The following is a 576716-nucleotide window of genomic DNA, read 5'->3' as shown; positions in this document are numbered from 1 at the left end:
GTGCAAAAATAGACAAATAGGTAAATAAAACAAAATATAGTTCAAAACCAATCCCACATATATGGACATTTGATTTATTACAGAGTTGTCAATGTAGAGCAATGGGCGGGGGAGGGGGGAGATATTCTTTTCAATAAGTAGTGGTAAGTCAATGGACAACTCTGACAAAATAAGTCTTTACCTCTACCTCATACATTACAAATAATAAACTCTAGGTGAGTTGTTGGTCTAAATGAGAAAGGTAGAGTAACAGTGTTTCAGTATTGTCATTCTGAATGATAATACTGAATGACAGTATAGAAGAATATCTTACAACTTTTGGGGAGGTAAAGACTTCTTAAACAGGACAGAAAAAGTCTATAAAAGTCCAACTATAAAAAAAAAATTGATAAATTTGACCACATTAACACAAACTTCTGTTCATCAAAGGAGACCATTAAGAGAATGAAATGAACTCACAGAGTGGGAGAATATATTTGCAGTACTTAAAAACAAAGAAGCATTTGTAAGAGAAAACATAAAGAAATCCTACTTTTCAAAATAAAAATACAGACAAACCAATTGGAAAAATGGGAAAAATCTGAAATAGGCAATTCACAAAAGGGGTTATCTAAATAGTTAATAAACTTAAACATCCTTAATCAATAGGAAAATGCAAATTAAAAAAAATGATATACCGCCGCATACCCTCCAGATTGGCTAATTTTAAAAAGACTCACAATATGGCAAGTTGACAAGGATGTGGAGCAACTGGAACTTTCATATTCTCCCAGTACAAATGCTTTGGAAAAGTGTTTTGCAGCATATACTAAAGCTGAACGATTGCATATCCTGACTTCGAAATTCAACTCCTAGATATATGCCTAATAGAAACACAGACACATGTATGCTAAAAACACGTGGGAAAAGTTAACAGCAGCATTATTCATAATACTCCAAACCTGGAGATAACCCAAATGTCCATTTACAGCAGAACAGATAAATGCACTGTAGTATATTTATATAATGAAATACTATGCAGCAAGAAAAAAGAAAAAAATGACTGCTATGTGTAACAACATAGATTAACTTCACAAACATAATGCTAAGGCGAAAAGATACAAAAGAGTTAAGTACTATAACTCCACTTATACAAAATTCAAAAACAATTAAGGCTAATCTGTAGTATTAGAAGTCTGAATAGTGGTTACCTTTGGGGAGTGAAGGTGTTCGTGTCTGGTAGGGAGCACAAGGGTTGTTTCTGTTGTGCAGAAAAGGTTATGTTTCTTGACTTATGTGGTAATTACAAGGGTTTATTCATATCATAGAAATTAATCAAGCTGAACATTTATGATTTTTACGTGTCTATACACGTGTGTATTACTTCCATAAAATTTGGTTTGAATATGGCTAATGGAGAGATTGGGTAGGAGCACTTCCCAATTAAAGGGATAGCAGAACAGTGAGGTCGCTTCTATTTTAAGATGGAAATTTTTTTAAATCCAAAATGATGAATAGCATCATCAAGACAGAATTAATTCATGCAAACATACAACTGTACAGTTTTTATTTCTCTCATAGAAACAGCAGGTTGTAAGTTAATAGCACATTATAGGAAAATAGCTTTTAAATCTATAATGATTACATTTCCTTTGTTCTTTACTGTGTCTCTTAAATGTGTATTTAAGGAAGTGGAAGCCATTTCCTCGGGAACACTACGTTCTTAAAAAAAAAAGCAAGCTGAAGTATTTCTTCTTCAATCACATTTCTGCTGCTACTGAAGAGGGCCCAGCAGATAAAAATTTACCGTGTCCAATACAGATAAAAATGTTTTCTTTGTTACATAACAAACAAACGTAATGTCACATTTTGGAACTACGCTTTAAACACCCCTAAAATTAGTGGGAGTTTTCTACAATTAGTTAAAAACAGGTAATGAGAATTGAATCTAAGGATAGAAACGAGACCAGTCGAAAAAGGTCTTGAGGAAGCATAAAAGACAAAATGACCTAGGAAGTGATACTTTCTTTCTAGTATTTTCCAAAAATTAAAAAGAATACATTTTTATTACAGAAAATTTAGAAATTACATGGAGGGATAAAAAAAGAAAAGAAAAATCATCTATGATCCTATTATCTAGAGATAAAAGTCTACCAGTTTGGGCCTATTCTTACAATTTACTTTTTGGGTCTGTATTTAAGTAGGCTTTACTGTATTATAACAAGCTTTCCACCCTTACCGTCATGTCTAGAGCATGTTGCCATGTTGTTATATATTGTCCTGGATTTAATGGTTTTCAATTCTCCACAGAATCACTTGCGTGGATTTTTAAAAATAAACAGAAACCTGGATCTTAATTCCAGCCCACTGATTTAGCTCTACTTAGAGAGAGACAGGTATGGGTATTTTTGCAGAGCCAGAGTTGAGACTGTTCTTTTTCTTTTAATAGATGCATAGGATTCTATCATATGCATGTACCATACATTCTTTAACTTGTTCCCAATATCACTAGACATTTATGTTCTCTTTTCTTAGTGGTGAGGAGTATCAGAAATAATCTTGTAGTGAATATCTGTGGATACATCCATGATTATTTCCTAAGATTAAATTCCTAGAAGTAAAATTGCTGGTTTAGTTTAACTGGAGGATTTTGATTGCCAAATCATCCTCTAGAAAAGCTTTGTCAAAGCATTCTAGCATCAGCATAGTATGAGATGCTTTGTTTCCTTGCACCACCACCAAATAATAGTAAATATTATAATTTTAAAACAATTTGGCCAATTTCATTATTTTGATGAATGCATTTCTTTGACTATCAGTTAAGTTGAAAACGTTTTCATCAGTAAATTGCTTTTTCATATCAGAAGCAATTCTTATATGGAATAAGAGTTGAGGAAAAACCTAAAATTTTAAGTAGAAATGAAAATGACTTGGTATTCAATGTTCCAAATCAGGAACCAAAGAAAACTATGAAGAGATTTTATTGTGAAATCTAGACTTAAATATGTTTGTTTTACATTCAAGTTAATAGAAAAAAATTAAAGAACTCAAGGAAAAATGAGTTGGCATTTATAATTTCCTAGTATATTGAAGTTTGAATCAATGTCTATAAATGCACTTTGTGGATTATCTGTAAACACTTTAAAATCCAAATGCATGTCTAGACCATCATTTCACTTCATTGCCTATCTAAATATTTATTGAAGACTGTTATCAGCTGAAGTTCCAACAGGAAATTCTAACATACACATATTAGCATAATTTGAGGAAGGTTTATTTACAAAGGACTAATTAGAAAGGTATGGGTAGGGTAGATGGGAATGGTAAGGGACAGCACAGGAACCAAGCTCGCACAAGCAGGGCTGCTCCATCCCCAACCCTGGAAGAAGACAGAGTTAGCTGTATACAGTAGACCATCCTGAGCCATTAGTGATCTTCAGTGGAAAAACCCAGCCAGTCCACAACCACTTCATAGGGAAGATGTTAGGGAATAAATTCACTGACTACGGGGTCCTGTAGACCTCAACTACACTCTCTAAGCTTCTCTCCTATCATCCTCTCCCCGAGTCTCAGCCACATTCCCTCGCTTCAGTCAGATCTCTGTCCAAATGTTACCTCCTCAGAGAGGCCTTCCCAGATATGCAAAGTAGCCTGAAGAACCTGTCCTCCCTCCCTCAACTCCTCATCGTGCTTTACTTTGCCTTATAATCTTTACTACCACCTGATGTGGTACCTCTGTTTGCTTATTTCTCTACTGATCACCTCCATCATCAGAAGGCGTGTTTTATGAGGGCATGGACTTTGTTCATGTCATGTGCATCTGTATCTTCAGAGCCTAGAACAGTCTGACTCAATATTTTTCATCTTTGAGAAAATGCTTAGTAAACTGCCATGTACCATAAAAACATGAAATATCATCATTGTAATTATAACTGTGTAAATATACATGTTTTTGCATTATCCCATTGTTACTCATGTGCCTTTATTAGTGCAAAGAACTCATTTTATATCTTACTATATTTCTTTTAGATTCTACCTCCAATATATATCTCTAGCCTGTCCACTTGTCTCCATCTTTACAGACATCATTCAATTCTAAATAATCTACCATCTCCCTCTTGAACAAATACAATAGCCAAGTGGTCTCCCTGCTCTATTCTTCCCTCTTTCAGTATTTCCGCACATAGAAGCTAAAACAGCCTTTAAAAAATCTAGTATCTCTTCCCTGCTTAAAAAGCTTCAAAGGCTTCTTTTTGCTCTCATGAAAGAATTTAACATCTATAGCCTAACCTAGAAGGGCCTACATAATCTCATTCACCTGCCCCCTCTAATCACTCTCTTTTCTTTCACTTACAACGCTGTGGCCACTCTGGTTTCTTCCGTTTCTTGAACACCCCAAGCTCCCTATTGCTCGAGGGCATCTACACAGGCCTCTACTACCTGGAACCCCCACTGCCCATGCCTTTCCTATTGAACTTCTACTCAGTGTTCACATCTCAGCTTAAAGTGCCTTCTTCAGGAAGGGTTTCCCTGACTCCCTGGTCTTGATTGGGAGCTATCATAAGCTCTTGGAGCACTTTGTAGTTTTACTTCTTAATGTTTTCAAAATTGTAGTTATATCGTTATTTGTGTGACAATTTGTGCAGTTTGTCTTCCCCACTACACTGTAAGCTTCATGGAGGCGGAGCTGTGCCTATTTTGTTCCTGCTGTCTCCAACGGCTAAAATAATGTCTGGAATGTACTGACTTAATTTTAGTGTTTCTCTTTTGAATGAGTAATATGGTTTATGTCTTTAAAATTCTTACCTTTAACATTTCAAAATGCAGTGTCCCTGCATGTGAAAATGGCATTTAAAACTCAAGCTCGTGTATCAACCACTCTATTTCCTAGTATGGCAGTTCTTATTAATAGACCCATAATAAACATTTTTGAAGAATTCATTAATGTCCCATAATGGGAGACTTATTTTTCACGTCTAGTTAGATTCTTGGTTTCTCAGGGTAAGGGTTTGGGGCACATGGTCCAAGACTCTACACAAAGTGAAAGTATGGTGGACGGAGCAACATTATTTTTCTTATGGCATTCTTTCATCATTCTAATGTCAGATTGTGGTACTAGACAATTTTCCAGGGTGAAATGGGGTTCTGAACTTTATAGCTAGTAAGAAAGAGTCCAAGGCTAGTGGTAATTCATGTAACTCACTGGTGGCTTAGAAAAAGGCAACCCTTCCTCAGGATACTTCACTTCTGTCTGGTAGCAATTGTAACATACTACTGATTTTGTGGAAATTTTACTGCCAAGACTGTTCTAATCATTACACAAATCTCTAACAACCACAATGTGAATGGATCCCCGAGTGGTGTCATTGTTCCTGCCCAAGCGTCCATGGTAGCTCTGGTAGGTACATCAGATGTGGAATATAACACTGAAATGTGTTACTCATTGCACACTGGCGCAGTGGTTTTCTTCACCAGTGATTCAAAAGCACAGTGTCAAAAATCTTTCTTTATGCTCATTGGGATTTTTCTGAGGAAACACTGTAACCATATAGATAGGCCTTAAATATTTTATTTCCCTGTTCTCATTTCTTCTTCTCAAACCCCATCAGTTTTGCTTGATTCCATTTTGCCCCATGTCATTCCAACCGATCTCTTACTTCACTTTTTTGATAGACCTTTAAATTCAGTCTTTAAATCATTCCAGAAGGCACCATCTTTCCTGCCTTGAGGAAACAATAACAAACAAGTCAGGTAGCCTCCTGGATAACTTAGAGCAAAATGCAATTAAATTTTAAAGTAGCTGTTTTGTTGACATGAATTTTCTCGGTAGCAATGAATTTTATCCTTTGATCCAGCATTTCCTAAAGTGATATTCTGTAGAATGCTAAGAGGAGGATGGTTGAAAAAATATTGTATGCTGTGAAAATTAGGCAACTGCTTATCCAGCACACTGAACATGTTTTCTAAGTTGTTCTAATGGCTTGGTTTTTCGGTAGGTTTTACCTAAATGTTTAATTAAGTTAATATGTATGTAAGTTTGAAGTGTTTTAAAACTTAGTTAACCATGACCCCTTTGCAGCACCTGTTATCAAAACCCTGAAAAAGCTTCTGCAGAGTTTGGGAACCGCTGCTTTATTGATTAGCCCATTCAAGTGTGCTCTTGGGGAGCAGCCTACTGAAGTGAAAAGGCACTGACTGACAACTAGGAGACCTGGTTTCTAGGCCTTTCTTCTATTAAGTGCCTATATACCTTGGGCAATGAACTAAATATTTCTAGGTCTAGTTTTCTTTTTTGTTGACTACTTGTTCAAAAATGTGGCAAGTCAATATTCTTCTTACTCAGCACTATATTAGTTTCCTAGGGTGGCTAATAACAAAGTGACGAAAACTGAGTGATTAAAATAACAGAAATTTATTGTCTCACGGTTCTGAAGTCTAGAAGTCCAAATTCCAGACGTCAGCAGGGCCACGCTCTGATGGTTCTAGGGAAGAATCCTGCCTTCTTCTAGCTTCTGGTGTTTGCTGGCTACCCTTGGTGTTCACTGGCTTATAGACGCATTATTCCAGGCCCATGGGCATCTTCTTCTGTGTGTCTTCACATCGTCTTCCCTCACTGCATGTCTGTCTGCATCCAGATTTTCCCTTTTTATAAGGACACAGTCATAATGGATTAGGTTTCATCCTAATGACCTCATTTTAACTCAATTACCTCTGTGAAGACCCCATTTCCAAATAAGATGACATTCCACGGTACTGGGGTTAGGATTCGATATCTTGGGGCGGGGAGTTAAGTCAATCCATAACAAGCAACCATCAACCAAGTTTGCCTTTTCATCTGAAATACATTAAATTTGCAGATTCTGCCTTTATTAGAAACTCTACTTGCTCCCCAATGCTATGCTCCTCATTCTAGCCAGTTTTTGGCTGGTCTACTTTGCCTATCTCTGGGCTGGCTTAACATTTTGATGTACAGTATGTGATCCCTGTACCAGCAGCATCAGTATCATCCAGAAGATTGTTGGAAGTGGAGATGCCAGACCTCATCTCAGACCTCTTGAATCAGAATCTGCATTTTAAAAGATCTCCAGGGGATTCATATGCACATTAAGTTTTACAAGCACTGTATTGAAGAACTAGTTCCCATGAGATCAGAGGACTCCTAAAGCTGAAGTAGGAAATTGCCTCTTCTCTTAAACCTTATTTGACCCTGAAGAAAGGGATTTGGCTGTCCAGATGTTTTCTCTTACTGCCTTACTGCTTTCTTGTCATCTGCTCCCCTGATTTGTCCTGACCATGTGGAACCCTGTTCACAATATCTGGTTTGATTCATGTCTTGGTATCTACCTTCCTCATCAGTCCTTCCTAAGTCTTTCTCCTTTCCTGACTATCCACCTGGCACTTATATTCTGCTGCTGCTGCCTAAGTCCTTACATGCTATAAATAATTATGAAGTGCCACTGTGCCTGGAGTACAAGGCATTATAACAAAGCAAGTCAAAGACTATCAAACAGATGTAATATTGTATCCTCAAATGACACCAGAATGTTGGGCTCATTAGTTTCACAATGTGTATGATATCTCTTTCCCCCGTTACTAATATAATCCACAAAACTAAAACAGAAGCTGCCCACCAGCTGGGAAAGTATGTGATGTAAAGCAAAATCAAAATATTATGATATTGAAGTTATAAAAGTACGTATGTAATTATGCTGGCTCTATTTTGCATTGGATTCTCTCCGAGGTAGAAAATGAAATCGTCTTCTTTTGATAAAAAAGTAAAAATCCATTACAGGATACCATTTGTAACACAAGTTTAGTTAAATGACAATGAAAGTGACTGGCACAAAAACAATCAATAAACATAGAAGGCGTTATTTTTATTCTAGGTGTAAATTCTAATTTGCTAATAAAAGGAAAAAAAGGAGACTAAATTTATTATACTACATTATTTAAGCAAAGTGTTACTTTTAAAAAATGTTAGGATAGATTTCCAACTTCTCTCTTTTAGAAAGTTAATTTAGATCATCTTGATTGCTACCTACTCTATTAAGATAAGATTTTACTATTTGTTCATGAAAAATATGCATTTTTTCCTATTGTTATTAGCACGTAAATCTTTATGTCTCATACAGCTGTGTTCTTTTTTTAAACTAAGAATATTTATCACCCATTTTTTTCTGTTTTTATATAAAGCCGAATAATGTCTTATACTTAAAGATATGTTGCCACTATCTATATGCAATCACATAAAATTGTTTAGCTTTTATTTTAAAAATCTGTATCTGGTTCTTTTTCCCAAGTAAATTTTTTTGAATGTGAGTAATTTTTAAAATGGAGTTGTTTGCCTGAGACTTGATAATTAACAATCCTTATGGATGAGATCCAGTTAAATTGGGATGTTGAGATCCAAACGGGAAACACTCAATAACAAATACTATCTTTTTTATATAGTATGTGTCATGCTCTCCCACTAAATGTGTTTTTGGCTAGGCATACTAGAAAGAAAACATTTATGACCAGGAAAATGCATGCACTGAAAAACAGAGCTGGCTGGAAGAGACTGACATTTTACACTGAGAAAGGCAAAGAGCGAGCCAGACAAGATAGAATTGGAGCTCAGTGTTTCTTGTTCTGCTTGTAAATCACTTATATGGCTCTAGGCACTTAATTAACCTCTCTGGACCTCATTTTCTGTCTATACAGGTAGGTCTCTACTTATGACAGGAAGGTGCTTTTGATATGAAATATGGAAATGAGTGAAATGGAAACAATTTAAGTGAAAATACTTTCCTATTCATTTACTTAGTCATTAAACAGTTTGAACACCTATCTATTTCTAGGCAACAAGCCTGACTTGAGACGCTAACTCACAATCTAAGGAATATATCATACACTTGGAGCCGAGGGCAGTGTAGGGCAGGAAAGAAATCTTACGACGTGCAGTTGGAAGGACCAGGCTTAACTCTTACTAGCTGGGTGACCATGGGAATATCACTGACCTCTTCCACCTTGGTTTTCTCATCTGAAAAATGAAACAATATTCTCATCTGCCTGGGAAAGAGAACTATAAATTGAAAGTGCTGTACAAACATTAGTTATTATTTTTGTTAATTTATAGAAACTTAAAATGTGCAGAACTCTGTTGCCAAACTATCAACTAAAGGATTGACTGTAGAGCTTTAAACCTTACCATATAGTTAAAAAGGTACAGGATGGAAAGGAATTATTACAAATACATTACACATAAAATATGATATGGAAATCCATAACTGCAATTTATTTTCTGAAGTCCAACAAAGTATTTGCTAAAAATCTGGGCAATCACTCTTCTCTTAAGTACAAAGCCCTTTCAGATGAAAGTTCCCTGTGAATTCAAAGCAATATTGCTGACAAGGATTTATCGTCGACTCTCAGTCCACAGACTGGGTGATCAGCCTCTGAATAATACCAGTTCTCGTCAGTAGATGCAATTATTTTGCATGACTATTGCTTCAACAGGAATCAGGATCTATCTGCTTATTGTATAGGGAGAGATAAGCTCCTACATATAGAGATTTCTGTTGCATGCTTGGAATGTCCCCTTAATTAGACTGGCTGGGCCTGGAAGGGTATCCAGAGGATGCAGATTTATAAGTGACATGGAAAGAAGGGATGGAGAAGCTCTGACACTCAAGGGGTGTCTCAAGTGAGAGAGGTTAGAGGAATCACCCACCACAGGTTACAATCCAATAGTGACCTTGCACAAATCTCATCACTTCTCTGCTCCTTGGTTTTCTCAATGTTGTAAAACATTAGTAAAGATGGTCTTTGAGGATCATTCATAGTAGTAGATGAAATGACAGGTAAGCACTGAGCACAGTGCCTGCTATGTAATAGGTGCCCTATAAGATAACTATTCTTCTTCATCATCATCATCATCTTATTCTCTCTTCCTTCCTCTAGGATTGGATGCCCTGGGGCTGCTCTGCTTGGCATTAAAGCTGTGCCTGTAGCCAGTTTTCTTGCTGCCACGATGACGACTTTTACTTAATGTTCTAAATCTCTCAAAGATAATCTCATGTTATTGTTTATTTATTTTTTTTGGTGAAGAAGATTCACTCTGAGCTAACATACATTGGCAATCCTCCATTTTTTTTGCTTGAGGAAGATTAGCTCTGAGCTACCATCTGTGCCAATCTTCCTCTAGTTTTTGTATGCAGGGTGCCTCCATGGCATGGCCGATGAGTGGAGTAGGTCCGCACCCAGATCTGAACCTGTGAACCAAGGCCACCAAAGCGGAGCACACAGAACTTTAGCCACTTAGCCACGAGGCCGGCTCTCAATAATCTCACGTTATTTGTTATCTACTTAGTCTCTCAGGCTCTCTCAGCCTTTCCCTCTCTGTCATAGAAAAACATGTGGCCATTTTTTTCTCTCTCCCTTCAATTAAAAAAAAAATTATTTGCAACATTCATGACTTTGTCTCCCCTGTCATGAACTAGTTATGTATCTGTTGCATGATTTTAACGTTGTTCCATCTTCTCAGTCTTGCCATTGTATCAGGAATGGAATTTCTACCTTTTGCAACCCGAAGGATCTTTCTAATTTGAATTTCTTTTGAATCATTCTTCAGTCAGCCCCTGATTTTTCCCTGGAAATATTTAAATATAACAGAGCACAGCTTTTATTTTTTCTTTTAACATTTAGAAAAAGATGTAATTTGCAGAAGCTAGTAATTTAATAAGATATGTACAATTTATTTGAGTAGTATTTATCTATGTCATCCTCCTACCCTCTAATAGTTAAAAGGCGTTTATGAATATTGCCACTATTAATATTTTGATTAATCACAGAAATTATAGAAAATAATCTAAATTCTCCTCATCTTTGTGTCCCTTTAGACTAAGCAGTAAAATTTTGAATGAGCAGATAAATAAAGGATTTTTATGCAGGAAAAAGATGTCAGTAGTTACAAATTTATGTATAGTTGAGAACTTATAAAAAATTTAAGTGAAGCTATATCAAAGAAAACAATCTAAGCAAGAAAGTTAGAGATTAATCTTCACATCATAATTATGACTTAAACACCAATACATCCAGTGGCCTTATCTGAAAGTCAGTACTGTTTTCTACAGATAAGGTGCCTGGAACAAACGAGTATTTATTCTGTTGTAGCATTCTGCAGTTCAAATGCTAAAAATGAAAACCCAGGGACCATAATTTTCATCCCAGAATCTTTTGCTTACAGGATATTTAGAGATAATTCTCTGAAAAATGTAAAATTAAATTATATGCAAAGAAGAATAAAAATGTTAAGACTGTTGAGGAAAGACATACCATTCAGAAAGCATTTGTGAGGGTCTTGCTGCACTTTGAGGGGAAATTTTAAACTTATAGTGTTCAGGTAGATGATTACTACAAGAATAGTGAGTAACTGAGAAATAGGAGCTAAAGAGAGGGACTTTACTGGAGTCATTTACTGAAATTGCTATCATTTATACAGTCTTAAAAATTAAGATAACCCAGGATTTATTTACCAGATTACAAATGGTAAGGATTCTATGATTGAAAGAATTTCTAAGTATAGTGATGTTATTAGTAGTAACAACATTAATTATAAAAAAAAGAACATAGCACAATTAGTTTTCAAGATATTATTTTCTCCTGTTGTGAAGTAGATAAATATAAAGCAATCATGTTATAGTCAAAATTTTCCAGACAGAGTCACGGAAAACTCCCTAAATTCAAGGAAAATGATTACTTTTCACCCAAAAGGATAGAGAAGAAAGAGAGGATGCTTCCAATCCAGTCAGCAAATAGTGAAAATAGCTATCAATTTCTTAGAATCTACAATATGATGAAAAAATGATAGAGCCTCACAAAAATCCTATGAGATAAGTGCTATTATTATACCCATTTTACAGATTGGGAAACTGGGGTGCAGAGAAGTACTGTAACTTGCTCAATGGTATACATGTGGTTCATGACAGATTTGTTGTACAGCAGTTTCGAACCTTGCCCAGTCTTTTTGCGTCATCCTCTCACCTTCCGGTGCTATAACAGACAATACTCTGCTGCTATTCATAGGGTTTTCACAGCCAACTTTTTCAGAAGGGGTGGCCGATCCTTCCTCCTAGTCTGGAAGCTCCGCTGAAACCTGTCCACCATGGGTGACCCTGATCGTATTTGAAACACTGGTGGCATAGCTTTCAGCATCACAGCAACACATAGCCACCACAGTATAACAGCTGACGGATGGGTAGTGTGGTTCCTTGAACAGGAAATGAACGTGAGCCACAGCGGTGAGAGCACTGAGTCTTAACCACTAGACCACCAGGACTGGCTTGAGACAGATACAGGATTTGAATTCTGGCAGCCTGCACTCAGAACCCAGACTTATATTCTACAGTAGTCTCTTTTCCAGAGAGCAAAATCCCAAAGTACTGTTCATTCTGAAAAAGATAAATGTTTAGACTATGGTGCACAACATGAAGCACTTTCCATAACACACTCAGTTCAGTTAACAGCATTAACAATTCTATTTTAAGAAATCCAAGTTCACATTCATTAGATTTGGTTTTTCAATTTGCCTTTGCTGAATGTCTCCAGCCTGGGGTCACACCATGACTACTGTGTAGAGCAGTAATGAATGTGCAGACCACCTGGAAGAACCAGTATGCAGGGAAATTTTCAGGCCTTGCGTAGGAGGAGTCTCCCTATGTTGTTTGGGACTGAGTGGTCCCAGGTATAGAGACTATCCTGCTGTGCTTCCAAATTGAGCCACATATCCACCAAGATCAGGGAAACTATGCAGTCAGTTACTATGCCTTTGGCTGACTCAATTTTGCTTAAATAACAGAAAAATTATTATCTGGTACAACAAGAAGTCCAAAGGTAGGGATGCTCAGGGCTAAATTCAGCGGCCCAACACTATCACTAAGCATCCAAGTTCTTTCCATTTTGTCACTCTGTCTTCCAGAGCGACTTGGCTTTGTCTTATCATGATAAGATAGGAGTTACAGCCAGTCTGATAATGTCCAGAGGAAGAGGAAACCATCTTTTCTAGAAGACTTCTTCTTAAGTTTTATTACTAGGTCACATGTCCACCCTATGCCAACACTGGCAAGGGGAATGGAGCTGCTGTGACTGACTGACTGACTGACAGAAGCCCTACTACTGGGGAGAGGATCCCTTTCTTTAGTCACCTGGAAGAATGATGGACACCCAAATACCTTGCTCTGCCAACAAGGAAAAGGGGAAAGGATTGTGGATGGGCCACCAATAGTGTGCACTATAGAAGGACCAACTGCTCATTTTGAGACTGTTCACTTTTAAGTTAAAAAAGAAAAAAACCTACCTTAAATTCCAAAAGGTATATTCATAATACTGTCCATCTTTCTGGTTATGAGAAAAGTTCATTGGTGTTTCCTGCATTCAGAAACATTTTTCATGCTCCTAGGTCTAATTTAACTCCAAGTTCTTTAACTTTGCAGGAAAAATATTATGCAAATATGACACTCAAATAGAGGAAGCAGAAGCATGATGCACCAATTAATACTTTAGTAATTGAAGAGGGAGAGAAGAACCTGAAGTCGTTCAACAGGTAGATCAAATAACTCTTTAATAGACTGTCTTCCTTTCCCATGTAAGTTCAAATTCTTATCCTGGATAGGGACAGAGGAATGTTGGAAAAAGCACAGAGAATTTGAGATTTCCAGGACTTAAGTCCTGGCTCACCTTTTTCTAGGTGTGTGCTCTTAACTGACACTTCATTAATTTCCCTTTCTCCATCAGTAACATAGGAATAATGAAAACCTACTACAGGTTTGCCATGAAGCTCAAATGAGATAGTGTTTATAAAAGCACTTCATCAGTTACGAATATTTTCAGCTGCAAGTAACAGAAAAATAAAAATTCCAATACTTTAAACAAATAGAAGTTCATTTTTTTTTCTCATAACAAGACATCTGCAGGTAGGTGTGGAAGCTCCATGACATCATCAATGTCTCAGGATCCTTTTATCTTTCCATTCCAGCTTCCTTAGCAAGTCAAGTAATTGCTTCATGGTCACAAGATGGCTGCTAGATCTCTACATCTCACTCCCAAGTTCCATGCAGAAAGAAGGGAGAAGTATGCATGAGCTTTTTCTGTTTCTCTGTCTTCTCAGAACTCTCTCAGCTGACTTTCACTATGTCTTATAGTTTCCAGTACTGCATGACATTGCTACCTCTATCTGCAAGGGAGGCTGAACAAGTAGGGGGCTTTTCAGCCTCTATGGTGGAAGATAGCCGGGGAGAGAAGGAAGGTGGGTAAGATAATCAACAGTGTCTGCCATAAGCATTTGATAAAGTGACCACTCTAGGTAAATGTTAATTACTAGTGTTCTAGTTGAAAGTAAATCAGTCACTAAATACATGATGGATGAGAACTAGTAAAATATATAAGGAGAAGAGAAGGTTAACATGTGAGCTTAGTTGGAAGGATGCCTAGTTCTATTGTATCACTGTGGCAAACAGCACTAGGTCATAACAATTACCTTGCTCATAGGAAGGCATGTCCAAAACAGGCCTCCAAAGGAAATGCTACAAAAAGCATGGATTAATTGGGCACCATTTCCTACCCTTATCATCATGTTTTACAAGCAGATGAAATAATTTGTGCCCTTTCCCACCCCCTTTTTAGTATTCGTCAGTAGAATGGAGTGTCAAAAAGGACTTACAATGCCTAAAACATTTAGAAATTACAATAGTCTGCCATGGTACCATGACCTTTTCACTACGCTGGATTTTCAATTGATCAGCCATTCCTCTTTTTCTTTTTCCTGACTCTTCTTTATGAGAGCCAGAGGTGAATTGGTACCTAAAGTATGGAGTACTCACAGGAGCAAAACAGCACATCATTAAAACAGTTCAGAGGCAATCCCTCACTGCTTCAGAGTGGCAGGGGAACAAAAGAGGGCAACTTTATTAATTGTGACGAGGCTGGGAGGGGGATGGATTTAGAAGCTTCCCTTACCCATTTTCTTCTGGTGTGCTCTGTAGGTACCCAGGTCTGCATAGAAACATCTATTTGTGATCAAAATGTGACCCTATCTATTTCAAAGAATGAAAACGAATCAATCCCCCGATGGTATGGCTGTTCTGCTTTTCTGAAGGAAAACGGTTACTTCAGTGTCATTAAGGTTCTATGACACCTCTTGGAAGAAGCCTTCTGGGGATGCCAAAGCCCCTCCTCTGGGTTTCCCTAGCACTCTGCGTGTGTTCCTGTGTAGAAATTACCACACGGTATTGCAAGTTTCTATTCACCCACTTGGCCTCCCAGATGAGTGTGATTTCCTGAAGCGCACCTAGCACATGCCTGAAACACAGGAGGAATTCATGAAATGTTGGCTGAATAAATGCCACCCTGTGCCAACAAGCAGGCCAAGTCTGCAACCAAGAGGCCTTCTCTCCTGCTAGTCAGAGGCTCTCCATCTCTGAACAGACTTGAGGAAACAGCAGGCATATTGAATATGTGCCTGCCTGCTCCACCATCTTCAAGTTTTATCCCCAAACTGGCTTTGGTACAGCTCTCCCTAAACCATACAAAATTGAGATGACTACCTAAGAATTCCACAGATGCAAGTAGTCTAAAGCCATTCTGCTACTTTCTTACAGTGAAAGAGGCAGGTGTCATTCTTAGATAATTCTGGTAATTTCAGAAATCAAAATAAAATTTAAAAACCTAGTGCCTCACGATTGTATTTCTATCCTTCTCCTTTCTTGCTTCATTCCCCAGAGTGGGTAGCGCCAGAAATGGATAGCCAAGGATGATCAGGAAGAACCAGTCTTAAAAAAGGTGTTTGTGGGCTAGCCCCGGTAGCCTAGGGGTTAAATTTGGCATGTTCCACTTGGGTGGCCTGGGTTCAGTTCCCAGGTGCAGACCTACATCACTCGTCAGTGGCCATGCTGTGACGGCAGCTCACATACAAAAAGAGGAAGACTGGCAACAGATGTTAGCTCAGGGTGAATCTTCTTCAGCAAAGAAAAAAAAAGGAAAAACAAAGGTGTTTGCACATCCATACTGGATAGGTGTCTGAGAGAAGCAGGGGCTGACATATGGGACTATATATTTAGCAAGAGAGAAAAAACTATTTTACTATCTGATTCTGTTAAAGAAAAAAAAAGGATGGGCAAGCCATAACACACGTGACAGTGAATGATAAGGCATATTATATTGGCTAAGAGTGAGGCCTCTGAAGTGGAAGGATCCAAATTCAGATCCCAGAGCTGCCACTTTATAGCTATGCGAGCTTGGTTACTTAACTTCTTTAATCCTTGGTTTCCGTATATGTAGAATGGGGATAATGAGAGTGCCTACATCACATGGACTCGTTAGGAGAATGAGATGTGATGGTATAGGGCTTGGCCATTGGTGAGTTCTCAATAAGCCTTAGCTGTGAAGATTATTTATTACTATGTGACAATGGTCTGCCATTGCTCCTCTAGGAGGCTGCACATTTACAGTAGAGAGAGTGCAAGGTCAGGAGACCTGAGCTACAGACTCAGCTCTATGACGAACTACAGACATAATGCTGGGCAGTTCTTGGGCTTCGGTTTTCTCATCTAATAAACGAGAAGGGTTTGGATGAATCAACTCCTGTCTCTGTGAAGCTCCTGACTACTAGTCACAGTCCCCATCTGTGGCTTCTCCTCACTCAATAACTAGAGACTTTGGCAACTAGGTCACTGTCTCCCTCTGTACTCCAATTCCTGCCACCATTCTGTGGAATTCAAATGTGCATGTGGCTGGCCTGCCCAGCACACGGCCTCTCAGGTCCAAGACTTCTGTTTGCTCAAACATCTCTCCAGCTGAATCACTCAGTTCCACTTTCATGTTTTATACCTTGTCATGACCTGAAATTCTGCCAGTTCAGAAATCTCTAATTAAACCATCCTATGCTTCAATCACAACTCCTTTTTTTAAAGATTGACTACTCACTTACTTTCTCTATAATTGATCGTCCACTTTATCAAAACAGCCAGTCCCTTGACCCATCTACTTTCTCTTTATTCACTCACCTTCTCCTGCTTGACCTCCCTCCCAATCAAGCTTTGATTTCATGGTCCATAGTTTCAATCACTCTGACAAAATCCTAAAGTATTCTTGTTGCAACCACCTGAGAAAATCCCAACCCCAGATGAATTCACTATCTGCTTTCTGCACCTATACTTGAGCTGCCGAGAACAGCTGTAGAAAAAGAAACCACACAAGCAGACAAACTGATATCAGTATAAACCCATGCTTTCTATCAATCAGGATAGACTAGGTTATGCTACAGTACAAACGAAACAAGAGGAAGCCAAGCAAAACATAAACAACAGACTTCAAACATCAAGGGCTTGACAGAAGTTTCTTTCTAGCCTATGCTGCAAGTGCAGAATGGGTTGGCAAGGGGCTCTGCTCATTCTATACATTCAGGGACTCAGGGTGATGGAGGCTCCATCTGAGCTTGTGCCTCCACAGTCATTGCAGCAGGAGGCAGGGGACATGGTGATAAATGCATTGTCTTTGAAAGGCTTCTGTTCATCTTATATTGGCCAAAGGAATTCAGGTAGCCATACCTGAATTCAATCTTACTATGTGCCAGGAAGGAGAAGAACCAAATATGAGTACTTATAGTCAGTGACTGCCACAGTCATCAATCCCAGCTGCTCCTGGCATTCTTAATGCTTCTCCAGCTAGTTTGCTCTCTACATGGAAATGGTTTCGAACTTCCTTAACTCTATTCAGCCTCTGACTCTGCCTTTTTCTCATGTTCCCACAACTGCGTAGTTTGGAGACAGACGAGACTGGTCCCAGGACAGCAGCTGTGGAAATATATCATGTACAGATTCCTCGTCTGTAACATGGAGATGGTAACATCTGTCAAGCTTACTTCCAGACCAAGGAAATGTGAAAACTAACTAAGAACATATCTTAAAGTATTTTGAAAAGTTAAACACTATATTTTATAATTGTAAAATATTATTGTTATTATTAATTCAGAATACCTAACACGTAAAAAAATGCGAAATGAGGATATTAGCATTGCAATGGTTTAGAATTAAGCTCCATATGGTCTGACTTTATCTGTTCACTGATATATTTCCAATGCCTATGGTGTCCAACACACAGTAGGCACTTAGTAAATATTATTGAATGAATAAGTTTTTACAAAATATGCTGTCTGATTTATAAGATAGCATCACTATTGTAGGATGTTAAATATTTTGATCTGAGTTAATATACTAGGAACTATTACCTAGTTCTATACACAGTTGAACATTTTCTTGTTTATCTAGTATAAAATTAGGAGTGCACGTTGGAAAGTGTGAGGAGATTATCTTAAAGAAGCTCTAAAGTCTTATCAAATGGCCCTTTGGAATTAAAGTTTTGCTTGCCAAATTTTCCATATTCTAAAATGCTGTTCAAATTCATATGAATTTTGTATATGCATAATAAAATATTGTCATTATTGTTAATTTAAAATGCAATATTTAACATATGGCAAACATTTGCCAAAAATGTTTTCATTATATATTAGACAAGGCAAATATATCACTTGATGTATGGCATGATAATTAAACAGGAAATATTCACAATTGATCTTTTAAAATAAATTGGATGCAACTCAATATTTACTCAGCAAATTATCAGTCATTTTTTTAGTTTATATAAAACACTTCTTGTCTTCACTTTTTAAAGTTACATTATATAGCAGTAGTATACATGAATAGATATGAAGTTATTATTTATTTGGTTTCCCTTGTAAATGCAATGCTTGCTAATATTTTTAAAAACAACTAGTTTTGAGTTATTGATCTTTGAAAACATTTATAACTCTGGAAAATGTCCTTTCAACTTGCAAAATTCAAGACGCATGCCTACTTCTTTAGCCTTTTTGTTCAAAACTTTTGTCATATTTTACAGTTATGCTCAGAGTGGACATTTAAAGTGATGTTTAAAGTGACCACCATAAATCAGCAGCCCTTCTAAGACGTCACATCCAGCAATGACAGCCACAGAACTGCTCAGTACTGCAGAAGCAGAGCCTTCTGCCTCACTGTAACCCTGGGCCACGGATGTCAAATAAGTTGGGTTTATTGTGCCACCAAATCCCCCAAGGCTTGAGGTTCTCAAATTCCCCCATTCTTGCACAGAGATCACTGAGGCGGCTCCATTATACCTGCTAAGGGCAGCAGTTAACATTTCTCTTGACCTAATTCTCCTTATCAAAATCATTTGTCTTATGCCCTCTATCCTTAAGCCTTAGGAGATATCTTGCTACTCATGTAATAAGCAAAATCAAACTAAGCTGTTAATGAACCCTTGATGTGTTTCCCTGCAACAACTCAAAACAGGTTTTAGCACCTACTATGTGCAAGTGATATGCTAGGCTCTGGGTATATATAAAAGAAATAAGAAAAAGATCCTCTCTTTAAGGATTTCTACTGGTATAATTAGACAATATACATTGTATACAATATATATTGTATAGACAATATACAACTTGATTAGATTGTTAAAATTTAACTAAAGGTAACCAAAATTTAATGAGAAGATGTTATGGACCAGTCATTGTCCTGGACTCTGTGTATACACAAGTGGATAAGACCCATTCTGTGCCCTCAAGGAACTCATGGTACCACAGGGCAGAAGTTGCAAATTGGTACAGGTATATTCTTGCCTGTGGATTCCTTTTGTTTTTGACTGGCACAGTTCTTTAGAAAATTTAAGACTAAACTTGAAATTGTGAGATTTCACATAAAAATCTGACTTTTCAGTTTCTACATAAAAATCATAAGTTCTGGCACCATTAGTCCCACATTCCTGGTATACTCACCTGACACTGAGTGGTAGCCCCTTCATTTTGATAGGCTGTGAGTTTTCCACTTTGCCACAGTCCTCACCAGTCCCTCTTTCTTCCTGACACTGAGGTTGAGTCTTAGTGGCCTTCACCAATGAGTTTGAAAAAACACTAGAGAAATGTTTTTGTACTCATGTCTATATCAAAAGTGGGAAATAAAAGGCCTAAAGAGCCACATGTTTTAGGAAAAATGGAAGAGAACATATTCCTTTAAAGAATGTATTTAATGTGCAATTAGTAGGCTTTTGTCACTCATTTAAGTTGCCTGTTTCACCTCATTAAGCATTTGAATTTAGGGCCCGTAGTTAAGGGGATATCAGCATAAAATTCAAGATGGGAGGGAGAGATACAAGAAATTGTATGGGATTATTGGAAAAAGAGACAATGATAACTAGTAGGAAGTCCGGAAAGGCTTCAATCAGGTGGTGGCTCTGTGGGTAACATGGGAAAGATCACTTCGGGAGAAGTGTCATCTTGAACCAAGTCCCAAAAGTGGGAGAGCATTTAGTGAATATTAATGAAATAAGCAGTAGCCAGAGTGAGGTGCCATGGAACAGGGGTGAATGAGTGATAACATTGAAGTTGCATGGTCTGATACATGAAACAATGTTTCATATGGGCTTCAGGGAGACTAATATGAGTATGCCTTTCCCATCCTTTTGATGGCTCCTTCTTATAGCTATCATAGATCATTTGATTATGTTTTTCAGGGCCACCTCTGAAATGCAGCACCGCTCCCTTCTTGTGTGGTGCTAGTATATCATGCAGAAGCATCTCAAAATCAGGCCAAGTTGTGTCTTTATCAGTCAGCTGATCACAGGGATTTCCCCCAACGACTGTAGGTGTGGGTCAAGGGAGAGGTGACAAAACAGCAGGGGTAGGTGCATGGGAATTTGAGCTAGCTGCTCACTGAAGCTTATCTGTCTTCAAGTTTTGCTAGAATGTGATGTTTATACGGCTTTCACTTGATTATGGAGTGCTGCCGTCCATGCTCAAGTCTGTGGTTCAGTGAATTAGACAACTTCCCACTCACGATGGGCAGCTCAGGCAATATGGTTGCTTGATGGGCCATATTCAGTCATTCAGTCTCTACTTAGGTCCAGTTTTACTCCAAGTTATTTCTCAAAAGGAAAAGAATTATCTATGGGAAAGAGCATGGTTTTGCTCTAAAACCCCAAAAGATGCACTGTAATTCTCTTATCTGGATTTGTCAGAGGCTTAACACATCATTTGCATTTGCAGTAAGTAGTTTTTGTGATTGGTATAGAGAAGAAAGCATCTGTCAGATCAGTAGTGGCATACCTGATGCCAGAGAATGTGTTAATTTGCTCCAGAAAAGATAGCACATTTGAGGCAGTAGTTGTAATTGGTGTCATAACCTGGTTAAGTTTATGATAATCCACTGTTTTTCTCCAAGAACCGTCTCTCTTCTGCTTATGACAAATAGGAGAGATTTATGTGAATGTGATAGGAATAACCACCCCTATATCTTTTAAGCTTTTGGTGATGATATTAATCTCTGGAAGTCCCCCAGGGTTGTAGAATTATTATTAATTTACTACTCTGGCAGAAAGTGGATAGTACTAGGGGCTCCCTCTTGGTTCTCCCCATAGTAATAGCCCTCACTTCTAGGGCCAGGAGGTTACAGTCCTAACAGTTTCCAAATATGATTTTGGAAACTGGGAACACAAACACAAGGGTAGGTTTACAGACCCACTTGGTCTTTTGGGAGGTGGACTCAAGCCAAAATTCCATTTATTATCTGACATCCCCAAGTCCCCACTCTAACTAGTGGATCCTAAAATTTTGGGGGTCATTTCAGAGCCAGTGTCCAAAAATCTGGAAATGTCTGGGTATTTTCGTTTCCCCAGAGTATCACTCTAATAAATGGATGCATTTCCTTTTGGGGAGAGAAAGAAATTCTATAGTACATTCTTGTAATCTCCTTGGGTCCTTCCTCAAGAGGTCCCAGTCTCCTATTCTTTTAAGGGACCCTGTTAACTAGCTCAGGCCTGAGAACTAGTGAGAGTCCATGATTCTCCACTGTGGCTATTTAAGTCAGATATCCATACACTAGATTTAACTTTTTTGAAAGTTTATGAGTGAATTAAGATTTTATTAGCATGACAATCCATTTCAGTCCCAGAGACACTAGGATCAAAAAGTTACTGCTGAAGATCTCTGTGAATAAAACCATTCAGATTAGGCCTCTGGCCTGTTGTCCAGTACAATATTCTCAGCCACCTTGTCTCACTGGTGGCTACATGCTGTTAATTGGCCTGTGCAACTTCTGGTAGCCCTTCTGAACAGCAAAGGGACAGACACCAGTGAGATTTCCAAGGATGCTGGTGCTCCCCTCACTAATATATTTCTCAATACCTTCACGATGGGAGTGTCCTTTGGGCTCTCCTTGGAGCTATTACCAAGGGGTGGATGAGCCTATCACAGATGATTGATCCATGCCCAACAATTTTACCTTCCTAATCCTTTGAATTTCTTATCAATTTCAGTTAATGAAGACCACTGCTGGGTCCTAGTTTTAGTCAACCAATCAAGCAAACTCTTTATAGGGTTGTTCCCAGCCACTCAAACTAAACAATGACTCTAGAATCCATGGTAATTGCATCCATATTGACAAGGTTGCTTATACCCTCAATTATGTTTCTTCCTCTCTCGTCTAAAACCATTAGATTCCCTTCCCCGTAAGATTTTCCATGTTTCTCAAATCCCTTAGGATCTGTTGGGCTCTGACTCTAATCATAAGTCTGGGGACAATAAGTGGTGGAGGTGGACAATGAAGAGAACATATATCCCTGTGAAAAGTAAATTTGCAGGATCTTTAAACTAGAGGAGGCTAATCTCATACAGGGAAGAAGGGCAGCTCAGGGGCATTTGAAAGTTCACAATTCTCAGAGTCATTGGGATCCACCCAAATGTTCTCATTCCAATTTTTGATCATTCTCAATCAATGCCCAAACTTTTACATAAGACACCTGGCAAGTGTGAATTCCATTTGGGTTATAATTATGCAACCTACAGGATAAAAAAAAATTATACATTAGCCATATGGCTATAAGAGATATTTTTAGGGCAGTCTTAGAAGCACTCTGGTTCTCTGACTGTGCTTTGAGCTGAGAATTAGGAAACATAACCTTTCATTTAGAAGCACTCAGCCCACACCATAGTCCTTACAGTCCTTATTCCCTCTTCAAATCCTAAGGTAATAGTTAGTAGTCTCTCAAAGGCTTTTCTACAATAGACACTTTATTCCAGAAAACTATAAATAATTATTTCACCACTGCTTTCTATGGACTACCAGTATCCCATTTTTCATTGGTGATGAAGTCTTAACTGCTTTCCATCTAAAGAGGTCAGAAAACGAATCTCAGATTCCTCTCTTTGAGTTTCTGAATCCTGGAACTGCTTTTGGAACCAAATACTGTTATCAGTCAGAGTTTGCCAGGAAAGCACTTACCTCTTTAGTTTATAGCAGGAAAGGATGATTAAATACAAAGGGAATTATAAACTTACACAACTGTTGGGAGGACTGGGACAACTAAGGTTCATGGAAACATATTTGCTGGCTTTGAGGAAATTTAGAAATCTGGGAATCACATAAGTGACTGGTGATTACAGCTGCTTAAAAGACCAACGTAGGTAATTCACAAGAGCTCACCCAGAAGCATCTGTAAACCTGTTTGCCATCAACCCAGGCATCTATGAACCACTGCTGGGGAAGAATAATGGTTCTCCTCTCTTCTGCTTTCCAAATTTTGTGCAAGATGCCTTTTACTGGCAGAATCAGAATGAGTCAGTGAGGGAGTTTAAACATTGTATTTTCCTGCCTTCTAGATCCTATAATATAGGGAAGAATTTGGATGGGTGGAGATCATACTGCGTACAAACAGTTAATATTTGGCACAGTATATAACTATCAGTTTCTCAAAAATATTTAAAATGTGGCAACGAAAATTAATGTGAACATTCAACTTTTTCCTATTGCCTTTCCAATAAGTACAGGATTATAGTTTTCCTGTGATCTGTTTCTTTTCTTCCCTCACATTTCTGAACCAGTTATTCTGATCCTTTAGAATGAGACTAAGTAGGTAAGCGGTAGATAGAGAAGGATTAAAGGATTGTGGGCAGTGACTAGGGAGGGAGCTTTTAGTGGGGTTGGAGAGAAAGGCACAAGAGTAGCTGCAATATGAGAGCTTTGGATGGAAGCGAAAACGACTTTTAGAAGCATTGCTGTGAATTATATGTTTATTTCACAGTGCTTGAGAAACACAAACAAAGGATTGTAGTTATTTTGAAATTCCTTCTGTTGCTGCAGTTTGTTTGTATGTTTAGTTATGGCAGAGACTCTCCAAGTGTGGTCCACAGATCCCTGAGTGTCCCCAAGAGCCTTTCGGGGGTTCTGTGAAATCAAAATTATCTTTGCAATAATAGGAAGACATTGTTTTACTGTTTCACCATGATGAACTTCCTACTGATGTGCAAAAGCAATGATGGGTAAAACTGCTGGCAATTTAGCAAGAATCAGAGCAGTACTAGCCTAAGTCAGTATGTTCTTCATCACCATGCACTTGCACTATAAAAATAAAATAAAAATGCCACTTTCACTTAATAATGTCTGTGATGAAGTATTAAAAACGATGCTGTCTTGAGGAGAAGCACGTCTGTCATTGAGTTGTGGACTAAACTAGCCAGTGTTTTTCACAGAATAACATTTTACTTGAAAGAATCACTGACACACAAATCATCATTATTCAGACCTGGGTATTTGGCAGATATTATCTTCAAAATGAACAAAATGAGCCTGTCATTTCATGGAAAATAATTTACACTATATATTGCCAATGATAAAATCCAAGCTTTCAGGTAAAAATTAACATTTTGGAAGACTTGTATCTAACCACGAGCTTGACAGCTTCCCAATATTTAAAGATTTTTCTAATGAGATTGGTGGTGATATTGAGTATGTGACGTTTTTGTATTGGATAATGAAATGTGCTGACATTTGAAAGATCTATACAACTCAGTGAACCAATATTTTCCAAATTATCAATGCATAATGTTACAAAATCATGCATGGGTTAAAGATCCCATCAAAGTACAGGACAGACCAATGTATTTTAAAATTACAGACTACGAAGAGTTCATTGATATCGTTTCAGATGCTACCTTACAACTTACCTTTAAGTAGCTGCCACCTGTTGAGTTTTGGTGTGTTATCAGAGAAGAATATCCACTACCATCTGAAAAGGCTGCTAAAATATTTCTTTCTTTTTCAACTGGATATCTACAAGAGGCTGGATTTTATTGTATATTTTAACCAATGCAACATACTACAACAATGAATGCAGAAGTGACATGCAAATCCACGTGTCTTCTATTAAACCAGATGTTAAACATATTTGCAAAATGTAAAACAATGTCATTACTCTCACTAATTTTAATTTTATTTTGGAAAATATAGCTAATTTTTATTAAAATGTTATTTATGGTAATATACAATGGGTTTATCACCGTTATTTTAAATAAATTAATCAATAATTATTTTAAAAATGTCTCAGTATTATGTTCGACCACAGTAAATAATATTAGATACAACCCACAGAAACAAAAGATTCCTGGGGTCCTCAGGAAGTTTTCAGTGTAAAGGAATTCTGAGACTAAAAAGTTTAAGAATCATTGGTTCACAGCAAGACCACTCTAAGACCAAGCCAAAAGGACTATGTCATTATACATGTTACATAAAATGTTGAGGTGCATTTGTGTACAAGTTCTTTCCTTATACTGTGTGTTACATACAGCTATTAGTATAAAAAATGTAGGATATCTTAAAACTTACTATGACTTCTTTTAAGAAAAATACACTGAGTCATGTTATATATACAATTCAATCTAGAAATATATCAATAATATAGCAGAGTGGGAAAGTATCTGACTTTGGAGCCAAATATAAACTTGATTCAGAGTTCAGCCATTGCTTTACCATATTATCTTATACTTCTATACTTGTACTTAAATATACTCTTATTTAACCTCTTAGTTTTAATTTTCTTATTATAAAATAGAGATATTAATACAGGGATAATACTACAATAATAATAATACTCATGGGACTTGGAAGCAGAATTATGTTTACATATTACTTAGAATATAGGCTAAAGTGCTACAAGAATAAGACAAAAATTACAGTGGTTCAAACAAGATCGTTTACTTCTATCTCTGCCAAAAGTCTAATTGGTCCAGAATAATCAGGTATTTCTGCTCCACAGAGAGTCAAGAGCCCTGGTACTTTTCATTGTATTACTTTTCTAGTTCCTTGGTTCTCATTCTACACGCATGGCCAAGCTAGTTTATGGATATATCTACATTCCATCCAGTATAAAAAGGGCAAGAGAGAGACAATTCACAACAAGAAATGTTTATTTATTCATTCAAATCATGCAGAAATTCCACATGCCATTGTCCATATTCTTTTGAAAAGAACTTAGTCACATGGCCACCTACCTGTGAGGCAGGCTGAGAAATAGTCTCAAAGTGGAAAACCGTGTGCTAATCCATTACTATTGAAGAAGAAGAGAATACATCGAGAAGCCAACTATCAGTTTGACATAGCTAATGTGTGTTAAATACCTAATATAGTACCTGCTAATTCACAAGTACTCAGCAATCGGTGTCCATTTTTATTGTAAAAGTAATATTATAAACAAGTGTGTATTTTGTCAAAGAAGTTAAAAGGTTTACAGAAAGGTCTTCCATGAGAGCTTTTCAGCAAAGCCAGATTTTTAAGTAGAGGTGTAAGTTTGGTACAAATATACTTTTCTTGGTTTAATATGAAGGTTCATAGCCTCAAGTTGCACTTCTTCCACTCTGCTCCATGTCTGAAAATTTTACCATTAGGGTCTAATTTTGGAGTGAATAATACATTGTTATTTTGGGCTATTACCATCTTAGGATAAATTTATTAATTTGTTATCTCCTGTCCCACTCCTTTTTCTTTTCTCCCTGTATTCTCATAAAAATCACAAAGAATCTATATGGAGAAGCAAGAATTTCTTAGTTGGGTAGGAGAGAGGCAACTAAGGAAAAAAACACCAGACCCCTCTTATAGCTCAGAGTAGGTACTTGTCGGAACAAACAATAGGCATAAGTAAGTTTTAGCAGGAAAGAGGAAAAGTCTGGTTCAGAGCCAGGGCTCGGCCCTGCAAGGGTATGTCTCAGTGAAACCATAAGAGCATTAGGTGCTCCTGAGGGGAGAGAAGGCAACAAAAGGGGGCACTAGAGGTGCTGATATCAAAATGGCAATTTAACTTTTTTTCCCAGGGCCAGCTGTGCTTCAGAGGCTTTGCTGCAGCTGCATTTTGCTAGAGACAAATAAGGTATATGAAAGCTCTCAGGGCTTTAAGCTTTTAAAAAGCTCAGTGCAATTTCTAGCCTTTGCAGTTATTTAATCCAGGCAAGCAAAAGGATTATAAATTCAACAACTTTGTGATTGAGATTACTGCACTCAGAAGTTAACTCTTGCCTTCACAGGAAACTGAGAAGCAAACATTAAACATTTAAACTCTCTCCAGATTAAATCTGCCTCCTGGGTGGCCTAGAATGAAACATGGCTCCTGGTTATCTTTCACCTTTTCGTGGTTGGCATCACAGCCAGATTAAGTGGTGGCCAGGTAGGACACTACCAAGACTTACAACCAGTAAATTGTGATAAAGCATCACTAATAGTATAACAAAATGGGTGAACATGATTTGGTTTTTAACCAGAATGTCTTTTGGGAAGACTGTTCTGTTACCAGAAGGAATAATTTGAATATATTATGTAGGGCTGATGTTAAACCAGCCAAAGAGTTTGCTTAGAACTCTTTCTGTTTTCATTTAAACCAATACTTCAAAAGCTGAGAATAACAAAACAGCTTATAGGTGTCAAGTTGTGCTCGCATTCCAAAATGAAGTGCTAAGCCAGCATGCAAAGAAAGGTGACCAAATTTGCGGACTTAGGCAAACACCCATTTGAGGATATAAACAGTTTGGGTTGAAGATGTCGGGGAGGGGAGTGCTTTTTGGAGAAAGTTGTTGGAGTGCCATAGCCATCCCATCCTTGGCAATGTTGGAGTAGAAAGGTGCGCTAACTTCTACCTCAAGGATGAAGAGCTTCAGGAAAACTACCTAGAAAGTTTAACTTATGTCCCTGAAGTTTGTAGGAAATGAGACTGGAAGAGTATAAAGATGAGAGACTGTGGCTGGCTTCTGCTGTCAGTGGTTAAGCAATTTCTAAGTAGCAACAGGTGGGTAAGAGTCAGAACGATCACTATAGAAACTGCTGGTTGGCTTCCACACTTCCAGAGATTCAGCTGGTAAAGTGACAGTGAACCCAAGTGGATTCAGGTCCATTCTTGCTACACAGCAAAAGCAAGGTCACCATTGTATTGGTTTCTTATATCTCCCTCCCACAGGACAGGGATGGAGGTGTGGGGAGTGGCCAGTCTGTGGCTGAGAAGCCATCTCTATAAATTATAGCCAAACAATTGTGTAGACTTACACAGAAGCCTACATCTGTCCCCTAAGAAGGGAGGGGGAAAGTGGAAAGCCCTGTGCTCAGCTGAAATTAGGGAGATGGATGAGAAAAGGTCTCGCAGCAGTCTCTCACAAGATAAGAAGGCAGATGAGAAACTGTGTCGGGCAGCTCTTCACACGGCTGCTTATCTCCCTTTGTACTGGAAGGAATCACAAGGCATTCAGCCAAGACTTGGCTTAGACTGTGGTCAAGAATTGCCTATGTGGAGAACAAAGCTGTCAGGGTGCTGTGGAGAACAAGGCTGTCAGGGTGCTGTGGTGAAGCTGCCTCCACAGTGTGCCTAGGTATGACTGATAAAAGAAGGCTGCACTGGGAAGTGGCTGCTTTGGACTTCGCTTGAACAGACAAATTGGAGGGTGAATTGGATCCCCAGTGGTGGGGATAAACTACTTGCCAATAACCAGAGGCTGGGGCGAGAGTCATGAGATGCAAGTGGAAAGAGATACATCTCCAAATTATATGAAATGCAGTTGCATATTCCCAGTTGTAAATCTCAGAAAAACATTCAGAAGCACCAAACAGGGAAAAAGTCAGCCTTGAAAATGCACTAAACCCAGAAATTGCCAATGCCTTAGCACAACAGCACGACAAATAAGGCCTCTTCTGCTGCCTGGCTTTTCTGTCTCATCCGCTGACCCCAGAGAGGGAGAAGTCAGAGCCCGTCTAATGGAAACGGAGTACTCTGAAATAAGGACATGTCAGAGAATAAAGAAGAGGCTGATCAAGCATCCTTTTCACCACTCTACACTTTCAGCTGTAAGTAGCCCAATAAAGAGGAAGAGAAAAGCTTTAAATTTGATTGACATTTACAGTTTGACTACTTACTGGAATGGACATTTTAATTACCGATATTGTGCTTTAACTAGAAGTTCCTTTCTGGAGGACTTTTCAAACATCATCTACCAAGATTTCATCCATTGGCAGGGAATGAACTAGTCCACAGAAAGGATTTAAGGAACAGTGAGGAAAAGAGTAACATTGTTTTTTCCTTGTTTCCTATTGAGTTCTACTTTTTTAACACCAAGGTTATATCCAGGAGTATGCCTGAGAAACAGTAGATGGTGAGAAATTGACTTTAAAGCAAAACGAGAGTCCTTTTGCTGAGTGGGGTTTGCAAGTTTGGGCTGGAGTTAAATTGCCTAGAGAAATCGAGCAAGGACTGAAGCTGCCCCCAGCCCCTCCTTTTATGTCACCCCACCACCTTTAAATAAATATTAAAATAATATTTAAGAATTATAGATTTGGAGTGCAAATTATTAGTCTGTTTGCTGCAGCACATAAATTGGTCCGACTTTGGACTAAGATGGTTTTCTTCCTGGCTAGACTAAGAATCAGGTTGGAGGCAACTCTAAGTGGAATAGATTTGGAGTAAGAAGAAGTGGAGCATTTCCTTTTCCAAACCTTGCTGTCTCTATGAACAAGTCACTTGGGCTTTCAAAAACTCATTAGAGAATAGTACTGTCTTCCTGGGTAGGCCACAGTTCCAGTACAGAGGGGATTTATGTTTTATTATTGGGACACATAGTGTCTGGCAAGTTTCAATGTTTTTGAGAATATGAAACAACTTTTACATATAACTGCAGGTTTCATATGAAGATACGGTTAAATGCTTTCAAAAGGTAGATTTTTTTAAACAAAGAGGGCAATTTGTTATAATCAGGCACCATTCAATGGTTCTTAGCTCTGGAAAACTTGTGCCTAGGGAAACACTGGTTGGTGTTTCATGACTGAATGAGAACTAGAGCATTAGGCCACTAAAAATAGTACTTAAGAGTTTCAAAAGAGCTTGTCATTGTCCTAGTGACCAATCAGAATGTTTTTGTCTTCATTCCATGTGGCAATATAAGTATTTAACCTTTGGTTTCTAAATGCCAAGATTAATACATCTCTAATCAAATAGAAGCTAAATGTTGGCATTCAAATTTCATAGGATGATAGAACTAAAAAGAGCTTTGAGTCATTTATTTGGTTCATCCAAGTGAATGTCCCTAGACCAAGAATTTTCATTTATTTTTGTGACATCCTACATTTAATTGAGAGAATCACAAGGGGACTTTAAAATACTCAAAATTAATTAATTGGCTTTAAAGTGATGTGCCTTAACATACTCTTATCAGGATGGTTGGGAATAATAAAACAAAGCAAACAGTGAAAGTATTTACAGTACAAAGGTTGAGTCTTAATGTCTGATACTTGTCGAAGTAGAAGGTTGTCCACCTATAGTTTCCAGAAATGGAGAACCAGGAGGTTCCCTCAGCAACTCATTTCAGTAATTCATTCCATACATCCTGGATAAGCAGATAATCCCCATAGTACACACTTTGTCTAGTGTCCCACATATTACCTGAGGGAAAACATATTTTCTGTGTGAATATAGTGGAGATAAACAGAATTTTGTTTAAGGTAGAATGACTCAGGGCAATTACCACATCCTTATAACTGGGGATAAAAGGACATGATGGTTGATGATGGCTGGACAGGGGAAGGTAGAAGGGTCCCCATCAACTTGTGCTCTCAAAGAGTTTTGTACACATAAAATTCATTCCAAACTTATACACTATTACCAAAGCGAAATTCAAGGGACTCCCTTCCTTTCCTTACCTTTAAAGTCAATTATTGCCCACATTTTTCTTTTAAGGCTGTCCTTGATGTTAACTTAAACATGATTGTTCCTGTGCAAACACTGTTTTCAGGCTCTGAGTACCTGGATAATTGGTTCCGGGTCTGAACCCACTTGGGTGACTCTGGACCTCTTCCCACCTGGAAACAATCACAAAGATAAGAACAAAGAGTCATCCAAACCTCTCCTGAGATATAGGCTGTTTCTCTTTGTTCCTGGAAGGCATCTGTAACCCGTTTATCACTTATCACCACATTCACAGTCTCGGCTCAGCCCCAACTGTATTTCTCCAGGAATCCTTTGGGTTTCCCTTCCGAATCCTCACTGGATGTTTATACTCTGCTCCCTGTACCAAATCTTCACAGAACTGTCTTTCTGACTTCCACAAGGAATCCAAACCCACCACTTATATCATGATTTATGGAGTTTCCCTGAAGATTTGTGGGATCTGAGGAAAGGATCACACTATGCCACACAGCATTTTGGTGCTGTCCTACTGCACACCCTCTCCCCATTTTGCTTCTTCTTTCTCAGATTTCCTCTAACATCATCTGCTGTCTTCCCCAAGCCTGTGTTCCTGCCGTGTGACACACTCTGTCCTGCATGGAGCCCACAGCTTGTGGAGTCCTTCAGGTCTGTTTTGCCTTCTTTTTCTCCATATCCTTTTCTTTCATTAACAGTGTCTCGATTTTCCTTCTCACATCTATCGCATTCCATTTCGGGCAAACTGTCAATCAAGGTGATGTGGAGTCCCCATTAGAAGGGCATCAGGACCTGAGCTGGGCCAATCTCTCCCAGTATTTGAATCAACTGGAGCTCATTCATCCAGGTGGTTGAACCCTCAAGAAATTGCCTATTAAGTGCCCTCATTCCTTTCTTTTCTAAAGCCATTCCTTCAATTCTCTCAGCTACACCATTTATATTTCTTTTCTACTTAAGTCAGTAGAGCTCCAACCAAAGGACTCTGAGTAATACCAAAATATTGTCTCAACTGCCTTGGAAAGCATTTTTTTTTTAATTCTGGCAAATACTTTTTTCATCTTATATAAATATCAGGAAAATTCTCACCATTCTTAAACCTAGCAGGTTTTTTTAAAAAGAGGGGGAAGAGGAAGAGAAAAAATCCTTCAGCTATCATTAACAGGCTTTCCAGGGGAGAGGGGAAGGAGCCTAAACTTGATACACTAACTACAGGCAAATATACTTAAAGCTGCCCACAAAGGCTTTAGTATTTTTCCAAGGTGGGCTGAGATGAGCAACTGAGATGTGTTCTAAAGGCATAATTGACTTTCCCTGGAAGTTAAACAGTGGCTTGAAAGTAATCGTTCCTTGTTATTTGTGAGGACTCAGACTGTGGGTACTCCTTCTGCTGTTATAGTCTTCCTTTTTGTTATGTGATTATGAGAGCAACTTAATTGTACCTTCTTCTCCACTAGGAAAACGCATTGTTAATATGTTAACTATTTTATTGTCCTTGATTTCCCTATATGCAACTAGATCTCTGAATGGAAATTATCAATCAGGTTAACTGAAAATCAAATTCAAAGAAAATATTATGTAACTTTCATCAAATGATCATCCAGTTTTTTTCAGGTGTTCATCTGGTCTTGCATCAAAATGCACAGAGAAATTTAACAGTATTCCAAAATTTTGGTATGGTAGCTATCTTCAAGGAAATATTTTCAAGGAAAAGAGATGTTTAAGAGACAAATATTTATCTATGAGATGTGGTTAGGTGGGTTTGGTATAAAGAGTGGGTTTGCTATAAATGGTAGTTACCAGATAGAGCAGGTTATTTGTGTTTTCACATAAGGTGAACAGCATACTAGGAGGAAAAATTATTATATAAAGTATGACGTACTCAACAAAAATGGAAACTAGTTTGAATTACACTTCAAATTGATCTAATATTGTGATTGATTATCTTGACTGTAACAGAACTAAGTCTTGCAGACTTAAGGCATTCTAAAGTGGTCTATAGGTTGCCATGGAAACTCCTGAAAATATATTCCTACACTGTTTGGGGGCATTTCCACTGTACTGATTGACCAGTGCCTGATAGAGAAAGACTATTCAGTCGGTGGCTTACTAGAGTAGTTTTGGTTTGGATCTCAGAGGAAAAGATAATTATTAGTTAGAATGTATATGTTACTTTGCATTTTTCAAACTATTTTAGACACTCGAATTTGGCGTTCTTTACAAAATTTGTGAAGTGGGTCAGTATTATGATTGCCCTCTTTATTTAGCTGAGAAAACAAAGAATTGTGGGGCTAGAAAGCATTTTCAGGGCATGGTCCTTTGGCAATACTGTAAGCTATCAGGAATAAACTCTCCTGCATTGTATTCTGAGAAATATCTAGTTTATTTACAATGTCCTAATTGAAAAGAATTTTCGTTCACTATTCAGTCTACATCTTTCCAAGTAAAATTTAAGCACATTTATTAACAACAATAATAATAAATAATATGATTTCCATGTATTAAACACTGGGAATGTGCTAACTATGCTGCTAAATTCCTGTTATACATTATACTACTTTTTCTCTCACACAGTTCTGTGAAGTAGGGGTTGTTATTGCCATTGACAGAAGAAGAATCTGCCTCAGAGGGGTTAATTAATTTGCTCAAGTTCACTATTAAGAGATAGAAGCAGAATTTGAAACCAGATCTGACTCCTAAGCCTGAATGCTTAATCATTTTGCCATACATTCTGGTGCCATTTTATATTTGCATCCAACATGCATTTGTTTTGCACAGCACTGTGATAAATATGTATATTTATATGTTACATATATGTAACATGCTTTTGAAGCAGTAGTGGACTAAAAAAACAAAGTGCTGGAGTTAGAGAACCTTATGGTCAAACCCAGACAGTAACCAGTTCATAGCAACTGTTTCCTTTGATTATTGGAAGGATTCCATAGAGATTAAATGACAATATCAGACTCAGAGTTTGGGAGAGAATTTGCCCTAATTCTCACATAGAAGAGTTGTTCTCACCTAATCTACTCCTCTCACTTCCAGTAGTTAGCCTAACCAAAATGCAAACAAACATTGATTCATTAATTCAATGAACACTTACTGAATTCTTACTGCCAGACGTTGTCCTAGGTGCTGCTGATATAATAGTCAACAATATAGACAAAAACTAGCTTCTCTAGTGTCATTTTCCTGCTAAAACCCTTCAAGGATCCCACATTACTTACAGGGTAATATTCACATCCTTTATCAGTGAACAATTAGTCATTCTTGAGTAAGCCTCTGTAATGGTGAGATTTACCATATAGTCTGGAGAAGGTGCAGGCAATAGGGGGCCAGGAATGATGGGAGAAGGTGGATAGGACATGAGAGCTGTAAAGAAGGCAGGAGTTTCAAAGGCTATGTTGGATTGTGGATTGGACCTCAGGAGGCGTGAATTCTGGCTCCAGCTGTGAGCTCCGTGTAAGTTTTCCCGTTCTCTGCCCTGGTTCCACACGCCTTCTAAGCTCCATGAGGAGAGGATTGCAGTACCCTGATCTGTGTATCCCAATTCCTGACTCAGGCCTGGCATGTAGTAAATAAATGTTCCCACACAACAGTCCTAAGTGTCTGTGGAAATACAAGTTTCTAAATCCAGCTTGGATCAGATTCTTCTTTCCTGAAAATGAGGTCATATAGATCCTTGCAACACAAAGTGTGGTCCACAGATGCGCAGCATTGTTCACACCTGGGAACATGTTCAAAATGAAGAATCTCCAGCCTGACCCAAAATAACTGACTCTAAGTCTGCATTTTAACAAGATCCTCAGGTGACTTATCTGGACATTCGTGTTTGAGATGCACTGGACCAGATCATTTTAATAACCGATTAATAATTTTAAAGACAAAATATAAGCAACACTATAACATTACACTCCAGTAGTGCTCACTGTTTTCATAAATATCGGGAGAAGACAAATACAAGGCCAGAGCCTCAGTAAGCTGCAACAGGAGAGACTCTAAAATCCTGTAAACCTCCTCGGAAATATTGGCACCCAAGAGAAGGACTTTATAGCTCCTGACAAAGTTAGGAGGCTGTAGACAGAACATATTGCATTTGTCAACCTGGAAACATTAAAGAAAGTTTGTTCTTTTGTGCAATCATTTAGCAATAAGGTAAGGCTTGCCAGCTAGATTTATTGGGATATTGGATTTTATGTTTCTTGTATCGAATAATATTTTTTACATTGTTTATGTCTAAATAAATCTGTCTTCTATTTTACATTGCCCTGTTGTATTGCTGCTTACAGATAAAGGGTTCAGGTAGCATAATTTGCTCTGCCCTTGGGACATGCTGCCATACATTAAAACGCAGTCACATGGTGACTACAGCAGAGAATTTCAATGCGCTCTGAAAAGTTGCACAGAAATAGTGAAGGAATAAAGCCCAATGAGAAGATGTGGCTTCTGATCTTGCTCTCTCTACTGATTATCAGCAGAATTACCACCACACCACCTGGCCAGTCCCTAAACCCAAAGATGATAATTTCAAAGTAAAAATTATGCCCTAAAAACCCCACATACAATCTAGTCCTTTCAATGGCTGTTTTGTAACACCCATGGCTTTATGCCCATCAATACCTACATTATTTTAATTATTTTTTGTGGTATATATATATATTGATTTGAACTAGTAAGCAATAGCAAAAAGAAAAAATATGATGAGTTTAAAAATAACAAAATTTTGCAAAGGAAATAATGATTACTATGAGACAAATTAATGTAGACCCTTCTTTGTGCTTATAAAAGGACTAGAAATGTGCTCTCATTTTGAACAGACAGGATAAAATATGTCCATTTGTGTTATAGTCTTTATCTGTTAGTCTGCTTTATGATTTGATTTCGTGTTTTCATTGTTCCGAAGCAATTTTCCAGATTGAATCTTAAAAGGATTATAAACCACAAAAGTCATTTTAAATTCTACATGGAGTTAATACACCTACTGCAATTCTGTGCATTTGTCTTTTAAATTTTATAAAGAAATTTGTTGACACTTTCCCTTTTGTTTCTTACAATATATTTTGTGCAAAAATTTGTCAAACACTGATGCCTGTATTATTGATATGTTTTAAAATATGCCAGCCAATCAGCATAATTTCAAATGTCAAATATGCTAGAGTTTTAAATTTTTTTCTATATTAAAATACTACCCCAAACTGAAATCATTTGGTGATGCAACAGAAGTAAATAAAAGCCTAAGTTCAGAAAAACAGTCGTTGAAGATTGCTTTTTTTCCTCTCTCTCTCTCCTATGTCTTCTTATGCCAAGAGGATGGTTATGTCTTTCTTTTTCACTCTAAAATGGAGTCACTCTTGATAGCATTGAGGAACTTAACGGATCAGTCTTCTTGAACACCTTTGAAAGACAATTTGTGTTTGAAATGGAAAGGGGAAAATAGAAAAGCAATGAATCCTTCTATCTGGAGAAATAAGAGCAAGTGTAATAGTTCTTCAACAGACTGAGAACGTTTAAGCAAGTAGGCTAACAGGGGCACTAATTTTTCAATCATAAATTTCACCTTTTCAAAATAAGTAGCCAGTATCTCCCTGAATTATTCTCTTCTTCATAATTCAAGCACAGGAGATGGTTCTTACTGTTTGTCTGAGATCCCAGTGTAAGAACCCAGGCCAGGGATACCTGGGGGATTCGGCCATGTCCAGGAGGTGGGTGGGCCTTCCAGAAGGAATAGAGGAGCTTCACGGGAATAATTTCATTGGGAACAGACAAAGGATAGAAGCTTCATGGGATGAAATTTACTCAAGGAAGTCAGAATTGAGGGAGACACATCACCTCTAAAGACAATGAAATAGAGCATGTATGCCATCCAGCTTGTCCTCTGGCCTTTCTAGCTCCTACCTCCACCTCTTTCTATTCTTGGGATTTGTTCCTCAGGTCAAGAAAGGAAAGGCCCAGAGAGTACAAGGCAGCCCCACCCATGGCCCAGGAAACAGAGGGGCACACAAATGGGTGCGAGGAATTTCATCCCTTTCAGTGAAGCCTGTGTTGGGGGATAGTGAAGTAAGAAACAGAGCATTGGCTATGAGTTCAAAGCAGCAACAAACTATGTCTTTGTAGTGGCCAAAGGTCCACAGAGCCAGTGTCAGAGGTAGAGCAGGCCCACAGAGCCTCTGTTTCATTTTAGAGCTACCTATTTACATCTCCTACTCGATTGTCAGCTTGGTGGTCACAGAGAAGTAGTAAATTAGACAAGTATTCAACCTGCACTCTGCAGTTCTCCAAGCCAATATCTCACAGGAGGAATAAGTGGGCTTTGGGCATGGCTAGTCCATTATAGATTTCTGTTGTACTCTATTACCCTTGGAAAGAAACCTATCAGGAATAGTGTTGGTTTATTTGTGATTTTATTGGCCTTTATTCAGCCTTTAGCTCAAAAGACAGCAATCAGCTTTAGGCATAACATTGATGCCTGATTACTGACACAATATCTGCATGTTAATACTGCTGTGAGAGTCAGGGTTGGGAGAAATAATCTGTACATGAAACAATTAAAATTTTCCAATAGACTAGAACAGACTTGTGTTTTATCCTCCTGCCTCCCCTTCTTTTTTAACTTTTAATTATCTAACACCACTTTTGAATGGTGGTGTTACTGCAGCCCATGTGAGAGAGTGCACTTCTCTGATAGTGGGGGCAGGCAGTCATCAACTTCCGAACTGACACTCCAGTCCCCCAACACAGGCCGGAAGTGGGCTTTCATCCTTTCTTGGAACAGGTGATTCCAATTCTTCCAGCCTCTTTGATGGTCATTTTTCATACCACTGCTACTAATGGTATCCAAACAAATTCCAAGAGATTTGCACAACTGGAGAGGCAGGGGTCAGGATATGATAACCCCATATGTGTTTTTAATCAGTGCTGTTTCTGTACTTTGAATTTGTACCTACTGATAAACATATTGGCGGTTTTTTTCTGCTTTTTTCCTCCCCAAATCGCCCCAGTACATAGTTGTATATATATATTTTTTAGTTGTGGGTCCTTCTAGTTGTGGTATGTGAGATGCCACCTCATTGTGGCCTGATGAGTGGTGCCATGTCCACGCCCAGGGTCCGAACCGGCGAAACCCTGGGCCGCTGAAGCAGAGCATGCAAACTTAACCACTCGCCTACGGGCCTGGCCCCCAAACATATTGTTTTTGTCAGATACTAATCCAGCGACAGATCATACCTCTGTTGCTTTAAAAATAAAAAGTTAAAAAGACAATGGTAAGAGTAACCTTTTTGCTAAGTTTTCATAAAAGATAAAATTTTTCTAGGAATGTGAATATGCAATCAAAATCTTGAATTAACTACTCGCTTTCCTATACTCCTGCACTATTCCACACATGTTCACAACTTAAACTTGTCCTTTCTCCACAGGGCAGAACGAAGGGCACTCAGTAATCTTTGTACACTCCCTGGTACAGACGATGAGTGAACCAAAAGTGAAGATATGCTGGGGGCATGCAATTGCCTCTTGGTTGGTTTTGTGTCACTTCCCTCATTCTCCATTGCCCAGCTGCCAGTGTGAAAGCTGACACTTGCAACATTGCAGTCCCAGGACTACTGGGAGGCAAGCCTCTGTGCAAATGGGGAGACAATGAAAAGAGTTGTTCCTGCTACAGTTAGACACTGAGGAGAGCATGTGGCTGGTATCTCCTGCGCAGTTAGGAGACCTGAGCTCACTCTGCTTTAGACGTGGGCTACAGAAGGAAACCAGTTCACCTTAATGTAAGAAAGTCATTCTTCACCAATTAGCAGTGGTCTCATTTCATTTAACATTTGAGAACAAGTTTGTGAATATTTTCCAGGAGGCAGAATCATGCCCTGTGGAGTTTCCATGGTAGAAACCACATGAATAGACAATAATTTGATCGTCCAACTCCCAGAGGCATCATCATGCTTAGCCTTTTCCAGGGCTAGATGGCTATCAAAAAAGTATCTTAGGGGCCGGCTTGGTGGCGCAGTGGTTAAGTTCGCATGTTCCACTGCTTGGCAGCACAGGGTTCACTAGTTTGGATCCCGGGTGTGGACATGGCACTGCTTGGCAAAAGCTGTGGCAGGCGTCCCACGTATAAAGTAGAGGAAGATGGGCATGGATGTTAGCTAAGGGCCAGTCCTCCTCAGCAAAAAGAGGAGGATTGGCAGTAGTTAGCTCAGGGCTAATCTTCCTCAAAAAAAAAAAAAAAGTATCTTAGTATAGGTAGTGTTTCAGAGCCAGGATGTGTGAACAAAACTGGGACAACTCTCCCTGGTCTAACAGGTGAATCTAGTAAGCGAGCTGCATAGGCTTAAAGTCAGTACAAAAACTCATGCTATCCTGTGAAGCAGCCACGCAGGCCATTCTAAGCCTTGTAATCCTACACCTCATGACTGAAGACACCAGCTGGACAGATCCACAACAGGAGAAAATAAAGGGTATCTTGCTCTCCCATTTCCTAGCTGCATTTCTTAGAGATTGATGGAAAAAGTAACAACCCTGGTCCTTGCCTCCTTCCATACATAGATAACACCAACATTACAAACCTTGTTTGATGTATAACCAAAAAGCTTTTGCTTATGGTATCTTTAAAGTATATGAATATCAGATGTATAAGCCCTTTCCTGCACGTACATTGCTTTGACTAAAAAACAAACTAAATAAACCGCACCCAGATCTGCAGACCTTGGAGTAGTTCCTCAGCATACTCAGTTGGACTGTTTCCCAGGACTCAAGCTCCTCACACTGATTATTGAATAAACTCCTTTATTTAACCTTTACCTAGACTCTTTATGTCAGTCAATAGATGGAAGGATCTTAGAGCTTATCTGGTCCTATCTCCTTATTTCACATCTGAAGAACCTGAAGTCCATAGAGGCTATATATATATTGATGAATAAATAATTTATGTAGCTTACTTGCCACACTGCCTAACAAATAAGTGTTCAACAAATATTAGTTATTATTATGTTGTTCTTCAATTTGCTGTCTTTAAATATATACTCAAGAATACATATCACAGACTTATTTTTAGATCTATTTCATTCAGTTATATGGATATATCACTATTTTTCTATGTAGTTGATGAGCATTTAGGTTATTTCTAATGTTTTTAATTTCAAGCAATGTGCAATGAACGTCCTTAATGATGTATCTTTCCATACCAAGGTATTATTTCTGTAGGCTAGATTCCTAGAAGTGGAATTGCTGAACGTGTATATTTAAAGTTTAAAAACTATTGCCAAGTATTTTTCTAGGGCTATTCTACTAATTTCTATTCCATCAACCATGTATATAAAGATTTCCCAACAACCTTGGCTGCATTGGATGTGATCAGTCATTTAAACATTTTTTCCAATCTGGAAGGTTAAAAAAAAGATAATTTGGTATTGTTTTAATTTGCATTTCTATTATTATTGAGATTGAGCCCCTTTCCATGTATTTGCAAAGATTTGCATTTTTCTGTGTATTTCATATCAAATCCTTTGCTTATTCTTCTATGGGATATCTTTTTCATATTGATTTATAGAAGTTATTATTTTTTGTTTGTTTTTGAGTAAGATTGGCTCTGAGCTAACATTTGTTGCCAATCTTCCTAATTTTTTTCTTTTTTCCTCCCCAAAGCCCCAGTACATAGTTGTATATCTAGTTGTAGGTCATTCTAGTTCTTCTATGTGAGATATTGTCACAGCATGGCTTGATGAGTGGTGTGTAGGTCTGCACCCAGGATCCGAACTGGCGAACCACAGGCCGCCAGAGTGGAGCATGCAAACTTAACCACTCGGCCACGGGGCCAACCCCACGATTTATAGAAGTTATTTATTAAGTCAAAAAATAGTTACTGAGCATCTTTATGTACCAGATGCTGTCCTTGCACTGAGGACGTAACAGTGAGCAATGGCTACAATTTATTGAACATTTACTAGAAATCAAAGACAATGCTAAGTGATTCTCACAATAATGTTATGAACTGAGTACTATTGATATCGCCATGGGCCACTAAACTGAGATTTATAGAGGCTACGTGACTTGCCCAGTGTCATGTAGCTTGTAAATGGCAGAGCCAGATCTTCAACCCAGACTTGGTTAACTCTCTTCATGATACTAGGAACTGTGGAGAAGGATAGACCCAAGAACTCAACCAGAGGGATGATGGCCTGAGAGACAAATTTCCCTGAAGCAAGTGCCTCAGTTTGAAATTAATGCTGGGAACCATTAGGGAGTCATGCCAAGGATAGTCCAATTAAGAACATTAACTCTATGTTTGTTACAAGTGTCACAAGTATTTCCTCACAGTTCTATTGCTTGAGAGGTTTTTTGCAGTTTTGGAATATTTTTGGTACAGGTGTAAATTAAAAAATTGTCATCATGTCTGTCAGATATTTTCCTTTATGGCTTCTGGATTTTGTTTCTTATTTAGAAAGGCATCTCCCCAATCCAGATTTTCAAAATTTATCTAACATTTCATTTTAATACCTTATTACTTTGTTTTTTTAATGCTTAGATATTTAATTTATATGGCATTTATTTTGGGGCTGACTCTAACTTCAGATAATTCAAATAAACCTTTTCTAAGTAGAAATGAGTTTCATCTCATTCACTGCCTTTATTACTTGTAGTCATTAAGTTATTTGCTGCTTAAAGGATTTCAGGTTGAGATGAAGGATATAGAGAGAAAGGCATTGATAAAAAGTCTACTTCAAAGGATTTTGATATTTCCCTTGCTTTTGAGAGGATTTTAAAGTGTCTTTCTGCAGTCGGGCACACTAGTGTGTACACGTAGAAAAGTATAATGATCAGCAACAGGTTGATTTATCCTTGGGCCAGTGCTGTATGTTGGAAAAGAAAACTTGGACTTTGGAATCAGACAACTTGAGTTTAAAGCCTGGCTACACTGCTTATTGGCCAAATGACTTTTAGCAATTACTTAACCTCTACGAAACTCAATTTCCTTGCCTACAGAAATATGGCTAGGGAAATCCACCTTATAAGGTAAAGGATAAGTAAGATAATGTGGGGGGAAAATCTAGCTCAGTACTTGGCCAATAACAGATTCTCAATAAATATTAGTTTTGGCTATGTTTACCATGTTTATTGTCATGTTACATATAATTCAGAAATTTTTGTCTCCTAATTTTACCAGATGTCCTCGTCAATTAGACAAGGACATCAGCTGTTCCACACTTAATCAAATAAATGGTTTCATACATATATTTCTTATTTAAATGACAGAAAAAATCAATAACAACTTAAAAGCTCTGGTGCTGTGAACAATTAGCCTAGTTGACACATATGTAACAGATGTAAGGGAGGAACCCATTAGGAGAGAGGCATCAGCTAAGTGGTGAGGGAAGGAAACAAAGACTTTAGGGAAATAAAACACATTCCAAATCATATTGTTAATTTCTAAAGTAACTTCCAGAGATTCATACACAAGCTAGATGCAAATGACCACATCCCCAGGCATTCAACAGACTGTACCTAATGGTGAGAGGCTAGATAATTTGTCAACTAAATGGAAATAGAGTACATTTAAAGAGAAACAGTTGGGGCTTCCACTTTCACCCAGTATAAAGTAACAGGAACCAGATTCTCTCTCACATGAAACAACCAAAAAAAGGAACAAAAATACATGAACTGATGGCTTGCAAGACACTGGAAGTAAGGCAATAAAGGACAATAATCCTGGAGAGATGGGAAGCAAATAGGTGAGCCCTACAATTGACTCAGCTTACTGCCTTGAGGCTGTTTTCAGGCTGTGGTGCAGGCAGAGAAAACCCAGATTGATCCCAGTGGCCTCCTAGAGTTGAAGAGATAGAGCTGGGTGTCCAGGGACATCAAGGTGGTTAGTGGTCACAGGACAGAGTATCAGAGAGGGAAGAGTTGCACAGAGTGAGAAGTCCAGAGATCTGCAGAGGGTCGGCCTCAGTTGAGGTCTGAGAAGAGCACGTGTGTGCAAAACTACTTAAGTCAAGAGAAACATTCAAACAGATTAGAAGGGGGCCAGCCTGGTGGCATAGTGGTCAAGTTCACGCACTCCACTTCAGTGGCCTGGGGTTCACTGGTTCAGATCCTGGGCACAGACCTGCACACCACACATCAAGCTATGCTGTGGCAGCGTCCCACATACAAAATAGAGAAAGATTGGCACAGACGTTAGCTCAGGGCAAATCTTCTTCAAGCAAAAAGAGGAATATTGGCAACGGATGTTAGCTCAGGGCCAATCTTCCTTACCAAAAAAATAAACAAAAAATAAAACAGCACTTAAAAAAAAAAAAAAGATTAGAAGTAACACTGTCTGTTGCTCACACCTGGCTTGGAATAGTGTCCGTTCTTCCAGCCAGATTGGAAAACCTCCAGATTCATGGGGAACTAAATACAGTACACAGAAAAGTACTGCCTCAGTAGTGGGGAATAAATACCCTTAGAATGAACATTACTCTAGTTCTGTCTAACAAATCTTAAAAAAAAGATCCAAAAGGATCAAACTATTTCCAAATAGCTACATTCAGGAGTAAAGCTCAAGTATACTTGTAGGCATACAAAAATACACCTTTTACCACAAATGTAAAATTCACAAGGTCTGGTGTATATATAAAAAAATTACCAGGGGGGCTGGCCCCGTGGCTGAGTGGTTAAGTTCACGAGCTCTGCTGCAGGTGGCCCAGTGTTTCATTGGTTCGAATCCTGGGCGCAGACATGGCACTGTTCATCAAACCATGCTGAGGCAGTGTCCCACATGCCACAACTAGAAGGACCTACAATGAAGAATATACAACTATGTACCTGGGGGCCTTTGGGGAGAAAAAAATAAAATAAAATCTTAAAAAAAAAAATTACCAGGCATGCCCCTGGGCACTTGAAAAGATGTTCAACATCACTAGATATTAAGGAACTGCAAATCAAAACTACAATGAGATATCACCTTACACCTGTCAGAATGGCTATAATTAATAAGACACACAAAACAAATGTTGGAGAGGATGTGGAGAAAAGGGAATCCTCATACACTGCTGGTGGGAATGCAAACTGGTGCAGCCACTATAGAAAACAGTATGAAGAGTTCTTAAAAGATTAAAAATAGAAATACCATATGATCCAGCTATCCCACTACTGGGTATTTATCCAAAGAATATGAAATCCACAATTCAAAGAGATTTATGCATCCCTATGTTCACTGCAGCATTATTCACAATAGCCAAGATGTGGAAGCAACTCAAGTACCCATTAAGGGAGGAATGGATAAAGAAGATGTGGTATATATATATATATATATATATATATATATATACACACACAATGGAATACTACTCAGTCATAGAAAAGACAAAATTGTGCCATTTGCAACAACATGGATGGACCATGAGGGTATTATGCTAAGTGAAATAAGCCACACAAGAAAGACAAACACTGCATGATTTCACTCATATGTGGAAGATAAACAAACACATGGATAAGGAGAACAGATTAGTGGTTACCAGAGGGGAATGGGGGGAGGGCACATGGGATAAAGAGGTACATAAGTATGGTGATGGATAAAAACTAGACTACTGGTGGTGAACATGATGCATTCTATACAGAAACTGATAATATAGTAATGTACACCTAAAATTACACAATGTTATAAGACAATATGACCTCAATAAAATAATTAAATTTAAAAAATACCAGTCATACAAGGAAACAGGAAAATATGACTCATAATAAGGAGAAAAATCAATCCACCTAAACTGAACAGGTATTGGAATTAGCAGATAAGGACATTAAAACAGGTATAACTGTATTCCACATGTTCAGAAAGTTAAGCTATAAAAAAAGAGCCAAATCAAATTTCAAGAGATTATAACTACAATGTGTAAGACGGAAAATATGCTGGATGGAATTATTGGCAGATTAGACATTGCAGAAGAAAAGATTAGTAAACTTAAAGACACAGCAATAGAAACTATCCAAAATGAAATACAGAGAAAAGATAACTTTTTAAAAAATGAGCAGAGCATCAGTGAGCCATGGAACAACTTCAAGTAGACTAATATATGTGTAATTGGAGTCCTGAAGGTGTTGGAGGATAAAAATATTTCATGAAAACTATAAATCCATAGATTCAGGAAGTTCAATGAAGCTCATACACAAGAAACATGAAGAAAACAACACCAACGCACATCATAACTGACTTGCTCAAAAGCAGTAATAAAGAGAAAATATTAAAGTTAGCTAGAGAAAGAAGTTACGTTACATAAAGAGGAACACAGATAAAGATGACAGAGTTGTCACTGGAGACAATGCAAGTGAGAAAACAGTGGAGCAATATATTTAAAGTACTGAAAGAAAAAAAAAACTATCAACTTAGAATTCTATACTCAGTGAAAACACCTCTCAGAAATAAAGGCAAAATAACATTATTTCCAGAAGTACAAATGCTAAAAGGATTCACCAGTAGATGTACCCTAACTAAAATTTTAAAGATAGTGTTCAGGCAGAAAACAAATGATACCAGATGGAAATAAAGATATACAAAAGGAATGAAGAATACCAGAAATGGTAATTACATGGGTAAATATATAAAATGTATTTCTTTATTATTTAAATCTCTTTAAAAGAAATAAAAACTTTCCCAGATAAACAAAAGTTAAGGGAGTTCATTGCCACAAAACTTCCTCTTCAAGAAATGCTCAGGAAGAACCTCATACCTGAAAAATCAAAACAAGGAAAGGGGTTACAAGACCTAGAAGAAAGGAGATAAGCAGAAGGACAATAACAGAAAGTAGCAGCTCTCCATCAGAACAGGTTAGCAAAAGTTAAATAAAACATTAAAGATAAACAGAAGGGAAACACCAAGAATAAATACAACCTTGTCATTTTAACCACAAACTCACAACACAAGAAGGAAGAGAAAAAAACATCTGACAATAACAACCTAGAAGGGGAAGAGAAAACGGATGGAACGTTTTAATTTAAGGAAATAAGAGGCTATCAGAAAAAGGACTATCTCATCTACGAGATATGTTATACAAACCACCTGGTAACCACTAAACAAATAACAAGAATAAAGACACAAATTACAAATAAGAAGAAAGCCAATACAGAAATTTACCTACCTGAATTAGGAATCCAAAAATCATGGGCCGAGAAACAAAGGAAATGCAAAAGAACCGGAAAACAAGTGATAAAATGGCAGCAGTAGGCCCCCACGTTTCAATAATCACTCTAAATGTAAATGGATTGAACTCTCCAGTCAAAAGACACAGAGTGGCAGGATGGATCAAAGAACAAGATCCAACAATATGCTGCCTCCAGGAAACACACCTCAGCCCCAAAGACAAACACAGACTCTGAGTGAAGGGATGGAAGATAATACTCCAAGCTAATAATGAACAAAAGAAAGCAGGTATTGCCATACTTACATCAGACAAAGTAGACTTCAAAGCCAAGATAAAGAAAGACAAAGAGGGGCAGTATATAATGATAAAAGCGACACTTCACGAAGATGATATAACACTTATAAATACATACGCACCAAACACAGGAGCACCAAAATTTGTAAAGCAACTATTAACAAAACTAAAAGGAGACATCAGCAACAATACAATAATAGTAGGGTATATCAATACCCCATTAACACCAATGGATAGATCATCCAGACAGAAAATCAACAAGGAAATTATAGAATTAAATGAAAAATTAGACCAGATGGACTTAATAGATATATATAGAACACTTCATCCACAAACAGCAGGTTACACATTCTCCTCAAGTGCACATGGAACATTCTCAAGGATAGACCATATCTTGGGAAACAAAGCAAGCACCAATAAATTCAAGAGGGTTGAAATAATATTGAGCATCTGTTCAGATCATAATGCTATGAAACTAGAAATCAACTACAAGAATAAAGCTGGGAAAGGGGCAAAAATGTGGAGACTAAACAACATGCTACTGAACAAACAATGGATTATTGAAGAAATTAAAGAAATCAAATATTATCTGGAGACAAATGAAAATGAAAACATGACATACTAACTTATTTGGGACGCAGCAAAAGCACTCCTAAGAGGGAAATTCATTGCAATACAGGCTCATCTCAATAAGCAAGAAAAATCTTACATAAACAACCTCAAACGACACCTAACAGACTTAGAAAAAGAAGAACAAACAAAGCCCAAAGTCAGTAGAAGGAGGAAAATAATAAAAATTAGAGCAGAAATAAACGATATTGAAACAAAAAAGACAGTAGAAAGGATCAATGAAACAAAGAGTTGGTTCTTCGAAAAAATTAACAAAATCGATAAACCCTTAGCCAGACTCACTAAGAAAAAAAGGGAGAAGTCTCAAATAAATAAAATTAGAAATGAGAGAGGAGAAATCACAACAGATACCGAAGAAATACAAAGGATCTTAAGAGAATACTATGAAGAACTATGACAACAAATCAAATGACCTAGAAGAAATGGATAAATTCCTAGACTCTTACAACCTCCCCATACTGAATCAGGAAGAAATAGAGAATCTGAATAGACCAATCACAAGTAAAGAAATAGAAACAGTAATCAAAAACCTCCCCAAAAATAAGAGTCCAGGACCAGACGGCTTCTCTGGAGAATTCTACCAAACATTCAAAGAAGATTTAATACCTATCTTCTCAAACTATTCCAGAAAATTGAGGAAGATGGAGCACTCCCTAACACATTCTATGAAGCCAACATCACCCTGATCCCCAAACCGGACAAGGACAACACAAAGAAGGAAAACTACAGGCCAATATCACTGATGAACATAGATGCAAAAATCCCCATCAAAATTTTGGCAAACTGAATACAGCAGTACATCAAAAAGATTATACACCATGATCAAGTGGGATTTATACCAGGGACACAGGGATGGTTCAATATCTGCAAGTCAATCAACGTGATTCACTACATTAACAAAATGAGGAACAAAAACCACATGATCATCTCAATAGATACAGAGAAAGCATTCAACAAGATCCAACATCCGTTTATGATAAAAACCCTCAATAAAATAGGTATAGAAGGAAAGTACCTCAACATAATAAAAGCCATATATGACAAACCCACAGCCAACATCATACTCAATGGACAAAAACTGAAGCCCATCCTTCTGAGAACAGGAACAAGACAAGGGTGCCCACTTTCACCACTCTTATTCAACATAGTACTGGGGGTGTTGGCCAGAGCAACTCGGCAGGAAAAAGAAATAAAAGGAATCCAAATAGGCAATGAAGAAGTAAAACTCTCGCTGTTTGCAGACGACATGATCTTATATATAGAAAACCCCAAAGAATCCATAGGAAAACTATTAGAAACAATCAACAGCTACAGCAAAGTAGCAGGGCATAAAATCAACATACATAAATCAGTAGCATTTCTATATGCTAACAATGAACTAACAGAAAAAGAACTCAAGAACTCAATCCCATTCACAACCGCAACAAAAAGAATAAAATACCTTGGGATAAATTTAACCAAGGAAGTGAAAGATCTATACAACAAAAACTACAAGACTTTCTCAAAAGAAATCGATGATGACATAAAGAGATGGAAAGACATTCCATGCACATGGATTGGAAGAACAAACATAGTTAAAATGTCCATACTACCTAAAGCAATCTACAGATTCAACGCTATCCCAATCAGATTCCCAATGACGTTCTTTACAGAAATTGAACAAAGAATCCTAAAATTCATATGGGGCAACAAAAGACCCCAAATTTCTAAAGCAATCCTGAGAAAGAAGAACAAAGCCGGAGGCATCACAATCCCTAACTTCAAAGCATACTACAAAGCTACAGTAATCAAAGCAGCATGGTACTTGTACAAAAACAGGTGCACAGATCAATGGAACAGAATTGAAAGCCCAGAAATAAAACCACACATCTATGGACAGCTAATCTTTCACAAAGGATCTGAGGGCCTACAATGGAGAAAAGAAAGTCTCTTCAACAAATGGTGCTGGGAAAACTGGAAAGCCACATGTAAAAGAATGAAAATTGACCATTCTTTTTCACCATTCACCAAAATAAACTCAAAATGGATCAAAGACCTAAAGATTAGGCCTGAAACAATAAGTATTCTAGAAGAGAATATAGGCAGTACACTCTTTGACATCAGTTTCAAAAGAATCTTTTCAGACACCATAACCCCTCAGACGAGGGAAACAATAGAAAGAACGAACAAATGGGACTTCATCAGACTAAAGAGCTTCTTCAAGGCAAGGGAAAACAGGATTGAAACAAAAAAACAGCCCACTAATTGGGAAAAAATATTTACAGGTTATTTATCCGACAAAGGGTTAATCTCCATAATATATAAAGAACTCACACAGCTCAACAACAAAACATCAAACAACCCAATCAAAAAATGGGCAGGGGACATGAACAGACATTTCATGACAGAAGATATACGGATGGCCAATAGACACATGAACAGTTGCTCATCATCACTAATCATCAGGGAAATGCAAATCAAAACTACACTAAGATATCACCTTACACCTGCTGGAATGGCAAAAATATCCAGAACCAAGAGTGACAAATGTTGGAGAGGTTGTGGAGAAAAAGGAACCCTCATATACTGTTGGTGGGAATGCAAACTGTTGCAGCCACTATGGAAAACAGTATGGAGATTTCTCAAAAAGTTAAAAATAGAAATACCTTATGACCCAGCCATCCCACTACTGGGTATCTATCCCAAGAACCTGAAATCAGCAATTCCAAAAATCCTATGCACCCCTATGTTCATCGCAGCATTATTCACAATAACCAAGACATGGAACCAACCTAAGTGCCCAGCAACTGATCATTGGATAAAGAAGATATGGTATATATATACAATGGAATACTACTCAGACATAAAAAAGGACGAAGTCGTCCCATTCACAACAACATGGATGGACCTTGAGGGTATTATGTTGAGTGAACTCCAGACAGAGAAAGATGAACTCTGTATGACTCCACTCATAGGTGGTAGTTAACATATAGACAAAGAGAACTGATTGGTGGTTACCAGGGGAAAGGGGGGGTGGGGGGAGGGCACAAAGGGTGAAGTGGTGTACCTACAACATGACTAACAATAATGTACAACTGTAACTTCACAAGGTTGTTAACTATCATAATCTTAATTTTTTTAAAAAAGATAATTGAATGTTTAAACAAAAATAATTACAATGTAATATGTAGCTTATAACATACGAGAAGTAAAATGTGTGACTTTAGCACAAAGACCAGAAAGGAAGAAACGGAAGTATGTTGCTGAAAGTTTCTCATATGATATGTGAAGTGGTATAATGTCAACTGAAAGTAAACTGTGACAAGTTGAAGATGCATACTATAAACACTAAAGCAACCACTAAAAGAAAAAAATAGGGAGTTATAGCTAATAATCCAACTAACGAGATAATTGGAATCATAAATATTTTAAATAATCCACAATAAGACAGAAAAAAGGAAAAAGAACAAAGATATGGGAAAAATAGGAAACAAATAGCAAGATGATATATATAAACCTAATCATACCAATAATCACATTAAGTGCAAATAATCTAAATATTCCAATTAAAAGGCAAAGATTGTTGGACCCAAATAGTCTACAAGAAACTTACTTTAAGCATAAAAATACACATGGATTCAATTTAAAAGGACAGAAAAAGACATACCAAGATAAAACTATATAAGGGAAAGTTGGAGTAACTACTATTAAGAGAAAAAGATTTCAGAGTAAAAAATACTACACTGGATAAGAAGATCACTTTGTAATAATAAAAGGGTCAATTTACTGAGATGACATAACAATCAAACATTAATGAACCTAATAACAGAGAATCAAAATACATGAATCAAAAACCATAGAACTTCAAGGAGAAATAGAAAAATTCAGTTATAGTGGATATTTCAATACCCCTCTTTCACTAATTGATGAAGCAAGATGACAAAATTCAGTGAGCATTCAAAAGATTTGAAAAACAGTATTAACTAACTTGACCAACTTGAGTGACATTTGTAAAACAGCAGAACAAACATTCTTTTCAAGTGCACACAGGACATGTAAACCACATTCTGGGCCATAAAATAAGTCTCAATAAAGTTAGGAAGTATTCCAGGCATAAGAAGTACATTCTTTGACCACAGTGTAATTATATTAGAAAACAATGACAGAAATACCTCTGGAAACTCCCCCAAATATTTGGAAATTAAATAAGACACTTCTAAATAACCTATGGGCCAAAGAAGAAATCAAAAAGAAATCAGGAAGAATTCTGAACAGAATGAAAAGGAAAAAAACACATTTTAATTTGTACAATGCCACTTATGGGGAAATTTATACCACGAATCATCTATGTTATAAGAGAGGAAGGATTTCAAATTAATGACTTCAAATTCTATCTTGAGAAACTAGACAAGGAAGACAAATTGAAACTCAAAATCACAGAAGAAATAACAAAGATTAGAGCAGAAATCAATGGAAAAGAAAATAAAAAACAATAGAAAAAATCACTGAAATCATAAACCGTTTCTTAGAGGGTATCAATAAAATTGATAAACCTCTAACTCAATTAATTAGGATAAAAAGAGATTAATCAGTGAGTAGCAATTACCAATATTAGAAATGAAAGAGGTGACATCACTACATATTCTACAAATATTAAAAGAATAATAAGGTAATACTATAAACAACTTTATGCCAATAAAGTAAGAAACTTAGATAAGACAAATTCCTTGAAAGACAAGGTATTCCTTTACCCAAGGAAAAAGATAACCTGTACAGCCCTATATTTATTAAAGAAATGAAGAAATAGATTTGGTAATTAAAAGCCTTCCCTCACCCCGCCCCCTAAATCTTCAGTTCCAAATGGCTTCACTGGTAAATTCTACCAAACATTTAAGGAAGAAATCATACTGATTCTATGAAAACTTTTTCAGAAAACTGAAGAGGAGGTAATACTTGCCAACTCATTCTAGGAGGCCAGCACATTATTTTGATTCTAAAACCAAAGATATTGCAAGAAAACAAAACTACAAACCCATATCCTTCACAAATATGATGCAAAAATTCTAAACAGAGAAAATCAAATCCAACAACAGATAGACCTAAAATGCATCATGATCAAGGGAAGTTTACTCAGGAATGCAAGCTTGGTTTAGCACACAAAAGTACTTATCTTTTTAATGAACTTTATCTGGGTCACCTCAATAATGTAGAAAAAGTATTTGATACAATGCTGCATCTATTCCTGATAAAAAACTCTTATGAAACAGGAGTAAAAGGGAACTTCTTTAAAGGGTATCTATGAAAAAATCCACAGCTAAGGGTGAAAGACTGAATGCTTCCCCTCTAAGATAAAAAGAGAAACAAGGATACCCTCTCTAACCATTTCTATTCAACATCCTACCAGAGGTCCTGGCCAGTGTAATAAGGCAAAAATAAAAAAGTATACACTGCATGATTCTGTTTTTTAAAGGTTCTAAAAAAATACAAACTAATCCATGGTGGCAGAAAGCACATCAGTGATTGCCCAGGATTCTGCCTGGGACCATGGCAGGTAGGAAAGAGGGACTAACAAGGAGCATAAGGAAAATTTATGGGGTGACGGACATGACAAGTTCATTAACTTGATTGTGGTCATGGTTTCAAAGATGTCTATATATGTCAAAACTTATCAAATTGCATGCTTAAAATATATTGTTTACTGTATGTCAATTATACCTCAATCAAGTTGTTAACAATTAAAGAGATGGACGAAGAAGGAAAAAAGAGAAAGGATTATAAATTCAAGGATCAGTGTATGGGGTAAATTACTCATAGTCTGGATGAGGAAACACAGAAATGAACTTATTTATTAATGACTTATAGATTGTCTCCAGGGTCTAAGTAATTTTCTAATAGGAAGTTAGGTGTATAGAGTTGAACATTATCTTTTTTCTAGTCATCAGGGTGCCATTTAGTGGCTCTCTAGAAAACCAGCTATAATTGCAGCAATGCACTAATTTCCCAGAGTGGAGTCAGTGACTCCCCGGGGATTTAGTACAGCTCTCAAGACTCAAAGCATCTGATGCTGAGCCAGAGGTCTCAGCAGCATGCAGAGGGAGTGACAGGAAATCCTCAATGTCCTGTGCTAGGGAGAACCTGTCCTAACTCAAAAATACCACCAATTTCCCAGGTTTTCCACGTGTACCTGGGGCCATCTCTAAGAACGCCCACCAGGCAGAACTAGCAATAGTGAGAGAGTGGGCAACAGCAGTCTTCACTGATCAACACTTACTGAACACCTGTTCTGTCCCTGTGCTGTGCTCAGAGCTCAGAGCGCAGCCCCTTCTGCATACGCACAGGACCACAGATAAAAGTCTCTGCTGCAGCTTCCAAGCAGAATATACTCCTTATCACAGTAGGTTCCGAGTACCTTGCAAAACTTTTCCCAGCCAGGTCTTTCTCAAGGTTAAAATATGGGAGTACCAAGCTTACCTCCTTATCTCAATATACCTTCCCCACTAAACTTGACTTTAACTTTTTTAAGTTTTAACACAAACTTAAACTTTGTGGCTGTTTCTATATGTGCATTTTAGACAATATCTACTGAGTTTTTTCCATGAGTCAGACACTGTTCTAAGAACCTCATGTGGATTAACACATTTAATCCACGTAAGAACACTGTGGGTAGATAGTATTATTATCATTATTTAAAGATGAGGAAACTGAATAGCCAACATCATACTCAATGGGCAAAAACTGAATGCCATCCTCCTGAAAACAGGAACTAGACAAGGATGCCCTCTATCACTACTCTTATTTAACATAGTACTGGAGGTTCTGGCCAGAGCAATAAGGCAAGAAAAAGGAATAAAAGGAATCCAAATAGGGAGGGAAGAAGTGAAACTCTCGCTGTTTGCAGACGACATGATCTTATATATAGAAAACCCCAAAGAATCCATTGGAAAACTCTTAGAAGTAATCAACAACTACAGCAAAGTTGCAGGGTATAAAATCAATTTGCATAAATCAGTAGCATTTCTATACTCCAATAATGAACTAACAGAAAAAGAACTCAAGAACACAATACCATTCACAATTGCAACAAAAAGAATAAAATACCTTGGGGTAAATTTAACTAAGGAAGTGAAGGACCTATATAATGAAAATTACAAGGCCTTTCTGAGAGAATTGGATGATGACATAAGGAGATGGAAAGACATTCCATGAACATGGATTGGAAGAACAAACATAGTTAAAATGTCCATACTACCTAAAGCAATCTACAGATTCAACGCCATCCCAATCAGAATCCCAATGACATTCTTTACAGAATTAGAACAAAGAATCCTAAAATTCATATGGGGCAACAAAAGACCCCGAATTTCTAAAGCAATCCTGAGAAAAAAGAACAAAACGGGAGGCATCACAATCCCTGACTTCAAAACATACTACAAAGCTACAGTAATCAAAACAGCATGGTACTGGTACAAAAACAGGTGCACAGATCAATGGAACAGAATTGAAAGCCCAGAAATAAAACCACACATCTATGGACAGCTAATCTTTCACAAAGGAGCCGAGAGCATACAATGGAGAAAAGAAAGTCTTTTCAACAAATGGTGCTGGGAAAACTGGAAAGCCACATGTAAAAGAATGAAAATTGACCATTCTTTTTCACCATTCACCAAAATAAACTCAAAATGGATCAAAGACCTAAAGGTGAGACCTGAAACCATAAGGCTTCTGGAAGAAAACGTAGGCAGTACACTCTTTGACATCAGTATTAAAAGGATCTTTTCAGACACCATGCCTTCTCAGAGAAGGGAAACAACAGAAAGAATAAACAAATGGGACTTCATCAGACTAAAGAGCTTCTTCAAGGCAAATGAAAACAGGATTGAAACAAAAAAACAACCCACTAACTGGGAAAAAATATTTGCAAGTCATATATCTGACAAAGGCTTAATCTCCATAATATATAAAGAACTCACACAGCTCAACAACAAAACATCAAACAACCCAATCAAAAAATGGGCTGGAGACATGAACAGACATTTCTCCAAAGAAGATATACGGATGGCCTATAGGCACATGAAAAGATGCTCATCATCGCTGATCATCAGGGAAATGCAAATCAAAACTATACTAAGATATCACCTTATACCCATTAGAATGACAAAAATATCTAAAACTAATAGTAACAAACGTTGGAGAGGTTGTGGAGAAAAAGGAACCCTCATACACTGCTGGTGGGAATGCAAACTGGTGCAGCCACTATGGAAAACAGTATAGAGATTCCTCAAAAAATTAAAGATAGAACTACCATACGATCCAGCCATCCCACTACTGGGTATTTATCCAAAGACTTGAATTCAGCAATCCCAAAAGTCCTATGCACCCCAATGTTCATTGCAGCATTATTTACAATAGCCAAGACATGGAAGCAACCTAAGTGCCCATCAACAGATGAATGGATAAAGATGTGGTACATATATACAATGGAATACTACTCAGCTGTAAAACAGAACAAAATCATTCCATTTGCAATAACATGGATGGACCTTGAGGGAATTATGTTAAGTGAAATAAGCCAGCAAGAGAAGGATAATCTGTGTATGACTCCACTCATATGAGGAATTTAAAATTATGGACTAAGAACAGTTTAGCGGATACCAGGGGAAAGGTGGGGTGGGGGGTGGGCACAAAGGGTGAAGTGGTGCACCTACAACACGACTGACAAACATTAACGTACAACTGAAATTTCACAAGATTGTAACCTATCATTAACTCAATAAAAAGAAAAAAAATAAAAATAAAGATGAGGAAACTGAGGCCTACAGGGCTAAGTAACTTGTCCAGGTTTTCAGAGTTAGTAAGAAGTGATAGAGGCAGGATTTGAACCCAGATGTTCCAACTCATGAGCCCACACTCAGTCGATCATAAGACTAATGAAACTGAGTGAGGGTGAGGATATGATTGGCTGTGAGCCAATCTGCTTTGCCAAGTGAAAAACATTCTGTTCTGCGGTCACAGATTCCTTAAAATGTTTGTTTACTGGTGACAAGCGGTAACAAGCGAAAGAAATAGAATAAATAGAATAGCTCATTGTAAAACCATTCTGATGATTTGAAAAGCAGCCCACAGCTCAGTGAGTGCCAGCAATGTCATCTCACTCAGAGGGCTTGAGTTTTCCTCCCTCTCATCTCTGCTCAGACTTCGCTCTTGTGAGGAGTATGGGCCAAAGCGTCAGTGAGAAAGGCAGGTATAGGAGCACAGGCCAGTGGAGAATTGCTGCCCATTTCCCAAAGCTGTCAGAGAGAAACGGGATAGGGCTGACTCTTGCTCTCTGAGCTTCTAAATGAGAAAGACACAGGAATCAGATTTTAAAATATGATAAGGAAGAACTTGAAGTGGTACCTGGAAGACCTTGAATAGACAAATGTCCAGATGACAACTATATTCTTCCTTATTTTTAAATACCAACTAACATCCTTGTTCTGCATGCTTATTGGACCAATACCAAGAGTTTCCAATATAGGGACTGAAACTGTTTTCTCTTGGACACTAGGTCTCAGCTTCCCTGTTGTCCATGCTGGTGTCCATTCTACAGAAGAGCTAATTTAGTCCAGCTGCGGCCTAACTCTGGTCTGTAGGTCTTGTACTCTCATCCATGTTGTCTCTAGTGACCCACAATGTCTTGAGCCCAAAAATCAAGCATGTGACAAGAACTCTCATTCTTCTCTGACTTTTGTCTTGGTCCAGTGGGTCTGAATGATGGCCTGTCTGCCTGGTCTTTTCTGCCCACAGCCTGTACTACAAAGTACTCCTAGGGCTCAGGGGCAAGGGCTGCAGATCTCTGCTCACTTGTCTTCATCTCACATCATAATCATCACTGCATCAGGCATGCCCATCCCCAGCCTGTGAGTGGCCCAAGGCTGGTGCTTCCCTTTCATATTTCTCTCACTTTCTGTGCATAAACATAGCATGTGCTCAGTAAACAGGCTGACCAAGGAGATGTTTGATTGCTCTAATTTTTAAAGACCTATAGAGTAGCAGTTGTTTTCACATAACGTGACTCTAGGTAGGTAGATCCTGAAGGGAGAGTGGAAGCTCTAAATTTCCTTAGTTATGCCTCTGCATAATTTTTGTGCTATCAAGTTTTTTTCTGCACCAAAGATTCCACTTTCATTTAAATTCAGTGAAACCTCAGTAAAAAACAAAGGCATACAGAGACACACACCAGAGAAGACTAGAAACAGTCCATGACTGTAAAAAAGAAGTTATCTTTTTTCTTCTCATATTCTATATCAGAGGTAAACAGGGATGACAAGCAATAGCAATGTTAATGAGATTGGGTATACATGATTAACTATTATGAACTATTATTGTGATTTGCATGGTTTTACTATTGATGTATTAAGCAATGTTTAGCAATTAAGAGATTCAAACTAGATCTCAACCATCAGGTACTGGGTATTAAGGAAAAAATCACATACAGGAAAGCAGTAGAAAGCAACTAAGTTTTAAAATTGTGGAGGGTCTTTGAAAAGGTGTGCTTGCTAAGGAGTTATGTACAACTCATACGTGGGTAGGTGCAGGATTCTAGGAAGAGAGGCAACGTGGTAGAGAGTCTTGGTGATGCTAAACTGTAGAATGCATTGAACACTACTCTTCCCATCGCAGGAACAGAAGTGAGAGGTTCCTGTCCTCAGCCTGCATCATCTTCATCCTCCATCTTTTGGCATCCTGTGACCACCTTGAAATGCTCTCTTCCTAATTCACTTTTTCCTTCTCGAATCATACCCCTTCCTCTCCCCATTTCCTGCTGTCTGCTTTCCTTTCTCTTATCCTTGAAATACAGCTCCTCACCATGCTGCTATTCTCAGCTCTCTGCTGTTTTCTTTCTCTACTTTCCCTCAAGAGCTTATTCACTATCACAGGGTCAACTACCACTTCTAAGCTGTTAACTCCCAAATCTTTATTTCCTCCCCTAGATCCTCCTTCCAGGCAAGGGCACACATTGCCTACATGACTTCCTACTTCATTTCCACCTGTTGAATCACTTAAAGTTCAGGATGCTTCCAATTACACTCTGCCCAAACTACCTCCTTTTCCCAGTCTCTCTAAGTCATCAATATTCCCTTAATTCCCAGCTGTCCCTCACACTTCATAACCAATCAGCCCTCAAGTCACATGCCTTTGATCATCACACTTCTCTCATCTATCCCATATTTCCATGCTCATTTGCCACTGCCAAAGTTCAGGATTTTATCCTTATTTATACCATTAAAACTGCCTCCTAATTGATCCCCCTGCCCCTAATCTCACATGGCCTCATTCCATCCTAAAATCTGCTATCAAATTAACTTTTCTTGAATGCTGCTGGGATTGTTTCATTCCTTTACTCAAAAATTCTTATGGCTCCTCATTATCTACTGACTACAGAACAGCTCATCCAATCATTCATCGAACAAATATTCATCGAGCACCTACTATGTGCCATACACTTGCACGATGTTAGGGATTCAGCAGCGAGCAAGATAGAAAAGATTCCAGCTTTCATGGCCTTTGCCTTCTACTGGGAAGACAGGCAGTAAACAAGTAAGCAAAAGAACAAGATAATTCAGTGGTATGAGGGAAAGGAGATGTAGTAATGAGAGTGAGTTGCTGGGTAAAGAGGGAACTACTTTGACAAGTTTTATAAGGTAGACATTTTGGAAGAAATGACTTTGATTGAAGACCTGAATAATGAGCAGGACCTGATCATCTGGAGATCTTGGGGGAGGGCATTCCAAGCAAGGAGAACAGCAAGTGCAAAGGCCCTAAGGAGGGAAAGTGAATTATTTGTCATTCTTGGCCCTCTACCATGTTGACCCAACTAGCTATTTAATCTAATTTCACATAACTCCTCCATACAATACTCATATTCCAGCCAAATTATTATTCTTACTGTTCTCTAAACATGCCTTCGTGTTCCCGCTGCCATGTTTTTCTCCATTTTTTCCTTTCATAAGGAAAGTCCTCCTCTTGCCTATCTATAACTATGGAAATCCAGCAAAACCCAGTTCAGAGGTCACCCTTTCTGTGAAAGCATCACTGATAACCTCCAGCAAAAGTTCACCTTTTCCTCATTGAAATCTGATTACATATGTTGGGACCTCTCGTCTTACTTGCCACAACCAGATAGTTATAGAGGGGGCTGCGTTCCTGGAACAGGCATTGTAATTTGAAATACATAAGCCAAATCAGAACTTTCTTATGGAGACTGTGTCATGATGATGGTTTTCCTCCCAGTTAAGGACCTGGTCCCTGAAGTACAGAGAAATGTTTTGAAACAAAAAATTTAAGAATCTCTGTCTAATATTTTATCTCGGAACTATTCAAACTTTATTTTTAAGCAGTAGCACCTTGCCCCCCAATAATATATACCTATATTGTCCACTATATAAAGCATAAAAGCAGAGCTGGTCTGGTTGAATCAGGGAAAGGAGATCCAAGAATCTCCCTGTTCAGCTTCTTTGCCCTTGACAAGCGACAGATCCTCCATCTCCAGCCCACACCTTCACTCCCTGAGCCCCTGATGTGTGGAACCCTGTAGCTTCAGGAACATGATTTAATAATGAACAGCCTTACCAAATGCACAGCATATGTAAATCAATTCGATTAACCTCGTATTTTTTATTTCTTTAGAAGAATGCTGATGGAGGCTTTGAGGACAATGGGGACCGGGAGAGGCCATTGCTATAGGACTCACAGAAAAGAGCCAGCCAGAGTATTCACAGGACAGAATGTCTGTGGTCCCATCTCCATCCACTTTTGTTTAGCCAACTCCTTCTTTTCCTTTGAGTCTCAAATTAGGTGTCATTTCTTCCAGGAAACCTTCCCTGACCCCAAGCTTGGGCTAGATCTGTTATGGACTTGTACCTCACCCTGCACTTTCTTAACCACAGCTCCCTATTATACCTGCTTGTTCTACAGTAATTGCAACAGTGGCTCCTCCACTGGTCTGTGAGTTCCGTGTGAGCAGCAACAGTGCCCGTCTTGTACACTCCAGAACTCCCAGTGCCTTCAATGCATGGCACAAGGTAGGTGCTCTGGTATCTGTTGAATGAATGTATGGATGGATGAAAATAGGTAAGGTGCAATTCAGGGCAGGAGAAGACAGGAATGGGGCCTTACCAGCCAGAGCTCACCTGCAAGCACCCTGATGCCATGTAGACAATGAACAACCTGCTGTAGTGCTGTAAGGAAGTGGTTGGGTGCCTCACATGGTGGCCCTACACACCCGTTTTGCTTTCTTTTGAAATTGTAAGCTTATTGGGAGGCTCCAACTATGGTTTACATCCATACCCCTTTAGGGAAAATTTGATGTTTGCTGCCTAGCATCCATCCCCTCTTAACAGTCCCTTTTGGCAAGTACTCCTGCACCCTCCTCAGACAGGTGCTGTCAATGGGCTGACCAAACTCCCAGTTCAAGAATGGGTCTGAATCACTTTAAGACAATCAGCATATCCTGTCCCCAGCAGCCCACAGTAATTGGTTCAAGAAGAGGCATGTAACCCAGTCAGAGTCAATGAGCCCTCAGTAGCTCTTAGCTGGGGCTTCTTGGGAAGGGGGAGTTCTGCAAAGAAAGTACAAGCACAAAATTTAGCTCCAGACTGGGTTGGAGTCCCGACTGCATGGCCAGCTAGCTAAAAGACCTTGGAGATATTACTTAACCTCTCTTCGTCTCAGTTTCTTCCTATGTAAAATAGGCATGAGATTATAGTAGGGAGTATATATACACACATACTTAATTGTAGTGAATATTTTACAAAGTATACATACATCAAATCACCAACTTGTACATCTTACATATATACAAGAAAACAAAGAAAAGAAAGGCACCTGACACACAGATCAACATATAGTAGCCGCTGTTGCTTCCATTGTTGTCATTGTTGTTATTATTCCACGGGATATGGTGGTGTGTAGATATGAGGCTTTGGTCTGCAGCCATCTTGCTGCCTCAAGGGAAGCTGGTCAGAGGCTGAGGCCAGCACAGAGGGCAACGGAGCCCAAGACACAGAGAAATGAGCCCAAAGACATGAGTTGAGTCTTTGGATTAAGCCATGCCTGGAATCAACCTTATCCCCAGACTTTCAGAGATGTGAACTGATGAATTCCCTTTCTTGTGTAAGCCACTCAGAGTTGTATTTGCTATTATTTAGAGTGAAAAGATTCCCTGCTGGCTCACTGTTCTTTGGTGGCAGAGATCTTACCAGCCAGAGCTCATCTGCAGGCAAAAGAAATCCAATTTTTTGAGTACAAATGTTGGCAACCAAGTGATCTGTTACCCTCTGTTAGTCAGTTTTACACGTGTTATATCACTTACCCTTCATTATGACCTTTAAGATAGATATATAGGATACTTCTTTCCCCTTTGTATGAACGTGGAAGCAGAGGCTTAGATGGATTAAGTGATTTGCCCAAGGCCTTAGAGCCAGTCAGGGGTGGATCTGAATCCTCTACCCTCTTCTACCAAGGCCTGTGTTTTTACACCTCATCCTTTACCTATTCCCAAGGGACGAAGAACAGATAGGGCCCCAAATGATAAGTACTCCATATTTAGGTACTTGAAAAAAACTTGGAGTGAAATTCAGTTCTTCCTAATTTTGATACCACCTCAGTATCATATAATGACTCAATCTCAGGGACAAGTGCTAGTTAGCAACCAAATGTTTAGAGAATCAATAATCCAATTTTTAAAAAGGGAATTAATGCCATACTTAAATTTGTAGGCTATAGATCTCATTTCTTAGAGCCACTTTAAGCTGGCTGAGCATTAAAAATAGAAAAGATCATGAAATTAGTGTGCAGAGGTTTTTTTTTTTCTTTCCTACTTTTTAACCTCAGGCTCTAGATGGGTGGCAATCCTAATTAGGAAATTATTTCCTTTCAATTAATTGTAGATGGCAACAGTCATACTAAAGACTGCAATCCACAGCTCAATATTAGTACCTTGGGCCAAAATTTTATGTTGGCAAATGTTCCTGTGGTGAATTGTGATTGTCCTGTTTTCAATAGTTATTTCCCTCCTGTTCTCTGTAGAATTAACCTCTTGTGAATCCACTTATAAACTGTTAGCAAGAAATTTTAATTGCGAAGAAAATTACATGGATTCTGGGCTACTTCCTGACACCTACTCTGCACACACAGTTCTTTGCACGGTGATGTAGGGCCCTCACTGGTTCGCAAAGCTCTCACTCACACAGTGGGTTGAAGGCTGCTAGTGATAAAGAGGGAAGTTTGCAGTAATTCTAACTCTCCCATGAAAAATCTCCAGGATTTCTCCCACTACTGTTTTGCAATTCATTATTCCTGATGTCATCTGTAATGTTTCATTTTTGCCAAAGCACAAGTTGCAAAACACTCATTTATTGCTAGTATAAGTTCTTTATCCTACGATATCCCTAGCGAAGGAAAGATTATTAATTAAAAGTTGCTTTCTGAAATGAAAACACTATGAAAGAAAACATAAAGATAATTTTTAAAGTAATAATTTATAAGAAGGAGTATTGATATGTGCATCTTTTCAAGGATGTACAATTAATTCAGCACACTTTTTCTGATTATATTTTATTTTTAATTTTATCTATGTTTGTGGTTTAAAATAATTGATTTGTACAAAAAGGCAATGGGAGAGGAAGAACTCTGTCCCTGAAGTCTCTTTGAGGTATTTATTTGGAGATAAATTGGATGATACTTTTAGGAAATAATGTTTTTTGTTTTTGTTTTTTGCCATAATCAGAATTCTTATCTAGTCCAGTGCAAGGCAGTGAAGGTTTATCAGGCAAGGTTTGTATGGAAACTTGTTGGAGAGGGTTCACAGATATTTTATATCACTTTCTCACCTAGAGTCTAGGACAAAGAATATCACTTCACAGTGAAGCCTTGGGAAGAAGGAGACCCATAGCGTGAGGAATCAGGCCTTCCTCCTCCACGTTTGAAACTTATACCTGGGGGATTGTGCCCTGAATGAAGCATCATGGTTAGGAAGCAATTCCAATGCAAAGAAAAATTGCATGGTTTTATCATAATCTGCTGTTTGTTCATTGAAAGCCAGCTTGTTATGCAAACTATGTAGAAAGGTACTTGAGCAATACACCAGAAAAGGTAACGAAAGGTAAATTTGTTAAGTTGTGCTCCCTGTGCCCTGCAAGCATCCCTTATCTGGCCAACTTCTCCCTCTGTCAGACACCTTACACTTACATATGCCCACAGCTCTGTAATCTGGGCTTTCCACCTCATCCAAGGAGGGAAGCACATGGGATGGTCAGATGGCCTTCTTTACTGGACAGTGGATTGGTTAATCCTTTATGGCTTGTCTTCCTCCAACTTCTACTCTGGAAGAATTGAGTGTGTCTATAGACCAGGAATAGGTGTGGGAGGGTCTATAACAACAGAGTGGTTTATCCCATCCCCCAGCCAGGCAAATGTGACAAAAAATCCCTAAAATTATTATAAATTCTTTACCTTAGATTCAAGTAATGTAATCTACTGGACAGAATCCAACATGTGGTAGGGGTCTCTAGTCTGGCCAACTCGTTCCTTTGCCCTGTCTGTAGGCATGAGGACACATTTCTAGCCTTTTGGAGACTGCACATGTCCACCCTATCAATTTCTGGCACATTCTCCATGGAGCCCCTCCTTTACATTCTTTTAATCTTTTCTCCACCCTCATTCTAAGCATCTGCCCCCTCTCCTATTGTGTTTTCTGGTATAGGGTCTGGTCATTCTCAACAACAGAGCAGAAGTGGGTACATAGGATTCAGAGCCTAGAGAGGGAGTGGGTCATCAAGTGAGGATGAAATATCTTTTTAAAAATCATATTTTTCAGACTTTTTTCCAGCCATTCCAGGCTGTTTTAGCACACAAGCATATTTATCTTTGTACACGTTCAATTAGCAGTGACCGTCTTCGCATGTTTCTGCTGCTATCCTGTAAGTGTTCCTATTTATTTTCATTTGTAACTGTCCCATTTTCTTGCCTGTGTATTTTATTCCTTCCATTAGATTTCACGGTCTTAAAAGGAAGGGGCCATATCTTCCATTTCATTTTAATTCTCTAAATTCTCTACAAACAGCACTTAATAGATGCTCCTGGCTTCCTTACATGCCTTAACAAATAGCTTTGATTCTGCTGGTGCCCTGGGCTTTTCACAGGAAGCCTGTCACGTGGAGGTGCCCCTTTCGACCTTGACCAAAGCTCTAAATCCTAGTCATCTGCGTGTTTTCCTTTCATCATAAAAATGCTGCTGCCAAGGAGGTGTGGTCCAAAACAGACTCAGGAATCAAACTCCAAATTTAACCCTAATGTCGATATTGAGGACAAGGGGACAGCAAGTCACACCCTGGACACTGGTATTTTGGCTCTAAGGAAATTGTGTGTAACGAATAGTTATGCTGATACAGATTCAACCACTCTCTTCCTCTGAGAACAGTTTGCCTGACAGGCTTGTGATGAAATTCTTTTTGTCCCTTTCTTGTATTCTAAAAAATAAAAACAAGGCCATCCGCATAATAATGACACCAAAATAATACGAGGCTTGTGAATGAGCATAATGAATGCAGAGAAAATTGCTGGCAATTAAGGCTGAAACAACGTCCCTGTCTTTCTAGGCACAGCAACGCCTTTCCCAAACTGCTTTCTTCCTCCTCCATCCTGCCTAGGGTTTTTGAGGACATTTAGACATTTGGTCATTTTAGCCTTTGCTGTGTTTTGGGATTTTTCAAAGAGGATGTGAATGATCCCATAAAGACAATGTTTCAAAAGCTCCTAAATTGACAGATAATGATGACTTTAGGTGAGCTGGTAAACAAAGAAAGCAAAAGTTAAGCCCAGGGTCTGGGGAAAATTGACATTTAAAGCTTGATAGAGAAATCAGAGGTCATTCGATCAGGCACTCAGAAACCCAATATGGGTTATAGTCAGTGCCAAATGATGAGGACTATAGGTCAAGATACAAATGGCATCATGCTTGAATGACAATTGGGAATATATATTGGGTCGGATGTTTTTATTTTGACAGATTACACCTTGTGGCCAAAGTGGCAAATGATGGACCTTACTGGTTATCAGATAAACACTGTCAAAGAAAGTTGGAGACCACGTTCCTTTAACTCTGACTTTGCCTTCAGATTATGCTCCTGAGCTTCACTGGCTGTTAATCCACTGGAAAGTGATAGACACCCAAAGTTTTAATTTTCTAATTTGTTTAGAAGAGCTTTGCTTTCTTTCTATACCTCACTTCCAAATTCTCCTTTTCATTGTAGTATAATTAGCTTCCCCTTGTTTATGTATAATCGTAAAGGGAAATTTAGCATATATTTATGAGAATCAGTTCCCCCAGTAAGGAGGAAATGCACACTTTATGTTATTCCAGGCCAGAGAGAAGGAACCTTGAATCAACTTCAAATCTCATTGCTCTTCTTTTCAGTGTATGCTGATACTCTTTGACCCACTTCAAATTATTTTTTTGTTTCCATGCCCTTATCTGCTTTGACATGACAAGTTATGCTTTTGATTTCTTTTGATGCCCCTAAAGTTTAACATTATGCTGAGAATCTTTACAATTTAATAAACAGAGAAATATGATGCATTTACCCTGTATCTGTAGATATGCAGGTCTGTCTCACAAAGAAAATTAATTCATCTCTAAGGTTCAGGGCTTCCCAAATTTCAAAGTCATGAGTTCATATGCACTGATGTGACTATGTACACAAATATCCAGGACTTAAGAAACAAAGTCTCCTGCGCATCACTCCAGCTGGGATTGGGGACTAGTGAAAATGCAGCTGGGAATTCTTTTCAATTCATAATGGGCTCTACTCCAAGCTTCAACCGTCACACTGCTTGTTCTGAAATACTTATTCAACTCCTAGGAAACATACAAATGCCTTCAGTGGTAGTGAGGAAAGAAGAAGGTACAGTTCTGCTGGCTGAGGTCTAGAGGGCATAAGCCAGTCTCTCCTGAGGGATGAGTTAGAGCAGAGGAAAGAGGGAGGCATTTTCTTCATTTGTCCCACATTTACCCTCTGGCAGTTGCTAAAGGCAATACTGCAAGTTGGTTGAAAGTAAGGAGGAGGGTTGGAGAAAGTAAAGTTGGTTGAAAAAAACATAGTTTTGAGTATTTGGTATTAATAAAGACATCCCAAATCTTTTCCACTGCATTTCCATTGCAAAGAAATGAGTCAACCAAGAAAGGACAGTTAAGTTAGTTTGAAAAGTTCCCTTCTAAGGGAACAGAAATTTCAGACAATGAGAGTGAAGTAAATCTCACACTTAAATTGAAGCACCAAACTATAAAGCTTTTGAAGTTACTCTATTCTTAGGACGGGAAGATGTTCTCAGTATGGCAAAGGATTCATCCACAAAATGTCCTTCCCCTCCCTAATACATTTGGGTTACTTATAAAAGTAGACGTCAGAAAGGGTTTATGAATGTTATTTTTTGCTCTGAGTACTATAGCTTCTACCTGCCCAGGCCTCTCTTCTTTTCTGACCATGCCTAGAGTCATTGGTCAGGAATGCCTCACCAGCTTTTTAGGGAACAGCAGCCAAATTGGGCAGTGTCTATGTGTATATGAACATAAAATTCAAGTATTATTGTTAGCACTAAAGTTTGAAAGGATGAGAAACTGGCTCCATGCCCTTTCATGACTTGCAATTGGTCTGTTGATGCATAAACTTCGGATGGAGGAAAACAGGTCCTCTGATAATAATTCTGAACGTTAATTTTAAGCGCTGTTCCATAGATTTATTTAACTTCCAAAAATACCATGCTTCAAATTAATGGTCCATTTATTTGAACAGAAAGGATCCAAAAATGGTGAGGATAATACTCCAACTGTCAGCTCAGAGACAGGGCTCCTGATTACCTGTCTAGGTTATCCTGGGAAGGGGGGAGAGTATAAGCAGATATCAGTCCATATTCTTCCCCCTAGAAACAGAGAAATGCAAGTGCCTGAATCAAGACAAGTGATAACATTTTTTAAGACATAAAAGAAAAATGTGTTTAGAGTTATCTTTATTTTTAAATTTTTTAAATTTTTAATTTTTTTGGTGAGGAAGATTGGCCCTGAGCTAACATCTGTGCCAGTCTTCTGCTCTTTTGTATGTGAGATGCCACCACAGCATGGCATGATGAGCAGTGTGTAGGTCCGCGCCTAGGATGCGAACCTGCGAACTCCAGGCTGCCAAAGCAGAGCACATGAACTTAACCACTACTCCACCCAGCCAGTCCCTAGAGTGATCTTTAAATAAACTTACATTACAATATCTTTACAGGGCTTATTTTATTTTTTGAGAAATTCAATGTCTCCCCACCTATTCTCCCTGCTCTCCAAATCGAATGAGTTTATGCTAAGAACATATTTTCTTATCCTGATTTAGGAGTGATCTTTGATGACAAAACTGTTCCTCATTCTTTCATTCAATATATATTTATTGAATGCAAATTACTGGGCAGTTTCTGTGACAGGCAGGTAGGCAGGGTAAGGATATAGCAGTGAGTAAGACTCAGTCCTTGCCCCACAGGGAACTTAGAGTCTTGGGGGAGAAAGACAAGTTAACAGGTGACTGCAATACCGAAAGATAAGAACCACTCTGAAGATTAATAAGGGACACTTGGGAGCACATGGAAGGGAAATCCAACCAAGCACACTTGGGGAAGGGGTCAGGAAATACTCTCTGGAGGAATAGATGTGTAGGCTAAGACCAGAAGAATCAGGAGTTAGGGGAAAGGAGTGAGAAGTTGGGGCATGTGGGAAAACTTTTCAGGAAGACAATGTGTTCAATCCTGGCCGACGGGGAGGGATGAGTTTCTCATTAACTAGAGCAGCCAAACTCCAATCATTGTCTTTGCTCACATTCTCCAATGTCAGAAGAGGTCAATAATTAATATTTCCACATAGTTGGTAAATGTGCAAGGGGGCCATTTTGCCTTAAGATGGGATTTCATGCAGGGCTCTTACTTGCTTGTTATTGTGACTATTTTTGACGACTGGCAACAATAATCTGAAAGATTATTTTTTAATTAATTAATTAATTTTTTTGAAGATGGCCAACTAATGTCTGAAAGAACCATATATATATATATATATTTTGTTTTTCCTTCTTCTCCCCAAAGCCCCCTAGTACATAGTTGTATATTTTAGTTGTGGGTCCTTCTAGTTGTAGCATGTGGGATGCTGCCTCAGCATGGCTTGATGAGCGGTGGTGCTAAGTCTGCACCCAGGATCTGAACCAGCAAAATTCTGGGCCACCGAAACAGAGCGCATGAACTTAACCACTCAGCCACAGGGCCAGCCCTTCATTTATTTTTTGAGTGTTATATACATTCACGTGATTGAAAATTCAGAAAGAACCAAAGGGCAACATATCACATATATACCTTGTTTTATTTCCTTAATAATATATCTGAAGATCACCCCTAATCAGTAGGTTAAACAGTCCCCTATGCTTTTTAATGGCTTCATGGTGTTGTTTTATGGACGTACCATATATTGGTGCTACTATAAAGACATTTAGGTTTATCCAAATTTTGATCTTACAAATAATTCTGTAGCAGTAACCTTGTATATTCCTCCAGGTTAAATTTCTAGAAGGCAAATTGCTGAATCAAATGCTATGTGCACTGTAACTTTGTTAGATATTGACAAACTGTCTTCCATAGAGGTATGTCAGCTTACACTCCCAACAGTAATGCATGAGTTCATGTTTCCCCACAGTCTGAAAATTTTTAGATTTTTACCAATCTGATAGATTTAAAAAATGATATATCAGATTAATTTTTATTTGCATTTTCCTTCTTATAAGTGAAGTTAAGCATTTTCCATCTTTTCTAAAGAGCCATTTATTTGTATGTCTTTTTTTTGTGAACTGCCTGCACATGACCTTTGACGGTATATCTATTGTGTTTTTACTTTTTATTGGTTTGAAGGGGCTCTTTACATAGAGAGTTATGATATGTATGACAAATAATTTTCTTATACTCTGCTTAGTGTGGGCCTGAACACTTTTGAGGCCCAAACTTAGTTTATGCTCCAGTGTTGAAAATGGGGTCTTAAGCACTGGTTCAAGTGATACAAGGAATTCAGAACTGCTTCCTACTAAATATCTTGACTAGGATTTCAAATACTCCTGCCCTTTTACATAGAGGAGAATATGCCTTATTTTCATCCTTATCCCCTACTCACCTACATGGTTTCCAAAGCCAATGAATTAGCAGTGACAAGATCATTTCATCCAAGCCCTCTTTAGAGAGCAGAACTTGGTGCAGCTAATTCCAGCTTCTAGAAAGAGCTGTTTGAAGGTAATATCCTCAAGGTCTGAGGTGCGATGAGGTACAGGGATAATCCTACCTGTTTACTCCCCTAGTATTGCATTCTGAGTTCTGTCTCTGCATCATTTGAAGACCTCAGGGCTACACACTAAAACCACAGCCCTGCAATCTCTTAAAGAACAGCCTTCATTGTAGTGACGGTTTCAAGGATGTACACGTATCTCCAAACACATCAAGTTGTATACATTAAATACGTATGGCTTTTTGCAAGTCAATCATATCTCAGTAAAGCCTCAATAAAGTTTTTTTAAAAAAGGAATTGCCTTTACTTTGTCATCAAGCATGAGAATTTCAGAATTTGTGCCAGGAATAACTCTGTTTTCCAAAGCACTAATTTGTTTCCTCCCCTTAGGGAATAAAGTTTGAATTCTACCACCCCAACTCCTTCTATTTAAATTCCTTTAATTATTATTATTTCTGTTTTTGATGAATTTTTTTGGTGGAGAGGGATGATCAGGCTAATTAATAACCAACCAATTCAATCAGCATTTTTCAGCACAATCTGCACATTAAAATCACCTGGAGAGATTGAACCCTCTCTAAGTCCCAGACAATTCAGTTAGAATCTCTGGGGTGGGGGTGGGGGGTGGATTTAGAAGCTGCCCAGGTGATTCTGATGCTCTGTGAGGGTTGAGGACAAGTGAGCGAAGCAAACAGGTGAAATTGCAGCAGCAGAGCAGAAACTGCCCAATGAAATCATTATTTCCATTCTCTGTGTGATTAGTAAAAATAATAATAGCAATTAGGTACTGTATTAACAGTCATAAGTTTGAAATGGCATTGGAGGTGGAGAGCTGGCCTCTCTCTCTCATTCATCTTGGAATGAGGAATGGTGAAATTCTGGAAAGGAAGAGTCGTGCAGTACTTTCCTATAAACAAGAAAATTTCCTAGAAAGTTTGACCAAAGAGCTAATATTGTCCTGGACTTTTTTGAGGTGAGATTTTGGCATTTCATCACCCTTCTACTCGGTAGAACTCATTAAGGGCAAGGGTAGTGTCTTAACAGCTTTGTATGCCCAGTGTCCTCCATGTTGCCAGACATACAGTTGGTACTTAATGCATGCTTGTGAAGGGAAAGAAGAAACTAAGTGTAAAATTGTTTCAATTACCCAGGAATATATTGAATATTCTATAACTGTTTTGTCATTTTATACTGCATTTAATCACTCATATGGAAAGTCTGTTACGAAAATGATGTACTCTTTAAAAAGAAATCACCTAAATAAATATCGTATGAAACAAGCATTAAAGTATACACAAAATAAAGACAGGATCAGTAATTGTGTTGCATATTCCATGCTGCCCCATATATGTATTTATCCATTCTATCTCTTTCTCATCTCTTTGATGTTCATCTCCGTAGAAAGAAAGTGAATCAATGTGGGAGGAAGGGTTTCAGAAAGAGAAAGAGATCAGGGTGGAAAGAGAGATGGGGAAAGAAAGAACAAAAGGAGAAGGATAAAGAGAAAGAAACAAAAGTAGAAAGTGAGGATTAGTTCTACACCACACGCATTTAATAGTTTAAAGGTTGAAAATAACATGCATGAGATTTTTCTATAGGAATTGATCCTTCAGATGGAGATCAGGGAGGAGGTGAAGACAGCAGGAGAGTGCAGTAAAGGGCTCTTGCCGTATAGAAAGAGTGCCCAAACCAACTACACAGATAGCATATCATTAAAAGCTAGTTCCACCAGTGTCCCTTCCATTATGGCTCCACAGCCCACCCCAACTCCATTAATCCAGTAGAAGTTCATCGAGTATTTAGTACTTTCAAGACATGGTGCTTACTTAAATATGAGGAATATATCAAGATGATTGCAATAGGAATCCTGCCCTCGGGGATCTTATGTCTGACCTACAGCTATAATTTAAAATAGAAAGTAATATTTGCCATAAAAAGGTACAAATATTATGGAATTTTATAAGAGGGATAGATTCTCACACTGATTCCCATTAGCAGCCCTTTGGATGTTTCCTTTTCAAAATAGTATCATCTCCGAATATCTTAACTTCCTAGAGTCAACCTATTGTGCCTAAAAGGAACTAACTTGTTATTCTGCAGTTATGGCCAAGGTACCTTCCAATTCTTGAATTCCACATCATTATCATTAAATGGTGATTTCTAAGTGGCCAGATACATACATCATAGCTCTAGACTGTTAAACACAGACAGTCCTTGTCTTTAAGGAGTGGAAAATCTCGGCAGGACATCACACAATATGTGAACACACATAGGCAGTGTATATATGATGAAGCTCCTTGATTATTTACAGGAATGAAGAAGTGACATAGACATCTCTAGAAGTTCTTCTATTATTAGGACCAATCATTTGGAGTAAAATAGGAGAGAGTTAGAGCCAGGTTTGATACCAAAGAATATCTTATGAAAGAGCTGGGGTTTCTGTTGATACACAGGGTGGACCAGAGCTAACTTTGAAGTGCCAGAGGACCCCAGTTAAGTAAGATGTGAAGGTTCATGTTTGGGGGAGATGGGAGAGAAGGACCCCTAGTTTAATACCTAGATTGAAATGACATCCAATATATTTGTAGAATGTACAATTTGTATTTTATGATTAATGATGGATTTGAAAAGGGCTTCTCCTGGGCTTGTCTTAGGAATGCACTGTCTAAGAGAAACTTGGGAAATGAGTGGCACCAATTACCTTGATGTACGGCAATCATCTTTTCACATTATCCAAAGAAACAGATCTCTGTGGCCAGTCCAATAGGAAACACTAATTCTGAAGCGGAAAAGGCCGGACAAAGGTCTTAAACTTGTCAGGTTCTGTGCTTTGGTACTTGTCTGCTCTTCACTTGGTTTTCGAGTGAAAAATTCCTTTTGAAAAAGAAAAAAAAGGATCAATCTGTTCCAGTAAACCAATGGCCTAGGGATGGACTGATTGATCTCATTTCAATCAGTGCAGTCGGGGAGCATGATGGTGCTCAAGGTGGATGTAGTGGTGGCAGCAGCGGCTGCCTTGGCTCAGCCTCTCAGAGTCTACAGGGCATGGATAGAACTAGAAGTAATAAACACACTGGCTGAATGCAGGAAGAAGTAAGGACATGACTTCTCTTTACCTGGGTCTATTCTTTGTCAAATGGCCAACACTAAGCTGACCTGGGCTAGGAGAGTGAAGAAAGCCTTAAGAGGAGCAATTAGAGGTGGTTAGTTCATCAGAGCATCTTGGTCAAGGACTTAACGCTGATGTAGAACCGGGGTGACGGTGAGCTCTAGGGAGCTGTTGTTAAGGAGAAAAGCAACTTGGTCAAGGAGGGGAGAGAAATCCTCTTGGCAGCAGCATGAACCTTTATGAAGCAATCTCCTAAGGCAGAGCGTGCAAATCCTGTGAACTGCTGCTGTGAAGCCAGTTGAGCTCGCTCCTAGCACTTCATATTGTACATGTCATTGTCAATTTGGTAAACCAGGCAGTGACTGTAGCCACCATTTCAGGAGTCTCATAAAGTGAAACGCCATTATAATTTCAGCAGTGTTAAGAGAAACTGAAGGTTTCAACAAAATGAAACTCTGTAACTATAGACATGAAGCTCTGTCTTCCCTGAAAGCAGCTTTATAGCATATAAAACCAACCTTCCTTTCTGCAATTAAATCAGAACAAGATAGATGTGTCTCATTCGTTGATGTAATGGCCTTGAAGCATCTTAATGGAAACACTCTAATAAAAGTTTATCTCAAACACTGACCAAAACCTTAGCACTGGCTGCTGTGAGAATGGTGAGCAACATCCCTGAGCATTCAGGCTTATCGAAAAAGAAACTTCTATGTCAAAACTTGGCAATGAAGAAATAAGGATGAATTGTGAGAACTGTGAGGATGAGAAAAATACAATTACTTCCGGACCAAGCCCCTCACCTCACAATTTCAGAGAAGTAATTTCTGATCTCTCAGTCACAAGGTCTTCGAAAGACCTTCTCATACCTCCATCAACTCATCTATAGTGGCTGGGAGATGAATAGAATGGCCTCCCAGCTCTCTTTGCTCTGACAGCCATGTGAAAGAGAACAGGGTGTCACTGTACTTCTCACACTGGAACTGAGCTCTTTAAAAATAATATCCCTTTTTAATCTCTAAAAGAAAGGAAAAGAAAATCTCTGAGCAGCCATAAAGAAAATCCTATGGCGTGTTCAGAGAGAAAAGCATTCCTAAGAAATCCACCTCTTGGCACTAATAATGACACTTTCAACATGGATGGGAACCTGAATTGCATTTCCCTCACAGGGTTTACCATTTCCATGGGAATCATGATGTTTCCAAGCTTTGTCTCCAAAATGACTGTATTTCACAAACTTGAGGACCAATTCTCATGTATATTCCACTCCCCAAAACCTGTCCCTCTGCAGGGTAGCTAGAGATTGACTGATCCTCATTTCAGTCAGTGCAGTCAGGGGACAAGATGGTGCTCAAGATACAGAAACAAACGATAACCAAGCCCCCTTAGTCTAAAGGAAGCTATGAAGTTCGGATATGCTGGGTAGTTATTTTCATGTCCACGAAGGTCACTTAATATCTTAACTTTATTTACTAAAGGGGAAAGCAGGCACAGTTCACACTGAAATTTAGGAGCCACAAATGGAATTCAATCACTAAGTTCATTTCCTGTTGTTCACCTTTGCTTGGAAATACCACCTTGTACTAGTGCTGTGATCTGACCAGAGTGCTGGGAAGAGCCATCTCTATTTAAATGACAGCCACTATTCTTGCTCTTTAAGTCAATGGTATGGACTTTCCAGTTAGCCCCGTGTGAGTTGTTCTGAGTTTGAGTTTCTGTCTCACAAGCTACTAGCTATGTGACCTTGGGCAAGTTATACACCTCCCAGCATCTCAGTCTTTTCATCTGTAAAAAGGCAGCTACTTCATAAGTGTGTTGGGAGGAAAAATTCAGATAATGGTTATAGACAGTGGTGTCTGGTATCTGGTAAGAGCTCCATAAATGGTAGATGTTATTAGTAGTAACAGCATTGCTATTATTCAGTTTCTCAGGCCAAAGATGGATAAACTAGGCAGAATAAGCTGGGGCTGAAATATTCAATGTGTCTTTAGTTTTGTTTTGCTTCTTCTACTTTCTGGCCATGAAAGGACATCAGCGAAGCTTTTGAGAAAGTAGATCCAATGTTTCTTTTTTCTGTATTCAACTGGTGCCCTCTTTGTTTGGCCATGAACACACTGCCACTGTGAATAATGAAAATTCTATAATGTTTTCACTCAACTTCTGCCTCTTGGCAGCCATGACCAAAATCACCCTGCAGCTGTCATTTACAACAGGGATCCCTAGCCAGTCGCTTGCAGCCACCCTGCTGTGAGGGGCAGCTGCTCAAGAGTATTTCAAGCAGGAAAGTGACAGAGCCAGATGCTATCAGGAATCCCTCAATGAGGTCAGGGTATTAGAAAACAGTAAGCCCCCGGCCCCCCGAAAAAGGATGAGAACTCCTGTTTCCAACCCATGCTGGCCAACCAACCATACGATTTTCCTGAGATCTTGTTAATTACAACAAAACCCTAGATACCTTACCTCGCTTGGAGACCTACAAAATTAGGAGGAAACGAGGGGCTGGCCCCGTGGCCGAGTGGTTAAGTTCGCGCGCTCTGCTGCAGGCGGCCCAGTGTTTCGTTAGTTCGAATCCTGGGCGCGGACATGGCACTGCTCATCAGACCACGCTGAGGCAGCGTCCCACATGCCACAACTAGAAGAACCCACAACGAAGAATACACAACTATGTACCGGGGGGGCTTTGGGGAGAAAAAGGAAAAAAATAAAATCTTTAAAAAAAAAAAAAAAATTAGGAGGAAACGAGTGGAGCACAGTGATAGTTTCATGGAAAGGTGGTCTGTTACGACAATCCTTTAAACTTTTCTTGTAGGATTTCAGAATTTTAAAATTCAATTATATAAGAAGTGATAATAATGCATAACTTTAACTTACATACAACTCTTTCAAATATAGAAGACACATTCTCTCCTTAAAATGCTCTGAATTCAATAACCTATTTGGGAAATCTAAGATCTTAAGGTTTTCCTTGAATTCTTCCTCCAGTAGAATAGGAAAGATGTTCAGAAAAGCATTTTTCATTGTTTGTTTGAGAAATGCTAGTTTTTTGGACTGTTAACAGGTGTTACACAAAAGGTATGTCTAAATTTATCTGAGTGAAATAAAATTAAATAGGATTCTTCATCAGCAAACACCCAGAGCTTTTAATGCTGATGTACCCTATGTATAGCATTTTCCAAATATATTTGATTAGAGAGAGAAGCAACTAGGAACTAACTACAGGAATATGTTTTCTCTGCAAGACAGTTTGGGAAATACAGTCCCAGACTATAAGCAACTGAGAACAGGGACAATATTTTATTTTTCTTAATTTCTCCTTAACCCTAGCATAATCCCTGGAATGAAGTTATGTTCATTGAATGAATTAATAAAGGCTAAGTCAATTCCTCAAGTTTATTGATAAATACGCAGCACGGAGGAGAAAACAGTTTCTAGTCAGCCCAAAAGAATGGATGCTAAGATGTGTCATCTGATGAAGGCCACAATTAATCATAGTAAAATTTAGAATAATTCAGAAAGGAAAAAAATTGAGATGTCATGGAATGAGAACATAGTAAATCACATGTCTAGTAGAACAGAGAAATTATTTTAATATAGGAAATTCAATAAATGATGCTTTTGCAAATGAATTCTATAGAATATTGTCTTCTACCTGCCTTGTGCTCTGGTAATGGGAAAGAGTAACCTGAGGCCAGCCTTGCCCCAGGGCAGAGTATCTCCTTGTTCATCTTCTCTTATTTCACCTGTAGCACATAAGAAAGGTACAGCAGTTTCTGCAGGTGTGGTTGCCCTATAATTCTGTAGGGATTAGATGAATACATGCTGGTGGGAGGAGAGGAAACAGTCTGAAGGAGGTACATTTCTCCACCTGAGCCTCCCTTTTATGGCCCTGACACACCACAGGTCCGACACCAGACACCCAGCCACTGCTGAACCATCCCCAGCCCTCCCCTAACCCACATAGCAGTGGGATGACCATCTGGACCACTGCTTGAAGGCAGTGTGGATAGTGAGTGCCCCACAGAGTAGCTGCAGACATGATAAGGAACCCCACATCAGCAGCCAGGATGCTGGTTGCCAAGTCTAGCACCTGCCTCCCATGGAGACTTACAGGGATGCTGGAGAGGAGAGCTGAGGACCTGTTCACACCTGGCAGGGTAGTTGATACAAGGAGATAATGATTTTTCACCTATCAGACAGGAAAAGATCAAACAGTTTGCTCATCAACTGTGCTCACTCATTTTCTCAAAGCCTCATATTATTTATTCTGAGAAAACTAGTCTGGTCAAGAATTTTTGGTAGACTGGTAAATTATCTGCATTTTGTGTTGAAGGCAAAGAAGGTGCTATTTGCATAGAGAAAGATAATTCAGTTGCAATTCTTCAGTGTACAAAAATACTTTGAAATCTCTGCCAGAATATCTATAATCAAGCAAAGTCTCCTCTTCCTATGCCAGTAGCTGCTGCATTTTAAGTGCTTTCCTAGGGATTCTATGTTGCCAAAAAATACAATTACTTTTCAGTTACTTCAGAAAACTTTTAAACAAACTGTAGGAAAATGTCAGAATCTGAAATAAGAATCTGCAAAAAAACTTGTTTCAATCACATCCATTTTGGCTATGAGGTGCAAGCTTGGTGATTCTATCTTGATAGATTGTGTTTCATTTGCCTTGTAAGCACCGTGTAATTTATGTCTTGGGTTGAATTCTATCAGTGGAAATCTGAGCTCTGCAGTATTTTCTGTCAGGCTGCTCTGTGTGTAAGTTACCGTGTAAGGCCTCAGATCTGTCTTCTGGTTGAGCCCAGCGTTCCGTTAGATCGGCTGCACACAGGGCGGTAAGGACAGTCAAGTCTCCAAATTGATCTCATATAATTAAAAAGTGACAGTGGCCATTAGGGACTTCTAGCAAACTTTTAAAATTTCTGAAATGGCTATAGACTTCTATTTTCTATGACTATTTTAAAACTAGAAGACCACTGTCCCTAATAAAGCAAAGGGCTGTGCTTAAGGACCAGACTGTCCCAGGGCCTTAGCTGATCTCTGGAAAGGAGGGGAAGCTCAGATTGATTGAGGGCCTACTACATGCTATTAACATTACTTCAAAGGATGACATCTACAATCTTATTTAATACTGGCAAACCCCCGCAATGTTGGCATTTTTCTCCCCATTTTCCAAGATGGGGCACTCTGGTACTAAGAAATTCATTTGTGTCATACAACCAATGTATTACGTGGCAAGCCAGAATTTGTCTAAATCCAAATTCCAGGCTCTTTCCACTAAATAACCAAGAGAGACTACATTAACTTGGTCAGTCCATTAAGGTGGTATTTGAGATGCTCCTGAGCTATTCTGTTCAATACAAAGTTATCAGAACAGTTTACTGACTCTCTTACTACGCACATCCCTATCTGTGGGCCAGGCAAGAGGAGAAAGTGTACAGGGCTGTTCTTGTGCACGTGATTCTAGTACTCATACACCTTGCAATGCAGGGGCTGGAATTTAGGCAGCCTCCACAAGAGACCACCTTGAAGCAGAGAGTTACATTGGCACTGAGAAAATGTGACCCATTCACGTGAAGCTCATCTTCGTATTCCATGCAATACCCCATTGAAATGGGACAGATTTCTCTCAGCCCAGCTGGTCCTCACCATGACCTGCCTCTCCCATCAACTGTCCTGTTCAGCTGCCAGGAGTATGGACTGCTTAATCTCACTATCAGAGGAAAGCAAACACTAGTTGCAAATGAAGAACGTGTCTTCCTTGTCCCCTTGGAGCCATGGAGATCAATGGCATGCATAGTCTTCAATAACAAGCACACGGCCACAGTGGCAGAACCCGAAGCTCATGTCAGGCCTGAGGCTGGGGCATCCTTCCAGAGGAGAGACTTGAAACATCTCAGAAGAAAGTGAAAAGGATGGAGGGATTCATTAACACATACTTTGTCTCCCCAACAACAACTGCTACTCTGCTTTACCTGGAATCAGAGGGGATCCAGTTTAGCATAAAACATAGTCCCTCCTGCCTTTTAAAGAGCATCTGGACACTTTGATATTTCTGCTACCCTTTATTAAAGTATTTATTTATTACAAATACTATGTGCCAGGAGCTGTTTGAGGTACTTAGTGGATATTTGACAATGAACAAAACAACAACCAACCACTAAAAGACATTCATGAAAATAATCAAAGTAATACAAATTTGGGTATATGTTTCAATTGCAACTATGTAACACGTGTATGCCTCAGGCTGAAGAATGCAACAGCAAATGCACCATTCAAAATAATTACACTGGTATCCAGGATCACAGTTGATTTTCTTATTTTTTCAAAACTTTCTTTAATATTGGTTTTATATTAATTTTATAATTTAAAGAAAGTAAAAAAATAGGAAAATAGTTAGACACTAGAGTTAACTTGTTTGAGCTGTATTTTTTGTGGGTCTCTGATTCTTTAGTGTAGGGTTTTTTCCCCCTAATGTTAATTAGGAACTTAGATTCCTTGAGTATTGAAACTCAGTGTCATTTGGGATAGGAGTTGGGGATGGTGTGGCAATAAATCTATAAAGAAGAGAAAAATCTAGCTTCTAAAAGAAGCACCTACTAAATCTTGATATCTACTTGTTATATTGTCAAATTGTAATTCCCAAGAATAGGAAGAGGAAAAAGAAAAGGAAGTAGGTCCTATAAGTAAGAATTAGAAAATAGGGTTATGCGTTGAAGTATATTCACATACATTTTGTCCAAATTAATTTATTTGAGAAATTATTTTAGAAACCATCACAGTTTGCCCCAAATTTCCTACAATGTATTGTTTCAGAAGAGCCTGTGTGTTATATGTTAGTTGTACCATTTATCCAGGTGAACATTTTATGTGGATGTTACTGGCAAGTAGATGGTGACAAACTATTGTAATGAAATGTTAATACCATTAACGTCACAGTGAAACTGCTCTTTCCCTCCTTCACCACCATCTTTTCACCTGTGTGAAGAGCAATTTCTGTTACAGATGGGGGATCATCCATGAGGTGACCAGGTTAAATCCAATCACATCCACGTTGCTGGTCTTTTTTTTTTTTTTGGCCATTATTTATCAAGTCGAAGTCTTAAAGTACTGAGTCATGTTTATACATTCTGCATTAATGAAATAATTAAATATATCATCACAACCAACTCATTTGACCAATTTCTCATTATAAATTTGCAGCATTTTCTGATTACCAAATGCCTTCAAGCATTACATAAATAATTTCCAATTGAGCAGGTCTTCAGGAACTTTGATGTTATACCAAACATCTCGTATAATGTTTTTTCTTCCTTAGGTGGCCAGAAAGTTTTGTACTATCACTGAAAGGCAATCTGGTGGTTCACTTCACTGCAGCTAGAAAGAATTCAGTCTCATACCGTGGTTAAAAAACTAAAAAATAAATAAAATGCACAAAATGAGAAGCATTTCCATGAGTAATTTCACACATGCTGCTAAGTACTACAGAGTATTGCCAAGACTAGCCTTTAATCTCTATGGGAGCCATAACAGCTGTAAACTCTTATTTGCTGTCAAATGTCTTCTGTGGGGTTATTAGAAAACATAGGAGGTAAGAAATCCTTCCAAGTTACCTTGCTTTATTTTTTGACCTGCTTTTATTATCCTTAACACTTTATATCTGTTGATAGCTCAAAATGCACATATCTCACCAGCCCCAGGCAAAATTATGAAGGATTCATGAAGCTTTGGTGTTTTCCCCACTCTGCTTTCTGGGTTCTCACCTATGTTCTCTCCCAGCAGGTTTCTTGCCCCCTGAACCCAGTTCCTGATCTCTGTCCAAACCACTTATTAACAGTTAATTTTAAGGCCATATTCTCAGCAAAATGCAGACCAGAGCAATCTACTGACCCGTGTTCATGGATCACAGTGCTGTATCTCTCAGGTAAGGATCTTCCATGAGAAAATGGGCCTGAAAGGATAAGGCTAAGCTGTGAGGGAGTCAGACTTACGGAAGTTGTCCATGTCCTAGAATGGGGGTACACTTCTAGATCATTAGCAGGCTCTGAATGTGCTCCAGCTTTTCTTCCTGGAGAGCTCCACAGATATGTCTTGCAGATATCAGTATTACTGGATTTCCCTGTCTTCACTTATGTCACTCTAGGTGAAAACCCAAGCTACCCTATAGTTTCCCAACTTTGATGGTACCGTCCTAGTGCTAGAAACACACTCCTAGTTCTGGAACCCTTTGGAATTTGTAAGAAATAATAATTCTTGCTGTTAACTATATGAGGGTAGGGTGGGTGAGGTGGGGGTAGTTTCAGCACTGTGCTGAGCCTGGAGAGCTTACTGTTACATTTTCAGGAATTTTGTGAGCCAATTGACATCACTGTGGCAGTTTACAATCAGCCATAGGTAGGAGTACTTACACCATGAATTAGCAAGCAACTGCTTACAAATTGGCTGTCCCCCACCCCCAGCTGGTGTGGAAAGAGCCAGGATTGGCATGATTAATAAGCAGTGGTGGCATTCCCCCATGATACAATGAGCTCCACGTGTCCAGGTGCCCTGTATCTGTATTGTTCACTCTTGTATCCTCCTTGCTTGGAGCTGCTAGGTATTCACTAAGTACTTGTTAAATGAATGAATGAATGAGTTGGAGACAGGAGAAATTTTTTTACACAGATGTACAGTTTGTTCTGGTTTTTGTTCAAATGTCAAAAAAGTCTAGCCTATTCCCTCCTGGCCCCTCTTTGACTACCTATTTAGCAGTTCCTACAATAATTGCCTCCTAGTCTATTGATTCTGTCATTTTTATTCCTGGAACTGGAGCTCACATTTGCTCCACCCTCTACCTTACACCTATTACATCACCCATTTCTTTTTGTCACATAGGTTCATGGATGTCCCACAGAATAGATTCTTTAAAAAGTTAGGAAGAAAGAATAAAAGAACATTAACTGTCTTAGTCCATTTGGGCTGCTATAACAAATTACCACAGATTGAATGACTTATAAACAATAGAAATTTATTTCTCACAGTTCTGGCGGCTGGTAAGTATAAGATAAAGGCACCACTAGATTCAGTGTCTTATGAGACCTCATTTCCTGGTTCATAGACTGCTGTCTTCTCACTGTGTCTTCACATGGTGGAAGGGGCGAGAGACCTTTCTGGGGTCACTTTTACGAAGGCACTAATCCTACTCATGAGGGCTCCTCCCTTATGACCTAAGTACCTCCTAGAGGCCCCATCTCCTATTCCATCACATTGGAGATTAGATTTCAACAAATGAATTTAGGGGAAACGTTCACTCCATAACATTGATTTTTCAGAAAACCTGGCTTCTAGTCTCAGTTTGGCCACATAATATCTGTGTGACCTTGGAAAAACATGTAACCTCTCAGATCTTTGCTGTCTTCACATGTCAGTGAGAATGTTGTTACTGGCTACGCCCACCTCAGTGAGTTCATGAGGATCAAAGAAAGTGGTACATGTGACAAGGCTTTGTAAACTGTAAAGTGCTCCATAAATGTAAATTTTTGTTAGAGGTAGTCAGATTCAATAAAATAACCATTGATTTCAGAGACAGCAAGAATTAGATTTGAAATCCATCTCTGCTCTTCCTACTTCTGTGACCTTAAGAAGACTGTTAACTTTCCTGAGCCCCTATTTTTTCATTCATAAAATGGGAATAATGATACCTAACAGGGTTGTTGTGAAGATTAAATGAAATCATGTAAACCAAGGGCCTGCCTGGTACAATGTCCCAATGTCTCTTCCCTTTTCCAATTTCCCAGCTCAAACATCTTGGGATGATATTGTTATCAGTGCTATTAGTCCATCACTAATGGTCCCCTTTTCTCAAGAAAGAGTCATTTATATCTTATCGGTTATGAGTGAGGGCTCTGGAGCCAGATCACCTGGCTTCAAATCCTGACTCTGTTACTTGGTGAGTCTGTCATCTTGAGCAAGTCACCTAACTTCTTTGTTGTTTTTTATTTGTAATAGTACCTACCTGGGTACTGGCCAACCATCCCAGTTTCCCTGGGACTAAGGAGGTTCCTGGGATGCAAGACTTTCAGTGCACAAACCAAGAACTTCCAAGCAAATGGGGGTGAGCTGGTCACCTCTGTAGCTACCTCACAGGACTGGAAAGAGGTGAAGGGAGCTGTGTATGTGAAGTGCTTAGAACAGCGGCCTGTAGTTGGTGAGTATTACTTAGGACTTAGTTCTCACTATTTTTTCTCTATATACATTTCTTTGGTTCAAAGGTTGAGTAAAGAGATTTAAGGGCACAATGACAAACTGTGGTAGGGATACTCACAGATAGAGGGGCCTCCTCAGAATCACTTACCTAGGCTGGACTCAGCTGCCTACCCAGGGCCTGCTGCTGACAATGCTCTGAAACGTCCTCAGCTTCACAGAATGATAGGCAGAGGAGAGCCTCCTCAACCACTAGCCCTGTCTGCTACTGTGACTCCCCTTCTGGTCACTTTGAATCTACTGCTTGAAGGGAAGAGAGAGGCTGGAGAAGAAAAGAAAACTACCTGATTGTTTGATGCTTCTTGTGAGGACTGACTAAGGCCTGGGGGGGAGGAGAAGGGAAGTAGGATTTCAACTCCCTGCCTTTCCTATCCTTCCTCTGAACAGGCTCCAGCAGGGGCCCTGGACTATTTTTTGTTTGTTTTTTTTTTCCCTGTGGAAGATTCACCCTACGCTAACATCCGTGACAATCTTCCTCTATTTTTTTTAGTATGTGGGCTGCCAGCACACCATGGCCACTAACAGAATAGTGTAGGTCCATGCCTGGGAACCCAGGCCGCTGAAACAGAGTGTGTTGAATTTCACTACTAGGCCACTGGGACTGGCCCCTTGGACTGTACTTTTGATGTTGTACATTGAACATTATTGTGGGAGTTGATGTATTAAATCTGAACATCTCTCTGGGTCTGAAATCAGACTGCCTGGGTTCCAGTCCTGCCCTTGTTAGGTGGGTGACTTTGGATAAGTTATTTAACTTCTCAGTTCCTTCACCTGTGAAACAGGAATGATAGTAACAAGACCAACACTATGAAAGTGTTGTGAGAATCAAATGAGATAAGCTTTGTAATAAACTTTTCTCAGAGCCTGGCCTGGCATATAGGAAACTCTCAACAGCTGTTTCTCTCAGCATCCATTTACATATGGGGGTACTCAGGGGAAATGATGACTCAATGATGTTGTTTCATGCTATGCTTATATTTCCAAATACTAAAATCTTCTTTTTAGCTAACTAAACTTATACATGATTTATTCACTCACTTTTAGCACACCTCTGAAATTAGAATGTTCAAATTAAGACTAAATATTTTTCTAGGCCTAATGCTAGTTGGAATGGAGACCATGTGTGGTTTCTCAGCTTTATGAAGAGTTTTTTGCTTATTGTCAATAACCAATAAGAATTTAAGATCTGAGCTTCCAAAAACTTGTTCTGGAAGTTAGGTTTTAATCTGTCATCAGTTCTCCCAGAAAGACTGCCAGAAATTAACATCAAACAATAAAGTTATATCTTGCCTGTTTAGTTGCTTACATGTTTACCAAAGTCACTCCTTCATACTGATAAAATTCCCAATCCTCCCTCTTATCAATGTTTCAGAGGCAGTTTTAATTGTGATTAAAAAACCAAACAATGCCTTAAATTCCTGGTTCCATTTTTCCTTCCTTAATGCTCTCTGGGTTTGCCTTTTTGGTATTCTTTGGTAATTTTCCATGCAGAGGATCCTACTCTTGGAAACATGGCACAAGGCAAGTCTTTTTCCTTTAGACAGACTGGTGCTGGCAGAATTCCCTGTGCTGCTCCCTCTCCTATCTCCTCTGTATATGACAGGACTAACTAAGGATCTCTATTAAAGCTTTGGGGCCTAGATCACACCACTGAGAGCAGCCCCCTGCACTCACTCTTATACAATCCTAGTCCTCCATAACAGGCCTTCAGGACATGTCAGTGGAGGGGATGAATCACAAAAGGAAAAACTCTTCTGGTCTCATGATGCATGGTCTTCCCAGAGTTCACTGATGTGCATCATTAATCCAATGTTCCAGCATATACAATCAAAAAAGAAAATTAAAAAAATTATATATTGTGACCCTTGCTTAAACTCTGTCAATGTAGCTCAAAATATATTTTAAAGGCAATTTTAATAATCATGCCTATTTATGCCAAGTCTGAACTTCTTCTAGACCTGTAGATGCTCAACTTGCCACTTGAAGGTCAATGACTGTGCATCTCTGAAGTTTATGGCATCTTAATTTTAAGAACTGGATCCACTCATCAGACTATAGACCAAAAATCTGTATGTGCTACCCTATGTAAATTTAACCTAGTTTTTAAAATAGGAAAAAAAATGTCCCAGAGAAATTAATTCAGGACCTCTTGGTGATGGGGCCTGGATATGGGTATAGTTTTCAAAACTTCAGACGATTTTAATGTGCAAATCAGCAGAGAGAAACATTACCCTTTAATATAGGAAAATTAAGAATGGTTTGGGTGCAGAGTTTGGGCACTCCTGCAATATCTGTGCATATCTGCGTCTCCTAGCACTCAATTCCTACCCTCAACTTCTAATAGTATGCTACTGAAGCTTCAATAATGCAATTCCCTTCTAAGCTGGCTGTGACCCCTCTCCCTTCCCCACCTAGACCTTCTAAAATTTGTATTACTATGAGTTTCTGAAGGGTATTTATGAAGTAGCAATGACACCAGCATCTCTTCTCTCATTTATCACCCCAGAAAGGACATTTGCCTTATTGTGAGATATCAAAAGGTACAAAAAAGTTGCTTATTCTGTTCTTTTAATCAGGGAGTAAAATTCTTATCTTCATTATAGTATAATGAGTTTGGATGTCCCCTTTTTCTTGCCCTGCTCCCCTTTCTTGTCAGCCACAGAAGCATTATTCCATGACACACTTAGAACTAAGAAGAAATTGTGAGTCTTACACAGGAAGGGATGAACATGTCCACTACAGACCACAAAGAGCATGATTGGCAGCTTCCGGTGCCAACCGAGAAACCAGAAGTGTGGCTTGCACTGGGAATGACAGAATAGCTTATATTTCTTCCCTCTGTACCCTACTGGCGGAATGTTTTTCTAAAAGATAACACTGATCATCCCATGCCCTTGATCAGAATTTTCCAGTGGTCCTGTTGGTTGCAGGATAAAGTACAGCCTCCACAGTCTGCCACTAAATGGCCTTACTCCTCAGGTCCACAGCTGCTAATTCCAGCCTCATTTTCCACTGCTTATCAGCACTACTCTTTGTTGTTCCCCAAGCAAATATTTCCCTTTCCACCCAACTTCCTTCCCTGTGCCTTATCCCTGGAACATCCTCTCTCCTATTCAACCAAACCTTGAAGTGACCTTTTCCTCTGCTGAAAGTGTAAGACTGTGTTCCTGTTAGAATGAATATGGGCTTTGGACTCAGACAGATCCACTTTAAAACCCCTTGACCTTCAGCAAGTTTCTTCGCTTTTTATCTAAACAAAAAAAAAAACAAGGACTGATAATAATACCCTTGGGGGAAGATTGCTCTAAGAATTATATGAGATCATACGTGAATGCACTTAGATGATCAATACATATCTCCCTTCCCTTTACCACTCAAATAGCATTGCTGTCTATTGTGGGTTTGTGAGAGCATGTCTTACTGTCTCCACAACAGCCTAGGGTCCTTGAAAGCGAGTCTTTTCTTAAACTTATTTGAATATTCTCTAACATTAAGAAGACTGCCTTGCACATAGATGTTCTCCATAAATATTTCTGATGGCTGAATAAATAAATAAATGAATTTTCTGACCCTCTGTTAAATAAAAGATAATGGCACAGGAGGAGATGTGAAGGAAAGAGCCAGCCTACTTAAAACAGAATGCCTTGACAAAATGTTACAATGATTAGCATTAACGTTAATCATGGAAAATGCATTAAATAACTTATCCAGTCAGATTGCAGCCTATGTAGGCTACCTGGGCATGGACACGAGGATTATAACTTCACAAAGAATCATTGAGCTTATGTTCCACACAACAGCATAGAGGTACCCAGGATCACACAAAAATACATTCATTGACATTTGATGTTCTTACACTTGCACTATAAAGAATAAAATTGGCTCTTACAGTTTCCTATTTAAAACTTCCCTTTAATAAACTGCCCACTACTGTATAGTCCAGATGGCTGTTTAGTATATCAATGTAAAAGAATGCTTTAAATTCCATGGAAATAGGGAAGAAGCACACAAAAGTGATGCTTTATGGACCGACTAGGCAAGGATAGTTTCTCTTTCACAACAGAGACATAAAACATCTTTTTAAAAGATTCTGTATATAGAAAGGTTATTGCTTCATTATGAGGTGAACTGTTTGACAAAGAGATGATAACAGAGTTTCCATTCCTTAGGAGGAGATATCTTTGTCTTGTCTCAAGAGAGAAAGAAAAGAGAACTAGATGTGATGCTTTTGAGTGTGTACTGCTAACACTGCTAAAAAAGCACTCAAGGTCTTATTAGATGACACAAGAACAGATTCAGTTTTATATTGCAAGGTAGGAATGAGACACTTATTCATGTTTAAGATCCATCAAGACTTGCAGGTAAATTGAGACTCTTGACAGATGACCTTGAAACAAAGCAGTGCAATGTGATATTTCTCTACCACCAGAAAGAAAAGACATTTTTGACAGCTGAGAAATGGTGACCAGATCTTGAAGTCATTTTTTCCGCTTAAGGAAATTTGAAATATAAAACTTAGGACAGAGTTCACGTCTTTGCTAGGCTCTACAAGAGCTTAAGGTAATATCAAGATCCCATAGATAAACAATGATTTCTAATCAAGTTTTTAAGGAAAAATAAGTGATATGATTTAGGCAGAATTAAATTTAGAGCATAGTTTAACAAACACCTCACAATTTCACAAGGACAGATATTTATTCAGTTGAACCTTCATTGCCATATCTAATATTGGTGGAAAAAATATTATGTTAACCTTAACATAAAAACTACTTGATGTAAATGCATAATAATAGTAATGTGGCTATTTCCCCAGTTAACATTCTTTTGGGTAAGAAATATGACCAAAAGTTAACAATGTTGCATTTTATTAGCACCTTCAAGCCTTTTTTAAATCTGGCTCATTCTTTCAGGTCTCATAAAACCATTTTAAAGGAGGGAAAAATCACTTTTCACATTAATGATTGATATTATAGCTAGTGGATAATCGATGGCATGTGATTATTTTTCTAATAGGTTAGACTTAAAGCCAGAAAGAAAGTTGAAGGGAAACAAAAGAATGAAATTTAGGATCTATTACTTTCACCAACATACAAAAGAATTAACAAGAATCAAGTTATAAACAGTAATGCTATTGTCATCTTCATTATCAAATATGTTAATGTTAGAGATTTTTTTCTACTTTCTTTCTAATGTAAGTCTGACTATGAAATATAAGTGAAGAAAAATATCCTACAATTATTTATTTTACTATCTTATTGGAAGAAAGCTTTTGCTGACACCATTTCTGAAATGGATACCCTTTTTGCAGCATAAGCTATGCTTCTGAACTTTTACCTTATGATGTGCAAGCATAGTAGACTTAGTGAAAAGATAGAATACAAAATGGGAATTCATATTTTAATGTATGCGCTTTGTCATATTTTTCTTCAATGACATAACTGTCATTTTGAGACCATACTTTTTCCCTAATCAATAAAAGTGCAGGTGGAAGAATTTTCAAAAAATGTTCTACCCAGAACTGATCAAAATGTATTAGTCTCTGTTTCACCCTAATTATCCTAAATCAATACCTTTGTCTAGAAGTTTTTATCTTTTTTTTCCTTTTAATCTCCCAACTACTCTCTAATTGCTTCCTCATTGTAAAGAATGCGAATATTGTCATGACAACTAAGAGGAAACTTTCCACCAGAAGTTATTCAAAATACAATAAAACACCTACTGTTGGGCTTTCTAGTGTTGGCTGTGATTATAAAAATGTGCTTTGTGCCTCCCACCTCAATCTAGATCAAAGTATTTTGGTCTAATTTGTCTGCTTACATCAGGAAAAAAGTGTTTGCTTTTAATTTTTGTGTGGGTTTAGTTGAATATATTTTAGTTATAGTAATGATACACTGAAGAAAAGAATGTTTAAAGCAACAAAACAATAACTTTTCATTAGGGGAAGGTAGTGAAAATTAAGTGGGGTAAGCATGCGGCCTATCTTAAATGACATACGGCTTCAAAAACATATACCAAGTTAAAAAAAATGGGCAAGGCTAAACTACAGGGTCTAGGTTTGCACTCTTGGGTGATAAAACTATAAAGCAAAGCAGGCAGGGGACAATTATAAAGGTCAGGTAGTGGTTGCTCTTAGGGGACGGAATGGGTGAGGTTGAGACAATTCACATGGAGAGGCTTTTGAGATGACCTGGGAGGTGGTTACCAGGATGTTAGCCTTGTAATAATTCATTAAGCCATACATTTATCTAGCTTTCTGTATCTGTTTTATTGTAAATAAAGAGGTTTTTAAAATGTTAATGCTATGTAGCTTTAGATTACAAGCATAACTCTGTAGGCTATTTATAATCTGGAGAAGGTTTCTTGGGCTTTGAGCAATGCCTCTTTCTTTGTTTGTCTCAATATTGTACAAAGAGAGTTAGAGATCAAAGAGAAAGATCAAGAAGAAATGTCATAAAGAGAAGAAAAAGAATAATTATTTGAAAATAAGATTTTTATTTAGAATTGCCTTAAATTATTACTAAATTATTCAATGTAATAACAGTATTTTTCCAAATAGACACATGCTGAAGTATTTACAAATGAAATGATATAATATCTGAGATTTCCCTCAAAAATAATCCAGTGGGGATGGGGTATGAAAAAGTGGGGTTATAGGCAAAATCAGAGTGCCCATATGTCCATAATTGTTAAAGCTATGTGATAGGTGCATGGGGATCATTGTATAATGCTCTCTACTTTTGTACATGTGTGAACACTTCTATAATAAAAAAAGTTTAAAAGTAAAATAAATTCTAAAGTATATAGTGAGAGTATACGTATTTTATAAAATGCTTTTAGATGTTGTAGTCTTTAGGGGTTTGTAGCATTCCAATCAATTTTAAGTATCTGAATACGACTATTTTAAAAATTCTAACAGAACTATCTTAAAGAATAGCACTTCATTTGGGACTAGTTCAATTACAGATTAGTGGCTTAAAATAATTGCAATGAAATGGCCCTATAACTGAAAGAAAACAAATCTAGGTATATGAGTAGGTGGGGAGGTTTGCTGTTCCTGGCGTTCAGAGAATCTCTGCATTATTGCTAACCCACAGGGAGGAGAAACAGGGAGACACGAGCAGAGCAGACTGTGCACAAGCAAAATGGAGTAGAGAACTGAATTAATTCCTTAGATAACTCAAAGGGGAAAGGACTAGAGGACAGCGATTGTTTCTGAAGCAGCATTGTAATTCTTGTTTTTTTTCTTCTTGAGATACTATACCTGTTCTACGGAAAGTGAACTAGTTTCCTCTTACATACTGTCATTTATTTAATGTAAAATGTTAAAGCTATAAATAAATTTGCTATAACTCACAATCTTATATTCTTCCTGTTAAAATTTTGTTCATTCTTGAGCTAACAATTCATCACTATAAGAAAAAATATCTTCTCCCGAATCAAAATAGTACTCATAACTAGCTTCCTTAGCTGCTTTCCTAATTTCTGCCATCTTGTGCACAGATCAGTGTCCTCTGAAAGACAAGGGAACAGTTCACTAAAAGAACACTGATTCCCAGACAGGAACCTTTCCAGATGAAAAAGCCCTTTTCTTAGAGCATCTTTTCCAGACATACAAGAGACACAAACAGGTCCCAGCAAACAAACAAACAAAAATATCCTTTTTATTTGGAAATAATTTCAAACTTAAACAAAGATGCAAGAACAAGATTATGGAAAATACCAATATTCACTTTGTCCAGATTCACCATTGTTAATATTTTATCCCATTTGCTTTATTATTTGTGCATTCTGTCACCTATCTATGTACAGTGTGTGTATATATATATATATATATATAATATTTTTCTGTGAACCATTTGAGAGTAACATGTATGCATCATGCTTTTTACCCCTAAATATTTTAGTGTACATTTCATAATGTTAGGGATTTTCTTTTACATAAATAATCACAATATAGTTTGTCAACTTCAGTAAAGATAACAATGAAACAATACTTTTATCTAGTCCACTATCTATATGTCAATTTTGTCCATTAACACAACATGTTTATAGCATTTCTTTCCCTCCAGTATGAGATCCAGTCTAGGATCAAATATTGCATTTAGTTATCAGTCTTTCATTGGAATATTTTCACAGGCTTTCTTTGTCTTTCATGTTATTGATTTTTTTTTTTGAAATATACAAAAATATACAACAATATGCCTTATTTCTAGCTGTCTGATATTTCCTCGTTATTTAATTCAGGTTATACACTACTGGCCAGAATATCACAAGAGCAATGTTGTGTCCTTTTCAAGGTATCACATCTGGAAGCACGTGATATCCCTCATTGGTGATGTTAATTTTGTTTACATGGTGAAGGTGTTGTACTATGCATTTGTTCACTATATAGTTATTATATTTCAACAATAACTAATAAACAACCTACGGGGATTGTTTGAAGACCATAAAAATATCCTGCTCTCCATCAAAATTACCCCTTTATTTAGAATCCATTGGTGACTCTTGCCTGGACGAAGCTTTGCAAATTGGTATTTATCCAAGGCTAGCCCTCCCTCTACATTTGCCATTTGACTCTCAGCCTTCCACCCTCCTTCTCCTCTATAGATTTATCTATGTATTATCTGTACAAATATATGGATTCCTATCTTATAATTGGTTTATAATTCATTACTGTACTCAGTTATTTTGGCACTAAAATTGTCCCAGATTTGGCCAGTATCAGCCCCTTCAAGCTGGCTTCCATCATTTTTTTTTTTTATCACTTCTTTTATTTCTGGCACAACAAAATATTGTAGGCTCCTTTTTTTTCTATGCTGCATCAGTCTTGGAAGCAGCCATTTCTCTAAGAAGCCCTGGTTCCTTTTTGTAAAAGTATATTAGACACCAAAATATGCTTGCTAGGTGTGCTCATTGCTACTGTGGTCTCTTTATTTCCAGGTGCTTTCAGTGGCCAGGGCAAGGAAATATATGCATGTATGTAGACATAATCATATACACATTTGTATACATATATGCATATACACATGCACTTAGATATGCCTAGACACGCAAATACACATATTTTAGAAATCATGAACTCACACTGATGCCTCCAATTCTAATTCATCACCATGGGGTTCTTTCCTGTCTTTCTCAGTTCTATATTTGTGGGTCTCTTCTTTCGTAGGAAGAACCCTGGCTCTCAACAACATCAATACATCTATTTACTTGCTTAATTCTATAATGACTCTAAAATGGTTCCACATTGCTTTGCCCATATTACTACAAAACAAATAAAACTAATAAAGAGAGGTGAGGATTTGCTTTCAGTACTCTCCCCATCCCATCCTCCAACAAAGTCTGGGGGTATATAGTTAAATACAGAGTTTATAAATTACTTGGATTAGAATTTCCCCCCTTTAGTATAGTTATGGCATATATTTGAAATATAATTGCATTTGTTTGTTGTAGCTTGCTTGACATTTTAATTTTTTCTCCCTTTCTGCTATGGTTGAATTAATTTTGTTTTCAATTTATAGAACATTAACATCCTTCTAAAAGTCAAAACTATGCAAAAAGCTATACTGTAATGAGAAAAGTGAAACTTCTTCTCGTATCCCTCCCACTCCATTTCCCCTCCCCATTATAAGTAAGCAACTTCATTATTCTCTGGTTTATCCTTCTGGGTTAGCTTCTAGGGCTGCCCTAACAAAATACCACAGACTGGGTGGCTTAAACAACAGAAAAGTATTTTCTCACAGTTCCGGAGGCTGCAAATCCAAGATCAAGATGCCATCAGTGTTGTTTTCCTATGAGGCCTCTCTGCTTGCCACTCTCTTGCTGCCTCTTCGTATGGGCACCCACCCCTCTGTGCTCAGTTGCTCCTGATGTCTCTCTGTATGTACTCATTGCTTCTTCTTATAAGGACTCCAGTCAGATTGGATTAGGGCCCACCCTAATGGCCTCATTTTAACTTAATTACTTCCCTAAAGGTCCTATCTCCAAATATGGCCACATTTTAGGTACTGTGGGGTCAAGGCTTCAACATATGAATTTTGGCGAGAGAGAATTCAGTTCAAATACCTTCTTACGTCTCTTTTTGTAACGATAAGGAGATACATGAATGTTTTCTTATTTCCCTTCTTTCTTACACAAATGGTAGCATAGTATTTATATTCTATTGTACTTTCTGGCTGACTTTTGTCAGAGGCATTTTTGTTAAACACGGTTTTGAATTTTAGTATCCATTATGTAACATCTGTTGCATATGTTCAATAGAATTTCAAGATTCAAGAATTTTTATGCATTCTTAATACCTGCATGGGTCTCAGCCTCATGGAAATTGTGTTTGGACAAGACATGAGGAGTCATTTTGGATTTGGGGCCTACCAAGGGGTCCTGAAAAACAGTAATTTCTAGGTACAGTGGCTTAATCCATTAAGATGGATATGAAATAATTAAATAGTAAAATTACAAGTGACTGGAGCCAGGAGGTATTTGATGTATGACATAAGAAAAAGTATTATAGCCAATAATTCTTGCTCAGAAGGAGAATCTTTTTCAAGTATGAATTAATATTTTCTCTCCAAAAGCTAGAGTGGTCTGAATAATCCTTCTCACTGTCACAGCACAGCAAAGAGAGAAAGCTCAGAAATATAAAACATATCTCTCACCCCTCCCCACAATACCTAAAAGCAATTATACTGCAGATTAAGTTTGGATCTATACAATAGCAAATTAGGAACAGCAGTAGCTAATGCAATAGAAATATACCTGCTAAAGACTCTATACCTAAAGCCTGAACATACATCATTGAAACAGAGAGACTGAATTTCTGTGCCGGTAAAACAACCTGGAATAGTGAAAAGTATGCATAGGTTTTGGAGTCAGACATCTGCATATTTGTCAAGTGTCTTTAGCCATCCAGCCAAACCACCTTTAGGTGTTTGGAGAATCTGCCACTGTGTGTATGAGACTATCGGAAGTCAGGACCTAGACTCCCATGAAGGAAGAAAAAATAAAGAAGCTGATTCACCACTATGGACTGAATTATGTGCCCCCCAAATTCACATTATGAAGCCCTAGCCCCACTGTAATTGTATTTTGAGATAGGATCTTTAGGAAGTAAATAAGGTTAAATTAGATGATAAGGGTGGGGCTCTAATCTAATAGTACTGGTGGCTTTATAAGAACAGGAAGAGAGAGAAGAGTGTGTTCTCTTTGTTGGCACACAAAGAAGAGGTCATGTAAGGACATGGTGAGATGGTGGCCATCTGGAACCCAAGAAGAGAGGTCTCACTGGAACCTGACTTGGCCAAACCTTGATCTTGGACTTCGAGCCTCCAGAACTGTGAGAAGCAAATTTCTGTTGTTCAAGCCACCCAGCCTGTAGTAATTTGGTATGCAGCTGAGCTAACCAGTACACTAGCCCAGACCCAGGCAGATGCTTTCCATCCTTAGCTGCTTTCTTTCTGGAGCAAAGGATGCAGAGAAGGCACAGAGGCACAGAGCTCATGTTGATTGTGGCAGCAGAAGCAGTGACAGAACCCTAACCAGACTCTTCCTCTGGCATTTAAAAAATTGTGATTTACTACAGGTACCACACATAGACACAACTTCAGATAAATGCAGCAATGTAATCATATGCACATGGTGTGTTTTTTCAGTTTTTTTCTTTTTCCCTTTTTATTTTATTCCATCAATCCTTATCCTGCCTCCTACTCTCACCCGAGCCAATCACTTCTGGTGACAGCCTAGAATATATTCTTCTATGATTTTCTCCATATCATATATTCATATGTGAACACACACATATTCATATATGTATATACAAATATGTAGGTTTTGTCACATTTTACAAAAATGGGATTTTATTACAAAAACTTTTCTGCATATCTTGCTTTTCCTACTCAGCAATTCCCTTGTGGAAATCTATCCAAGGTACCAGGGAGAGCTCTATTCATCTTAATTAACAGCTGCATTATATTTCATTAATTCCCTCGTAATTTATTCAGCCATTCTCCTTGATAGCCATTCACTGTCTCCTTTTTTTTCTATTATGAACAAGTGGCATGACTTGGGCTGAGCTCCTGATAATACCCTTTTTAAAGGGAAAAAATACATATATATAATTTCTGGAAGGATACACATGGAGGTTCTGATCTCTCTGATATCCTTCCAATAAAATACCGTTCTGCTTTATGTTAACCAGAATCTATAGTTTGCAACCCAGAACCCTAAATGGTATACCAGAGTTTTCATCTTAGCTTTGACAACTATTAATCATGCGCCTTGTGTAGTTATAAGAATTTGGAAAATACATGCAATGTAGTTAGTACATGCTTGACATATACTGGGTTCCAAATAAATGGTAACAAGAATCATCATCAATAATAATAGCTCCTTAACCATTAAAGGACATGTATGAGGATCAGTGGAATGCATGAAAGAAAGTGAGGATCCAAACGGGACCAGGGTCAAGGCTTCATCAACCCTTTAATGAGAAGGATTTGGGTTTACTGTAGAACCACACCATGTAGTATTTGCATATCTATTTATAATCCTGTATATTCAATTCCCAGTGTGGATTCAGACACTCTTATTTTGCCCTTTCCATTGTCATTACAAAGTTTGGCATTACAAGAATCCCCTGTGATATTAACATGAATACTGAAAGGAGTGAGGCAGTAGACACATCTGATAATAAAAGGCATGATTTGGCCCAGAATTGGTAAAGCAAGGAAGCAACTCTTCTTACCCCAAAGTCTATCCTTTGCAAGTTCCACATGTTAAATTACCATTTGACACACTCCAAAAATGTATATATCTCTTTGAGTTTTTCTTTATCACAAAAAGATATGGTTGCAACAGCTATTGCAATGAAAAGAATCTCTACATTTAGATGTTGATATTTTAGGTGGGTCATGAATTAAATTTCCCTTCAGTAGTGAACATATGTTGAGAGTGCATGGCAGAGCTGTGTGCGTGTGTGAGTGTGGTTAGGAAGAAGGGAAGAGGCCTTCTGTCTTTAAGATGCATATTCATGAGGAAACTTATAAAGTTCTTTGAGAAAAGTTTCATTTATATATTTTATTTTTGAAAATTAAAGCAATGGACTGAAAGGTAACCCTTAGCTTCACAGTTTTGTTTGTAATTTAGTGCTCTTAACACGTGGCAACTAATGTGTTTAATGTATTGTTTAGTATTTATTTTCTGGTTATTTTATTTTAGAATCATGAGATAAATTTATTTCCATTGAAAATTATTTATCTCAGTTTTTTTGACTAAATAATCATTTCCCTTTATTAAGCTATCAATTTTTTCTTTGATATATTTGATATTTGCCATTAACCGTACTTACAGTTTTTTATTAAATACTTTTTCAGTTTTAAACTGGTTTACTATTATGGTAATTCATGCTCAAGGCTAAAAATTCAAAGAATACGAAGGTGTATAAACTGAAAAGCACAAATACTCCTCTCACCATAGTCTTACCCCTAGAGGCAGTCACTGTTCAGAATCTCTTGTGTATCCTTCCAGGACTAATTATATACACATGTAACTTCTCTTAAAAAAGATATGCCTATGACGCCATTATGTAACTAGAATTTTTTACTTAATAGCTATCTTGAATATCTTTCCATATCTTGAGTATCTTTATATATATTTCTTATTGTTCATGGGATTTCTGTAAAATATTTAAATACATTTTTGTGTGTATATGTTATTTTAATCACTGACTAGTATTCCATTGCATTGGATGTACCTAATTTTTAGTCTTCAATTCATGAACATTTAAGACATTTTGAGGTGTGTTTTTTGCTAGATTACTTTTAATAAAATGAGCGACATCAATTAAATTGTCCATTCTATTATTGAGTAATGGACATCAACTGACCAGAGGACAGACTTGAAATTCACCAATATCCAACCTATGCCAGCCCCTGTCCCAACAATGATTCATATTCTGCAACTCTAGCAGTATTCTGGAAACCAGTTAACTAAAGCAATAACCTTCCTAGAAGCATTACTTTTGTCAGTAAAATTCACTCACACTTTCATTTCTGGGTGAGAGTTTGCTAAGATTTAAGAAAGTTGATTATTTTGATGGTCAAATATATAATTTTCTTTTTGAAGACAATCAATGCTTACCAGAAAGATAGTGGATCAGTAAGATCTTGGTTGAGCCTGTGCACATTGCTTAATCGTTTGTGTGGTTCTCATAGGAAATGCAATCATAGCAGCAAGAAAATTCAAAGTGAAAAAGAGGATTCAAAAATTCTCCTACACATGTGCCAAGTGCTTCCCAATTATCTCCTATATTTTTGTAGAGTTTTTTGTTGTTGTTGCTTTTGAGTGTTTAACAATTTTTTTTAAAAGATTGCAATTGATTTCTTACTTTTCTATTCATGGGTAGATTTCTCTTTTTTTTAGTTGACACCTCCCATTTTGTGGTATCTATCAGCACTAAGTTAATAGTCAAAACAAACAATTTTTTAAGTTTCTGAGTTTTCTTTTTTCTTCTCTCTCATTTCCTTAATGGCTTCAATTTCATAAACAGTCCCTTTTTCATATTTTTATTGTTTCTTTATTTCTATTTATTTCTAAGTCATCACTATGGCACATATCCCATGATACATGTGTTACATGCACTCCTTTCATTCTTTTCTTGTTTTCGGTGAGGAAGATTGTCCTTGAGCTAACATCTGTGCCAACCTTCCTCTACTTTGTACGTGGGGTGCTGCCACAGTATGGCCTGATTGGTGGTGTGTAGGTCTGTGCCTGGGATCAGAACCCACAAACCCTGCACCGCCAAAGTGCAGTATACAAACTTAACCACTAGACCACCAGGCCGGCCCCCATTCTTTTCTTTTATATTATTCTCATCTTTACCTTTTCTATAAAATAAATGATTCCTAATGCAGGATATTCCTATGCCTCTTGGAATGGGCCCAGCTATTAAACATGGATTGGTCAGGTATTCTCTAGTCACTTCTCTATTTTACCATGAGCTCTGAAAAATGCATTATCTTCTGTTTCTTAACTATTCCTCTATTCCTCTGCAGCAACATGTGAAAATCCTCATGCTGTGGAAAAAAAAGTACCCTATCAAAACAAAACCCAATATTTTATTTAGACTGACTGTAAATTTTCAAGGTGTTTTCTTCTTTGTGCTCCCGGTACCTTCAAATAGTGCCTGGTACTTAGTAGGCAGTCGATAATTGTGCATAAGGGGATTTATTTACTTTTTGAATGTATCCAAACTGCTATAACTGCAAAATTACATTTGATGATGGACAAAATCAAAAAAGAACATAGAAAAATAAGAATTGATTTGTTAGGGTGTGGGAGTAGTAGGTGCTTTGCTGCCATTTTTATCATTTGGTATTATTACGCTGCTGACTGAACAATAAAAATTTCCATTAGAGTTCATCTGTTACAGCTCTGTGCCTGAATTCAGCGTTTCCTCTTCTTTTACTGAGCACATTGTGGCCTTCCTCTGACTCACCCCCAACATTTTTCGACACAGTAAATTTGAACTGAAAAGAGCATCCAGATCAGTGTTAGGAATAATAAAAACAAAAGCCAACATTGCTTATTCACCCATGGGCCAAGCACAGTATTTAGCACCTAGCTTGCAGTACCTCATTTAATCCTCCAGAGAGCCTTAGGAGGTATGATTATTATTGTCTTTCTTTAGAAATAAGGACGCAGAGACTCTGAGAAGTTAAGTAACTTATCTGGGAACTCTCAGCATTTTGGGTTGGTGTCCAAAGTCCTTGCTAGTAACAGTAACAGAGCCTGAAATAAGCAGTTTAGAACAGACAGCTGGCAGGCATATCTACTTTGCTCCAACAGCGATTAATGGATTGATTGACTATTATTCTTTGTTCAAGGATTGTGGTTGCTGCCTCAGCTTTGTTTACCCAAGACTCAGATAAATCAGAATATAACTGAAGAACAAACAGGGTGGACCCATCGAGGGCATTATTTGCCTCTAAGACAAAGGTGTGGGCTAGGAAAAAGAAAAAAAATACAGAAAACAACGATAATGACAACAACAAAAACCACATTCTTCTTCTTAGTAATGAGATAGTCAAGACTCCAGGTTTGATCTAAGGGTAATGACTCAGGCTCAGAGGAAGGTACCTGCCCAGACCCATAACAGTCAGTCCCTGGATCTGAGGCCAATGATGCTATAAGCAAGGAACGAAGGGGCTCTTTCACACCATCTCTCTGAGTCTTTGAGAGCACCACTTTCTGAGCCACAAAACAGATCACATACAGACCAAGGAGTAGAGAGTTGGGTGAGGGACCCATTATACTGCAGCCTTAAGAGTTTGGGCTGCAGGAAGCCAAAGCAAGCAAGAAAAAAAAAAATGGAGATGACTCCATTCATGCATTCATGTGAGACAGACCTAGTGTTTATCCTTGGGCTGCCCTCCAGTGTTCAGAACTACCTTCTTTCCCTCCTTGGCCTTCTGACTACTTCCGTGAGTCATGCCCTACTGCATGAAGGTCAGCTCTTACCAGAATTCACTATACCCAAGGGACAGAAACATTTTATTGTTTTTGTTATTAAATATTGTTGTTCTAAGAAGATGGTGAACTCTTCAAGGGCAAGGAAAATATTTTTTGTCTCTCCTGTAGGGCTTAGAACAATGTTGGGCAGAGCAAGCAGTTGATAACTCCTGATTAACTTGATTTGACATTAGTTTAGTTCTTATTGTTAGTAGCTGTAAACCGTACAAGGTTGGGAAAAGGTATAAATGAAAACAAAAAATCCCTCCTTCCTGGCTATCACCAAGGACAACACTGCTTGGAAAGGATTAAAACATTTTATATCTCTACCAACCATTTCCCTGGGAAGCAAAGCAAAGCCTGTAATGCTGATTAACAATGTTAATGTTCTTCTGTAGGAGGACAGGCAGCTCAGAAGCTTGCTTCTCACCTTCCCCCTCTTCCTTAGATAGAATGACTTAACTCCTCTAATTTTCAGGGAGAGAGGAAGAGAGAGACTGAGACTTATTTACAGCTATGTAGACTCCACCTGGTATACATATATCCTACAGGAATTCAGGAAGCAGGGAACTTTAAACTACAACAACACAAATACTCTATGCTTGACCCCCTCTACTGTACCAGAATAAATTAGAAACCAAGAACTGAGAAGAGACTTGATGCTTTAGGCCATTTAAGGGTGTTCTTGCTGAAGCCAGTGGAGGTTTCAGTGTCAGAAATAGCTGCAGTCTCTAGATCTCAGTGACTGTGAGAAAAATAAAATACCACAACACACCTGGCAGATTACAGTCTTTCAGTTCAGTTGTTCATTTATACTTCACCATGCACGTACTTGACTAAGAGACTCCATTTCTCTCAAAAATTTCATTGCCAGACATCATACATGGCCAGATTTCCCTCACAATGATTGGGTGCTTATTAGTTTGTTTGGCCTTTGACAGAAATTAAGTGGTGGAATGACTTGTGGTTACAACTAAGTTTGATACAGCATGTTTATCCACAGCAACAAGGAGTGAGCACTGGTCCATAAGTCAACAAATTTTAGCCTATTCCTTTTTGACCATCAGTAAGAAGCTCATTTCTCTGGGCCCCATTTCCTTACCTGTAAATGAGCAGAGTGGACTAGATGATTTAAAGGATCCTTCCCAACTCTAATGTCCTGTGCTATTGTCTATGAGAGAGCAGGGTATGAGAGAGAGATAAAACCAGAAGAGGTGGCTTTAGGTCCCTGCCTTGCCATTTAACAACTCATTAAACCTTTCTGAGCCTTGGTTTCTTTTGTCTGTAAGATCTATGATTTTTATGATATTGCTTATTGAGTCTGAAAATATCATAAACATAAGGTCTCAGAAATTACCTTTAAGATTTTCCTACTACACAGATTGTATCACATAAACAACTCAATTTGATTATCAACCACCAGCATTTATTGTGCAAGCAAATGGTTTATCTGTACAACTGTGCAGGGGTGAGAGGATGCATATTTTACAAACACTATTCAGTAGCAATGGTTTTACTTGCCGTATTGTAACTGAATTTAAAATCACTAATAATTTTTAGCACTAATTACCACCATGCTATCTGGTTTTTATGAGGTTAAACACAGTTAAGTTGACAAGTTCTATATTCTTAACACTCTGGATTGCCTGCTTTCTATATAGAATGGTGCCACTCACAAACAGCCAAACAAACAGATTGACACCTTCATACAATTGACCGTTGGAAAACTACATGCCCACTGAGGTGCTTACATAGCCTGCTTCCTGTAGTAGATTCCACTTTAGGGTTTAACCAACTCATCTCCTTCCTCCTCCAGAGAATAAAGTGTCATTTTTTGTACCAGCTTGATTATGGCTGGGTGGTTGTCTGAGCTGTGAGAGTGCACTGAGCAAAGAATGGCTGCTTCCAAAGAGTTGGCTGGAAGATGCAGAGGGAGCTTGCACTGCTCTGGGGCACTGAATTTGTGCTCATCATTTTCCATTCTGTCTTACTAGCTTTCCTCTAAAAGCCAGAAACAAGTGCTGGCTGCCAAAGACGGTTTGAATCTTTGTCTGGCAGCTGCCACAGTCGAAGAAGGAGGAAAAGAGGTGGAAAATAACATTTATTGAACACCTCCTGTGTTGCTGGACACTGCTTAGCTCATTCAATGCTCATGAAGTGACATCAGACATGACAGAAGCCAGGGGCCCAAACAATGTGGTGAGGACTCTGATTGTCTCCATCCACCAGTTCTGCTTTTCCCTGCTTGATTGTTCTCATAGTCTCTTCATACAGTGGCAAGATGACTGGCAGCAGCCCCACTCTCACATCCTCCTAGCTTAGCAAGACCATGGGTGGAAGATTTCTCCTTCCCATGTCTGTAGAGCAATCCCAAGGAAGATTCAGATTGGCCTTACTATAGCATGTGTTCATGATTGAACCAACCACTCCCCAACCCAGACCACAGCGAGCCGTTCAGGAGTCAGGGTGGCACAGTGGTGGACAACCCCAGCGTGGAGTCAGGGAAGAATTTCTTTAAGGCATCAAAAGGAGATAGGTGGTGACCCTTGCTAGACAGACAAAACCTCTGTCTGTCCAAATAGCTACCCTAGTCCCCTGCAATGAGATACTTAAGAATAACGGTATTTTGAGTTGTCAGTTTGAATGTATTCTCCAGTAGAACTGAATCAAGAACCCAAAGTGAAAGTTAAGGGCAGTTTACCAAGTCTCAGTGGACATATATACATCAATATACACTTATCAGACAAGCTACATAAATCTGTCTTTTCTCATCTTTTGATGACTCTTCTGCAGAAATGGCAGTTAACTTTCTCTTGGATACGTATGCAGTCATCTAGATTTAAAGGCATATGGCCTTTCTTGGATTGCTTACAGATTGCAAGATGGCTCTGAAGCCAAACTTGCTGCTTATTTCATGCCCTGCACATTTAATTACTGCTTGATGTGAATGAAGCGTTTTATCAGAAGATATGCGCTGCTTAAATTTTAGCTGGGTTGAGTCATAAAACAGTTTCCGACAGATTGAGGCAATCTTAGAGGAAAGTTCGTGAAGAAAGTTGGCTTGAACTATCTCACTGTAAGTCGTAAATGTTTTGAATCAGTCTGATCACTGCTGGCTAAGACGACAAATTCAAGTGTTCCTAGTTTGGTACTCCCTAGCTACTTGTTTCTTTTTGGGGTTATACTTTACTTTTAGATGGGTGAAAACTAATTTCTCTGCAGCACAAGTTTTCTTAGTTCCACTCTTTATGCCTTTATGTCAGTTAAACCATCCCTCTGGCTAGTCATTTTAGGTAGTATTAGCCTGGGGCAGAGAAGAAGCAATCACTGGGGAGACTGTGTAACCTGCTGTTTCAGCAGATAGATAAAGAGCTCATGAGTTCATCTTGTTCGTCTCATGGGTTGCTCTACTATGTCTAATTATGTAAATATAAATGTAGGGAAATAGCTAGGCTTATGGTGAAGAGTGGGTAAAATAATGCTAGTAAACTGCCAAGCATGTTATCTGGCATATCCCCTTCATCTAAACTGCCTTCCATATTGTTGTTATCATTCCAAAGCTGCTGTCCATGTACATTCTTCACACTGGAGCATTTGGCGGGGAGGTGAGGGGTAGCTACCAGACACTTCCGGCTCCTGCATATCTACTCTGAACTATCCTCTGCTTTTTCCTTCTCTACTCCCTTCCCTCTGTGCTGAGTACTTGGACGAAATGCAATAAAACAAACAAAAATTACCCAAGCTCTGATTCTAAGAAACAGAATGGAGAAGTAATTTTACTGACTTCTTTAAAGTCCTTCAAAGCATGGCATGATCTCTCCCCTTGTGCGTCTTCACACAGGCTCTTCCTTCAGTCAGGAGTATTTTTCCTCTTATATTTATTTCACAGATCTTCTCACAATCGAAGCCTTAGTTTAGATTCATCTTTCTCCAGGAAACTGCCTGACCCCTGCCCTGAAGCCGGGGTTAGATGTTGCGTCTTCTAGGTCTTCTACGCCTCCTCGCATGTTAAACCTCCCTTATCACAGCAGTGCTCACTCTGGTGACTGGCTTGGGCAGATACTGTGAGTTCTGAGAAGGGCAGAGATCATATCTCGCTCATTGATCTGTACGGATCATTGTACCCTCAGCACCTAGCACAGGACCTGGCTGAGAGTAGGCATTCAATAAATGTCCTTCCTTGGAAACACGTCAGTTCCTTTTCTGGAAGGGATTCAAGGATCATTTACCCTTCTTCTATATCTCCTCAGTTATCTGTCTCCTGGAACAGCACTGCTATTATGGTAGGCATGTCCCATAGCTGTGCTGGCTACCAGAGCAAACACTAGCCCCTACAGCTCTTGAGCATTTGAAATGTGGCTGGTGCAACTGAGGGGCTAACATTAATCTAATTTAAGTAGCCACATATGCTATCATATTGGCCAGCACAGTTCAAAAGCCCGAGGCTTAAATTTGTTTCCAGGAACTGCAACTCTAGGAACTTTCACTTTTTGGAGGGATACAGTTATCACAAAATCTAGAAGTTTGGCAGTAACACTCAAGTTTAGTCAATGTTTGGAACCAAGTTCCCCAATAACACATACATTGTGTCCCCTGTTGGGTGATGTAGAGCATCTCAGTTTTAGGCAGAGGAGTGAAGTGCCTGGGTTAGCACGCCTACTCTAATACCTTCTAGCTGTGTGACCTTGGGCAAGTCACTTAACATCTGTGTGTCTCAGTTTTCTTATCTATATAATGGAGCTGATAATAGTTTCCTACCTCAGATTGTTCAAGGAGAATGGGTATGCTTATGAGAGAGAGAGCATGAGTGTAAAAAAGGGCTTAGTGTCTAGTACATAGTATGGTCTCAAAAATGTTAATCGCTATGGTTAATTATTCCATTCTTCCACGTTTCTAAGTCAACATGGTATTTAGATATATACACACACACATACACCTCTCCCCCCAATATATCCACTAACTCTGCTTCATAAGTTTTGATCAGGCAGATAAGAATGTGAGTGTGAGGTGCTAGGAGAAGGTTAGAGGACAAGTGAAACAGAATGTTAAACTGGACCATTATTAGGGAAGGTGACTTATTTTAGAAAGATGAAGTATCTTTAGATGTTATTTTAAAGAGAAGCAATGTTTGAGGGAGGGAGTAGAATTCTTTCTTGCAGGAAGGCTTCGCTGCAAACGTTTCTATTCTCCTTCCCCATTTGTGTCACCTGTCCTTGCCACCCTTTTGCCATCCTTTCAATAAGGAAAATGTTTATTGGGCAGGTGCCTTGTACCACCCACCAAGGGGGATGAAGCAAGCTGAAGCAATGAGTCTAAAATCCAACCTTTGAGTTTTGCTATTCAAATCAATGTGCTGCATAATGTTTGTGTATTCTTTGTGGCTCCTTAGCCCCATCAGGAAACTGTGGTGAGTAAGGGCGGGAGACAAGGAGATTGTTCCCAGAATCAGTAGCTGATTTGCAAGCTTGAGGAGTTTGCATGAAAGGAAGCAGTAAAAGTCAGTCATCAGCTCTGATATTTATAGTGAGAGGAAGGAAAGAAAAAAGAGAAAGCCATGAAATGTTATTAGGAAGTCAGAGAAATAGAGCTACTCAATATAACTCATACCTTACTACCTGTTCTTCATTTAAAAAAAGTTTTTTATGACATATATGTGGGGTCTTTTATTAAGAAATGGAAACAAGAAACTGTTCTCCCTCTGATCAATGATGTATGGTAAGTTACTATATTTTTTTGACAAAAGAAATTTGTCTTACCACAAATGAAGAAGATGACATCTAAAAAGCAATATGAGGTTTCCTTTATTTTTTCCCCCTTTTTTAGTGTTAGAAATTGGGAATCATGCTGAATTTCAAATAATCTGCCTGGTCCCAATACCAAACTGTTGCATATTTCACAAATTGAGATGCATTCTAAAAAACATTTTATAAGATACATTTTGTACAGTGAGAAAGAAGGAAAAAGCAATTCTCACATGATATTAGACGAACATCTAGTGGCTTGCAAATAAGCAACAATACGGTATTATACAAACAGCAGGCATTTGTTTTATTGTCAATACTCACAAATAAATAGTAATAATAGGGAGTCTCAGATGCTTTGAAAACTGTTGGAACTACTGAAATGCCATAGAATTAGGCATTTTAATATGCCCTAATAAACTGTCACTATTGTATGTCCAGAATTATCTAGACTCATCATTTGTTTTCGTAACTGATTTATTATTATCCTGAGGAGATCAGACAATGGTGCTTGGAATTCTAAATGACCCTCCACACCTGAAGATTACTCCCTACAGTACCTAGGAACTGAAAAGTAGGCAGGCATTTTAGGGGAGAACATGCTCAAATATATAGTAAAGTGAAAAACCCATTCCTTAAATGTCTTCTTGGGTCTTTGAAAGGCATTCATCTTAGCACTGCAACTGCTCCTTGGATTAGAATTAGGACCCTTTGGGAAGACATAAAAGCATTCACCTTTGTGAGGCCACTGGGTTTCCACTGCAGTGAGTTAACCAAACCAGCAGCAATCACAGAATGTTACAGTCTAAAGGAAGAGTGGCTCTTTCCACCTCTTATTTTGCATGTGAGAAAACTGGAACCCCAGAGGCTGATGGCTCTGCCCACCCTACACACTAGTCAGGGTAAGGCTGGTCCTATAATGGCACCTCCTGACCCTCATCTAGTGCTCCTTCGACCACAGCATGCTCCCTGGAATTCTATGGTACCCAGCACCTACTCCAATGCCTGGCACATAGTAGGCCCATAATAAATGTGTATTGAATAACTGAATGGCCTGAGAACCTTAATATTTTTAAGAAATCACTTTAAATTAATTAAAAACACTGAACAAATCTGGTCTTTGGAGAGGCTAGCCAATTGCTAACAAGACCATTATGAACAAGAAGAGGGGCTACTGAATAATATAAAAACAGGAAGAAAGAATTCGACTACAGCCTACAGTAACAAGCTGAAGTTTATCTCAAGATGGGGAAGAGCTGGAAAAGCTGGTAATCTGTGACTATACCCGAAGTACTAAAACATCCTTGGCTGTGATGGAGAAAAACATAGCATGAGATTCCTTTGCTTTCTGCTGCTATTCAAACAGCAGGTGTACGTTCAGAATGGTTCTTTTAGAGAAAATAGGGTAAAATTTTGACATCAAAAGGTCTTGAGATAACCATAGTAATGAGAATGACCACTGGGGGAAGAGCTTTTTTATATTGAGTTAGAATATAGCTATTTTGAGCATTTTTATTCAAAAAAATATGGAAATTTTACTTAATTTCCATTTATCCTGTTCTACGTCTACCAACCCTGCAAAGCAGAGGCATGATTGATCTTAAAATGTCAATCTCTCACCTAAGGAGAGGAAGAAAAGATTTATTTAAAGAATAAAATGTCATAGGGATTCTTAGGAGAAAAGCTTCTGGGTTTGGATTTTCTCTAGACAGCCAGGCTTCCAGGTGGGTAATTTTCCCTCTCCATCCATCTTGCAGCAGCTCCCCAGATAGCTATGAGTGCAGACATCCAGACTGGCAAATGTTTCCATGTTTTAGGCTCCTTTTTGGCAGTTCATCCACTTGGGCACTGACTTTCAGTAAAGAGTTCTCAGTACTGAAAGAAAAAAGTCCTCAGGACTTTGGGGAGATGATAAAATCCTACTTCTGAATATACTCATCCCAGTAAAAATGCCTCTAACTAGGCTGGGGTTGGGGATGAAGGAGCTGGAATTCAGTGTCTTTGATTTAGTCTTAGGATCAAGGAGGCAAGTGAAACCCATGATTTAAAGAGCTTATTTGAGTACAGTTTAAAGTATGAGTGGGTACAGAAAATGTGAATGGATTCATCAGAGGACCCAAAGAATTCTCAGCATCTGTATGCAGTCTGCACATTGAAGGTTTAATGTCCACGTTATGTTGTATTTCCAGCATTTACAGCAGGACCTGCCTGGCACATAGTAGATGTCTAATGATTATTTGTTAAGATAATTCTGTGTTAAAATTAGAGAAAATCTCCCACTGGTTTGGGATGTGGACATACATTTATATTGTTAGTGAAAATTTATCCCTTGTTTTATGACCCTGAGAATTACAAAACAAACAAAAACATGAGTTTAAAGACACCTTGAGGTGTTATCTAAATTAGCCTCCTGTTTCACAAAGAATCTTATTCAAATCACCCTAGATTAATGAATTCTGTTTCTAAAGACCTTTAGATAAAGAATGGCTGTATACAAAAGTCCACTGATTGGTGTCTCGGTTTTCTTTGTATGATGGTAAATAATTCCTGTTCTTCAGGTTTTCTGTATTTTCCAGATGATGGGGAGGATTAATGGTGCCTTTGCCTTTGCTGTGGACTAGCTGCAGGGATGTCTAGTCATCCTGACAACATGGAAAACTAAGTCCCTCACCACATCCTTCCTGTCATTACCAAGGGGCAAAAGGCAGAGAGGAAAATCCCTGTCATTGCAGAAAACCAGACTAAGGAAGGACCACTCTAAAGGTAGGAATCTGCTTTCACGCTTAGGGAGCCTGAGGAATGAGTCAAACTCTACAAGGACCACCAGGCTGCCAGAAATGAAAAGTCTTATTTGTCCTCTTAAGGATGGGGAGGGACAGAGGTGACAGGTGAGAACACAGCCATAGTTGGCCATTCTGAAACTCTTTGGAGAGCTTGGCCCCAAGCAGAAAGAACAAAAGGGGAAGGGGGCCTCCTATGGTCTGAATGTCTGTGTCTACCCAAAACTCATACGCTGAAATCCTAATTCCCAAAGGTGATAGTATTAGGGGGTGGGGCCTTTGGGAGGTGCTTAGGTAATCAGGATGGAGCCCTCACGAATGGGATTAGTGACCTTATAAAAGAGACCCTCACAGAGCTCTTTAGCTCCACCTGCCATGTAAGGACACAACAAAGAGTTTGCGACCCAGAAGAGGGCCCTCACTCAACCATGCTGGCACCTTGATCATCTGGCACCCAGATTTCTGGCCTCCAGACGTGTGAGCAATAAATTTCTGTTGTTTATAAGCCACTTACTCTATAGTTTTTGTTATAGCAGCCTAAACTAAGACAGGGCCAAACTAAGAATGTTCCTAGCTAATTCTTTAAAGAGTGAGTCCACCAGGAAACCACCTATTCCTAGTTTCCAGATAATACAAGGTTCATTCATTTATTTATTCATTCAACAAATAGAGCAGCTCAGAGTAATATTATGGATTGACTTGGTAAATATTTTTGTTTCTTGCCAGACAATCAAGCAAGAAACTTATATGTGATTTTGGATTGTTCTTCTAAATTTCTGTGGGTTACACAGTTACATGCTTATGGTTCAAACATACCAAGGACAAAAGGAATGCTCTCAAAATAAAATCACCCTTCAAAAATTACTAAAAAGGCCTGGAAGATTTTAAATTGAAGAGAGAGCTTAGAATCAAGTCAGAATCTGAATGTACCAGAACTGCTATGTCTTAGCAAATTTACTCCCCGAGGGGTAGCATAATATACATGAAACTGAAAATGCAAGGCCTTCAGTTTCCCAATGGCTGTAGGGAAATACTCTAATTTATTTGGAATATGCCAAGAAAACAGTTTACCCTTTCAGTTATGTCTCATTTTATATTTTTGAATTTTTAATAAGTTTTATTGATTCTCGTTGACCATTTTCCTATGACACACTGAGAAAAGTAAATTTCTCTCTAAACACTCTCTAAAAAATTTAATTATATTGCTTTCATTTATATAATTCTTGGAAGCTGTTTTCCCCTCTTCATGTCAATGACTCACCATAGGAAAAAAAAGTTTCCCACCCATTCCTTACTTGGTATCTATATGGCTGTAAGTGAAGTCATTGGCTTCATCCACAAACTGCTGTAGTCAGATTGTTGCAGAAATATGAATTAATTACTGCAGAACCAACAAAATGCTGTTACCAGGAACCAGAGAGTTAAATTCTGGATCCAAAGCAATACTCATAAGTGAAAGCCGTTGGGATTTGTATCTGAATCATGGTGGCGTATTAAGGTGTAAGAGGGAGGGTGGGGTGGAGAGAGAGAAAACCTCACTACAGCGCGAGGAAGCTTCTCCTTAGGAGAGCCTTGTGGCTCATTGTGCCTGTCAAGTAGGCTAATGTGCCTGTAAATTTCCTCTGACAGAAAACACATCACAGCAGCAGCACCAGAAAACAACACAACCAAACTGTGGCAGACTGAAAGCCCAGTGCTTTCAAGGGTGATCAGAATATAACAGAACAAAAAAATACAAGGCATTGAAAATAAACAAAGGCTAGGAAGAAATGAGATCACTTTCTAAGAAAAAAGCATTTATCATTTATAGGCCAAAGGAAATGCTTCTCCCACGGCCTTTTTTTATATATTATTTGGCAGTCTCAGTTCAAGGTCAAAAATATCAGAGGGCAAAAGGAATATGAGTAAGGTTTAAGATTTGCCATGACTGGCTTTGTAATTGCATAAATATTAAATACATAGAAATAATTGTAAGCACATTATCTCCACACGTTCCTTTAATTTTTAATGTAATCTTTTATCCGCCTTTTCCTCAGCTGGCTGTGGGTTTGTGATTTGCATAGCTAGAATGATCCGGTGCCATCAATTTAGTAATGAAGTCACTCATTGAGCAGAAGAGGCTTCTAAAGATTATACAAAGCTATAGGGGAGAAGAGTGTGGAAATGAAACTTTATGTTTCAGGTAAATGGGAAGCTTATTTTAGAGCACATTTTCCTATTGTAAATTTAATATGGCCACTTTAAGATAAATTTGGAAAACAGAGAAGAGAGAAAAAAATCACCACATTTTCATCATCCTAACTTACCAGAGTTTTATATTTTAGTCTTTTATACCTATGCATATATCTTTTTAACTAGATGTAATCATAATTATATGCATGTGTGTGTAATTTTGCATCCTGCTTTTTTCTCTTATTATTATGGCTTTCATAACTGTAGCTTTTATGACTATAAAATAATAATAAAAAGAAAGGTTCATAATTTACTCACCCACTAAGTTTCTGGTGGCTAGCACAGCAGAGTGGTTAAGCACCTGACACTGGAGCCAGATGGATCAAATACCAGCTCTGCTACCTAACTGTGTGGATTTGGGCAAGTTAGTAAAGACAGTGCCTCAGTTTCCTTATCTCTAGAATGAGGATAAAAATAGTGCCTCTATTAGAGTGTTCTTGTAAGAGTTAAGATAAATAACACGTGGGAAGCACTTAGCCTGGTTCTATCATATAATAAGTACTAAAACTAAATGTTATTAAAGACAAGAAAGTCAAATACATTACATTGGGTTTCAAAAATATTTTAAAAAGAAAGCTTAAGTCCTACAAAACTGTGCGTTTCCTGAGCCATTGCCATCATCACAGAAGTCCCCATGTGCATTTTCCCAGTAACAACTCCTGACCTCCACCACTAACCAGACTTTGATGGTTAACACTTCCTTGCTTTGCTTCATACTTTAACATGTAAGTATGAGTCCCCCAAAATACAGCTTGGTTTTCCCTGTTATTGAAGTTGATGTAAATGGAATCACATACACACACACACGATATACCTCTGTATTTAGGAAGCACACAATCTAAGGCTTGGTTTGTGGTGATGAAAAAAGCTTTGGACAGGGAGCCAGAGAACTTGGCTTCTGGTGCAGTCTCCATGAGATCTTGGGCAAATCTTTTTACTTCTCTGGGCCCTCCATGTAAAATGTTAGGATGCGCTAAGTGTCTCTGAAACTTTAGAGCACTAAATTGTTAAGCCCTTCCTATTTGAGAATTGTGTCGGCATATGAGAATCAGAGCCAAAGAGAATCCAGAGAAAGGCCTGGGGCCTGCTGGAAATAAGCCTCCTCTTCCCCCAAATAATGCCAATAACAATGTCAGCAAACAAAGGGCTATAGAAAAATGAAAGTGATGATCCTACATCACAAATAATTTCCTCATGTCTGATATGTGCACATTTAGATATATTATTGGCCTTAATTATCACGTGCATAGAGGATATTTTCCTCAGGATAAATCATAGCCATAAAGATTTTAAATGTCAAGAGCTTGGAGTTCAAACAAGTAATCACGTAGTATAAGTTTTCCTGGACAGAGTTTTAACCCATTCTCTCTATATAAGTATTTGTGTTTCTCCCAATACTGCCCATGGTAAGTACTGCATGTTGGCTCGCTCAATATCCATGCCACCCTCCTCTTACAGCAGCTTTCATAAGGCAGAGACTAGAAGCTTAAAACATTTTCTAGACTTGTTTGCACTTAGAGCAATGGATATGAACTAGGTCTGTCAATTAGATATACTCATGCAAGATTTAGAAAACATAAGAGAAGTTGGGGCATCCTCCTGACCACTTTTGGCTGTATTTCTCTTATAATTAAGGTCATAGAAACATTTTTCTGCAGCAGTGTTCCATGGTCCATTAATCCAGCCTCCTGGAAGACAATGAGCAGTTGTAGCAGTTGTGACAGCAGTAGCTTTTTGACTCCACCTTCTATCATAGGGTTATGTTACTGAGCCCAGTATTCCAGTATTCCTCAGCAATAATAGCTCCATTGAGAGGTAAACTCTGTATGGTACTGGAATCATTCATTCTTGGAGGCTTAGTCTATACTCACTTCTCTAATCCTGACAAGGATTCTTGTAAGCCTCTATTAAATACCTTCCTACTTAAAATACCTAGAATTTTTTCTATTTCTTTACACTTAATCCTGACTGATACATATCCTAAATGTTATTTGGAAAAGCTATTCACTGTAACACAAGGTATAAAGTATCATAGCTATATAGAATGTGTAGCAGAGAGAGAAGGAGTTTTGAAGCCAGAAAAAATAAGCTGTACCATTTAGTGGCTATGTGTCCTAAAGCAAGTTATCTAAGCTCTCTGTATCTAAGTTCTCTTATAGATAAAATAGACATTAATATACTAATCTTGCAGAGTTTTGAGAATTAAATGAAGCAATACAAGTAAAGCACCTAGCATAGACTGGTCACTCAGTAATACAGTGTTCACTTCTTTCTGTCCCCATAACGGACTTCCTTTAGTGATTGAGATGATTAGTAAAATAATTTTTTGGGGAAATTCTCTTTAAAGGACTTAAAAAGAAACCTTATAGGAATACAAAGATTTAGTGCTGATTCAAAAAGACAAGAGGAATAGTTTTAAATGCAGCTCAAGAGCAAACAGACTTCTATTGTGAGCCAGGGAAACCCATTATGAGTACTACCAATTAAATCCACCTGGTCGTTCAGGGCCCAGATAATCATTAATTCATTCAACAAATATTTATTAAGCCTCGATATTGCTAGACACTACTTTACTTATTAAGATACACTGGTGAATCAAAAGGTCTCTGACTTCCAGGAGCTTCCATTCTATTGGAGAGACAGACATAAAATAAGTCAATAAATGATTTCAAATAGTAAGAAGGACTATGAGGAAAAGGCACTCCCTTCAGCTCTCTTTCTCTTACCTTCTCAGTAGTTTCTTATGTTACTTGACTCATCCTTTCTCTCAACTTCCTTTCATGGGAGGAAAGGCACAGAGAGGTGAAGATTATGCCAACAATGTGGAGATTCTCTTAAGTAGGTGAGTAGTTTCAGGATCTTCCAGCAGAAGACATGAGATGCCTGGATTAGAAACAAAGGAACATGTCAAAGCAGCAAGAGTGTGATGTTGATGCTAGTTTCCCATGTCCCCCAAATCCCACAGGTTCTAACAGGAGGGTCTGGGGGGTGCCACATACTCATTGAATTTCTGTCACAACCAAGGAATACTGACCTTAGGGAATTTACTGCTTTTACAGTGTTTGGTAAGCAAGACTGCTCTTTGTTTGGGAGAAGGTATTACTTGCTTGCTCAAGGTTGCTCGCTGCAAATGCAACCCTGAGAAATGACCCAATAAAAGACTAGTCAAGGCCTAGCATTCTTGGCATCCACAGAAATAATGTGTAGAGATGCTCAGAGTCCTTGGCCAATTGCTTTTCCCAACAGGCAAAGGGAGAAAATGATTGAACCCTCCATCCTTTATAGTTTTATGCAATCATAATTGTAAAATTTTCTAAAGTTCTTAGAATTTGGTCCCTTATCCCCTTCCAACCTTTCACTTTAGATATTATGTATTTAGGCAATTGAAGATCAGACTTAGAGGAGCAGTTGACAAAGGAAGAGACAGATTTTCCAGTTGTTACCAAGTATAACGTGAGGCTCTTGTAAAGGTACAGATCCGCTCATTACTAGAAGCATGGCACCATACCTCACGCCTTCCAGAAACCTCACCTTAGGCTCTTTTCCTGATCAAGATTACCTTGAGCCCTCATTTTAATAAATCTCCACTGCAAAAATATATTTATGTGGGTAGAGAAAAGGACAGAGTATGATATACTCCTAGCCCTGACCACTCCTTGCACAGCCATTGTTCCTGCATCCTAGTAGAAAGAGATCTTTCCCGGCTCATCCTCACAGCCCACTTTCCTTGGACTCTCACGCCATACTTCAGTGTCATGGAGAGAAAATTGTATACTTGCTCTATGACAAATCAGGGCTGTCCAATGATCCATGTGGAGTCTCATCCATTTCCCATAGCAGCTATTTCAAACATTCTCTACCCTATTCAGCCCTTCATGGAGCCCATCTTCCCCTTTCCCAGAGAAAATGGAGGGTATCTTGGAAATGCTCTCCTAACATGTCAGTTGTTACCTCTTGTAATCCTACAGCAATGCTTAAAAATAGCTATTACTATCCCAATGAGGTATATTGGAAAATGGAGCTTTGGAGATAATTAATTATATAATGTTCTCCAAATCACAAAGGCTGTGTGTCCTGAAGAAGAAACCAGATTGAATTCTTATGATACGGGCCTTGCCCTCATGCACTTTCTACATGTGGGAAAATAAAACTTCCCTGCATTTTTTAGTGTTTGTATAAAAAGCTCTGGCCTCCTAAGCCACAGAAATACATGCACTATAAAGAACGTTTCCTTTCACTTTTCCTACATACATTTTCTCATACCATAAAGATCAGCTCTGTAGCTGTTGCTTTCCCCAATGACAGAGCTAATTACTCTGATCCAAAGGGTGAATGAAACTTCTCTTATCCTCTGCAAAGCAAAAGATTATATCCTGGGATAGGCGCCTAGCTTAGTTCTGGATGTGTTAGAGAGACCGAAGTGTCATCTTTCTTGCTACTTAAATTAATCTAGAAATGAGGCCCTGGAGCTTGGAGACAAGCTGGACTAAGGAGAAGATCCTTTCAGGAGAGTTGGGGGACATCTGCCACCTGCACATTTACAAGCAGAGAAAAATCATCTTTCCTTATTCTTGCCTATAGACTTGTCTGGCCACTCCTGCAAAACAATTTCCATTGGCTTTCATTACATCGCCCTATGGGTAAGGCCGGGGGCAAGCTGGGAGAGGGGAGCATGCAGTTCTTATTTGCTGTGAGATAATAAGAAGTCTGCCTCTGATCCAGAACACTTCATGTGCTCATTCAGGATAAAATGAATAAAGATGAATATTAAAAACCCAACACTAGACCATTCAGAGGAGGGATAAGAACACAAATATTTCCAGGCCATGATATAAGTAGTTATAAGAAATATCTCGTAGTATTTGAAGTCATATGGTGTTTGAACTTTGTTGTGTGGAATGAGTAGAAGTTGTTGGTGGTGGACAAGGCAGGTGAAGGACATTCCAAACATAAGGACTTATACCAAGGATGTGACATGCACCTGTATTCAACTTTTTATAAAACTGGCCCTTTCTTCAAGGTACTTTACCTCTGTATGTCACAAAATTGTCACATTATATTAATTTTATTAGAACAAGACACTCCACTGCCATCTTGCACAAAATAGTTCTAATGACTACACAAATTGACAATATCAGCAATGTGTATGGCACCTCTTAGAGATGTTCAACATGTGGTCTGTACAACCATACATAGTGGCCCTGTCTGCTTGGCTCATCAGGGAGAAAGCAAGTTGTTCAGTGTAACCAGAGAGAATATTATACGTGAAGAGTGGTAGGAGACAAGTCTAGATAGAAAGGCAGAGGTCAAACTTGGAGGGAGTTAGGGTCCATACTACTGTGATTAGAATCAAACTTGAAGGTGCTGAGAAACTACTCAGGGATTATAAGCAAGAACACGTGATTGACATTTTAAAAATGTCACAAACATGGAGTATTGAGAAAGTGGTGACAGTAGGGCAAGATTAGTAAGGAGACCTGGTAAGAGATAGACAAGAAGATAATGGGGGCTCCATGACAGGAAAGGACAGGGAGAAGGCTGATTTCTTCGGTCTCAGTGGGGGGGAGGGGTCTTCTTCCTTTCCAGAGTGATTCTCTCCACAAGAGCTATCGATCCCCATGACTCTATTTTCTTCTCTACCACCTTGATCTTTCAGTTAACTCTTCTTTTTTCCTGTCTTCAACTCTCTCTCCACTTGCTCTATCCCTGCAGCCTTTGGTTGCACCAATATGTCAAAGTCTTGTTTCTGCACACCCCTATTTTTCTGCATGAGTGTTTTCCCCTGAGTAGGATGGTTTATTCACCCTTCGGGTTATAAAGACCGTACCCTTCTAAGTAACAAGGGGTCAAGCAGCCCCTAAGAAGCAGTGTGGTGGCTAACGGAACCACAAGGATCACTACAGAAGCTACTAGGCTGGCTTGCCACACCTCCAGAGATTCAGCCAGCAAGAAGACAACAGGCTCAAGTGGATTCAGACAATTTATTATTTACACAGCAAAAGCAATATAAACAAGGTGTCACTTCCCCACATCTCTAGTCCCACAGGTCAACACTGAACTTGAGGGACCTGAAGATAGAGACAGGAATGATGGGTTGATCTGTTATCGAGAAGCCACTGTAAACTATAGCCAGGCAGTTTCTAGACTGGGACAGAAGCTTGAAGCTGTATTTGAAGGGGGGTTGAATGAAATGGAAAGTCCTGTGCTCAAGTGAAACCAGGGAGATGGTTGAGAAATGGTTTTATGGCAGTCCTGAAAGCTTCTTCTTGGCAGTTCCTCATAAGCAGCTCATCTCCCCTTGCTCCAGGAGGAATTGCAGGGCACTCCACCAAGACTCTGGTCAGACTTTCCTGTCTGGCTTATGTGAAGACATGTAAGGTCATGTAGTGGCAGAGCTGTCTCCCAATAACACTACCCCTGACCTTTGATGTGTCCAAGTAACAATTATTTTCAGGAGTTTAGGTCATCCATTAGATGATGTAACCAACTGTACTGATTAATTGTAGAAGCCTGGACCAAATCTTTTCTTTTTTGTCTTAGGCCACATCAGATGAGAGTGACTTCTAGCAGGATGATCAGGCCAACTTGAAGGATAAATTGTAAACAGGCTCCCCATCCAGAGCCAAGCCAGCCAAGTATGTCTCGGGTGCTGTTGAGATTGACCTTAGAAAGCCATACTGCTTTCTCTCTAAGGTGAGAGATGGATTGCTCCACCTTCTCTGATTCATCAATCCAAGTGCAGCACTTGTTGGTATTTGATTATATTCTACCTTTACTGGAAGCAGGAGGTCCAGGACAATATGCTTGTCTATAACCACTCACATTAGAGAGTTTGGACTGGTTTGTGTTTGTTAGGCAAGTAGAGGTCTAATGTCCACATAAGAAGTAGTACCCTACTTGGGGCATAAACTATATTAGGAGTGTAAGCATCATTTATTACAAAAAGGGTGAGTCAATTTTGTGTCCTTTGTGAGGGACAAACTCCTTTATTAGAACTAAATAATTCCTGCAAAGCAGGCTGATGTGCTTCTGCAGAGGACGATCTGGCCATCATAGCCAACCAGCCTAGCCCTTACTGTATGGACCACTCCTGGTGAACTAAAGTCTGCTGATAGGTTTGTAGTGACTTCAGCAAAACCATTTTGCTGACATGGGGGTCAAGGTTTGATTCTTCAGTGTTCAAAGGAACAGCTTAAGTTTTTGTCAGTAAGGTCAGGAGAGAGTGATAGACACAGCAGAGAAATGCAGAGCAGTGGCTAAGGTCTATGGAAAGCACATAAGAGAATTTGTTTTCTTCTTAGATGGTATAGAGAGACCACAAAGGACTGACAATAGTATCAGGCTAGGGGATCTATATTAATATCTAGAAAATTAAGCTTGTTCTGTCATCTCAGGTGGAGGTCATCCACCCAGAAGGTCAATAGTCCCTAGTTTAAGATCCAAGGAATAAGGATCTAAGTCCAAAGATCTAAGGATCTAGGATCTAAGTTAAGAATGGATATTCATGGTTACCAAAGCATTCTGAGATAAGCGACCAGGCCAGGTGTCCTACAGATAAGTGCCAAGAAAGGCTAATGATTCTTCCCCCAACTCCTGACTTTCCAGGGTTTATGGTATTCCTTTCCTACCGGCTGGGTTGTTGCTTTCCTTCCATGCCACATGATTTGTCTGGACAGTCTCTGCAGCTCTCACTTCACTTTTTTCCAATCCCCATTATTTCTAACCCACACCATTTACTTGGATTCATCTCTCAGTGGCTTCTCCCTTATATAGCTTGTACCATCCTAGGACTTCTCCTACCCCTGAGGTGTGGGTCTTGCCGGGACCACTTTAGAGTGGTCACTGCATATTCGTGATTATCATCTCCTGCCCTCTAGTCCAAACGTGTCTTACCAAGGCATCTAAAATACTTACTACTACCCGCTCATCAGAACCAATCAGCAGAATGTCATTATGAACCACAAATATGAACCAGTGTGATGTTTCGTGGAATGTGAAGACGATCAACATCTCTGTAGACTATATTTAAGGAGAACTGATGTACCCCTGAGGCAATACTGTGACGGCATACTGTTGGCCCTGTAGGCAAAAGCAAACTGCTTCCAGTGGTTTTTATAAATAAGTATAGAGAATATGGTATTAGCCAAGTCAATAGCTGTATACCAACTGTCAGGTGCTGTGCTGATTTGTTCCAATAAAAATACTGCATCGGGGACAGTAGCTGCAATTGGAATTACTTCAAGATTAAGTTTATAACTGTCCACATTCATTCTCTAAGATCCATATGACTTCTGCACTGGCCAAACTGGTGAGTTAAATGGAAATGTGATAGATATCACCACCCTTGTTTCTTCCAAATCTTTTATGGTGGCATAATTGCTTCTGGTTTATTATCTTGGAAGAGAGTGAAAGTTCTAGGAGCTTCCATTTAGCTGTTCCTACTTTAATGGGCCTTACCCCTTGGGTAAGAAAGGCAATGTGGGGATACTGTCAGCTGCTAAGTATGTCTAATCCAGTTCTAGAACTGAGAAAATAATCGTACAGTTGGTGTGTGGATCAAATGAACTAACAGGATCAACTGTGAGTTGGACATGAGTTAAAACTTCATCTATCTACTGACCAAGATTAGCTTCAGCTTTAGTTGGAGGGTCACAGTGGTGTTTTGTGTCCCCAGGAATCAACATCAATTCAGAGTCCATGTCTAGAACACCTCAAAAGATCTGCATATTTCCTTTTCTCCAGTGCACTGTCACTCTAGTAAATGGCCACACATCTCTTTGGTGAAGGCTTGGAGAAACATCTGCAATGTGCACTGTGGCAATGGTGCAAGGTCCTTCCTAAAGGGGACAGAGACTCTCCTTCAATCAAGGGATTCTGGGTCTGTGAATTGATTTATGTCCAAAAACTGAGTAAGAGGCTGTGACTGTTCACTGTTAGATCTTGGCTACCTAACCTAGAGCTTTTCCTGTTATAAATATCAAGCGATAGTCTATTAGGCTACATATAAATTTTGTTCCTAGGGCATCTCTGTGGGCTAAGGCAGTCTGATTGCATGTACACACTTGCTGTCCTTAAGGTAGATGTACCCACATTATCTTTGGTGGTTAAGTGCTGCTTGGACTCTGCTATTCTAGGATCCTGTGACCCTACTGAAATCAGGGAGCCCATCTCAATAGCAGCACCTTTTATAGTCACACATGGCCTACAGAGGGGAACATCCACAGAGATTTTCAAAGATGCTTTTCTTCTTCTCACTAATGTATTCCTCAATTCTTCAGTTAAGAGAGTATCTTCTGGGCCTTTGCATGGAACACAGTTGCTGAATGGTATGAAGGTTACATATAAGTTCAGTATAACATTTTCTTAAACCTTTGGATTCCCTCTTCCACATCATGTCAGGGAAGTTCCATCATTTCAATCTCACAAACTGTAGGCCACCACTGAGTCCAACTTTCCATCAATCAATCAAGTAAGCTGTTAGAACCACCTCAAGCTGCATGAGCTAACACATATAACTAACACTATAGTAATAAATTTGGCTCAATATAGTGTTACATTCCATGTTCCATGGTCTAACACCCATAGAATCCACTCCCACACATGTTCTCCAGGCTTCTGACTATATATTAGCAAAGTCTTATAGTTATTTTGGTGTGTAAGTTATTCCTTCCTCCATGATAGTGTGCACCTATCCCCCCCAAGAGCATGCTGAGATAAGACCTTAGTTACAGGTATAGTGGCCATAGAGGGTAATTGTGGTGGGTTTTGAGGAGAATGTGAATTCCCTCTCAAGGCATCTGCCCCAGGTTAGGTTGTCACAGGTTTTCAAGGAGAGGAAGCCTACCTCCCCAGGCACAGGAGGGCAACCTACTTCCACTGGTAAGAGAGGCTCAGAGTGACTTGGAGGTTCTAGATTGTGTTTCTGGGTCCAATCCATTTGAAGTTTTGATATCCTATTATTTAACAATCAACACTCTAACTTTTACATGAGAAACGTGGCAAATCTGTGAATTCAACAGTAGGTATAATTCAATAAACTGAAAATTAAAATTTTGTGTTTGATTTTCAGAAATATCACTTTTGATACTACAATAAATAAGACCTTCTTTTAGAATTATTATGGAAGCTCTCTGGTTCTCATCCCATAAGACTGAACTGTACTTGTCATTTCTCTTTGTAAGCAATCAAAGGAACTCAAAAGAATCCATCTCACACCATAGTCCTTAGAGTCACCTTACAGCCATACAGTCAAATGCAGTTGCCACTTGGGCCCCCAAGGTATGTGCGTCAGCTGGTACTTCATCACAATCAGCCACAGGTGACTGACTGATGAACTGGGATGCCCTGTGAGCCATGAATTACTAGCATCGTATTTCCCTTTGGCAAGGAGCTCAGCACTGAGTCCAAGCCCAAAGGCCCAAGTGAACCAAACTCCTAATCCCATCTTCGCAGGTCTATCTTTTGGGACTACTCCTGGAACAGGTAAAGCTTAAAAAAATTATTATTAATTATAACAAGGGATTAGAGTAATGAAGGACTCATCAGTGAGAAGAAAATCTTGGAGAATATAGATATAGGAGCTATAAAGAGCTAATGAAGAGCTCCCCCACCCTCTCTAGAGCGACTAAGATCCAGACCTTATTGGAGAAGGCACAGCCTGCCTCACTGAATGGCAGAGAAGTCACTGTGATACCACATCTGCAGAACTTATTGAAAATCTGCCCTCTGGAACTTGCTACCAATCTTGTCTGTAGGGTGCCTGGAAAGCTATTCATGGGGTAGTGTCTTACCATAAGGGCCTTCCACTACACAGCCACTAGAGTTGGGGACGTGGGAGGAAACTGCTGGCCCCCCATAGGAGCTTGGCACTGGAGAAAGCCAGGTATACTGAAAGAGCCTACCTACCAATACACGAAAACCAGAAAGCGAACCCCTTTTCTTCCTGCAATGTCTCTTCAGTGCCCTCTACTGACAAAGCTTCAGCCCCAGCTCGCAAAGGAAAACTTACTTAAAAAGGCCCAGATCCATTTTCATAGTGCAGTCAAAAAGGGTGAATTTGGAGTTGAGTACAATAAATCAACTGGCACAAGCATCACTTCTCAGGTTCCTCTCACAGATTTTGCAGCCAAATGTCTACACCTGCCTGGAGGGTCCTTTGGTGGGCTCCCTTCCCCGAGGTTTCACCTGGAAGTCACCAAAAGCAACGGAGGAAAAGATGAGTCCGAAGAGAATTCGCAGCCCCCTTCTCCTCATTCCTTTCCTAAGGCTCCTCACCAAGTTTCCCACCAAGGCACTATACGCCCCAGTCCTCAAGAAGAGAAACTTAGGCAGTGAAAAGGAAGTGGGGAGAAAGCTCAGCCCCTGTGGAACGTGGGCTGCGGGAGCCTGGCCTTTGAGGGCCTCAATTCCAGCAACGCTGCCTTCCAGGTCACAAAACCTCCTGAGGTCTTCCCACCGCCTGGGGCGCAAGGAGGCTGGCACGGGGCGGGCCCGGCGGGCGACGCGCTTTGATTGGCCGCCGGGGAGCCCGCCCCTTCATCCCGGTGCGTCGGGAGGGGGCGGGGCCAGCCGCCTGCTCGGCTCCGAGGCTGCGGGCGCTTATTGACCCAGCGGCTGCCGTGGTGCCGCTGTCTCCTCCTGCTCGTGGCAGGCGGTGCACGAGCGCCGAGTAGCGCTGGAGAACCGGCGCTTCCTTTCGCAGCCGCCGCCGCCGCCGCCGCCATCTCCACGTTTGCGGGGCGGGAACGAGGGAGGGGGACTCGCGGCTGCAGCTGGAGCGGGCTTCTCTCCGAGGACGGTCCTCCCCTTGCTCTCCTTTTCCTCCTCCTCGCGCCGTCGTCGCCCGCCCCCTGCGCCCTGCCCGCGCAGCCCGGCTCCGAAAGGGAGAGAAAGAGGCGGCCGGGGGCTGGAGAGGCCGGCGGGTGGACGCGCGCTCGGAGGAAACTCCAGCCCGATCAGTGCATCCTCGCGCCCAGGGTGCACCCCGACCCGGCCTCAGCGGCGGCAGGAAGGGACTCAGTCGAGGGAGGCGGGGGCAGCGCTGCGGGGGCGGGCCCGGCCGTCCCGGCCCTAAGTTGTGGGGCTCGGCTCCTCCCGACCTGATTCCTCTCCCCTCGGCTCCTCGGACGGAGCTTGGCGCCGCCAGCCCCGGAGCCGCCGAGCCCGCGCCTCCTCGGTGAGGCGGGCACGCCTGCCCTCGTCGAGAAAACTTTTCCTGCCGACTCGGTCGGGCGGCGGTGGCAGGAAGTCCAGGCAGCGACCTCTCCTCTGCCTGCCCCGCGCACCCTGCCTGGTAGCGGCGCAGAGCTCGAGATCAAGTTTGCGGGGCCCCTTCCGGGCTGCAGGCGGGTCCCGCCTCAGGAGGGACGCCCGGCCCCAGGGAGGGCGGCGGCCCGGGCGAAGGCCGAGGTCGCCTAGTGGCGCCGGAGACAAGGTGCAGAGTGCGGCCCGGATCCTCACCCGCCGCCGAGAGCGCGGAAAACAGGAGCCCGGGAGCAGGGAGCCTTCGGCGGCCGCTTCCAGGAGTTCACAGCCCGCCTCGTCCTCCGGGTGAGGACAGTGTCCTGGCCCCCAGTCTCTCGAGGAAAAATGAAGTTAAGCCGTCAGTTCACTGTGTTCGGCAGCGCGATCTTCTGTGTGGTGATCTTCTCGCTCTACCTGATGCTGGACCGGGGTCACTTAGACTATCCCAAGAGCCCGCGCCGCGAGGGCTCCTTTCCCCAGGTAAGGACGGGGAGAGCCGGGCGCGGGGCTCCGAGAGGGTAGGCTTGAGGGCCCGTCGTTACCCGCCGCTCCGCGACCTCTCCCTCCCGCCGCGGCCCCGCGCCGGGGGAGGGCGAGGCCGAACTGGAGGAGCGTCTGAGCCGCCTCCAGCCCGGGCTCTGCGGCGCTCCAACGGCGGTGACCGCGACCCCGGAGCCTCCTCCTCCTGGGCGCGCCGAGTTAACAAAGTGCCGGGCGGCTTGCGGTGGCTGGGTCGTGCTCAGGGGAAGTGGCCATGTCCCCGCACTCGCCCCCGGGCCTGTCTGGGTGGCCTTGGGCACCTGCTGGCCGGGGACCGGGCGCAGCGTGAGGCGCTCCTTGGCCAGCGTGGGTAGCCCCTCGGCCCGCACAGGGTTAAGCTGCACAGACCGACTGCGCACACCCAGTCGCGGAAATGGATCAAACAGACTCCATCTGAGCGGTTTTTTCCCTCTCACTGTTTCTTGAGAGATAAACAAAAGTTTATTTTGTGTTGCAGTCCACTTAGATGTGAATCTGTTGGGTTGATTTTGGTGTCGTCATTCGTCAGCTTTACATCGGGTTTGCTTGGAGCAGACGTGGGAGCCTAACGGGGAAGCGCGTGTTATACTCTGGCCGGAAGCTGTGGGGCGCTCAGTCTTGCGCCTAGTGGCCAAATTGTCAAACGAGTTGGGAAAACGACCCGTCTTAAGTCTTTTATTTAAAGTTACTAAAAATAAGCAAAAGGACACGATCGGTTTTGTTTGGAAGGATACCGCGCCCTGTGTGCAATTTCAGTTTCAAGTTATTTTCCAGCGACCGGTACACTTCAGAAATTTTAGTAAAACTGGGTGTTGTGTAGTATCCTCTGTAATGAATGAACCCGAAGAACTCAGAATCCTCACAGGCCGATCTAACGATTACTTGACTTAGGGATATAGAAATGTAGGACTTGAACAAGCTGACGTTTTAATGTGTTTTCTTTTGTGACAGTTTAAATAAACAGAATATCCTCGCCATTTGTTCTTGTGATATGCTACAGCAAATGGCTTGAGTTTAATTCAAATTAAACTACAGACTTTACTTGAATTATTATGGAAGTGAAAAAAAGACCCCTTGGTAGCTTTCATTAATATAGAGCACTCAAAATATTTTGCCGGTGGAGGTATTAAAAATCTTGTTGCAAACAGATGCATCAAATTTTAAAAGCCTTCGCTTCTCCTGAGTAGTATGATAGAGAGAAATACGGTGATATAAGCTGTATGGGATATCTTTAAATGTTGAGTTTAGAGTTTGTTCAGTGCTCGTTGATGAGATTGGATAAAACAGTTGAAAAAAATAAACTCTGTGAAGCCAGAGCAAAACGAGTTCTAAGGTCTAAGCCTGGTTTCATCTGTTGTATAATTTGAGGCCTAAACTTGCTGTGATTTCTTTTTGCCAGTAACTCCATTGTCAGAATTTTCTCCATTACAGGAAAAATCATAAAAGCTGATATATTTTACTTAAAGTGTTATCTTGAATAATGTCCTTTGGCTGTGGCTTGGTGATCACTTGGACATGATTTATGCAAACATCTGGGGCTGGAGTTCTCTGGCAACCTTGACATTTTACTATTTCTAAAGAAGTGATTCATTCAGTTACTGGTAAATTTTAGGCAGAGTTAATTTCAGTATTTTAATATCCAGCCCTAGTCCTTGTCAAGGGGCTGAAGTTCTGCTTAGAGTGTAAGCATTTGATGGAAATTGACAGTGGCTGCTGGAAGAGAAGGCCCTGTGTGTATTCTGTTTTTGTGCAAGGGGAGAGGGTTTGGAAGGCGGAGCTCTTTTACCTAAGGTTGCTTTTCTCAGATTGTCAGTACTGGATTTGCCGTCAGGAAGATGAAGGCATCCTTTGCTAATTTAGTTTTGGGAAGCCACTGAATCCCCAAGCAGGTGGACGGGATTAAACGTTCTGTAAGCCTAACTTTTCTATGTCAGCCTATGTATTACACAAATAAAGTCAGTTTCTGAAACCACCACCCAGTAGGTGAGGAAACTGAGGCACAGAGAGATTAATTTGCCTGAAGTTACACAGTTAACAGCTAAGATTTGAGCAGGTGGCCTTTGGAGTCTAGGCTGTGAGCCACTATGCTGTACTGCCTCTTAGTAATTTTTTGCCTACTATTTAGGCCTGAGTCGTCTTTGTAGAAAGATCTGTTGTAGAAGATAGAGCATATTGCTCTGTGGCTCCTTAGCTTATGACTTTTCTTTTTTTTAAGGAACTTTTATTATCAACCACTAATGAATGTGTTCCTTTTTCTGAAACATTTAATGCTTGAGATTTATACCTGTCCCAGAATGTCTTCTAGCTCACTTTAGAGCTAAACATTGTAGTGAAAACCATTATGCAGCACAGCATCCAGCATTTGAGTTGAATTTTATTTTTCTCACTACTTCTAACTCCCATGAAAACCTTATTTTGAGAACACCAAATATAGCAAAACTAGTTGCATTATACTGTATTTCTTTGGTGTGTTTGGGTACTGAATTCCTTAGTTTTAATAGAATCAAGCTAGTCAGTCACTGTATATCATTTTTTGGTGTCTAGTAGAATAATTTATCTAGAAAGGGATTGATTTCCTCTGAATTGTCCATTTTAGTTTCTTTCAGTTAATATGGAACCTTCAGAAAGGGATATGGTCTATCTTGTAAGCAAGATAAGTTTTAAAACATTCCAAGATGGAGAGCAGTCTATTTGCTAGAAGTTATTCTGGCTTTCGTTCTTTATCTCTTCTCCCACAACTCGGTTTTCCACCACTTGGCCAGACTTTAGGGTGGAAGTGGGTCCAACTCGGGGGCTCCAGTTTCTCCCACCCTGGAGCAGCTGCCTGCCTCTGAGATCGCCTTTAGAAGGCTTTCCCCTGTGCTTCTGGGAGGAATTCCTTTGAGCCTGGAGGCAACAGGTGGCCTTGTCTGTTTTAGCTTGTGTGTATATTTTAGGGTTAATAAATCTCAGCTAGAAAAGTTAATAACAGTTCCACTCTAAATGAGAGGCTGGCCAGGGCCTAAAGCCCTGAAGATGCTTTGAGGTAGCTTGTAAGAATTTCAACAGATGGAAAGGAGAAACATTATTAAAGTCTTCCTGAAATTCTGTATCACTTCTTCAAGCTGATTTCACAAGTTGCTTACTATCTACATTGTATACAATAGGATGTCTTATTAATGTCTTATGTTTGCATCTGGAGAATTAAATTAATGAGTCAGGTTTTGTATGATGAATGATCCGTCTTTAAATAGCTAGTATAGCATATGACCATAGGGATTACTGTTAACTCTTGAAGGTCTCTTCAGAGATTGAAACTGATGGAAAATATGACAGTGAAGTTCAGACTTTAACTTTATGCCCAGATAACACTTATCAAGTGAGTAAGTGAGAATGTCTTTAAATAAGTATTTGATTGAAAGACATTGGGAGGTGGGGGACTTTTATGCCTTCTGTTTTTTTTAACTTTTATTGTGAAAGGTTAATACACGTAGAAAAATATGGTGAAAATGCTTTACATCTCTGTTACTTTTTAAGGAGTCCAACATAGTTGATCTTTAATGAAAATTGACCTCAATCCCCGAATTGTTTTTTCTCTTGCTTTCTGAAATCTGTGCATGTTAAGAATGATAGAAAAATAAGATCTTGCCTGCTTCTTCACACTCCAGTGTACTCTATTTATAAACTATAGCACTTGTTGCTGGGGTTTCCACAGGTGTGTATAAGGGAGTTTGTTTCATTTCTTGGAGTATAATGTTTGAGATCTGTGGCTTTTGGGAAATGATGGAACTTTGACAGAGGTGGCAATCAGGCATTTAGGAGGATTGCAAGGACGTGAAAGCCTCTGGTCTCCTCCACTCCCTCCTGAGTCCAGCAGTCCTACAGGACTCCTGCCCAGCTTATTTCACTAAGACCCAGGCTTATTTCCTATACATCGATTGGCACAGACACTCAGGACTTCACCTGGTCTGAAAGCTTACGTTTGTTATTTTTTTAATTGAATTGAGTGTGTTGTTCCCAGATCAACACTATTATTAGGGCCTAAACAAATACTTTTGTTGGGGAGATGTTGCAATCCTCTTTATCTGAAGGAGATTTTTTTTGGTGACTCATTAATTAGCGTTAAGGGATGTCTGGGCTGTGAGCAAAACATTGACTAAAATTACCACTTTTATTTGTTGTTTTTACTTTGAGTCAGCTATTGTTTTTGTGATAGCTGTTAAAACTTTGGCCTTTTTTGACAGATGGGAAGAAGTGTTGCAATTTTCCTAGAAGGAGTGGTTGAGTAGCTGCTGTTTTTCCCTGCTTTATTCTCAGCTTCTTGAGCCCAGCAGTCTTAATTTTCCCTTGTTGTTCCCTGACTTCCATAGAGAGGGAACAACATCTTCCGTCTTTAAGAAAATGGGAGGATGTTCAACACTTGGGGTATGATCTCTGGTTGTTGGGTTGTAAAGGCCTCAGTGGGCTTTTGGCCCCGTCTATCTTGGTGGTCAAGTTCCTGGTAACATGGGCATCTATATTACTCATAGAACGAAGGAGAGGAGGAACTAGTCTAAAAGAGGGAGTTTTGCTTCTTTTCATAGTTGTGATAGTAGGTTCATCAGGAGAGGAAGTAAAGCATTTTAGCTAAAACAGGTTTCTGTTTCATTTATAGATTTCAAGCCAAATTGCTAATTTTAAGGTTGAAACCATGTTTAGGTTCAAACAACTTTGAGAGTTGATTGTACTGAATTGGAGTTCAGACCTCGTGCTTGAGTAATGCTAAACTTGCCTTGTGATGGGAAGTGATCGTTTGATTTAAATGAATGCAGTCTCTTGAAGTCATAATGTAGCTTTTCTGTGAGATAGTATATTTAGGGTTATGTTGTTTGTACTTCTGTGCAGACAGGCGCATAGTAGGTATCCAGTAAATATTTTATGCTAAATTTGTAAATCTATCGTTTTCTAAAGAAAAGATCAACCTAGAAGCACTTTAGTTTAAAACTGTACATGCTCTGTCTTTGGCTGCCTCTAGCCCCGGGTTTCGCTACCTTGTTGCTATTGACATTTCGGCCTGGATAATTCTTTGGTGTGGGGGCTGTCCTCTGCGTTGTAGGATGTTTAGCAGCATCCCTGGTCTCTACCCAGTACATGCCAGAAACACCTTTCTCCCTCCTTTTCCCCCCATTGTAGCAACCAAAAATGTCTCCAGAGATTGCTAAATGTCCTCTGGGGGAAAAGTCGACCCTGTTGAAAACCACTTTGGCTGCATTCTAGCCAAAGGCCTATTCGTTATACCCATTGCAGTTTGTTAGCATTTTGCATTTTGGTAAGGAGTGATCAAAAGGCTTAATTCTAATATTCAAAAGGATAAGTAGCATTTTTTGATCATAGAAATGAATCCTTTCTCTGGATGCCTAAAATTCACTTATGTTTTTAGGATTCTCAATTGCAGTATGTTACAAAAAATACAAAGATAGATTATGTTCATATGCAAGTCAAAGAAAAAACAGATTATGATGATGAAAATTAATTTTAAAAAATTGGATATACTTAGTATTCTGAGAAAATAATTATGGTCAGGTGATAGTAAGTAGATCATCTTTTACTTTCTGCAAGCTCAGTTAGAAGTTGGCAGTAGTCTAGATTTATTCCAGGTGCCTTTTAGCACAGGAAGATAAGATGCATTGATTAGTAATAAGGTGGTATAAAAGTCATATGCAAAAATAATTTGAGATGTCTGAAATTTTCTCAGGCAAGCTATTTACTTTCTTCAGTATATTTATTTCTGTTAATTCTGATGATTCCAGTTACTGCATTTTGTGTTGCTTCTTGAGATGAGAAAAAGCAGGGAAAGAAACTGGAAAATAAAGTGGATGGGGACTCCCTCCTGTTCATTTCATTTTGCTCTAAATAACCTTTTTTAAGATGGGGGATGGATGTAGGGATGGAAAAGAATAAAGTTCGTTTCAAATAGCCTCCTTCCTTCGCTTTTTGTCCCCAAGGCCTCTGGTCTTGGACTCTGCCTGTCAGCTCACTGTGGGCCAAATCCAGCCAGCCACCTGTTTTTGTAGGGCCACAAACTAAGAATGGTTCTTATGTTGTTAAGTGGTTAAATATCTCATGACATAGTCACTCTGGCTGCTTTTGTACTACAAGGGCACAATTGAGTAGTTGCAACAGGAACTGGTCCAAAAAGCCTAAAATATTTACTGTTTGGCCCTCTACAGAAAAAGTTTGCCAATTCCTAGTTTAATCTCTATTTCTGTATTAGCATTGGAGGCAAATAGTGTGGTTAGATCTGATGAGGCAGAGGTGGGATCATTAAGAACAAACAAAATTCTCATAAACTGGTTATTAGATAAGTATTAGTCAAACTTAGTTTGTGTTTTGAGAGTGTGGTTTAAAACTAATGATATCTACATGTTTCATAGATTTCCAAGTATCCTTGGGGAACTTCTATGCTAGAGCGTGGTCGTGCTTGACATGTTTAATTTGTTTCCTTTCTATCACTTGAAGTTTTCTCACTACAGAACTGCTCTGGGACCCAGGGTTCTGGGGCATGAACTATGCAAAATTGATCCATAGTCTCAAGGTTGAAAATCTTGACTTTATTGTATTTTGGATTTGCTGTAATTCACAGATGGGCTGAATTCTGAACCTAATCTGACTGCTTGGGTTAGTAAGTACTGTAGAGGGAGAGACTGGGTCCAAGTATCTTGTTCATAAACTGTAGATCTGGGCCAGAACTTGGCAGTCCTCTCTGGGACCTTGAAGACTACTCAGCTTGGAGGCGGAGAACTACCAGGATGTCCTTAGGGGCACTGGACTGCTTCTCTGCTTAGCAAAGAATAGTTAATTCCTGCCAATTTTGTTTCTTCTTCATGCTTATTAAAGATTATTTGTGACTTTCGTCATTCCTTATTTCACAGGCCACCGTCCCATTTGTGTCCTCAGAGATTTTGCTATCATTGTTAAATTGCCATATACCTAGTCTGAATAAAATGGGTGTAATTCTCATTGAGTTGTATTGCAGTTTTTAAGAATTTTTTTTCCATTTTTAAATGTATTCATTTGTGTATTTTTCACATGTAAAATGGATTTCCCACTGTTTTCCTTTGCTGGTAGACGGCTTTGGAAGTCCAGAGAAATTAAATGCTTTTTCCAAGGGCAGAGCAGGCCCCAGATGTGACCCTATCCCACCAGTGAACCTTGTTCTGAATCAGGAGTCTGGAGAGCCGGAGAATTTGCCAATGATTTTTTTCTTTTAAATACATGTTTCCTCCACTGACAGTGTTTAGTTTTGTGATGGGAAGCTCTTCCCCTTCAGGATGAGGCTGTACTTTGGGGCTGAAGATGTACTTTGCAGCAGTTCCCTTCTGTTTCTTCATACCACAGGTGTGGAAGAATGTGGAATGTATGGGTCCTGGCCTTTGTGGTAGTATTTTTAGCTCTGGAGCATTAGAGGATATCATTCTCAGAATTATTTTCTAATTAAAAAAGTCCTCAATCTGTGTTTTTAGAATCCAGTGAGTACCCCAGAAAAGTCATTAATATGAAAAAGTCAAATATAGAATTTTAGTAATAATAGGGAGGGTTCTTCCAGGTCAGGTAATTTAGTCTTTGATTTTCCAGATAAGGACACTGAGCCACATAAACTGGACTTTAGCCGTTTGCCCCAGATCCCGTCACCAGTCATAGCATACCTGGGACATGCATCCTGGTCTATAATTCAGTGGCCTTTCTGTTGTACTATACCCAGCATATACTTGAGAACTTACTGTTAGGTACTATGGCAATTATGATAGACATGTTAGATATGTTACTTGCTCTTAGTTATTTGAGGGGACACAACTGCCATTTGTGAGACAATTAGAGACAGTTGAGTGTTATTTAATTATTCGTTAAAAGAGTTAAAGAAGTTAGAACAGTGCCTAGTACATGGTAAATGCTCAATAAATACTAATTATTGCCAACGACCAGAGATTTAAGGGGTACCTACTATATACCAGGCACTGTTGTAGGTTCTGGGTGATACGGAAGCTAAGAATTAAACACGAGTCCGTGATCTTAATTTATATTTTTGATATAAGGGCAAACGCCTTAAAGGGAATTCAGAAACAGAACTAAATTCTGGTAATGGCCTAGGTCAAGCTGACCATAGGACATGGGAAAGAAGCTAGGCTTTTCTGATTTGGTGGGACTTTGAAGGGAGAAAGGACATTCCTAGTGTGAAGTACAATGCTTCTGAAGGCCTGACTGGAGTCATGAAGGAGCTTGGCCTCATGAGAAGAGGTAAGGAGATTGCATTTAGAATCTTTGGTGCTTGTAAAGAGTAGTTGGGAAGACAGGGTGGGTAGTCTGGAATCAGATTGTGAATTGCCCTGAGAGCCAGTCTGAGGAGTTATGAGTTCGATGATAGTGAACTATTCGATGTTACGGAGGCTACCAGAAAGCTGCTTGAGAAAAGCAGTGTTGGAGAATTAATTTCATAGAAAATTTTAGACCTGGAAGGGAGCTAAGAGAATATTCAATCTAGATTATTCTGGTAGCAGTGTGTAGGAAGACTCAGAAGCAGGAAGGAGCTGAGAATCTGTTTGAGGTAATACAGACATAAGGCAGTAAATCCCTGAACCAGTGTTGAATTGGCTTGAATCAAGAGGAGGAGGAAAAATGTTGAGACATTCTGTAAAAAGCAGCATCAGGGCTTTCTAACAGATTTGATAAAGGGTAATGATGGGTGGCTTGAGTGAAAAAATTTCTCCCACCTTTTTTCTTTGGGGCGTTTGGAGACTGCTTGTACTGTTTGCAGAAGGGGATCGTTTGAAAAATAAGCTGGTTTGGGAAGTCAAGTGTGGTTTCATTTATGATGAGGTGGAGGTTAGTGGAAATAGCCAAGTGGACTGGAGTGCCAGAGTGGGAGATCAGAGAAGGGAGATGCTGATCTGGTTGTCATCAGCTTAGTCGAGAATGAGTGAGCTCACTGGGGACTGTGCTTTGTGAGAAGACAGCAGAGAGCCAAGAACATTTCTTATAGCCAAAAGCTACGCTTCTTATATTAAGATGATTGTGTAGCAGATGTTAATAAAATGAAGCAGCCTGTATTCAAATTATCAGAAACCAGCTCATTGATCAGCATACCTAAGAAAAGATAAGACTATCATAAGGAAGGATTTCAAAGAAACATTTCAGTAGGAAACTAAAAAAGATCTTTCTCATTGTTCGCTCAAATTATGGGGCTAAATTAGTTTTTCTAGATTGTTAGAACAGAAAATAGATAACTGTGTATTAGTGTTGGGGAGAGGTGGTGGAGAAGGAGAGATGTTGATTAAAGATAAAAAAGCAACACCTCAATTAGGGCCTCATAGCTCCATGTTGTTCTGAAGATCAGAGAGATTTCTGAGAATACCTCCAAACAGCCTCTTATCTTAAAGAACAGCCCTTCCCATTTGATTATTGGCTGACCCCCAACAAACTGAAGAAGTAAGAACTGTCTTTGTCCCAGGGCCACCTCTTGAAAATTGTAGGACCAATTGAGGGCAAAACTTGAGATGCAAGATATTTCTTGTGACTTTTAGGGAGAAGATTTAACCGATAATTGTTTAAAAGGAAAAAAAAGACTTGAGAAGAACCCAAGAAATTTGTATCCTTAACTCATCTTTGAAAACTGATGGTATGGTATTTAGAAATTTGCTTTTCTTATATTCTTGTGTATTACGTTGTGCCTTACTCTTATGTTTGTTGTTTCTGTGGTATTCACCATGCCCCACCTTCCCCTTGTAGATCTACTGGTTCAGATGGATTTTTATAAAGAAATTCTGTAGGAAAGGATTTGTGAAACTTTAGAATCTTCGGTCCTTGCAAAAAAAAAATAGCTAGGAAATTCAGAATTTATAATCATTCAGACAGGGTTTGCTAAATACCTGTCTTCTGTCAGTAAAGAACAGAAGGGGCTTATTCAGGAAGTGACTAGTATAAATAAGATTGAAGGCAGGCTGATTATCTGCTTAATACAACCCTGCCTTCAGAGGCTCCCCCAAACTATTTCTGCATGAAAAACCAGCTTAGACATGTCAGTTGCATTTATTTTAAGAGCTAATACTGTTTAGATTGATTTGCTTTTTCCATTATTCTCAATTATTCTCTTTTTTGCATTAAAATTGTGTTTCTCAAAATTACTTGTGTAAAATTATAATATGTTGATGGAACTATTATCAGCAGATGCAGTATATCCCATTCATCCATGGGGAATGAGTTTAGGTAGTATAAATGGATAGTACATAATAATCCTTGTGTACAAAGGTAAGCATATGTCAACACATGTAAGACAGATTACTAACATAGACCAGCAATCATTGAGCCGATGACATGACATCATAACCCTGGTTCCCTGGGAAGTGCTATGCTACAGCCTCAAATGTATCCCATGAACTTTCATGCATGTTCTTGAGTGGGATACACTTTTGACATATTATCTCAGAATGCTATGTATAAAAATAGAAATGCATTAAAAACATGTTTTAGCAGAACAATCAGTGTGTTTTTAAAAGAAATTTTTTTGCAGAAAATATAAAGAAAAGTGGTATTCCATAGAATAGTTTGGGAAACACTGACTTAAGGAATTCTGTTAGTCAACACTTAATTTGCTTAGTGCCACTTACTTGCAGTTGTTAAATGTATCTGAAAATAATAAAGCTGCATTGTATGAAAATTATTTTTTATAATCCACACATTTTGCCCTGCTTACAAGCCCTTCTTCTAATAATCATTTTTAAAAAGATACTTGGTTTGCAGAATCTTGCTTTGTGAACTAGCTTGGTGCCTAAAATGTTACCTCAACAGGACATGGTTTCTGTGCAGCTGCACTCGGCTGGTGCAGGTGGGGGCCATATGGTTCTAATCTAAATTTACATCTGGAAACTCATAGGGTGGATATGGAGCTGTGTCCTGGAGCCTGGAGAAAGTGCCAGCAACTGGAGTCCTGACCACACTTTTGGAAGTGGTAGGAGGTAGGGGGTTCAAAGGTAGGGAAAACTGGTGTGGCCTGTTGTTATTCCAGGTCAGGGCTGGGATTCTCTACAGTGATTCTGGCAGCTGCAGTTACCCAGGTGGGGCCACCGGTCCTGTGGGTACCCTACTGGGGCAAGGGATGAGCTTGGAGCCTCAGCTCTTCTTTTGCAGTCACTTGGTTCTCTTTGTCATATACCTGCATCTGAGTAGCCTCTGTTACCGTCACACCTAGGCAGGTGTGAGATTTATGAATGGTGATTTGCCAGGGCAAAGACTGCATTGCTCCTGTGTTTTGGCAAGGTATTATGTAATTAGATATTCTTTATGCTCACATGGTGAGGGCATTTATTTCTTTGAATGGACAAGTGGAAGCACAAAGACAATGCCTTGGAAGAGATTCAGGCATAAGCTCCAGGTCTGGGAAATACCATTAAAAGGTCATTTGTAACTGTGGTTTGTGGCTTGTTGATGGTGAAGTAGAGTTACATACATAAATGTGGCCACAGCCCCAGATCACGCTCTTTTTGGCCTAAGCACTACGCCTCTTAAGGGGTGGAGTGGTTCCTTGAGAGGTTGCTTGTCATTTTATCAAACCAAGATGCTTTCCTGTTAAGTGCCTGAAATCTGACTAAATAGGATTTTCTATGGAGTTGAATAGCGGCTGACTCGGAACTACTGCAGTAACGGTGACATTCTGGCTGGAAATACAGACTCTCTTTTAGCAAATCACTGTTCCTATATTTATCTTTAATGCAGTGGTTCTTAACTGAGGATGTGTGAGAATCACCTGGTGAGCCTTTTACAATTATAAAAGGCGGATCTGTGCTCTCTCTCTAGGTAATCCATTCGTTCCCACTGCTTTAATTCATTTTTATACTGACCACTCAAATTTATATATTCTCTTGACTTTCAGACCCACATGTCTACCTGACACCACTGTTGTGCTAATAGTTCCAGAACAGAACCTTTGGCCCTCACTCTGCTCTTTCCCCAGCATTCCTTGTTTCCCTCAAGTATCACCCACCAGTTGCCCCAGCAAAAGACATCATCCTTCCAGTTGCCTAAGCAAAAAGAGAAGCCATTTTTCTTTTTTGCCTGTCTGTCCCTTTCCTACTTCATCTGTCCTGTCAAATGCTTTCACATTCTTCCACCACTGCTGCCCTGGTCCAAGTCACCACGGCGTTTACCTGGTAAACTGTGGCAGTCTCTTATTCCACTTGCCTCACCGTAGCTCCAGAATAGCTTTAAAACACTTTTTATCCAAAAACTGTCGAAGATGAAGATGCTTATTTTTTTTCCCTGAACGGTATTTTTAACCATAAAGTCTTTTCCAACTTCCTTTATTCATAGATAGGTGTGTAGCCTTTTTAGACTAAAATATGCCTGTGGGAAAACAGCTTATAAAGTCATGTGATCTCACCCTCCATTGCTCCGTTGCCTGGGCTCTTTAGGTTCATAGCAGCTCTGCAGCTCTTCTGCTGGGAATTTGGGCAGATTTCCTCTACCAGGGACTGCAGAGTGTAAGGATACTTTCTAAGCTTCATTTATATAGGGTCAACGCTTTGCCAGGTATATTAATTTCCTGTTGCTGCTGTAACAAATCACAACAAACTTAGTGACTTTAGACAAGAAAAATATATTGTCTTACAGTTTTGCAGGTTAGAAGTCTGAAACAGGTCTTTTTGGACTAAAACTACGATGTTGGCAGGGCCGCCTTCCTTCTGGAGGCTTTAGGGAAGAATTCGTTTCCTTGCCTTTATCCAGCTTCTAGAGGCTGCTGCTTTCGAAAGGCTCCCTTCCAGCATGGCATCGCTCTGACCTCCTCTTTCGTCTTCATAGCTCCTCTGGCTCTGACTCTCCTGTATCCTTCTCTCCCTTATAAGGACCCATGTGATTACATTGGGCCTCCCTGAATATTCTAGGACAAGCTCGCCATCTCAAAATCCTTAAGTTATTCACATTGGCAAAGTCTCTTGCTGTGTGAGGTAAGAGATTTATAGGTTTCAGAGGTTAGGACGTGGACATCATTGGGGAGCCATTATTCTGCCTACCACACCAAGTGCTGTTTAAACTGATTTGCATATGCTAATTTAACACTCATAACCACCTATATTAATTATCCCCATTTTTACATATGAGGAAACTGAGACACAGAGAAATTATGTAACTTTACCAGGGTTACATAGCCATTAATAGTGCATCCATAATTCAGATTTGGCTTGGCTTTATTTCTTTATTTTCCAGCGTTATTGAGATATAATTCACATATAACATTGTGGAAATTTAAGGTATATAACGTGTTGATTTGATACACTTAGCTATTACAAAATGATTACCACCATCTTATTAGCTAACACCTCCACCATGTCACATAATTACCGTTTCTTTTTTATGGTGAGGACATTTCAGATTTACTCTCTTAGCAACTTTCAAGTATATAATAACAGTATTATAAACTGTAATCACCATACTGTATGTTAGATCCCCAGAACTTACTCATCTTTTAACTGGAAGTTTCTACCCTTTGATTAACATCTCCCCTTCCCCCCCAACCCAGCCCCTGGTAACTACCATTCTGCTCTATGTTTCTATGAGTTCATCTTTTTAAAATTCCACATATAAGTGATAGGATGCAGTATATGTCTTTTTCTGATTGATTTCACTTAGCATAATGCCCTCAACATCCATCTATGTTGTTACAAATGGAAGATTTCCTTTTTTTTTATGAGGAAGATTTGCCCTGAGCTAACATCTCTTGCCAATCTTGCTCTTTTTTTCTTCTTTATGTGAGCTACTGCCGCAGCATGGCTGCTAACAGACGAGTGGTGTAGGTCTGCGCCCAGGATCCAAACCTGGGCCACCAAAGTGGAGCACGCCAAACTTAACCACTAAGCCACCAGGGCTGGCCCTATATATTTTCCTTATCCATTCATTTGTTTAGACACTTAGGTTGTTTCTTTTTCTTTCTTTCTTTCTTTTTTTTTTTTTTAAAGATTGGCACCTGGGCGTCGACTGTTGCCAATCTTTTTTTTTTTTCTGCTTTATCTCCCCAAACCCCCCTGTACATAGTTGTATATCTTAGTTGCAGGTCCTTCTAGTTGTGGGATGTGGGACGCCACCTCAACAGGGCCTGACGAGCGGTGCCATGTCCGCGCCCACGATCCAAACCCTGGGCCGCGGCAGCGGAGCGCGCGAACTTAACCACTTGGCCATAGAGCCAGCCCGAGACACTTAGGTTGTTTCAACGTTTTGGCTGTTGTGAATAATTCTGCCACGAACATGGGAATACACATATCTCTTTTGAGATCCTGTTTTTATTTCCTTTGGAAATATACCCAGAAGTGGGCTTGCTGGATCATATGGTAGTGCTATTTTTAATTTTTTGAGGAGACTCCAACTATTTTTTATAGTGGCTACACCAACTTACATTTCCACCAAGAGGGCACAGGATTCCCTTTTCTCCACATCCTCCCCAACACTTGTTGTCTCTTGTCTTTTTGATGACAGCCATTCTAACAGGTGTGAAGTGAGATCTCCTTGTGGTTTTGTTTTGCATTTCTCTGATGATTAGGGATGTTGAATATCTTTTCATGTACCTGTTGGCCATTTGTATATCTTCTTTGGTAAAATGTCTGTTCAGTTCCCATGCTCATTTTTTAATTGGATTGTTTGTTTTTTTACTATTGAGTTGTATGAGTTCTTTATATATTTTGGGTATTAACCCCTTATCAGATACATGATTTGCAAATATTTTCTCTCATTCCATAGGTTCTATTTGCTTTTTGTTGATTCTTCTGCTGTGCAGAAGCCTTTTAGTTTGATGTAGTCCCACTTACTAATTTTTGCTTTTGTTGCTTGTGCTCTTGGTATCATATTCAAAAAATCATTGCCCAGACCAGTGTCAAGGAACTTTTTCCTAATGTTTTCTTCTAGGAGTTTCATGGTTTCAGTTCTTATATTTAAGTCTTTAATCCATTTCAAACTAATTTTTGTGAGTGGTATAAAGTAGGTGTCTAATTCATTCTTCTGCATGTGGTTATTCAGTTTTATTAATAGCATTTATTGAAGAGAATATCCTTTCTCCATTGAGTATTTTTGACTCCCTTGTCAAATATTAGTTGACCATATATGCAAAGATTTATTTCTGGGCTCTTGATTCCGTTCCATTGGTGTGTGTGTCTTTTTATGTCAGTATCGTACTATGTTGATTACTGTAGCTTTGTAGTACAGTTTAAAATCGAGAAGTGTGATGCCTCCAGCTTTGTTGTTCTTTTTCAGGATTGCTTTGGCTATTTAGGGTCTTTGGGGATTCTATACAAATTTTAGGATTGTTTTTTCTATTTCTGTTAAAAAATGCCATTGGGATTTTGATAAAGATTGCATTAAATCTATAGATATCTTTGGGTAATATGGACATTTTTATGTTTAATATTAATTTTATGGACAGCGTTAACTCTCCTGATCCATGAATACAGGATATCTTTCCTTTTATTTCTACTCTAATCTTTATTAATTCCTAACTTCTCCTGACTTTGGGCTTAGTTGTTCTTTTTCTGGTTTCTTGAGGTGTAAAATTAGGTTGTTTATTTGAGACCTTTCTTTTTCCTTACTGTAGGCATTTATTGGTGTAAACTTTCATCTTAGAACTACTTTTGCAGCATCCTGTAGTTTCTAGTATGCTGTGTTTCCATTTTCATTTGTGTAAAGATATTTTTGATTTCTTTTTTGATCCATTGGTTATACAGGAGTGTGTTAATTTCTACATATTTGTGAATTTTCCAGCGTTTCTCCTGTTAATTGATTTCTAGTTTCATTCCATTGTGGTGGGAAAAGATACTTTATATGATTTCAGTCTTATAAATTCACTAAGACTTGTTTTGTGACCTATCACATAATCTATCCTGGAAAATGTTCTTTGTATGCTTGGGAAGAGTGTATATTCTGCTACTGTTGGATGAAATGTTCTCTATATGTCTTTTAACTGCATTTGTTCTAAAGTATGGCTCAAATCCAATGTTTCCTTGTTGGTTTTCTGTCTGGATGATCTATCTATTGTTGAAAGTGGGATACTGAAGTCCCCTACTATTATTGTATTGTCTAATTCTCCCTTCAGTTTTGTTAATATTTGCTTAATATATTTAGGTGCTCCAATGTTGGGCACATATATATTTATGATTGTTACATCTTATTGATGAATTGACCCCTTTATCAGTATATAATGGCTTCTATATCTTTTTACCTTTTTTGGCTTAAAGTTTATTTTGTGTGATATAAATATATTTACCCCGATTCTGGTCTGATTTCCATTTGCATGGAATATCTTTTTCCATCCCTTCACTTTGAGTCTATATCCTTAAAGCAAAGTGAGTCTCTTGTAGGCAGCATATAATTAGGTCTAGCACTCTGTGTTGTTTGATTGGAGAATTTAGTCCATTTACATTTAGCATAATTATTGATAGATAAGGAGTTACTAATGCCATCTAATTAATTGTTGTCTAGCAATTTTACAATTCCTTTGTTCCTTCCTTCCTCTCTTGCTGCTTTCCTTTGTGACTTGATGGCTTTTTGTAGTGATATGCTTTGAATCTCTTCTCTTTATGTTTTGTGAATTTTCTGTAGCTTTTTGCTTTGCAGTTACCATGAGACTTACATAAAACATTTTATAGATATAACAGTCTATTTTATAATGTTAACAACTTAACTTTGATTGCATATGAAAACTTTACTCTTTTACTCCTCCTCTCTTTTATGTTTTTGATGTCACAATTTACCTCTTTTTATGTTATATATCCATTAACAAATTATTATAGCTGTAGTTATTTTTAATACTCTTGTCCTTTAATCTTTTTACTAGAGTTGGGTGGTAATACCATATTATGGTATTAGAGTATTCTGAATTTGACTATATACTTACCTTTATGAATGTTTTGTATATTTTCATGTTTCTAATTAGCATGTTTTCATTTCAGCTTGAAGAACTTCTGTCAGCATTTCTTGTAAGATAGGTCTTGTAATGACTTCCCTTAGTTTTTGTTTGTCTGGGACAGTTTTTCTCTCTCCTTTGTTTTTGAAGGACAGCTTTGCCAGGTAAAGTATTCTTGGTTGGCAGTTTTATTCTATCAGTGCTTTGAATATGTCACCCCATTCTTTCCTGCCCTATGAGGTTTCTGCTGAGAAATCTGCCATAGCGTAATGAGATTCCCTTGTATGTTACACGCTTTTTTTTCTTTTACAGCTTTTAAGATTCTTTTTTTGTCTTTGATTTTTGATACTTTTATTATAAAGTGTCTTGGAGAGGATCTCTGTAAGTTGATTTGGTTTGGTGATCTGTGGGCTTCATAAACTTGCATATCCAAATCTCTCCTCAGATTGGAGAAGTTCTCAGCCATTATTTCCGGGGTATGTTTTTGGTGGGGGCAAGGGAAGATTCACTCTAAGCTAACTACCTCCTCCCAGCACCCCCAAAGCCCCAGTACATAGTTCTGTATAGGTGTAAGTTCTTCTTGTTCCTCTATGTGAGCCGCTGCCACAACAGGGCTACTGACAGATGAGTGGTGTAGTTCTGTGCCCGAGAACCGAACCCAGGCCACCGAAGCAGAGTGACTCAACTTTAACAGCTAGGCCATGAGGGCTGGCTCCAGCCATTATTTCTTTAAATAAGCTTTCTGTCCTCTTCTCCTTCTAGAACTCTAAAATTTGCAAATTGGCTCTCTTGTTGGTATCCCATAGATCATGTAGGCTTTCTTCACTCTTTTTCATTCCTTTTCTTTTTTCTCTTCTGGTTGGATTATTTCAATTGATCTGTCTTTGAGCTCACTTATTCTTCTGCTTAGTCAAATCTTTCATTAAAGCTCTCTATTGACTGCTTCAGTTTTGTCATTTTATTCTTTGGTTCTAAGATTTCTATTTGGTTCTTATTTATGTTTCCATTTCTTTTTTGAACATATTGTTTTGTTCTTCTGTTATTTTCCTGATATTGTTAAATTGTTTATCTATGTCCTATTGTAACTCTCTGAGCATCTTTAGAACAATTATTTTCAAGAATTTGTCTGGAAATTCCTCTATCTCCATTTCTCTGAGGCCAGTTACTGGAGGTTTATTATATTCCTGTGGTAGAGTCATGTTTTCCTGATTCGTTGTGATCCCCACAGCCTTGCATAGTGTTTGTACATTTGAAGAAGCAGTCACTTCTTCCAGACTTTATGGACTGACTTTGGTAAGGGAAGCCTTTCATCTGTTGGTGGGGGCATGCTGGAGCATGCTGTGACCCCAGGTCTAGTGGTGCATGGCCCCAATTGCAGGGGCATGAGACTGCATCAGGTCTGGGGGCAGTGTGATGTCTCTTCAGCTCAGGCTTCTGGGATCCACAAGACAACTGTGTGCTTCTTTGTGAGTGATGTAGGGTGTCTGCAGTGGTTGCAAGAACTATTTGAGTTCTCAGTGGTGCCTCTAGTTCCAGTGGACAGGGCAGACAGTGGTGGTGGCCAGAGCCTATGATGTGCCTACATTTGGCTCTGGGGGTCAGCTTCAGGTGCCTGTGTTGTGGAAGGAGCTGGTTGCCACATACATATAGTGGTGGGAGCTAAGGCAGGCAGCAAGGGCTGGGGCTAACTGCAGGTGCAATGATAGTTGCAGGGGCTCTGGTTGTTGATGTGTACTACCACGAGTGCTCAGTCTCACCGTAAGTACATAGTAGTGGAGGCTGGTGACTGTGATTGGGCTGGGGGATTGCAGGTGCAAAGCTGGAGGGTCTCGCTGCAGGTGCATGTGATGGTGCAAGCCAGTGACAGAGACTGGGCCTTCAGGCCAACAAGCAGCTGCAGGGGCCCTGGCTGTAGGTGTGCTCTCCCACGGCTACACTGTTTCTTCCTGGATGTGCATAGGCAGTGGAGGCTGGTGACAGGCGTCAGGTGGGCAGCATGCAAGTGCATAACTGGAGAGGCTAGCCCCATGGTAATGGAGGTATAGGCTGGAGTCTTGCACTCCTGCATCCATAGAGGCCTGAACTGACTGCTAATGTGATTTCTGGGCTCCAGAGGGGCTGGGGAGGGAGGAGGTTGGGAGAGACACAGGTGGCTGGCATCAGCGAATGTGAATATATGTAGGGTGAAAACTAAAGAAATCTGCAGGGGTCCTGTGGCAGCTGTGGTGGCCGTTGGTTCCTTCTGCAGTGGTAAAAGCTGCTGAGTTTATCTGTAGAGCAGGGCACTGTAAACCATGCTCACTTTCTCTGCATGACTGGTATTGGTAGCCTCTGCTTTTCTTTCTTGTTCCAAGCTCTGTACATCTCTTTGTACAGTGCTCCAGAAGGCTAGGGAAGCGTTGCTTACCCCGCTCTTCTTTCTCAGAAAAGGAACTCTTTTCTAGCTGGGGAATTTCCTCTTGGCTTTGAGCAATTTCTGTTTAGGAGATGGGATGACACAGGCAAAATGAAGCTGTCTTCCTTCCTTTTTTGTGCAGTTACTCTGAGTTTTTTTGTTCCACTGTGTTGCTGAAAGTCTCATAAGTAGACTCCAGAACTCTCCTAGAGCTGTTTCGTTCATGGAAAGCTGTCTAATTGTTGATGTTTGTGGGAGGATGGAGGCTGGGGGGTCTCCCATGCTGCCATTTTGCTTGATGTCACTCTCTTCTCTTGACTTTAGAGTCTGCTGTTAATCATGATTATTGTACCCTTCAAAGTGGTTTTAGAAAGCCATACTTTTATTATAGCAGCAGCAGCAGCAGCGGCAGTACTATCTTCTTGAGTGCTTACTTGGTGGCAGGTTCTGTGCTAAGTTCTTTTACAACCATTCTAAGCAATGGGTATTAGTACTGCATTTTGCCCAGAAGGAAACTGAAGCCCAGAGAAGTTGTTACTTCCTCAAGATCACAGTGCTAATAAGTGCCAGAGCAAGGTTTAGAACCCAAGTTGTTTGACCCAAAGCCCATGTGCTTAACCATTCAGCTAAATTGCCTTTACTTTTATCTGGTAAAGGGAATTGTTAAAAAAGATAGGTAATCATTATTTGCTGTTATTAAAAATAAAAATGTAGTGAGGGGGCTGGCCTGGTGGCGCAGCAGTTAGGTTCGCACATTCTGCTTCGGCAGCCCGGGGTTCTCCAGTTCAGATCCTGGGTGTGGACCTTTGTACCGCTTGTAAAGCCACACTGTGGCAGGCGTCCCACATATAAAGTAGAGGAAGATGGGCATGGATGTTAGCTCAGGGCCAGTCTTCCCCAGCAAAAAGAGGAGGATTGGCGGCAGATGTTACCTCAGGGCTAATCTTCCTCAAAAAAATAAAATAAATAAAAATGTGGTGAGGTATAATATCCTAGAACAAGAGATGGAGAAATCTGGTACAAAGATAATTAGGAGAATTATTATCTAGTTAAACAGATTTTCAAAGGGTACAGATTTGTGAATTCATGTCACCCTATAGAAGAATACAGGTGTGACTGCCAAATGGCTTATTCTCAGCTGTTTCCTCTTAGATATTTCATTGGCTGCATGAAGTTAGAGACATAGATCCCAAACCTGGCTCATCACTGGAATCACCTGTGGAGCATAAACATTGCAGTTTCTGGGGCCCTTCCTGAGATTCCAGGATGGATCCCTAGGATTTGTAATTTTGAGCAGCCTTTTGGATAATTCTGATGGTCACCGTTAGAGCCTGTTCACCCAAGCGTACTTGGTATATGGTGGGCAGGTTCAATGACGGAATCCAAGTTCAGAAAAATCTTGATGTGATGCAGTTGGATCAAAAATATGGATGTGATGGATATGCTTAATTTAACAAAACTAGATTTGCAGAGTAGAAAAAAAGTATGTATGAAAGGTGGTGTAGATCTGGAGTTTCAAATACGTACACACACGCATTGGGGTGAAGTTTTGTTTCTCTTGAATGCTGCCATTGGTGGTTACATTACAAACATGTAATAGTATTTCCTGTACAATTCTCTTAACTGGAAATTTGATTTGGTTGACTAAAGATCTTATATCATGGCCATGATAGGAAGGAGTCTGGCATCGATTCAGGGTTCTTTTTCCAAACTCCCTCCATCCTCCACACCAGTTGAGAATCATAGCCCATTGAGCCATCGTTACTGATGGTAGTGAAAGTTGAAAACCTTTGATTGGACGGTACAGAATCCATAGTCTTTGCCCTAGAAAAGGAGCCACATATTTTACTCTACTCATGAGGTCATTATTATCACCCTGTGGCCAAACAAGGGTCAGTTTCTACATGATTTCCCAAACAATCCATGAAGATCACCTTTTATTTAGGACTTTCCTTCTCATTCTTTTCTTACCTACTTTTTGGGTTATAGTAAAGATATTTTCTGGATTTTCTTTCTTAAAAATTGTTTATTTTATTTTGCTGTAGATTTATGTACCAAAAAAACATTTAATACTTCCTTGTTTTAGAAAAACTGTTACACACGGTTTTTGTTTATGTCCTTTCTTTCCCGCCAGTAAATATATGCAATCTTATTGTGTGCCAGGCATTGTGCTAGGCATTGGGGTACAGTGGTGAGTAAAACAGCTATAGTGCCTGTTCTCAGTTAAGAGATTCATTTATGATGAAGATGGGGAAGCAGTACCTGAATAAAATAGATAAAAATGCTGTGGAAGAAACAAAAAATAGGTTGACATGGAGTATAGCATGAGGAGACCTATTTTTAGATAGGATAGCTGGGGAAAGCTATGCAGAGGGGACATTTGGGGTGAGAGTTGAAGCATTGTGTAAAGAGAGAACATCTACCAAGGTCTTGAGATGGGGTGGGGAGGAGCTGGCTTAGAACTGAGATAAGATCAGGGTGAACCTAAGTTGAGGAGAGAGAGAGAGAAAGGGGAGGGGAGATAGATATGCAGGTCCTTACTGATTGTAGTGTAAGGTGTTTTTATTTTAAGTGCAGTAAACCAGCACTGGATTGTAAGAAAGGTGCAGCATCTGAGTAGGGCATGGTTGAAAGATGTGGATATGGGAAGTCGGTTAAGAGGCTCCTGTACTAGCCTAGGAGAGGTTGTCGGTGGGTTGGACCAGTATGGTAGCAGTTGAAAGGGAGAGAGTACCTCCAAAATACTTAATCAGCGATACTTGTATTTTGGAGGTAGGATAAAAAGCGCTCAGACATAGGTTGGATGTGTAAGTAGAGTGAGGAAGGAGGAAGAATCAGTTATGCCACCAAGATTTTGAGAGTGACCAACTATCTGGAGACTAAAGCTACTTACTGAAGACCTAAAGACTTCAGAAGGCTTTTTTGGAAAGGTGTTTTTTGGACTTAAGTTTGAAACCCAAGTTGAAAAGTCAGGTAGTCATTTGGATATATGGGTCTGTTTTTCAGAGAAGAGATTTCAGTTGGAGATATAAATATGGGAGATATCAGTACAAAAAATGGAACTTAAACCATAGAGTGGATAAGAGAATTTAAGACAGTATAGAGAAGGTAGAGGGCTTAGGAGCTAACCTTGAGGCCCTCCATCATTTAGATATTGGTGAGAGAAGGAAATTCATAAATAGTTGGCAGGCGGAAAACCAAGAGTATATTGTGCTGGGAATGAATGAAGAAAATATTTCCGGGAGGAAGGAGTGGTCCTCTGTGCCAAATGCTCCTTGAGGTGATAAATTTAAGGATGAGGGTAGTGTTTGCCCATTGGGCTTGACAACATGGGAGCCTCTGGGGACTTTCCAAGGGCAGTTTTGGTGCAGTGTTGGGCAGAGGAGCAAATGGGAATTTGTGAGGAAAGGGGATAATGAATATAGACTGTTGATAATCCCTGTATGTCTGTGAGGGGGATGGGGCCCTGGAAGGCAACGTGGGGCTGAGGGACGCACTGACGTTTGATTTATTTTTTTAGATAGGATATAATGTTAAGTTGAACTGTAGCAAATTGGTGACATTTGACTATTTTTGACTTCCAAGAATGGCAGTTTCGTATAGTTTGACCTAATAGAACATGGTATGTTATACTATTGAGAATGAGTTACTTTTAGGAGAGTTTGATGAAGCAGTGTTGAGAGGGTTTAACCACAAGAGTACAGCCTTTGAGCAGTTGAGAGAGAATGGGATTGGAGCTCACCAGCAGAGTGTTTGCCTTTGAAGTGGGGAGAGGGGAAGGCACACGTTTTTTCAATTGTAACAGGAAGGAAGAAGAAGATGTGCAGTTTCAGCTATGTGTCGGTGATCATAGTGATACCAATCACAGTGGCTAGTGTTTTACCTGGGCAAATAATTACATAGTAAGTTCTAGCATTTATCTGTAGATGTACATTGATTGATTTTGTTCATAAGGCTGAGTGGTACTGATCCTATTTTGCCTTGTGGTAGGCTCTAAATTTTCTCTCTCAAAAGTCTTTGATGTCAATGATTTTTTTTGCTCACTTTTTCTCTTTCATCAAAAGCAGAGTAAATCAAATATCATGGCCTCCTTCCCCATTCAGCAGTGCAGCACCGTGGCCTCCCTATAGCACTGATTAGCAAATCAAAGAATAAAGTGGTTTTCTCACAAGTGATTTTCTTGCCCTACAGAAAATTGTCTTTTTCAATATTACCATCAGTATTCTTTGACTTGTCAGCATAATTGAAACATTATCTATGATTTCTGTTACTTTAATGCAGACCACGAGTACATCCTTTTAAGGTTATACCACTCTCCTCTGTCGTGTGTCTAGAATTTGCTTATGAGGTGTGTGTATTTCAAAAACTTCAGCTGTTTGGAGGGAGACTTTATTCCACTGCATAATATAGTTTAAAAAATGATTTTCATTAGACCATTATGCTGACGTATCTCTAGGCCGCAATTTTCTCCATGGACTTAATTCAGTACAGAATTCCAGGTACTGATCATTAATTGTATCTTTAAAGCTTCAATGAGATTGAAAGTCACTTTAGTGCCTGCAGGATCCTTTTTTATGAAACATCCGTCTCTTGTAATGTTTACTTTGAATAATACTCTCATCCATGGGTTATGGAACCAGGGCCATAGTAAGAATATTCCCATAAGGAAGCCGCTTTCTCACTGTGTGTTTGTTGAGCTATAGGCAGCTTTGCTGTGTGCATGGCTTCAAAATTATCTTTTCCTGAAAGTATAGAAAGATCTGGAGAAATGCAGGCGCCCATGTAATTGATTTATACACTGTAAGTGTCCGATAAAACATGTAGCATCTTTAAAAGCTCTAGGATGGTGGTATTTTAGACTAAGCTAAGGTTTTCTTTTATGAAAGTGTGCAGCTTTACTACAGGCAAGATGAGTCAACATGTTCTAATTCTGCTTGAGATCCGAGGAACTTGATTTACTGTTACCTGCTGCGGTAGAAATTGCAAGCATCTCTGAAGTATACTTGTATCTTCAGTATTGAAAATGTTCAACAGAACTCATCAGAAGTGATTTCAAAGAGCTGCAGTCTGTGGTGTTGTGATAATGAGTGAAGAAAAGTTTTTCCCTTATTTCAGACAGCTTTTGATGGCATGTCTGTTTAGGAAAATAAATACAGGTTAGTCAGCTGTGCACCTGACGCTCAAATCGTTTTAGCTTCTTTGTGTGAACTTTGGGTTATGCCAGGGGATCCACTTTGGTCTTTCCACTGAGAACCACTCAGCCAACATCGATGTGAGCTCATCAAGAAGGATTTATAGTGTAATCCTGCTCAACAGCTTTGCTGACCTGGAATCTGCATGGTTCAACTAGCTTTTCTTTGAGCGCTGAACTAGTGTTGCACTGATCCATCAGTTTCTTTTGCTTTGCCATTTCTAGTTGTGAACAGATCCATGTTCTCTTTCTTGCTTTTCATTAGGGGAAATGGGGCTTGTCTTGCAGGATAAGTTCTGTGCTAAAACCTTGCACTTCCTGTTTCTGTATACATTGATAAACAGGCTTCAGAGTTCTGCCCTGTGGAGAACATACCTGGTCATTCTAGAGGTGACAGTTGCCTTAAAGGACTATAGTTTTGACATGCAGGGGGCAATTTCTGTCACGTGTGTCCAAGAAGAGAGGCCTGTGAGTGCATCTTTCAGGTCTGAGGAGCTACATGGCCGTCTTGTGCTCCTCGTCTCTCCAACAGGGCTTTGGGTATTCATCCTCAGTGTTGTCTCTCCCCAACACTTCCCAAGATAATTTGCTGCTGATTTACTTCTAATTTTGGCTACTTTTTTTCTTATTCCAGAATATCTTCCCTAGTCCCTTCAGACTACTGTCAGTTTTCACACAGTTTGTTGAAATGGCCATCTCTTGGTAGATAGCAGTCTGTTGACTTCTCTCCCCTTGACCTGGCCAGTAGGAGTAGATTCCTTGTTTCTGTTGACCTCCCCATTACAAAACCAACAACTATTCATAACAAACTAAAGAGGAATATAAATACCCATAATTGGTCTTTACCATCTCAATTATGGCTTTCCATATGTATTTTTTCAAAAGGAGATCATGTCAAACATACTATTTTTTCTCATACATACTATTTTTGTACTGCTTTTTCTCCACTGTATCTCCTGAAAGTACTTTCTCATATATTTTTCTTTTCTTTTCTTCTTTTTTTTTGGTGAGGAAGATTGGCCCTGAGCTAACATCTGTCGTCAGTCTTCCTCTTTTTGCTTGAGGAAGATTGGCCTTGAGCTAACATCTGTGCCAGTCTTCCTCTATTTTGTATGTGGGATGCTGCCACAGCATGACTTGATGAGTGATGTTCAGGTCTGTACCTGGGATCTGAACCCATGAACCCCAGGCCACCAAAGTGGAGCCTGGGAACTTAACCACTACACTGCTGGGCCAGCTCCCATATATCTCTATTTTTTAAAAATTTATAATTCTAAAATTTCAGTGACTGAAAACGATTCCATGGTATTAGATATACCATAGGACCAGTCCTTTACTTTTGGACATTTAGGTGTTTTCTCTTTTCCCTTTTGTGTTCCTATTATTTACTGGTGATAGAATTTTTGTTTCTGGTCGTTCAGAGTTATTTGTTCACTATGCATATAATTATTTTATTAAACCTTAATGTGGACTTTTTGGGGCACGGGGGTAGGCTATTGCTAGTTACAATGTCACCTTGTGTGTTCAGACAGGAACTTATATCTTATGCGTATCTGCCTTCCCAGCATGTAGCATTATACCTGGCACAGTGGGTGTTGACTAGAGAATTATTGTTGATTTCCAGAAATAAGAGGACCATTTGACAAATATATAAGTATTTACTGTGTATTTGGAACGCGGGGTATAGGAGTGAACAAGACAAAGATTGTTCTTGCTTTCATAAGCTGAGGTATTATTCTGTAAAACAAGGTTTATTTTAGAGAGATGGCAGGCCTCTTAATGTGAGGGTCAATTCAGAAACCTAAGTCACACAGTATAGTAGAAGCAGTCTAACTGACTTAACAGTGTGGTTACTTAGGAGATGTTCCGCCAGTCTTTTTCATGCATATGGCTAATTAAGAGTTGATTAATTGATTTTTCTATAGATGAGAGTTCTTATTTACGATTGTCCACTAGTACTACCAATTAAGATGGAATGATCTTTTTCAGGTTCATACCTTTTTTTAATTTTTTAATTTTTAATTTTATTATTTTTTTGAGGAAGATTAGCCCTGAGCTAACATCTGCCACCAATCCTCCTCTTTTTGCTGAGGAAGACTGGTCCTGAGCTAACATCTGTACCCATCTTTCTCTACTTTGTATGTGGGACGCCTGCCACATCATGGCTTGCCAAGCGGTGCCATGTCCGCAACCGGGATCCGAACCAGCGAACCCTGGGCTGCCAAAGCGGAACATGCGAACTTAACTGCTGCACCATGGGTCAGCTCCCAGGTTCATACCTTTTGACCCTTATGAGTAACTAGAATCAATTATACCTAAATTAAAAATTTCAAACCTGGATATAATATGCTGTGTATTTAGTGATTTTGGAGACTCAAAGGACTTTTAGGGCTGGGTTTGGTGTAATAGGAAATATATCCCAAAATACAAATATTTTTGGTCTTTTTGTTGCGCATTCTAAAATATGATTAAACAAAGATTTCAGCCATGGAGAAGATTTTCTGCTATAAATTGGTGTTTCAACCCTGCCAGCTATTCATGCTTTCTGTGATCCCACTTATAAAAGTGGAAAGTGAAGGGTGAGTGGCTGCCCTCTTGGGCAGGCACATAATTTAAAAAAAAATGTGTGTGCCTCAGCAGAGCTATATTAGAGTTTCATATGGCTGCCTTTTTCTTTTTTATTGTAGGGCCAACTCTCAATGTTGCAAGAAAAAATAGACCATTTGGAGCGCTTGCTAGCTGAGAATAATGAGATCATCTCAAATATTAGAGACTCGGTTATCAATTTGAGTGAGTCTGTGGAGGATGGTCCGAAAAGTTCACGAGGTGGTTTCGGCCAAGGTGCTGGCTCACCTCTTCTGCCATCAAAACTGTCACTTGAAGTCAACCCTGAAGATTGTCTGTTTGCTTCACAAAGTGGAAGTCAGAAATCAGATGTGCAGGTAATGTATACATTCGTTAATAATTACTGGGCTTTGTTGTTTTTGATCTGGTATCTGTTCTTAGTAAATCACTTAAACTCTCTGGATCCTAGTTTCTGTTTTGTAAAGTGATTTGATTAGTCACTTGATCATTAATGTTCTTTTCAGTGATAAAATTCCACAATTCTGTGTTTCTCCCATTTTTCTTGTTATTTCATACTTTATGAATATGGCCTTTTTTGTATGCTTCTTAGGTCTTATTTTCTATAGTAGCTGAAGACCTTTCAAGCTTTAAATTTGGCCAAAGAGATTTTCTTACCTTTCTTTGGAGATTACAAGAAAAGCCCTACTCTTATTGTATATTTATAAAAATTATAGGTTTCACACAATGCAGAGTTTTATTCTTTTTTGCTGAATATCTCTTTGTGAGAGGGAGGGGAAATATTCTAGAGCTTTGCTGTCCAGTATGGAAGCCACTGTCCACATGTCGCTCCTAAGCACTTGAAATGTGGCTGGTTTGAATTGAGATGTGCTCTAAGTATAATATACACACAGAGTGTTGAAAACTTAGTATCAAAAAACAGTGCGAAATATTCATTTTTATATTGATTACATCTTGAGATGGTAATATTTTGAATATATTGGGTTAAACAAAATATGTCATTAAGATTAATTTCACCTATTTCATTTTACTAGAAAATTTAAGATTGTGTATTTGGCTTGCATTATGTTTCTCTCTGATAGCACTATCTTAGGGGGTTATGGAGTTGAAAACCAGGGCAGAAAGGACTTCTGTGTTTCTTAAACTTGAGGTGTGTCACTCATATTTGCTCTGTTCTGCAAATTAGCAGAGCGCTGTGTTTAACCTTGTACTTGAGACGAGAAACTGCAACTTGGTGAGAGAACCCCAATGGGTCAATATTTTAAAGTAGAGTAAAATGAGTTGGCTCTGGCTTTGCTTCAGAGTAGAAGTTTTCACTGACTCCTAGGGACAGAGAACATGATATGATCTTGAAGCATGGCTCACAGGCCAAGTCGGAAGCTGGGGACAGTGGGGCTGGTCTGGCCTTGTGCCTGTGACTTCATCAGCTAGTGTGTGGCCAGGTTCACGTAGGATCAGAATCCTGGGCTTTGAAGGGATAGCTGTTTCTGTGAGGCTTGGCTATGTTTAGGTTTTAATTAGGTATCTTTTAAAGGGGAACAACAGAATTTTTTTTTTGTCTAAATCTGGGCTGGATAGAGAGAAGCTGCCCAGCAGCCATGGAGGGCAGGTAGAGTGAGGCAGCAGGGCGCTGGGAGAGCTGCAGGGCCAAAGAAAGAATTGGAAGGAATAGCAGAAACTGCGAACACATCCTTCTGTCCAGCTGGTTCCCAAGGATTTGTTGACTCAGTATTTTATTTTATGTTTAAAGTCATAAATTCCTAAGTGAGAGATACATAAAGTTCTTTGGATTCACTTGTATATAATTTGCTTGATATCTTTAAAAAATTTGTTATAACACATGTATACATTAGGATGTGATTTTTACATAATTTAAATTTTACTGAACGGGAGTTGTGTTCTTTTTTATATTTAGTATTATAGAGAGAAAGAGGAATAAAACTGTTCTTTTTTTGGCAATATTTTTTCCTTTGTGTCCAAATAAATTATTATCTAGAAGGAGTACTCCAATGGAAACTTAGAAAACATTTGAACACTTAAAAGCTAAATCTCAGTTTAAAAAAAAATCTTCCATTTTTCAATGATTACGCCTAGTTGACCCTGGTATAGTGTTATTCTTAAAATAAAAAAGGTAAACGTAGCATATGCTGAATGAAAGAATAGCTATAGGTGCATTTCCATTCAGATACAGATTTTAAAATGTATGAGATTGATTACAAAATAAAGGCATCTCAAATAAAGTAAAAAATAATTTACAGTACTGTGTTTGAAAATACTGCATATTTGGTCATAATCAAATTCTATCAGAAAATTTTTTGTTTGCCGTACAGTTCCTACCAATTTCTATTACATTGTATTGGAAGTAAAGCAGGGGAAGAAGGAATTGAATGAGATTGTTTTTTATGAGAAGCAGATTGGGGAGGGGATTATCAGTATAGTTATATAACACAAGTAGCATTTTAAGCCTTTGAATGGTGATTAAATGATTTCTGCTTTAAACTCTTCAGTTAATGCCTACAAAAATAATTTTATCTTGTGAATATATATGCAGAGTACAGCAGTGAGTAGTTTTGAGGCAATATTTTCAAACATTAGTTTAAATTAATAATGGTTATACATAGTTAAACTTACTCTCTTTTTTTTTTCTTTTATATTTTTAGATGTTGGATGTTTACAGTCTAATACCTTTTGACAATCCAGATGGTGGAGTTTGGAAGCAAGGATTTGACATTACCTATCAAAATAATGAATGGGATACCAAGCCTCTTCAAGTCTTTGTGGTGCCTCATTCCCATAATGACCCAGGTAAAGTTTGCATTTCAAAAAAACTAGAGGTTATTAAGCCCTTGTATGCACAGAGTATTTTCATGAGAATGTGGTAGAGCCCACTTCTCAAATTTTTGAGACATTATTCTCTGACTTTTAACAATAACATATTTCTTTTATATGTCATTATATTTTGAGTTCTCATTTTATCAATTTATGTGCCATTCAAGAATAGTACTTGTGCAGTATGAAAGAGTAATAGACACGAGAAGGTCTTAGCTTTCGGGGACAAAAAGTTGTCTGCATTTAAGGTACTGACTGCATTTTAATTGCTTCTTGTAAAATATTGTATGGAAGAATTATTTTGTGTCCGTAAACTCTACATTTAAAAAGGCAGAGTGCTCATGGGAAAGTTTGAATCTTTAAAATGGAGAAGCAGTATAAAGTGGTTAAGAGCCTTGGTGTCCGGCAGACAGGGGTGTGAGTCCCAACCCCAGCAGTGTTAGACAACTTTAGGCAAGTTACTTGATCCAAGACTAAGGTTTTTGCCTGGTGGCATCAGGATCATGTATCCACTTCATAGGGTGAAATGGAAAGGCATGGTGCATGGCCCGACAGTACTTGCTATCGTTGTTGTTGTTGTTATTTCATATTATGATTTCTGTTATTTACTGGGGCCAGAGATCTTCCCCCCAAGGTAAGGGGAAATTGCTAAAATTATAATGGGAAATATGATTTCAATGTGTATACTTGTTAGTATATTGGGCACAGAGTAAATGCCCAATGAATTTGATTGCAGGATGTTTTTTGGAATGTTCTTCCAAAGACTTCTTTTGAAGCACTTACTTACCCTTCTATTTGTTTTCTAAGATTCTCAATTTCATCATTTCTGTCAGAGGCACCACTACTCACCTAGTGCTTTGAAGGCTTTTTCTTTAGTCCCTACATTGCTATCTCCTACTTATATTCTTTCCCACTAGTTTATTGGCATGTATTCCTTTCTTTCTGTTTCTAAAGCAGCAGAATTTGTTACTTTGTCTGGACACCTGATTTGGTGAAAGTTGTGTGTATATGTGCTGCTTTTGGGTGTGAGAGGTATTTGGGGAGATAGCCTGCATGTTGAAATGTTTGAATTTCCAAAATACTTAAATATTTAGAATGCACAGAGGTATAAAATATATGAAATCAATATTGCTCTGGAAATTGGTGAACAGTTTGCACACATCAGCTTCTGACTTGGTTTCTCTCTCTTTAGTCTTAATGTGTTTATCTTTTCCTGCAAGTACTTATTTGTCTTATTAACTTTTCCTCTTAGATATTTTGCGTCATCTTCCTTCTTAATCTTAGCCTGTCCCTTCAAACCCAGACTCGAGGATGGCTGGGCATTGTGGAAAGACTGCAGTGATTGGGAGCCAGGCTGAATGAGGCAGGTATCCTGGCTCTGCTGTGTGCTGCCCAGGGGTCCTTGGGCATGTTTATTTGTGTATCTGTAAAAGGGAGATCATAGAGGTGGAGTAGCATCTTAAGCAGGAGTTAGTTATAAAATAAGTACAAAAGGTGATGAAAATCACATCTAATCAAAATTGCTTTTGCTATTTATTCACTTGAGCACCAGATTAAATAGTACATTTGCATTTTAGGGAATTCATAGGAAAAACACATATCTTGTTTATGTGTTGACTCACACTCAGTGAGGTGAGGTGCTCACACTTCACAGGTGGGATCTGAATCTGCCTGTAGGACCGCAGCTATCTTTTTCTACAAATCTCATTCATTCTGAAATATTCCCTCACTGAGTGAAATAATGGCAGAGCCACTTGCAGTATTTAAACTGTTCTCTCCTTCTCTTTTCTGTGCCAATCATGTGTAGTTTAATTCTGGTCACTTAATTGGGTGTGTGATGTGGTTCCATTTTATACTATTCCTTGTAGGTTTATAAATACACATTGCAGTGTATTTTACAAGTCTTCCTCATGTGAACCCTTCTCTCCCCCCTTTTTGATTTTTTGAAGACCTTTATTATCCTTTCAACCCTTTTCTGCCATCCTCAATTTGTACTAGTCTTGTTTCTTGTTATTCTGTAACACAGGCACTTAACTGTAATAATAACATTTGTGGTTTACCAGGCAGTGTGCCAAATGTTTTATAAACATCTAATGCTCACAATAACCCTTGAAGGTTAGTGCCACTATTCATGATGAAGGTGTTACCAACTTGCCAAGGTTACACAGGTAGTAAGTGGCACCAGATCACTTCCCTGTTAGTTTACCTGGATCTCCCACCAGAATAAATGCGAGTAGCAGAGAACATGTCTCTCCTGTTAAACTCAATCCTCATTGCCTAGCCCAACTCTTCGCATATAGTAATTGATAAATATATGTAAGGCCTTCTCTGACCTGTGATCATGCCCCTCCACAGCTTTCTTATACAGTACAAACACACCTCCATGCTTGCACATACGCACAGACGTAAATATTTACAACACTTTTGCTTGGTCTCCTCACTAGAATGTAAGCTCAATGAAGGCTCAACTTTGTCTTATTAACCAGCGGGTTGCTAATGCCTAGAACAGTACCCAGCACATAGTACAGACTCGTGGTTCAGTTAAATAAGTTAATGAAGGAATGAATCTAACTCTGCAGACTCAGATGAAATATTTGACCTTGGCCTACACTTCCTCCTTCCTGTTGTCTGCTTATTTCTAGTCCTTTAAAAAATATATTATTTAGAAATGCACTTTATCATTTTAAATACCAACAATAGCAGACATTAAGCTCTTCAAGGGCAGGAATTGCCTCTGCCTTTTAGATTTTGTTTGTTTGCCTTATGGTTCCTGCTGCGGTTAGTATGTTGTTTTGAGAGAAGACATCCCTGATAACTGTTCAGACCACAATAAATGAATCCGTCTGTTGGTATCCTAGCAACCACAGTAGAATCTTTTTGTCTTAGTAAAAGATGTTAATGACCCTTACCCTCAGGTCCTTCTCCACGTGAGGAAAAAATAATGGTCAGAAACAGACCTTTTAAAACTAAAGCGATTTTTGCTGTCAAGCAAAGTGCTAGAGAAAAGAACCCGCTGACTTTTAATAATTTTCACTGCTGCTTAACAAAAGTAGAATTTAGATAAACTAAATTATTCTGTGAAAAACTGACTCATTCAGATCATGAAAAACCACTCTTTCAAAGGAGGAAAAGAGATACGTATGTGCACATACATTGCAAGTCAAAATGTGACTCTGTAATGGGAAGTCTTTGTGTAAGACTCCTAAATGAATGCACAATTAGGCAATTTACTTTCTAAATGAGATTGATAAGAGATTTGTTTGCATTTTCTGCAGCACCAACTTAAGCTTTAGCTCAGTAGTTTGTTTCAGCAGTGGAATTTTGTCTGTTAGGGACAGAGATATTTGAAATAGATTTTTAAAAGATTCCTATATTTAAGTATTTAAATACTTGATTCCCATCTTCCTGTATTTAAGTCCCCTAACTTAAAGAATTATGTTGCTGTGTTTCTGTATAGGAGCTGTGTTTCCTTCTGGACCAAGTTGGTAATATCTCACAAGAAAGATAAATTTCAAATTATGTTTGTATTTTAATAAAATTCCTAATTATGTCTTCTTCCAGTCCCTAATGACATGTAACAATTGTCATACAATATTTTATATGGTTTTCATGAGTTAAAACAAAATTGGAAAGGAATTGTTAAGTAAATGCTGATAATTTTGTACTGTTATGCTTTTGAAAAGTTTTGAATCATAGACCATGAAATTAAATGTTAGTTGATTGATACATGTTCATGTTGTATTTAATAAGCTGATTAAAATACAATTACAGCACCTTTGTATCTACAATCTTAATTCTTTGCTTCCTGCTAGTTAACCTACTGAAATATTTAGTTAATTTTCCTTCAAAGAAATCACAGTGTGTACAGAGAAGATAAGGTATACTAAATGGAAAGTTGGATAGCATAGTGTTAGTTAAGCAATTTGTAAAATGAACATTAGAAAATAATCCCCATGTGGTATGACTCCAAAATAGAAGGAAGATCTAGGCCCAAGAGTCACACTGGAAAATAATTTTCTGTTGTGTATTTGCAATTCTTTTTAAGAATTTTTATTGACTCAAATGAGTGATTAAGATTTTTTTTGAAAATTAAAAGAACAGATTTATGCATTTAATGTTATATGATAATTTGAAATGAGTTTATGTATCCTTATTCTTAAAACGTTTGTGAAAAGGAGCAAAAACTTGTGAGGAAATCACAGTGTTATGTTGTTTTTAAACTTTTCTGTTCAAATACTATTAAGCACAATCAGACGAGAACAGCTCTGGTCAGCCATACTTGGGGAATGCCCATGCAGGTGATGGGCGGTGGGGAATTAGAATGCTGGCTGCCAGAGGCACCTGCCAAGTGGGATGAGATGGTCAGGAGCGGGAGAGGTCTGTGTGTGGGCATAGTTTGGGGAGCACTTTGTTGTGTTTAGTTATTGTGGGTTAAAGTGAGTTCTTTTGTTTTGGCTACTCTGATGGGAAATTTGAGTTTCTGAAGCTGATAGTGTGAGGAAGAACAGAGAACTGGCGTTCGTTCCTGTCCTGCATCAGGGGAGTGTCAAGTATGGGTTACTTCATGTAATGCATTCTGCCAACCCTGAAAAGTGGTAAATTAAGCCCATTTACCAGGCGAGGTAGAGTAATTTGTTCAAGGTCAGTCAGTTATAAGTTGGCAGAGGATGATGAATTGAAGCTCAGATTGCCTGGTTCTAAGATCCATGTTCTTTCCATTTACCATATTGCCTCTTGAGATACTTTATTTATATTTAGTTCTAAAGATTTCTATTTCTTTTCTTGCTTTATGGGCTTTAGCTAATTCAACAAATTTATCTGAGCTTTGGGTTAATAGGGTTGCTGCATTTAGCTGAATAAAAAAAATCAAAATAAACTGCTCAGTTAAATAGAAATTTCTGAGAAACAATGAATAATTTTTTTTAGTATATATGGGTCTCAAATATCCATTACTGCTCTTGGCAACTTTATGACAAAGGCCTGATATTACCCTTATTTCACAAATGAGAAAACAGAAGAGAGGATAAGTAGTGTGTCCATGATAGGGCTGAATTTGAACCCAAGTCCTCTGGCTCTGGAATTAGGACTTGTGACCATTAATTCCCTCTTGCAGGTAATGCTCCTGAAATCACAGGCAGAGCATCTAGGAGGAAAGTCTTTTAGGTGTTTCCAAGCCAAATGTCGTCTACTTTAGTATTATTAATCATATAAAACATTTTTTTTTAACGATCTTGCAAAAGTAGACACCTTGCTGCGTTGTTTCCTATCCCTTTTTTCTTCTGGTCTATCCTTATTGAAATGGATGTCTGTGTTCTTAAATACTACATTAGTACATGAGATGGTGAGTGGTTTTCCTCATTGCTACATATTTTACAATTAGAAAGTGATTTAGAAGCAGTATTTTCCAGCTTTTAAAACGGTTTCTTCCAGAAACGTTGATGATTTGCCCAATATTTGCCTGATCATAAAGCTAAGTAGCCTTCTCACATATCCTCAGGGTAACTCCTGAAATGAAGTCGGTCTTTCTTTTATTTATAACGATGTCTCTCATAGTAGGGACACTCTTCATTATTGCAAACAACCAAGCTCTGTTTGGGGGAGACCTCGTAGGCCTGAAGTGTCCTCATTTGGTGTGAGTAGATGCTCATGGATGGAATCTTAACAAGGGAGGGAAATAACTCTAGGATAGATTTAGAAATTGTTTTGGAGGTTGATCTCACATTTGCAGGTATCAGGTATCAAGGTATGCAGGTCTTTTAAAGGGCACTTAGAAAAGCAGTAGAGTAAGGGGTCACAGTTGGACATTAAATAGCTGCAGGATGAACAAAACCCCACTGTCCTAACAGTAATGCAGATGGATTCTAGTGGTGTGGGATAGAATTTCTGGTGACAGCATCTTACAAGGGTTCAAAAAGTGCTATATCTCAAACAGCTTAATGGAAGTGAAGCTGATATGCTTTGAAAACTATTAGATGACACTGAAGCACCTGGAGAAAAGATCAGGTTATTTTGGAAACCTGAGTTCAGAAGCATTTAGAGGAATCAGCAGGTCTGTAGGTTTCCAAAAACTCATAGGTCTTTGGAAATCCTCAGCTTCATCTTTGACTCTCCCTCTACTCTGTCCTGGAAACTTTAGTTAGTTACTGAGTTCTCTTCATTTTGCTTCCTTGGCCTCTTCTTTCCTCTGTCTGTTCCCACTGCAGTCTGTAACCATTTTTTAGCAGAATTATTGCAGCAACCTCATTTCCTGTTTCTCTTCTACTTTAGCTTGTTAGTCTATCCTTTACACTCACAGTACAGTTATTTTTGAAAGCACAGATCAGAAACCTTTAACTTCCTTCCTCCGAAGTTTGGAGTAAGAAACAAGGATTGTTTAGAAGCTTTTCAGTGATCTGATCCCCACTTCTATTTTTATTTCTCACCGTTCTCGCACCATGGAAGCTGCAGTGCAGCCATACCCAGCTGCCTTCTGTTTCTTGAAATTGAGGCATACCTTCATGGCTTAGTGTCTTTTCCATATGCTCTTCTGTCTATTTGGAACTTTTCTCTCTATGCAGATGATGAATAATCTCAGAATCTCTCTTCTGTCCTTCTGGTAGGAATTTACCCTTTCTTTATTCTCACAGCATTTTGTTTGTATTTTCACTGTAGAATCTATTTTCATTTAGCTTAGCTTTATTGCTTTACTTTCATTAGATGCTTGGTTTGTGTTTAAATGGATAAACCAGAACAGAACGTTAATTAAAACTCTTTAACAGTTTATCAGGAAGGAAAAACAAGCTTAATTTATAATGGAAATGTTGGAATTAAAATTAATCATCAGGATATTTGAGCTGTGACAATACCAGTTAAGATTGTGTGTGACCCCTTAAGTGTGAGACTGGATGTTGCTGTTGGGTATTGAAGGATTTGATAAGTGATAGAGGAAACCTGTTGATCATTTGTTGGTAGAGAACAACTTAATTATTAAAGTAAAGCTTTCTTTTTTTATGAGCCCTATTTGTATTTTAAATTTGAGAATATTATGTTAACATGGAAATAACTTGAAGCTTAGCTTGCGTTTTTTAAATGTTTATTATCTGGATATAACTATTTTTGACTCAATCTTTTTATGTTTTCTTAACAGTTGGTACCTATTTAACTTTTGAGTAGAATTAATGTACTCATTAAAAAATCATTATTATACCAGTTAAACCATAATGGTGTAACAATGATTTGAGGGGCATGCCTTCTTCGGGATGTGTTTTAAATCATCTTAGGACTTGCAGAACCTTTTAAAATATAAAACAGAGACTTAAAGATATTGGTCAAAACTTATTAGATTAGCATCAGAACAGACAGTGAACATATTAGAGCTAATAGTGTGTGGTAACTTTCACGTTTGGTTTCATTTCTAGTTGAAGTAATAAATTTGCATTTATACTCCACATACCTTTTTTTCAGTCCTTTTGGCCATACGTTTCATTTATCTGTTGAGTACTTAGTGAACTCAACCGAGTTGGTTCATGAGAATTGACTGATTTGAAGTTCGGTTGTAGGTATCCAGGCTGGCTTCTAAAATTTGCAGGACCTGGGGCAAAAGTACATTGAGGCTCTCAGAGCCTATTTCTAAACATTTAAAAGTTACAAATCAAAGTAATACGTTTCCTCCTGCCTTGAGAAATAGCTTAGTGATCTGGAAGGCCAAGTGTGGGTTTAGATTGCCCCAGCTCCATTGCCCCACTGGAGTGTGGTGATATATGTGGGGAGAGCCAGGCTATGGGGCAGTGCAGTCCCCTCTTCTCCCAGACCTGGCCCTGTCCTAAACCAGGAGGGGCCTTGCTTGCAGACACCTTCGCACTCTGCCCACACGCCTACAAACTGCAACTCCCTGGCCACTGCTCAGGCTAGGGCTGCAAGGGCAACTGCCCTGACAGGGAAGGACCTGGAGAAGGCGCGGTAGGCTCTGGAAGCCGGCTCTAGGCTGTTTGGACACAGATTTCTGGGCCCTGGAACTCAGAAGGGCAGGGCAGGACAGGCTCTGGGGGGCCAAGTTCTTTGCCCTGTGGATTTATCGTGTGGAAGGGATGTGGTCAGAGGAAGAATAGGGAGATCCCTTGAGAGTCCAGAGCTCAGGGTGGGTGACGATTGCCCAGGTCTAAGTTGGTGCTGTGTATGCCCCTGAATCAAATAAAACTAAGTGTTCCTTAGGAAGATGAGCTCTCCACAAAGTCTTTAGACTTCAAAGCTAGATTGAGTCCAAATTTAAAAAAATAAATTATTTCGTCAGTGAACAGTTACTAGGTGCTTAATTGTTCATGCATGTTAAAAATAAGCAGTAGAGTTTTCAACTTTATTAGTTTTATATTTTAGGACTTAAAATTTTTTCTGTGATAAAATAGTGATATCAAATTTGGAATAATGCCTGCTTTATAGGACTTCTACTTATGTACTCTTTGTTTTAAATATTTCCCCACTTATTTAAAATAGCAGTTAGCTGTTTTATGGGTGAGAGTTAGAGAGAGAAAGAATAAATTGAAAGGTATTCTTAATGCTAATCTAGTCCTGGTTAATTTCCAAGTGTATTCAAAGGAAAGAAAAAGGCTGGGAATTGACCACTTAAGTAAATCAGTTTGCAACTCAGTGTCCTAAGATTATTAAATCTAGAAGTAGGAATATAATTTTATGTCACAAAAATTCATCTCATACAACTTTTTGTAAAATACTATCTTTCCGATTGGTCTCATGTTAATATACAGTTGTAGTTTTACAGTAATTTAGAGAAAGAAAAAGCCCATTCATTGTAAAGGGAATACTTGATTACTCTATTGTATAAGAGCAATAAAAGCTAATTTGCTGTTATATTACTCAATGTTGAAAGCTGAAAGAGGCTATCTTTCAGTTCATTCTTCATTAATTGTGCTATATTGTGGTGATATGAGTACCTATTATAGATGAGTTTTATGGAAGGCTTTTAAGTTGACATCTCTGAGCTTGTATTTTGGCTCATGTAAATATCTTTGACATATTTTCTGCATGATTGTTGAAGGGCGAATGTAGTGTTGAAGGCAAAGTAGATTAATCCGTCACTGTGATTCCTCTATGAAAACTCCTGTGATAAACTATTCTTTGAAGTGGTCTTAGTTCATAACAAAGTATAATTGATGAAAAAAGCAATTGTACTTGAAGAAAACCTTTTACTAATTAATCTTCATAAAGACTGTTTCTTCTAAATTTGCTTTTTATGCTAGATTACTAGAGTTTTAATAATTAATTTTGGAGACATTCCACTGATCATAGTTCTTTTCTTTAATTGAGTTAATAGCCAAATAATTAGATTCATTTTGACCTCTGTTAAAATTTAGGTAAAAGGTATATGTGATGTCTTAAAGACAATAATTCTGACAGAGCCGTTTAAATAATTTACAATATCCTTATGGCACATATGTAATAATAGCATGGTACAGAAATAAATGTTACTTAGATATTTGATTTCAGCTCAATCTTGCAATATGTAGGTAGATGTATATTAAATTAAATATTATGATGCTACTTGGTAAAATAAATTCTCCCCATAGTACAATCTTTACTTTTTGAATGGTAATAAGACTAATTTTTGCTAGGGCTGCCATAACAAAGTATCACAGACTAGATAGCTTAAACAACAAAAATTTATTTCCTCCCAATTCTGGAGGCTAGTAATCTGAAATCAAGATGTCAGCAGCGGGGCCAGCCCTGTGGCCGAGTGGTTAAGTTCACGCGCTCTACTTCGGTGGCCCAGGGTTTCGCTGGTTTGGATCCTGGGCGCGGACATGGCACCACTCATCAGACCACGCTGAGGCCGTGTCCCACATGCTACAACAAAAATATACGACTGTGTACCAGGGGGATTTGGGGAGAAAATGCAGAAAAGGAAAAAAAAAAGATGGGCAGCAGTTATTAGCTCAGGTGCCAATCTTTAAAAAAAGAAGATGTCAGCACGGTTGGTTTCCTCTGAAGGCCTCTTGACTTGTTGATGGTCATCTTCTCCGAGTGTCTTCACGTGGTCTTCCCTCTGTGTGTGCCTGTGCCCTAATTGCCTCTTCTTGTAAGGACACACATTGTATTAGAGCCCACCCTCATGACCTCATTTTATTGGTAATTACCTCTTGGAAGTCCCTATCTCCAAGTACAGTCACATTCTGAGGTACTGGGAGTTAGGACTTCAACATATGAATTTTGAGGGGACAGAATTCAGCCCATAACTGGGACATAGAATGAATTCAATGCAAACTGAAATTTTGGGTAACCAATATGTTTAAGATGTGGATCAGTTTATTTAAATATTTTAAATAAATTGTATACTTTTCAAAATCAGATGTTAGAAATATCTTTTATTTCCCCTTTTATCTGGTTTGATTGTAGAGATGAGGACGGGGCAAATAAAGACTGAATATGATGATGATGTTGATAATAGCAGCTGATACTTGTCAACTGCTATGTTAAATCCTGGGCTCTGGTCGGAGCGCTTGATGTTTTTTTTGTTTGTTTTTTAATTATTTTATTGAGTTCATAATAGTTTACATCAATGTGAGATTTCAGTTGTACATTATTTCTTGTTTTTTTTTTTAAGGAATTTATTTTTTTCCTTTTTCTCCCCAAAGCCCCCTGGGTACATAGTTGTATATTCTTCCTTGTGGGTCCTTCTAGTTGTGGCATGTGGGATGCTGCCTTAGCGTGGTTTGATGAGCAGTGCCATGTCTGCGCCCAGGATTCGAACCAACGAAACACTGGGCCGCCTACAGCAGAGCACACGAACTTAACCACTCGGCCACAGGGCCAGCCCTTGTACATTATTTCTTGACTGTCACCACACAAGTGCTTCCCTTCACCCCCTGTGCCCACCCCCCAACCCCCTTCCCCTGGTAACCACTGAACTGTTTTCGTTGTCCATGTGTTTGTTCATATTCCACATATTTGTGAAATCACGTGGTGTTTGTCTTTCTCAGTCTGGCTTATTTCATTTAGCATAATTCCCTCCAGGTCCTTCCATGCTGTTGCAAATGTGATGAATTTGCCTTTTTTTATGGCTGAGTAGTGTTCCATTGTATATATATACCACATCTTCTTTATCCAATCATCAGTCAGTGGGCTCTTGGATTGTTTCCATGTCTTGGCTGTTGTGAATAGTGCTGCAATGTACATAGGAGTGCATATGTTACTTTGGATTGTTGATTTCAAGTTGTTTGGGTAGATACCCAATTGTGGGATAGCTGGGTCATGTGGTAGTTCTATTTTTAGTTTTTTGAGGAATCTCCATACTATTTTCCATAGTGGCTGCACCAGTTTGCATTCCCACCAGCAGTGTATGAGGGTTCCCTTCTCTCCATATCCTCTCTAAAATTTGTTATTTTTAGTCTTAGTGATTATAGCCATTTTAACAGGCGTAAGGTAGTATCTTACTGTAGTTTTGATTTGCATTTCTCTGATGATTAGTGATGTTGAACATCTTTTCCTGTGTTTATTGGCCATCTGTATATCTTCTTTGGAAAAAGTCTGTTCATATCCTCTGCCCATTTTTTTTTTTTTAAAGATTTTATTTTTTTCCTTTTTTCCCCAAAGCCCCCCGGTACATAGTTGTATATTCTTCGTTGTGGGTCCTTCTAGTTGTGGCATGTGGGATGCTGCCTCAGCATGGCTTAGATGAGCAGTGCCATGTCCGCGCCCAGGATTCGAACTAACGAAAGACCGGGCCACCTGCAGCAGAGCGTGCGAACTTAACCACTCGGCCACGGGACCAGCCCCCTCTGCCCATTTTTTGATCAGGTTGTTTGTTTTTTATTGTTCAGTTTTGTGAGTTCCTTATATATTATATGGAGATTAACCCCTTGTCAGATATGTGAGTTGCAAATATTTTTCCCAGTTCGGTGGGTTGTCTCTTTGTATTGATTCTAGTTTCTTTTGCCTTGCAGAAGCTGTTTAGTCTGATGAACTCCCACTTGCTTATTTTTTCTTTTGTTTCCCTTGTCTGAGAAGACATCGTATTCGAAAGGATCCTTTTTAGTTCCATATCAAAGATTGTACTACCTGTATTATCTCCCAGGAGTTTTATGATTTCAGGATTTATTTTCAAGTCTTTGATCCATTTTGAGTTTTTTTGTGTATGGCCTGAGATAATGGTCTACGTTCATTCTTTGGCATGTGGCTGTCTAGTTCTTCCAACACCATTTATTGAAGAGAGTATCTTTTCTCCATTGTATGTTCTCGGCACCTTTGTCGAAGATTAGCTGTCCATAGATGTGCGGTTTTATTTCTGGGCGTTCAGTTCTGTTCCATTGATCTGTGTGTCTGTTTTTGTACCAGTACCATGCCAATTTGATCACTATGGCTTTGTAGTACATTTTGAAGTCAGGGATTGTGATGCCTCCAGCTTTGTTCTTTTTCCTTAGGATTGCCTTAGCAGTTTGGGGTCTTTGCTTGCCCCATATGAGTTTTAGGATTCTTTGTTCTATTTCCATGAAGAATCTCATTGGGATTGCATTGAATCTGTAGATTGCATAGTATGGACATTTTAACTATGTTTATTCTTCCAATCCATGTGCATGGAATCTCTTTACATCACTTTATGTCATTATCAGTTTCTTACAGTAATGTCTTATAGTTTACATTGTATAAGTCCTTCACCTCCTTGGTTAAATTTATTCTTAGGAAGCTTATTCTTTTAGTTGCAATTGTAAATGGAATTGTATTCTTGAGTTCTCTTTCTGTAAGTTCGTTATTGGAGTATAGAAAAGCAACTGATTTTTGAAAGTTGATTTTGTACCCTGCAACTTTACTGTAGTTGTTAATTATTTGTTAGTTTTCTGATGGATTCTTTGGGGTTTTCTTTAAATAAGATCGTGTTGTCTGCAAAGAATGAGAGTTTCACTTTTCACTCCCTGTTTGGATTCTTTTTATTCCTTTTTCTTGCCTAATTGCTCTGGCAAAAACCTCCAGTACTATGTTGAATAAGAGTGGTGATAGTGGCATCTTTGTCTTATTCCTGTTCTCAGGGGGATGGCTTTCAGTTTTTGGCCATTGAGTATGATGTTGGCTGTGAGTTTGTCATATATGGCCTTTATTATGTTGAGGTAATTTCCTTCTATCCCCATTTTGTTAAGAGTTTTTATTATAAATGGCTGTTGGATCTTGTCAGATGCTTTCTCTGCATCTATTGAGATGATCATGTGGTTTTTATTTCTCAATTTGTTGATGCAGTGTATCATGTTGATTGATTTGCAGATGTTGAACCATCCCTGAGTCCCTGGTATAAATCCCACTTGATCGTGATGTATGATCCTTTTGACGAATTGCTGAATTTGGGTTGCCAAAATTTTGTTGAGGATCTTTGCATCTATGTTCATCAGCAGTGTTGGCCTGTAGTTTTCCTTTTTTGTGTTGTCCCTGTCAGACTTTGGTATCAGAGTGATGTTGACCTTGTAGAATGTCTTAGGAAGTGTTCCATCTTCCCTAGTTTTTGGAATAGCTTGAGAAGGATAGATATTAAATTCTCTCTAAAAGTTTAGTAGAATTCCCCAGGGAAGCCATCTGGTCCTGGGGTTTTATTCTTTAGGATACTTTTGATTAGTTTCAATATCTTTCCTTGTGATTGGTCTATTCAGATTATCTGTTTTTTCTTTTTTTAAAAATTTTTTTTTTTAAAGATTTTTTATTTTTTCCTTTTTCTCCCCAAAGCCCCCTAGTACATAGTTGTATATTCTTTGTTGTGGGTCCTTCTAGTTGTGGCATATGGGACGCTGCCTCAGCGTGGTTTGATGAGCAGTGCCATGTCCGCGCCCAGGATTTGAACCAACGAAACACTGGGCCGCCTGCAGCGGAGCGCGCGAACTTAACCACTCGGCCACGGGGCCAGCCCCCTATCTGTTTTTTCTTGATTCAGATTTGGGAGGTTGTTAGAGTCTAAAGAATTTATCCATTTCCTCTAGATTATCCCTTTTCTTGGCATTTCGTTTTTCGTAGTATTCTCTTATAATCTGTTGTATTTTTGTGGTGTCTCATGTTATTTCTCCTCTTTCATTTCTAATTTTGTTTATCTGAGCTTTCTCTCTTTTTTTCTTTGTCAGTCTGTCTAGGGGTTTGTCAATTTTACTGATCTCCTCAAAGAATCAGCTCTTTGTTTTATTGATTCTACTTCCTTTTTTGTTTCGATAGCTTTTATTTCTGCTCTGATTTTTATTATTTCTCTCCTTCTGCTGACTTTGGGCTTTGTTCTTCCTTTTCTAATTCAGTTAGGTGTAATTTGAGATTGCTTATTTGGGATTTTTCTTGTTCATTAAGATGTGCCTGTATTGCAATGAATTTCCCTCTTAATACAGCTTTTGCTGCATCCCATATGAGTTGGTATGGTATGCTACCATTTTCACTTGTCTCCAGATATTTTTTGATTTCTCCTTTAATTTCTTCAATGATCCATTGCTTGTTCAGTAGCATGTTGTTTAGTCTCCACATCTTTGTTCCTTTCTCAGCTTTTTTCTTGTAATTAATTTCTAGCTTTAAAGCATTATGATCAGAAAAGATGCTTGTTATTATTTCAATTTTCTTAAATTTATTGAGACTTGCCTTGTTTCCCAACATATGGTCTATCCTTGAGAATGTTCCATGTGCGCTTGAGAAGAATGTGTATTCTGCTGTTTTTGGATGGAGTGTTCTGTATATGTCTACTAAGTCCAGCTGGTTTAGCTTTTCACTTAATTCCACTGTTTCCTTGTTGATTTTCTGTCTGGATGATCTATCCATTGATGTGAGTGGAATGTTGAGGTCCCCTACTATTATTATGTTATTATTAATGTCTTCTTTTAGGATTATTAATAGTTGCTTTATGAATTTTTGTGCTCCTCTTTTGGGTGCATAGATATTTATAAGTGTTATTTCTGCTTGATGGAGTGTCCCTTTTTCATTATATACTGCCCCTCTTTGTCTCTCTTTGTTTTATCTTGAAGTCTACTTTGTCTGATAGAAGTAGTATGACACCTGCTTTCTTTTGTTTGCCATTAGCTTGGAGCATTATCTTCCATCCCTTCACTCTGAGCCTGTGTTTGTCATTGGAGCTGAGATATGTTTCCTGGAGGCAGCATATTTTTGGGTCTTGTTCTTTAATCCATCTTGCCACTCTGTGTCTTTTTATTGGAAACTTCAATCCATTTACGTTTAGGGTGATTATTGATGTATCAGGGCTTAAGGCTGTCATTTTATCACTTGTTTTCCTATTTTCCTGCATTTCCTTTGTTTCTCATCCTGTATGTTTTAGTCTGCCCATTGAATTATGTAGTTTTTTATGATGTGTTCCTTTGTTTTCTCCTTATTTATTCTTTGTGTCTCTGTTCTGCTTATTTGTTTAGTGGCTACCCTGAGGTTTGTATTCAGAATCTCATGTATAAGATAGTCCATTTATTGATGGCCTCTTACTGCCTTAATCTAAACTGATTCAGTCTCTTTCCTCCTCCCCTCCTAAGTTGTTTTTCCCATCTCTTACTCCAACTTGTGTTGTGAGTTTGTGGTTAAATAATGGGATTATCTTTGTTTTTGGTGTTTTCCTTCCCTTTAGCTTAACGCTATACTTCAGTATTTGCTTCTTATTCTGATTCTGTCTACCTGTTTATCTCTTTACTCTGTGTTTTGTGATCCCTTTCTCTCTTATTTTTTTTTCAGATATGAGGGACTTCTTGAGGATTTCTTGTAGGGAGTGTCTCGTGGCTACAAACTCCCTTAGCTTTTGTTTGTCTGGGGAAGTTTTTATTTTTCCCTCATATCTGAAGGATATTTTTGCTGGATAGAATATTCTTGGCTGAAAATTTTTGTCTTTTAAATATTTGAATTTGTCATTACATTCTCTCCTAGCTTGTAAGGTTTCTGCAGAGAAATCCACTGAAAGCCTGATAGAGGTTCCTTTGTAGGTTATTTTCTTAAGCTTTGCTGCCCTTAGTATTCTTTCTTTGTCATTCATTTTTGCGAGTTTTACTACTATATACCTTGCAGTAGGTCTTTTTACATTGACATATCTAGGAGATCTGGAAGCATCTTCCATACACATTTCTCTCTCTTTCCTTAGGTTTGGGAAGTTCTCTGCTGTTATTTCTTTGAACACACTTTCTGCTCCATTTTCCTTCTCTTCTCCTTCTTGAATACCTATAATTCTTATGTTGCATTTCCTAATTGAGTTGGATATCTCTCGGAGACTTTCTTCGTTTCTTTTTAGTCTTAGTTCTCTTTCCTCTGTCTGGAGCATTTCAACATGTCTATCTTCGATTATGTTGATATGCTCCTCTGTTATGTCCTCTCGAGTGTTCAGGGAATCCATATTTTATTTTATCTCTTCCATTGTGTCTTTCATCTCTAATATTTCTGATTGGTTCTTCTTTATAGTTTCAGTCTCTTTTGTGAAGTAGCTCCTGAACTCATTGAATTGTTTCTCTACATTCTCTTTTACCTCATTCAGTTTTTTGGTGATAGCTATCTTGAATTCATTGTCATTTAGGTTACGTATTTCTGTGTCCTCAGGACTGAATTCTGGGAACTTGTTGTTTTCTCTCTGATCTGGAGATTTGATACAGTGTTTAATATTGCTAGAGGAGGTGGGTTGGATCTTATGCATCCTGATGTTATTTGGTTGCAGTTACTGCCTTTAGCTGCTGGGTGGGGGTCAAGAGCTGCATATTCTGAGCCCCCTGCCTTCAGCCGAGATTCTAGGCAGTGGAGCAGGTGTGAGGTGGGTTGGGGGAGGGACGCTTTCTCCTGTGTGCTGTCCGGGCTTTCTTGCTCTACTCTCCCTATCTAGTCTCCTGGGGTGTTGGCTTGATGAGGTCATCCCCCGTGAACGCTCTCACCCCAGTAGAGGTCTTCCCTCTAGCCTCTGCTGGCCCTTGGGGGTCCTTGATGTTCCCATGAACGAACTTCCCCTCCCCTGTTCCTTCCCTCATGGAGCCTCCCACCATCTGGGATCACAGTCTTTATGGGAGGGAGCGAAGTTCTCTCTTACCCTGTTCCATCTCCTCCGAGGTGGACTCCAGCCCCTTTGCTCTCCATCTTATGGCTGCCTGTGTCTTCAATGTTTTTATGTTGTGTTAGGATGTCCTCTGTGGGAGTATGGATGCCCCTTTTCATGGTATGTTGGAGGGGAGAGAGTCCTGGGCAAGTTCATTCCCCCTGATGGTGACTGTACTCTACTTGATGCTTTCTTAATCTCAGGGGTATTGGCATGGTCAGCAGCGAGATAGGGCATCCTCATTAAAGCGTAGGTTGGATTTTCTTTGCTTGTCCCTGGGAATCCAAATGTGTGTCCTGGCTCTGCTCTGAGGCAGGGATCCAGGTTTGTACCTTTGTAAAGCAAGGTGGGAGTCTTTGCAAAGCACTATTTCATGAGATATCTTTGAGTTTTCTATAGGTGCAGGCTTTTTATTTAACATGGAAACTTGCCTTATCCAGATAGCATTCCTTGGTGACACACCAGCTTAAATGTGCCCCAGATCAAGAAAGTCCCATAAAGAATATTTTACACTGTATTCCTGTCTGGCTCATAGATTCATACCTATCACTTTGTAGGTGCTTAGTGAATAAGCATAGAACGAATGAGAGATTTCAGTTAAAGCAAAAGGGAGAAATACAGTCACCATGGCAGTTCCCTTTTCAGAAGCTCATATTTGCATTGTCACAGTAGTTATATTGTCTTCTGTGCCCTACCAGATTTTTGTCAGCAGATCTAGTATACATTACATTATACTTAATCATAGACGAACAGAAGAAATAGCCAGTTGGACCTCTTATATTTTAGTCCTCTCATATGTTTCATATATGGAAACAATAGAGCAGTAGTTCAGCCTGGATGTATAGAAACTCCCCTCCCTGTAAGATTGCATAGATGAGAGGTTATTCTCCAGAGGGTCTACTTTGCCTCCAACCAGTAGGTGGAACTGGCGGCTGTGCACGTTTTTGCCTCAGCCAGTCATCATGTTGCTTTAGTACTCTGCCAGATGGGGCGATGTTTGGACCTACGAGTCTCGTTAAAAATGTTTCTTATAACCAAATTACAAGTGTCTTTAGATAAAATTTCCAGGATGTTTGGGAAGTAGTAGAAAAAGTTAGAGAACGAAGTTGTCAGCATCTACAATTCTCTTTTGAAAAAACTTTACATAGGTGTAGACACGTTTGTTATTTGATTATTGTCAATTTGTGCTTCCAAAGACTGGAATAATCAACAGGCTTTGGAAACTAATGCCTATTTTTGGCGGAATTCTACTTTTCAATGTTCATAATTGTGCTGTAATTACCTTCTTGCTCTGCTGCTGGCTTTTAGATATGGTTTATACTTGTGGTTTTCTTTTTCTTAGTTTAACTTGCTTAATGGCCAAGGGGGTGGACCTTTAGATGTGGCATGAGAGGATCAGAATTTGATCTCATACTGTGAGAATAGTACTGCCAAAGTGTTAACAATGTTCAGATTTTTAAAATGAAAAAAAATTCCTTAAATTAGAGATAAATGATAAATAATTGAATTAGATACTGTCATTGCTAAATATTAAATAAATGCTATTTGACCTTAGGTCATCTTTCTTATTTTTCTCATTTCAATGTTAGTGATTTTTGAGTCTTTTGTCCATTCAAATGGAATTTCATTAATTGAAAACGTTTGTTAAATTTTTAAATATGTCTTTATATGAATGAAACATCTAAGGGTTTCCAAAGGTAATACAATAGAATGTGACTAAGTGGAAATCAGACATATGAATCAGACCTTTGTGGTGTGCTTGTGTCTTGATTCAGGTTGGTTGAAGACTTTTGAAGACTACTTTAGAGAGAAGACTCGGTTTATTCTTAATAACATGGTCGTCAAGCTGAGTGAAGACTCACGGAGGACATTTATATGGCCCGAGATCTCTTACTTTTCAAGGTGGTGGGATACTATAGATAGTCAGAAGAAGGATGCTGTTAAAAGGTTTGTTTTTAAATTATTTTTTTGAAATTTGGTAAAATTAAACATTAATTTCACAGTGAAAGAAATGTTGAATTTTTACAAAGTGAAAATTCTTAGCTTTATGTCTGAAACTTAAGATGTTTCTTCACATTCTTTTTTACTTACTTGATTGTGGTTGATCTCTGAAAAAGTGACTTTAAACTTTCCCATTGAAATTCTTATGTTCTAACTTTGTCCTAGAAACGGAATTACTAAGTCAAAAGGGCTTAATATTTTAAAGTTTTTTTGAAGTATATAGTCAAAGTGACCCCTGGAAAGGTTGTTTCAGTGTATTCTTCAGTCTTCCATGTAGAAATGTACCAATTTTTCTGCCTGTTGGCCAACAATATAATTTTTTCTAAAACTTTGACCAATTTGATGGTTGAAAAATATTTTAACTTACATTTTTGATTAGTGATAATGTTGCATGTTTTCTCATGTATACAAAGGTTTTTGTGAATTGCTTGACTGTGTACTTTTTCTTACTGATTTGTAAGAAGATTTATACACATCAACCCTTATTTTTCTCAAATTTTTATTTTCTGCTTAATTGTTGGTGCTTGCTATATAGACTTTTAACATGCACCCGAAATCCAAACCCATGAACTGAGCCAATGAAGTGAAACATGCTGAACTTAACCACTATGCCATGGGTCTGGCCCCCAGACTTTTAACATTTTTATGTAGTCAAATGTATTAATCTGTTTTCTTGATATTGACCTTACAGGCCTATTTTAAAAGGTTTTCCCTAATCTAGAGATCAGATAAATAGTCCTTTTTCCCCATTTCATTTTTTTTTTTTATTTTTCTTTTTTCTCCCCAAAGGCCCCCAGTACATGGTTGTATATATTTTTTTAGTTGTGGGGCCTTCTAGTTGTGGCATGTGGTATGCCTCCTCAGCAGGGCTTGATGAGCAGTGCCATGTCCGTGCCCAGGATCCGAACTGGCAAAACCCTGGGCTGCTGAAGCAGAGTGCACGAACTTAACCACTTGGTCATGGGGCTGGCCCCCCTTAGTTTCATTTTTTATTGTTCACTTTTTTTTCGGCGTGGAAGATTTGCCCTGAGCTAACATCTGTGTCACTCTTCCTCCACTTTGTATTTGCGGTGCCTCCACGGAATGGCTGATGAGTGGAGTAGGTCTGCACCCAGGATCTGAACCTGCAAACCCGGCTTCCAAAGCAGAGTGCCCAGAACTTTAACCCCTCTGCCATGGGGCCGGCCCCTGTTCACTTTTTTAAATCCTGAAATGTATTTTTTTAATGTGGCATGGTGGGAGATTTTGTTCCCCATGTCTCCCTCCCCCCTGCTCCCAGAAGTTCAGGGATTATCTTAGCATGAATCACTTTCTTTTATTTATTTAATGTCACATATTCAGTACTTAACTGTTCTAAGCACTTTACAGTGGTAACTGATAATCCTTGCAACAATCCTGTGAAGTAGGTACAGTGACTATCCTCATTTTACAGATAAGGACACTAAGTCATCCAGGGTCACCATGGGATGTGCCATGCTGGTCAGCCATCCAGTACAGCCTGTCCAGCCCCACAGGCTGTTCCCTCACATGCTGTGCTGTGCTGCATCCCTAAGATTAAAGTAGTCTGTCTTTTTCTACTGATTTGAAGTGTCATCTTTATTGTATTTAAATATGCATTGATTTCTGAGCTTTCTGACCTTTTTCATGGACTTTTCTGTTTGACTATAATTGTTGCAGCTTAATGATATGCTTCATTAACTGACAGTTTAAATCTCTCCTTCTCTTCCTTTATCGAAAAATCCTTTTAATGAATGACCGCTTAATTTTCCCAAAAAGCTTTAGAATTAATTTGTTAAATTCTTCCTATCCTATCAAGAAAACAGAATTTTGATGGAAACTGACACAAACATTTAAAGGTAATTTGGGCAGAATTGGTTTTCCATCATTATCCATCAGACCTTTTTCTTTCCTGCCAGCACACTTCTGGATAGCATGCTTACAAGACTGGCCAGGAACCTGCCATAGCTGCCGGCTCTGGGGGTAGTGGGATGAACCAAGAGTAACTGCCACACCCAAAGGGGTACCACCCTTCCACTCCAGCCAGGTGTGGCCATAGGAACCTGAGTTGTCAGAGTATTCCTCCAATTATTCAAGACAAGCTGGAATTCTAAAATGTTATGTAAAATATCTTGACTTTTTAAATGGAAGTCTTAGCATCTAATTTAGATTGGCACACACATAGAGCCAAACAGAATCCTTGGTTTAGATCGAGCTGCCTCCTAGTTTGCAACCTTTTAAAAATTAAGAACTGTCCTGTAAAACCCTGTGGAACTGGTGTTTGTCTTATATTAATTCTTTAACAAAGTTTAAAGATTAAAAAAATATTTTTTATCTGTCTAGATCTGACGTTACTCCTTAAGTACAAATAATGTTTCACATTTTCTTTTTTTAAAGATTGGCACCTGAGCTGACAACTGTTGCCAATCTTTTTTTTCTTTTTCCTACTTTTTCTTCCCAAATTCCCCCGGTACATAGTTGAGTATTTTTTTTAGCTGTGGGTCCTTCTAGTTGTGGCATGTGGGATGCCACCTCAACATGGCCTGATGGGCGGTGCCATGTCTGCGCCCAGGATCCGAACCTGTGAAACCCTGGGTGGCCAAAGTGGAGCGTGTGAACTTAACCACTCAGCCACAGGGCCGGCTCCCACATTTTCTTAAATTATAATTTTATAGAGATTTAACTTAAATTGTTCAGATTTTGTCACAATTGTGGGGTTTTTTTGCTTTCTTATTCCTTTTGGGAATCTGATTATTTTCTTCATCTTGATTAGATCTTCTGAAGCTTTTATTATTTTTGTTGGTTTTTGCACCCCCCTCACCCCCAAAAAACTGTTTATATTTTACTGGTTTTTACTCTCGACCTTTCTGCTTTTATCTTGACTAATTCCTTCTACTTACTCTTAGTGATGCTAAATGGGCCAGTGCATTTATTTTAATAAGGAGCATGTCTCCATCGATGTATTTGCCTTTTAGCACTGCTCTAACTAGCTTTCACATTTTTATGTTATTTTTTCATTATTGGATTTTTTCCTAAACATTCTGTAAATGTACTTATTGTTTACTCTTTGACTTGAGTATGTTAGGAAAATTTTCAGTATCCAAGTGCTGTTTTTTCCCAGTTATACTTTAGATGTTAAAAGCTAGTTTTAATGTTTTATAGTCAGAGAGTATGGACTGTGCAATTTTTATTCTTCAGAATTTTTTCAGGTTTTCTTTGTAACTTAATATGTGATCACTGAATGAACCTTCTGCTGGACCTTAAAAAGAAGGTATTTGTAGCACACAGAGTTTGATGGGTGTCTGCTAATTCAGTATTTTACAATTTCTGTTTTCCTATGTGTATAGTCAATTCTGCTGTAATGCTGCATACATCTTCCTAGAAACCACTGTATTATGCAAAATTGTTCAATAAAAAAAGTTTATGGAAAAAATGAGATTAGGGCACAGCATTTAATAACTTCATTAGTGACGCACGTGAAAAAGATGGGAACCTTGTAAAGATCCTAGTACCGTTTGACACACGTTAAATGGTTAATAAAGACATAAATGCTACAATACATATGTCAGTTTACCTTGAAAAAGACCTGAAGTTTGCTTTTGGAAGCAGGCGTCAGAAAGGCTGCAGATCGCGAGTTGTTGCAAAATGGTGGAAGGCAGGTTATGGGAAATCTGACAAAAAGTCTTCCAGCGTGTGTGGATGGGAGTGGCTCATGAGACCTGCTGTGCGCACAGGCAGTGAACCGAGGTAGCTGGTAGATCTTCGAGGTGTGTGCCTGTGTCTTGTGTGTTCCTAACTGGCTCAGTTCACCTGGGTGCAGTTTTCTGCCTTCATCTGCTGTTTCTCAGGGGTGAAATTTCACATGAGCAGTGCAAAATTTTCTCCCTAATATAATTAGTCACTTTGGGACAAATTTTTGTTTTTGAAACAAGCCTTTATAGCAGAACTAATTGTACCTATTTTTTGCTACTGTCCCCCTGTCTGCTTCCTTTTATTTTTAGGTGTTTTATCATTTTTTAAATTCAGTACATAAGGATTCATGCCTGATCTTTGTCTGCTTCCTTATTAGCTCATTCATTCATTTATTCATTCCTTCTACAGCTGCTTCCTGAACATCTTCTATGGAGGAGGGACTGCAAAGTTTGGGTACCCCTGGGCTGGGTATTTCTTTTTCTTGATTGTAAATTGTATCTTTCATCATTGACAAATTACCGTCTTTTCTCCTTTTAATGACTAAAAGTACTATCACGGACACTCTATTGTTGTTGTTCATTTGTTTGGATTTGCCTAACTGTGCTGCCTTTTCTACTTTAAGGACAGTTAATTTAGAGTGATAGTTCAACTGGCTGGGCACTGTATCCAGGCTGCATGGGTTGAAATCCTGGCAACTCTGTCTGCTGCGTGACTGGGCAAGTTACTTAACCTCTCTGTGCTTTATTTGCTTCATTTGTCAAGTGGGGATAATATGACAACCTACCTTATTTGGTTTTTATGCAGATTGGGTAAATACAAATAACATACTTAGCACAATGCCTGGCATACTTTAAGTCCTTAATAAATATTAGCAACTCTTATTATTTTAACTTTTATTTGCCACTTTGAATATTTCTCTTGGACACTGAATATAGTTTTTAGTTCTAAAGTCATCCTGAGAGTAGAGTCTTCATCTTTTAATAGGAGAATTTAACTATAAAGTTTATATTTTCTATCTTAAAAAAGCTTCCTTATATAATGCTTCAGTGAAGATAACCTTTTTCCCCCTCTGCTCAGATGTTTTTAGGATTTTAAAAAATTTTATCCGTAAAATTCTAGATTTTCACCGTGTATTTAGGTATATATTACTTAAGTTTCCACCTATCAATTCAAGCATTTCTTCAGCTTATGTTTTCTGCTCTTACTAATTAATTGCTATCTTTATTTCATTTGTTTTAGAATTTAATTATCTAGTTATTGAGTCTCTAGTCTCTCTTTTGCCTCTGCATTTTTATTTTAACATCTTGGTTATATTTACTGCATTTGGGGAGGTTTTTCTCAAGGGTTTTTCCTCCTCAGACTTAGTTCTCTGTGGTATGGAACTTGTTCTTTTCTGGCTTTCAATGATTGGTTTTAACTGTGTTTTTTTAATTACCCTTTAGTTTTGTGTTTTTTATATTGTTGTCCATAAGTCCAAGTATGTTCCCCCTTTCTTCATCTTTGAGCAATAACAGATGTATCTACACCTGGAATTTGTCCCAAAACAGAGAGTATAACTTGCCTCGAATCCATTCCTTTTCTAACTGAATACTTTGTTTCCCTGCTGTGGGATACTGGCTGGCCAGCATCCATTCCAACCTGCTTTCTTTGTGGGAAATGTGTCACACAAGTCAGATCCTCCATCTTCCTGGCCTGGGTCAGACAGGCCAGCTACGACCTGAGCTCAGCTAATCAATATATTATTTCCTAGGGTTTGGAATCTTTAGAGTGAAGCAATGGTGGACAGATGGAAGGAAGGGAAACAGATGTGGAGGGAAGGTTGCAGGTCATCGCTCACAGCACTGGTGCATTCACAAGACTTTTCCTGTCCTGTGACGTGGTCCCTGTGGTTCCCATAGCATGGTCCTCATTTTCTTACAGCCCTTATTAAGTCCGGAGTTTTAGCCTGTCCCCAATTCTGCGTGCCTTGGAGAGTCTTCCAGTACATTTCCTCTCCAGAGTCAAGAGTGTTACCTGCAAACAAGAAAGCTGTCTGATATATTTCTTCTCAGATGCTTTGTTGGAGAGCCTGATTCTGAAATTTGCATGAGCACCAGAGACCCAGGAGCTGGGGAAGTTGCTCAGGTTATGAATGGGACTGGCCAAGGGGGAGAGAGGAGCTGGGGCTGTGGGAAGGTTGAGATCCATGAGTGTCTGCTCTTTATCGGGTGAGTCTGCTCAGCTGGGGCTGGCTTTCTGCATCTAGCTTTCCTTTGTGGCCTGTAAACTAGTGAGAGCTGTGGCCTGTCTGAAGGTGCTGTTTCCCGGAGTGTAGGAAAGAGCCCAGCCACCTCAGAAGGAAACTAGGCTGGCTGCCTGCCGCTTTTGGCAAGGTGAGGATGCCGTGCTTGGCTCCCTCCCAGTGCGGCTGCGTAGGGAGCCGCCCTCTGCAGCAGCTGGAGTCTGGGAGTGCAGAGGCTCCTGTAGGATGGGTGCCCTTTGGGGTGAAGGATGGGACTGCCATTAGTGTCTGTCCTAAGACTCAGCTTTGCTTCAGCCCTTGGCCCTCCAAATTGAGGGCTGTAGCTAGAGTCCTCAGAATCTTCTCTATTTGCGACTTGAGACTCCTTGCTGATTTTCAGACAAGGCCGTTGCAGCTCCGTACTTGTTGAATTCTTATAGTTTCACCTGCACAGTAGCTGTCAGAAATGCCAACAATTGTATGGCATGCGGATGGCCTCCTTCTCCTGATTCTACCTGGATGCAAGTTTTTCCCTCTCCCTTTTTTTTCCCCTATTCTGTTGGCCATTTTACTTAGGTTGGACCATGTGAAATTGCTGATATTTGATTACTTTTGATCTCCCAAAGTGGCAATTTCGTGTGATTCAACCCAATATTAAGGATCGAGAATTGTAAGATGTTGAGGGGTGGGAAGGCAAATTAGAATCTAGTATTTGATCCATTGTCTTACTCAAAGTCCTTTTGAAAGCTGCTATTTGGGCAATGGGAAGTATTTTGGAGTATAGGCCTGATCCTTGATAATGTCATTTTACTTGAAGAAAAAATTGTTTTATAGCCATGTTAGGGCAAATGAGTTTTGCTTCTGCTCAAGCTTTGCTAAAGTTCTCTCCTTTCTAGCTATAAGCCTTCACTTTTATTCATTTATTACATTTATCCATGGAGCTAGGGTAATGACATTTTTTTTCCTTCTTAAACATCACATTCTTGGTGTTCCTTGCCTAAATGCATGTTTTTGGGAAAAACTTAATAGATATATAGGTTTGCTTACATTATTTAAAATTCTGAACTTGTACTAAGTGGCATTGCTGATAGAATTTTTTTGACTGCTAATGTAATGCTTATGCAGTGGCTTGTTTTTCCCTTTTTGAAGATGAGTCTATGGATTAAATGTCTGTATCTAAATTTGCAAGCTAGCTGTTGCAGAGCAGAACCTGTTAATTCCAGTAGAGTTCCACGTAAGCTTTTATTGTCCCTGGAGAATACCAATTGATGGCGGTAACTTAACAGAAACATAACTCAAATGATCCCCATAATCTTTTCTATCAGTGACTTGTTTGATTCTTGCCCCTCGTGGCAGCAGTATTCAGCTTTGTGAGCTTTTAAAAATGAAAATCTAGTTAAGTAAAGGGAGATCCATGCAAATAACATCTAGCTTTTTAATTTTTTTGTGATTCAAAGTAATTTAATCAATTATAGTCATGGTACCTGCTTGTAACACATATCCAGTGGATTTAAAAGAAACTGCCTTCCGCTAAATCGGCACATTTTCTGTCTACACTTGTTTTGTTTTGAAAATGACTGGTGCATTAACATTCTTTTTACTTTTTAGGCTTCATATTTGAATATTTTTTGGCTAACTGCAGTTAAATACTGCATGATGTTTATAATACATCAAAATGTGAACCCTCATTCAGAGTCAAGCAGCTGAAATGTTAGCCTTAGCGTTTCCTTTGACTAGCACCCAACATGTTGCATATTCATTTTTCCTCTCTGGGCTCTGAGACGTTGGAACCATTTTTACATTTGCATCAGCTCCTGCTATGGAGACCAGGGTTCAGTGGAGAAGCCCACTGAGTGGTTGGAACCTAGAACAGTTTGTGTGATCGCCAAAGTCTTGACCAGCTTCTCTGTGTTGACCTTCTCGTATGAAATATGGCTCCAAGTGTGGGCTGGGAGGACAGGTACCGTCACTTAGTAAAGATACTGTATCTTCACCACATTGCTGGGTTTTATTACTTTGCCAAGAATGCAGAGTCTTTATCTCATGTTTCTATCATTCTCTCTCATCTTTTTTCCTAGGTTTATATTTCAGTGAGCCTCCGATCCTATCCTCTTAACTGTCTCTGTTCGCTTATTGAAATCAGAGGAATGTTTGAGATTACTTTCTTAAATAATACAGATCCAAACTTACTGTTGTGCATTTTGAGTTTCACTAGGAAAATGTACCTTTAAAGTTTTTATATAGGTTAATTTATTTTACATTTTATACAGGTCAGATTTTATGTTATTTGACCAAAGGCTGCTGTAAAATTTGCAGAGCAATGAGAAGTTACAATGTGTTTTATGATGTTCAGAGTAAATTGCAGATTTGGATCGAGTTTGAAGCCTAAAGATACATAGCATTTCATCAAAGGAATCAAAGCAATGCACCAGTGTCTAAAATAACAGCAGTTCTGATAGTTGAAGCAGTGGGGTACATTTATCTTAGCATATATTCCATCCCCACTCCCTCTGGTCCCAGTTCGTCTCCAATGAGGTGGCTTTGCTTTACTTCCAAACTTCTCCTTCACTTCACCTGCTCCCTTTGTCTTTGCGCCACAGATACTGGTGGAAGTGACAAGGGACTTCTCAGTCGCTCTGTCCGTTGGTTACCTCCTTAGTCCTCTGGAAGGATTTCTTTGCAGCACTGACGCTGACCACTCGATTCTCCTTGAAATTCTTTGCTCTCCTGTATTCTGTGCCCAGAGCTATTTCCCTCCTAGTTCCGTTCCTGCATTGCTGAGCTTTCCTTTTTTTCATCACCTCTGATTTCCACTTCTGCTCTTTCCTAATGTCCCGGTTCTCACCTAGGGCATAGGGAGCACCCCTGGATTCTCCTCTTGATTTTGCCTGTTCATCCACACTGTTGTTTTAGTTACCAGGCATTTGGTCTGCTTCCAGACCTAAAGCTCCAACCTCAGGTTCTTTCTTCTTCCCTAGTTAATGGTAATAGTAACAACTAACACTTATTAAGTGCTTACTGTGTACTAGGCATGTTCTAAGCTCTTACATGTATTTATTCCGTCAGTTCTATACCATTCCTATGAATTAAAATCCTTTATTATCCTCATTCTACTGTTGGGGAAACTGAGGCAGAGGTGTTAAGGAACATGCCAAAGGTCCCCCAGCTAGTAAATGTGGTGTGAGGACCAGAGCCAGGCGACTTTGCCCCAGAACCAGTGCCCTTAACCATTGTATGCTCTGCCTTTCCATCTGCCATTTGAGCCACATCCAGTCAGTCCCTAAGCCTTGTCAGTTCTAATTCTTTGGTATCTCTGCACTCTGGCCCCCAGCTCCATCCCCATTACTCTTGTTTCCTGCACTATGTAAACCTCCAGCTGATCTTCCTGTTTCCAGCTCTGCCACTTCCAGGTGTCTTCCATTTCCCCAGCAGAGTTAGGTGAGTCTGCCCGCTTTGCTTCTTGGCTTTAAAATGCATCAGTGACACTTCAGTGTCAAAAGGTACAGACCAGTCTCCTTTTCCTGGCACATCCAGGCGTTTGCTCTCTGATTCCTCCCTACTTGTCCACCCTGCCTCACACCTTACTCTGAGCCATGCTGAGTCACATGGGTATCCTCAGCCACATGCTATTTCCTGCTTCTTAAGAATTTGCCTTTGAGCTTAGAATATTTTTTCCTTCTGCGCACTGGGTAATTTCAATCCTACTCATTTTTCAGCGGTCAGCTGAAATATTACCTCATCTCTGAGGCCTTCCCTTATTTATTCCATCTTCCATTCAACAAGTATTTACTGTTCTAGACTCCAGGGATACAGGAGGTGAGCAAGACTGACCTGGCCCCAGCCCTCAGGCTAGAGCAGGGAAGACATGTAATTAAACGCAATATCACAATAAAACATTCCTTCTGTGGAAGCAAGAAGGGGGTCTTGGAAGACTTCCTGAAGTAGTCACTGTTCAAGCTGAAACATGAAAGGTATTTAGAACTAGCCAGTTAAGAAGGGAGTAGCAGAGGGTGGGGAAGGAATTCCAGGTTATGAGATGAGAATTGTGATTATAGGCCAGAGATTAGCAAGAGCATGGCATGTTCAAACACCTGAAAGAGCTTTAATTAGGCTGCAACGATGTGGGGGAGGGTGTGCATGCAGGGGTGGGATAATGGATGGTTATCAGGGAGATGCAAATTTAAACCACTGCAAGATACTATTCCAAACCCTTTAGAATTGCTAAAATAAAGAAGACTGACAACACCAAGGGTTGGCAAGAATGTGCAGCAAGTGGAACTCTCGTATATTGCTAGTGGGAATGTAAAATGGGGCAACCACTTTCTGAAAAGCCACCAGACAGTTTTCCAAGGTTAAACATACATCATGTGACCCAAGAGCTCCCTCCTAGGAATTTAGCCAAGACACAAAAAGACTTGTGTAGACATTTTCATAGCAGAATCTTTCATAACTTCAAACGGGAAACAGTTCAAATGTCAACAAGATAATGGATTAAAAAATTGTGGCATATTCGTACAATGGAATACTACTAAGCAATGAAAAATAATAAGTTACTGAAATGGACAGTAATAGGAATGAATCTAACCAACATGTTAAGCAAAAGAAGCCTGACACTGAAGAGTAAATGTTGTGTGATTCCATTTTGTAAAGTCTAAGAGTAGCTAAACCAATCTATTGCGATAGAAATCATAAAGTTAGATTGTCTTTCTTTCTTTTGAGGGGATGAGGTAGGAACTGACTGGAAAGGGGCATGAGGGAACTCTCTGAGTTGATGGAAATAGTCTATATCTTGTTTTGAGTAGTTATTACAAGAATATAAGCAGTTGTCAAAATTTATCTGACTGAACACATGTATATTGTATGTTGTTATATCTCAATTAAAAATGCTTTAAAAAATACGGTACAACCATAGACATAATGATATATGTCTATTAACATGGAAAGATATTTGTGGTATAGTATTAAGTAAAATAAGTTGGTTAAAAAAACTGTGCCTACCATAGCCCCTTATGCATTTATAGTAAGATATTGGGTAAATTTTTAAATTTTATTCTTTAACCTCTTATGTATTTTCCACTTTATTTTGAGTGAGCATTTTATTAATTTTATTTTGGGAAAATGAGGTATTATTTAGTATACAGTGAAATATTTAAAATAGATCCTCTGCTTATAATAAAACAACAGAAACTATTAATTGAACCATCTAATATGAGAAATATTCTTAAGTAAAATTTCTTGACTTTTATGCTATGGTTTTATTAGTTTTCAATGCTTATATATAATGCAGTATATAGTTTAGAAAAAAGTTTTCATTTAATTTGTATTTTAATATCAGCCCAAATATATGAAGAGTACACAATGAAAGGTAAGGTACTAAACAACCACTCCTGTCTCCTTATCTTCTAGTTCTTCTCACAGGAGGCAGCCATGGCCAGAGTCTTGTTTATTTTATAGATATACGGGAAAATATATATATATATGCACATTGTGCTGATTTTTTTTTTGAGTGAGTCTATTTTTTTATTGTGGTAAAATACTCATAACATAAAATTTACTGTTTTAACAATTTTGTGTGTACCATTCAGTGGCATTAAGTACATTCACGTTATGCAACCATAATCATCATCCATCTCCAAGACTTTTTCGTCTTCAAAACTGAAACTCTGTACCTGTTAAACAATAGCTCCCCATTCCCTTTCACCCCTACCCCTGGCAACCACCATTCTACTTTTTCTCTATATAAGTTTGACTACTCTAGAAAATAAAAAAAATTAATTAATAAAAATGTTCATATAAATGTAATCATACAATATTTGTCTTGTCATGTCTGGCTTATTTCACTTAGCATAGTGTTGTCAAAGTTCATCCATGTTGAAGCATGTGTCAGTGTTCTCCTTTTCAAGGCAGAATAATATTCCATTGCGTGAATGTGCCATGTTTTGTTTATCCATTCATCCATCAATAGACCTTTGAATTGTGTCTACCTTTTTGCTATTGTGAATAATGCTGCTATGAATAGGGGTGTACACATATCGTTTTGAGTCCTTGCTTTCAGTTCTTTTGCGTATATACCCAGAAGTGGAATTGCTGAATCATATAGTAATTCTAGGTTTAGTTTTTTGCAGAACTCCCATATTCTCCACAGCAGCTGCACCATTTCACATCGCCACCAACAAAGCACAAGATTTCCAGTTACTCCACATCCTCATCAACACCTATTTGCTATTTTTTTGATAATTAACCCTCTTAATGGGTCTTGTACCATGCTTTTTAAATTTCATATATCTTGGAGAACGTTTCAGCAAAGAGGAGCCCCTTTCTTTTTAAAGACTGTATAAAAGTCTATTTAATGAGTGGACCATTTCTTCCAATTGATGACCATGTAGTTTTATTTCTGATCTTTTACGAATACATAGGGTATATGTTCTATCTTTAGCGTATACAATGCTTTTGTTTATTTTTATACTTTGACAGGTTTTCTGACTTAATTTGAATAAGCATGGATAAAAGTATATAGGCATTTTTCAATTGGATAGTTATTACCAGGAATAGGTGACAATACCTATTTTCATACACCCTTGACATCGCAGTATGTTATACAACTTTTTGATCTTTCCAATTTGATAGGTAAAAGTGGCATCTCATTGAAGTTTTCGTTTGAATTTCCTTATGGGTGAGCCAACATTTCATTTTCAGGAGCCAATTGTTTCTGAAATATCTGCTTCATATCCTGCTTCGGCTTTTCCTTTGGGTTATTGTTATTCTTTTCTAATAGGAACAGTGAATGTTAAATGGAGAGAAAGAACCATGTGATTCCTGCCCTCATGAAGCTTACAGTCTACTGAGGGAGACAGTAAACGAGACAACATACAAATGTGAAATTAAATTTTGTGATAAGTGCTATGAAAGAAGTTTTGGGTTTTATGAAATACCGATTTAGGTGGGGTTTGGATGGGAGATGGTGGCCAGGGAAGGCTCCTAATGGATCTGCAAGAACCAGCAGGCAAATATTGGGAGGTAAAACAGTCCAGGCAGAGAGAGAGCATGGACAGTGAACTGCAAGAAGGAGTATGTTTGGAAAGAATTGAGGAAGAGATGATGAGATCTGTCCCTAATTTTCTATCTGTCCCTCATACGCTAAATCTTTAAAGATAGGCATCAACAATATTCAGAAGCATGTGATGAGTTTCCTCAATTATTATGTGACGGGTTTTAAAACGAATTTTATTTTTACCCTCATATTAGATATTTCCCCTGAAAGGCATATGAGTCAGATAATCTGATAAGCAAATGATTTTAGGCTATTAATTGGTTCATTAGGAGCCTCTGTCTTTTTGAATTTTCCGTTAACTAATTTTTTGAGAATGAAACCCTGTATATCATCTTGTATTATTTCCTATTTCCCCAGATGTATGATTACAAATTCAACTCTTTTTCTCATGCGAAATTAATTTGTGATTCTTTAAAGCTCGCTAAATGATGCATTATTTGTTATTAAGTTTTCTGTAACAATTTCCCCATTAGGGAAAAAAGCTCTTTGAGTCTGTCTTTCTGTGTGTGACTAAATTCCAAATGTGTGATGAGTCTACAGAGGGGAGAAGTGGCACTCAGAGAAAATGATTTGCAGCTTCTTGTGCTTGGCAAAGTAAATTCTTGAGTGTAAATTCTGCATTTTAGGCAAAGTGAGCTGTGACATATATACTCAGCTTAGTTTTGATCAGTTGTTTTCTTAAGCTTTTTATACCAAATGCACAAGCAATGAAATAGTAGAAACATGGAAGTACGTAATGTCTTAACCAGAGGTTACAAGTCAGCAATTTTAAAAAGTGAAACAGGAGTGGTGTTAATTTTGAAAGTCAGTGTCTAGTTTCCTGTGTTCTGGATTTGCTGCATGTATATACTCCTCTCTTTCCTTCTCTTTTTTCTTTTGCTTCTAGATCTCTTGTTTATTAGGAAAAGTATACATGCAAAAAATTTTTTCCAGAAACCAGAGTCTCTTGGCAGAAGCTAAGCAATCGACACTAAGGGGTGGGCACATTGTTTTTGATTTTATGTTCCCCTGTCTATTGCAGAGAAATAGCTCAATTGATGCTTGTTGAGTACTGAATAAATGGAAATACTTGAAAGTACCTGTATTTGTTCTAAGTTACTTTTTCTATAGTTACAGGTATTTCCCATTACTTGATTTTTTTAAAGAATTATTAAAGTTTTGAATGTACAGTTGCAGTCTGTCTTAATTTTATTTTCATCATTTTGCTGACAATAGCAGTTTTAAATATGGTACTTTTCTGTAGGCTAACATAGCTCTTCTGTTATTGCTTATATTTTTCTGAGTATTTTCTAAGACTGTCACTCCTACTTTTCTTACCTGTTAATATATGTTGACGATCATTGCTGTGCTTTTCCATCATTAGGTCGCATTTTCCTCGTGTTTCTTTGGGCCTTTTTGTTATTCTTTCATTTATCAGGTGCTTCTTAAGTGCTTACTTCGTATGTTCTAGAATTCCAGGGATATACATGGCAAATTTGTGCACTTCTACAGTTTCTGTGTGTGTGTATGGGGGTGGGGGGAGTTTCTTGGTTTAATTCATCAAGTGGCAAGTGTTTTTGCGTAATACAGTGAATGTTTTATGTCAAAGCAAACCTTCCTACCTGTAAGAATCTTCTGGTTTATAATCTTGTTTTTACCCTTCTTATGTGCGGACTAGGAAAAGCAAGAAGTTCATTGAAATAGGAGTACTCACTGACCTGATTATTTGCCCAGGTGTCTAGTCATTGTCACACTTCATATTTTAAATCATATTTTCTGTTTTCTTCCTTTAGGTTTTTGTTCTGCCTGATTAGAGAAACTATGCTAAGAACAAGTAAAATCTGTGTTCTTTCTAGCTGCTATTATGACATCACTTATGCCTGTTGTGACCTACCCATGCAGTTTTCTTAAATACCCATGTGAGCGTGCTATTTCAAAATATCAGTCCTTTGGTTTCCATGACATAATATCTTGGGTTTCTTAAGAGCTTCTTTTAAATTACTCTGATTGGAGCTTTTTAAAAAAAACTATAATCCATTCTTCCCCACTAATTTAATGACTATTTCAATAATATAAAATTTTAAGAATTTCTCAACTTTATATTCTGACCCACTGATGTGTTTATTTCTGAGTAAGTCACAGTTAAATAGCAGCTTTTTTAAACTGTAAAAACGCCTTATACCAAATGGAAGTGCAGGTTGCTTCTCATTACTCTTTTCTGGAATGTTTCAGGCTATATTCACAGATTTATTGTTTTTATCTTTAACATTTCTTATTGCCTCTATTTCCTCTTACACTTTCCTTTTCTTGATCCTTGACTGTTTTGATTGTTTTCTCCAGACTTCCCATCCTTTTCTATTTCCTCTTAGTTTCAGTCCCCCAAACTTAATATATATATATATATGTTCTTTTGTGCATGTGAGGAAGATTGGCCCTGAGCTAACATCTGTGCTAGTCTTCCTCTACTTTGTATGTGGGGTGGTTCCACAGCATGGCTGATGAGTGGAATACGTCTGCACCCGGGATCTGAGCCTGTAAACCCCGGGCTGCCGAAGCGGAGTGCATGGAACTCTTACCCACTTGGCCATGGGGCCAGCCCGTAAAACTTAGTTTTTATATCAGCCTCTTTTCCTAAACTTATTTTTCAGTTAGCTCCTTCTGGGTGTCTCACTGTCATATCAAATAGCCCTGTCCAAATTTATATTTATTACTTCAAAGTGACTTCCCTTCTGAACTGCACTGTGTGTTTATTAGCACCACCACCCCACTAGACACCTGGAATTCAAACCCCAAGCCATATGTGCTTTAATCCTTTCTTCTATTTCCAGTCATTTCCTGATTCCCACTGATAACTTTTTCATGAAATATCTCCTCTGTCTTCCTCCTCTCCCATGTTTCCTACCACCACTATATTCTAGATCATATCGCCTCATGCCTAGATTATTCAAACTGCTTTCCAGCTGACCCTTCCCTGTCCAATTTATTTTGCATATGTCTGTGAGCTTCATCTAATATAAAAACTTTATGTAATAACTAATTTTAAACTGAGAGTCTCATTCATTCATTCCTCATTGATCTAACAACCATTGGAGTGCCTGTTATATGCCCATCAAGCTTCTCAGGGCTGGGCCTGGAAAAGTGACCACAACAGCGTGTCCTCGTCTCTCCTCTCTTGGAGCTCACCTTCTAATGGTGGCAGGGTGAGGAGGGAGAGAGGGGAGATGTGTCGTGAGTTTTGGTTTGTGATAAATGCTATTGAGTGATAGAATGTGGGGGTACAGTGGGAGTGATGATTTAGGTTGGGTGGTAAGAGAGACTTCTCTGGATAAGTTATGTTTGAGCTGAGACAATAGGGCATCTGGGTCCAGACAGATTGGGAAAGATAGGAGAGGAGAAAATAAATAGGTAAGAAAATTCTGGAAAACATTTTAATGAGTGGGAGGCTTCTCATGCCTCCCCCAAATTAATAGACAGTATAGTCTTTAAAGTAATCATTATGTGCAGGTAAGACCTCAGTACACATCACAGTAGCATCTCAGACGTCATGGGGAGGGGGAAGGGGTAGATTATTCACAAATACGTAGTTCAGTGGCCCCCCCCCACCCCATCCATGGGGATATGTTCCAAGACCCCCACTGATGCCTGAAACTGTGGATAGTACTGAACTCTATATATGCTATGTTCTTTTCACTTAAAGGAGGCGCCTTACAGCTTCTCTTTGGCATATCTGAATTGCCAGTATCACTACTCTTGCTCTTTGGGGCTGTTATTACGTAAAATAAGGGTTACTTGAACCCAGGCACTGCAGGATACTGCGGCAGTCGATCTGATAACCAAGACAGCTAATAAGTGACTACTAGGTGGGTAGTGTATACAGTGTGGATATGCTGGACAAAGGGATGAATTCACGTCCTGGGTGGAACCAAGAGGGATGGCACGAGATTTCATAATACTATTCAGAACAGTGCACAATTTAAAACTTATGAATTGTTTATTTCTGTAGTTTTCCATTTAATATTTTCCAGACTGCGGTTAACCGCAGGTAACTGAAACTGCAGAAAGCGAAACTTTGGATAAGGAGGGACTACTGTATTTATGATTCTTCACTCAGTTGACTGTTTCTTGGAGTCCATTCATGCCTAAGGGATGGGGATTATGTACCGAAATAAAACTGACTGATAGAAATGAAAAATTTCATCATTGGAGTGATTTTTATAATTTTAATTTTTGGATTCTTAATCTGTAGTTCCTATTGTCTCTTCAAGAGCAGCAAAGAATTTGTTTTGACCAATTTATTTCTGAAATTTTCTAAAAGATCTGTTTATTGGGATACTGAGATAAAGAAGTCTAGTTTCTATATTTGGTGGTCAGAGGATAAATCCCAAATCTGTGCTATCTCAGGCCCCCGACTACTGGTCATAAGGCATCAGGCAGGTCTCGTCTGTGGTCTGCAGAATGGGGCTGAAGCAGGCAGTCACCAGAAAGAGAAGAAGACCGAACTGTCAACAGAGTCCCATTGACAGGAAGAGTGGGACAAAATAGCCTTGGACTTAGTTGTGTTCTTAAAGAAATGCAATTTTTAGAAATTTCCAGTTTTATAAGTTCTTGATTTGGACCTGTGAGAATCTGAGGTTTGTTGGGACACAGGTTTCTTTAGACACCGTATTGAGCCATCATATTCTTCATGTGAAATTATATTAGTTGGGGATCCCCATGGCAATACAAACTTAATTAGTACCTTTTCATTTTATGCAAGGAATTACTCATTCATTCATTCATTTTTAGAAATTGTGTCCATTATGCACTCTGTCACCGGTTATATGATCATGAATAGGTTTGAATAAACCAAGTGTTGTGTTAATGCTGTGGCTTCTGTTATGTGCTTTGTGGGAAAATACTTATCTATCCTTTATGCCTGTGGTCTGCTTCAACTAAATTTGACTTGGTCCTTGGCTGTTAGCTGTAGGCATCCGGTAATGTGTATCCTTATTAAAGCTGCTTTTCTTTCTGAAATTTTACACCATTTTCTAAACTGTCTTGTTGCAAACTCAAAAGTCTGTGACATTTAAGATGTTTGCTGAAATTCTTGACTTTTATACTTCCTCCGGTAGGTCTTCAGATTTTTAATAATGATTTTTTTTTCTTCTAAAAGGAAGGTATTTTCTTGTAACAATTCAATTTTCCTGGGCTGGGGATCTAGTTACCTTGGTACTATGGCAAAGGAGTACCCAATGGACACATAATGATGATATTAGAGCCTTTTATTCAATAATGAAAAATAGACTATATAGCCTACATTTTAATTGAATTTGGAGCAAAGTGCTCTATAATGTTTTCTATATTCCCAGAGGCATGTAATATTTACTAGCTTTACCTTTATTATTACTGCTTTTGTGTAGTTTGTGTGATTAACTTATTAGTGTCAGAAGAACTAAAATAAATGTTGACTTTTCAATATAGGTGTATTGAAACAAATACTGTGCTTAAAGTGACAGTACTCCAGTAAACACCCATCAGGGATATACTTTGAGGAAAGCACTTTGCTTGGTGCTCTGCAAGATTCAGAAATAAATCAGATGTGGCTCCTGACACCAGGAATCGTTGAAATTGTGCTATACCTCAAAAAGAAACTTCCAAAGTGACCTGCCTAGCTATGCCTGGGGAGGGAGGGGTCACCTCAGACGCTTTACTAAGGATGCTTGATCACCAGGATCCCAAACCTGAATTTCATTTACTGGTTTAAAAAATTTTTTAACAGCTAATACAAATACTGGTTATATTTAAAGGCTGTACCTAATGTTTATGCTATTTTAATTTTTTATTTGAACTTTTCTTATATATGTTAATGTGAACACTTGTATTATTTTCTCCCTAGGTTACTAGAAAATGGTCAGTTGGAAATTGTGACAGGTGGCTGGGTTATGCCTGATGAGGCTGCTGCACATTATTTTGCCTTAATTGACCAACTAATTGAAGGACATCAGTGGCTGGAAAAAAATCTAGGTACGTATTGATGTCTTTCTCCTTCACAGGGACTATTTTGGGCAGTTAATTTTGGGGAATGTGAGATGAGGCTCTATTTTATTTTTTTAAATAACTAATTTTCTCAATACTGGTTTTTCTTGAATAATTTATCCTTCATTAATTTATGATGCTTCTTTAATCATAAACTCAGTTGCGTAGATATAATATGGTCACTTTTAGGGTCATCTACCTTGTTTCATCTATTATTTTATCTATTATTTTTATCTGTTTTTTGATTAATTGTAGCATAATTTTTTCCTAAAAATATCTTAGTGGGATTTTAATTATGTATTAGGTAAGACTCCTGATCATAAGAGGCAAAAACCTATTTACTAGCTTAAGCAAAAAAAAAAAGAAAATTAAGAAAGAAAGATATTAATTTTGTCATCAAGAATTCCAGAGAGATGGTAGTAGCTTCAGGTAAGGTTGGATCCAGGGGGCTCAAATTTTGTTGTCTGGGCACTGTCTCTTTTGGCTCTGCCTAGTTTTGCATGTCTTCAGTCTTCTCCTGGCTCTTACCTCATGGTGAGTAAGATGGCTCTAGACAACTGGTACTCTCATGTTCCTAGTCTAACAACCAGGAGAAGGAGTGTTCCTTAATACCTTACCTAATTGGCCCAATTTGGGTTCAGCACTTAATCTGTGAGCCAAGCCAGTTAACTAAGGCCAGAGATGGAGGCACTGAAATCACTGAGGCCTGATCAGTTTGGTGGAAATGGTCATGAGGTAGTAGGCTTTGTGGAGCGCATGGTTCTGACTCAAACCATGTGAATGGGTCCTCCATGAGGAAGAAGGATCCTCTTACCACAAGAAGTGGGGAAAAAGGATACTGGACTGATAAAATCAGACAGTCATGTAACTCATAGGATTGTGAGACTGACTAATCAAAATCTTTGCAATATCTAATGTTTGCGTTCTGCAACATAGTATGTAGTTCTTTTCAAATATTTCGTATCTCTCAGTACAATTTTGTAGTTTTCTGTACGGTAAGTCTATATGTTTTTTATTGAAGTTATTTCTAGATATTTTATTATTTTAAAATATTCTCTTAGGGACAACCTCTCCATTAATTTTTTCTTTACTTTTATTTTGGAATAATTTCAAACTTAAAGTTGTAAGTATACTATGAAGAACTCCCACAGACACCCCAACCACATTCACCTGTTATTAACATTTTGGCACGTTTGCTTTTTTCTTTTCCCCTCTTTCCATATTGTTGTTATTGTGATTGTTATTATTAGAGTAAGTTGCAGATATCATGCCTGTGTAGAAAAGAGTTTAACATAGCAGGTCTGAAACTGCTCTCCTTAGAAAGGATTTGGATTTCTGAAATGATAAGAGTAGCTCTCTCTGTTTAAACTGTTTGTAAAAGCAATGAGTTTCTGCTAAACACTGTTTTCCTTCTCGGAATCTGGAATCTTAGTATGTACTAGGCAGAGGATGCCCACATGAACAACCCCCAGTAAAAACCTTGGACACTGTGTCTCTAATGAGCTTCCTGGCTGACAGCATTTCATGTGTTGTCACAGTTCGGTGCTGGAGGAATTAAATGCGTCCTGTGGGACTCCACAGGGAGAGGACTCTTAGAAGCTTGTGCCTGGTTTCCTGTGGACTCTGCCCTATGCTCCTTTTCCCTTTACTGATTTTTCTTTCTATCCTTTCACTGTGCTAAATCGTAGCTGTGGGTGTGACTGATGCCAGGTCCTGTAAGTTTTCTTAAGAAATCACCAAACCTGGAGGTGGACTTTGGGACCCCAAGGAGTGCCACTTTTCTCAAATATATAACTATGTTCTAAGCCAAGAATATTCATTTTATAAACCTCAGTTTTTGCGGATTTCTTACGTTTAGCTTTTATTGACGTGTAATTTACATGCAGAGCAACATCTAAGTCTTAACTATAGAGTTTGAGTTTTGACAAGTGTATATACTCATTTGACCCACATTTTCATCACCCCGGAAAGTTCCCTCATCCTCCTCAGTTCTCCCCCTGCAGCCAACTGCTCTCTGATTTCTATCACTGTAGATTATTTTTGCCTTTTAAGAACTTTATATATGTGGATTAACTCTTTTGGATCTGACTTCTTTGCTCAGCATAAATTTTTTTCTTACAACTGTATTGTTTCACATATCATAAAATTCACCACTGAAAGTGTGCAGTTTAGTAGTTTTTAGTATAGTCACAGAGTTGTGTGACCGTTACCACCATCTATTTTTAGAACTTTTTCAACATCCTCAAAAGAAACCTCTTACCCATTAAGTCATACCCCTTTCTGTCTCCTCCATTCTCTGCTCCAGGCTCTGGCCACTACTAATCTGCTTTTTGTATATATGGATTTGAGTATTCTGGACATTTCACATAAATAGAATCGTACAATGTAGCCTTTGGTGACTGGCTTCTTTCACTTGGCATGATGTTTCCAAGGTTATTCCATGTCATGGCATGAATCAGTGCTTCATTCCATTTTATAGGCTAAATAATATTCTGTTGTATGGATATATCATATTTGTTTATCCTTTCTTCAGTTGATGGACATTCAGATTGGTCCCCTTTTTAGCTACTATGAATAATGCTGCTATACACAATTGTGTAAGTTTTTGTGTAGGCATATATTCATTTCTTTTGGGTATATACCTAGGAGTGGAATTGCTGGGTCATATGGTAACTCTCTGTTCAGCCTTTTGAGGAGCTGCCTAATTGTTTTCCACAATGGCTGTACTATTTTACATTTGCACCAGCAATATACGAGGGTTCTAATTTCTCCACATCTTCAACAACATTTTTTATTGTCTGGCTTTTTTATTTTAGCCGTACAAGTGTGTGTGAAATGGTTTCTCATTATGGCTTTGATTTGTATTTCCCTAAAGACAAATGATCTTAAGTATCTTTTCATGTGTATATTGGCTATTTATATATCTTCTTTGGAGAGATATTTATTCTTTGGAGAGATATCTATATGCCTGCGTTTAAGATTGGGTTCTTTGGGGGCCGGCTGGGTGGTGCAGGGGTTAAGTGCACACGTTTCGCTTCAGTGGCCCAGGGTTCACTGGTTCGGATCCCGGGTGCAGACATGGCACTGCTTGGCAAACCATGCTGTGGTAGGCGTCCCACATAGAAAGTAGAGGAAGATGGGCATGGATGTTAGCTCAGGTCCAGTCTTCCTCAGAAAAGGGAGGAGGATTGGCAGATGTTAGCTCAGGGCTAATCTTCCTCGGGAAAAAAAAAAGGTTAAAAAAAAAAGATTGGGTTTGTTTTTTTTATTGTTAACTTCTGAATTCTTTATATATTCTTGATGCAATTTCCTTGTTGGATAATGATTTGCAAATATATTTTTCCATTCTGTGAGTTGTCTTTTCATTTTCTTGATTTCACCTCTTATATTTAGATAATGACCACACTTGAGAATATGAAGATTTTTCTTGTTGTGGCTTTGGCTGCATCTTTTAAATTAGAGTAGTGTTCTCAGTTTTATTTCCTAAACAGTTTAGAACAAGATGTTATTTTGAAGACTTTATTTTTACATTTGATTATGGGATGCTTTTTAAATTTTTTAGTCTTTGGTTGTTAATTTCTACTTTTATGAACTTTATACAAATTTGACTACTATAAACTTGGTTTGAGTTTTTAAGGTTATCTTTTGCCCCTAATATCCATTTTTGTAACTGTTCTCTGATTCCTCTTAAGCGTTAATGTTAAATGTACTTGGAATAATCCAATTTTATTAATTATATTGTTCATATTATCATGTTCTAATTTTTAAGCCTCTTAGGTTTGTCAGAAATTGAGTGGTGTATTTATTCTTTTTGATGATTGTTTCCCATAATTTTTCCTAACAGTTTTTACTTTTACATATTTTGATAATCTTAATTCTTGCATGATGGCAAAAAATCTTTTCCATGACCTTTTCTGATTTTATTGGCAAATGTGCTCTCTCTATAAAATTTTGGGTTTTTCTTATACTGCACTTTTCCTTAAATTTGCCCCTTACCTCCCTTTTAAAAAATATTTGCTTACACCAAGGAAAACCCTAGTGGGATCCTAGGTTCCTTCTCTAGGTCTCTCCCTAGCTTTCACCTTCTTTCATATCAAAGTTTTAAGAAATGTAGTTTACATTGTCTCTTTTCTACAACATTACCATTCAGAGATTCTTTAATCCGTTGCAGCTAGATTGCTACTCCTGTGGATCAAGTGGTTTTGATACTGAAAAGATCACCAGTAATGCTAAAATCTCAGACATAACTGTAGATTTGGTGTTGATTTTTACTCGTTTGTAAACTTATTCTGCACTTGTTATTTGAGACAACACATACTCCTTTTTTATTTTGTAACTTAATTTTGATATAATTTCAAACTTCATGATAGTTCTTGGGAAAGACTCCTGTATATCCAGTGCTTAGACTTATATGCATATTTTTCTGAACCATTTGAGAGTAAGTTGGAGGCATCTCGTCCCTTTGTCTCTCAATACTTCATTGTATATTTCCTAAGAAATAAGGGCATATTCTTATATAACTGGAAGATAGTTACCAAATCATGAATATTAGCAGTGATACAAATACTACAGTCTAGTTTACAGGCTATATTCAGATTTTATCAGTTGTCTCAATAGTTTTTTTTATAAAAGCTGCTTTTTTTCTTCTCAGTCCAGGATCGAACCCAGGGTCGTGTATTGCATTTAGTTGTCATGTCTCTCTAGTCACCTTTCATCTGGAATAGTTCCTCATGCTTTCTTTGATTTCTTGACCTTGCTATTTTTGAGGAGTGCAGACCTCTGTTGTAGAAAGTGTCTCAATTTGAGTTTGTCTCTTCCCTCCTGATTAGCTTCAGGTTATCTGTTCTTCCTATCTATCTGTCTGTCTGTCTATCTATCTATCTGTCTATCTACCCACCCATGTATTAATGTAATCTAACCTATTTATTTTGGTAGAGTATCACTGCAGTGATGTTCTGCTGTCTTCAATGCATCCTTGATGTCTCTCTCTTCCAATATTGGTGATGCTAGCCTTGATCAGTTGCTTAAGTTGTGTCTGTTAAGTTTCTTCACTCTTCTGTTACATTTTACCCCTTTCTAATTAATAAGTAATTTGTGGGAGATACATTGAGAATAGGTAAATGTTTTGTTCCTCATGAAACTCTCATGTTTTAATTTTAGGATCCATTGATGATTTTCTAACTTCATCATTCCTTCTATAATTATTAGTTGGCATTCTCTAAAAAAGAAGAGCTTTCTTTTTTATTTCCTGTTCATTTATGGGCTCATGAATGCTTATTTTATTCAGTGGGTTATAATCTAGTACTGTCATTTATTTTGCTGCTCCAGTTGTCCCAAATTTGACCACTGGAAGCCCCATCAAGCTGTCTCCTGAGTTATTTTAATATGTTCTCATTATTCTTTGGTCATTTCTTTACTTTATGGCCCAAGAATATGTGCCAGGCTTATTTTTGTGCTTTCCTGACCTCAGCCTTAGAATAAGCCATTTCTTTAAGGTTATTTTTAATAGAGCATGGTGTTTAGAGGTCAAGGTCTGGGAGCTAAGATGTGCTCATTGGTACTGAGGTGTTATTGCATATAGGCCCTCTTGGCGCACTGAGCTAGGAGATGTGTGTGTATATAAAACCATAAGTTAATATCGATATCTCCTATTTCAATTCACTATCATAGAGTACATTCCACTCTCCCACATTTATATATTTTTTAGTTCCTTTTATTAATAGTATAAAACCTGGCTCCCTTGTCCTTGGAATTCATGAGAGGTAGTTTCAGAATTGTTAAACCAATACCACCACAAAAAACAAAATTACTAAATAGAGTTCAAAATTTCCTTACAATTTTTGGAGGTAAATTACATATGTGAAATGCACAAGTCTTGTGTGGTCAGTTTGAGTTTTGACACATACTCTTGGTCCTTTGAGAGTTCTGACCTTTCCTTCTCAGTCTCCTTTGCTGCCTTCCCATCTCTGTGTTAATCTTCAGTATTGTTCTACAGAGTTCTTCCCTTTGCTGTCTTTTTTGTTACTCTGTGTTACACCTATTTGCACGATAGTCTCTGCAACTAGAGTGGGAATTAAGATTAACTCGTTTTTGTAATTCTAGGGCCTCTCATAGTCTTAGGTATATGGAAGGTGCTGAACAGATGTTTGAGTGAAAAAAATGTGCATAATATTATTACTTATGCCGATTTACAGTTTATATATAGAAGCCTTCTTTGAGAGTCCTGAATAAATAAAAGATAAGATTTGTGTAATGCCAGATGAATAATCTTACTTCCTTAATTCGAACATATCCATTTTTTACTTTTTACATTTTATCCTCTGTGAAATTGAGATATATCTTCAGTTGATGGCTCTTATAATTGGTGTGAATAAGGTGTGAAAAATTCCCGTCTATGTAGAGAGAAGGCATCAGCATCAAAATATCTTGATTTAATGAAATACAGTATAGTTATTTTGGCCAGTTCTGCTACTGTATAATATGATTTGGGCCTTTTGTGAGTTGTAAAAGACAGTCTAAAAATCTGTAAATGTTGGGGTTAGTGAGTACAAGTTGAAATGAGTTAGATTACTTTTCTTTATTACATAACAGTGAGTGAGTTATCTAGCTCTACAAAAGACAGGACTGGAGATCCTAGAGGGCCGGGACTTGGTCTGTTCCTTTCTCCAGCTCCATTGAATGCCAGTAGCTTTCTAATATCTACAGGATGGCAGAGTGCTTATTTCAGCTTCAACTGATTAACTTCCATGTGATTCTCCTGTCTGAGAGGACATGGCAGTGGCAGAATCTTCCCATGAGGGAGTCCTCGTGGGAGTGCTCCCTAAAGGGTGATGCTGGGCAGCTCCTTTATCTTAGAAGCCAGCAGACCATAGGACTCTGGTGGGTCTGAATGTGTTATGACTTCTTTTTATTTTGTTTATCTGTTAAAAAAGATAACTCTTATTTTCTTTATCAACAGGAGTGAAACCTCGGTCCGGTTGGGCTATTGATCCTTTTGGACATTCACCAACAATGGCTTATCTTCTAAAACGTGCTGGATTTTCTCACATGCTTATCCAGAGAGTTCATTATGCAGTTAAAAAACATTTCGCATTGGGTAAAACGCTGGAGTTTTTTTGGAGACAGAATTGGGGTATGTAGGGTTTGATGAAAGTTGAAGCTCTCACTTGATCTAGATGGTATTTCACAAGGGTTATGAACTCATGCTGTTACGGGTTTTATTCAGAGTGTCAGTCTTGAAAATCAGGTTGCCTAAAGATAACACATTCTTATAATTATTTTTCCCTTGTATTTGTGTCAAGATTCTTTTAAGCATTGGTAAAGATATTTATCTATAGAATATTGTAGATTCTTTTTTATGCCTAAAGGAAGTAAAATATAAAGAATCAGTGTTCTGCAAATAATGCTTTCGCTTCTATTTTTAAAAGCACCTGTTTTATCACAAAGTTAAATGTGCATTAGAACTGATATTCAGTCATTTATCTCATATGCAGCCAGTGTTTCTTCCTTCCATCTTTCCTGTCTCTGCATCTAGTAAGAACTGCCTTTTAAAACTTTAATCCTGTCCTTCTACAACAGCCCTCATATTACCTATATTGCAGTTTACACTGTGTTCTGTGGGCATCTGGATGTTCCAAGGACATACTTTTCCAGCTCTTTGCGGGGGGAAAGGAGATGAGATTTAGTCCTTTTGGGAGTCTTTGCCTTTTGCAACCCCCATTTAATTCAGAACACCTTATTTTTTATTTATTGAGTCCTTATTATGGGCCATGCATTATGTTATATGCTTCATATCCACTCTCTCATTGAATCTTTATAATTCTCCTTTAAATTATGTTTTATTACTATCCCTTTTAAATGGTAGAGAAAGGGAGGCTTAGATATGTGAAGCCGTTTGCCAAAAGTCTTGGCAGGTGGTGGATACAAAGCTGAGGTATGAGTTCAGTTCCATGCAGTTCTGAAGCCCAGACACCTAACCCCCCGGCATACACTGCCATCCCAGTATTGAGTTCTCAGCAAGATTTCATCTGAAAAAAGGATTCTGTTGCTAAAACAATGTACAGAAACTACTGTATTACGTCATACTTGCTTTCCTGTGTAATCCAGACCCTCTTGAGTGTTTTGGAAAAGTCACTTGTAAATCTAGACAGTAACTTTCTTGTATGTACTGCTGTTTTTTCAATAAGGAAAGAAATTAGCTATATAATTTTTTATTCTGGAAAATTAAACCTGTAGGGAAAACAAGAACTTGTAGGGGATGGTACCCTGTATAGTTTGATCAAATGCAAAGGAGTATATTGATTTAAAAAAATGACTATTAATTTGAAGAAGCCCTACTTAAACAATTGCCTACATTCAAATTGCCCATAAATATCAGTCAGCGAGAAATTACTGAGTATTTTTATGTACTTAATACTGCGCTAGGAAGAAATATAGAAAACATCCTTGCCTATAAGAAAATTAAGTCTAATTTGATAAAAGACAACACTAAATGCCCCAGATAAACTGAAATGTGTAAATGAGCTGCTAAATAGTACGGTGTGAGGAGAAGCAGTGGGGTTGAGTATGGTCCTTGATGCGTAGGAGAAAGGAGAAGGAATTTGGCATCAGTTCTGGGATGTGTGACAACCTCAGTACAGATAGCACGCATTAGTGACCCGTATCTGTGTTGTCACGTTTGTGAATGTGATTCAGTGAAACTGACAGCACAGAAATATACAGATTATAACAGCTTTAAAATTTGGAAAAGAACTGGTAATTATTTTAACTAAATGGAGTATGAGGTAAAAACTGGAATATTTTAAGACATTTGATAGATTTGGACATGTTGCTTTGAAATTATGTTTTAGAATTAAGTTCTTCGTGTATTCTGGTTCTTTGTGTATTCTGGTTCTTAATGAAGCAAATATTTTCATTTTCTTAAGTGTAAATGTTGCTCTTTTGTTTGCCCTTTTGTCTGTCTTTATTATAAAAGCAATGCATACCCATTCCCCAAAATTTGAAATCCTTGCATAAATAAAGGGAGAGAGGTATTTACAGGTCAGGATTTTACAACGTATATTTTACAAAGTATATTATACAAAATAACCACTTTTAACTACTAGTTAAGTCCTCCAATCTCACTTAGTGTTGGCTTCAGACCTCTCAAGGGCAAGGGCAGTAGTATCAACACATACTCACATTGAAGTTTTAGTTAAAAACAAGTCTGCATCAGGAATCAATACTTGTTTTCCATATCTTTTTTGTTTGCTTTGTTTTTATTCTTCTTTTTGGTCTTGAAAATTCCTTTTACTTTTCCTGTGCTCCCTTCTTGGTGAAGAGACCCCCTGGCTGTTTATTGGTGAACGTCCAGGGGACTCCATGAACTCTGCTGGTTGCCCTTCCTTTTCCTCACTGCAAGTAGACAGGAATTTGCAGGGGATTTTCACAAGCCCCGCCTTTGGTCCTTTGTTCTTCCAGTTCTGCCTTTTGCTTTCTTTCTCTCTTCTTCTTACCCAGCCTCTGCAGTGAATGCAATGGTCTCTCTCAGTGTGTCCTGTTAGCTGAGGTGGGAACAGATGGGGCAGGAGCTGGCAGCCAGGGATGGACACGGATGAGCCGGTTATAACTTTTGCTTCTGCTCAATTTGTATCCTTCCAGCAGATACTGGTTCATAACAGGGCTTTTCTGTCTCAACCAAGTGTAGATAGCAGAGGTTGGTAGAGACCTAGATAGGAGCATCTTTTTTCAGTCTGGTGGTCATTAAATGCTGTTGGGATTTATGTATTATTAGTAGTTTTAAGGGGTTGTTGGTTTAAGGTAGAGTTTGCATTATATATATATATAAAGTACTGGCATTTTGAACAGTTTTGGGAACAAAATTTATAAATACAGGTTTGTCTGTTGGCTCTTTATTTTAGATCTGGGATCTGCCACAGATATTTTTTGCCACATGATGCCCTTCTACAGCTATGACATCCCTCACACTTGTGGACCTGATCCTAAAATATGCTGCCAGTTTGATTTTAAACGGCTTCCTGGAGGCATACTTGGTTGTCCCTGGGGAGTCCCCCCAGAAACAATATTTAATGGAAATATCCAAAGCAGGTATGAAAATATGCATTTCATAAGACAGCATCTTGAACAAGCAACCATTAGTTGCTTGTTGCTGAAAGGTTGAATAATGGGCTTCAGTAGCCAACATTATGTTTGTTCGAGGTATTCATTCAAACCAGATCTAAAGCAAATTAAAAATACCAGAGCCTGACTATGCCTCTTATGTGTTATAACTTAATGGAAAGTGAACAATAGTAGATCAATATACAATGGATAACCTATAATACACTGTTATTACCATCTCTTTTGCCCTCATTATAAAAGCCTTCTACTGTGTTTGATTGATTTTGTATACTTTTGTTGGTAGTAAAACTTCTGGTCTCTATTGTATAAATTGGTAAGAAAAGCAACCCAACTGCAAAAACACATTTATTGAAATGGAACACATAAAGAGTGTAATTATCTGTTCCCTTAATAACAATTTCAATAATAGTGAATGCTGCCCGGCTCTGATGAATACACATCTTTGCATCTTTCTGATGTTTTTTGCTTACAGAAAACTTTAATTAGGAATATTTATACTTAAAGATGTTTAAATAAAAATCAAAGGAATGAATCATTTTTTTTAAAGAAGAAAATTGTGCTAATCTCATTAAACAAAGTTACCCATAGTTCTAATTTGAGTGCTTTTAAAGTTTAATTTCTTCACTTAAAAATTAGTGGTGTATAATGCATTAAAATAGAACATTGTATTTTAATATAAACCACTCACTTCTTCTAGAAAAATAAGATAGCCTTTTAAATAAAGTAAGATCTTTGCACTGTGCTTTATCAAATCTATTTATTTTAAAAAATTGCCTTTAAAAAAAATGTGCATGAGGAGGAAGGTGAGATTGGGTCTTGAGTGAGTCCTTGTGTTCATAAAGAAAATATTCCAGTGTCAGCCTCTCACTGTGGCAGACACAGAAGTATTTGAGCATGACAGCTTTCTTGAAGCCTTGGATCCCTTCTATCAAAATCGGACTTTCATAGTCGTTTTGAAAAACTGTTCAAGATTAGGGATCAACCTGGTTTCATTTTCTTGGTTCCTGCAGCAGTGAGAATCAGTGAGGAACACGGCTTTCCAGGGTTAGGCTAGTTAGCCATAAGAGAATAATCCAGTATATTATGTGGCAAAAGATGTAGTGAAAATGAAGAGGTGAGGGGGAAGAGGTAACGTTACCTATCTACTTGGGAAAACAGCTGTTTGTCCCTGAATCAGGTATTTACACTACTCCTCCCAGGGCAGGTGGTCAGGGATAGGGAACTTCTGGAAGGGTAGCCAGATGCTTCAGTTGAGGAGTCCCAGTGCATCCACAGGTATTGTGAGGCCCCTCCTTTGCATTTTTGGGTGCTACTGAGAGTACCCAAGAACCATTTTGTGTAATCCTTTTGTTGTGTCATCTAACCCTTCAAAGATTGCTCCCCAAGGAGCATGCATTGTGCTTAGTCAGTTCCAGTGATTCTGAAAGTGATTTCCAGGTACCTGGGGGCATACAAGTAAATGAATCTATATAATACTTAATGTAGTTTATTGGGTTTTTTTTTGCTGAGGAAGATTTATTTGCTGTGAGCTAACATCTGTTGCCAATCTTCCTCTTTTTGCTTGAGGAAGATTCTCTCTGAGCTAACATCTGTGCCAGTCTTCCTCTATTTTGTATGTGGATCATTACCACAGCATAGCCACCAATGAGTGATGTAGGTCTGTGCCTGGGAACTGAACCTGGGCCGCCAAAGCAGAGTGCGCCAAACTAAGCACTAGGCCATGGGAGTGGCCCCTTAACATAGATTTTTTAAAAACTTCTCACGAGTCTTGAAATCTTAACTCTACTGGTTACTTCACATCCAGGTATCACCTTCCTTTTGACTCTGTGATGAGATTAAACACAGGCATTCCAGCTTGATGGCACTTGATTTTTTTTTAAACCCTAAAGAAAATGAGATTTAACTGTCATATACAGGTAACATGTTTGATACTTTCAGTTCAGTAGCTTCCTTTACTTTTTAAATAAAGAAATACCATTCTCCGTCAAGTTCAGGTTTTGGTCTGTATTTTACGTATGATGATGATTTACATGTCAGATGATTTGATGTTTCAGGGAATTTTTGTTTTGTTTTGTTTTAGTTAAGTTGACATTTTTTACCTGGTAGAATAAGTGAAGAGCAAATTGCAGTTGCACGTCCTCAGATGTGATGTTGGTCAATTCATTTCTCATTAGTTTACTGTATAGTTAGTGAGTATCCACTACTGGCCAGGTGGCGTAGGTTGGTCCCTTGGCTTTCCCAGTGTTAACAATTTCTGAGCAGGAGCTTGGGAGTTAGGATAGAAGGTGAATAGAAAATGTTTATGTTTATAATTTAATTAATGTTTATGATTTCTTTCCTCTTATGTGTTTTACACATATATGTGCAAGATATGGTATATTTAGTAGTAAACCTTGGGATGCATTTAAATCACATATCCTTTTTTCCTTTGTTATGGTCATTGCTTGTAGGATCTAGTTGGATGCTCAATCATAGTATATCGTATATCCGTGATTTATATATTTGGTTTTTCTCCTCTTATTTCTTTTGGTCTTATTTATCTTTCTATGTGATTAATCTCGTATGTTTTTTAGTTCTAAGTAATAATCTAAAATTGTTTTTGGTACATGTGGAATATTAGTAAATTACTAGTAAAAATTCAGTACTCTACTGAAAGTTAATCTTGGAAAACTGTTATATGTTACATAAGAATATTGTGGTTATATTTTACTAACAAGTTATTAAATTTTTGCTAATTATTTAATATTTGCAAAGCAGTTTCAGAGACTAAAAAGATCTTATGAGATTCTAAATTTAGTTAAATGTTTTTTCATAGTTTCTATAAAATACCTCTTTCTATCATTGGTGTTCTTTGAGTTTCTTTCATAAGTTTTTTGTTGTGAATTGGAATTTACTTCTGAATAATCCTTGAAGTGAACGTTGGAAGACTAGGTAAAAGGCATTTTGGTCATTTAGCACTGATTTCTTAAGCTTTGGCCTTATAAACATGGAGAACTTCTCTGGTTCTTCTGCTTGTTTTATTTAATTTTCATAAGCCCTTCCTCTTAGGGTATTCTCAGACTTCCTCAAATGGTGCCCCAGTTCAGCATTTCCCAAAGGGTTTTCTGCAGAAAACTAGAATATGAAATGTAAAAGCATCTGAACACATTGTGTTTAGCTGACCTTTTGAGTCATAGTTTAGAGCCGAGAGAGGTAAAGACCAAAATAGGTCATTCACCTCCTAAGCTTTATCTTTTGATCAGTATTGAGAAGAACACCATGACACAAATACTCAGATTATTGATGGCAGGTGTTAAATGAGTTGATTTTCTTCCTTTAGAAAAGGAAATATGGTTCTATAATTGGTTTGGTTCCAAATATTATACTTTTTTATGTTTAATCAGGCAGTTTTAGATTAAATTAGAGAAAGAGGTATTAAGTCGAAGCAAACTTCAAAGTTGATTTAGATGAGAAATCCGTATTGTTTTCTTGGGCTAAATTAAAACATGGGCAACCTGGGATCTAATCTCTGGTGCAGACTTTTAGGAGGTCATTGATACCCCCAGTAATTATGTGCCACAGTTGGTATGTGACTTTATTTCTCTAAGGATAATCCATTGGAAAGCTATGAATTTTCCCTTTGGTAAGAATTTAGGAGTATTTTAAATGGATAATGTAAATAGTACAGTAGTTTAAAAAAATGTGCCTTATAAATAAATTGCTAATCTAGAATACAGGTAAAATATGCAATAGTTTCTATTAATATAATACACTTTTTAATGAGTTGTCCCATTGTCTTTTTCTTAATACTGTTCATATTTTCCCCTTTTCTTCTGTAGGTCTAGGCTGCTTCTAGATCAGTACCGAAAGAAGTCAAAGCTTTTCCGTACTACAGTTCTCCTGGTCCCACTAGGAGATGATTTCCGCTACCGTGAACACTCAGAATGGGATTACCAGTTCAAGAATTATCAGCTACTTTTTGATTATATGAATTCTCAATCTAAATATAATATTAAGGTAATGAGAAAATATTTAGTTATGATACTGTATTCGAAGTTGAGCCTTCATTTTTAAATGAGGCTAAAACACGATATCTTTAGTTTCTTTGTCCTGCATCCCAGTATTTCTTAGAATATGTAGTTCTTAAGTAAAAATGTAACTTATTAAGGGGAAAATTATCTTATACTCTAGTTGCATTTCTAAAGTTGTCCCTTTCTTACCACTCCTTAAGGATTAAAGAGGCGTTACTTTTATGTCGTTGAAACATGCACCTACTAGGTTGTGATGTTCATTTTTCAGTGATGTCCTGTTTTTCTACCAGCGTTGAAAGTTTGCTTCTCTCTGACAATGGCATCCTTGTGATTTAGTAGTGTGACTAGCAGGTGCAGATGAACATGTCATGAATTTTGCAAACAAATGTCCTGTGTCCAGAGAAGGTACTAGCATTTTTCTTAGATGAGAAAACTTCTAAAATTAATCATTTGCCTGTAGTTTTTTATTTTCCCCATGGAAAATTTAAAAAGTACCCTAGAGTTTTGAGAATAACAGAAAATATGCCCTAAAGTTTTGAGAATAACACAAATATCCCGCTTCTCCCCATATCCATGACTCAGCTACAACATTCATCAACTTAAAGTCACTCTTGCTTCAGCTGTACCCCCCTGTCATCTCATCCATCTCCCTAGGATTATTTTGGAGCCAATCTCAGATGTCATGTAGTTTCATCTGTAACCATTCCAGTATGTATCTCTAAATGATAAAGGACTCTATTTAAAAATATAATCTTTTTTTTTTAGATTTTATTTTTTTTTCATTTTTCTCCCCAAAGCCCCCCAGTACATATTTGTATATTCTTCGTTGTGGGTCCTTCTAGTTGTGGTATGTGGGACGCTGCCTCAGTGTGGTTTGATGAGCAGTGCCATGCCCACACCCAGGATTCGAACCAACGAAACACTGGGCCGCCTGCAGCGGAGCATGTGAACTTAACCACTCAGACACAGGGCCAGCCCCTAAAAATATAATGTTGATAACATTATCACATCTAAAAAATTAACAGTAATTCAATAGTATCATATATCCAGATAGATTCAAATTTTCCTGATTTCATAAAAGCATTTTTTAAACAGATACTTTGTATGAGTCAAGATTCACACAAGAGTCATATATTAGACCCTATATGAGAAAATTAATTATCCAACATGTTTACTATATTCACATGGTAACCTTTAAGACAGTAGAAGATCTGTGAAAATACTATAGAAAGGAAGGGATGTTACTGTGTAGGAAATTAGAAAGCTGATGATGGATCATATTTTATGTAATGAGAATTCAAGTTTATTAAGTAAACTTGAATAATATCAAATAGATAAATAAATAAAATGTCATTTATTTAAGATAGTTACCATTGAATTTCTACCACGGTGTGAGCTCTGAGCATCAGGACTGTGTTTAAATCATTTCTATAATCTCAAAGATGAAGCTCATACATGAACCCTTGATTAGAGGAGGGCGTGCGTGTATATGTGGGTATCTTATCTCTAAATACATCTTCCTGGAGAATGGTTTGAGGTCCATAGAAGACATTACTGCCTGATTCTGAAGAATTAAATCCTGATTTTACTATTTTACCTATTTCTTCCTTGTTTGCCCACTAGAACAACTTTTTGAAGTAATTTTAAAAATTGAAGTCACGTACATAGGAAAAGGGCACAAATCATAGTTGTACAGAGATTTTTATCAAGTTTAAGAGGCCCCATGTAACCATCAACCCGATCAAGACGTAGAACATTTATAGCACTCTGGAAGAGTCCCTCAGATGTCCTCCGAATCGTTACTAACTCCTGCAAAAGTAACCACTATTTTCACTTCTATCACCATGATTAGTATTGACTGTTTTTAAATTTATAAGAAAGAAATCTTAAGTGTGTGTTATCTTGTGTCTGGCTTTTTTTGCTCCATGTTACGTTTGTGAGAATCATCTATGTTGGATGTAGCAGTGGTTCATTCATTTTTAATGCTGTGTGTATCTTGAGTATCCATTTGATAAATATACCACAACTTACCCATTCTATTCTTGGTGAACATTTAGGTTGTTTCCATTTTTTTGTCTATTAGAAATAAAGCTACTTTGAACATTTTGTGCATGTCTTGGTATACATGTGTATAAGTTTATATGGGTCTAAAATGGGATAGGATTTTTGGTCATTGGATATACACATAATCAACGTTAGTGGATATTGCCAAACAATGTTCCAAAGTAGATGCACTAATTGTTGCATTGTATGAGCATTTCAGGGGCTCCATTTTCTTACATTTTGTGTTGTCATCATTTAAAAAGAAAATTTTATCCTTTGTGATAGATTTGATGGTTTTATTTTGTGTTTCCCTGGTAGTTAATGAGGTTGAGCCTCTTTGTAAGTTTGTGGCTATTTGGGTATCCTCTTTTGTGAAGTGTCTGTTTAAGTCTTTTGATGAGTTTTTATTAAATTGAGTTGTCTGTCTTTTTCTTACCATTAATAGTTCTTTTGTATATTTTAGACTGAGTCTTTTTTCCGTTAAAAGTTACACAAATGTCTTTCACTTTGTAGCCTGTGTTTTCTCTTAATGCTGTCTTTTGATGAACAGAAATTTTTAATTTTAATTAAATCTAATGTAACAATATTTTCCTTTATGGTTAGTGCTTGTTATGTTCTGTTGAAGAAATTTTTGTTTACCCCATGGTCATGAAAATGCATTTCTTATGAAGCTGCCCTCCAGAAGCTTTATTGTTGTACTCAACATTTAGGTCTACAGTCTGTTTGGAATTGATGGTTGTGAATCATGTGACAATAGAGATCAAAATTCATTTTTGCCCATATGGATATCCAGCAGCCTTTATTGAGAAGACCATAGTTTGCCCATTGCACTGCAGTGCCATCTTTGTCATTAATTTTGAGTGAGACTGTATTTGTGTGGATCTGTGTCTAGACTCTCAGTTTTGTCTATTTGACTAATCTCATGCTGTCTTAATTACTACAGCTTTATGATAGAACTTAATATTTGATAGTATAAGTCCTCTAATTTTGTTCTGCTTCTCAAGATTACATTGGTTATTCTTAATTCTTTGTAGTTATGCATTTGCTTAGGATCAACTGGTAAATTTCTACACACACCCTGCCGGCCCCCACTACCAAAAGCTGAGATTTTTTGGGGGATTGCATTGAATCCATGGATCAATTTGAGTACAATTAACTTCTTTACAAATATTAGGCCATTTAATCCATGAACATGGTATATTCTGTATATAAAAGTACAATTGACATTTGTTTTTTAACCTTGTATCCCATAACCTTGATGCATTTCCTTTCTTTCTAGAATGTTTGTCCCTCAAGTCCTGGCTGCTTTGATTGCCCTCAGATATCTTCAAATTTTTTTTTCTCTGTATAGTTTATCTAATTATATATATTCTCTGGGATGTTTAAAGTTACTTTGTCTAAGCTGTAAGCATAAGTTTATTATTATTTTCTTTTAATGAAAGTGAGTAATTGAGTTTAGATGGCTAAAAACTTCACATTGGATTAGCCAAGACAGCCAGTTTGCCATTGACCACCACTGATTTAACAATTTGTGTAATTTTTCCTATGTGTTGTCCTGATAGAGGAGTTTAAGATTATCTTTAAGATTGTTATGTTTAAGATTTAATTATTTGCCTTTTAATGTAAAAACCATTTAAATTTTGGGTTTTTTTTTTAGGTATCCCAAATATTTAGTTTATTTGAACTACCAAGAGACTCCATGACAAAGAATTTACTTGAAATAATTTCTTTTGAAACTACTCTAACATAGATACAGAATTATATTTGAATCCTTTAAGATTGAATTAAGTTTGTGAGAAAGCCCACTAGGCTTCTTACATAAACTTTGCTCTGGGAAGTTGCCAGGAAGGAAGTATTTTCATCCTGGTTAATACCAAAAATTAATTGAAATATATTTAAAGGGTATACTGATTGTTAATATCAACTCTGTAGCATGCCATAGTTCCCTAAAATCTGAAACTGAAAGGGGTTTTTTTATCTAATAGAAATCTCTTATATAGATCAGCAAAGTGAGACTAAAAAATATTTAGATCATTCACTATTTTGCCACTATACTATGTATACTTCCCTGAGCCCATCTGTACCTATTGGGTCTGAAGTTAATGCCATATTTCCTTATATTTGTGACCCTCATTTCTTGTATGGTTACACATACGCTTATATTCTGCTTCTTTGTAATGCAATAAATGAATAATAATACAATATTAGCTAAAATGTATGAGTGCTTATTATTTGCTTTAACTTTTTAAAGTGCTTTACTTTGTTTAATTCTCTGAACATTTTCTGGTAGGTACTATAATTATTCCCATTATAGATGAGGAAGCTGAGGCACACATAGATTAACTTGCCCAAGACACATGTATTTAGTGAAGCCAGCATAAGAGTAGATAATATAGTTGAAAATTGCTTTTCTTTAGTGTAAACAGGATTTAGAAATAATCATCTATTTTGCTGTTGCAAAATTTATCGTATCTTAATTAGATTATAATAGCATATTTGTCTTGCTAATACCATTGTTGTTTCCAGTTGAAATTTTTTTTGCCTTTGCAATGGAGAAATAATAGTCAAAACTTACCCCATTATTTGCCGGTTGTGTTTCTAAGCATTTTACTTAGAACCTTATTGGCTATAACACAGAAAGACACATAGACATTATATAGTATGCTCAAAACCACAAGTTAGTAGGTGGTAGAGAGAGAAGTCAAACCCATGCCATCTGGATCCAGGTTCTGGCTGCTCTTAAACACTCTGCTAGAGTGCTGCTAACTGTTTTTAACTGCTCTTAGTTATTTTTATGACATGTTGAATCCAAATGGCTTTCAATATCTTTGTGTGTGTGAATGTGTATGTTTACGTATGTATGTATAAGGTAGGAAAATACAAAATTAGTGTCTTACTATTAAAGGGAACACATTCCCTATTGAATTATCTGTTTCTATCTAACAATGCTGCCTTTTAATATCTGTTTACAGGGTCTGGTATAATGTTTCTTTCTTCTTTTGATTTATAGACTAGTTTAGGCTCATAAAGGTGGATTTATGTACTGGGAATTTAAATCATTAGTCAGAAAGACCTTTCATTTGAGCAGTCAACCTTGCAATTCTTGTCTCTCTTTGTGTTTTTCTTCTATTCAGTGTTACCTGCTGGTAGAGAAAGTCCATTTTTTTTAATGACCTGCTATTCTTAAAGTCTCTCCTTTCTCTCTTGTAAGAACTTAAACTAGAGGGAAGGAGAGGCCAAGGGAGGGTATGTGCATATGATACATGAAAATACTTAATGACTAACGAAACTGTTCTTCCAGATTTCTAGAACATTTTGCTCAAAATGTCTTTGATTATTGCTGCTTCCTCCGTCCTTCATTCAAGTCTGTATTATTCTGTGCCCTGATCCTTGCCCGCTTTGAAATTCTAGAGATGTGTAAGGAGTTTTCAGATCCACAAATCTGTAGATTTAAATAGCTCTTCTTCTAAGAAGAGCTTAAATGTACAAGTTTTCTCTTAGTTTAATTTGGTACTTGATGCAAGTCAAGAAAGAGTCACTGAGTATTTTTTCCCCTGCTTTTGAGTTTTGTAAAATCTAAGCTATATATTCATCTTAACTTGGAGGCAGCATCTTAAATATTTATTAGTAAATTTTCCTTTCGGTGCTAGGAGAAATTTTAAGGTAGAGATAAATAATTCAAATGTAACTTTTTTTTTTTTTTTACCAGATACAGTTTGGGACATTATCAGATTATTTTGATGCAGTGGATAAAGAAGATGCAGCCAGTCAGAATAGCCAATCAATGTTCCCTGTTCTGAGTGGAGATTTTTTCACCTATGCCGACCGAGATGATCATTACTGGAGTGGCTACTTTACATCAAGACCCTTTTACAAACGAATGGATAGGATATTGGAATCTTACTTAAGGTACATTTATCTTTAGATAGCTATGTTTATTTATGCACTTTTTTATGTTGTCATAGCGTTTTTGTAGAGTTCTGCATAATCTACAACATTTATGCAGTATTACGATGTGCTTAATGTGATTGTGAAATCTTAATGCAATCAGAAATATGTCTCCAAAGCATAATCAAATTATTACGTGGGTTTTTGTTCTGGAAGGAAAGGCAATTATGTAATTAGATTTTCTGGGAGTTGTATTCTGTGTTTTCTATTTTTCTAATTAACACCTGTATTATTTGCACCTCATGATATTATTCAGTGACATCGTCCTGTGTGTCTGCAGGTTGTTATTCAAGCAGGCTGAATTGTTGGAAACAGGGGCAAGGGTCAAAAGGAGCAAACAGGGCCTCTCAGCAGCCAAAGCGTGGGCCTCAAAGTACATGCTCTAAAGCTAAACTAATATGGGAGAACTTTAGAGGCTCCATCTCAGTTCTTATTTATTTATTTGAAACACATTTTTATAAGCATGCTTTTCTACTTAAAGAATAAAATTTGAAAGAGCTGAGAACTGATGGGGGCAGAGTGCTTGGTTGAAAAAGTAAACTGACATGGATAAGACAGAAAAGTCAATAGAAGACATAAAAACAGGCTAAACTGGCATTATCCAGTAGAGCTTTCAATCACTGTCCAATAGAACTTTCTGCAGTGATAGAAATATTCTATTTCTATTTCTACACTGTGTTATGTGATAGCCACTGGCCGCATGTAATATTGAGACCTTGAAATGTGACGAGTACGACTAAGGAACTGAACTCTTAATTTCATTTAATTTTAATTAATTTAACTGTAAATAGCCATGTGTGGCTAGCAGCTATCACGGTGGAGAGTACAGTTCTAAGTAACAGAGTGTGATTGCTTTTTGTTTTAGGGACTCCTGAGGCCTTTTCCAAGAGTGTGTAGCCTGGGAGAGTAATTTCTTTTCATTATGAATTTATTTTCAATTCAGTTCAAATCATGAATTCTTGATGATTAATTTTCATGATGATTACTTTTCATGGTGAATCTCGGTATTAAAAATAAGTTGTGGGGCTGGCCTGATGGCGTAGTGATTAAGTTCATGTGCTCCGTTTTGGCATCTCGGAGTTTGTGGGTTCGGATCCCAGACGTGGACTTAGACACTGCTCATCAATCCACGCTGTGGCAGTGTCCCACATACAAAATAGAGGAAGATTGGCACAGATGTTAGCAACAATCTTCCTAACCAAAAAAAAAAGTTGTACTTACCCTTTTCTGTGTACCAGTGGAAATTGAGTACATTTCAGAAATCCTTTTGATAAAAATCATGAATTTCTTCAAGAGTTGGACTTTGATATAGTAGGATGTGTTCTTATTTTTACTGTTGTGCTGTTATCATCTTTTCAAAAGCCTAACCTTTGACTGGTTTTTTTGGGGGATATTCACAAATATGCCAAATAAACACATAGTATTGTATTTATAATAAAATGGTATTTATATATTATAGAGTTTTATGCATTCTTACCTAATAGAATGTTAATTAATTATCTATTACATTATTCTAAAGTGTCACTAATAAAAACAGAGCAAGTACTAAATACTGTAGAGATTCTTTCGGACCACTGCATGACTTTTAAGTGTCAGGTATTTTTTAGTGGCAGAGCTGAATGTTGGTTCACTGTTACTTTATTCAACTTATTTAAGGTGAAATAGTTACTGCTGGTAATAAATTTTGAAAATTCGACTGCTTTAAAATAAACCAACAAAACACCATATAATAATTATCAATTTCAAAATGTAATCAATTTATTTGAACATAAGTTTATTGTCTCAGAATAGTGATATTTCATCCTAATGCCCATTTGTAAAAAATATGGATAAAATAGAAAAGTATAAAGAAGAAAATATTCTTAAAATTCACTTTTCTACATTTTGAGGTATTTAGGTGTATGAGCACTCTTTTCAAAACTAGGATATTTGCTATGGATGTATGTGAACAAATACACACAATTTCCGTAATTCAAATTTAGCAGTTCTCATGCCATGAATTTCGGAAGGGTTAGAATTTAAAGGTGGAGATTATTTAGTATTTAATTAGTTCAGCAATTTAAGGAATTCTGTTTTTTTCTTATAAATACACTTTGAATTTCTCCTTTTTCCTGATATCTTGATACATTTTCAAGCTGCTTTGATTTTCTCCCTGTTGTCCTTAACATGTTTGGCATAAAGAACCTTCTTTTATTTTTTATTCCGTGAAGCCTTTTCTTTTTTTAAAGAACTTTTTTAGAAACCTATCTTGAACCATATCCTCTGATGAAAAAAGGTGAAAATCATAAACCCCTTATTCTTGTTCAAAAGCTATTCTTAGACTAAAGTGTTTTTTCTCTGCTTTAAAATAAATGAGAAAAGACAGCATATGTTTTATCATCTTTCAGTTTATGTTGTTAAATTCTCTATAATTGTCTGTTATCATTCAGTACCTAGACTAACCCTTGTCACACAGCCAGGGGGCCATCATTTTTTGCTTCTCCTTTACATTTAGTCTACTCATGTGACCATGCATTTTCTGCCACCTCTCCTCTTAAAAGTACATGTATGAGAGTAAATGGCTTTCTGGTGATGTCCATGGTATATGTCTGCACTGCTTTTGGAGAGAAGAAAGGACAGAAACATTTGTCTAGTTCTTACTACTGTGTTGAGGTATTTTTTCACTGGGTTATACATAAGTAAACCCATCTTACTTGCCAGTAGGTACTGGCTTCCTTCTAGGACCATCTCGAACAAGGGCCCCTTATATCAGCATAGATGTGATGTTCTTTGATGATGAAGAATTTAGATATATTAGATGGATACCGTGGTGGTTTTATAGAAATGTTTGTTATCAATATCTTTCTTATAAATTGTTTGTACTGAAATTGTGGATTTTTTTAAAAACCAAATTTGAAAATGTATCAATGTCAATATTTTAAATAGTAAACGAAAATATCTTGAAATAAAAATTAATAACTGTTTTATGCAATTAGGGCTGCTGAAATTCTTTACTATTTCGCCCTGCAACAAGCTCAGAAATACAAGATAAGTAAATTTCTTTCATCATCCTACTATATGGCGCTGACAGAAGCCAGAAGGAATTTGGGACTGTTTCAACATCATGATGCTATCACAGGAACCGCAAAGGATTGGGTGGTTGTGGATTATGGTACCAGGTAATATAATTATTGAAAAGTGATCTTAAAACAACATCTTTTTAAATTTCAAGTTGTAAGCTTGTATCTTTTGATGAAGTTGTTAATGTATATCAGACCACATTAGTAATGATATCTCTCATAAATTTTGCTGTAGAAAAACACCACCAATGTTCAAAGCGTTTTTCAAGAAATCTGTTGACAAAGTACTAGCTGTCTCAACTTTTTATTGCAGTGCATTTCTGCAAGTGGAGTAGTAAAACATTATTATAGAACTGATCCTATTTTCTCTTAAGTACAGTGTGGTAATTGGGATTGCCTTCTTGACTAAGGATTTGGTATCAAATAAATCATGGTTATAATCCAGGGAGCTAAAGAGCCCTACTTCATTGTATAGCAGTTTAATTTCATCTTATTTCGTAGCCAGTTGTTCTTGGATACCTGTTTTTTTTTTTTTTAGAGGGACATTGACAAAAAAGGATTAGTGTAGAAGCAGAGCCAGGAAGTAGAACCTAGGAACGTTGTCATACATGGATAATATGAGAAATTAGGATGAGAAGGGATGGCCTGCGTATGATATCAAAGCCATCTTCAGCTCTTTGAAGACTTGTCAGATGAATGAAAGGGCAGAAGCTCAGTTATTTTCGGATTGCAGAATTGGGAACAATGAGTACAGGTTTTGGCTCAGAATAGCAGAGGACTTTGAAAATAGTGCTTCCCCATAATGGAGAAGCTTACACTTTGCCATAGTGGGACTTCTATGTCATGCCAGAGTTCAGGTTACCATTCATTAGGATCAGTGCAAAGAAGATTCCTACAGTGGGGAAGGAGTTTTGACTGTTCTTTTACTATAGTTTAGATTATTGTTTCTTCCATATTTTTCTCCCTAAGAACAATGGTGTGCTTTGACAGTATTTTAGAATTATTAAAAATATGCTCTGGTTTTCTTATAGATTTAAAAATGAATCTCTTTTTATAAATATTTTCTTCTGAAAAGTGTACACAGCACGTAAAGTCAACATTAAAAAATTGATTCGCAACTGATATTACCAGTTGTAATAAGTGTTAATTAAATTTTTAGTTACAATATTTTGACTGCCTTTCTAGAAATTAGGGAAAAAATATTCTTGAGGTTTCATTAACTGACCTGAGTCCTTAAAAAATATATTCAAGGTAGTATCTTGAATATCTTCCAAATATTCTTGTGGCAAATGTATTTGACATCCATCTGTTGAAATTGAGCTGGACTTAAAGTGGAAAACACTCATTGAATGATAATGATGTTGGTATTTCTCCCACAGAAAGCATTTTTGAAAGTAATAGCTCCGTTTTTTCTTCTCACTTGCTCCTGTCTTCTTAGTTTATTGAGAGTTTAAAGTGAGGCTGCTTAGAATCAGAGCAGAGCAGAGCTCCTAAGAGAAAATACAAAAGTCATTCTCCTACACTGCCTGCTTGCTCTCCCTCTCTGGCTGCCATATTGAAGGAGATTTGGATACAGGTCATTGAATTTTTGCTACAGAACGTTTTCTGTCTCATAATCTTTCCAGAAGGCCTGTCATTAATTTCTACAGATGTTTGTATTCCTTTTAGCTTGTAAAAACATCCCTGTACAAAATTGCATCTTAGAGAAAAAAGACAATAATTCTCAAATTGTACTGGACATTTGTAAATTTGCTTTGTGAGCACTTCACACTTCATTGAAAAGTAATAAACAATTATCAAGTCATTAGCATAGACGTTTTAAGTAGGAAATTTCAAAACGCAAGTTAGAGAATTATAAACAGAGGCAGTTAGCATTGGGTGTTCTCTTTTCTTGGACTATTGACTACTGTTTATTCAGATGTTGGCATAAATGTCCCTGTGTACAAGTGTATGAATTAGGGGTTGCATTTGGTTGCTAGTATCAGTGACCCAAAACAGGATAAATCCTATCCTGCTTATTTTTATGCCATATGGAAGAAGTCTGCAGGCCACTGGTTCAGATATGACAGCTTCACAATGCCATCAGCACTCCAGGCCCTTCTAGCTTTCTCTTTCCATCTAAGGGTGACTCTTAGAGTCATGCTCTCAACAGTAGATTGAATGTTTGTGTAATTATAAACTGAAGAGTGGGAATGCATCATGCCATATTTGGAAATTCTAATCATAGCAGAAAAAAATGAATTAGACTGGGACAGTGTTTATAATGGATGTTCAGCTTAAAAGTGGATAACGGGGCTGTGTGGATGAGAATAAGATCAGTTACAGAAAGATTTAGAATTTTGCCAGTTCTAATTAACTTTTAATTAAGGTAGGTAGGAGAAAAATTAACAAAGGGTGAGTGTGAGGGTCCCAACATGTAGATCCAACTATTGAATGACAAACGTAATGACATCTTGAAACAGCAGCAATGATAACAAACTAGAAGATTCTGATTCCTAAGTGATCTTCCCTGAACTGTTCCATAATAACAGGATAAGGACATGTTAGGAAATTAGAGGCTCTGAGAAATCTCACATTGATGAAATGTTGAAACATTTAAAATTTTGTTTTACCCAGTATTTCCCAAACGCACTTACTGTGTTTAGTTTAGTTTTAAACAAAACAGCTTTCTATATCTTGAGATAGCTTTTGGGGAATGCTGTGCTAGTCTTTCGTGTTCATCTCATTAGTAGACTGCATGTGTGCCTTTGGGGTGTGAACATTGATTCGTGCATTCGCTCAGTTTAATTAGGACTCTTTAATACACTATAATACATATAAGGTTTTAGCTGTTGGAGAGCATGACTTTTATTCTGTAGGTTCGGAAGACCTAATACAGATAGCAATGTAGATAATAAAAATAAACTTAGATTGAGGGATTTGTTTCCATAACTGGATTGTATTCATTCCTATGGTCTTTTAGTCTGATGAGAACACTAGTTATTATCTAGGGAAACATTTGAATAGACTGAGAAATTTAGCTGGAGGATGACCTGAATTCAAGTTCATAAGATTTTAACTCTATGTTTATAGATTTACTATGTCAGTTTATTTAATTAATAATTTATTGATCATGATCATATACATCTTTGAAGATAATGCTCTGCAAAAACAAGTGATTTCTAATTCTTTTACTAATTTTTTGTTGTTGCATGCCAACCAAAATGTTTTTAATGCACAAATCCAAAATTGCTTTCTGTGTTGGGGAAAATAATATAGTCACTCTGTAAACATAGTAGTTTCAGTCTGGTGGTTGATTGAAAACATGGTTAGCAATGTTTGTCTACAAATTTCTCCAATATGAGTTTACTTAGGGATGCCTTCCTGCTCTATAAAGCTTTAAAGAAACAAGATTGAGCTTGAAGAAAACTTTAAGCAAATTCTTTTCGCATGCGTAGTGCTTCAGCAATAGCTGATAATGTACCAAGATTATATCTGCGAATTGATCTTGAATCACTTGATTCATAAACATCCCTTTGGTTCCTCAGACATAAAAATACAATTTGAATACAGTTAACAGTTTCAATGACCAAGAAAAGTAGCAAGGACAGACGATTTCCTTATCCAGACCTGTGAAAAACTTTCGTTTTTCTTATTCTTTTCAACAAGAAAATGAAATTAAATTCAATGAAATATCTATTTGAATTCTTGGGAATTTGAATTCTTTGAAGTGTTTATACTGATTGAATTTTCTTGTGAACAAGCTGATCTCATGTCTTCTGTTGTTGTTTCAATGCTTGTTAAAGACTTTTCTAAAGTAAAGTATCAAATCTTTACTTTTTGGTGGAATGCCTTAAAGCTAACAAAGTGGTTATGCTGGACATTCTTAGTATTTGGAATAATATTCAGAGAAAGTATAAATAGTTTGAATAAGTTTATGTGTTTCAGGTGTGTCCAGAAAGTTTTCTGTTTTAAATGAATCCTTATCCATGATATCTTCTGATAAACCACTTTTTTCTAAGTACTTAGTTATGGGCAAAAAAAAAAAGTCAATTCATTATAGATTCATTATAGGTTTCACTTAGAATACAGGACGAAGGTAATGGTGGTTTCAGCATTATTACAGAAACTAAGAATATTGTGTACAGATGTTTGAATTACTTCTCAGTCTAGTAAAATTTTTGTTTTTCACAGACTCTTTCATTCATTCATTAATTTGAGGAAGATAATTGGGAATTCTGCACTACTACTTATTTTGAAGGACAAATACTCATATGACTCTACTGATACCGTCCTAGAAATGGTTAGTTGATATCTTCTATATTCATCATAAAAATGTGATTCTTTTGTTCTTGGATTGGAAAAGGGGATGATAAGCTTAATGAACAGAAACATTGAAATGTAGTTATTTCTTTATATATTATTTGAAAGAATTTGTATCCGTTTATATAAATTACTTGTGTGTTCTTCTTTCCTCTTAAGTGTATCTGTTTGATTTATAGTGTGTCTTTTGTTCTGACTAAATCTAAGCATGAAAAATAAAACACTGAATTTATTTCAAGGTATGTGGAATGTAGAAGCTTTTAGAACACTAGATGATATTGTAAGGTAACTGGACATTATACTTAGTTATTTTGCTTGGCTTTAATGAGAAGCCCCTTGATATTTGAACTTCTGTAAATTCTTAATGTATTCTTGCTAACCTTCAGTTTGAATGATTCTAAATTGCTTTCTGTTTTCAGGATGAGTCCATGCTGTGGGCGGTGCTGAGATACGTGTAACAGTAGGGCAGTTATGGAGGAGTTAGGAGATTAGCTGTTAGCTCAACCTCTGCACCTGATTGGGTGCGCCTTGAAACAGTGGCTTCACATCTCTGAGCCCTCATTCATTTATCTGTAAAATGGGACGATAATATCTCCATGGCTTATGTCGCTAATAGGATCAGATGAGGTAGTAGAGCAGACTGCTCTGGAAGGAAAAACACGCTGTTCTGCAGCAAGAAAGAACAGTTGAAAAAAATGGTTGATTACCATCCTCTTCACACTTCCACTTGGCAACTCAGATATTTTAAAATTGTAATTTACTTATCATTAGAATCTATTGTGAATGATAGGCTTTGAAATTTTACATGTAATTTGAATTGACACATCTGGAGTCAGAGATACAGCTTCAATATTTCCGTAGACTGCTGCTTATAATCAGACTATGATTATACGTTTTCATATTAAAGTAAAAAATACAATAAATGGACATACATTTCTTAAGGATATGAAACATCATATAAAAGTAAAGTAGTAAAACTTTTTGCAGAATTATCTCTAGAACCCTGGTTTATTTGGTTCATAATAGGAACTACCCATTATGGACTCTAGTCCCTGTAGCGTATCTGCACTTGGAGTGTAAATACATGTATTCACATGCACACACACAAGAATTATCTATTTTGAACTTTGATGGACTTTATATAGCTGGAAAAAGGATTTTTTTTCCTATGGTGCCCTTTTCATGATTTTTGCAAGGTATTATTATGTAAATAATTTTGAAACTAGTTTTAAAAGTAAATTAATAATTTTTGTTATTTTTTATAGGATTTAACACAAAAATCACAAAGTTCTTTGCCACGAAAAAATGTAATAAAGCTGAGTGCGGAGCCAAGGTAAATACATGATTTCTCATAAACTTTTACCACTTTTCTGCCTTGACTTTTTTGATTTTTATGATTTTATTCTGTAACCAGCATATATTTTGAGGCAGTATTTCATTTAATCAATTTATTAATTTAAAACATTTTTCTGAAGAAATGAATTTTCTCTCATGAGTGTGTCATGTTCAGTGCTAATAGCTAACACAGGCCTTGGTACACTGATGGCCGAATAAACTATTATAACAATATTACTTACAGATATTTGATGTGAGATGGTAAATATGTAACTTTATGATAAAAAATTGCCTTATATTTATAATATTGATTACTTTCAGAGTACATTTTTTCTTGATTAACTTTTTGTTTACTTGCTTTCATTAATCCCTGATCCTAAATTTTTAAATGAAGGAAGGAACTTAATTATTGTCAGAAGATAAGTGCTTTTACTGTAAATTATTTACTAGATAGCTGTCATTGTGCTGGTTGACCTGCCTTATTTTAGCACTATTGATTTATGTTAAGGTAAATGAGAAAAGTGTTCAGTTGACCTAAAAATGGGACATTTAATTGGTGGCTGTCTCAGATTTGCAAAGAAATGTTTTATGTTTTTATTGGCAATTATTTAACCAAGTTACCTGTTTTTAACGATCAAATATCAGTCAGTTAGTATCCAGTGTCCTCCCAGATACGCAGTGTATTTTTTTAATATAACTTTTTACTGTCTAAATTGAGAAATTTCATATCATCTCTTCCAAATTGCAGGATAAAAGAATAATTGTAAGGAGTAATTTGTGGTTTTAACTAGGTGTATTTTATTAAAATTATTTTAAAATAAGTGGAATTAAAGTATTACAGAAAATGTACAGTTGCTAGTAAAGTTAAGATTTCAAGCCTTAGCTGACTAAATTTCTTCGGTAAGTAGAGACTTAAAACGTATACAGCTCATACTTTAGAACAAGAAAAGTATTTTTTTAGCAATAGTAAAGTGTCACTAAAGTAATAGTAAAGAAATTCTACGTCTCTTTCTTTTGGCCAAAAAAGAAGGGATTAACTTGAAAAGAAAGTTTTTAAAGTCTTGCTGAAGTCAAAGGCTTTCATATTGCCAAGCCGTAATTAGGATGAAAGAATAATGATACTGCAATCACCAAATGTTTTCTTTGTCTTAAAATAAGTGACGTTTCAATGCATTTGGGGTTATACGGCTGTTTCTTAAATATCATGTCCATCATAGACTGCAGGGTTATTTGGCTTTTTCTTAAATATCGTGTCCCTCGTAGACTGTGGTGTTAGTAAATCTGTTTGGCTTTAGGCATAATCCTCCTATCTTTTAACTTTTTTTTTTACCTTTTTCTATTTTGGTGGGGGGAAGATCTTTGTTTTTGCTGACTGTATGAATGGCTTATGCTTGCTACAAGTAATTCATGTCCCATGCCTACCCCAAAATAGTCTTCCTGTGGGTGTATCTTAGGGTGGGTGAGGTGCAGAGGGGATGGGGCCATGATGGGTCAGAGGAAGAGATGTGCCCTGTGGTTTCTCTTCCTCCTACTGTCCTTACCTTAGTCAGCAGTAAGTGATAATTTAGCCTTCCTTATACTGGAGGAAGAAAGTTAGGAGATATAGTTGTATTCATTAAGGAGAAATATATTTTGAGCTTTAAATTAAGTCATTTTAATTATAGATAAACATAAATAGTCTATTTTAAATAGGCTATTAGTAAAATGATCGCTTTTTGATATTTCCTTTTAACAGTTTGTATTTAAATAGTGTTTTTCATCTTAATATTATTTCTTCACAGTTCCTTTTTACCAAATATCAGTGCTACCATTTCCACAGTTAGGTGAATTGGGAATACATATGATTGTCAGATTCTTATTTTTACCTTTACGATCCGTTTTGTACTTTAGAGCCTCATGAATAGAACTACTTATATTTTTGGTTTTAAGATCTATATTTTATCTGTTAGCTACAAATTATCTGAGTTACTGATCTCTCAGTAAAACCAGGGGAGGATGGAGGAATGATGGTGGCCTTTAAAATGGAAGAATTCATTGATAGTTTTATTTAGCAGATACTGAGCTGTCTGCAATTCTCAGTCTTTAAATTGAAAGTTTCGGAGATGTGGCTGAGATTCTTTCTTGTGTTCTTCATGGGTCTTCTATGATACTCTAAGGCTTAGCATTATTTTGATTAGTTATAAGTGTAATTCTTATTTGAGCAACAAATTATTAATCTAAATAAAACATGCATTCTCAGTGTGGGAGATATCCTCCCCAGGAGGGTAAAAATTGGTTCTTGGGGCGGGTCAAAAAAACTTACTCTTTTTAATATATAAAACACAGATACATACTAGTACATAACAGACATACATTTCATGTGTAGTATTAAAATTCTGTGGAGGAATGATGAGGAAAAAATGTCTAAAAGGAGTCTTTAAGGAGTTTCTAATGTAAAAAAGGTTGAGAAACACTGATCTAAACCTATACAATTTAAATAGTAAATGTAAATGAATTTGATCATGCTGTTAATAATGTTAATTATTGTTAGAACCTAACAGTTTAGTTTGTGAGTATTTAAAAAGTAGTCTGTAATCTGCTGACAGTGAAGTAGTACATGTCGATGTTCCTAATTTAGTTCACAAGGTTATGCGAGCTGTGTAGTGTGTGCATTCATAGTCTTTATACAGAAGCGGGTACACTTAAGAGTTAAAAGTTAGGGTACCCTGAACAAGTCATAAATTTTCTAGCCTTAAATAATCCTTAAACGATGTTTCTGTTTCTCTCCGCGTTCATAATTGCCTAAGGAAAGTGATTGTAAAGAAAGTTAATGCAGAGACTTAGAGGATGAGGAGCTTTTAGGACACCCAGGCTGCAAAGTGAAAGGCAGACAAGCAGAGATTTCAGTCTTCTTTCAGTGTTCCGTCTGTGCAGAGTGGGCATAAATGTTGCCATAGCACAGGCCAGGAAGCCACGTGGTTTGACAAGGTGTAAAGGAACTTGTTTATAAGGTGGAGAATTCTGAATGCCAAGTATATCATCAAAATTACATTGAGGTAGCTTCTATAATTCTGAAAATTTAATCTTTCAAGTAGAAACGTTTTTAGTTTGAGAGTAATTTATTCAAACGGCTATTGCAAATTTACCCTTCAGTGCTTATAATTTTTAGCAAGGTGTTTATTGGTAAGGAGTCCTACATCTCTTTTGGCTGGAAAAAGAAGGGATTAATTTGAAAAGAAACCATTAACTGTGGAGACACAAAGAAAGTTAGTGTCTTCTGGGCTTGGGTTACTTCAGAATATCAGCTGGATATAAAAAGTACTTAATTCCAGAAAAGACACTTGATACCCCCATTGCCATGTACTTGTTGAATGGTTCTCTGTGGGTGGCCTCCCAACACCACTAAAGTAATTTCCTCTGGTTTTCTCTATAGGTGCTTTTCTTTTGGATCCCAGTCTTGATTAATAGCATCATTCTCTTTTTAGTTGTCTAGGTGCTGAAACCCCAGAACCACTTTGACTTCTGCCTTTTCTTATTCCTTAAGTTTCATCAAGTGGAGTCTTTTGGATTTTGCCTTTCTCATCTCTAACATCAATCATCTCCTCTTTTCCTATTACTTTCTGGTTTTGAGCCATCCTTTATGTTTTGCTTGAACTACTGCAATGGCTTCTTGCCCTTTTATCTTCAATTTCACTGTGCCCCTAATTTATTCATGTAGTTATCAGAGGAATCTATCCAAAGCAGAACTCTGAGAAAGTTACCTGGGTGGAAGCAGCAGGACTTCTTAGGACCTAGCCTCAGAAGTTCTAGAAGGTCATTTCCACTACATTCTGTTAATCAGGCAAGTCACTAAGGTCAGCCAAGATTCAAGGGGAGAGGGATTATTCTCTGTTGCTTGATGTGAGGAGCATGTGCGGGAAGCAAAGGGAATGAAGGCAGTCATCTCTGGAGACTGTCTACCATAGTTCACCTACTGGCTACCACAATTCACATACCTTCCATGTCCAAAATGTTCCACCCTCCTCCCAAGATGCCCACAGTCTCATCGCATTATGATATTGGCCCCAAATTTTCATCTAAATCACTTCCAATATGGTTCACTCGTATGGCTGGGAATTGGTATTGGCTTATTTCTGCCAGTATAATTATTTGAAGTTAGTCCTGCTAGATTGTAAACTCCTTGAGGGTAGGAACTATTTCTTTCATTTATTTCCCCCACCATGCTTGTGGTATTATATTCAACATAGTGAGAATTCAATAAAGATTTGTTGAAATACATTTAATTATTGGTTGAAGAGAATATTAAACTTCACACACTAGATATACATAAAACAGTTCACATTCTATGTGAAAATGTGGTGTCTTGGTATATATTTTCCCAAAATACTTCTTTCATCTAATATTTGAAAATTTGATGCCAGAGGGCTTCCTAATACACTAAATACTACTACAAGTAAAAATAAATTAAACAGTAATTCAATAAAGCTTAGAATTTGCTCAGCATTTGGGCAACTGCTCATTTGAGATTTTAGTTTCATGCAATGAGGCTTGAAAAGTTTTAGGTTTCATCTCAGCATCATCTCGTTCTTATACAATTAAGTTTGTTGAGATTGCATTCTTGGGGGGCTCTTCAGAATAAATGAGTTCAAAAGATATTCCCAAATACCTGAATGAGTTGGCCTTATCAGATCAGTTTTATACGTTAGACGTTTTGTTGTTGGTGTTGACATAGATTTGCCTCATTCTACATTTTTTATTTTTACTATTGTTATCAGAAACAGTTCTTTCTGGGAATAATTATCTATTAGTGTATTGGGATTCAAGGCTTTAGATCATTTTTTTGTTGGTCATCATGTCATCAACATATTTTTATACCAAATCAAAATGTATGTAAGAAGGTATCTGTAGCTCTACCAGTTGTTTAAACATAAGTTTTAAATGAAGAAACCAAGCTCACAGGCTTCTTTTTATTGTTTGGAAATGAAATTTCTAGGAAAACAGAGTTCTAACCACTCAGATTCTGGCAGTATTTTTTATTGTAATCTAAGCTTGGTAGAAGTGTTTGTAGCTCAAGAACTGAATTGAGATTCCACGACTTGAGCCAAGGTGGTTCAAGTCTGAGAAACTGGAGTCTGATGAGAGGGCTGTCAGTGTCAAGATGGAGCTTGCCTTGTGCTTGGCTGTTTTTCTTTGAGAGAGATGGCGAAGTGTTAGCAGTGATGATTGGTGTAAGAACTGTGCTTGTTGCTCATGGATTGTATGGTTTAAGCTCAAATCTTGTCATGTACTGGAAAAACTAGTATAGAAATGTCATCATATTGGTTAGCGAAAAAATAAAGGTACAAAGTCAGGAAGCTTGAGACTTTCCCTTCTTGAAAATGCTGGCTCACATCTTAAAATTATCCCAAGGGAATTCGAGGTAATAAGAGAATACATGATTTGACTGGGATTTGATATTCTTGGCCCTCCCCAGATTCTATTATTTGAGAGCAGCTGAAATGTCCTTTCCTTTTAAAGCTACATTAGAACTTTTCTTTTAATGGGAAAATTCTTAACTGGCGGCACTAGAGACTCTTAAAAATAAAAAACTGAACTATTCTAGTTTTAGTATAGGTCTATCTGGGTATTAATAGCATAGTGTGTTTATGAATTAATACTCATTACTAGACTTGAAGGATGAGTTCCTAAACTCATCTCTGAGATGCTTTTCTGTTGAAGTATTAGTTGCTTTTGAAAGGTGTTTCTGTATTTTCATCTACATTCCATCTGAGTTATACTGTGTTATCTTTGACTTTTTCAAGATATAGATTGACCCATTCTCTGATTAACCGGAAGCATGTTTCAGCATATCTGTAATCTGGGACATTTTTAGAAAGGATGTTTTACCCAAAAGACTAAGTAGAATATAGTACATTATTTAAATAACGAAAAGTTTCTTAGGGAACTGAAGATACTTTCAGTATGATACATTAGTTAATTTTATGTTAAAACTTCTTTGCCTAGTGGTTGGAACTGGTTTTAGAGTAATCATTGTCTGGGTAGCAACATAAAATAATCTTATCTGGTGTTTGCCATTCTAAATCAGTCATTCATAGGCTTCCATTTTGCCTAATTTTTCAGAGAAATATAATGGCTTTGGGGGAGGGAATAGAAGGAAAGACTCCACCTTCCCACAATATTCTCCTTACTCTTGACATTTCTATTTATTTTATATCAGGAATTATGAGTATTAATTCCTGAAATACTGTTGCAACCTCACATTGACTTTCATGAAATAACACCTATATATTAAAAATAAGTTGACACTTCTATTTTATGTGATGGCTGACTAGGAACCCTGAGCCTGACTCTCAATTTCCTATTAAAACTCATGAAAACATAGAAAATGATGAACAATCAGAGGAATACCAAAACCTTGGTCTTATAGCCTATTGCCACAATCTGAGATATCCACAAACTATAAAGCTGATTGACTGGACTGAGAAATGCAATTATTCACCAGCCAATGATAAACAGAAATAAAAGCAACATGCAGGTCTCTAAAGCAAGTATGGAGATTGATTCCTTTTCCTTTTCATAATGTCTACCCCTAAGGTTTTGAAATTCTTCTACTTTACCAACTAGAAAAGTGGGCTCACATTTTAATACAGGTAGCATGCTGTTTTTTAAGATTGCTAATGAAATAGGTAACTATTCTTTTCTTTTCATCCTCTCTGTCTAAGAATTCTGTTAATCAGTCTCCACTTAATTGGCGAACTGGATCAACTGATATTCTCCATTCCTTTTCTGTGCCTGTGGTACCCTGATCTTGTCACTAACAGGCTGCTAGCTATGGAGAATGGCATACTTCTCTCCCTCCAGTATTTCAGTTGAGTTGTGTGATTATCATGAATCAATTATTTATTCCCATATGAGTTATTCTTGGTATTTTTCTCTCATAATTTGATTTTTATTAAACTGATGAATTATGCAAAAAAGATTTTTTTTTATATGAAGTTGAGTGCTTTGGAAATTTTCAACAAAGGTGAATCACTGATAAATATTGGCAAGATGTCTACAAAAGATTTGGGAAGAAATCATAAAGATGTAGAAGCAGTTTGTATTCAGATTGCTTAATATTTTTTTAAGTGTTGAACTTCTTGGTCTAGTTTAGAGAAACCTAAGCTAAACACTATAGATGATTTATCACATGTATTGTTACGCAGAAAATATGACATAGGACTCCAATTAGTGGTCCCATAGTCAAAGCAGAAGCTTTGCTTTTACATTAGTAGATTAGTAAATGATACATATTTGTATGTTTTATGGTAAAGTATTAAGAATAAATAAATATATATGTATTTCTTAAAGATGTCCTACTTTAGCTTTTACTTTCAAATCAACTTTAACTCTTTCAGTTAACAGGTCTATTGCCAGCCTTAATCACACTGATAAGAGGGCTTCCACTGTGTCTGTATTTTACAACTAATTTGGAGACTGAATCTGCCAGACATAAAATAGGCAGGGACAAATGGGGAACTGATGGCAGAGCCTTCATCAGGGGAAGTGTCTGCTCTAGGAAATTGCTGTTGATGGTGGCATGGGCCAGAAGAATGCCACGATCTTCTTTGTTGTAGAAAGAAACTCTGTTCATTTTGAGCACCAGAGCTGGTATAGAACACTACAGGCACAGCCACCTTGGACGGCAGCCTTTTGGGAACTTGCAGTCAGGCTACATCAATGCATGTGAACTTATTTTCCACTCTTTTCTCCATCACTGCATCTTCTTTACATCCTTCAGGCATTATTAACAAACTGATTATTTTATTTACCTTTTGTTTTCCATCTCCTTTGCTGAAATGTTAGCTCTATGAGGACAGGGAACTTGTGTGCTTTTGCACCCTCTGGCAAATACCTGGCACATTATAGATGATCAACACATACTTGTCAAATAAACTAACTAGCTAAGAGAGGGACTTCAACCAATACCAAAATAAAGACCAAGGGTACCTTTGGCACACACAGGGTCTGGGTGGGTGTCTACTTCTATGAGGGTAAGTTAGTGAAAAGTTATCGTAGGACACCTATGAGAAACCTCCACAGAACAACAAAAAATAAGGATAACACGAAGACGCAGAAGCACACCTTAGATCTTAAAGGGATTCATTACAACAACCAGAAAAAAAATTTTTAAAAATCCTCTTTGAGATTCTCAAGAACAGTCAGGATCTCTAAGGAGTATGAATCATACAGAAACCAAAAAACTAAAATGACGTGATGACATGGAAAAGAGGAGGCATGAGGTAAGGAAAGACTGGTTGGGGGGTTAACAGAACATCTTCATTAGTGATACTGCGGAGTGAAGCGGCCATTGTGAAAGAGTTTCAGTGACATGAAAAAGAAAAGAAACCCATGAGGTGCTTTTCAAGAATACAGAGAAAAGAAAGACGAGTGGAAACCATAAGAAACAAGATGATAGTTATGGAGGACAAGATTCCAACAGAAGAATTATAGATTTTCTCTAGGAAAAAACTGGAGCAGAGGCAATGATCAAAGATATAATTGATGAAAAGTTTTCTGAGCTGAGAAGGCCTTGCTTTATAGATGAAAAAGGCTAAGTTCTGGGTAATATAAATGAAAAGAGAGTCACCCCTAGTATGTCTTGGTAACTTAGTTCAATTAAAAGGAAAAAGATGTATTGTAGAAGTACCCAGGCAGAAAGACAGATAGTGTATAATATGGAACAAAGGCTAGACTGACTTAGGTTTCTTCTCTGTAACAAGAAGACTGTCGAGTTTTGAAATCATCTTGTACTCCGAGTTATCTTTCATGTGTGAAGGCAACAGCAAGTTATTTTCAAATATGAAAACAGTTATAAAATATACCACAGATACTCTTTTCTTTCTAAAAGTTTTCTTAATGAAGTAAACTCAGCTGACTAATATATGAATCAAAATTAAGAAGGCATTGGAAATAATTAGACAGTGCGAATCCAAATCATTATTGTAAATTTGATTACCAAACTGAAAGTAGAAATGTCCTTCCAGTTTTGGCAGAGCTCTTATAGTGTAAAGATAGTTTACTAACAGTAATGTAGGTCTGTAGCTTCAGATAATGTTACCGTCTGAAAAAGGAAAGTCAGGAGCATATAGGAGATCTTAAATAAACAATTGTTTTGCCTCAGGAAGATTTAAAGACAGAAGCTTCTAGTGAGAGTGATATTACTTACTCCATTGCCTTTATTAATTGTCAATATACTGTTGACTTCCAAAATATATCTCTGCTGAGAAAAATCTCTGGAGTTCTAGACCCACACGCCCGCAGGCCAGATGAATACCTCCATTGGAACCGCCCACTGGTACCTCCATCTCAGTGTATTTAAAACTGAACTTCTTTCCATTCAAACCTGTTCTGTGGTGGTCCTAAGCTCTTTAATAAAGCTTTATTATCGTCATCTAGTTTCCCAGGCCAGAAGCCTGGGCTTCAATCTTAGCGTGATCGTGTATTCCAGTTTTTCACTAGTGTCCCTCTTTGCGCTCAAAAGTGTATTTGTTTGGACAGTAAATTATAGGATTACCCTGATTATCTTTGTCCCTTCTGTTTCACCTTGTATCCAAACAAACACCAGTTCTTTTTGTTCTACTTCTTAACTGTCTCTCTGTTTTGTCCACTTCTCCTCATCCTCGATGCCACTACCCTTCTTCAGGCTGCTACTCTCTCTCCCCTGAGTGATGCCAACAACCCTGTGACAGGTGTCCCTGCCTCATACATTTGTTGGAGGAATTAAATAAGATCACGTGTATGAACTTAATCATATAAAATCTAGCACTTAGTGGGCACTCAACAAATATTAGCAATGATATTGTAACTTCTCTGCTCAAAACCCTTCTTTTCTCCATTTATCCAAGGATAAACTCACAGACTCCATAACTTGACCTATGTGTCTGCATTTTGGTTTCTGTAGCATCATCTTTCACAGCACCCCAGCATGCACTGTGTACTTCAGCCCTTCAACTATCAGTTCTCTGATATGCCATGTTCTCTCTCACTTCCAGACCTTTGCTGCCTGGGGGGAATAGAAAACCTCCCAGGCACCCCATTCCCAAACACACACATACACACAATTTCCCTGATTGATTCTTGATTATCTTTTAGGACTCAGCTTAGTTGTTACTTCCTCTGGAACCTTTCCCTGAAATCCTTAAGTCAGGGCTAGGTGTCCCTCCTGTATGCTCTCGTGGGACTGCGTGTGTACCCACTATTGTCCCACTTGCCTCCTATTTAACCTTCCTCTGAAGGGACTTGCTATAAACCCTGTGAAGGCATGGGCTGGGTCTTGTTCATCATTCTAACATGACACCTAGCAATCTTTCAGGAAAGTGACCTACTGATATGTGCCAGGAGCATTTGAACTGGGCATTGCACTGGAAGAAATCTATGCTGCAGAAAACAATCGTATTTGGAGATGAAGAGGACTGTGGACAAGGCTATGTCTCTCAACTTTATTTATCATGTGAACAAATGCTTTAAAAGATTTAAATGTTCATCAATGATAAGCATCAATGATTTGATCAGATATTCTGTGTTCATAAAATTCTATATAAAGCTAAAAAATATGATAAATTAGCATTTCTTTTTGTAATAAAATCAAAATTCTGAGGTTTTAACTTAAGTTTTTATGAAATTTGCCTTTCAAGTTCCATGGAGAATATGAAAACGACTTGTTTGAATTAAAGAACTTATGAATAGTTGAGTGAAATAAGGAAGAAATGCTTAGCACATAGGAGGTGTTTGCTGAATTGATAACTGAAAATTGAGATGGAGAGAGTGAAAATTACGAGAAAAAGTTATGTGTAATATTTGATAGGCAGTTAAGGACATACTTAAAAATAAGCAACCCTTTAAGGAAAAGTATGTCAATAGTGATGAATCTTTATGAGAACATTTTTTGCTTTGGGAGAATCATCTTGTATTCAACGTTCTCTCCTTTTAAGATTAATATTAAGTTTTTGGTACTTTTTGGCTTCCCTGTGTTACCCAATATTTCTTGTGTGTATGGTACTTTACTTTGCATTGCATTCAACGGCACATAACAAAAACCTTAGTACATTGGCTTCACAATGAAGCAGTTAATTTTTCTTATGAACAAGTTTCAAGGTACGTAGTCCAGGACTCATGATGTGTTCCATGGAGTCATCAAAGGACCAGACCTCTTTTACCTTTTAGCTCTGTTGTCCTTAGCCTGTGGCTGTTGTTTCAAGATTGTGCCTGCTTCTCCAGACATTGGATCTGTGTCCCAGCCACAAAAGAGGAGCCAAGAATAAAACTTCTGCCAGTTGAGTCTGCTGACTTTTATTAAGTTGGGGATGTAATAGCTTTCCAGGAAGCTCCCCTATTGAATTCTAATTACATTTCATTGGCCAGAAGTATGTCACATGGCCACCCCAAGCATGGGCATATCAAGGCTTTTGTTTGTTTTGATTAGTTTTTTTAAAGCTTGGTACTGTTGTCATCCCGAGTAAAATTGGGTTTTTGTCGGTAAAGGAGAATGTGAGAATGGCTATTGTGTAGGCAACTAGCAGCATCTACTCATTAGGTTCATCAGCTAGACCCCCGAGCAGCTACCATATTTTCTGATCATTGGCTAATCTTCCCTGCCTGCTCTTCCTCAGACTGCAATCGTATTCTGTACATGGTTGAAACAGATCTGTACCAAATAAATCAGTCTTGGGTGCTAGAAGCGTCTTAAAAACCTGTTCTCAAGATTTCCTTTCAGTTAGGTAGAAAAATCATATCCAAGCACTCATAATACTAAAGAAACAGAGATTTTCTGTTTATTCCAAAACATAATTGGATATTGCAAAATTAAGAATTGAGGAAGATATAAAGTAAAATCTCATAGAATAAGAGCAATATGTTGTATTGGGATTTAGAGTGTTCTCATATTAAGAAAATATAATATTCTTAAACATTTACTATTTCTTGGTGACCTATTTAGAACCATGTTAAAATATACTTATTCCTTGGTTCAGGCAGTCAGTCATTCAATGACAAGTGTTATTTTACGTCCATGCCTTAAGCAGCACTATGCTGCGACGTGTTCACGTTTTCTCTCCCCTTCATTTCTTGGTTCTTTCTTGCTCAGGACCTACACAGGCGGGGTGTCTTCTATGAGTAGTCTGTCACTTAGACTCTACCACATAGCCTGCTACTAAATACAGGTCCTCAATCCTTTATCTGAAATCTTCAGAGCTAGGTATATTTGTGAATTCAGAACTTTTTAATTTTAGGAAAGTTAATATGTATATATGGCATATTACATAATACTTTATGGGGTAGGACTCATCAAATACTTTAAATTTTCTGAATATTCAGATCAAGTGGGGTAAACAGTTATATGTAGCTTCATGTCAATTCAGTTTAGGTTTTGCCACCAAGTGAGTTTTGAAGAAATCTTGATTTTTCAGAGCTTTTTGGATCTTGCAGATATAGAGATTGTAGACCTGTAGAGTAATGGTTTGGAAGAATTGTGAAATCGTTTAAAGTAATTAGCAAGTTCCCTAATAAAGACACAGTACAGCAAAAACCACTTGACTCTTCTGACTGGCATCAGATTGTTATTAGCATCACGCTTGGGTGTGTCAGCTTTTCCTCTCTGTCCTGATCCCCATCTCTTTCAAAAGTCTTTTGGCAAATATCTGTCTCTCAAGAAATCTTGGTGAGTGGAGCAGTGCTGACTTCACCCTTCTGTACCACATGCCCTAAGCGTGGAGGGATTTAGGTGTTGACTTTTTCTTTGCAAGAGTCCTTTCCTTGACTCAACTGAGTTCTCTAGCTTCTTGACTGTACTTCAGGCTTCCTCATTATCAGATTTTTTTTTAAATTTCTTCTTCCATTCTTGCATCTCCTGAAATAATACTTTTCACAATTCTTGCATTAGGCAGTTTAAAGTTTATGATAGACTACTTAAAATAATATAATTGTGTATTAACTATTTATACATTTTACTCTCATTTAGAAGTTTGAAGAAAATGCTTGTCAGTAGGCCACTATCAGTCTGACATACCGATTTATATTGTGGAGTTTGTCTCCTTAGTACTTTCAAGGCATGGTATCATAAATCATTCTTTTCATCAATTTCACTTGAACTCTAAAAGAATCTTCCTTCCCATGCCTTTATAGTTAGTCTGCTATGATTTTGTTCCTAGGTACAAAGTCATTTTAGATTTTATTAGATTTAAATTTTATTTGTGGAAGTGGTTGAACAGACTGCATTTTAAGTGATAGTTTTAAGTTTTATTTCTTGAAAGCAATGGCAAAGTAGTTATGTATTCAGTGAACACCTGCTAAATTGCCTGGTTAGTCTATGTTTTAATTGCTTTTTTATTGTTTATGCTTTAAATCAAACTTTCTTAACTAGCTGTGTGGTCCTAGTTTATTGTTGTCAGATTATTATACAGTGAATTAAGTTTACACTGAGTGTTTCAGTTGTATGGTTTGTCTAATGAAATTAAAACGATTTTGCTTGTTGCTTACAATGTCTTACAATTACCCCATCAAGGATCATAATCAGGAAGTGCAGAAGATGGGGAGGAAATATATGTGCCTGTATATGTGGGATTATGATGAGATATTTTGATACCTTACAATATGAAGGCAAAGTTAGCGTGGAGACTACCACCTGTAATCTAGGAAGGATTATAGTAATTTCCAGTTAAGATGTTTGGAAATGCATAACTTTACGGAACCTAAGAAAAACTTTGGAAAGGAGATGAGGTAGTGTCAAAGAAGAGCTGGCATTAATTTTGGTGTGTCTGCCAGATAATGCAAATTTTGAATGACTCTGTTCTCTTATTGCCATAGCGCCAAAGTTTTTCCCCCTGTTAGTTGGAGTTACATAATGCACTATGAAAGTGTTAAAGTAAATTAAATATCTGGTATATGAGTTATTTTTTAAAAGTGATTTGTATTGGGGTGTGGGGAATTGACAATTATATGTGAGAAATTCCTTAGTTTATTTTTTCTAGTTTCTTGCACACTTAGTCCTCTGCTGTCTCTCTTTTTTTCCTCCCAGTGTCCATCATGTCTTCTGAAATTGCTAACGTAAACCTGATTAACTCAGAGCAGTTCAGAGCATAGACTGAAGTGATGTGGCATATTTCAAAGTCTTCCATTCTTCTGAACCAGATTTTTTTTCCTTCTAAATGCAGATTAATAAAGCGTGCACTACAAGAGGAACAAGGAAAAGGATTTTAGTGAAGGTATCCTGATCCTGAAAAAGTCAGGGAGGGCTTCAAGCCCATCTTGGACTTCAGAACACTTCACAACTTTGTGGTAAAAGAAAAATTTTAAATAGAGCCTTTGGACTTATTTATTTCATCCTTATCTGGAGAGTAGCATTATTTTATTTTATTATTTTAGGCAAGAAAATTATGTGTGAAACTGGGCTACTTTTCAAACTAAAACATAGCTGAGTTTCAGATTTTTTTGTAGGTACTTAATATCTACTTCAAGTGTTATAGGTAGTTGGATAGCTTGTATGTTTTTCTTCGAAACATGTTCATATTTATCCCCTGTGACATCGTGTTTGCCTTCACTGTGAGTGATGTTTTCTCTCGTGTTTTGTATCTTCTTCAATTGGTTCATTGGATTGTAGAGTAGAGTGTCTTTCCTGGGAGCAATATTGTGTCTAAAAGTGTTTTGAAAAGAGAAGGGGGTTTGTGTTTTGTTGTTTTCATATTTCTACCTTTTATGTGATGACTCACTAACATGTAGAGATGTAGCACCAGTAAAAAGTTGTTTTTTCCTTTCCTCACCTGAAAACCCACACAAGATAGATATCAGTTGTCTACAAAGATGTACAAAGTGAATACAAATGTATTCACTATTTCTCTCTTTAGCAACAAAACAACCTTATTTTATTGCATTAACTTTTAAGGTCTTTTTATTTGTGAAAATCAGCCTGTTTATGTACCATGTGTTCCTCCAAAGTTACAGCGTTATAGTCAGTGGAGAAATGAAATTTTCTTCCAGTAGATGAAAATTACATTTTGATTGAACATCATTCCTTATGCAGTCACCCATAAATATAATATCTTTTGCTGTCTTTTCAGAAAATGGCTACAGATGTGATTTCTGAATTGACAAGAAAATAGAACATCTTAATGTTTTAGGTAAAACAGATGGTATTTTTGTTTTAGGCAAAACTCTTTCAGAATGAAAGCAACTTAATTGGTGACAAGACTCTTGGGGTCGACCAAATTAAGTACAATTTTTGTGTCTGTTTCTTTTTATTGCTGTAGTATCAAAAGTTTTAGAATAGTTGGAAAGGAATATTTATCTTGTTTATTGACTTGCTATTTTCTGTTATATACTAGATATAGTTGTAAGATTTTTCAGTCCTATTTTGTTTATAAAAGATATAAAATTATTTTGATCCTACTTTGGTTCTATTTATGCTATTAGAAATGCTTTGTCATTGTGGGAAAGCCCTGAAATATATAGTACTTTTGAGAGTTACCATTTTAATTTATAGTATTGAGTTTCATTTGCAGCTATAAATTCTGATAACATTTATGATACTAACTCTTTTGTTTCCATACCATTGAGCTTTGAGTGGATCTCACTGTCAGATGCCTGGAAAGAGCACAGTTTTGTGAAGGGAGCCCTGGACTGAGTCAGGGGACTCATCCCAGCTCCACCACTGTCACCAACCAGCTTCCTGTTTTTGAAACTTGAGTCCATTTGCTATATGTCTTGGGAAAGAGGGGTGAAGGTAGGGATCCCCAAGGTCACATCCAACTGACATTTGGTTTTCTTGTCTGTTAAAACGTAAATCAACACATCAACGGCCAGCCCAGTAGCATGGTGGTGAAGTTTGCGTGCTCTGCTTCAGCAGCCCAGGGGTTGCATGTTTGGATCCCAGGTGTGGACCTACACACCACTCATCAAACCATGCAGTGGCGTGGCGGCATCCCACATACAAAGCAGAGGAAGATTGGCACAGATGTTTGGTCAGTGACAATCTTACTCGAGCAAAAAGACGGAGATTGGCAACAGATCAGCTCCGGGCCAATCTTCCTTACCCCAAAAAACCCCCAAAAACAAACAAACATAAATCATTTATAAAGCAGCCATTTGGATAAGCACCAGGAAAGGAAGTTTTGGGGTAGAAAACTCAACTCTGGAAAATAATCAATTTTGTTCTATAACTGGGACATAAGAAACTATTTTCTGAAATACCACTAATATTATTATATGGCAATTCTCTTCCCATCATTCCTTACAAAAAGTAAGAACTTACCGAATAAAAAAGCTTGTGTTGTCATTATAGTAGCTAAGGGAAGTCGCCTCACCTTCAGAATCACCTCAGAGAAGTCCCTTTTACCCCAGTCCAGCCATTGCTGGTGGTTGGAGGTATTCAGAGTGAAAGCTCTTTGCTGGGGTGGATATAGAGCTCTCTGATGGAGCAGGATTCGGAGAACCTTGGGGAGATGGGGCTCTGATGAGGCTGAGTGCTGCAGATACTGCATCTGTGCTTCTAGCACGTACCCCTTGAGTGTCTTACCCACTGGAGAAGAGCGGAGCCGCCTTCCCTACCTCCAAGATGCCGTGGAGTCGGACTGCTTGAGTTTGAATCCTGGCTCTCCCACTTAAATGGCTGTGTAACCATGAGCAGGATTCTGAACCACCCTACACATCTGTAAAATGGGCATGACTTTAGGACTTCATAAGTTGGTTAAGAAGCTGAAAGGACTTAATTCAAGTAAAGCACATACTATATGCTATGTGGTATTCTAAAGGCTCCTTAAGTGCTAGCTTTTGGTATTATTGTTATTATTTTTGTTGTTATTCTTACCATTGCATCTGAAAAACTCTCTACCACCTGCCAAGTCAAATTTACTTTGAATCAAAAAATGGAAAAAAATATTCTAAGATACAATTTTATTTTTAACTTACTGCTTTGTGTATTAGTATTCTAAACAAATATTCTTTACTCAAAGTAATATTTTCTAAAATAGCTTTCTAGAATATTTACTTAATAATCTGTACTTCATATCTAAACTAGGAACTTGTGTTAGTATTATGGAATTCTTAGATTCGAGGATAGTACAGTGTTGTCAGAAATTGCATACTCAGTTGAGCAGTGTTAGGGGCTGTATCACAGTGCTTCGTCAGGGGCAGCCTTCCCTCAGATTCAATCACAGATGCAGGGCGCTCGTTTACTTTCTTTTTGAATTTTGTCCTGGGACAAGTGACTCTCCAATGGATAATAGATTCTTAATATTTTTGTCCATGAATTTTAAGTTATTTCTCCCAAACATTTAAAAAGAAAGGTGAAATAAACTTTCATGTATTATGAAGGAGAGGTAACATTTATACACTATTATATTCAAATAAAATCCTAATCTTTATTGCGGAGAGAAAAGGTGTTCTGTTCCTCAGTGTTGAATTTTTTTCTTCTAAGGTGAGGCCAACCTTGTTACTTAATCAACTGGAAGCTTCAGAAAACATCATTTTTTATTTTTTCCTTTGCAAATAAAAATCCTAATATCTGGTAGTTGAAGATAAGTGAGATTGTTATTCTATAGTTTCTAGAGAGATTTTTAAGGGGAAACAGTTAAATGTTTACCTGTTTAAGAAGGCCTGCTTTGGGGCCAGCCCCATGGCGCAGCAGTTAAGTTTGCACATTCCGATTCTCGGGGTTCACCGGTTCAGATCCTGGGTGCAGACATGGCACTGCTTGGCAAAAAGCCATGCTGTGGTAGGCATTCCACGTATAAAGTAGAGGAAGATGGGCATGGATGTTAGCTCAGGGCCAGTCTTCCTCAGCAAAAAGAGGAGGATTGGCAGTAGTTAGCTCAGGGCTAATCTTCCTCAAAAAAAAAAAAAAAAAAAGCCCTACTTTATAGTAATAGAAAGTTTTTAAACTGGAAGGCCTTAGAACCTGTATGAAAAATTTTGTGCACATGTACATTTCTCCAGTGAGTGGAGTCTGCATAATGTATTCAAAGATTATAAAATAGGGGCCAGCTCTGTGGCTGAGTGGTTAAGTTCTTGCGCTCTGCTGCGGCAGCCCGGGGTTCGGATCCTGGGCGCAGACATGGCACCGCTTGTCAGGCCATGTTGAGGCAGCGTCCCACATCCCACAACTAGAAGGACCTGCAGCTAGGATATACAACTATGTACAGGGGGGGTTTGGGGAGATAAAGCAGAAAAAAAAAAAAAGAAAGAAAAGATTGGCAACAGTTGTTAGCCCAGGTGCCAGTCTTTAAAAAAAGAAAAGAAACAAAGATTAGAAAATAGAATTTTTGAAGATTAGGAATAACCACTTTGGTCAGTGTAAGGACTATCAATCATTCACTTTTTAGAGAGTACAGGTTTGGGGGTTTTTTCATTTGCTTTCTCTGTTTTTAGCTGTGGTCTCTTGAACTGGGACGTTGAGAGTTTGGGCACATCAGGCCTGGTAGCCAGCACATGAGGAAGTGGGAGGGAGTTCTCTAAAGGAAAGGGAGTCAGAGGGCTTGACGTACTTCATTTCAATCTTTGCTTGGGCCCAGTTCCGAGGACCCGAAGCTCTTCTCACTGCTCTTTGCCCAGCCCTACCCCTGCCTCCTTTTCCAGGACTGAAGATTTTCTTTTATGTATTTGGTGGCAGAAAGTCTTCAGTCTTTGTGATGTGAAACCAGAGCTTAGTCCTCATTTTCAAGAGGAATAGTGTAATATTGTTGGCAGGAGTGGCTCCTTCTGGAGGCTTTGAGGGAAGAATTTGTTTCTTTGCGCTTCTCATCTTCTAGAGGCCACCTGCATTCCTCCGCCTGTGGCCCCTTCCACACATACTCCAGACCCTTCCTTCTGTTGTCACATGACTGTCTTCTCTGTTGGACCTTCCTGTCTCTCTCTTATAAGGACCCTTGTGAGTAGATTGGGCCCACCTGGATAATCCAGGATATCTCCCCATCCCAAGATCCTTAATCACATCTGCAGAGTCCCTTTTACCATGTAAAGTGACATATTCCTAGGTTCTGGAGATTAGGATGTGGACATCGTGGGGAGGGGGGGCATTGTTCTGCCTACCATACTTAGAAAGCTGATTTTTATATTTCCACTGGAAACATGGATTCTGAGTTTCAGTTCATTAATTTAGGAGCATCGGGATGAATATCTGTGGATGTTCCTCAGGCACCTCAAATTTGCGAAGTGTCAGTCTGGATTTATCCCCTTTATCTTGAAGCCTCCTCCCACTATCTGTTCTTAGGTGGTCAATCTTGGTTGATGCTACCACCATATCTATCCCACCCTAACTGGAAACCAGGAGTTGTAGAAGACTGTCTCTTCTGTTTTACCACCCATCCTTCTCCAAGGAATTCAGAAAATCTTACTGATACGATATCCCACCTGTTTCTTGAATTTGTTCTTTTTGTGTTTCTACCATTCTTCTAACTTAGGTCTTCACCTTTCCTCCCTCTGGTTGATTTAATCACCTGGACTGGTGTAGCTATCTACTTGGTCTTCCTGCTTTGAGTCTTGACTCCTTAAATCTTTCCTCTACTTGGCAACTAGAAGTATCTATTAAAAATGAAAATCTGACCATGTTAAACCTTCCAGTCACTCTCCATAACCTGTATAATAAGAAGATCTAAGGTCCTTGTAATGACTTAAACGACACCCTACCCGTCACTGTGACTTGAGGTTTATCCCCCTGTCTAGCTTAATATATTGGCATGTTAGAGGTGCACTTTACTATGTAGATTCTAGTGGTATTGATGGCCTGTATGTCCTAAAGATAGCATCCTTTTTCTTATATCTGTATTTCTTATATCCTGTATTTAAAAAGATTCTTCAGGGGCTGGCCCTGTGGCCAAGTGGTTAAAGTTCCATGTGCTCCACTTTGGTGACATGGGTTCACAGGTTCAGATCCCAGGTGTAGAGCTATTCTGCTCATAGGCCATGCTGTGAGGCATCCCACATACAAATTAGAGAAGATTGGCATGAATATTAGCTCATGGGTAATCTTCCTCACCAAGAAAAAAAGAATCCTCATAAGTATTTAATGACTATTAATATTCCAGCCCATCAGTATACTTTTTGTTAACTATCGTGTTCCCTCAATTCAGTCAGTATGTTGATTAGCTATTAAATATAATCTTTTGAATATTTTTATTTGGATACTTTAGTGTTTTCCATAGAGAAGCACAGATGACTTAATATAGTCTAATTCAAGTGATTACTTTTGTGTTATTTTGTACAGTTGATATTCATTTATGTTTTCTCATAAATTTAATCCCCCTTTGTGCTCTTCACTTTTCCCTGCAGTTCCATGTTTCCCTCTGAGATTATTTTCCTTCTGCCAGAAAGACTTGGCATTTCTTTTAGTGCAAGTCTGCTGGTAGGTAACCACTTCTCTCAGTTTTTGTTTGTCTGAAGCTATCTTTATCATTTTTTAAAGAAAACTTTTCTGGATATGGATTTGTAGATTCTCGGTGTTTTTATTTTTTCCTCACCACTTTAAATATGTAATTCCATTATCTCTTGGCTTCATTCATTTCTGTTGATATGTCAGCCAGTGATCTTATTGTTGTGCCTGTGACAGTATTATCTTTTTTTTACTCGCTGCTTCTAAGATTTTGCCTTTTGGGTGTCAGAGAGGTGGGAGGAATTAACATGATACACCATGGTGTGTTTTTCCTCCATCTGGAGCTCACAGAACTTTTTGTTTCTGTGGGTTAATCTCTTTGATTAGTTTTAGAAAATTCTCAGCTGTTCAAATATTTGTGTTCTACTGTTTTCTCTCTGATCTCTGTCCACATACATCTTCTTCCACGTGTTGACCTTTTCACCATGTGGCCCATGTTCCTAACACTCTTTTCTGTATTGCCCATTCCTTTTTGTTTTTTTAATTTCAGTTTAGGTATTTTTTATTGACTTCTGCTGAGTCTATTCTGTTGTTAAACACATCCACTGAGTTCTTAATTTCAAATATTTATCCTTTTGGAATTTCATTTGTTTTTTTCCTTAATGTATTCACTCTCTGTGGTGAAACTCTTCATCTTTTAGTCTACTTTATTCATGTTTCCTCTTTCCTTGGACATGTTAGTCATTATTTTAAAGTCTTATCAGTTAACTCCAATGTATGGTTTATGTGTGGTTCTGGTTCTTCTTTTGTCTTTTTCTTCTTGGTGTTTGGTCTTGTGGCTCTGTCTTTTGGGACATCTTGGAAATTTATGTTAAGTGCTAGACATTGTGTATAAAATTTATAGAGGCTCCAGAAAATATCTTCTTCTAGATACTCCAGTTAAGGACTATGCTAAATTGAGGCTAATTCACTCAATGTCTTGTTCATCTAGCTTGCCAAGTTTCTAACTAGTATATTCTCTAAGCCCTGCTTCCTGTGGGTTCTGAAATCTTCTGAGATGCCTCTGCTCTGTTTTTCAGAAGCTTTTGGTTTAAGTTTTAAGCCTCTCTTTCTGTGCAGCCCCTGGTATTTGGCATATGTCCTGGTGAGAAAACCAAATGTATACTTGAAGCCTCCCGAGTCTTCACCGGATGCCCTTTTGGCCTCTTTGTCCCCAAAGTGAGCCTCCTTTAGGCTTTGTACTGGGTTTTGCATGGAATTCAGCCTCTCCCAGCTGAGAATTGGCATGCCCCAGGCGAAAATGGCTAGAGGACAGCTCACTTCTCTGAAGTACTTTCCTCTCCTCAGCAGTTCTCTGTTGCTTTCCAGCAGCTGATCCTGTATTTTATTGGTTTTTCTAGATGACCAATAGAAGTGGGAGCTCTTGTCTGTCACCGGCTACTCCATCTCTCCTGGAAGTAGGAGCATCATTTATTTTTCAACTTCAATTTGATAAAAGAAAAATGCTCACTTTTTTCTACTTTGTTTATGTTTCTGTTGATTTGTAAGAGGACTTTACAAATTTCCTGAATTTGATTTCCTTTTATTTTTACTCTTTGATCTTATTTTTTTAAGTTGGAAAAAGTTTTACTTTTGGTTATCAAATTTACCATCCTTTTCCTTTACTATATTTTTCTGTTATGGTTAGAAAGATTTTTTTATACCACAAATTATGTATTTATTTTTTCTACTAATTTTTTATGTTTTAAATTTTTAATTCATCTAGAATGAGTGTTGGCATATTGTTTTAATGCATCTGTTTAACCATTTGTCTTGTCCATCTATTACTATAGATATATTATTGAATTGTTTTTCCCAGGTTAGGATCTTTGTTCTTCCCTCGCCTTTTTCCTAACAAAAGGATTTCAATGGGATTTTAGTTGACATTGCATAAGATTTATGAATTAATTTTGGGAGTGTTGTCTTTTTGCACTATTTTAGTTCTCTCGCCTAGAAAAGTATGTCTCTCCATTTATTCACTTTTGTGTCCCTCAATAAAGTTTTGTCATTTTCTGTATATACGTTCTGCTCATTTCATGTAAAATTAGTTTTCTATTTTGAATTCTCTCCTAATTAATTCTTAATCATCCTAAATGCCATTTTTTTGTGTGTGTCACAGGACACTCTGTGCATACCTTTGTCATATTACCTATCCTATATATTGAACTTAACGGTTACTGTCTGTCTCTCTCCCCTTCTAGACTATAGGTACTTCCCGGACAGGGACTGTGTAATCATGTTCAAAAGTTTATAATGACACATGCCAGGAGGTGTCCTTTTCTCTGTCCTTTTCTTTTTACTTTTTAATTTAGCCATCCACATGTAATTTTTTGTACATGTGAATATTCTATGTACCTGTGCATTTATCCCCCCATGTTATCTGAATTCTTGTTTCAGGGTCTCTGTGTTATCACATGTGTGGTTTTGTTAATTTCTTTCATTTAGATTTATATGTGCCTACACAAAAAAAGACATTTAAGGCAACTGGCCCAGCAGCGTAGTGATTAAGTTCGTGCACTCTGCTTCTGCAGCCTATTGTTCGTGGGTTTGGATCTCTGGTGTGGACCTACACACCACTCATCAAGCCATGCTGTGGCAGCATCCCATGTGCAAAGTAGAGGAAGATTGGCACAGATATTAGCTCAGGGCCAATCTTCCTTACACACAGACAAAAAGGCATTTAAGGCAGCTCAGTGACCTGGGTTAATTAAAACATTCATTCCACCATCTGGTGTGATTTATGTACCAGAGTCCCTGGTCAGGACACAAGGAGGGTCTTATAAGAGAAAGGAGAGAAATTAATTGCTATTGAGATTATACTTTGTGCCAGGTCTGAGCTATGTGATTTTCCAAACATTTTATCATTTAATCCAAACAACAATCTTGTCTCCTGATTTTCTGATGATGATATTAAGGCTTGGAGAAATGAAATAACTTGTCCAAAACCTCCCAAATTCCAAGTGCCGTGGTAGGGCTTTGAGCTTGAACATGTCTGGCTGCAAAGCCCAGGAATCACAAAACTGAGTGTGATTATTGAAGACCTCCAAAAGCCTCCCTATGTTTTTAGTATCTTGACTTTGTTTTTCTCCTGGCTAATATGGTAAGAATTATGTTTGAAACCTAAAAAGCTAGGTGGACTATATCAAAAGGACTCCAAATCTGGAAATTGCAATTTTCATAAACATATAAATCCATATATTTCCATGAAAACTATATATAGGTTATACTATATATATATTTAGAATACTATATATAGGTTAATACTCTTCTTTAGATTGTGCTCCACTAACGAGGTTAGTTAGAGAAGATGAATATATTCTTTTTTGAAATGATTTTTTTAATATACTGTCATTAAGAATCAGCCAAACTCAGCTCTAATCTTTGTTTTTACCTATCTCTCTGATCTTGGATCTGTCATTTCCTCTATCTTTGCAAAGGGATTAATTATATGTCTTGTTGACCTTAAAGGTACTTTTTGAGGAATTGAAATATCAAACTAAAAGTAATCTGATAAAACTATAAAGCCCCATTCTAATAGGTATTATTTACAAATGGTACATTCTCCTGGTGGGATTTTTATGCATTTCTCACTCATCAACTATTTATTGAATGTTATTCTATTCCAGGTACTACACTAGGCACATGAAGTTAGAATTATTTTTCATATAACCTAGTGTCTGCTTAACAGGTTTTAAACTACACTTACAGGGGACTTACAAATATTTTTCATTTTTGTCTTCCTTTCACCGTCATAAAAGTATGCAGTGATTTTTAAATGTTTCCTTGAATATTGTTCTAGCTTACCTCATGCAATGAGGTCATAAGATGATCTCCTTAATATGTATCACGAGATTATTTCTGTTTCAATGTTCCAATTTATAAATTTTCTTTTGTAAATATAATATACATGAGATGTAAGTAGCTTTTTGTTCAATCTGAGCTTCTTCAAGAGAGAGGCTCTGTGGAGATCTTTGGCATCCATGAGAAGAAAGTTTTTCATGTATGAATTTGGAACTAAGGGAGTCTCTACAGGAAACAACACTTGTCAAAAAGTTTCCTATACACGTGGCCTGTGAGTGAAGTGGTTAAGAAGATGGCTTTAGGGGTGAGATAGAGTTCTAAGCCCTGATGTGACACTTGTAGCTGGGTGAGTTTTGGCGACATACTTAACCTTTCTGAACCTCAGTTTCCTTATCTGTCCAGTGGAAAGGATGAAAGGATGTGCCTTGTAGGTTGCCCATACAGGCCTGAAGACTTGGCCTGGCATACAGGAAGCGCTCTGTGAGTGAAAACTCCAAGCTCATTCTGACCAAGGGCCTATTCCTTCCGCTTTGCCCTTCATCCAGTCCTGGAAGGAAACCCATGTGGTCCTATTCTGTTGTTTATAGTGGGTACTGATCAGAATTACCTCAAAGAGAGAACTTGGATTACCACAGTTGTCTTTCTTAACATGACATAAATCATTTCTACAAAAGGGGTGAAGGAATTCTAAATATATTCATCCTCAAAATTTTCAGAACCGTGTTTATAGTGGGATTCTAGTTCTTCCATAAAGTGATTCCAGTTTAACATAATCGTACAATTATGCTTCATTTTTTCTCCGTTCCTTTTTATCCCAGCCAAAGTAGATCATCTTCTGCCCTCTAATTTGATTGACAGGGAGCATATGAGTGCTTTGTCTTCATGAGATGAGAGTTGTTCTTGTACATAGAGAGTTGAAATAATTGCCCGTAACCCCAAGCTGTGGGTGTTTAGTGTCATGAGAACGAGGAGGTTGGCTATGACTTTGTGACAAGACGATAGGTAGGAAGCTAATGCAAATGTGTAGGAAATTGGGGGAAAAAAGTTCTGAGCTTCCTATATAGTTACTTCCAAGGTAAAGTAGAAATTAACTATCCCCATTTTCAGAACATAAATATCACTCTTTTCTTTTGTTGGTGTGCATCAAATATTAATTTTCAATAAGTGAGTATGATATAATGATGTTGTACTGAAACCATTGGTTCCCTTCACAAGTGACAGTTTTAAAAGAGCTCGTGTTTGGGGATACTGGCAGTATAACAAATGTTTGCCTACCAAACATGATGATGGCAGTGAAAATTTAGTTAATTTGTGATAATGTACTTATTTCCAAAGGAAATATAATTTATATATGATCAGCTTTCTCTGTACTCTACTTAAAATGTACATAGGGGTTTGTGTGTATGTCAGACACATTTGTGCTGTGATGCACTTGAAGAACATGCTGTGAATCTCTAATTATGTTAAAAAATTATTTTCTTAGAGCAACATTGTACTCATATACTCTACACATGTAGTTTTTTGAATAGATTCCTGGCATGATAATTACATAATCATTCAGTACAGTAGAAACATCATTATGGTCAAATACTAATTAGCTACTAAAATGAAACAAAACAGAACCTAGTTCACAGCTTATTATAAAAAGTGTTTAATATTGTATAAAACCAAATGTATGGTTAAAATTATTATTTGCTTTAAACGTGAGTCATTTTTTCCCCCATGGCAAGGAATCAGTGTTCTGGATGCTTATTACCTAATTGATTGCTTGGGCACATGTTACGTGTTATTGTCAGAGCCTTTATGATTAGCTCTGTGTAGTGGAGTGTCCAAAGAACTTGCTAGTGGGATGTCCCCCAGGGCTTCTGCAGAACTAGGAGACTGGCCTAAATCTTCAGATTTCTTCACGTGCTCACTCTAAGCCTTTGGGAACATGAGATTTCAGTAGTAAATCACTCATTTCTAGAATGCTGGGTTGGACATCTTTGGTGCTGAGGATGAGTGATTCTCAACTGTTTTTCCTCCCCAGGGCACATTAGGAATATAGTGCAGTCCTGTCTGTAACTGAATCCTGGCAGTTGTGATTCTCTAGGTGTGTTTGTGGTGGGAGAACAGTCAGGTGAAGTATAAGCTCTGGTAGAGGGCACTGGGAGGACGCAAATAGGTTGACACATCTCTTAAGTAAGTCTGTTGAGCACACCTCTCAAGGGTGTGTTACCCTCAGTCTGGTTGAAAATGACTTCTGTGGATAAAATGGAGTTTATTTAGTACTCGGCGGCTTCAGTGCCCTTTGTGAATATGTTTTTGAGAACATGGCTCTAGCTGCTCTTCTCTCATATACATAAGGAATCTCAATGCCCATACATGATGTTAGGTCTTGTGATCCTGAGGCATACTATAAGCCTAATAGGAATTAGAGACATTCTTATTTTCATATTGTTACCTTTGGTGTCTCAGAATATTGTTTCAATCATAAGTGCTTCTTCTGATAAGCGATTTGTAAGTCAGATGTTTTGTAGGTTTTATGCTACATTCTTTCTTTTTCTTCGTGTTTTCCTATTGTCCTTGGCTTTAGTTTTGGCCATGTATGTATTAATTTTATTTCTTAATAAATGGTTTGTAATACAGTTGAAACAGGACACATATGTAGGATAGAAGACCACTGCTGGGCTTCCTGATGCACTAAATAAACGATGCCAGCTTGCTTCGCCCGTGTCTGATATAGCTACTGTGGCTCAGGGGGAACAGCAATTGCTATCTGACCATTCAGTTCTGTGTTCTTACAGTTAAAAAATTGTATAGGAAAACAAAATACTTCAGATTGTGAAAATATTCACTAATGAGTCAGTAAGTTATATTATTAGTCAAACATCCTCTTCAAATACTCTTTGATTTAATTGAAGATAATGCGATACAAATTGATTATAAAGTGAAATCATAAATCTTGCAAAGTATGTGACATGATGGTCTGGAACATTTCTACTCACAGGCGAAGGCATGAAACAATGAGGATCTGGCAGAGTTATGCTAATGAGAAAACCAAGGATGTTAAGTTCTTCGATTGAGAATTATTTGAATATCAAAGAATTACAAGAGTACTTTAGGAAAAATGATAAAGTCCTTGACTATTTTTTACAAATATAGTTATGTTTAAAACCATCTTGTAAAGATTAAATGTTACATGAAGGATATCATAATGTGCTAGTGTAAAATATTGTTAGAAAAATTCTGCCCAAAACTCCAGTTCATTCATTTTTTTGTTCATTCTTAGAGTTGCATACAGTCGCAAATATTGCCTAAACTTGTTTTAGTAGTTTTTATTTTCCTTGTTCTAGCTAAGTCCCAAATCTTTTTTTTACCCATCACTATTTATTATAAAATTTTAGCCCCTATTTTAAGGAGATTCACGTCAAATGGCCTTTTTTCTAGAACCAGCTGTCTTGGATAATAAGAGCCTTCTGTATATAAAATAAATGTATGAATTATGTGATTCTACATGGATAGCTATGCATTTTCACTGTGTTTTAGTGGTCTAAAATGAATGTCAGAATTTTAATGGAAATTAATTATGGCTAAATTGCAAACAAATAATTTATGTGTTTTTTTATTCAGCGAGCTTAGGCCGGAATCTGGATATTAGTTGTATGGGTCTGATTCTTTTAGACAGATCAGTTAAACCATATGTATATAGATCACTTTCTAGGAGATGGAAATATTTTTATTACAGTTCTATTAATAACTTCCATTTGTATAACATTTTATTCTTAGAAAGTGAATAATTATTTCATTACCCTTTGTACTGTGTGGTATTTGTTGCAATGAAATTGCCTGTTCTCCAAAAGTTTTACCAGACTATTCCTTCTAATTCTTCTCCACATGTTGACTCTATGACCATCTATGAGCTGAGATCTTAAAAATAGTGTTAAAGAACTAAAAAGGTTTTGAGATCCCAATAGTAAAGCAGCTGTTTTTGCAGGTATCTTGTGATCTATAATCCTTCAGAACAAGACCGAAAATCGATGGTCTCCATCTGTGTGAGTTCCCCCACAGTGCTGCTGTCTTCTGCTTCAGGAAAGCCTGTGGAGATTCAGATGAGTGCAGTGTGGGATACAGCGGATAATATTTCAAAGACAGCCTACGAGGTAGGTTCTTACCCTAGAACTTAAAGAGGCATCATAAAAGAAAAGCACGGGCAGTATAGTTTATATATATATATGTATACATGTCTCCTTGAGCTGTCAAGTTGGTATATGTGAAGTGGTTAAAGTAGTAAATACCAGAAGATTTAACTGACCAGGTAAATGACACTAAATGAAAATAGATTCTCTGTTTCCCAAAATATTAATATCTTTGTTAGTATGTATATTGCATGTTATTATTAGCATGCTATTAGTATGTATATTGTGTACCTTTGTAGGTATGTATATATTGTAACTTTTTCCTGAACTAATGAAGTAATCATTACTCATAAAATTTTGAATTTTTTTGTCTAACACAATTTAACGACAATTACACGTATTGAAATTGAGATAAGTACCACCCTTCTAAATAACTTTGAATACTTTCAACTTTCCATTGCAAAGGTGACATGAAAGACTTCCTAGAATAAGATTTTTTTTCCTGAGATATAATTATGGGAAATCTGGGTTCATGTAATAGACATTTTGGGGGAAAATTTCTTAAAAGAAGCAATATTAAACTGAACCCCCCAGTGACTAGAAAGGTTGAACTTTTAGAGTCTGGAGTGTAGTTTAAACTGTACTTCTGAAGACATAGCCATAAGTTAGGAACTCTAGAAGAGAATTACTTCTGCTTGTTAAAAGCCATTGCTGGTTGCTCTTCTAAACCCATAATCCTTCACATAGAAAGGAAAAGTATAATGCAAGTTTTGGTCAGATTTTACAGGAAACACCCCATGTGGAAACTGGAGCAGTAGCTCCTGGGAGGCAGGGGCCGTGTCTTCCAGTGTGTGCATCGTCTGTGCCTCCTTTAGTCTCTGCTAGACCCCAGGCATTTGATGGCTGGTATTGACTGAACCAGTGTGCTGAATATTTATATTATTACGTTTACCATTTTTATTTTTAATGTACTGACATATCATAGTATTGTAAAAAGATCCATGATTATTAGGAAAAATCGTAGTTCATAGTAAGCCCTAACCTTCATCCAGAATTTCCCGCTCTGAGCGTCTATTAAGAGCACTGTAGGACAATTGAGGATGGTCACGTAATTTCATATATTGGATGAAAACATTAGTGCCTTTGATAATCCTACTGACTTGAAGTTAGGTTCCGTGGATAAACTGAGATGTGGATATTCTATCCTATGTTATCAAAACATATTTATAGAATGGTATTATATTCTCTTTTCAAAAAATAGAGTAATTTGTTGTTTTCACTAGAAGTGTAAATGGTTTTCCTTCAGTAGATTACATTTTTCTTTAATAAATTCCTTCCTCTATTTTTTAAAGATCTCTTTTCTAGCACAGATGCCACCATTGGGACTAAAAGTATATACAATTTCAGAATCAAGAAGCTCACATTCACATTTAGCTGAATATGCCCTGTATAATGGTAACATAGAAGATAAAGGAATTTTCAAAATGGAGAATATAAAAAGTACTGAAGAAGATATAACTCTTGAAAACTCCTTTATTAAGCTTCAGTTTGGTCAGTCGGGGCTTATGGAGGTATGTTCTGGTTAGTTCTGAAATTCATAGAAGCCTTATCACTTTTATTACAATATGTGCAGATTACTTATGCAAAGGAGAAAAAGTCGACACAAGTGCTCTGGGAGAAAGGATGGATGAGCTCTATGTACCTTTTTGTGGTCCACAGTGACCAATTCCTCCTCACCAGTGTGTTCTATGGGTACTGCTGCTCTGTGAAGTGTTTGTTACCGGTCCTCAAGATAAGGATGGAAGCCATGGCTGTTGAGAAATGTTTATGGAAACTTTGAAAGCAATTTGACACAGCACATTTATGCCTATTGAATCGAGAAATAAAAAATTTGAGTATATCTTTGGTATATCATTTTAAATATAATTTTTCTAGTAATTCACTTTTATTGTACTTTACAAAAATATTGGTCCATGCATATTGGACATAAAAAATAAACCTGCTTGTTTACTACAGAAAGTTTTAGAAGCACCAGTGAAGATTTCTTAATTTGTGTATCTCTTTCTTCCTTGATGAACTGTGTTCAGACTTTTTGTTCCTGTTGTGAAGGTTTCAAATCCTAAGGATAAGTATAAAATGTGGATGTTCATCCAAGAATTGTGAATATTAGAGGCTGAACAGTAGCAGTTTTCAAACTATTCCCAGGTAGTTTTTTTTTAAATTGACATATACATAGAACCAGATGCAACATTGTCAATATCTTAATAGTGAGTTGCCTTAATTTTTTTTTTTTATGCTTAGAAAATGATAAATAAAGAAGATGGTAGACATCATAAAGTACAAGTGCAGTTTTCATGGTATGGAACTTCGAATAAAAGGGACAAAAGTGGTGCCTACCTCTTCTTACCTGATGGGGAAGCCAAGGTAAGTACTGATGAGCTGAGCAGTGAATAAGCACTTATTGAAAGAGTAAAGAGGAAAAAAATAAGTGCATCTCATTGTTTTGTCATCTATTAGGACCCGATAAGTGGCTCCACTGTTATATCTCCTTCTTGACACTTAGCAATTTGTAGTTGAATGTTAGATAAATAATTTTTCAGAGTTGGAAATCAGCAGAAACACATGCTCTCCACGGAAAGAAGCTGGATTTGATTTAGGGTTAGTGTGCGTTTGTGGTATTATGTACGTATGTGGCACAGCATGTATTTAGACGCAAAATATCCAGCCATGTGGGAAAATAGATTGGCACTGGGCCATTTTTCTCCTTACCATTTAGCACTTTAAAAAACAAAATTTTGGGGTCTGGCCTGGTGGCGTAGTAGTTAAGTTTGCGCGCTCCGCTTTGGTGGCCCAGGGTTCACCTGTTCAGATCCCAGGCACAGACCTGTGCACTGCTTGTCAAGCCATGCTGTGGCAGGCATCCCGCGTATAAAGTAGAGGAAGATGGGCACAGATGTTAGCTAAGGGTCAATCTTCCTCAGCAAAAAAGAAGAGGAGTGGTGGCGGATGTTACTCAGGGATAATCTTCCTCAACAACAACAACAAAAACCCCCAAATTTTGGAGGCCAGCCCTGTGGCTTAGTGATTAAGTTCGACACTCTCCACTTCAGCAGCCTGGGTTTGCATCCTGGGCACAGACCTACACCACTCATCAGCAGCCATGCTGTGGTGGCATCCCACATACAACATAGAGGAAGATTGACACAAATGTTAGCTCAGGGCTAATCTTCCTTAAGCAAAACAAAGAGGGAGATTGGCAACAGGTGTTAGCTCAGGGTGAATCTTCCTCAGGGGGAAAAAAAGTTTTCCTTACACTCGAGTATAAAGGTAGAATACACAAATTCTGGCACATTGTAAAAATGGAGAAAACTGTGAAGAAAACAATAAAATTTATCAACTATTCCACAAGCCTGTGAAAATCATTGTCAACATTTTGATGGATTTTTTATTGTCTTTTATTCTATGTATATCCCTTTTTCCTTCATTTTCAAGCTTTGTCTTCTGCATGTACTTGTTTGATTTTTTTTTGTTGTGACAGTGCTCGCAATCTGATGATATGTTCTTTGAAAACACAACTTTAATGTACACTGTTGTGTTTAAAAACTTTCAGCTATGAGATGAATAAGGTCTGAGGATCTAATGTATAACATGGTAACTATATAGAGTTGATAACACTGTATTGTATAATTGAAATTTGCTAAGAGAGTAGAACTTAAATGTTCTCACACACAAAAATATATGTGTATATATATATTTGTGAAAAAAAAGAATTTCCTATTGTTGCATATTTAAATTTTCTCCCAATACTTTACTACTGTAACATTGTGATAGGCTTTCCTTGTACTGTTCTTTTCATATAATGCTGATTGTTTCCCAGGAATAACTTTCTAGAAGAGTTATTTTGTGTCAGTGAATTGGGCCTTTTGGGATGTACTCCTTATTTTCCCATTAGAAAGACTGCATAAATACTCACTCGCACCAGCATTTTTTGAGAGTAGCTCTCTAATATACCATTCCAAGCACTGAGAATTAGACATATTAAAAGCTTTACTTATAATAATAGGTGAAAAATATTTTACTATTAAGATTTTTGTGATTATTATTGAGGTTAAACTTTTTTATAAATTGATTTATCTCATATTTCTTTCATGATTTTCCTATTAAAGTTCTTTGTCCATTTTTCTATTGTTATGACGTTAATCTGTAGCTACTCTTTATGTAATGTAAAAATGAATCCTTTTCCATATATATTGCAAAATTTTCCCTTAATGTGTCATTTAATTTATTACTTTTTCTGTTAGAGTAATTTTTAATTTTTGCGGGGTCAATTCTGTATTTTTTTTCTTTAGAGTTTCTTCCTTTGCTTTTATACTGATACAGCCTTTCCTCTCTTCAAGATAAGTTAAATATTCTCTATATGTTGTTGCCTAGGGACCTGTCTTTTTAAAAAGTTACTTTTGTTTTACAATTTAGAAAAGCCTGCTAACCAAACTCAGAGATTTTAAAAAGGGATTGTGTTGGCCACACTAAGGACTCTAGTTTTTTGTTTTCGTTGTTTTAAATCAGTGAGAAATTAAAGATAATCTATAGCTCGTAGGAGGCATTCCAGGACAGGCAGCGGATCCTTCGTCGCGTTTTCTCACTTAACATAGCTTTTGTCCTGGAACAGGGGTTCCCTTTTGGTTGATTGTGCTTATGCTTAAAACAAAAGTAATTGTGCTAGGGAGTATTTTGCATGGGCGATAGGAATGACTTTACTTAAAAATGTATCTTTAAATAGCTCTAATGTAGATAGAAAGATAAAGAGAATTATCATATGTTTAGAAAGAGGAAATAAAAGAACATCAGGGGAAGAGGCAGCTGGATATATCAGAAAAAGGCCAGAGTCCAGAAATCACCATTCCAGGTTTCATCCCCCTCCGTTAACTTCCTAGCTATGCAGTAATTAGGTACGAGAACTTGGTATACCAACTATAAAATATTAGGATAATTTTAGAAAATTTTTCTCTAACCAAAGAGGTAAATTTGGAAGAAAATTACACGGTTCTGAAAATCTTATGCTACTTAAGTAGTTCATATTGCAAGCCTAGTTTTTTATGCTATTGTTGAGCTTTTTAAGGTGCGTAATACTTAAGAAAATATAATTCTTCATAAATGCTTTCAATTTGTTCCTATGTCACATAAGTTATACGTTTGATTCCATTTTTCTTTACCTAGATTCTAACTAATAAAAACTAAACCAGTGATTGCCTTAGTTTTTTCAAGTTTGTAGATTTGCTTTCTATTCAGCTGGTTCTTTCCAGTAAAAGGGCAGAGTGTTTTATAACATAGTAAACCTAACTGTGATTGAACCGTGTTTCTGGATCCTGCTTCCTGTTTGCTTAGATGACTCCCTGTGGTCATCCTTGCCACCTGCCCCGACTCCTGAACATTAGGGCACCATGGTTACAGTAAAGGTTTGCTGGGGAAAATGTCACTGCTGTAGAATGATTACTGTTTCTAATAAGTGACATATGGACAATATAGGAGGATTTTAATTAGAAATTTTTATAGCTGTGGGGAAATGTTTGTAGATCATCCAGTCCAATCAAGTTGTGAACATTTTTATTTTCTATTTTCAGCCATTTTTGTCTAATGAAAAATCTTATATTCAATTTTTATAGCATGTGTGTAAAGGTTTGGTTTTCACTTAAAATTGCAAATATCAGATGATGTGTGTTTGTCATTTTGGAAACTATAACAAACATTTCTCAGAAAAATTAAAAGCCAAAATATTTTTCTTAAAAATGTCATTTCCTCCTCAGCCTTATGTTTACACAACACTGCCCCGTGTCAGAGTGCAACGTGGAAGATTTTATTCAGACGTGACTTGCTTTTTTGAACATGTTACCCATAGAGTCCGACTGTACAACATACAGGGTAAGACAACAGAGAAACACAGTTGTGAAACATATGTATACTGGTTCTTGAGATCTTGCTTTTCTTGTCGTTTTTAGTAAATTACTAATTGGATTTTGGAGATGATATCATAATCTGTCTAAACTTGACATCATGCGTATTGTATGATTTAAAATATATTTACTCTTTGACAATCAAAAATGGTAAAACATGGGGTCAGCCCCTTGGCTTAGTGGTTAAGTTTGGCGTGTTCCGTTTCGGTGGCCCAGGGTTGGATCCCTGGTGCAGACCTACACCATTCTGTTAGCAGCCATGCTGTGCTGGCAGCTCCCACACTAAAAGTAGAGGAAGATTGGCATGAATGTTAGCTCAGGGGAATCTTCCTCAGAAAAACAAAAAAAAGGTAAAATATTTAATTCCTTACATATCCATGTTCTTTTTTTCTGTATATCTTCTCTTTCCCACTGCAATATTTGTCTTTGTCGTGAGCTTACTAACTGGAAACTTTACTTCTAGGATCTAAAAACAGTGTGGTATTTTTTATTTTATAAAATGGGAATTATGTCAAATGTGGCTTCCTGTTAGTGGATCACTGACTACCTCTGATACACAGACACACACAGTCTGCCCTAAATATAGAATGTATTGCAATAGCATGTATCACTGGAATTGAACTTTAAAAGAAAAATGTTCTAAACTAGTTCTGTTTGTTTACAACTCGTTAGCTGTTAGAGTATAAAATCAGGCAGTTGTTTATTGCTTTTAGGACAGTATGGAGCAACATCTTTATTAACTGAGTGACAGCCTTTGATCCTTTGGGAACTTAACCATGGGCAATGGCACTGGTCCTTCCATAGGGTCTGGGTAGAGCTGTGGTTCCCAAACACTCAGAATTGTACAGTTATGTTGACTGATTTTAAATTCAGCGTTTTTAGAATGGAGTACTTTTCCAACCACAAATTTAATCCTAGTAACCAGACCATTTACCATGGTATCAACTCTTAGAAAAGGGCCTCATGAAAACACCACTTTAAATTTTTCTTGCTGTTTGCTTTAAATTTTTCTGAGCTGAAAAAAAATTAGAAGAGGAAAAATATTCTTTGCCTGAATTTTCATACAGGTAGCAAATAAAGCACTTCACAAACTAATGATAAAATGGATGGACAGGCACTCTTTACTTTTTAAACATTGTGAGGAAGGAAGGGATACTGTGTTCAGGGAATTTCTTAGCGGAAGTTCAGTTTTCTCATTTCAGTATCTAAATTTAATTTTGCTTTTAATTAACTTTTTTTAACTGCACATTTCATTAATGTTTACCTTTTGTTAGAATTTCAGATGTGGACAAACTTTCTCATGCAACTTCTTGGGTCATGATATAATATGTTTTCAGAATAACCCATGATTCATAGGTTAAATCAAGAAGTAAAAGATTTTCTGGAAGGTGGGAAAAATCATACTAGACATTAACTTTGTGTCCTAAATGTGACTTCTACAATTATCTGCAGTTACTTTGCTACCTACAAGAAAGTTTGTAGTTCTGAAGTAATCTTTTGTTGAGTTTCTTAATACCTCTAGTAAGTCAGAAAGAATATTTCTGACCATCCCTTTGTACTCCTGTATAAGCCATTGTTTAACATCTCTGAGAAATCTAAAATTACATTTTCAGCTGTGGGAAAAGGTTGCATTTTATGAGTAGAAAATAACAGTATCACACAGGAGGCGCACTTAACTACTTTTAACTTTGCTTAAAACTATTATTTTTTTGATGGAAAAGTTCTTCCTTGAGTACAACATGGCACACACTTTGGCACAGACCTGTGTCATCAAGCTTGGTTTACCACTGTTTTTCATCAGTTATATTTGGGGATAGGCGGTGTCTCAGAATAAATGCTGAAGCTGCTCATCAGAAAAATCCAGCTTCTCAATAAAGTGTAATTGCTTAATTGCTTTTGCTATTATTTGCTTCTGTCACCAGTACAGCAGCTTCTGATTTTTCTTGGGTTGTCCAGGGGATCTGGATCTCATATCAGAGCATGGTTTCTATAAATTAGAGGGCCCTCTTCTGTTGCGGTGGCTGTAAGCTTAGCTTGCTGTCTCTGTATGTTAGCTTGCTGTCATGCTTCAGTGGTTGATTTGGAGATTAATAGGCTCTGACTTGCCTATTTACTTATTCCAACAAACACCCACTCATCAGAATTAAATGCTAGGGCCTGGCCCAGTGGCTGAGTGGTTAAGTTCATGTGCTTCACTTCAGCGGCCCAGGGTTTTGCCAGTTTGGATCCTGGGCATAGACCTAGCACAACTCATCAAGCCATGCTGTGGCGGCATCCCACATGGCAGAACCAGAAAACCTACAACTAGAATATACAACTATGTACTGAGGGACTTTGGGGAGATGAAGAAGAAAGAGAAAAAAGATTGGCAACAGGCGTTAGCTCAGGTGCCAATCTTTAAAAAAAAAAAAAGAAGTGAATGCTTCTCTTTTCTCCTCTCCTCCTCTCTGCCTGTCCCTGACTGGAGATGAGGCCACCGAGATTTAACTGACTCTTTGTCCTCCAAGATGGAGTGTTGACTCTAGTTAGTCAGATAAGGAAGAGAGATTGTTCTGAACAGGACACTTAGGAGTATTAGCTTGGAGCCAGCCCAGTGGCACAGCGGTTAAGTTTGCATGTTCCACTTTGGTGGCCCAGGGTTCACTGGTTTGGATCCTGAATGCAGACCTATGCACCGCTTGTCAAGCCATGCTGTGGCAGGTGTCCCACATATAAAGTAGAGGAAGATGGGCACAAATGTTAGCTCAGGGCCAATCTTCCTCAGCAAAAAAGAGGAGGATTGGTGGCAGATGTTAGCTCAGGAATAATCTTCCTCAAAAAAAAAAAAAGTATTAGCTTAATAAAAATAAAAAAATAAGTATGCAGACTTCAGAGTGCCTTCTGGATGTTTCAGTGGGTGGAATAAACTTGGGCTGAAGCATTTTTTTCCTGATATTAGATTTCTGTAGTTTGAAAGCAGAAACCTTCAAAAGTTTGTGAGAAATGACAGATAAGTAAGTTAGCTATAATACGAAGTTAAGTCAGAGTGCTTCTCCAGATGAATTTCACTGTGCTTTCCTGGATTGAACCTGAAACTTTTCAAAGTGACGTATCAGTCTTTCTTTTTGCTCTCTCAAGCCTGGAGCATTTATTTTTTTTCTAACATGAAAGTAGTTGGTAGGAGATGGAGACACCAAATCACCTGAAAGGCTTTCTCCAAACTGTATGTTCTCCCATGTTTGTATGTCAGCCCTTCTCAACAAATCTCCCACCTGGAAAAAATAAACCCAATTGTGGAGACGGAGTCTTTTCTCAGTAGCCCTTATGACCCACTTCCATCTGTCCTTTTCTTTCATACACCATTGATGAGGGCTCAGGTTGTCTGGATCCTGGCTCTTTGGAGTTTTAATTAAATCACTAATGGAGACCTATGACAGAGATGTAAAGTTTTCAGGGTGTATGACGCTAGGTGTTCAAACTACCTGAAAGGGCTTTGGTTATGCTGCTCCAAAGAATCTCTTCTGAGAAATACTTAAAAACTCTTTGATGTTTTAAACTTTGGCCTCCTGTAAACCAGGCATCTGGGTGATTGATCAAAGTGCACAGACAGAATGTAACTTTTCGTCTTAGGTCCAAAGAAAACTTTAGCTAACTTCCAAGCTTTTGTAGATTGGCTTTTATTTAATATTTCTTAAAATAACAAAAATATCTGTTCTCAAATTGAACTCATTAAACTATTTTTGAATAATGCTAATTTTGCCTCCCTTACACTGACCAGATGCTATTATTTGAATGAGTATTAATGAATAGAGCCTATGTATTGGTAGTACCAAATTAGAATCCAGAAAGAAGTAGGGGTTGGGGGAGAGAGATGATTAGTACTTTACGATTGCATACTGTAATTATATTAGTTTGCTAAACCAGTTGATTATACGAAAGATTTTATCTTTCAGGAACAAGGGTAAAGAAACAGAAAATTAGTTAATATTATGGATTGTCTGTCTTTATTGAGTGTCTGTTTATATAAACCTCCTTTCAAATTCAGTTTACTCAAAACATTCTTTTAAAAAACTAAAGTATTGCAGACCTGACAAAATATCCTTAAATTTTTTAATCTCTTTTTCAGTTAATATTTGACTCTTTTCTGCCCAAAGTAACTTTTCTCCAAAATTAAGCTTCAGGAGAAAACAAAATCAAGAACGAAGATCAAACAACACTTCCCAAGTTATGTAAACTGTGTGGTCATTATTGATTTTGAAACAGAGTTGAGAGGCCTGGGTCCAACACCACTTCTGGTCTTGTTCTTGCTTTCGTATTTGACTTTAGTTTCTCTATTGGTGTTCTCTCCAGATTCTGAAAATAATAAGAGGTGCAGTTTAAGGTCTCTCTCTTAACATCCTTTAAGCTGTTAGAAAACACTGTGTTTTTCCTTTCATATTGTTCAGACATTACATTCAAAAGAGTTCTAGAACTATTAAAATAGAGGAAATCTTGTGCTCACTAGCTTTAAAAGCTCCGAAAGATCAGAGTGGCTTTAGAGATTTCTAATGAAACATAATGTTTTGCCTTTTATCAGGTTAAATAAGAAATCCGTTTTATAGCAACCATAATTTAATGAAATGCCCTTTTGGAACTATTTTATGATTTCTAAAAATTACTTAGTTTGTAGAAAATAACATTTTTCTGAAGGAAAATGTGGGAAAAGTGGGGATTAATTTTTCTTATAGTGTAATCATCTTTCATTAGATTGAAGCTTTGAGTGTTGCCAAGTAGGCTACTTTAGCCTTTGTCCTTAATCTTGGATTAGAAGATAGAATATGATACAAGCAGAAGCCTCTGTATCCCCATGTGTTATATTTGATATTGTACCATCGCAGAAAATACATACGTTGCAGTGATGTAATGATCAATAAATGACATTTGCTAGCTGTGGCTTCATTTGTCTTCAGAGCTGTAATTATTAGACTTTGGTGCCCTAGTTTTCTGACATCAGCAGCTACTTTGAAGAATTAGGTTGCTATGGGTTACCAATGTGTCATGTACATTTTTACTGGCAGAAGGTTCAGGTTTCAGGTCTGTTATAATATATACCTTCAAGGTCCCGCCACCCCCACCCCAGGACTGTGTTCTACTAGGCAAATGTTTCTAAGTGAATGAGTATTAGTGTGTAAACCATGTTTCAACCCTTAGGAGAAATGTCTTAAATGCAATACTTTTGCCTGTTTTCCACCAACGTATGTAATGGGTCTTGCTAAAAGAAAACAAGAAGCCTGGAGATAAAATGTAATGAACTGGCATCTAAAAGTATGGGAGAAAAGACATTCATTTGGCTGATTGATAGTTTGCGAGGGCATATCTAGCAATCAAAGAGAGATTACTTCATTTTTTCCTATTTTGAGTATATAATCTAAATGGGTTCATAACATGACCCTTTTTAGAAAGTCAAAATGAACTTCATGTAGTTAAACATATAAGAGCATCATACTGGGAATGAGAGATCTGAATCCCTAATTTCACCTCTCAGTAAACTAGGATGACTTTGAATTTGTCCTTTAATTTCTTAGAGACTTGATTTCTTAAACCATAAAAAAGACTAAGTGGTCAATTCAGTATAACCATCTAAGTCTTCACGAAACTTAGCATCACATAAAGTCTCTCTGGTGCTTGACTCCCTGTTTCTAAATTCATCGTCTAAGGCGCTTGAATCTGGGGCTCCCATCCCTTGAGACCTCCCACCTGTCAACAAGGTCTCAGAGCTTCACTGAAGTTGTTTTTATTTCCATAAAAAGATTCATGAGGATATTAAAATGGTTTGCAATCAATCTCTCATTTTTTTTCCCCAGGACTACATTCCATATTTAGTTTGATTGAAGAGTAAAAAGCATTAAGTTAGTTATGGCTAGGCAGACTTAGGTAATTAAAACATTTTTGGAATATCATAGTATGCAATTGACTGCTAAGGATTTTTTTCCTGTTAATTGGAACTTTTAAAAAGTAGCTATGTGTCGAATCTGATTATTCCCAACAGGCATGAAAAAGGTTATTTTAAGAGCCTATAAGCACATTCTGGTTACACAAATTCAGAACTCAGAGGTTATCTTGGGGGCTGTTTGACAGCAGCTGTTGTGTTGAAGGTGTAGCTTCTTAGCAGGGAAATGGCATCCCCCACAAATGTGTGTTGTTCTAAACTCAGTTGAAGGACACAGGGATGGGAAACACCAGGGGACCTGTGATGGTTATCTGTTCACACTCTGGAGTCAGCCCACCTGCATTTCATTCCCAGCTTCCATCCCGGCACTGCCCTTACTAGCTATTTGACCTTGTGCAAGTTATTACCTTCTGACTTTGGTTTCATCATCCTGAAAATGATGACAGTAATAGAGTCTGCCTCCTAACTGAGTTAATATATGTAAAGCCTAGCACATGCTAAGTGTTGTGTCTCCTTAAGAGGATGTGCGAGCCAGATGAGTTAGATGATAAGTATTTCTGAGAGAGAAGACTCGTAGGGCTGGGCAGTTGGGGAGATCTGATAAAGGAAGTGACTTGTTGAGATTAACAGGTCTTGGAGAAATGTCACTTCAAGGGGCAGAATGGAGGAAAAGACTATCACAAAGGATGAAGAGGGGTTGTTAGATCAAATTCCCTTGTTCCTATAAGAATTTGAAGAACTCTGTGTCCATTACATATTTTTAAGTTGACATCTAGTTTTTCTTTGTACACTTAAATAATTGCAAAGGATGTAATTTTTAGTATATTGTAAATATTGCCATTTTAAAATAAGCATATCCAATGGATAGTCATTTAATACTAAATTATGCACTTTTTAAAAACCTGAATGAGCTCTTCTTTAACAGTCAAATTTCACGTCGTTATTTTCTCCTTGAACTATTTCCATTCTATTTCCCCTATGGAATTTTATCTTAATGTAATAATTTTATATTTGAGAGTCTTCTTATTGGTCGACTTTTCATTACCCTTTGGAAAGATATATGTATATAAATTTAAATTTTAAAATTCTGTGATGCTAAAACTGGAAGTATTAAGTTTCTTCTGGATTGAGTTATAGAAATTATTAATAGTATACAATTGATCAAAACAATCTATTTGTATTACCATTTCGATCATTTACTTTATAAACTTTAATGGAAACATTTCTCTCAACGAGATGGGATTACACCCTTAGTGCCTCTAAATGTTCACGTATCCATTGCTGAATATTACTTATTTGAGGTTGGTTTCAGCGTCGATTTTATTCTTACTTTTTATTTTTATAAATGTAAGGCAAAGGAATGTTCTTAAATAGGTGAGAATTGAAGTTTTGTTATAGGAATGTCATTCAATTTCTTGAACTCCTTCTGAGTTATGTTCCGTAAATCAGAGTGATCTATTGTCAAACATTTATTTTATTCAATTATGTTTAGTGATCTACTGCTTGACAACTTGATTAGGTACGTGTTCAATTTTGTTGAAAGCCGACATTTGGAAACCATGTCTTTTACAAAAATATTTGTTCCCCAGTCATTAAAGTTCAGTCAGACACCAGTATTTCAAATTGTCTTTGTTCAGCCCCCACTGGAGTTGGGGGGGTTAGGGTATGCTGCTGCTTTTTTTTCTAAGTTGGGAGGGGGACAAAGTGTGGTATAAAAAGAAAAGGAAGACCCACATGCCTCCATGGCAGGTCTGTTTCAGGCAGATCAGCTTGAGGAATGAGAATGTATAGAATCTGAGTTTCCTGCCTACAGGCACCTTAGAAAAGAACGTGTTTGCCAGAACAGAAAGTAGTAGCAGTAGTTGAGAAGGACTGTCAGTGTGGAGGGAATGCAGACAGACCACCGTGATTAGTCCTGCACTTCTCCCTCCCCTGTCCCAGACCACCACAAGCCTGTATTGCAGGGAAGGTGACAGAAAGCTCCGGAGTCGTGAGCTGTTTTATTCACCTCCCAGGGGAGGGCTTTAGTTAGACCTTGTCTGGTTTGGATTTAAGAAAATGTTACTGATGTAGATGTTATGTTCCCTCCAAAGCAGAGCTTTCAAAAAATCTGTTGTTTCGTAAAATCAGTGTTTATTAGGGGAAAAAAAGATAGCTTCCCAGTTTTGATGTATATTTTTCAGTTATTAGCCTTCTTCAAGTATATTGTGCTTAATTGGTATAGTCTTTTACCAAAATTTGTAATCCATATGCTCAACATGCTATACCTTTCCTATTATTTATTTACTTTTGTGTCATTGTGAGAATTACTGAAATGAAAAGCATAAAATATATAGACTGGTGTCTAGCTCATAACAAATTGATCAATAACTAGTAGTTGTTGTTTATCTAGTGCTTTATAAATAAAACAAAGTAGTTCATCAGCATTTTCTTAAATCCGGGACTTGGAATGAAATTTACTAAAATTTGTTTTCATGAAAGATGTTAATTTTTTAACTTGTGTAGAAATAATCAATGTGAAATTTACAGACCTGTAAATCAGTAAGCACCTTAGAGGATAAATTAGATCTTATAACAGATGACAAGTTGAATAAGTTAACATGGAGAAAAAGGTCATCTGGTTGTGGGAATTATTGCCATTTTTATTCTTTGTACTTTCAGATGTGAGTACAGTTTTTAAAAAATATAGTCATGATAATACAGTCGTCCCTCAGTATCCAAGGGAGATTGGTTCCAGGACACCCTCTTCCCCCACTTAAAACCAAAATGCATGGATGCTCAAATAGTTTATATGAAATGGCATAGTATTTGCATATAACCTGTGCACATCTTCTTATATTTTAAATCTCTAGATTACTTATAATAAAATTAGAAGCCCTGCTTTTCATGACAGCTGTTATTGTCCTACATTTGCTATGCATTGATGGCTCAGTCACCCTCTCTGTTTAGACACAGATTCGAGGGAAGGGGATGAGGACAACAATTAGATAGCAAGCTTCCATTATTGCCTGAGAGCCTGCATTTTAAGGACACTCACTGAAGACCTTGCTTTGAATCTCAGATAGGTTTTCTGAGGATTTATTTTATATGATTTCATATCTATGTCAAATTTCAATTAAACATTTGTTTGAAGACTTAAACACCTCTCTTAGGATTCTCACCATCACTTTTAATTTTCCTGGGTGGGTGTGGGCCAGTTACTATTATTCCATCGTGATCTAATAACTTGTCCTAATCACACACTGAGTGCCACTATAATAGGATATTGGATTCTTGCTGGGGTATGAGTGAGGCTCTCTTTTGCTCTTTCTCCCAAGCTGCTGCCTCTCACTCCTGTAACCATTTGAGTGTGGTGAGAGTGGTGTCTGATTTATCAGGTATATTCCTTGGAAAAGTATACTTTGCATTTCAGAATTGCTGGAATAAGGTGATCTAGAGAGGTGGAGAGGGTTGGGCCCTCTGAAATTCCGCAGTTAAGGGTTGAATTAGGCTGTTCCAGATAGATTTTATAGTGATCTGACAGGTGATGAGAGTAAATTGTACAGAGGAAATGACACCTAGGATTCTCCAGAGGCCATCAGTTGCTGCTCAGAGCCATGACCCCAGGCTTTCCATCTGCATCACTCAGAGTCATTTATACCCTCCTGGATGTTTCCTCCACCTCTTCTTTCAGACATGGAGGAGATACCCTCCAGTTTTTCTCTCCACTTGAAGGCGTATGCTTCTTGGTTTCCTTAAGACTGGTGCTAAGCAGCAAAGTTAAGAGGGTGATGCCTCCTGACCCTGACCCCTTGCCTACTTAGTTTTATTTTTTCCTAAACTTCTTAGAAAATATTCTTCTTTTAAAAATGCTTAAAATTATTTTTGTGTATACAAATACAAATTACACACACACACACACACACACACTCTTTTGACAAAAATTTTGTACATTACAAATATAAGGAAAACCCCCTGGAATCTGTGCCTGGCCCCTATCCACTACTCAAGAGAGATAATACACATCCCTGCTCTCTCACTCACACACACACCTGTAGAAATGTATAGTATTATGTTTCTGTCTGTTTCCAGTGTAAAGTTTACCATACTACACAAATGCTGTGGCTTTTTCATCAGGTCTTTCTCTGCCAGGACAGAGAGCTACCTCATTCTTTTCTTTGCTACACAGCATTCTGTAATGTGGGGGTACCTGATTTTATTATTCATTTGCCTGTTGACGGACATCTAGAGTGTTTTCCCATCTTCTTACTCTTGGCACCGCTGTACAGTGAACCTGCTTGTGCTTGTGATTAGTGCTCATTTTAGGGAGATAAGTGAGACAATAGGGTATGTGTCTTTAATAGTTAATATATATTACTTTATTGGCTTCTACAGTGACTGTGGCATTTTAGAGAGATTTTTGGGTTGTTTTTAAAGAAGTTTGGGGTTCTGGCAAGCCTTGTCCCTTAATTTTATTTCACTCAGTGAAGTAGCTCTTACAGCACATCAGATCCCAGATCAGTGCCCTCTCTCTTTTTTAAAAATAATCTGGAGTGTCTCTCTACTTAGAGTTACTGCAAAGCTTCTTTCAATCCTTGGTCCCAAAGTAACTTCGACTTTCTCCCGGAGTTGGTCTGCCAGTGAAGCATGATGGTGAGAGATTTAGTCCTGGTTCTGCCAGCCTTTGCCTGGGGCAAGTAATTTCCTCCTAGGCTTAGGTCAGGATTGAATGAGTTGTTATATGTAAAGCATATAGTAAGCATATGGTACATAGTAAGAACTCAGTAATTGTTGGCTGTTGTCATTCCCCCATAGAGCTGCCACCCTTCACTCAGCAGACACTTGTCCTGTTATGTGCTGGGAATAAAGATAAATAAGACCTGGTCCCTATCCTTGAGCTTACATCCTAACATACATGTATTTGCTCAAAATGAAAGTACTTGCTCCTTCATCTTTCCATCTATTTGATCCTTATCCACAGCCCAGTCTGCTTTCCTCCCATGTCACCTAACTTCTGTATGATGAGGGACAGCCTCTCACATCCTCACCAATTATGTTTAATCTCGATTCAGCACCTACCACATGCCCAAATCATTGTAAAAACTGGAATGTAAGGAGTATGTAAGAGAAGCTAACAGGCTCCAGAGAGGAAAAATAAAGCTCCAAGTTTTTGAAAGACTATTTGGCTTCTATTACAGCTTTTCACCTGTGGACTGGCTCAATTTTACCTTGCATTGCATGTGTCAATAAGGATAGATAATTCTCCATTCTCTCCAAGGGGACAGAGTGTGAGGTGTCGGCAGCAAGAGGGCACTTATTCCTCTTGTTGAAATCTGGAAATGGCATCACCTCCCACCGCCCCCATGGACTGCTCTTGTAAAGTAGGAGCTATTTTCTTTCCCAGGATTGAAGAAAAACCAGAGGAGCTTAGAAAGCTCTGGCCATCCAGGCACAGGTGGAACCACTTTATTAAAGTACCTTTTGCTGCCACGTACTGCAAAGATCCAGCAGACTGCAGGGAGCATTGGGCTGTACCCTGCTTCCCATGGGGTTCTCCCCTCAGCCCCAAGAGCTTCTTTGGAAACAGCACACCTTGGGAATTCTTGACCCAGCATCGGACAAGTTAGCAATCCTCTATCGCCCTCACACACATTCTTCTTCAAAAAGTAATACATTCTCTTTGAGAACTCAGGGGTACCTCCTTGCTTTTGTTACCATTACAGGTTTTATTTTGTTTGTTCATAGTAAGCATATTAAGGTTGATCTTATTTTAAAAGGACTGTCCTGACAGAATTTAAATTTATGTCTTGCTGAATTGTGAATGGACATAGAGGCTCCTTTTAAGGAGGATTTGTTGCCACAACAGGATCTGAGCATAATACTGAGCTTGGGAAAGATGAGTTTCTCAACAGAAATAATTTATTGTTGCTAAAGGTAACGTGAAATTATTAAATTTTTCTTGAAGTATGTTTTTTGTAAATGAGTTCCAGAGCTAAATGACTTGAAATTATGATGCTCTCCTTTATTAAGACTTTATTTCATTTCGTGTATTCTGTTGACCTCTGAGAGAATATCCAAACTAGAGAGGAGAAAACTTAAAGTAGTGTTAAACACCCTGCAAATGGTTCCAGTAGATTAGAGTTTACTGCTATTCTCCCTAATGCTCTGTGACTACTCTCATCCCTAATGCTACATTTTGTGTTCTGAGGCATCTTTGGTTCATCTGTAGAAGCTTGTCTTAAAATTCCATATACATTTCATTTGGTTTTAGAAAAATATTCTGGCTATCGTAAGCATACTGAAAGGAAAGTTTGCATTTAAAGCAACATTTCCTCTTTCGAAGAAGATACCGTTGTTCTATTATCAGTGTATGTGATTTTTTTTAACTTCCTAATAGTAGTGGAAATATTTGGATCAGCTATCTTGGCAGGTTCTTCTGGTAATTCTCTGAAGGAAATATATGTGTATATTTAGAAGGCAGAGGTTAGTGGTTCAGACTATGGCCATAAAGTAGGGAAAAAAAGGTACTCCCTTCCCCCATCCATGGGGATCATTCTCATCATAGCTTTATTAACAAGTAAGGAACTGAAGTCAGCTCTGATAGAGGTTGCTGAATTGGAAGAGCAGCATATACCAGAAAAGAACTTCCATGAGCATTCTGAAAATTCTGTTATGGTGGCTTCGGCCCATGTAGTATTGTCACCATTTTGTTACTTTTACAATTTCCAGTGTCCTTTCCATGTACACTTGTAGTGCCTAGACTAGGTGCATTTGCATTCTTTTCCACAAAACCCACAGATTCAAACTTCCTTTCTTTAACTATTTGCTTTCACCTTCTAAGCTCTGGGGATTCTTCTTGGCTCCTACAAAAAGTCTTCCCTACTCTCTATTCTTCCCCTCCCAACTTTTTCTTTACACAGCCCTGTTTATCTAAAGAGTATTCTGGCTATCAGCACAGAGTGACAGATTGTGTGAAGAGTAGGGAGAGGTGGGTAATAAATAACAACTACAGGTAAGTGCCTGAGGTTCTTGGACCCTCAAAAACCTTCAGCTGTATAAAATAGGATAGGGCCAGTCTTTCTTCTTTTGACAACTTTCCTAACTGCTCTCTTTCTCAAGAGATCCTATAATATCTCTTATACACACTCGATCTGTATTGAGTGTTGGGTTTCTTCGTAACTCCTCTCTGAGTCTCTGAAATAGACCCAAGGCTTCACTGAGGACCTGAAGATATAGTTAGGGTAGCATGACAGACAGAAATTAGTAAACACTTTAGGGTTATCCAAAAAAAAAAATGTTTGATACGTCTGGGACTTTTTCAAGCTGTCCTGTGCTTTATATAGCAAAGGGCAAAATGAATCACTCCACAATAAGCGATCCTAAGAGATGCCAAACTCAATTAAAATTGATTTAACTTCTGGGGAACTCTCCAGATTATACTCCGAAATACTAATATGGTAATATCAGTTTCAGCCATAAACATCTCATTGGATCTCCTGTCTTTTTCCTAGATGTAGATCATGGGCAATAATACACTGTCTCTTGAACCAACAGACTATAAATTTCACTGCTCTAATTTCCAGCGTGGAAGGAGAGAATGGTGAAAAAGTAGGCTTGAATGGCTCTGCTGGAAATGGCAGTGCATACCAGAGGTGGACTGGCCTGTAGTGGGGCTGACCTTTTCTCATTTAATGTCCTCTTCCCCCTCTAGAACTCATTGGAGAATCATTTGCATGTTATACTTCATCTACTATCTCATCCCTAGCTCTTCATCCTTCTGTCGAGTTATATGTGCTCCTGAATAAAGGTTATCTACTATCTTCTACTTAAAAAAAAGAAAAGGTGAATTGTGACATCATTTAGCATATGAGAGATGGTAAAGATAGAAAGTAGAAAACAGGAAAATATATGTAACTTTGGAAGGAGTTATGTATAGTATATTTTAGAAAAGTGGGGCAATTAATTTCTTTCTACTAATGTATGTATTCTTTTAAATTTAGGAATAGAAGGACAGTCTGTGGAAGTTTCCAATATTGTGGACATCCGAAGAGTATATAACCGTGAGATTGCAATGAGAATTTCCTCTAGCATAGACAGCCAAAATAGATTTTATACTGACCTAAATGGATACCAGGTAATTTTCCTTTAAAATGTCTGAGTAATGGTTATATTAGTGTGTAACTTTTATGTATGGTAATGGGCCAGTTAATTTTGGATCCTTTGAAAAATATGCTTATGGTGGCAAATTATTTCTAAAATAAAACTGAATTTTAACAGACATTTGTAGGTTCTGCATTTGTAAGATTTTCCAAAGTTAGAACAAATATTTGAGGTACTGTTTTGTAAAACATCTATTTGTAAGGATTTATTTTTTCAAAGGAAGCTTTGGTGACCATTAGGCCTGTTAAATGCCTTAATGTAAAAATATATGTGAATTTGTCTGATAGAAAGGAAACATAGTTAGGAATTGACGGATTATATCTTTTTTTCCTCATAAGGAATTGTTCTATGCGTGTATAGTTTATTCTATGTATATTTCTAAATGTATGATCTAATAGTGGGTTCTTTTAAATTTCAGGAAAACTCCTCTCCTCTCTTTATCAATATGTGTGTATGTTTGTATACTTTATATGCATACACATGTGTACATAGACATACAAATACAGACATATCTATTTAGAAATATGGATAGGTATATATTTAATAAAAATTTTCACAAAATAGTTTGAAATAGTAATGAGAAAATTGATTCATAAAAATTTTTCAGATTGTCACTTCTCTAGTTTAATGAGTGGTTTTGGTTGTTGCCTAAATCTCTGCATTCGAAGTGTTTGTGTGTGACAACACACCTTTGAAATAATACTATTAAAAGCATTAGCATGATTTTGAGACATTTGCATTTTTGAAATTTCTGGCTATGAATAGAAATAATTTCACAACAAATGCTTTAACTTTGTCTGATTTTCAACTGGGATGAGTGGAAAGGATTGTGATAATTTTGTCTTCTACGATTTCCTGCAAAAGTTAAATTTAAACGTTTTCCAAAAGCATAAAAATTGCACCAGACATTTTGAATTAACATGTTAATTCTACTACAGCTGTTTGGTTTTCAAATGAAGCCCCGACTTTATGGTGATTCGTTTTCCTGTGTACAAAAGAAAAGCTTTTCTTAAAATCTTACAGAAGCAATTACTTGTATGTGTGAGTGTAGGCATGAATGAGAAATACTTAGTAAGAATGAATAAAAATGTGAATTTCAAGGATTGAGTATTTGAATAAATAAGAAAATATTCTTAAGTCTAAACTCTAAATATTTCTGCTTTTGAAGTAGGCCAATTTTTAAGCCTTGGAAAAAGTAATACTTGATAGAAATCTAAGCCCACAGGTGGGGAGTGAGGTAACAGCAACACAGTTGTGATGGTTTTAAGTGTCCTTTTTATAAGTATGTCAGTTAATTGGAGTGAGAGGGTCAGGATTGGAAAGGAGAAACGGAGAAGTCTTTCAAACTAACTTTTCTTTCTTCTTTTTTGAACATTTTACAGTTATTTCTTCACCAGTTTATTAATATTCTAAGGCTGTGATACAAATTACCACAAACTGAGTGGCTTAACATAACAGAAGTTTATTGTCTCATAGTGCAGGACACTAGAAGTCTGAAATCAAGGTGGCATAAGGGCCACACTCCCTCCAAAGGCTCCAGGAAAATTGCCTCTTCCATCTTCTGGTGGTTCCAGGCAACCCTTGGCACTCCTTGGCCTTGTAGGCATATCACCCTGATCTCTGCCTTTCCTGTCACATGTTCTCCTTGTGTCTCTATCTGTGTCTCTCTGTATCCAAATTTCCTTCTTCTTACAAGGACACCAGTTATTGGATTAAAGCCCACCCTAATCCAATATAACTTAATTATATCTGCGGAGACCCTATTTCAAAATAAAATCACTTTCACCGGTTCTGAGTGAACGTGAATTTGGGAAAGACACTAGTCAATACAACCATTAAGTTGAAGGACATAACTGCAGGATTGTTGTAAAGGTTGAAGATCTTGTTTGTGAAATACCCACTACATACCTGGTGTTAATGGGCACTCAGTATATGTCGACTATTATGTTAACTTTGTATTTCTCCTTTTCTTGAATTACGTGTCAAATTTGCATGAGTTTAAAAGAAGAGATGGCATTTTTATGTGATATAAGAAAGATTCCTGATACCAGGGTCTCTGTTTGATGTCTCCTCTTGAGGTTTGAGTGAGTCTCCTTGACCCAGACTAGCTTAGTGCGTTGTCAGTCTCTCTCAAAAAATAGAGTTAGAGTTGTATTTCATGTGTTCAGATGCTAGACCAAGAAAAACAGGAATTTGAAACTATCTACGTTGAAAGTAAACAAGAGTAAACATGGAATAGTTTTTAAATATGAATATACATTTGATTATTATAATGTAATATATTAGAGGATTTGATGGAGAGATCTGTGGTATTTATTAAAACTGATTGAAGCATGATAAGAGATATTTCTTGAAAGGGGATAGAGAGCTATTATGCTTAGCATTCATTACACAAGCAGGATGTTAGATTTAGATGAAAAATGAATACCTAATACCTTTATAATTTGTTTTATGCAAATATTGGAGAGCCAGAAGACTTTTGGTAAGGATTTTTATTCTGAATTTAAATAGGAATGCCTCTTTTAAAAATCTGGACAAGTTCTACCTTTCTCACTTAAAAACTGTTTTCTAGGATTCTCATGATTTTTCGTCATAGTGTTTTGAAGAATGTTTTAATTTTTAAATTAGTTCTTCCCTTGGACAAGAAAGCAAGGTGTACCTGTTACTCGTTGGAAGAAAAGTCATCTATAGTCAATACTAATTTTTTTAAGTACATGTGTAAATATCACTTGATTTTTTTTAAAGAGAATTGTTTGGTCTTATAGATTCAACCTAGAAGGACGATGAACAAATTGCCTCTTCAAGCAAATGTCTATCCAATGACTACAATGGCATATATCCAGGATGCCAAGTATCGCTTGACACTGCTCTCTGCTCAGTCTTTAGGTGTTTCAAGTTTGGAAAGTGGTATGTATTGTTTAGACTCTTTTTTCCTCTTTTAAGTTTCAGTTCCGAGTGTGTAATTTTTCTGTTGGTCGTATGTATTAATTGTCATCTCCAGTCACTAGCTTTCTTCTTTTGAGACCCAAACTGTTGGTAATTTTGAGTTTTGTGAGAGTGACATAAAATGATGAATTTCCTCTGTCCTCACATGAAGAACGGGGACCCTAGAAACTGATTGTTTTTAAAGATAATTTACTTCTTCTGATAGCGCATTGTTTGCAGATTGTCTGTCATTGTCATGATTGAATGGCTATGGAAACTCAGACTCTGAAAGATTAGGTACCTTGCCTAAGTTTGAAAGGTGGGAGGTTACAGTTCAAACATAGGTCCTTCTCTGAATCACGACCTTCTAGGACACTACTACTCAAAAGAAGAAAGGGAGTAGAGATGATACAGGTGTGTGATAAAGAGGTGACAGACACGACTTTAAAGATTCCAAAAGAGAGAATGAGATAGAGAGGAAGAGAAAATAGATAGTAGATGCTGATTAAATTTTGTAAAACCTTCTGTTGGGTGGCTTTTCTCCTCTATAATACATATTTTTAATTATCATTTACATGTCATCAATTGCTCTTCTTTCCTTACATACTAAGAGTATCTAATAAGACAAATGTCTTAAGGAGCCAGGCAGATAAGTGCAGATGCTTGGTGTATCCTTCATCACACACCTTCTTTTTGTATTAGGCGTATAAATACATTCTGTACCTCTGCACACAAAAAACCATACTACTTGTCATTTTTCTTTGTGGCTTTCATTAGACAGAATTATGAGGTCATGCCATAAAGACATGAATACAGTTATATAAATACTAACGGCCTCATGTCAGGGATCCAGTAGGGAGTGGTGGGACTTGAGCAGACTGGAGAGCAGGTTCCCCATGTACAGTGGGGCAGCCACTACTTAGCGCCAGTTCATTGTTGCCATGGGGAAAGGGGCCCAGTGTTGCCAAATTTTTCTGTTTTTGAACAGAGCCCAGAAGTCTGGAATTTTATGGAAATTTTCTAATTTGTAAATGTTGACGTAACTTTAAAAAGCTCAAAACATAAAACATCTTTGTGCCAGGGGTGACTCTTGAGCCACCCATTTTTAAGCCCTGCCTTGAATTCTCAAAGTTGGCCTCTAAATCGAGGACCAGACAGTAGGACTCTAGCAGTCATGACCTATCGAGGATTATCTTACTTCCCTGATAAAGATGAGGTGAGAAATAAAGCTCTCTTGGCCCCACTATAGACACCCAACTGCCCTAGTGTTTGGATAGCTACAAACATAAAAACAATTTTGATGTTTTGTCCCATTTTAAAATTTTTAATCAGATTTTACTACACATTAATGAAGAAAGGAGAAATACAGTCTTGTTTTATGAATTTGTACTAGCTGCTTTGAGCTATTATGGAGAGAAAGGCCATGGTACAGTGGGTTGTATAGCTCTGTCTCCCTGACTGGAGGAGAAACTTCAGTCAAGACCATGCCTTGTACTTACATGATCCTCAGTGAATGTTTGTATTAAATAACCCTGGCCGGTTGTTTTGTTTGTTTGTTTGTTTGTTAGGTCAGATCGAAGTTATCATGGATCGAAGACTCATGCAAGATGATAATCGAGGGCTTGATCAAGGTGTCCATGATAACAAGATTACAGCTAATTTATTTCGCATACTACTAGAAAAAAGAACTGTTGTGAATATGGTAGGAAAAAAAATAACTTGCATGTTCTGATGTTGATTGTTCTTTGCCACCTAAATTTGAAATTATGACTTTTCACCTTTTAATTTTTTTACAATTTCCAGTATTGAGATATCTTTATAATAGATTTAGCCTATATTCACTAGAAAGAGAAGTTCTGTTATATATATAGTGCAAGATTTGCATTTGAGTCATTTTAGTTTTGCTTATTATGTAGGTATAAAATAATGTTAAAGAATCAGTTTGGGCAAAATTTCGTAAAACTATTTTGGAAGAAATAAGAGTTCGGTTAAAGAGTAGAGCTTAGCACGTACTTATGAGATTAAATTTGATTAGTAAAATTTATTTTAAACTATAGTGTACTTTTTCTAGTGTTGGACCCATCAATTGACAATGGATTTACTTGTCTATCTTCTTGTTCAATTTTCATTCCTCAAAGCAAAAATCCAGCATTCCATGTTAAACAGTGTGGCAAAGGCTCCATCGGACGTGAACCAACTTGACAATTATGCTTCATCTGATGGCAAAAACGTTATCCTCAGAGTCCTCCATAGATTACTGATCACTCACGGCAGATGGCCCTTGACATGGCCCTTTTTCTCTTACTCCGCTCTGCCTCTTTCTGCACTGACCATTTCAAATCGTTTTTTTTCAACCGGTGACTTCACCATCCACTTTATGGAGGGAACAGCCCTTCGACAGGGCTGTCTGTTCTAGATACCAGCATCTACTCCTATCCCTTCCGTCTTCCCTCACGTCACAGCAGAGGTGTTTACCTTCCTGTTGTCTGAGGCCAGTCCCTCCACTTGTCTTTGAAACTTACCCCAGTCACCTCCTCAGGTTCCAGTTACTAGTCGTCCTACCTTTTTCCCCCTCCCTGTCTTCATAGTCAACATTTCCCTAGGAAATTCTTTCTATTGGCTTTTAAACACTCTTCATTTTTTTTCCATTAAAAATAAAGACAGTCTGTCAGACTCTCATTTCGTTTCCCCTACGCTACTCCTGTCTCCCCTACCCTCTTGAGCCAGGGCTTATGAGATGAGTTTATTTCATCGCTTTCCTCTCACACTCAGTTCCTTCAGTCTGACTTTAGCCTCCATCATACACTCTTACCAAAGTCACTAGATCCAGTGTATGTTCTAGATCATCATCTTACTTCATCTCTCAGCAGCATTCAGCACTGACCGTTGACACTTTTTACAACACCGCCTAGCCAGTGCTTCTGTGGCGCCACACTTCCTTGGTTTTCCTCTTACGTCCAGGGGAGTTCTTTCTCTCCCTCTCTTATAGTTCTTTATTTAGTCATTAAATATCAGAGCCCTCAAGGCTTGGCCACAGGCCTTCTCCTTTTCTCACTATATATGTTCCCTCTGTAATCTTTCCTACTCCCATGGCTTCAGTGACTGCCTCTGTGCAGATGGAACCCACAAATTCATATCCCCAGCTTTGGCTTCACCATACCCATCTGTCTAGTTGCTTCCTGATGTTTCTTTCTGCGTTTTTAAGGGCATCTCAAGCTGGACATATCCAAAATCACTCTCGTGATCTCCCTTCCTCCCAAACCTGGCCCTTTTCCAGTGTTGTCTCTCTTGGTGACTAGCACCACCTTCCAACTGGTGCCAGACACCTTGGAGTCATCTCCGATAGGCACTTTTCCCTCACCGGTCCTTTCTCACAACAGTGATCACCAGTGCTTGGCTATCTCATTGCCTAAATATTTCAAATCTATAAACTTGTTTACTTTGACCACCCCAGTCTAAACTAACATCATATGTTTCCTGAATCTAGCCTATACACATCTACTTTTCTCTCCTCTTTCTACCGTATCTGTTCTTAACCCAGTAAGCAGAGTGTTTTTCAAACCAAGTCTAACCTCATTGTCCCCTGTTACTCTGATGTATTCTCATTGCTCTCAACATAAAAGCCAAAATCCTCACCATGGCCTATAGAGCCCCTCATGATGTGGGCCCTACCTGTCCCCCATCCTCATCTAGCGTGACTCTCACTATTTCTGTTCTGGGCCCATTGGGTTTCTTTTGGTCCTAAGTACTTCCCATGCACCCTACCCCCCAGCACCTTTGTGCATGCTGTTTCATCCTCTTTGCCTAGGTGACTCTTGGTAATAGTTAAGATCAGAGCTCACATCATCAACTGCTTCTGCTTCACCAGATCAAACCCCTTTCTTCTATGTACCCTCAGAACCATGCATCTCTCTTTCATGCATGTGTGTGATTATTTGATCATTGTCTTTCTCTTCCTTTGGACCATAAACTCCTTGAGAGTAGAGACTATGTCTCTCTCTACTTCTAGGATTGTTTCTAGCAGAGGAAGCACTCTGTATATGTTGTATAAATGACTACACAAATGCATAAGTGAATGAGCTGTGATAGCAGATAGCGCCACTGTGTTTACCGTAATAATTGCTTACCACCTTGTCATCATATGAGTGTTCTCTTTCCCCTACTGCATTCTAGGGACTTGTCTACTTCATTTTCATGTGCCCCACAGGGCCTCCTTGCCTGTGGTAGGCATTCTATAAATAAAATACTAGTTGATTGAATGAAATGGCAACATCTAATTAAAGGGAGGAATTCTTCCAGTATCTAGAATCTTGTAGGAAAAAGATTTTTATATCCATTTTGGGTGTCAAGATATATACTAGTTCTTGGGACTCATGGTTTAAATCAATTGCTGACAAGATGGCTTAGTATTAGGACTAAAACTGCATAGAAAAATTATTGTCTGAGTGTTGGCAGCTACTGTCTTTTGCTCCTCCTGAAAATGTTTTTGCCTTTTATGATTTTTCTCTATATATAGACACTAATTTACAAAACTTCTTTTAACTATGGCAATAAGAATTTTCATGTCAGATCTATAAAGCTTTCACTTAGAAGTTAAATAATTTGTGTATTCCCATTCAAAACTCCTTGGATAGAAATTGATTTAAATTTGATCCAATGTTTTTATAATCCTATGTTGGTTAAATTTTTCTTTTTCTCAACTGTAGATTCTTGGGCTTAAATCAATAGTTTCTTTTAAATATAAAATGAACTAGAGAAGAGAAAATACATTTTAATTTTTAGTGAGATTTATTATAAAGACATTTGATTAAATGTTACACATCATGTAACTTTTTAGATGTAAAATTTTTATCATGTAAAACTTTTTATCATGTAAAATTTTCTAGAAAGTGTTTTTATTTTCAACTTAGACTCTAATGTCTAAATTATTGATAGTAGAAACTGAGCTGGGAAGATGTTCCCTGGATAGGAAGCATTTTAGTGGGAAGCCTTGAGCCTAGCAGAGCCTCATGGGAGTAATCCTGGCTGACTAAATGGAAGTGAATCCTGTTCTCGAGTGTTCTGCAGAGAGGCAGTGAGAACAAGGACACGGGTGGTAATCACTGGGAGGTGTGAGGTATGGTCAGTTTGGGGGAAGCACTGAGGGTTGGGAGAACCAATTTTGGTTTGAGGAATGGTAAATATGCACACTACTGCTTCCAAGGTATAGATAATCTGTCAGGAAGTATCCCACCTACTCACTAAAGTGTCCAGGGGTTCCTCAAAGGGCATAGAACAAAGCCAGAGGGCTTTTTCTGAATGTTTCTGGACCTGGAATGGACTTAATGCCTCCCGAATCTGATAAGGCAGGTGTTTTTCTTTCTGTTAGAATCTATCTTTTGTTAGTCAGAAGTGATTTTGTCAGCAATCCTGACCTAGATTAGGAAGTCCTTTGATCTTGGAGTACATTTAAAGTGTCTTCTTGAAAATGTTCCTTCTCTATTCATGTTATTCTACAAGCTGCATTAAATTTCAATATTGTTGGAGAATATTATTTTATATGCTTTATTTAATCTTTCCTTAAGAAAAGAATGAGAAATAGATGGATTTTTTTTTACAACTCTTTCAGACCTAATATTTTTTGTCAGTATCTTAATATTACAGTGTCCCTATGCTGCCTTTAAAGTTTTTTTCCTCTTGCCATGATCTGAATTGTAATGACATCTACAGTTCGCTGCTGGCAAGATGCTCATCACTCTTTGCTAACACCCTCTGTTCAATGCTAATCTGACATTCTGAATTTTAAGCTCTGTATCTTCTATAAATTCTGTCTTTTCACACAGATAAGTAGCCAAGCCTTTTATTTGAGCTCTATATTACAAAAAGGATGCAAAATCAGAAGATATCAGTGAAAGTCATTTTAAAAAATAAGATACGAAATTAAATTTGCTCCAAATCTCACTGGTGATCAAAAGACCTTTCTACATAAATTATTTTCTCTCCTTAATGCTTTTCTGTGTTTGCCTTTACACCTTAGGCATTGCTGGTTAAGGTTCTACTTAGTCATTGATTTAATTAATTGTGTATGTCATCCGCCATATGTGTATCCCGAGCCCTAGTAGACTTATTTAATGTTTGAACATGCTGAAATGCCTGTCTGTAAGTATACACCATGGCAAAGACTAAAGTATTTTTAAATTATACTGAATAATTGCGTGCCATGTAAATGTGTGGTAACTATTCTGTAACATATGTAACAGGTCCTGTTTTTGGAATAAAATAGAGGGAAGCAACTGACAGTGACTTAACAAATTTAAAGAAAACACTCAGGTGATCTAAATATACCACCTGTGTTATTTAAAAATGTTACTTATTTTGAGAGTTTTTACAAAAATCCTATCATTGGGTAACATTTATAGAACATAGCTTTGGATCAATACATGATTTTATGGTCTGGTTAAGTATATAAATGAAGCCATGAGAATATGATGGGTAAAACCTGAGAGACAAGAGATAACATTTGATGTGCAAGATATATGAACATCCCAACCCATCTACACTAAGCGTTTTGTGGTAGATTGAGAAAGAGTCTCCATAAAATGTTATACCTTGTCCTAAAATGTTTGGGGAAAATGTCAGGACTTTTAGTATTAAAGCACTAGAAAAGAGATATTTCAAAATATATAAGTGAAATGGACACTTCATTTTTTTGCATTGCTTAGAACTAAACTTGATAATCTGTGCATTTTCTAAGATTGTTATTTATAAAATATAACATCAAAGTATTTACATATTTTTATATTTTCTATTTAAACCCTGTCAGATAATTCAGTTAATATTATGAGAACTGCAAATGTGTAACTCAAAGCATGTTTGTTTTTTCTTGATAGGAAGAAGAAAAGAAGTCAGTCAGTTATCCTTCCCTCCTTAGCCACATAACTTCATCTTTCCTGAATCATCCTGTCTTTTCAATGACAGAAAAGATCCCTGTGCCCACTCTTCAGCTGCTTGGTGAATTCTCTCCGTTACTGTCGTCTTTGCCTTGTGACATTCATCTGGTTAATCTTAGGACTATAGAGTCACAGGTATATCCCAAATATATCTGTAAAAAATTACCTTTTGTAATGTATTTGGTATGAGGAGGTGGGAAGAAAAACATACTGTTAGTTTTACTGTTATTCGAGGAACGATTAAGAGGACTTCACCTTTAGGCAAAATCATTGTACTTCTCCTTTGACTATCGCTCTATCATTTAGAACATATCCCTGCACTAACTTGTTTTATTCTCACAAAAGTTCTGTGTGGTAAGCTGGTCGGGAATATCATCTTCTTTTTACAGATAAAGAAGCCAAAGTGGCGTGAGGTCACATAATTAGTAGGTGAGAGAACCAGGCCTTCCTTAAGATCAGCTCCACTGGCATTTTCCACTCATTTCTCATTGTTAGCCAGCGTTTCTCAGGAGATAAATAGAAAGCGTAGAGTTTAGTTATTTCTGTATCAGAGGCTTTGTACATTTGTTTGTATCTTTCTCCTAAAAATCACCGCAGCTCAAACCTTTGCATTGAGAAATATGCAGGAGAAATAGAAAGACATATTAGAAGAAAAGTAGGCCATGCTTTATTAGGTATGGAATTTTAATTCAGTTAGACTGCCTTAGTTTACATATATGCCTACATTTAAAGTTAGAGATTACATTTGAAAAGAATAAATATTAGGTATTTGACATCATTTTTATGTTTAGTAGAGCTGTTTTGATATTGTGAATTGACATACTCTTGGCTGGAAATAGTAAGTGGTTATGGATTCTGTGGGAAATATCTTACAATAAAAGGCCTGAGTATGAAAAGAGGAAAATGTTCATGTTTGAAGACAATATAAGAGGAGAAAAATGTTTAGTTTAGGAACAAAGAACTAAAGCAAACCAAATAAAATAAGGATAAATGCCTACAAATTTGGGCTTTTAGGACTTTTAAAACTATGTCCCAGAAAGGGAACTTATGCCTATGTAGGAAAATACATATGGCTCATAATAATGAATACAAGTGAATGCCAGAGGCCTGTGTCTACACCTCTGTGTGTCAAAGACAAGCCTTGTTTGATCATGTGGGTGAACTTGCAGGGTTTATTTCATGCCTGCTATGTGCCAGTTACTGCTAACAGCACTAAGGATACAGTCGTGAACAAAACAGACAAAAGCCCCTGCCTTTCTGATGCGTAGATTCTAGTAGGAGTGGAAAAATAATTAAAGAAGAAAAATTAGGAGAAACATAATATGTGAGATGGTGATAAGTGTTATGGAGGGAAAAGAAGGGGGACAATTTTAGAAGGCCATGCAAGTGTGAATAGGGTGGTTGGAGAGGGTCTTGCAGAAAAGGGGATAATAGAGTCAAAATCTGAAGGAGATTAGGGAATAAGAGACACATACAAATTTTTGGGGTGAGGTGGTCCAGCAGAGTTAAGAGCAGGTATGAAGGCCCAGAGACGGGAGATGTAGTCAGAATGGAAGCTGCATGCGAGCTGGGCTTTTCTTTGATTCCTTGCTGTACCCACCTGCCTAGAACAGGGCCTGCACATAGTGGGGGCTCAGTAACGGTTTTTTGATTGAGTGAATCTTGTGAGTGTTCCTTCTAGGATTCTGCTGTGGTCTTTTGTGGGTCTACTTTTCAACTCATGGAAAGAACACACTAGAGAAGGACAGCCTTCCTGAGGTAACCTGTCATTAATTCATTAGCTAAAGGTGACGAAAGGATAGAGTGTAGGGCACCAAAGACTCTAGGCCTCAGGTTGTCACCTCCAGGCATAGGTGGTAGAGGATATTAGCCACCTGAAGCATCTGAGAACTTCTGGGGAGCATGGTGGCCACTGTTCCCTAGCTTCACTTCTAGGTGACTCTTGCCCAAAATTGTTTAAAAGGAATTGTTTTCTCAAAGCAACTCCAGCTGAGTAGAGTCAGTGAGTATAACGTTTTACCCTCTACAATCCAAGGCTAGCCCTTATTTTCCAGGTCACTTCTTTTTTGTGGTTACCTGTTCCTGTCATTCTTCCTGCTGTTGGCTGTCTTCCTGTGATACAAGTCTGATCAGGTCACAGGTTAAAAATACCATTGCCTACTGAATGGGTTGAGACCCTTGAGCATTCAGGCCCTCTACAGTCTGGGCTCCACTCACTGCTGCCTCCTGGCTTCCCATTGTTCTTCTCACGTTTGGACCGGTGGACCACCTTCATTCACTTCCTGCCAGAGTGACTGCTGACTCAGCTACTGTTTATAAAATGAGGCTGACATCAGGTAGGCCTGCTTTAGGTCTGATGTGAGACACAGATGAAATAATGCTGTGAAAGTCCTTTGAAAACAGAAGTGCTTGGTACACATAGGTTGTTATCCTAATGATGCTTACAGTACATGCCAACTCAGGTGCAAACTGGGGTTTTAGCAGAGGGAATAGAAAATAATTTAACAATGTAGATATTTGGCCAGAAGAATAAAGACTGAAATGTTAATACCTAATGATAACTACCATGCTAGCACATGATCAGAACGAAATATTTGGGGCTGTTTTGCATCCTCCTATCAATTGGTGCCAGTCCCTATATTAGTCTTTGACTCTTAGCAAGTATTTCTAACGGTTGTTTAAAGCCCGCTAGTAATCCAAAGGTATTGATGGGTCCGTTCAAAATCGCTTCGTTAAAAGATTGCTCTCTGTCCCCTAACCTCGGATAATAGGAAAATAATCATTGAAGGAAGCTGATGTAGGTATTGATTCAAAGAAAGCTTGGTACTTAAAATGTGTCAAGTGTAATTCCATGGTTAGACTAAAAGAAAGACAAAAATGACTCAATGAATAAATCCAGACGCCAAACCTAAATATTTTGGATTGTGTTCTTGTTTTTGTGTACTGGTAGCTCACAGCATACAGTAATGAGTTATTTATTTGGAGATAATGAGTTATTTATTTGGAGATTGCTATGCATTTTTTCCATTGAAATAATGTCAACATAGAAGTCAGGTTCCAAGCAAGACCAGAGGTCTACATTGGCCTATATGTAAGTAAGCATTTTCTTAACCACAGCTTCACAGTATTTCCGTGATAAATCTGTCTGAGGACCACCTTGGACTGATAAGGGCACTTCTGTCTTTCTGCCTGACCTTTTCCATCAGCAGTGTGATGGAGGATGCCCTGTTTCCCCATTCCCTAGGCTGTTGTATGAAAGGTCTTCAGTTCTAAACCTCAGTTGGTCTCCCTGACTCCTTGTAGAGAAAGGACTTAGGGGCTCAGGCAACAGTGAGAGGTGAGCTTGGGGCTGGAGGTGTGCTAACCCACCGAGGTGGTTCAGCAGTTCCAGCTACCTGTCCTCAGAGTCACTGAGTCTAGATCACACTGGGGAGATTGTAGAAAAGGAGACTTACAAGTTTTCTCATTTCTGAGAGTTTGATTGTGTAGGTCTGGTGTGGAAAGCCTACGAATTAGTAATTTTTAAAAACTCTCCTCATGATTCTGGCAATTGCTGAGTTATCTCTATTTACTAAATTGGGATAGTAAGGGTTAGAGAGATTAAATAGTTAAAATTAAACTACGCAGCAGTACATGGTATAATCATGACCCACATCCAGATCTTCTGAATCTGAATGCTCTGTGTGGCCTCAGGGGTAGGTAGTATTTGGCATTTTAAGAGTTACTAAATCTCTTCCTCAAAGTCCAGTTTTTCAGGAATTATTCTATATTGGTAGACAAGTTTATGTTTTTATGTAAGCATACGTTGCTTTTCTACTTTATATATGCTTTTGGAAAAAAATTAATTATATGTCATGTATTTGTAGTCAGATGAAGAGGGAGACGAACGTCTCTTGAAACCCTGCCTCATAGCATGCTGTATGGCCCTACCAGGTTCCAGCCACTGTCTAGGAATTTAACTAGCCTTCTCCTCCTGTAGGCCCAGCCTCCAATTATCTTATCTTTATCACCCCCTTTTCTTGCGCTGCCAAGAGTTTGAAATATTAAAAAGAAGCTTCTGTAAAAGTTTGAACACTGGGGAACAGGAGCACCACTCAGGTGCACTGAATGGGAAAGCCATGTCATCAGGAAAGGGTGTTGATTAAGGGAGAAGGGAATCTTGGTAGAGAGGATGCTGGGAGAATCTCATGGGAAGATGGATCGTGGGTTGGGATTCTGTAGGCTAGAATGATAGGTTCACCCTGCAATGTTGACATTCCAGGGACGAGTTGGAGCTTGATTAAGCCGTTCAGCTAGGCTTCGTGGAGTCATTCTGCCTTGGTGTTTTGAACAATGATATGTAGTTCAACTATTTTTTTTTTTCAGATTATTTCCACTGCTTTTATGTTCGGATATATTTTTATTTAATTTATATATGTATATCTTTGTATCTACCTCTATGTCTATATATTATATTTAACTTTTTATTCTCTATAGAATTGGAGTTTCTTTTTATTTGTGCTTAACCATTTCTTGCAAACAGTTAACCAGTCATTTCAACATCAGCCCTGCTTGTTAAAAGATTTTCTCTTCCCACTTGTTTATACCTTCCCCTTCTTTTCTTATAAGAGGCAGTTTAAAGTTTTTCCTTTGTTTGCATTTCTTATAAGAATTGATTGGTGCTTTATTGATCTCCCTAGGTTCTGGAAAGGTGAAAATTGTGGAAAAAGTTTCCTTTGTTGCACATATCTAAGAATAACCATTCACCTTCCCCTTTCCTTCTGTCATGTTATATTGTTGATCAAAATAGGATAAATGTCATGGGACATTTTAATGGGTACCCTAGAAAATGAATTTCTACTGGTTATTTCCTGTCTCAGGACTTTCAACACAGTGTACAATTCTAACCTTTCCAGCTGCCAGAATGCACTGAAAGATTAGTGGTGTTAGGCATTTTCAAAGAATCTGAATAAGGTTGGAGAAATTCTCCTACCAGGTATTTAGGCATACCTTAATCTATCTGCACACCTCACACATCCTGTGAGGAGGGTGGGGTCACATTCCTCTTGGAGAATCTGGTCAAAGCTATGGTCCCTTTCTTCTTCTTCTTCTTCAGAAAAAGTGTATGTAATGTTTACTATGGTTTCCAGAAGTTTACTAATTTCTGAACCTCACATTAGTAATGAGCAAGGCAAGTTTCTTTAGGTGTGAAACAGTAATATCACAACTCTCACATTTTGAGTTCTCATCCACTTAAGTAGAAGGACATTTGCCTATTGCTTTTCTTAGGAAAGACTGTCATATGCATATGTAATTTTCCGAATGGCCTTAAGTTTTATTTAAAATGGGATGAATGGATGGATGAACAGGTTGTGGATGGATAGAAATCACAATTTTCTAAACCCTACTTCTGAATTGATATATGTTTTGATAAATCATAGTTTTAGGCCTGCTTGAAAACATTGATTGAATACTCCGTTTATCCAGCCTCAAATCAAGAGTGTTGATCTCCTTTAGATTATAGCCTTTTGTTATATTACATCACAAGTAGTCCTCCTCTTTTCCCTCCTAGCTAGATATCTGTGAGCACCAATCCATTCTAGAACAAGAGCAGGAGACTGCAACTGTGAAAGCACAGACTTTGGGGTCAGACCCCCTGGGTTTGAGTGCATTCCTCTACTTGCTGGCTGAGTGACTTAGAGCAAGTCACTTAATTCTCCGAGTCCCAATTTCCTTATTAGGAACGTGGCGATGATAATAGTACCCACCTTAGAGATGTTCTGAGGATTAAATGAGTCAGTGTTTGTCAAGCATTTAGAACAGCATCTGGCACGTAGTAAGGGCTAAGTGCCTCACACATAAAGGTTCTCAACTGGGATATTCAGTCACAAGCAGTTTTCAGTCATGATTGTTACTAATAATGAAGTAAAAGTATCGGCGCTTTTTTATAAATTGGAGAAAGTTGAAGTTTATCACCAAAGTCAATGTTGATGTCCTTTTGACTTGTATTCCTTATATACTTTTTTATTACCAATTCCTCAGATATTTCAAAACAACATATCTAAAATTGTCTCTATGCCAGGCATTTTGCCGAGTGCTTTACGTGAGTCTTATTTAGCTCTCACAACAACGCTGTGAAAGTTGGCAATATTTGTACCCCGTGACAGAAGAGGAAACTAACTGACCTAGGACAGTAGGTAACTCTCCCAGGTCACACAGCCAGTAAGTGGTGGTGCTGGGAGGCACACTCTGGCGTCTGACTCCAGATCCCTACCCAAAACTACTGCCTCATGCATGGGAACAAAAGGGAGTGAAAGTACTCAAAATGTTGGGGAATACATTGCTATTTTTGTCTTGTCTACTCAGTAATAATGGGGCACCCATAGAAGGATATGCCAACCACTGGTGGGAAAAGATCATGAAGGGTTAATGTAGAGTCATTAGCGGTAATTGCTTTTTGAGTATGAGAGAGAATGCTTTGTGATAGGGGGGTGTTCCTCTACATTTAAATATAATAATGCTAACTTGTATACCACCTCAACTACTTCACAGTTGTTGTAAGATGAAATGAGCTAATCTGTGAAAAGCATTCTGCACAGGGTCTGGCACACAGCAAGTGCTCAATAAGTGTTAACTGCAGTTACTGTTATTTTCACTATGGTTGGCCCTCCATCCTCAAAGGGGTTCAAAATCACCTAACTGGTGCCTGGTGGAACCAAACCCTGGCTCCAATCCAGCTTTCTCTAAGCCTGATGGCATGGTTCTGCAAGCCAGATCGTCTTCCCCACACTCCGCCCAGTCATGGAGAAGCCTCATAGGCCCTGTTAGCTGGATGTTGGTTTATCCCCTGAAATAAGTTCTGCAGTGGGTTTTCCCTGTGCAACTTTAGAACACCCAAGCCTTCCTGGAGGGATTCAGCCTCAATTGTGGTCCGAACTGTTTTACAAAAGCACTTAATTTGAAGCCCACCTAGCACAGTGCTTGGTGTAATTTCAAAACTTGTAAATTTTCTTCCCCACACCCTCCCCTTCTTTTCTGAGGTCTAGGTATTAGTAATGCGTTATTGAATGTAAAAACAGGCCTTTAAAAATCTGTTTACTGTCTTAGAGCATTCAATGTGACTACTTGAAGGTATCTGTTTTCTTGCATGCATATTCAAGTTAAATTCACAGTTTCTCTACTTTGAAAAACAGTTTTCTTGGAAATAAAATGTCTAGACAGACTTTGAAGCTGAAAAACTGCTGCTTTGCCTCAGGTATTTTTGCTTGAAAGCTGATACTTTCATGAATATTTGATTTTTAAAAACTTGGACAAGATGATTGCTATTTCAGTTGGTGTTCTCATCCTCACGGAAGTGATTCAATTTTATTGTTTAGAGAAAGTATAACTTGTATTCCGTCAGTGAAAATTAATTTTTATGACTTTAATCTCTACTTTTGTGTTATTTGTTTAAGTCTCTTATCAAATTCAATGGCAGAATTCCGAAGGTGTTTCTCTTCCTGCTTTTTTTTGTTGCCTTCAGTCTGCTAAAGGCCTTACACGTTCATTATTCCAGGAGCAAACGTGTTGCAGGAATTTTAGCAATGCCTGCTATCAATGGTTTTTCTAAGGATGGTCTAATGAGTTAAAAAGCCCAGATGCTTCAGGGTAACAGTGATAATGCTTTTAAAACTCTAGTTAAGAGGCCGTCTAATCTGTGAAGTTTAGTCAGGACTTTATGATTGTTATATTATGTTTTTTGTATATAATCTGGTATGATTTTGATGTATAATTGTAGACATATAATTTGGGGGTTTCCTGATTCCTCAGCTACAAAGTTATGATGTCTATAAAGGAAATTTATGAATAAGAAGTTAAATGAGAATATTGTTTGGTTTGTAACTATTATCAAAATAATCACAATTATTTATTTGATGGATCTTATTGATAGAAACAATGTAGCTGACATATACAGAGGGCTTCCTATGCTCCAGACACTGGTCTAAGTCCTTGTTAATGCTATTTCATTTCATTTCATCTCCATTTTATGGTAAAGACAAACCTGGTTTTACTGAACTCAGCAGCTAGTAAATTGCAGGACCAGGATCCAGATCTCAGGCTGTCTCCCTCCCAGCTCAGGTTCTGAACCACTCATTTTGACAGCTTCTGCACTAGCACATTCTGTCCTGTAACCTGGGCTACTTTACATTGTACTTTCAGTGAGTTAACCCACCCTGTGACTCCACGAAGGAGGTAGATATGCATTATCTCCATTTCACAGATGGGGAAACTGATGCTTAAGAAGAATAAATGACTATTCCAAGGTTTCACAATTGGCATGTGACAGAGTTCTCTTGTTATTCTCTTGGAGATTTTATGTATATGATAAATGAAGGATTTTCTTGTATGCTAGTTTCTTGCTATTTTGGGACTGTGTGAAATTTTTTGAAATTTCATTAGAAATCTTTATCATAGATTTAAACTTGCCACTTGTATCATGTGGTCCTGCAATGACTCAGAATTCCTTACATGACTTTTTTCTCTCCCTTCAAACAAAATCTTAGCAGTACCACTGCAAAATACCAGTGTGAAATGTCATAAAACAGGTTATTCCAGCCAAGAATCTGAGCTGAGGACAGCTTTAAATTGTTCAGGCACATTAAAATCAAATCAGTGGTGGGAATGCTGGCAGCTATTCAGAAAAGATGTCCCTATAGCACATTAAGAAATCTTACTCCCTAGTGAGGATGTTGGAGAACCTGGCGTATTCATATCTGTGGCCACAGAAGAGAAAAAGGGATCGATTCCATCACAGTGTCAGTGCCAAGCAGCATACGGCTCTCCTTTGAATAACTGTACGCTTCTTAATTTTTCCAACAATTTTTAAATTTATTTTGCTTATTATCGTAAACATCTCCTCAGTTTAGAAAACATAAAATTTATTGAGTAAAATTATAATTTAAAATACTCAAAGACCTGAACCATTCATAGCATCGTTACTTAAATGGATGCAGAAAATTTTATTGCAAGAAAGTGTGTACTGATCCCTGTGGCTGACTTGTCTTCTTTCATATTTTTCTTTTTGCCTGCACAAGAAGAATAGCTTCTGTAATGTGAATTTAAGCGATACATCAAGCTAATAAACGTGGTTGGCTTAGCAAGTGATAAGCATAACTAATTCAATTTAAATGTCTCTTATATAAAAATAATGAACCAATACATTAAAGATTAAAAATGTTAATGCAATTAGCAAAAATTAGTATTCAGTAAAGAAGCACGTTTCAGTTTTAAAATGGATGATACATCATTCAATGACCAGATGAGGACTAAATTCAGGTATACTTTATTCAACTGATGTACATGATAGAAATAAATAAAAATGAAATGCTGTATTTGGAGAAACTCTGATGAAACAGGATGTAATATATAGGCAAAAGGAAAGCCAAGTCTTTAAGGACTAGGGAGGAAACTAGGGCATGAGTGACTTCACAAGGACCCTTAGCACATAATATCCTGACTCCTTGGGGGAGGGGAGCGGTGTATGGTAGGTGTACATGCACGGTGACCACAGAACCTGAGGGGAAACGGATTTGCCTGACTTCACCGTTAAATAAAATGAGCGTTTTCATTTTAGGGATGCTGACATCAAGGCAGTGGAATGTGCAGTAGTGTCAGTATTTGCTTTAATGGGGCTGTGACGTGTTGGCGCTCTCTCATTTGCAGGAGAATGACAAGCCTTCGGATGAGGCAGCTTTGATCCTCCACAGAAAGGTGTTTGATTGCCGCTTCTCTAGCAGAGACACGGGGCTGCTCTGTTCCACAACCCAGGGAAAGGTGAGCTGAGAGGTTATTTTTGGTTGTCAAGTTTGTGTGCTTTGAAATCCTTACTTTCTGCAAATAATCCTGACGTAAGATAATGTTTCAGTGCCTCTTTGCTGATTCATTCTCTTCAGCTGTAAACGAACTTGTCTCCCCATCTTAAGAAAGCACTTTCTCAACCTTCAGTCTCCGCTCCTTGTCGACAAACGTATAGCCAGAACATGTGCGCATTTGAAGACAGTGCTCTCATCCATTCTTAGGCCTTCCATTTCCAACTTACAGAGCACCTTCTCTCCCCGCCCCATATTTCCTCCTCCCAACATGTTCGTGTACGATCTAGTTCAGGAATGGCAAGCCTAAGTCCTCCAGGGGCCAAGGCAAGTTTTAGAATAACTAAAATGGGTTGGGGTAGCAATAGGGAAGCCAAAGGGAGCAGTGAGACTGTGGCCAGGGGCATAATTGACCCACAGCCACCAAGGCAGCTGTATGTGGCTCCTGTCAGATGTTTCCTGTGGGGAAAATGCAGGGCTAGATCTTCTGATGAAGCCATATTTGCATATGAGTCCACACTGCAGGCCAAAAGATCCTCAGGCAGACCACTGCTTGCTGGCTGCCCATTTTTTATTTCTCTTCGAGTTGGTCTTGCTGACAGTTCCATCAAGCCTTTCCTTGGAAGGAAACAAACCTCTAGTCTTTGGTCTCTGGCTTTGAGTAGGCCGTTACTCAGAGAAGACAGTTGGGTTGGTTCTACCACATAGACAGGTCTGCCCCACCAGGCAGCTCAGCTGACCCAGCTCTTCTCCAAAACCTCATAGACACTCTGTAGACCAGACTCACGTGATTCAGTTCCAGCCCTACAAATTAGCATATATGTGGGATCTGAAAAGAAGAGAAAAGAAAATATGGTAGGGGGCCTAAATCTACTTAGATAACTGTCTCCATTTTTTTTTTTTTTTTTTAACCTCACCCTGCACAGAGTCGGTGCCAAGAAAGCACTGATATCTTTGTTATTTTTTTAATTGTATTTGCACTGTACCTTACTGTTGATGATCTGAGTGTGCTTGGTTGTGGGCATTTTATTCAGACACTAAAGCATTGAGTCTTAAGGTGGTTGTACAAGGCAGAGAGACATTAGGATAAGATGGCAGGGGTGAGGATAGTATTTTCCAAACAACTCCCCACCTTGCAAATGGGGCTCACTGACATGATGAGCCTTCCTTGTGGGGCCCCATGTCCTGTCTCTCAGCTCTTTCGGAACAGGAAAAAATGGTTGAGAACCACTGCTATTAGGGCCGAAGTGTCGACTGAAAGAGGATATGGATGTTTTTCAAGCTTGCTGGTCATTAGATGTCTTTTCTTTTATTGAAAAAATGGCCCCTGCACATAAGTTCTCAAGCAATACAGAAAAGGAAGGCAGAGCAAGTCACTCTTGCCTCGTTACCAGCTGCTTATGTCTCCATCCGGACGTAGTCTGTAAATTCACACATGCATAGGTACATTTAATCTCCCTCCCCACCCCATGTTTTTTCCTTAAAAGGGAGCTTCAAACATACTGTTTTACTCTTTCTCATACTATTTTTCACGGAATATATAGATGCATTACTAGTCTTTCTTCAAAGTTGATCTAAATATGCAAATTTTTTATCATTTACTTTTTAGATATTGGTACAGAAACTTTTTAGCAAGTTTACTGTTGCAAGTCTCGTACCTTCATCATTATCCTTGATGCACTCACGTCCAGATGCCCGAAATATAAGTGAGATCAACTTGAGTCCCATGGAAATCAGCACATTCCGAATCAGGTTGAGGTGAAGCAGGCTTTCACGGTTGGATTGGAAAGCGTTGGCTTTTGTACACTTCTTGGTTTGACGTGCAATAAAGAAGCACATTATTTTAGCTTCTGGCTACTGTGAGAACACGAATTCTGTGATTTTTTTTTTTTTTTTTTTACCCATATAGTAAGAAAAAAAAAAGCCATGCTATAAACCTTTTTTTTCCCCCTTAAGTTCCTTCCATGAACTACCACCATCGGTATGAATTGATGCAACAAACGAAGAAATGTCTAAAGACAACCTCTCAACAGATTGTATCTCAGGTTAAATTCTGACTAATTATATCTGTGTTGGGGGTTGTGAAGAGATTGTCATAAGTGTTCACGTTGCTGATCCTTTGTTAGTTTTACAAAAATATCGATTTTTACCAAAATGGAATAAAAAGCTGGTGGGTAATAGCTAATGGCCAAAATGGTTGCAATCATTCATACACATTAGAGAAATTTTATGTATTGAAATATGTGGAAAAGTGCAATCCATCAACCTTATGATCTACATGGGTGATTTTACACCTTTTTCTAATGTACCACTTGACCCCTTCCTTCCCACCCTTTGTAAGTATTTCCAGAAATATGGGATTTTGGATCATTCAATAGTCGAATAAGAGGCATATTTTCATTACTTGACAATGTGGGATAGGTGCAATTTATTCCATTGTCACTAAACTAGAAGAAGCAATTCCATAGGTACCGTAACCTATTTTAGGTACCACAAGGTGTCTTTTTACACAGCTCATTTGAATACAGATGTTCTGAGAAGGGGTTTTCTATTTTAAAATTACCATATCAAAATAAATGTGCCTTATTTTTTTATAAGTCTTGTTAAATCTTTTGGTGTCCATATTAGTGTTTGGGGAAGGGGGTAAGCTGTGTGGGCGGCAGGGGCTGGGTTCTTTCTATGATGCATAAATTGTACAATTTTTGCCTGACAGTGCTGGCCACATTCGGATCTGTTTCATTAAATTTGTGGTGATGTTACTCTAAACATTTTGACTATTTGAATGTACTGAGATGTCAGAAAACAAAACAAGGAAGAAAAATATTGTTAATTAAAATATGCTGCTGCCAAGGAGACTGCAACTTGAAGCAAGGATTTTGTAACTTACAAAATCCACATACTGTTTCCATTTCACAGGAGTTAACCATAATAAAGAGAGAATGCTTTAAAATAGACTCTGTTTTGAAACCCACTTATATGTGGCTCCTCATTAAAGAATATGTTTGTTCAATTAATTCCAAACTTTTGTATGTGCTAAACTCAAAGTGAAGTTTTAAGCCTGTGTGCCGTTACAATACTTTTGATAAAACTTATTTGGGATCGTTTTTAACTTGACATAAATAAAAGCAACATTAGCATCATTTAGAACATTCAGTTTAGCATAGAACTCTTTGAGTATGAAAATTCTCTTTGTGTTAATAGACTTAGTATTATCTGACTTTAAACTTCCATTTACCTCCTGTCATTCCAACATCTTTATAGATAAATTAAAACCTAATTTCTGTTTGACCATGTAGTCTGCTTATCATCTGGATTTACAATCAAGATGCAGCTCCTAAGATTATTGTTAAGTTATGTTAAATTCATAAACTTCTTTCGCCTTTAATAATTAAGGAAACATACCAGAGTTAGTAAAGATATTACAATGGAGTAATTTCATGCAATAATCACGTACTGTAAGTTTCCTTCCTCATTTGTGGGGGATAAACAATTAAAAAAAAAAAAGACTTCCTTTTTGTGGACACCTACGGATGTTAGGATTGCCTGAAGCAAGTCCCAGGAATAAGGTCAATATTTTCATTGCATCTTAAATATAAAACCTTCCTATGGGAGTTCACTGTGTCCTGTGGTTAAGTGGGTGTGCTTAATCGTTCTGGAAATTCTGATCAGTTGAAATAAAAACTCTTGATGCAATAACAGCGGTTTTGCCACTTCCAGTTGTTTGAGATGGATCTGTCCCATGTCAGTTGGGGTCTTATTCAGTGTGTGTTGCCACCAGCTGCTCAGAGGTAAAGCAGAAATTCTCTTTAACCAGCAAGTTTCTGCTTTTTGTTTTTAGAATAAATCGTCAGGGAAATGAAGAGAGGATGCTTTTGTTTTGGGTTATGGTCAAGAACTGATTAAATAATTTAGTGTCTCTGGCACACACTAAAACCATATACTTCAGTTGTGATCTTGGTGACATATCTGTTGGCTTAGGTTTTATTACATTTATTATCGCAGATGTTCGGTTGACCAAGTAGTTCATTACTTTCTCTTAATTTTTTTAAATTTTAATTTGGGCTTCTAACTGCAGCGTTTGAGAACTCAGCATCCTTGTTTTCTGCAAATACTGATTAAAATAAAATGCTGTAAAACGTGTTGTAAAACATTGTAATTACCTTCCCATGTCTTTGTTGTACTTGTGCAGAAATGTTTTCACATTCCTTTGTCTGGAGAAAAAATCTTTGCTTTCATTTTGATTATGTTGCTTACCTTGAAATCAATAGGTTTTGATATTTTCTCTTGGAAGATTTTATATCTTTTTGGGAATATGTAATATATGATCTCTAATAAAAGATAAATCTCATCTTGTGTTTGGTCCTCTAGAGTAGTTCTTAAATCCTATTTCGTACACAAGAGATATTAAAACAGTTTGAGGGGTGGGGTGGAGTAGTGAGGGCATTTGTGAATAAATTGCTCCTTCTTCAGCCCAATGTAGTTAGAAAGGATAGCTTTAGAGGGCAAGTGGTGAGTTTCGCATCTGGGGTCAGTCACCTTTGAGGTTGGAGTCTAGGAACCTTCCCAGCAACACAGTGCCCAGGGGGCCTTCTGAGCCGATTAGGAGGGACAGATTGTGGTCAGATTCCGTCTGTTCCAGGACAAAGATGAGGAGAGTAAGCCAAGACATGAAGCTAAGAGGGTCCATGTGAGCTGATGCAGAGATAAGGCAGGTTGGAAGAGTGGGGTCTGGAGGCACTGGAGGTCCACCAGCCCGCTGGCCTGGACCAGCACACAGCTTAGTGGCTTTAGTGGAGTTCCTTCAAAGTCGAGAGGTTGGGGAGAGTGAAGGATAAATATCCTGGAGGTACATGTAGGTTAGCCAGGCAAATGATACATACTAGGAAGTTTGGACTTGTTATGGGTGACTTAGGCAGTAAAGAGATTAATCAAGTTGTTTTTTATATGCGTGTATATATATATAGATATATATAGATAACAAGCTGTAAGAACCTAGAGAAATATTAACAAAAATTATCAGCAGATAATGAAAATTGTCCTTGGCTCCATAACATTTGATTATCAACATGTCAAAATAATTTGAATATTTAAACTGGTAAAGAAAAATTTAATTTACATGGGCATATGTTCACATGCCTCCTACAAACTTGTGATATAAAACCAACTAAAAGTGACTGTGACTGTGAATGGTTGAAGAGGTGGCTTGAAAGGGAGATGGGAAGAACTAGCAAGGACCACGCTGCTTCCATATGTCAAAGCAGAACACAGACGCCTGAAGAGGGGTGGTAATAGACAAGACTCCATCAACTTAAGCAAAAATAGGAAATTTATTGTCGCCAGTAACTAACATTCAAGGGTAGATAGAGAGCACTCCAAATATAGCTGTAGCCAAGTAGGAGCTGATGTCATCCAGGATCTGTCTGTATCCCTTGCTTTTGCTTTCCTCTGAGTTGTTCTCATTCCCAGGCAAGGACTGCACATTTGATGGCAAGATGACTACCAGTAGACCCAGACTAACATCCAGACAGTTTAGTAACCTCTGGAAAGAGAACACCTTTATCTAATTTTTCAGCAAATGTCCTGGGATTGATGTCACTGGCTGTCATCTGGCTCAGATCCTTATGGCTGTAGCTAGGGGTAGTTAGGTTCAGCTGAATCACATGGACAAAATGGATGAGAAATAGTCCTCTTCTCCCCCCTACCCCCATAGAAAATGAGATTCTACAACCAGAGAAAAGAGAAGTGGATTCTAGGATGCTTTGAGTACTAGACAGGCAAAATAGAGTAGACATACATTACAGCAATAAAACAAATGTGTAGATTTAAAGGAAGTAGAAAGCACATCTAGTTTCTAGAAGAGGTAGACTTGAAATACTTCTCAAAAGATTTGCTTTTAGCAGATAGAGACAATATGTGTGTTCCCCCTAAAAAAGACCGGAATGAGCAAAGACATGGTAACAGTAAGCCTAGAGAACCAGAAATAGTTTCTTCTGCCTGGACCATCACTGTTCAATAAGACTTTCTGTAATAAGGGAAAGGTTATTTATACATGTGCTGTCCAAAATGGCAACCGCTAGCCACATGTGGCTCCTGAACATTTGAAATGTGGTTAATGCAACTAAGGAACTGAATGTCTTATTCTAGTTTGAATTTCAATAGCAACGTGTGGCTACTGTATCAGACAGCACTGGTCTGGAGCACACGGTATGTATAAGATACTAATAGGAAGGACGACTCAAAGTATAAGTTAAAGTGACATTGTGCTAGAACCCTGCTACTTGGTGTGGCCTTCAAACAAGAAACATTGGCATTACCTGGAAATGTGTTAGAAATGCAGCATCTCAGGCCCCACCCTAGACCTGCTGAATCGTAATCTACATTTTAACAAGATCGCCAGAGGATTCACAGGCACACTGAAGCACTGGCCTAGAATCTCTTCTCCTAGACAATATTCCATAAAATCTGTCTACTTGTCCCACTGCCACACAATTCCAAGCCACCTTCTTGTACCTGGACTGCTGCCTTTGCTCCCTAACAGCTCTGCCTACTGCCAGTCCTGCCCCTTTTAAGTTTCTTTTTTTCACGCAGAAGCCAAAAAGTGAAATTCAAAAAGCTGCTTCCTTGAAAATTTTGTGTTTCCCATTACACTTGGAATAACGTACAAACTTTTGCAATGGCCTGAAAGCCCTATGTGGCCTGGTTGGTCCCTTCCACCTACCTCAGCCTTATGGGGTGTGTTTGATGTGTTGTTTAAGAAGTCCTTTCCTGACCCAGATCAGCCTTGCTTCTGCCACTCTCCCTCTTCCTCACTGTTGTCTAGGGTTTTTGTGGGTCTCTAACATGCAAAGATTATTCCGCTTCAGAGTTTGCACTGTTGCCTCTGCTTTGAAGCTTCTGCCCTCAGATCCTCCCAGGGCAGCCTCCTTGTTATTCTGGTTTGGTTCAAGTGTCATCTTCTCAAGAATCTCCCTGGACAGCCAGTTTATACTCGCCCCCTTCACTGAGGATTTTATTGTCTTGCTGCTTTTCTTCTTAACAGAGCCAAACTTGAACTTACGTAGGTTTGCCTTCTCTACTAAAATGTAAGCTCTACTGAGGGCAAGACCCCCAGCCATTTGTTCAGCATTGTACCCTCACCCTCAGAACAGCAGGGCATCAGAAAATATTTGTTCAATAAATTAATGAAAATGTTTATAACCAGTAAATGTGGAGAAATAAAAATTGAATTTTCAGAATAGAAAGCTGCAAAGTCCCTTACATCTTGTTTTTTGTCTTTTCGTGTTATTTTCCTGCTTATAAACCCTCAGGAAGGTCTCATTACCAGAAATTAAATTATAAATGTTTCAAACCATATTCTTAATCCCCCTAAAGGATATGACCTCCCTATGGAAAATACTGTAGTGACTTCTTATCGAGCAGCCGCTGCCCCTGTGCCACCATCTTTGCTATTAAAACCCTGATTTTACTCATATATCAGACAGTCATGAGCCTCAGAAGGTGAATTTTTATTCATCTAAATTAGTTATGATAATTTCCTTCTCCAGGCTGAATGATTGATTTAGGAATTGACACGTGACACAATTTTGACCAGTGAACTATTCTGGGAAGTCAGTTGGAGGCTTCCAGAAGAGGCCTTCTCCCTCTTCAAAGGGGGAGAGCATCTTCCCCTCACGCCACAGTGTTCAAAGGCAGTATTGTGTAAGTGTTGATGCTGGAGGTGCTGCAGCCATTTTGCAACTCTGCAGAAATAAGCCTGAAGACAAAAGTCAACTGGAGAACCAAGTAAAAACAGCAGAGCCTGGGTCCCTGATGATGTTGAGCTACTGAATGAGCCAACTTCAACCTTGTTAGATGAAATAGTAAGTCACTTTACTGTTGACGCCATTTTGAGTTTGGTGTTATGTTACAAAGAGCTGCAAGTATTTGAACTGATGTTCCTCACCGCTGCCTCAGCACTATGCTTTCTTGTTTAGATACTTGGCCGAATGGGTACGTGTGTTCTTGCCCGACTAAACCTTGGTCATAAAGTCAGTTCCTCAGAACAGAGCCTCTTACTTTGTTCCTACTGCTCCCACCACTGTGCACATTTTGCTCAAAATGTTTAATAAAGCTACACTTAATTATATTGTGTGGAGATTTTTTTCAAATATAAGGTGAAAAGAAGGGTTTTAAAAAAATGTGAAGTGAATCAAGGATGTGTGTACTAGCAAAATGCCTGAAGATTTCAGAGTTCCTTTGGCCTGTACACTCGGAGAGCATTTCAGTTAAAATATGGAGAATGGGGGCTGGCTCCTGTGTAGCAAGATGAACCTTCCAAAGGTCAAACAAAGTCTAGAGGCAGAGAGGAAGAAGACTGAGGGGCTGGGGGGGGGGGGGGGAACAGTGAGTCAGTGGGGGCTAGCTTCTTTGAAGTGTGTCAGCTAAGTCTTTAAATATTTTAAGATTTTTTCCAAATATATATCTTTGAAGAACTATAAGTGAATTACAGAATCTCCAAACAGGCGAAGGAGGGAAATTGGAACAGTGCTATTTAAAAGGGCGTATTTTAAGGGCTTTACATGGAGCCTAGTGTTCTTGGCTCCCATGCTCTATATAGCTTCCAATTTTTTTATTCACAAGCTTAGCCTTAGGGCTCATTTTCCAGTCCCAAATCTAAATGGCAATGCTAACAAGCAAGATGTGTCTCTAAGGTCTGGGTATGTGAAACTCTTTTTAACCAAGTGGAGCTCTCGTTGGTTGGCTTTCAAAGCATAATATAAAGTTGGCGCGAGGCCTTTGTTTTAGTCCGAAACTCCCCCCGAAGCAGAAGATCAGAGCACTTGTCTTTCTTGGGATGGATTTCCTCACCACATGCAGGATTGAAATCATTCAGGCTGGCTGTATGGAAGTGAGTTTTCAAGAAAAACATTTGACTCGTGATTATTTTGTCTTCCTAAATGGATTTTTTAGTGCAATTAATAAGATTACTTTGAAGTTAAAATGTGTTTCCTAGGTAAAATCTACAAATTCATCCTCGTTGAATTTATGGGGCTCCCTTTAATAGAACCTGAAGGTAATCACTCTTAGATTTTGCATTGAGCTTTCAATGAACATTAGCCAAAGTTGTCATTTGGGCAGGGTACCTGTGCTAGGCTCTGGGAAAGTAGGATTTTGTTAATCCCACCCTCCTGTCAAGTAAGGGAGAGAAGTCTTGCACGGAGTGAAGGTGCCATAAGATCAGAGAGCAAGAGGCCCACGTTAGCATCGGCGGCACAATTGATAGATACCTGGAGTACAGAGGATGGAGACTTTGCTTCCGTCTGGAGTGATGAGGAGGGAAGGTGAGGAGGTGGGAGGATTTGAGCTGAGCCTGGAAGGATATGATGTATCACCAAGTCAGTGTGGGAGAGAAGGGTGGTACGACACCAACAGCACAAAAACAAGAAATTTCATGTCTGGTGGAAGTTTTGTGAAGGGAAATCATTGCAAGTTAGACTAGAAATGTTTTTGTCAAATTTAAAGGCTCCCCAGAATCTGTATCTAGACTTTGGACCCAACAGAAGAAAATGGATATTTGGTGGTGTGCACATTAATGTTGATTTGTAAATAAACGTAAAGACGTAAACGCAAAGAAACGTGTGTATGGGACCGGCCCTGTGGTGTAGTCGTTAAGTTCCATGCACTCCACTTTGGTGACGCAGGTTCACAGGTTTAGATCCCAGGCATGGACCTATACCACTCGTCAGCCATGCTGTGGCCATGACCCACATAAGAAGTAGAGGAAGACTGGCACAAATGTTAGCTCACAGTGAATCTCCCTCAGAAAAAAAGAAATGTGTGGTTTTCAGGAAACCTTAATATAACTACACATAATTGCCAATAATTGTGAAGAAAAGGACACATACCTCTAAATTTGTGATTCTCTTCATTGTAGCTGTGTGATGCTTGATTAGGCAATTATGAAATGTAAATTTCTTATATATGAGCCTGTTGACTCCAGAACTCTGCAGCAATTCTGTTAGTGAAATAATAGTGTCTATCTAAGCTTGGATGGAACAATTTTACAGAGTATTGAAGTAACTAGCTCCTTTCATTAGTCCACCGTCAATCTCCTTCAGGATTGTCTCTAGGGTTTAATTTGTCAACCATAAACTCAGGAATATTTGTCACCCAGATAAGAGTTTAAAGAATTAATGAGACACATTATTAAAATACTTTTAGCTTTAAAAGGGTCTAATATTTTAAAGTTTAGTGGAACCTTGTCATAATGCAATCTCTTGGGCCTGTGTAGTTGAAGGGTAATCGCGATGAGGTTTTATAATTCAGTAAAACCTACATACGGTGAAAGACTAGCCCACCTTATCCTGAATCCCACCCTGTTTGCATGAGAGAGATGAGTGAGGTTTCAACAAAGTGTAGCGCAGTTCCTGTAGGTTTAACAAGTGCAGGAAAAGAGGAGCTCTTTAGAGGACAAAATTTCAAATTAGAAGGGAACACAAAGGCCAGGGTGACACCAGCAAAAATGACTGGTCTCCGAAACTGTGCACCTGGCTTCATTAAAATCTCTAGAAATAAACAATGAAAATGAAAGCTGTTCAATATTTAAAAAGAACACTACCTATCTGGGCACCTGGTGTCACGGAGGCAGGAGGCTGCAGGAGTTCAGGACTTGCCAGGATTCCAAATAAAAGGCAGACTGTCTGTCGGGGCGTGTGGGGCCCTGGGAGCTCAGAGTTTGACGTTGCCATCTGTGTGATTGTGACAATCAGCTACCTGATAATGTTTGTAAAGCAGCAGGGGCCTCGTGGCAGTGAGAAGATCTTGATTTGTCTGGGGCAAGGGAGCAAGAAAGATCCCTAAGTGTTTATTCCTTTCTCTTCCTTTTTCAGAAGACATGCCCAGAAGTAAAATAATGGTAATGATAATAATAATTGGGAACATTTACTGAGTGCTATGTTCCAGGTACTATAAACACATGGCATGCTTAGGTCATTTTATCCTCACAGCCACCCAGTAAAGGCTGGACTATTATTATACTCATTTTATAGAACAGGAAAGTGAAGGTTAACGAAATTGAACTCCAACCTTGGTCTATCTGGGGGTCTGAGAATTATAGTCCACAGGCCAAAGCTAGCCCCCCACCTCTTTTTGTAAATAAAGTTTTATTGGAACACAGTCCTACCATTTGTTTACATACTTTCTGTGGCTGCTGTATGACAACAAAGGCAAAGTGGAATAGTTGCCACAGAGACCATTGGCCCACAAAGCTGAAAATATTTACTAATGGTCCTCTAGAGAAAAAAATAGATCTCTTGCCTGTCTGACTACAGAGTCCACTTGATGTGGAATCCCTGGAGTTGTCACTTCAGGTTATATTTTTAATTATAAAAGATAGTGGAAAATGTGGCAACACTAGTGGAAAGAGCCCTAGACTGGGAGCCTGGAAATCTGGATTCTGGTCTCAATTCTGTCAAAAAGTAGCCACGGGACCTTGAAAAAGTCACTCCACCTCCTAAGAAATCTTTTTCCTGAGCTACTAATGAAAGCTACACTGCCAAGTTTCCAAATTAGAAAGTTTCCTAAATACTTTTTCTGGTTTGCAAAAAGCTGTTTCAGCAGATCAAATAAAATGCATTTGTACAGGTTCTCCATGGCAACCCTCACAGCTCTTGCCAATAACCTTGTGAAGCCCTATTTCTCCATGTGTTGGTTATGGCCACTTTGGGTAGATAGGTGTTTGAGGATGGGAATAGAATTATCTGTTTAATGCAAAAACTTATTTTTATTTGTTTTGTTTTCGAGAATGCCAGTGTTTCCTTCCACTGAAACAACCTAAGTCTGAAGCTTTCCCTAAGGAGATTGAAGACTGAATTTGAAGGGTAATGGGAAAAATTCTAAAAGGATTATTTGAAAACCACTGAGTTTCAGCCTGTGAATCAGCACCAGCAGCTCCTACATGCCATGAGCTTCAGATCAGTGCAAGGAGCTATGGAACAGGAGATTCTTCCATTGAAGGACTAAGACAGGAAATCACTTCAGATTTCAAGAAATCTTAGTCTTTGGTGTCTCTGGTTAAAAATCAGTTCTGATGTCACTTTATCCTGAAAGATTAAGGGAAAGGACTCCTTAGGAAAAAATATAAGCTGCCTTGTGAGAAGTGCCTGAGCTACTGTCTTATGCAAAGAGGACTTGATGAGAAGGCTGCTGAGGGGCCTTTATCTTGTTCCATGATGCATCGTGGTGGTTTGAAGCAAGAAACATGTTGGTTTGGTGATCCTGTCTTGACTATTTTCTCTTTAGAGTATGAAGATTTGGAGTGGGAGCAAGAAGGAGATAATTAAATGTACATATTCTTTGAATTCAACCTCAGTCAAATTTGAGTCTGAGAGAAGCAATATGTATATTTTAGAAACAGCAAAATGTCACAACTTCCATTTGACTAATAGCAGCTGTGGCCTGTTGGGACTCAAGTTGATGAAGCAGTGCACGTCCTGAGCCTGACCTCCTCTTAAGATACAGGCATTGGTAGTGGGTTGGATGGTGGGCCCCAAAAAGATATGTCCATGATCTAACCCCTGGAACCTGCTCATGTTACCTTATGTAGAAAAAGGGCCTTTGCAGATATAATTAAAGAATTTGAGATGAGGTCATCCTGGGTCATCTGGGTGGGCCCTAAACCTAATGACAAATATCCTCATAAGAGACAGAAGAGAAAACACAACAAAGAGGAGGCAATGTGACCATGGAGGCAGAGACCGGAGTGATGCAGCCTCAAGTCAAGGAATGCCAGCTACAACCAGAGCTGGAAGAGTCAAGTAAGGCTTCTCTAGATCCTCCAGAGGGAGCGTGACCCTGCTGACACCTTGATTTCAGAGTTCTGGCCTCCAGAACTGTGAGAGAATACATTTCTGCTGTTTGAAGCCACCCAGTTTGTGGTAATTTGTTACAGCAGCCTCAGGAAACTAATATAGTGCTCAGAATACACTTATCCAATCCATCCCCTGCCCTTCTGGAGAAGCACGCCAGGGCTTTCCCCAGTCGTCCCTGGGATCCTGTCAGAATGAAGGGCTGCGGGATTATGTTGATTTGTGACAGACACAGCACTGTGCCAAAATGAAACAGGCACAGAGCTAGACAAGAACCCCTTCAGCATTTGATTCATTTTGTAGGATTACTTATCCACCGGCAGTGTAGAGTACAACTTGGAATAAAAACAGGAAGATGTTTTCAGTGATTTGCCACCATTTACTGCAGAATGTTACTCATCTAGTTCCAATTTGAGTAAAGTCTTCTCAAGATGAAATCACTGGATACTTGTCAATAATAGAGAATATGAATAATTTTTACTTCTCAGGAACTTCTAATTTTTAGGGCACTTCTGATATGCAGATCAATTTTCTCTCTCAAGTCTCACAATAACTCCGTGAAGCAGGTCAGACAGGTATAATTATGGATCTTTTAATGCTGTGCATCTTAAAGCCAGGAGCTAATGAGAAAGCCAGATGATTTTTTCTGATCCAATGCCCTGGTCACTGGTTTACTCTGTAGGTAATGACTGGTCTCAAAAGAGATTTGACAAATTGACACCATATTTACCTGGAAGTGTCCTTGCATGAGACTAGCAAAAAAAACGTTCTAAAGAAGAAAAGTAGAAATTTGCCCTATCACATTAAAAAACATTCAAATATAACATATGTATCTATACTATGTATGATACTATAGAGGATGATAAAGATTGCATATCATGTTGGTGGTGAAGAGTAGATTATTTAATAAATAGTATGGTCTTTACTTGGGGAAAAATTAACTTGTGTATCTACCTCAAATGTATGCAAAAATAATTTGAAGATTAGAGATTCTATTGCAAAAATTAAGACTATGAATATAGTAGAAAAAATACAGGAGACTATTTTAATCATTTGGGAGTGAAGAAGACCTTTTTATGCATGGCATGAACTTCAGAGCTGTAAACAAAAATAGGCCGTCAATTATAAAAATTAAAAATACTGTGTACACAGATGCCACAAAGAGATTTAAAAGAAAAATCTTACACAAAGCAATATACAGTGGTAAATATTTGCAATATAAGTGTAATTCATTAACATAGTTAACAGTTTTGGAGCACCAACTAGGGGCCAGCCACTGTAGTCAGTGCTGAGAACAAAACAGTGAATAAGACAAGCACAGGCCTGACCTTGTGGAACTTGTGGTCTAGTGAGTGAGGAACCCACATTGAACAAGTACTTTTGAGTATGATGAGTATTATGAAGGTAAGTCTGGATGCCATAGGAAAGTATAATGGGATGAGTATTGACAGATGAGAGTTAACATCTGTAATGTATAAAGAACTCATGGAAATCAATGAGAAAAATACTAACATAGAAAAATTGACCAAGGATTTGTACTGGAGATTCCCAAATGAAGAAATGTAGTTCACCAATAAACATATGAAAAAATGTTTAGCCTCATGAATAATCAAAGATAGGCAAATCAAAATTAGATATGTTTTTTCCATCAGATTATCAAGGAATAAAATGAGTTACAATAAAAACTAATGATGAAATGTAAGGAGTTGGGCACTGTCATACACTTTGGTAGGAGTGTAAATTGTAGAAAATCTGATGATGCTAATCAACATTTACAATTTAAAAGTCTGTTCCTCTTTTCAATGTATTATGGATGGAATTCTTGTGTCCCCTCAAAATTCCTATGATGAAGCCCTAACCCCCAATGTGATGTCTTTGGAGCTGGGGGCCTTTGGGATGTAATTAGTGTTGGATAAGGTAATGAGAGTAGATCCCCCATGATGGCATTAGTGCTCCTATAAAAAGAGACACCAGAGAGCTTGCTCTCTCGCGCCACAGCCTCACACTGTGGAAAGGCCGTGTGAGGACATAGCATATTAGAGAGTATTATGCAGCAACTGATAGGGTGGACTCTTACACATAGACATGGGAATGTGTCTAATGACTTTTTTAAAGTGAGAATTATAACTCAATATGTATAGCATGATCCATTTATGTAAACAACATATAAAGAGAGATATACATATGTATGCAAGCATTTATGAAATGCTACAGTGTGCAAACTACTGTGCTAAGGACTTGGCATAATTTATCTCATTATCTCACTTATTCCTTATAATATTCAGATGTGGTAGGTGGTATTATTATCCTTATTTTACAGATAAGAAATTGAAGACTAAGATCTTAATTTGCCTAGTCTCGCAGCTAATAAGTGGCAAAGCTGGAATGTGAATCCACACTCTTAAATGCATAGACGTTCAAAAAAGACAAACACCATCAGTTATTATTTTAGAGTCAGGGTGAGAATAGGAATAGAACTATAGGGGCCTTTAATTTCTCCATACTGTTTATTGCGTTTACTAGTAATATGTTGAAAATTCAGAGGTACTTCTGTTTTGAAAGAAAAAGAATGTATGAGATAACTCCAAGACTTTGTCTGTCTACCAGACAATGTTTACAGTGAGTAAATTGTTCACACTGTCACATTAATGCAAAATACATTGAAAGCTGTCATTTGGGATCCCTTCTTAATCAATTAATTAAGCTGTTCTCAGAAAACCAATTCAGTTTAAAAATGAAGGAAAGAAAACTTTAACAATCAGTTATTTTCCTAGAAAACTTGCAAGACAGGGAAAACTATAAAATGTCAAAACTTGGGGTAACCACCATGGATTCTCACATTTGCATCATTAAAAGGGATATGATTTTCCTGCCATGTCACTTGACAGGCATAGTTGTGACTTGGTGGAAATAAGTTTACACTAAAAATAAATTTAATTAGATTAAGGATCTGAATTTAAATCTTGTCCCTGCACTTTTGCTAGCTAGGTCATTAAATAACAAATTATTTACCCTCTTGACACCTTACTTGCTTCATATTTTTTTCTAAAGATTTTATTTTTTTCCTTTTTCTCCTCAAAGCCCCCAGGTACGTAGCTATATATTCTTTGTTGTGGGTCCTTCTAGTTGTGGCATGTGGGACTCTGCCTCAGCCTGGTTTGATGAGCAGTGCCATGTCCGCGCCCAGGATTCGAACCAACGAAACACTGGGCCGCCTGCAGCAGAGTGCGTAAACTTAACCATGGGCCAGCCCCCTTACTTGCTTCATGTTTAAAATGGGGATGTTAGTCCCTAACTTTCTGGGTTTACGTACATTAAATCTTCTAATATACCCAGCACATTGCCAACCACTTAGTGGGTGCTTAATAAACATTGGCCATATCTACAGAGATACAATTCAAGCTCTCAAGTAGAGAGTTAAATTGGTCATCTCAGACTTTTCTGTTCTCAGCTACACTAGTCCAGAAGGAGGGTGGTTTGCTCCCACACACTAGCACAAGCCGGCAACAGCACCATCCGGACTGGATGTTCATCACTATGGTAACAACTGTGTTCTCCCTGCTTCCTGCTCAGTGTTTATTCTCCCATTTTTTCCCTCTCTTCTGAACCAGACTTAGCTTTATGGCTCCCACTCAGAAGTCCTTTTGAAAAGAATAGATAAATTCTAGCAAATAGAAATTGAACATAATCTCTTCTTCCCTCAAAGTAAGATACTGCTATGATCCAATTTTTTTTTTTTTTTTTTTTTTTTGCAAAATGAATCTAACTAAATATGGTACTTCCATTCTTGTAACAACACAAAATTCCCCTGTTTGATGGAAATATAAGCAGGAGGCAAGATTTTTGATACTCACTTAATCCTCAGGGGTTTATTCACTACTCATTAAAGCCTTAACCTAAGGGCATTCCCACTGAGGGGACTGTGTGAGCAAAGACACAGACATAGGAATGCAGTTGGTGGGTCAGAAGGTCCATAGGTTGGCTGACTTTGTTGGAAGAGAAGTTGACATGGGAGAAGAGTGACAAATAAGGCTGGAGTGCTAGATAGGGGCCAAGTTGTGAAAGAATGGACACTACTAATCTTATTGGTTTCCTAAGAGAAGTCATCTCTCATTGTACCAAATTTCTCTGTAATGATCTCTAGAGTCCCGTACTCCCTATGCTTTTGTGATCCTAGCATCTGCAAGAGACCCAACAGTAAAGAAACTCAGCAATATTCGGTCTTAAGCAGTTAACCGTCTATGGCCCTAGATGAAAAGGTTGCACTTGCATAAATTATTTTCTTAGCTTCCAGTTTCCAAAAGGCAGATCTGCTTAGATAATTATTTTCATAGGAATAATATTTTTGCAAACATTAAACTGACATTTTTGCATTCCCAGAAATCACGTTGCTATGTGGCTCTACACTTATTAAATCAATGGACTTCATCATTTCACAGGAGTTTGGAACAGAGAAGTCATGTCTTGGCTGTGAGTGGAAAACCGTATTTTGAAAAATTTACAGTGAGACCATAGTGTTGAAATTCAGGCTTTGTTGAGAGAGAAAAAAAGATTGTTTAAATTTGGCAAACTTCCTTTTACAAATCAAATGCTAAGCCTAGGGAATCTGGCTCACTGAATTTTATTGTAAGCCGTCGTGTAGAGAGGACTGATATATGACATTTCTACCTGAGAGGAACAGGGAAAGCCCTTCCTATGTCTGAGAGGAGGTGGCTGGGCAGAGAAAGAAGAAATATAAGTTATCACACAGCAATATCTCAGCTGTCTGGACCCCTTTGGGTTGAACTTCGTTGGAGTTTGCAGTAGAAATACGTTCCAGAAGAGTGGGCTTATCCTAGCATATATTTGAGAGCATCCCCACAGTTGGCATGATACTACATCTAACATGGTGCCAGACAGGATTTTGGAAATGGCTGAGGGAGGTGTCTAGAGGGCTAAGCTTTAGATATTACTCCATTTCTTTATATCCTACTGTATGCTATATCCCTGGCTGGGATGGGAAATGAAAGAAGCAGAGGACCAGAAGAGGCCTAGGATTAGAAAGAAGATTTCACAAGTATGACCTTCAACTAGAGCTATGACTTCAGCAGAGGATGCCAGCATGGCCTTTGAAGGAACAACATAAGGAAAAGCACACTTCAGTGGATGCCGCCACTGCTACCTGCGCCCCAGAACGAACAAGCTACAATGTATCAGAGACCACCAAGAATCCAGAGAGCTGTACATGACCCTAAGGACATTTCATTTACTGGATGTGTCACACACAAGCTACTTTTATGTCCAGATGCCATCTTGAGCAGGATGAGGAGATCAAATTCTGAACAATCTAAGACTGCGGCATATTTAGATAGCAAATAGAGAATCAAGAAAGTTTATTTTTACTCAGAGTGTGTAACTTTTGAACTCTCTACAACGGTATTCTTAACCACATGGAGAACTTCTTGGAGACCTTCTGGGAGCGTGAATGTGTGTTTAGCCAAATAACAGAGAAAAATTAACAACTCCTGATAGTATACCTAATGATATGGCAGAAATAGAATAAGAATCATAGCATCTCGTGGTTAATGGTGATCTTTTAGTCAAACCACCTAGTTAAGCCAATACCAGCGAAAAGATGAGCCTACCATGTGCAGCCAGAAGAATGCTGTGATGTGCTAGACGACTGGAAGCTTTGTTACCCAATCGTAGTACTCAGTGAATATGGATTTCAAATACAAATACATTAATTGAGCATGCTAGTTCCTGTAAATGCATTCTGTAAATGCTCGATAAATATTTGTGATAGAGTAGAGCAGGAGAGGGTTAAATTGCAAGAGACCTTAGAAGTCATGTATTTTAATGTTTCTCTGGATCATCTACATCAGAATCATCTTAAATGTGCTCAAATGCAGATTCTACCCTTTATCTCCTGAATCATAAATTTCTAGTGATGGGCTCAGGATCTGCATTTTAAATAACAGATTTGCTTTATGACCCCTACACCACTGATGTAGTTCAGCTCCTCATTTAGCAGATGAGAAAACAGGGGAAGAGTGAATGACTTGGTCTTGATCACTCCAATGGTTAGTAGACGAGCCAGGTTGTTGTCTAATAATGCTTGTCGGTAGTTCATTAACAGAAGGAGTCAGTTTCTATACACAGTATGGAGAAAGAGGATGGAAAGATGGTAGGAGTGATTGTATGAGATATACCAGGCTGATTGATCTTGGCTTGTAGTCTCGTAATGCTCATTTCTTTCCTACACTCCACACCATGGCTCTCTTTAAGCTATTGTTCATATGGATGTGACTGGGTCAGTAAACTCTTTTAGCTGGGAATGGCATTCTCAGTCCAGTGACACAAGAATTTTGATGGTCAAAACATTCCAGTGGTGAGGTTCTGGAAGAACCTGAAAGAATTCCAACGATGAGGTTCTGGAAGAGCTGCCTTATTACCCAAACTCACCCATGACTGCTTTGTATCGATTTCCTGCATTATATGGGAGGTACATGTGGCCCCAGAACCAAGACCAGTCATCCATCCACAAATGTCACCCCTTCTTATTTGAAGGGTTCACTGAGGAATGCTTATTCCACCAGTAGATTGCTCTTATTTCGTTTTGCCTGAGAAGACAAGTTAGGCTTTAAGTCCAGAGACAATTTCTTTTAAAAGACACAGCTGCTGTGAACCAGTTGCTGTTATCAGAGGCCACTTTAGTTCCATTCCTCTATTTTCTTAAATGCAATGCAGATTTTTGTCTTTGAATCTCTAGCAGATTTTCAGTTTTCCTAATTTTACTTTTCTTCCATGGAATGCTTTCTCGTTTCTAGAGTTGTTCTACAGCCTACTTTCACCTACCTGTTTATATGTTTAAGTGCATTTTTATGTTACCATTGTGTTGAACAAACAGGGCTTTTAAGGAACAATCATAAAGTAGCTTATTTTTTTTTCTTTTACAACTGTGACACAAAATTCATTCCAAGGGCTGGTTCTTTTCTGTCCCCACATGAAATTGGGAGTAGGTACCATTGGTTTTCCTTAGAAAATAAAATATCCTTTAATCTCCAGAGGAGTCTCAATTCAGTCAACTAGATGTCCAGTCAAAACTCTAAACGTTATTCAAAATTAACTCTCTTCTCTCCTCCAGCTTCAGCCTCTAAGGGCCCAAAATGAGAAGGTGAGTGGGGTGTGATTGGCTTCATTACTCTGCCAGCTCTTTTCTACCTTCCTCCACAATCCCTGACAAGATGAGAGGGAGGGAGAAGAGGCAAAAAGCTGGAGAAGGTCTTTGTTGACTGACATAAATCTACACCATTTAAACATAGTCATTTAGAAACCAGCCCCGTGGCCGAGTGGTTAATTTTGTGTGCTCCGCTTCAGTGGCCCAGGCTTTCATCAGTTCGGATCCTGGACGCAGACATGGCACCTCTCATCAGGCCATGCTGAGGCAGCGTCCCACATAGCACAACCAGAAGGACCTACAACTAGAATATACAGCTATGTACTGGAGGGCTTTGGGGGAAAGAAGAAGAAAAAAAGATTGGCAATAGATGTTAGCTCAGGTGCCAATCTTTAGGAAAATAAATAAATAAACATAGACATTTAGACACTTAAAGTTGACTTTGTCCTGGGGCACTTTCCAGGGTTCTTTGGGAATACCCATTGCTGGGAATCTCTCACCAACCCTTCCCTTGATGTGGGCATATGCTCTTGCTATTCGCTTTGGCTTCCTCTTGCAGCCCCTTGGGTATCTTGTAGTGCATCTCCATCTTTGAATGCGATATCTTACCAAAACACAGCCCATTTTTCCTTTAGCCACTGGTAGGCATGCAGCCTCAAGCATACAGTTAACTTTTAGATTTCTCAGGCACAAGTCACATACTAGTCTGTTATCAGCGATCACACTGCAGCTTCTACTTGTCTTACTTTAAGCCCTCTCGTTAGACTTGAAGGCAGGAGAAAGTAACATCGATATTTCTCCCAATCAGGCTCGGGGAGGGTATGGGGTGCAGGAAGGGATAAGACTTAGCACTGTGACAAATCTCTCTAAGGAAATTTTTTTTCTCTAATTGCTATTTTCCAGGTATTTAATTTCAACCATTTAATACCCTTCTTTTGAGAAAGACACAACTGGATTTGGACTATGTCCATTACAAGTCTTGCAGAGGTAGTCTTGTGCATCATTTTGGAATCTGAGAGCAGTTTCCACCTATTGTCTTAGAGCCTCAGCCTGAACCGAGACCAAGTCCAATTTTACCTTCCTGTTGTGTTCAGCTGGAGACAGATCTGTACGATGGGGCGGTGGGATGGTGTGTACATAGCCTCTGATTGCTCATCCATCTCTGAGTTTTCTTTCATCTGCGACTTTGTCTTCTCCTCTTCCAGCTAAGTGCCTCCTCCTTCTGCAAAGTCAACCCACAGCACCTATTTCATACCATTATTCATTCTTTGGTTTTGTGATTCTTCCCAATTTGATATTTCCTCCCCGTCCCCAAACCTAAGGATTTCTAGCTTTTGTTCCTACTGTCAATACAATTCAAGCTCCTATAAATAGGTAAGGGCTTCTTGGTAAGGGAAGTTAGGGAGGGTTTTCCAGTACCCTGGGCTCTTGCTCCCCTCAGTATTGTCATCCAGTCCCTCCACAGGTTCCTGCTCTCTTCAAGAGAACTCTGCCTGCTTGTAGGGACAGAAGAGATGCTGTTGTTTAGGGTGGTATCAAGCATTGAAAGAAATCATTTTGTGAACTCTGTTTGCCAGTTGTATTTCAACTTATACATATGTACTTTGTTCCACTTTTTTACTTGCAGTAGAAAAATAAACAAAAGCAAGTTTTAAAAAATGACTCTGGTAAAACAGCACAAAGCAAACATGGCCATTTTTTTTCAGACTAAAATTTTTTCTTAAGTATTTTATTTACCACTGAAAAGAAAATAATAGAAATAGATTAAAATGATGTAGATGCACAGCTAGGATGATGTTAAAATCAACACAGTGCATTGCATTGTTATCAATAATTTATTTGACCACATGATAAATGTTATAAATGCTTTCAACTTTCCACTACATTCTAAAAAATAATGTTTCTTGTTCATGTTAGACCAATATAATACTTTGGAAATAACTTGAATTTAAGAAGCTAAATATTTAGAGCAATTTTTATTAAACTGCATATTAATGAGGGTTTATATAGTCACCATTAGCAATTCCCAATCTAATATTGTCAATGAAGAGACTCTGAACAGCTGCCATGTAGAATTCTAAAATATCACTCGTTGATCAATGTGCAACATAAGCACCATAGCTCAACAAAATGAAGTGCAATTTTCTCTTCAGTCAGAGAAAAGAGCAAGTTTGAGATTAGTTATGCATTAAACAGTCCATTTGGGGAGGATAATTGGAGAGAGAAGACCTTGAAATAGAAGTCGTCAGAAAAAAGCTGGCAGATGAGTCTTTTTGGAGAATTAATTTGTCCTTTGTCATAGACAAGAACACCTGTGAAAAGTGCAAGTTGCCCTCATCCAAAGCCTGGTTATGAGGTTCGGAAGGTTTTCTGATCCTGGAGAAAAAACACTCAATAATAGTTCATGAGATTGTCTTTAGGGGCTGAAGCCTTTTGGGTATCAGTATTCCAAATTGGTATAGCAGGTGTGCAAATTGTGTCCAAAAAAAGACATGGGCACAAGAATTTGGATTGTTCTCTTTTCCCCAGGACTTTGCAAGGACTGAGAATGTGAGAATGAATAGAACATAAGAGTGTTAAGACAGTTGCATTTTAAATAGGAAACCTAGCACGTGGAAAAAGTATCTAAATTCTATACGATTTAAATGTGCTCAGATTAGAATAATTCTCACTCCAACCAAATAACAATGCCCCTGGAAGCTGCCCAGTTTAGTATTACATGTTATTTTTTGTAGGACATTAATCAAGAACAAGAATGAAGTAATTCTTGTGTAAATTGTATTCATTTCAGCATCATTAATGTGCATATTTCTAGAAAATCTAGACAATATTTTTTCTTAACAAATTTATGTTAGATTATCTGCATCCAGAGGTTTCTCAAAATTATCTCATAAAAGAACAAAAAAAATGTTTTGGGGAAAGGTAAGAGTGTTGATTGTCCCTTATGAGGGGTGTCTACCAGAATTAGTGATCACTCCCATGAAATATCTGTGAGCAGACCATGTTAGGCCGTCTTTTCTAAGGATTAGACAAAATGCCCTCAAGAAAAGACCAGAATCATAAATTCATGGTTTTTTTTCTTAGAGCTTCTGTTTTCTGAAGAGTTGGCAGCCCAGCCCTGAGGCAAGATAGGCCAGAAGTTCAACTCTTAAACTTTATCAGTGTCAAAAACTCTCAGATGATCTATTAAAATCTAAGGCCAAGTATTGCCTCTTCAGAAAAACTAATTTTATTGTTAAAAGCTAGTTCTATTCTTCATATGCAAGTAATGAGGTTAAGGAAGGTCACTTCTGGTGACTACATAACGAGGCCCGATGAACTTGTCCACTCCTCTGGGCTCAGGGTGAGCAGTGCCTAAACACCAAGAGAGTTGCTTTTGGGTCACACTGTTCACTGCTCTTTCAACCTCTCCTCAAGTCCTTATCTTTTTAGAGGTAAATATTTAACAACTAATAAGGCACCTGCATGGATGATTCAAGTGGCACCCTGGAATAGTGCTGGAGCAGGGACCTGGTGGCCCCTCCATGTCTTTAGTTGGAAGAATATGGAGAAGCATGAGTAGGGACCGTGAGGAACACTGAGCGGGTTGGGTGGTGGTTATTTACCAGCTTGTACAGCAGAATTTCAGTATTTAACAATCCATACAGCTGTACCAGTGTGTGCTGCCTGGATAGAGGCCCTGCTCACAGCGCTATGAGGATGAGATTTTAATCTCTGTTTTATAGTGGAAGAAACTGAGACTCAAGGAGGTTAAGGAGTTTTGCTATGGCCACTCAACTAGGAGACAGAGAGGAGGCGGAACCTGACTCATAAGATGCCAAAGCACAGGCTTTTTTCCCTGTGCGGATCAATGCAGCATCTCTGTTAGCCAGGCTCACATTCATCCAGCTCCTCAGTATCTAGTCTGATGTCAACCCAAGGTTAGATATAACTTCTGACCCACCTTCATTCTGTGAGGTTGGCCAGGCTGGAAATGGCTGCAAGAAGACAAGGGAATTGAGCCTCTGCAAAGACAACGTTTTTGGGGACTCTACCCTCTCCGTGAGGCAGCCACAGGAGACATGGCTGTATGCAGGCTGTGCAAGGCCCCGTTCCATGGCTGCCTGCCTGAATAGAGATGCAAGTTGGAGGGACCATCTTTTCTGTGGTTGCTTTAGGAATAGGATGCTTAAATACATACCTCTTCAATGTATTTTTCCCCTTTTCCTCTTTCTCGCTGAAGATCAGTGAAGTATACAAAGGAAATGAAATTTGTTTTTTCTTTTTTTAATTCCTGTCCATTTAAAAGCTGTTAGTGTTGCCTGTAAAGTTAACATATACTTATTGTAGACAACCGAGAAAAAAAAAGAAAGCTGCTGTAAAAATTACTTACATTCCTACTACCCATTATTTCATTATATGTCTTTATATACATGGTCGTTATCCATTCTTCTGTTGATGGGCACCTAGGTTGCTTCCACGTCTTTGCTATTGTGAATAGCACTGAGATGAACATAAGGGTGCACATATCTTTTTGAATTATTGATTTCGTGTTCTTTGGATAAATACCTTGACTACATCCCTACGAATGGTGAATGAGTCACTCTCTTCTTGTGTTTCCAAGGTATTTTTGAGTCAGTGTTACAACACTCTTTGTACTGTGGTATAACAGTGATGCACGCTTTGCCTTCTCCCCACTACCATGACCTTCCCAGTCTCAGCCTGTCAACTTCTTTAGCGCTTGTTTTTGTAATCTTTGTGACTGGCATAGTGCTTGGAACAGTAGAGGGCTCAAAAATTGTGAAAAAAAGAAGGAAAAAGAGAGGCAAAGGAGAGAGGGAGAGAAGGAAACAATCTAATACTCAACATGGATTTGTCTGAAGTTAGCACTGATGTGCAAATGCCTCCAGCTTCCCATCCCATGCTGTTTTTGAGTTTAAATTTCTATTTTATCTTATTCTTTTTGTAGTAAGAGCACTTAACATGAGATTTACTCTCTTAACATATTTTAAAGTGTGCAACACAGCGTTGTTAACCATAGGCACAATGTTGTACAGCAGATCTCCAGAACTTATTCATCTTGCATAAGTGAAATTTTATACCCATTGATTAACAGCTCTCCATTTCCTCCTCCCCTCAGCCACAGGAGCCACCACTCTATGCTTTGCTTCTATAAATTTGACTATTTTAGATATATAAGTGGAATCATACAAGATTTGTCTTTCTGTGACTGGCTTATTTCACTTAGCATAATGTCCTTAAGGCTCATCCAAGTTGTCACATATGTCACATCCAAGTTTTTTTTAAGGCTGAATAATATTCCCTTGTATATATATATCACAATTTAAAATTCATTTATCCATACTTGGCTATTTAGATTGTTTCCACATTTTGGCTCATATGAATACTGCAACAGTGAACACGGAAGTGCTATCTCTGCCTGATATCCTGATCTCAATTCTTTTGGATAAATACCCAGAAGTGGGATTGCTGGATCATATGGTAGTTCCAATTTTAATTTTTCGAGGAAACTCCATATTGTTTTACATGTTGTCTGCACCATTTTGCACTCCTACTGACACTTTACAAGGGTTCAGTTTCTCCACATCCTCACCAAAACATGCTTTTGTCTTTTTGATAAGAACCATCCTAATGAGTGTGAGGTAATATCTCATTGTGGTTTTGATTTACCTTTCCCTGATGATTAGTGATGTTGAGCATCTTTTTGTGTACCTGTTGGCCGTCTGTATGTCTTCTTTAGACTCAGATCTATTCAAGTCATTTGCCCATTTTTTAATCAAGTTTTCAGTTTTTGTTTTTTGCTATTGAGTTCTATGGGTTCCCTATATATTTTGGTAATTAACCCCTTATCAGATATCTTTTCTCTCATTCCATAGGTTGCCTTTTTACTCTGTTGATTTACTCCTAGCTGCAGAACCTGTTTAGTTTGATGTAGTCCCACTTGTCTAGTTTCACTTTTGTTGCCTGTGCTTTTGGTTTCAGATCCATGAACTCATTGGCAGGACAATGTCATGAAGCGTTTCCCCTGTGTAGACTTCTAGGAGTTTTACACTTTCAGTTCTTATGTTTAAGTCTTTAATGCATTTTGAGTTGATCTCTATGTATGGTGTAAGATTAGGGTCCAATTTTATTCTTTTGCATGTGACTATTCCAGTTTTCCCAGCACCATTTGTTGAAGAGACGATCCTTTCCCCATTATGCACTGTTGGCACCTTTGGCAAAGATTAGTTGACCATATATGCATAGATTTATTTCTGGGCTCTATTTTTTTCTCTTGGGCTGTATGCTTGCCTTTATGCCAGTGCCATACTCTTTTAATTATTGTAGCTTTGTAATGTATTTTGAAATCAGGAAGTATGATACCTCCAGCTTTGTTCTCCTTCATCAAGATTGTTTTGGCTATTTAGTCCTTTGTGGTTCCATATGAATTTTAGAATTGTTTTTTCTATTTATGTAAAAAATGTCATTGGGATTCTGATAGGGATTGCATTGAATCTGTAGACTGCTTTGAATAGTATGGGCATTTTAACAATATTAAGTTTTCCAGTCCATGAACATAGGATGTCTTTCCACTTGTTTCTGTCTTTAACTTCTTTCATCAATGCTATGTGGTTTTCAACGTACAAGTCTTTCATTTCTTTAGTTAAGTTTATTCATAAGTATTTTATTCTTTTGATGCTATAGTAAATGAGATTGTTTTCCTAATCTCCTTTTCAAGCAGTTTATTATTAGTGTATAGAAAGGTAACTGATTTTTATATGTTGATTTTTGTATCCTGAAACTTCACCGTGTTTGCTTATTAGTTTTAATAATTCTTTGTGGAATCTTTAGGGTTTTTTATAGATAATATCATGCCGTTTGCAAACAGGAGCACTTACTTATTTCTTTCTGATTTGTATGCCTTTTATTTCATTTTCTTGCCTAATTGCTCTGTCTAGGACTTCCAGTGCTATGTTGAATAGAAGTGGCAAGAATGGGCATCCTTGCATAATTCTTAATATTAGTAGAAAGGCTTTTAGTTTTTCACCATTAAGTATGGTATTAGCTGTGGGCTTTTCATATATGGCTTTTATTATGTTGAGGTACATTCCTTCTGTACCCAGTTTGTTGAGCATTTTTATCATGAAAGGGGGTTGAATTTTACCCAACATTTTTTCTGCAACTGTTGAGATGATTATGTGATTTTTATCCTTCATTCTCTTAATGTGGTATATCACATTAATTGATTTTTTATGTTGAACCATCCTTGCATCCCTGGGATAAATATCACTTGATCATGGTCTTTGATTCCTTTAATGTGCTGTTGAATTTGGTTTGCTAGCATTTTATTGAACATTTTTGCATCTATGTTCATCAAGGATATTGGCCTTTAGTTTTCTCTTCTTGTGGTGTCTTTGTCTGGCTTGTATATTTTTTAGTTTAAGTAGCGGGTTCTTCAGCAACCTGATTTCTATTTAGTACTTTTAAAATATTTTCTATCTCTTCGTTGAAATTCTCACTTTATTCATGCGTTGTTCTCCTGATCTCAGTAAGCATCATTATCCTGGTTATTTTGAATTCTCTATCAGGTAAATCATATATCTCCATTTCATTATGGCTAGTTTCTTGAGATTTATCTTGTTCCTTTCTTTGGAACATGTTTCCTTGTTTCTTTACTTTCTTTGACTCTGTGTGTTGGTGTCTATGCATTACATAAAACAATCACTTGTCTCCATCTTCATGGACTGACCTTGTACTGGAGAATACTCTCACCAATATGTCCAGCCAGAGATTCTGGAGGCCTCTCAACTTTTGTGTGCTAATTTAACCTATTTTCTTTGATCTTAGCAGCTCACAGGCTTCTAGTGTATGCCAGGTCCTATCAGTACTCCAAAACAAGTGAGACTGAAGCCACTTCCTAGGGCAGCCAACCCAAAAGTTGGATTGTTGAATGCTCTGTGCAACTCTTTCCATCCTCAGAGAGAAGCTGGGATCAGGGATTTTTGCCTCTGCTCTGTGTTGAGTTGGGAAGAGGGGCTGTGGTGACTAGTTGTGTGCTAGATCAAACTGTCACTTCTCTGTAGCCCACAGGGGTAAAATGTGTGTCAGGTCCCATCAGTGCTCTGAGATAGGCGAGACTGAAGCCAGTTCCTTAGGCAGCACTAGGGAAAGTTGGAACATTAGATATGGGATTCAACTCTTTCCCTCCTCAGGGAGAAGCTGGGAGCTGGGGGTTGTTGCCCTTTCACTCTGTGCTGAGCTGAAGGGAGGAGCTATGGTGAGTGTCGCACACCAGTTCAAACTATTGCTTTGTTCTCTGTAATCCCAGGGGACTAGCAAATGCTGGGTCCTGTCAACTCTCTGACATAGGCATGATAAAAGCCAATCCCTTGGGTAGCACTTAGAAAAGTTGGGACACGAGTTCCAACTCCTTTGCTCCCGAGGGAGGAACTTGGAGCTGGATCCTCCCTCCTGATCATGTGGTCCTATTCCACGGGTGGAGATTATGGCGAGAGGAGGTTCTCTGTTTTTCCCACTGGTTTTGATGTGACTGGATTTGCACTTGCCCTAGGTGCAGGAATCTCTCAACTAGTCTCTGGATTTCTCAGAAAGGGTATTCATCCATGTGTTGCTGTTGAATCATTGTGTCTGTGGAAGGGAGGAGAGTTCAGGGCTTCCTGTTCCACCATCTTGCTAATGTCAAGAGAGCCCCAGCTTGTACTTCTAACTTATCCCTGGAACCATCCAGGGTTCCAAATTCTGTTCCCATGGCTCAGAGTAATAGGAATGGGATTTTAAGCGCTATGCTCACTCTCCCTAATCCCAGCCTGACAGTACACTATATATGCTAATATTAAATGACACCAGATGATTTTTATTGTCAAAGCAATGCAATTTCAGGAACAGAACCATTTCCAGTTAATAGAGTGACATTAGTAGTTGATAGACTTAGCTTCAGCCTCAGGAGCTAAGTCCAGCTCACTCATCTGCCAGCGATACTGTAACTTAGTTCAAAAGGACCATTTGGAAAGCAGTGCTGCCAGCTGCTTGGTCACTGCTCCTTAGATAAGGGAGGCCCATTCCCTTGGCTTATTCTCTGAGCATAATGTGCTCACAGCATCTGTCAGGACTCATTGCTTTCAAAAGAAGAGGACTTACCTTAAATCAACTGAAGCACAAAATGAAACTCAAGTAACTACCTCATGTAAATCATACAACTAAAAAGTCCAGGTAAAGTTAAGTCAGGAGCTCAAACCAAACCATGTCACCAGAACTCAGTTTCTCTTTCTCTCTCTTTTCTCTCTCCTCATGTCTCAACTCTGTTCTTCCATGTTGGCATCATTCTTAGGTAGATCCTTTCTACATAATGGTCCCCAGCAGTTCCTGCCCTATATACCACCAGCATGTTAACCCAAGCAGAAATCTTCTCTTTTCATTTTATTTTTCTCTTTACTAACAGTTTATAGCCCAGGTTTGGGATCTGAGACTCCTTGGTCTGTCTCAGAATCAGTCACTCTATCCAGGGGGTTGGAATGCTCTCATCGCCCATTTCTAGAACTTCAGAGTTCAGGTCAGCCCTGGCCCAACTATACAGATTGAGTGTGGACAATGGGTAATTCCCTAAAGAAAAGTTGAGTCATAAAGTTAAAATAGGAAGGAATGGCTGTTGGGCAGGTGTAATGATTAATTTTCTGTGTCAACCTGACTGGGTCACAGAGTATCCAGATATTTGGTCAAACATTTTTCTGGGTGTTTCTGTGAGGGTGTTTTTGGATGAGATTACCATTTAAATTGGTAGACTGAGTAAAGCATAATGTAGGGGAGCATAATCCAATCTGTTGAAGGCCTGAATAGAACAAAAAGGTTGACTTTCCTCCTAGTAAGAGAGACTTCTCTTTGCCTAGATGCCTTTGAACTGGGACGTGGGTTTTCCCTGTCTTCAGACTTGAACTGAAACACCAGCTCTTCCTGGGTCTTGAGCCTGCTTGTCTTCAGATTGCAACTTGCACCATTGTGTCGCCTGGTTCTCAGGCCTTTAGACTCAGAACTATACCATCAGCTCACCTGGATCTCCAGCTTGTCAACTCTTCTGGCAAATCATGGGACTTGTCAACCTTCTTAACGATGTGAGCCAATTCCTTATAATAAATTTCTTTACATTTATATATGTATATATATCCTATTGGTTCTGATTCTGTGGAGAACGCTAATACAGCAGACAAAACAGTAGAAACCCTCTACACTCTCCATTTCCTCTCTAAGCCTCTGTTCCTTTGAAGGCCTGTGTTCTATCTACTTGCATTCTCTCCTTCCTATCTCTGAAACATGTGGGGAGCCTATTCCAGAGCTCATTCTTATCCTCTCCTTTAAAGTCCTCCCTTATTTTATTCTTGGAGAACTAGGCATCACCCACTTTAGTTTCACAGGGCACTGGACTTTCCTCACAATTTGCTCATTCTGTTTCCACATTGACTTCTTTAGCTTCCCTAACTTTAAGGGAGAAAGGGCATTTTCTTTTTTGTGCACCTATTATGTACAAAACACTCTGTTAAATGTTTTATGGAATATGGATAGGAAATACCTGGTTCCTTCCCAGGAACAGGGCAAGAGTCAGATAATCATGGTCTTCTCCTCCCCTCTCCTAACCTTACTTTCTTACTTGCCTCTAATCAGTCATGATGTTTTTGTGTGTGAGGAAGATTGTCCCTGAGCTAACATCTGTGCCAATCTTCCTCTGTTTTGTATGTGGGAAGCCACCATGGCATGGCTTGACAAGTGGGGTGTGAGTCCACGCCCGGGGTTTGGAACTCATGAACCCTGGGCTGCCAAAGCAAAGTGCACAAACATACTGCTATGCCACTGGGCCAGTCCATTTCACAATATTTTTAAAGCCATATCTTGTCCCCTGCACTGCTGATAGAGTGGTAAATAGGTTCTGTGACCGGTTGCAATAAACCAGAGTGATGAGTAGAGAGAACAGTGGAATTAGCGTCAGCAGCAAGTTAGAGGTAACCTGTGCCAGAGTTGGACCCTGGGGAGTGACATCAATTAACAAATGTAGCAGTAAGAACCATCTCCCAAAATGTCTGGTTCACCTTGTAAAAGCCAATCTGGAATACTGTAATTGATCACAAGGTCCAGGGGACAGATCTGGTGCACAACTGACCTAATGTGAGATCATGGGGAGTCCACTTCATGTTTCTGGGTTTGTTTCTTCTTCTGTAACTTGAAGATAATGGGCCTTCAAGGCTGGGTCTGTGGTTGTGCTAGCTCTGTGTGGTCCCTCAGAACTCCATGCTTAGAATGGCCCCATAATTGGGTTAGTGCTATCCTGTCACTCTCTTGAAATTCCAATAGTTTTTGAATAAGGGGCCGAGCATGTTCATTTTGCACTGGGCCCTGCAAATTATGCAAATGGTCCTGTGGGCTAGGTCAGTGATTCCACAGGATCCTTAGGGCTGTTCTGTGGAATAGGGACCCTAAGTCCTATTAGTTTGGAAAAAAATGAGTTAACAACAAAGCTAAATAGGTTTCTGTGTTGAAGGACATCTTAAAGTCTTTGGTATGTCAATGTGCTTGTAATTCTCTAGGAAGAGGATGTGATAGTCGTTTTCTAAATGTATTTGACTACAAAGCCTCCTGTTTTTCAAGCAGCATCTCCTGTAACAAGTATTAGACACAATACATTTTGGGGAATGTTGACCTCAGTGTTTGCTTAGGTGTCTATGAACTCCAGCAACCTTTACTTTTTTTATTATAATGAGTCATGTGTGGAGAGCGGAGGTTGGGGGTGGGGTTGGGAAATAAAGCTGGAATTAAGGAGTGGGCATAGTGCTATTCCATGCCTTAGCATTCTGTTGCAAGGAAGAATTATGCTGTTCTAGTCTCATGGAAGCCCACACAGACCCACCATTTTTCTTCTCTGAATATTTGCTTGTGTTGTTTTGTCTACTTAAATGCTCTGCTCCACCTCAATCTGGTCAATTCTTGTTTCTTCTCCCTAAATAGATCTCAGATATATCTACCTTTGTATCTCCCAGCTTCACTCTTGTGTAAAACACCTTGTTGCAAATGGACCAATGCTGTAGTCTCCTAATTCACCTGCCAGCTCTAGCCCTTTCTCCACATGGCATTCTGACTTGACTTTTCTTTTCAAAATACAAATTGACCTCGTGCCACTGCCCAGCTTTAAATCCTTCAAAGATCCTGCTGCAAAAGGAGAAAATTCAGACACCTTCCCAGCATCAAATACCTTGCAAGACCTGAACTCCACTGACTTCTCCAGCCTCTTCTCAAACTGGCCTGCCCATTGTTCCCATTCTCCAGCCACAGTGACCTTTTGAGTCTTTCTTGATTATCTCAAATTCTTTTCCTTTTTAGGAACTTTTCGCTTATTGCTCACAGTATCTTGAACATTCCACCCCTGCTTTTCAAATGGCTAGTTCTTCCTCATTCTTCAGATCTCTACTAAAAATTACTTCCTTAGCAAGAAATTCCCTGAACACTTTGCCAAAGTAGATACCCTGCCCCACCACCAGCACCACCGGCCCTGGTTAATACTACCAGTGCATTCTGCTCATTCAATTCTTAGTATCCATAAAAAGCTATAATTACTGAATTTGTTTACTTGCTCATTGTCTAAGTCATCCCTAGAATGCAGATGCCTTGAGGGTAGGGATTATGTCCCTCTTGTATCTCCAATTCTTAGCATATGCCTGACACATGGTAGATGTTCATAAAATATTTGTTGACTGACTGGCTGAATGAATGAATTCCTAAACGTTTGTATCAAATGCTAGTTCCTTATCCATGATGTCTTTTCTGATTTTTCCCACCCAGAAGCGATATCTCCTTTGTCTGAATTCCTGTAGCTCTTTTACCTGTCCTCCTTTTTAGCTCTCGTCTTTGCCTCTTAGCATTATTTGTGGGTTTTTTGCATGCTCCTAGTTCCTCAAGTTCCTAGAGCAGTGTCTTACTGATCTCTTCATACTTCTGCTGTGCCTGGCACAGAATAGGTGCTTGATAAGTTCTGATGGAATTGATGTGAATAATTGAAAGAGCTTTCAATAGTACAGGCAACTAAAACAATGTTAGCGAGGTTTATTTAAAAATAAAGCCACAAAAAGCACTAGACTCCTTGCCAAAAATGAGCATGTTTCCCAGCCATTTTAGAGTTCTTGGAGAATGGCCTAAGCCCTGATCGCCACTGATCCAAATCGGCTTCATTAAACACTCTCTGGGCCTGTGAGATGGATGGCGTGTAAGCCAAGTCCTGACAGGTAGGGAGAAGAGCTCTCCCGCCTCCAGGTGCTCCTGGCCCCAGTCAATGGCCCTATCATGGAAACTTTCAAGGAGGAAATTCTGCTGTGGTCATGAGGCCTGAACAGTGCTTCCTTTTCTGGACCTTTCAGAAGTTTCCACTGTTGGAGGAGGAAGCCTGGATATATGTGCATGGGTGGGATTGCAATGAAGACTTGGGGAAAAAGGAAGGTGTCTGTCCTGGCCAAGACACTCAAATGTGAGTGACCATTACCACTCTGAGTTTATTTTCTTTCTATCTGTACAAATAATAATTCATACCTCAGAGGGTTGTTGTACTAATTAAGATAATATATGTCAACTTTACATACATATAGTAGATGGTAAATACCAGTTAAGTTCCTACCTCTCTTCCTTCCCATTCTAGGTGAGAGCTCTATCTGTGACCTCCAGGGTGGACCGCTTCAGGGTACATAGCTAGAATTTGTGGAAAGGGGGAAAGTAGATTGATACATGTGTGTATACAGGTATGTGCATAAGACTCAATGGTGTACATGTGTTACAAAAAGGTAAACTTATATTTGCTATGCATTTTGATGTAGTAAGTGAACAATAAAATGATGTGCAATTAGCATTTGTTACTTTTGCACCCAGAAGAGAATGTAATTGGAATCTGCATCTCAATGTGGAGAGAGATGACTTGCTGGGCTAATGTCACTTTGTAGGAGAAAACATTCTACAGCTTTAAAGGGGCAAACAAAAGTGGAATTTCCTTACTCAAGCCAGGAATAAGAATGAATTTACTGTGAGGCAGGTGGATGAGTAGTACAGAAATAGAATTTCTTTGTTAAAGATTGATTGGTAGCCAAGAGTGAGGGATTTCCACTGGTAGATGTGGAAGACTTTTCAGGTCAGTCTGCATTACTCAGCAACAGAAATTGATGGTCTCACGGTTCTGGAGGCTAGGGGTCTAAAACCAAGATGTCAACAGGTTTGGTTCCTTCTGAGGGCTGTGAAGGAACGATCTGTCCCAGGCCCTTCTTGGCTTATTGATGGCTGTCTTCTCCCTGTGTCTTCAGACCGTCCTCCCTCTCTCTCTCTATATATATATCTGTCTCCAAGTTTCCACTTTTTATAAGGACACCAGTGATATCTGATTAGGGCCCACACTAATGTCCTCATTTTAATTTTCTTATCTCTATAAGACCTCTCTCCAAATACGGTCACCTTCTGAGGTACTATGGATTAGGACCTCAACATATGAATTTGGGATGGTTGTGGGAGATACAATTTAACCAAATTTCATTACAGATCTGAAACTTGAAAGTCTCTGCTAGATGTTATGCTCCTAGCTCAGCAAAAGTTGGGCCAAATTATATTAAGATGGTCATTTTTGTGTCTCTGACAATCAGTTGTGGATACAGGTATGAAAACCCGATTACTTGAATACAGAATACTTCTAGTAGAAGCTCTCTGAAGGTTCAGGAAGTAACAGAAACAGTAAGGTTTACTTCCCCTTATCAATGTAATGTGAGAAGTTCACCTGTGGACCAAACAAAGTGCATAGAAGACCACAGAGGCAAGCATTTGTAGGAGAAGTGTCCCCACAACAAGCTGACTTCAGTTTTCAGGGAAGGAATGTAGCTTCTGGGACATAATCTGGGTGTCTTGAGGATCCTAGTCTCTACCCATAGTATTTCCTCCATTCTTTCACTATAAATGGACAGGAGATCTAAAAAGACAACCAAAATTAAAAGAAACAAACAAACATAAAAGCCTCAGGAGCTTGTATATGCACAGGAATAATAGACGGAGTTTGAGTAATTCTGATAGCTGTCATTTAAATGATAGCTGTCATTTAAAACAGCCATCTTTAAAGTTTTGTTTAACTGACTTTAAAATGGCATGTGAACTGGATCAGCATTGCATTTTTTTTCATTTCTTGTATGATTGTAACATTTGGGAAATAAAACATGTATTTTGTTTTTCTGTTAATGAAAGCTTATTTTAAAAGGACCCAATATTGAAGTAGGAGATTCATGGGGAGAAATGGCCATCTGCCCTGACATTCAATACCATGAAAGCAAACACAGCAAAATGCTAGAGAACTGATGCAACGAGTTCCAGAACGTTAATATTTCAGAGAATTCTCCTCAACAATTGATTTCTTCATTCCTCCAACCCACTAACAGTTGCTTTAGTGGCACTAGGGACAATTATTAGATGAGGCCATTTATTAGACGAAACAATGGAATTGCATTGGAGTGGAGACTCACTCAATCTTTGAACGAAGACGTAAGCTGGAAATGAGAAAGTGGCATTCCTAAAGATGGCTGCGTATTGGTATAGCAGAATGTCAGAAGGTCTGTGGTGAAGGGTTTTAACAAGGAGCCCTCTTTTAGCAAGGAGCGGATCACATCATGTAAAGACAGGACAGTGCCCTGTGAAATTTTCCCGGGAGCTTAACGAATAGATTTGAACATGCTTATAAAAATGGCTGCATAAATATTTTTGTTTGCCCACTTCAGAGCATGCTAATCAGAATGGCTCTTTGAAAACAATATTTTTATCTGTACCTCAAATTCATCCATACCCATTAGCTGCTCAATTAGGCGAAACAAACTTTTAGTTGCATGCCAGGGGCTTAATTTAATTTGCCTGGGATAAGCAGTTGGCCATAACTGTGAAACCCTGTGTTTTTTTTAGAAATTAAACCAGAGTAGTGAAGCGAAAAGTCTTAAAATACAGTGTGACCATACTGTGTGGAAATTCAAAGCGATTTAGTAAGCAAGTAAGCAGTACGCAGGTATGTTAGTCAGATCCTCCTGATCGTGTTCGCTTTCCAGTTCCTGCTTTTTTTCTTTCATTCTAGTCCTGTGGATTCTAACCCAGAACAACTCAAGTGACCTCAGTTCACGAAGACAAAAGAAGATTTTCGTTTGATTGTGTCTGGGTGGGTGTTTCGTTCAAGCAACAACTGAGCAAAATAAAAGTTGTCTTTATAAGTCCTCAGTCTAACGGAATTTTCTTGGATTCAAAATGTAAATTCTATTAAGCTACTTTTCAATCATCATAGAATGTACTTAAGCATTTTTAGACAGTGAAACACTTTTGGCCTAAACACAAAGGGAAAAAATTTAACTTGGCGAGAAACTGTTCCTTTGTTTTTAATCATTTAAAATAGCATCCAACACAGACAATTCTTATAAAAAGACAAGTTAAAAGGTTGATTCTTTATGGCACGTAAAATAAGTATATTTAGGTGAGAAACAGCTTCCTAGAAAAACAGAGGAGTCAATAGCAAAGCCTATTTCCGCTGAGTGTCAGTGACACGTGTTGTGTGAAAAAGTAGGAAGAACATGGATGGGGCAGCAGAGGCTCAGGGTGAGTCCTGCTCTGATGCTGGTCGCAGCTGCTTGACTTCAGACAAGACATTTGACCGTGTTGTCTCAGTTTCCCAGTACGTTAAAAGGTGAAAGAAATATTATCTGTCTTATATAGCCCACAGGATTGACTCTATCAAAGGAGAAAAAGATGAAAGTGATTACTATATTTGGGGGTTGGGGGTGATGTGCAGGGGGGAAATGTAGGTTCAGTGAAAATGTGAAAGTAAAGAGCAAAGGGGCCAAATGTAGTGACTAGACTGAGGAGGATGAGCTGAAAGAAGAGCACCAGCGAGTCTGAGTAGAGAGGAGCTGGCCGAGAAAGGACAAGACCTCTGGCAGTGGGAAATGTGGAAGCCCGTGAGGGAGATGGAAGGAGTCTTCTACCCTGACCATCTTTGCAGTGTGTACCTTCTGCTGACTGTCCCCACTCTGCAATCCGTGACTGTGAAATTTGTTAAGAATCCTTGTGGGGTCAAGGCCAGGGAGGGAATCGGTGCCAATAACTGCACTGTGTTGATATCTGAGTCCCTGACTGAGTCCCCTGCCAAGCCTGGTAGATGGGAACAGTCCATGCATTGCTGAGAGTGGTGAGGTGATAATTGAAGAGACAGAGTAAAAAGCACAGAAAACCACTGGATATTCAGTGCCCAGGGCATCTCAGCATGCTGGATTTATCCAGCAGGAAAACGAATAGAGGGAAGCGATTGGCTGATGATCTCTCATTTGTAGATTTACTTGCTTAATTGCTAATGAGGGAGAGAGGCTGCATACAGGTGAGTTGCCAGAGTGAATGAACATGAGTTATGTTAAGAAATTAACAAAAGATGAATTTCAGGCAACTTTCTGGAAAACACAGTCTGGTGATAAGATCCACTGGACTGTGAAATAGCCTTTCAGTGGAAAGGGGAGGGAGTGCCATCGTTTAAGATATTTAAAACAAGACTAGCTAAAGCATCTGCTAGAATCTTATCCAGAAGGGAAAAATCCAGACCGGGCAAGAGATGAGCTAGCTGATACGTGGGAGCTCTCACACTTCTCATTCTTGATGTTGAAAAGTCGTGGTCAAATCCCTGAACATTTTCACAAGCACATTTAAGACTGGGAGCTGTGTGACTCATTAGTCATTCCGGTAATCTCTAGGACTCAGTGCCAGCTGTGGAATTTCAAGCAGATGTGGCAAAACAGCAAAGACCACCTTTCAGATTCATATCCTCTTTGTCGCTCACTCTGGTTTTATCCTGGGAAGAATCTGAGCATATTTTTAAAGGGCAAGTTAGGTGGTGGTAGAGATGGAAAAAGAAAAAAAAGGAAAAAGAAAAATCTGTTTAAGAGAGAAAGGCTCCAACTTCCTAATTTATATGAAGGGGAGAAGAATTGCAAATGCCCAGATTTAAATACTGTAGACTGTGCCTTGATCTGACCATTACAGGACTGTGCCCAACCCAGAACAATTGTTAACTGCTAATTTGAGCATTAGGCTCAGCAAATTATAATTCCAGACCATCTTCCCTCTGCTGTCTAATATGTTTCTAGTCCCTCCCTTGGCTATTTGCTAGCAGAATGAACTATACCCTTGATAAGACTGCCATGTGAGAAGAAATGCATCTGGAAGGACTGGCAGAAGAGAAGGGATAGGAATGCTCCCTTGATAAGTCGTAACAACCATCTGTCAGCTTTGAGTCTCTGGGCTAGGCTGGTGGGGAAAAGGCAGCTGCAGATCAAAGTTGAAAACACTCATTTTGAATGAATTTGTCAAAAGTTTGCCTTACTTAATTTCCACAAGATACTAAGCCAGTGACTTTGAATTGGCCCCCTGAGTGTGAGATTTCCACTGCCTATCACTGACACACGTGCTGTGTGGAAAAGCAGAAAGAACCATGGATGGGACATCAGAAGCCCAGAGTGTGAGTCCTGCTCTGATACTGATATTACCTATTTGACTTCAGGCAAGTTGCTTAACTGTATTTTCTCAGTTTCCTGGTATGTGGAAAGCGAAAGAAATAATACCTATCTTTTATATAGAACCCACAGGATTGTCTTTATTAGAGGAGAGACAAATGAGAGCAGTTAGTATATTTATCCTGGAAGAAAAGCACTTAGATTACCAAAATTTGTACTATCAAAGCCAACTTCTCTGTCCATTTAGGCACTGGAGCTTATCTTCTTTTACATATAAACTCTGGCAATTCTTCACTGTCTTAGTCAGTTCAGGTTGCTATAACAAAAATACTGCAGACTGAGTGGCTTAAACAATAGACATTTATTTTCTGAAATTTAATTCCTGGTGAGTGCTCTCTTCCTGGTTCACAGATGGCGGCCTTCTTGCTATATCCTCACATGGTGGAGAGAAATCATGTCTGTCCTGCGTTTTCTTGTAAGAGCACTAATCCCATTCATGAGGGCTCCACCCTCATGCTTTAATCATCTCCTAAAGGCCCTTCTTCCAGTTGCCATCCCACTGGGGATTAGGAATTAGACAACATGCAAATTTCGGGGGGACACAAAAATTCGGTCCATAGCATCTTTCATCAATTTTCTCCTCTCTAGTGGATTATTCCCATAGATGTACAAACATGCTTAATGTTTGCCATCTTAAAACAAACCCTGTAGACAAATCTTCCTTGACCCCCAAGTCTCATGGCTTCCTCCGCCTATTACCTACTTTCACTGCTAATCTTGATGAAAAACCAGCCAATAGAGTTGTCTATTCTCTGCTTGTACTTGCTCATCTTTGAATCTCTTTTTAATTCATTCCCGTGGGTGTTATCCTTACACTCCTTTGAAACCATTCTGTTAAGTTCATCAGTCAGTTCCATGTTGCCAAATTATGTGATCACCTTACAGCCCTCATCTTTTGTGAACTCTCTTAACATCATTTGATATAAATTTTCTCTTCTTGTTTTCCAAACACTCTTCACTTGGCTTCTAGGCCATCACAATTTCCCGATATTCATTCTATATACTCAACTACTTCTCACGCTTCTCTGCTGGTTCCTCCTTTTCTTTCTGACCACTATTTTGGGGTGCTCTGGGGCTCACGTCTCAGATCTGCCTTCTCTATATCCTTACATGATTCCATCTAGTTTCATGTCTTTAAACATTACGAGTATCCTACGTCTCCAGCCTCAACCCTCTTCTGAACTCCAAACTCACATCAAGGTGCCTTGTTGGCACCTCCAATGTCAAACAAATTTCTCAAACTTAGCATGTCCAGTAAATCTACTCAGTTATTCAGATCAAAACTACAGGAGACACCTTTTAATCTTTTGCTTTCTTCATAGCCTAGATCCTATCCATCAGCAAATCCTGCCTGTTTTTCAAATTACACCTTAAACCTAACTACTCCTTAATTTCAAGACTACCATCCTATTGTATCACCATCGTCTCTCATTTGGACTAGTGCGAAAGCATCCTTATAGATCTTTTTCTTCTGCTTGCAACTGCCCCAGATCCAATCTCCGCACTGCAGCCTCAGTGATCTTTTTAAAATCTAAGTCAGATCCTGTCACTTCTCACTCAAAATCTTCCGATATGTTCCTGTCATACCCATGATAAAACCCAAATTCTTTACCATGGGCAACAAATCCCACATAATATGGCTTCCAGCTGCCTCTCTAATCTAATTTCCTATTTTGGTCCCCATTACATATTCTGTTCTGGTCGTGTGGGCTTTCTTAGGTTCCATGAACTTGCCAGGCTTATTTCCTTCTCAGGATCTTTGCAATTACTCTTCCCTCTGTCTGAAGTGTCTCTTCCAGATCTTTGAAAGAGTTTGCATGAAGGATCTTTCCCCGACCATCCATCATATCTAAAAGAGACCTTAGGCCCCACTGTCTCACCACTGTCTCTCAACCAGAGTATATTTTCTTCAGAGCATTTAGTAGTATCTGAAGTTATATCTTTTACATTCTATTTTTATTTGCTTTTCTCTCTCTTCCCAAATAAATGTAAGCTCCTGAAAGGCAAGGACTTTTAAATTTACTCTTGGATCTTCACCACCTAGAATAAACCTAGCACGTAGTAGGTGCTCTTCTAGGGCCTCAGTGTTTGTGTTCGGATGTTGAAATCCTAACCCCCAAAAGTGAGGGTATTAGGAGTTGGACCTTCGGGAGGTGATTAGGTTGTGAGGATGGAGGCTTCGTGAAAGGGATTAGCGCTCTTATAAAAGAGACTCCCCACACTCCCTCACCCCTTCCACCACGTGAGGACGTAACGAGATGGTGCTGGCTGTGAACCAGGGAGAGGGCTTTCACCAGAATGTGACCATGCCAGAGCCTGGGTCTTAGACTTTCCAGCCTCCAGAATTGTGAGAAATAAATTTCTGTTGTTTATAAGCTACCCAGTATTTTGTTAGAAAAGCCCAAACACTAAGACATGCTCCATAGTGATTTTTTGAGGGGCGTCTTATTAATTCACCACACCTTTTAAATTTCTTTCAAAATTGCCTTGGTATGTTTATCTTTTGATGCATAAGGAGACCAGGTCTCCCTTATGGTGTCAGAAGATGCCTGCCGTATCGGCTAACTCCACTGTGCTATTCTTTATTGTCGTAGTGATGTTGAATAGCAGTGTTTATTTAGTGGCTGATTCTTTTCTAACTCCTGTGTTTTTTTCCTCCCTAAGGAGTCCTAGAAGTGTCAGTGTATCACAGATCACAAGGGAAATTGACCACCTGGATGTGCTTTGGAATTGGCTTTTTGGTGAAACTATAAAAAAACTGGGTTCTTCTTTTTTGGTCACCTTCCTGAAACACACATGTGTCAGTATGGTATCTGTGGGTTGAAGCAATTAGACTTGAGAATGGAGGAGAGTGGGTTGGCAAAAGATTAAGCCAGGTCATGGGTTGGTCCCAGCACTTTGAAGAAAGAAGAACTGAGAGCCTGGGGCACAGACCAATATGATACCTGAAGGCAGAGCAGAGAGGCCCTGTGGCTGGAAGGTGGGAGGCTACTAACGGTCAATGGCAAGGCGAGGGAGATGATCATGGCGCTGAGCCACAGGAGTAGATAGCCTTCTGTAAGAGGGAGGGCATAGTGGTAAAGGAGAGGCAAACTTCCACTTGGGGAGTTCCTCAGATAATTCTTTCTGGGGCACTCACCACACTCTGCATTCAACTTAATCAATTATTTAGGGATTTATTAAGTGCCTATATCTGCCAGGCTTTCTGATAGGAAGCTAAAGATCCCTTCTGCGTCCTCAAAGTGCTCGCAGTCTGATGTGCTCCTTGTCCTCAACAAACCTACGTGCACAGGAAACCTCTGTTAAGCCAAATAAACTTGGTTTAATTTCAGGAAAGATAAAGATGGAGAAAATTTATTGCGATTAGAGGACAAAAGGAAAGTGGAACAGCAAATGAATTCTTGAGGAGGTAACATGCCTCCTTGAAAATAGAGAACTGTCCTATTTTTTTCCCATTATTGTTTCAGTATTTATCAAAGTTTTCATCAGTGTAGCTAGTGCTTCACCGTCAATAGGAAATTTTTTTTCCTTTTTCTCTTGGGGTCACATCAGCATAGGCTCATGGATGACGAAACAGGAAACCCGAAGTCAGGTAGGCACATTGTTTCTCAGAGCGTCTGAAAAATTTTATACAGGGGATTTCAAATATAGGCAAACATTTATAAATGCTCTTCTTATGGTCTGTGCTCTTCTTTTATTCCCTAGGACTCCTTGGAGAAGTTTGCATGACATTCTGTTTGACGTGAAATCAGCATGTGCCCCAAGTAAATCAACAACAGCTGTTTTAAATAGCAGATTGTGTCCCAAAATATCATTTTGAACCAGGGGAAGAATTGCTTGGATGCATATGTTTTCAGATTACACTGATGGAACCTAGCATCTGGTCACTGACCGCTGGTAGACAGAGGTCACGTGGGCTGAGATATGGTGGCCTATTTAAAAGAACAGTGGCCTTTTGGGAAATTTCGGTGTGATGTCAGGGTTAGAGATGCCAGCAAAAAAGGGGCCCAGCTACATCCAAAGGAGTCATGCTTCTGTTGAAGCTTTTACCAGAATCCTGGGGATTTCTCTAAATGGGCCAGAAGAGCAGTTCAACACCAGTTTGTCCCCTTCAAAAACACGCACGGCGTTGTTGTAAAAAAATATTCAGTACCCTCCTCCCTACAAGAGTTTGTGGTACAATATGATGGGCTAATTGTATTATCCAATGTCACTAAGAAAGTTTTGGTTCTATGACCTATGTACTGTTTTAGGCTCAGGATAGAACCAGCTGCTCCTTCAGTCTCTCATCTGGCCACACATTGATTGGGATTCCTTCAGCAATGCCTGTGACACTGCCTGCTGCTTGGATATCAGACCTCAGAGGAGGGGTTAAGCATTTCCGCTTCACCACCTAACAACTGCTTCTTTGAGCAATATGTTCCCCTTCCACCACGGGGCCAAACACAGGCCTTACCTGCTGAAACTGGTCCATTGAGTTGCAGGACAGTAGCTTCAGGCTGTGGGTGGCACATGCACATCTCAGGAACTTCAGAATGAGCCCAGTGGGCCTGACCCAGGCAGGCAACCCTCCTCTGTGAAGTCTCCCTCTACCTTATTTTGCAGCCTTGCTGAGGGGCACTGTTATTTTAGGTGACTGAAACTGTACCAACTCTGATGTCTGATAGCTCCCTCCTTGTACGAGCAGGCTTGTCCATTGGGCACAATATTATAAGTCTCTGTGCCACCTCATACTCATTAGGATGGCTACTTTCAAAAAACCAGAAAATAACAAAATAACAATAGAGAAATTGGAACCCTTGTGCACTGCTGGTGGCAATGTCAAATGGTGCAGTTGCTGTGGAAAACAGTACGGTTGTTCCTCAAAAAATTAAAAATAGAATTAGCATATGATCCACTAGTTCCACTTCTGGATAGGTACCTAAAATAATTGAAGGCAGGGTCTTGGAGAGATGTCTGTATACCCACATTCATTGCAGCATTATTCACAGTAGCCAAAAAGTAGAGCAACCCAAGAGTCCATTCACGAGTGAATGGTTAAACAAAGTGTGGTATACACATACAATGGAATGTTACTCAGCCTTAAAAAGAAAGGAAATTCTGACACATGCTACAGCATGGATGAAACTTGACGTTATGCTAAGTGAAATAAGCCAGTCACCAAAAGGACAAAACGTGTATGATTCCTCTTATTTGAGGTACTTAGAGTAGTCAAATTTAAGAGACAGAAAGTAGGATGGTGGTTTCCAGGGGCTAGGGGTGGGGGAAATGGGGAGTTGTTGTTTAATAGGTATAAAGTTTCAGTTTTACAAAATGAATAGATTCTGGAGATTGGCTGTAAAAAACTCTGAATGAGCTTAACACTATTGAACTGTATACTTAAAAATGGTTAAGATGGTAAATTTTATGTATATTTTATCACAACTAGAAATAAAAAAAATTTTAAAAAAGGTGCTGTAATCAGTCTTAGTATCTCAAGGAACTGCTAGATTCGACCTTGTGCCCCAGGCTCTCTGTGACATCACACCTGCTGTCTTTGTATTGACAACTCTAGAAAGCTGGACTGTTCGCCACAGCCGGCCCACCTTTCCCATATATCCCTCCAGCCTGAAGGCAGTCCCTCCCCAAGCCTCCACACCCAGCCATAGGCAGGGCTTTGGACCCCCTGCTCTTCTGGGGCCCATATCTCCATTGGTCATCCAGTACCTACTTCTTATCCTTGGGAGATACATTCCAAGACCCCAGTGGATGCTTGAAACCACAAACAGTACTGAACCCTGTATATACTATGTTTTTTCCTATACATACATACCTACGATAAAGTTTAATTTGTAAATTAGGCAGAGTAAGAGATTAGCAATAATAATTAATAATAAAATAGAGCAATTATAACAATACACTGTAATAAAAGTAGATCTTAGCAACCTTGGCAAATGAATCTTTTCCCTATTAAGCAAAGAACTTTCACCTTTTCAATTAAAGAAAGCACTTTATGGCTTCTCTTTGGCATATCTGAATTGCCAGCATCACTACTCTTGTGCTTTGGGACCATTATTAACTAAAATAAGGGTTACTTGAACACAAGTACTGAAATACCACGACAGTGATCTGATAACTGAGGTGGCTACCAAGTGGCTAACGAATGGGTAGTGTATACCAGTGTGGATCTGCCGGACAAAGGAATGATTTGTGCCCTGGTTAGGAGAGAGCAGGACACCCAAGAGTCATCCCACTACTCAGAATGGCACACAATTTAAAACTTATGAATTATTTATTTCTGGAATTTTCCATTTAATATTTTCAGGCTGTGGTTGACCATGAATAACTGAAATCACAGAAAGCAAAACTGTGGACATGGGAGGACAACTGTATATCTCCCAAAGGAGTTACTGAGAAACATCAGCTCCTATCACCTACATCAAAGTTTTGTCTGGTGCAAGAAAAACGTGAATCCGGAAAGTTCACTGGTCTGGCTTGTGCTCTCCCACTGCTTTGCTGCCCTTTTTTCTGAAGTGCTTGGTGTGGTACTTGATGAAACACTGGCTGGTCCCAGATCTCTCTTGCCACAGAGAAAATTTATCTGAAAAACAAAATCAGGTATTTATTTTAGAATATTTACTATTCAAAAATTAGGAAAAAAGCTTGCAAATTTCATTGCCTCTAGAATGCCTTCCAGATAGGTCCAAATCATACCTGCCCTTTAAGGTACAGCTCAAATGCCAAATGATCCTCTGAGTCAGAAGTGATCAGTAACTTCCTCTTTTGAATTTACACAGCATTTTATCTGAAACTCTCTTAAGATATTTATACTTTTTATCCCAGATTATGGTTATCAATACATATCCATCTTCCATGTAGCCTCTATATAGCAGGCTATTGTATCGCTGTGTCTCCGACAATGCCTGTGCGTGAAGGATGCTTAATATATGTTTGCTGAATACAGAACTTCCTGAAAGAGTTAGGCTAATGGCAAGGAACAAATTGAAAATGGCAACATTTCTGGCCCTGTAGCTCCTGGATAGTGCAGATATCCTTGGATAGGGTAGTGGACCCTTTCTGGTTCTTCCCGGGTCACCCTCCCCTGGCAGCTGTGACTTGCAGGAAACCTGACTCCAAGTGTGAAGTTGTTAATGAGACGAATGTGAAGTGATTTTGACCACTCACCCAAGCCACCATGGAATCTAATTAACAAGCGTGTTCTTGACCAGCATGTGAGAATAAGGGTTCACATGCATGCTAACATTGCCAGGGAGACATTTCAGAGGAAAAAGGAGTGTCACTGAGTGGCGAAAATGGTCGTTTCACAGAGAGAAGCAGACTGGTTGTCTTAGCCGAGCACAGGCAGGGAGATCGGTTCAGCCTGAGAGAATCAGACTTAACTCTTTCATGTGAACAAAAAAGGACTCCCAGTTTCAAAATGCGTTTCTTCTGTCTGTAGCTCTCTCCTTCTGACTCAGGCCGAAAGGTCAGAGAAAGGACGGAGTATAAATGAAGTTTAAAAAAAAGAAGAAGAAACACCATTTATTACCAATGCTGCTACTTTTCCCTTGGAGGTTGATTTCTGTTCAGAATCCTCTTCACAGAAGAACTTAGAGAGAACGCAATATAAAATGAATGGAAACAGCATCCAAATTGCTCTTTTTCTGGCAAGAGAGCTTGACAAACTCTTCACGGGACATTCCACTGAGCAAAGCAGTCTGGCCCTTCTCCCTCGTAATTAACAGGGTCATGCTCCCCTGAACTCTCAGAACCCCCCACCTTACCTGCCCCTTCACCTAGATCCTAAAGCTAAGTTTCAGTGCTTACTGAAAACAATGAATATGGAAACCGTGTTGTTCACGTCTCTGGTTTACTGTATTCACTGTGTAATCTTGAAAAGCCAGGGAGTATGTGGATGAATCCTGAAAACTGGTGTTTCTCAAGGCCCCTTCCATGTGGCATGTATATTTCCCCCTTTATCAGCCAACCAAATGGTGCTTATGAATGCACAGTTTTTATCATTATTCAATATTTATTTGAGTGCCAACAATAAGCAAAGTACAGAGCACACATTTAGATAACATTTCTGCCCATAGGAACATGCATGGTGAATGTAGAGCAAAATGATTCATAAAGACGTGCAGTGCTCAGAGGATGTGGGCCAGCACCCGGGTCCATGCTATTCTCCTTTCCCTAGAGGAAGCTGGCAGAAGGTGGATCTCCTCCATTCCCCACCCTATCTGCCCAGCCCTTCATGGCTCCCCCGAGATGTGCTTGCAGACTCGAGGACTAGCTTGGCTCTTCTGAATCCCTGAACCGTATGTTTAAATCCTGTGTTTTGAAAGGCTCTTGGATTGTTCTACCAGAGATATTGACTGATACCCAAACCCTACATTAAGTGCTGCCTGCTTTGGGGGTGGAAACAAGGATGTTTAGAGACAGCCAATGTCACCTGAGTATAAACTGATCATACGACAATCACAGAGCTGGAAAAGTGTGTTCAGGTATGTCCTATGATTTAACATGTGCAAGATGATTAAAGGGGTCTTGGGGTTTTTCCTATGGAAAATACAGAGTCTTTGGGCCAGATTTATGTGGGAACTTCCATTTCTTCCTTTTTAATCCCTTCTCTCTCAAGATTTCATCTGATTCCTGAAAGTGAGTTGGTAATCCTAAAATATTCCATTCATTAATTTGTCTTTCAAGTAACATTTATTGAGCATCTGCTATGTGCAGATACGGTTCTTCAGAGGACCAGAGCTAATGGGGGATATATTTTTGGGATTTGTTATAAGGAATTGGTTCACATGATTATGAAGGCTGAGAAATCCCACGATCTACTGTCTGCAAACTGGAGACCCAGGAAAGCCAGTGGTGCAAATTTCAGTCTGAATCCAAAGGTCTGAGAACCAGGAGTGCCTTATGGTGTAAGTCCTGGTCTGAGAAGACTGATGTCTTAACTCAAGCAGTCAGTCAGAGAGTGAATTCAACTTTCCTCTCCCTTTTTGTTCTGTTTGGGCCCTCAATGTGTTGGTTGATGCCTACCTACATTAGGGAGAGCAATCTGTTTTACTCACTCCACCAATTAAAATGCTAATCTATTCTAGAACTACCTTCATAGACACATTAAAATAACATTTAACCAGATATCTGGGCATCTTGTGGCCCAGTCAAGTTGGCACATAAAATTAACCATCATGGCAGGTCTCTGTGCGGGGTACAAATGAACAAGAGCTGGGCCTTATCTTCAATGGGGAAAACTGTTACAATCATTTCTTCCTTACAGAGAGCCTACAACAGTCTTTCATCATCCAGCTCGTCGCTTTCTCCTTCACCTTTTCTTTTACCTCTCCTCGCCAGGCATGATGGATCAGCTTGGAGTGTCTCCCAAGCCTCTGAGACTCAGCACAAGCTATTTCCTCTGAAGGGAGTAGCCTCTCTGCATCTGTGTCCCCAACAGATGCTTATCCTTCAAATCTGATCTCAAGAGCTGCCTCCACTATAAAGCCTTCCTTGATTTCTTCAGTCAAATTTGGATACTCTTTCTCCAATGTTCTCATAACACTTTGTATACACAGTCTCATAAGCTTGCTAAGAAATATGTCTTACCCCAAAGCTATAAGCTCTTTGAGAGCAGAGGCCACATATTTTTATTTCTCTATCCCCAGCGTCTTCCCCCATGGCTTGGTAGGTGCTCATAAAATATTTGATGATTGAATAAATAAACAAATAGTTAAATTCAGAAAATGGTTAATACCCTAAGAGAGGTACTGATAAATAGCAGCTGTCATTTTTTGAGTGTTATTCTATATCAGGCCTTGTGCGATGATTTTTTGTTTTTTTAGGAAGATTAGCCCTGAGCTAACATTCACTACCAATCCTCCTCTTTTTGCTGAGAAAGACCGGCCCTGAGCTAACATCCATGCCCATCTTCCTCTACTTTATATGTGGGATGCCTACCACAGCATGGCTTGACAAGCTGTGCCACATCCACACCTGGGATCTGAACCAGCGAAACCTGGGCTGCTGAAGCGGAACGTGCACACTTAACCGTTGTGCCACCAGGCTGGCCCCATGTGTGATACTTTTTATATTTATTGTCTCATTGTTATTTCCCATGTTATAGATGAGGAAACTGAGCTGGGAGAGGTTAGTTAACTTGCCTGATTTGACACAGCTACAGTGGTGGAGTAAGATTTGGACTCAAGCCTGTCTGGTTGCTCTTAGCTGCCATATGGTGTTGTCCTCCTTGAGACTGAGCTGACCCAGGAAAGTGAGCCTGTAATTTAGACTGTTATGGCTCTTTTTAAAAGCAGTAATCAAACCCACATGTATTATTGTAAATGTATTGCCCATTATTTCCGAGTCTGACCTATAACCTCAGATGATGATTTTAAGAGGAAACAAAACCATAGAGCTGAGCAAGCCCAGAGCAGGCAGCACCTCTTCTTCAGAAGTTAGATCGCTGTGGAATGCGCAGCGTTTAATTGATGCCTGATCAAATTCAAATCTCATTTGAATGTGGAAATTAAAGTTCTCTACAGTGAACTCTGAGGGATTTTGTCAACATGAGCTAACTCTCTTCCAAGATAATGACTAAATTTAATCTCACATAAGCCCGATAACAGGCAATTCTCCTGACAGCCACGGAGCTGCTGGGCTGGTGTGTGAGTGGTGAGGAGCTGAGCGGTCAGCAAAAGTCCTGGACTGTGGTATGTGGGGGAAGTGGTGAGTAGAAGACACGATACGTCCAAGAAAAACGAGGCTAAGGCCAGGCTTGGCCTCTTAGACCAGGTGTAGCTCTGTCGCAGGTACACACAAGGATGTTATGTGAAGTCTCAGAGGCATTTCTGAATGTATTCATTTCTATTTTTTCTACCTATTTTTTTTTTTTTTTTTTTAATGCTTAAGTTCTTCTTCCTCAACAATGCTGCCCCTGGGAATTGGTTTCTCTTCCTCAGGACAAAAGAAAAGATATAATATTTCCTTCACCTCATACTTCAATCTAGAAACACTTGAACCAAAACATTTATTGTCCATGACAGATTGGATGTAGAGAAATTACCCAATGACCAATTCCTAGATCTTTCTAAATTGACTTTTTAAAAAATTTAAATTCTTCTATTTGGACTCTGCTAGAACCGGACTTTGCATGGATTTTCTTCCTTTCTCTTCCTCCTCCACCACTGAGAGTGATCAGGGTCTCCAAGGCCCATGAGGGCGCCTGCCCCTTACTTCCTGGGGCATATGGAAGGTAGAACTATTGGCAGGCCATAGCCATGGGCCTGCCTATGAGGGTCCTGGAGAGTGTGGTGGGGATGGGGATTGCTGTCTTTCTGTTTAGAGCTTTTACCAGTGAGGGTACACAGAGCTAGCTTTCCTTAGAGTTTCATTGTAAAGTCTCATTTCCAATTTCTACAACTCCTGTCTCAACCAGGCCTGGCCCTCCAAGGACACTCAAGGTGAAGCAAACAGGAAGAGTCCTTGTGGTCATTCCTGGTGGTTACTGGCCATTTGTGGTCCTTCCGTGCAGTTATAGGAAGCTCATGGTCCTATGAACACCTCTTGCAGTTGCTGGGGGCTGAATAAGCCCTTTAGCTGCCAAGGCAGGGACGCAGAACTGCTCCACACTTGGGATTAAAGGGAAGAGGCTACAATTATGGATTGGAATCCACCACCATTTGCATCGCTGACTCCCTCGCTGAGGAGAGGATGACACAGAAATAGACAGCAGAGACATCCAGATGCACATGGCTCACCAGATCTTTGTTGGCTGAACATGATCACCTTTTTCTGACCTTTGGAAATTACCAAGTGCTGTGTTCTCTTGACTCAGAGTACGAATGCTAAGGAAGGGTGGCTGGGAAACCTTGCCCTGGAATGTGCATTGTCACTGTTTTATTAATTTTTTCCTTCCAATCAATCAGGCAATCCGAGTGTATGCTAAAGTGATCTGAGCTCCAGGAGCTTATGATATTGAGGAACAGAATATTAACACAGGCATAATATTTGAGAACAGCAGAAAGGAGTCTGAAATAACAGCAGAATTATGTGCAACCATCTGAAAGTGTTGTAGGAAGAGCCTTGAGGGCAGTGGTAGGTAGCTAAGAAAGCCTTCGGGAAAAAGCAACTAAAGCTGGGTCATAGAGAATGTGCCAGATTTGAGTAGGGGGGATGGAGGGACATTCTAGGAGCCAAGACCAAAAGGGATGCTACAGAAAGTTTTTATTCAATGTTAAAGAAAAGTGGTACAAATCTAAGCCACGAAAGGACAGGCTGTGAGGATCTTGAACTGTGGACTGCGTGCCTGAGAGCGCCCTTGTTCAGAGTAAGTCAACTCTGACTCTCTCACATGTCCAGGATCCACTAGGTGACCTCTCAAGGTCGCCGAGCAGCCGTGGTGCCAGAACGCTGTGGTAGATGTGTGCAGTCAGAGGCTCTGAGCGCTTCTCTCATAACCACTTTGCAGTCGCTCCCAATCATAACCCCTTTGAAGCTTGCCAAAACACAGGTGCGCTTTTGTTTTGATTACAAACTCGGAGAGCTGCTGGTGGGACTTTTTGAATCATGAGGCTGCTGTTGCTTCTGCAGCTGCTCATATCCTTCAAAGAGCTGAGGCCTGAGCTGTGGGGGGAGGGGACGTTTGACTTCAGAGGTTTAGGTGGGAGCTGCTTTTTTCACTGTGGCCCTCCTCCTCCTTTGGAAGCAGAGGGTGCCAGCCTCTTTCAGAGACTATGGTGAGCTTCCTCCTTGTCACCCATGGCTCCACAGTGCCAAGCGCTGACAGGAGGTCGCGGCTGCTTTCAGCTGAGCATTAGCCCTAATGGATTTGGCAGGATTTTAAAATAATCAAAACAAAGCAGGTTAAAAGGTTCAGTGGTGGAGGGATGTGGTGACTGCCTGAGCTCAGATCACAGGATATGCCACACAGCCCGGAACAACTCCAAGGCCTGATGCCAAGGGTCTGAGCTGAATAGAAATCTGGAGTGGCTTTATCAGAGAAATTAGTCCATGATTAGAGCTGAAAAGAATCACAAGTCTTAACTTGTATTTAGCACTCCAAGGGTAAGGTGTCCTGTGTGGTACTAAATTACTCCCTCTGGCTCAGGCAGTCTACAGAATGAATGGAGAGGCTTATCAGGGAAGGATGGTGGAGGAAAGTTGGGGCAGGTGGGGAATGGGGGTGCCTCTGAGGGAGCTGTGGGTGGACATGCTTCTGCTTTGTCTGGGGGAGGTGAAATTCTGTGATTTCAGTCCAGTGATCAGTTACCTGGGACATGTGTTAGAGCTAAGACAGAACTTTGACCAGGTTGGGTATTGAGTTTTAATAAAATTGGAAAAGTGTACAAAATATCTTTGGAAGAAAGAACAGGCCTTCAGTGTGGTGGAGAGGAAGGGAGCTACCCACCTGTCTTTCCTTGTGGCTTTGTGGCAGGAGCATTATGTTCCCCCCGCAGGCACTCAAATTTGCAGCTTTTGGGTGTGACCAACTAGTCGTTGTGGGGAGCTTCCTTCTTTGTCCCCGGCCCCAGGGCAGAACTCAGGGACACTTCAGTAGAGCCCCAGTAGGTGACAGTTTGAGATCAGCCAGGGAGTGATGCAGTTGTCAAAAGCTATCCCTGGTTCTGCTCTTGCTTCAGTCAGAGGCTCCCTCCTTCGTCCCTGGTGCTTTGTTTTCTAGCTCCATGTGCTTCTGGCAAGGACAGAGCTGTTGAAAAGATTCCTTCAGAGCCAGCAAGAGGATCTGGTTCTGAAATAGGCCAGGCATTGGTCAGGCCAAGCAGTGGGCAGGCTCCTAGCCCAGCATGGCTTTGCTGAGGCCTGGCCCTAAAGTCTGGACTGGGTCCTGCCCTCACTTGGCTAGGGGTCTTCCTCAAAGCTCTTTTTGACTGCACACAAACCAAGCAGAAGGGAGGACTGATGCTAAGAAAATGGAGCTATTGCCTGAAACCCGAGGGAAGAGTATGTGGCTAGGATTGGGCCCAGGGCTGGCTGGGCCCAGCACCTGGAAAATGTTCAGAAAGCAGCACAATTTCTTTCTCTCTCTGTCTTTCTCTGGGAACTGCCAGGATCTGGCTCTCCATTTGTCACTGTGTATCTGCTTTACTTCTCTCTCACTGCACCAACTTTTGCTATTTCTTCAAGCAGATGGCAAAAGATGGCCACCTCTTAGCTTCCAATTTTACAAAGCCCTCAGTTCAGGTAAACAGTAGAGCTGGTCTTCTCAGGGCCAATTCCCAAGTCCAGAAAGGAATCTCATTAGTTAAGACTAAGTCAGAGCAGTCAGAAAGGTTCAGAGGGAGAGATGTGGTGATTGCCTCAGTTCTGATCATAGCGTATGCCTAGCAGACTGGGGCTAGAGCAGCTCCAAGGCTGTGGTCACAGGGCAGCAGGGGAGGAGGGAGAATGAAGGAGTGGTAGTGGAGAGAAGGTCGGAGAATATTAACATGGCTGCCTGGACTCAAATTCTTTAGGGCTCAGAGATTGTGTGTGTGTGTGTGTGTGTGTGTGTGTGTGTGTGTGTATGTGGTCTTATGGCTGGGTAGAGACCTCCAAAAGCGTCTCCCACATCAAAAAAATAACCAGGTAGAGAGAAGAAAGCTGGATTCACCCTTTATCTAGAAATTTCCTTTTTTGAAGGCGTCTCCCTATTGTGTACTTAAGCAAAGTTCCTCATTAACATGGCCCTCCTGAATCCAGAGATCTGGTCCCAGATTATCTAATCATCCTCTGTCTTCCCAGGGTGGATAAGCTGATATATGCTGGGGAGCCTTTTGTGAATTTACGTTTTCTTTAATATGCATTGTGCACAGATGGTTACCAGGTTGTCTCCGATCCATAAGTTTCGCCAAGAGCTGATCAAAATTTAGTGCAAGCAGGTTTAAAGGGACAAGCTTTTAGGTTGGGAATGTGCATATAAATAAAAATGTTGCTGTAGCGGCTCCATTGTTAATGAAAGAAAAATGATCCATGTCCTCTTCCGGGATAACGGAGTTTCTGAATATATTTATTTCAAGATTTAGGTGCTGGGGGAGCATGCTACAAATCACAGAGCAACCATTAATGAGCCTCTGTCCCTACCTGTTAAGCTTATTAACTGCCTGTTACCTACAGTTCTATATCCCACCTGGGGAAACAAAATGGATGCTTCGGCAATGCAACGGCTGAAAAATACAGAAGTTAATCAAAAGCGCAGGGGGTGCCTGGAAATGCAATCAGAAGACATGTGCTGGCTGAGATTATTGGGGGACTGGGAGGTTGCTGTGAGGAAGGATCTGATGCTGTCTCATCTGAGATTTAGCTAATTAAATTCACTGGTCCTTTTGTCAGTGTCTTCTCACTCCGTGGATGCTGAGGACATGAAAGGCACAGTCCTGCCCTCAAGGAACCTGCATGCTAATTGGGTGGGGAAGCTCTACATACCTGAATTAGACCGACTCTGATGGAAAGCAAGTGCAGGGCAGTTCTGCAGAGGCTGTATGAATAAGTGCCGCAGTAATAAAAATAGGAGAGTGTGATGTAATGGAAAGAGCCCTTAGCTGGGGAAGAAGAAACCTTGGGTTTTGCTCAAGTTCTACCATGACAGTGGCTGTGCAACTCACTCTCTCCCACGTTCAGTTTTCTCACTGATAAAACAAAGGAGTTTAAACTTGGTCATTGCTAAAGAGTATTCATGAAATGTACTTTCATGTATCCATGAAACAGGACTAGGGACAGGAAATCGCTTAGAGGAAGGGAGCCTTGATTTGAGTATTTAGCAAAGTATAGGATTTAATTCATGGAGTGCAAGGAGGAGGCCATTCTTGGCAGGTTGACTTGTACGAGTTGGGTCTAGAGATGGGTGTGTATGCAGAGGGGATGGCCTGCCTGGTGGGGATGAGAGCCAAGGAAGGAGGGGACTAGATACAGATTAGAGGCAAGGAGATGGGCAGAACCATTTAGTGCGGTAGGCAATGCAGAGTTCAACACTTGAACCTACAGCTCTTCTCTTTAACCCAAGTATTTCAGGAATCTTCCCAGCGCTTCCTCACTTTAAAGGAGAAGTCCGTTCTACTAAAAGCAGCAGCAGTCTTTTTAAAAGTAATTTGAAGGCAGAGATAAACACTGAAAACTAAAAGGGCTTGGCTCTCTGATTAATTAAAGAAATCATCTCGAATTTAGACAATTGCTTAAATAAAAGAAGACACAAAATTGCATCAATGTGCCTCTGCATGTTAATTATGTCTATTTCTCCTTGTTTTTCTGCTGCTGCTACAGCCATGTCCCATCTATCACTTGGTTTCTGGTGTCATGATCAATTGACTGTACCATAAACAACTTGTTGTACATGTGGCAAATGATAACATCATTTAACTTGACAAAGGGTGAAAAAACTCCCTCTTTTTCATTCTTCCCGTCTCTCAGAAGAGAAAAAGGACAGCCTTGAATTAATTCCTTGCTTATTAGTCAAGCAGACATTTTCTGCAGATTCTGCTGGGGCAGAGAAGCAGGGCCTGGCCCAGAGCTAGACCCACTAGGATGGAAACTCCACAGAGGAATCCGTCTGTACCCCAGCGCCCGGATCAGTGTCTGGTGCATAGGAGGTGCTGAGTTGCTGTATGTTAACCAAATCACCACTCCTAATTTTAGTTTCTCTGGTAGGTGGTACATTTCACAGAGAATTGATATTCATCATCAGAAGGGATATTTTTACCCTGGGAGGGTAGTGAAATTTTTTTTGTTGGCTGAAATATAAGTAAATATAGATCTCATAATGACCTCTACTTAACCAACACCCAACTGCCTGTGGAATTAACTGATGTTCTTCCATTTCTTCTCTAACACGTGGTGAATGAAGCTAATGTCACCCTGAACACATATAGCTGGTCAGTCCGTCAGCATTATGCCCTTCCTCTGCTCCCTCGGTTAGGGGTATGCCTATATGCTTACCAAGAGCCAATTGTGTTTGCTTCCAAATCTCTTTCATCTAGTTGTCCTTAACATTGTAATTATAGAATTTAATTAAATATTACATAAACTGATGATACATGTAAGGAAAAAGGGTTTTTTTCCTATGAAAAATAAGTTGAAACCTCCAGAGGAACTCAATAAAGTCAAGTGCTTAAAAAGTCTATGTTAAATTAGTAGGCGAAACACCTGTAAATGCTTGAAAAGAAGTAAACATGTAGAAGAAATGTGCTTTCACCTTTAAAGAAACTAAATCCGGAAATAATTGGTGATGTATGGCTTGTCTGAGTATGCTTGATGCAAGAAAGACAGTGTGTAACTCCAATTGGCAAACGCCTACTCAAAGAAGGTACACAAAGTTTCAAGGGAAAATAAATATTTCAGCCATGTAAGTCTAATATTTAAAAATGGCTTGCTCCTTTCATAAGCTTTTTACAATTAACCAGTCAACTATTTTTCCTGATTAGTAGGTAGCATAAGAGGAGTTCTACTAAAAAAAACTCAGTAAATTGGAAAAGAATTAAGGCCACACCAAATGAGCCATCTATCTTTGCAATGAAATCACAATGATTAGTGGTCACACCCTTGGAGAATGCAACAATATGGGAGCTTAGCAAAGCACCCCCAGAGGAAATGTGACCCAGGCCAGTGTGCTCCTCATGGAAGGGGATAGTGCCTTCAATGGCAAATCCATCTTGCAATCTGCTTGTGGTTTGTCTTATGCATAGCTCTTGCTCTCTGTTTTCAGATAATGTTTTATTTTGAAAAAATTTCAAGCTTACGGAAAGATGCAAGTATAATGTAATGAACTTCCACATAAGCTCTACTAGATTTTCCAGTGTTAGCATTTTCCAATCATTGCTTTTTCTCTCTTTCTAAACACCCCTCCCCACCATACACAAGCATCTTCTCCTTCTCCTCCTCTTCCTTCTTATTAAACTTGCTAAATGATTTGAGATGCTTGACTTTTATACTTAAGTACTTTTATACGTATCTCTTAAAACCAAGAATATTCTTTTACATACTCAGAGTATAGTGATCAGCTTCAGGAAACTCAACATTGATATAATAATATTCTGTATTATATAGTTCATATTTAGATCTTATCTCAAATAATATTTCTTATATCACTTTTCTTGATCCAGGATCAAATCCAGGCTCACTCACTGTGCTCTTCGGTTTCTTTTAATCTGGAGTGGTTCCTCAGCCTGTAGTTGTCTGTCATGCCATGGACATTTTGAGAGAGTACCTGGCCAGTTATTTTGTAATATGCCCCTCGATTTGTGTTTTACTCTTTCCTCATGATTACTTTCAGGTTACGCATTTTTGGCAGGAATACTACTTAAGTAATATTGTGTCCATCTTAATGCATCATATGAAGAGGCACGCAATGTCAGTTTGTCTCATTGTTGGTGATGTCAGCTTGGATTGTGTGGTTATGGGGTATCTGCTGTAAAGTTACCACTTTTTTCTTTGTAATTAGCATTTGGAAACTGTATAAATATCCTGTTGCCCATCAAACTTTCACCTAATTCTTTTATCATCCTTTGATAATTCTTGGCTTTGTCAGCTGTTACTATTATTAAGGTTGCCAAATACTGTACTTGTTTCACTCTACCTCCCTCCTTTCCAATGGAGAAATCCGAGTATTTGCTAGAGAGTGGAGGTAGGATGGGGAAAAACAACATGTTTTCCCTCCTTGCCCCCCACTTGGCCAGGGAAGCAAAAATGGATTCCTTAATCTATTCAATTTGCCCACAAGTTGCACTCTAGATTCTTGGGGATGTCATGTGCCTGGATATCCTTCCTTCCTTCTTCCTTATGCCACTCCCTACAGTTTCTCAGTGCTTTTAACCCCTCTGCTCCTCATCCCTCATGTTTCTGCCATTTCCTGTGTCCAGCCTCAAACATGGGAGATCAGTCATTTTCTGCTCTATCCAGGTTTTTGCTGAATGGATTGTGTGGGCAAAAAGGGGTAGCTGTGAGTGCGTGATGTCATGAGGGTGAATAGGAGAGGAGCAGGAGAGGCAGCAGAAACCCCTCAGAGGTCCGTCCTCAGAGTGGAATATCTAGAACACATAATCGGCTGTCTTTCCTTATGAAGGTTAATCTCCTGAGAGCATGGCATCTCCCTTGATGACCTTTTATCCTACGTGAGTGTCTGTCTATTCCCCAGCCTTGAGGTTCTTCTTTTGCTTTATTTAATGCCTACATGTACTAGTGCTTTACTTGGTTGATCTCGTTTGCATTTTGTAATAATCCTATGTTGTAGGTACTATTTTTAGAGTCTCCATTTCACCTTTGAGGAAACCAAGGCTTGGAGATGTTGACCTAAGACCATATAGCTGATAATCAAAGCAGTCTATTTACAGAGGCCGCTCCTTTTGCCACCATGTTTCTGAGAAGTAAGAACAATAGGTGGCATAAAGCTCGTGCATATAAATATGCAATTACCTTCTGGCCCTCCAGCTAGAGTTTACTGAGTAAATTTTGAACAAAATTATGCTTTCCAATGTAATAATCTTGGTGATATGGTTTCTCCCTGACAAGTGGCAACTCTTCTCAAATTATAGCTGATTCTCATGAGAAATAACAATGGCCGCACTGACAGATGGCAGCTGGACAGCCGGAAAGGAATCAACAGAGGGTCCCGAATGGCCCACTACAGAGCAGCTGTAGTGAGCATCCTGGCACACCCAGTCCCCGAGACAACAGCTTAGAGCTGTGAAAGATGCTCACACACTGATAAAACTGAAAAAAGAAGAAAATCATGCGCTGTGTTCCATTAATCTTTTCTGACCCAAAATTTACTTTTGTGCCTCTGCTCTTAAGTCTAACAAGGACAGGGTAGGGTGGTCTGGGGAAAGTGACTTCATCTCAGCTGCAAAATAAGGAAGCAGGATTCAGTGATCTCTAAAAGGTCTCCTCTAGTTTCATGAATCTAAACATGAGTTGTTATTGTAATCATCTAGTTCTAGAATATCAATAACTTCTTTGTTTATGCAGCACATAAACATGACCTACACTGAAGTTAATCCTGATGTTCAAACCACAGTAAAATTCTTTAAGACAGCACTCTCCTAATTGGTTCCTGGAGCAGACACTTTTGGTGAATAAATTCTCCCAAGACAAGGAAGAACTCTGCGATTATTACCATATTCAGAAGACGAATGCATCACCTCATGAAAATGCTAATGAGCAGCATTAATTGGAAGCAGAGGTCAGGCTGGGAGTTCCCTGTAGATCCTGGGAGCCCCAGAGGACTCTGGTGTAGAGAGCACATCTTTCTAGGGCAGGACAGGGAGTGTTTTAAGCCCTTTAAACTTCCCGCTCCCCTTCCTTCCCATTTGCTCTGTGTCTGCCTTTGTTCTTAGCTTCCACTTCCTTGCTCTCCGCTCCTCTTCTCTTTAGTAGTATGTTCCTCTTCTCTGCTATACATTTCCATCGTGAGCATTAAGGATCAGTGATGCAAAGAAGAGAGAACAAAGCCAGGAAAAATGTTGACTTCAAAGGAAGCAATAACGAGACATCAACCTGAAAATTATGTAAGAATCAACCATAACATCTACCATAAGGCATATCATTCATGAGGATTCACCTTCCCCATGTGTCTGTCTAGCTATTGTCTTTCCTTTGAGAGGTCAATTCATAATTAAAAAAAAATACAAACTAAACATCTAAACATTCTAGCTTAATTTTAACTCCACACTTGATTTTATTTCTTTTGTTCCCACTTGAAAATTATGCTATCCTACCATATTTTACTCATTTTTGTCAGCTGCCTCACATTGTTTTTAGAACAAGAGGGATTCAAACAACAAGCATGAACAAGTTGTCCAATTGTGAAAAACAATCAATGTATTTTTATTATCCATAATGATAACCAACACTTATACAGTATGTACCGTTTGCCAGGCACTGTTCTATCATTTCATGTATATTGACTCACTTAATTCTCCAACACCCCAGTGAGTTAAGCACCATTATTTCCCCCTCCCCACCTTTTGAAGGGGAGGAAATTGAAACCTAGAGCGATTAAGTAACACTCGCAAAGTCACACATTTAATGGGTGGTGGAACAGGCACTTGAAATCATGTCCTCTGAGTCCAGACTCCAGGCCTTTGACTGCTGTGCCATGTTGCCTCCCTCTGGGGCACTATTATAGGTGTGATGAGTGAAAACATATGAACAAACCTATCAGTGCTCAGTGAACTGGGACCCGCTATTCTGGAGATAGTGACTGCACACAGCTACTCTTCAGGAAACAGAATACATATAGATTTAAATACAACCCAATCGATTTCCTAAGCCCCAGGAGATCCTACTAGAGATTCCAGCTTTAACAGGATTATTGGCTTTGATTTTGCAAAAGACTTTTCTAAAATGTCTGTTGGTCTCTTCTGGTAATTTTAAAGTCTGATAAGAAATATGCTTCCCTGAAACTCTCAGTTTCTCTTGGGCATTTTGGATGTCTCATCTTCCTCTTCTTTATCTCCTATGGCTGTCCCTTGTCACAGCTTTAGCTGTGATAGGCAGTAGTTCAGTTGCCTCCAAAGCAGTGCCATCTGAGACTGTTTCAACCTGAAACCTCGTTTGGCTCTTTTGCGAGAGAGCAAAGCCTGCTTGGCTCGGAGACAACGGATAGGGGCCGTTGATGGATCCTGCATCCCTTTGAGGACTGGGTATTGTAGGGTTTCCTTGACGTGTCCATTCACTTAAAAGCTGACCTGTGTCTGTGTCGCTCCTGTGCTAGCCCAGGTCATACTGTAGTCACCCTTGCTTAGGCAACACAGAGGGACACTGTGACTTTTATATTTGTGGGATTGTCTTGGCTTAACTTAAAATGCTAGCTGATTCCAGGTCCTCTGATGTACTGATGAGAATGTCCAGGCAGAAGGAAAGAGATGCGAATTTTCCTTTGAAATTCAACCATTGGCTTGGCCCCTCCTCATCAGCAGCCAATAGAACAACCAATGGTTTTGAGTTGTTTTACACTTGAGCCCACAATGCTTTTAGGTACAGGTGATGGAGAAGAGAAGGGAGCAAATATAAATGTTGCATTGTTTACATGCCATTTGTACAGAAGGATAAGTTTCTTAGCACTTAAGTCTTAACCAAGAAATAGCTTTATAGGACAGGGGCCTCCACGCTTGGTGAAAGCCTACTCCTCTGTTTGGAAATCATTAAAAGTCAATTTCAAATATTCTGTGTTTAATGATATCACAACAGTGTGGCTTCCTTTCAAGCATGATTATTTTGAGTGGCTGCATTGGTTGAATTGTCCCTGCCCATGTTCTCTTAGGGATAGTTTCTTGTGATACAAAAATGGCTCAGTGACTTCCATTCAGTTGACAACTTTTTATTTGTTTGTCAGATTGTGACTTGTTCCTTATGCACATGGTTGTGCGTTTGGCGGACTGTAGAAGACCCTTGACTATATTTTGTACCTTTCCCACCTGAGTTAGGATGACTATTCCCAGTTTTCCCTGGCTGGTCCAAATTTATGCCTGTTGTCCCAGCATAATTATGAATAATGCATTTTTCCCCTCTAAAAATTGTCCCAGTTTTGGCGGCAAATTATATGGTTATATTATTTCCAGGGAACCCAGAATGGATGTCACTCAGTGGACATCCACTGTGGTATAGTAGAAAAATGAGGTTTAGAACTGAAAGCTTCTTCTAAACCCTGGATTTTCCAAGGGTGATGGGGCAAGCAATTTAAAATCTCTCTGAGCCTCACTTTCCTCACTCAGAGAATAGAAATAATAACACTTCATGGAGTTTTTATGGGAATGAACTGGGTCAATACATGTGTGAAAACACCCAGAAGCGTCCATGGAACCCAATAGGGAGTTATGACCTTTGTTTAAAGACAAAGACTTTTCACCTGAGGTGAGGGTGGGAATGGATTGCACATAGCTACTGTTTAAATGAATTTTTGTGATGGAAATGGGGAGAGAATTAAATGAAAGAAGACAGCTAGAGAGTAGGAGGGGAAATGAATTAGAAATACTTCTGGTGCAAGACACAGGAATGCTGGTTTTAAAGGTAGCATGGAAATTATTTCCTCTCAGGACTGTGTAATCATTGCCCATGGATCCTCCAGGGCGTGTTTGAGGTTTCTCAGTGTAGTTCATGCCTTGAGGCTTTTGACGCTTTTCCACACTCCACCCCCTCTCCCACTTTGAAGCAAGCTCAGCTTCCTCTGAAAACATGGCGTTTCTGTGGAAAGGCTTGTGGGTGCTCTGGGACTTGAGTCTCCAATAACAGAAGAAAATTAATCTGAAAAAAAAAAAAAGAAAAGCCAGATCACCATACTGGCGAGACCAAGCAAAAAGCTGATCCAGACGTAACCATTCTCAGTCAGTTGGTTTCAGCTGGTTAAACATGAGTTACAATAAAGTGACGGGGTTCATGTGTATGCAAGAGGTAAAGGTCCAGACACAACCAGATTCTGCTCTTTCCCCTATGACCCATTTACTGCTTCACCTGGAATAAAGATAACCACATGAGAAGTTAGAGCCTTTAACACATTTTTACCTAATAGTCTCACCATTCATGTCATGCGTGTTTATTGTGGGAAATATTATCCATGTTTCTATCATACAAATGCAACCACTTTTTGGCATGTTTTATTTGGTAATATTTCTACAATTTTGCATTCCTTTTCTTTCTTCTCACATTATGTTTTAATTTTACCATGTTGAAATTCCATTGGATGAATTTTCCAAAACTTACGAATTATTCTCCAAATGTTAGATTTTGTTTTAAGTTTATGAAATATCAACCTTTGTGCATAAATTCTTGTCTGCATTTGGGGTTATTTATTTAGTATGAAAATTAAGGAATAGGTATTATAGGGTCAAAGGTATGAATCTTTTACATTTCTTTATGCATATTGGAAAGCTGAGAAGCTATTTTTAAATACTGCTATCAGGTCACAATTAGCTTAATGTTATTTCTTTCCATAATCATTTTAACAATATGTCGTATGCATTGCCTAAGTGTAATTATTGCCATTAATCCTTACATTGCTCTGTAACATATTGATTGTTTCATGGTCAAGCCAGCATATAGGTTAATCTGGATTTTTCAATATAAAAATTCTGGTTTCTCCTACACCAATACTGATGGCATAGGTTGACTATTACTCTTGTGGTTTCTCATGGCTCAATAATTTTCTGGGAGTCTTGATGGTCCCTTTTCTTGCTCATCATTGTGGTCAAATTTTTTAAAAACCAGGCTGGCAGCGGGAAGGGAGGAAGGATGGAAATTGGCTCCTCTAGAAACAGCTTAAGTTGTCTCAGGTGGGCTACACTTTTGACGTTTACAGCTATTTCGACACAAATTGTGGAAAGGATGTTTTAGAGTTTTGAAAACAGTGGTTTTGATATTGTTAGCTTCTCTGAATGAGCATTGTAAAAATCAGGCAGAAATCTTGGAATGGGTTTCCATAAGTGGGGGCTCAGGATTTGTGGTTGCTTTGTGTCTCTTTGAGGTATATGCTCAGTTCAAAATGACAGCTCCCACCTCTGCAACCCTCTCAGAACTTGTCGTTGGCAGGGAGAAACCTCTTCCCTGGGGAGGACAATAAGTCCTCTGAATTGTCTTTCTTCTTCGCTGGTGAAGAAAAAAAGCTCTGGGCCAACAGAGAAGATAAGAGAGAAGACTCCCTCAGAACCAAGATCAGGCCTTGGACTTGGATCATGATGCCACCTCTGAAAGCAAGGACTCAGCCAGACTCCAGGCCCTGTGTTATGACTTAGCAGTGCATGGCTGATGGGGTGACTGCCAACTAATTTTCTTTAGGAAATATAACATTCAAGTTTCTACTCTATTGAATGATGAGAGAATGATGCTAATTTTGAGCTCAGACAATCTTTGGTCAAGATGGATGTATTTAGAGTTGACTTTGGTGCTTTCTACAACTTCAATAACATTTTCACCAACACTGTAAACTTTTCTTCTTCTGGCTTAAACATCTTCAGTTTCTTCAATAATTATTCTGATAAAGCAGTTTCTAGAACTTTCCCTCTGGTCAGCCCTCCTCCACATCTCCACCAAGGTTGTTGGTCTCATCTAGAATGTACGTAGTTAGCCAACATTTTTCTTGAAATATGATGTCTGTATTAACATAATACTTCACGTATCATCTAGCATGGTGAGCCCACATTCTGATAGTACAATATATTCATGTGATCAGGACAATGCTATTGAGACAGTCCAAAGTTAAATTGTCCCCTGCCCCTGATACGTCATACTACTTGCTTATAAAAAAAATCTGTTGTCTGCTATGGCCATGGGAGTTACTGCCAAGACAATCTCAAGTCTCTTTATTCTGAACTTGTAGAACTACCTTTCCTTTTTTCTATTTATTTAGATGTAGGACATTATATCTATTTCATTTCAAAGACATCTAGTTTAAGTCTGAGGCCTTAGTATCATACTGTATACCTAGAAGGTACTTAATAAATGCTTTGTTAACAAAATGCTTAATATATGCTTTTTAAATAATGAGGTGACTGTAGAGTCTTTCTGCTATTGTTAGAAGTAGCTTTAATTTTTCTCATCCTTTCCTTTCATTGTATTTTAAGTTCTTCCTGAAGTTGTCAGTGCAGAAATCTATTTCTCTTTCATCTCCCTATTTGCATTAATGAAATACCAAGATCTGTCTCTAATGGTCTTAGTGCTACATTTTCAAAGAAAGGAAAAAGAAGGAAGTTAAGCATGGACTGCCCTCCTTAATAATACATGTTTTCTGTTCTCTGGATAGTTTATTATTTGGAAACTGTGGCTCTAGTATCTTTCCTATAGCAAACAGAAACAGCATAGGGTAAATCAGAATGATTAGTATGCAAGGGGCTGATTCTGGGATATTCACTATAGCTTGTCCTTTCAATGTGTCTTCTTCTGACATCTTCACCCTGGGTATCCTGGCAACAGAGCACTTCACAAAAACAAAAGTCCCATAGACACTGTTTGCTGAATTCCATCAGAATAATAAAAAGACTGTTTTATTGAAGCATTTGCTGAAGACAGTAATTTAGAAAAATAGCAGGACGGCAGCTAAATGTACTTGATTCAGAAGTGACTGACACTGAAGGAAGCCCCAGTCCAAGGATGGTGTCTTTGGGTCAGATAATTTCTCAGCCATTTGCAGGAAGACAAGAGAGTGAAAAAGAGATGATTTATGGGCTAAAATGGGAAGTAAACCAACATGAATGTACTAGAGTAAGAGACCCTTAAAAGGCCTGTTTATATAATGTGGGGCACGTGTGTCCACAGAAGCTAGAGATGGGCCTCTGCTGCCTGTGTGCACAACCTTAGAAGGGACCTCTCCCAGCTGCACATGGATGCTCCTTCTCCCCAGTGCTCCATTTGCTCTCTAACGGAAGAGCAAGCTGGGTACCGAGGGCGGCACACCAACTCTTTCTAGGCCTTTGGGGATCCAATAACCTTAGTAAGACAAGAGGAATTCTGATCCACTTAGTGCAGTGATAATGCCATCAATGGTCCCCTCTGGGCCTTAGCAGGTTAATTAAATCACTTCCCTGAGACTCCAGCTATCTCCTTGCTTAGGCACTGGGGAGAGGAGGTCACAGTGGATAAGAGAACAGTTAACCTGATCTATTTCCTTTTTTGTTAGACTTGTCCTACAGTTCCATATCTCTTTTGTGACCAAAGGGCTTACTACATTGGTACAGGGACTGTCTGCTCTTTCTGAGGGCAAAAGTTAGGCTATGTATCTTACTGCAAGGCTGATGTCTGTGTTGGACAGAACTCAAGACTCACAGGGGAGGGCTTAAGGGACTAGAAGTTTAAGCTCCTCAAAGAATTGAAATCCGAGCAGGCTAAGTACTAAAGTAGATGTATTTTGACAGTGTGCCCAGCCCGAGAAGACCCTCCTGGTGCCTGCACTCTCACCACTGTCCTTCCTCAATTCTCAGAGATTGCTACTGACAGCTCTTTGTACTGAATGATCCGGACTCACACCCCCAGCCCCTGTTCCAGGTCACAGCTGATTGGACCAGGATCAGGCCCCTGACCCCATCTGTCTAGTCAGTATCTCTCACCTGGGAATTTGGAAATGAAATTCGGCAACACTTGTCTGTTCAGCTGGTTTTTTTAACTGAAGACATTTACACTTGGAGGGCCAACTTCTGCAGGCATGCAAAAGCAAAGACAGAAATGACATAGCGACATAGCAAAACTAGATGAAAGAACACGGAGAGAGAGAGATGGAGGGAGGGAAAAGGAGTGAATAAGAGAAGCTGCCTTGATTCTTGGTGGCTTTCTACTTTCTTGGTGCAGTTTCTTTTGGGATTCAACTCTGCTTGTTTCCCTTGGGTTCTTTGAAAGACCTACACCCAGGACTCTATTTGGCCTAAGCGAATTTGAGTGGGTTTTACTTAATTACAATGAAAAAACAGAGCCTTGAACAAGACAAACTGATCAAAGAAAGCTTCAGGACTGGAATCTAGGCCTCCTGTGCCCAGGCCAATGTTTTGCTCGCGTTACTAGACCTTCTGCCTGTTTGCTCCACTCCAAGCTGCAGGGGAAGGATCTCTTTTGTTTGGCAGCTCTGCTGTGTCCTGCTGAGGCCAGAGGAACACAGGCCAGAAGTTATTCCCTGAATGGTCCTACCTTTCAGTGCTTTGCCCCCGATTGCTCTCAATTTGGGCAATCTACTGATGCCCAGTGCTCATCCTCTCTCAGGCTGGAAGAGAAATCGGTGCTGCGGCCCCTCTACATAACCCATCTGAAAAACCCTTGAGTTCCTGATTCCTGCATGACCTCTAACCACCTCAGCATCAGTTTCTGGAAACCCCTACCCGAGAGGCCTCAGGTGATGAAGGTGATGCCTTCTGCACCTTTGGAAAGGTCACTTGAGAAGCATTGGAGGAGAAGAATCCCAGACAGGCCCACTTACTGCTCTAAAACACGAACTCTTGTTGTTTTGTTATTGTGTGCCATTAGGATAGAGCAAACCGACATTCTGAGCAAGGCAAATTGTTGAGGGCAGGAGAGAAACAGGAGGAAGACTGGGCCTCTGAACATGTCAATGGTGTTTCTGTAGTGCCTACTGTGGGAAGCCTCTTTTTCCAGGACAAGGCAGATTGCACTCTTTTGGCATGAGTAAAAGCCAAGTAGTGATCCAGGTTTGATCTCTGCACAGAAGAGCTTCATGCATAATTTATGGCTTTAGAATGGGCAGTCATAGATTTCTGGGCAGAAAAGGAGGCTAACATATTCTCGTGAAGCAAAGAATAGAATTAGTGGCATAAATGGTACTTGACAAGCTCCTGACCATTGCCATATGAATCAAAAAAAGTCTAAGTGATGTTGATTATACATTAAACAATTTTGGGGGGCTGAATTTGGCCTGCCAAAATTCAGAGGCTGGCTGCAACCTCTCATAGAGCATGAAACTTAGCTAAGAGGGACAGTTTCAGTCCTTCTGTGACCATTGTCACAGCAACAATGTTCTTCTTTCTGAAAAGTGAGGCAAGATCTGTTCACAGAAACCAACGTATTGCTAGGGAGAGCCAGGACATCAACATCAAAATGGGCTGGAATCTTTGAAATGACTGTCTTTTTTCCATATCTATGTATTAATTTCCTGACCTCCCCCTCCAAAATACATGTGGGCACATAAAAACACACTCATGTTTACACATGCAGGCACATACATACTCATACACCAATAATAGTGCCTTTGATAAAACAAATTCTCAAACTGATGTAATATTAGGATGAGAAGGGTCTTTAAAGGCTGAGCTAGTTATCTGTTGCCATGTTACAAATTACACCAAAACTTAGTAGCTAAAAAGAATAACCGTTTATTATCTCACAGTCTATGGGTCAGGAAACTGACATGGCTTTGGTGCCTCTGGCTCAAGGTGTCTCACAAGGCTGCCATCAAGGTGTCAGTTGAAGCTGCCATCATCTCAAGGCTCAACTGCAGGGGGGCACGGGAGGATCTGCTCCTAAGCTCACTTATAAGGCTGTTGGCAGGTCCTGGGTTCTCCTTGGCAGCTGGCCAGAGACGTCAGTTCCTTCCACAAGGGTTCCATAGAGACGCTCACAGTATGGCAGCTGGCTTCATTCAGAGTAAGCAAGCAAGTGAATAAGAGGTCAAGAAAGGGAAAGAGGGCACCTAAGATGCAAAGCTCCTAATCTCAAAAGTGACTTCCCATCACCTCTGCTGCATCCTATTCTCTAGAAGACAGTCACTAAATCCAGCTCACAGTCAAGGGGAGGGGATTACACAGGGCATGAATACTGGAAGGAGGGAGTCATTGGGGATTCTTTCAAAGCTGCCTACCACAAAGGCATGCAGTTAAACCCTCCAGGCAACCACATCTCTGCTCTGCCTGCATAACTCTTGTACAGGAAGCTTAGCCACTTTTGAAGCAGCTCTTTCCATTCCACTTTTAGAGTTTCCTTAGATTGAACCATAAAATCTGTGTTGTTATAGTGGGCACATTTTGTTTGTGAGTGCCCAGCTCCTCTTTCCTTTCTGGTACCGGCACTCCACTTTTCCATTGGAAGCTCGCTTTCCCTCTATCCTTAGTCCAGTTTTGCAGTGGGTGAAGGACCCAGCCCTGGATGATTGGAATGTTGTATCTTCTTGGTCACAGTGATTGATTTGGGAATGGGTACATGCCTCACACTGACCCAGCTGACGTGCCCTGAGATCTCGTTTTACCATTTCTGTGAGCCTCCTCCCCTTTCTGCACCTGCATCTTCACTGTGTTTTCAAGGGCCAGCCATGGTAATTCTTCTTCTGAGGCCCACTCTTGGGCTACCCCAGGCACTTCGCCCCAACAACAGGGAACTAGAGGTGCCCAGAAATTTATACTACCCCCCGTTCTTGTTTTTTACAATTTTGACCAGTTTTTTTTAAAAGCAATTCTATTGTGCTACAATTCACGTACCATACACTTTACTCATTTAAATGTTCAATTCAGTAGTTCTTAATTTATTCACAGATATGTGCAACCATCATCCTAGTCAATTTTAGAACATCTCATCATCTTGTAAAGAAACCCCACATCCTTTAGTTATCATCACTCTATCCCCCCAATTCCCCCCTCCCCCAAGCAATTGTTAATCAACTTTCTGTCTCTATAAATTTGCTTGTTTTGGACATTTCTTGTGAATTGGATCACATGTGGTATCTTATGACTGGCTTCTTTCATTTAGTGTAATGTTTTCAAGGTTCAGCCATGTTGTAGTATGTACTCCTGCTTTATTCCTTTTTGTGGCCAAATAATATTCCATTGTATGGATATACCACATTTTGTCTATTTGTTCATCAACTGATGGGCATCTGAGTTGTTTCCACCTTTTGGCTACTATGAATAATGCTACTGTAAACATCCATGTATGTGTTTTTGTGTGGACATATGTTTTCATTTCTCTTGGGTATATACCAAGGAGTAGAATTGGCTGGGTCATAAAGTAACTCTGTTTTAATTGTTTAAGAAACTGCCAGACCATTTTACAAAGTGCACACCATTTTACATTCCTATCAGTAAGGTATGAGGAGTCTGATTTTCCTGCGTCCTCACCAAGACTTGTTATTATCTGACTTTTTGATTTGAGCCATCCTGGTGGGTATAAAGTGGTATCTTGTTGTGGTTTTAATTTACATTTCCTTGAAAACTAATGATGTGGAACATTTTTTCATGTGCTTAATGGCCCTTTGTATATCTTCCTCAGAGAAATGTCTATTTAGGTCCTTTGCCTATTTCTTAATTGAGTTCACCTACCCTGTTGACCAATAAATGTTTGGTGTGAGAACATGAAAGCCTAGCTGTATTCCCTTAGGTTGAGCCAACTCGAGGCATGACTATCTCTCCAGGGCTCCTCTGAAGATTCAGGTAGAAGGCAACACTCTGTGAGACTTTTGCCTTATTCTTTTCTCTATCAGACTCCTCTGGGAGTATATGTAGTTTGTCTTGAAAACCAGTTGCCTTCAATTCCTTCGCTGTCTACAGGCACATGTCATTCCTCCACTGCCCCACTGACAGGCAGAGTTTCTGCCTCCATCTACTTGAATCTGGACTGGCTTGTGACTGTCTAATAGAATACAGCAGAAGTGATGTGTCCCATTTCTGGCACTAGACTTAAGAGCTTAAGTAGTTTCCACATTCTCTCTTGAGTAATTATGTAAGAAATCCAAGTGGTGTTTGGAATCACATCCAGCTTTTGGTTTTTCAAAGTTTTTCAGACCCATTCAGTTTTATTTTACTATAAAACATTTTTTTCATTGAAAATTAGTTTTTTGTTGTAGAAAATCTGGAAAATACAAAAAAAAACTTATGAGGGAAGAGATGAATAGGTAGAACACAGAGGATTTTTCAGGCAGTGAAAATACTTGGTATGATATTATATGTCATTATACATTTGTCTAAACCCATAGAATGTGCAATACCAAGAGTGAACCATAAGGTAAACTATGGACTTTGAATAATTATAATGTATCAATGTAGGTTCATCAATTGTAACAAATGTATCATCTGATAGGGCATATTGATAATGAGAGAAGCTATGCGTGTGTGGGGGTGGGAGGTATATAAGACATCTCTGTACCTTCCTCTCAGTTTTGCTGTGAACCTAAAACTGTTTTAAAAAAAATAAAGTCTTTAGAAAAAGCATAAATAAGATAATAAAAATCACTGGTACTATACTCCTCAGTGATAAGTACTGCTAACATTTTGGTATATATTCTTTCAGTTTTGCCTATGCTAATAAATCCATACCTAGCCATCATTTGTCTACCAATCAATTTATCTTTATGTATTTTATCAAAGATGTTTGGTTTGATTTATATGTACTTTTCCAAACTCTGTCAAATTTCTGACCAGGGTCTTTATTCTCCTGGTCTTAGAAGCCTAAGACACTCTGACAAAGTATTAGAAGGTATTTGAGTTCAAGAGTTGTAAATTAAGAAAGAAGGTATGGAGGGGGCAATTGTGAAAGAGAGAGAGGGAAGAAGAGCTACGATTTCTCTCTTAAATAATAATAAAATCTCTGATCCTTAGCACAACCAATATCTCCATTCTTTTGTTCTCAAAACTGAGTTTTTTCATCTTCAAGGGATCCATTTTTGTTAAGAGAATGGAATTCATGAACTGCAGAAGAACTTCTCATGTGACAGCACTTACTCAGCAGATGCCCCATTGCCTAAAATGCTTAGTCTAAATAAACAGAGACACCACCAACGCATCTCTGCAAGTTTTAGATGATGAAACTTTAAGATAATGAGTTCTGCTTCAGGTAGCACAGGGTGAAATAAAATCACAGAAGACTATTCTAAAACATTGAGTGCAAGGCCTGGGGGTTAATTGCATGGTTGGGAATGGAGCTACTGGGGTAGAACAGGTCAGAATGCACTGGCTGGTATGGATGCTGGATGCCCAGCTATGGCTCCCATGGAGGAAAACAGCTAGTCCTTCAGCAGCATGTCCTAGGTAAAGGCCATGAAGCATTTGTAGCTCCTGAGTTATATAAAATAAAACATTCGATAAAATCTCTGTTCTGTTAGGATGGTCAGGGCGTGAGCACAAACCAGGGGAAAAGGACATACTGACAAGCGCAAACTATCGTAGCTATGAAGAGTCAACAGAAAGTTGATTCCAAATATACCTGTAGTGGAAATCTATGTAAAACTCAAGAAAATCTGTTTGGCCACCTTCTTGCAACAGCATGAATAGATAGCACATGAGTTAAAGGTAAAGAATCATCTGGAGGAATGCAGTGGTTACCTTCTTTACCTTATGAATATTGAAAATGCCATTTGTCACATCCAAGCTTGGAAGCGTGGAGGCATAGGGCTCTCCATGAAACATCTGCTTTCTTCCTTGCTCTCTTCTGGCACAAAAAGGCTGGTCTCTTTTTCCTTGTTGGAGGATGCTGGTGTTGAGGCTTGCCAACACCCTGTACCCCCATGTCTGCTGGATGGCACTGTCATATTTTATAGGTTCGCACAACTCATTATGTCCAAGTTTCTTGCCATTAATCACCGAAGCCTACCATCTTCACATTTCTGAAATATAATCTAATGAATTTACATCCGCTGAAACAAACCCCTTTTCCTGGCTGCTGTAGTGCTGGAAAAGGAATATATATTTCTGGCAAGTTGTCTGGTCAAATGTGGTTCCACCAATAAAAAATAACCATCTCAATTCTAGAACTACTTTTTTTTTTTAGAGAGCATTTTTGCAAATCTGTGATTATTGTAGCACTAATTAGAAAGACCTTTGACTTTATTAGGTAGGAACTATTGACTTGGTCGGCTTCCTGAGCTGAATTGAGGCCGAATGTCTGGTTGACAGGCTGGGTATTGTGAAAAATTCCCTGACCATGCTGGTTTACCTCAACTAAGGTCAGCATCTGGACAAAACAATGTCCAAACCCCACTGCATGCAAAAATAACAGATGCATGTTAAAAAATGGTAAAGTGGAGATACATACCAAATTTAGGGCTCTTTCTATAGAATGAATTCCAATCATAAATATTAGAACTTATCGATTCTAAGTTCAGTTTATAAAATACATGTTATATGGTTCTTTATTGTTATTGCATATTCATTTAAATGCTCACTAAATGTCTGCCATATTGTATTAATTGAGACAATATTAGCAAGGATTAGTAAAGTCCTGAATGAGGCTGTGGTGGTGGAGATAAAGTGGAGAGGAGCGATCCGAAGGACATTTGTAATATAGACTCCCCAGGAAAGTGATTCTATGTAGAGGAGGAAGAAGGATTTGGGTAACTATGAGCTATTTCACTTGGGAGACACTATTAACTGCATTCTGGGAATGTTTGACTCAAGATGTCTCCATGACATGAAGAAAATGAAAAATCAACTATTTAACATAGTAAGCCTTAGTGAATTAAAATGTCTGTCTGAGATGTCCCCTCTTCCCCACGGATAAGCAGGAGTGCGCCTTCCAGCTGGGGTTGGGCATGGAATCCCAGCGCTGGTTGCTGGCAGTGTGTGGACCTGACCTGTGTCTGGTAGACTTGAGAGATGGCATCTGGGGGAAAGTATGTTGAAAAGCCAGGAGAATGGTCTGAAGCTCTGTATGAATCTCATTCCAATAAACTCCACTGTAGAAGAAATACCACTCTGTTCTCTGAAGTTAAACTTGACATAGGACTCTGAGTGCCAACTCCTGTTCAATTGGTGTCACATTGCATCTCTGTCATTGGAGCTCCTTTTCCCTCTTGGGATTGCACCAAAGCCGGGGGTTGGGGGAAGCCTTACATGATGCCTGCAAAAAGAAGCTTCTCTAATTTTAAGTCTACTGTGTTCACTGCTGGCATCCTCAGTGCCAGCAAACTGTCAGTGTCTCCTGACATCTGGTGGCTCTCTGTTTCCACATCACATGGGACATGGGCAGCTCTGATGAAGCCAGGACCCTCTGAGCTTAGGGTCTCGCCCTTTGAGTGCCCACGGAACCATCTTTTTCTGAGGTCTTTGTGCCCCAAGGCAGCACTATGGAGCAAAACCAGGTAGTTCTCCCACTCTCTGGGTGCCCATAGCTCTCTCTCCTTCCCCAGCCTGCGGGATTCCCTTCTGCATTTGCTACTTCTCCAAGCCCTCTGCTTCTTCTGTCAAACCCTCTCCTCCTCAGTGGGTTTAGGATTAAGGAAAGACAAACCAGGAAATCTAGCAGGCTTCCTGTTTTGCACTGTGCCATGTACCTGCCCTAAGGCAATGAATCAAAGCGTTGTCTACCTGCTTTGATGAGGAAGAAAAAGGGGAAAGCAAAGGAAGAAGGTCTCCTTGAATTAATACCTCAAAATATTACGTGGCTTCTTGAGTCATGAACCTGAAGGGGCCGGGCAGAGAGGGAACTTCTAGGTTTGAAGCTGACGCAGTGAGAAGCTTGATGAGTCCACAGATTGCAGGCTTGGAGAAGTAAGGAGGAGACGGAGCCTGAAATAGTTCCTTCAGCTGGGGTGGAAGAGCCCACCACTCACATCTCTTCACATGATGTTCAGGGTTTCATGGAAATGAGGGGAGAAGAAGCAGCATGAATTCTTCTTTCTGTATTTCTATTTGAAAAAGCTAAGAGAGTAGAGGTTTACCCTCGAAAGGAAGTTGAATTTACCCTACTTTCTGCAGATTGATTGATCTGCTCTTGCATTTCTGCTTCCTGGCATGACTTGCCCCTCCCAGACCCTGGAACTCAATGCACTCATAACCCAGGGCAAGGCAGAGTTGGAAGGTTGGGGTGAGCTGAAGAGAGATGTTAGTTGATCCACTGCTGAGCTGGACTCAGTTATTGATTAACTTATGGAGCAGAGAAGACACAGCTGATGGTGCTCTTTCAAAATAAATCAGTATTCTAGGCACTGAAAGGGAAACCAGGCTTGAGGGAATTGCAAAGACAGGTTGAGAGAAGATCAAACCACGGAAGGTCAGGTACCATCAAGAGGTTTCTGGCAGAATGAGGTAGCCTTTTTATTGAAGAATGTAGGCAGCTGGGGAAAGGCATCAAAGGAGATTATCTATTCACAATTCCCTCGTTCTCATGTGTCCTGCGTCTTTGAGTCTGCCCAGAAAAAATCAAGAGGAAAGAGAGCTGGGAGAGGGGAGAAAGCGGTGGCTCAGCAGCCAGTGATGTGATGGGGGAGTAGCGAGAAAGTCTGATGGAGGGAGGGATGCAGCAGAGCTGTGCCATGCCACCTTCATGTGAACTTCACGCTGGGGTGGGGTACGAGGTGACGGAGGACCATGGGATTGCTCTCCTTTTCCCTGAGAGGGGGTGACAAGTGCTGGTCACAGCATTCTGAGCTGGGCACAGGGTGGCTTCATTCAATTGTCTTGCGTGGCCAGGGGTGGGTAGGGGCGGAGCCAAGCACAGACTGGGGCGCTGTCATGATTACGATCACGGAGATGACACGGGCAGTCTTGGGCAGATGGCTTCCCTTGCTAGGCCTTTGTTTTCTCACCTGTGTCACGAGTCTACACTTACAGTTGTGAGTATTAAATGAGACCATGCATTTGTTTATTCATTTATTCATTCAACCGTTTTTTTTCTTCGGGTAGTGAGGACCTGAGTGCAAAAATAGTCTCTGCCTCCAGGGAGGACACAGACAATAAAAAACCAAACAGAGAAATATAAAAGGGAGTGTCAGGTCTTGAGCCATGACAGAAGCCAAATGAAGCAGAAGCAGGGTGAGGAGATGCATAGGTGGAAGATCCAGCTTTACGAAGGGTGTCAGGGAGGGCCTCTCTGACCACCGGGCATTTGAGGAGACTCGAATGAGCAATGGGAGCAAGGCACGCAGCTCTCTAGAGGAATAAACTTCCAGGCAGTGGGAACAACAGAGAAAACCCTGAGACTGGAACAGGCTTGGTGTTTTGAGGGGATGGCTGGGAGGCCAACGGTAAAGGGAAGAGTCTTAGGAAATGAGGTTAACGAAGTAGCCAGAAGGAGGTCCATGGAGGGCCTCATAAGCCAGGGGAAGGACTTACGATATTACTTTGATAGAAAATCCTAATGTAGGCAAAGAATTTAATTAAAATATGTTTGGAGCATTTGCTGGGTGTCAGGCCCTGTTCAGGCACTTCACTGATTCAGTCCTCACATGACCCTATGATGGGCCCAGGAGCTTAAGTGATTTGCCCAAGGTCACATGGCTGGCCAGTGGCAGAGCCCAGGTTTGAACCCAGGCAGTTCGCCTTCAGGTGAATGTTCTTGACTTCCTCCCTTTGCGCAATGTCTGGCACATAGAAAGTGCTCAATATATGATTATGTTGTTATTGTTTAAACCCTTAAATGGTTTCTCATTTTCCCACAAAAACATCCAGACCCCTCAGGAGGGCCTGCCAGCTCTGCTGCTCTGGCTCTGCCCACACCTGTGATTTCTTATCATGCTACTGACTCCCTTCCTCAGTTGCATCTTCCAGTTACACGTGATCTTGCAGTTTCTTGAGCATTCCTAGGCTTTGCCCTCCTGGGGTGTTTGCAGAGGGCAATGGCTCCACCTAGAAAGCTCCCCCCTCCCCAAACCCCCCATGAGCCTATGGCCAGTGCTGCTCATCCACTTCCCAGATGGGACTACTGACCACACACCTACTACTCCGCTCACCCTGTGATTTTTCTTTGTTGATTTCTTGTTTCTTCATGCATTTGCTACACTCTGCAATGATTTCATTTGTTTATTTACTCATTTTTTTTGCTTTTGTATTCCCAGCCATTTGACTATAAGCTTCATAAGAATAAAGGCATCTGGCTTGCTCAGCATCCCTGGGGCCAGCACTCAAAACAGACTTTTTGAATAACTGAATGAATGGACAAATTATTAGTTTTGCGAGTAGACTTTTATGGGAAATTTCAAATGTATTTTTTCTTTTTTAACAATACATCCATTTGGAGATGGCGTGATTGAAGTGTCATAGTCAGTTACATCAAAGTGCTCATAGTTTTTCTTTTCTATAGATAAAAAGGTTTGGAGTCTTGCACAGTTGCAGAACAAATAAATAGAATTTTGACATATCTTTCATAATTTACATCATTAGTTTCATGTATGTTCTTTTATATTGCTACCAGTTATAATTTGTTTTTTCTCATGGGAAATATTCTAAAATTCGAGAGGCATCAAAATAATTATTTTTGGCCTAAGTGGATAATAGTTACATACAAATATTAAAAAATATATAAAATTACATGAATATCCATAATTATTTGATTAATCATTAATAAATATATTAATTAATTCATTCAAACATTAATTGAGTGCATCTATGAAACAGGCAATGTGCTATATTCTGGAACAAAAAAATAAATATGTCAAGTCCTTCTTCCCAATGAGTTTATAATTTAAAGGGAAAGATAGCTAAACATAATTACAACCCAGTTTGACAAATTCTATGCTAGAAGGAGACCCAGGATACTGTAGGCATATGTGAGAAGAGGAACTTAATGCTGGGTAGGGGGAATGTGTCAAGGAAGGCTTTGTGGGTATGCTACTGAGATGAAAGCTGAAGATAAAAAAAAGGGGTCAGAAATGGCATTGCCAGCTGAGGGAATAGTGTATTCAAAGGTGCAGGGATGTGAGAGAGCCTGGAACATTCTGGGAGCTGCAGACAGCAGTGAGAGCCAATCTTACACAGATATCTTTACAGTGTTCCATACTGGTGACTATTAAAAACACAAGCTCTGTCATCTGGCTCTCAGATTTCTCCACACTCTTCCACTAATAGCTTTTTTCTCCTCCATTTAGGATTATCCTGTCTGCTCCATCTCCATACTTATTCCAACCTATAAACCTATGTTTGTATTGTTCCTAACCCATAATACCTTTCCTATTCCTTTTTGGCATTTGAACTTTTCCCCACTCTTCTTGCCTGTCTCAACGATTACCTCTTCCAGGAAGACCTCTTGGACCATACCTGTCCACAGTAATCTCTCCCAGCTCTGAATTGATTTTGTCCATAAAGATAATACCCTTAAGAATCTACTCCATTATTCTTTAATTATTTTGAGTGTTAAATTTGCATTCCCAAGTCATTTGTGAATTTGGTATTGATGGATACCCTCTGTGGCTTTATTTCGTCTAGCTCAGTGTAGGTCATGATGAACACTCTTGGTCAGTACTACAATGTTATAAATATTAACTGGAAACTTTTTTTTAAGGGTACTGCTATATGCTGATGTGGTTTGGAGCGCCTAGCTTTTTGTCCAGCTCAGTGGTCAAACAGGAAGGTTTTAGTTCTCCTACACTAACTTATCCTGTGATCTTGGGAAATTAAAAAGAATCAACTAGATCTGTATATAGCAAGATATATACATCACCAAACACAACGTTGAGTGGAAATAGTAACTTACAGAATGATACAGCATGATAACACTTATGTAAATTTTTTAAAATGGTGCATACTGTACTATATTTTTAAAGGGCTTATATATATATGTTAAAGTATAAAAATGGACTGGAAATATACACATGCAATTCATGCTAATGGGTGTCTCTGGTTTGGGAGAGGATAGTCAAAGAACATTACATCATGATCTATTTTTATTTTACAAAATAAAAAATCCAAAGCAAATAAGAAAATAGTTCCAATGGTCAATACTATTTTTCCAGTAGTTAAAATGTTGTGGAATTGTTTGTTATATTATTCCTTACATTTTTCTCTATTTAGTGATTTTTCTCGAACACAAAAGCATACATGCACACACAGAAATTGCATGTGTGTTCAAGAGCTGGGACATTCAGGAGAAACTGAGACAAGGAGGGTGGAGAGAGAGAGCTTGGACAGCTCAATTATTGTGCTTAGAAAATGTTTCTTGTAAAATATTCAAGACCCTGCTATTTCACCATTATAGCTCCTTGTAACTCAGAAGGCAATTCCAGTAAAAATAAATTCCGTGGCCTTTGCAAGGTCTTTGGTTTTATGTAGGCTCCATGAGATAATGTGGGAGCTGCCCTGGAGGACTTCAGCTGTCTCTGGACAAACTGAAGCTTTCTCTCTGCCTTTTCTGAATTGTATGATTTCAGGTGAGGTTAATGGGCGTTCGTTATACCAGTAGGTGGACTGTGTGGGGCCTGAATTTTAATGCCTGAGCTCCTGCTATTCTAAGGTTGATAATGACTCAGGAGAGTTACACGAAGGTGATAGCATCAAGGGGCTGATCATTAACAGTCCTGTAAAAGCTGAGAGGGTGGGGTAGGTTGAGGGGCCCAGCAGTGATCTAGAGCCTGGAGGACCTGAGGACATCACCAAAGTACAAGGTCTGAATTACTCTTCCTTAAACACATCAGTGGAAAAGATGGGAAGACTTTAAATGAACAAATTGAGCTGATTCAACGAGATTGTGTGATCTTACAACCCAGTTCAGCCTGAGGAGATAATAAAGAGACAATAGAATCCAAAAAGGAAGGCTCAGCTGTGTGTTTTTTTTTTCTTTAGGAAGATTAGCCCTGAGCTAACATCTGCCTCCAATCTTCCTCTTTTTGCTGAGGAAGGACAGGCCCTGAGCTAACATCTATGCCCATCTTCCTCTACTTTATGTGTGGGACATTTGCCACAGCATGGCTTGACAAGTGGTATGTAGGTCTGCACCTGGGATCCGAACTGGAGAACCCCGGGCTGCCAAAGCGGAGCGTGTGAACTTAACCACTGCGCCACTGGGACGGCCCCCACCCACACTGGGCTGGCCCCCCCCAGTTGTTTTAATACTAACTCACAGAGAAGGAAGTTTCCTTGAAATGCAAGTCTGCCTAGGTTCCTAAGAACAGATCTCGAAGTAGACATCTAAAAATCCTTTTAAATTATGTGCACATACGTGTGTGTATAGACACACACATACACACATACATGCACACACATAAACATAAATAGACACAAATATATGTAAATCACATATATACATATATCATGATATATAAATATATACTTTATATATAAATATGATAGATTATATGTATATAGATCCCAACAAATCAGTACCTATGATCAATAAATGTATGGTGAATGAGTGAATGTCATGAGTTAGAAAAAAGGTTACTAACCGTAATATTTTCCTCTTAAATTTCTTATTCTTGATGAAGATTTGTTGACCTTCCTGAACTGGGCTGAAGTTTCAGGACACATGGTGACAGCTGGGACAGCCAGGCTGTTTGGGGGGTGAGGGGAAAGATAGGAAATGACAAATCTCCTCCCACATCTGGGAGGGTCCTAGGTCACCATCATGCTCCTTTCTCTCCTGCTGGCTGGGGAGTGGTTGCTAGTCTCAGTTTATGGAGCAGCCACTCTGTGCCGAGCTCTGTGCTAGGCACTTGCCATAGATCCTGTCATGTAATCCTCTCCACGAGACCCACCAGGTACCAGCATCCTCATTTCCAGAACTGAAAGCTTAGACTAAGTAGCTTTACTCAGAGACAGTAACTGATAGGAGTTGGGATTTGATTTGAACCTGAGTCTGGCTGACTCCCAAGACCTGCTTCAGTGAGCACCAGTAAGGATGCTTCTGGTCATGCTCAATAGTAGATAGAAGGACCTTTCTCTCTAGCACAGGCCTGAGGGGCAGTTTGGGCTGCAATTTGACGTACGGAGGATACAGATGCCTAGTCCAGCAGTTGTGAGAACCACAGAATACTCACCTGTCATGCAAAGATGCTCCCAACCACACACCTGAGACCAACGGCGAGACCTCTAGGGTATCACTCTGTACTCGGCAGAAGGTAGAATAATTTGGGGAAAGACCAGTTGAATGTATGACCGAGTGCCAGACCTGCCACTTAATAGCTTTGCAGCCTTGGGAAGGCTACAGACTTAACCTCCTTGAGCTTTATATCAGAAGCTCTAGAATGGTGACAGTCATGCCTACCTTTCAGGGGTCTGTGTTACTACTGGAGAAAAGCAGCAAGCAGCTCGTGGTAGGTACTAAATTGCAGGCAGCTATTATTATGAACACTAATTATAAAATTACATAAATTTGTATAAAAATTTTAAAATTATATAAATTTTATAAAATTATAAACATTTGTTGGCCATTGAACCTAAACAGAGAAAAGTGTACAGTGGCCTAGGTAGAGAGATAAGATAATCAGAGCTGCTGTGAATACATGGCTCACAGGTGAGCAGCACTGAGGTTCCCCGTGGAAACGACGGAACTTCGCTACTGCACAAGGGCGACGAGACTCCACAGGGGAGCACACAGTCTTCCCCACGCAAATTTTTCAACGTGGTTGATCCATAGGACCCTGAATGGTGCTCAGGCAGACTTGTGTAGGGCAGCTGCAAGGATCCTGCTCCGGCCTTGGGATATAGCCAGTCTTTGGACACTTCTCCTTTTTGATCCATTCTCCTGTGTGTCCAGAGGTACCCATCCCCTTATGTGTTAGCATTTTATAAGGAGAGTTTTCTCTTTGAATGAGTGGTTTCTCTTTGAACAAAGACTTTCATTCCTGAGGGGAGCCCATACACACATTTGTTAATATGGGACAGACTTGCAGAAGAAAGAGAGCAGAAATGATAAACTTTAACAGCTAACATTTATTTAGCACTTCCTCTGCACCAGGCACTGTTTTAAGTGCCTCACATGTCTTAGTATTTTAATCACTTAATCCTCACAATAGCAGTCTTAGGTGGATACTATTGTTATCTCATTTTACAGTTGAGAAAACAGGCCCTGAGTATTAGGTGTGTTGCCCAAAGTCACAGTCCTTCAGTGGCAGAGCTGTGTTTTAAACCATGGCAGACCAGCGCCAAAGGCCTTGCACAGCTGGAGGCAATAATTGGTAGTTACAGCCCCGCATGCTTCGTATCATGGTGATAGAGCTGTGTACAAAGCAAAATGGCAGCTAGTGGAGAGTCCCTCACCCTCAGCAACCCAAAGGCTTTGCCACCCACAGTTGAAGACATGCTTCTCAGGATTGTGTCACTGGCATCTAATTTTGGAGCAGTTAGGTAGCAGCAGGGATTCAAAACTATATTTACTGAAATCAAATTAAATGTCTGCTCATTTTGTTATCTTGGAAACACACTTTGCTTTAATGATCTGCTAAGTGGATACAATGTCATGGCAAGATGGTGGCGTATATCTCCTCTGTCAGCTATACGGAGCCTGGCTTTTGTGATGTTATATCTGTGGGAACTCACGTTTTCAGTTATCTGATTCATGCATACTCCAACTCCTTTTATGCTCTACATTTTGCTTGTTTTCCTTTCACAAATTTGCCTTGCTTGTAACATAGAGTGTATTTTGGGTTCAGATGGATACGGTAGTCTAGGACATTCTAGGCCCTAGGAGTTTTGAAATGTTCTAATGCTTTCCAGTTAGAAAGAATCAAGTAGCAAGGTAACAAGCACTTAGAAGAACACACAGCTACTAAATTTCCTCCTGCTTGTTCTCATTTATAGCATAGATGGAGAAATCTGTAATGGTGAACTCCTTTTGGTGCCACAGAGAATGGCTAGGTCCTGGATTTCCATCCTTGATTGCAGAGGCCATTGGCCTAGCCATTTCTACCCAAAAGAGTAGGTGACTCATGGTCCAGATGACACAATACCATACTCTGTTAAATAGTTGTCATCAGTTACATGTCTTGGGAAAAGTATGAGTTTGGAGGACACCATCTTTTATTAGGCAAATCTGAATCCATGGAGCTTTATTCATTTAGATTCCACATTCTTGAACTTAAGCTTACTGGACTGGCTTTGCCCACTGGGGAGAAGGCCTTACCAAATGTCTAGTCAATTCCAGGCCTAGGCAAATGGTGGTGTTGGTGAACTTTTCAGTGTTGAACCTGCCCAACCAGTATCTCCTTTTTCCGCCATAATGCGGCCACCTCTCTCCCTGGCAGATCATGCCTGTGCTTCCATCTTCCTTCTCCTGTCAAATTTGGGGCTTGTGAAATAATTTGATAAAATCACTTGGAGTAATAGGTAATTGACTGATAAGTTTTAATTTTCTTTCTTTCTTTTTTTTTTTTTTTTTTACTATATTCTGGGACATTTGCATTTTAATAGAACTTCGGTCTTTATCCAAAGGAATAAATGCATTCTGGAAGTAAGGAACTGATCAAGCAAATATATTTTTGAAATTGAACATTTCCTTCTGGTGCCAATGAACACATAAATGGCCACTTTTACTGCATACTTGAAGGGTTGACCTTGCATATTAAATGTTTACTTGTTGAGAAAAGCTGTGTGCCAAGGCTCTTTGCTAACCATTAAAGGCAAATAATGAGAGTAATTATAAATTATTCTTAACTACAGTGCATCCACACAGTCCAATAATACATGTGCTTATAAAAACTAGCAAGTTAAAACAAACATTTCCGTAATTTGAATTTTGCACTACTCTAGAGTATAATAATAAAGCTAAAGGGGGATGTATAGATCAGTGTTTCCAAAGTGTGGTCTCTGTTCCGGTAGCGTCAGCAATACCCAGGAACTTGTTAGAAATGTACATTCCTGTGCTCCACCTGAGAAGTGCCACATCCAAAACTCTGGGACAAGCTCAGCAGTCTGGGTTTTAACAAGCTCTCTGGGTGATTTTGATGCACTGTGAAGTCTGAGAACGGGGGTTGTAGACGATTATATTTGAATTCATCCTAATTCACAGATGAGGAAGTTGAGGCTCAGAAAGATTAAGAGACTGAGCAGAGCTGCTGATTTTTAGTAGCGTTCTTTTTACCGTCCTAAGATAAGTTGCTCTGGCTGATCAGTCTGAGTGAGTGAGGTTTGCTGCAGCATCTTTGATGGACAGGATGGTCAAATCACTCCCTGATTGTGTGGCTTTACCCTTGTAAGGCCCAGGGGTGAGACTTGAACAACTTCAATCTCTTGGAGCCTCCCAGGGATCAGGCTGCTCCATATTCACTCTCTTTAAAAAGATCAGCATTCATTTTCCTTTAAAGTTGGGGTTAGTCTGCCTGAGTTGCATACAAATAAGATGAATGAATTCATTACCAAAAGCTAGATTAAGTTTTGCAGCTGTTCTGCCTGGGGATCTAGTAGAGAGAAGAGCCAGCACAACTGAAAATCCTTTACTGATCAAGGCAGTCTGAAAATGCAATCTTACGTGGTAAGTAGCATTCAGAAATACTGAAATGAAGTGAAAAATTTAAATGACTTTTGCCTAAACACGGGGAATGGGGAAATCCGGGGTATCACCAAACATATATCAGAGCTGTGGAATGCAAATGCTAGCTTTTCAGCTGGCTCACCCCAAGGCGAATGCAATCCATGGATATAGGAACGAGAATTCACATTCAAGATTTCAAAGGGGCTATATAAATTTTAGGACAAATACTGATGTTTGCCACTTTAGCAAACCCTTTCATCCATTTATCTCTAAATCACAACCTCTAAACTAGGCAGGATCTGGGAACTGATTTCTTCTTACCTGGTGTCCTCAGTATAGGAATGTCAAGATGTGCATTCATCCATGCTTTCCTTCATGAAGGCAGCCATTTATCCTGCCAATATTTTAAAAGTATCTGCTATGTGCCAGGACCTTTCTGGGATTGTTTTTTCCTCTCCTTTCTTGCCTTTTTTTCTGGATTGAAGGAGTAATTTTTCTCTTCTATTTTTCCCTCTCCTAGTTTGAAAGTTACAAGTGCTGTTTCTTTCGTTTAATGGTTACCCTAGAAATTGTACCAAACATACTTACATTATTGATGTCTAAAATGAACCAAAACCTTGCCCTTCCTCCCAGCAATGAGTTCTTTTCAAAGTTTAGTCCCCTTCGTCCCCCTCTTGACTTTTGTTATTGTGCTGTGTTTTTACGTCTACATTTAAAAAATGACATTATTATTACTGTTTTATACAGTCAGTGTTGATCAACGTTAGTTCACTTTATTCTACCCTGCGTCTCATATCTTACATCTAGAACTACTTTCCTTCTGCTTGAAGCACCTCCTTCAGGCGGATTATCTTCTAATGGGGTTGTGCTGGTGATGAACTCTCTTAGGTCTATAAATGTCTTTATTTTCACTCTGTTCTTGAAAGACGTTTTACAGGATGTAGACTTTACATTGGCAGTGATTTTCTTTTAGTGCTTTGAAGGTTTCCTTCCACTATTATCAGGACTCCTTTGTTGTTTTGAGAAGTCACCTAACTTATTCCTTTGCATATGATCTGGCTTTTTTTCCCTGGCTTCTTTTAAAATTTTTCTTGGTTGTTGATTTTCAACAATTTTATTATAATATATTTAGTTTTTAATTTCTTTTAATTTATTCTATTTGGGATACACTAGGTTTCTTGAATTGCTGTCTTCAATTAGTCCTTGAAAATTTGCAAATATTCATCTTTTCAAATGTTGCCCTGACCTATTCTGTCTCTTCTCTCATTTTAGTTCTCCAGTATTTATACTTTGTCATTGTTTTTCCCCATCCCTTCCCCTCTCTTCTGTATCTTCTGCTTTATTTTTTCTTGTCACACTGCTTTCAGGATCATTTATCCTATCTTATTTGCCTAGCACATAGTAGGAATTCAGCAAATCTATGTTGAATAAAATGAAATATTAAACTTGAAAAAACGTTATTATTACATGGAACTGGTTTTCTATAAGACATACAACTTGACAAACCTGATCTGATGCAATCTTCAGTTTTCTGTTGCAAAAATTGAAGCCTATGGTTAAATGACTTAGCTAAGGCTACAGGGCTGGGTAGTGGCATATCTAGCCCTAGAACTCAGATCTGACTCCAAATCCATTGTTCTTTTGAATTCATCACACAATTTCTCATTCTAGTCCAAAATATTACAATATAGGTAATGACAATATGCATAAGAGTACTCCACTATTTTCCCTTCTGAGAAATTACATTGTTATTTTAAAAGTAACCTTTTGCCTCTTTAATGACTGATGAGAAATAAGGAAATTAGAAGTAAGGTAGGGAAGGACAGTGGGTGGTTTGAGAACTAATCAAGAAAGACTTGATAGCTTTTGGTAAGATAACGACTTAGTGGAGAGCCGTCAGGTGAATAAGATTCTGCACATTCATTGGTTTGGCAAAAGCCACCCGTGAGTGTAACAGGTAGAAGTAGTAGATTTACAATGAAGTCTTGTTTATAGTAAAGCAATGGAGAATGTTTAGAGAATGATAAGGACTTATACTAATGCCTGAATAATTAGCCCTAAGACATGAGCTCCTTATCACAATTCTAAGAACAGTTGCCTCCTGAAAATAGACTCTTCTACACGAGTGAGAACAAAACCGAAATTGGTTAAACAAGATCTGTGACTGCAATCTGTGGGGAGCCATAAGTAATGGGAGAAAGTGGAAACGCAGAGAAAATACAAGATAAACCCAAAACACCTGCAACAAAAAGTGCATGTGTATGTGAGAGGGGATAGAGGGAAAATTAATTCTTATCAGTTATTAAGAAAGACGACAGGGGCTGAGCCCATGGTTGAGTGGTTACGTCTGAGCACTCTGCTTCGGTGACCCAGGGTTTCGCCGGTTTGAATCCTGGGCGCGGACATGGCACTGCTCATCAAACCACGCTGAGGCAGCGTCCCACATGCCACAACTAGAAGGACCCACAACGAAGAATATACAACTATGTACTGGGGGACTTTGGGGAGAAAAAGGAAAAATAAAATCTTTAAAAAAAAAATACACAACTATGTCCCAAGGGGCTTTGGGAGAAAAAGGAAAAAAAAAAAAATCTAAAAAGGAAAAAATAAGAAAGAGTACAAAATAGTAGTATTTATATATGGATAAAACAATGTAATGGCTTAAAAGGCTTCTATGAAAATTTGGGGTAAGTGTCCTAGAGTACAGTTTTGAGAGATGCCATATTTTGTATCCTTTTGCTTTTGGCTATTTAAATACCTTTTTGAAAATAATACCTGCTCAGTTCTCCCCACTTGTGTTAATTCCCAATATAAAATTATAGGATGATAAAAAAGAAAAAAAAATTAACTCCATGTACTCACTATCCACACTCTCCCCATCCCTGGCTTTGAAGCAGTAATCCCTACATATACCTGTTCGGTTCCTCTCAATTGCCCCAGATAGTGCATTGCCTTACAAACACAATGCGTAGCTATATGATAATTGAAAAAGGGGAAATAAATAGTTTCCCGTTCATTTCCCTTCCTAGCTTTGAAACAGTAATCAGTTCCATAATTTTTATCCTTCCTCCCTGTGAAGGCAAACTCACTAGCTCCGAGCTCAGTGTGACTTGGCCCTAAGAGCAGCTCTCCAGGGACAAGGAACAGTCCCACTTGTAGAGCCAAGAAGAATGACTAATGGTGGGGTTGGGGAGGGGGGCAGCATCCAAGCCCAAACCATAAACCACAGACACCCTGGCCATGTGCTCCCTGCCTTTATCCTTAAAGGGACAAAGCAGAGGATTCAGACCAATATCTTCTCTCCTCCCTTTCACCCCAATAAAGAACATCATCCTATAACAAAATGATAAGATCTGACATGTTCTCTGAAGACTATCTCGTTTCCGGAAGCCATCTGCATTAAAGCCATCTGTCAGCTTCTCTTGCTTATTAGTCGTGTCCCTGAGAAACCAATCGTAGTATCTACTAATCCTTAAAGACCATGAAATATTATTGATCAGAAATGGGAAAGGATAACAGTTGCGTGTAGTCTCCATCCTTCCAGTGCAAAATAAAGCATGAAAAGTTTGTTTAATTTTTGTCAGTATAGAAAGGCAAACAAGAGCACTCATCCCTCAATGTGTATTTTTTTCTGTCTCCTTCCCTTTTGTTTGGTTAGTTGGTTGAAATTTAATCTGTTTTGTATCCTGAAACGGATTAGGGTAAATTTTTTGTCCTGATTTTTTCTACTTTGTTTCCTTGTCATAGTGGATGTGCACAAAGAGGTGATTATTCACCCTAATCCTAATCCTTTTCCAAATTTAAAGTTTAATCTAGGTGGAGCTGTTGAAATTAGCAGCATGGTAAGACCACTGGCTTATCTGTCAGACATCCTGGCATCTAGACCAGTTCTTATACTTACTGGCCCTGAAATTTGGGTAGATTATTTGACATGATTTGCTTTTTTTAAGCGTATAATTTAAAACTAATAACATCTTTCTAAAACAACTAATAAAGTTGCTTACAAAAGATGAATTGAGCTAATATATTTATTAATTCAGCCGCTCAATTATTCACCCACCCATCTATCTATCTATCCAACCAACAATCCATTCTTTCAAAGACATTTATTACTAACACATGCCAAGAACTAGGGATAAAGCAGCAAGTAAAACAGAGAATAAGACTGCCTTCATGAAGCATAAATTCTAGTAAGGGAAAATAAAAAGTTATAAATAATTAGGCTATATAATATGTCAGATGACCATAGGCATTCTGGAGAAAAATTAAGTAGGGAGGGGGCTAGAGAGTTGTTATAACATCTGTGCCAATCTTCCTCTACTTTGTATTTGAGATGCTGCTGCTGCATGGCCTGACGAGTGATGTGTAGGTCCATACCTGGGATCCAAACCTGTGAACCCTGGGCCACCAAAGCAGAGTACGTGAACTTAACCACTACCCCATGAGCCAGCCCCTAGAGAGCTGTGATCTTAATTTGAGCAGGCAGGGAAGGCTTCACAGAGAAAGTGGCATTTGACCAAAGACCTCAAGGAGGTGAGGGAGTGAGCCATGCAAATATCTAGGAGGCAAAGCATTTCAACCAAGGGAAAAGTAAGTGTAAAATTCTTGAGGCAGAATTGTGCCTGGCATGTTCAAGGGAAAGCCAGGAAACCAGTGTGGCTGGTGTGTCTTGAGAAAAGGAAGAATAGAAGAAGATAAGGTCAGAGAGAAAGTGAGGGGACAGCTAATGAATGTGGGGTCTTAGAGACCACTGAAGGGACTTTGGCTTTTATTCTGAATGAGATGGGGAAGCACGGAAAATATTTAGAGCAGAAGTATGACATGATCTGACTTACGCTTTGGATGCTGTGTTGAGAAGAAGCTGTTTTGGGGTGGGAAGGGAGTGGAGGTAAAGGCAGAAGCAGAGAGACGAGTTAGGAGACTATTGCCATCATCCTGGACCAGGTGAGAAGTGGTAAATTCTGACGTTTTGAAAGTAGAGTCAGGGAGATTTGCTATTTAGAGAAGAAAGAGAGGGAGAAATTAGGATGATTAATAGCATTTGGCCTGAAGAATTTGAACAATGAAGCCGTCATATTCTGAGATGGTGGGATGGGGCCAACTGGAGGAAGAACCAGTTCAATAAGGAAGATGAGGAAGTAGGTGTTGGACTGATGAGTTTCAGATGTATATATATCTTGTACACTGAAGAGCACCCAACTAGGAGCCAGACCACAATGAGTCCATGGGGGTGGGAAAGAGGTGATGGGCAGAGATGACTGAATGGCCATCCCAGCTCTCAAGGTTCTTACTCCTTACAGAGCGAGACAGGCATGGAGATAAATAACCACAACAGGAGGCAGACTAGCCTAGACTGCAGGAACACAGTGTTGTTTCTACCCAGAACTTTCCCTTGGTATAGAAGTAAGTGACCCTATACATGGCTCAGGCTTTCAATCACTTATTCAGCCTTCAGACTAGGCACAATCAATATCGCACCTCATCTGATTACAATCCCTCTCTTCACACCATTAGAGGTAAGACTGGAAGAGACTTCTATTGCCCTGCACCACGCTTGCAAACCACACTTTGATGGGTTTGTCATTATACACCTCTTTGAAAAAAGTCTCAAGTGAAATGAAATCCTCTTGCTGATATCCCTGACCTTCACCTTTTTGTTCTATATATTTTTGCCCAATCTTTTTGCCTGAAGCTAAGAATTTTGCAGTTAATTTATGTCTTCACCAGCATGCTAACAGAGATAAGAGGTCATATTGCTACCATGCATAATTATCAGTGATTTGATAAATAGTCCCACGAGTTTTCAGAACAGTATCTAAGATTGGTTTTGAATAAAATTAAAGGGTATCAAGAATAATTAAGGCAATTTAAAATCAATTTCTAAGATTAAATGAACACCTGTAAGAATAATTGTGCTAGGTGATAGATTATAGGTATTTTATTTTTCTTTTTTCAATGTTTTTATTATTTAAAAATATACAGGAAAGAACCATTATAGTTCCATGTTGGATTGATTTAGTGTACTTGAAAATTTGATTTTTAAAAATATCTTTCTTTTGAACCACGTTGCAAAGGTAGTGTACCATGTGTTTGTGCTACACGGCATTTTTCCCTTGCTTGTCACTCTGCGAACGGTTCAAGTGAGCTGACAACAGCAGTAAAGAATAGTAGTGCTTTGTCCTAACAGACACCATCATGACCTAAAGCCACTCAGTTGGGCTTCCTTGGGTACCCTCCGCACCTCAGTTTCCTCCGGGGAGAGCCTTAGATGCACAGGGGGAAGTACAGGGCCAAATCTCAGAGAGATGAAAACAAACACACACACACACAGCAGTTGGATGATATAGACTAGTGAGATTGGTATGCAATGGAATGATTTTCCATATTGGGATAAGGGTTTGGCAGACACTCTTATTGATCAACAATTTCATTTCCTGGAACCTCCAGGAAGTAAAATTGGGCGAGAGAAGGAATAAAAATGCATCTTTTTAGTTTTGGGGGGATCTGTCCTATGGATTTGGGGGCTTGAGATTTTAGGGGGTCTTTCTCATCTTTGCATAATGCTTAGAAGTCAATTTTGACTCGGACCATGGTGGGGCCCACTGAAGAGAGAGAGATCATGGTGCTGGCCACCGTAAGGCTTGCTCCAGGCTCAAAGAGAAGGAAGTAGATGAAGCAAACAATTGTTGTTTGTTTCCATAAAGCATCTCTTCTTTCTCCTTTATTAACACCATCTACTTCCTCTGAGGAACTGGTCCTCCTGCACCCAAACTGATTTTCCAAGAATTAGCAATCACACACACTAACCTCTCTGGCCTAGTGGGTGGGCCTGTGAACCAAGCTCAAAAAATCAGTGCTCCTTGCTGAAGTTGGGAGAGAGAATTCTCTGCTTCCCTTTGGACCCCGAGCTACAAAGATATGATTTCAAAGCTGCCGGATCCCTCAGAATGTGGATTTTAGCCGAGAGAATGGAGTCAATAAAGACAAAAGCCAAGATGAGAAGTGAGTAGAAGCGGAGTTGGTGAGCGGGGGAGTGGGTGCAAACCAGAGAGAAAGTATGCTTTGCCTTAAGTCCAATGTTCCTGGACACTCCACTCCCACCAAATCTGGGGACATTATTCATCCTTTTCCACGCTTTGGTTCTGTCATACAGTAAATCACCTTTTTTAAAAAAAACATTAAAATTCTTTGAATATTTTTTTGTTATTTTCGGCCAAATAATACAGATTAATAAAGGGAAATGCATATTTCCTTTTAGAAGTCCCTGTGTCCTATGTAGTCCATGCGTCCAACATAGGCAAGCAGGCAGATGGGAGACAGAAATTGTTCATGTGGCTAGAGGATTTCTGTTTGAAAATTGTCCTGTTTGTTTTTTTTCCCCTTCCTCCCTACTTCCCTCCCTCCCTTCCTCTCTCTCTCACTCTTTCTCTCTCTCCTTTCCTTCTTTTGAGCATAACAGGGCAGAAGTAGTTGAAGAACCCCACACTACCAGAGAAAAGAAAGGGCAATTAACTGACTTAATCACATTGACTGGAATTACTAATAACTATTTAATGAGTAATGTCCAACTTATGTGGCGATTTAATGTAGTAAAAACAATTAGGAGAGGAAGAGCGCTAACAGTAAACTGTGTCCATTACCCCTTCATCACGTGCTGAACACCTTATATCCATTACCGTATTTAGTGTTTATGAGAGCCTTATAAAGTAAATGTATAAATTCCATATACTTTATGACCTAGCTTAAGCAAAAAATAAAACTTATCGGCTCCCATAATTGACTAGGGCCAAGATTAGAACTTGGAGGGCCTTGATTCAGCACGTAAGTGATGTCATCAGGATCCTCTTCTGGGTCAAGACGACGGTGTTGCATAACTCCTGTTGCACAGAAACCTGGGTGAGTGGGGCTCCCTAGACTTGCCCAGCTGCTCTGGCTCGTTTTTCTTACACTTCCCTTATTCTTAGGCTTACTTGGTGGACCCTGGAATTTGAGACTCATATTATGCCAGCACGCATGAAAGAGAGAGACTGTTTCCATGATGGTACAAATAAGTCTTAGAATTGAGTGTTATCCATTCTATGCAACTGTGAAAACAGCTAAAGATCAGAGTTCGTTGGAGTCAGACGATGCTGACATTAAATCCTGGCTCTGCCATTCACTGACTCTGTGACCTTAGGTATGTGCTTGACTTCTCTGAACCTCAGAGAGAGCCAGTACCTTCCTGCTAAAATTTGATGCCTGGAATTTGCTATCAGAAAATGAAAGTTATATAGCCTGACTTGTTTTCTCTGTTTTTTAGAGATCCTAGAAGCCAGCACTTTGGTTCAGGAACTGCAATATACTTAATTCAGGAACCTTAGTGCCTTAACTCTTCTGCTTAAATCAGATGGATTCTGCTTTTTTCATCCTTAAATTGCCTTTGAGATTTATTTTGAGCAATAGTCAGAAGACAATCTTATTGAAAAGAAAAGATATGGTCACTCAACTTTTACCAGAGAGACTTCCCTCTGATGTTTTCTTCCTAAGTAGAAAGAAGCTTTTATTAATTGATTCTAAACTCTTCTCCTTTCATCAAAATCCTGAAATTTTTATATAATTAGAGCTCTCACGAATTGTTCTAACACTGATTTCTATTGTACACAAGTTTTCTTTGAAAGGATCACTACCTTTCATAGATTTTTAACTTCCTAAAGGGTACATAAATAGTAACTCTGTATGAAAAACAAGACTCATATTTATCATATGTGAAATTACATGCATGAAAGAAGAGGAACTATCTCCTTGCCCCTCTAGCCTCTCTAACCTGCACCTCCTGCCCATAGACATTTTCACCTGTCCTAACCTTACCTGGGATGCTTTTGGTGCTCTTAGTTTGTCTGGCAAGTATCATAACGTGGTAATAGTTGTTTGGGTATGACTATCACAAATAGATATTTAGCACAAACACATATGCTCTTGGAATTCATTTCTGGAAAGTTAGAGACAATTTAGAATTTGTCATCTTTGATTAATTTTGAAATGAGTTTGTGTTCTGTGAACATATAGTTATCAACAAGGCTGAAATATCCTAAACAGGCTGTGAAATTGAAGACTTATGGAACATTTATGGAGTTCAGAGGTTAGGACAGTTTCTGCCTGGTAAGGCATCCTAGCGCACAAACTCCGCAGGGAACGCAGTTCTGTGAGCTTGGAAGATTATCTTTCATTGTCAAAACTTTCATGTTCTTAAGATACAATAGTAGAAAAAGAGAAGCTCTTTAGGCGTCATCCCTCCCTTGTGATAGAATTCTACATCGCTTCCCATGTCACACAGTTTTGAAAACTTGTACATCCCACCGTGGAAAAGACAGCGGCTTCTCGTAAGAAACATCAGCTACTTAAGGCTTAGAGGAGATAGGAGAGTGGTCCCCAAATATTTGATGAGTTGTCAGGTGTAGAGTTTCCCCAAGGACTGAACAGAAGGTGGAACCAACAGATGGCAGATTTTATAGCCATATTTGTGGGGCCCATATTTGGACTCAATTTAATGAAAAATTTCCTAAGAATTGTAACTATTCAACAAAAACCAGGTTTCCCTGAGGTATTCAAGTAAGGGCTGTATGATGTTATTCAGGTTACAGAGTAGGGGCAAGAGGTTTCACCTTTCGTCCCAATTCCTAAGGTTCATGGTTTCTCAGAATGTCCTAAAAAGAAAGGAGTCAAAATAATTTCTTGGGGGGTTGCCCCAGTGGCCTAGTGGTTAAGTTCAGTGTGCTTTGCTTCCACGGCCTGGGTTCAGTTCCCAGGAGAGGACCTACACCACTCTGTTAGTGGCCATACAGTGCTGGCAGCCCACATACTAAAAGATAGAGGAAGACTGACATGCATGTTAGCTCAGGGTGAATCTTCCTTAGTAGGAAAAACAAAAACAAAATTTCTTGGTCCTGTTGGATACACTGACATTCTGAATTGTGAAGAAACTTGTTTATCTTGCCTCAGTCTCAGAACCACCTCCACACATTTTTTTCCAAAAGTGGAGTATAAATACTCTACAGAGCATAGGGGATATGCAGGAAGGAGCTATAAATGAGCAAAGTGGGCTGGGTTGGCCCTGTGATGAAACAGAGCCAAACTCTTTGAAAAGTGCACGCACCTACTGCTTCCCTTTGCCATGTGGGAACTGAGACCTAATGTTGCCAAATCTGCTGAATTTTCAAGGAAAGCAGAAAATTAATTTTCTTAGATGTGAAAACTCAATTTTTTAAATGTTGGCAACTAAAAACATTTAAAACACAGTGCAGGATTGAGGGGGAGTGTTCAAATAAAACTTGTCTGCAAATCAAATTTGGCCCTCAGGCCACCTTCTTGTGACATCTGGAACAAGCAGAGAGATAATAAAATGAATGAATAAGTAACTACCCTGGTCACAGATGAGAGCACAGATGAGAATCATGATTTCTCAGTCATGTATCACTAATTTTGTCATCATTTGCCATGTAATGTCTTGATGATGAGGCTTGGGTCTAGTAAACATGTTTGCTGTCCTCACGGTAGCACAGACAGCTCAAGAGGCAATATGACAGTGTAAAAATATCCCAGCTGCACATATACAGTCTGGCTTTTCTGTATACCATTGTCGACAATGTACCATATTGGGGGTATAACGGGACAATGGAGTCAGCGAGACTTGAGGTAATTTTCCTGTGTCCCTACTCACCAGCAGGTGACCTTGGGAAGACCACTTAAGCTACCTGAGTCCTAGGTTTTGGGTCTGAAAAATGGGGAAGCTGACACCCAGCTGATAAGGTGGGTGTGTTTTTGAGTAGGAGGAGTATAGGAAGCACCCAGCAGAGGGCTGGACACAAAGCTAGAACTCAAGGAATGACTTCCCTAGAGTTTTTTCTGAGATCTCCCCTCTCACTCATTTCAGATGATTTCTATTGAAAAATGTGAGTAATTGTCTGAGTTGATTCAGGACAAACAAACAAACAAATGAATTAAAAAAATCAAACAACATAACCAATGTAACTGACATGATGGTTAATTTTATGTGTCAACTTGGCTGGACCACAGTGCCCATATTTGGTCAAACATTATTCTGGATGTTTCTGTCAAGTTGTTTTATGGGTAAGATTAACATTTAAATTGGTAGACTTTGAGTAAAGCAGACTACCTGCATACTGTGGGTAGGCCTCATCCAATCAGTTGAAGATCTTAATAATACAAAGATTGACCTTCCCTGAGAAAGAAAGAATTCTGTCAGCAGATGGCCTTTTGACTCGGACTGCGACATTTTCTTGGCTCTCCAGCCTGGTGACCTACCCTGCAAACTCCGGACTTGCACCTCCACAGTCAAGTGAGCCAATTTCTTAAAAAAAAATCTATTTCTCTCTATACATACACATCCTGTTGGTTCTGCTTCTCTGAAGAACCCTGACTAATACAACCAATGACCCTCAATCTGCGTATAAGATGTACAAAGGCGTAATTAATCCATGTAAGAAGTGGGGACGAATGGTGCAGGGGCTTTGCTTTGTGATATTTTCATGTCTTGAGCTGTGCACCCCCAGGGTCTATGGCTGCAGAGGCAGGGCCAGGCTTGTCTGGTGCCAAGTGCTTTGTTAGCGTGACTACACTAAAAATCCCAGGTGTGTGCCCAACTAACAGGAAACACAAATGACAGAGTTGCTGCCCGTTGAATGACTCATCTTTCAATTCTCCTTCCAAGTACTAGGGAAGGAGAAAAGGTCCTGCTACTTTTTGCTCTTCACACTTCATATCCTGCCATTTCATGAAATGTTCTTAATGTCGCGGAGAAAGGCTGTCTGGACTTTAGCTGGTTTCATTTGGGGTCCTGTGGGGCCCATGTTGTCATGCTTTGTGTTTAACAGCTCCATGCCTCCTCTAACAGCTGTTATTGAGCTTATTTTGCTAAACTTCTATGTCTGTGTCTAGAGAGAATGTCCAGACCTGCATGTCTCCTCCTTCTGGTCAGGGATGTATGAGCCAGTTATCTGCTGGAACTTCCATCCTGAGTGCTCAGAGTCCAGTGTGCTCACATGGCTGCTCCAGGCTGCTCACATAGCTTCACGGGACATTTTGGAGAAGTACTATTCTGTGCAATAAATTCCTTATCAACATAGTCTGTGCAGATCCTTGAGAATTATTTAAGATATACTCTTCTCACTGTACTGGCCACCGTTTAAATAAGATCCTAAAATCCATTAGTGCGTTAAGCAAATGATCTCAGGAAGTGACCATGATACGAGTGGAACCTGGCTTATTCCAATTGTATTCAAAGTAAAAATGGGCACAGGCAGACAGTTGTCCAGAAGTCACCCCATTTATAAGCTGCTATGACTCACAGGGTGAGAAAAAGACATCAATTTTACTCTCCTCACTAAACACATCATCTTTGTCCCATATCCTCCCCTACAACGCATGGCTAGGTGCCATTTCACAACATATAACCTAAAACAGGCATGGATTGTAACACAGGGCATTGTTCCCGCAGTAAAAAGAACTGCACCAATCAGTATTCATTCTGCAATTTATGAAGAATTGAATGCCCATTGTTTGGGAGCTGGGCAGGGATGGAGTTAGAGTTGTGCAGGAGAAAAATGTAATAATTTTTCTTCCGTAAGATTAGAGCAGCCTTTATAGAGAAGGCAGATGTGTATAAATTCTTGAAAATAAAGTAAGAGAACATAAAGCTTGACCAAAAGCTTTTAAAAAATTAGCGGAAAATGTGAAAAGAAAATGCTGATATGGGCAACACTTGGTACATCTTATTGGTCCTTGTAGTTGAAAGAGGGAATGAGTCTCTTAATTGAGCAGCTAATGGTAAGCAGAATTCCAGAGACGGCCCCTAGGCTTCAATTTTGAAAGTTGCTTAAAATCTAGTGGGACTAGGGCTCCCTTAATGTGACAGTCCAAGGCCTTCCGCTCTCAATATGACAACTCTTGGGTTCTCTGAGCAGAGGACCCCCTAATTGGGATTCAGACCTCTATTAACTAAAAAGTCCTGGAAAACGGCTCCCACTGAAAGTTTGACAGCACCAATTAACTGAAAGCAATGCCTGGTCACCATTTTTAGTTTAAAGTACTGTTAAGTAGATTCTTCCCTCTTTCTTCAGTATGATGTTTCACACAAACTTCATCTCACGTTTATAATTCATTTCTCCTTAATTTCCCCCCATTATGTCAAGATTTTTCAAATATTTGTCTTAGCATTTTTTAAATTGCTTCTATTCCTTTCCTATTACCATGATATTTCTTTTACTTCAAATATTGCTCATCATTTTGGCATTAGTCTTTTAAAATATATGTGTAAGAACCTTATATCCATGGTGGTCTAGTGGTTAAGATTCGGTGCCTGCCGAGACATGGGTTCCTTTCCCAGTCAGGGAACCACATCACCCATCTGTCGGTTGTCACACTGTGGTGGTTCCATGTTGCTGTGATGCTGAAAGCTGTGCCATCGGTATTTCAAATACCAGCAGAGTCACCCATGGTGGACAGGTTTCAGAGGAGCTTCCAGACTAGACAGACTAGAAAGAAGAACCTAGCCACCCACTTCCAAAAAATTGGCCGTGAAAACCCTATGAATAGCAGCGGAGCATTGATATAGCACTGGAAGGTAAGAGAATGGAGCAAAAAGACCAGGCAGGGTTCTGCTCCGCTGTACACAGTGTCAATCGGAGTCCAGAATCAACAAATCCAGAGGGAACAATGATCCATACTCAAATGTCTTCTCATATTTTCGATTTCTTTAGAAGGCTGTAAAAAAAGAAAGAAAATAATCAAATCTGATAGTCTTCCTTCTCCCCCCCATCACAATGCAGAGATCTATTTCCCAAGTATACAATCCTGCATTCCCGTTGGTTTTTCCCAGGCTCAGTCAATAGCAACCACTATTCATCAAGTCACCCAAGATAGAATCACCTGAGACTGACGCTGCTCCCATATTTTCCAAGTCCTGTGTATGCCTAAGTGCTTTGCTTTATACACTCCCTGGCATCTCTCATCTCCAGCCCCAACTCTGCTGCCACTGCCATGATTTAAAGATCCTAATAATCTTCCCCCCTGGACTATTTCAGTTGCCTTCTGCTTCTGATCTCACTTCCTCCATTTATTCAATAAATATTTTTGAGATCCTACCATCAACTGTGTTGTTTTTTCATCATGTTGAGCGAGACTGATGATCAGTTCCCTAATGGACTTTATAATTTAGTAGGGGAGGAAAATGTGAATCAAATGATCACAAAAATATGTACGTACAGAATCTCAGCTGCCATAGCAGTTTATCCTAATGACAATCTCTTCACAGTGTTTAAAATCCTTCAGTATCTTCCCATTGCCTTTAGGATAAAAATCCCACACCTAGTGGGGCATACCAGGTACTCCATGCTCTGGTCCCTAAGGGCCTTTCCAACACTTTCCCTGATACTAGCATCTCCCCTCTCTCCCCGGACACTGCAAATTCACCAAGCAGGCCAGATCATGCTGCAGCTGCCTATTTCGGCTTACACTCTTTCTTCTGCTTGAATGTTCTTTTCCTTCCATTCCTCCTATCTAGGACCCCCATCCTTTCTGCTGGGCTAAAACTGATGAATTTTCCCAGACTCAACTCAAACATCGACTCTATTTTTTTTTAAATATTCTTGCCCCCCTGTAGGGCCTGGGCCTTTCTTGCTCAGCAGAAACCTCCAGGCCCATTACAATCATGTGTCCTTCTGGCTCCCTGCTGGGCAGGTTGCCTAGCTACTGGGACTTGTAACAATCTGGGCCTGGCCAGCCTGGATCCTCCCTTATCCCATGAGAAGAACATCACATCTTACAGGGATACAAAGCCCCTCCATGAGAGCTACTGTTCCTGGGAATGCTGGTCGTACCAAGGATGGCCCTTTGGCAAGCATGCAGCCTTGGTTCCCCTATCTACTTAAGCAAGCTTCTCTTGGGGGATGGTTTCGGGTGCACACTTCTGTCCAGCCGGCCGCCACTGGACATGATCCCGTAAGTAGGACCCAATAAACCTGTATGTCTCATTCGCAGTCTCTAGGTCGTTTCTTCAGTCTCTGTGTACGATATCCTGCCACCCTACCCCAGTCAGGCCTGTGGCGGAACACCTCCTCATACCTGTCTTGTCCCTCCACATGTGACATGATCCACCTTTGTGTCCCTCTGTGCCTTACTTAGCTTGAGTCTCACCCCTGCAATACTTCATTACCCTTACATCTCCCTATGAACATCTTACCCACTAGATTAGAAATGCCTTGAGGTCACAGATCCTGTTTCATTCCTCATCTCTGCACCCTCAGGGCCAACTCTTACAGCTGGCACATGATAAAATAGTTAATTGCAAGTGGATGTGTGAATGAGTAAATACCAAGATGTATTGAGTGCTTGTTCTGCGTACTGCTCTAAATATTTTACATGGGTTTAATCCTGCTAACAACCCAAAAGGAAAGTACTATTATTTTTTCTGTTTACGGATGGGGTAACCAAGTTAAAAAGAATTTGGATAACTTGTGCAAGCTTACACAAGTTGTAAGGGATGGAGCTTGGACATGAGTAAGAATAAATGATTGGGAGAATGCATGACTAAATGGATGAATTCAGAAAATTTAAAATAATTTCATGAAATTCAATTTTTTGCCACCATGGAGAATTTGTAGTTGGGACTGCTCTGACTCTAACCAACTAGAAATTTGGTCAAGGCCTTTGGTCTTTGTCGTCTGTGAGAAGGAGATCGTGATGTATCTCTCATAGGTTTGTGGTGAAGATTAAATGAAAGAACCCACGTAAAGTGCTTCACACAGTGTCGGGCACGTGGAAAGTACTAAATATGTGAGAGCAATTGCTCTTATCTTTAATCACACTACAAATTCTTTTTCTTAATTTTCAAAACACTACAGAAAGTTTTAAATAGACAGAAGAATACAGAAAATGATAACACAAACCTCCATGTATGTAACACCTAGATTTAACGTAAATTAACAAAGTGCAAATCTTTTTTACAGATAAAGTCATAACACAGTAGCATTTTACAATTATTGTTGAAATCTCTTTCTATGCCTCTCTTCCCAGAGGTAAGGATTATACTAACATTTGAATTTATTCTTCCTATTCATTATTTTTTATACTTTTATTATATATATACATCTAAAAACAATGTATACAATTATTTTGTAGGTTATTAAAATTTTCATAAAACAGTATGTTCTATGTACTTTTTTGTAACTTGCCTTTTCGCTTACTATTACATGACTGAAATTTACCTATTTGGCCACGTATATAATTGGTTCATTCATTCCATCGTGTGGATATACTACTGATTTATTCATCATATGAATATATGTTCATAAATATATATTTCCTTTTTGAAATTTTTTTGGCTGTTAAGAAGAAAGCTCATTGAATATCCTAATACATGTCTTCTTGTGTACATGTGAAAGAGTTTCCCTTCATCCCTTCACAGCTAGGCTTCTGGGAGAGAAGTAAGCCCTCCTGCTCGATAGCATTCATTATATGTAACAAATTAAGTTTCCTATGAATGTAGAATGGAACTAGCTAGAGACTTGGAGAATTAATAGTTACTCAATTTATTTTCTACGCGACTTGGTTTCCTCACAGAACCCTAACTGACCAGGGTTATACACAGGAGGGGAAATATTAGGTTATAGGGTATATATTGTCCGAACTGTGAGAAATTGCCAATATCTAACCACTTTTGACCTACAAAAATGGCAATTTTGTACAGCTCAACCTACAAATCTTTGACTTTGAAAAAATTTTGCTTATTTGATGTTTATGACATGGTATTTTATTATTGTTTTAATTTGCATTTTCTGGATTACAAAAGCCTGGGAAACTTTTTGTATGCTTTTTGACAATTTGGCTTTCCTTTCCTGTTCATAATCTTTGCCCATTTTTTTCCCCATTTCTCTAATGGATCTCTTGTCTTTAAACATGTATATATCTGTGTGATAGTAAATATTTTTTCCATATCTTTGGGCCTTTAAAAATTTTTATGAATGGGATCAATTTGTGTAGAAGTTTAAACTTCACCACAACCAAAATTGTCTTTTTCCTTTATAGGTTTTTCTTCTTGCTTCTTATTTTGGAATCCTTTCCTACTTTGAGGTAAAATATATTTTCTGTATTTCCTGTAAAAGTTCTGAAGTTCTGCTTTTTTAAATTTAGTTTCTTAAAATGTTTAGACTTTAATTTTATGTGTGGGGTGAGGTAGGGATCTGATATAACTTTTCCCCCACCATCCCACTTGCCTACTCAAACCCACTGATGATCTATAAATTAAAGGGTTAATATCAGGCACACCCAGGAGCTTCTGGGATCAGTGCTAAAGCCCTTCTGTCTAATTCTTGTCCTTGCAGTACTTATTTGTTGAATATTTAGACTATCATTTCTGTCAATATCCACTATTTTAATTGTGACAGTTTTATGATTTCTTTATATATGGGAAAAAAATTCCCCACGTTTTGTTGTTGGTTTTCAAAATTGTCCTAAACCTTTGCTTTTTTTTCTATGAATTGTTAAGATCAATTTATGAAGTAAATTCCATGTCAAAATCTACTGGGATTTTTAAGAAAACAGTTTATTATTTGAATCAAAAATGAAAATCGAAACCATAAATTTTTATTTGTTCATGTGTCTCAAGTCTCTTTTAATCTATAGGTCTTCTCTCTCTCTCTCTTTTGTTTCCCTTGTAATTTATTTATTAAAAAAATACAAGCCAACATATTGTGTGGACTGTTGAATTTCTCACGAAAACACAGTCTGATAATTCCCGATTGCATTTTCAAGGTATCCTTTACCATGTTTCTCTTGCCCTTGCCCTGGTATTTCCTATAAATTGTTAGTTAGTGCTAGATGATTGATCAGATTCAAGTTTGATTTTTTTTCAGTTGCATGACTCCGTAAAAGATAGTATTATACACTTTAATCAAGAAACACAGAATGTATAGTTATATCTCCCTTGCCACCTTAGGAGATTTGATGATTGTTGCCTAGATCCATTAATTCAATAGAAGGTGAAAAATGATTATATTCTGATTCTGTGGTTCCTTTTTCATGTACTAGCTGGAACACATCCATAAGGAAGAGCTTTTCTTTATCAACTGTTTGATTACTCTGAAATACAGTTTGTACAGAAAAGGCAAGATGAATTCTTGATTTTTTTCCTCCTCCATCCGTTTCTAAAACAATGGGTTAGTTATCTAGCATCTCCCAAAGGTGATCTTTTTTTTTTGGTGAGGAAAATTAGCTCTGAGATAACATCTGTGCCAGTTGTCCTCTGTTTTGTATGTGAGATGCCACCACAACATGGCTTGATGAGTGGTGTTTGGGTCTGTGCCTAGGATCTGAACCTGTGAATCTCGGGCCACAAAAGTGGCATGCACAAACTTACCCACCACGCCACCAGGCTGGCCCCCAAAGGTGATCTTCAATATCATTTTTAACTTATTGTTTCAAACGTATTTGATGTGTCAATCTATTCCAATTTCTTTTCATCATTGGAGTCTAATTTGTCTCATCTTTGAACAATCATATTGGCTCCTCCGTTCAGGGCTGGCTTCATCAGTGCACGACTTGTGCAGCCCCACAGGACTCCACACTGAGGGGGTCCCTGTGTTAGTTTCCTGTGACTACCATAACAAATTGCTACACACGGAATGTCTTACAACAACAGAAATTTATTTTCTCACAGTTCTGGAGGCCAGAAGTCCAAAATCAAGGTGTTGGTAGAGCTGTGCTCCCTCCAAAGTCTCTAAAGGAGAACCTTCCTTGTCTTTTCCAGCTTCTGGTGGCTCTGGTGTATCTTGACTTGTGATCACATATCTTCAATATCTACTTCTGTCTTCACATGGTATACTCTTTTTCTCTCTGTGTGTCTCTTATAAAGACACTTATCATTGGATTTAGACCCCACTGGGATAATCCAGGATGATCTCATCCCAAGATCCTTAACTTAATTACCTTTGCAAAGACCCTTTTTCCAAATAAGTCCACATTCACTGGTTCTAGGGGTCAGGATGTGGCATATCTTTTTTGGGGGCCATTATTCAACCCATTATAGGCCTCGTGATTTGTTTAATGTTCTGCTGTTGTATCTTTAAATTCTTAATAATTTTATCTTTGAACTTGTGTTTTCTCAGTGAGGTCCGATGGGACAATGGAGCATGCGCCTGAGCAGAGGAGATATGTGCAATGTATGTACCCACTCTTTCCTGTGGCCCCATTTGCTTACAGTGTTGACAGGGCCATGAGCACTATAGTAGACCTATGACATGTGGGAGTTCAGTGAGACTCAAAGCAAATACAAAGTAAATGTGTGGAGTCTATGACTAAATGAGCCACTGACGGCCCTGGGAGCCACACTTTATTGAAATAAGAACTTGCTTCTTATGTATAAAGAGGGCAAGTGATTCTGCATATGAGTAAAATGCTTTTATATCTGCATTTAAAACTGGAATTGTACAATATAAAGATGAATGGCAAAATCTATGCTAATAATTTAAAATTTTAATTTTTTGTTACTTAGAATGACATTAAACAGCAAATGAAAACATAAGTTGAGTGAGAGTGTAGAAGAAAGAAAGAGGCTTTATATTTTAGTATCTTTAATGCCAATTTTTTTCCTGTGTTTTGAACAGGGGCCCTACAATTTTCATTTTGCCATGAAAATTATGTAATTGGCCCTGGCTCTGTCTTTGGACAATCATGATGGCTCCTGAGTCATTTGGATAGAACCCTAGTTGTCATCTACAGCTTCCTGGATATCTGTTATGATAAGATGTTCCAGTTTCGTCTTGGACATTTCTGTCCCAGACTTGAAATCAGACATTTCTCCAAGAAGTTCTGGATCCTTTTAGTTGAAATTGATAATTTGAGACCACAATTTGGGCACTAGAGGGATTGCTGTCGTTTGATTATTGTTTCTACATCTTTTTGTAGAGAGTACTAGGAAATATGATTCTTTTCTTTTTTTCTTCTTATTGAAGTAGAACATACAAAGAAATACGTAAATATACAAACATATTGCTTGAGAAATTTTCTCAATTCCTCAGATCAAGAAACAGAGTATTACCAACACCCAGAAGCCCCCTCTTATCCACTTCCAGTCACCTCCCCCACCAAAGGTATTATACTGACTTTTAATACCAGAGATTAATTTTCCTTACTTTTAGACTTTATATAAACATAATTATACATTATATTATTTTTGTGTCTAGCTGCTCTTGCTCAATTCTGTATGTGTGAGATTTATCCACATATTTGCTAGTAGTTGAAGTTTATTTATTTTTGTTGTTACCTCGTATTTATTCTATTACGATACCAAAATGTCTATCTAGTCTATAATTTGTGGACATTCAAATTGTTTCCAGTTTTTGGCTATTACAAATAGTGTTGCTGAGAATATTCTTGAACTTGTCTTTTGGCAAACTTGCATACTATTTCTGTTGGGTATTTACTTAGAGGTGCAATTGTTGGGTATGTTGATGTTCAGTTTTAGAAGATACTGCCAACTGATTCCCAAGTGATTAGAACACTTATGCTCCTGCCCACAGGCATGAAAGGACCAGTTACTCCACATATTTGTCAATACTTGGTGTACATTTGCCAATGCTTAGTCCATTTTAGCCATTCTAATGAGTTTATAATGATATCACATTGTAGTTATTAATTTACGCTCCCCTGATGATGAATATGAAGTATATCTTTTAACATGTTTTTTAGATATTTGGATATCTTCTTTTGTGAAATTCTTCTCTCTCCTCTCCCCCTTTCTATCTCCCTATATCCTTTTGTTTTGTAAAAGTACTTTATATATTCTTGATGTCAGTCCTTTGTTGAATCTGTCTGTCTGTCATCTATCTATCCATCCATCCATCTACCTAGCTCAAATATCTTTTTCCACTTTTTCTGTGTGTGTCTTCATTATATTAATGGATATTTTGATAAATAGAAGTATTTAATTTCATTGTAGTCAAATTTTTTCATTTCTTTTGCTAGGATTAATGCCTTTTGTGTCATATTTTAGGAAATCTTTGATTACTCATAGATCATGAATATATATTCTTCTATGTTTTCTTAAGAACCTTTTGCTTATTTTTCTCCTTTAGATCTGCAATTCATCTGAAATTATTTTTTTGTGTAAGATAAGAGATAGGGTTCTAAATTCATATTTTAATATAGATTAACTGACCCAGTACAATTTTTTGAAAGATCATTCTTTCTTCTTGCACTTCAGTGTCATCTTCAGAACTCATGTGACTGAATGTGTGTGGGCTACTTATTGACTATATTCTAGTCCATTGGTCTATTTATAGATTCTCATAATTGTTTTTGTTATCTTTGAATATAAATCCCTTCGTTTTCGTCTTCTTCAAAACTGCCTTCATATTTTAGGTTCTTTGTGTTTCATATACATTTGAGAATGTATATGAAATATAGAATTTTAGAAGCCTATTAATTTGCATAACTTTTTGGGCTTTTCTTTGGAAATGCATTGAATCTATAGATTAATTTTGAGATTATTGACAAATTCACAGTGCTAAAGCTTATGAAACATGAACATGATAAATCTCTCCATTTATTTAGAGCTTTAATTTCTTAGCATTATTCATATATTTCAGTGTGGAGGTCTTTTACATTTTTGTTAGAGATAATCCTAGGCATTTGATATATTTTTGTGCCACTATAAATACTATGATTTGTAAAATTTCTTTTTCACGTGTTTGCTATTATGTATTAAGTCAAATGGTCAAGCATTTCCTAAGATTTGCTTGCCACATTTTCACAAACTTCGTCAGTAAGAAAACAAGTCAAACTGGATGTGGGTGATTTATTAGTAACGGCACAACATTGATGTCAGTTCCCTTATCCCCATTACCTGAGTTCCTGCATGGGTGTGACGCAGGCTGGGCACAGGGGAATGCTGCCCACACAGTTCTGCGTCACAGCTGAGTAGCACTGAGTGTTAGAAGCTCCTAATCTTATAAAAGGCTGTTACGAACCTGCCCCTTCTCCCCTCAGGAGAGTGAGATTAGGTTTGTTCAGGAATGTAAGCAAATGGCTCCAGAGAGATAAATTTCTAAATCTCTCCAGAACCATACATTATCTCTTGCTTCCAAGGCCTTTGCTATGCAGACTTGCTTCCTTGCTCAGAAAGCCCAGACTGTGCAGAAATGAAAATATTCCTGGAGGATATTCTTCAAACCTATATAAATTCGCTGAAAGATTCTAATTGTTGGTGTATTTTTGTAATTAATTAATTGAATTTTCTATATGCACAATCATATTTTCTGTGAATAATGGCAGTTTTGCATTTCCATTTCTAATCTTTAAACCTTTGATTTCATCTTCTTGCCTCACTGCCTTGTTTGGAACCTTCAACCAATCTTGCATAAAAATAGTGTCAGTGGGTATCCTGGCTTATTGCCCACTTCAGGGAGAAAGTGTTCATGATGTAGAATATTAGACTGTTAAAGAAAACGTATCAGATTAAGGAAGTTCTCTTTTCTTGCTAATTTGCTTATAATTTTTAAAGAAAATAAATGACTATTGAATTTCTGTCAAATGCTTTTTTTGCCCCTATTGACAGATAATTATATAAGGTCTCTACTTTCTGCTATTAATATGGTAAATTATACTGATACATTTTTTAATGTATTAAATGTTAAACCACCTTTGTTTACCTGAAATTCCATTTAGTTGTGATGGTTTACTCTTTTTATGTGTTTTTGGGTGGGATTTTCTAACATTTTGTTTGGGATTTTTGCATCTAGGCTCATTAGAGAATATGGTCTGTAATTTTCCATTCTTGTAATGTTCTTGTCAAATGTTGATCTCAAGGTTAGGCTGACCCCAGGAAACGAATTTGAAAGCATTTTCTATTTCTCTTCTCTGAAAGTATTTGTATGAGTGTTTGTTCTTTAATATTTGAAATAATTCACCAGTGAATCCATCCAGACGGGGATTCTTTGCGTGAGAAAGCTTCAATAATGAATGCAATTGTTTTAATGGACATCAACCTATTTAGAATGTCTCTTTTTTCCCCAGTTTCAATCAGCTCTCTTTTTCAAGGAAATTGTTCATTTCATCCAAATTTTAAAATTCATTGACTTTTGAACTTATCTTTACTATTCCTTCTATTTTCTTTGAGGTTGATTTGCTTTATTTTATTTAGCTTCCTGAATTGAAAGATCAGATTGTTGATTTTTTTAGCCTTTTCTTTTCTACCACGTCTTTTGAAGACTATAAATTTTCCTTTGAGGACTATTTTAGTTGCATCTTACAAGCTTTAAATTTTGATGTCGTATCTTCACTATCATTTAGTTTAAAATCTGCTCTTATATCTTTTATGCTTTGTTGGAGGAGATCTTCAAGAGGACATGACCACCAGTTGATCCATGAACTGAACCCAAGCAATTCGAGGCTCCTCATCTCCTCCCCTGTCCTTGAAATGTACATTCTACCCACTGTTCCCATAGTAAGGGCCATTTTCAAGGATGCAGCCTTGAGAGAGTAAGGTATTGTTGAGACCATCTGGATGGTATACAAGACTGAACACTGTTAAAACCTCTACATAAACTTGAGGATTCTGGCGAGCATGTGCCAGGATCCAGTTGTCTTGCGGCCCCCCAAGGCAAGCCTCCTAAGTAAGTTCCCTTGCCACCTACCAATCTAGAGTCGTCTGCCTCTTTCTTAGGTCTCTCCTGCCTTCTGTGTTGGGGGGCCAGTTTGCAAGCCAACAGTTTTGTTCTTGATTTATGGATATTTACAAGTGTGCTGCTTAGTTTTCAAGCAGTGGGGGATTTTCTAGTTATCTTCATGTGATTTATTTCAAGCTTTTTTGATTTATTTTTGTCTTGACCATTATGGTCATAAAAAATACCCTGAAATTACTTAAATCCTTCACAATTTGTTGAGATTTGTTTTATGGGGTATCATATAATCTATTTTTGTAAATATTCCATCTGCACTTCAAAGATTTTGTATTGTTCACTTGGGTGCAATGATCTACATATACTGATTAGATCAGTTTTATTAATTGTGTTGCTCAAGTCTTCAGGATCCTTATTAACTTTTTTACTGCTTGCTCTATCAGCTATTAAGATTATAGAACTGTCTATTTCATCTTTATTTTGGTAGAGTTTTCCCCTAAACATTAACCTTTGATAGATAGTCAAGCTATCAAGAGGTATTTTGAAATTATGTTGTTGAATGAATACAGACTTAGAACTATTATATCTGTGGCTCATTTGTGATTACAAAATGCCGCTTTAATGTCTGGTAATGTTCTTGTTTTAAATTTTTTTGTCTGACTCTATGTTTAGGTTTGCCTGGTATATCTTTTGCCGTCCTATTGCTTTCAACCTTTCTCTGTCTTTATATTTCAAACTTATCTCTTGGAGCAGCTTAGAGTTAATACTGTATTTTTAAATCTTAGATGATACTCTTAGTCTTTTTCCTTTAACCCTTGTATACTTATGTAATTACATATATATTTGGGTTTAAATTATCATTTTATTTGATCTCCTTCTTTATATTGCTTCTTTTTTTTATCTCTGGTTATTAGATTAAGCAAATGTATTTTTATTGTTTCTTTTTTCCCTCTATGTAGTTTATTTGCTCTTTTTCAATTCCTAGAGATTAAAGCAAGCATATTCATTTTGACAGAAGCTAGTATTATTTTACCACTTCCTTAAAATTCTAGAACCTTAGAACACTTTAACTAATTCACCCTTTTGTGCCTCTTGTGTCATTTTTGTCATGCATTTTAAATCTAAATGTACTTTAATTCCCACAAAACACGTTTTTATTTTTTCCCAGTTAAGAGCTGTTTATATTTACCTACCTTTTTACTTTTCTCATTGCTCTCTCTTTTACTTTTCTTCATTTCTGTGACTATAAGTGTTGGACAAATGCTTTTAGTATTTTTTTATTGCAGGTCTACTGATAATGAATTTTTTAAATTTCTAATAAAAATGTGTTTATTTTGCCTTTGTTTTTTGACATTTTTTTCTAGCTATAGAATTCTAGGTTGGCAGTATGTAATCCCTTTGTTTTCTGGTTTTCATTATTTCTGTTAATAATTAGCTGTAATCTTTTAGTAGCACCTTTGAGGATAAAATGTCTTCTCTAATTTGAATAGTTAATATTTTTCTTTGTCTTTTTTTAGCACTTTTTAAATAATTAACCTAGTTTTCTTTTTACTCTTTTTGACAGAATTTTTATTTTCTCCCCCCTTCTTCTCACCCTTACCTGAGGTAAAGATGTGTTCTTTGAAAATTTTGGAAGGCAAACATTTAAATCTCTCTGGATCTGGTGCTTAATCTGTGGGTAGATTTTTAAAATTTCTAATTGAATTTCTTTAACTGCTATAACACAAATTTTTAACCTCTTCAGGTATCAGTTTTGGTAATGTATATTCTTCTCGAAAATTATTTATTTCATTTGAGTTTTCAAATTTATTGCCAAAAATGTTCTTCTTATTCTCTCCCTCCCTCCTTCTATCCTTTCTTCCCTTCTTCTCTTTCTCTCTCTATATCTTCTTTCCTTTCTTCTTTTCTTTCTTCCTTTTCTTTGTAGCTCAGTGATATGGTTATAATTTTAAAGTATATTTTATAAAGCTTTTCTGTGAATTTATTTTGGAAGGGAAGACAATGTAACTTTAGTAATCTTAATAACTTAGTAACCATGCAACCAGCAGTAACCAAGTTGCTCAAAGTCAGATCTAGACAGATCCTTCAGGAAATTTTCAGGCTACCAGTGAGCAAGGAACAGCTAGTTGCATTACTTTCCTAAGACAATCCAGTTCCCCCTTTGTGAGATCGTGGTGGCATATAATTTATTTATTTTCCTATCCTAATTATACCTTTGTTGCTCTAAATTTTTTTCTAAATTTTAAATCTATGTTTACTTTCTTCCCTCTTAATTTTTTTTTTTTTGGGGGGAGAGAATACAGGGCCATTTTCAAACTACTTGCCATCATAGGAAAAGAGAATCCAGTTCTGGGCACCATAATAAATTAAATAAGAAACAATAGGGGCTGTCCCCGTGGCCGAATGATTAAGTTCACATGCTTCACGTCAGCAGCCCGGGGTTTCACCAGTTCGGATCCTGGACACAGACATGGCACCTCTCATCAGGGCATGCTTAGGTGGCGTCCCACATAGCACAACAAGAAGGACCTACAGCTATGTACTGGGGGGCTTTGGGAAGAAGCAGAAGAAAGGAAAACAAAAAAGAAACAATAAATATGTCAAGATAAAAAATGTAATATGTTAAACAGATGTACACTGTAGAGACATCATGGTCTTTTTTCTGACCTATTGTAGTATTTTTAGCAAAATTTCTCCTCTAGTTTGAACAACTCCTCCCTGTTTGTACGTGAGAATCCATCTGCATCATCTTCCTTCTCAGACACCACTTTCTCATTTTAAAAAATGGATCTGATTATGTGCTAAAGGCATAGAGACAAATTACCTAGTGATTGTTTTCCTTGGCTATGCTGTTCTTGATAACCTTGTTCTCCTAATGATGTAGAAATGAATCCTTTCAAGAACCATTTAGGGACTACCATCTTACCAGAATATGGACAACCATACTTTCCTGTTTCTTTACCTGTCTCTCAATTTTTGATTGAATGGTGGGCAATGTTATGTTGTTTAATGTACAGTTTATTTTTGTCTTCCTTTAAAGAGTTTGATAGGCAAGTAAGCTACTTTTAGGTCATCCTGATTCTTTGGAGGATTGTTTTGAAGCTTTTAGAGTGTATCTAGAAGAGCTTTCACTCTAGGGCTACTTTAGTCCTACTTCTAAGGAGTGACACATTTGGGATCTCAATGAATGTCCTGGGTGGTCAACCAGGTCTCTCACTCTAACTCGCCATAATTCAAAGCTCTCTCAGATCTAGGATCTCAGAATTTTTAAACTTACTGCTTCCTGGCAGTTGTTCTTTACCTAACCTTTGGTTACCCATTGGAAGTCTCACCTAATACATGTACATCTTGATATGCAACCAAAGACACAAGAGGACACCTATGCAGGTATCTGGAGACCATTCTATGTGTAGCTTTTTCTTTGGCCCCAAAAATCCCACTGCATCAGCCTTCACAACCCTTCTCTGTTTCTTCAACTCAGTGAGACCACCATGTTTGCTTGGGTTCCTTCTTATTACACCATAGTTTGAAAAATGACTTTAAAGCTAAGAATATTACAAAGCTGACCTCATTTTGTTTCCCTTCTTTCAAGGATCACAGTCTGAGGCTACCTCTTGTTCACCATCTGCAAGTAATTGCTCCCTATATTTGTTCAGTTTCCTAGTTGTTTATGGAGAGAGGTAAGTCTGATGTCAGTTTCTTTGTCATGGATGGAAGCAGAAGCATTAGCAAGTATAATTAAAAGTTAATTAAGAATTAATTTTTCCTTAAATTGGGGAGGGAAATTCGTTATATTCTCCAAAGATACTCAGAATGCAAAATGTATTTCAAACATGATGCAAAAATGTATCAACTTTAATGTATTATATAGGTCAAACTCCTTAATAATGATTCCTTCATCTAAATCTTAAAGGATGCAAGAAAAGGATTCTTTCTTCAGTGAATAATAGTCAAAACTGTTTTTTACAGCAGACCAATTGTGGGGCTGGCCCCGTGGCTGAGTTAAGTTCGTGCGCTCCGCTGCAGGCGGCCCAGTGTTTCGTTGGTTCGAATCCTGGGCACGGACATGGCACTGCTCATCAAACCACGCTGAGGCAGCATCCCACATGCCACAACTAGAAGGACCCACAATGAAGAATATACAACTATGTACCGGGGCGCTTTGGGGAGAAAAAGGAAAAAAAATAAAATCTTTAAAAAAAAAAAAAAGACCAATTGTTACCAATAGAATGTATATTGATTGAACTCACTATTTCCTTGAGAAAACTATGAAAGAATTGACAAAACTACAATTATGTTAAAAATATACATATATAGCCCAGAGAACAGATGGAATAAATAACAGATGAATTTAGAAATAATTTTTAAAATCCTTAGTGAATGTTTTTCTCGTGCTTCAGAATTGCCAATCATACTCTCTAAATGACAGTAATATTGAACTTAAAATAAAATCTGGTTTGCATATCTTTTCTATCTGATATGACATACTGTAGTTAACTTGCCATATACGAAAACAAACATACTATTAAATAAATTGAATTAGTCATCCAGATAGCATTTACCTATTTCCTGAAACACTGAAGGAGAGAAAGACGTAAAATAATAGCCTGTGTTTTCTGGATCACTGTGACCTATCACCACGTTCCCATACTCATACTCATAATTCCTTAGCTGTATCAACTAGAAGAACGTCAGTGTTAACTCACAGGACTCTATCAACAATATGTTCTTGACGATCTAGTTGACTTTAGGGCAATTGAATTTGTTCCTCTTTTCAATATTTTCCCTAGCAGCCCTGCCAAAGGATTCCTTTCATATTGAGGGTAAGGATTGAAGATCCCTATTAAATTGACAAAATGTCGATAACTGTTGTGAAGCTAGGTGATGGGTTCATGGGATAGTTTCCTGTCTTCCTCAGTATCAGCCTTTTGGTCTTCCTCTTTCCCCTTTGCCCTACTGGCATCAGCTTCAAAGACTTTTCTTTCCCCACCGAGGCCTCTTTCTCACCTTGGCCTTTTCACCTACATAACTCCAATCATTTTATCTCCATTTATTTCTGATGACAGTTCTCATTCTTTTCTCTCTTCCTCTTTTACTTACTCGTCATTCTGAGCCTAGAATTTGCTCCAACATGAACTTCTTGCTTGTTCTCAGACTCCATCCCTCCTCTCAGCTCATTTTGTGTGGACTCATAGCCTATAACTGTTCACAAAGACATTTACCAGAACCTTCAGATTCCTCAGTCCTCACTGGACCAGTCTTCAGTGCACTGTCTGGTTTCTTTATGTCTGATCTGTCTTCTGAGTGTTGGTGAGGAAAATCTTTACTGCATATTTGTGCTTTCTAGTTGTAACTGGATCCCTGGAGCTGTTTGGCAGCCTATTTATTCATCTTATTTGACTGGCAACTGCATTCAGGTACTGACTTTGCTACTGATTCCCTTATGCCCAGAAGACGACTTATTTTTCGCTTTAAAAATATCAAGATGAATGAATGTAAATTCACTCAACTTCCCTTCTATCTTATAAAAATTCTTTGTATTATTTTCCATTTTCTCTTCTCTCTGTGTGTCTAAGAATTATGGCCCTTCTCATTTCAAAGGATAAATCTTCTGAATAATACTTAAGTCTTTGAAATCTTCAAAACCTCCTTTTTTAATCCAGCTGCCATCTCAAGACACTAATCTCCCTGTATCTTTGCTTCTTGAAAGCATCATGCATACTTACTATGTCTACTTCCGCCTACTCACTCCTTCACACTTTGGTCACCTGGTGGGTGCTCAGTCATCAAATCTAATAACTCATGACTGCTATTTGTTCTCCTAATTTTACTGCTATTCACTTTCTCTTTGGAATTTTTTTCCTTATACTTTTTTAGTGCCTCAGTCTTCCCTGGCCTCATGAGGGAATCAGTGATGGCTGAGATGAACACCAACAGAACAGCCAGGCAAGGCCAAGAGGAAAGCAATTCAGTGCATTCATGGCTGTGATGGCGACTGGGAGTTGGAGGTGCAGCTCTTATGTAGTCTGGAAGACCACCCCCTAAGGTAAATGCCCAATCTGAAGGACATAAAGGAAGGATCACAACTGGAATTGCGGAGCCAATGATTTAGAGCTGGGAAGACTTTATCACAGCAAAAGCAACTGGAATTGAGCAGGAAATGCGGGGTTGCGGGAGATAGTCCTGAGCGACAGCTTGCACATTGGCTCATGTTTGAAGCTTGCCTTTGTGAGCTGGCAGGGGCGTGATGCATGGGTAGGCCAGGCTGGTTTTAAGATCATAGAAGATCAGACTCATGGCTTTTCTGAGACTCTGTCACAGGCAGGATTGGGATGGCCCCTCCTTATGTTTTCCCAGTGGAATTCCTTGATGTGGTCTAGAGCATTCTTAAAATAAGACTCTTGTTCCCAAATAAGTCCTTTAGCTCCTACTCTTTCAATTGCTGCAAGCACGGGTGCTACAAGGAGCCAAAAATTTATGTTACTGCCTAATCTGATTCCCTCCTTCTTGTTGAATGAGCTGAACGTGGGTCTATGTATTCTTTAAAAGACAACTAGGAGAGGCATAGGATCAGGTTAAGGGTAAGATGCAGACAGTTTGTGATAGAATTACCAGCTCAGAGGGTTTTCTCCATTAGCAACTCGATTGAGGATGCTGTGTGAATCAAGGAGACCCACCAGGGAAGGCTATCGTCCATTACTGATATGAGCAGTGATGGGAGCACTGGAGGGATTGGATTAGGTGGCTAATTGGGCTCAGTGTGAAGTTTTCTTCTGCAATATTTCCTTAAGTTCATCATTTCTCAAAGTGTGTAAGTAGAGGTAAGGGCCTGATTCACTCAATTCCTTACATATATAAAATCTGGCTTCTAGTTCATTGGTAGGAATTAGCATTCGCTGATTGGGACTACATAATGGGACCTGATTGCTTCACCCTTTACCCATGCGCAGCATTTAAATGTAAGTGATGCGTTTGTGTGTATGTTTGTGTCATGATGTTTTTCAACTTATTGTAGGCCTTTTTCTCTATTATCATTGTGCTTTTTTTCTTTTTTTGTCAGAAAGATTCACCCTGAGCTAACATCTGTGCCAGTCTTCCTCTATTTTTTATATGTGGGATGCCTGCCACAGCATGGCTTGATGAGTGGTATGTAGGTCTGCACCCAGGATCCGAACCCATGAACCCTGGGCCACCGAAGTAGAACATATGAGCTTAACCACTACACCACCAGTCTGACCCCTTATTGTGCTTTTTGATAGCAATAACTTTGACATCCTTATTCAGGTGAAGATTTACAGTGTCTCCGACAGCAGTGATTTTGGTTTTCCATTGGCTAGTCATTCTGGACATGGGGTTCGTGTGGGTAAGTGTACTGTGATTTGATCAGAGGTAAAGGAAACAACATTACTCCCAAGTCACGCACACAGATAAACCTCCATTGTTGAATTTTCAGTCTGTGTCAGTTTTTTTCATTAGTAAATGCTATCATTCCCCATTACATTACTCTACTGCACAACCACACTAAGTGACTAAATGACTGTTTCATCGCCCGGGGCTGTCCAATGGTCCCATTGGGTTATTTTATATACTTGTATTAATTGTAGTCATTGCTGGTAATGCTACAGGTTCTCCTGTTCCTTTTCCCTTTTCATTGCCTTGTATTAATTTGATTACCCAAGGTGGCATTGTTGAGAGTCCTATATACAATAAGGTATATTATTAGCAGTAGTTTTTAAAATCATTTGCAAGCAAATTGCTATGTCAATGCCCCGTAATAATGTTGACTACTTCTATTCTTCACAAAGTCCTTTTTATTTTATTCCTTCAGAAATAAGTCACAATCTTAAGAGCTTTTGCTCTAAAATAAAATATGAGCCAGTACGCGTCATAATGGAACCCCCTCCAGGGTAATAGCCTTATTCCCGTCATAAGGGGACTGCACATTTAACAGTCATAAGAAAAGGATCCATACCTCATCTCAGAGTTGTGCTACAGTCTTTTTATTTTAAATTTTTCACTCTGTTTAGGAGAACTGAAACTTGTTTTTGAACTTGAAGGGACATTTTCAAGGACATCTCTTTCCTTTCTAATCCCTGCATGAGCTGCCTATGTCAGCCCCGCTAGTCTGACTCCTAGTTTATTGCTTTCATTTGTCTACTGTTGCTCTCTTAGTCCCTTTAAAACATCTAAATCCTTAAAATCACACAGTTCTGCCTCAAGCTTCCCACTCTCTTGCCCATATGATAATACCAGAAAACTTTGAAGTAGAAAAATTTTCCTTTCTAGGACAGTCTTTGGGTATAAGCACAGAAAGGGATTCTGTCATGATAATATGTAAAGTTGGGATGTTAGATTAAATTTCCTTTATCCCTGCTATTTGGGCTGGCTCTACAAGAACCAATCAGCAGGGGGTGGGGAGCAATGTACTTCCCTGGATCAGGAGCCTATATCAGGTGAAATATATTTCTTCAGCTTTGGGGAGGAGAGACCAAGATAATTTTAATTTGCTTCAAGATGGCAACTGGCCTGTGCCTAGTGGGAAATTGCGTTGTTGACACTTTTGTAATCCCATCCTGCCTTGAGTTGGTTTCTCATAATAGCTCCCATTTATTGAACTCCTATTATAATCAGGTCTATATAAAAGTGCTTTATATTGTAGCAGTTGTGAATTTGAGTATATAATTCAAGAGAGCAAATACCTTTCTTTTTTTATTGAGATGCATTTCACATATCACAAAATTCACCCTTTTACAGTATACAATTTGGTGGGTTTTAGTATATTCCCTAAGTCGTGCAATCAACACCACTATTTAAATTCCAGAAAATTTTTATCACCCCCCCCCCAAAAAAAATCCCATGCTCATTGCTGGTCACTCCTTATTTCTCCTCCTCAGATCCTGGCCTGCATTAGTCCACTTTCTATCTCTGTGGATTTGCCTATTTTAGGCACTTCATATAAATAGATTATACAATATATGAACTTTTGTGTCTGGCTTCCTTCATTTAGCATAATGTTCATATGTTGTAGCATGAATCAGTAGTTCATTCCTTTTTATGGCTAAATAATATTCCATTGTATGGATATATCACATTCATTTATCCATTCATCAGTATATGGACATTTGGATTGTTTCCACTATTTGGCTATTATGGGTAATGTGCTATGAACATTTGTGTACAAGTTTTTGAACATTTATGTACATATGTTTTCATTTCTCTTGGGTAAAGTGGAATTTCTGGGCCATATGGTAACTATGTTTAACTTTTCAGGGAACTGCCAAACTGTTTTCCAAGCAGCTGCACCATTTACATTCCCACAAGCAATATATGAGGGTTCCAATTGCTCCACATTCTCACCAACACATTATTATCTGTTTGTTTTATTACAACCATCCTAGTGAGTGTGAAGTAGTGTCTCGCTGTGGTCATGTCCTATATCTTATTGTCTACAAGTCAACTTGCTTTCTATTGTAAGCTTCCATCCTGCCAGCCTAAAACTCAGAGATTTTTGGTGTTGCTACCTGAGGTCACATCAAGATCCTGGGAGACTTGCACAGTACCTGGAGATTGGCAGGTCAGGAACTAAGCTGTCTGGTCACTGAGTTATCCACACAGATAACTCCTAAGTCATCCGTCAACTTGGTCCACATGGCCAATATGTGTACACAGTTATCTATACCCCTCTTAGGACACACAAACCTTTTGTGAGGCGGCTTAGTGTTCCATCTGCATAGGGGCATCATGCAGTCACGTGTTGCTTTGTTCTGCAGTGATGCTAGTGTGCAGTTGGGCCTGAGTCCACATTCCCCATTACCCTAGGATCCCTCTATTTCTCCTTTAGTCCCAAGGGAATATAGCCTGAGGGAAATCTTTTTCCCTTCATCCTTCTCCCATCAAAAAATCTTTCTTTCTCTCCCACCTCAAGTGTGGGGCTTAAGACTGGAAACAAGAGCCGTGAAGGCGAATGTTTTAAAAACAACAACAAAAATTTTTTTTCTGCCGTGCTATATACTTCCTCCTAGGCAATAAGCATAGAGCCTGCTTCCTGCTTGTTTTGGGGAAAACTAAACTTTTTAGGATAGGCCCTCATCTGGCCTCTTTTAAGTGATACTACACAGGCAGCTACCTAACAGCTAGAAGGAGGTACGTAGACAACCAAAGTTACTATCTTGGAATGTTTTTAGTCATATATGCATTTTATAATTGAATTCTGACAACCTTAGGAATAGAAATTAGCACCCCCATTTTCAGATGGGAAAACTGAGGCTCTGAGAGATGAAGTAGCATATTAGTTAGATAACACATATTGGTTGCATTCGTTGAATGTACACAGGGTTACACAGTTGATAAGTGATGACACCGGGAATCACACTCTAATACTCAAGCTCTCCACGAGGCTCACTATTTAAAATTTGAACTTCTTTGAGAGCTTGGCTCCAAAGGGCCACTTGCGGTCTAATAATAACTTTAATCACTGAATTCCTCAGCCGGTATTATTATTTCTTCTTTTTGTACTGAAAACAAAAATGATCACTTGTACTAGACATGAATCTGAGGCCTCTCATGTGTGGCTTCAGGTCAGGAAAAGTGTAACTGTGCATGTGTGTAAAAGCTGTGAAATCTGGATTTTTTTTGTAATCTCCTAAGAACAAACTTTGCATGGTGACTTGATTTGCAGAAGGTTTAGTTGGACCCAAGGTTAGGAGGAGGGACTGAGTGTGGCAGGGGCACCATTGTCCATTTGAGGGGAATGGCTGTCCTGGTCACTGGAGTTTGGGATGTTCGACTTTCCTGAGACATTTACAGTTGTTTCTGCCCTCCCAATGGCTGTGGCTGGGTGGTCTGTGTCCCACTGCCCTTGGCTCAGAAGCCACACCCTCTCCTCAGTGTTTTCCTTACCCACAGGGAGGCCAGGCGATACTGGCAAGCAGAGGACTTTACCCTTTGCAGCTGGTGCCTTTTCTCCCAATACTTTTATTCCACGTAGCTCTATAGGCCCCACTCTGCCTGTGTTTCCTTCCTCGTCAAAATGTGCTCCTCAAAATGCTACCATCCATCATTCACACCTTCCATCAGTTCACCTAAATTCACCAGGAGTGTATTTGCACTTTGAGAAGCTTTATCTTGAATCATAGGAAACAAGGCTTTTCTTCATTAACAAAATTTTAACTTCCATGGAGCAAACTAGCCTATGAGTTGGTTTTCTAAAAGTAGGGTTTATGCCAGGGATAAAAATGAATGCTAACATTTGTAGAAGACTTAATTCTATGCCAGGCAAGAACTAATGCTTTACATGTATTAACTCATTTAATAAACATAATAACAGCCCTTAGATGTAGGCATTATTATAATGCTATTTTATAGATGAGGACAGTGAGGCTTCGCAGTGCTAAGTGATTTTTCCCAGGTTACTTGGTTCATAAGTTGTGAGCCTAGAAATTCGACCCAGGAGTTTCTGACTCCAAATGTCTTCTCTAGTTGGCTGTTGACTCCTTTCGTACTTATCTTTGAGATCTCAAAGGCAGGCCAGAATACGACATCTAGAAATTAGTGAATTCCTGGTAAAGACAGACAGTGACCATAGACAAAGTAGAAATGGTGCGGAATATTATTTATAAGAGGTCATATAAGTGGCTGTTATGGAATGAACGTTTGTGCTTCCCCCCACCATTGTTGAAGTCCTGATCCCCAATGTGACGGTATTAGGAGGTGGGGCTCTGGGAGATGATTAGGTTTAGATGAAGTCATGAGGACGAAGCCCTCACGATGGGATTAATGCCTTTATGAAGAGGAAGAGACACAAGTGCTCTTGTCCCTGTGAAGATACACAAAGAAAGCATCCACCTGCAAGCCAGGAAGCGAGCCCTCACCAAGAACTGAATCTTCCAGCACCTTTATCTTGGACTCCCCAGCCTTCAGAACCATGAGAAATAAATGTCTGTTGTTTAAACCACCCAGTCTGTGGTATTTTGTCATAGCAGCCTGAGCAGATTAAGGCAGTGCCCCATCCTAAAACATTACCAGTTCCAAGCTCTTATCTTCCTGAGGAATCACTTAGGATTATATTCTTTGGGGCCAGAAGGCTTTGGATGCCAAGAGTTCAGAGTCCCATGGGCCTGTGTGATTGTGTGTGTTTGTATTAGAGACTGTCATGCCTTTAGCCATTGCCAGCCAGCTAGCGGCCATTTTAGCAGGGATTAATTTCTGAACCAGTGCTGAAGAAGTGGAACACACACAGACTCACCTTCTGGAGGTGGAGGGTGAAGGCAGTGCAAGGACCAGGGTAGGGTGCACTCTACAGAGGCTTCCTTCTCCCAGTGACCTTGTCTGTTGATGCAAACAGCTGCAAGGGTGCTCTGAGGGCTGACAGAAAGAGGAAAATTCTGTAGATGTGTCAGGGACAAGGGTCACCTGCCTTGCAGTGATGGAAGTGGAACCTGTCATTAGTGCTGTGGTTTATGCCTAAACAGAGAGGTAATTTGGCGAAGGCAGTCTAATTATATATTATTGCATTGTCAACCTTTCCTTGTTTGGCTTCTTCTTTTCATGCCCTAAACAGACTCAGTTCTTCTCTTTCCTACAGAAAACTCTTTGGTAAGCTCTAGATTCATCTCCCTTTTTTCAAATTTTCCAAACTCTCGAAGTGTTTGCATCTTCCTCCCACTATCTTACTTCTCTTTGGACCTCTCAGCCTCTTATAATTAAGCTTCTGCCTTCACCACTCCACTAAGACTGATTTCACTGAGAACGTTAAGAAACAAAGCACAACAAAACTCCTAATCATCATTTCAGAGGACACTTTCCCGCCTCGTGTCACCACACCATCTGCAGCCCCTGGCTCTGAGGATCGCCTCCTCCTTCTTGAAATTCTCCTCCACCTCATATGCTGTTGTTGTGCTCTCTTTATTCTCCTCCTTTGTTCACCGCATTCATATATTTATTAATTCTATGCGTTAGTTTCCTAGGGCTGCCATTACAAAGGACAGCAAACCGGGTGGCTTAAACAACAGAAACTTATCTCAGTTCTGGAGGCTGGAAGTCTGGAATCACAGTGTCTCCAGGATTGCTTCCTTCTGAGGCCTATGAAGGAAGGATCTGTTCCAGGCCTCTCTCCTTGGCTTGTAGATAACCATTTTTACTTTGTGTCTCTTCACATTGTCTTCCCTCTATGCATGTCTCTCTCTGGGTCCAGATTTCCCCTTTTTATGAGCGTATCAGTCATATTGGATTAGGGCCCACCCTAATAACCACATTTTAACTTGATCACCTCTGTAAAGACCCTGTCTCCAATAATGTCACATTCTGAGGTCCTGGCAGTTAGAACTACAGCATATCTTTTTTTTTCCGGGTGGGGAGGAGTGACACAATCCAACCCCTTACATTCTCTGTTTTGGTTCTCTGTGATTTGCCTGACACGGAGCCAGGATTTGGGAGTCTGGATATAAAATGATTCAGCTCCTGCCTTCAGAGGGACTCAGAATCTAATGACGAGACAAACCCAGTCCTTGAGTTGTGTCTTGGGCCTGACAAGATGGTAAATTAACACAACATGCTGGATGGCTCCACAGCCCAACCCTGGAGATTCTCCAGAAGTAAAACCACATATTAGGGTCTAAAGAATGAAAGCAAATACTGCGAGAAACCTGGAAGAAGGAGTGTGATTGTGACCTAAAGCATAGGAAATGACAAGCACAGGTAGAGAAAGCCCAGGTACCCCATGCACGGAGAGTCTCGGTTGTGTACTTTTCTCTCTGTCACAGTCCCTGGAATGGCTAATGGGTACTTTTTTTTCATCTTAGTGGGATAACAAGACATTCTAACACCGGTTTGTAGGGTGAATTGGATTATGGGATAACATCAACCTCGGAGAAGGGTGGGGTTAGGAGCAGATAACCACCAATGCAGCTGACTGGGCCACTGTCAGGCAGTTCTTTTCCTCCCCACACCTTCAGCTCTAGGCAGGTATAACTGAAGGATAAAAGCTTTCAGAGAAGAACAGTGCTTGGTCCCAACGAATGGAGTGGTTTCCTCAGGCACAGGATCACCTGATAAGCAGAAGGTTGTCAGGGGTGATCAAACCCAGACTGTAAACACATTACCAATCAAGAGAGTCAATGCTTGCCGCAGAAGAAAAAGTCACAGGCAAAGTAATCAAACAGCGAATAGCATAACCAAGAAAAAAGATAGTGAACATCCTATACAGAACCAGAATGAGCAGAACAGAGAGATCAAGAATTTAAAATATACATAATAATTACCTTCAAGGAGATAAGAGAAGATACTGTAATATGAAGCAGGAACAAACATGTCTGCTTATGGAGGAAACCTGGGTGGACATCATTTTGGGAATGAGAAATTTAAATGTCAAAGGTGTGACTATAGAATGCCATATAAGAGTAGGAAGCCACAAAATTGATGTAAAACATCAACTTGATTCTTACCAAAAAAAAAATAATAATTTAATTGGCAAAAGTAGGAAATAAAATCAGATTTCAACACACTAACACTTTTGTAAACTAAAAGCTCACATATTCATAAAACAAGATAATACATTTTATAAGAATATAAGCATATATAGAACATTTATCAACACTTTGTGACCACCTATGGGGCAGTTATGGGAATGAGAGTGGGGGTTCTGGAAATAAGATAAAAAAAAATACAAAAAGAGGGGAAATCATCTCTGCACCTTGAAATGAAACATATTTCTCTTACTTTTCTGACCAACCCTTCCGAGGTTTCCGCCCTTGTTCCTTTTCCTCTTACTGCTGCTTAAACATTGATGTTGTAATTATTGACTCTTTTCTCTTGTTGCTTGGGAAGCATTTCACCATACCTAGGACATCAACAATAACCTATTGCCAAATAGCATCTCCAGCTTCCTCTTGCCTCCTCAACTCTTGTCTTGTGATTCCAACTGTTGACTAGATTCCTCCATCTCAAGTCCTTATGTGCACCAAGCAAAGCTCCAAATGCCTGGGTCTTGCGGAGAACATGGTCTACAGAAATGGTGGCCAAATGCTTGTTTGGTTTTCCATCTTCTATTGTTGTCAATAACCTCAAATGAGGTAGCGGCAGGTGAAGTGATGTGAGGGAGAAAGAAGTGCAATACTGGCAGAGGTCAAACATTCTCCATTTTATGGTTTTCCTAGCAATTGCCTCTGAGACTTCCCACTGCCCCAGAAATGAGATTAGAGGCTGAGCTGCTGAGAATATCTCTTGGGGGCTTTGTAAACGTGTCCTCTGAATATTTTCCAGATTGTCATGGGATTGGTTTGTCGCCACTTGTTTGGCACAATATGCTTGAACACACATGTATGCAAACATTTGGAGTTGGACTAAATATTAGATGTCATGGAATTGTGTGGTTATCAAACTCTTCAGAGCCTCATGGTTTCTAGTGAAGCCTCAGGGGTGGACTTCTAGCCTGCCCCCCTCTCTTCAACTAGAGGAGCTTTGGTTAAGAGTGGAGTGGTTGAGAGCACAGACCCTGGAGCTGACTGCTATCTCAGATCCACCAAGCATCACTGTGTGGTCACAGTGATGTGGACCTTGAGAAAGTTTCTTAATCTCTCTGTTCTTCAGTTTCTTTCTCTGTAAAATGGAATTTATAACCAGACTTATCTCATAGGATTTTGTGAAGATTAAGATGAGTGAAATACACACGGAGCATTTAGAACCGACTCCTGCAGAGTGCATGCTCTATGAGCACTCTTATTGTTGCTATTGTTCTTATGATTTATTTCAGATAAGGGGACTTGGGTAAGATTTGATTTCAGAAAGGGATTTTTAAGAACATTTAGGGCTTCCAATTTTTAGTTCTTTCAGTAATTTCACAGATGGGAAGGCTGTGACTCACCCATAGTCATACAGTTAGTAGTCGAGTGAGAATAGGGTCTTAGGGCCCCTGACTCTCAACACAGTATTCAGCCCCCCACACTTTTATCAGGTTTGGACATCCCAACTCCCTTCCTGTGTTAGTCGTTACTCCTTGGGTCACAAGTGAGAGAAAACAGTTCAAACTGGCTTAAATGTAATAAGAATTTATCTAGCTTTTGTCACCCCTGTATCCAGGTCTACTAACTCATAGCTCCTTAGCTTAGCATCCCCCATCCCCTTTCTAGGGAAAGCTCTTCCCTCCTGATTATGGAAAAAATCCAATGACTCACTTTCATGCTCTTATTGGTCCAATGTGTGTGTATGTGCACATTTCAGAACCAGTTATTGTGGCCAACGAGCCCACATTCTCTGACTGGCGAGGAATGCCCAACCCGGGAGCTGGAGATGAGTGGGTTAGTCCTCAGCACATACTACAGTAGTTCTGAGTGCAAGAGAGGATGTTCTCCAAAGGAAAACTGAGAAAAGAAGAATGATTTTTTAGGAGGGCAAAAACGATAGAAGTCCTTCTCATTTCCAAAAATTGACTTAACCCCCAGAGAGCTGAATACCTCAAAGTAAACAGACCTATAACTTAGAAGAGCTGGGACATTTCAGTGTATATTATCAAACGGTTCACTGCTGGTTAAATACAATTCACCACCATCCTTTCTCTCCTCTGTAGCGTCCACGTCTCTCCTGCCCACATGGCTGCTGATTTCTTGCTCCTTTTCTTCTAAACAGAGATTGAGATTATCAGGAGGGTGCTTTTCTAAACGAGCACCTAAACTTCACAATGGACTTTATGGTGTGTAACATTTGAGGTGATTTTACACTGCCCACAATTTTCCCTGAGTCTATTAGTATTTTAGTTATAATTTGAGTGCGAGTGTTGTACTTCGGAGATCCTGTGGGAATACAGCATGCCCTCCTGTGACTGCTAAGTGGGGTGAGCTGTGGGGAAATGAAGCCCATTGTGCTCAGACTGCCTTTTCCATTCCTAGGGCAATTCTAACTAAGACACTGGGCTCCAAGTCCCTAAATAACTCAACCTCAGTCTTGGAAATTGCACTGTGCCCGTGCGCCATCATCACAATTAGCATGACTTGAAGCACTCCAGCTACAGTTTAGAAATTCAGCCTTCAGGGAACGAGGCAGACACTTCCCGTGGAGGGTCCTCATTTGTAGAATTTTCTCTACCTGCCCTGATTGCAAAGCCCCAGTGAAAAAAACCTCCTTTTTATTATGGTGAGTTACTGATGCTAATATATGGCAGTCAATGTTGTTTGCAATCTATTTAAATTAACCATTATTTTGTATCGGCTCCCTGAAGAGTTTGTATCACAAAAAAAAGCACGTTTTCATAAAGTTAATAAACAACTAAACAAATACATGCCTTTGCACACTGATACCACTTGAAATCTCTGTATTTTCATAAGTTTGTTCTATACGATTGCGAGGACAGCTATTTGCACTTATTTGTGCATGTGTAATTCCTCCAGTTTCCTTGGAAGTAAACCCAAAGGCAGACATTGGCTGCTTCTCTGCACATCTCTGTGTGTACATAGGGATCTATAAATATGAATGCGTATTTTCAGAGTTTGAAAATAAAACGACCAAATATTTTTTGAATGGAACTGGTCTTGCTTTTAATTCATACCAACCCTCTGGAAAACATGCTAATAAAACCACTGTAACAGTCACGTGCTTCTTTGGAACATCAGTATAATTAGCCTTTTCAGGAAGAGAACAAAACTGTGTTGGAAACCTCAATTTGAAATACAGTGAAGCCAAATACCTAATTACAGTGGTGCAGCTTTTTTTTCTCTTGCTTTGAGTTTTTGGCAAGACGTTATTTTACGCCTTTGTTCCTCCTTCAGTGACCATAATATTATTGTCTTGGCATAAATTTTACCAGGTAGTGAAAAACCTCCTAGCTGGGTATTTCTTGTTCTCTTGGAGGATGTTCTTAGAAATAATCAAACCTGTGGTCTGCTTGGAGGGCTACCACGGCAAAGTCAGGAGTCCCTCCTCAGCCAGGTTCAGGACAAACGTTTCTGTCTCTTCTCCTTCCTCCGCATCCCCAAGACACTCAGTGCCCTTGGCTCTCTCCTTCTCCCTATTTGCAGTCCCTTCCTGCTCAAGGGAAGGACTATGTTAGTGTGCGCTTTGAGAGCAAAGAGATCTTGGCGGAGTCTGGGAAGGCCTGCAGAGGAGTTTCCTTGGGAGATTTGAACTAGAACCCTTACTTCCTCTGGGAGCTTTTGTCTTTTAAGCATTGTCTATGGAATGAACCATTTTATCCCGAATGAAAGGAATTCTTATGTGAGCAGGAAGGAAGAACTAGTTGTTTATCGGGGATCTTGGGAGTCCTAGGGGAAGGGGACTAGAAGAACAGATGACATAAGCATAGTAAATACAGCTGGTGAAAGCTGGGATTGCCAGTGACCACGCCAGTGCTCTAACCACAGCCCTTGAGATTAGGAGTTAAAACAGTTCACTTTGTACCTGACTTTTATGATGACCCTGAGGGGAGAGTTGTTCTGGCTGATTGGATTATATCTCTCTTCACTTCCTGATTTGCTCGTGAAGCATGACAGAGGCTGAACAATAAGGATCCTAAATAATACTCCAATCCCATTTCACCATCATGATACCTAAAATACATCTGATTCTACTAGTATGTTGCTTTTCACGCATTACTATAGCTTCCCAATGAAGGCTCACATTACAGATGATGGATATTAAAGAGGAAGAGCAAACCAGTGGGAACATTTGCACTTGAATTTGATTTATAGGAAACTACTCATTTAAAGTTGCCTCTGTATAATTTTTCTCAAATATGTGAATGTGTTGCAAAATTTTAAGTGAAAATTATGTTTGGGACATGTCTCGAGACACAGAGTACCATCAATAGTAATTATCTTTCCTCTGGAAACAATAATAGGCATCAATAAGCCATCTTTTGCAAGTGGTCACTTCTGAGGATAAAGTCTGGAATAATTTACAGTGGTTTACTGTGACAGGCCCTGCCTAACTCAGCCTCCTCTTTGTTGTCACGTTCTAGTTAACCTTGGACTTCTTTCAGGACCTGGAATCTGCTCTACTTTCTCTTGCTTCTGGGAGTTTGTATGTGCTATTTCCTTAGCCTGGAACACTCTTTGCCCCATTGTTCAACTGGTAAACCTCTGCTCACCTTTCAAATTACAACTTAAACATCAAGTCCCTTCCTGGGCCACAGAAGAGGTTGGTTTCCTTGTTTTTTATGCCCTTAATATTCTGTCTAGCTTCTGACACTTCCTCATATTTATGGTTATTTTCTCAGTATTTTTCTTTGTCAATAGAATGAAAGCTTCCTGAGGGTAGGCACTGTACATTTTTTTTTCTTTTTCCTGGTTCACAGCTATCACCATTAGCCTTGGCACATAATTGTCACTCAATAAGTATTTATTGAACAAATGCATGCCTGTGACAGATCAAGTACTTACTGTAGGTAAGACTTTTATTAAAAAGCCTTTCTTTCTAAGTTTGCTTTTTTTTGGAAGAAATAAACAAAACACACAGGATCCTGCATCATTTATGTGTGAGAGTTAGGAGACAAAAAAAGGAGGAGCAAATTTAACAAATTGAAAACTATGGTGTTATTTTCAATGTAATTAGCTTGAAGTAGGCTCTGTTTTCTTTCAAATGTGACCTTAAGAAGCCTCCTAATTTCTCACGGTGCTTCCTCATAGTGACTTCCAAGACCACCAGTGTGAATCTAATATTAAAATATTTCAAGAATGAGCTTTGGCTTCACATTGGTTCTTTTCTCTGGTCTGTGCTGGAAACACTAATCTTACTGCCCCTCACTGCTGTCCCCACCCCAACCTCCAAGATATTCTGTTAGGTCTGAATGGAATGGTCCAGAAGTTTAGACTAACCTGAAAGTGAAGCTTAGACTGAGCAAAGAATTCGTAGTCCCCGTGATTTGATTATAATGGCTTCAAACTCCCATGAGGTCCAGAATACAGACCAGTAAAACTTTAGTAAATCCTATGTGTCAAATTCCTAGGCTCTGGGAACATGGCACCAGGTGTTTAAAGCCTACCATTAGGGCCCGGCAAGCTGTTTCACTCTGACTTTTTCCACAAAAGCTCACTCTCTCCAGTCCCATGGAATCAGGCCAGTTGCCTGGACCTCCCCTTTGCTGGATGATGAGCCATCCCAGTTGCAAAAGGATTCATTTTACTCTTGATTTAACCTTATCGCCGCTGTGAGTCTTTGCTGCATACTCTTAGCTCCATCAGAGCTTTTCATTATTAATGTAGTTTTATTTGGGACCATTAAATTGTTTGAATTCTACTCAGTATTTAAAAATTATTTTATCAATGTTTTAGCTTCTAAAGTGTTTTTGAAGCAGGTGAGTCCTGAGTAGTCTACACATAGCCTTAAATCTCCATAGGTGGTGGCCACACTGATTCAAATGACCTTTTTTAACAGAGTTACATCTTTGAAAATTTACATAGGAGATAATGCTTTGATCAAATTAAGGATAGTATTTTAATAACTTACTTGGAGGGTGCAAAATTTACAGAAATAGGAACCCTTTCTTTTTCATCCCTATCCCCCGCCCCTTCTTTCCCATCCAAGCTTATCCTGGTATTAACAACTTCTACAGGAAGGGTGAGGTCTGCAACCAGTGTAGGATAACTTCATCATCTTGCAGCATTTGTTGAACTTGCTCAGAGCAGTTAGACTCTTTCCAGCCTAAGAAAATATACTTCCACACAAGCATTAGTTTATCAGCAAAGCATTTCTGAGGAATGAAATCCATCTACACATCATAAAACACTGAACAAAAATTTCTTATGCCCTCAGATTTTCCTGGATTGGTTCTAGTCATTGAAGGTCAAAACAACAGCTTAAAAGATAGCCAAGAAAGAGCAGAGGGTCTGTTGATAAAATCAGGAGGCTTCTGATTGAGCGAGCAGTCATCTAGAGCCTGTATAGTTTCTTAATCCTGAGCATTGATTAAGCGCTGACTGTATGCCAGGTGCTGTCCTAAGTTTTGGAAGGCTACCAAGCAAAGAGGCATAGTTCTTGCCCATGGACCTCATTGCTTGCAGCCTACCCAAGGAATTTAAAGGAATGCTTGGATGAGCCAAGGTCATGGGAACGTACAATGAGGTCATGTACGGTAAGGGTAGCAGAGTTCCTGGCACAGTCTCCTTGGGTTACTGTCAAGGAGATAATGGCATTTTAGAAATGAGGAAAATTTTGGTTTATGATTAGGAACACAAGCCTGAGGACGATCTCACAGTGAAGGCATCAAGTTGGCAGCAGCTCCTTTGGCTATTGCTTCCAGTCTCCTATTTCAATTTGAGCACAGATTCTCCCAAAATTAGCTCATATTACCAGTGTTATCTGAGTTGTCACTTCCCCCTTTTTTCTCATTCTGATCACGACAGAGAGGACCAAGTGCAGCCTGAGGGCAGGGACAATTCCTTAGCATAAGAAGGTTGACTTAAAATAGAAAATTAAAATATTAAAGAAAGGAAGGGTTTTTTTTGACTTACGAAAAATTCAAGTTGTGCAAGGCCTTCTGAATTTAAACATTTGTGTAAGTTTGGCAGTGTCTGGATTTATTTATTTATACCCTGCCTTTTTCTAGAAGTGATTTCAAGCAGACCAAAGTGATATATGAAGTACCCCCAAATTACACGGGCTCAAGTAGGGTAAAAGAAGCAATAAAACAAAGGTGAACATGAAGTGATTTTGGAATAAGCCTGAAGACATATACTATGGAGCCCACCACACACCTAAGAAAGGTGGGCCATACCTGAGTCTACAAATCCTGACACCAAAGAAGCACAGAGTATGTGCCTTAGAGAAAAACTCCTGTATAATTACCATCTCTTCCTGATGTACTGAATCCGGTTCAGGTCCTCCTCAGGGGGCACTAAATTGAAAGATTATTTTCTGTTTTCTGTCAAACTGTTCAAGAGATTGTAAGTTCCTTGGGGCAGCAGCTTGTTTTTCTTTATAACTGTGGTATGTGACAGAGTGCTTAGCACATACCCGGTGCTGATAAACACTGGTTGACTGGCTGAATAAATGAGGGAATTAAGAACTGCGGATCTGCCAAGTCAGGGCGAGGGTTAAACCTTCCTGAACTGATCCTGCTTCCTGGGATGCTGCTGTGAAGTGTCTGGAGTCTTTGAATACCTGCTATAGGAGAACTAGCAAGAAAGAAAGTTGATGATGGGCTTGCATATATATATATATATATATATATATATATATATATGTATATGTACACACAATATATATGTGTATGTATATATGTACACACAATAAATTGATTTGGTCCATAGTGTGTTGTAGCCCATGTAGTAAAGTCCTTATTGCACAGGGAGTGTTGTTAGTTACCCTCAGGGGTAGGGAACCTGCAAATTCACCCACCATCTCTATGGCTGCATCAGCACTTTCAGATCAGCCCTATGAGAGAAGGAGGGGTAGATGCTTGGTTATCATCTCACCCTTCATCTCCTGGACCACGATGAGAGATTCAGAAGGTTATGATTCAGCAGCTGGATGAAGGAGTAGGAAGGAGGAAACAACTGCTGTGCTTTGACCACTTTACTGCCTTGTAGCAGGGCAGAGTGGGTGTTTCCACCTGGGGCCTCTGAAAGGGGTCCACAAGGGGTTCCAGCCTTTTATAATTCTTCTTCTCTTACTTACCAGATCTCTCTCTCCTTAGGAATGCTTTCCCTCTCTGGGGTCCTGGTCCACCCCTCCAATCCTTGGAATGGAAATATTTCATCATGGGTCCTGACCATTGTCTTTTTGATTTTCCTTTGTAAGGTACATAGCCCCAGACATTGAATGTCAGTGGAAATTTTTGTCTGCTTTCTAAATTCTGCTGCATGGCAGTGGGTAACATGTGTCCTGGTGTCTAGGTAAGCTGTCGTCCTGGGGAGGAAGGAAGGGCGAACTGTGGTGCCAAGAATCATGGTGGCGGTAATGATGGTGATGGTGTGTTTGTGTATGAAAACGGTATGGACTTCTGCTCTGGATTGTAGCTGATTTTTCCCCCAAGCGTATCAAAAACCAAACACTTGTTCAGTTCTCATCTCCACAACTGAATTTCTTCCAAAAACTCCTGCCTGGTCTACTGAGTAATTCTTATTTCTCTTATTAACATAAATGTAATCTTTGCAACCTAATTGTCATGACTTGCGCTAAGAAAATTCACTTCCTCTCTGCCCTGAGTTTCAGTTAAAACATTCCTCCATCAACTGACAAAGAATAGTTGCTTCTAGCTGAAGATCAGATTCCCCCTGACTATAGGGGATGGTGTAGAATTTCTTTTTACCCCACTATATTTATTAAAGTAAATCATTGATGAGGTTGTTTTGATATCTGTATAACTTCTTTAGCCCTGGGAACATGGATGTGATCATGCAAAGTCCTCTATGTGCATCGTGGAGGTGAAGACAGGTGGCTCAGAGAGCTGGCTCAGTAAGTCACTCTTCACTTTGCTAAGATTTTTCACACGCCGTGGTCTGGTGGCAGCCCTTTCCTTCTGACACACAGCCAGCGTAGTTTGATGATGGTGTATGTTAAGATGCTTCGGACTGCCCTTCATAGAGAAAGTACACCCTATAGATAAAGCAAGTAGGGACAAATGGTAGCAGCTAATGAATGAAGTGGAGGATGTATTTGTATTCATTATACTATTCTCAACTTTTTTGTGTGTTTGAAAGTCTTCCTAATAAACAATGGGGAAAAAGCTATATACTGTCAGGAAAAATGAAATATCAATAAGCAGAACACATTGGGATGAGGGGGCTGGAAACTTCATTCAGGTATCAATCTGTGTCCAAATATCCTGCTCTTAGACCTTGTGTAGCTAAATTACTGATGAGTAATTAAACATTTACTTTGCAGCTGATGTTAGGGAGAATTAGTGAAACTCTGTAAACTCTCTGGAGGGTGAGATTTTTCATTAAAATTTTCCCTGTGCTTCACCTAACTGGGGGTCCCAGGTAGAGCTGGATGTGTTAACTGTCATTTGTCAGGAAAAGAAACTTGTCATTGAACTTTTTCTTCATAAAAGGGGGACGAGCACCTCCCCGCTTCCGGAGCTACCAGAGGCAGGCCACATGCCTTTACTGTCACTGCTGTACTGAATCTGGACAAAATCTGACAAAATTCCCCTAGGGAAAAATAAGGGAGAAATCGTAAAAGATGTCAGCTTCTTTCCTCATCGCAGATCTTGAGAAGCAGATCACAAAAGAGAATATAGGGTGATTAGGCCCCCTTAAAAGAAGTGGAGAAAAGGTGTCATTGAGAGATGAAGACTATAGAAAGGGACTCTGGGCCCAGGAGACAGATGTTATTTATTTCAGAATTTTGAATTTTTCAGATAGAAAAAAAAATCAATATTTAATATCTGTTTAATATCTGTTTTAAACCAGGGGATGGCAAACGATGGCCTGTGAGCCAAATCCACCCTGCTGCCTCTTTCCGTATGACCCACGAGCTGAGAATGACTCTTGTTTTAGACATAAAAAGATCACAAACCTTTCCAGGAGAACATTTGTTCAGGAGTTGAGGACACTGCCTCTTGGCCTACAAAGCCTCAAATATTTACTAGTTGTCTCTTTGCAGAAAAAGATTGCCAGCCCCTACTGTAAACTATGCTAAATGCTGTCAGTGTTTTACCATGTTTAGTCTGCACAGCAGCCCTGGACACAGGCACGTGGCTTTCCCCAGTTTACAAGTGAGGGGAAGTAGGCTCAGCCTACTTGGTCAACATCAGAAAACAAGTATATGGCCAAGGTGGAATCAGAATGTGGGGGTATTCTCTTCAGAGAAACAGAACCAATAGGCTATGTGTGTGTATATAAATATATATATATATATATATATATATATACCTAGAGAGAGAGATATTTATTAAGGTATTGGCTCATGAGATTACAGAGGCTGGCAATTCCAAAATCTGCAGGGTGGCCACAATTGGGAGAGCCAGTAAGGAGCCAATGTTGCAGTTCAAGTTCAAAGGCCATCGTGCTGGTGACTTCAGGGAAGAATCAATGTTGCAGTTCAAGTCTGAAGGTAGACTTCACTCTTGCTTAGGGGAGGTCAGTCTTTTGTTCTCGTTAGTCTTCACCTGGTTGGTTGAGGCCCACCCACATTATAGAGAAAATTGACTTTACTCAGAGTCCACCAATCTAAATGATAATCCCATCTGAAAAACACCCTCACAGAAACATCCAGAATAATGTTTGACCAAATATCTGGCCCAGCCAAGTTGACACCTGAAATTAACTTTCACATTGATTCTATCTGACTGCAAGAACATTTGCTTCAGCTCCACACTAAAAGTCTTCTTGACTGTCTCAAAAAAAAAAAAAAAAAAAAAGATGGTCTTTTAAATTGGCTTGGAAATGCCTACCAGCTTCCCTCATCCTTGCCTGAGTGAAACGAGTTTTGATTCAGAAGTTCTAGAAAAGTAGTATGTGTCAGGAGAATCAATTGGGCCTAATCTTTTTGTTTATGCCGTATGACTTTTCAAACACATTTCTATACTTTTTTCATGTGGAAAATAAATACAAATATAGTCTTGGTGCAACTCAGATTGAAATTTATGTTTAGGAAAACCTAACTACGTAGAGAGGATTCCAGTACTCATGCCTGTGTAGTTTCTCTTTGTAGAAATTTTTGGAGTGGCATTTTGATGTTTTTGTTCAGACTGTGGCTAAACGGCATTCTGGGAATCTAGGATATTTTAATGTGCAGTATTAAGTCTGGAATAAAGGGAGCTTCGTAAATTGAAGCAAAAACATTCTTAGAAATCACTTGGCAATTAATACATACTAACCACTCTTTTAAAATAAAAATTTAATGCATAGAAATATAGCATTTTAATATCTCTTACTTAAGAAGGTGTTATAGAGCCAATTTGCAATAACAAATTTTTTTTTAAAAAAAGGCTCTTAACAGCCTGTTTCACATTTTCTGGAACGCAGAGCTGGAAGAACCTACCAGAATGCCTTGTTTACCCCATTCTCCCTAGTTCTGCAGATGAGGAGATAGGCCCGGTAGTTGATGCTGCTTACTCTAGTTTATGCAGAGCGGTGATGGCAGAGTCAGGACCCAGGCTCTCAGGATCTGCTGGTTTGCAGCCGAGAGGTTTTCCCTTTGATCAAATGACAGCCTGACCACCAATCCTTTATCCAACTTTGGTCAAGTGATAAGGTCGCCTCAAAAAGTAGAACTGAATAAAACATCAGGAATTGCATGAGATGATATTAAAAATGCAAGGGTCTCTGTAATTGTATTTGGCAAATTTTAACAGTGGTAGTATATCAAGATTTTAATTTGCCTGGTGATGTATCTGTTCACCCATAAGGTGTATCCAGGTCTGATATGATTTACTACTGCTGGTGATCACTTTGGTTCAGTAGTTGATGTAATTCAAGAACAAGTGTGTGATTCAACCACTTCTCCAGCACCTAATTTGGTATGCAAGTTAGTAGGTCATGTATCATATTTATAGGAACTCCATTACATTCATAATTGGGTGAATTTGATCCCTGGGTAAAATCTTAAAGTTTATCAGGGAAATTACTATGTATTCATGACCATGTACAAGAAAGTTTGTAATTCTGAATTTAAATTTCTTTTTCTCCCCCTCGTTATTTCTGAATCACCTTGCTGTTCAAGGAGGAAAGCACTAGATAGCTTTTTTTTTATAAATTCCCGGCTTTGTTTTCCAGCATCCCAGTGGTAGGAGGTAACGATTTAGGTGTTTAGAAGTCATATTAAGTGAAAATCTTCGTGGTGCCTCAGGAGAAGGGCCGATAGGACACTGAGTAAGGCCTAAATCCTGCTGCTAGCTGTTGGGATAAACAGCCTCTGCAGTCTCCTGGGTCTGTAGACCTTGTTCTTGCTTCAGGGCTGTGAACAAGATGCTAAAATATATTGCAGATCCTGCACCTGAGGGAGCTGCATCAAGGCTTAAACTTGATTTAAGCACACAACCTGGAAATGTGTTTATCCTCTTCACTCCTGGCTGGATTTGAACTGCTGACTTAGAGCTGAAGTGTTTTACAGCCCAGAGCCAATCCCTGGAGTCAATCAAGCTCCTTCCTTATACGGTTCCTATTGTGCTGGGATCTGAGACTGATGTTAAATGGTCCTGAGGAAAAACACAATATTTTTGCTACTGTAGGCATTGATGGTGATATTGACGTGCTGTCGTTTATCTGGAGTTCTTCTATTTTATTAAAATAAAGAGTGAAAATTAGCTTGTATACCACAAACTAAAAACAAAAAGGTAGGCCATGATCTGTACAAAAAAGGACAGCTTGATTATACATTTCAGCACAAAAGAAACAGATGAATTTTTCTAAAGAGGCTTGCCAGCACCACAATTCATAAATGTGAGTCCAACAGATAGTCTGAGTGCCTGATTTATAGCACTAGGACATGCTGGCTTCCTTTTGTGTTATTTATCCATCCACTGAGTTGGGGAGTAGACAGTGAGACTGCATTTAAATCTGAGGGCTGCTTGTCTTAAACATTGCCTCTGTCTTCATGACAAGTGTTTTATTGTCACTTCTGAGTGGATTCCTGTTTTCTTCAGTCAGTTGTCTGTCTTTGCAGAGTTCATGAGTTTCAGTGAAGATTCTGAGAATATTTTTTAAACACTTCAGTTATCACGGCTCTTCAAAAATCAACTAGTGTGTTCTGTATTCCTTTATGAGTGAATAAGATAAACTGGAAACAATTCTGTGACTTATTCCTATGTGTTGGAATATAGTAATTTATATCTGTATAGCATTTCCCTTTCATGAATATTAATCCCTAAGATTGTTACAGTCACTTAATTAGATAAGTAAGGCAGACATTCATTCATTTATTCATATATTTATTGAGCACTGATGTGTCAGGCATTGGGCTAAGTTCCAGGGATGAAAAATATGAAAAAGCACCATCCTTGTCTTCTAGAAGCTTCTAGATATTTCCTTCCAGTGGGAACTAACAAAATCTAACACTGTAATGTAAGTACGTACAAAGTGTAAAGAGAGAAGCAGGGCAGGATTGTCAAAGTCTGCTTGGAGGAACAGGAAAAGATTTCACAAAGATCAAGAATTTAGGGTAAGATGTGAGTAGAAAAATATTTTCCAGATGATTGGTCGAAGGAAGTTATTGAAGTAGAGGTACTAATGCCATTGTTTTATAGATGAAGAAATTGAGGTTAGCAAAATTAAAAGTCTTGTTCAGGATCATTTAGCTGGTAGATGGGAATTCAAGTACTCGAATGGAGATCTTTCATTCTGTTTCCACTACACCAATCAACAACTCATTATATGGATTTTTCACATCTTCACAACTCTGTAAGAGCAAGAGTGGTATATATATATTCATCTTGTTTGCATATGAGAAGGCATTGAAGGCTTAGAGAGAGAGATAGAAAAACTAACATATTTGTAATTTTTTTTGCATATTATTCTTACTGATGTATAAACCATATATAAAGTATAAATCTTAAGTGTATAGCTTGATGAAGTTTTACAACATGGACATGCTCATAATCAAGAGCTAGAATAGTACAAGCTCCTTCACGGTCTCCCTCATTTCAACTCTTAGTAATTATACCCCCTATAAATTAACCACTCTTTTGTCTTCTATACAAATACATTAGTTTAACATGGTTTTGAGTTTTATAAAAGTGGAATTACATAATATACACTCTTTTGTGTCAGGCTTCTTTTTCTCAACATAATGTCTGCGAGATTCACCCAAATCACAGTATGTAGTAGTAATCTGATTTACTATTGTTCTATAATGTTCCATTGTAGAAATATACCACACTTACTTATTCGTTCTATAGTGTATGAACATTCGGTTTATTTCTAGTTTGGGTCTATCATGAATAACACTTCTAAGAACACTTTGTGCATGTCTTTGGTGCATATATGTGCACATTTGTATTGGGTATACCTCTAGGAGTAGAAATTTTGGTTCTTAGACTGTGTATATATCCAGCTTTTGTAGTTACTGCCACATGGTTTTTAATCCAGTGCAATTTTTCAATGTCTTTTATTCTGGCTAGTAATTTCCTTGTGTCTTAGTTAATGAATCTTTGCTTGTCCCAAGGTCATGAATCTATTCTCCTATATATTCTTTAAGAATTGTTGTTTTATCTTTCATCTATAGGTCCACAATCTATCCGGAACAGATTTTTGAGTATGATGGGTAGTGGAATGAAGCTGGATTTTTTCCCATATGTATGTGCAATTGATCCGGTGCTGTTTATTGAAAAGACTATCCTTTCACTACTGTCTTCTAGTGGCACGTCTGTCAAATATCAGGACATTGTATAAATGTGGGTCTAATTCTGGGTTCTCTATTCTGTTTCACTGGTGTCTAATTGCCTACCCATGTGCCAGAACAAAGCTCCCTTAATTACTGAAGCTTTGTACTGTCCTAATATCCGAGCCTATAAGCCCTCTCAATTTGTCATTCTTCTTCAAGATAGTCTTTCCTATTTTTGGCCCTTACCATTTCCACAAAGAAAGCTGAAATTTTAATTGAAATTGTAATGAATCAGTTTGGGAAGAAATTAAATTTATAATAATGAATATTCCAATCTGTAAATGTGATCTATCCTTGGATGTATTTGTGTTCTTAAATTTCTTTCACTATGTTTTTTACTTTTCTTTTTTCCTTTTGCTGAGGAAGTTTCACCCTGAGCTAACATTTGTGCCAATCTTCCTTGTTTTGTATGTGGGTCTCTGCTATGGCATGGCTGCTGACAAGTGGTGTAGGTCCGTGCCCAGGAACTGAACTGGGGCCACCCAAGCAGAGTGTGACGAACTTAACCACTAGGCCAGGGGCCAGCCCCACGTTTTTTAACTTTTCTATGTGGAGGTTGTCCACATCTTTCCTTTAGTTTATTCCTAGGCATTTGAGGATTTTTGATGCCATTGTAAAAGTTCTGATTAAAAATCTTCCTAATTATATGCTGCTACTGTATATATAAAATTTACTAATTCTCAATGTTGAGTTTATATTGAGAAATATTGTTAAATTTATTTATTAATTTGTTGACTGTGGTTTAAGAAGATTTCAATGCACAGAATTATATCACCTGTGAATAAGAACAGTTTTCTTTCTGTCTGCAGCAGACTCAATGTTTGTACCTCCTCCAAATTCATATGTTGAAACCTAACCCTTAATGTGATGGTATTGGGAAGAGGGAACTTTGGGAGACGGCTAGGTCGGGAGAACAGAGCCCTCAAGAATGGGATTAGTGTCCTCATAAGAGAGGTCCCAGAAAGCCCCCTCGGCCCTTCTGCCAGGTGAGGACACAGTGAGAAGACAGCTGCATATGAGCCAGAAAGCAGGTCCTTACCAGGCACCAATCTTCTGGTGCCTTGATCTTGGACTTCCCAGCCTTCAGAACTATGAGAAATAAACTTCTGTTGTTTATAAGCCACTCAGTCTATGGTATTCTGTTATAGCAGCACAAATGGACTAAGATACTTTCTAAGACTTATATGTTTTATTTTTATTTCCTATTGCACTGCCTGGCACTCCAGTGATAGTCAGTGATAACTGGCATTCTTGTTTTGTTCCTGATCTTAAGCAAGGAGAAAGTTTTTAATATGTCACTATGGTATTCCTATTAAATATAACACTTGCTATGGGAATTTTTCATAACCTATAATCAGATTAAAGATGTTTGCTTTTATTCCTAGCTTGCTAAGAGTGGAGTATATACAAGGTAGATAAATCACCCCTCCTCTTTCTGGGAGGAGGAGATGAAAGTTGGCATGAAGTTCCAGAAATGTTATTCCAATATGGCTCCCTCCTGGCCAGTGGCACATGGGAAAACTGAGAATTTGCATATAACAAAGAAGTAAAAGAAAGAGGAGAGAGGGCTAAGTACGGATAGACAAAGGAATTTCTCCTCTTTCTCTCTCCTGAGTTACATTTCTCCTACCCTCAGCCTCTCAACTGGTCTGATTTTTCTCAACATTCTTCTATCTTTTTTCTCCATAATTTTCACTGCAGATTGCAGTTCACATATGCCCTTGCTAAAATGAATAGAGAAGCATTCTCATACCCATTTTACTGTTCCTTCTAGCTGAGAAACCACTTTTAATTTGCCTCCTGGTTGACAGGTGACCAGCTCAGCCGATACTGTCCCATGGGTCACTGCAGAAGACGCCTGTAGACCTTGCATCTAGGGCAACAAAATAAGCTCTGGTGCTTCACAGCTCCCCTCTGGAACTTTTTGCTCCAACCCCGCACATTTTCTAGAAACAGCTGTGCTATTGGAGTCTCAGTGATTAACAAAGTATCAAACCATTCCCTTGGAACCCTCTAGAATTGCCTCTCATGGGGCATCTGATGGATCTCTACTTCACAGATGGTTTATCAGTACATCAACTAATAACTTGCTCTTCTGTCTCCACTCTCCTGGGTACATTTCAGAGGAAAAATTTCCAGATCATATGATAGGTGTTTCATCTTTGTTAACACAAGCGCCTGGTGATGAATCTTTATACTATTAGCTGAATGCTGAACTAGCCCCATCCCTGGCTTCACTTGGAGACTCTGTAACTTCACATTTGCTTTAGCTTTCTTGTGAAAGCTCAAGATTATTTATTTTCTCTGTGTATATTCTTGGCATATTTCTGCCTAGAGGAAGAGCAAAATCAATAAGTCCTACAGTTTTATTAAGTTTCTTAAAGAGCAGGATATGTGATCTGTTGACTGGAGTTGGTTAATCACCATCCTGTATGAATCCATCTTTGGATGGTGATTTTTCTGTTGTCATTAGTAATAGTGTTGTCTAACTTGCTAACCTTATTTAAAGAATAGTTGTTGCTCCTAGCCACATGTCAATGCCTTTTGGTGTAGTGCAAAGCAGCCAAAGAATATTTTCCTACACAGTCATTCTTTTGTCTTTTTAGAGCCTGCCACACACTGTTCAATCTCTCTTCTGTTTCTTTCTATGGATCTAATTGTGGGAATCTTAGCTGCCACTCAGCCTATACCAATTTGCAATAAAAGTCAAGTGAGACCACCTGACATGTATCTGATTTCACTCTAACAGGGAGAACTGGATACACAGGACTTGAGATAAACTGAAGCAGGGTGTCCCCAAGTTACTGTGCTCTACTGCGAAAAATCATCCAGCAATTTAGACAAACTCTTAAACTTTAGCTGGACTCTCAGTGCTGCCTGAGTCATTCTCCATGCCGCTAGTCACCTGCTTCTCCCTTTTGTCTCAATAGCTATTCCAGTCTTTCACTACTATCCTCAAATTCCTTCCTCTGCCCATCTTCTCTTGCTCTCAGTATATGACCTTACTTTCTTATTCATTCAGAAAATCAAGAAGTAACTCACCCACACAATCCAAACCCACCTCACCCCCACAACCCAAAACCACCTATAAAATGTATTCCCAGGGCCCAGTGCTGTGGCTGAGTGGTTAAGTTCACGCACTCTGCTTCGGTGGCCCAGGCTTTCACTGGTTCAGATCCTGGCCACGGGCATGGCAGCACTCATCAGACCATGCTGAGTGGTGTCCCACATAGCACAACAAGAGGCACTCACAACTGGAATATACAACTATGTACTGTGGGGCTTTAGGGGGAAAGAAGAAGGGGAAAAAAAGAAAAGAAGATTGGCAACAGTTGTAGCTCAGGTAGCAACCTTAAAAAAAAAAAAGTATTTCCACCAGGACACGTGCTTTCATTCTTTCCTATTTTCCATGAAGGACTGGCTCTCCTATTGCCAAAGTCTCATTTATCTACCCAACTACCTGCATTGGAGAACATTTTCTGACTTGACAGAGAGCTTGGGCCATCAGCATCCACTTTACTTTATATTCTGCTTGTTCCATTCAACGTATAAACATGTTCTTTAAAAAGTCCTCTGATCCCACGTCACCCTCTAGCTACTATTGTATGTCTCTTTTCCTTTGCAACCAAACTTTTTGAGGAGCCATTTAAATTTACCATTTCCCTTCCTCGTTGGCCATTTACTGCTCAACTGACTACAATTTGTCTTCTGTCCCCAAAACAGCAATGAAATCATTTCCACCAATTTCTTTCATATTATTAAATCTAGTGGATATATTTCTGTCTTTTAAAACTTATTTGAGAGAGGAAGATCCAAGATGGCGCCATGAGTAGTCCTCTTTGTCTCTCCCCCTTCGAGTCTACAATTATTTGGACACTTATCGCTTGACAAAGGATATCCAGACAGCATCTCAGGACGTCTGAGATACGCACGCGACTATACATCGGAAGGCAGACGGACTTTCCTCCGGTAGGATGTGGAAATAGGTGAAAACTCTCCAACCCCGACGAGCAGCCTAGTACCCGCAAGCGGCTTTCTTCCAACGGACGCCCCCAGAGGATCTACACACATCTAGGGCAGGAGCGAGCACACAACAGAGGAGCGACGGTGGAAACAGGTGACCAGAACCCTACCTAAACCCCCCGCAATTACTCCTAAACGCAGAGGGAAACTTTGGAGTTGCACACCTGAGCCCGCGGGGAGAGTCTCTCCCCGCCATTGGCGGGGAGACCCCGCCTGGTGTTCGCGGCGCCCGGAGGGTCCCAGAGAGAGTCGCTGAGGGTACGGAGGTCTCCCAGCTGCTGTTTCCCGCCCTGTGGGAGTAGGGATTGCCAGAGATCTCGGAGAGGACCGGGGCTGGGGGAAGTTTCAAAGGCCAGCTCTGCGACCCAGAGGGGAAGCCTCGGAGTTCCGCCCGGGCAGCAGACAAAACTCTCTGTCTGCCATTAGCAGAGGGGCCACGCCCAGCATTCATGGCTCCGGGAGAGGCCCGGAGAGAATCCCAGAGGGCGGGGCGACCCCCAGCTGCCGTTGCCCGCCCCGTGGGACTAGGGATAGCCAGAGATCTCGGAGAGGACCGGGGCTGGGGGAACTTTCAAAGGCTGGCTCTGCGACCCGGAGGGGAAGCTCCGGAGTTCCGCCCGGGCAGCAGACAAAACCTCTCTGTCTGCCATTAGCAGAGGGGCCACGCCCAGCATTCATGGCTCCGGGAGAGGCCCAGGGAGAATCCCAGAGGGCGGGGCGACCCCCAGCTGCCGTTGCCCGCCCCGTGGGACTAGGGATAGCTGGAGATCTCGGAGAGGACTGGGGCTGGGGGGAGTTCCAGAGTCCCAGCTTCGTAGCCTAGGGGGAAACCCTACAGGCTCACAGCAGCCTTAGGGAAAGCCTCTGCACAGCACCAGTAGAAGGCACCCAGCCGCCAGCCACAAGGCTGGAAGACCCCAGGGCAAAAGCAGCATAGCTAGGTGAACTAACCACAGACTGTAGAAGATGCCAATAGCTCTCCTGCGACCCATAGAGGACAAGTGAGATTTTGTGGGTGCCGACAGCAACGGAACGACAAATATAAGTGATCCCACCCCTGGCCTCTGGAAAAGCCCATAACACCATTGCAGACCCCAAGGAGAGAGCACATCTAGGTGGGCTGCAACAGTAGGCACCAGCAGCCTGAAGCCCCCCTGTGACAGCCCCCACGGCAGAGGAGGGAATCCAAAGGGCCACTGTGGCTACGAGGAGGGGCCCAGGCCCAGTTAGCAACTGCGGACAGGGTTCCTGGTTGGTGCAGTATAAACAGCTGCTCCCCCACCACAGCAGCTGAAACAAGTGAAAGGAGCAACTAAACTCTATCTCCATGCGGAGGCACAAATCAACAACATCAAGCAATATGAAAAAATACATTAAATCTCCAGAACAGAAAGAAAGTAACAAATACACAGAAAACAATCCCAAAGAAAATGAGATATATAACCTAAATGATGATGACTTCAAAACAGCCATCATTAAAATTCTCAATGAGTTAAGAGAGAATTCTGACCGACAACTCAAGGAGTTCAGGAGCTATGTCACAAAAGAGTTTGATACGATAAAGAAGAACCAAACAGAAATATTGGAAATGAAGAACACAATAGAGGAGATTAAGAAAAATCTAGATGCTCTGAACAGTAGGGCCGATAATATGGAGGAAAGAATTAGCAATTTGGAAGATGGCAATATAGAATTGCTGCAGGCAGAGGAGGAGAGAGAAGCAAGACTAAAAAGAAATGAAGAAACTCTCCGAGAATTATCAGGCACAATTAGGAGATGCAACATAAGGATTATAGGTATACCAGAGGGAGAAGAGAAGGAGAAAGGGGCAGAAAGCCTATTCAAAGAAATAATGGCTGAGAACTTCCCAAATCTGGTGAGAGAGATGGATCTTCAGGTGACAGAAGCCAATAGATCTCCAAACTTTATCAATGCAAGAAGACCAACCCCACGGCATATAGTAGTGAAGCTAGCAAAAGTCAATGACAAGGAGAAAATACTAAGGACAGCCAGGCAAAAGAAACTAACCTACAAAGGAACCCCCATCAGGCTATCAGCAGATTTCTCAGCAGAAACTTTACAGGCGAGATGAGAGTGGAATGATATATTCAAAAATCTGAAGGACAAAAATCTACAGCCGAGAATTCTCTACCCAGCGAAAATATCCTTCAAATACTATGGAGAAATAAAAACTTTCCCAGATAAACAAAAATTAAGGGAGTTCATTGCCACAAAACCTCCTCTTCAGGAAATCCTCAGGAAAACCCTCATTCCTGAAAAATCCAAAAAAGGAAAGGGGCTACAAAACCAAGAGCAGAGGAGATAAGTAGAAGGACAACAACAGAGAGTAGCAGCTCTACATCAGAACAGATTAAACCATGGGACGAGAAACAAAGGAAACTGAAGAAAACCGGAAAACAATACACAAAATGGTAGTGGTAGGCCCCCACATCTCAATAATCACTCTAAATGTAAATGGATTGAACTCCCCAATCAAAAGACACAGAGTGGCAGGATGGATCAAAGAACAAGATCCAACAATATGCTGCCTCCAGGAAACACACCTCAGCCCCAAAGACAAACACAGACTCAGAGTGAAGGGATGGAGAACAATACTCCAAGCTAATAATGAACAAAAGAAAGCAGGTGTCGCTATACTAATATCAGACAAGGTAGATTTCAAAGCAAAACAGATAAAGAAAGATAAAGAGGGACAGTATATAATGATAAAAGGGACTCTCCACCAAGAAGACATAACACTTATAAATATACACGCACCCAACACAGGAGCACCAAAATTTGTAAAGCAACTCTTAATAGAACTAAAAGAAGACATCAACAACAATACAATAATAGTAGGGGACCTCAACACACCATTAACACCAATGGACAGAACATCCAGACAGAAAATCAACAAGGAAATAATAGAATTAAATGAAAAATTAGACCAGATGGACTTAATAGATATATATAGAACACTTCATCCAAAAACAGCAGGTTACACATTCTTCTCAAGTGCACATGGAACATTCTCAAGGATTGACCATATTTTGGGAACCAAAGCAAACATCAATAAATACAAGAGAGTTGAAATAATATCAAACATCTTTTCTGATCATAATGCTATTAAACTAGAAATCAACTACAAGAAAAAAAGCAGAGAAAGGTGCAAAAATGTGGAGACTAAACAACGCGCTTCTGAACAAACAATGGATCATTGAAGAAATTAAAGAAGAAATCAAATTTTATCTGGAGACTAGTGAAAATGAGAACACGACATACCAAATCATTTGGGATGCAGCAAAAGCGGTCCTAAGAGGGAAATTCATCGCAATACAGGCTCACCTCACTAAACAAGAAAAAGCTCACATAAGCAACCTCAAACGACACCTAACAGAACTAGAAAAAGAAGAACAAACAAAGCCCAGAGTCAGTAGAAGGAGGGAAATAATAAAAATAAGAGCAGAAATAAACGATATTGAAACAAAAAGACAATAGAAAGGATCAATGAAACAAAGAGTTGGTTCTTCGAAAGAATTAACAAAATTGACAAACCCCTAGCCAGACTCACCAAGAAAAGAAGAGAGAAATCGCAAATTAATAAAATTAGGAATGACAGAGGAGAAATCACAACAGATACCAATGAAATACAAGAGATCATAAGAGAATACTATGAAAAACTATATGCCAACAAATTGAACAACTTGGAAGAAATGGACAAATTCCTAGACTCCTACAATCTCCCCAAACTGAATCAGGAAGAAATGGAGAATCTGAATAGGCCAATCACAAGTAAGGAAATAGAAACGGTAATCAAAAACCTCCCCAAAAATAAGAGTCCAGGACCAGACGGCTTCTCTGGAGAATTCTACCAAACATTCAAAGAAGACTTAATACCTATTCTCCTCAAACTGTTCCAGAAAATTGAGAAAGACGGAGAACTCCCTAACACATTCTATGAAGCCAACATCACTCTGATCCCCAAACCTGACAAGGACAACACAAAGAAGGAGAACTACAGGCCAATATCACTGATGAACATAGATGCAAAAATCCTCAACAAAATTTTGGAAAACCGAATACAGCAATACATCAAAAAGATTATACACCATGATCAAGTGGGATTTATACCAGGGACACAGGGATGGTTCAACATCCGCAAGTCAATCAACGTGATACACTACATCAACAAAATGAAAAACAAAAACCACATGATCATCTCAATAGATGCAGAGAAAGCATTCGACAAGATCCAACACCCATTTATGATAAAAACCCTCAGTAAAATGGGTATAGAAGGAAAGTACCTCAACATAATAAAGGCCATATATGATAGACCCACAGCCAACATCATACTCAATGGACAAAAACTGAAAGCCATCCCTCTGAAGACAGGAACAAGACAAGGGTGCCCACTTTCACCACTCCTATTCAACATAGTACTGGAGGTGCTGGCCAGAGCAATTCAGCAGGAAAAAGAAATAAAAGGAATCCAAATAGGTAACGAAGAAGTAAAACTCTCGTTGTTTGCAGACGACATGATCTTATATATAGAAAACCCCAAAGAATCCACAGAAAAACTATTAGAAATAATCAACAGCTACAGCAAAGTAGCAGGGTATAAAATTAACGTGCATAAATCAGTAGCATTTCTATACACTAACAATGAACTAACAGAAAAAGAACTCAAGAACTCAATCCCATTCACAATCGCAATGAAAAGAATAAAATACCTTGGGATAAACTTAACCAAGGAAGTGAAGGATCTATACAATGAAAACTACAAGACATTCCTTGCACATGGATTGGAAGAATAAACATAGTTAAAATGTCCATACTACCTAAAGCAATATACAGATTCAATGCTATCCCAATCAGAATCCCAAGAACATTCTTCACAGAAATTGAACAAACAATCCTAAAATTCATATGGGGCAACAAAAGACCGCGAATTGCTAAAGCAATCCTGAGCAAGAAAAACAAAGCCGGCGGAATCACAATCCCCGATTTCAAAACATACTACAAAGCTACAGTGATCAAAACAGCATGGTACTGGTACAAACACAGGTCCACAGATCAATGGAACAGAATTGATAGCCCAGAGATAAAACCACACATCTATGGGCAGCTAATCTTCGACAAAGGAGCAGAGGGCCTACAATGGAGAAAATAAAGTCTCTTCAACAAATGGTGCTGGGAAAACTGGACAGCTACATGCAAAAGATTGAAAATTGACCATTCTTTTTCACCACACACCAAAATAAACTCAAAATGGATCAAAGACCTAAAGATTAGGCCTGAGACAATAAGTCTTTTGGAAGAGAATATAGGCAGTACACTCTTTGACATCAGTTTCAAAAGAATCTTTTCGGACACTGTAACTCCTCAGTTGAGGGAAACAATAGAAAGAATAAACAAATGGGACTTCATCAGACTAAAGAGCTTCTTCAAGGCAAGGGAAAACAGGATTGAAACAAAAAAACAGCTCACTAATTGGGAAAAAATATTTACAAGCCACTTATCCGACAAAGGGTTAATCTCCATAATTTACAAAGAACTCACACTGCTTAACAACAAAAAAACAAACAACCCGATCAAAAAATGGGCAGAGGACATGAACAGACATTTCTCAAAAGAAGATATGAATATGGCCAATAGACACATGAAAAGATGTTCATCATCTCTAATCATCAGGGAAATGCAAATCAAAACTACACTAAGATATCACCTTACACCCGTTAGATTGGCAAAAACATCCAAAACCAAGAGCGACAAATGTTGGAGAGGTTGTGGAGAAAAAGGAACCCTCATACACTGTTGGTGGGAATGCAAACTGGTACAGCCACTATGGAAAACAGTATGGAGATTTCTCAAAAAGTTGAAAATAGAAATACCTTATGACCCAGCCATCCCATTACTGGGTATCTATCCTAAGAACCTGATATCAGAAATCTCAAGAGTGCGTTGCACCCCTATGTTCATCGCAGCATTATTTGCAATAGCCAAGACGTGGAACCAGCCTACATGCCCAGAAACTGATGATTGGATAAAGAAGATGTGGTATATATACACAATGGAATACTACTCGGCCATAAAAAAAGACAAAATTGGCCCATTCACAACAACGTGGATGGACCTCGAGGGTATTATGTTAAGCGAAATAAGCCAGTCAGAGAAAGACGAACTCTATATGACTCCACTCATAGGTGGAAATTAGTATATTGATAAGGAGATCTGATCAGTGGTTACCAGGGAAAAGGGGGGGTGGGGGGAGGGCACAGAGGGGGAAGTGGTGTACCCACAACATGACTAAAAAAATGTACAACTGAAATCTCACAAGGTTGTAATCTATCATAACATTAATAAAAAAAAAAAGAAACTTATTTGACAGTGTTAACAATTTCCTCTTTCTTAAAAGCTTTTTTTGTTTTTAACTTCCAGAGCATTTTTCTTCTCTAGTTTTCCTATTATGTCTCTGGACACTCCTCTCAGTCTCCCTCATAGGCTCCTTATCTTGTGACCCATCTAAAATCTCAGTGTTCTCAAAGATTTTTTCCCAAGTGTGGGTACATTTTTCCACACCGTTCCACAACCACTTACATATGGCTGACTCATAGCTCTAAACATACAGCTCGTTCCTCTCTGCAGAGTTTCAGACCCACGTTCACTTGAATAACTCTTAGTCACCAGAACTTAACATGCTCCAAACTAGTCTCATCTTTTTTTTTTTTTTGTGAGGAAGATCAGCCCTGAGCTAACATCAGTTGCCAATCTTCCTCTTTTTGCTTGAGGAAGATTGTTGCTGAGCTAACATCTGTGCCAGTCTTCCCCTATTTTGTATGTGAGATGCCGCCACAGCATGGTCTGATGAAGGGTATGCAGGCCCACATCCAGGATCTGATCCTGCCAACCCTAGGCTGCCAAACTGGAGCACATGAACTTAACCACTATGCCACAAGGCTGGCCCCAGTCTTTGCTCTTGTTCTTAAGAGAGCTGCTTCTGTATTTATCTTAAAGAATAGCACCTAGAAGCCCAGAAGGAAGCCTGAGTCATCCCTAAATTTTCCTTCTTAGTCAGTAATCTTTGTATGTTTTATCTCCTAAATATAGCATAAATCACTTCATTCTCACTGTCATTGCTTTGTTTCATTTAATTGCCTACATTGCTTTCTAGCTGGTCTTGTATTTCTTCAGTCTGACCCCGTTAAACCTAATACACTTACTATTACTATAATGATGCTTCTAAAATGTGAATCCATGTTAATTTTGCCAAAACTTATCTATAGCTTGTTGCAAGTCCAATAAAAATTATAACCAATTTTTTCTAATAAATTTGGAAAAGTGACTCTAAAGTAGATGTAGAATGCAGAAAGCTAAAAACAACCAAGACATTTGTGAAGATTAGGGTGGAAAGGCTTGCTTTATTGATACCAAGGTTTATTCTATATTCATTATTAAGGAAGTGTGTTATTGCCTTGCAGATAGACAAACCAACCAATGATACATAATAGAAAACCCAGGAAGAGACTCATTCATAAATGGAAGTATGATCTTTGACAGAGGTCTATCTCTTAGGGTGACATAGGGAAAACAGAAACTACTCAGTATTTCAAGTTGGGAGGATTTAAAACAGGAAAATGGAGATATATAAATTATTGAAGGGCTGGGAGGGCAAAGATTTGGGACACAGGGCTGTATTAGCTTTACAATTTATTGCTACAGCCATTCAGTGAGTCAGGAATATTTGGCCGCTATCTAGAGGTCAGCAAACTTTAGGACACTCCTGCTGAAGTCACAGCATGCCCCAACTGCAGTTCCAAGACTGTGACTAGCACAGGAATTCTGAGTCTGTCTGGCCCCTGAAAAACCACCTACCTACTCAAGTCTATACTTCTTCTGCCAATGTTGCTGAGAATTTATTGTTTCTACCTCTCTGCTGTTTCCCAAATTTGCATAAGCACCTTTTTCTGATAGCATCTAAACCTTATCTTAAACCTTGCTGGCAAAGAAGTTTGGAAAATTTAATTCTTAGGTTTCTAGCCCTTGTGAAACAAGGGAGAACAAGAAGGGGAAATCAATGGGTGCCAAAGACCTTGGAAAATATCTAGCACAAGGAGCATTGAAGATCAATGGAGAAAGAAGGAACTGCTCAATAAAAAGGGCTGGGACAACTGGACATCCGTTCAAAAAACTGAGATTGAATTCTTGCCTCATGCTGTACAAAAGAGTCAACTTAAATAAGGACTTTTGACAAAAAAAACTTTAGCAAGAAAGTATAAGATACTATATATATTGTTTTTTGGAGTAGAGAAGGTTTTGTTACAAAGTGTAAAAAGTTACAACCATAAAAGAAGTGATTGGTTAATTCACCTATATTAAAATTAATAACTTCTGTTTACCAAAAACACCTTCAAGAAAGTGAAAAGATAACAAAGTACTAAATATATTTGTTACCCGTTTTACAACAACTCACTGTTACAACAAAAGTTTAATACCCAGAATATATATATAAAAAAAACTCCTACCACTTAATAGGAAACACACACACACAAAATGGAAAAATGGGCAAATGATATGTAAATGTACAACTGATAAAGATAACAAGGTGTTTAATCTCTTCAGCAATCGGAGAAATAAAAATTATGAACAAATTGAAATATCATTCTTATTATATTAAGTATTAATAAGTAAATATTGAGTCATCCTGATGTCTGCTGCTTACCCACCGCATCTTTGTATGTTTTGTCTCCTAAACGCAGTCTAAATCTGTTTTTTCCTTTTCATTCCCATTGTCACTGCTTTAGTTCACAAACTATTGGGGGAGAATATGGATCAATACAAATGCTTATATATGGGCCTTAGAAGGGTGAATTAGAAAATCTCTTTGGAAAACAATTTGGGATTATCTTGGAAATGTGAACATGGAAACATCCTGTAACTGAGTGATTTCGTACCTAATAGATACCCCAGAAAAATTCTTGTACATATGTTCAGGAGACAGCCTTGTAGCAGTTTGTAGTAGCCAAGAACTAGAATTCTTTAGAATCCATTATCAAGAGAATGGATGTGTAAATTGTACTACATTTATAGGATGGAATATTATATAGCAGTGAAAATGAATGATCCATAGCTATACTCAGTGACATATGAATCTTAGAAATCTAATATTGAGTAAAAAAAGTCCTAAACAGTAAAAGAAGTAAAAAAACAGTAAAAGTAGAAAGAATACTAAAAAAAAGACCATAAACAGTATGACACTAAGATACTGCTCAAAAAAGAATTAAGCAATATGTTTAGACATACATAGACATTTAATAAAGCTATGTTTTTTGTTTTTTGTGTGGAAGATTTACCCTGAGCTAACATCTGTGCCAATTTTCCTCTGTTTATGTGGGTCACTGCCTCAGCATGGCTGCCTACTGGTGTTGGTCTGTGCCTGCGATCTGAAGCAGAGAGTGCCAAACTTAACCACTATGCCATGGGGCCAGATCCTAATAAAGCTATTTTTAAAAAGCAAGTTAAAGATAAACTCAGTATTCAGAATAGTGCTTTATCTCTGGTTTAGAGAGAAGCGGATGAGATGAGATAGAGGAGAAATACATAGGTAGATGCAGCTTATCCATAATGTTTTCATTAGATGGTAGGTTCATGAGAGTTTAATATATTATTATGCTTTATGACATAAATATTTGTTAACACACTCTTTTGTATGTGTCAGACATAATATTTAAAAATGTCAAGAAGAATGATCTGTACTCAAAGATGTTCAGCTTAAGAGTAAGAGCCATCCTTTTTTAATATGGATTTCATTTTTGAGGTTCAATAAATAAATCATGATTTAAAAAATCTGCTCTCCATCTATTGTATATCTATACCACACATGTGGCCACACAATTGCTAAAAATATTAATTTTAGCTCAATGCCAGAATGGCTTACTGCCTACCAAAACACAAAGCAGTGTAATGAAAGCAAATAAACTCTCTCATTTACTAAACTGGAAGAAATGTAACGTATATCGAAAAGCACCTGGGGATTTTATGCGCTACTATCCAGCAGGGGAAATAAACCTGCGAAAATGACAAAGTAGAGTCAGAATCAATCACTGTGGGTTTTGGGTTTTCTTTTGAAATCTTAGTACATTTCACTGTTGGAGGTAGTGGAGAAAAAAGCAAAATGAAATAAAAGAGGAAATCGTTTATCGTTTCTGTTTTTAATCCTCCGTTATCTCCCCGTTCTTTTTTGGATGAGGTTCCAATGCCTTAGCTTTGCACATGAGGCCTCTCCTCTTAGGGTCTCTAGGTTTTCTGTCCATCCAGCTTCATCTCCTGTCCCATTCCTGGCCACCACCTGCTCACACTCTTCTCATAAGCCAAACTCAGCTCCTGTAGATCCCTGAGTAGATCATACTGTTTCATGCCTCTGTGCCTTTTCCCAGGTCATTTGCTCTTCCTAGGAATCCATTCTTTTCCTCTTTCCCTCACTGACCTCTCACTGGGAAGTCTTGCCTATCCCTTTAGTCCCTGAGGCTCCCTAAATCCCTTATGCGTAACTTTCTCATGGTAGTTCTCACATGCCGTAAAAGTTAATTTTCCTGTTGTCCCTATTAGACCCTAAACTCTTTGAGATCAAAGATTCTACCTTTTTTTTTAAATTACACAGTGCTACCCAGTACTTATCACAGTGCTTATCACAGAGTCAATAACGTTAACCAGATCAACACTTAGGGAAAGGACTCTTTTGAGCCTCAACGCCACTGCATTGAGCTCTTTGCCACTGCTCTTCCCTCTGCTGGAGTGCAACTCCCACTCACCTCACCTAGTTGACTCTTGAATCACCTCCTCAGGAAGGTTCCTTGCTCTCCATGAGACGATGGTTTTCTTCTTTACGTGCTCTATCATAGCACCACTTATCACTCTCATTGCAGTTATGCACCTATGACAATTTGTATTGTTCTTTGAATAGTGTTTGCTTCTCCCACTAGACTGTAAGCTCCATGATCATAGGGACCAGGTCTGCTTTCATTCATCATTGTACTTCTACTATATGGCATACTGTAGACTCTCAATAACTATTGCTGACTGACTGACTGAGTGAATGAACTGTGAGCCCTGCTAGAATTTGGGACACAAGGAGCATGTCTGATGGACTGGAAGGGGATGCACAGCCCACTTTGTTACCTGAGACCTTGTGTGAGGGGGATGTAGCCTATTCAAAGAAGATTTCCATGGGCAGCTGCAGGAGAGACGAGGATGGAGTATATAGCATGGTGCTTGTTTCAGGTGCTGCTCTCCCCTCCTGGCCCACAGATTTATGTCTGAGTCTAAAGGAGAGATGGTTTATGGACAGAGGTTGAAGGACTCCTTTCCACAAGAGAAACTCAGGTATTGGAGATATGCTGTTTTGTGGCCCAGCTGACAAAATCTCACAAGTTGAGGGTGGGGAATTTCCCTGCCTCTGCAGAATCCAGTATGGTATTTTTAGTGCAGAGTGACTGAATGGTAGAGGGTGGAATCTAAGGCACCCTTAGCCTGAACTTGAGTATTCTCTTTTTGACATCAGGTACAGTGTCAATGGTCAGGCACTGCTTACAGGTGGCTTTTTGGGGCAGCCATCAACAACAAAGAGGAATTGGTGGGAAGAAAAACCACGTGCAGTCTTATGAGACAGCCTGAGGCAGAAATAACTAAGATTCCTGAATCCTATGAACCCTGTCTTGTGCACATGGAGTATAGACCAGTGGAGTTCAAGGATTTTCAAATTTTTTAATTTTGCTGCCTTAATATCCATAGGTTGCCGAGGCCTGGGAAAGTCAGGGTACGTCATTGTGGTTCTCTGTATTTCTGGGTAAGAACTTGCTTTTGAATTATTTGAAGTTTTACTTCAAAGTCTCTAGTCTCAATCTTTAGTGATGTGTTTTACAGGCTAATTTACAGAGTTTATAGTTTGACTTGTTAAAAGAGCCCTTTAGTTTGACCATCTGGATGTAGTACGAATTATTGACGTTAATTATTTCTCTTCCAAGTTCCATTTTTGTGATCCTCTCGGTTTTCAGCCTTTGGTGATACATGTGACCATCATCAATAGTTCATCTTACATGAGATGGCCTCGGGGTCTTGTTAAGTGAGCTTATATTGCCAAATGAGTATGTGACATCTGGGAGAGCAAAGGCATTTATCGCTTCAACCTTTTTGCCTGAACTGGGTTATATTTTCTGCATTTTCTCCACATTGAACATACTTTTATTCTTGAGCCTTTAATTGTTCTGGAAGCAATCTTTATTATCTTTAGCAAACCTAGCAACTGTAGACTTTCCTTCACTTGAAAACTTCAATTCAGTTGCCAATGACAATGCCTCCATCCTTCAAACAAAGGCGTTTCACCAGACGCAGCAGAGGCACCCTGGAGAGGTGGGAAGGCACTGTGCTGTGCATCAGGGAGCTTAGGTCTGGTTCTGATTCTTCCTGACTCCCTGGGCCTCAGATTTTTCCTCTGTACAGTGAAGGCGATGAACAAAATGTAATGAAGAAAGAACAGACCAGCACTCAGGGGTGGTGGGAAGGTCAGGGCAGACATTGTACTAACTCAAACACACACACACACACACACACACACACACACACATACATGCACACACGAAGGGTGGCAAAGGCCCGATGCATAGAAGAAGGTAGTGGAGGAGGCTGTGGCCCAGAGCTAGAGAATTTCTACAGGGCTAAGTAGTCCAAGCAAGTCTTATCCTATTGCCTTCTCTGCCAACTTCTACCTGTAGAAAAAAATCTCATTCAACCTAATTCTTCACGCTTCTTCCCTCTCTCTCCATCACTGGCCTGCTTTCCTCCTTTGGCATCCCTTTACAATAGGACACTTTCTGCTCATTGGCTTCCAGCTATGACTTGGACTTATCTCTTTTCACATATTTGAACTATGCAGCCTCAGGTATTTTGGATAATGCTTGTCCTGGTTTAGCCCACAAGGGTCCTTGTGAACACCTTAATTAGCTCTTTTTTAGTTTTGTCAGTCCATCAAGCCCACCCCGTACCTTCAAAAAATGCCATCAAACCACAACGAACTCTCACTTGTTGGTTCTCTACTGAGTCCAGCAGTCTTAGAATTTCAGGCAGATGAATATTAATGTTCATTAACCCTCAGATTCACCAACTTCATGGGGGTCTCCAGTCCCATAATTGAAGATGAGTATGATTCTTCTTTTTCAGGTTCCATCCACTGCTCCACCAGGAAGAACCACCTGCTGCTTCTTAGACTGGGGGACTTATTTGCTAAGTGCATCTGAGGATAAATTTTGATTTTTTTGTAGTTCATATTACTTAAACTCATGCTGAAGAGTAATATTTTCCCTCTTACCAACCCTGCTCTTTAGAAACTATGGTTTCTGGCTATTTTTCTGCACAGTGTTGGGTTACTGCATGCATAGTCTTGTATCTGGAGACATCAGCAAAGTCTCACAGTTGGTTCTAGTTAAATTATTTTAATTTTAAGTTTCTCTCTGATAGAAGGAGGTCTATTCATACTTTATTTTTATCAATTTTTTTATTTTTCACTTTCTTTTTCTATCATCTAATATTTTTCTTTGACAACAGATGTAAAGGTATTATAAATGCTGTTTCGTAACCTGCTTGACTTTTCATGTAGACATAATTTCCATTCCAACAATTTTCTGTATGAGTTATCATAGTTTTCCACTTGTTAGAGTTTCCATATTTATTTATCAAATTCTTGATTCTTGATCATTTAAATATTGGTAGCTTTTAAAATCTATATTCAGACATATACTTTGGTATCCAACAAGCAATGTACCATAGTTTGGTTATTTAGATTATTCATTATTATTATGTGATTCCAGTGTTTAACTGACTTCTACTCACCATAAATTTTGAGCTGTCTCATCTTATTGTCCTCAACTGGCCCAGTGCCTCTACTTCTAAATGCAAAACTAGGCTTCTTTCCCTCTCTTGGTCACTTCCTTAAGAGAGAAGTCCATAAACAGTTAAAAATTTCCAGGGAGTCTTGAATTCTGACCTATCTCCTAGGGCTCAGGATAGGAATTCAATTTTGTTAATATTCCTCAGTTTCCCATTCTAGAAACATGGGATATAAAAATATATTTTGATAAATCGATAAGAGACAATTCAATTGTATTACTTTCCTAGGGCTATTGTAACAAAGTGCCACACACTGACTGGTTTAAAACAACAGAGATTTATTCTTTTACAATTCTGGAGGCTACATGTCCACGATCAAGGTGTTGGCAGGGTTGGTTCCTACTGGAGGCCCTGAGGGAGAATCTGTGCCAGGCCTCTCTCCTAGCTTCTGGTGGTTGCTGGCAATCCTAGGCATTCCTTGGCTTGTATGAATAGTACTTCAATCTCTGCCTCCATCTTCACATTGCATTCTGCTCTGTGTGTCTGTGTCCGAATTTCTCTCTTCTTGTAAGGATATCGGTCAAATCGAATTTAGGGCCCACCCTCATCCAGTCTTACCTCATCTTAACTTGATTACATCTGCAAAAACTCTATTTCCAAATAAGGTTGCATTACCAGATTCTGGGTTAACATAAATTTTGGGGGGACAACATACAACCCAGTGTGTTGACAGACCAAGAAACTTTGATTCAGCTTCTCATGCTGGGGGTTGAGAGAAAGGAGAGGAGGATTTTATTTCTCCCAGCTTTTAATGGATACCTCTTATAAAAGTTAGAAATAGATTTGGATTCAAGTCAGAGAGGACCCAAAGAACATTTTTTTCTTACTCCTTTTGCTTTGTCTGTGACAAAGAGTTTGGAGACAGATGGCACAGAGCAGGTTCTGTGGCCCACAGTGCCCACTGGGAGCCAGGTGCTCCCTGTCTTCCTGCTCAGTCACTGCTAGCATGTGGATTTTGACCTTGTGCTTGCTGCCTCATGGTCACAAGATGACAACTCCACTTCATCATCACACTTGGGCAAAAGGTACATGCGGACTGACTGCTCCTTTTTACAGAGCTTTCCTAGAAGTCCTAGGCAGTGTCTTCCACTTAGATCTCATTGTTCAGAGCCAACTTACAGGCCAGGAAGGTGGGAAAAGTTTGTTTTTTAACTGTGTTTTTTAGCAGGACACATTACTGCACAAGGATAAATCAGACCTCAATTAGTGAGAAAGAGAGAAAACAGATATTGCAAAAACGAACTAGTACTGTCTGCCACATCCCCCAAAGTTTACCAGAGCAGGACTCTGGTCCTCAGTGGGGTTTAGGGTTATTGTCCTAAGTGGCCAGTCAATGTCTGTGTGTTTGTGCAGGCATGTGTGCACACTATATAGACCTAGGGACTGACTCTTTCTCTGATCCTGGCCAGAAATGCTCTACCTACTATCAAACAACAGTTTGTTTTATAAGTTTCAGGGACTCCATGAGATCACAGTTTCCTTAGGAGGCTTGTGTTTTTTGCCTATATATCACTAACTCAAAACTATAGAGCTAAAATTACTGGTTGCGTAGTACTCTGGTAAATGTATATTTTATGATTTATTTAGCTAGCCCCCTATTATTGGACGTTTAGGTTCTGATATATTTCTTATCAATTTTCTTTCCTGTAATTTTCTAATTGAATGACTTTAAAAGTTTCCCACAGTCGTCTAAGACTTGGTTACTGCATAAAGCTGAGATGTTGAGAGGGCATGATTTTATTAAGACTGATGTACAACTGGGTAGGATACATTGACTTGTTCTATTCTGGGTGTAATGGCATGCTATTCTAACTAGGCAAGGAAGCAAGGACAATCTCAACTGATAGATAATAGGAGAATAAAGGAGAGAGAATACTCAATAGTTTTCCTTTTCAATTTTCCCTCTTTTGTCCCCATATGCTTGGCTTTGGGCTGAGTTGCCCTTCCCTATTATTATCGTTTTACTTACCCCTAAAATTAGCCCAAAGGCTTTACTGGGCAGTTAATTCTTTAGGATATATTAAAAAAAAATCAGTCTCAGCCACCAAGTATATTTCATCTCCTCCTCTCTCCACCTCCCATTTGATTCTGACCCAACCATCTGACCCCATGCTTCAGACTTGGGCTCTGGCAGCCAACAGACACTCAGCTTTTCCTTATTTCCTATCCCTTTGTTCCTGGGCTTGTCTACTAGGAACTTCTAAGGCAGGAAGAGGCCCAGCATTACACCTTTTCCTAGACTGTATGCAGCATACTAATGCTTGCTCCCTGGGCGCTTGTAATTGCAGATATGGACTGTTTAGGTCAGAGATGAAAGTGGGTGAGCAGCTGCAGCTGCCAGGCAAAAGATAATGCAGGAATGAGAATGTCAAAGCAGCTTTCTCAGGCCTTAAATCAACTTTGCTTGTTGCTCTTCTTTTCCTCTCCTTTTCCATTCAATCTTTCTACCCTAGGGTTCCCAGCGTCTTTCTCAAGATTTTCATCTGTTTTTGCTACATTAACTGAGTTGGCCATTCTGGATGGAACCGTGGATCTCATGGGAGGGGAGAGTAAGGGATGGTGGGGTGGAAGGGCTTGGAGGTAGAGGTGGAGGGAAGGAGGTGAAGCAGCCAGATCCTGAAGGGAAGAGTTTATCGTGTATCATGGCACCTCACTATAAGCACCAATTAGAGTGTTTCTGACATTATAATTCAGTTCGGGGTTCTAATTCTTAGCCAGCATGTTAAAGTGTATGCTGTAAGGCTGAGATGTTGCGCCCACTTCACATTTTAATACTGGATAGTTCTACCTGCCTCTGGGAATTAAAATGAATGATGCATCCCACATGCAGCGAGTCATTCTCCATCTTCCTTCTCTGCACTGTTGGACCACAGCTCATTTGTGCACCCCTGGCTTGCCAGTCTTTTATTCTTGCTCTGCTATTCCTCCTCTTCCCTTATCTTGCAGGAGTACAAGTGGCTATTTGTTCCTCTCTATGCCTTGCAGCCCAGCACTGAGATAATTTGCCCTTCCTCCCCATATTGACAGGCACAGGCTTCACTCTAGGAGTGAGGACAGAAATCAGCAAGTTGCCCTCTGCCCGAGCCTGACCTGGCCCCATGCTGGGGGCCAGGTGGAGGCAGCTTTGATAAGCTCCTGGGGACACTGCGTCTGTGGACCATCCATTGGTGCTTCCAATGTGTACGCTCCCCTGTGACCCGACCTTCTGACAACATCATTTGTTGTCCTCGATTTTTTGATGCTCGGAAGGCTGGTGGAGTCTGCAGGCAGTCTCTTAAATCTTAGAGGAGGAAAGGCTGCATACTAACCCTGTTGGGGCCCACCAGTCTCTTTTCTGGCTGGAAGGAGGCTCATCCAGGCACCAAGTAAGTATTCAATAGTCAGTCCATTTAATTCAGCAGGTATTTGTTGAGAAGTTGCTTGGAGTCAGGCATGATGCTAGGCAGGACAAGGTATGAAAAATGAATGGGCCCCAGACCCTTGCCTTCTGGGAGCTCAAAATATAGTGAGGGTTTTAGTAAGACATATTTATGAATAGCCTGTAGCTCTTATAAAAGGCAACAATTCTACAATACTTTGGGTTCTGGGTAGGCCGAGATACGGCAGATTCATTCTGACTAGGGTAGGATCTGAGAAGTCTTAGAAGGTGGTGAGATGTGAATAGGGCCACAAAAAATGTATAATTGTAACAGAAATGTGTGTATGGGCACAAGGTGGGGTTGGAGATGGATATGAGAAAGGGTATTCCAGATGGGAAATACTGAAAAAAAGACTGTTGTTTTTCTTGAATTGAATCCACATATGTATGCATCTTCGCTTGGGCTGCTGTAACAAAATACCTTACATGAGGAGCTGAAATGGCAGAAATGTACTTTCTCACAGTACTGGAAGCTGGAAGTCCAACATCAGGGTGCCAACATTTGGGTTCTGGTGAAGGCTTTCTTCCTGGCTTTCAGACAGCTGCCTTTCTCACTGGTGTGTCCTCATATGGCACAGAGGAAGCTGGAGAGAGAGAGAGAGAGAGAGAGAAAGAGAAAGCTCTGTGGCGTCTCTTCTTATAAAGACACTAATCCCATCAGACCAGAATTCTGTCATGATCTCATCTAACCCTCATTACCTCCCAAATACTCCATCTCCAAGTACTATCACATTGGAGATTAGGTCTTCAACATACTAATTTTGGGAGGACACAAACATTCAGTCCATAGCAGTATGGTTCAGAGACACCAATTTCTTTATTTTTAAACATAACATTCTCCAACATCTTACATAAAATAACCTAGACTTTCATTTAGTCAGTAAATATAATGCTGTTATTTACTGTATATTTCCACCCTCCCATCCCTTCCTGCTTCTGCTTTTAGAAAGCACCAACTTACCCCACATATTTTGGAGTCTCACAACCGTGATGTGGGGCACTACTTTGCTCTCTCTTTGGGCAACTTCTTTGGGTCTCAATTACCTAATTTGCAAAATGAATGGCTAGTGCTAGGTGATGTCAAAAGCAGTGTAATTTTTCTTTTTTCCTTACCCCCCTTCCTTCCCTTCCTCTCTCCCTCTCTTCTTCCCTCTTTTCCTTTCTTTATTTATTTCAAAGTATATTTCTTGAACACTCACAAAAAATCTGCTGGGTATTATGTGATGGGTGTTGAGACAGAACTGCCATACTGAACTTGTTTTCTATATGTGATAACCCAAGATACTGTGGGCGATCTTGTAGAAAGGACACATAGGTTGTGCCACACCTTATCTGATCACCTCTAGTCCATGTGAAAAGGTCTCCAGGCCTGTTTTCTCCATTGTCCACAACTTCAGTCTTGCTTTTGCTGGGCCTTTAATTGAGCAGAATTCTATTGTAGCCCATAAAGAAGAAAGCAAAAGAGTCTTTTTCTGTACGCATTGAGTTTATAGATTGGAAGGCACAGGATCTCTTGTTATGGCCTGCATGTTCACTGAGTAAGAATACTCAATTTCTTCATCTGCTAACTTTGAGAAATTAACCACAACCTAGTAACTATCTGATAACAAGTTTATGCTGACAAATATAAAATATTAAGAAAACATAGCCTTTTTGAGACAAATGGTACACATGGGACATTAGTATTAAGAAAGTACCTACTATGTGCCTCCTAGTGAGGTCTGCTATAGTTAAACCCAGCAGTGCCTGCACCTTAGTCCCTTTTCTCTTCCCATAACACTCGCCTCCTCGACATAGGAAAGGAAACATTTAGTTTCCTGTATGTGAGGTTTCTAGGAAGTCCTGTTCCTAAGAACTTGAGTTTCTGGAATCTTAGGGGTTTTTCTGAACTGCCAAGAAGAAATGACTATGCTGATTATGACTACTTTTCCTAAAATGGATGGCACTAAATAGATCAGTGCCATTTTTTCCCTCATTGAGATAAAGTGGTTTCCATTACCAAGAAGGCTTTGAGAATTCCAAGAGATTTTTCTTACCAGCTTTAGCAAACAAGTGGAAGAGCACATCCACACGATGAGTCCATGATGGCACATCTATCAGGCTTTTAGTTCCTGGTACTGCCCAAAGTACCAGGTACTGTTCAAAGTTGTCTGCCTCGAAGCAGGCGCCATTAGAGGCCTCTCTATCCAGATTCTTCTCCCTGGGGAAGGGTGACCCTAAATGGGGTTTTACTGCTATCAATTGCTGAAAACTCGTGATTAGCTGGAGACCATCAGTCACCTGCACACAAGTGATTTTGGCACTACTACTGTCTTCTTGTTTTGGATCACGTCTCCCTACCTGAGGTTATTATGTCCTGGCAACTCATTACCCAGAGTAAGGCTCTTTCCAGTTTGCTTTACTTTATATCCACTCTTTCATGGCTATTTTAAACACACAATTACTGGGAAAGAATAGACAGCTTTGAGGTATAACGTTAACATCAACACCTGGCTCTCACAGTAATGCAACAGTCTCTGCCTTGCAGAATTATAGGTTCTGTTTTGATAATATGGTTTCATCTGGTTTATTTCAGTAATCATTTGAAATTTTGTACACACGTGCACACACACTTTTTCCCCAAGACACTTACAACAATGACAGCTTTTGTACAAAATAGAAACTGCATCACACCTCAATGGCTACAGAAGCAGTGAACAAAATCATCCAACAGATAGTTTTTGTTCATACTAAATCTGATTATTTTTAATAATAATGACAATGATAATAATTTCATTTATTGAGCATTCACTATATGCTGGACACATTTCTAAGCAGTTTAAAGGTATTAACTCATTTAAAGACTCCCTAAATCAAGCTGAAGGGAAATCTAATGTAGGGAGACACTGCATGTCCATTGCGTTGAGATAATCATTAGTACTGTGCTTTCTTGGAAATTCATATCTTTTTAGGTTGTTTAAGGTAAATTCTTTTTCTCTGTTTTCACAGGACCTAGAGGTAGATCGGGCAGAAAGAGCTCCCTGAGAAGCCAACACAGCGTGTGGCCCTCTCCCTCTCTGAGAGGAGCTGGCTGCTCTTTGTTCTTTTCAAATCCCTCATCACTGCTGCCAGCTGACATGTGTGTCTCCTCAGTACCACCCTATCTTCATGAAATCCAGCACACTGCAAAGTTCAGTACAAATTTAGTGTTAAAACTTGATTTGGCAAATTTGGAAGAGACTCCAACTTTTTTCTCCTGGTCTCACCCTGCCACAATCCTTGAGGTTTTTAAGCTGGATGATGTGGAAGGTGTAAACTTCTGAGTCAGCCCACACGGGAGATAGTGTGTGGACAATCCTTCCCTATAACTTCAATGTTCTCAACTTGTGCTTTCCTCTTCTTCTTCCACTTACTAGGATTCTTATAGCTCCTCCAGGGTTGAAATTAGGGAAAGGATGGGAGGTAAGAGGTATGTACATATATTCTTGCTGACTGGTATTGCCATGTGTTGGCATCGGCACAGTGTGGGGCACATTAGTGGAGTTTTAGAGACCTCTGCAGCCCCATCACTGAGATATGCTCTCCTGCAGTTTACCTTGATAATGGTGAATGGTAAATGAATTCTTCAGGCAAGTTACTTCTTATTCCTTCCTCAGCCATTCTGCATGTGGTAATGCACGTCCAGCTTCTTTCTGCTGGGATGGCTTTATCCCTCCATATGGCTTTGGAACAGGATTTAAGACAACATCAAGCCAGCTCTTCCCTTTGCGTGGATCACTTCTGGTCTAGGAAGGTCACATATATGCTTTGTTCCCTGAAACCCTGAGGAAGGATCTCCTTCTCTTCTGCCTACAGAGCAGCTGGCTACCCACAGTAACTTCCCTTTAGATTTCTCAGGAGAGATTGAGACATCAGGTCCCTTTGTCCTCAAGCTCCAGGGGACATTGGTTAAGTTTTAGGTTAGGAGAGGGTTTCTTTAAAGCCCATTCCACTGTTTTCAAGCAGGAGAAACGGATCTCCTATTCCTACAGGCCTCCTACTTCTCCTCAAAATCATCTTCTAATATTTCCACTTGTTCTCAGCCTCTCCAAATTCTTTTATGGATTGGAGGTGGGTGTTCAGCTAAATATCCCCAAACTTATTCTCAGCCACCTACTTCTAAAGTCCTGCTTTTGCTTTCTCACAACTCATTTTGTAATGTCAATGGGGTTGATCCCATGTTTTATGGCCCCACTCAAACTGTACTACAGTAGTTCCATTTGAACATTTTGTTTCACCTACAACCAAAAAGAATATTGACAAAAATTATGACTAATCAATGCACAGATGCATTCATGTAAATAACCAACATACGTATTAAAAGATGCTCAATGTAATTATGAAATCTTGGAAATGCAATTAGATATCATGTTTATTTATCATATTGGTGAAATGCAAATGATTGGTAACAGCCAGCATTGGTTGCATGTAGGGAAACAATACATTGTTGGTGAAGTATGCATTGGTATAGTCTTTTCTGGAGATCAATCTGTCAGTCTGCATTAAGATAAGAAATGTGCACATTCTTATAGCCATCATTTCTATACCTCACTTTTTACCTTAGAGAAATACTCATCCATGGACTTACAAAGACAGGTGCAAAGACATTCATTGCAGCATTGTTCATAAGAACTAAAGCTAGAGACTACCTATGAATGGTAGAATAGTTAATTAGCAATTTCTAAATCTCCCTTGAACTTATTAGTGTAATATTAGTGGAAGTAATGTGGGTCACTTCTAGACTATGGCTTTTAAAAAGTAGATATACCTTCTTCATGCTCTTGCACTGACTGGATGCAGATAATTGCAAGACCCCAAGGGATGACCAGCAACCAGATGGAAGGAGCTTGGGTTCCTGAAGGGAAAGAAGCTACTTGTCATTTTGCATAGCTCTCATTGGACTGGAAGGTGAATAAGACATAAACTTCCGGGGGCGACCCCATGGCTGAGTGGTTAAGTTCACGCGCTCTGCTTTGGTGGCCCAGGGTTTCGCTGGTTCGGATCCAGGGTGCGGACATAGTACCACTAATCAGGCCATGCTGTGGTGGCGTTCCACATAGCAGAGCCAGAAGGACCACAACTACAATACACAACTATGTACTGGGGGGCTTTGGGGAGAAGAAGGAGAAAAGGAAGAAAGAAAAAAGACAATTGGCAACAGACGTTAGCTCAGGTGCCAATCTTAAAAAAAAATAAGACATAAACTTATATTAAGCCATTGACATTTTACGATTTATCTGTTAAAGTAGCTAGTTTGACTTAATACAAATGTATGTAGCAGTTAAAAAGGAGAAGGAAGATTAGCATATTTTGACTTAACTATATCTCAGACATGTTAAGTGAAGAAAGCACGTGGTATCAAGCATATTAAGTAACACTCAGACTGCCTATACATATGTATAAATACATAGAAAAAGTTCTGGGGGATTGACACCAAACTAATAATAGTGGATACCTCTAAAGAGGGGGGTAGGATTGAGTATTGTGGTAGCTGGAAACTTTTGCTTTGCATTATTGAAATTTTTATGAGGAGAATATTTCTTGAATTATTTGTGTAATTAAAAATTATAAAAGAAATTAGATTGGCTCCCTGGGCAATTGCTTGGCCCAAACTGCTCCCTTTTATTTCTGTTCTCATTTATGTGAGGAAAAGATATAATAACTTTTCATCTTGCCTGTGCACCAATATCTCATAATCATTAGAGATTATTGGGAATAATTCCCAAAGTATGGTTTTTGGTACAATCATGAGGAAATTTATCTAAAATTCTGTGATGCTTTTTAACATCACAGAATACTCTAAAATAGCTTGAGAAAAAAAAGCTAACAAATCATTTGTGATAGCAAAAATGAGGATAAGCAGATACAGAAATATTTTGGTGACAGCACTACCAAATTCATAAATGTGTCTTTTAAAGAAAATGGGATTCAGTCAGCTGTCCCCTTTGATAATTACAAAGAAAGTCAGAATATCTAAAGTGTTGTGAGTGACTCAGAAAACAGCAGTAACTTAAGGCCTTTTCTCCCACTCCCCTCTTTGCTTTTTATGCATTGCTTCCTTCAGGTCCCTCTGTCAGCTGGGTCATTGACACTTTTACACAACTGTAATCAGTGCCTCTTTGGCTGCTCCTTTGGTTACCAAGGCAACAGCCTATCCTCATGCCCTTTGAGAAAAACCACCATTAGAGATTCTCTTAGAGGCTCTATGGCATGAACCAACCTGATCATGCTCCCTCTCACACCTTCAGAAGGCTCCATCTTAGGGTCACACCTTAGGCACCACACACCACCTCCCAAGAGGGAGGGAAGCTGTGTAGGCTTAAGACTCACTCCTCTCTTTCTCCCCCTTTTCATTTCGCTCTCCCAAACTGGGTCAGATTTGACCTTATCCTCCCCATTTCTTTCCCCATTTAGGCTTTGCTATACTAGTTGTATTCTGTATTCTCTGCTACGGCATTTACTAATATTCGGATAAAATAGAAATATCGATGTCTAGCTTGCTGAGTTTTTGTGAGACGTAGAATGTGTATCAATGTGCTTAGCAGGAATACCGTAATGTTACTGTCCTTCCCTTGGTTTCTCATTTCTTATATTCTGCAGGTATTTATCAGTGTTGCAAAATACCAACCAGGTGGGCTTTTAAGCTGGGAATTCTAAGATGGAATGCCAAGAGGCATTCTCTGTGGGAGATGGGAATGGTTCAATCTGGGAATGATGAGGCTGGTGAGGGTGAGGAGCTTGAGGGGGAGTTAGGAGCTAGATTAACCAGGCGAAGTCAACTCCTGGCTGCAGAAGCTCACTATGCCAAAGACCTCCCATCAAGGATTATAACCTGGCAGCAAGCTTAACTTCCATTTGATTCTAATATATTAAAGCTAAAATCAGGCTAGATAAGTAGGAGAAAATGTCTAAATCCTCTCTCACTGTGGACATGATTGCTTTCCTGTGCGAAACTTCACTGCAAGAGGAATTGTGCACTGAGCAACCAGAGTGATGGAGGGATTAAGCGTTAGTGTGAAGACAGAAGATCGTATTTCTGTACGTCAAACTCTTCCTGTTGGGGTGGGTGCCTTTTACTCCACTCTCCAGGTCTTTGCTGACCTCATTTCATTCTATTCTGCCAACAATTTGCTCTCTCTTGCCGTCTCCAGTCTGAGGCTCCCATGGATCCTGTATGTGGCCAGCACACAGGCTCCTCCATTTACCCTCTCTTGCACTCCATCTTCTGCCATGGCCCTTGGGACCCTCATCGTACTGTGGGGAGGCAGTCCTTCATCTGTACCTCGCCCTTCTTTCCTTCTTGTAGTAGAAACTCTGCCTCCTTCCCCCATGTACAAGTCTTCCTGCTTTCCAGAGCCACTTCTGAACCATTGGCTGATTCTGATTCTTACACTTTGAATGCTTCAGGTGATTACACTCTTGTCTCCCACTGCCTCTGCTTGTTTCCTTTTCATAAGTAATTTTAATGCCTTTTGCAATTTATTTTTCTTCTGCCTTCTTGGAGTTCAAGTTAATGACCCTTAATGTCATCTTCCTTGACTCTATTGAATACTAATTTTGTTTCCGTCTCCATATGTCCAAATTTCATCCACCCCTGGCTCAACTCAAAAATTATCCCCTTTTCACAGCTTTTCCTGATCCTTGCAGCAACAACTACAAGTTACCTATTTTTTTCTGGAGGACCATATACTTTTTTATTTGTACCATTTTATGCAGTTAAAAATTTTCATCTTGAACAATAGTTAAATGTTTCCCCTTGTTAAAAGTATGGTGTTTAAGGACAAGAACTGTGTTTTATTCTTATTTGTATTTCTACCAACCCTATTCTGGCACCTCATTTTGCACTTGGCCTACAGAATGTAGTTAGTAAATGTTCATTTGAAGACTGGATGATGACACCTACCTCCTTACCTTTTCCCATTAGAGTGCTACTTACTATAGTGCCATACACTATGGCCCCTAAACCTAAAGAATTCCAGGAATGCCCTGGATCACTTCCACATGCTATTTTTAATAATATTCAATAATATTTTTAAAGCATATCTTGTATATTAAGCCCTGTCCTAGATGATGGGGATGGTGTATTCTAACTGGCCCAGAAGGAACTGGCCTGCTTGTCCTTCCCTGGGTCTCAAGGGGGACCCATCAGCCCACCTGAACCATGTGGCCTGACCAGGATTAGAAAACAGAGGAAAGGTAGTCCCTAAAGCAAAGAACATGTGTTTATCACACTTCCCACTTAACTTCTTCCTTGCCTCCAGACCTCACCCTTTCAATCCATTCTGTAGCCTCCTCCAGAATAGGCCAGGTTGCAATTCTGAACAAATCCCATTTTGTTTAAAATCCTTCAGTTACTTTCTGCATGAAGTTCAAGTGCCCACTTTAGCATAATAAAGCTTCCCTGAGCTTCCCGTTTCTGAAGCATCATCTTCTTGTACTAAGCCACACGCATGCCCACCTTTTAATCATGCCAATCTTCTTTTAGTTCTCAAACCTGGCATGCTATCTTGAGCATCTGTGATTTCTTCACTTCCTATTTTTTCCTTCTGAAATGGTTCTTTTACTTCGTTTTAACCTAGTATCTTAGTCAGCTCACGCTGCCATAACAAAATACCATAGACTGGGTGGGTTAAACAACAGACATTTATTTCCCACAGTTCTGGAGGCTGGAAGTCCAAGATCAAGGTGCTGACAGATTCAGTTCCTGGTGAGAGCACTCTTCCTGGCTTGCAGACAGCTGCCATCTCACTGTGTGTGCACATGACCTCTTCCCGGGTGCACCTGGAGAGAGACAGAGAGAGCTCTGGTCTCTCTTCCTCTCCTTATAAGGACACTAATCCCTCATTATAGGGTCTCCATCCTCATGACCTCAACTAAACTTAAGTACCTCCAAAAGGCCCTACCTCCTAATGCCATCACTTTGGGGATTAGGACTTCAACAAGGGAATTTTGAGGGGACATAGACACTCAGTCCATAACAAACAGTAACCTCCTTTTCACCTTTAAACTCAGTTTCAGGATCGTATATCCTAAGAATCTCTCCTGACTTCCCTGTTTTATTTACATACCTCTTATCTGTCTTATAGCATTATGTGGTTTGCTCTGTCACAGCACTTATCACACCCTCCATAATGGTGAGCTTTAGGTCCATTTCCATGTTACTGCGTGTCCCTTTGTTTCATTCAGTTTTTGCCTCCACAGTACAGCCTGCTTCTTCTTATAGCAGGAACTTGGTAGCTTTAAAGAATGTAACTCCAAATACTTTTCAGGCCCATTAAATTCGAAATAAATGTCTTATTTATTACCTTCTTCACTTTCAAAAGTGTTTATATTGGACAAGTTTATTATTTGTTTCTAGAATTTTGTGAAACTTTCTATTCGTTTATATTTGGATGAATATTCTATTTCCATTTGGATGATTATTAATAACTGATGCTGCTATTGAAGCACTTATAAAATTGAATTATATTAATTATTCATTGGCTTTCTTATCTATCTCACTCTTTTGTGAAGTCCCAGGGGTGGGGTCCACATCCTATTCATTATTGCACAGCCAATGCCTGGCACACAAAAAGTGCTCAGTGAATGTTTATTGAATGAACACAAACGCATAACCTGTTTTTCCAACTAACCTCTCACCTTATAATAGTACTGAAATCAGCTCTTCTTTTCTCCACAATCTTTGGATCCCACCTTTCTGTATCTTTTAAGAGCCCCTGCTTTTACAATTATCCCCTCTTCTCTAACTAGGAAAAGTAGAGACTGGGAGAAGGATATGCTAACTGCTTACAATGCCTCTACCACATATGGGTTCTAATTGGAGGCCAGGGGCAGCTAAGTGAGGGGAGGCATCAGGAATCTCATGTGGCAAATTCATGTCATCTTCATGTCAGTCAGATGCAGGTAAAGACTAAGCAGGCTCGAGGACAGAGCATAGGAGCCTCTGAAGGTCAGGATAGGGTTGAGTCCATCCCTAGCTTGAGAGTGTGGGCACAGGGTCATTTGGGAGAGTCTTTGTGGCTATCCCTTGCTCCATTGTTAAGGGTTAGGAGATAAAGTGAGCAAACGGAGGGGCACCGGAATAAGAATTGAAAGGTCTTAGTGTCAATTTTTTTCCTGCCTACGTGCCAGATGTTGAGCAAGTCATGAGTTCTATGAGCCTTGGTTTCTACCTCTGTTGTGGGATAATCACATTTATCCTCCTTATCTCACAGAATTGATTCTAGGATCAAATGAGATGAAGTCTATAAAATCAACTGCACATTGTTAACAGGTTTGCCAGTGTGAGAGGTTATTATTGTTATTGTTAGGTTTTAGAGGTGATGGTATTCTTACCTAGTTTCCTGATTTACAGAGGTAATTATGTAGACTGCCCACTTTTAGATGACTTAAACTTTTAGGTAACTCTATCCTGTTAGGAGAAGCTGCTACTACCAGCTAACTTTTCTCTTTGGATAATAGTATTTCATCTAAGTCAACAATCCCAGAGAATAATTAACGTTTGCACTGTACCTAGTGGGAGTAACTCCTGTCGTGGGGATTTTACTTCTTGTTGAGAAGTCAGGGAAGACAAGGAAGGGATGTGAGAGGAATGCAGAAGCCAGCAGCCTTCTCACAGCTTGACTTCACTTGGTTTTATTTTGTGGACAAGCTGGGTCCTGTTATAAAGTTACAATTTTCCTCAGTCACCCATCATCTCAAGCTTCTCCACTCAGAAAAGTCTTGACAGTCTGTCCATTAACAAATATTTATTGAGTGACTTCTGTGTGCCAAACAGCGAAGAAATACAATGGTGAACAAAACAGACAAGGTCTTTGGGTTTACAGAGTGTATATTCTAGTGGAGAAAATGAACAAAAACAATCACAGATGTTGGGAAAATATTAAAAACAAAGTCTTCTTCCAATCCAGGAAACCTCTCCACAAAGGTAGTAGAGACAGAAAATAGGTTTATTATTGAATAAGCATTAAACCAGAATGTGATGCCCATCATAGGCAATCCCCTAACAGATTGCAAAGATAGAAAGAAATCTCACCTTTCATGTTGCCAAGTAAATAGAACCTATTATATACATGTTTTCAAGAAAAACAATAACTAGTCCCCAAATAAGAGGGCTTGGCAGCACCATTTGTCACCCATTCTTCATCCTAACTTTACCTGGTAATTGGGGTTACCATCTGTGTTAGCTTATTGACTTTATCTGGAAGAAAAACAAATTTCTCTTATCTATATGAAAGAAGGCAGTTTTGCAACTTAGAGCAAAGTACCCACTGAAGTTAGGCTCCTACCCTCCCATTGAAACTGGGAGATGAGGGTGCTAACTCCCTTGATGTTTACATTTCAAAGAGCTAACTCCCTGATTCTTGAGAAGGATATTCCGGGGTTATCAAGATGACAAAAGGTCTGTCTAGTTTTCAAAAAGTTTTATGTATATTTCAAAGAGAGGAGAAAGTACTTACAAGTTTTCTAAAGTGAATGATCTAAGGAAAAGGACAGAGGGGAGTCTCTTCTCTTATTTTTAACAGGGAGAATTAAGCCTCTTATTTTGAATTTTTGTTTGTCCTTACACAGATAAGTAATTTAGGAATTCTGAAGGTGAAAATATTTTCAACTCAGAGAGACTTTTTTCTTATCGATTTGTGAGTGATCACTCAAATTAAGGGTAACATTTTTCTGTCATACCCTGTATGTGTATTTTCATAGTATTTCTTTTGTCATCTAATTTCATGGTATATTTTACTATACAGAAATACTAAAACTCCCTACTCCCAGGAAGCTAGGGGGAAGCTGCAGCGAAATTTAATTTTACTGAAAGGGTTAAAGTCTAAAAATTTGTTTTGTAAGCACCCAAGGGCAAGAAATTGGACTGTGTTCCTGAACCTGGAGCTTGTCTCGACTTTGGTTTTGAGGATTGTCAAAACAGCTGACGGTGATCATAACTACATTTCAACTTGATAATGTTTAGCATTTTTACCTCAGCACCTTGCAAGTTCCGGGACCTAGCAGGTTCTCCGTAAACCTTGGCTGACTTGATGGATAGCTGAACTGTCTAAAGACAGAACACCCTGGCCACATGGAAGCGGATGAGTGTCCTACCAGGGTCAGTAGTTTCCTCTGCGATTTCCCCAGATAATTACCATCATGAACATCAATGTCTCAGCAATTTCCTCTCTTCTCTGCCAGCCCTCGTGGGAATATCTAAAAAGAACTCTTAATATAGATTTAAGTTTCATGAACATAAAGCAGTATTAATTAGACTGGCTAAACTTCCTTCCTATATTCTGCCAAATTCTAGAACTTCTGCTAGATACATCTAGTCTGTAACGGCTGAATAAGAGAGGGCTCTTGCTATTCCACCTTCCCCAACCAGAGGCCTGACTTCCTGATACTTGGGCTTGATTCTCCAAATCTCTGGGGTCAATAAATTTTGCTGACAGCAGGTAGGAATACACCACTACTCCATAGGGGCTGTGAGTGGTACAGAGCTTACCTCCTTTTGCTTGTGATCACCATTCTCACTTTCCCTGGATGATTTCCTGGGCTGGTTAGGGTCCATTCTGCTGCCCTTTGTGACCCCTCTATCCCCAGGAAGCCTCTTTCTTGTCAGTTCTCTGATCACCAACCTTCTCTACATGATACACCTCTATTACAGCCATGCATGCAACACATGCTCATTACTACGTGTGTGTGCTTAGAATAATAGAGTCACCTAGGGGTTATCACTGATGTAGAGTATGACACTACAAGTCAGCAGTTTCCTCCTTCCTCAAGAAATCCTCAAATACGTAACTGTGTTTTTCTAGATTCAACCTTTAAGATGTTTGTAATGAATTAATCTTATTAGCAATCTTGAAAAAGGAAATGATTTTTCACTTTTTGGAGACACAGACTCTTTTGAACTATTGAGAAGGAAGAATTCCCGAAAGGATAAGAGGGGCACCACTAAATATAAGGAAACCACGACTTATTTAAAACTACCCTAGTAGTTTATAAAGACTTAGGTGACGGCCAAGCTTTAAAGAATTAAACATTTAATCAGTTGGTTATTTGGCCTTATGCCACCTAAACATACAGATGATTGACTTCATTTTTAAATGACTTGACCACATCATCCTGATGTTTTGGCATTTTGCCCACAGCTTCAGCATGCAGTGCTTTTTAAGAGAGCTCTTCACTGCCGTCTCCCGGTGAGCTGATGAATGGCTGGGAGTTAGGAGGCAATGCTGGTTCTACACTAAGCAGGTAAACTTGGGTAAACTGGATAATCTTGGGTAAATTAATTTGTGTGGGCCTCAGTTTCCTCTTTTGTAAACTGCAAGTTGAATTGATTATAAAAATCTGTAACTATGGAGCTAACTGGCAAGGAAAATCCTTAGGACTCCGTGAATAACTTTGCATAAAGCATGCGTTTTGCCTCCTGTGCTGTTTTTATTTTACCTTCTAACGTGCACCTTGAGTCTCAGGTTCAAGTTATCTACAAGGAGCTCCATGTCATCCCTATGAATTAATACACCCTTATACTCTTCTTGTCCCTGGGCTTAGGAGCACCTTCTATCTCAGAATCTAATAAGGGCATTCTTCATGAGGATAATTAAAAGCCTTCACCCTCAACCAACAAAACAGGCTTTAATCAAAAAGTTGAATATGGTGATTCCTCCTCCCGTGGTTGAATAAATCAGATACAAACCGGGATGCAGATACGCAAGATCAAAGTGGAAACTACCTCTTCTGGTTCCGTGAAGAGCAAATTGTTTTATTGACTTTTCTTCAACATAGCTCTTGTTCTGCCTTGTAGGGGTTTTCTTCTTTGCATTTTTTTTAAAATGGAATTTGAGGATCTCTAAGGAAGGAAACAAGGAACTTTGACTAACACAGCCTCTGTCTTGCTAGAGGCAGAGCTGACTTTGATATTGTACTTTTTAATTACAGTGGAGACTACCAAGGCCTCCTGAGTAAAAGCCAGCCACCGTCTTTCCTTCCAGAAAACAGACAAGGGTGTAGGCAAGGAAACAAGGACATCTCAGTCTTCCTGAAAATAGGAGCCTGAGATGCCTATATCAGGAGGAATGCTTGGGCACTGTCTGTCCCTCTCCAGACATTAGCCTGTTGGGCACTGGCAGAGATGTGGCAAGAATTTCTGAGGGCCACACGGGGTCTGGACAAACCTCATTTCACAACTTAATCATTCCAATGGATAGGAGCAGCAATGCTTTGCCTGGTAGTTATGTAAGATGAAAGGAGTCTCAAACCTGAATAAAACTGTATTATTCAGCTGCTTTCATTCACTCTAAAGGCATTCTACTCTATAGGTTATGCATGAATTCTTCCCATTTGCCAGAGTAAAGCACAGTAGCCAAAAGTCATCAATGTTTTATAAACTGTGACTAATCCCATACATAGTCTTCTGTGTCTCTCTCTCTTTTCCCCTACTGTTCAGAATATTTTGTATTTGCAGATATTTAGCTGCTGCTTCTCTGTACTGTTATTATTTTTTAAATCACTTGAGACCATGGCATACTCTGGGGTTTAGGATTGATAGGGTTATTAGGGAGGCCTGCTCTCCCAAACCTTTAGATCGCTTTGAAATATTTTCCTTGAAAATACCAACAAATAAATCTGAAGCTCTGCCTTCCAGAAGTGGCAGCATGGTGCATTTCCAGGGGCCGCTTGGTTTTTACCAAGCTGTTAACTCCCCAAAATAGTGGTGGGCTCATGAATGTTTAGCAAATCATGGTAATGAATGTGGCCAAGGCAGACATAGCCAGTGTGTGTTTTTTTAATCATGCACCATTTAGTACAAAGATGACTCTTGGATGTTTTGGCAAATTAATTTGTATTGCACTTCAGAGAAGGGAGAGAGCAGCTGGGCTCCAGCCCACGGAGCTGCACTAGCTGGATCTGCTAATAAAGTTGCTGCTGCCACTGCCTCCTATGAAAGCACAAATGGAACTGTGAGGCACAGGGAATTCTTTGCTGTTTCCCTCCAGGGTTTTGGTTGAAGCCATGTCAGTCCTTTAATGCTTCCAAGAGTTCCTGCTGTGCCATGTCAGCAACTTCAGTGCAGCGACTGAGCAACCATTTCCAAAAGAGGCATCCTCTACAATTTAACAATCGATCACAATGCCATCTTCTTTGAAATTTGATTAAATGTGTACTCTTGGACTTTTATGCAATTCAAATATAACTCCTCCCCCACTGCTCTTTTATGTGTGATATTTTGTGAAACCCTGTGTGAAAGGTCTTTTACAGGGTCTGGGTATTTGCTAAGTGTTGATTTAAAGACAAATGATCTAAAAGAAAATGGTGTTTGAAAGAAGTTCCAAAATTAGTTACTCTTCTAAGAAAATATCAGATGGGAAGTGGAAGGAGAGGGAGATGTAAGTTAACACATATATAAACATATTCAAAATCCTCCCCAATCTTTGTCGTTCTAATAGCGTCTACACTATTGACTGCTGTCACCCCAAACCTCTTCATCATTAAGTCTCACCTCCCAACCGAGTTATATCCTAACACAACCAGCACACACCAGCTACCAGGTTTTCTTTTCTTTTCCTATGCCTCCCTTTTACTCTGTTGCCATTCAATTCTTCTTTTTTTTTTTAATCAGAAGCATATCTTTTCCCTCTTTCCCCTGATTTTTTCCAGTTCTGCCTCTTAACTATTAAAATAGCAGCACTAAATCCCAGGAACCATCCTTGCTCCTCTGCTTAGAGGGCAGAGGAGTGGGAGAAACCACACGGGCAAAGACAGAATTTTCTTTAGCAGGAGAGAAGGAAGAAGGCTGGGAATACTCATACTATAGTAATTTTTTGATGGCTACAGTCTTGTCCCTGGGTGCACATGACCTTCTTCTAAAAATACGTAAGAAGACCGTACTGTTCTGCCTTTCAGGAGAGCTGTGGGCCACCAGGAGTTGGTGAGGCCTGGGGTTAGTTTCGAGTTTTTTCTAATATCAAATATGTTTACTGAGACCTTTAAGACTTGAGCTGAGTTGGAATTTACCAAGACACTTAGAAAGACTAAAGGCTTTTCATATCATTTAATACTGTCATTTGATACTAATTTTATATTTTGCTTGATGAATAGCTCTATGACTATCTTCATATGTAAGAATTTAACATTTAAAATAATTTACACTTTCAGCCTGTGTGTTTTGTTATTTGGTTGCTAAATGAAGGACTAAAGAGTTCCTGAAAATGCTGAAAGGTAAGTGTTTCATGGTTTGACTCCTTCCAATAGCCTTCATGGTAGTGATGATGATAAAGATGGTAATGATATCAAATATTTATGGAGAGTTTAATTTGTATCAGGTGTGTCCAAGGACTTTATATATATATTAATTAATTTAATCTTCATAACAACCTCATTAGGTAGAAACATCTATTATTTCCATTTTTCATGTAAAGAAACAGAGGCACAGAGAAGTTAAGTAACTAGTGAAGTGGGCTTGGTGCCAAGTTGCTTGGATTGGCCGAGCACAACCTGTGCCTAGCTGTGCAGCCTGTAATAAATGGCCGAAGAGAACTTACCCCAGGGCTGCCTTTAATGGGCTGTCAGCCAGTTTGCCACCTCTGCTCGACATTTATCTCTATTAGAAACACAGATTGGAAAGTTGCCACTGGCTTCTGATGTCAGATAATGTGCTGTCCAACTACACATTAATAAATAAGGACAGAAAATAGAATCACAGCTTTTGGCCTATCTGTGGCAGACAGACTATGGCCCTTAGGGCACCCAGACTCTGAACAAATTAGTTTCCATAGAATTATGGTTAGAATTTTTCGAATCTGAGCATCTACTATTTTGTGCCCAGGACTGTGCCCAGGTAGACATAATAGAAAACATAAAAGAAGCAGAAAAATACTATTATCAGTTTTAGAGTCACCTGCGTGTCTGTAGGGGAAACATGACAGCACACGGAAAATAACTAATGAGCAGTACATGGGCACATTTGAGTGAGGTCCAATGTGTGCATTTCAGATAATGAGTACTATGGCAGCTGTATATTGCATAATGGAGCCTGGACCTAATGCAGGTGGTACATGTGGCTGCTTCAACAGCTCCACCATCCATGAGCCCTGGGAAATACAAGATGTCATTCCACATTCACCCTCTCCAAAGCCTTGAAATAAGGCATGACTATCAGCATTGAGTCAAAAATTGGCCAGTAATATTTTTCCACATTGACTTTGGATTCATAGGTAAGCAGATGAGTGTTATGATCAACACTGAAAGGTAGAGTGTGACCTCTAGAAGTGTCTTTGCTACTTGCTGGAAGGCTTGAGTCTTTATTGGTCCTGAAATGTCCCATGACATAGCATGGTCCAAACGGCTAAACTATTCATTCATTCAATACATAATTAGAAGTTGCTACTTTGTGTCACATTCTCTGCTAGCTCTCTGAGATATTTCAAATTCTAGGAGGGTAAAGCACAGAATTTAGTGTCAGGAAATCTGTGTTATAATCCTGGCTCTCTCTGTAATTTATAGTGAGGCAGAATGAAAGTCAATTTACCTACCTTGGCTTCAACTCCACATTTGTGAATGAGCAATTGGCTACATCTGTTGTTTATAAACTGCGTTCCATGGAGTTCTGTGGGATCTTTCTCAGGGCTGCCTGGGATATTCCAGAACAGTGGTTCTCAACCAGGAGAAATTTCCCATCCCCTACTCTCAGAGGACATTTCAGTAATGTCTGGGGAACGTGTTTGCTTCTGGCATCTAGTGGCAGACGGGTAGAGGCCCTGGATGTTGCCAAACATCCTATAAGGCACAAGATATCCCCCACAACAAAGAATTAGGTGACCCCAAAATGCTGAAAACACCCAGGTTGAGAAACGCTGCTGTGGAAGACATGTGCGAGCCCGAGCTGGTGGGTCTCTGGGCCCCTAACCCACTAACACCAAAGTACATCCACTTTCATTTGCAGGGTCTAGCAAGCGATATCTGACAGACAGTAAGCACATGTGCAAATTTAACTGTCTTTATTTTCTATAACTGAGATTAAATTATATGTTAATTCCCCCACTCTGGTTCTCATTCAGCTCAGAGTTTACACTAAGGTATTTCAAAGTTCTGTTCCTTCCTTTCCTTTTCTTTAGCTCTGAATCTACCTCTGGGGTTTAAAAACCATCCTGGCATTGAGGGGAAGTAGAAGTCGAGTCCACTACCACCCTTAGTGCTACCCTCTTGTCTGCAGCCATGCACCCCTCTCTGCCGGTCTTCAGTCATCGGATCATTTTTTAACATTTCATTTGTTTAGAGTAGTTTTAGGTTCACAGCAAAATTGAGGGGAAGGTACAGAGATTTCCCATATACCCTCCACACATGTATAGCCTCCTCCATTATTAACATCCGATACCAGAGTGGCAATTTGTTAGAACTGTTGAACTTACACTGACACATCATAATCACCCAAGGTCCATAGTTTACCTTAGGGCTCACTGTTGGTGTTGTATGTTCTGTAAGTTTGAACAAATGCATAATGAGATGTATCCATCATTACAGTACCATGGAGTATTTTCACCGCCCTAAAAATCTTCTGTGCTCTGCCTGTTCGTCCCTGTCTGCACCCCCACCCCTACCCCTGGCAACCACTGAAATTTTTACTGTCTCTATAGTTGTGCATTTCCAGAATGTCATACAGTTGGAATCATACAGTATGTAGCCTTTCCATATTGGCTTCTTTCACTTAGTAATGTGCACTTAAGTTTCTTCTATGTCTTTTCATGGCTTGATAGCTCATTTCTTTTCAGCATTGAATAATATTCCATTGTCTGGATGTGCAACATTTATTTACCCAGTAACCTGCTGAGGGATATCTTGGTTACTTCCAAGTTCTGGCAATTAGGAATAAAGCTGCTGTACACATCCATGGACAGGCTTCTCTGTGGACATAAGTTTTCAACCCCAGTCATCAGTTTTTATCTTTGCTGTTCTCGTCTCTGACCTGCCATATCCACCAGCTCCTGGGCCTCACAGTACCTGCACTAGCATGCTCTAATCACATCTGTAATGAGATCTGGTTCGCTCCCTCGGCACTTGTGTTCTTATTTTGGGGCTACTGGAAATTTTCACATTTGTTCCCTGACCCCTCTGGGCTGCGGAGCCTCAGGGTAGGGCTCTCTCAGACCCTCTCTACCTACGCCTGACCTGGCACTATTTCTAATCACAGTTGTGGCCCCATGCTGGAGAGGGGGCCTTCTCTGTGAGGCTCTCTGGCACTCCTAATGGGGATCTGAAAAATGGGACACATTTCTCTTGCACTTTCAGACCCCCAATTCTATCAAGGTTTCCTTTGCAGAGACCCCCACCAGCAGCTTATTCTGTTGTTTCCCCCTTCACTATCTTTTCTCCTCCTAGCTGGTTGAAATTTATCTCTTTAAGAGTGGGAAATGGCTTCTACATAATCTGGCATTTTTTTCCAACTTTATTGTATGTAGTATAAAATTAATGCTCTTATTTTTATCAAAATGGCCATTTCAATAAATGCTTTCTTCTTTCAAAATCCTTGCTCTTGAAATAGCAAAACTTGCCTTTTAAGCTATTAAGTCTGTCGTGAATTTCAACACCCTAAACATAAGAATGGACTCCTTTGTAATCCAGTGATGTCTGGCCTTTCCTAGTGATAGGAATGCCACTGACTCGAGGTGTAGTGGGTTTCAGGATTAATAGTTATAGTTTTAACATACTTTCAAAAATGTGATGTGCTGCTTAAAAAGAAAAGAAGGAAAGAAGGAAGGAAGGAGGGAGGGAAGGGTGGGAGGGAGAAAGGAAAGTGGAAGGAAGGATTGAAAAAGCCATGGACTAGAAGGTCTCTATTCTTATTCTTTCATAAAGTGATCTGAATGTGTGAAAAGCCTAGGATGTAGTCTATACTTATTATTCTCTTTCCTTGATGTATAATTTTCTTCCTTAAAGAGACTACGGGAAGAAAAGACCCTGGAGTTTCCAAAAGGAAGCAAGGAGATCCACACAGTTTTCCTTTGAAACTCATTGTCAACAGGAAAACAGGATCGGATAATTGGAAACATTTTACACAGACATTTGGCTAGATACCACTCATATATTATTCCTACCAGAGAATTTGCTTCTCAACACTTGGAGATATTCAAAGAGATAGAAAAAATATTCCCCACCAGGGAAAATAATATAATTATCAAATTCAGGGATTGAGGAATATCTCTCTCCCACCCCACATCTCTTTTTATCATCTATCTATCTATCTATCTATCTGTCTATCTACCTACCTATCTATCTACATATCTATCTATTTAATCTTTAGTACAGGTGGTAATTTCTGCCTATTTTTTAGGAGACTAAGATTTAAATCCCTAATGGTAAGGCAAGGATTTATTTGAAAGGCATTGTGTGTCATTCATTCATTCAAATAATGGAATGTGCAATCCATAGATAAATTCCTTGACCTAGGGGTTTAGAAGACAAGATCCTAGTCCTACCTGGGTTATTAATTAGTAATATAACTCCGAAAAAGCCACTATATCTTTATGTAGCTCAACTCTCTCATCTTTAAAATTGAGGACTATTTCTATGGTTAGAAATATGTGTCTTTTTCTCCTACTACCCACCCTTGGCATATACAGCTTTCTTAGACTCTAATGTGCACATGAATGTAATTCCTACATTTAATGATTTAAACTGCCTAAGATTAAATACTCTATCAGTTCTATTACATCTGTGGTATCTTACTTAGCAATCATTACCTGATAAAGTGCACAGTAAGTAATAATTACCGATCTAATGAATATAAGCCATTGGCAAACCAAGAACTAAAATCATCCCTTTTGACTACAAATACATTCTCCGTGTTTCAGATAAAGTCTAAACTATAACATGTAAATTTTTATTGAAAGTAATCTAACAAATAAGACACTTCAGCTGAAAACAAAGTAAAATCAATCTTATTTTCCCTTTCTTTCCATTTAATTCCCCGAGTTTGGGCAAAATTTAATCAATGGAGGGTCGTGTTGAAAGCTAACACATTTATGTGGTGGGTCAGGTTTCTGATTAAAGAAGGAACATTGAACTTTAGTCAGCTCAACATTCTGGGAAATGCAGCTATTCAGTCATGTTGCATCTGCCACTGGAATAATTTATTATGAAGTTCCATTCATTTAAAAGAAGGTGTAGGTAATTAGATTTTCCACTCAAAGCTTTGCTATCTGGTGGGAGCTAACATTTTAAATTAAGAAGGCTTTTGGAAGGGCACAGTTATATTGAGATTACTATACAGTCCCAAAGTAAAAATCCCCTACCTACCATTGCTGAATCTCATGGCATGCTCCCAAAATGCATCCCTGGAGGTTTTCCATCTATGTCAGTGGCCATATTTCTACCTCTTCTTGAAAAATGGGCCATCCTGTTATCGATGTTAAGTGATAATTCTCTGGGTTCACATGTTCCTATTTACCTTTGAGTCAGAGTAGCTGATAACTGCTATCAGCTGCATAACTCATTTTCCCTGAAGTTCTGGTTTAAGATAAGACTTTGCTTGCATTCTAGTCTCCAGATGGAATATGTGCTTGCGTTTAAAAAAGTGTGCATGTGCACCCACGTATGTGAGAGGCAGAAATAGTGCAAGAGGAGTGCAATCTAGATCTTGCTATGGATTCCATTCTTATCCTTCCCACGGTCGGATAGATTGACGGTGATTGTGATCCCGATTCTGGCTCTGCACTGAGTAATTATGGAATGATGGGGAAAGTCTTCACTTACCCTCTCTTTCTTTGCCAAGGTATTTGATGAAGACAATGACGGTCTCCAAAGCAGTTTCTGTTGCTATTAGTCAACATATACTAAAAGCCTAGCATAGTATGTTTTCTGAAAACATGAACAAGCCAAGATTTTTGCCCTTTGAAAATTCACATGGCTTAAGATGAATGAATAAGTAGAAATAACTCTGCCATGTACCACTATCATCTGAAATCTTATTCAGAGCAGATAGTGTTATTGTGTTTCTGTTATTACAGATTCAATATTGACTGGAGTTTCATCTAGATCCATATCACCTGGCTATTATGTAGGTGAGGAATATAATACTTAGCTAGATCGCTTAGATGTTTCTGCTTTACATATTCTGTTCTTAAGGAGACCTCTGAATGCCCCAGTATTTATAGTGAATACAATCAAGAATCATCTTTTGAACTAATAAGATCTAATCTGTAGAAGAATCTGACTGCAATTTTTTCTTTTTCCTAAATGTTCATTTACTCAGAAAAAGCACAGAAGAAAGTTTATGGCTCATTTGAAGCATATCAGGATCTGTTTAATGAAGAGAGGCAGTTGGGACTGCATATTTTCAGTTGTGAAAAAGGAAATTAATAAGAGATGGAGATAACCACGGTTTCTATGGAAGTGGGCTTGCAACACAGGTATGACTGCTTCCCACTGAGGTTTACACAGCAAAATAAACTCAGCTGCTGATTGTCTTGTGCTTTTTTGCAGACACCTGTTACAATGCAATGTGATGAGGATGTATCAAAGCGCCATCCACCCCCACAGGTCAAAATATTCTAATACCTTGTATTTATGTGGCAACTGCCTCCAGGGACCTCACAGTGCTGACACACAACATTACTCCCTGATTACATTTCACAAGCCCCTACAGCAATTGGGTGACCGCTGTGCAAATCCAGCCATAGCTGCATGCTCCGAGTGTGGAAACAGAACAGTACTTGGAAATCCAGCCCCAAATATGAACTTTGAGTGCAATGCTGCATGATGAATTAAAGGCAAGGAGGCTTGGGCTGGCCATCAGAAAGGGCTTTGTCTCCAGAGCAACATTAAATGTAAAATTAGGTTCAAAAATAGAGTGGTCATGGCTGGTAATATAAAAAAAAAATGGCTGGGCATTATGGATTATTATTAAGAAATAAAGTAAGAGACCAGTTATCAAGAGAAAGATTGCCTGACTTGGTTGAGTCTAACCACCATTTGTTTCCTGTGGGTCAGGTGCTCATCAACACAGTAAAAGAACTATGCTTATTTAAATCTACATCATGCCATAGCTCTGCTTGTGGGAGAGAACCGTAACAGAGGCAGGAGCAACCTGTGGCCAAGGGAGCATCATACACGTCCAAGCTATCTGGGAACTGGCAGACCTCCCAGTTCAGCAATGTAACACATTTATTGCGGGTAATGGAATACACCTCTATATCAAAGGGATGTGTATTCAATCTTTCTCACCATATTTTCTGGATGTAAGTATTAACGTTTTCACTGGCTGTGCTATGAAGCATACGGGGTCCTCAGAGCCCAGAAAAACATGTGGCTTTGATTTCCACTTAACATTAATGTCCCCAGTATAGACACTTATTTATAACAAACTGATGATGTTGAGGATGCCCCTCCCTGCCCCCTTCCCCTCCTCCTGGCAAATTTCTGGTACCTGGGCTAAGGGCAATGATTCCTTCTCTCCTGTCATTAGCTTGGCCTGGCATTAACAGGCAGAATGATAATCATCTTATTTTCATATGTGAGAAAACCCAACAAAAGCTTCAAGAGCTAAACTGCAATTAGGACACTGATTACCATATGAATAATTTGCCAATATATTGTCATCACTGTCAGAATGAAGGAAAGGAAAGGAAATAAATGAATAACTATAGATCATCATGACAAGTGTGGGGACACTTCAGTTCTTTTTCTTCCACATGCAGAATGAACAAAAGCACAGTAGACCCAGGACCATCTTAGACCTAGACAATTGTGATACTTGCTCCAAACTCAGTGCTTTAGTGCAACACCCTCTAGTCTTCTGGTTACTTCACTCCCTATGGGATGAGGGGTGCCTTGGGGACCCAGGGAAATGTCCACTGAAAACCTTGCAGATCACACGCCAGGTACCCATAACCTGGACATTTCCCATCAATTGGGCGCAAGTATGCTTCCAGTGATTTTGTGTGCCTTTTACCCAGACTTTTCTAAGCCTGAGGACAATGGACAGTTGTTTCAGGGGTGTGTGGATGAAGCTTGAATTTCTGAGGAGTATGTCTTGGTATGTTTGTGGGGTGCTGCACTGCGTGATGATGAGTGGGAATGAGGGAGTGGGTATCCTGTGAGCAGGGGCCTGTCTCGGTACTCTTGCAAATATTAGTGTGAGTCTACATAGACACATGCCAAATAATCTCAGTCACTACCCCTACTACAACCAATACACCCCTACAGTGAATCTTAGGCTTCTGGCTGTAGAAATAAATTTTTATTTTTCCTTGAATTGCTACAAAGCACTGGCCCTCTTCTTTTTTGTTAAAACCCAAAGGCCAACAGTTAGATTACATCCCACTTTTTCAATCTTCTCAAATCTTTGTAGGGACAGAATGCCAAAGGCAGCACACATATACTCAATCAAGAAAGTAATTTTGGAAATGATGGTCTGCACAAATGGATGCGACTATTAGGTAAGACGCCAGGAGGCATGGCTTTAATGCTCAGGGTGAAATTATGTTGAGGGAATTTTTTTTTTATAACTGATTGCCCCCTGGTCTGCCTTATTCCCTGCTTCTTGGAAATGATTTTCATATCCCCTGTTTTCCATCAATTATTTCTTTTCATTTTATGTGGCAAGTGTGAGCCTGGCAAGGCCCAGTATCAGCAGGACTTTGAGATGAGTAGACAGAGTGCTATTGTAGGATTATAGCACTGGGCAGAATTTCAGAGAAGCTAGCCAGGTCTGTTCTCTTCTCAATCTAATACTTCTCCTAGTCTATAGGAAAGGGAAAGCAGGACAGCAAAGAAATAAGAAATGGATGATACTGGGCACTTGAGAGAAGGGAATGGGGGTCAGTGAAGAGGTGAAAGGCATGAAAGGGAGATGTCAACCAAATTTGGTCTTTTATAAAATTTTAATTAAGGAGAGGCTTAGCAAAATGGATACCTGCTTACAAATTGTATCATAGGCATTTAGAATCATTTCTTAGGGTAGATTTTCCCAAGCGAGGTTCAATGGTTCAGCAGGTATCAGTATTTTAAGGCCCTTGCTGTCTAAGTCAGATTGTAACCTGCACTTCAACTGGAACTATCTGATGCTTCCTGTTTTACTGGATTTTCGCTAGTTTAGCAATTACTTCCTTTTTATCATTATTAAAAAAATTCTTGTTTAATAGCCAAAATGTTATCTTACTCTTTTAATTTTATTTTCTATTGTTACTAGTGAATCAAATGGTTTTCAATATGTCTGTTATCTTGTATTCCCACTTTTCAAATGATTTGTTTAGGTCTTTTGCCCATATTAGAGTCTAAGTATTTTAGTTAGGGAACCTTTCCTGTTGGATATTAGATGGCACAGCCATTGTATGTAAAAAGTGACCCATGCAATGTGTTTTCAACTCAATGAATTTTTGTTTGTATGTAGACCCAGGCACGCTGTTTTCCTTTTTATTTTATTTTTTAAAATTTGCTTTGAAATATTGTAGCAGTTGAATGACTTAGGATGAGAGTAAAGCTGATTTTGTCCTTTTAAAAAACTATTTTTAAAGTCTGATCATTTAAAATGAAACCAGAAAATACTGTGGGTCATCAACTGAATCAACACTGTAGCTAATTCTAACTTATTTTTTAATCAGCTAGCAACTGTTTTTCTTGTAAGCACTGACATGAGACACATATAAGGTGATTTTCTCAACAGGGGAAAAAAATTTAAAGAGCTTTTTGCTCCTTTGAGAAATGCTACAAAGAGATCTGGTAAGAGAGAAGGAAGCTTGAGCCAAGAACTTTCCCTCGGTCCCCAGAGACAGTAGAAATGAAATGGCCACTTCAGTCAATCTCCATCTGCTACAGGAGTCCACACTGAAGCCTTCTTTCGCTTAATTTGCTGGACTGGATTATTTCTGAAGCTTGTTCTCACTTTAGAAGAATAGCATATACACCACGAGTGAAGGACGGGAAGACACAGCAAAATGACCTTGCCTCTCCAACGAAATCAAACTTAATCTTTTTTGAATGGTTCAAGAGGTTGCATTTTTCATTCCTTTACTCATTTGTTCAATTACTATATATTGAGCTCTGTGCTTAAGGCATTAAGCTGTTGCAAGGAGGATATAAAAAGAAATTATATCGCTTCCTGCCCCACAAGCCTGTGTGGTTGAGTAGGAATGATGTGACACGTTCTTAACGTGACATCATCCAAGGTGGAAGTGATAAATGATCTATGAGAGGTTCAGCTGAGGTGCCATGGATGTTCAGTGTTGGGGAGTATCCAAATAACCCTGCATTGACCAGACTCTGGAACTGCTGCTCAGTGTTTCATTTCCATTTGCTTGTGTAGTTGGAGCAGCTGCACTGCAAATGGCAGAACTTCCTGGTAGTGTGGCTCAGGACTGCCCTTACAGTCCACGGGGGGATCCCTCCATGGTTAAGGTAGGCAGTTCCTGTTTGCTGGCTGTCAGTATAGTTTTCTTCTGCTTTCCATTTGTGATATCATTTCTTTCCCATTGAATATAATCTGATGGTACTGAATTAGGGGCCCTGTCCTTTTTAACTAAATTTGGCGCATGGTCCAAGCTGTGCTAAACCTCTATTCCCACTCTAAAATTTGAATGTAGAGCAAAGTGACAGAATTCATCCTCTCTGGATTGTTCATATGGTTCCTATATCCAGTCTTGGTTCCTGCTCTGATTCTCTAACCTCTCTGAGGTTATCATTCGAAATCCTCACCTTACGTAGGTTAGCTAGAGTTGGGTTTTTGGTGCCAGGTAAAACATTTGTTGTCTCCTGTCCTGGACTTATTTTTCTACCCTTCTGTAGCCTGCCCTTCCCCTAGGAGGCTGACCGGAATGGACTATATCAAAGGCTTCTCTTTTCCTCTGGTTTATGGTTGGGTTTTGACAAAGGAGAGTTCTCATAGGAGATCAGAGGAAGGAGGAAACTGAGATCAGATCTCTTGGCCCCTTCCTTGTAAAATCACCCTTGGCTGCTTTGTTTCTCAACTAAGCCGGCGTTCTGACTGTAAGTGATAAAGTTTTGCTGTGCTAATTAAACAGACAACATTGCCACGTCTCTTATGTTAAAGTAAGGGGATTGGTGGAGAAGGGGTGAGACCCTGAGAAATTGAATGATATTAGACATGAACAAGGCTGAGACATTTTTGCTTCTGACTTTATCTAAGCCTCTCTTTATGGGAGTGGGGATGGTTCCTGTCCCTCCCCCCTCTGAGGGAACTAGCTGTCCTCTGCTTAAAGCTCTTCAATGACTGCACTTGAGCCAGTGCTTCAGTTGCCTCAGAATTTTATGTCTGTCTTCTTCAGCATCCACCCCCACTACCATTCTTTGTGGTTCATGAAGAGACTTAGCTCCCAATATTGCCTACAACCCCTACAAATTGCAAGGGTAAATGATCTTATACATTGAGTTTGAAAGTTTTCTCTTTTTTAAACTTTTTTGGAAGAATATAAAAAGGGTTGGTGTTAATTCTTTTTTAAATGTTTGGTGGACCTTACCAGTGAAACCATCTGGTCCTGGGTTTTTCTTTGTTTGGCGGTTTTTGACTATTGATTCAATCTGATTTGTTATTGGTCTGTTCGGGTTTTCTATTTCTTCATGATTTAGTCTCGGTAGGTTGTATGTTTCTAGGAATTAGTGCATTTCTTCTAGTTTATTCAATTTGTTGTTGTATAATTGTTCACAGTAGTCTCAGCATTACCCTGATATCAAAGCCAGATGAAGATATTACAAGAAAAGAAAACTACAGGTCAATATGCCTAATGCATATACATGGAAAAATTTTTAAGAAAATATTAGCAAATAGAATTCAACAGTACATTAAAAGGGTCATACACCATGACCAAGTGGGATGCAGTCCTGGGATGCAAATATGGTTCAACATATGCAAATCAATTAATGTAATACACTGCATTAGTAGAATCAAGGAAAAAAATAGTAGAATGAAGGATAAAAATCACTTCACCATTTCAATAGATGCAGAAAAGCATTGGATAAAATTCAATACCCTTTCATGATAAAAACTATCAATAAATTAGGTATATAAGGAATATACCTCAATAAAATATAGTCCATGTATGAAAATCCCACAACTAACTCATACTCAATGGTGAAAATTTAAAGATTTTTCTCTAAGATTAGGAAAAAGGCAAGGATGCTCACTCTCACCACTTTTATTAAATATAGTACTGGAAGTCCTAGCCAGAACAATCAGGCAAGAAAAAGAAAAGGCATCCAAATCAGAAAGAAAGAAGTAAAATAATCTCTGTTTGCAGGTGACATGATCTTACATGTATAAAACCCTAAAGACTCCACAAAAATAAAAACCATTAGAATTCAATAAATTTGCAGGATGCAAAATCAACATACAAAAATTGGTTGTATTCTATATACTAACAATGAACTATCAAAAAAGAAAATGAAGCAAACAATCTCATTTACAATAGCACCCAAAAGAATAAAATATTTAGAAATAAACTTAACCAAGGAGTTGAAAGACCCGTACATTGAAAATTATATAACATTGATGAAAAAAATTAAAGACACAAATAAGTGAATAGATATTCTGTGTTCATGGATTAAAAGACTTAATGTTAAAATGTCCATACTACCCAAAGTGACCTACAGATTCAATGCAATCCCGCTCAAAATCCCAATGGCATTTTTTACAGAAATAGAAAAAACAATTCTAAAATTCGTATGGAAACACAAAAGACCTTGAATAGCCAAAGCAATACTGAGAAAGAGGAACAAAGCTGGAGGCATAAAAATAGATATTTAGATCAATGGACCAGAATAGAGATCCCAGAAATAAACCCATGCATATACAGTTAACTGATCTTCAACAAGGATGCTAAAAATATGTAATGGGGAAAGGATTGTCTCTTCAACAAATCATGTTGGGAAAACTGGATATCCACATGCAAAAGAATAAAATTGGACCCTTATACCATACACAAAAATTAATTACAAATGAACTAAAGACTTACACATAAGAACTGAAAATGTAAAATTCCTGAAAGAAAACATAGGGGAAAGCTTCATGATATTGATCCTAGGTATCTCTTGGATATTGCAACAAAAGCAAAAATAGACAAATGGGATTTTGTGAAGCTAAAATGCCTCTGCAAAGCAAAGGAAATAACAGAGTGAAAAGGCAACGTATGGAATGGGAGAAAATATTTTCAAATCGTATATCTGATAAGGGGTTAATATCCAAAATATATAAGGAACTCCTACAGCCCAATAGCTAAAAAATGAGTACTGCGATTAAATGATGGGCAAAGGACTTGAATAGACATTTCTCTAAAGAAAACATACAGGGGCCAGCCCCGTGACCAAGTTGTTAAGTTTACACATTCCACTTCGGCGACCAGGGGTTTGCCAGTTCAGATCCTGGGCACAGGCCTACACACCGCTCATCAAGCCATGCTGTGGCGGCGTCCTGTATGGAGGAACTAGAATGACCTACAACTAGGGTATACAACTATGCACTGGGGCTTTGGGGAGACAAAAAAATAAAAAATCAAACAAAAAACAGTGATGCTAAACTTTAAAAAAAAACCATACAAATAACCAACAGGTATAGGAAAAGGTGCTCAATATCAGCAATCATCAGAGAAATGCAAATCAAAACCACAATGAGATATCAGCTCACACTTAGGACATTAGGATAATTGTTATAAAAAGACAAAAGACTACAAGCGTTGGTGAGGCTGTAGCGAAATTGGAAGACTTGTACACTGTTAATGGGAACATAAAATGGAGTAGCCACTATGGAAAACAGTATGGAGGTTCCTCAAAAAATTAAAAATAGAACTACCATACGATTCAGCAGTTCCACTTCTGGGTATATATTGAAACAGGATCTCAAAGAGGTATCTACATTCCCATGTTCTTTGCAAAATTATTCAAAATATCCAAGATATGGAAACAAACTAAACGTCCATTGGTGGATGAATGGATAAAGAAAATGTGGTGTATAAATACAATGCAGCATTATTCAGCTTTAAAAAAGAAGGAAATCCTGCCATACACAACAACATGGATGAATGTGGAAGACATTACACTAAGTGAAATTGGCTAGTCACAGAAGGACAAATATTGCATAATTCCACTTACACAAGGTATCTAAAATAATCAAACTCATAAAAACAGGGAGAAGAATGGTGGTTGCCAGGGGCTGAGAGGAAGGGGAAATGGGGTAGCTATTCAATGGATGTAAAGTTTCAGTTATACAAAATGAATAAGTTCTAGAGATCTGCTGTACAACATTGTGCCTACAGATAACAATACTGTATTGTGCACTTCAAAATTTGTAAAGAGTGTAGTTCACAAGTGTTCTTACCACAATAACAAATAAAGAAAAGTTTACTTACAAACAATAAATACATTTCATTATCTGGGAAAAAATAGCTGTGAAGGACATTATTGAGACAAGTGGCAAATTTCAAATACAGATAGTCAATTATATAACAGTATTGTATCCAAATTAGGTTTCCTGATTTTGATAATTGTATGGTACTTGTGTAAGAGAATGTCCTTGTTCTTAGAAAATACATATTGAAGTATTTTGGGGTAACAGTGCACAATGTCTGCAATTTCCTCTCAAATGGCAAATGATTCAGGAAGGAAAATATGTATGAGGATGTGTTCATGTAGAAAAAGAGACATAAAATGATAAATCAGGCAAAAGGTTAACACTTGTTGAATCTGGGTAAAGGTTATACTGGAGTTATTTGTACCGTTCATTCAACCTTAATGTATTTTTGAAGTTATATCAAAATAAAAAGCTAAATAAAAAAGAAACACACTTCTAAAAAGAGAGCAAAGGATCTTGTCATTTCTGTATCATTGGGAGCCTGGAAAGTAAGTTTGGAAAGTAAACAAGGAGTGCATTCTTGGGGTTTTTGAGCAACATTGATGAAATATAATCAAAGAAGGCTGAGTTCATTGGGATTAATGTTTTGGCTTAAACACTGGGTGGAGCGTGAATCATTTGCTGTATTGGCTAATCTAAACCTCTACCCAAAGTTGGCTTATAGTTAATAAGGTTAAAATGCTAGTACTCTCCACTCCTGCATTCTGAAGAGGGAGGGGTCTGATGCTGCAGGAAATAGGAATGTGGAATGAATTTATTATGTGCAGTCTGCTCAGCCATTCCCAACCACACACTCTGGGAGAACAGGGAGAGTAAATTTTATTTATTTATTTATTTTTTTTGGTGAGGAAGATTGGCCTTGAGCTAACATCTGTTGCCAATCTTCCTTTTCTTTTTCTCCCCAAAGCCCCAGTACATAGTTGTATACCCTAGTTGTAAGTTATTCTAGTTCCTCTATGTGGGATGCTGCCACAGCATGGCTTGATGAGTGGTGTGTAGGTCTGTGCCCAGGATCTGAACCAGCAAACCCCAGGCTGCCGAAGTGGAGCATGTAAACATAACCACTCAGCCATGGGGCTGGCCCAGAGGGTACTCTTCACTGAAGCATAAGGAAATCATTGGTAAGGAGCACACCACCAACCTTGAAGACCTCTGAATTGCCAGTTCTCTGTAGGCTAGATATAACATAGGGACATTTCAGTGGAATTGGGTTTCTGATCTCAATGGGAATAATGTCATATGCAATTGTAGAGAACAAGTGGTGATGCAATTATTACAATAAAATTATATTTACAACGGTAGAGGATTTGACATGCAGGAATTTCTGGCAATGGCTCCTTAGAACTAAAATAGATGGGCAACCTAGTAAAATGCTTCTTGAAATACATAGGCAAAATGAAAAATTTAGGTTGGCTGGGAAGAAAACAAATTTGAATTACCTTAAGTGGGATTTATCCATTTGCTAAGTTGGTGCACAGACCCAGAGTCCCTTGAGTTAAGGCGTGGGAAGGTCCCTTTGAGTAACAACTATGAAAAACACTCACAAGGCTTCTCCAAATGTTCCTGAAGTCATTTACCAGGGTGACTGTGCCTGGGGGAGGATGGAGCTCAGCTCTTCTAGGGTTTATTGGGTACTAGCTCTGAACTTAAGATAACTGTCAGAGACCCAGAATAACACTATGGTTCACAAGTCATGGTAGGAGCTTGTGGAGCTCAGAGTATATGGAGTCCTGGACAGTGTCTGTCTAAAGATGTGATGGATGGAAACATGAACTCATATTTAGATTATTTTCCCAGATGTAAAATATATGGTATACTTAGTAATTGAAAAAACTTCCATATTGGTTTCCCAACCTGTGGACCAAGGAGAGAAAAAGCAGAAGCCCAGTTTGCAGATTTATCTGTGCAGTATGTCAGCACCAGCAAGAAGAATTTGGCTGCTACACTACAGTCCCACTCGGATGGTCTGAAAGACAATGGTGAACAGAAATCCTCCAGATGAGCAGACCTTTTCATAGAACTTCTAGTTGTATTTTTTGAGCCGAAAGAGAGACAGGCTAAAGTCTAGACCTACAGTGACTCCTGGGCAGGAGCTAAAGGGCTGGGTGACTGGTCAGGGACTTGGAAATGACAAAGTTGAAAAATTGGTGGTAAGGATGTCTGAGAGAGAGGTGTATGACTGGATCACTCAGAATGGGTACAGCATGTGAAGATATTCATGATCTACATAACGCCCTTCAGAGGACATCTACTGCAGAGAAGAACAAGATGTTCTTTCCCTGGAAAGCAGTCTTTTGTCCTCAGCCACCTATTCCTATCCAATGAGTCCAAGTACAAAGTATTTAGGGTGGCAGGGATAGAAGTTCTGCATGAGTTCAAACTTGTGGTCTTCCTCTCAATTGGCTACTGCCACTCTCAACTGGCCAAACCACCACCAACATAGACCAATGGTGAATTCCTGATAAGGCACCACTTTCAAGAGAGGACTGGCCAGGTACCTGGTTGCATGTTAGTTATATCTGACCGCTCTCTGCATAGGGAGGGCATAGCTTTGTCCTCATAGGGGTGGATTCATATTTCAGGAATGCTCAGCCCACCGTTCATGTATCTGACGAATGTTTTCTTCATTGCCATGGTATACTACATGACATCACCTCTGGCCAGGGGGCACATTTTATAGCAGAATAAGTGCGGAAACACAGGCACACGGTGTGGTCTCGGCATGTGTTTCATTACTGAGAAGCACTTGGCTTAATAGAATGCGGGGATGGCTAGCTGAAAGTCCAGTTATATTTCTACCTACGAAATATCTTGTGAGATTGAGGTGCTGTATGATAGGATGTGGTAGACACCATAAATGAGCATCTCTCTTAGCTAGTTTTGCTTACATTAATCTCCCTGTTAATCAGAATATTTGGCTCTTGGAATCAAAAAGTGAAGATGAGAGTGGCCTCTCACTCACACCATTCAACAATCCACTTTGGAAACATTTGCTCCCTATCTCTGCAATTTTGGCCTTAGAGGTTTGGGAGGACTTAGAGTGAAAAGGAGGAATTATTTTGTCAGCAAGCAGTTATCTTTCCAATGTACTGGACTCTCTGGTTATTTTGGATTCCTTTTTGGCAGAGTAAAGGGTCATTTTTCTTTCTGGGGTGACTATCTCAATTATCAGGAAGAAATATGACTTCTGCCACTCAAAGAGAGCAAGGAGTAGCATGAGATCCAGGGGATTTAATAGAGAAATTCTTGCTTACGTGGTCAATAGCCTGTACTCAATAGTTCTAGTCAAGGGAAAACTGCAGCAACCCAATTAAGACAAGACCACTAAAATCTTAGATTCTTTAGAAGCAAAAGTTGGGGCCACACCATCAGGTAAAGTCTTTGTTTAGCTGAAGTCTTTGTGGAAATGATGGGAACATGGGATGAAATTGCAGAAGATGATCAATTTAGGTGCTATGACTAATTACAGAAGCAGGGACTTTGGCAGTTATATGTTTTTCTATAATTATTTTTTTCTTCCCTCTTTTCCTCTTCTTCCTTATATGATGGACACAAGTCGTGATTAATGTTTTAGGTTTCAGTGGGAGATGACTAAATTGACATCAGCCTGTTCTAATGCATTAACTAATGAGACATTGTGCAACCTCGTAGTGGGGACACGACTTAAATTTTTCTTTTTAATTTTTAACTTTATTGAGGAGTAATTGACAAATATAACTATATATATTTAAAGTCTGCAACATGATGATTCAATATACATATACGTTGTGGAATGATTACACAATCAAAATAGCTAAAACATCCATCACTTCATATAGTTAACTCTATTTGTGTGGGTGTGGTGAGAATGCTTAAGATCTGCTGTCAGCAACTTTCACGTATACAAGTATTACTAACTATATTCACCATGCTATATGTTAAAACCTCAGAACTTACTGTTCTTATAGCTGAAAATTTATACCCTTTGATCTCCATCACCTCATTTCCCACTTCCCAAGCCCCTGACAACCACCATTCTATTCTCTGTTTCTATGAAATTGCCTTTTTCTTTTTAGATTCCACATATATCTGATATATACCTATATATGTATATATCACATTTTCATTATCCATTCACCCACTGAAGGAAATTTAGGCCATTTCTATATCTTGGCTATTGTAAATAACGCTGCAGTGAGCATGGGTGTGTAGATATCTCTTTGAGACACTGATTTCAATTCCTTTGGCTATATACCTAGGAGTTGGATTGCTGAATCACGTGGTAGTTCAATTTTTAATTTTTTGAGGAATGACCACACTGTTTTCCATAATGGCTGACACACTTTCCATCAGGATAAAGGAAAAGAGTAGATACTGGAAGGTAAAAAAGGGTAGACCATGTGAAATGTCTTCTGATTGCACCCCAGATCCTCTTCATCGCTCTCCAGCCCAGTCTCTGCCTCAGAAGGCAATGGATTCAGTTTGCTTTGACCATCGGGAATCTCTGAAGTATTGCTTCAGGTCACCTGTGTCTCTGGACTGGGAGGGGCCTCTTTTACACAACTCTATTCTTTTGGGTTCAGGTAACTATTTTCTTGTTCTTGCACTCTCCTTTGTGGTTCTCTCACTGACTCACAGCTTTGTGAATAGCATTTTGACCTTCATTGGCATATCCCAATGTGAATATGTTTTCTGTTTCTTGTTGGGTTCCTGACTGATACAGTTGCATAACACTACAATATAGTGACAAAATGAACTGCAATCTCGGTGTTCATTTACCTTCATTCACCTATGTGGACATTATAGTGATAACTAATCTTCTGAATGATCACAAAGTTAAATTATGTGCAGTAAAAGTTTAAGATGTGAAACATTTTATGATATCCCACATTTAATACATATTTTAGTACTATGATAAACTTTAGAAATATTTTATAACAATTTAAAGGCTGAAGAACCAGAGCCAGAAATATTAAAAGACTTAGCCAAAATGTTGAAGTAGTACCAGAAATATGATTAGAATCTTGTACTTTTCTCAGAATGTCCTCTATTCTTTGGCTTGAGTGCTATCAAAAGTTTAGTGTATTTATTTATCCTCATTAGCAAACCTTTTCCATAAATCAAGTATAGTAAAGATATTATATCTTTCTGGCTATGGTACAATTTATGTAGTCAATCATTGGGGGTGACTTCTCAGAATCTTCAACAAATTTTGTGAATTTTAGGTTGCAATTTTGTATTTATTCATTTGTCTGTCAAATTATACACTGAACTTCTTGAAGTCTGGACTTTAACTTTTATTTCTGTATGCTTAATGCTTAGTACAGTGTCTGTTACTTAGCATCCACTCAATATAATAGATTTGTTTAATAAATACACGTCCATCACTAGCTGGGTGAAAATTTAGATAAGTCTTTCTGTATGACCTGCTTTTCCTGAATATCTTTGAATGGTCTAATATCTTTTAAATGTTTCTCTCTGGTTATGCCAAATATAAAGCCAGGAGCCTATGCCTTTATAAAGTGTGTTTTTTATCTTCAAAGTTTAGATCACATGGTTGCAATCAGCATTGTTTTACGAGCAGAAGCATATTTTCTTCTTTAAGTTCCTCCTTGCTCCCCATAAGCCTTCTGTGACTTCACCATCAGCTCTGTAATTATAGAATAAGGAGGCACATCTTTGAAATTCAGAACTTGCTCTTCAGGTAGTCTGTTGAGACTTCCTCGTGTATTTGTGTATGATGAGATTTATTGATCGAATCTCTTCCATCTTCATAGACAGATTGAGAGCCTGGCCAGGGTTATACAGCCAGTGTTCTGTGTCAAGGACATTAGTGAATAAAGGCTATTCCTGAGAGGAACCTGAAGGAGCCCTTTGAGGATATATGTTCTAGAAACTGACCAAAGCCATGGTCATTTGCAGCCTGTCCTTGTAGGCCAGTGGTGACAGCTAAGCCTAGGGAGTTTCAAAACTGTCATTGATAGAATAGTGATATGATATCTAATATAGTTCAATCACCTAATTATTGAACTTTTAGTAAGACCTTCTTTCTGTTTTCAAATGAAAGGGAATAAAATTAGCCCTCCTGTCCCTATCAACTGGGCTACCAGATGCAGTTCCACTCAGTGACATCACGTATCGAATTTCCACAAGATCGTATGTGTGAACATATGGAGGAAAAGGCATATTATCACATTAAAATCATAGTTGTACACTTGAAACTAGTGTAATATTGTATGTCAACTATACTCCAATAAAAAAAAAACCTACAAAAATCGTAACCATTCAAGAGGCTGGAGGAACACAAAGGTTTTGTTATTTTTTTCCCAACAGCCTCTGTACTGTCTTTTAGAATAAATAAGATTGCTGTGTCTCCTCAAGGCAGCTTCTTAATATTTTTATGTTTCTACAGAGTCTTGAGTAGAGGAATTGCTCATTCTCAGTTTTCACTTTCAGCTGTTAAACTGTCTCTTCAATGAAAGGGAAAATGACAATTGCTAAGAAATGGCACAATCCTTTGACTTCTTTATTTTCTTAGCCTAGCGCCATTTTGGATTTAGGCAACTGAGAGTGGTGGTAGAGATTGGAGGGCATAGGGAGAGGAAAATATCAGCATTCCCTGTCCTATTGGATTTTAAACACCATAGATGAGTAGATATTAATACCTGGAAAAAACTAAATGACTCTGAGTATTTGCAAAAGGGGAAAAAAAGAGGGTATGCAGAATCAAAGAGAGAGAGTAGTTGTTTCTGCTTTTAACGTTTGTCACAAAAGTTGTCAACTTGTGGTTTACGTCCACTAGACTTTTAGATGCCCTTTTTATGGCAGTTTGGGGATTATGAAAGGAATATTGCTACTCACATAGAATTGATGTTTACAACTCAAATAATCAGGATAAATTGCCTTCTTATTATCTATTGCTGTTTGCTTGGTTTGTCATTGTAATGTCTGGTAGCCAAAGGAATTGGGTAAGTTAGAAATATGATATACTTTTGTGTTGGGAGTGAGAGGAAGAGTGAAGAATGGAAGGACAGGCTGCCATGGTGGCCAGTCTCTGGGGAAACTTTACTTTCCAAAGACATATTTGTCTTGTGTTTTCTCCTCACGTTCACAGCTGTGCACAGTAGAAATTTGTAAACAACAGCCTGTCTACATCTTCTCTGGGGGCTTGGGGTTTCCTTGGAATACCAATGGTGTCAGGGGAATAGATAGTGCTGACACAGATTCCTGGGCTGGTTGCTATTAACTGACAATTAGGTAGGTGTAACAACTAATGTGGTAAAATATCGTCTCAGAAAATGTCTCTGCCCAAAAGAGAAGATGGTGAGTTAGTGAGTGACTTCCTCTGCACACATACCAGCAGTGGTCAGACAGTCCTAGTGGGCAGAGAGTATGTTCAGTCCTCTGTGATTTGCAGGAAATGGCTGTGATGTCACTGTCCAACAAGCGAGAATGTTACCTGTGAATTAATCAAGAATCGACACATCGTTCAGCTCAACCAAGTAAAACCTGTGATCTCTAGAGACTCATACATCCAAGACACAATTTTTTCCTTTGCTGTAAACAGGTCATTATGTGAAACTGTGTTAACTCTTCCAGGCCCCTAGAGTAAGGTAACAGCGCTAAAAGAGTGTCAACGGAGCTTCACAGAATGCCAATCTTACAGGGAGTATTTTCAAAGGAAGAATTTGGTTATTCTTTCATAAACAGAGAATCAGGGCTCCTCTGCTGATCTCTACCTATTTTCTCTATTTTATTTTTCACTCATTCTTTTATCGATCCCACATTTACTGAGAACCTACCTTATCAGATCACTGTGCTAGTCACAAAATATGTAAAGATGAATGTGATATGCATGGGAATTCCCACTTGCATTTCCCAAACTCTCAACCACACGCCTGCTCCTTCTGTATGGAGTAGCCTGCAGAATTGTGTGTTTATGTGTATATATGCAGAGAAGACCCATTTCATCACATTTTCAAATGGGCCTAGGGAACAAATCTTTTGTAATTATAATTATTGCTTCTGGTTATTTGAGGGGATATGGGGATGTGTTTGATTAAATTGGCGGATCTTAGACATCAGATTACACCTATAAGCCAGAAGTTGACAAACTTCAGGACCAAGGGAACACACCAAACAGTTGTGCAAGAGTCTCTAACTTCTGCAGAGCAAAGAGTCTTGTTTGTACATTTTGTGGGTCATCTGGAACTTTGTATAAGAAATGATTGCTCAACACATTACATATATAAATACTGCAAAACAAAAGAATTTGATTCACCATCAGCCACTGATCCAGTTTTTACAAATCCAGCTATTTTTGTTCATTGTATAACTTTACTTTGGACTTTTTTTAGAAACTAGGATGTTCTCTGGAGTATGGGAAAGTGTTTTGCCACATTTTATCATTTCAGGGATATTTATTGTTGTGATCTATTTTAACTAGCTAAAATATTATGTGTTTTAAATTTTTCAGTATAAATAATCAATGATGTAATTTAGAAGGACAATTAGAAAATTACTGAATTGGGTAGCTTGCTATTACAAAGAATAACCATTGTTAACTTAGTAAAAGAGCTTGCAACTTATAAAATGTTTTAAATTTTATTTAGCACTTTTATTAACATTATCTTGTTTAAATTTCACAACCACCCTAAGAGATAAGCACTTCTATCCCTATGTTACAGGCATGAAAATTGATGCTTAATTACAATCTACCTTTGAAATTATTAGCTTCGTTTGAATATCAGGTAAGCAAAGCAGATGTGTAGAAAGTCCTCCTATTAGTGAAATCTTAATATAACATTTGCTGAATGTTTTATCTAATATATTAAAATAGATGGCTTCAGTGCATGCAAAAATACTGAGTTTTCAATAGCTGTGTGACCACAATCTTTGATTAATAAATTTGTAGTCACCGTTTCTTGTTGAGGATATTTACCTTTTCATTCCTTTGTTCTTTTAGATCAGAATGTTTCTAGATCCAGCAGTTATCTAAGATAATCTCACAGAGTAGATAGAAATGCTAATAGTACTTTATAGAAAAGAAACTGTTAATAGCCAGCTACCATTTGCCTGGCCCAAAGTAGGTGCTTTATACACATGAACATGAACTTGTAAGAACAAGCCTTTGTGGTAGAAAATATTTCAGATGAGGAAATTGGCATGCAGGAAGTTGTATACCTTGACAGAAGTTCCTCAGTCCATGAAATGTCCACCTGGGATTCCAATTTAAGTCTTTGATTTTAAAACTCATCCCCTTACCCATGGCACTCTTCTGGGAGCAAATTTGGAGGAAATACTGAAAAGTAAAGTTAACTCCTGTGACTCTCAAATTAGTTATCTGCCCACTGGGTCACATGTTCTCTTGGAGACCAATAATGGAAAGGCAGTGCCAGCTGTAACTGATAGAAACTGACAAAGGAAACGCCTGTTGCTGATTTGTTTTCCCATTTGTTCCCAGTGAGTCGGTTTAATGGCTGCATAGGCACTATCCAAATGTGAGGAACTGTTTAGGGTCACTCAAAATGAACAGCACTATTAGCTCTGACTGGAGATAAGCAGAATAAAGTTGGCAAGCGTCTCCGCTTGTGTTCTTTGCCTCTCAAAGTCATCAACTCAAAGTTATCGGAGTCTCAGTGAATTTCACCACTGCCTTCTAAGAGGATTGCTGCTTGCAGAAGGTGGTGACACTGAAGCATCTCTTGAAGGACCTTGAATACTTTTCTGAGGTTTGGCAGAGTCAATAATTTCACACTTGAGTCTCTGAGAATGTCCTTTAGATTATTTAATGTGTGTGCATGTGTGTGTGTGTATGTCTGTGTCTAGATAGTATTAACAAACATAGACATGTGCCATATAAAAGAGCTAACATACACTAAATACTGAATGCCTCTGAATATGTTATATTTGTGATGTCTAATCTTGACATTACATCTGTAAGACATTATCATCTCAATTTTACAAACGAAGAAACTGAGTCTCATGAAAATTAAATAACATTCCCTAGACCTGGTACAGCACTTTAATCTCCTGTGCCTCACACACTAAATGCATTGTTGGATGCAGACACAGAGGCATAGATGTAAACACACCTGTGGACAATGTCAGAGACAGAACCAACCTCTGAATTTACGTTCCAGCCTTTCATTAGAATTGCTTGTAGAACAAGCAGTAGTACTATATAATACAAGTAATTTCTGTTTCTTCAATTGATTTTTATTTAACCGGTTTGTCTGAATCCATAGTAGATCAGCCAAAAATGTCATTGTCAAATTATAGTGATTCATTTGACATAGAAAAGTTGAAAAAGAGATGAATCGTTTTAATAAAAAAGTAACCTCTTCACAACAAACTACTTTTTTCCCAAAGGCCAAGAATGATGAGGGACATTTTTGCCCTGTCATCTCTATGGCCACCACTGAAATGTAAAGGTGCTTATGAGACTTTTACAGTGAGCTAATGCTGCATTCTGTATGCTGTGACAGAACCTATAATCACATTTTCCCTTTTTATTTCTTTAGAAAGAGAAGTATAGACAATATTTGTGTGTGAAATCAGGTAACAGAGTGAAACTTTGTCCCAGAGATCTGAGCATAAAGAGAAAGCATTTGATATTGAGCGTTGGAAAGAAGGTTTTTAATTTTCACTTATACCGGGGGCAAGACTGAAAAGAAAAATCCTGAGCAAGATAGGAAGGAAGAAAGTACAATTTAGTCTATAGTGGATGAGGGAAGAATTTTGCCGTTTAATTTGCTAATGTTACCAAAGGGACAAATTGCCTGATTAGATGAACACATACCATTTATTATTTCCTTTACTCATTTGGCTAGCTGTGAAAAGATGTCTGTGTCTGATGAAAGCCATGAATTTTCTGGGCTCAAATGAACAGGGACTGGAGTGACAACCCCAAATGCATGAGGAAGTGAGATAGGAAGCAGTATGGGGGGAGGCTGGGAATAAATTCCTTGAGCAGCCGTGTGGGCCTCTTCCACCTCGCTTTTCTGACTCCTGTGTTCTTTCTGAATAGAGAAGATCAGAACCTAAGCTACGGGTGGCAGAGTAGTTAGCTAGTGGCCCTGCTGGTTAACCCACCTTTAGTGGGTGGCTACTGCCTATAGAAGGGTTAATTGGACTATTACTTCCTGGAGTGAATATTAAAACAAAACCCAACCACAAAAACATCCTTCCCAAGTGGCATCTGATTCTGTTGCCTGTATCTGTTTTTCAAAACAATCAATGTTTGATTCCTATCTGATGTATAGGATGATGAACTGGATGTATAAAATAAAAGATAAGAGAAAAACATAGATCTGATTCTTGAGGATAAATCATAATTACTACATATGGGATGCCAGACACAGTACCTACAATATCTTACTCAATCTTCCCAATGTTCTTATGAGACAGGTATTATCATATAATGTCACCTGGTGGGTAAGTGTGGGCTTTGGAGTCTGCTGGGCAGTGTCCTTTGACAAGTGATTTAATTTTTCTAAACCTCAGTTTCCTCATCTGTCACATGGGAATAACAGTAGCTACCTTGTGAAGATAGCCTGTGAAATGCTTGGCACAATGCCTGGCATGTGGGAAACTGTTCAGTGTTAGCTTTCATGAGAAGTTCAGAAAGCTTACACAATTTAGTCAAGGTTGCCAAGTGTGAGGCAGAAGAGAGATTCACAGCCATGTTGGTTGGCTCCAAATCTCCTTTTTCTGCTGCACCACAAATCATATTTCTTTGTCTTTAAAAATAAGACTGTTTCTTCTGAAAACCAAATCCCACATGTAGCGTCATGTTGGAGGGAGAGGGATGCTTGCATATGGCCCAAAATTCCAGATTTAGATTAGGTATCAGATGCCATGCTTGGCCCCAATGCCAATCAGGAAAGAGAGAGAGAGAGAGCAGGAGAGAGGAGGGAGGGGGAGTCCCTTCCTTTAAGAGTTCAAATTTAACAAACAAATCCTATCCTAGGGCACAAGGACTCATTAGAAATGACTTGAAAAGAATAACCCAGAGCAGAGTCCTCTTAACGAGGCAGAATCCTTAGGAGTATACATTAGTTATGACTTTTAGTTGCAACTGACAGAAATCCACTTGTACCTACCTTGGGCAAAAAAAAGGGCATGTGTTGGAAGATCCTTGGGGTAAATAGTGTGCTCATGTGTAGAGTTGAAAGAGAGCAGTGAGGCTTCTGTGTTCCAGCAACAACTGGAACCAGGTAATCAAATGACACCAGCACTCCTTTAGGTCATTTCACCTCTCAGCTTCAATCCGCATTTTGGCTTTATTATTATTTTCAAATACAGACTTGGAGAGAACACAGCTGCTGACGGTTTCCAAGTTTCATGCCCTGCAGCTTCCATCACCACAAAGTCTGCAGAACTTCCTCAGTTACCATCTCAAATCCTAAGGAAGAGCTCCTGCTGACTCCTCTGAGGCCCAGGGGGCAATGACTAGGAGAACATGGCAGGACCCTTAAGAATCACTTAGAACTGGAGGAGGAGCAACTCTCTAAAAAGGAAGGGTTATGGATAGACTACCTCCAGCTGCATCAGGAAGCTGGAACAGAGAAGGCCATTGGTTTTCAAAACAGTTTCACCAAAGTGTAAACTTATGATTTGTAAGGCTTAAATATGGGCATACATGTTTAAAATAGGTGTGTGGGGAACTCTCTTCTAGGAAAACTTAAAGCATCATACTATTCTTGAGCAGATTTTCCTAAAATTCATGACAGTCAGACTATCCAAGCACTTCTCATTTTGCAACCTCTTATTCTTCTAAACGGATAGTGGAATTCTATAGGAAACTACAATGTTTGGGGAGATTGGGCTTTAACTTTTAAAGTTAATGGTAAACAGCACAGTTAAATTCTTTTAAAAGATGCCACTGAGGTTTCAAATCCCAAACTGGATCAATCCAGTAACATAGTTCTTGAAGTTTTCCTATTTATTTGAAAGCACTCACAAATGACCCCTGATTTTCTCTTTTCTTTTTCTGTTTTTGTTTAATTCCCATCACTAATTACCCCCATTATGGAGGTACAAACTGGTATCTTTGAGAGCCTCAATTTACTCCAAATCTGTTATATTTTTTAAAAATGAGCTTTCTCCTAATGAAAGAAATGGAGTTATAATGTATTTCCTCCTTTTTCATCTTCCTCCTAAATGTGGATATTTCCCCAAAAGTGTCTGTTGTCATCTTTTTTCCTCTCTCCTTTGTTAAATGTATTTACTCCCATAACTCCAACAATTGCCTATATATTGGATGACTCCCAAATCTGTAACTCTAACCGCACCTTTTCCTTTGTCTTTCATATCCAATTTCCTGCAAAACCATCAACATCTACAGCTCAACATGTGCAAGATAGAACTCCTAACCCCACCTCTAAAACCGATTTCTTCCCAGGACTCCCTCAGGTTAATGACTGCCGTCGACCAAGGAAAAATCACTGCAATTTAAAAGGGGATATTTATTTGGGCATTTAGAATTGCAGTTCGGAAGATACAGATTTGGGTAAAACCTCAAAATGTGTCCCAATTACAGGAGAGAGACTTAGGGTTTTTATGGGAAAAAGAGAGGATGAGGTGAGTTGTATTGAAAAAGAGTTCACTGGTGCTAGATGAGGTAAAGCTAGTTTTGTACTTCGTTGATTGGCTTGAAGTTTGATTATTGGGCAAAGTCCAGTTCCATCAGTCCTTACAAACAAGACATTCTTGTCCTTACTGACTTCTTGGAATGTTGCTGGTTTGGTCCAGTTTGGAAGTAAAGAGAACAAGACCTGCAAGGCAATTCCTCTGAAATGGCTGCTCTGGCTCTATTTTCATATGGCTCCACTCATGTCATCTTTCACACTGCTAATTGCTCAGTCACTGAGGCTTGAATAAGATTCTCAGTGACTCTTCCATCACCCTACCAACCCCAGTAGCATCCAGCTCTTATCATTTCTGCTTTCTCTTCTCCCAGTTCTCAGAACCAAAACCCTGGTTCAAGTCCTTATCTTCTCTTGCCTGGACCTTTTTTTTTTTTTTTTAAGATTTTATCTTTTCCTTTTTCTCCCCAAAGCCCCCCGGTACATAGTTGTATATTCTTCGTTGTGGGTCCTTCTAGTTGTGGCATGTGGGACGCTGCCTCAGCGTGGCTTGATGAGCAGTGCCATGTCCATGTCCAGGATTCGAACCAACGAAACACTGGGCCGCCTGCAGCAGAGTGCACAAACTTAACCACTCGGCCACGGGGCCAGCCCCTTGCCTGGACCTTTTAAAAAAACTTTTTATTTGAACTAAGTTTAGACTTACAGAAAACTTACACAGATGATAGAGAGTTCTTATACCCTTCACTCGTGTTCCTTGATGTTGACTTCTTGCTAAATGAGACGCGTTCATCAAAATTAACATTGGTACAATATTATTAACTACCTATAGCCTTTATTTGAATTTTATCAGTTTTTCCACTAATGTCCTTGATCTGTTTCGTGATATAATCCAGAATCCACATTGCATTTGGTTGTCATGAATCCTTAAGTCTCAGTAATTTGTGACATTTCCTCAGTCTTTCCTTGTCTTTTATGACCTTGACACTTTGGAAGAGTGTGGGCCAATTATTTTGTAGAATGCCCCCTCCTTTGGGTTTGTCTGCTTTGTTTTCATGATTAGATTGAGGGTCTGCATTGGGTTTTGGCCTGTACTTTTGCAGTCACCTTTTAAATGGTTTCTTTGCTTCTAGTTTCCTTCCAGTTTTTCTACCACATTGCATATGAAGTTATCCTGCTGAAGTACAGATTTGTCCATGTCCCTATTCCTGCACAGAAACATTCTTAGGGATAGTCTATCTCCTATTAGATAAAGTCAACATTGCTTAGCCTGACCTTCAAGGCCATACATAGTCTGGTCCCAAACCTCATTTCCAGGCTACCCTTGGCTCCTACTGGACTGGTGATCCTAAAGGCAGACTGACTTGACTTTTCCGTTTTCTGTGCTGGACTCTGTGGCTCTGCCTCTCCTGTTCCTCATGCCTACTCACTATGATATATGTTACTGTTATCCTCATTTTACAGTCAAGGAAATCAGAACTCAGATTAATAAATTTGTCCACGGTTAACAACCAGACTTGATATTTAAACTCAGATTGTTTTCCCTCCAGAAGTCAAAGGATTTAGCTTCTATGATATACTGTAAGCTCCTGTAGTAAAACGTTTGGATCTTATTCATCTTGAATTTTCCCACAGAATCCGGCACAGTGCCTTGTACATAGTATGGCTCCAATCTATGTTAGCTGAATGAATGAGTTAGTAAAAATTGAATTTCAGGATAAAAAATATATAAATGTCACTGTGAAGGGCGGAAAGAGAATCAGAAGTTGCTTATATCAGCATCATACTCTGGTGAAGATTAATTGTAATGCATATTACACAACAATCATGTTTCTTTATTAGCAGGATGCATTCCAAGGATGAGTCTATGCTTGGCTCTTTCTCTAGTCAGCTTTGGAATTTGCAGAAAGCTGTATGTTTTCTTAATCTACCTTTGAACCAACTCACATTCACTCCCAGCACAGTCTTTGGTGTGTGACTGGCAGCCTGGTAACTAAGAAGGTTGCCATGTCAGGAAGCAGGAGAGGAAAGGGAGAACCGACTTGAGCTCTGTGAGGAACAGAGAGATCTCTAAACCTCTCTATCCAGGCGAGGAGCAAGGGGGAGAGAGAGAGAGGGAGACCGGCTTGAAGGGAGGAGATTTTGATGCCCCTTTCCCTTGTAGGCTGGCTTGTGTTGAGATGTAGCTTCTGCATTACTGGCTGTAGGCCTGCAGGGGCTGGGAGCACAGCATGGATGTGCAACTTCTCAGCTGCTGGAGGGCACTAATGTTCCCCCAACAATTTTGATTTGTGTTTTACTTTCCTTCAGAGAGCACATAATATATTTTTGGAGCTGGTTAATTCTCAAAACCTCTGGGTGCTATTGGAAAAGTGGCCTTTAAGTAATCTGCCTCTGCTTTTAAAAGTGCAGTGCATTCTCATTTGCAAACTCGTTTAGGTATTGAAGGCCTGCCGAGGGCACTATAAAGGCTGTTCTTTCTATGGCATCTCTGAGGACTAATCTGCCCCCAGAATTGACAGTGTGTTGACGTTGGTGAGAGAAAGGTTGTAAAACATATTTTACATCCATTCAGTAAATCACTTACTTGCTTTTGTTTATTTTTTTTCAAAGGAAAACTCGTTTGGGAGTCTCTTGGCCATGACTTTTTGATTTTTTTAAGATTTTATTTTTCCTTTTTCTCCCCAAAGCCCCCTGGTACATAGTTGTGTGTTTTTAGTTGTGAGTCCTTCTAGTTGTGGCATGTGGGATGCCACCTCAGCATGGCTTGATGAGCAGTGCCATGTCTGCGCCCAGGATTCGAACTGGAGAAACCCTGGGCCACCGAAGCAGAGCACGTGAACTTAAGCACTTGGTCACAGGGCCTGCCCCCCTGGCAGTGACATTTTTAATCAACCAAAGTCCAATTTCCAAAAGGTACTCCCTTTGAGTGGGTAAAAAAGGTCATAAATCCCTATTTAAGAGAGATTTGGTTTTGCCCTTGGGGGTGAATAATTGTTGTGCTTTTTCTTTTTTTGACTTCATTTTGATTTTTAGAAGCATCAACTATTTTTATTGATAAAATAGACAAAGTATGCTCATATTCAGTCTAAATGTCATCAAACTATTTGCTCAAAAAGTAAACTGCAATTGATGACTCAGTTGTTGACTTTACTCTAAGAATTGTGAAACAAAGATGAATGTGCTTCAAATTATGTCTCTTGGTAATTCTGCATTAAACCAGATCAAATACCATTCAATAATCCTTTAATGACTTTTCCTCACAAATATCTGTCAGTGTCAGCCTCTTCCTTTTGCCCCGTGGCTGCATGGTGATCCATGTTGTCATCTCCTCTTCACTGCCCTCTCTTGTAGCCTCCTATTTGGTCTCCTGCTCCTCCCTTGCTTGTTTTCAGATTCTTTTTGCATACCCCAGCCTAATCATCCTAACAAAATACAATTTTGTTCCATTCACACCACTGCTTAAACCCTCCACGGGGTTCCATTGTTCTAAGGATAAAGGCCATGATTCCTTTTTTCCCTCCAGTTTTATTGAGGTATGATTGACAAATAAGTGTACAATGTGATGATTTGATACACATATACATTGTGAGATGATTCCCATAATCAAGCTAATTAACCAATCCATCACCTATTTACGTTTTTCTTTTTTCTTTTTTTTGTGGTGAAAACGCCTAAGATCTACTCTCTTAGCAAATTTCAAGTATACATCATTAACTATTGTCTCATACTGTACATTAGATCTCCAGAACTTATTCAACTTATAACTGAAAGTTCGTACCCTTTGACCAACATCCGCCCGTTTCCCCCACTCCCCAGCCCCTGGCAACCACTGATCTACTCTCTGTTTCTATGAGTTCGGCTTTTATAGATTCCGCACATAATTGAGATCACGAAGAATTTGTCTTTGTCTGGCTTATTTCACTTAGCATAAAGTCCTCTGGGTTCATTTATGTTGTTGCAAATGGCAGGGTTTTCTTCTTTTTATGGCTGAATGATATTTCATTGTATCTGTATATCACATTTTCTTTATCCATTCATCCATTGACAGCCACTTAGGTTGTTTCCATATCTTAGCTATTGTAATGCTGCTGAACAGTATCTTTGAGATACTGACTTCATTTTCTTGGATATATACCCAGAAGTGGGATTGCTGCATCATATCATAGTTATATTCTCAATTTTTTGAGAAAGCTCTATACTGTTTTCCATAATGACTGTACCACTTTACAGTCTCACCAACAGTGTTCCAATTTCTCCACATCCTGACCAACATTTGTTTATTTGTGACTTTTTGATAACAGCCATCCTAACAGATGTAAGGGTATATTTCATCATGGTTTTGATTTGCATTTCTCTGATGATTCGTGATGTTAAGCACCATTTCGTTTGTATGTCTTCTTTGGAAAAATGTCTATTCAGGTCCTTTGCCCATTTTTAAATCAGGTTATTTTTTTTTTGCTATTGAGTTGTATGAGTTCCTTACATGTTTTAGATATTAGCCCTCTGTTGGATATATGGTTTGCAAACATTTTCTCGCGTTCTGTAGGCTGTCTTTCATTTTGTTGATTGTTTCCTTTGTTGTGCAGACATGTTTTAGTTTTATGTAGTCCCACTCACTTATTTTTGCTTTTGTTGCCTGTCCTTTTGGTGTCATATACCAAAAATCATTGCCAAGACCAATGTCAAGGAGCATTTCCCCTATGTTTTCTTCTAGGAATTTTACAGTTTTAATTCTTACGTCTAAGTCTTTAATCCATTTTGAGTTGAGTTTTGTGTATGGTTTAAGATAAGGGTCCAATTTTATTCTTTTCCATGTGGATATCCAGTTTCCCCAACATCATTTACTGAAGAGACTATCCTTTTCCCATTGACATAAATAAATTGAAAAATATCCTATGTTTATGAATCAGAAGAATTAATATTATTATAATGTCCATACTACCCAAAGCTATCTACAGATTCAATGCAACCTCTATTGAAATTCCAGTGACATTTTTCACAGAAATAGAAAAACAATCCTAAAATTCGAGTGGGGATGGGATACTCTAAATAGTGGAGAATAACATGAACGAAGGGGTGGAGGTAGAAAATTACCTGTAGTCAGTTCAGTTAAATTATAGAGCAGAGGTTCTCAAACTCAGCTGCATTCAGAATCACATTAAGAATTTTTTGAAAAGACTGCTTGCTGGGTCCCACCTCTAGAGATTCTGATGAAATTGTTCTGAGGGACACCCTTGGTGTCAGGATTTTTGAAACTTCCCCAGATAAATCTAATGTGCAATCAAAGTAGAAAACCACCATTCTAGAGGGGATAAAACTAACAGAAAAAAGTGTTAGAATTGTAGGTTGGGATCATATGCTGAAACAAATTACATTGAAGACTCTGAAAATTGGCCTTTGTTTTATAGACAGGAGGATTCATTAAATATTTTTTTATCAACTGGGAAGTAGAAGATAGTGGTTGAAAGTGCTGGCTGTGGAGTAAGACTGCTTGGTTTCAATCCTGGCTTTGCCACTTGCTAATTGTGTGTCATTGGGCTTCTGATTCTCTCTCACTTTCTTTATATATAAAGTAATGATGCTAATATTACCTACTGTGGAGGGTATTTTTGATGATTAAATCAGATAATCCATTTGAACATTCTTCACATAATACTTGTTCTAAATGGAGCACTTAATTAAAGTTAACTTTTCTTTTTTTTTTTTTTAGGACTGAACTTCAGGAAGATTGACCTGATTTTGGTGTGTAAGATGGAATGTATTTCCATTTATTTATTCGTTCATTCAACACATGTTTAGAGTACCCACCATATGCCAGGTATCATCAATGGTGCCAGAAAAAATAGCAAAAATAAAAATAATGCCCACACAGAACTAACATTTTCAAAATGCTTCCACATAAATGAACTTCTTTGATCCTTACCTCATCCCAGTGAAGGGGAAACAGGGGCTTCTGGCACTATAGTGAGGTCCATATTAAAAATGTTAACTCTGGGGATCAAGCTGGAGAGGGATGCAAGTTAAAGGCAGAACCAGAATGATGACCTGTTCACTTAGAGAAACATGGTGAAGGCGAGGAGTAAAGAGGTGAGAGAGACACAGAAGTGGAGAGTGGTGGTCAGAAAGGAGAACTGATCAATCTCACTGTGTGCCCAAAGACCATAGACTCCAGAGGCTCTTGAGTTTAATGGCTCAGGCTGCCTTATAAGCAAGTGGCATTTCCATAGTGATGATGAGGTTACTTGTAGTCTTCTGGGAGCCTAAGCATTGCACTGGGATTCTAGTGCCCCAGAGAGCTGTATGGCCTGCCTCATAGTCCTCTTCTTAACATGGTCTGTTTATATCAGGAGTTTAGATACAAATACAAATATGGTAATGGCTTTTTATTGGTGTGTCTCAAAAACCAGGAAATAAAAGCGTTAAAATTGCAAGAAGTAGCTTAATCTAGCAACTCACTTTCATTTTGTTTCATATAACCTCCTTTTCTCAACTGATCAAAACCTATTCCACTTTAAATCTCTCCGGAGAAGCTCTTGGGAGTGGTGGAAGGAAGTGACTTTCTTGAAATGGAAAAGTTTGCTCCCATGACTCTATGTCTAGGAAAACTAAATAATATTCTGATGTCAACATTTAAGTAAATGACAAAACACTATACCCAGTAATATGTTGCCAATATACTTTCATTACTTAGTGGAACTCCCATGTTGACACTGACCTACTCATAACAACCTTGAGTTGCCTTCAGGTTATCTATTTGCTCAACTCACAGTTGCATAATTCAGGCCACATTTCCCCAGTTTATTTTTTTGTTATTTTATTGCAGTAACATTGGTTTAGAACATTATATAAATTTCAGATGTCCCCAGTTTATCGATGAGCATGTCACAGAGGTTGGCGTCAAAGTCTCAGTAAAGTCAAGATATATTATCTCTGTCAGTTTTCAGGATGTGTAACTCTTTCAGAGAAAATTAAGTCAGCCTGACCAAACATATTCTAAACATTACCCTGGATCTTATTTTCCTTAAGATGTCCCAAAATGGGTCTTATCGTGATCTTTACCAGGATCTTTTCAGCCTGGACCATCGTATGAACACTCAAAATTGACTTTGATTTTTTTCTTTTGTTTTGTTTTCTTTCTTTCTTTCTTTCTTTTTTTTTTGATGAGGAAAATTGGCCCTGAGCTAAAATCTGTTGCCAATCTTCCTTTATTTTGCTTGAGGAAGATTGTCACTGAGCTAACATCTGTGCCAGTCCTTTTCTATTTTGTATGTGGGACACCGCCACAGCATGGCGTGATGAGCAGTGTGTAGGTCTGTGCCTGAATCCAACCCACAAACTCTGGGCTGCTGAAGTACAGCATGCAAACTTAGCCACTACACCACTGGGCTGGCCCCTAACTTTGTTTTTTTAACACCTGGTCCTTCATGTAACCCACAGACCCCTAAGTGAATTGCTAACCTAGAAAATAGGAGATTTAGCAGAGCTTTCCTTGGGAATTCTCCCCCTAGGCCTCAGCCAACTTAATGGAGTAGATTTCCTCAGCGCCTAAATCAAAACTTTAAAAATAAATGTTGCCCTTCATATACAAAGAAACCCTCCTGAGCCTTTATCCATGGAGCCTGAACTCTGAGTTTGTTTTCTCATGGCTATAATTCCTAACTTTACTATAGTCTAGCCTATGTCCCTTGACCAGTATCCTTGTGACCATCATGCATTGGTATGGGTTGGTTAGCTGGGCTTCGTGGTGTTCTGCGTAACTCTGCCATGATACAGGTATCTGGGTTGCACAGAAGAGAGCCTGTGACCTAGCCTGTGCAGGCACGGCTGATCTGATGCACTAACCACCTAAGCTAGTCAGACACAGCTGTGTTACCCTGAGTCAGGGAAGGACGGCGGCAATGTTTGGCCAATAAAGCATGAATATATCCATTACTCAATATAGGTAAAGAGCTAAAAGTATTATACAGTATTCTAGGATTAAGTGTTTCAACCAAAATGCTTAGAATCAAGTGGAAAAGACCAAAATAATATGTGAAACGAAGGGAAACATATGAAGCATATACTCAAATGACACACAGAGAGATTATAATAATACTGGCCACTGGTGCTATAAAAAGAACTGGTGTGTTGAAGGAAGCTTCCCAAAGGCGGTACGGCCAGAACACCCAAAAAAGGGATAAAACTTATTCAAATGTAAGGGGTAGGAAAAGTCTACATATTTTACTGTGGAAACAACTGCTTTGTTTTTCTTCTTCATGCTTGCTTCCTTAGAAGGATCCACCGCATTCTTGGAGAATGCACTTCACTGCACACACCCCACCAACAGGGACAGAAAGCAAATATTTTCCCTCACCTCAGGGGAGGGCTTGGAAACACTCTCTTGGAAAGGAAACTAAGTTATTTGGTTGCTAATTATTTTGGTTCTGGTTTTAATAAGCCATCCACCGTAAAAGATAAAGACGATAATAAGACTTTTCTCTTTTTGTGGTAAAGTGATTAAGAAGGTATGGACAAGTGTCATGGAGTAGTTAGGCTCACGGACTCTGGTGCCAGACTATTGCATTAGTATCCCTGCTTATTAGGTGTGTGACATTGGGCAAATTGCTTAGCCTTTCTTAGCCTTGGAGATCTCATCTATAAAGTGAGAACAACAATAGTACCTATCTCAAAGTGTCGTAACGAGGATTTGAACAGTAGTTATTATTATTTACTGATATATTATTATTGGCCTGGAACCCTGGGAAGGGATAGGGAATAGATGGTATAGATAGATGAAACCACAGAGCCTTCCAAATGATTCCAAGAAAATTGCCTAGGAAATGTATGTGTGTGTGTGCGCGTGGGTGTGTCTGTGGTGTGTGTGCGTGTGTCTGTTGGGGAAGAAGAGGGTGGGGATGAGGCAAAGAGCTGCCTGGGCAGTGCCGGGTGAGCACACTAGAGAAGGACTCCATGAAGAACATTGTTTTGGTACCCAGACCATCAGAATTCTCCCCAGCAGCCAACTGCCTCGTCTGCATCTAATGAAGAATCTACTTTTGCTTGCACCCAGGACCCAGCCTCTGCAACCTCCGAGGGAAGGAATATTATTACAGCTGCTGTTTTTATCAGTGTTTCCTTTCTCAATTGATAGTCCAACAGAAGCAAGGGCCATCAATGCCACAGGAATTTGGTTCGTCTCCATCAAATTAACCCAACGCAGACAACTATGGACCCTGCAAAACAAACAACAAACAAACAAACAAAAAAACTCAGAACATGCCTCAAAAGGGGGTTCCATGAGCACAAAAGGGTTGGTGTTGGAGAGTTCCTCTAAACCATCTGTCTAGAGTGCCCAAATCAGACAAGTTTGAGGCCCCCTGATCTGCAATAGTGTTTAGTGACACCTCCTGTTACAAATAGCAGGGTCTTGAAATTACGGAAGGACCGCTTTTTAAAGAACTCCTTGTTCCATGGAAGAAGCTCCTCAGACAAGCACTCTGGGGTAGTGCCACCCCGTGTGGTCCTTGAACAGAAGGATCAGAATCACCTGGGAGCTTGTAAGTCATGGAGAGCCTCAGGTTCCATTCCAGACCTACTGAATCCGTCTCCCTGTACAAGGTCCCCGGAGAGTCACGTGGGCATTAAAGTTTGAAAAGCTCTGCTCCAGTGGACTCAAATGGGTCACGCACCTTCTCAGGGTCACTAACCCATCACCCTGGAGTGGCAAAACATGAGAGACTGTGGTTGATCATTTCCCAAAATTTGAGGAAAATTATCCCCAGAAAGCAGAAATAATGCTAATAAGCATGGCAATTACAAACAAACCTTCTTCTTTGAGTTAGCAATTGAAGAAATATCCAAAGAAATGTGTGCAATTATTCATTTGGAGACCTTTTAAACCTTCGGAGGTCTTGAAGTAAAAGATGCCTCTGCAATGTGGCATAACAGAGCCCTTAGAAATTTAAATCAAAGGTGAGAGTCATCAAAGTGGTTTTGGGCTCAAAGGCAAAAAGCTCTGTATTTTCATCAGCTCTGAAATACAAGGGTTGTGTTGAGACGGTTTTTGTCCCTTTGTGCGTCTTTATGAGGAAGAGAGCTTCTTGAGCCTTTGAACCCTAGATACTCGCCAATTTGAGCGCAAGAGGTGGCATTTTCCTTTAAGCTACAGGTTGCATTCTGTTCAGATCCTCAAGCACCAAGGTCAGGTCCTGTTCAGAATAACTGAATGCTAATTGACTTGCTGGGAATTAATGTGCATTATCTTGTTTACACCAATGTTCTGCTGGCAGTTTGTAAATCATTCTCCCCGGCAGGCTCTGACACGGATTTGAAGTTTGTTTCTGTTTTATAGGAGTTGGGTTAATCTCTAGCTATGCTAGAGGGTTAGAGAAATTGGACCGAATGAAAGAGGAGGGACCGCTCCCCTGCACTTGATACGCTTCTGAATCATGCATGATCATCACAATCGACAGGGTTGTGGAGCCTGCATTTACCTCCAGGTAAGAAACAAACTGGCAATATAATTATGCTAACACTTTCCAGAGAGATTTTTTTGTTCTTTACCCTTGCCAAATGTATACAGGCTCCTGCTTGTTTGAGCACCCCCTTGGCAACTAACCAACACACACACTCACACACATGCACAAATAGGCACAGACTGGCTGGCACACTCGTAAAGACCGTGCAAGGTGACCTCAGTGATTTGTATGGCTGCCCCTTGCCATGGTCTGTTTCTCACTGCAATGGGCAGTCTTCCAAGGACACAGCAGCTCTCTCTCTGTGCAGTAATCACTTCAACATTACTGAAACCCTAAACAGGAGATAGACAGTTCCCCCTACATCTTGGTCTATATTAACTACAATGCCACTGTTGTTTCTTTTTCTCGCCACTGACTGGCTCTATAACCATGGACAAGTCACAGTGCTTCTATTTCCTTATCTATAAAATTAAGAGATTGCACTCTTTAGCTGTAGCCTGAGTTTCATGCTTTTTCCTTTAGCTCTAGGAAGCAATATGGTTGCCAGCACCAAGGCTGCTCCTTGTGGACCTGAAGCCTGGAAGAAGCTGCAATGCTATAGTGAAAACTACAGTGGCCTTGGAGGCTTTGTTTGGAGTTCCAGATCTGCCCTTGACTTAATGTGCATCTGGCCTTCAGCAGCTCTCTCAGATCTTCAGTTTCCTCATCTGTAAAATGGAGATAAATATCCTGTCTTGCCTGCTCTCAGGGCGGGGTTGAGAGAGTGTACTGCACTCAGGAAAGTGCTGTGGAATGCAGAGGGTAATAAATTACTAGGTTTGTCTCATCAGTCCTCTAACTAGGGAGATGGCATCAAATTGGCCCCAACCCCTGAGCATCCTCCAGTAGACACACTGTAGTGATCGCCTCAGCGGCACAGCAGGACCCTGCAGAGATACAATTCTCCCGGCCGATCTCAGCACCACCCAATCAGAATTTCTAGGGGAAAGTCTCAGGCATATGAAATGCACGTGAAGCCGGATTTGAGAACCACTGATCTTAAGACAAGGAAATCTTACTACTCTCTTGATCTCAAATTGTAATGCTCATTGTATATGACAGGATGTCCCTTCTCCCGTCTGATGCCTGTGGTGTAGTGCAGGCAGGATAGAGTCTGTAGGGAGCTGTCCTGCTGTAGCCCTTATTAAGCTTGACAAATATACCTTCTAGTCTTGAGTCAGGGTTTTCTTCCCCGTATATTAAATGGAAGAAATCTCCGACACTACTATTGGAAATGAACTTCCCGAGAACTGTGTATCTTTTGGGAATGATGCAAGGTTCAACCTGGACTATATTTAGCCCTCTCTAAGCCCTCTTTTAAACATTAACTAGGGCACAGCTGAACTTTATCTTTTGCCCTTTGGAGCTTTGCTATAGGAGAGGATGATAGGAAAAGGAGAAGAGGACAGAGGACATAGAGAGGAATGCCACAAATAGGTTTCTACTTAGAAAATTTTGTTACCAGTTAGTCTGTTAGAATTGACACTCAAGTTCTATGCCTAAGCAACAGCTGTGGGATAAGTACCTGGAGTTTATGCAAATTGTTTCACAGGCAACAAAGGCTTAGCCCCTCTCTTCACTGTTCTGACTCAGTTCCAGGGTGTCTGAGAATAAACTCGAGCTGGATACTTCAGAGCCACAGTACCAGGCAGGTGCCCTTAAGAACCTCAGAGGAGGTGGTGGGGGTGGAGAGCTGGGGAGAGAAAAAGAGCCCCTCCGAAATATACGATTCAAAATAAAAGAAGCAAAGCAAATTCTAAGGAGGAGGAGTTTTTATTTGTCTCTTTTTATTTCACGTTAGTTTCTCAGTCAAATGAGATAAGAACATCAGTCTCCTGCTAAACAGGAGGCAAGTTCTTTCAGGTAAGAAGGGTAATACCGGGGGCACACGTTTCTGCAGCCTTGCCTTAATCTGTTTCTGGGGTAATGGACTTGCACCGCAGCCTCAAGTGCCGCTGGTAATAGCTTCTTGCTTCTTCCAGCAGAAACGTGCTAGAGCTGTTTTCAGATGTATGTTCACTTTGAGGAAAAGAACAACAGAACTTGCTCTGAGAGAGAAAGAAGAAGAGATTAAACCCTCTTTTTAATCTAGCAGAAAAGAAGAAGAAATTACCCCAGTGCATGCTCCTATTGGTATAAACAGCAGGATTAGGAAAAGAAGCTAGTTTCTCCACGACTGAAAAATATTTCGGACACAGAACTTGAGCTCCAATTCTTCTATATTTCCCTGATTACTTTAAGACTGTGAGCTTTGGACTCCAGGGAGAAAGTCTAAAAATACTAGAGCCTATTTGTTCAAAAGCAAGTAACAAAGATGGAAGAGGTCTGCTTTTGCCTTAAAGGAAGAAAGGAATATAAAATCTTAGTGCCGGCATTTTTAAACTCGAAAACAAAGTCAGGCCTTGGAATATTGTTCTTTACTTTTATTTTTAATAGGGGATGTGGAGACATGGTAACAAATTCAAATGGCACAAAAAGAAATATATTGAAAAGATATTCTCCCTTCCAGCCCTACCCACCAGCGCTCCAGTTCCCCTTCCCTGAGGCCACCCCTGACGCTGGTTTCTTGTGGCTCCTTCCAGAGATCTTCTCTGTATATCAAAGTGTGTGTTGTGCGTGTTGTGTATGTGTGTGCACTCACAGGGCTCTCTCTTCCTTCATTTAGCAAATAGTTGCATTCTACACACACTTTACTGCCTCATGCTTCTTTCACTTAAAAATATGTCTTAGAGATAATTTCTATCAGGACATAGAGACAGATCTTCTTCGTTTTCATAGCTGTCTAGAAGTCCACAGAGGTATGTGCCATTTAGGCTCTTGTTTTATTTGTACTACAATGTTGGAATGATTTTTTCTATACCGATACCTAAAAGTGTAAAATATTTTGAATCTTAAACTGCCATAATGTAAATTGGTTCTCATGTCTCTTCTCTTCTGTGACTCTAAGTTTGACCCAGACCCAGCAGAAAACTTTAGCAGACTTAATTGTCTTTTATTTTTGAAATGTTAGTGTAGGTCAGAGTGCAGTGCTGATGTCTGGATGTGGGATTTCTCTCTGGTTTAGCTTAGTTGTTACCAATCTAGCCAGGTAGGTAGAAGTTTGAGCTGTGTTTCCACACAGCCACTAGATCAGTTATTGAGCAAATATGGCCCTTTCTGCTACAATGGTAAGGTGACAAAAGTCACCTTAACAGCCCGAGGAAATCAATTCCAACAATGGTCTAGGAATCACCTCTGACTCAGGGCTCTTCGGATGCATGGAATTTCTGCCTCTGCAGTGATAAGGTCATGCATATGTATACACCAGAGCTCAGAGCTCCCTAGGGCTCTGGATTTCAAAACTCTGAATAAATAAAAATTGGAACACATTTGGAATGAGATTGAAGGCCCTGGGAATATTGGAGCTTTGTACTTTTATTTTTTAAACAGCAGGCATGTTTTGGGGATGGATAAATAGGAATCTAATCATGTAAAGAGGGTGAGGTCTTCTTTCCATCCATCAAATGCAGAGCCACGCAAAGATACCAAGGTTGGCTTTAAAAGCTGGAAGCTTCCTGCCTAGAGGTAGAATTGCTAGAGAAGATTGGCTCTTTGATAGATAAAGGAAAAGGAAAACAATATTGGAGAGGGAGGCAGGTAGTACCAAGGTAGTGAAGAGAACACACCTTGAGAGTTAGAAGACCTGTACTTTAATTGAAGCATTGCATGATTTTAGTTAGAACCAGGTCAGAAAGCCCAAGTCAAACTTAAGTAGAAAAGAAAAGCTATTTGTTCTACAGGATTGTCTTGATTTAGAACTTTAAGAAGCATCAATGTACCCGGTGTCTCTTCACCTTCAAGCTTTTGTCTGCTCTTTGTAGGCTCTATTCTCAGCTTCCAAATGGTACAATGACTTCCAGCAGCTCCTGTCCTGAATCCTCCCAGGCTCAAGGCTGGCAGATAGAAAATCTCCTCTTCCCCTAAGAATTCGAACAAAAACCCTGCATGGGCAAGGGTCTAAAGTCAGGGTGCTCTTACAAAATTAATGGAAGAATGGGTGCTTGGTGCCCGCAAATTCATAAATGTCCAAAACATCCTCTCACTAGGCAAATACTTGGGCTCACTTTCTTATTGTCTTACTTTCCTTATTTGTAAAATATGGTTAAACTTGATGATCTTTGTGACCTGCTCCAGTTCTAAATTAGTTCCTATTCTTGACTTTTTGTATTTTAATACATATAAGAAACAGATACATGTCTAAAAATGAAAATATAATATATGTAATCTAATAGAGATAAGTGTAAAGAGCAATAGGAACACAAAAGAGGGAGCAATTAATTCACTTATAATCATAACATTTGAATCCAGTTTGAAACTTTACCAGACTTGGACAAGTCTCTGGTGCCAACATCGGCAGCTTGGATACATGGAATAAAAGTGTGAAGCTGGAATGACTGACAAGGAGAAAAGTGCAGTGGCAAATTCACCCACACTTACATATGGACTCACTAGGGTCATCTAACGATTCTGGTAGTACCCAAAGAGGGTTGAGGACAATATAGAGACAGGTCAGAAAGCATTAATCGAATAATTAAACAGTGGACAAGCATGATTTCTGAGCAAGTATCAAGGAACTGAGTTAGGAAATAAATGCTGAAGGTGAATTAGGTAATAATTTTAATAAAAAATTGTCAAAGAACAAAAAAAATCTAACAACTAAACCAAACTAATCCACAACACCACTGTCCCCACCAGAAACCAACATAGTGATTTGCAGTACATAAATGCAATGAAGTTAGGAGTCAGTTAACAAAGGAGATTAGATTTTTTCCTCTAAAATCTTGAAACATAGGATGGATTGTTTGTGTGTTGGACTGTGTGTTCTCCCTTATGATTGATTGTATGTTCATACCTGAAGTCAGAGGAATGAATTGAAAGACCTCTTAAAGCCTGAGGGTCCTCATTCTAATATTTTATTTTACCTCAGTCATTGTTCTATGAAGTGACTTTACCCCAAATGAAAACCTGCTGCTGTGTAATAGTTGATGCTGATTAGGAGACAAATGTGGGGATTCAGGGAGCTATTTTAAAGAATACAAAGAGGGTTCCACTGTCTTTAAGTTTGAGGTGAAAATAACAACCCAAGTTATCAGCAAAAAATAACATTTATATTGTCCTCAAGCAGGTTCTCCTTGAGAATGCCAAGAGGCACCACAGAGATGATTATTTCAAAGACAGAAACTGTTGAAACAGGAGGGAGTTAACCAGGGATGAAAGATCGAATTTTCCCACCCTACCTTTCCTTTCTAATCCACTTCTTTTCTAAAATAAATTCTTAAGAGAATGTATATCTTCTCTTTTCCAGGAAGAATTAATTATAGTCTTATTTAGAAATAAGAGAATGGGATACTTTACCCTTTAAAGTTCCTTCCAGAACTATTGTGATTCGATTACAATGCCTTAGGCAATAAATACTGTCAGGAAACAAAATACGCGTTCTTGTTTCTAACACAAAAGGGGAAAAAACATTTCAAAGAGAAGAAAATGAAAGAGAGAAAAGGAGTCTTTCTCATTCAATGTTTACTTTTCGCAGGAATACAAATATTTAGCATTGTTGTGATTTTCACGCTGAAGATGAATGTCAGTTTACTGCAAAGATGTGAATTAATTCTTGAAATAGTCTAATACTCAAAATAAATTTTTGAACAGATATTAAGAAGAACATGCTGTGCTAGGCACTGCAGAGAGTATTAAAGACTTAGTTACCACCTCAGGGGGCTTCTAGACTAATGGGAGATAAGATTTAGACTGATGCAGACATAAAATATGCTGAGAGACTTCCAAAGAAAGAAAAATTTGTCAGGGAAAACTCTAAGGATGAAAGGAAATTTGGTATGGACCCTGAAACAAGAGTAGATTTTGTGGCAAGAAATGCAGTGAGGGGAGAATTTCAAGATGGAAGGAACAGCATAAGCACAAGGGGCAATGGATATATCAGTTTGACTGAAACAAGTAGGTTACATATGGAGTGGCTATGACTTACCAAGGACTTAACTAGCAGTAAGTGAGGTATAGCAAAAAGCTATGAGGAAACCCCCAGTTTATCTTTGGGGAAAGAAGAGGACTGATCCATCAGGAAGTATAGACAGGGATTTGTGCTAAGCCGTTTCTGCTAGACCATTGGGAATGGGGCTTGAAGGACCATGAGAAGAGAAAGGGAGAAGAGAGATGCCCTGAGACCATCAGGGTTCTTATGATTGAGGCTCGTTCTAATAATTGTTTAAGTTTGATCTTTTAAATTGTTTTCTTCCCCCAGAACAAACTCCTAGTCACACTTCCAACATCAGCTCCAATTCCTCTCCTATGTGATAGGAACAGTGTCCTTTCATTTTGTATAATCTTTGACAGGTGCTTTGACATCTGATCACTGATTCTCAAATCAGCCTTACAAAGTAAATATTATCTCTATTTCATAACCAAGTAGACTGGAGCTCACAGAATTTCAGCAACTGTACCAAATGATATAGGTACTGAGGGTGACAGCCAGGACTCAAACTTGTCAGCCATGTGAATGAGCCACCTTTGAAATGGATCTTCCAGCCCCAGTCAAACCTTCAATTGAATACAGATCCAGCTGACATATGACTGAAACCATATGAAAGACCACAAATAAGAAGCCAAATCCTTACTGGATTCCTGACACAAAGAAATAGTGAAAGATAATAAAATGATTACTTTTGTTTAAAGCCACATGATCTGTCCTATGGAAATCAGTCAAGCCTCTTTCCTCAACCACCCCTCTCCTTGCCCTATGTGCTCACAAAGTGCCCATAGTGTTAGGGTTAGAGGTTATCATCATACCCAGCAACATGGATTTCCACTCAGCAGGGCTGATCTGGCTATAGCTGCTACCAAACCTCTGCATCCCAAGTTCATGTGCCCAGTGCACAATAAGCCAATCATTGAGACACCAGTGCTTGGAGACAGAGAAAACTTTATATGAATTGGTCAAAACAAGAGGGCAGGAGGATAGGTTCTCTCAAATCCACCTTAACAAAAGAAGAAAGCAGGGAGTCTTTATAGAACTAAGGGCTTGAGGGGAGGAGTTTCAAAGAAACAAACAGGAAGTCTGTGTTTCTTTCCCTCCAGATAAGCCCTTGGGCAACCAGACTTCTGGATGTCAAAGGCAGCTGAGGGCTGGTTGTCTGTTGGTCAGAACTTCCTTAAAGCCATCTTTTTGTTCTGCAAAACAGGCTCATAAATCCTTGTGACCCTTGAGTTATCCCTCACATTAAATAAGAAAACAGCAAATTAAGAAAACTAACTTCTTTTCATGGGTGTCTGTGTTGGGAACAAGGTCAAAGGGTAATCATGTTCTTATTGAATATTTATGGTAACCCTCAGGTACCCAGCTTCATAACCGCTGCTGAATGTCCACACTGTCTACAGCAGACCAACACTGAGTTGCTGGTATAGCACTATTCTCCTGGGGAATCAGTCAGTTGAGTACATAAGACCATTTCCATCATGGAAGGACAGCACATTGTTCTCACCTGTTAAAAAACAAAATCTAACCAAGTAAATTTGAAGAACTAATTGGCTTTATTAAGCAATTCATGAATGGGGTAGTGTCCCATCTAGCAAGTAGAAAGGTGCTCCAAGGGGTTGTACAAAATGGAAGGTTTTTATAGGAAGAAGGGTGGGGCAAGGGAGCTATTCACAAAAGAAAAGGAAGGATTATTTGTAGGCCAGGCCAGCTCCTCAGTAGGGGAGGGAATGCAGCGGTCTTTATCATGCAGATTGCTTCCTCTTCTTCTGCGGGATGGAGCGGCCCAATGACAGATTACTTTACTGGTGCTAGACCAGAATATTCCAAACTGGCTGATTAAGACTACATTTCTGAGAGAAGCTGAAACTGCAATTAGATCCGGTATTAAATGTAGATTTGGTATCATGGGCTTTAGCATGAGTGATGCCATTTTGGGCCTGTGGTGTTCTTTCTAACACTTTGGAATAGACACTTACTCCAGGTACTGATTTGCTTTCCCTGCCCAGAACTACTATTCATAGCCTTAAGGCATGTTTTATTCACTGTCATAGTGCATTAGTTTTCAAAGCTGCTTAATAAGTTACCACAAACTTATTGACTTAAAACAACACATATTTATTATCTCATAGTTTCCATGGGTTAAGCTTATAGGTATTGCTTGTCTTGGTTCTCTGCTGCTTCAACAAGGCTGCAAAGTGTTGTCAGGCTATGTTCTCATCTGGATGCTCAGTTAGGGAAAAATCTGCTTCCAAACTCATTTGGCTTACTATTGGCTGTCACCTGGAGAACAATCTCAGGTGCTAGGGTTCATATGCAGTTCCTTACCATACAACCCGCTCCACAAATAGTTCAAAATATGCCTATTTACTTTTCGAGGCCAGCAGGAGATTCTCTCCCTCCGGTCTGTTAAGGCGAAATCTTATAGAATGAAATATGATCCTGAGAGTAACATCCCATCACCTTTGCCATATCTGCAAAGTCCCTATTGCTGTGTAAAGTAATACATTTATAGGCTCTGGGATTAGGATGTGGACATGTTTGGGAGCTATTAGTCTGTCTGCCATTGGGGGTTCTAGAGGGTATAAGCCTTGGATGTTGCTAAACATCTTATCATGAAGAGAACAGGCCCCCAAACAAAGAATTATTTGGCACAAATGTCAATAACATTGAGGCTGAGAAACCCTGCTTTAGGGTGATTTGTTATACAGCATTATTTAGGCTTTAGCTGAATAAGACACCAATAATGATGATTCCCTAAAATTCTCAGTCTTAGTGTTGGAGGAAAAGCAAAGAACAAAGAGGCATCGGACTTGTTTTTAAATCCAAGATTTGTTACATATTAAATATTGGAGTGTGGACAATCTGTCCCTGAATCTCAGTTTGTTCATCTGTAAAATGGGCAAAAGGATACATTGGCTCATAGAACTGCTCTAAGGCTTAAGAGAGCTTAAGAGAGATCTTTGTAAAGAGGTATACAAAACCAAAAATGCTGTTATTGTTAGGATAACTGGAATTCAATTTTGATAAAAATTACACTAGAATAATACATTGTAGGGTTTATAAAAACAGGTCAAAATGTTTGTCACCAGATTCTATGGATTTCTCTAACTGGTCTATTAGAGCTTGACATAGAAATGAACACAATTTTGTAAAAAAAACTAGTCACTGATTTTTCTGAATTAGAAGAAAAGTGCTAAATAATATATACATACACATATAACATAGTTATATGGATATAATTGAAAATCAATGATATTTTTATTAAAATGGATGATTTCTATCTATTTTTAAAACCCTTATTTGCTTTATTTGCTTTCGTTTGGTACCATTAGATAGTTTTGATCAGAATGAAAATGTATCATATTGGAAGAAAAAATATGTTAATTTTGATTAGGACAAATTGAGCATATTAAGCTAGTGAATCCAAAAGCACACGCATAGATTCCAAGACAGCTGATAAAAACAGAGCAGTTTAAAGATGCTAAGACTGCAGGCCACAGGATGTATGCTTTTGTGACCCCAGATGGAGTTCGGTCAAAGGTGCACAGGGACCCACTGGGACTGAACTGTGTTTTCATTACAGGCCCCTTCCCTATGTTACTAGAATGACAAAAACACTCATGCAAAACAAAGTAACTATTAATCAAGAGAAAATCAACTTGTCCTATAGGAGCCTCATCTTGGAGAAGGTGGTTTGGAGAGAAGCTTAGGAAAGGTTGCGCAGCTTGAAAAGATGTGATGAAAAAATGCAAGAAATTTAGGTTTTATTTGAAATAAGGCTATTCTCAGCCCACATGCTCAGGAACTTCTTCTCTGTCTGTAAACCCCATTGTATCTCCCCGTGGCTTGGTTGTCTCTTTATAGAAGCAACCCAGCCTAATGAACACAAGCATGTTTCTGGAGCCCTGGTGCTCCATGCAGAGTGCCTGCGAGCAGGCATTTTTCATTCTGTGCTACTGTAAAGATGCTTGGGTTCCATCAAATGTGCAGACCTAGGGCCACCAGTGCAAATTTCTAAAATTTGTAGAAGGCAAGTATATCTCAAATGCCACTCTTTTGGAGATGAGGCAATATGCATAGTAGATTCTCTCCTCTCTCCCAGATAATGGTAAATGCAGAGTGCCAGTAGTAACCTTTTGATGCAAGATTTTTCTCAATCAAGTTTATGCTCGGAGGTGACCAACATCCTTCTCCATCCACCCTTCTTTATTCAGATAATTCTGTGTCTGCGTATGGTCTGAAAACTAAGCACTGTTTTTAGCACATAACCTTGCCTGAATTATGCAAAGCAACACGTAGTTACATGCAGGCATTGAGAACCCTTCTTTTTTTTTTAAGGTAGGCTTTTATTTTTCTTTTTGATGAGGAAAATTGGCCCTGAGCTATCTGTTGCCAATCTTCCTCTTTATTTTTTTCTCCCCAAAGCCCTAGTACATAGTTGCATATCCTTGTTGTATGTCCTTCTAGTTATTCCGTGTGGGACGCCACCTCAGCATGGCTTGATGAGCAGTGTGTATGTCCACATCCAGGATCCAAACCAGTGAACCCTGGGCTGCCAAAGCAGAGCATGTGAATTTAATCACTATGCCACATGGCCAGCCTGGGAACCTTTCTTAATGAGACTGAGCAGAATAAAAGATGGGAGGAGGCTCTTTGGACTTTGGACTTTTAGCTTTCAAGAGCATTAAAATTTGATTTTGAAACTCAATTCTTTTGGACTTGAATATTTTTGGACTTAAACTTGCAAGTAAATTTAATCTCTGATATTTTCTCTCGGGGAACTTGATAATCGGAAGGGATTTATATTCGATTTTGGTGCATCTCCATGTTGGCATTTTACTATTGGAGTATCTTCATGTTGTCATTTCATCTCGTTGCAGGATTTAAGATATGCTGTTTTTGGATAATGTTGCTGGATGGAACTTCAGAACCAATATAGAGAAGAGAATGAGTTTTATTTTCAGTCTTGAGTACAGGGTGGAATTGATTCAATTACTGTTCCCTTTTGACCAATTTTAGAAATTGCTGGACTCAAATCTAAACCGTCCACAAGTTATCCCAAGATAATACATAAAAGAGCAGTGGCTGGTCTTAGGACAGTGGTCTTGTGAAGGCGGAGCCGAGCTCTGCCGTGATAGCTTGCTCTTCTCCCTGAAAGGGAAAATCTCAGCCCTGGTTGACCACAGGCTTAATGATTAAGCTCAATGGTTAAGAGAACAAAAAATTAGTGAATGTTAATAGCAAACATATCTTCTCAACTTCTGATGTTTTCTTCCACGCAGGGGGAGCCCAAATAGTGTCCTTATTCTTTCTCCTTCTTTGTTTACTTCACCCCAGAGGAGAGAGGGAGAGTTCTTCATATATGTTACATACAGATCGTTTGTCTTATACGTGATTTGCAGATTTTTTCCACGTCTGTTATTTTTTTCTTTCTCTTGACAGTGCACATTACAGAGCAAAATTTTTAATTTTGATGAAGTTTAATTTAAAAATTTTTTTCTATGGGTCATGCTTTTAGCATAATGTCTGTGGGCTCTTCACCAAACTCTAAGTCGTGAATATGTATCCTACGTTTTCTTCTAAAAGTTTTATAATTTTATGTTTACATTTAGATCTATGATTATTTTGAATTAATTTTTGTATAAGAAGTTTAATTCAAAGTTTACATTATATTTATTTTTGCATATTGATGTGCAATTGCTCCAAAACCATTTGTCAAAAAGACTATAATTTATCCCTGGATTTTTAAAATATCTTTGTCTAAAATTGAATTGCATATTTATGTGGAAATATTCCTGGACTTTCTCTTTTGTTCCATTGATTTCTGTGCTAACCTTTCACCAATACAACGCTGTCTTTGGTAAGTGTTAAATTCACTTCTTCCCACTGTTTTCTTTTTCAAAATTGTTTTAGCTATTCTAGTTTCTTTGCTCTTTCATAAAAATTTTAGAATCAGTTTGTCATATCTACAAAATATTATTTTAAGATTTTGATTCGTATTTCATTAAAACTATAGATAAATTTGGAGAGAATTAATGGCTTTATTGTCATATCTTCTAATCCATAATTATGGTATGTCTTTATTTATTTAAGATGTCTTTTATTTTTTTATCAGCATTTTAAGATTTCAATACAGAGTTCCTTTACATTTTTTTATTAGGTTTACAGTATTAGTACTTAATTTTTGTTGCAACTATAAATGGTATTGTTTTTAATTTGTTTCCAATTGTACATTGATGGTACGTATGATTGATTTTTGTGTGCTGACCTTTTATCCTGTGACTTTGTTGAACTCAGTAGTTCTAGGAGCTTTCTTGTGGACTCTTTGGGATTTTCTACATAGCTAACCTTGTAATCCTTGAGTGGGGGCACTTTTATTTCTTCTTTTCTTCTTTGCATTTCTCTTATTTCTTTTTTATTTAAGCAGAGTTTTTGACAGGCTGATGAAGCGTGCATTACAAAATTGGATTTCAGGGCCTTCCAAGATGGTGACACCTTGGTCAACTTTACAGGTTAGAACTCCAAACATTTTTATCTTGAAGGTAAGAGTGAACTGGAAACAGTCCTGTCCTCTTAAAAGTAAAGGCTCGCTTTTAATCCTCCTATTCTGGGAAAGAATTATGGTTCTCTTGATTTTCTGGTGCCCCTAGCATTGTGCCAGGGGAAAAATTAATTCTTCCATGGAAAAAAAATAACATAAGCCTAGGCCTACAATTGTCCCTAATATTTTTATATAAAATGGGTGACTTTCAACAGAAAATACCTAAACATATAAAAGGAGAAGAACATATGGCCAAAGCTCAAGAGGAACAACACGATATAGCTAGGTAATACAGATACATACAGAGGAAAAGTCATATATAGACTTTAAAATAACCCTGTTCAATACATTCAAGGAAATAAGTAAAGGGTGAAAATTTTGAAAGAGGACTGGAAACCATAAAACGTAACAAATTATAGAACTTCTGTGACTGAAAAATTATGATATCTAATTTTAGGAATTTAATGGATGCGTTAAAAATATATTATTCAGAGTTGAGTGGATGATAATGAATTAGAAGTCATTTCAGAAGGAAATATCTACAATGAAGCATGCAGAGGGAAAAAGAGAGAAAATATAGAAAATAGTGTAAGAGAAATAAGGATGCATAAAAATTTCTAATATATGTTTAAATTTCTGGGGCTCCAGAAGATCATAAAGAGTAGGGACAGGAGAAATAACAAAGAAAGAATTGTTTGGAATCTTCTATAAAAGATGAAAGACGCCAAGTCACAGATTCGAGACAATAAGTAGGACATATCACAGCATAGTAAAACTGCTAAAACTTATGAAAAAGAAAAAACCTAAAAGCAGCCAAGAAAAAAAAGATAGTTTATCTAAAAAGATGCAACAATGAGAATGTCAACTGACTTCAACAGAAAGAACGGAAACCAGAAAAAAGAAATATCTTCAAAGGGTTAAAATAATTCAAAACTGAATTCAAAATCCTGTAAATCTTTAAAAATGTGGAATGAAATGCATTTGTATTAAAATGAAAGCAGAATATTTATTAACACTGAATAAACCATTAAAGGGAGGGTTTGGGTTCAGGGTTTGTGGAACCTGGAACTCATTAACTTTGGATCCCTCTTTAAAAAAAGAAATTCAAATTTTGACTATAAAGTTAGATTAAAAGGTAAATATTCATTAGAATGAAAAATAAATAGCAAAGAAATGCTTTTAAGAAAGCCAAACCCCCCCTCAATATACCCAAATCCAAATTATATATCTAATTAAATAACTACTAAACATATCTATAATCCTTCTTTTTAAATATTTCTGAGTTGTTTTTTGGGGCCAATTTTACCTACTCTTTCCTTTAGATCACTAGATATTATTAGGAAAATATTCATCAAATACTCTAAAATATGATCCTCTCTATTGAGATGCATGAAACGTCACACACAAATAAACTTGATGTTTGTAGTACTACTGCATATTTATACTTCATAAACACAGGAATTCTGATACATTTTTTTCACACGATTCCCATCAAGAAAGAAAAATGTATGTATTATTTATTTATAATACTCCATTATTGAATGTATTCTTGATAAGAGAAAGATTTCATTTTTATTAAGCCTCATGGAGAACCTAATCTTCCATTTATGATTTTACATATCTGATGAATCAAAAAATTTCCCACCTGCTAGCTACCAGCTTTGTACATTTCAATCTTTTCTTTTTATTTTGTGTGACCACAAACTTCCAGTGCTGAGCACCATAGGATATATTCTTGTTGTGTTACAACCTTGGCCCTCCATCTTCCTGTCATGGTTAGTAGCTGAATCAGTACAACAGATGATAGGAATATCCCAAGATGGTTAGAAATTATTTAGCTATACACAGAAGCGACAATGAATCACAAAAATATATTCCACTAAATCCAAGATAAATGTATGTGCAACTCACCTTTCCCTTAGCTTGTATCCAATCTAGTACTGTTTGTGAAGAAGGGAAGTTTAATGGAGAAGACTCATGAGTCTTAAGAGACTGTGGTCTTGACTCATTTCAGCTAAAATAACTTATTGCGCAAATTTTATAAAAGTATACAATCACGTGAACACATTAGAAGGGATCCTCATCAGTAAAGTTTTCTGAGACTTAAGTTTCAATACTTTCACAGCAAATCAGCCTCTGATAAAGCATACACTTCATGCATTAGAAAACAAAACAAAACTTGATTTCAGATGGAAATTCAGAGATGCAGAGAAGAATGAAGAAGAAAAACTGGTAGCCATGAGGGTGAATCCAATGAATATTACTATAAAAAGCCAAAAAATTAAGCCAACTGGCACTTTAGGTATAGAATTAAAAAAAGAAATGAGAATAGCATCTAAGTCAAGAGGGGAAAGGTGTGGAGTTACCATTGTAAGATTCCTGAGTTGTCTTGGAAAACGGTCAACAGTGGCAGAGAACATTAGACTTTTTTTTTTTAAAGATTGGCACCTGAGCTAATATCTGTTGCCAATATTCTTTTTGTTTTTTCCTTCTTCTTCTCCCCAAAGCCCCCCAGTACATAGTTGTATATTCTAGTCATAGGTCCTTCTGGTTGTGCAACATTAGACTTTGATAAGGATAGAGACATGCTTTAATCTAGTGACATCACCGGAAGAACAGTAAGAGAGTGTACAGCCACTGAGTTAGCAGAGAGGAAAACGGAATACTAAAAGACAATCAATCCAAAATTAGGCAAAGAAGGAGAGAAAAATAAACACAGCGTAGGCAAGACAAATGGGAAACACTTAGTAAGATGTAGATTTAATACGAATATACTATTCATGATATTAAATGTAAATGAAGAATCTGATACCACCAGAAAACAAAGATTGTGGGCCTGGATTAAAGCACAACTATATGCTGCTTACATGTGATGGGCCTAAAATATAAGCTATGGAAAGTTTGAAAGTAAAAAGGGTAGGAAGAGATATGTAATACAAATGCTAACAAGAAAGCTGGTCTTGCTGGATTAATAGCAGACAAAGGCAAGACACATTATTAAAGACAAGTTGGGATATTTTGTAATGATTTAATATTAATTTCACCAGGAAGATATAATAATTTTAAATGTGTGTGTTGTATAAAACAAATATTGACAAAACTAAAAGGAAAAACAGACAAATCGTATTTATAGGGGGATCTCAGCGCACCTTTCTTCTACTAAATATTTAAAAAACAACACCAGTCCCAAACGAATAAGAAATGAAAAAGAAACAAAACAAAACTCTGAGACAAACAAAAGGGGGAATACTTGCCAACTCAGTTTATAAAGCTAGCAAATCTGGATATGGACTTGACCTGACAGGGACATTAAATGAAAAAGTATAGTCAATCTCACCCATAAACATGGATACAAAACTTTTAAACAACGTGTCATCAAATCATATGCAGCAATATATAAAAATGATAATATACCATGACTAAGTTGGCTTTATTTTAAGAACACAAGTTTGGTGTAATATTGAAAGCCAATCAATGCAATTCATCACAGTGATAGAATAAAGAAGAAAACTCATATATAATCTAAACAAATGCAGAAAATACTTTTGAAAAAATATACATTCATTATGAAAAAAAATGTAGAAAACAATGAGTAGAACTCCTCAACGCTGATAAAAATAATTTTAAAAAAAGCATCAACTTTAATGATATTGATCCCTCTAAGATCAGTGTCAAGACAAGGAGGTCCAGTATAGCTCCTTCTAGTCAATATCATTCTGAAGGTGAAAGCCAATAAAGTAAGGCATGAATGCATAAATAAAAGATGAGATGGGAGAAAATTAAAATTCGCTATTTACACATTATGGTTGCATTTTGAGATAAAATTTAAAATCCACTTGTGAAGTTCCAGAAAATACTTGTTGGGATTTTGATTATGATTGCATTAATCATTTGAATCAATTTGGAAAAAATCAGCAGCTTTACAATACTGAGTGTTCCAATCTATGAAATGTTTTCTCTCTCCATTTGTTTAGATCAGATTTTATTAGTTTTATTAATTCTTGCTTTGCATATTTTGAGAGCAAAGTTTAGATACACATAAATATTTTCCTGGTGACTTGAATTTATCATGTTGAAATCTTTCTCTGTATCCCTAATAAGGCTTTCTCAAAATAGTCTAATTTCTCTGATATTAATCTAGCTATATTAGTTTTTCTTTTCATTAGTATTTGTATGGTCTTTTTTTTCTTTTCAAATTTTCTGTATCTTTATGTTTTAGATGTCTCTTGCAATAGCATAGGGTTGCAATTTTCTTTATCTAGATCTGATCATCTTTTTCTTACAATTGAAACAGTCCATTTATATGTAATAAATTGCAGATGTATTTGAATTGAAGTCTATCATTTTTAAAGTGCATTTTATTTGCCCTGCATGTTATCTATTCCTATTTCCTTTCTTTTTTCCTCCAGCGTTGTTGAGATTTAACTGACATATAATATTGTATATTGTATAAGTTTGTTGTACATGATGATTTGATATATGTATATATCGAGAAATAATTACCACAATTAGGTTAGGTAACACATCCATTGCAAACCATATATCTGATAAGTGGTTAATACCCAAAATATATAAGGAACTTCTACAACTCAATAGCAAAAAACAAATTGTCTGATTAAAAAATGGGCAAAGGACCTCAATAGACAGTTTTCCAAAGAAGACACATAAGTGGCCAGCAGGTACATGAAAAGGTTCTCAACATCGCTAATCATCCGGGAAATACAAATCAAAACCACAATGAGATAACAACTCACACCTGTTAAATGGTTACTGTCAAAAAGACAAGCGGTAACAAGTGCTGGTGAGGATACTGAGAAGAGGGAACCCTTCTATACTGTTGGTGGGGATGTAAATTTGTGCGTCCACTATGAAAAACAGTATGGCTGTTCCTCAAAAAGTTAAAAATAGAACTACCATATGATCCGGAAATTCCACTTCTGGGTATTTATCTGAAGAAAACAGAAACACTAACTAGAAAAGATAAATGTAACACCTTGTTCATTGCAGCATTATTTACAATAGCCAAGACATGGAAACAACCTAAGTGTCCACTGATGGATGAATGGATAAGGAAAATGAGATGTGTGTGTATATATGTATGTGTATATATATATACACCCCATGGAATATTATTCAGACATAAAAAAGAATGAAATCTTGCCATTTGAGATAACATGGACGGACCTTGAGGGCATTATGCTAAGTGAAATGGCAGATAGAGAAAGACAAATACTGTATGATCTTACTTATATTTAAACGAAAATTCATTTTATTAAATCTAAAACAAAAAATGCCAGACTCATAGATACAGAACATAGATTTGTGGTTGCCAGAGGGAGAGGATGGGGAATGAGGGGTGAGTGAAATGGATGAAGGGGATCAAAAGGTACAAATTTCTGATTATAAAATAATAAGTCCTGAGGACGTAATGTACAGTATGGTGATTATAGTTAATAATGCTATATTGCATATTTGAAAGTTGCTCAGAGAGTAGATCTTAAAAGTTCTCATCATGAAAAAAATTTTTTTAAACTGTGCTTTGTGACAGATGTTAACTAGGCTTATTGTGCTGATCGCTTTGCAATATACATAAAAATTGAAGCATTATGTTGTACACTTGAAACTAACGTAATGTTATATGCTAATTATACTTCAATAACAAAAAAAAAAAGGAGACATCAGGACACACATGCACACAGAGGGAAGATCACGTAAAGACACAGGGAAGATGGCCATCTATAAGCCAAGGAAAGAGGCCTTAGAAGGAGCCAACCCTGGCAGCACCTTGATTTTGCACTTCAGCTTTGCAGAACTGTGAGAAAATAAATGACTATTGTTTGAGCCAAAAAATATTGCCCCACTGCTTTTTCTTTAAGGTAGGTATCAATCTACTGAAACAATTTAAGGCTATGCCAAAACTCACGTATTACTGTTAATTGCCAGCCACCTAACCAGAAAAAAATGTAGCCCTTCACATTAGCACAATTGAAATTCTGGTCCAGGAGTAGTAAGCCTGTTGAGAGACTGAGAGGCAATAAATTCAGTTCAGGGACATTTTCTGCATATAAAATGACCCTCAGTGTTGACCCTGAAATGAAATCAAGTTGAAAATTGATTGGGGAAAAATCAGCTGGGATAGCTATAACATATTTATTCATGATTTTGTAGTTACTAAGAAATTAGAGGTTGTTTCTCTCATCACTCTATCTCCAAAGTAACAAATTCCCATAAATGTTCCAGGACTAAGAAGAGAGGCATCAAGGTAGGAGTCGGTGGTGTGAAGTTCATCTCATGTCAATGTTAGTTTTCTGTGCCTTGTATTTTATCCCCAGTCCTTGTCTGTGGACTGTAACTGTCAGAAGAATCTCAGCACAAAAATTTCTCTGGGGATTCTGGGAGGAAGTATGACTTACTCCAGTAGTTTGGGATTCCTAGTGAAATCACCTTACCAACCTGGCTGTGAAAGTCCGTGGGTGCAAGGACCGAGCAGAGGGGGTGAAGGAGACTGTGAGTAAGAAAGAAGATAATGGGGAAATGCTCACCCTTTACTTCACTTGCAGTCTATAAGAATAGGCCAAAGTCTGTGGCAAATCTGAGTTTTAAAAGAAGTTTAGATTACTTATTAGAGACTAAAATCAGTCAGGTTCCCGGATGCTAAGGGAACTCAAGTAGTTTGAAGTTGGTAGACTGGTGGAAATTTTATAGTGGTACAGGTCAGAGAGTGTCTTATTTGTCTTTGTAGTACCTATGTCAGAAATATAGGAAGCATTCAACAGACGTGGAAAGGAGAAAAGGAGAAAAGAAAAGGAAAGAAGGGTACCATTTGTTTGTAAGGTTGACTAAAAATTCCTCAAGCTAATTAAAGAAAGGGAATTTAAAATAGAGATCAGATTGGAGGTTAAGTGAAATCTGTATTTGTCATCCACGGGATATATGTCTGGAAATGCATCTTTTCTAAGCAAAGGGCAGAAGTGCATCAGAGAATGTGTTTGTAACTGGAAACGTCAAAGCTTCTTTCAGAAGAAATGTAGACAGTTTGCAGCCTTAAGAGTCTAATTACTCTTTTGTGCTAACATTATTTATAATGTAAGTGGGAGTCATCACCAAGCCTGTCCTGGAAAGTGATAGGCTCAAAAGGATATTTGCAATTCCCATTGGGTGCTTATATATCAAATACTGTCCAAATCTATATTGCAAAAGATCTAAATTTAAAGTGTCTTCAGAGTTTTCAATTGTCGGGTTTGTTGGGAATGTGACTGACTCTGGCAACTTAGTAATATTACACTATTTTCGTGAGTTTTTCCCAAAATATTGGTACAAATATAGCTATGTGTGTTATTCAGAAAAACTGAAATAATTGCTACTGGGCTATATTACTACTTGACATTATTAAACTCAATGAATAAGCTGTTAATTAATGAAGCTGATAAACTCACCGAGAAACGTTATGTGCTCTTAAAAACATGACTCCTAGAGTCCACATTCCACTTCTATGGGCTCCTTAATTTATGTGAATGTGACTAAAAAAGTATTTAAAAACTGCTAGATATTTTAAGATATGATAGTTCTCAAACAAGAAAAAGTAAATTACAAGCATACAGTAGAAGCGTATTTCAGGTCCTAATTATTTTTTTAGAAAATTTTATTTACATACACTAGAATTGTGTAGTGGACTCATTTAATTCCTATGGTTGGCTCCTTATCTCTTTCAAAATAGATTTGACTGAATGATTCAGTCAGTATAACAGCCATGGGTCATCTGCATCTCTGTGCCTACCTGTCATGAACTGTGGCAGACAGAGATGACTTGCCGTATCGTGATTGTTTATTTGATACTAGATGGATTAGTTTGGGAGGAGGGGTCATGATTCCACACTATGAACCTACAGGAATGAAGTGAGGCAGGGGGAGGTTATATAGACCATGAATTTTTTTGCGACTGTTATGTCTATAGTCGAGCATAATGCCCAAAATAGTTGAAATAATTAAAGAGTAATTTAATAAGAAAATGCAAGAACGAACCAAAAGAAGAAAGACGGAAGTAGGTTGTGCTGACGTTAGACGTTCAGCTGGGTAAGCAAGACATGGTCTCCATGGGATTTGATATTTTGTAGAAACAAAATAGGCAAGTGGGAGACATCCTGATTCCGGCTGTTGATTTGAGTTTGGCAAAGGGTAGTATTTATAAGTTCAGGGAGACTAGTAAGCCTCACTCCATAGGATTTGTCCATCAGTCTCTTCTAGACTCCAAAAGCAAGAGGGAGTGTGGCCTGGGATGTGGGGTGAAGGATGTTGGCAAGACAGAGTTCCAATTTTTTAAAGACTCTATTTTATCATTTGTAAGTATATTTTTTAATTCCAATAATGAAGCATTAAATATTAACATATAGAAAAGAGTATCTTTCATAAGCTTATAGTTCCATGAATGTTCACAAACTGAACAGACCCATGTTATAAAGACCTATCTCAACAAACAGGCTATTACCAGCACTCCAAGTAGTCCATTTAATTCCCCCTTCTAGTCATTATCCATCCCTCCCCATCAGGGTAACCACTATAATGACTTCTAACACTGTACAGTAGTTTTTCCTGTATTTGTACGTTACAAAAACAAAATCATACAATACACACTCTTTTGTATCTGCCTTTTTTCATATATTATATTTCTGGGATTCATTCATGCTATTGCATGCTGTAGTTTTTTCATTCTTATTGCTGTATAATAATCCACTATGTGTATATAGTCCCTTTTATATATCCATTCTATTTGAGTTGTTCATAGCTTTTGACTATTATGGATAGTGTTGCTGTGAAGGTCTTTTGTGAACATATGTGCACATATTTGGGGGGTATGTAGCTAGGAGTGGGATTATTGGATTATAGGTTGTGTTTATGCTCCTTTCATTTGTTTGTTTGTTTTTATTTTTGAGGTAACATTGGTTTATAACATTATACAAATTTCAGGTGTACATCACTGTATTTTGACTTGTGTATAGATATATCAGGTTCACCACCAAAATTCTAGTTGCCATCCATCATCATACACATGTGCCCCTTTACCTCTTTTGCCTTTCTCCCACCCCCTTTCCCTCTGGTAACCATCAAACTGTTCTCTGCATCTATGTGTTTGTTTGTTTGCTTGTTTATCTTCCACATGAGTAAAATCATATGGTATTTGTCTTTCTTCATCTGACTTATTTTGCACCCCTATGTTCATTGCAGCATTATTCATGACAATCAAGTCTTGGAAATGACCTAAGTGCCCATTAATGGATGAATGGATAAAGAATATGTGGTATATATATATATATATATATACAATGGAATACCACTCAGCCATATAAAGATGAAATCTTGCCATTTGTGAGAACATGGATGGAACTTGATGGTATTATGCTAAGTGAAATAAGTCAGATGGAGAAAGAAAAATAACATATGATTTATACTCCTTTTTAATAGCTACTGTCAAACATCATTCCAAAGGGGTGATATAGGTCCCTAGTTTTTCAAAGGGAATCTTCTTTAGCTAGTTATAGTGTAGGTAAATGGAGACCCAAATAGAAGCTGAGTTCTAAGATTTTTTGAACGTCTTTGTGTGACTCAGGATCAGAAACTCATGTGTCAAAGCCCATTACCAGATTGGGAAGTACTGTGGGGGGGATAAGGCTCAACTTGAAGAACACTATGGAAATTTAGTAGAAGACATAAGGTAACCACATCCCAAACGTCATAGCAGTAATAATGACACAAGCTGCCAAGAGGAATTCCAGTGGTCAGCATCTTGGCCTAATTAGCTGTGTGGGATATTAACTGAGTTCAACTACTGCACAGACCTGAGCCCTCAGAAAACTAATTTCCTATCTTATCCCAGCATGGTTCTATGTAACTTGGGCAGCTCACTAACCATCACAATTAACCATCACCATAAGTGCACCAAGTACTTCCACTTCTAAGAGTCAGAACTAAATTGACCTTATTCTCTGAGGAAGAAGCAGGTTTCTCTCTACCTCTGTCTCAGGCTTTGTTCTTCATATCCTTCCCACAATATTGGCTGTGTGAACATCCTTTCCTTTTCAGGTAAACCACCCATTGGGGGTGTTCTAATTAGTTTATAGTCTGACAAAGCAATTATAGAAGATTTTACAAGTACATTTCTCAAAATCTGGGTTATTTAATCTCATCCTTCTTGTACCATAAAAATGTGCTAATGAGTTTAATTTTGAAATCAACAGACAATAAGGGAAGTAGAAAATTCTCTGTACTCTTTCATCTGTATTTTATTCCCTATTAACTTGTTGACATGAAGGGAGAGCAAAGTGAGTCTGAGATATTTAGGTGATGAGGAGTCTACACCTTCTTTAAGTTAAGGGAAGTTGCACTCTTTGTGTAGAGTAGCAGGATTGATGATATATACAGTATTCATACAGACTTACTCTCCACTCTCTTCTCTGTCCTTGTTAAAGGAGGAGAGGACAATATACTCCCCTGCCCCACATATATGGCTCTTTCCTACAATGGGATTCATAGATTATAAGGAAAACTTCCCTCATCACAAGGAAAGTTCAGGTGCAATTGTCATTCCTGTTAGCCTTTTATCAGTCTGAGTACTCCCACACTGAGAATGTGACATTTAAAGAATGAAGAAGGAGGTGAGAGTTGAGAGACTCATAGTCCTCGTTTGAGTAGCATAACTAGTGGTTAATATATGGGCTTTGGCATTAGGAAGCTCTTGCTTATAATTGGTGTTAATCCTGGCTCTGCCAGTGACTAGTTGAATAAGTTCAGTAACTTTTTTAACTAGTTGCGTAATTAACTGTGTAAGGTAAGTTACTTACCCTCTGAATTTTCTTTCCTTAGCTAAGACAATTCAATATGACAATGTGCATCAAGGAGTTGTACCAAGTGATATACCAAGATGGTGGTGGTGAAGTGGTCTGCCCCAGATGCAGTTGCTGGGGGGTGCATTGCTTGAGGAGAATTTTAAAAAATAATAACACTTACCACAAATCGGGTTATAATTTGTTATCACTATGTGCCATTAGTTCTAAACAATTTCAGTAACAAAGTACTCCACCCGACCAGATAATCCACTTTCATCATTTCTACCTTGGTATACCACCAAGTACTTAGAAGGTACCAGTTTCTTCTATAAGAGATATTAATATGTGCATGTATTGTCCTGGAAATGCAAGTGAGATTGGATGACAAGACAATCTCAGCCCTAACTTCTCAGCTATCTATATGGGTATATAGAAATAAGGTTACAGAAAACCTCTCTTCTTTTTATGTGAAGACACAGACTACAGCTGAGGATTAACTCCTGAGCTTTGGTCCATTCAAAAGCTCCATAGAATAATTCAATGGTCAAAAGAAATTCAATTTAAAATGATATTTTGACAAAAACAATCTGATATCAATAATTAGAATATTTCAAGTCTTTCTTCCAAAGTAATAACATTGTTCATCTTCAACGTTCTACTGAGGACAGAGGAATGTATGCACCTCCCAGAAAAATAACCCAGTTAGCTCAAAAGGAAGTGTTCGCTATTAAGCAATTAAAATAAGCATTTGCTGGAGGTAACTTTGTGTCTTCCTTTCTGAATGTGATTCTAGACATAAATAGCTCTGAGAGGAAGCAATGCAGTTATCACTCAAAAGAGTTCTCACATTAATCTTTTATTAGATGAAATATTCCTTCTATCCTTGCTTTTCACCCTGTAGATAGAATGGATTGCAATAGACCTTAATGCCTGACTTTCCTTCCTTTCATTTCCATGGATCTGGATTGGCACCGAATAGGGCCTGATATTCATGGTTTTCCTTCTCTTGAGAAAGTTTAACTTTTGCTGACTACTTTATTGGCAAATCCATCGTACCTACATGAATTATACTAAAACACCAATTTAGCTGATGCTTTTTCCCTCCTTCGGTTGTCTGTGCAATCAATTACGTAAAGAGTAAAAATCCCAATACCAAATGAAAAATCAAAAGTAATTTATATTTTTTGGCTGTAGACTTTTTTCCCGTTGGGCAGTGAAGCACTGGTTTTACTCCTGCACTGTGCTGATGTGACATTATGTTTTCTAAACCTAAGTCACTATCTGGCGGTTCACTTGAAGATACAGGTGTTAGACTTTATTCTTATTGATAATAGCAAAATGAAAATTATTTAAAATCTCCATTGGATATTTGATTTTGAGAAATGAGAACCTCTAAGTTTTGTGCAGACATAGTTATTTTGATAATCCCTATTCTTTTTATCAGAGATTATTTTTACTTTCCAACATTCAATCATTGGGCCATTTGAGTCAAAAGTTATCTATTTTTCTTTCCTTTGAAAGAAAAGAAAATCCCAAAACTTGACACTAAGATCAAGACTTCAATGATAATTTTAGTGAATTCAATGCATTCTCACAGATGCAGGCATTAGGGGATGCAGACCCTCTCTTCCTGCCTTAGTCAGGTGGCTAAATGCCTAGTAGACTTTGTGGTAAACCACACCACTAGAGGAGTGAGAATCTGAACTAGCCTCCCTGTTGTCAGCTAGTCTCACACATTTATTTCAGAGTGAAAATTTGTCACTACTTTCCCATTTAATTCAATTTTGGATATCATTCTCTGTTTCCAGAGCAGAGATTTATTTTTATCTTTGAAATATTCTAACATATAAGGAATAAAATATTCTGAATCAAGAGGTTTTACTGTAACTCTTAACTGCTATTTAATGGAACAAAATATTTGATAAGTGCACCACCACGCCAAACCTTGTCAGTATATTTGAAACAAGAGCTAAAGATTCCATGATATGTTTCCCCCTAAGTTTCCTTACTAATCTGGTAAGGATATAAGCAAGAAGAACAAAATAACTTTGACTTGCTATTTTTCCTTTATATTATTTTTAAGAACGAATGGAAGAGGCGGGGCCAGTCATCCAACAAATGACAGTTTCTCAGAGGGAGAGCCTTAATATTTGTGTTCCTGGATGTTACTGCTGTCTGAGTGAAGGGAAAATACAGCAGTGTTCTTGTTCTGATGGTACCACGCTCTGCCTCCAAGCTGACTACAAGAACGATAGGAACATAAGAATTTACTCTCACGTGTTCCCTACAAAATCTGACAGTAGAACTAGAGAACACTGTGCACAGATACCAGACTATATTTTAGGGCATCAGGCATCCAAGAAAGCAGCACACTCCTTTAGTTTTCTATTATCTCGTTTGGTTTTACTAGGAAAAAAAAGATTTTCTTTTATTTTCTTTTTGCTCTACCCAAAACAATTGCTCTACAAGGGTATTGGTTTTTGTGTAACAAATTCCCACAAACTCAGCAGCTTAAAATATCACACAAGTCTTCTCTCACAAGTTCTGTGGGTCAGAACCTAGGCATGGCTTCACTGGGCTCTCTGCTCAGCATCTCACAAGGCTGCCATCAATGTGTTGCCCATGGCTGATGTGTCATCTGTGGCTTGACTAGGGAAGGATCCATTTCCAAACTCATGTGTCAGAATTTCAGTTTCTCATGGGTTTTGGGCCAAAGGCCTCAGTTCCCAGCTAGCTATTGGCTACTGGCTACCCATAATTACTTGCCATATGGCAGCTTGCTTCATCAAAGTGTGCAAGCCAAAAAAGTAAACAGACAGGGTCTGCTAGCAATAGGGAAGTCACACTCTCATATAATCTAATCATGGAAGAGAAATCCCTTTAACACTGTTGTATCTGCTAGTTAGAAGCAAGTTGCGCTCGGGGAGGGGACTACACAAGACTATGCATTGCCAGGAGGCAGGTATCATTGGGGGTCTTTTTAGAAATTGCTTACCACAAAGGAATTCTCTGTTTATCCCTCTATCAATCCATTCATCCACCCACCCTGCTTTCAATCATTAGTCCAACCAATACTTATTGATTTCTGACACTCCTGGAATTAGCCAGGAAAAATTTCCTGCTCTCATGGAGCTGACATTACAGTAGGAGTTGGAGACAGCAAGGTAATAACAAACAAATAATTGACACAGTTACAAGAAGACACAAGAGCTAAGAAGATAAGACAGAAAAAATGATAGAGGTGTAGAAATGGTGTATTTGATGGGATATGAGGTAAGATTCTGTTAAGAAATTGAAATTTGAGCTCATATGAATATCTGAGGGTAGGGCATTCCAGGCAGAGGGAAAAGCAAATGTGAAGTTCCTGGGAAAGGAGTTAGCTTGGTGTCTTCTAGAAATAGCAAGAGGCTAGTGTGGGTAGAGGGGCATGAATGAGGGGGACATGAAATCATAGAATTGTCCAAGACTCAGGTCTCAAAGGGCATGGAAAGAAGTTTAAATTTATTCTAAATGTAATGGGAAGCCATTGGAGAGTTTCGTATTAGAGAATGCACTAATTAGAGTAATTCAAGCTACTGTCACAAACAAATCCAAAATATACAAAGACACAAAAGCAATATAAGATTTTTTCCCTTTTACACAAAATACAGTATGTGTACCTGATCAGTGGGTAACTCTGCTTCAGAGAGTGAGTCAGAGACCCAGTCTTATTCCATCTGGAGGCAAGTTGTGTGTTTGCTGCATCAAGCTAGCAGAAGGGGAAGGAGCGTGGGGAATCACACATGGAAGGGTTTGGGGTTAGACTTGGCGGTGGGAAATATCACTTACCCTCATATTTCATTGGCTAAAAAGGAGTTATACGACCAAACCTAAATACAAGGGACACTGTATACTGTACTCTAGTTTTGAAAACAAGAAGAAAAGCTAGATGTTTGAATGACTAGCTATTCTATGCTATGGAGCATGAGGCAATTTTGAAAAGCTTGTTGGCCTTCTTGTGGGCAATAAACTGTGGAAAAAAAAGTAGAAGCTAGAAGTCCAGTTAGATGACTACAAAAGTAGAACAGCCAGAAAATGACAGCTCCTGGGACTAGAGAGACAAAAATGAAGGTGATGAGACACTCAGGAGGTGGTGTTGGACTCAGGATAGACTTTGAAGACATGATCAATGGGAGTTGCTGATGGATTAAACATAGGATGATAAGAAAAGAGAAAAATCACAGATTACGATCAAGTTTTGGCATCAGCAAGCGGATAAAGGATAGTGCCAGTTCCTGAAATGAGGAAGACATGGGGATGGGCAGTTTTGTGGTTCAGGTGTGAGAAACTGAGAATTCTCTTTTTAAACTTCCTACCAGCTATTTAAAGTAGTAATATCAAGTAAGTAGTTGTACAAATGAGTTTGGAACCCAGAGAAGAAGTAAGAGATGGTGATAAACATTTGGAGTCATAAGTACATACAGGCCATTTAAAGTTATTGAATTGGATGTGATTATTTAGATAGAGAATAAACGTTTTAGGATTACGTTTTAGGACACTATAACAGTAAGAGAAAGAGGAGTCGGGGCTGGCCCCGTGGCCGAGTGGTTAAGTTTGCGCGCTCCGCTGCAGGTGGCCCAGTGTTTCGTTGGTTTGAATCCTGGGCGCGGACATGGCACTGCTCATCAAACCACTCTGAGGCAGCGTCCCACATGCCACAACCAGAAGGACCCACAACGAAGAATATACAACTATGTACTGGGGGGCTTTGGGGAGAAAAAGGAAAAAATAAAAAAATCTTTAAAAAATAAAAAAATAAAAAAAATTAAAAAAAAAAAGAGAAAGAGGAGTCATCAAAGACGGTCAGTGAAGATGGAAACTTCCATATGAACTTGATATTCTTGAAGCCAAGTGAGGCAAGTTTTTCAAGAAGGAAAATGTGTTCACTATGTCAAATATTGAGAGGATCAGAAAAATCAAGGCAAAGCGATCATTGGATTTGACAAGATGCAGTCACTGCGACTACCACAAAAGAGATTTCAATGTAGTGCTGGGATCGAAGTGTTGAAGAGAAAATTGAGGGTAAGGAAGTGAATAAAGGGACTATTTAGAACTAACTCTTTCAGGGATTCTTGCTGGAAACAGGAGCAGTTCATAAAAAGGATGAGGGTATTGATAGAGACAAAAAAAAAAAAGGAAATGTTATAGCATGTTTGTACATTATTAGAAATAGTCTTATAAAGAGGAGGAGAATTATAATGTGGGAGAGAGAGGAAAAGCATTCACTGAGTAGGTGAGAGAGAGTGGGACCCAGAGCACATTTTGAAGAACTGACCTTAGGAAAGGAGCATGGACAGGTCAAAAATTGTAACAGTAGGTAAGCAGAGTCTATGGGTACAGATTCCTATCGGTTCATAGATGACATGCTGGGAAAGAAAGTCTTTTGCTTCTTATTGTGCTATTTTTTTTTTCAGGTAAATAAGAAGGAAAGTTGACAGCAAAGTGTGGGGAGGGACAGTTACATATTTGAAGAGTGGAAAAGTTCCTTGTTAGTGAAGAGACTTATGGACTATGTAAGAATGCTCCAAGTACTGAGTTATTTATGACATTACTAGTTATTGCTAAAAATCTGCATGATCTCCCTCAGTATCATACATTCATTACTGGAAGTTTGGGACAGAGGAATTGAATGGGTGGACTTTTGAAGGCCCTTTCAGACTGAGGATTTCATTATCCAATTTTTCATTTTTGCAGCAACTCTTGCATTCTGCAAATATTCAACAAGGATTATTGATTTCAAATTATATGAAGACATATTTCCTTCCCTCAAGGAGTTTAAAATCCTGATTCATTCCATTCATGGAGGTGAAATGATCTCTAGGACTATTGTCTCAGAGTTTTAAAAAATACTGAAAACACCAGGCAGACCAGGTGGCGTAGTGGTTAAGTTCATGCACTCTGTTTTGGTGGCGCAGGGTTCGTGGGTTTGGATCCCAGGCATGGACCTACACACTGCTCATCAGGCCATGCTGTGGTGGCATCCCACTTACAAAAAATAGAGGAAGATTGACCCAGATGTTAGCTCTGGGCCAATCTTCCTCATCAAAAAAAAATACTGAAAACAAATTGGTGCCTGCTATGATCTGAATGTGTACGGTAAAATTCACATGTTGAAGTCATAATGCTCAATGTGAAGGTAGAAGGAGGTGCAGCCTTTGGGAGGTGGTTAGGTCATGAGGGCATGGCACTCATGAATGGGATTAGTACTCTTATAAAAGAGACCATAGAGAGACCCTTTGCCCCCCTCCTCTCACTCCTTACATTGAAACGGCTGGAGTTCTCAGAAGAATTGTCTATACCTACCACTTTCCTCACTTCCCTACTTCCAACTCACACCACAAAACAACTTTAATCTGCATTCTCTTCTCCAAACTCTGCCAGAGTGGCTTTTGTAGTCAGCATCTTAAAATTCAATGGATGTTATTTAATCTTCATCTCATTTGACCTTGCAGGGACGTGTGACATGGTTGGTGACTCCTTTCTGTAATACTGTGCTCTTCCCTTGAATTCTGTGCATCCACTCTGGCTTTTTCCATTCCATTCTCCACCCTGTATCCACACACAGACACTTAAAACCTACAGATGTTTTTCTTTGTCACATTGCTATTTACAGTGTGACTAATTCATCTCCTCAGCCTACAAGCTTTTGTGTGATTGCACCCTTTTAACTTCTCTGCTTTTATGGAACTCTCTCCCTCCTACTCTGTCGTTTTCCATCTGTTCCTTGCCCATGTCGTGTGGGCCCCTGAGACAGGGCTTTTAATGACGCTGCTCCTCTGTCTTTTACTTTCCTCTTCTTACTCCCACTTGCTTTCTTTGTCTCATTAACAGCTACTCACTCTTCCCAGTTAAAGTATCACTTTTCCAGGAATCCCTTCCCTGATTGCCCACTCTGGTTTATGTTCATTTATTGTATACTCCTGTGGGATGGTATTCCTACAATCATTAGCATGATCATTTCGTTAATTGTGTTTCTCATCCCCAAGACTGTAGGGCGCTTATGTTTTTGCTCACTGTGTAATCTCCAATATTGAATACAGTGCCTGCTCGTAGCAGAAACTCAAAAATCTGTTGGCTAAATGCCCACAACAATGCCAATTTAAAATGTAGCTAATCTTCCAGTTGTGTCTTTTAGATACAGTTTTCTTATTATATGCTATCTGACACTAACAAAAAAGGCAAGCTTGGACGTTAGGGCCTATAGCTGAGCATTGAATTTTCTTGATGACTTTAAACATGAAACTCTGACAGTGTTTACAGTTACTCCTTTAAATTTCTGACTCTAATCCTCAAGAGATATGAGCAGTACCTTAAGAGAAAAGAATGAATAATAATGAAGTTGTACATAGTGTTCATGATCTTCTCTGAAGGCAGACCTGCTGGTCTTTTCACCCATTAACTAGGCCATCCTTTCCTTTTTTCTATGTTCCACACAGGTAGAGCTGAGTGGCAATAGGAACTTCACGTGGTGATGAAAGTCTAGTCAGTATATACTAATGTCCCTCTGTTCTTGACATGTTTCACATGTATCTCCCAGCACTAGGGACTCAGGCTGGCACAGGAAAGAGAAATACCCAGGAAAAGGGCAATTATGGTATTGCATCAGAATAATAAGCACACACACACACACACACAAACTTTGATAGACGTTATAGATCTGCTATTATCTAGACCATTTTAAAAGGTATGGTTTTACAGGTCTTATTGTTCCTCTTTGAAAGAGAATCTGTGTTGATTTTGTCCAGCATAGAATCCCTGGAACTTAGTGGATTACCTGGAACATAGCAGGTGCTCCTTAAACACTTGTTGAATTAATGAAAGATAATTATTATGCTAGAGGATCTGTACTCAGTGTTTTACAGGCACTGTCATGCTTAATACTATCAACTACTCTATTATGTTTAATGCGCCTATTATCTATTTATTGACTCTCAGCTCCAATTCAATTTTGCTTCACCAGCTGACTTGATGTTAAGGTTTGTGAGAAGAGGGCACTGGAAAAACATTATGAGAGAAAGGGGTTTTCCTTCCTAAATCCAGTGTGCTCACTAGGCAGGTTGCTGAAGCATGTTCAGCTTCTCCAGCACCTGGTGGCCCTGAGGGTACCCTGGCTTTCCCTTTGTGCTGTGTTATGGTAGAGTGTTCTTACTGAGACACCTCCTTGTGAACAGCTTTCCCTGGAACCCTAGAGGGTAAGCTTTTGGTAAGTTGCAGAGAGTGGATTCTTGGTAAATTCCACCAGGGAGGGACCACAGTGACTTCTCTGCCATCAGGTGAGCCGTGGATGTGTCCTCTCTAACGTGGTCTGGGTCTCAGACCTGGGCAGCTGCTTCTTGGGATGCTCAGTCTCAGCCCTAATGCCGTTCCTTTTAACCTCTATATCTATGTTCTTTAGAGTCTTTATGCTTTTTATTAGCCTTTACTTTCTTATTCCAATCCCTAGTAGCCAATTCTTTATTTCAAACTTTTCGCATTCGTTGGACACTAACTGATAGAATTATCTCCATTTTACAAATAAAACTGATGTCAAGAAGCAGATAAATCTGTGCAAGTTCACACAGCTAGCCAGCAAAGAACTGGGATCTGAATCCAAATAGTGTGAATTTGAAGCCTATGCCCCTAACCAATATGCGATAAAACTGCCTCTTACGTGTAAATAGAGTGAATGTATTACGTTCCATGAGGCTCCCAAATGTGTGATATGCAGTGCCTTTTTTAATTTGTTCTTAACTGGGGAGTGACATATAAAGAATTACCTATACAAAGCAGAAATCTTTGATTCCATAGCTGTACATAGCATATCATATACTGTACTGCTCATTCCCTGTGATTCTATGATTCTTTATCTTTTTAATGGAAAGGTATTATTAAATCATTTAAAAACTATACTTAGATATCAAGCCCTCCAATCATTTTAATTTCTCCTCCTAAATCATCTCTAGTTTTATCATGTAAATACATGTTTTATGTGGAAGACTTCTGTGCATGTTTTGATTTCTGTGCATGTATTCCCCAGTTATCCAGGTTGCATGTAACTTTCTGAGTGTTTCCTCGAAGCACACTTAGAATTAACCATATGACCGCATCACCAATGGTAAAATCTTGGAACATAATTAATGTGCTAGTCTTGACTTTTTCATACCTTATTATCATTCTGCATCTAGTATAATGTAAAGAAAAAAGCTAAATATTTAAAGAAATCAGAATGAAAGGGCAGAAACTGATTAATTAGAGGTGATGGTTCCTGAGAGAGAGAGAAAGATCCCTCTGTGTTTGGAATCGGTAGTCTTGACTTCATCCTCAACCTTTCTGGAATTGTTTACTTGAAAAGGTAAAAACTCCATGAGAATCTGGGCTTTCTCTATTTCCTAATTTACAATGCTCTTTATGTTTGGTTTCTCCAAAACACTGAAGAAAAATTGAGCTAATAAGTCAATTATCTCTTCCACTTTTAAAAAACAAACGCAAAATATCAACAGTTTCAGTCCTGTAATTTGGAGCTTTGCATACCTCCTCTGGAAACCTACAGTTCTTTTCTTTTTTTCCATCAAAACCAAAATAATTTACTGATTTGAAGAGAAATGATTGAATTCTAAACTTTACCTTAGAAACGTGTGAATGAGGAAGCAGTGTCCCCACCTGATAGCCAAGCAAACACAGCGTCTTGTAGCGTGTAAGTTGGCTCTGCAATTCATTATTGTTACCATCATTCTACCTCCAACGTGACAGCTTTGGTTTCCTGAGAAGGATTTAATTGGTTTAAAAAAAAAGCCCCTGTCCATTTCCAAGGAGGAAGCTGCCTGTTTTGTTCTTGCTCTCATGGGGGGAGGATGAAAGTCTAAATAAGAGTGCTCATGGAGCTATTCTGAGGGCCCTGTCGAGTGGAGATGCCCCTTTTGACCTTTTCATCAGTCTTTTCATGCCTCAACAGAAAGCTTCCACAAAGACAATCTGGAAAGCTTAAGTAAAGCAGAGCTGAGTTCCTATGGTTATTTGTGTGTGCTATCAGAAACAGAATTCCATGGCAAGCAGATCATCTTGTTTGTAATATTTTTGAATATAGTTTTTAAAAACTCTTGGTGGTTGCATTTATTTCTTATTGTGTATGTGTATTATAAACATATGTTTGTATATGAGTATAAAGCGTGCATGTTATGCATTAGTTTATGCTTTCATAAACACAAAATGACTGTTTGAGGTGCTACTTCAATCATGGGTCACTGATATACTGGTTATTTTGATTTTTTTCTTAACTATGCCCAAAGGATATTACTTTTATCCATTTTCCCATGAATAAACCCATGTTAGTGATGTGAGGGTTTTTTTTTTTTTTTCCATTTTGTCTTCTTTCAGTTAATTTTAACTTCATTATTAAGATGAATTGTAATGATGTTTAAAACCCCAGAGGCAAACTGGCTTCATTTGATTTCTTCTGGTAGATGAAAAAAAAACTGTTAGCAGTTCCAATCTTCTGTGAAATGTGCCCTGTGCTTCGTGCTTACATTTTTAATGTGCCTTTCAAATAGAATTGATTTGGTTCTTTCTTTTAAAATATAAAACAATAAATATTTTATAAGGGAAGGGATAGCTTTTTTTCTTTTTGGGGGCATAAGCAACTGAAACAGTAAAAATAATCTCACCGTATTAACCAATTGAATGCAAAAAATCACTGTTTTTAATGAGTTTGAGCTTGCAAAAAATATTTACCTTAAGGTGCAACTTGTTTGGCGTATACTATCTCAGGAAGAGAATTATGTCTTGGCGCTCCACAAAGTCTGTCCCCTGCCAGGTCTTCTGGTCTCCAGAAAAAAAAGAAAGGATGCAAGTAACAAATATTATCTGGGATTCACTCAAAGGAAGACATATTGTAGAAGTATCAAGTGTCATGATGTCTGGTAGAATTTCAGGCAATCTCATGAAAAAGTGACACATTTTCATGAATTATGTAGCTTTTTGTAATATAAACTTTATTTCACGCAAAGAAGGTGGCCATTTTTTGCCAGGCTCCCTGTTCAGGCCTTGAGAGCAGAATCATCTGGATATGAGTCCTTGTATTACACAGAACCTGCCCTCTTCCATTCATTTATGTCACAAACATTTATTGCATACCTTCTCTGTGCCTTGTGCTCTAGGAAATGAAAACATGAACTAAACACAGACCCTGCCCTCAGAGAACTTCAAGTCTAATGGAAGAAATGGACAAGTGCATATTATTTATACTCATGGAACACCAAAAAAAAAGAAAAGAAGAAAGTGCTATGTGAAGGAATATGAGAGTACTGCAGGATCTCTTGGGAAGGGAGCATCACTTAAAGGCAGGTTTTTTTTTCTTTTTGCAGATGGCATTGAGTACAGAATAGGTGACTTTTTTCTTGGAAGTTATTTTTCTGCCATAGAGTATAATCTCATGTGAATTTTAGGGAACAGAGTCATTTTCATCATCTGAAGATGCTTCCTTCATATTTTCTCTGGTTAGGGCAGTGGTTTCTGTGGACTAAAGGGACCCCTCACCCACTCTTTTGGTAACAATCCTAAACCTGCCTTGCCAGCCTAATTATTAGCAAACTGCTCTTGCTAGATCAATGGACATGCTTTCAAGTCTAATAAGAATGAAAAAAGTGTTCAAAGCTGAGACATTTTTAGTCCTACAGAGAGATTGATTTTCTATGATGTTCTGAATTACCTTAAAGAACTTTTAAATTCCAGCTAACGTTTCAGGTTTGAGACTCATCATGATGAAGGAATGTTTTCTTGGATGCCCTTCTTTCTCCAGTTCATTTCTCAGAGTTGGGAGCACATTCATGCGTTCTCAGTAAATGTAACATCCTGATAGTAGCAGCTTTTGCTATATTAAAAAAAAAGTGCAATTCAGATGCTTAAAAAATAAATATTTATCATTTAGCGTGATTCTGTAGGTTGGCTAAATATTCTGGGCTGTGATAGATCAGCTGAGGCTAGGATGGCCTCTCTCACATGTTTGGAACTCAGCTGGGGAAGCTGTGCTGGCTGGGATCTCTCCATGTGTCTCCTCAGTATTTGGAGGCAGTATGGATCCCAGTAGCAAGCAAGAAAGGGCAAGTCCAATGCACACTTCTGAAGCTTCTGCTTCTGGCACATTGGCTAACATCTCATTAACTAAAGCTGGACCTAAGACCAAGCTTAGATTCAAGAGTTGGAGGAAAAGACTACATCTCTTGATAGCAGAGACAACAAAGTCACGTTGCAAAAGGTCATACAGACAAGGAGGTATGAACAAATATGAGGCCATTACTACTATACTTTGCTCCACCAATTTTCCCTTGATAGGTCAGCAGGAGATAGAGTGACAAGAGGAAGATATTTGGGGACAGACATTCTGTAGCAGACCTTAAAGGGCTCCAAGTGTAGATGGACCTCCCTGAATCTCGCCTCCATTGCAAGTTTCACCATCCTGCAATTCATTACCTCTTGAAGGTTTTGGAAACTGCGCTAGACTTGATGTTGACAGAGGCACTCATGGCCAAGAGGAGGCTCCAGAACAAGACTGGAGATTGTTAAAGAAACAAATTGCACCAGGCAAGATGAGTAGACCGATGTTGATTTTATTCCGATACTATCGCCAGCAATAGGACAGAGAGCCCAGAACAAGTCTGGATACTTTAGTTTCCCTGAAACAAAAGGCAGAGGGTTTTAAATCCTGGGGGTGAGCTAGTGGAAAAGTCCTGGAGGACATTAGAGAGGAAGTTGATCAAGGAGATTTGTTGAGAACATTTAATTATTCCTGAGTTTGCAAATGCTTTTTTTTTTTTTTTTTTTAAAGATTTTATTTTTTCCTTTTTCTCCCCAAAGCCCCCCGGTACATAGTTGTATATTCTTCGTTGTGGGTCCTTCTAGTTGTGGCATGTGGGACGCTGCCTCAGCGTGGTCTGATGAGCAGTGCCATGTCCGCGCCCAGGATTCGAACCGACGAAACACTGGGCCGCCTGCAGCGGAGCGCGGGAACTTAACCACTCGGCCACGGGGCCAGCCCCGCAAATGCTTTTTTCTCTGATTAAGCCACCTGTGTTTGCTAATGGCACCCATGGAAATTGGACTCCTATCCTCCACAGAAACTGGGAGATAGGGGTGCTATCTCCTTCAATGTTTACATTTCAAAAACACTTCCTAGGTCCTTGAGAAAAGCATTTCCTGGGTAGTAAAACTGGCAAGAGGCTGGGAGAAGATTTACACGCATTTCAAAGGGGCAGAGAAAGAATTTACAACGACAAATTTTCTAAAATAAATGCTCTGAGAAAAGAGAGGTCAGGAGCCTAGAGTCAGGAAAAAGCCCATCTAAAGTTTAGTCAAGCTGAGGAGATCCTTAAGACCATCTGGATCAGGCTGTCCAGGAACAAAACAACCTATTTGATACCTCTACCCAGGGCTGCCTGGGCTAAAACCCCCCTCACCACAATGACTGTCTGAGAGAGCAGAATATTTCAACAAATTTTAACATTCTAATAACTGTTCAAAAAGTTTTAAAGGAATTTTAGGGAAAATCTCTGTTTCTATGTATAATTCTTTTGTTTTCTTTGCTATTTTCCAATGAATAGTTGACGTCATTGCTGTCTGTCAATGTCTCTCACCTGAGTATTTCTCTGGGTCCCTACTATGGGTCTCTGACACAGTCGTGTGTATATAGTACATGCATGTGCAGCCATGTATATGGGTATATGTGGGTATCATTTACTGAAATCTCCATTAAAGGCCCGAGAGCTAACATGCATTCTATAGAAGAGGAAAACAAGGCTTAGAGATGTTAGTTGATTTGCCCAAAGTTTTCTAAATCAGTACAAAAAAGATGGGATTGGGACTAAGTGTGTCTGACGGTAATTACCTAGGCTCTAACCACTCTCTCAACAAGCCAGTCTCAGAGTTAATGCCGCCATGGAATACTTTGTGGGATGCCCAAACTCTGTCTTAAATATTCTTTAACTTCTTGTTTATGTCTCATTTCTCCTACACTATGGCATCCATCATTCCAAAACAGTTAGCCTTGTGCCAGCTGGCCCTCTGGCTTATGAAAACCAGTTCTCAGATAGGGTCTTGATGTCTAACTTGCAAAGGTATTGGACTAAATATCTTTTTAATTAGGAAATGAATGTTGATGTCCTATGAAGGAAAATTTAATCGCCAGTAAAGTGGGTGAAGAAAGCATTGTTTTTGTTTGCTTTCTTTTTGTTTTTTAACTATTAGGATGAGGAGAGGGGGAAAGTTGCCCTATCCACAATCCCTGAAGATATAGCTTGTCATATCCAACAATGTGTAAAGGTACAGCCTTGATCAGCTAGGATAAGGAGCCATATTGGAAATACTCTCATGCTCTCAGAAGTTTCCTTACTATCAGTAGGAGAATATCAGTTTTTTAACTTCCTTGAAGTGAGATTTCTTAATTAATTTTCTCAGAAGTAAAATAAAAGTTTCAAAAGTACTGTTTTGTTCTAGTAGAAGTTGATATCTCATCTAGTCTTAATGCTGTTAGTAGCAGCACTATTCTTAAAACCACCCCTGAGGAAAAACAATAGACCCTCAATAGCCAGAGGAATCCTGAGAAAAAAGAACGAAGCCGGAGGTATCACACTTCCTGATTTAAAAATACACTACAAAGCTATAGTAATCAAAACAGCATGATACTGGCACAGAAACAGACACACAGATCAATGGAACAAAATAGAAAGCCCCAAAATAAACCCATACATCTATGGAGAGCTAATTTTCCACAAGGGAGCCAAGAACATAAAATGGAGAAAGAAGAGTCTCTTCAATAAATGGTGTTGGGAAAACTGGACAGCCACATGCAAAAGAATCAAAGTAGACCATTATCTTTCACCATACACAAAAATCAACTCAAAATGGATTAAACACTTGAATGCAAGACCTGAAACCATAACACTTCTAGAAGGAAACATAGGCAGCACACTCTTCGACATTGGTCTTAACAACATCTTTTTGACCAGGCAAGTGAAACAACAGAAGAAATAAACAAATGGTACCACATCAACATAAAAAGCTTCTGCACAGCAAATGAAACCATCAACAAAACAAAAAGGCAACTTAAGAATTGGGAGAAGATATTTGAAACCCTATATGTGATAAGGGATTAATATCCAAGATATATAAAGAACTCATCCATCTCAGCAATAAAAAAACAAACAACCCAATTAAAAAATGGGCAAAAGATCTGAACAGACACTTTTCCAAAGAAGATATACAGATGGTTAACAGACACATGGAAAGATGTTCAACATCACTAATTATTAGGGAAATGCAAATCAAAACTACAATGAAATATCACCTCATGACCATCAGAATGTCCATAATTAACAAGACAAGAAATAACAAGTATTGGAGAGGATGTGGAAGAAAGGGAACTCTCATACACTGGTAGTGGGAGTGCAAACTGGTGCAGCCACTATGGAAAACAGTATAGAGATTCCTCAAAAAATTAAGAATAGAAGTACCATATGATCCAGCTATTCCATGTCTGGGCATTTATACAAAGAACATGAAAACAATAAGTCAAAAGGTATTTCTACCCCTATGTTGATTTCAGCGTTATTCACAATAGCCTAGACTTGGAAACAACCTAAGTGCCCATCAGTGGATGAAGGATTAAAGAAGATGTGGTATATATACACAATGGACTACTACTCAGCTATGAAAAAAGATGAAATCTTGCCATCCGCGACAAGGTGGGTGGTCCTTGAGGGTATTATGCTGAGTGAAATAAGTCAGATGGAGAAAGTCAAATATCATATGATTTCACTCACAAGTAGAAGATTAAAGCAACAACAACAAACAAACACGTAGATACAGAGATTAGACTGGTGGTTACCAGAGGGGAAGTGGGGAGGGAGGAGGGCAAAAGGGGTCATAGGCCGTATGTGTTTGGTGATGGATGGTAATTAGTTTTTGAGTGGTGAATATGATGTAGTCTACACAGAAATCGAAATATAGTGATGTGCACATGAAATTAAATGTTATAAACCAATGTTACCTCAATAAAAAATATTAAATTAAAAAAAACCCTAAAAATCTAAAAACCAGGGCTGGCCCGGTGGCGCAGCAGTTAAATTCACACATTCTTCTTCAGCTGCCCAGGGTTTGCAGTTTCAGATCCCGGGTGTGGACCTATGCACTGGTTGTCAAGCCATGCTGTGGCAGGCATCCCACATATAAAGTAGAAGAAGATGGGCACGGATGTTAGCTCGGGGCCAGTCTTCCTCAGCAAAAAGAAGAGGATTGGCAGCAGATGTTAGCTCAGGGCTAATATTAAAAAAAAAATTAATCTAAAAATCATCACTGAAAAATAATTAGCCACCTCACCAGAAACTATGATAGAGTATTCCCTTACTCTCTTAGAAATTCTGTTTTGGAACATACTACGCAATTAACAATTTTCTAGCTCATGTGAACGGTGGAAAGAATGAACAGTGAACCATGGATGTAAATATGACACTTGTCTGTTTCAGGAATGGTGAAGCTAAGACTTAATTTGATGGTTTGGACGGGGAAAGAAACAAAGTCCTTTTCCCCTCCTTTTGTGCCCTGTATTTTATTTCTGAAAATGACCCATAAATAACAGGTCCAGAAATGGGATAATAGAATGGTTCTGTTTTATAAGCAGTGATATGTAGCAAGCACTATAGAACTGGTGACTTCTGTCGAGTTTTTGGTTAAACCATTGAAAGCATTGCTGCTCAGGTGGCAGAGATGTTGGCTCTGCCCTAATTTCCTCAATTGGCAAGTCTGTTTGGCTTCAAGGAAGGTGGCCAGATATTGAATGTGGGCATCACTCTTAGCTCAAATAGAGAAGAGTGCTTTCCAATACGTTGTGGAAGGCAGAGGCTGGCAGATTCGCTGCCACTTTAGCCTCCCTTTTACCCTAGGTGTAATCCCAAAGCAAAGGCCCCAGCCATAAACGCTGTTAATCTGACATTTTCCAAGATTAAATAAATAGTCCCCTCATTTGTGAAGATTCTGGTTGTAATGAGCTGCAAATCACTCAAGAGCTTTCCTTTGGGAAGCTTCTTTGAGACAAGCAGCTCAAAAGATGTTATTTTTAGAGTTCCAGAGAGGTTTATCTCATTCAGCATGGAGGCTACAGTAACAAATGTGATTAGAAATGCTCCAGAGGAGAAAAAGTGGCATTTGCTCATCCTTGGACATTTTCGAACTCAAACTCTGTACCTTGAAAGCTGCTGAATCCTTTCTAAATGGCCTTCATGAGGGTGTCACCAGGCAGAGGGAAATGAGGCAGCCACTGGTAAGTCATTATTTCTGCAAAATGTCTGCTCACGTAATCCCTTTTGGTCAGGGTACCATATCTCAGACTCACAGCCCTCCATGGCAGGTGGGGCAATAAGGTGTCAACCCTTGGACAGGAGACTTGCTTCATACCTGATTACTTCAAAATAGAGAGCTGTAGGAAGCTGTTGCTGTGTCCAGTATGAATTAACTCCTGCTTTGGGGCGTGTGGAGCTACAGAAAGTGGTATGAAATTGTGCTCTAGAAAACCCCAGGCATACAGGCTGGGAATAAGTGTGTGACTTGAACAGCAATGTATCATTCTTATTAAGTTAGGAGAACTTCCCCAAATCCCCAACTAAATTGTTGATTGCTATGGACCATCATAAAAACATGAGAGGGAGTTTCACTCAAAACCCAAATATTGAACCTGCCAGCACATTTATTTTACTTTAGCCGCTAACACTTTTCCCCATCATACACAATCCATCTGAGTCCAGGAAATAGTATAATTTGGGCTCAAAATTGTAATCAGGTCAGTAAAGCACCCGATTTACTGATACTACATGTCAAATAGTCACATGCTAAGTAAAGAGGGGGTGGGGAAACTTGTCTTTTCACTAACCAAAAATGCTATCTACCAATACAAGGAAATCACAATTATAACAGGTTTTTCATTGCGTTTTATTGCACATAGTTTAACGTGTATGTCTTCTGCATTAATAGATGAAGATATTTAACTGTTTGTGGGCAAACAAGGAAGGCTCCATTCTCTACAAGAGGGATTAGAGGAAAAGTTTGAAGAATGGGGCGTAATCAGGTATCTGACATAAGGAAAAAGGAAGTTCAAGAAAGAGAAAGAGTTCAGTTAGGTCTTCCAAGATTTAAAGAATTCATTTCGCAGCAATGGCTGAGATTGTAGCTGGCATCTCTTTGCTGTGATTTCTGCAGTAAAAAACAGAAATAAAGAAGGACAGGGCTTCGTTCCAAGCCCTGTCTTTCTTTCACACATGCATCCACCCACTGACATGCAACTCCAATGCTTCTTGACATAGACAAGACACCCCCTTATCAAATGTAATATTTAACCAGAGAAAGGATATTATTTTGTAAGAGCAATCTTAGAAGATATAGGCTACATGACTCACCATGATCCAACTCTTTATTTTCTATCAAAGTAGGTCCCTTTGGGAAAAATACACTTAGAACATTGTGTTTTAAATTCTTATGTGAACTTTTAAGTGACAAAGTTAATTCTACCCCTGAGACTTACTTTGTGAATATGTTTTTATATACAAACATTTTCTAAATGTACCAGATTTAGCATAGCTGAGATAATATGACTATCATCTCAAAGAAATAGACTTGTGATGGAAAGCATTCTTTTGGGATTGATGACTTTTAAATCTCTTTGTTTACTTCAAGGACTCCATATACCTTCCCCTTCGGATGACCTGTTGTTTCCCTACCAGGAGGCTTATCCATATTTACATGCATCTGACAGATTTTCCTCCAAGTCTAAAAAAGTAAGGGCCTCTCTTCTTATCCCAGCTCCCTTCTTCATCTGTTCCCTTAAATAAATCTCTCTCTTTCCTCATCCATGCAGACATGGTTCCATTTACTAATAATTCTCTCTTCTACATCATTAATTGATCCTCTGTGCGGGCTCATTTTCTTCACTTTTTAGGAAACTCAAGTGTCTCTCATTCCCAAACTACCCTACCTTGACAGCGCGTCTCCCTTCTAGCACTGCATAGTTTCTCAACTCTCATCTCACGTAAATTTCTTTTAGTCTATTCTCACTTGCCTTTTCCTATAATATTAACTGCATTCTATTCTTTCATTTACCGTTCACTCCCCAATTCGCTGCGATTTGCTTTCCACCTCTCACACTTTGGAAACTGCTCCTGGAGGTTATCAATTACCATCTAATTGCCAGTTCCAGTGGACATTTTCCAACATGCAGCTCACACGCTTTTCACGTGCGCACTAGCCTACTCTATGTGCTTGGTGTTGTAACACCATCTTCTCTCAGTTGCCCTTCTCTGTCTGTGACCATTTATGCTCTTCTTCATTCTTTAAGTGTTGGTGAACTCCAGGCTTCTGACTTTTGCCCAATGTCCTCTTGTGTTACACATTCTCTTTTAGGGATATCATCTACCTCCAGCCCTTTCCTCTATGACTACCAATGCATAGCTTTAGGCAACACTTTTCTTCAAGTTTCTTTGAGTAAACTTGCCAGACATTTGGGACATTTAGATGTCCCAAACACTCTTCAAACTCAATATGTTCCAAATTAAACTTGTCAGTTCCCCCCACTAGAATTTAGACTCACTCTTCCACCAGTATTATTTTTTTAGAAATTCAAAATTACCAAAACTTATAAAGAATAATTTAGCAATTGTTAGTGTATCTGAGTGGCAGAAAGATACTTTTTAGGTCCAGGTTCAGGGACAGGGCAGTGTTATCCCTGTTTCCAGCTTTATATAAGAAGACCAGATCTGGTTTCCTACTACGCTCGGACAGGCCCTACAACCACTGACTGGATAGATATTAAAACCCCAGGCTTTAATTGAGGAATGTCTTATCCAGCTCCTCCTCTGTCGTAGCCTTCTCTTATTCCCTCCCCCAAACCTCACCCCCAACTTCATCTTTCTCCTGGAGATTTTTTTCAAATTAAAATATAGTTACCCAGAATTTCTATATATTCGAAGTATATGAAGAACTGATGGGGAGTGGAGGGTATTCTTGTATCTGTTTTGTCTGCAATTGCCAATTTACGGGAAATACCAACAGGCATGCAGTGAATCGCTGAGTTCCAGACAAACTCTTCCCCGCCCCCATAATGTGGTGGTCATCTACATTCTTATGGTAATCACAATTAATTTTCAATTAGTAATCAGAGTAGTAACTGGCAGGAAGTAGTCTACAGGCATGAAGAGCAGAAAAATGACTAGCAGCAGCCGTACTTTGAAATATTGACTAATCCATTAATTTTACTTGTTAAAACCAACTTTATTAAAGAATAATTTATATTCAACAAATGAACTCGTTTTAAGTATGGAGTTCAATGAGTTTTGAACTCATTGGAGCACCATACTAATGTGGGGAATCAGAATTGGCCACCCCAAAATGTGTCTCTTGCCTCAATTATTTTTAAGAACAAAAGACTCTGAAACTTTGACCTCACCCTCTAACTTCCTAAAAGAAATTTAAGATAAAAGGACAGGCCATCACCATATATAACTCTGGGTATCTGTAGACTGTGAGGGTCCTTGCTAAGCCCATTTTTGTCAAAGTTTTGTTTGTTTTTTCACTTCCATGTGAATTGCCTTCTTCCCCTTTGAAGCCCCAAACCACTACCCCTAACATCCTCCTTTGTCTTCAGCTAAAGATACTGTTTAAAGTGACAGCTTTGACCATTCTAGTGAGTTACTCAGCTTTCCTGGGTTCCTCTTATGTATACCTGTTATAAAGCTTTGTTTCATTTTCTCCTGCTATTCTTTCTCACGTCGATTTAATTCGTAGGCCAGCCAGAAGGACTTAGAGTGGGTATAGGAAATGTTCTTCCTCCCCTACACTAATCAAAATGAGGGATATTTTCAGCACACTCCAAATTTCTCTCATGCTCTATATTAGTTTGTTGGGGCTGCCATAACAAAACCCTACAAACTGGGAGGCTTAAACAACAGAAATTTATTGTCTTGAAGTTCTGATGACTAGAAGCCTGAGATAAGCCTCCTTCTGAGATTGTGAGGAAGAATCTGTTCCATGTCTCCTAGCTTCTGTTGGTTTGCTGGCAATCTTTGGTGTTCCTTGGCTTGGAGATGCATCACCTGTTCTCTGCCTTCATCTTCACATGGCGTTCTCTCTGTGTGCCTGTCTGTCTCTGTGCCCTAGTTTCCCTGTTTTATAAGGACAGGGGTCATATTGGATTAGAGCTTACCCAATGGTCTCATCTTATCTTGACTACATTTGCAAAGACCCTATTTCCAAATAAGATCATGTTCTGAGGCACTGAGGGTTAAGACTTAATCTTGTCTTCTACCGTCACTCTCCTTTTCCTGAGGGCATTCGCAAATACACCACATGAGAAAGAATCCCTGTTCAGTCTCTTCTTCTAGGAACTTGTCTATTGGATTATATGGCTCAACAAATTCAGTGGCGCTAGAAGTAACATTGGGGAATACGGATACTGTGCAAAGTCGCTGGAATGCCCCTATAGGAGAATCACAGCACAGACCTCTAAGATTCTGGGAAAGTAATACATTATGTGGTAGAGGATAACTTACTATTTGAAAAGCAGCTTGTGGTGTTTGAAAGAGATTGAAAGTCTGACAAAGGGACCTTATGTGACTATGCCACAATAGGTGTCCATCATGTTCGGGATGTTAACAGATCTTCTGAGGTCATGATGTCAGGTAGGTGCAGCAGGAATCCTTTTATAATAGAAATGTTCAAGAAGATTCAGGAATCACAAGTAAATTGCATGAACATGTGGTTCAAATTCCCATCACCTGTCTCAAAAAACATTTATCATTTCTTTGTGGTTTCCTTCAACGACCAACAGAGCTCAATATGTCACTGCTAGGCAAGAGTGAGTCATCAATACTTTACAACCTTCTCAGAGGTGGGCATGAAGAAAAGTTATAAAGAGAAATCTTCCCAGTGGGCAGACCTGCAAGCTGTACATTTGGATGTTCATTCTGTATGAATGAAGAATCGATCTAAGGTATGGATATACATGGACTTATGGGCCATAGTGAATAGTTCGGTTATTCAGAGATGTTGAAAGAGAAAGATTAGATGACCAGAAACAAAGAAGTTTGAGGAAGAAATATGTGAACTTATGGGAGTGAACACAAAGACTGAGAATCTTTGTGTCTCATGTCCCACTAGTGTCTGGCTCAGAGGAGTCACTGAATATCAGCTGTATGGGATTACTCATCTTGTGGATATTAGCCAGTCTTTCTTCTTAGTTATCCTAGTACTTACACAATGGGCCTATGAACAGAGTAGTGGTCATGGCTAGCATAAAGGCTACCTCTCACTAAGGCTGATAATTTCTGACTTTCCTCCTGCCAGCAGAGATGGACACTAAGCCCTTGATTGGATATCATCCCTCAGAAAGACCAGGTAGCTACTTGGGGGGTGGTTGATTACACTAGACCCATTCAAGCCTGGAATTATCAACCCATATCCCACATTTCATATATAGGTTTTCTTTCTCTATCTGCAGTGTCTCTGCCAGCACAGTCCTCTGAGGGCTTTGAATGCCCTCAGATTTATCAACCTCAGATCTGCCTAACATTGCCTCAGGCCATAGGAGACGTTTTCTCATAAAGGAGATATGGCTATGGGTGCATGACCACCCATGTGATCTACTGCTACTGCCTTATCCATATCATGTGGAAAGAGTTTGCCTAATAGCATGACTGAATTGCTTATTAAAAGCTCAAAGTATCAGCTTGAGTCTCACACCTTGTGAGGTATAGGATCTGTTCTCAAGGATGCAGTTTGTATGTTGAACTAATTACCAGTATTTTGTGCTATGTACTCAATAGCTGAACTACATGGACTTGGGAACTAAGTGTGGAAGAGAATTGGCTCTCTCACCAACTCTTCCTGTGACCCACTTATGGAATTTGTGTTTCTCATGTATTCAATGTTAGGATCTGCTAGATTAAAAGTCTTAATTCTCAGGGCTGGGGAAGTAATGCTTTCACCAGGGAATGTCGTAACAGATCCAATAAGCCTGAAGCTATAACTTCTACTTGGACATTTTGGGCTACTCATGATATTGAACTAGCAAAGAAAGAAATTATCTTACTGGTGGTAGAAATTCATCTTAATTTTAATAAACTTTGTCATTGTATTCCAGTGAGGATCCAAGGTTATTGCTACACAAATGAGGACAGAAAGAAGTATATCTAAAATCCAAAGAACTCACCAAGTCGTCTTTTGATATCTTTAAACTCAGTGATAATCACGTATTGAAAATGGTAGCAACAACAGCTTAACAAGGGTAAAGCACCCGAGGACTCTGATGCCTCAGGGCTGAAGGTCTGGGTCAGCTTGCTAGGCAAGCAAATTAGATCAATCTACATGCTGATTAAGCGTAAGACAGTCCAGAATGAGTAACGAAATAGTTAAAATATTTGTGCATATGCTTTTGTTTTGCGCTTTGAGTTTGGGGTGAGCTTAAACTAAGACTCTTAGCAATTGATGAAACCTATAGAGAGAGGGTCAGGCTAATGGAATTTACTTTCTCTTCATTCTTATCCTTTTTTTCCCCTCATCGTTCTTATTTTACTCCTTTTTGTGAACTTTTCTTTCAGGTTCTATGCTAGTCTACATCCAATATCAGCTCCTTATATCAGAGTTAGCATATTATTTGGAAAGCACTCTGAATTTTTGTAAATTTTTTTAATTTATAAAACATATAAGACACATAGAAAAGTATACAGAATAATATTGAAAACATCCATTATACCCACCAAATAAAATGTTACAGATACAGTTGAAGCCATATCTTAATACTTCTCAGAACCACTCTGCTCTCCCTTCAGAGATAACCACCATGCTAAAGCTGATGTATGCATTTCCATATGCATATACTTATACATACTATATAGCTTTATGTGTTTTCAAAATTAAATTATATCATATGGTATATATTTTTCTCTGTAACTTATTTTTTGTTCAACATGTTTTTGAGATTTATTTTTGTTGATTAGCCCTGAATATTTTACAGTCCAGAGGTTGTTTTTTTGTGGAAGTTTTGACCATTATTTCAAATGGTCAGTGTTCCAAGATCATCAGCTCTTCATATTAACTCTAGGATGTTCCATTCTCATTAGCGGAGCTCTTTGTAATTCTGGAACAAAAGAGACACACTCTATTCCAGTCAAAGACATGCATCACAGAGTGAATGCTACAGAAGAATGACTTGTTTTCTCTCCTCTGCAGTACTGTGCTGCTGGGTTTCAGGAAAATTCTTCTGGATTTCAGTTTTGTAAGAGAATAAATTCCAGATCGAGATCCAGAAAATCTAACAGAAGTTATTGACTTTGTTACCCACTTGCTTGCCAATAATTATTGAGGATAAATTAGTTCTGCTTGCTTTTGTCCTCTTTTTCCAACAGAACTCCATTCTTGTCACTAGAAAATATATTATGTTGGGAAGCAATAATAAAACAGAGACGAAAAAGCCTTCATTGGGTAACTGGGAAATAACTCTAAAATTCTTACAGAGAGCTACCACAATAACTGACGTTTCAATAAACCCATAACTAACATCAAACAACAACACCTCTGTTAAACATAACATCATCCACGGAGCTATTGTGCTATATCCTTTCTTTCCTCTTAAAGCAAATATTTATGTTTAAACAGAGTTTCAAAAGTCTAACAAGGTCCTTATAAACACAACTACTCTCTGAAAATTCAGGATCGATGTCAATTTTTGAAGTTGTAATTTTTTCTTTCTAATCTAGTACCAAGAGCTTCCTCTAAACCTATTCTCATGATCTTTAGTAGTTTTTCAAGAAGTGTCTGTACTGGGGGCCTCAGAGCAAGTGGTAGCTGGTAATCAGTTATCCCTTGTTTATAGCTCTTTGCCCTTCTAGTAGAAGTGGCCAGGCACTGTCAAATGCACTCAGTTCTATCAAGTCACGTACCAGTGAACGATACAGCCAAGAGGAATTCAGATGTAAACAAAGTAGTAGAAAAACAACTAACAGAGTTTTATGGAGCTCTGCTTGCTTATTTCCTTTTTGGTACTGTTGCATAAATGATGAAAAGAAAAACACTCAGGACTTTGAATGAATTGGACTCCGGGAGTTGGAGCATTGTCAATACCATATGAAGACTGCATTCACTTCGTACATTGGGTCTTTAGGGGTCAGATAGCCAATATTTTTAGTTCATAGATCATCAGATTAAGAATAGCTGCATCCAGGGGGCCAGCCCGGTGGCACAGCGGTTAAGTGTGCACATTCCGCTTCAGAGGCCTGGGGTTCACCGGTTTGGATCCCGGGTGCGGACATGGCACCACTTGTCAAGCCATGCTGTGGCAGGCTTCCCACATATAAAGTAGAAGAAGATGGGCACGGATGTTAGCTCAGGGCCAGTCTTCCTCAGCAAAAAGAGGAGAATTGGCAGCAGATGTTAGCTCAGGGCTAATCTTCCTAAAAAAAAAAAGAGTAGCTGCATCCAAACATCTGCATCTGGACACAATGTAAGTCATGCGATCCTTCCCACATTGGCTTCTTTCACTCAGTAATATGCACTTAAGTTTCCTCTATGTCTTTTCATGGCTTGATAGCTCATTTCTTTTCTTTTCTTTTCTTTTTTGAGGAAGATTAGCCCTGCGCTAACTGCTGCCAATCTCCCTCTTTTTGCTGAGGAAAACTGGCCCTGAGCTAACATCCGTGACCATCTTCCTCTACTTTATATGTGGGATGCCTACCACAGCATGGCTTGCCAAGCGGTGCCATGTCTGCACCTGGGATCCAAACCAGTGAACCTGGGGCCACCGAGGTGGAACATGCACACTTAATCACTGCACCACTGGGCGGGTCCCAATAGCTCATTTATTTTTAGTGCTGAATGACATTCCATTGTCTGGATGCACCATTTATCCATTTACCTATCGAAGGACATCTTGGCTGCTTCCAAGTTTTGGCAATTATGAATAAAGTTGCTATAACCATCCATGTGCAGGCTTTTGTGTGGACATAAATTTTCAATTCCTTTGGATAAATACCAAAGAGGTCAATTGCTGGATCATATGGTAAGAGCATGCTTAGTTTTGTTAGAAACCACCAAACTGTCTTCCAAAGTAGCTGTACCATTTTGCGTTCCCATCAACAATAAATGAGAGTTCCTGTTGCTCCACGTCCTCATCAGTATTTGGTGTTGTCAGTGTTCTGGATTTTGGCCATTCTAATCGGTACATAGCCGTATCTCATTGTTGTTTTAATTTGTATTTCCCTGATAACATAGGATGTGGAGCATCTTTTCATATGCTTATTTGTCATCTGTATATCTTTTTTCAACTATATTTTTATTTGGAAAGGAATTGTCATATTTCAAAACTACAGACCTAGGCAATACTACTAACATATTAGAGTCACACAGTGCCCATGTTGTAGTGACTTAATTCATGAGACAAAGTTTTTCTGTGAGAGGCATGAGACCAACAATGGGTGTGGGGGACAGTTTATCATGTACCTGGGATGTGCCACGTACTTTCATATAATGGTAGGATGCAGGTTTATTGTTCCCTCATCCCTTCTGGGAGGGGGTCTCTTGATCATGTGGAGAAAAGGGATAGTATATTAGTGTAAGGACATTCTAAAGAAGACCATCACTATTAACATGAGAAATGCTTGTTTTCTTCCATAGAAAATTTCTTTTTGAGATTGCTAAGGGCTCCATCAGTGATGCACAGGATCTGAAGGGTCTGCCCTTGCCCTTCAGAACACAATGTTAAGAGTTTGGATCGTGATGGGGATGCTATTGGAAGGTGGGGAGCAGAAAGTACACTTGAAGACTGGAGAGGGACAAAGACGAGGAAGGAGCAGAAATTCGCAATTCCCAGCTTAGATTGAATTTAATGACCTGAAAGGTGATTTGACTGAAAAAGTAAAGACTGAGCTCTAAGATTTTATCATGAACTAGTAGCATTGTGATAGAGTGCTAATTTTGAAACGTTAACTTAACGTTTCTCCTCCCTTTTGAGCAGATAATAGCCGATACCCCTTGCCAAGGCATGAAACGCAGAGCAGAAAGCATATCGATTTTAAGTCTCTTTCTGGATTATATGTTCAAAAATCCTTGGGTTTTAAGGTAACTGGACAAAAATATTTGCAATAAATATCATGCATTAGAGAGTCAAAAGTTTAAGAAAAGTAGGTCTTCCACTGGAGATTTAAAAATAATTTCCCAGTTAAGGGGAAGAAAACTATAGAGGGGAACTGTTGAGATAAGAGATCTGGGTGGGTCCCAAAGAGGTATACTGGTAGTCATTAGTGCTGTTCATCCAGTATATGTGGTTAATCCCCACTCCAGGTTGAGGAAACATAGTAGGATTGCATTTCTCAGTTCTCTTGAGGTTGGATGTCTCCATATGACTTATATTGACAAATGCAATGTGAGTGGGAGTGATATGTGTAACTTTAAGAGCCACGGTGTGACTTGCCACCTTCCCTTCCCACTGGGATGGTTTTTGTGGAAGCACATACTGAGGTGAAACCTCCATCAGCCTGAGTGCCTGAGTGAACAAATACAAGGAGCAGAGTTCCCTAGCAACCTGTGTTGGACACAGCATGATCAAGAAGTTGACTTCTGTTGTGTTAAGCCACTGAGGTTTGGGAGATGTGTATGTGTGTGTGTGTGTGTGTGTATGTTTAGTTACAGCAGGCCTTAAAAGTAGAGCCCAATGTTACTGTCAAAAGTCTACTTGGCGACATGCTCAGACTCTGAGGTCAGATTTTCTGGGTTTGAATCCCAGCTCTGCCACTGACTAATTGTGCAGACTTGGGCAAGTTATTTGCCTTTGTGTATCTCAGTTTCCTTATATGCAAAATGGAAGTAATAATAATGATACTATGCACAGTGTTGATGATTAAATAAGTTAATATTTATAAAGTGTTAAGAATAGTTTTTGGCATGTAGATAAAATATAATGTTAGTTTCCTTTCTCTCTCTCCCTCCCTCTCATGGCAGGCCTTCTCTGAGAGATAATCCATGAGAAAGCAATGAGCAAAATATTAACCTCCAAGGATTTAAAATAATAGCTTAATTCATTTGAAGTTATAAAAAAGTATCAAAGGGAGCCTTAATGAGAAGAGTAGAATGTTTCCTTTTACCATAACTGCTTAGCTGCATTTATTGCATTTATGTCTGTGCTCCTGTGAGGCAACTAGGCATTTAATATTACCAGGCTTCCAAACAACTAGTTTCATGCAAGAATTTGCCTTCCCCAGCCATGCTCTTCCCTTCCCCACTTCCCCAGGGAAGGCGCCACCAAACACCAGGGAAGAGAGCTAACTCACTTTTAAACTCAGTTTCATCTTCTTACCCCGAGTGAATCTGGAAACCTCCCTAAGCTATCCGAGTGAGTGCTGCAGGTTTTAAAGCAGAATTTTAATATATTCACTTGATTTTAAAGACAAAATACTCCCAGGAATGTTTAATCACAGGCACCACTTTTGCTCATCTGAGTGGCTGCTCCCTGAACTTCTCTGAGGCTTCTGTTAGAGGCGGCAGGGATATATTTGCGAAGATTCAAGTTCTGTGCTGGACCATTAAGCCTTTGAGGTCCAAGAAAAACCACAAAGAATTGCTAGTGTCAGGACTGAGGGGGAAACAAGCTTTGAAATATAGGAGAGGATAAAAAGCAAAGCCTCTGCAGGTATGTCATTCCCAATCAGATAAAAATACAAACCAAGTGGACAATAAAGGCGGGCTTTGCAAAGCTGCTGCCCATGGGGTAGAAGAGCTGGGGAGGGGAGGGTCAGCGAAAGGAGGATAAAAACCCCTCCTGGTATATTGAAATCTAAAACCTGCTGTGTAACTATAGTATTACCACAAAAACTCTTTCGAGCCCAGGGAGGTGACCAAAAAAGAACAGAGTGACAAGAGTGTACAAGTAGGCATTTTAAAGGATCCTGGACATCAGAAACCCTGCTCCCAGTTTAGAAAGTCTCTCAAAATCCTTGGTTCTAAATCATAGATTTAATCTGCATGGCTCATCAAAAGATCACAAATTTCAATTTTTCCTCCAGGATGCTGATGAGAACATTCAACCAGAAATAAGGTCACTGGTAAAGTGACTCAGAGCTTATTGGATTCTTAAGGTTGTTTTCCAGGGATATTTATAAGAGAAATGTAATTTTGGAAAGAAAAATATGTTGTGAATTGATGGCAATTCATTCTGGCCCCAGATCTTTATTAAGGCAAAAGCCATGCAGCCACACAGAAGGATTTGTCTCAGCTTTAACTTTTTTTGCATAAAAATGTACCAACCACAGTATTCTGTAGAAAGATTTGGAATCTTTTTGCCTTTAGTTTTGTGGTTTCCTGATTTACATGGGGCATTGTGCATAAATATGCAGCGCCCCACTTCCTTGATGAAAATAGGCTTTCCTATTTTATGGGCCTGCATACATTGTACTGAATTTCTCCACAAGGGACAAAATTTATGTTGAAAGCTGATCCAAGGAAAATTGACTTGAAAGGATTTCTCCAAAAGTAGCAGAATTGCCCACTTTAATCATAGTTCCTGGTAGCTGAGCTGAGTAGATAAGACCATAAGACTTATCTTAATGAAAATAATATGAGCACTTTTATTTAAAAAATCAATCAATTTAGGAAATTGTAGATCACAGAGAAAGCTATTTATTTATCATGACTTTTTGCATAGAATTTTCTATTTACCTCTGTAGCGGAGGAAGACATTTCCTTTACCCACTCTGGGTCCTTCTGGCTGGATAATGAATTGAATTCACATTAGACAGAATAACAGGAGAAAATTGAACAAAGTTTTATAGTATGTATACATGGGAGAGACCTAGGAAAACTGAGTGACTCACCAAAATGGCAGAAGCTCTTACCTTAAATACCATCCTCAGCTAAAGACAAAGGAGGATGTTGGGGGTGGGGGGAGTCAGTTATGGGAGATTACCAGACAAGTACAGTAAACAAGAGTAAGGTTATTATGCAGATTTAAGTCCTTGCCTTCCACATTGATTAAGAGTTTCTAGAGATTGGGTCATTCCCCCTTTTTGCTGGTCCAGAGAGGAAGACACCTTTACACATGGAGATTTCCTTTACATATAGAAATGTAACAAAGGGTATGTAAATTCTGCTTTTCAGAGTTTCTCTCATGTCTGCAGTTTTTTAACTGCAGACCAAAATAATCCTCATGCTAAAGAGACATATCTTGGCATGGCCCCTTCCAGTCCCCCACACCTCCACTGGACAGATTTGTCATGGTTCAGAACATCTTCAAAAACATACTTTAGGAGACTACCTACAATTTTCTATAGTTTCAGCCCTGCTTTGTAAGGATGGGCTCTTTTTTAATGGAATCTAGTTGAGACCATATATGACTCCGTTTTGCCCTCCTCCATGTTTCATCTCAGCTCTTATAATTTCTTTGGGTATGCTATTGTTCAAGCCCTTGGTAAAAGTTTCATATCATACTTTCTTCCTGTTCATCATCCTTTCTTCTTTCCTTGCCCTCTTCCGACACCTCCTTTTCTTCATCTACTTTTTTCTCTTTTAATGCTGCTATTGAATAGCTGCTAACACAATAAAATTCCAGGCTAAGAAACTTTCATCATTTCAAGTCTCAGTGCAGACTTGTGACATAGCGGCAGTGATACGGAGGCTATTATAATAGATTTATTCATCAAACAAGAGCTGTAGGCAAGTGTCTGAGGTCAGTAGCATTGGGAAACATAAAGCACGCCATCTGCATCCAAAGAATTTTTAGACCAGTAGGTTGTAAAGACAAGACGGTAGGAGACCAGGGTGAATTGATCAAAATCCTTCCTGACTTTCTCTCTTACGAAGAGTTCCCTTGCCCCATCCACACTCAGAAGTGAGGAAAGTTTAAGGGTTTAAATTTTTTTTTTTTTGCCTCTTGAAATTTTTCTGTTTCTAAACAGAAATTATCTTTCAGCAAGTGGGAATTTATGTTAAAATTATTCTATTCATAACACATTAGAGATCTAAAATATAATTTTCATAGACCGCTTAGGGAGAAATGTTGAAAATCAGATCTGTGATGATGTGAAAATAGTATTTGAGTGCAAACATCACCATGGAGGACTAGTGTGCATGAATGCAACATTTCTCCTTGACCAGAGTTGATTATAGAAGCTGTTAAGTGGGATCTTTGTGGGGCAACCAGAACAACAGGTTAAAAACCAGTTGGAGTTCATGCTTTCTTTTACTAAATTCATTGTTTGAGCAAATTAACCTGTTAAAAGGGTCAGGGTGGCTACGTGGTTCATCTAAACCAGCTCCAGACCCACAGTGAGATTTGAGCACATGGCCCCTAATTTGACCCCCTATACCTCTGATTCCACTCTCTTTAGTTCTTTGAGGTTGTTGGTGTTTCTTATGGTACCCTGTGTTGGTGAAGCAACTCAGAATACACTTGCCATAGTAAGATAGTTTTTCCTAACCAATTCACTTTTCCAACATAGTATTTTTTTTATCTGCTTAGGGAATCCTACTTTTTTTAAGGCTAAACTCTTCACTCTAGCTTTCAAGGCTTTATTGTAACTTTGTATGGGAAATATCTGGGGAGGAAGTCAGTGTTCATTTGTATGCCCTTCTCTGTTTTATCCTGTGTGGCAGAGGCTACAAGCCTGGCAACTACAGTTTCTAGACTACTTTGTCTCCAGTGCTTTAGATGGATTGACTTTCTGCCTAGTAGACACAATTATGCAAGATTTGGAAAGAAGAAGGGAGGCAGAAGCTATTTTATTTTTACTCAGCCTGTAGCCTATGGGCTTCAGAGAGATGAGTTTTGTAATGATCTGTTTTTACTTGCTAGTCACCTGCCATAGGTATGTGGAGGAACTATGAAGTGTTACCGGTTTTCTGCAGGTTTTTAACCTCTAGACATGAGTTTCTGACTCTCATCAGGCCTTTCCATAGTTCATAGACTTCTAGTTTCCTGTATTATATCCTTTTCTGTTTTAAATACACAGAATGGCTTCTCTTTCTCTAACTGAAACCTGCCTATGTAATATAAACCCTCTTTTAATAAAGATTTCTAAAACAAAAGGCAAAAGACGGACTGACTCCATGCTTTGGTTGATTCCTTTTTCTCTCCCTTTCTTCTACCTCTTCAAATCCATCTATGTCGGCCTCTATGCAATATTTCCTGCTCCTGAGCCCCCAGTAAATCCAGATTTCTTAACTCTTTCAGTGGTAGTAGCCTATAGTAAACAATTTCTCAGTTTTAATTTTAACCCTTTTGTATTGCTATTTTTTAAATCATATTTGTCTCTTTAAGTATCCCCCATTACATTGTGAGCTCCATGAAAGGCTATTTTATTTTTCTTTCTGATTACTTTATAGACGCAACACAATATGATGTACATTAGGGGCTTACTAAAAAAGAAAAAAAACCCTCTAGTTTTGCATTGTGATTTTAAGAATTATATATGCTTATTATACAGACATATATTAAAAAAGAGATAATCTTAATTTTCTAATGCAGAAATGATCACTATTAACATACCAATGCTATTTATTCATGAATATTTAAATACACTTTGAATTATATTAAGAATAGGAGTAAAATTTTGTATATCATTTTTTCTACTAACATTATAAAACAAATATTTTGCCATCATTTAAAATTTCACACAAGCATTGAGGTGGCTTTATAGCACTTAGTTGTACACATGTGCCATCATTTATTTAGCAGTTTCTCTATTGCTGAATATTTAGATTGTTTCCACATTTTTTACCATAAATAATGCTGCAGTATAAATAATTGCACATAAATCTTCTTAGCATCCCCCCAAAATTCTCATCATAATATTTCCTTAAGATCAGAGATATTTAGGGGTTATCTATTCAAAATAAATAATATTATAAGTGACTTGCAAAGAGCTGTGAACGCAGAGGAGAAAGCAAAGAATTCATTGACAGAGTGGCTTTCCTCAGATATTGATTTAGTAAATAAATAAATGAATAGATGACTGAATGAATGGGCAAAGTAATCCTGTGGCAAATCCATTTCACCTATGGTACATAAGTAAAATAGATGAATTCTGTATTTATAAATGTACTTTACATGAACATGGGTCATGTATACACACACAATTAGTTACTCTATCCTGCATCTGCTATTAATTTTGGAGTTTCCCTTGCATAAAAAGTAGATCAAAGTCTTGTCCATATTAACACAATCAAGTAAAGAATCCAATCAAGGACATTATTTTACCTCTCATTATAATTTAAGAAACAAATCACTTAAATTCAGTAAAATCCAGACTAGGGGGTATACTGAGGGCCCTTGAAAGACAAGTAGGTGGCACTTTGGTATTGTGGTCTGCCATGGAGTGTTGATGTGGGCCAATACAAATGTTCTGGGCCAAAATAGAATTATTTTGAGGCTTAATCATTTTTAGGGGACTGCTCTCTGGGCTGTAACCTAGATGAACACTGTGATGAGATCATTTCTCAGTTGAGAAGCTTGAAGTGGGTAAAACAAAGATAGCTGTGGGCAGTCAATTCCTGGAATTGGCATTTAGCATATCAGACACTGATAGTTTCTTTTTACCCTCTTGGTGCTTTTAAAAGTGGGAAACCACATCAAATACTAATATAACAGGGGGAAAATAAAGGTCAAATTTCATATTATGAAGGAAATCAATTTGCTCTGCTGACAATCCCTGTAACTTCAGTGCTAAGGATGTTCAGAGATAACTGCTTGATGAAAAACATCAGAGGAGGAAGCTTTTTAAAATTTACAACAAATCTGATGAGCAAGATTCCTTTCAAAAAATGTTCCAGAAGGAAGTCTTGAAGGAAGCAAAACACAGCATAAAATAATGTCAGTTTAGGATTGGAGTAAGGGTTCACCTTGCAAAAACTTGTAGACAACCTTCTCTTTTGTTTGGCATGAGTGATTAATAGCTGGTTCTGTCCATAATTTGTCATCACACGCTGGGCTCTCAACACCCTGATGTCTGTGCAGCCAACACAGCTCTTACTTTGGCACTGGATCTTGACAGGAACAGGACTCAAGACAGAGCACATATTCTGTTGGTGCACTGCGCTGGATGACCCAGGAGTAGGGAAATGGTAGGTCTTCCAGTTTTGCCTTAACAATAAGTCACAAACAAGAAGTTCACTTGTAAAGACAATGATAAGCGATATGTTTTAAAAAGCTCCTTACTAAGAGTCTGTCACTGTTTTAAGCGCTTTGTGTATTTTAACACATTTGGTCCTCACAATGACCACAAGAAATTCATCCCCTGACTTTTGTTTCATTGCTACCTTCAACTCTTATTGTTACCTTCAAGGATCCGTGTCCCTCTGATCTAGTCACTTTCCATATAGATCATTGACCATGAGGTCAGAGGCTCAGCACTCATTCCTCACCCTTCTCTCCCTCACTAGCCTCTGCTTCCTGGTGCAGTTTATTTCATCCTTCCACAAATACTCGTGGACACTTTCCATCTATGACACATTGTTCTAGGGGCTTCTCACAGAGATGGGAATAAGAAAGACATAGTCCCTTCCTTCAGTGGGCAGGGAGTGGGGATTAGAAAAGTAGACAAATAGTCACTGTTTTGAGGTCTTGACTTCTCCACCTCAACTCTCCTGATTCCACTCTTGGTGAGACCAATTGCAATCCTAGGAACTTTGGTCATGATCAGTAGGAGTGAAGGGATTAGGAGAGGGGGGTAGTATGGTTTGTGTAGCAGGTGAAATGGGAAGGAAACACCATAAGAGGCCTGCCTGACAAGGAAAAGATATGGAGAAATTCAGCCAGAATGCAGCCATACTCTCTTCTAAACAGAAGTACTCATCACTTTGAGAACAGAGACATACAAAATGCAGGAAATAAAAAAAAAAAAAGATATAGAAACAAAAATAAAAACACGTAGCATTTATCTTCCAATACTGTTCCAAGTATTTTGCATATGCTAACTCATATAATCTTCATAAAACCCCATTAGGTAGACAGCAGTGTTATTCCCATTTCACAGGTGAGAAGACTGAGGTACAATGAAGTGACATAAGCAAATGAGTGACAAAGGGAAGATTTGGACCCAGGTAGTATAGCTCCAGAATCCCTGTTCTGACTTATTAAATGATATGGTCTCCTAACAAAATACTTCTTTAAGTAAAAATGGATGTAAATGATCTTACTACATTACAGAAAAATCAAGGACATTTTATGTGCTTTGAAAGCTGGTTCAGCTGAATTTTACTTATTATGAATTGATTTTCTGGTATATGGATTATTGAAGCGATTCCGCTTTGCCTCCTCCCCTGTGTCTTTGGCTCTGCTGATATGCCTTGTATGAAAGAGAACAAAGGAGTTAAACCAATTGCACCATTTCATGGAGGCCTAACCACTCAGTCCTTTCCATGTCCTGCCTCTGGGCAAATGTTTAAAATTGATACCACATGTGAAAAGCAATTTTATGTAGATATTTTATAGAACTTATTAATAGAATCCTGGATGGTCACCAAGGAAGACTACGGAGTGGGGGGAGTTGGGGAGGCTGAAGACTGTGCTCACATGGGAAACAGGCACTAAGGTTGGGACACACCAGCTGTGGTAGGGAGCTGGATAGAGTTCCAAAAGCTCTAAGCATATGAGCCTTTACTTCAGAATAAATGTGACTACTAGAGAAGAGTCAGTCTTGATAAGGGTTTAGAAAAGTGGTCAACAAACTTTCTTTGTACAGGGTCATATGATAAATATTTTAGGGCTCTGGAACACGTGGTCTCAACTCTTGGGTACAACTACTCAACTCCGCCACTGTAGCACACATGCCACTAGAGAAAACACCTGAATGAATAAGTGTGGCTGTGTTCCAATAAAACTTTATTAAAACAGATAGTGGGCCAGAATTGACCTGGGGACCATAGCTTGCAGAACCCTGTTTTAGAACCACAGGTGGACAAAACAATTGCCATTGAAGAATATAACTTGTCTCCCACTATTTACTATGATCCTCTTAAACGGTGCAGAATAAAAAAATATTGGTCAGGGTTCAAAGAAGGTCTTCTCTCGTCAGAAGTCTGAGAAGTTCTACTTTGAAGAAAGGTAGAGGATGGATGCTGGAAGTAAATATAAAGCTGAAGAAGAATGGCCTAAAGTCCAAGAAAAGATGTTAGACAGCAGATAAGGAAGCAACATTCTCATTTGAGGTCTCAAAGCCTGGACCCTGACCGTCAGTTGTAGGAGACAGTGAAGATGCATAGCAATGGCCTCATAACTAAGGCCTGAACACTTGACTCCATGGTGCTTATAAAGAGAAACACGGAGGCTGCCGAAGGAGCCTCCAGTGTTAGCTGCAATGCCACCCTAATCCTGTCTCAGGACAAAAGGGAGATGCGATAGAGACCAAGAAAATTTCTGGGGCTTGAGTATCTGGTAAAATGTGAGGCTAGCGTAACTTAGAATAGGTATTATATAACCTCATTGGTTTCTATTTTTTTATACTTTGTTTTCCTCTCATTTTTTAATATTTTCCTCACGTTTTTTTTTGAAAAAAGGATTATTTTGGAAAAATTGCAAGTTTCATCTTCTCTAGATATATCTTTGCCTGGTCTCCCTTCTGTCAATTACCACTGCCTGCATCCACAGCCCTCACTTTCTAGCCTGGATTATTGGAACAGATTCATAGCTGGCCTCTTTGCTTCTAGCCATAGCCTTGACTGTCCTCCTCCACTCTGTAATCCATCTAATACGTGAAATCTGATCACGTCACTTCTTGGTTCAAGACCTTTTATAGGCCCTTCACTATGTACGGAAAAAGCCCAAAGTCTTTAACATGGAAGAAAGGCACTTTGCTGTTTTGCCCTTGTCTGCTTCTCCAGCATTTCTTTGCCACTCACTATTTTGAACTTCATATTTGAGCAACATCAAATGATTTTCAGTTTCTTGCCATGCTGAGCTATTTCTTACCTCTGTACCTTGGGTCGTACCAAAATTCTGCCTGCTTGACCAGTCTACCTGACTCTCATCCATCATTTAAGACCCAGATTCCATTACTTTCTCACAATCTGTGCACATTTGCACATTTCTCTCAGTGTGTTAAAATATTCTGTTTCCTTACCTTCTCCACTGGCGTGTGAACAGGAGCTGTATGCTTATGTCTGTAGCACAGGGCCTGGCATGTACTATATATATATTTCAAGTCAATCACAAATGAATAAATATCCATGATAACTAGGTGAACAGAATGTTCTCAGGAAAGAGGTTCTGAACAGGGAAAGTCATAACTTGGGACAGAGAAAATACATAGAGCTTGCATACTAATTCAATCTAGGATGAGTTATGTATTAAAAACAGGTGCAGGGTAAATAAATAAATAAGATACAAGTCATTCCACATAGCTTGTTCTTAATTATTTTTGGGAAAAAATGACATTTAATATAAGAGTTTGTATGCTGCAGTCTAAGGAGATTTTGACATCTGTGACTCCTGAGCAACACAGGTACTCATAGGAATGTACACTAATTTTCCCTGTCATAATTAATGATGTTAATTGTAAATGATGGCCTCTGCCCTTGGGTCTGCAGATATTTAAAATAATTTAGTTGGGCATTTTAATGTGCAAAAAAAATACACATAGACACATTTAAAACAGCCTAATCCTTAAGCCTTTTCTGCACGTATCTGTGGCCATTGCTGCACTAGCTCATTACCATAGTGATATATAGGTGGTGGTGCTATCCTTAAAGTTTCCTGCACAATTCAATAAAAATATCAATAATAACTATTTATTTTTGGTTATGCCTGGCATCATGCTAAGCACTTCACATGCATTATTCCAAGTAATCACAATGGCTCGATGATGCAAATTAGGAATCTGAGGCCCAAGGCCACCCAGCGGCAGAGCCAGGATTCTGCCTCCAGTGACTATGCTCTTTATCATCACACTATGCATTTGCTCTAATTTATTAATTCCTTTAGGTCTTTCTATTTCAAATGCCTTTAATCAACACAGCCACTGTGGGATTGCACACATACTGGAAATAGCATGGTCTGCTAATTCCAACCATCCATTGAGTGTGTAAGTCAGTTCCTAGTTTCAAGCTCAGGCTCAAAGTGTAGACTCTTTTATGAGATTTCTGGCAGCAAGCAGATGAAAGAAAGAATTCAGAACCATTTCTTTTGTTGGGAGAGACACATCAAGTAGTTGGGAGGAAATGGGGGTGCCTTTCTGACACAGCTCCATTCAGCCCATAATCTAGTCTTTTGGAGAGCAGCACTGAAGTCATCCCATAATTGCCTGCATGGAAGGTGGAAAATGGGATGCAGAATGTCCCAGCACTGAGGGCATGCTGAACCCAATATTGCGCATCAGTGAAAGGGCTCAGGCACCCTCACTCATTTTCTCATTTAGTTTTTCTTCAAAAGAATACTGTGTAAAATATACAACAATAACCCATGACTTATTTTAAAGTGCTTTCTTCTGACAGCACATATTAGCATATGATTAGAGTTGAAAACTGAGGAGCTAATCCTTCTTCAGTTGCTGACCTGCAGTGTGAAATGCAGTCAGGTAACCTAACCCAGGACCAACCAAGCCACAATTATTTATTATGTATCTGTCAACAGTCCATCATGAATTTTCATGCTTCAGATATACAAGAGTACTGAGAACAAAGTTGCAGCTTAACCTGAGCAATACACAAGACAAAATAATGCATTTCAGGGCTTAAATGGCTGATAGAAACTATGGCAGTTGAGAAGATAAAGAGATGAATAATGGCTGGACTGGTCAGACGTAGTGGGCATTTGCTCTTACTGCCCACAATCCACTCATTTTTCCTCTAATAACATGGAGCAGATTTTTCTCTGAGGAATCATGCATCCTTCACTCTCAGGCCATTTAGTTTGGGTGATGACTAAGACAGGAATGGGCACGGAACTGACTGGAGCTAATGAGATTTTTTTTTCAATTCCTAGATTGCATACAGCTGAAACCAGCCTTACACCTGGACTTTTCAACCAGGTGAAACAATAAATTCCTTTTTCTTAAGCCAGTTTGATTGTGCTGCTTGCTACTTGCAACCAAAAGATTTCTAACTTGGGTTTTTTCTGCTTCTCGATAGGGTATAACAGACTTCTACTTCTGAGCAGGATTTAGTAGATGCTGGCAGAGTAATGCTCCCACCGCAACAGCTAGAAATGGGCAGATAAATTATAAAGTTCATATTCCTGAATGCATGAAAAAGATATGGAAATAACAGAGATGAGATAAGCCATAACGCTCGAGACAGGAGAATTAAGCTGACTACCTCCAGTGATGTTTGAATCTGGGTCATCTGTCAATTTGGGTCATGACCCCAGGACCTGTCTTGCTGAAGCTACAGGACTATGCTGGGATTAAGAGTAACCACCAAAGCTTTTAGCAGTTAAATACGGCAATTTGGAAACTTGAGGGGACTCAAGCACTTGTTTTCCCCCAGCAAGCTCTAAAGCTGCAGGGAAGCGACAAGCTTCTAAAATGCACACTAACATACTGAGAGTTTCTTGGTACTTAGGAACTAAGATCTACCAGTAAGGGAGCTTGCATTGAGAACATTATCTGTCAGCAATTCAAGACATTTGCCTGGGGGCTGGATGTGTTGGCTGAAACTTATAAAGAGTGGATATGAAAAACATTTACTCTTCTGGGGCTCAGTAGACAGAGTCTTATCAGGGTTCTAATAAAAAATCTAGGAAATTTATGCCCTCGGAGCAGTAAAAATCAGAAATAGACCAAATATTATAAATATTGCAATCCAGTTTTGCCCCAAATGAATTTCTAATTGGATTGAAATGACCATGCCCTCACTATATTTACTTAAACATGGAGGGAACACTCTATGGTGAAAGATAAAATGATCTGGACCATCTATGATTCTTCTATTCATTATATCTGGCATTGAATTAAAAAGTAATAGACCTGTGAAGAGGCAAGATAATATGACCAATAATTAAGAGAAGAGGCAGAAAATAGATGATGTATATAACAGAATTAACCAAGTATTTTAAATAACTATAAATAATGTATTAAAGAAACTAGAGGAAAGGACCAAATAGATAAAGGATATCCATAAAAATAAAATAATCATTCTAGAACTAAATATATATATATATATATATGTTATATATATATTATGTGTATACACACACACACACATACACACAAATACTTAAACCTGTGTGGATACAATAGAACACAGAATTAAATAATTCAAAGCAAGTAATAGAAAGTATCCAAACTGACACACAGAGGAAAAGAAAGGGAAGAACAGAACCGAGGACAAAAGATATATGGAACATACTTAAAAATATATAATATGTAACACATGTATGAGAGGAATCCTAAAAGGAGAAGACAGAATGGGACAGCAATATTTGATAAGATAATGAATAAAAATTAACAAAATTCATCAACCCCAAAATTCAAGAATTTAGCAAATCCAAAGTAGAAAAAATACAAGTATGCACACATCACAATAAATATGGTAAAAAGAAAATAATAATAAAGGAAAAGAAAATAATCTTGCAGGCATCCAGAGAAAACAGTGATATTACCTTCAAAGAAAATAAAATTAGATGGTTAGCTGACTTCTTTACAAACACAATGAAAGCCAGATGGCAGTGGAATGATAGCTTTAAAGAGCTGAATGAAAATAACTGCCAAACTAGAATTATGAATTCTGCAAGAATATCCTTCAGACTAGTATGAATCTTTTCGGACAAAGACCGAGAGAACTTTTCTTCCATAAGCCTGCAGTAAAAGAAAACCTAAATAGAATTTATCAGGCAGAAAGAGTATCACAGACAGAAACAAAGAAATGCAGGAAGTAATGAAAAATACCAGAAAAGGAGGCCAGCCTTGTGGTGGAGTGATTAAGTTCACGCACTCTGCTTCAGTGGCCTGGTGTTTGCCCGTTCAGATCCTGGGTGTGGACCTCCACAGCGCTCATCAAGCCAGGATGTGGTGGTGTCCCAAATAGAAAAACTGGAATGACTTACAACTAGGATATACAACTATGTACTGCTGGCACAGTGCCACACCGAGAAGGACTCCCCTCCCACGGGCCTAAAGTTTTTCCAGTGGGAAAAAGACAATCTAAGGTGGACATCTAGCTTCCCCAACTAGATGTGGGACACTTCCCAAGAGGCTCACTCAGGTCATGCCTCATGGGGATCACGGGGGGAATCTGTGGAGCTCTAGCACTGAGGAATCAGATAGAGACAGAGAAGTGGAAGCAGGGCTTACAGCAACCGGAGCTCAGATTTGGTGGACTGTATTCCTGTTTGCAGAAGCACCTAAGCAGAGACCCCAGCCAGCAGCTCTGGCCATCTGCAGAGCCAGAGCCAGTGACCCTATCTAGCCAGGGTGCTCGGTTAGCAGTTCTGCTTGGATGGATCCTCAACAACTGGACCGTCCTGGTCATGGAGCCCATCCTAGGGTCTTACCTCGGCAGGGGAGCAAATTCACAGTGCTGCCCAACTACTGAGCATAGTCTCCAGTTCTGCCCCTCAGCCACATAACCTAGCATACAACCCTACCGAACAGCTAAACCCAGCATACGGCCCTGCCCGATTGCTGAATGAAGCCTGCAGCCTTACCCAGGCAGGGATCCCAGTCAGTGACCCCACCCAAGCATGGAGCAAAGCCAGTGGCCCTATCAGACCAGAGAACCCAGACAGAGACCTTGCACAGCTGCATAGCAGTCTTCAGCCCCGCTCAAATATGGGATGCAACTATAGGCCTTGCCCAAACACCTAGCCAGCAACCTCGCCCTACAGGGGAGCACAGCCAACAGCCTGCCTGATAGTGAAACCCAGGCTGCAGCCCCACCCAACTTCAGGGCACAGCCTGTGGTCCCAGCTGAATGGAGAGCAGAGCTGGCAGCACCATCCAGTCAGGGAGAACAGTCTGAGGCCCTACCAGACCAGGAGCAATTATGGAGCTCAGCCTGCAGCCCTGCCCAATCGTGGAATCCAACCGGTAATACCACCCTGCCAGGGAACATGGCCCGCAACCCCATCTGGTTGGAGGTGAATGCAGAGCTCCACTGCTGGCCTCACCTGACCACAGAAATAGTCAGCAACACTGCCTGATCAGGTAGCCCACCCAATGTCCCCACTTGAATGTGGCGCCCAGACATCTGGGCATCTAAGGTACAGCATGGTGACTATAGTTAACAGTATTGTATTGTATATTTGAAAGTTGCTAAGAGATTAGATCTTAAAAGTTCTCACCACAAAATATACGTTTATCAAGTCATTATTTTGTACACCTAAACTTACACCATGTTGTATGTCAATTATATCTTAACAAAACTGGAAAGAAAATAAGAGGAAGAGAGAAAAAAATTATGTTCATCTCTATTAAACTACACTCTGATTAAAAACATTAAAAGGATCCCTAATTTATCCATCAGGGAGATCCTCATGCTGGAATTACTTCTCAATTTGGATCTTGAAGTGTTAATAAGAGGAGAGCCTGTTCTCTGAGCTACTAGGATTTTCCACTGAAGATTTAGCAGATGGAATTCCTGCATTGGATCCAGAGTTCTACAAGAACATGACTAATGTGGCTTCTAACTCCCTGAACCCATGATTCACATTTTTCATCAGCAACAAATTAAATTATAGTTTATCGACTCCCTCACATGCCCCAAATTTAAGAAAATTTCCACTTCAAAGAAATACACAACAGTTATCAATTTATTTGATGGTAGTTCCACAAATATATGTGGTAATAGATTGTTTAAAAAATGATCCATATATACTCTTAACATAGGGACTATAATGTCCCTCACTGTTGATTTACCCAAACGATGAAACAACATAAACGACAATATAGCACAATTCTTGAAAATATGAGCTTTGGCATCAACATACCAGTGTTTGAGTCCTTGCTCTGCTTTGCTTAGTTATTATCTAAGCTATTGGAGTCTCAAAAGTTTTTTGCCTTAGTTATTTAATAAGGGAGACCTGAGCCCTGGTGAACTCTATTACCTACAGCTTCTTACAAATCAATGGAATGACCCCCTCCAAAAAAATCCCCCCATTTTTGTCTCATCTGTAAAATGAGCATACTAAAAGTAACTTATTCATTGACTATGCGTGAAAATTCAATGAGAGAATTCATGTAAAGTTTTAACACCGTGTCTGGCACATATTGTGTGCTCAATAAATACCAACTTCATGTCATGATCATTAGTCCTATTTCCTTTCTTGTAAACACCATAAGAAGCATAATTTTTAACATCTCAGAAGTATTGAGGACATTTTTATTTGGTTCTGGTAACCACTATTACTATCTCAAAAATATTTTCTTTTTTACACTTAGTAAGGCTGTAAAATAAAGGTGATTTTATCTTGCTGGCCTCCTTACCCGATCCAACAACCAAGCTGTTCTAAAGCACAGTGAGACTGACCACAATTGCAAGGCTTTCCTTCCACTTGGATCTAATTAGATTTTAACAAACGAGGACAAAATGGGAAGGGTGTTAATTAATTTTTATTGCTTTTCCTTGGTGGCTCCAGGGATAAAAGCATACTTTTATTTTGAAGAAAGCAGGCTTCACATGTAGCCCAGAGCTGGCTGGATGGCAAATCATGGTGGTAGGGTTGTATGAAAGCGAGTTTGTCCACAGGCCAAGACAATCCCCAGCCCAATAAAGAAGCGAATGTACAAGTGATTCCATATAGAGGAATCTGAGCTTCTTTAATGGATCCCTTAGTACATATTTATTTCCTCTAATCAGTCTCATTTTATACATCAACATTTATGGATTTTTTTGCCCAGCAATGATTAGAGTGAATAGGGTTGTTTGATTACACAGGGGAGAGGGCATCTTCCCAGTGACCCATGGATAAGCCTGCCCATTTCTACAGGCGGTGAAGAAATTGTATCAAACTCTAATTAAGCTCTAGTACAGCTCAAGTGATATGATTGAGGATTTTATCAAAGCCCAGACTGGACTACCTGGCAGAGCTCCTAGTGCACTCCTGGGCATTTGCCTGAACTGGTGGTGATAGAAGTCTGACTTTGGAGGTGCCGTAGACCGAATGTTTGTGTCCCCCTCAAAATTCATGTATTGAAACCTAATCCTCAATGTGATGATATTAGGAGGTGGGACATTTGATAGGTGATTAGGTCAAGAAGGTGGAGCTCTCATGAATGGGATTAGTGCCTTTATAAAACGTAGACCCCAAAGAGCTCTCTTGCCCTTTCTGCCGTGTGAAAACACAATGAGAAGAGGGCCATCTATGAACCAGGAAGCAGGCTCTCGCCAAACACCCAATCTGTTGGCGTTCTGGGACTTCCAGCCTCCAGAACTGTGACAAATAAATGTTTGTTGTGTAAGCCACCCCATCTATGATGTTTTTGTTATAGCAGCCTGAATGGACTAAGACAAGAGAATATAGTGAATTCTGTTGGTGGTGGAATAGTCCCAATAAGATGACATATACATCTAGAAGCTGGTTTATCTGTAGGCTCTGCCAAGTACTTTATGATTTCTGGGGACAAAAGGAAGAATTCTTCCTCTTCTCAGTTGTTGTGGGAAATCCCTTCACTCAACAGCATAACCTTCCATTCTAAAATATGTTTAAAATGGCAAATACTCCTAAGATAGGTAACATGTTGACTTAAATTTAATCTCAGATGTAAATGTCTGTCAACAGCGAATTTCTTGGACCACTTTTTATCTATGGATGGTCCATGGGTGCTGGCAGTAAGTAGAGATATCCTCAAGGGAAAAAAATAGCAGAGTCTCTGAAGGAAACATTTATCATTTAATTTCATCCAGTCTCTGCCTCTGTATTGGATAGAATAATGTTTCTCGAAATTATGAGAAGCCTTTTTTTTAAGGTTTTATTTTTCCTTTTTCTCCCCAAAGCCCCCCAGTACATAGTTGTATATTTTAGTTGTGGGTCCTTCTAGTTGTGGCATGTGGGACGCTGCCTCAATGTGGCTTGATGAGCGGTGCCTTGTCCGCACCCAGGAGCCGAACCGACGAAACCCTGGGCTGCTGCAGCAGAGCGCGCAAATCTAACCACTCGGCCACGGGGCCAGCCCCTTAGGAGCTTTAAAAATTCACATTTCTGAGTTCCATCCCACAGGTACTGAATTAGATCTCTGCTGGGGGTGGAGAGTGGGGTAGGCAGGACTCAGAATCTTCATTTGTCTAAGTTCCCATGTGATCCTTTACACACCCACATTTGAGAATCTCTGTCTTAGGGGAATTAGGTCTACAAGAGTGCACACACTGTTGTGCACAGCCATGGAGAAAGCAGGTACTGTGCAGGACGGCTGGAAGTAGGTATGAGTTCACGCTCTGCCTGCCTGCTTGGGAAGGATGCCATTTAGGGTAATGTACTTGAGCAACCACTCTTGACTCTTTGCCTCTGCTCTCCGTATTTATAGCTCCCAACGTGGCTCAATGCAGCCACGGGCTCCTTCATCATTTTAATATTTTTTCCAGACTCTCTGCCCTCTGATAATATTTTTCTGTTCCAAACTATTTAATTTATTAATGCTGCCCTGAAGAATGTGCAACAATTTTTGTTTGCTGCACCCAGGAAAACACACACACACACACACACACACACAACCCAACACCACAGCCACCACAATAGAAATAGGAGACATTTAATCCTTGCTGTTCCCATCCTATCAGAAAGCCTGATTTTAAAAAAATAAGATGCCATCATCATCTCCACCCCTCCATTATGCTTGTGGGTGCAGCTGACATTTGCCTGTGAATTTCTCAGGAACAGCCATGGAGCGTTGCCCCCGGGTCCAGCTTTACTCTTTGCTTTTGTTCTGGCTGGTCTGCACACTCTCAGCCCTCAGGTGCCCACAGCACAGCTCTCTGAATCTTCAATCTTGTTTCTAAAGCTTTCTCTGAAGGCCCTGGGAGAGCAATCCTTAGTGGTATCTTCACCTTGACCACCCCCCCCCCCCCCCCCCCCCCCCCCCCCCGCTCTTTCTTTTATGTTTTTATGTTCCTCATCTCAGGCCGACTCTTTCTCTTTGTCTCTCTCAGCGCTTATCAGCTTACAGGGAGGGGGTCACCCCATCGTGGACTCCAGCAGGCTTTGGGGGAGGCCACTTTAGCTGAGGAGAATCTGACCTTGGAAATAAGCACAGACATTACATACTGGTCCAAGGGGATGCCAAGCCTTTGGCACAGTCTCTTCATGTCCTGACAGACTGGCTGGTCACTCCCGCAGCCGGAGAAGCTTGGCAGGCTCACTCGACAGTCTCCTCAGACCTGCTGGAATCTGCAAAGCGCCTCCTCAGTGCCTCGGACACAGAGAAGAACATTCCACATGGGGAACCTTTATTCTCCTGCCTCATTAAGCTGTACAATAGCTAACAGATTGCTCACACCAGCTGCCCCTCCCCACCCCTAGGCCTGATAGGTTAAGGGCAAACGGTAAGTGGCCTAGCTCATGCAGGCTTTACAGGGCTCAGAGAAAGTGCAATGTTATGAGCCAGAAGGACGCAAGCAGGTTTCACTTTTTGCACAGATGACATTTTAAAATGGGTAAATCTTTCTTCATTATGTAGCTTTTCAAAAGGAGAATAAAAGGCTCATGCACAGTAACGGATCTTTTGAGTATGTGTATGTGCGAAAGAGACAAAGCACTCTAAAAATTGCATTTCTCTCTTTGGCCAGACCAAGGCCAGCAGCCTTTCCCTAAAGCCATGTGGTCAGGGCAGCAGTATCCTGTGCAGTCCCCCGACTTCCCTTTGGCCTCCCAGACAAACTGGGGCCTCCCACCAATTATGTGAAATAGACAAGTTTTGTAGATAATTAGTATCCTGAACAATGCTTGAGTGTGGTTAATAACATAGCTTACTCAGTTCTAACCAATGACATTAAATAGGAATCTGAAAAGCTTTTAACTTTTCAAATATCCTCAGAACATTTAATAGCATCTCTGTTACTGATATCATAGGTTCCTTGATCTGTTCCTTGACACAAATTTTTTTCTTTCTATATAGAGTACTTTTGAAGAGATCACGTGGTTCAGATGACGTTTTATCCAAGACTAGACCACATATACTTGTTATGCTTAGTTATTTTCATTTATTTCTGATACCAATTTATGGCATTTTCAGAGCAATTGTTGCTGATTTGGTTTAAAAATTTTCCACGTACACGCGCACATGCAGGACTGATATGCTGTTTCCTTTATAGCCAAAAGCACAAATGTAAATGAAAACACTTGTTCTCTACTTTTAATTGTTCCTTGCCCCTCAGCCTATTCTGGGCCCTGGAGGACAGAGATATCATTGAGAGCGTTTCCAGCCAGAGCAGATTTAGGATGGTCACTGGAAAAGATGAATTGAAAATATAAAATGGAACAACAAAGAGTTCATTTACCAGGTGAGAGATGTGGAGGGGAGGAGAGGCCTGCTCTCAGGAGAACCACAGTGGAGAAAAACACCAAGGTTAGAAACAGAAAATGATCAGAAGGAGGAACTTGAATAAATCTGCTAAATATTGATCAGGTGTGGACCTGCTTTAACGAAGCAGATAGCTTAAAGGGGTGCTGAAAAGCAGAGATGAAAAGATACAAGTTACTTTCTTCCAAGTGCTTTTGCTGGCCATGGCTGGAAAAAGATGTATGTCCCCCAAAATTTAATAAGACAAAAACACTCCTTGTTTGATCAAATCTATGCCCCATAGCCTAGAGCAAATAGCTGGGGATTGTCAAGAGCTGGCAAATGATCACCATTTGGAAACAGGTATCTCTCACAGGGAAATGCATCAAACAAAGCGACAACTTTCTAATTTAATGCTCTGCAGACATCCATTGCCTTCAAGTGTGACAACTACTACCAGGTCCCCAAGACCCTTTTAAGAGAATCAGCATCCTTCCTTGAAGCCCTAGAAGCTCTCGCTCATGTTGCCAAGCCTATGGACTGAAAGTTTGTGTCCCCCCACAATTTGTACGTTGAAATCATCACTGCCAGTGTGATGGTTTTACGACGTGGGGCTTTGGGGAGGCAATTAGGTCAAAAGGGTGGAGTCCTCATGAAGGGGTCTAGTGCTTTTATAGGAAGAGACACAAGAGAGCTTGCTTCCTTTCTGCTCTCTCTGCCATGTGAGGATACAATGAGAAGACGGCCGTCTGCAAACCAGGAAGAGGGCTCTCACCAGACATCAGATCTACCAGCACTTTGATCGTGGACCTCCCACCCCCGGAGCTGTGAGAAATAAACGTCTGTTGTTAAAGCCAGACAGTCTATGGTAATTTGTTATCGCAGCCTGAGTTGGTTAAGATACCAAAATAAACAAATGATCTGTAGTTGTTTCTAGGCCCGTGGTGGAGTCTCCTTGAATAGGAAGGAACAAGTTAAAAGGCCTTGGGTTGGTGAGCAGGCTAAGAGCAATCAAAAGCCTAGAAATCCCTAGGCTAGAATTCCCCCGTTATGAACTCTACATATCAGAGGGATCAAAGTGTGGTAGAGAAACGGAGTATTTTTACTGATTCACACACCTTTTTTGTTGACACGAGTTATCTGTATAGGCGCCTCTATAAATATATCGGATCCAGGGTTAATGCTTCAGCATATTTCCCCCCATTACTGGAAAACAAAAGATCTTTGTTTTTCCAACTAGCATGCAAACTTTCTTCTTTTTACTGCTTAACTGTGACCCAATACCTCTACTTCTAGTCTATCTACCACTTCCTTTAATCTTGTGTAGTGTGATTTTCATCCTCACAACTATATTGAGACTTTTCTCTTGAAAGTCACTAGTATCCTCCGCTGCCTTATAATCTACAATTCTCCTTAAATGAACTATACCATCGGACTCTTGGGAATTTATTTCTTTTTTAGTCTTGCTGTTGCCTTGGTTTCTATGACATGATACTTTCTGGACTCTTCTATTTCTCCTGTTGCTCTTTTTCTGCTTTTTTGCGTCTCCTTTCCTGATCCTCAGTGATGGTGGTTCTTCAAGATTCCTTCTCTTGCCCTCCACTTTTCTCTCTGGAAGCTCATCTTTTACTGAGGTCATTTATTTTTGTATCTGTTGCATCACTGTGAAGATGAGCACTTCCAATTTGTAAATTAACAGCACCAATTTTACATCTATTGTACGGACCTAATATTTCAAAAGTCAGAAACATGTCAGTTTACCTTAAAGTCAACATGTATAATCTTTAATTCACATCTTTCCCCTTAAATTTCATTCCCTCTGCCAACTAATTCAATTCCCATCTTTCTAGGACTAATATCATGTTGGATGGATCTCTGCCTTACATCCCTTTAGCCTCTCTGTTTTCAGCTCCTGCCTCTCTTTTGATGTGTCCCTAAAATTTGTCCCATCCATTTTATTCTCATTCCCACTGATCTCATCCAGGACTTCATCTCTTTTTGCCTAGATTACTGCCAACCCCATTCTGAACATATGGTTGGAGACTGCATATATGTGTGAAGTGAGGGGGGAGGATGATGGCTGACTACTCTTATCCTTACCTATACTTTGCCCACCCTTTCCTCCTCCCTATTTACCCAAAACTATCTTTGAGTTGAGCCTTCAAAGGTGTTATCATCAACACAGCCCTTCGATGTAATGTGGCTGAACTAGTTCTAAACCAGGTAAGAAATAATTCACACATATGGGCAATTGGGAGCTGTGGGAGGGATGTGAACTTGGGAATGGCTTGGGATTTGTGAGGCTTTGTGAATTAGAGCAAGTCTCAATCTCTCGGTGCCTCAGTTTCCTAATCTGTAAAATGGGCCTATTAATATATGACTCCATGGTGTCATGATAAGGATTGACCAAGACAGCCTTAATGTTTCCCTTCAGCTTGACTAAAGTTTGGATAGGCTTCTTCCTGCCTCTAGGGCCCTGACCTCCCTCTCACCTAAGCCCTTACAGAATCCATATGGCCCAAACCCCTACCCTACCTCTTAAAATCCTTCCTGCCCTTTGATTCAATGGAGATAAGTTCAGATTGAGTTCTGAAAAAATTGTGAAAATCCTACCATGCCACATAAATCCCTAATATGACTGTTATAATCCTTTCAGAATAGAAAATGTTCAGAAATTCTTAATTTTTGTCCCAACAAAGGGAGAAGTTGGGGGTGAGGGAGAAGATGGGACTCATCCAAAACTCTGAGTTATCCAAAACTCTAGTGATGTATTAGACACTGTGAGGTGGGCGGCAACATAGAAGCACCATGGTTAGTTGGCTCCTGAGCAAAAGCACCTGCTAGGAGGCAGAGGCCTGAGAAACCTGCGAAGAGCAGGGGGTAAGCACGCTGGGGATTTTTAATTGCTGAGACTAGAACAATTTTATAGAATTCCTTCAAGATTTTGGTCCACACCCCTTCATGTCTTGGAGAATTCCTAGTTTGTAGAGTAGAAAGGGAGAGATTAGAGATAAAATGTATAGTCATAGTTAATGACTCCCTTCCCTTGTCTCTTCTAGCACAATGAACAAAAAAAACCCCTAGGGGCCGGTCCCGTGGCTGGGTGGTTGGGTTCACACATTCAGCTTTGGCGGCCCCGGATTTAGCTGGTTCGGATCCTGGGCGCGGACATGGCACTACTCATCAGGCCATGTTGAGGCAGCGTCTCACATGCCACAACTAGAAGGACCCACAACTAAAAAAATGTACAACTATATACTGGAGGGATTTGGGGAGAAAAAAAAAGAAGATTGGCAACAGTTGTTAGCTCAGGTGCCAATGTTTGAAAAAAACCAAAAAACCCTAAAAAATAACAAAAAAATATAAAACTCAGCCATTTTCATTTTCATTTATTCTTAGTTTTAGTGTGGAGCTGGGGCTACCCGGGGTTTGGGAAACAATCTTTCTCCCAGCAGCACTGCTCTTCTCTGCCCCAGCGCTTCCTCCCCAGAGGACAGAGATTTCCAGGACGGCCTCAGTCTGCTACTTCCTTCCCTAGTTGTCTTGGGCTGCTTCTTCTCCTTGCCAGGAATATAGGAGGACCTTTGTTATTATGCCTTTTTCCCAGCTACAGCTACCAAAGGAATGAACAATTGTTGGGGAAAGAGAAGCCTTGTTACTAGGCTCTTGAGTCTTCCTTCAAAGAATTTAATCAGTTAATTCTCAGAAACCTGCTTGTTCTGAGATAAGGAGTATGTGTGAGGGCGTTGGTGGAGTGTGTGTGTATGTGTGTGTGTGTGGAGGGGTGGTGGCTGGATTTACAGTGATGACTGCTTCCCAAGTCATTCAACAGCAAGTATTTGTAGAAAATTATCATTGCAAAAATAACAGGTCACAGTATTCCGGGCTACAGAAGTCTGGGAGAGGGTTGATTGTAGAATGAGGGGCCCAAGACCACCCATGATACACGCAGGAGAGAGAGGCAGCACTAGGCTCACCTTCCACCCTCCCAGCGTTGCACGAGGGTGAGAGTCCATCACGTTTTTTACCCTCTCTACACATTCAGGTTCTATGAGATTCAGCACACAGGGACGAGGATAACAGTTGAAGTTTCACTTGGGCCTGAGCTTGTTCCCTGGGTCTCTTCCTGTTTCTCTATGACAAACTGGCCTAGACAACACCAACAGTGACCATTTGAAGATGGTCTACTTACTTTAAAGTATTTCGCCTCATTATGTCCATAAGTGTATGTATTTTTGTCAGAGGAGGCCCCAGATGGGCTGGGTGCTATTCTTAGGCTGTAGGTTCCCAAAGACCAACTCTCTCCTCTGCCTCCTTTCTCCCCACTCAAAACACATGCACACATGAAATCCTCTGCAAGCTCCTAAACATTTTTATATTTAGAGTCATTATCCTTATGATCCTCTTGCCAAACATCTCACCCCCTACTGTCATGAAGCCTACAACTGAGAAACAGCCTTCTTTGCCTTTAGCTGAGGTCAGGTGATTAAGCTCTTGCTAATGAAAAGTAAGTAAACGCGTGGTGTAGAAATCCTGGGAAGCCTCTTTCTTCCCTTCCTCTCTTCTTATACTGATGCTCAGAACATGGCTGTGATGGCTGGAACTCCAGCAACCTTTTTAGACTGTGTTGGTGAGAGCCATGCCCAAGTAATCACAGAAGGAGCCTGAGTCTCTGGTGACCATGGAGCTATCAGTCCAGCCCAGGCCTGAATACCTTCATACATTTTTTTTCTTATGTCTACAAGAAATTAACTCTTATTAGCCTTTCCACTTCCAGTTGGAATACTATTTTTAACCTTATTTTAACTACATCATCAGCATGTGCTACCTACCATACTGGGTTTACTTTTCTCCTATTGTTATTCTGTGTTATATTTCTATGGTAGCTCCTAACATCTTCACATATCTTCTTCTATTTTAACTTCAGTGGAAACCAGTGTTTCAGGAGCTATGCAAGGCTATTGGAAAACAAAAATTAGTGATATGACACACCACAGGTATGAGATGTTCGCCAGACACCACCTTGCCTCCCTCATTCTAAAGAAGTACAGGTGAGTGACATCAGATGAATATCACCACCACACAAGTCAGCTTTGCTGTTGGCATGTAAAAAGAACAGTCCAGGTCTCTGGCCTTGAAAACATTTTAGCCTAATAGAAAAGGAGATCAGAAGGGCATAAAATAATTAATGTTTGCAAGCATTCAAGGAGAAAGCTAGGTGAGTGCTTCCTTTCCTTGCAGGCTTCTTGTTGAAGGATTACTAATCACCTGGAGGTCTACTATGAAAACAGAATCAGCAGTGACCTCATAGAGGGCCCTAGACTTTCAAATTGTGCTCCCTCTTTCCTTCACTGGTTAGGTGCAATCAAAAAGCAGAATGACTATGAATAGCCATATGTCTGCAAAACAACTTTTCTTTTCTCTAATTCTTGCAATTATTTTGATATTTATTTGAAACAAATGTATTTTCAGTCCTTGAGCCCTATAGAGCATTCTGAAAACGTGACTGAAAGTATGAAAGGGGAAAATTACACTTTTTTCCCACTTCCTCTAATCTCGGGCTTTAAGATTGGTTATGGGAGCCAACCTGTGCAATAAAGCCAAGCATTCTTGATGCCCACGAGTGGATGCTGAGTGTCAAGCCTATAAGTATTACTAGGACACTGACTTGTTCTTCCTCCTCTTCTTCTTATTATGACGACCAGCTTTGATCAAGTGCATACTGTGTGCTAGGTCCTGGCTTTACACGGATGATCTCTTTCAATCGTCACAGCCACTCTGTGAGGTAATCTAACCACCGTTTTACAGATGAGGAAACTGAAGCTTGGAGAGCTGAAGTAACCTGTTCCAAGTCACACAGCCAGCAAACAGTGTAGCCGGGATTTGAATCCAAGCAACCTGAGTCCAGAGCTCTTTGTTTTTAACCATGACACTGTAGTTTATAGAATGGTAACAGTTCACAAGGGTAAGAAATTATCAGAAACTTGTCAGGACAGAGAGCTAAACCCCCAGGAGCAAGCTGCCTCTCTGTCTTCTTCCTTCCGTTATACAGATGTGGGAGGATATGATGCTATGGAGGGAGAAAACTAGAAGAGAAACTAATTTCTACTTGGATCATGAGAGCCCATCTCTTTGAGTCGGCCTTGGCCCAGGCCATGTTTGAGTCCTATGGTGGAGTTCTTTATGACCAAGGAACCACCAACCAGCCTCTGCCTTCTGGACATAGGAAGGTAATTGTCAAACCACAGGGACCATTACTACAAGGAAGCATAGAAGACATGCCCCGGCCAGTTGTGCTGCTTCCTCCTCTGATGTTTTCTCCTTTCCTTGGAAGCTGAGAAATGATCTCTCTGCTGGGTCTCTGTCCTCAGCTCTTGCGCACTTGGACCAGCTGAACAGATAATCTGACAGAGTGGAGGCTGCACTAACACGCAGCTTTTATTGTTCTGGAAGACTGTCTGGGTCAGGGGTCAGGCTGATCATGCTCGTAACTAAATAAGGAAAAGTGATGGCCTTTGCGTTTGCTCTTCTCTCTGCCAGGAATGCTCTCCTCTTCTTGTAACTCAACTCTCAGCACAAATGTCATCTCTTCATCCAGGCTTTTTCTAAGCCAGTCTTAAATAGCCCTCTACAGTATCATCCCACCTTGTTTGATTTCCTTAAGAGAAAGAATTTTTACCCTCTGAAATTAGTAGTTATAATCACTAGCTATACTGATATATC

General features: G+C 38.9%; 1 protein-coding gene and 1 long non-coding RNA gene across 4 annotated transcripts; both read left to right on the top strand.

The window, feature by feature from the left end:
• The first annotated feature begins 121563 nt into the window (after window positions 1-121563).
• Window positions 121564-389606, top strand: MAN2A1 (mannosidase alpha class 2A member 1). 3 transcript variants are annotated; one of them, XM_070517621.1, is made up of 23 exons: window positions 121583-122702; window positions 149906-150160; window positions 152462-152606; window positions 171405-171576; window positions 190447-190574; window positions 197545-197718; window positions 200486-200672; window positions 204524-204701; window positions 210468-210667; window positions 213682-213864; window positions 217939-218047; window positions 219333-219400; window positions 247533-247698; window positions 249027-249245; window positions 249976-250098; window positions 253479-253593; window positions 267513-267646; window positions 270438-270579; window positions 272166-272299; window positions 277467-277661; window positions 287208-287318; window positions 387511-387555; window positions 389589-389606. In XM_070517621.1, exons 1-23 carry the CDS (start codon window positions 122568-122570, stop codon window positions 389589-389591), a joined length of 3321 nt encoding a protein of 1106 aa, XP_070373722.1. In that variant the 5' UTR covers window positions 121583-122567; the 3' UTR covers window positions 389592-389606. The 3 variants fall into 3 exon arrangements, with proteins under 3 accessions (XP_070373721.1, XP_070373722.1, XP_070373723.1); XM_070517620.1 differs by lacking the exons at window positions 387511-387555; window positions 389589-389606 and adding an exon at window positions 288963-291701 and having other exon boundaries at window positions 121564-122702; XM_070517622.1 differs by lacking the exons at window positions 387511-387555; window positions 389589-389606 and adding an exon at window positions 294898-294921.
• Window positions 389607-399977: 10371 nt separating this feature from the next.
• On the top strand, window positions 399978-467144 carry LOC139046200 (uncharacterized). Its single transcript, XR_011505914.1, has 4 exons — window positions 399978-400146; window positions 457890-457992; window positions 460897-460959; window positions 466988-467144. It is a non-coding gene; the product is annotated as an uncharacterized lncRNA (long non-coding RNA).
• The last annotated feature ends 109572 nt before the right edge of the window (window positions 467145-576716 follow it).

Source organism: Equus asinus, chromosome 9 (assembly GCF_041296235.1).
Source record: "Equus asinus isolate D_3611 breed Donkey chromosome 9, EquAss-T2T_v2, whole genome shotgun sequence".
Classification (NCBI taxonomy): domain Eukaryota; kingdom Metazoa; phylum Chordata; class Mammalia; order Perissodactyla; family Equidae; genus Equus; species Equus asinus.
This window is presented reverse-complemented; position numbering and strand designations above follow the sequence as displayed.

Bases quoted from the DNA above. Each gene is read 5' to 3' on its own strand.
- MAN2A1 (XM_070517620.1), top strand. From the start codon at position 122,568: ATGAAGTTAAGCCGTCAGTTCACTGTGTTCGGCAGCGCGATCTTCTGT. The intron at 122,703-149,905 runs GTAAGGACGGGG...TTTTTATTGTAG, and splicing joins GCGAGGGCTCCTTTCCCCAG to GGCCAACTCTCAATGTTGCA. The intron at 219,401-247,532 runs GTAAATACATGA...CTGTTTTTGCAG, and splicing joins AAGCTGAGTGCGGAGCCAAG to GTATCTTGTGATCTATAATC.